Source organism: Tenrec ecaudatus, chromosome 5 (genome assembly GCF_050624435.1).
Source record: "Tenrec ecaudatus isolate mTenEca1 chromosome 5, mTenEca1.hap1, whole genome shotgun sequence".
Lineage (NCBI taxonomy): Eukaryota > Metazoa > Chordata > Mammalia > Afrosoricida > Tenrecidae > Tenrec > Tenrec ecaudatus.
The window spans coordinates 20,376,525-20,953,240 of NC_134534.1; the positions used below are offsets into that span (position 1 = coordinate 20,376,525).

The 576,716-nt window shown below is 43.3% G+C and overlaps 1 protein-coding gene and 1 pseudogene across 1 annotated transcript; both read left to right on the forward strand.

Moving 5' to 3' along the window:
* The first annotated feature begins 101,605 nt into the window (after positions 1–101,605).
* SAMD12 (sterile alpha motif domain containing 12) lies at positions 101,606–373,765 on the forward strand. Its single transcript, XM_075550542.1, has 5 exons — positions 101,606–101,648; positions 103,020–103,202; positions 175,115–175,293; positions 312,881–312,980; positions 373,599–373,765. Exons 1-5 carry the CDS (start codon positions 101,606–101,608, stop codon positions 373,763–373,765), a joined length of 672 nt encoding a protein of 223 aa, XP_075406657.1.
* On the forward strand, positions 285,955–290,539 carry LOC142448473 (small ribosomal subunit protein mS22 pseudogene; annotated as a pseudogene).
* Positions 373,766–576,716: the final 202,951 nt, after the last annotated feature.

Genomic DNA, 576,716 nt, shown 5'->3' on the forward strand with positions numbered 1-576,716 from the left:
TCCCTCCTGTTGCTCTGCGTTTGATTTTTCTTGTTTTGTTCTGTTCTGTCTTAATTAGAATATAAAATATTGCCAAATGAGCAAGCTACATATAGCTGCAACCCCAATTCCTCATGGTTGAACCCCTTTATAATGCATTCAGCTTTTACATAATGAGACCCGTCTTCTGATGTCTGCAAAGCTTGTTATATCAGAAATGAAAGCTTATTTTCCACTACCTCATCTAAGTTTACTGAGATTCAATAAGAGGACTGAGGAGCTAATTATAAATGGCTTAAGTACTTTATCTGATTTCAGCAGGCAGAGTTTGAGCAACAGTAAAATCAAAACATTTCTGGACAAGTTTTATTGAACCATGGGATATTTTAAGCATATATATATATATATATATATATATATATATATATATATATATATATATATATATATATATATATATATATATATGAAAACTACACACAGTCAAAAAGACTTTATCTTATCTTTTGCAATGAAGATGAAAAAATTAGAATTTTTATCTTCAAATTGGCATATGCTTTACCTCTTTAACCCAAATCCTCAAAGAATAATTACAACTAATTTTTAAGAAGTATTCGTGAAATATTAAGTATGCATACTTGTGTATGTTCTATGAATTTTTTGCTATTTAGTATGAACTTGTAGTTGACTTTCTGAAGTGTACAGTTGAGTCCACTTCTATAAGATTTTATCATCTAATATGATGGTTAAGCGTCCTGCTTTAGAGTCAAGGTTAATATATTTGTCATACTGACTTGCGACGATGACTTTAGGAAAGTTAGCTTATCTCTTCAAGTCTCATTTACAAAAAGTACCTTTTCAGAGTAGTTGTAAGGATTAACAGTAGTATAGTGCAAACTATCTAGCATAGTGCAGGGGGTCAGGGAATGCTAGCTGCTGCAGTCACCGATACCATTGACATTGCCCGTGGACACTGGCACATGGCATAGCTATGGCCATGGAAGAGATCATCATAGCACCAAGCCAGGAAGGGCAAAGCAGTTCTGCCCAGTGATTCAATAGATTTAAGCGCTGAATGAATAGATAAGTGACTCTCTGTAGGAAGGACTTAGTGCTAACCAGTCCACCAACAAATGAAACATTATATTCATGCCACATCTGCATAGTACAGGAAGGTCCCTTGCTTTGAGGCTGTGATGGTATAAGTATTTAAAAGCTTATTTTCTTTTTGATAACAATTTTTATTGTAAATTAGATGGAGTTTATATTTCAGATCACTGGCTTTGTAGAGTCTAAATGACTAACCATCCCCATCCCAGAAGTTTGCCTTTCACTCATTCTTTGATTTTCCTTCTCCTTTTTCTGGACTACCTTCCTTTTAACCAAGTTAACACCCATCACCAGTCTAACCCATTGCTTTATTCTCTCCCTTGCCCTACCCCCCTGTGGTGATCCCCAAAGCCTGTGGTATGAATGTCTTTACCTTTCCCCTACCCATCCACCCCTGACAGAAATCATCTCATGATACGTGTCCTTTTAGGACTGGCTAATTTCAATCAGCACTAGGTTTTCCAGGGATATCTATGCCTTGAGGTGCCTCGTGGTTTCATCATCGTTTTTTAGTGATGCCTAGTATTCCACTGTGTGGACGTACTGCAGTTTCTTTATCAGTTCTTCAACGGGAGGGCACTGAGGTTATTTCTATATTCTTGCCACTGAGAACAGTGCTGCAATAAACATGGGTGTGCATGTTTCTGTCCGCGTTATGGTTCTTCCTCCTTTAGGCTGTATACTCAGCAGAGAGATGGCTGTATCCTATGGAAGTTCTCTGCTCACTTGTTTGAAGTAGTGCCGTATCACTTCCTAGAGTAGTTGTACATATTTACTGTCAAACCAGTGATGTATGAGGGTTCCAAACTCTCCACAGCCTCTTCAGCATTTGTTATCTTCGGGTATTTTTGTACGTGGTTATCATGATTGGTGTAAGGTGATATCTCCGATTTGTTTTGATTTGTGTCTCTATGGCTAGTGATCACAAACATTGCTCTATAACGCCATTGGCCATTTGTGTGCCCTGCACTTGAAAACTGGAAATCTACATAGTTTTGAATCCCAGTTCTGTCAATAACAAACTAGCTACTAAATCTTGTGGTCTCTTTGTGTCTCAGTGTCCTTATCTATAGAAACAGGCAAGTATGAGCATTATGATACTTCTGAAAGTTCTTTGTAAAGCATGAATACTACTTATTATATGAATTATGAGGAAAAAAAAAACAAGATACACCTGTGCTTCAGCTTGCCAAGTTTCCATGCTTCACCTCTTGGGCAAAATGCAACCAGACTTCACCAAAATGTCTCAACTGGAACATACCATGGAAACTGATAGTCATATGTCACACATTTGCTGACAATAAAAGCTACTTAAAAAAAGAGGACCCAAGTGAGGATGCTCATTGTGTCTGTTACATAATTTCCTGTCAACATGAGCAAAGGGGTGGAATCTAGTCTGTCAAGCAAGTCACAGCCAATGATTCCTCTGTGTGAGCATAGCCTTCTCCTAAGGATTCTGGGAACTCCTGTCTTCCTCCCTGGAGATGGGACACACACACTCTTTCTGCTTCACATTCTGTTGACAAGCCACAGGAGCTATGCTGATGGCAGACGGAGCCCTGGAACTGGAGGAGCCACATGGAGAGCCGTGCCAGTGCTGAGATGCTTCCACACGACTTTTCACCCACTGGCCTGTGATCTTCCTGCTTTCGGCCTCATTGCATGAGTCTGGAGAGGAATTTATAGACTGGTATTGGCCATATGGCCTAATGTCGGACTTACCGACTTGATCTGGACTGGGCTGGGATATTTCCTTAATATACAATTGCTCTTTGATATAAAGCTCTTTCTTACACCCATATCAGTGCCTCTGGACTTGTTTCCACAGTCAACTCAGACTAACACCCTCATAGAAAGAGTTCCTTGGAGTTTTGAAAAACCAAACTGGCCCTCTGACTGTGGAGAACTCCATGAAGGAGCTGGACGAGTGCTGAAATACACAGAGCTTCTTTTCCCTCACTGCTCAGTCCCATCGTACGCAATGATGGACCTGAAGAAGTAGCCCTCGTGGCACAAGAGGCTGGGCGTTGGGCTGCTCACTGCCCAGTCAGTGTTTCCAACACACCAACGGCTCTGTGGGAGAAAGATAGAGCTTCAAGCCTCCATAATCGTCCACATTCTCAGAAACCCTGAGGAGGAATTAGATTCTGTCTTACAGGGTTGCTCTGAGTGGGAATTGACTCCGTGGCAGTAAGTTTGGTTTGATTGGGGGAATGAAGCAGAAGGCAAAGAAGTAGGTAGAATTAAGTAATCACTCTCACTTTGAGTTATCTCATCCACAACTTCCTCCTGAACAGGGACATTGTAGGCAGATTAAGACCTTCGAACACATACAAATAAAAATCATTGGCCTTTTAACAAGTCAAAAAGTCAATTGAATTTCTAGAAACCCATTGCCATTGAGTCAATTCTGAATCCTAGTGACTCTAGAGGCAGGGTAGAATTGCAAGATTACAGTTTCCTAAACTGTACATTTTAGGGGAGCAAAATACCACATCTTTTTCCCACGGACCGTTGGTGGATTGGAATAACCAAACTTTCTATGACTAGATAAGCACTTAAACCACTGTACTTCTTTAAGATAAGCTTTTAGTGTTTTACATTGTTTATATCCTTTTGCCCAGATTTTTTTTAAAAAAATGTTGTAGTTGTTGTTAAAAACAGTAGAAAAGTACAAAGCCCCTGAGAGCATGCTGTTACCATGCGACTGTGTTCCCTAGGAGAGAAAGCATAGACCTGGGATTCAATCGGCCCCCACATGAGCCTACTCTTCATTCCTCAAGTTATTCATTCACACATCGTTACTGAATGACTGCACTGTGCTACTTTCTGCAATAGAGACTGGAAAGACAAAAGTGAAGACTATAGAGGAAGTCTCGCCCTTCATAAATCCTGGACTCTAGAAAGGAGACAAACCATAGCTACGTAGATGAATCCAATGTATTCTTTCTACTCCTAGGTCATGCAAAATGCAATGAGAACAAAGCAACAGGGCAGGGAGCGTGAAGCATGGCAAGATGGTCAGAGGCACTTGACTTGAAGAGGTTCTATTTAAACACAGACTTGACTGGGGTCTTAAAGGCTTGAAGGTAAACAAGTGGCCATCTAGCTGAGAAGCAACAAAGCCCACATGGAAGGAACACACCAGCCTGTGTGATCATGAGGTGTCGAAGGGATCAGATATCAGGCATCCAAGAAGAATTCTGCCTTTTGACTAGTTTAACTTAAAATCATAATATTCTGATTTTAGATAAAAGCCTTTCTATTCGCCACATATGCATGCAAGCAAATTTGTATAGTATAAATATTTAATATATTAATAAACAGTAACTATCCAAAATTTACACTCTCCGGTAAGCTACACAATAGACCAGCAACCACTAGACAGGTAGCATATACCTAGTGACTCACAAATTGCCAACTAAAACTCATTTAAAAAGGACCATGCACCAACCTGTGATCTTTCCGCATTCTGCATCACACTGAATGTGGCTTCGTGAGTCTGAAGAAGGATTTATGGACTAGTATAGAGTGATGTACTTGAGTTGGATTGGGCAGGGATGTTTCCTTGATATGCAATTATTTCTTGATATAAATCTCTTTTTTTACACACATAGGAGTGTCTCTGGACTTGTTTTTTTTTTTTTTTTTTAGTTAACCTAGCCTAACAAGGACTATGGAGTACCTGACCAAAGCCATAATCAGTCAAGTCACTTCCCTCAAATGAATGTGAGAGTTGGACATTGAATGAGGAAGACCAAAGAAGAATCAATGCATTTGAATAGGGGTGTTGGAGAAGAATATTGAAAGTACCATAGACCGTCAAAAGAACAAACAAATCTGTCTCAGAAGAAGTATGCTAGGATGTTCCTTAGAAGTAAGGAGGGTGAGATTCATCTCATGTTCTTTGGACATGTTAATAGCAGACACAAGTTCCTGGAAAAGGTCATTATGCTTGGTAAAGTAGAGAGGCAGCAAAGTAGAGGAAAATTTGTGGAGGGATGGTGGGGCGAAAAGGGGGAACCAATTACAAGGATCTACATATAACCTCCTCCCTGGGGGATGGACAACAGAAAAGTGGGTGAAGGGAGATGTCAGACAGTGTAAGATATGACAAAATAATAATAATTTATAAATTATCAAGGGTTCATGAGGGAAGGGGAGCAGGGAGGGAGGGGAAAAACGAGGAGCTGATGCCAGGGGCTCAAGTAGAAAGCAGCTGTTTTGAGAATGATGATGGCATCAAATGTACAAGTGTGTTTAACACAATGGATGTATGTATGGATTGTGATAAGAGTTGTATGAGCCCCCAATAAAATGATTTTTTAAAAGTATTATTCATGAGGTGGTTTCTCATGAAATTTCCTGGCATTCTTTGTATGGAATGCATGTGGTTGTTTAAAAATTAAAATTAGAGATATATTGATAATTCTTTCAGGTATATTGATAATAATATTTGCTACATTATAACTTGTGTTGACTTTTAAAACATAATAATACTAATATATTGAGAGCAGTTTGGAAAGTGCTATGTTGGGAAATCATAGTGTGATTCCCCATCAGCAGGATTGTTAAGAATACGACTTGTACGCTTCCCTTTAAATAAGACTGTCATCAGACAGCGAAGGAATCCTGGCGATGTACTGGGCTACACATGGAGCTGCGAACCATAAGGTCAGCTGTTAGAACACACCAGCCACGTCATGGGAGAAAGATGAGGCTTCCCCCCCATAAAGGTTTACAGTCTCTGAAGCCCACAGAGGTGGTTCTATTCTGTCCTATGCAGTTGGTATGATTTGGAATCAGCTTGATAGTAGTAAGAATCATTAGACTTGATTGGCCAGAGCTGTTGGGAGGCTCCATGTGGATATGGGCTCTACTGGAATCCATCCAAAATAGGCACACACACACACCACCACCACCAGATGAAGCTTTCAAACTCTTCCAGTAGCTTCCAACATGAAATATCTGAACATGAAATATTGGAAATCATCCTCAGATACATTAAACGTGTATTTCCACCTTGATACACTTGTTCCCATCCCTATCCAGATAGTCATATACCAGTAACCAGTTGCCATCAAATCAATTTCAACTCCTGGTGACCTCTTGCTCCATAGGGTCTTCAATGGACTGATTTTTGAAATTAGATCGCCAGGCTTTTCATCTGAGGTGTTGCTGGGAACGCTTGTACCTGTAACCATTCAATTAGCAGCCAAGTAGATGAACCTTTTGCATCACCCCCTTATTTCTCTATTTAATTCTTATCCATTTTTATTTCCATCCTCATTGTAAAGCATTTCCTGAGAATCTACGCTTCTCTTGGGCTTCTACAGGTCTGATGATCAGTGACCCTCAGAAGCCAAGTTTTCTACACGGCTTCGCCTATTGTCTGTTCCTGTTTGCATCACCTTTGTTCCCGAGTGAGATTTAAGCTCCTCATAAACACAAGCCATTAGCTATGTGTTCATGAGTATCCTAATGAACAATTAGTTCTTTGCACACAGTAGGCACTAAAAAATGTGGGGGGGAAGACTAAAATAGTCAAGCTACTAGTTTACTCTTTGTTAAGATGTCTGGAAATATAAAACAGTACCTGACAGCAAAAGATTTATGAAACTCCCCAAGGACTTGGTTTATGACCACAGAGTAATTTATGCACCATGAAACCTCCATCCATTATTCACCAATGTCTTACAGCAGTAAGCAAGTCTCCTCAAAGAAAAGTTTGTGTTTCTGGTCTTGTATGTGTGACCTCATGTGCATCAGTCTATGGTCTACATGGAATTTAAACTAGCATGGTAACATTCCTATTTCACTTGAATTAAAGTAATTTTGTTCTCATCTTTAATTACTACATATATGCCACTAGCTTTGATGGGGAGGACTTATGTTATAGAGCAGTGGTTCTCAACCCTTTAATACAGTTCATCGTGTTGTGGTCGTCCCCTCCCCCCTCCCCGGCAACCATAAAATTATTTTCGTTGCTACTTCATAACTGTAATTCTGCTACTGTTGTGAATTGGGCGACCCCTGTGAAATGGTCGTTTGACCCCCAAAGGGGTCGTAAATATGCTACATTCACTTTTATGCAGTCTCATCCTACTACAGATTCCTTCTTAACCCCAAGCCCTGGTGGCTTAGTGGGTTATGGTAGGCTGCTAACTGTAAGGTCAATAGTTCAAACCCACCAGTTGCTCCAAGGGAGAAAATGACGCTGTCTGAACCCGTAAAGATTTACAGCCTTGTGAACCCAAATAGGTGAACCAAAAGAAGAAGTTCTACCCTGCCCTCCAGATTCGCTATGAATCAGAATCAACTCGACAGCAGTGGTTGACTTAGCTATTGTAAGGAGACACATTCCAACCCACTCAGACTTACTGTGGTAGTTATAAAATCTCATGTCAACTTGATGATACTGAGTGAAGGGGTGGAGTCTAGCCTGTCAATCAGGTCCTGGTGGACATGGCCTCCTCGTGAGGATTCTGGGAGCTACCACACATTCTTGCTTTCATTTTCCTGTTGACAAGCCACATGGAGCCACACTGATGGCAGCCAGAGCCCTGGAAATGCATCCACTGCCACTGGAGCCACAAGACTTTCCACCCACCAGCCTGTGATCTTCTGCACTTGGCTACGTGAGTCTGAAGAGGAATTTATGGACGAGTATTGGGCTTATGGGCTAATATCGGACTTGTTGACTTAATCTAGACTGGGATATTTTCTTAATATGCAATTATTCATTTGGTATTGTCCTTGGATTTGTTTCTCTAGTCAACCCCGGCCGCACATAGGTACCTTGGAAAAGGGGACCTAGAGATGTGCTGCTGAAAGAACACAGCTTTGAAAATCCTCTGGTGCAGTTCTACTTCGCACACAGGGGTTTGTTTATTCATAGTTGAGAATTGATTTGATGACAACTAGCAGTAACATTCTAACCAGACAGAGGCAAATTTGACGCATCTGTTCTACCTCTCTCACCTTCTGGGACCTGGAAGCCTTGTCAAATGGCACAAGCACTTTATGATGAAGGTTTCTAAGTCTGTCCTTTATCTCAGAGATACATTAGCACAAACCCACTCCCTTTAACTTCTTCCATGAACAGAGATTGCCTTTGTTCCTTCCCAAGGATGCGATGGAATGCAAATAGGGACCAAGGGACAGTTGGTGAAAGGTGATAACAAAGGAGGAAATGATAAGAACATTCCTTTATAAAAACCACCAGGTTTTCATCAAAAAACCTCTTAATTTCATCATTCTGCCCATGTTTAAGTTTTTGTTGGGCTGTGTACAAAGGGAAGGAATTTCCCTAATAAACTATTCTGTTCTCCATCTTTACTGGATGAACCACTCTCCCAAATGGGGAATTAGTAATCCGCTGACATGAATATGATATTTCTCCCCCAAATTCAATACACTGAAACAAATGGCTATCCTTGGGAGTCTCCAAGAAGAAAAGTAGTTCCAAGTGAAATTATTCTGTCAGAGAAGAGAGCATTTAGGAGAATTTGTTACTCAAAAGTGGAAGCCTGTCAACCAAAGGCATTAATACACAATTTACAAAAGAAGAAAAATAGCCAGTAAACTGTCATAAAGATGCTCAAAGCAAGACAATTTCTGTTTTGCCTATTGTTTTGTCAAGGTGGGAAAATATTGGATATCTAGCACATCTGTGTGAAGACATGCCACTTTGATGTCCTGCTGCTGGGAGCTTATTTGGTACCTTTTTCCTAAAGTGCAGTGGGGCAACAATCAAGGTTTGGTCCAGAGGCTAGAAGTCATTACAAGAAAGAAGTGGTTCAGCACAGGGGGCTTCACACTGAGCTGACAGCCCAGCTGAGAGAATGTAGAACGTCAGGCAGGCAGGCACCTTGAGTGAAGAAGTCAGGTAGGACGACCACTGAGGATCTCCACTCCCTGCAGCCTTGAAATCAGTGACTTAGGGGAGGATACTCAGAGACACCAATGAGCCCGCTACTTGCCCTGCTGAAGTGTTGATTCTCCAGGCACAAAGTCCCTTTTCTGAAATCAACAACGTGTTGCTACCCACAGCTGCCCCCAGAGCATCATGACTTCTCTTTATTCTCCATCTCACGTGACTGCTTCTCACTGGTAGATTCCAAATAAACGCTAAGTCAGGAGAATTGGAGAAGTGTGCTCTTATGGCCATTCAGTCCCTGTATCCTATGACAGAGCTTAGGAAGGCAGAGAAGAACCCAGAGAAATTCATTCATGGCAGCTGCCTGTAGCACAGTGCACAATAGTAGACCGGCTTTGCATGGGGTTTCCAACACAGGTTGGCAAGTCTTCCTTTAAGGTGCTCTGAATGAGTTCACACTGCCAGCCTTTCTGATAGCAGCCCAATGCTTAACCGTCTGTGACCTTCAAGAAGGCAGACATGGGGCTGACCACTGATGAGCAGTAACCAGCACCTATATTAATATACTTTAAAGACTTCAGGGTTTGACTCAGTGACCCACCCTAGCCAAACAAACACTGCCACAGAGTCTATTCCAATTGATGATAACGCTATAGGGCAGGTTGGAACTGCCCCTGTGGGTTTCTGAGATGGTGACTCTTTACAGGAGTAAAGTGACGCCATTTTTGTCCTGCTAACCTCATGGTTAGCTCCTGCTGACCTCATGGTTACCAGGATAATGCGTAGCCTCTAGGCCACCAGGCCCAGACATGGAATAAGAAAGATTGCAGAATTGACGCTCTTGAATGGTGGTGCTGGAGAAGCATATGGAATGTACTGTGAACTATCAAAAGAACAAACAGATCTACCTCGGAAGAACTACAGTCAGAGTGCTCCATAGAGGCAGGTATGGGATGACTTTTTCTCACATACTGTGGACATGTAGTCAGGAGATACCAGCCCCGGGAGAAGGACATCGTGCTTGCTAAAGGAGAGGGGCATTGAAAAGGGTCCTTGGCATGATGGATTGACACAATGGCTGCAACAATGGGCTCAAACACAGCAAGTATGTGGGCTGGATCAGGAAGGGCTCCCTAAGGTGTCCAGGGCTGTTAATCTTTACTGAGAAGGTACCCTCATCTGTCGTTTGTGGAGAGCTAGCACTGCAGTCAGCAGCCACATGCATAACCCACTGTACCACCGGGGATTCTGACTGCTATAATTTGTTATCTATAAAAAATTTTCTCCCTTCCTCCCCACAGGAAAATGTATGTAACATATTGCTTCAAGCATACTTCTTTATAAATGTCATCAGTAAATATTTTCATTGAATGAATGGATAAAACCACATTATAAAAGAGTATTTATGTATGATTTCATTTACATAAAAATTTATTATTGCATATAGGGTGTAAGAAATATGTTCAGAAAAACGTCTCTAAAGATATTTGTAAGAACGATAACTATGACTCTTTAAGACGTGATGTCTGATGATGTTTGCTTTCTTTTTTTATATCTTTCTATATATTGATTGATTTTTATAAAAATGACTGTGTACTACCTTTATAATTGATATAATATGTGGTTTTAATACCAATTGGGATTAAAACTAATTCTTGGAACATAATAAATATTAACTTAAAAAATACCCAAACCTAATGCCATCAAAGCCTTTCTTACTCATAGTGACCACGTACAACATTTATGATGTGGTAAATCTTCACAGGAGCAGATACCTTCCTCCTCTTTCCCACAGAGCAGCGGGTGGGTCTAAACCACCAACCATATGATCCTGAGATCCACCAGAGATCCTGCTGATTCATATTAGCCATTATTAATATTATTACTCATACACAGAGGGAATGTTCAAAATTAATACATAAAACATTTAGATAAACTCATAATTTATTATATATATATTGAGGGATTAAGACAAGAATGTAGGTGGCATATCTTGGAGCATATCTAGCAGCCCAAGGGCAAAAACTGGCCAAGGGCAAAAACTGGCAAAGGGCAAAAACTGGCCAAGGGCAAAAACTGGCAAAGGGCAAAAACTGGCAAATTTCTCACTGTAAGTTTCAATTGCCACTATTCAGATAGGGTTTAGATTCAAAATATCTAAATTCAGATTTCTTCCCTGGGCCTCAGATTTGTTATCATTGAAATCAAAACACATTATATCATTAAAGCACACACACACACAAATTCACCACACCCTCTGCTATCAAGTGGATTCATACTCATAGTGACTCTATAGAACACAGTACTGCTCCATAGATTTCCTGAGCCTGTCAATCTTTACGGGAGTAGACAGCTTATCTTTTGTTTACCATCCATCCACGAAGCAACTGATGGTTTCAAAACTGTGACTTTGTGCTAGAAGACCAGTCCTTAACCACACTGCACCAACTGAGCTCCAAAACAAAGCACAGTTGCCGTCAAGTTGGAAACCACTCGTGGCCGCATCATGATTATCATCATGGAACTGCGCACCTTTGGGTGCGCAATGGCTGGATTTTCAGAAGTTAATTTCTAGACCTTCTTTCCAAGGTGTCTTTGGGTAGATTTGAACCTCTCACTTTCAGACAGTCAAGTACACGAACCATTAGCACAGGGACAGGAACCAATGAGCTGCTGCTTGTCGAAGGGTGACAGTGTGTAAGAAAGAACCTGAACTCCAGCTGCAGGCTGTTAGGATTCAAACTCCATCGTTGACTCCTGCCAGAAGTGTTACTCTGGCAATTATCTTGATGCCCGAGTCTCACTTTTCTCACCTGGAAAATAGATAGGTTTCAAGGACACCAAAGGGGGCACCTAGGTTAGATGGATATTGACTCAGTCCCACTTTAGCCATTCCTTCAGTAAGGCCAAAAGCCATACTCAATGTTTGTGAATGAGAACGAGGTACTCAGAGATGTCCCAGAGGAGTAAGTTTTTAAGTTGAACTGAATAAACCCTCTGGAGCTCAAAAGCAATTGAGAAGTTGGGACCTGCCAACCAGGAAAGGCTTTGGGGCTCTCATCTCACTTCAAACAATGAGCCTTCGATTCTGTCCATTCTGCATATTGACAGCAGAACAAGGTGGTGTGCTGGAAATGCAAGGTAATAGCATGATCTATTAAAATGAAACAGGGGTGCGTCTCTCTTTCTCAACATCATACAAAGGAACCAAAAAAAATGATTAGTCCCACCTGGTGGGTCTTATTTCCTAACTCTGCTGTGGTTAGATGCTATCAAATCAGTTCCAACCCAGAGCTACCCTATGCACACAGGATGAAACACTCCATGATCCTGTGGCATCCTCAAAATTGTTGCTGTGCTTGCGTTAATTGTTGCAGCCAGGGGATCAACCCATCAAGCTGAAGCCTTCCTCTTGTTCCCTGCCCCTGCACTTTACCAAGCATGATGTTCTTCTCCAGGGAATGGTCTCTCCTGACAATACGTCCAAAGTGTGCAAGACAAAGTCTGGCCAACCTTACCTTTAAGGAGCACTCTGGCTGTACTTCTTCTAAGACAGATTGGTTTGTCCTGTTATCAGTCCTTGGTGTTTCAATATTCATTCTAAAGTCTCCCTTAGTCAAAGTGCAACTTTTACATGCCTGTCAGACAATGGCAAGCGCCATGACTGGGATCAGGCACACCTTAATCCTTAAAGTAGCATCCATGCTTGTCAATCCTTTAAAGAGGTCTTGTACAATAGATTAGCCCAATGCACTGCATCTTTTGATCTCTTGACTGCTGCTTCCATGACCATTGATTGTAGATGCAAGCAAGATGAAATCTGTGACTACTTCAACCTTTTCTCCATTTATTACGTTGTTACCTATTGGTCCAGTTGTGAGGATTTGTTTTTGAGTTGTAATCTATACTGAAGACTGTAATCCTTGATCTTCATCATCAATAAGTGCTTCAAGTCCTCCTCACTTACAGCAAGAAAGTTTGTATCATCTGCATATTGCAGGTTGCTAGAAAGCCTTCTTCCAATTTGATCTTGCATTCTTCTTTATATAATCCAGTGTTTCTGATGATTAGCTCAGCAGACAAACTGAATAATTATGGTGAGCGGATACAGTCTTAATTTTGAACCATGTAGTAATCCCTGGTTCTGTTCACACAGGTTGTGAGGAAAAACAATTTTAGATCTTTCCTTAGACACTGCTAGCTCGAGCCTAGGGAGGTAGAAACCATGGTGAAGACTCCCAAAGAGGAATTTGAAATCAAAGAGAGGGCTTAGTGGATTACTCATTGGGCTGCTAACCACAAGGTTAGGAGTTCAAAACTACCAGCTGCTCCTCAAGAGAAAGATGAGGATTTCTACTCCTCTAATGATTTAAAGGTTCCAAAACTCAGAGTGGCAGTTCTACTGTGTTCTATCAGGTCACTAAGAGTCAGAATTAACTCAGTGGCACTGAGAGGCAGATGTTGCAACTGAAGGAGAAAGAGATGAAGCTTTGAGTCTTGTATTTTTGGCCAGGGAAACCCCAGGGCTTCTGGAACACTTTGAATCCTCTGGGGATGAATAAAATGTTGATGGTAAATTCCTTGCCCACGGATCCTTTGTGACATCTCAGTTTCCATCAAAGTTGCAATGTGGGCAATTGGAAGGACTAGCTGTTAAGTACATGGTCTTAGACCCCTCAGCAAAGATGCTTGGTGGCTGAGATGGGGGAAAGGAAGTGAAACAGCCAGAAGTCATGCTTCCTGATGGATAATCAGGTCAGGATGAATGAAGTGGCAACAGTAACCATGGTCAAATGTTGACCGTGATCGTATCCACTTCCAAGTTATTTCAAGTATCACAGCGACAGAGGAACTACAGGTAAATGGGGGCTTTCCATCAATACTGACAAGAGAAGTGAGCCCATAAATTACTTAGTTTGCACTAATATATAAATATGACATTATCTGTGTCCCTAAAGCCATACAGTAATTAAGTGTTATATTTACAACCCTTTGGAGAAATTACTTCTACTGATTAATAAAGAATAGGAAACCACTGTTGTGGGATCTGGTTGTTCCCTTTGGCCAGATTACTCTTACCCGAAGGAGAAATTGTACTTAAGGTATAAGATTAGTTCTCGTGATGACATCACCTCCATTAACTTTATTGAAATTTAATAGAGTAGCATGCACCACGTGATGCAAAGAGCAGCTTCTATGTGTGTGAACATAAGGAACCGTCAAAGAAATAGAAAGACCCAAGTAGCATCATCCAAAAGGATACTGAAAACTATGTCGTTCATTCTGTTACATGTTACCATGCCATCCACTTCTGAACACAGCTTGAATTTCTGTCACTTCCCTGTGGATGTACTGCCGAAACTGATTTTTTTATTCTCTTTAGCATGTTAGGCGCCCTAGTGGCGTAGTGGCTACACCGGGCTGCCATCCACAAGGGTGGCATGTCAAAGCACCAGCACCTCCTCAGGAGAAAGAGCCTTTGACTCCCAAAAATATTAAAAATCTCAACAACTCCCAGGGGGCAGTTCTACCCTGTCCTATTTGTCAGTATTGACTTTATGGCAACATCAATGATATTTTTCAATAATTTCCTCATTCTTTTGTGTAGACTAGAGAAACAAATCCATGGACACATATGTGTGTATAAGAAAGAGATTTGTATACAAGAGCAATTAAACATTGAGAAAACCTCCCAACCCAGTCCAGATCAAGTCCATAAGTCTGATATTAGTCCATATGTCCAATACCAATCTATAAAGTCCTCTTCAGGCTCATGAAATACATGCAATGATGCCGAATGTAGAAGATCACAGGCCAGTGGGTAGAAGGTCTTTGGATCCAGTATCATTGGAAACATCTTAGCGCTGGCAGGGGTCTCTGCATCAGGGTGGGTCCATGTGTCTTGTCAGCTGCTATGTCTCCCAGGGTGTGACCAAAGTCTCCTACTGCCAAGGGGGAAGTGGCGGATTTCCCAGAATTCTCAGGAGAAGGCCATGCCCACACAGAGGCCTCATTGATTATGATATGATTGGCAAGCTTGATTTCACCCCTACACTCTTAATCCTCAATTTGATAAACGATTATATATCTACTACATTTTGCATATACTTTCTTTGAAATGGACACGGATATGGATCTTTTCCATAGGTTGGCCACACAACTGTCTCCCAAACTTCTCAGCATAGATAAGTGAGTGCTTTCAGCATTGCATTCATTCCTTGACGCATCTCAGTAAACACCCTAATCATTCCTGGAGCCTTTTGGTTTTAGGTTAGTTTAGTTTGGGTTATTTTTGTTTTGTTTCATTTCACCAGTGCCTTCAGTGAAGCTTAGACTTTTTCTCTCAATTCCATCAGTTAGTAAGCAAATGGTACCTCCTGAAATAGTTGAAGGTTGACTATTTTTAGTACAATGACTGTACTCCTCTCTTCTTGCTTGATGCTCCCTGCATCTTTCAATAGTTTCCCATAGACTCCTTCAATATTTCATTTGAGACTTGAATTTGATCTTCAGGTCTCTCGGCTTGAAAAAATTCAAAGTGCATATTTCCCCTAGGGCTTCCTAACGCCAGGTCTGCGCACATTTCCTTGTGGTCTTTTACTCTGTCTTCTTGAAGAGCCCTTTGAAATCTGTGCGGCTCTTTCATTTAATCATTTCTTCCATTCTCTTTAGCGAATGTACTTTTAAGAATCAGATTCTCAAACATATTTAGCCCACTGCCCCCTTTTCAGAAAAAAAAAGCCCACCCCTAGCAATTAAAAATGTTTGTTCTATAGCTCATAAGCCAGAACAAAGTGTCCCTTCTTACAGTCTCCTCCCCTCCCATCCTTCCAGCTCTCCACCACCAAGGGACGGCATTCCTCACTTTGGGAAACACTGGCTTAACACCATGCACATCTCAATCCTCTTCTGATACTCATTTTACTCTTTTCTTTCTCGCTTGTTTGTTAAATGACTTTTTTTTACAAGCATGTTGTGTTTTATGTCATGCCACAAGTGATCTGATCCATTATGCATGGTCAAAGAGTAAAATCTATTCTTGAGATGATAACCGTATTTAGGTGTGATATCTCAAGGTTGTGCTTTGGCTCTTTGGGACTGGTCTTAATTTTCTTCAGCTTCAAATTGAACTTCTACCTGAGCAATTGATGGCCTGTTCTCTAGCTGACGCCTTGTGCTGACTGGTCATACTGAGCTTCGAGTCATTTTGGTTCCTGTGTATGCGCTTCAGCGAGTCCCATGTGGATAGTCACCATCGATGGAATTGAATGAAAGCATTTGTAATGAATAAGTCTTGGTCTTCCCAAATTCTATCGTGGGCTCTCTAGAGTGATCCATCACCAAGGTCATATTTTTCACCTAACCAATCTTCTTTGCTTCCATCTTTCATATCTAACCTCCGGTGATTGTCAGTCACATGTCTGATAAATTCCAGACTTCAGAAGTTGGTAAAAACCTTCAGTGTCTCATCGTTGGCACTCATGAGTGGTGTATGAATGAGCTGGTCTTCCTCGCCGGTGTATGAACATGATCCTGTCACTAACAGCATTGTGCTTTAGGACAGTTCAGAAAAGGTTCTTTTTGAGAATCAGGGTGACACTTGTCTCTTCCAAGCTGTCATCACCAGCAAAGTAGAATGTCTTGCTGTCCTATTCAAAATAACAAAGACCAGGTCATTTTAGCTCACTAGTGCCTATGATATCAATTGTTATGATTTCCATTTCCTTTTTTACAGTTTTCAATTACTCTAGATCCTTTCTTCGTGTGTTGCATGCTCTTACTAGTGGATAACTGCACTTGTTCCTTCGCATTTTGAGTCATGCCAGGTCAGCCAATGAATGTTCAAAAACTTTACTCCATCCATGTTATTAAGTTCAACTCTAAGGAGACAGATTTTCTCTGGTCATATTTCTCCCATCTACCCTAAGGGGCTCATCTTCTGACATGGTATCAGACTATGTTCTGCTGCTATTCATAAGGTTTTTCACTGCCCAATTTTTAAATAAATGTATTTTCAAGTCCTCCTTCCTATCTAGTCTTAGTCTCGAAGCTCCTCTGAAATCTGCCCAGTTTGGGTGCCCTGCTGGTATTTGAAAAACCAGTGGCATAGCTTCTACCATTAAATCAACAAACAAGCCACCTCAGTCCACTCAACTGACAGATGAGCAGAGTTGCCCTTGGGGGGATTCTGATTCAGAACCGCCTATAGGACTGGGTAGAACTGCCCACAAGATTTCCAAGAAAGCCATGGTTAGGGGGCTAGGTTGCCACATCATTCTCCCATGGAGTGACTAGGCTCAATCTGTTGACAGTTCAGGTAGGAGCTGAGGGATTAACCCCTGAACCACTAGGGCTGTTTCTACTATACACAAGGAAATCGGACTTCTGCTTCATTTGAAAAGACCTTCCTTCCATCCTTCACCTCACTCCCATGAAGCTCGCTTCGCATTCCCAGTCCTTTTTAAATGCCTCAAGCTAAAGGCGATGACAACCCTGACTGTTTGCCCTCTATTTTATTTCTATTTCCGATGAAAACGCCGTTTCTGAATGGCTCAGTGTGCAAGCTGGTGCTAACGTAATGACTGACTCTTGAAACCCACCAATCTGTTCCACAGAAGAAGAGCATGGTCAATTGCTTCTGTAAGGAATACAGTCAAGAAAATGTATCTGCACATCGACGGATGAGTGGATACAGAAATGTGATCTTTGCACACAAAGCAATCATATGCAGCCATAGAGACTTGAAGCCCCACCCCATGCTACAACATGGCTGAACCTTGAAATATGAATACTGAGCGAAATAAGTCTGACACAAAGAACATCCATTTTATGATTCCACTCTTATGAAATACCTAGGTGAGCCAGGAGTTTGATAATTTATTGATTCAAAGGTGAGGGGAAGGGAAAAGAGGGCGTTTTTACTTGGGGTGGCTGTGGGTTTCTATTGTTGATGGTAGACTGATTTGCAAAAAGACCATGACGAAAGCTTCACAACTTAAAGAATGCAGTCACTTGTCACTGAATTACACATGTAGAAATGGCTTGACTGGGAAGTGTTTTGTTGTGCATACTTCCGCCGCATTAAGGAGGAGGAAGATGAAAGAAAACCGTTCAGAGCCCAAATCTACTTTGTAACATATGGGGTCCTCGCGAATCTGAAACAGCATCGTGGTATCGGGTTGGCTTTGGATATTTAGGACTTCAAATATTCCATGGAAAATAAAGAGCTGCTAGCACACTCTCGAGATTAAACTTTCATTATCACTTTTTTTTTCTGAGAGTTCAGAAAGAAATGTGGAACAAAGTCACTGAAGCAGCACCAAAAGCCACTCTCAGTTTGGTACACGCGGCTCCTGCTGTGTTTTCTTCCGTGCAATTGATCATGAAAGCGTGACTTCTGTACCCAGGCAAAGGGGAAGCTGGAACTCAATTCTATCCACCTCTTTTGAAGAGTGCCATGGGTGATCATGGGAATTAAACCAAAAGAAAAATAAATTATATCCCACACCAGAAAAATATTCATCATTTACATGAAGGAGGTAAGCTCCACTACTGGTGCTGAGGTGATGCCAGGCCTCCTGAAGACAAGCCTTCCTCACAATGGTGGGCACAAGGAGTCCTGGGCTTCTTCCTCCTCCTCCTCCTTCTCCTTCTCAATGGATTAACTCCATTTAAAATCCAGCTCCATGCGCAAGGGAAGTAGGGGTTAGAAATGAGAAGCTGGAGGAATTACTGAAACCCGAAAAATTGCCAAACACGATAGTGGGACAAGAGGAAAGTAAAAGGAAATAGAGGAAAGTGAACTAGGAGGCAAAGGACATTTATAGAGGTCTAAATAGAGGCATGTACATATGTAAATATTTTTATGTATAACAATAGGGAAATAGATCTATGTACATTTTTTATGTTAAGTATTAAGGTAGCAGATAGACATTGGGCCTTCTTTCAAGTACTCTCTCAATGCAAGCACACTTTGCTGTAATGATCTGGCATCACATTCGGTGATGCTCACCTTCCTGACACAATTGTTGAAGACAAAATGGGTGCATAAGCATTAGTGGTGAAGAAAGGTGATGGTGCCCAGATATCAAAATATATAGTGTCTAAGGTCTTAAAGGCTTGAAGATAAACAAGTGGCCATCTTGCGAGAAGCAACAAAACCCACATGGAAGAAGCACACCAGCCTGTGTGATCATGCGGTGTTAATGGGATCAGGTATCAGGCATCAAAAACCCAGAACAAAAAAAATCATATCAATGTGAATGAAGGGGAGTGTGGAATGGAGACCCAAAGCCCATCTGTAGACAACTGGACATCCCCTTACAGAGGGTTCACAAATAAGAGACAAGCCAGTTAGGGTGCAGTATAGCATCAATGAAACGTACAACTTTCCTCTAATTCTTTAATGCTTGCTCCACCCCCACTATCAAGACCCTAATTCTACCTTACAAGTCTGGCTAGAGCAGAGCATGTTCACTGGTACAGATAAGAGCTGGAAACACCAGGCATCCAGGACAGATAAATCCCTTGGGACCAATAATGAAACTAGCCATACCAGGTAAAAAAGGAAGGTGGGGGAAGAATGGGGGAACAAATCACAATGATCCACACATAACCCCGTCCCAGGGGGATAAACAACATAAAAGTGGATGAAGTGAGACAGTGGTTGGTATAAGACATGAAAAAAATAACAGTTAATAAATTTTCAAGAATTCATGAGGGAGGGGAGGGAGTAAATGAGCTGATACCAAGGGCTCAAGTAGAAAGAAAATGTTTTGAAAGTGATGATGGCAATATATATACAAATGTGCTTGACACAATGGACGTATGTATGGATTATGTTAAGAGCTGTAAGAGCCCCCCCAAAATGATTTGAAAAGAAATGAGAAGATGGATTATTTGTGATAAAATAAGTCAATTGATGTAATCAGATCACTTGTGCTTTAAAATGAAATCCAAATGGGTAATAGATTGAAATAAAAGTGTTACCTGGTTTTTAGAATGCTATACATTAGAGTGAATGCCCAATTACATTCGTTGGGCCCCTATGTAGATTGAGTCCCTGATGAATTTCCAAAGACCACACACTAGAAATGTGAACATCCCTGATATCAAACAAAGAGCATTGTAAAGAGTTCTTCATAATTGTACTTAGTCTAGGACAACACCTTGCCATTACATCTCCCCTTGGAGTCATTTTCCGTGTGTTTTAAAGTTTTAATACTGTTTGCTATTTTTAGAGATTGACATCTTTCACTCTCCCCCGGGCTCTTGATGTAAATTCTTTCTCCTTACCAACACAGCATCACTGCCTCAGTCTAGCTACTATGGGAAATGTCTCACACACACACCACACAGGGTTTTATAGGCTGTGTGTAATCGTGGCTTCTACATATGTATTTGCTTTGACACAAATTCTGAGGGTCATGAGAAACTAAGCAACGCATGTCAAATGTCTTATCTGGGACCAAGTTCATATTCTGTACCCATTAATTCTGCTCCTAGAAATATGACTCAATGAAATAAAGATTTAAATGAAGTCTGCTTATGGATATTTATCAAATCTTTGTAATTATTATTACTGATAGAAACTGGGCACATCCTAAATATTCTATGCTTGAAGGCTCAACTCTAATGATGAAATATTAAATAATTAAGCATTATATTGTTGCTGGGAGGTGCCATCAAGCCAGTTGTTACTCAGCGCAACCCTGCGTACAACAGACCAAAATGCTGCCTGGTCCTGAGCCATCCGCACAATTGTGTTTGAGCCCATTGTTGCAGCCACTGCCAATCCATCTAATCAAGGATCTTCCTCTTTCACTGTCCTTCTACTTCCCCAAACATGGTGTTCTTATACAGGGACTGTCCGCTCCTGAACGATCCCTGTAGGTGTAGGGTTTACATGTTGGGCTGCTAACCACAAGGTCAGCAGTTCAAAACCACCAGCCATTCCTTGGGAGAAAAACAGAACTTCCTACTCCCATAAAAAGAAGCCTCTACTCCCATAAAGAGTCTTGGAAAGTCACAGGGACAGGGTCACGGTGAGTCGTCATTGACTTGATGCTAGTGAATTTGGTTTGGGTTTGGTCTTTCCAAATAACATGACCAAAGTATGTGACAGGTCTTGCCATGCCTGCTTGCCATGCCTTGCCACCTGCAAGGGAAAAAAAAAAACTGGCTGTACTTCTTCCAAGACAAATTTGTTATTTGGTCCATCCAATATTCTTCACTGGCACCATAATTTAAATCAAGAACAACATTTGTAGAGAATATTCAGGGAGAACTTGAGTGAAATATCCCAGGAGGGCTTGGCACTGATGTATTCAATAAATGATCCTACGCAGCGCAGCGTCCTGTCTAGGAGTGCTCCCCTGTTCATCAGCTCAGCAGAGGTGCCTTTAACTAGGTCCGGGTGACTACTCTGGTCAATGCTAAAGTGGTAGGTTCAGAAAGAACTGAGGACGAAGCTAAATCGCGTGTACCTGGAGGTGGGGAGAGGGACAGTCATTTGGCCTCTCTAAACCAATAGAGGGCAGAAGTGGCTCAAAGTAGAAACCTCATGTTCCATGCTGGAGACCTGGCTTTGGTTCCTAGCAGTTGCAACCCAAGCACCTCCATCATCCATTTTTCAGTGGTGGCTTTTCTGTTGCTATGATCTGAACACCAGACTTTTAGACTGGGACAGACTGATGTCTAGGGAAGAAAGACCTGGTGATCTACTTCCCAAAAAAACACCCCGTGGACCACAAAGTTCCAGTTCTATTATGCATCGTGTGCCCATGATCCCAGGACCCACTGGACAGCAATTAACAACAGCAAACCCTGAACAAGGAGTGACAGGTTTTATTTAAAGACAGCACCTGATCCTCAGCTCAGCTCACTGCTGCCATGCAGAAATTTGTTCACAAATAGACTTTATCTTCCCATTTTTCAGAGGCTAGAAACATTGGCTTATGTGACGTTTCTTGATTTTAAAATGTTGGCAATTGTTTCTTAAATATTTTAAATACAGGCCAAGTACTTTTAAAATTGTTTTAAAACCATTTCAATAGAATTAAAAATGTTTTAAACAGAGGCTGAGGAGAAGTTGCCCGGGGCCAGACACTTGTCACCTTAAGTCCGCATGAAGTCACAGGGCACTAAGGGGATTTCTGATTTAACCTTTATCTACCAGGTCTGACTGGTGTCCTGCAACGTCACAGACAGCTCTCCCTTTCTTCACTGGCCTCCCTTCTCTCACTGGGGGACTGTCTCTAGGACCAAGGTTGTGGGAACTCTTCCGACTTACTGGGTTCTCTTAACTCTCATCTGATAAACACTATTTCCAACCAAACTCTCCTCTGTCACTCCTATCATTCTCATATCTATCTTTTGTGTTTCTGCTAAGAAAAGGCAACTTGTCTCTTTGTCCCACCCCGCCTTTCTTTTATCTAATCTTTGAACTACTTTGATTGATGCTGGCCTCAATTTCTTCCCTTCTACTTTAATGTCAATACCTTTCTTTTATATCAATTAATTCTCTTAATTATTTCAAACCTGGGATTTCCTCTCACTAGGCCTGGTGGTGTAGTGGTTACGTATTGGGCTGCAGTCCACATAGCTGGCAGTTCAAAACCACCAAGGAGAAAGACTGGGCTTCTTACTTCTATAAACAGTCACGATCTCTGAAACACACAGGAATCGCTGAGTGGTGAGTCAATGACAGTGAGGTTTTGAGAGCTTTCCTTGGAAGAGATTTCTCAAGGGGACTTTGCCCTTGACTCTATGACCATGAGCCAGGAAGCTCACAAGTTCCCTCTTCTCCGCAGGCTGTTCCTCCTCTGGGATCTTTGATGAGTAACCACATTGGCCTACACAGGCAATCCGTCAACCACATAATCCCGATCACCACGGTGTCAATCTGCTGTGACTTTGGGGAAGCAGTGATGTCATCAGCTAATGCTGAAACGTCACTGACATTCCCATCGCTTCTATGAACACACATGGGAAGCAGTTGTTGATTGTGACTCCGTGGTCTTGAACTAGGAACAGGAACGTCTGGGCACAGTGTAAGACACAGACGCCCTTCCACAGAAGAATAGTTCTTTCCCTATGTTCTCATCTGGTTCATCTTTTCAAAAGCTGTCCCCTGCTCCCAGAGCCCTGGAACCCAAACAATCAGCTGCATTTAGAACCCAGATCCTGGTCCTCTACTCAGAACCAGACACTCACAGAAATGTGCCTTTTCACACTGAAATCCTTTAACTGTGTCCTGCCCTGATAAAGATAGGCTGTGCTCGCAGTACAAGAATCCCAGGGTGATAAAAATCCCTGAGGAATGCACTCAGCTGCTAATCAAGGGTCAGAGTTCTGAATCCACTCAGCTAGGCCTTGGAAGAAAGGTCTGATTCACTCTGGAAAAACCAGCCAGTGAAAACCATACAAGCACAAGTCTACTCTACCGCCCATGAGTTGTTCTTGCTTATTTGTTTTTATTTACACACATGCACACACACACACACACCTCATGTAAAAGGTAAATTCCAAAGATGTCACATGAATGGACTTGAAATTGAAGAGGATGGTGAATAACCACCCTCCCCTTTTTTTAAAACAACTCTTAAGCCTTGATGGCACTGTCGGGTAATGCTTGGCTGCTAGCCACACAAGGTTGAAGGTTCAAACCCACCAGCCACTTGATACAAGAAAGATGAGGCTGTCTGCTCCCCTAAGGATTTAAAGGGCCTCAGAATGGACACCGTGAATCCGAACAGATTCAATGACAGTGGGTAGATAAGCCAAATCATGACACATTTCTGTGCATTCTCTAAAGATAAAATAATAGTAGACAATACTCAAAATGCCATTAAAATGCATAAAACTAACCTGCAGAAAACACCAATAATTAGGAACAATCTTCCCAGGAGACAAAAAGACAGGTGAACTAAGCAGGGCTAAGTATTCGGTCAATGATTACTTTCCACTCACTTAAATGACGCCCTTTCCCTTTGTAGTGAGAGAAAAACTGACCATGTCAGTGAGCAAATTTAAAAGCAAATGTGGTTGATGAAAGCATTTTTTATTTGCTTTCGTGAGCCACTCCCATGATGAGTTAACAAAGAATTTAATTTCACATTTCTCTATCCTGTGCTTCAAATACTGAAGCCTGCAGAAGTCTAAATATTAGAAGGCACTGAAATACTTTATTTGCTTAATTTCTTTCCTGAATACACTATCTGAACTTTGAAGGCAAAACAACAATTGCTTATTATTACTTAATCTCACCTCTTGCACAGCGATTCCAAGACTCTTCCCTGGAGAAACTAGACCTTCTACCAGAGAACTCGTGTAAAGCCATCTGAAAATGTCATCTATGTTCTTCTTGGGGGCCCCGGGTAGCTAATCCAATTCTCCTGTCCCCACGGAGATCATCTCAAACACTGGTGGGCCCCGGCAGATCCTTTACCTGCTTTTAAACTTTTCCATCATTTTTCCAAGCTCCCCCATGGGAAAGTAACTCGATTTCAAGTAATAAACAGTCTCCATATATTAAAATACATTGAAATGTCCAAAGCATATTTCACTCAGCATCAAAGCTATGTTTATTTGAAGCAACATGAAACTGTCTCTAATTTCTGAGTGGCTCTCTTCCCCCACATCATGTTAGTCCTAGATGTTGGTTTATAGAGTGTGTGTTTGATATTCAAGGTTAACATCCTAGTTGATTGGATCCAAACTAATATTAGCAGCAGGAACTACAATGGATGATAATCGATCTACCCAACATTTGATCCTAAAAGTCAAGAACCTGTGAGTTTACAGTATAATCTAATCTAATTTTAAATGAACCCACACTAAAATGAATTAACTGCTCTTTCCTCTCGTGTTGCAAAATGTAAAAGTGCCGTCCTCGGAAATTTGGGAAAGTTTCGGGATGACCGTTCTTTTATGCAGGAGATGGCCTGGTGTCTTAGTTCTTTTTCAGGATTACCTCAGCCAGCAGATGGAAGACCAATTAAGGAGAAATGAGCATGTGCTATGCTTATCATTGTTTATCCCCTACTGATGCTTGCTTACTGAATGAATTTTTTTTTGTTTTTGCAATAGACACCAGATAGGGTTGTTTAAAACCAAGAAATGAGAAAGAAGAAATGAAGAGACTCGAGGAAACCCATGACAGGTTGCAAAGCAGCGACAGAGGACAAATGGGCTGCTTCTCCAAGTGCTTCCATGGTTGCGAGCTATCCAAATGTCTTGACATACAAAGGCAATGAAATTAAAAGATTAAGCATTCAAATTTTATTTCGTTTTAATTGTTAAGTTAAATTAAACTTTGATTATGAAGTTTATTTCTCTACGAAAAGCTCCAGCCAGGTCAAGACATTTGTGTAAGCCATAATACCAGCCATTTACTCTCTTTCTATAAAAACAACTGAGGATCCTGGGAATTTAACCATGTCAATGCAATCTCTTATACATTCTCAGCTGGAAAAAAGATGCGCTTTTGAAAGATATTTTTAATATTTGGAAAGAAAAAATAAGCCAGAAGGAGACATATTGGATCAGTAAGATGCAGATGCTGTGAATTCCCTGGCAAAAGTGAACTCTGGCAAAATGGCCCTTGAGTTAATTTATTGCACCAACTTGGCTGATAAACACATGTGGGATTAATTGAAGGGCGGAGGGATAAATGGCTCGGTGAGCCTCGCCTTTCTAGTTCTTGGGTCTCTTGCTCTCTGATGGTCGGACCAGGGAGCAGCTGCCTTAGCAGTTCCCTGCTTCAGCTGGCAAGACTGACTTCCTGCAAGACATCCTCAAGGAGAAGCCACATGGACCTACCCCGATGCAGCCCTGGGTGCTGGAGCACCCGTGTGGAGACTCCTGCCAGGGCTGAGATGCTTATACATTCACTGACTCAGCTTTCCTCCTGCAGTCGGCATCATTGCCTCTGTTTTGTGAGATGGAGGAGGACTTTGTGGATTGGTATTGGACATATGGGTTAATGTAGGACTTTTGGGCTTGGGGAGCATTGGGTTGGGATGTTTTCTTGATGCACACTAAATCTTTACATAAAACTCTCTCTTATGCATGAACTGCTGCGGATTTGTTTCTCTAAAGCACCCAGACTAATACAACTCTTGTTTGGTAAGAAGAAAGAGCAAGAGGATTTGGAGTATTGGAGGGCTCTGTGGTGAAGCTTTCCCACGCATTTTTCTGCTAAGACTTTGACTCATTTTCTCAAAAGACTCTCATAATAAGCAAATGCTATCCTTCATTGCCCCCTTCCTCGGAAAGTCAGCGAAGGCTTTGAGCATCCCCTCAAAATGTTGTCTTGACCAGCCCATTCTGCTTTGATTGAAACTCTTTGAGCTTTTGATAGACATTGTTTTTACTGCTCTGTGTCTTCAGGGTTGTGTTTGTCCAGGCTGGCTAGAAAAACAAATTCATAGACACTCATATATGTATATGAGGAACTTTATATCAAAGAGTAATTGCATATAAAGAAAACATCCCAGCCCAGTCCAGATCAAGTTCATAATTATGATATTAGCCCATATGCTCAATACCAGTCTATAAGTTCCTCTTCAGACTCACACAACATGTGCAATGACACCAAATGCAGGAAGATCACAAGCCAGTGGGTGGAAAGTCATGTGGCTCCAGTGGTGGTGAAAGCAACTCATCTCAATGCCAGTATGGGTCTCCACATGACTCCTCCAGCTCGTGGGTTCTGGCTCCATCAGTGTAGCTTTATATATCTCATCAATAGGAATGCCTTGCAAAGAGAGTGTGTGTGTGTCCCACCTCCAGGGAGGAAGATAGGAGCTCCTAGAATTCTCAGGGGAAGCCCATGCCCACACAGACACCTCCTTGTCTGTGACCTGATTCACAGGCTATACTCCACCCTTTCACAAGTTGACAGATTATGTAACTGGCGCAAGGATCATACTGTAAATTCACATTTAATCTCCTGTTGCAATTCATCCCAAAAATGACTCAAAATGATCTTGACGTTAAGATCTTGGTTTCTGTTGAAAGCTCTGTTCTTGTCTGGAGTTTATCAGGGTGCAAGGATTTTGACACTCATTGGGCAGAAAGTTTGCTCAACTTCAATCTTTTTTTCTGCCAGGATTGTGTAGCTGAACTAATTGAGATGTCTAAAGTGTTGGCTATTGTTTCTGTTGTTAATTGTTGATCGTCCTCAATTAGGGATCAAATAAAATTAATTGCTTCTTCATAAATGGACATGGATGGTTTGTCTCTGTGGGTTTTATCTTCAACACACTTTCATCCCTTGTTAGAGGACTTATCCATTTGTTAACCAGTGATTTCTTTGTGGGTACAGTTCCAATAAACTCTTCCTAAAACACAGATGATTTCACCACTTTTCCACCCAAGTTTCATCATAAATTTAGTGTTAGCTCTCGCTTCAGTTTTCACAAAATTTATGTTGCTTTGATAGGGGCCCTTTCAATTGGGTGCCTTAACCCTCCTCATGCCTCATACTATTCTGTTCAGACATGTTGGTACAAGTTAATACAAGTTTATTTTTAAACAAAATGCTGGAAATCCATACATATTTCTCATAGTATCTATTTTCTATTAACTCCTTGTGTTGTTTTTTATTGAAGACTCCTCGTGTTGTTTTCTTATATGAGGAAATTGTGGGTGACATTTTCTCAAGGCCATGACCAGTCAACAAGTCTTCCTGTGTTGTTATTAGGTGCCATTGAGTCTGCCCTGAATCACAGGGAATGAAGTACTGCCAAGTCCAAGATGATCCTCACAAAGGGTGCCACAATGTATCCATGGGCCCATGTAGGGTCCTTGTCTTTCTGGTGACCTTGTATGTGACCAAGCATTGTGTCCTTCTCCAGGGACTGTTCTCCTGAAAACCAGTCCAAAGCACACGAGCCAGTCTTGCCACCCTCTCTTCTGAGGAACATTCTGGTTGTAATTCTCCAATGCAAATTTGTTTTCGGGCAGTTCATGATAATTTCAACAATCCTCACCAACACCATACTTCAAATGCATCCATTCTTCACTGATCTTCCTCATTCATTGTCCAGCTTCCCCGTGCACATGAAGCAATTGAAAATACCACGGCTTGGATAAAGAATGCCTTAGTCCTCAAAGTGCACCTTTGTGTTTTGACACTTAAAATAAATGTTATGCAACAGATTATTTGCCCAATTCCATGCCTTCTTTGATTTCATAACTGATGCTTCCATCAGTGTTGACTGCTGAACCAAATAGAATGAAATCCTTGAAGAGGGCGATCTTTTTCCATTTTTCATGATGTCGTCCATTGGTCCAGATGTGAGGACCTTTTTACTTAACATTGAGTTGTAATTCATGCTGAAGCTGGAGACTTCGATCTTTAGTGAGTCCTCTGGACTTTCAGCAAGCAAAGTTGTGTCATTTGCATATAGCACGTTTTGATAAGCTTTCTTCCGGTTGTGATGCTATGTTCTTTTTCATATAGTCCAGTTTTTCAGGTTCTTTGCTCAGCTATGCAGATTAAATAAGCACGGTGAAGGGATACCACCCTGATGCACACCCTTTTCTGATATTAAATCATGTGGAACCACTGTATTCCTTGTTTTTATAGAACTGTAGGATTGCCTCCTGGTCTGTGTACAGACCCTGCGGAGCACTCTTTACTGTTCTAGATTTTCCATTCTTCATAATATATGATCTAGTATATGTTCAGAACAGTGCAGGGACCCTGAGAATACATTGGTAACTCCACAGATAGGAACACAGCTAGAAAACTGGTGGGAAAAACAGACAATATGAAAATTACCCCATCTATTAAATATAATTATGGGTTGAATTTTAGAAGCAGCTTAAAAGGCCATAACCTGACCTGTCACCAAGGGTAGCAGTTCAGTTCCAGCAATAAAGATGGCATCCTCAGAGGGACAAGGGGGAGACAGAAACCGAGGGACCGTTCCAGAGGTGTAGACAGGTTTTTCTTGTACTACAAGCAACCGTGTGGTGCTCCAGGATAGTAACAAGGAAAGTGGTGTTCCCCAAGGTTCCCTCCGATCCTAATGACAACAAGGAACTGTCTATTACCACCCAACTAAAAGAGGCAAGGGAACTGTCGCTAGACAACCGGAGGTAGGCCTGCATGGAGAAGTCTGCATGGTTGGGACCCTAGTCATACAACCAGTCCTCAGCACTATGGCAGTGTGGGCCTTGAGAGAATCGATACACCTGCCTCACTCTCCCCCATCCTTCATCCAAAGGCTAAACACAGCTGGAGAATGAGGCTCGCTATTAAGGATGATTTCACATGCCCTGGCCATCTCACGGCCTTCATGTGTAACCCAGGCAAGAGTGAGCCAGTAGTCAGAAAGCAAGACGGCCAACCGCGGATGCACAGAGCACAGATGAGGAAAGAAGAGAGAAAGCGAACAGGAGAATATCAAATATATCCAGCACATTGGATCTTTTATAGTTTCTAAATCAGATCATATGTGCTTTAAAGCACCATCCATCTTGTTGGAGAGAAAGTCAATTTTAGCAAACGCTTGGCTTTCTTTACCTCCTCCACTAAAACACGTGGGAGTCAGCATGTTAGCAAAGGGGGTCAAATATCAGCCAACGCTCTCTGCCTTTATGTAAATATCTTTCTATTTGATAGATTTCTATGATTTCAGCAGAGGAAAGTTTGTGAGGATGGCAGAGGACCTGGTAGTGTTTCCCTCCACTGGTAGAGAGTTTCAAAAAGTTAGTAGAAAAGTGAAATCCAAAGATAATGGAAGTTTTCCACAAACTTGGTCAAGCTTCCTCCTCTTTGGGGTCACTATGAACTGCACCAACTTGATGACATGGAAAAACAACGGGCATCTACACAAGTAGACACCAAGAAACTACCTATACTATTATTGCTCTTCTATAGTACTATCTCACTCTTCTGAATAGCCCCCTTTTAAGTCTATTTACTATAAAGACATAGTAACCCTACAAACAACAGTTCCCATGTGCAAAATGCGTATCTTCTTCTCCGCATTTGGAATACATACCTGAATGACTAAATTGATAAATGAATAAATAGCTGCCTAAGATCAGCCTACAGTGTTCCATTGATTGGACATTTCTCACCTAATCAATATCTCAGTATGGTGTCAGTCTCCCCCAGCACAGCTGCCATAGAGAAGCAGACTTCTCTCTCCAGGGTTAGGAGGAGAGCAGGGAGTCCCTGACACCACTTACAGCTCCCTGAGTGGTTCAAACAGTTAGGGACTCCACTGCTGGCTACGTTGTTGGTGGTTCAAACTCAACAGAGGAACATAGGATGTGAGGCCAAGCAATTAACTATTATTTGCAAAAACTATTATTGCAAATACTATTATTTTCATTAATAACCACAATAATACTATTACGGTTATACGTTGGAATCAATGAGATGGTAACTAATAACAATACACTTATAGGACTTCCTAGTAGCCTCTCTTATCAGTCAACAAGAATCTCTGTACAGTGGGACAGACAGGGGTGGAGAAGTTTCCCTGTGGGAGTCAAGGAAGGACCTTCACGTACTACCAGAACAATGGCCACGGGCAGCCAACAGGAACATACGCAGAAGTCAGAGAGCCTTAGTTTGGCAGGTATCCTTGCTAATTTTGCAAGGTCCCATCCAGTTTTCTTAGTACCTGCCTTTTAACCTCTGTTAATGATGACAAGTAATCTGATGATGCAGTGGGTGTAGTGTCGGGGTCTTAACCATAAGTTTGGTCATTCAAACACCCCAGCCATACTTGAAAGAAAAATAGGCTATCTGCTCCCATAAAGATGTACAGTCTCAGAAGCCTTAAAGAGTAGTGTTACTTTGTCATATGGGGTCACTATAAGTCAGAATAGGCCAACAGCAGTAGATTTTAATGATGATCAAGTGTTGCCTCAGGATCGACAGCCATCCCTTTCAAACTATGTATGAGTTTATCACTATTAACCTCCAACAACAGATAGCAGCTAAGGGAGTATGAATACAGTGCTGTTAAAAAGCACAGGTGGTGTTTTGTTCCAGGATGACATCCACATCCCAATGATCAGGAACCTGGGGACAGTTCACTTGAGAAACATGTATTGCAATATGCTATTGAAGGGTTTCGTTTTTTTAAGGAAAGAATTCCAACTTTTCTCAAAAACTGTGGAGGTTCCAATCTTCCCCACTTAAGGCCATCCAAAAAGACTTGAACTAGGGCAACCGAGGACCCCTGGGTAACATCATCAGTTAATGTGCCTAGATGTCAACTGAAAGGTTGGAGGTTCCAGTCTACTCAGAGGCACCTAGGAAGAAAGACTTAGCTATCTACTTCCCAAATATCATCGAAAGCCTGTGGTGGTTATAGAATTTCATGTCAACTTGATCAATAGAATGTAGGGGTCACAAGATAACTCCCTCCAGGAGGATTCTGGGAACTTTCTCTTCTTCTCCTGGGAGGAGGGCCACACTCTCTCTCTCTGCTTCACCTTCCTATTGACAAGTCACATGGAACTATGCTGATGGCAGCCAGAGTCCTGCAGATGCTTCCACCATCACTGGAGCCACAAGACTTTTCACCCACCGGCCTGTGATAACCCTGTGTTGGGCATCATTGCATGTATTGTGTGAGTCTGAAGAGGAATTTACAGACTAGTATCAGATATATGGGTTAATATCAGACTTATGGACTTGGTCTAAAGACTGGGCTGTGATGTTTCCTTAATATAAAATTACTCTTTAATATCAAGCTCTTTCTTACACAGACATGAGTGTCTCTGGATTTGTTTCTCTGATCAACCCAGACTAACACAAAGCTCCATCCAAATCAGAGCACAATTCTTCCCTAACATGCATCTGATCATCATGAGTTAAATCTTCATAGCAGCTGGTCAGGGTAAATGGCACACATGAGCACTGGTGGCCTAGAGGAGGGAGGGACTGTGACCAGGAAATGCAGTTACACATGGTACAGCTGCTGGTGAAGATGCATCACCGATGCACGGAGGCAGCAGAGAAAGAAAAAGAAAACAAACCCATTCTCTAACTTAATTTTCCTCTCACCTGCCCATCTCCTCCTTGATTCCCATTGGCCCAAACTAGCAAGAAACCAACCAGAAAAGGAGTGGGGAAGATGCAGACCCCCCAAGGATAAGTCTCCTTGGGAGCAGGAGAGAGGACAAGTTGCAAGTAGACATGCAGATGAAAGACACTTCCTCTTCTTTTTATATTTTCTGTCTTTGACTCTGGAGATCTGCTTAGCTCCTCCGAACCTGACCAAGGTCAGAAATGTGATTAGGAGAAAGAAGAAAATGGTACTGTCCCTGAGAAGAGTCTACAAAATCATGTTTCTCCAACTATTTTCAAGGTAACATACGGACATGGCTGTAAAACTGTGATCTAAAGACACTGGAGGAAGAAGTGTGAAATTGACCATGAGACTCATAAAAAAGTATTAAAGGTACTTTTCATTATGGCTTAGTCCCTTAACTACTAATGGTGTGGGCCCAGAATATTGGTTTAGTAAAGAATTTACCATAACAATATAGCAAGTGAGGATTTCTAAGAAACGAACTTTTCAAAAGTATTTTTTATAGAATTTGTAGGTCATAGCGTTGCACCATCCAGATTCCCTCTCACCAGTGAAGGTGGTTTTCTGCCGGTTACTAGGAGCGTGAATAGAGTTCTTAGGTGTCAATCCCCTCCACAGACTGCAGTGGCCTGAAGAGAGCTCCCTCCCCCAGACCCTCTACTCCCCTTCCCTTCCTAGAGCAATACACAAGCAATAACTGATGAACATAAGACAGTAAATGGCCAGCCCTGTCACGAAACTGCAAACTGTACTAAACTGCACTCACGTCATCGTCACAACTCCTCATGGAGTCAGTAAAAAGAAGTGAGGCTTCTATTGATAATTCACCCAGTCCTACTTCTCCTGCTCCCTAACTCTCCTACTTCCCCTTCTCCTCCACAGACTGAGATCAAGAGCACGCCGTAATAAATATCCAGTCTGCTGGGATCTATCTCAGAGCCTACTTTTCTAGGACTCCAACCTATATTTCATAGAGTCTGTAACACGTAAACACTTAAGTTTCACTCTAATGTTCAACGAGCATGCTATTGCAAAACAATGGGCCAAGGAAATTGTTTTTCCAATTCGAGTTTCATTAAACCATATATATTAGCTTCCTTTTTCCAAATTTCTTGTTTCTTGCTTGACATGTACTTGGAAAAATTAATAGGCTTTAACCTTTCAAATAAAAAGCAAAGCACACTAAGTGTTGTCTAGGAGACCAGAGTCAAGGGCAAATAGAGGACATCAAAGGCTGAGTTACCGAAAAAAAGGAGGGGGTAGGGAGAAGAATGCAATAAATGGACAGATTTATACTCTCAAAGATAAACTTATTTAAAGTGAAAAGTGAATACCTCTGTCCATGATCTCTGTACCACGGAAAACCACACTTGTGAGGAATCAAAATCTTATTTGTCTGTACCCACATTACAGCAGTGTGGTAGACTTGGCCTCCATGATTTTTTTACTTTCAGCCACAGAAAAAAATCAAGACCTGTGTGATAGGCTGGGTTGACTAGAGAAAAAAATTTCAGTAACACTCACATATATGTAAGAAAGAGCTTTATATCAAGAAGTAATTGTATATCAAGAGAACTTCCCAGTCCAGTCCCATGCAAGTCCCTAAGTCTGATACTAGTTCCTAAGTCCTTCTTCAGACGCACGAAGCCACATGCAATGGAGCAGAATGCAGGCACATCACAGGCTGGTGGGTGCAAAGTCTTGTGGCCCAATAGTGGTGGATGCATCTCCAGGGCTCTGGCTGCCATCGGGGTCAGCAAGCCGGAAGATGGAGCAGAGAGAGGGTGGAGGGGAGAGGGGCCAGCTCCAGAGAGTATTTAGTCTGGTCTCACCTCCAAAGAAGGTCATCAAGCTGCGACCTGATTGACAGGCTACACTTGATCCACCTCTTCTTACAGGTGCCATGTTGGCACAAAAAATCTATCATAGCACGAAAAGTCAAGAAACTTCTTTAGACATTAATGGAAAAAGTAAGGTTTTGTTTTTGTTTTTAGAAAATGATGGTTGTGATAAAAATATTCATATTCTTTGAAAATAGAATCTATTGTTGAATATGTATATGCATTTGTACACATAGCTGCATGTGTATACATTGTTATATATGCATCTATTTGCCATACGTTTATATAGCAGGAACCGTGGTGGTGTAGTGGTATGATTCACACATGGTCAGCAATTTGAAACAGCCCGCAGATCGAGGAAAAAGACTGGGCTCTCTACTTCTGTAAAGAGTTTAGAGTCTCAGAAGCCCACAGTGATGACCCAGAGCAGTGAATTTTTTGGTTTGTTTGGGTATATTTATATATAAATTCTAGTAAATCTTTGTGATAGGTTTTGTGTTCTCTTGGCTGCACCTCATGCAGGTTACAGCATTTCTAGGTCTCCTTGAGGTGTGGTCTACTTGATATCAATAAAGAGACACTGCAGACAATAGACTGCCTCTCTTTCCCTTTCTGCTAGCATGTATTCTGCATCCAGCTTCCTCAGACTTGGGTTAACAACCATGATGTGGCCTGCTGACCCCTGGCAGTTGTTGACAGCCTGTCTCTTCCCTGCTTTGGACCCACCCATCCCTGCCTCCACACGCCTACAGTCCTCCTTCACTTTCCTGGTTCATCAATCAGCTACTGTGTGGGTCAGGAGGGGTCTCCAGTAAGCATCTGACCCGTGGACTGGGGTTGGACGTGGCTTGCCCTCTTTGTTGCTATGGTGGCTGTTTTCTTAATATAATTGTTCCTGATATAAATTTATTTCTTATACATATATGGGTGTGCTGGTTTTGTTCTATTCTCTAGAAAACTCAACCTAACTTATCAAAAAAATTGCCATGGAATTGATTCTGATTCATAGTAACCCTAAGAACACAGTAGCACTGCTCCACAGGGAGCCAAAGCCGTGTCTTTATGTACAAAAACTGGCATACCCTTCTCCCACTGAGAACCAGGTGGCTTTGAACCATCAGTCTTTCAGATACTACCCAAGAACTTAACCTCAGCAAAACCTGGGATTGGCACATCCTATATCCATATATCTCTGTTTACATATAGGCACATATATTCACATTTAGATATGGAAGCTTTGAAAAGTTATATTAGCTTATATATTATTTTTAATTCCATTCTCCCATGGTGATAGATAGGTAGATAGATAGATAGATAGATAGATAGATAGATAGATAGATAGATAGATAGATAGATAGATATGAGGTTAAGTTTATGTGTCAGCATTTGTACCCACGTGGCTGGGCCATGATTCTCTGGTTTGGCAATTATAAAATGATGTAGTATGATAGTTATGTAAGGATTTAATCAGCCCCCAACATGTAGTTTGCTGTGATTACCCCTGATCTAATGTAAGAGGATTAAGGTGGCATATAACACCATTAATCTGGTCACAGCCTTGGTGCTATATAAAGGGAAACTTCTTAGGCCTGTGACTTCCATCAACATACATGCATTTCCTGGAAAAGCTCTTTAGCGTTTTGTTCACTCTGCATCAAGCTCTGACTTTAATTATCTGACTGCCACTTCTTGTGACCAGACCCCGTAGCTTGCCATATTGCTTGCAGATCTGGGTACTTGTCAGTCTCTACAGCTTGTAAGCCTACTGTTAGACTTGATGGCCTTTGCTGTCAGCCACTGTCTCTATGCCACTGAGTCAGATCAACACTTGATGTCGTACCCATTGATCTGAGGCTTGCATACCTTTACAATCATGTGAGTCATTTCCTTGAAATGAATTGTCGTGGTGATGCATTAGACTGCAATCCCCTTAGGTCAGCAGTCAGAAACCACCCTCTGCTCTGCAGGAGAAAGACAGTGCTTTCTACTCCTGTTGAGTTACAGCCTCAGAAATTCACAGGAGCACTTCTATGCTGACCTGTAGGGTCACTAGGCATTAGAATTGACTCAAGGGCAATGAATTTTAAGTATATACTTTATATATACTTATACCACTACACATCTGTTAGTTTATATTGTTGGAGGAGCCTGGGTATTCTGTGATTCTGGAAGGGATGCCACTGTTGTTTCAAATACCAACAGGGTCACCCAGGGTGGGTAGCTTTTGCCAGGGCTTTCATCCTAGGAATGGACTACAGAGAAGCAATAAGGCTGTCCACTTGGCAGGGATGAGCCACGGAAAACCTATGACTAGCAGCAGAACATTGACAAATACAGTGACAGAAGATGGGCCCTCAGGTTGGAAGACAATCGGGAAGGTGCTGTTTCCTCCAAGTCAAGTTGGCCTCAATGACATGGCTGGAGTCCAACTTTCAGAGCCTTCGTTTGCGGATGGACCATGGCTCAAAATGAGACATAAAACAGCTGTAAACATCTATTAATAATTAGAACTTGAAATATGTGAAGTATGAAAATAGGAATATTGGAAGTTGTCAAAACTAAAAGGGGACACATAACACTTTATGTCCTGGGCAGCATTCGTAAGGTGAAATGGACTGATATCAACCCACTGGAATCATACAATCATACGATTTACTATGTTGGAATGACAAATTCACGAGGAATGGTGTTAACTTCATGATCAAAAAGGGCATTTCAACATCTATCTTGAAGTACTATGCTCTCAGTGATAGGATAATATGGATGCTCTTACAAAGATGTCCAGTAAATACAACTGCTATTCAAGTTTACACACCAACTACTAAAGCTAGATATGATACAATTGAAGAATTTTATTAATTTTTTCCATCTGAAATTGACCAATTATGCAGTCAAGATACATTGATAATTTTTGGCGACTGGCATGTAAAAGTTGGAAACAAGGAGGAAGGGACAGTAGTTGAGAAATATGACCCTGGTGATACAATGATCCTGAAGATCACATGATAGAATTTTATAAGGCCAATGACTTATTCATTGTAAACACATTCTTTTCAACAACATAAATGGGAACGATACATCTGGACCTCACCAGAGGGAAAACACAGGAATAAAATTGACTGCATCTGTGGAAACAGATTATATAAAATTTGAATATCAGCAACCTAAACAAGGCCAAGGACTGAGGGCAGAAAAGAACATAGTATATTCTACTTAGGTTCAGGTTGATGGTGACAAAATTAAAATAAGTCAATGAAAGCTAAAATAAAATCATCCAGTGAGTATTCCTCAGATGATATTATAGAGCATCTCAAGAACAGATCTGACCCATGGAACACTGAACGAAGACCTGATAAACCATGAGATAGCATCAAGAACATCTTACATGAAGAAAACAAAAGGCCGTTAAAAAGGCAGGAAAGAAAGGAAAGATCAAAGTAGATGGCTGAAAAAACTCTGAAACTTTCTCTAAATGTAGAGCAATAAACAACTGAAAGAAAAGATGAAGTTAAAAAGTTGAACAAACAATTTCAAAGAGTAGTTTGGGAAGATAAAATAGAGTGTCATCATGAACTATTCAAAGACCCAGATTTAAAAAGATAAAAAGAAAGTACATGCTCAGCATATCGCAGGCTGAAAACAGAATGCAAGTGTCAAGCTGAAACATTGAAGAATTCCATGGGCAAAATATTGAACAACGCCAAAAAGCTTAAAAGAGGATGGAAGCAATGGGCAGTCATTGTACCAAAAAGAACTGGTCAGCATTTAACCATTTCAAGGGGTCTGATCAAGAAGCAGTGGCATTGAAGCAAGAAGTTCAACCTGAAGTGGAACATTATCAGAAAAAAACAAGATGGCAGGAAATGATAGACTATAAGCTGAAATGTTTCAACAAGCTGATAGAGCACTGGAAGCACACTCACCTATGCCAAGAAATTTGGGAGACAGTTAGTTACATGGGAAATCACCCAGAAGAGCTCTGTCCTTGTGCCCATTTTAAAGAAAGACCCAATAGAATGTGTAATCATCAAACAATACCATTAATAACCCATATAAGTAAAATTTGGCTGAAGATAAGTCAACTCAGTTGTAGCAAAACATCAACGAGGAATACCCAGAACATCAAGCTGGACTCAGGATACAATTTGGTACCGGGAAATATCATGATTAATATCAGATGGATTTTTGTGAAAAGCAGAGAATGCCAGGAAGATGTTTATTTGGGTTTTACTGACTTTGCAAATACCTCTGACTTTGTGGCCCATAGTAAGCTATGGATAACACTGAGAAGAAAGAACCCATGCGTCCACAGAGAACCTATTCATAGACCAAGAGAAAGTTGTCTGAACACAGGAATTCCTGCCCAGTTTACAATCAGGAATGAATGGAGAAAATATTGAAGTTGTGAAGCATTTTAATTTGCTTGGATCTACAATCAATATCCATGGAAGCAGTAGCCAATAAACCAAGTGGGGCATTTGATTGATTAAATAAGTTTCAAAAGACATCTGTAAGTAGTATTGTCACCTCGATTACGCTAGCTTAAACTTAATACTTGGGTTGCCCTCCAGATAGACACAACCAGAATTCGTTTTGGGCACTTGAGTATCTCTTATTTGTTCTATAACACAAATTTCTTTCCTGGCTTTTTGAATGTAGATGGAGGTCTTCTCCCTCTCATGCATCATTTGTATTTTGGTCTTTATATGAATATGATCTTATCCTTCCCACCTTAGTGTGATTTGTTTTTCATTGTTTTCTGTTGGGTTTCCAAGCTTTGAAGCCCAGGAGGAGCAGAGGAGTAATGATAGTAACAGATACAAGGTGTTATGGGGAAGGCAGAGGTGGGAGATGGGTGATAGAGAGGGAGAAGGAATTTGGGGAGTCAGTAATGAAGGCCACATAAGGGAGGGAGTACTAGAACTCACCCTGACTTCAGGGAGTTCTAGAACTCACCCTGACCTCATTTTAAAGGGGATGTAACCATTTTGGGTGTGGTGGTAATTGTATAATTCCCCTTGATAGGTATGATTGAACCATTCAATTGTACGACATGTAAATTATGTGACAATACAAGTGTTGAGAGAAAAATAAAAATCAAACATATCACTTGACAGACTAAGGTGTACCTGACCCAAGTCATGGTATTTTCACTTGCCTCATCAGCCTGTGAAAGCTGGACCACAGTAAGGATGACCACCGAAGAACTGACGCATTCGAGTTATGGGGCTGAAGACAAATACTGAAAGTACGGAAACCTGCCAGAACAAACAAAGCTGCTTGGGAAGAAGTCCAGCGAGAATGCGCCTTAGAAGCAAGGATTGCGCGACTGTGTCTCATATTTTTGGACATGCTATCAGGAGAGATCGGGTCCTTGAAAAAGACATCGTGCTTGAAAAAGTAGAGGGTCAATAAAAAAGAGATATCCCTTAATGGACTCCAACTCAGCAACAGTGATGAGGTGGCACAGGATTTGGGCAATGTTTTGTTCTGTTGTACATGGGGGCCCCGATCTGTCAGAACTCACTCAATGACACATAAGACATATCTGTTCATATTTCAATAGATATATGTATGTATGCATCATGTGTTTTGCTTTTCTAGAGAACCTCGACTAAAACAATGCACACCCACAAGGGTAAGTCACGAAATATTTCTGCAAAACTATAGGAACATTTATTAAATAAAAGTACAAGAATGTAAAGCTGTTGTTTTGTTTTGTTTTTTTATCTTCCATTATGGTTGATACACTTCTAATGAGGGGTTTCCATGTCTCTAAGCCTTCCCCCTCAAAAATTCTGGTCTCTTTGGCTTATACCAGGTCAAACAAGTACTTTTGGCATCCTAGAGGGACATTGATTTTGGAACAAGAAGGAATCAGAAGGGGAAATGGAGTTGGCCAGTGAATGAGAGACCGCTTCCCAGTGAAATTCTCCTATCACAGCCCTTGCTCCGCTCACAGGATGAGCATGGGCATTGTTGCGATGGAAAAATGGCTGTGGTGTCTTGAGCTTTTCCTTAGCAACCCAATTTTTCATTTTCCTAAACTCCTTCCCAACATGCTCTCCATGGCCATCCTGTGTCCTTTAAGAAAGTTGATCAAGATCACCCCTTTGAAATGTCGACATCAACTTCTGAGCTGACCTCTCTGCTTTGGATACATCTTTAGGGTCTCCCTGATCTTCCTTAAAACACTTGGTCCATAAAAGTTGTTGTTTTATGTGTGGCAGCATTCCTGTAAGCTTGTTACAAAGCTCCATTGATTTGGAAAGATGTCCACTTGAGTCATATTAAAAAAACAACAACAACACATTATTAGTCCAGACCTCAAAATCATTATGTGCCTTGCACAAAAATGTACCCTCTCTTCCCTTTTTAAAATTCAAGACACTCTAATGAGACTAAGACAGGTGTGTTACTGACCAAACTTGTCTATAGTCATTCATGGATCACAGAGAAATACTTAACCACATTTTATCTTTGAATCATCCTGTGTGTGGTGAACTACAGCCCCAGTGCTTCCATGTACCATGCATCTTAGAGATTTGGCTTCTCTGATTAACCCCAGGTGATATTAGAACCCAACCCTTAGTTATTTAGAATATGGGAATATGGCTTAAGAATAATCATTTGTAAACTCATCTCTGGCCTTAAGATATGAGGGGATTCAAAAAGCTTATGGGAAATGTCATTATCTTTTAAATTTTTTCCGTGAACTTTTTGAAGCCCACTTCAATTCCCATTCAACATGTCAGATAGTTCTCAATGACTCTCTAATGGAGTTTGAACTCTTCATGAGTTCAAAGACGCTGAGCTTATGAGTGAGAAGCAACTCAGTGTCAAATGAGTTTGGTTTGGGTTTGTTTGAGCTTAATTTCTATTCAGTTTTCCAATCAGCATGCTGACAGTTAATTGGCCAGAATGCATTATTCACATACACAAAATACAAAGATCTAGGTAGAAGGCCAAAGCCATAATATTTAGTCTAGTAACTACCTTGATTAAAAACTCTGCCCAATCTTACCTAACAGAAGGTGTTGGTGTGGTTTCCTTGGGAAGGCCTCTCCTTTAATTAGAATCATTTTAAGCAGATCATAAATATAGAGCTGATGAGTATTTGTTTTTAAAGAAATATTCTATACACTAAGAGCATCTATTTTTTGTTAGAAACCACTTTCAAGTCTCTCCTCATACGGTGTAAATGACTTGTTCAACCAAGTCAGTCATGAGATTTGCATGTGAATAAATTTCTTCCCCTTGCATTTTTCTTTTGCTTCCCTTACTTAGCATATTAAATTCCATAGCAAATTCTACAATGGCCAATTTGGGCCAAGTGAAGATATTTTATACTTGTGGACAGAGTTTAAAAGTGCCAGCATTTAAAAGCTTAAGTTCTTATCAAGGCAAGTGATTATAGTCATTTGTGTAATTCTTGTTGACAGTTTTCTTTAACTTTGGTCTACGAGTCATAAAAATTAATGTCTATAATTTGCTTTACGGTTCCACAGAGAGGAAGAAGGGGGGTGGGGAGAGAGGAAAAATACCTGCTCCATTGGAGAGTGAAGCCAGAATTGATCATGTGAGTGAAAAATTCATGCTAGTCAGAGGCAAAGAAGAGGAAATGGAGGGAAAAAGTCATTAAACAAATATACCACAGGAGATATATAACCTCTTCAGACGACAAGCCTGCTAATAAAAAGATAGAGTCCTAAATTATTATGAATCTAAACTTACTGAAGATTGTAGTCATTTTTCATCTCCTGTTTACCAAGTCAAATTAGAAAAATAAACTTATACAATAAGAATAATGTAGATGCTGCAAAATAAGTATGGACAAAATGCAGGTGGGGATTCTTAGAGTAAATGTGAACATAAACATTTGGTCTAGAGGATATGCCTCCCAACATAATAAGCAAATTAGCAAGCTTCTATTCAATTGCTTATAATTGTCTTTAAACAAAGCACTTAAGACACAATGTAAGATTAGAGTGAAACAGATGTGGTGTCATTTCACAGGTAAGAATGACTGAGCCAAATATTGTAATTCAGAAACCCTAGCTTAGCAATATAGTGATACAAATATAATAAGATGAAAAATCTTTAAACAGAACGCAATGAGATCATAAGCAAAAGATAAGATGGGCTTATAAAGAAAATATCACATTAGACCAAAGTCATAGATTTGTTGCCAGCAAATTAGAAAATCTATGACGGAAGGAAATGAAGTAGATGTTTCATAATTGGCCTTTGGTGAGACTTGTGACAAAAACCTCATAAAATGTTATTTGTGAAATTGGTTTGAATTGGCTCTGTGATGGATTTAGTCACCTGAATGGAAAATTGTTGCCTCGTTGAAGGAATATGCCCAAAAGGCTCCGACAGGGATGAGTATTTATACATATGCCTGCTCTCAGATCTTCCTTTTACCATTCAAGGCCTTGATGAAAATAAGGGTAAAGTTATAGGCTCAGTCACTATCCCATACAGAGATGTTACATTCTATATTTATTTTTAGCCAACCCGGTAGTGGTACATCAATTTCAAGAATGAAAATCTAGAACAAAATAAAGGAATGGATTGAAATGAGATAGTTCTGATACAGACTTGAATTTCAAAATGCTGGCTGTTTTTGAGAAGTCTGGTAAAGAAATGGAAGTAAGGTTTGGGGGACTGTTGACAGTATGTTGCTTGCCTGTTTTCTTTTTGCTTTTCTTTGGTGAGTTGTCGTCTGTACAAGTACTGGACGAAAAACAGTTGGGGAAAGCTTAATGCTTCAAATCCTTTCTTCTATTTGTATCCATTCTTTCCCCAGATCTCGGGGGGGGGGGGCGGGAGGGGATGACTGGTTGGGCTGCGAGCCACAAGGCCAGCAGTTGGATACCACCAGGTGCTCTGAGGGAGAAAGACCAGGCTCTCGGATTAAGATGTGAAGTCTGAGAAACCCACTCCATCTATCCAACAAGGTCACTGTGAGTCAGAATCTACCTGATAGCCATAAAAAGATATTTCTCCCCCCTCCCCGCCCCTGCCACCTAAATAACCACCCCTGTGGTAAGCAAAGGCAGGGACCTGCAAAGTTGAAAGGAAGGGTTCTGAAGAGGTGGTTTGCAAAATAACAAGAGCAAGCCTTCTTCTCACCCAAATCAGGTGAAAATGAGTCTAAGCCTTGTTGATTCTTCCTTACCTGATAGGTAGAAACTGAGCAGGGACAGAGTTTTTCTGTTAATATCCCAAGGTGACAAGACTTGGTCGCAAGTACTTTGGACATGTTGTCAGGAGAGGCCGGTCTCTGGAGAAGCAGTTCATGCTTGATCAAGTAATAGGCAGCAAAGCAGAGAAAGACCATTTACAAGATGGATGGACACAGTGTACGTCACATGGGCTCAACCTAAGAACAAGTGTGAGGAGGGCACAAGCCTTGGCAGTGCTTCATTTTGTTGTCTGTAGGGTAACTTAGAACCAACTTGATGACATCTAACAACAGTACATCCCAGGGAATAAATGGGGACCTTCTTCTCACTGGGGCACAAAAGCAATAAGCAAGGAGCAGGTTCGGGAAGACATGAAAAACAAAGTCATCTAACGGAATACAAAAGAATACAAGGCAAGGGACATGGACAAGCAAAATGGCAAAGAGGCAGAGAGGAAAGCCTGAACAGGCTCTTAAAAGATGGATGTATGTTACTGCTGACGCCACACTGCCCTGATTACTGTAGCAGTATAAAAAACGAAAATGCAAACCCGATACCATCCAATCAATTCCAGCTCATAGCGGCCCCATAAACTGTTTCTGAGGCTTTGTAAATCTTTACAGGAGCAGGTGGTAGATTTGACTGTCAACCCATGGTTTAGCAGTCTAAACAATGCATAATCCATGATGCCACCAAGGCTGCTGCCCTATAGCTATATAGTAAACTCTAATATCAGGTAGAGTGAGTCCTCCTACTTTATTCTTGTTTGTCGAGATTGTTTTTGCTATAAATCAATGTAACAGAATCAACTTACCGAAATAGAGATCCCAGAAATATGCACACATAAATATGTTCAACTGAGTGTTGAGGAGGGCACATTAGCAATTCAATGAGCAGCCATTTACACCAACGGTGCTGGAGGAATTGGACTTCCATAGGCTAAAACAGCTGCAGAAGCAACAACAACAACAACAACAAAGCACCTCAAATGAAACTTTATAAAAATAAACGCTAAGGGGATGATTATGGGCTTAAATGTAGAACATAAAATCTATTAGCTTTGAGAATAAAATTAAGTCTTTTAGGGCTGAGAAATTGAAGAATTCTTTAAGTCAATACCCAAACATAATCCTTAAAGAGGAAAAAAAAAGACTAATTGAGCCTTATCAAAATAAAACATTTATTATATGAAAACAAATATGAAGATGATGAAAGACAAGTTACAGACTGGGAGCAAATATTTGCAGTCCACATATGTAACAAACGATTAGTATTTTGACCATATAAAGAATTCTTTAAAAACTCAACAGTAAAGAGAAGACAACCAAATTGGACAATCAGCCATTACAGTGATGCACAGATGACAAACAAAGCATCTTGTTTGAAAATATATTTAACCTCATTAGACGCCAGTGAAGTGCACAGAAAGACCATAACAAGATATTACTACATGGTAAGTGAATGGCTATGAAGTAAAAAAAAAAAAGCGGCCAGTCACCAAACACTGGCAAGTATATTGATTAACCTGGACCTGTCCTACATTGCTCATGGGGATGCAGCATGGTACACCCACACAGGGCAACAACCTGCCATGCCTTATACTACTAAGTGTACAGTGCTGAGGTTGTTAAGTGCTCCCAGATCGCTCTGACGCATTCAATTCAACCCCCGCCACAACATCAAAACGTAGAAAAACTAAGTAAATTGCCACGGCCGCATTTCTAGCTAATAAGTGGTTCAAAACCCAGGAATCCACGTTTGCTGCTCCTCTGCTATGCTCCTAGCTCTCATTCCCAGCCATTCACAACTCTCAAGTATTACAAGAATACAAATTTTAAAGTGAAAGCAAATGAATCGATGCCAAGCCAGAAGAGCGAGCCGCACATTCTCCACCTCAAGTTTTCACCCTTTTCATTGATTGGTTGTTGCTGTTGTTTTTTGTGGGGTAGGGCGTGTTGCTGTGTACTGTCCCATCAGTTCTGACTCAGACTAACATTTTAGGAAAAAGTAGAATTGCCCCCAAGGGGTTGTGTGGGCTGCTCTCTCCCTGGCTAGGAGCCCTGGCAGTAGCTACTATGGGGCTGTTTTGGAAACTCACAGGAGCAATTCCACCCCTGGCATGGATTTGATGGGAACGAGTTTGGTTTGGGTATCGACTAGGGGGCAATGTGGATCCTTACAGAAGCAACTTGTTGGTTTTCTCTCCCATGGAGCCGCAGACAGGTTCTAAGGGCCAACCTTTAGGTTCGCAGCCGAGCACTGAAACGCTGCGTCACCACGGCTCTTTTCCATTGTGTGCTGATCCCCAATGGTGCTCCCCTTACAGCCAGTGTGGGCTTCTGCGGTGCACGCAATCTGTGCTCGGTGCTCGCAGTCAATCATGCGCATTCAGCTCATGGTACGGCGGCAGGTGTGTGTTTGGGGTGGGCAGTGGGAAGGGGGGACCCACAGCTTTAGGACCCAAATATCCAAAGGTGGTAAAAACATTTTTAAAAAACCAAAAAACTGTGTTCCTGAGTGAATCAGACTCCAAACATCCTTGCTCAAGGTCAATTCCTAGGAGGCCAAGAGGATTTCTCAGACAATGAAGAGATGCTTAGCACCTTAGAACCTGGTTCTTCCTTCATTTTGTCAAGAGAGACCTGCACCCTGCATGTTATCCGTCTGTGTACCTAAGAAGGCCTAGCCTGTCACTGATGGAAAAGCAGTCTCCTGGTTGGTGAAGTCTCTCCCCAAGTCTAGCATTTTAAAGAGATTAAACAGGCTAGTTCTTTGGAAGCTGAGGTTGGAGACTTCTAAGGGAAACTTTGTCAGGCTCTCTTCTGATGTGAAAGTCAGTTCCAATACTTACTTTTAATATGGAAAATTATAAATAACTAGAACACATGCCGGCTTGTGTTGGGACAGGCCACGTGAATGAGACATGGGATAACCATAAGCCATCTTGAGTAGAAAAACTGCACACATTTCCTACAGCAGAGTTTAACTTTAGGATTTTTTTGTTTGCTTGTTTTCATTTTGTTTTTTCCATTCAGCCTTCACTAATTTCTGTTTTAAAGATGCTCAAGGGAACAGAAGGTATAATCTCTATTGTTAGGACCCAGATTTCAATAGAATTATATACTCCATCCTATTGATTATGTCATCTGAGTCTTTTCTAGTCCTGCTGGTGAAAAACCACATGAATCCTCCTGACTTCCGTGAAGTTGGGGTGGCCGATCCGGCCCATTTTGGCCTGAGGTGTCCTTCTGAACCTTGAACCTTGGAGAACCTGGTTTTCTAAAGTCGCCTAAAAGCAGCTCATTGGAGGCCTGTTTTCCTGGGTAATGTGCTCTTTTGGAGAATTCCTTTAGATTCCAAAAACAGAGACCCCAAACAACACACTGAAATAGCTATGCCTCAGGGTAACTCAGTAGTTATTTTCATTGCTCTTCAGTGCCATGGTATGAACTTCCTCAAAGCCATGTGGAGCTTATCAGTTCTCTTCCTGCCCTTCTACCTTGGCAGTGCCTGGAAGCTTGGGTAGAAGAATGTCCTGAGGGTCTCTCCATAAGATTTGTGCCTCTCTAGTCAAAATGTTAGATTGATTGGCAATCTGTATATTAATCAATCTATTTCTGTTATTGGCTTTCAGGAGAAATACAGGGCTCTCTACTCCGGTAGAGAGTTACAGTCTCAGAAACCCCCAGGGGCAGTTCTACCCTGTCCTATTAGGTTCACTATGAGCCAGCGTCAACTCAATGGCATTGTTTGATTTGGGGTATTATTGGCTTAATATGAGTCATATTGTTAACACTAGTATTTTCTCCTCAGATTTTTCTTGCACTGAGAAATGTGTGTTCCGATCTCAGATTATTCCAACTAAAACAAACTCACCGCCATCCAGGTCATTCTGACTCACAGAGATCCTAGGTAGGGTTTTGGAAGCTTTATAAATCCGTACGGAAGCAGATAGCCTCCTCCTTCTCCGGTGGAGTGACTGGTGGGTTTGAACCACTGACCTTGAAATTATCAGTCCAACACTTTAACCAGACAGTGGAGCGTCTGTATCTCTTTGTCCTGGTATCTTTGATACTTTCTGGTTTTTGGAAGTTTTTGCTCGTGTTATGGGCTAAATAGAATGAATCGTTGTTGATCCACCCCTCCCCCTCCGATGCACATCAGTCCTGATCTGGTTTTCCGCATTATTGGGTTTGGGGTTTTGTTTTGTTTTGTTTTGCTTATCTTAGATGTGTTTTACCATTGCGGGTGACCCTCTTGAATTTTTGTTATATATGTTTTGGGTTTTATGAAAACCAGGATTGATGCACCTATAGGGACAGCAAGTAGAATAAGGGTTTCTGAGGGGCAAGTAGAACAAGTGGTGGTGGGCGGGAAGTAAAGTGATTGGAACTCAAGAAGTTCAAGAAGGAAGAGAATGTTTGGAAACTGTGGTAGCAATTGTGTAATACTGCTTGATATGATTGACCTATGGAATGATATGATATCTGTATTAACTCCCAATATTATAGAGATTAAAAAATATTGTTAAAAATAGAAATGAATAGTTATTGTATCTTCTTTGTGAAATTCAGTCCTTTATTATGAAATTCCTTATGTATTAAATTTAATTTGGGGTATTAATTCTATTTTACCAAATTCAAAATTTCCTCTTTTATTCTTAATAATAGTTTAATTAAAATATTGCCGATCATTTTGTTTTGAACTTCTTAAGTAAGTTAAGAAATATGTCCCTATTAACCAATGTAGAGCAGATTTTGGGGGGGGTCAATCTGAAAGCTTTTTGTTGTTGTTTTGCAATATATGAGGTAAATCTATTTATATTTATTGATGTCATCTATGTGCTTGGTCTCAACATATTTTTATTTAATCTATAAACCTGCTCACTATGTAGACCTTTTTCTTTTTCCATTCCCTTTTTTAAAAGAGTCAAATGTTTGAAAGCAACATGATAAAATGTCTGAGATTTGCTTTAAAATGCTTTACCAATAAAAATGACTTTAGTGAAGAAAACAGATTTAAAAAACAAGTGTGACAAACTGTTGATAGCTAATTACTAAGGTCGATGTGTTTTCCATTTTTATGCATCTTTGGAAAATTTTTAAGTGCGTTGTTTTTACACCATTCTGAGAAAAAAACCCACTTTTCTCTGTTATGTGAACTTTAGGCATTTTATATTTAGTTTCACAATAAGCCTAGTTATATCTTCATGAACTTAGACCTAAAATAATTAAAGCATAAGAGCTTCATAAAAAAAAGTTGGTCTTTAAATCAAATAAAGACCTCTCTATTGCCTCCAGCTACACAGTAAATTATAACATACTGTAAATGAGCACAGCTTCTTTTAAACTGACAAGAAACAATTTTGTCTTTGTGAGAGTATTATAACTATATCCAACAGCCTATAAAAAAGCCCCTCTTGATGTGGTTTCCATGGTGACAGGACATAATATATGTGTCCATTAAATCTGGAAATGTAATGAAGTGTAATAAAAATCTACTTCACAAAAATACACTTCTCAGCATATTTTTATTAATTAAAATATTGCATTGAGCATTTTTCATGTCTGCATTCCTGACAGCAAATAAAAGCTTTGCCACAGATTAACTGTGACTCTTGAGTTCCATCCAGTATTAATTGGTACAAAATAGGGAAGGCATTTTTACAGAGAAAATATTTTGACTGGTGGCCCAGAGTGATTAATGGGTAGGTAAACAGTTATGTCTTCTGCTTCCTGAACTGTGCATATACTATTTCAAATGACACCAGCAATACAGATTTTGACCACAGGGGCTAAAACAAACTTGTGTCCACAGGGGCTAAAACAAACTTGGAAGTGGATGTCTTTAATCCGTGGGGAAGAAGAGACGTTACTCACTGTTGATGCTTTACCCCAGCCTGACTGAGAGGATGTACACATTTTGCCGGTATGGAAGCATGATATCGAAAAGGCATTTGAGAAAAATGTACCATACTTTTTCAAATGTAATGAACCCACATAAATAGCACCCATACATATAGCTTGCATAAGAAATTAATACACAAGAGGCTTTCGTGCTGTGTGCAAACTGTAGAACATAAATTACTTTTATAAAACACAAGAACTTCAACCTTATTGAAACAACTGAAGCAAAGGCTTTATAACTGGCTTTATTTAGAGATTATGTTTGGTTTAAGGAGATGTGCACAGTTGCCAAGTTGACATGGGTATCAAGCTAACTAATTATTAAGAGTCTTTGGATAGTTAAAGTTTTGTGCCAACTTGGTTTCATTAGGGAATTTTGCAATTAAAACCAAGTAAGCCTCCATTACATGATCTAACAAAATGTAATCACTTTCAGAATGAGATCTGCTAATCAGTTGTAAGCATCCAATCAGTTGTATAACCATTAGGTTGGGAACAAATATCCTTATTCAGATCACAACCAATATGTAATCTATTGAAATGAAGTGTCCTCAGATTATGGTCTGCTTCCAATATAAGTGGATGCTATAGGGGGTGGAGGGGGAGGGGACTTGTTTGTTTTTTGCTGGGTCTGGAATGGTCATCTGGCTTGACCTCTTACCTCTGATTCTTTGGACTTAACCCAGCAACCCGCTATATTGCCTGCCTATCCTGGGAGTCATCATCAGGCTGCCGTCTTATCTACCAACCTGGAGTTCATTTGTCTCTGCTGTCACAGGCCAGTCATCTTCTTGCCAATCTTCAGTTCAACAAATCCTGCAACTACAAAAATCAGGAGAAGCCTCCAGTCAAGCAACTCACCCATGGACTCAGAACTTACCCACTTCCACAACTGTGTGAGTGATTTCTTGAGAAAAATTTATCTTTGCATATATATGCTTCACAGTTTTGTTTCTCTTGGGAAGCCAGCCTAAGACAAAGACCAAAAATCCCATGTCACATAAATTGCTAAAAGAAAAAAGTGAGGGTGTGGGTAAGAGAAACCCAAAGATTTATTAACCAGTTCACTCTCAGATGCTAAAACCCTAAGCCTACAAGAGGAGAGATAAAATCTTCCCAAAATGATTAAATTCCCTTCAAATAAAGATGAGGCAACTCTCATTACCTTTCACTAGAACTCTGTCAAATGTCTGTCCTCCCAAATAAACACCTGGTGAATTTAAGGTGCATGAAATCACATAGAAAACATAGCTAGAGAACATGGACAAAGTTTCTGTCCACCTCTGAAATTAAGATAGTCCTGAATTGTTCCTCATAACATTAACCTGAAAGATGCTTGCCCTTGGGGCTCCTATGCCATGCTTCAAAGAAGTAAGCACTAGGAGATTGTTTTTGTTCTGGTTGTTGGGCCATGGAGAACTTGATAGATTGAACTACACAGAGCAACTACTGAATTAAAGAACTGGTGATCTGGACTTGGTTAAAACGTCTCTCCCAAAAACTTGATTAAAAATTAAAAAACCTTTAGTAGGATTTCTGTTACTTAACCACATCTCAGTACCCTTGTTACATTTTTGGGATTATGCAAATATGTTGCCTGTTCTGCCACTTCCCTAACGTATATTCAGAATTTTTTAAAAAACAAGAAGTGATTGTGCATGATTTTTCTACTGGACTTATTGCTAAGGATAGATTATAAGTTTTATATTGCTACACAATGGTACATATTTGGCTAACGAACCCATTCATTAATGTTTGGAAGTCCTTAGAAACATCATTTGTCTCACTGCCCCCAGAAGACTGGAGAAGTTGGAAAACCTAGCTGTTGTACACATGTTTAGAATCAAATGAAAATCACATAAAAGGAACCCCGAAGCTTTCCAAACTTGGAAGCTCCTTAGAGACAGGGAGCACTGTGCTCTCCAGCCACAGCTCCCTACTGGGTCAGCACAGGAAAGGGAGGCAAACTTCGTTCACTACTCTAGTGGAATGATCACCCTAGTGGAGTGTTTTTGTACAAAAATAAATCAAACAGTTATTTCAGATTCAGACTTCCCATCAAGCTTCCAGATTTCCAACATATGTACTCCAGGTTCTGTCTGGCCCAGTTTCTCTTGTGGGTCGCTCTAGCTCCTAACGCTTCCTAGCACATGGAAAGACACTTGGAATGATCTTGCCCATACAATTTCAGTAAACTGTAAAACCCCTTGATGATGGAAATTAATCTTTCTCTTCCTAACATTCTACTCATCAAATACTTTCCAGATAAATGTGCCTTTCTATGTGTGGGGCAGTGAATTACTTAATATCTCCTATATACATGGTCTTGTAACTCCCACACAATGATGCAAATGAGGTGCTTGTGACCCATCTGGGGATTAGGAACCCTGCTAATAAAGCAAATACACTGCATAGAGTCCTTGTACGGGCGGAACCATGGAAATGAAGTATGTGGAACAATGACAAGGAGACTACTAGATTTAACCATCCTGCTGGCTTCAAATGAGCCAATCCTGGGGGCTAGAGGAAGAAGATCACAAACAAAGAAGATCCAGAAGATCAAGAAAGAAGATCCTTCAGACCCAGCATCCTTGTGCTGAGAAACTCCTAGACCCAGAAGAAAAAGTTATAAAACCAGAGAAAGTCCAAGATGACAAGAAGTGGTAACAATTACAATATAGAAACAGGGATAGAACCAGGAGACTGTGCGGTATCTTTCCCAACGTGAGGGGCAAGGCAGATAGAGAGGGTGTGCTTATCGGTGGGTCAGGAAAGCTCAGTGCCTTCATCTAAGACTAGCTGGTAGAATGGAGTGCCTCTAGACCCGTATTGGTAGATTTAAAGAGTGTGGTAACAATTGACCAAAAAGAACAGAGGTCAGACACACGAAGGAGCTGAGGAGCTTGGTTTCAAGAGGTCAAAAGTAGCTGTCCTTAGCCCAGAGGAGTTGTGCGCCCAGGGTGAAAGGTGCCCTGCGTGGCCAAGGATTGGTGAGAGGGCTGCCTTGCACTGAAGAAGGGCGCCTTTGCCTACAGACTGAGGGATCCCGAGTTGTTGCCTGTGCATCATCATCCTGGATGTTGTTATAATGGCGAGTATGACCTGTTAGCTCGGTGTGACCAATGAAACAAATGATCAAGCCCAGCGAAGAAGGAGAGTGCCATGGAAAAGACCACTAGTGTTAGAATTAGTTTAAAAAAAAAAAAAAGAAGTTGGGCAGGGTGTGAAGAAAGGAGGTATCTTTGACCTTTTCCTCATGAGAATCAGTGTTAACTTGTTGATGATTTTGATACTTTCTCCTTCCCCTTAAGAAATTAAAAGAGGTTTAATGACCCAGACGTACCAGTTTTGCATTATGGATGGAATGAATCATGAGGATCTGTATGTAAAATATTGTATGCACATGTCCACTGATTTTGTCAAATACAAAAATAGCACAAATCATCCTTTGCACTTCATTATTACACTGCCAGGGTAGTAGACAAACAAGAATGCATTGTAATGCTATCTGTAACTCTGTGATTAAAATATTGGATATTATATTTGATATATATGCGTATGTATAAAAACTTACATATACTGAGTCATTACTCTACCCATTTGTAATCATCCATATATTTTATCACTGCATATTTATTGAAGCACCAATAAGAACTTGGAATTAACCTAAAACTGGTGAAGGAGTAGTGAACAAAATAGCCTTTATATTCATGGAGTTTATGTTGTACTATACTGGAGGACAAGACAGTAAACAAGTAAACTAAGGCCCAAGGTATTTTCTTGATGAAATAAGGACATATAAAGAGGACCTGGAGTGGACCTGAATGATACATGATCACATGTCTAGAAGGTGGGAGAGGCTATGTTAATTGGGTGAACAGATAAGGAGTTTTGAGATGGTAACTGTGATAGAAGTAGCGGGGTGAGCCAATGACATCAAAGATAGTAAAAGATTGTGGGGGGCCTTCTAGGCTGCCGTAAGAATTTCAGCCTTCATCGCAGTCCTATGAGAGGCTTTTGGAGTGTTGAAAGCAGATTAATACCATCATTCATTCATAGGAGAGACCACTCTGTCTGAGTTTAGTTTGCAAAGAGGAGAAGCAGAAACTCCTTTATGAGGACTAGGATGTATTTATTCCAGTGGTTCTTAAATGGGATATTTTTTCTCTAATTAAACATAAATAGCATTCCATTTAGACTTATAAATGCAGTTGTCCTTTGTCTGGCAATGTTTGGGATTGTTATCAGTATGGGTTGTTATTGGTAGATGTCGTCCAGTTAGTGCTGACGCACAGTGATGCTACGTACAGCAGAGGGAAACAGCACGCAGTCCTGAGCCATCTATCTCCACCATCATTCTTATGTTTGAGCCATTGTTGAAACATGGTGTCAATCCATCTCTTTGAAGGCCTTCCCCTCTTTCGCTCCCTCTCTCCTTTGCCAAGTGTGATGTCCTTCTCGAGTGCTGGTCTACCCTAATAATATGCCCTAAGTATGCGAAGCCTCTCCGTCCTTACTTCTCAGGAGTGTTCTGGCTGTACTTATTCAAAATTCATTGGTTTGTTCTTTTGTTAATCCATGGTACTCTTACTATTCTTTTCCAGTACCATAGTTCAAATGCTTTGAGCTTCTTTATTCAATTTCCAAATCCATATGCATAAGAAACAGTTAAAAGCCTTTAAGAACCCAGACCCTATCTCTTTTGATAGCTGGGCACCATCAGCTTTCTTCACCACATTTACTTGTTCACCCGCTTTGGCTTCGGCAGTTGTGTCAGGAGGGTGAGCATCCTAGAGTGCCAATTTAATAGAAGAAAGTATTCATGCATTGAGGGGAGTGCTTGAGTAGAAGCCCAAGGTCCTTCTGCCACCTTAATATTAAATCTATAAATATAGACACATAGATCTACTTCCCCATCCTCATATATATATTTGCATGTACATGTCTTTCTCTAGACCTCTATAAATGCCCTTTGACTCCTAGCTCTTTCTTCCATCTCCCTTGACCTTCCTCCTGCCCTACTACCATGCTCCATCCCCACCTGAGTTACAGCTATACCTCTTCTTTAGGTAACCTTACCCTTGATCATTCCTTACCAGGCCTGCCACTCCCCCCTCACCACCATTTTGGGTCCCATGTTGTTCCCTTGTCCCTGTGTTTGTTAACACCACTTTCTTACCCCCCCCCCACTTCCCCCTATCCCAAGTCCCCCAAGAACGGTAGGTCCCATTGTTTTTCCTCCAGATAGTTCATCCAGCCTGTCTTATTTAGACAGACATGTGAAGACAATAACATGCACGAAAACAAGACAGAGGAAAACAAAGCAACAGCATACAACCAGACAACAAAACAATAAAAACAAACCACTGACAAAGAACAAAACACTTCACAAGAGAAAAGCCTGTAGTTAGTTCAGGGATCGTTTGCTGGCCCTTAGGAGCGTTTTCCAGTCCAGTCTGTTGGGGCACCACACCCTGGCCCAAAGTCCACTTTCAGCATTCCCTGGGGACCTTGCCGCTCCATTCCCTTGTTGTTCTGCTGCACTCTCCCAGTGCTTTGCCTCGATGTGGTGGGATCAGGTCAGGTTCAATTAGCTGTCCCCTGTTTCACCTTTCTCTCTGAGGGGCATCATGTCTCATAGTGGGGCCAGCCACGTTGTTCTCTTTGTGGACTGGCTGCTCTACTCAGGAACTTCATCCTCACGGCCTGGTGGGTCAGGCTGTGCTCCACTCTCTCCTCCTGCCCCTTCATCTGTTCCCTTGTGCTCTGATCAGATATGTCCCTCTTCTGGAGCTGCAGAATCAATGTTGTCTTTTGAAACAAATTCTTCTTGGGGGAGGGGCATGAATCCACTTAATTTTTGGTGCTGGGGACAGCCTCCCAGACCTCTCCACTGGTTCCCTACTCCACGCAGGGATATTGCATTCACACCTTTAAGCACTGGGTTGAAGACTGGTCCCTCTTTCCCTGTGGAGATATAACAATACCCTCCCCTTGGGTGGATTAGTGTCCCATGCCCCCACTCCCCTTTTCTTCCTTATATTCATCCTTTTATTTTCCTCTCCCCTCCTCCTCCACCGTTGTCTACCATGTGTTAAAGGCTTGAAGATAAACAAGCGGCCATCTAGCTCAGAAGCAACAAAGTCCACATGGAAGAAGCACACCAGCCTGTGTGATCACGAGGTGTTGAAGGGATCAGGTATCAGGCTTCAAAGAACAAAAAATCATATCATTGGCTGCACACCCCCATGATACGATCGCCAAAGACAAACGGGTGCATAAGCAAATGTGGCGAAGAAGGCTGATGGTGCCCGGCTATCAAAAGAGATAGTGTCTGGGGTCTTAAAGGCTTGAAGGTGAACAAGCGGTCATCTATCTCAGAAGCAACAAAGCCCACATGGAAGAAGCACACCAGCCTGTGCGATCACAAGGTGTCAACGGGACCGGGTATAAGGCATCATCATATATATATATATATATATATATATATATATATATATATATATATATATATATATATATATATATATATATATATACATACTATAGTGAATGAAAGGGGAAGTGCAGAGTGGAGACCCAAAGCCCATTTGTTGGCCACTGGAGATCCCCTCACAGAGGGGTTTAGGGGAGGAGATGGGTCAGTCAGAGTGTGATGTAGTACCGATGAAGAACACAGCTTTCCCCCAGATCCTCCCCCCAACTACCATGATTCGAATTCTACCTTGCAGGACTGGATAGGGCAGATGTTGTACACTGGTGCATATGGGAGCTGGAAGCACAGGGAATCCAAGGTGGATGATACCTTCAGGACCAGGGGTGTGAGGGGCAATACTGGGAGAGTGGAGGGTGAGTGGGTTGGAAAGGGGGAACCAATTACAAGGATCCACATGTGACCTCCTCCCTGGGAGACGGACGGCAGAGAAGGGGGTGAAGGGAGACTCCGGGTAGGGCAAGATATGAAAAATAACAATCTATAAATTATCAAGGGCTCATGAGGAAGGGGGGAGCAGGGAGGGAGGGGGGAAAAAGAGGACCTGATGCAAAGGGCTTAAGTGGAGAGCAAGTGCTTTGAAAATGATTAGGGCAAAGAATGTACGGATGTACTTTATACAATTGATGTATGTATATGTATGGATTGTGATAAGAGTTGTATGAGCCCCTAATAAAATGTAAAAAGAAACAGTTAAAAATTCCACTAGGGGAGAAGGGTCCTAATGTTATGTAATAAGCAAAGGTCACAGACGCCACTAAACATACTACTGTGCATTGAACAATCCTTCACAAGAAATTTTCATGTAGCCCAATGGTGCCCAGGTTGAGAAACCCTGATTTACAAATCTGCTCTTCTGAGTCTGGACTGCTTGTCAAAGCAAGGGCAGAAAAAAATATTACATAAATACTAAGAGTGTATGTGCACGTGAGTGCACAACATAAGCATAGAAGAAAACATATTGAAAGAAAAGAGCAAATAAGAGGAACCCATAAAGTCAGACTAGAGTCTCTTCCAATGTCAAGTCACCTTTTGTATCAACACCTTTGGTACAAATAACACAGATATTTTCCTCTAGAAACCAGGTGAACCTCTTCAACAAAGAGACTCTCACAAATGAAGAGTACAGGGTTCTTATTCATTTTTCTTTAATTAAATTTAAATAACATTATATTCAAATCACATTCAATAGAGCTTAGAAATCCTTGACGAATAACATTTCTGGCTTTTTTTTTTTTTTGCACAGCGTCTTTTCCATGAGTTAATAATTTCACCTTCAGAAAATTGAACGTTTTCCTAATTAGTGACTGGATCAGATCTGGAAGAGCCCTGGTGACATTGTAGTCAAAGCAGATTCAGCTGCTAACCAGAGGGGTCAGCGACTCCAATTCCAGATTCACCTGATAAAGGTGTGGCGTATCAGCTTCCAAAAAGATTTACAGCCTTGGACTCCCCATCGGACACTTTTTACTCAGAATCAAATAATAGGCAATGAGTTTGGGTTTCTTTGTTTTTAGTTTGGTGACTGAAACTGTTCAGTATGAGAACACCTAGACTCTTCCATTCATACTTCTGAGACTAAAGATGATATCCTGTGATGGGCATTACTGTCAGGTAGGTTGCTCTAGGTTAAAGTGGATGGGGTTTATTTTTGGTTTTGTGTGTGTTTGTCTTTCATGAAGATGCAGATGTGACAGAATTCCTTCAACAGTTTATTAGACAGAATTTTCAGAAAATATTTCAGACTCAGAGGGATCCCCTGGGGAACTGTTAATATTCTTTGAAGATCACTTGACTTTCACTGAACATCTGCCTTGTTTAATGTACCCCTATTAAATGTGAGCAACAGAACTAAGTATGTGAAAAGAAATGCCATTTTGAAAACTCCAAGCGCTTTGTTTCCAGCGGCCTTAAGTACAATTTCTATCTACCCCCCAAGTCCCTGTCAAATCACAGCAAAACAAATACTTAAGTAGGGGCTCCTGGGGTTTTTCTTAAAGTCTGTATTTTTTTTAAAAAGATCACATCCAGTCATAATTAACAAACATTAATGAAAAATAAACATCATTTTAATATAAGAATGTGCATATTTTGCTTAGCAGAATAAAATATTATTTAATGTGAAGCAATATATAAAATTCAAAAACTCACTACCATCAAAGCAATTCTGACTCCTATTGGCTCTATAGGACAGAATAAAACTGCCCCTGTGGGTTTCCAAGACTGTAATTCTTTTTTTTTTATCATTTTTATTGGGAGCTCATACAACTCTTATTACAATCCATACATACTTCAATTGTATAAAGCACATTTGTACATTTGTTACCCTCATCAGTCTCAAAACATTTGCTCTCCACATAAGCACCTGGCATCAGGTCCTTATTTTTCCCCCTCCCTTCCCACTCCCTCCTCCCGCATGAACAATTGATCATTTATAAATTATTATTTTTTTATATATTACACTGTCCGATGTCTCCTTTCACCCACTTTTCTGTTGTCCATCCCCCAGGGAGAAGGTTATATGTAGATTCCTGTAATAAGTTCCCCCTTTCCACCCCAACCTGCCTCTAACCTCCCAGGATCGCCAATCTCCCCACTGGTCCTGAAGGGATCATCCGTCCTGGATTCCCTGTGTTTCTAGTTCCTATCTGTACATCCTCTGGTCTAGACAGATTTGTAAGGTAGAATTGGGATGATCATGATAGTGGGGTGCCGGGGGGGGGGAGCATTTAAGAACTAGAGAAGAGCTCTATTTTTCATCATTGCTACATTGCACCCAGACTGGCTCATCTCCTCTCCACCATCCTTCCGTAAGGGGATGTCCAGTTGCCTACAGATGAGCCTTAGGTCCTAATTCTGCATTCCCCCTCATTCACAAAGATATGACTTTTTGTTCTTTGATGCCTGATACTTCATCCCTTCGACACCTCGTGATCCCACAGGCTGGTGTGTTTCTTCCATGTGGACTTAGTTGCTTCTGAGCTAGATGGCCGCTTGTTTACCTTCAAGTCTTTAAGACCCTAGAGGTTATATCTTTTGATAGCCCAGCTCCATCAGCTTTCTTCACCACATTTGCTTATGTACCTTCTTTGACTTCAGCGATTGTGTCGGGAAGGTGAGCATCATGGAATGCCAGGTTAATAGAACAAAATATTCTTGCATTGAGGGAGTACTTGAGTAGAGGCCCAATGTCCATCTGCTACCTTAGTACTAAACCTATAAATATGCTCATCCAGCCTATCTTATTTAGACAGACCTGCGGAGACAATCACATGCACAAAAACAAGACAGAGCAAAACCAAGTAACAAAAGAAAACAAAACAACAACAACAAAACTCCAATGACAAAACAACAACCAAAAAACCCACAACACAACTACAACAAAAAAGAAAAACTTGTAGTTAGTTCAAGGACTGTTTGTTGACCTTTAGGAGTGTTTTCTGCTCAAGTCTGATGGGGTGCCAAGCCCTGGCCCCAAATCCAAGACTGTAATTCCATGCAAGTAAAAAGCCTTTTCTTTCTATCAAGGAGCAGTTGGTGGTATTGAAACTGTTGACCTTGAGGTTAGCATCGCAATTCATAACCACTATGCCTCTAGGCCACTAAGCCAATACATAGACAAGTGAACAATACAAATAAAAATTCAAATTGATGCCAGTGAGAGAGGCAAGCTGAGTGATCTCCTACACTCTTGGAGTATTATAACTTATTACAACCTTTCTCATACGTGATTTGGAGTTATCGCTTAAAAACTTTTTTAAAGAGTTATGTTTTATAACCTGATAGCTACCCTTCCAACTGCCTATCTAATTATCAACAAGGAGCGCCAAGATGCATAATGTCTACTGGTTACTTTTAAAATGGAATATTAGTAAGTCATGAAATTGGAAACCATTCAAGATATGTTAAAAACACATTCAAGAGACTATTCATTGATGTACACAGAATCTGAAACAGTGCCTCATGCAATAAAATCTCTGTAAATATATGTCAAATGAAAGAATATAATATTGAAAGTAATATGGAATAAAATAACTTTTCAGTGGTTTCAAATCATGTCATAAGTATAATTTGTACATTTGCATACTTATATCAGTTTCTACTTTTGCATAAAACCAGACCCAAAAGCAAACAAAACAAATGTACAATGGTTATAGGTTTGTGTATTGTTTCTATGTGCTTTATTTCTTGTTTTATTTTTTCATATTTCTATTTCAGAAAGAGTTATACTTCAGTGGCGAAGCCTGTGTCCATTAGAAACATATTCTGCTATTCATTTGGGTCAGTGGTTTTCAATCTTCCTAACACCATGACCCTTTAATACAGTTCCTCATGTTTTGGTGACCCCAAACATAAAATATTTTCATTGCTTCTTCATAACTGTAATTTTGCTTCTGTTATGAATTGAGCGACCCCTGTGAAAGGGTGATTCAACCCCCAAAGAGGTTGTGACCCACAGGTTGAGAACTGCTGACTTGAATGGTTTTATCTGTGGACAGGTACCCCGCTTTTCTACTGCTCTCTTGAACAGGTGTAGGACCAATTGAACAAATGGGTTGATCACCCTGTGAAGTCTGCCGTGTTAAGGGAGAGGCAACTGATCAGCACCCTTCCTATTATTTGCGATATGACAGTAAACTGGAGAATTTAAAGCTAAAAGCACGATTTTAGTTTTCCAGTAGAGGTGGGAACCAGTATGTTCAAAGAACTCATGGCATGGTTCACAATGAGAGTAAAGAGCAGGTGTGCGCTCCCCAACCCAGGAGAGATCTGAAGAAGCAGTCAGACCTGCGGGAGGAAAGCAATGTGTGCCACAAGTTCATGGAAATCAGGAAAAGGGAATGCATACAAAAAGAATCCAAATTGTTCCATGCTGACAAAAAAAATCACATAAGACAATTCCTGAGTCGTGAAGTAAACAGCTAACCTAAATGGCTTGGTGCGTATTCCAGTCACAGTTTGATTTCTATCTAAGAAGAAATGGTACGTGGCATGTCTTCTGCCTCCTGAGACTCGGTGCCAGTCGACAGCTCCCTACTTCTGACTTGCAATGGCTCATAAGAACACCATGGTTGTAGTTCTATTTCCACAAGTCTGCAGGCTCCATTCTTTACTTTTTCCACTTCCTAGATCTTCCAATTCTCTTCGTGGCTAAAGGAAAACATGGAGAATCCATGACTTAATCTGCAGGTCAATTCAAAGGAGATTTAAGAAACAGATCAGAGGGTTCCTTTCAACCAAGACCAGGAACTTTCCCTGTTTGCTGTCAAGTTGCGTATTAAAGACGGATTGCCTTAAATGCCAGGTACTTTACATTAATAAACATCAGCTTCAGAGAGATAGCCTTGGAACACCAGAGCCTTCTCAAGTGAGAGCTACACTGGGAGACTTTTATCTTTGTCTCCAAATTGAGAAATTCTTATTTCAATTAAATCATGTATTATTTGACATCAATATAATTAAGCAGGCCTCATATTCAGCAGCAAACACAAAATGTATAATTAACAATACAAAGTCATGTGACCAATAAGAGTTTAGTCCACTTGATGCGATGTATGGATAAACAACTGAATTGGGAAAAATAACACATAAACAATAAAACGTAAAATAGCATAACAAAAGTGTGGACCACAGGACACTGGTTTCATGAGCTCATAATAGCTTTTTAAAAAGTTTTATTGGTATATGAGTCATAAATCATGCATTTCAATAGTTCACTCATAGAAAGGAAAATCACTCTATGAGCAATTTAATATCCTATTTAAAAATTCTAGGAAACACTGTTTTACAATTTTTTTTAACCAGCGTCTTGAACATGTTAATGTTAATTGAATTTCTCCACTCACTGACCTCCTGCCATCCAGTCAATTCCAACTCGTAGAAACCCTGTAGAACAGAATAGACAGACTCCTAATTATCAGTGACTGGGCAGGAGCCTCACCTTTCATCCATGGAGTGGCTGATGGGTATAAACTACCCATTTTGTGGTTAGCAGCCCAATGCTGCATCCACCACACACATGTGGGTTTTGAATTCCTCCAAGAGGATGATAAAATGTGCATCCTTTCATGTGTATATGGCCACAGACTCTCTTCCTGGGGTATTTTGGTAGGTTGTATTTTGGGAGTGTAGGTTGAAAAATCCTAGTACTTCAAGGTTTGACAAGTTTTTAGGGCAGCAGTTAATGCAGCAGTTGGACATTGGGTTCAGCTGAAGAATTTTTTTTGTAATCCCAATTCCCACACCATAATCCAAACCAATTCAGTCAGAACCTTTGGGATCAGGATCCAAGCACCAGTATTTTCTGAAGCTCTCTTTATGGTGCTACAGCTTTTACGCATTGGGCTATGATCACAAGGTTGGCAATTCAAAACCACCAACAACTCCGCAGGAGAGAGACTGGACTCTCTACTCCTGCAGTGAGTCTTGGAAACCCACAGGGGGTCTCAATGAGTCAGCACTGACTCCATGGCAGTGAGTGATGTGATTCTACTGGCCAACCAAGTGGAGAGTCTCCCAACAATGCCCTAAGTCCTTTGTCAGCATCCTTGTTATCTAGTTGCCCTAGCTCTTCAATAACGGAGAACTCTATGCCCCCAGGACGGAGGGAAACGCCCTCTTAAACGCAACATGAAACACTATATCATGAACATTTCATTTATCTCAGTAATATATTACCAAAAATGTAGGACATGTGTTGCATTGCTATCTTTCATCCAAAAATGAGTGGGCAATACATATTTTTATTAGTTGTTTGAACATAGGGATCCAGATAAAATTTGCACAAGGGGAAAAATAAACAAGCTTCAAAATTATTAATAAAGTTCTATCAGCAAATATTGAAAGGCAGATATCTAGACATGGAGTACAGAATATTAACTGTATCTTTTAATATTTAAAGGTACAAGTTGTATTAGTATTTACATATCTGATGCGTACAGTCCAGTTCTAATCAGCCTTCAGACCATAGACTCAGACTTTCTTGGAGAAGGGAGCACATCTAAGTGCCTTTGACAAGCTTTATCTTGGTAAGGGTTGAATGAATTTGATTTATGGTTCTCCCAAGTACTGTGTTGTTTTTCTCTATTAATTGAAATCTGTGTTTACTTGTGAGGTACTGCTTTTTTGTGCTTCTTTTGCATTTGTGTGGCTGTATTTCCTGATGGTTGGGTACAATAAAAAACCTTAGCTCCAGGATGGCCTGCCATTTTCGTGGGAGCTATAAAAGAAATATCTTTGATTTCTTTTCTAGGTCCCAAGAATTTAAATGCACTAAAAACAGATATTTCCATATCCTTGATTTTGAGTGAATCAATATGCTATATGCCGGTATGTTAAAGTGCTTAATAATTTAATATCTAGCAACCCATGAATTGCACATAAAGTATACATTTACACAAATAAAAATATTTAGGGATTTGTCCTTAAAATGGAATCAGTTTGTGACAAAATAGTTACCGAATATATTTGAATTATGAAACAGAGACTAATTTCTGAAATCAACTATCTGACTTTGTAGTTTGGGGCTGGTGCAACTCATACCAATGCTCTGAATAGCAGAACAAAACTTGTCCAATGCCATACAGACAGGTCAGTGGGACAGGAGGGAGGGAGCAGTGGGGAGGGGAGATTCTGAGTCACCTCAGAATCCTGGCATTTGTAGGCCTGGGGTTTGGTTTGGGGGGATGGGGAACTGAGGATCAGTGATGCTCTGAAATGGGTTGATCAGCTGTTTGAGAGGCTGGACAATGCGTGACTCCCACCGTCACAGAAATACAGAACCTTTCTCTCTCCATGATTGAGTTCATCTCTTCTGTTTGATTGGAAGGGGCTTTGGCATAGCTAAAAGGAGACTCCAGAGCATGGGGTGTTCTGAACCTTCAGGTGGGACTTGGAGAAATTGCTCATCCAGGCACCTCTGTGCCCTAGCCGTGGGTATGAACTGGACAGCCCTCCCTCCTCTCCAAAGACAGCGGGCTGGCTGGTCACTGAATAAAGCCCCTTGCAGGCGTGCAGGGAGGCTCCACTTTCGGTAGTGTTGTTCCTCTTTCATATCCCAATAGTGTGGGGCAGTAGAGGAAAAGCCTAGGTTTTAGTTGACAGCACACCTGTTAAAATATCGTTCATAGGATTTCAGTTGTAGGGAAAATTGGTTTGATTTCTAGTTTCATTACTGTTCGGTATGTGAGCGTGGGCAAATTACTTAACCTTGGGGCCTAGTTTTCTCACGTACAGCATGAGGACCTTAGGCGAGAGGATCTCTGAGTTGCCACTTAGTCCTAGAGTCCTACACTGTACATAGTTGAATTATTTTATCATGCTGTTGCTGGGGAATATGACTAACATATTCAAAGCTACTAATTTGATGTTAAGCTTTCAAGTCCATAATTGGTAGCTGCAGAAATATTATTTGACTTACAGTATGTCCAAATCAATTTAATAAAATTTCCCAATGCTACCCCACCTTCACAATTGTTATGTTTGCACCCATGGTAGTACCCACTGTGTCAATCTATCTCCTTGAGTATCTTTCTATTTCTCACTGACTCTTAAGGAGCCCTCGTGGTATAGTGGTTATAAGTTGGGCTACGATCCTCAAGGTCCTCAGTTAGAAACCCCCAGGTGCTCCTCTGGAAAAAAACGGAGCTTTCCACTCCCATAACTAAAGTCTCAGAAATCCACTGGGGCAGTTCTACCCCATCCTGTAGGATCACTAGAGGTCAGCATCAACTCAATGGCAGTGAATTTCTTTTGAGGGCATTGTGGTAGAGCACCTGGGGTAACAGTTCTTTAAAAAGGTCCATCATAATCAAGTGCCTTGAGGGAATGATTTGATGGGATTGAGGATTCGGGACCCAATTCTTGATGAATGCTCAAGTCAACTGGCATAACAGAAATCACAAAGACAATGGTCTATATCCTATTGGTGTGAGTAATGAACAGGGTCTTAAAATTTTGTGAAAGTCAAAGCTACAACTACCAGTCACTACACTTTAAGAATAAAGAAAAGTGAGGAAAATTAAAACCACAAGGGACCATTTAATTAAAACAAATAAACAAAGGAACCACATGAACCTCAGTTCCTATGACCTTGAGACGAGAAGAACTAGATAGTGCCCAACTGCAACAGCTGACCACTCACAAAGGGATCAAAATAGAAAGTACTAGATTGAGTGGAAGCAAAATATGAAATGTAATATAAAATCATAAAGGTAAGGATCTCTGGTAGAACCACTAAGACACTATGATACTTAGACACTCTTCAAGTCTGGAATTGAACTCGCTTCCATGGTTCATGATATTCAGGTCTAAGGAAAGCAACACCAGGGAGGTGCTCCCTCTTTAGAACAATCAACCATAAGATCAAAAGGACAGCATATCCCCAGGGATAGAGTTCAGATGGCAGGAGGACATAGGAAAGGATGGAGGGAGATAGTGAATATACGCAGGAAGTGGGAAGAGAACAATCATGGAGGTTGCAATCAATGTCATAAAAGAAAATGTTGATGAATAGTTGGACAACCAATTTGCTCTTTAATTTTTACTCAACTCACAAGTTTAAAACATGAGGTAAGAAGAGCAAAAGAACATTAAAAACTTTTCAGGTGGAATCAACTCACTCAAATCCATACCTGTTGTATAGGTGCTTTTCCTTTTTTTAAAGAAATCATTTTATTGGGAGCTCTTACAGCTATTATAACAATCCATACATCAATTGTATCAAGTACATTTGTACATATGTTGCTATTATGGTTTTCAAAACATTTTCTTTCTACTTGAGCTCTTGGTATAAGTTCCTCTCCCCCCGCCCCCATTCATGGCTCTGATAAATTATATATTATTGTTATTATTTTATTATCTTACACTGTCCACTGTCTCCCTTCACCCATGTTTCTGTTATTCATCCCCCTGTAGTCGGTTCCCCCTTGTCCCCCTTCTCCCCTTCTCCTCTCACTTTCCCTCTACCCTCATGGTATTGCTACTCCCATTACTGTTCCTGAGGGGTTTATCTGTCCTGGAATCCATGTGTTGCAAGCTATTATCTGTACCAATGTACATACTCCAGTCTAGCCAGATTTGTAAGGTAGAAATGGGATCATACTTGTGGAGAGGAGGAGCATTAAAAATTAGAGGAATGTTGTGTGTTTTGTCAGTGTTATACTGCATCGTGGTTGACTCGTCCCTTCCTTGTGACCCTTCTGCGAGAGGATGTCCAATTTTACAGATGGGCTTTGGGTCTCCACTCCAGCCACCCTCATTTGCCTCGATATAATTGTTTGTTTTTGATCTTCTGATGCCTAATACCTGATCCATTGACACCTGGTGATCATATAGGTTGGTGTGCTACTTCTATGTTGGCTTTGTTGCTTCCATGCTAGATGGTTGCTTGTTTAACTTCAAGCCCTTAAGACCCCAGGTGCTAAATCTTTTAAAAGCCAGGCACCATCAGCCTTCTTTACCACATTTGCTTATGCACCTGTTTTGTCTTCAGAGATCGTGTCAGGAAGGTGAGCATCACAGAATTCCACCTTATTAGACAAAATGTTCTTGCATTGAGGGAGGACTTGAGTAGAGGCAGAATATCCCTCTGCTTCCTTTACACTTAATATATAAATGTATGTACTTAGACCTATATCCCTATCATTATATATTAATATATTTACATATACATATGCCTATATTTATACCTATATAAATGTCCTTTGCCTCCTAGTTCTTTCCTCTATTTCCTTTTATTTTCCTACAGTCCCACTATCATGTTTGACCTACCTTTAGCTCTCAGTAATTCTTCTCAACTACATTGCACTTGATCAACCCCCTCCAGGCTTTTTATATCCTCCTTGGCATTGATTTTAGATCCTTTGTTGTTCCCTTGTCCCTAAGTTTGTTGGCTCCCTGCTCCCTTTCCTGCTGCCTCCTTCTCTCCCATGTCCCCTGAGAACCATCGGTCCCATTGTTTTCTCCTGAGGATTATTTTTCCTGTCTTTCTTATATAGATAGACATTAAAAAAACAATAAAAAAGCATAGTCCCAGGTCTGTCTGCTGACCCTCATGAGTGTTTCCTGATCGGGTCTGATGAGGTGCCAAGCCCTGAGCCCTGAGTCAAAAATCTATTTTCAGGATTCCTCAGTGATTCCATTGCTTTGTTCCCCTTGCTTCTCTGTTGCACTCCCTTCATGTGTCACCTCATTTTGTGTGTTGGGTGGGGGCAGGAAATGTCAGATGGGACACAGTTCCCACACTGTGTTTCCAGTGCTGTCCCCTGTAGTGCTGTGGATCAGTGAGAGGATGCTGTGTCTTGTGGTGGGACAGCCCTATGGCCGTCTTTGTGCTGCTGCTCTGAGTAGGAATATAGCCCTCAAAGCTTGGTGGGCCAGGATGCAGTCAACTCTCTTTCTTTCTCTCTTTCCCTCTTAACAGGTGTTTTTCTTTACTTTCCATATAAATTTTGCTTTCTAGTATATGTATATATATATATATATATATATATATATATATATATATATATATCAGGTGGCATACACTCAATGTCATACCTTGGCTATAATTCACTTGTTTTACTTTTCTTCAGCTTCAACTTGAAAGGAATTTTGATCATTTTATATGATCTCCTGGCATTGAATTGACTAATGATAATGAACTTCTTGATAATCTCTTTCCACAAATATAATTGATTTAACTCTTGTATTTTCTGTCCTACAAGGTCCACCTGTGTTGCTGAAGAAAGGTGTTTGCAAGGAATAAGTAGTTGGTCTTGCAAAATTCCATCATGTGATTGCTGGAATCATTTCTATCACCAAGGATTTATTTTGCAAATACTAATCCTTTTCCTTTTTTTATGTTTCCAACTCTCCCATTCCAATCATCAAGTATCACTGCATCTTGATTACATGTTTTATAAATTTCAGACTGAATAATTTGGTAAAAATCTTCAATTTCTTCATCTTTGGCATTAGTGGTTGGTGTGTAATCTGAATAATAGTCATCTTCCATATATGGAAATTATGCTATCTCTGACAAAGTTGCACTTCATGATAAATCTCAAAATGTTATTTTGACAATGAATGTGATGTCATTCCTCTTCAGTTTGTCATTCCTGCTGTAATAGACCATATGTTTGTCTGATCAAAATGGCCAATACTAGTCCATTTCAGCTCATTTATTGCCTATGGTAATGACCTTCATGTACTGCATTTAATTTGTGATAACTTCCAGGTTTCCCAGTTTCTTTTTTTTTGCACATTCCACATTCTGATTATTGATGGATGTTTGCAGCTGTTTCTTTTCATTTGAGTCATGCTATACCAGCAAATAAAGGTCCCTAAGGCTTTGCTTCATCCGTCATTAAGACTCACTTCACTTTGATAAGGCGACTCTTCCCCAATCATATTTTGAATGCCTTCCAACCTGACAGTCTCATCTCTCAGCACTATGTCAGACAATACTCTGCTACTACTCAGAAACTTTTTTCTAGTGAATGTTTTAAGAAGTCGAATACCAGGTCCTTCTATCTGTTCTGTCTGATTGTTTAGTTTGGAAACTCCTCTTTGAAACTTCCCCATATAGACACCTCAACCAGCATCGAAACATCATGCTTCCAGCGTGGCAGCAACTTGCAACCCACCACAGTAGGATAAATGGAAACACTAGTGGTGACATCTGATTTTAGGGTCTCTAATATTTACTTCCCTCATAATCGAATTTTCTTTACTATTTGCATTGCTAATAACTTTTGATTAAGGAATTAGAAATGGAAATGATAATGCAGTATAATTAAATATGTAGACTGAGATTTTTAGCTTGAAATGTAGTGTATTCAAAGAGGCATATCTTAGTACTAAATAATATGTGAAATTATATATTGCATTAGCAATGACCTAGGATCATCAAAGAGCTATGTATTTCAAGATTACACTATGTCCAATGAGTGGTGATCTATAAATATATCAAATTAATCTAAGCAGATATTTTTAAAATCCAATTTATTGAATTAAATATGAGTTTTAATAGCCCAATAAAACATCATTGAAAGATAAATATTGCAAATTACATTGCTTGATTTCTATGTAGCAATTCATTGAATTTTATCTCCCTGCGAAAAAAATATGATTACATTTAAAATATTTGTCTTAACAAATTTGTATCTAATTTCAATGTTACTCCTTCATAAACCTGATGCCTTCTATAATCATAATAAATATATCTTTCATTTCCAATTAAGTTTGTAAGGTATTTTTGAAACTGAAATATGAAAAGGAGTTAAAAGTACCTCACTGACAACTAGTTTTCAGAGAAAGTATAGTATTTACACTAAAGGAAGAGAAATGTAGCAAAGGAAGCTGTGAGGATAGGCGGGATTTATGGTTGTATTTAATTTTGTGGTGTACATTGCTGTTATACAAGAGAGATTAGACCTCCTCTAGTGTTTCTAAGGGCTAGATATCATATACAGAAAAATTTAAGAACACATAGGAAATATTTCTAGCAGTCAAAACTCCCCAATCCCAAAAAGGAAGTGAGTCATTAGTTAAGACAACCAATCCCAGGTTTGATTACCAACCTCAGGTTCAATAACCAGTCAACCATAAGCTTGATAGCCAGTTAACCCCAGGCTTGATAATCAACCAGCCCCAGGCTTAATAACGAACTGCAGACTTGATAACTAGTCAACCCCACACTTGATAACTAATGAACTCCATGCTTGAAACCCACAAGAAGGAACAGTGAAGAAGGGGATTTTGACAATAGCATTAAAGTTACTGAATGACTCCCAAAGTCAATTTCGACCCTGAGATCCTAGAATTTTCTAAAATTAGTTACAGTTAGTTGGGAATTTATATATATTGCCAAACCTCCCTCAACTTCTCTCTTGTTAAGAACACTCAAGACTGAAGTAAATCTTTATATATACTATCTGCAATAATGGAGATCTATGCATATATGCATGTATACACATGTTGAACTGTACGTGTATATGAGAGACTTTGAGTATACCTAATAGATACATATATATACATATATCAAATATATGTATATTTGATAGAGAATATTATATACAAGGCTTTGCTGCAAATATATCCATGAATGTGGTGGACCATAAAGGAGTAAACTCATGAAACTTTCTTAGACATAACCTGATACCTTGAAGTACTAAGTTACTCTGTGTGGGAGCTCGTGGTCATGATCCTGGGGCATACCCGGATAAATTAGCAAAACATAGTCAACAAAGACAAGGTCTATAGAGAAAAAAAGAATGAAGACACTCGGACACATGAGAATGAGTCTAAGGGACTTGTGCATCACATGAACATCAGTCTCCAAGACCCTGGAACCAGAAGAACTAGATGGTGCCTGCCTACTCCTACAAAGTGTTCTGAAAAGGTGCGTATTAGAAGGCTGTGGCTAAAATGGAAGAAAAACATGGGGCAATATTCAAAATCATTTAAAAAGATTGAGCTTGCATAGAGACTGATGGAACCCCGATGGTATGGTTCTTTGCACCCTTCAAGTCTGGAAAGGACCCATTTCCATGGCTCAATTTTCAGCCAACAATAGACAAGGGAAAAATATTGGGAGGGACACACACCTGAGAATAATCAGCCATCCATGATCAAAAAGGCAACACAACGCAATGACAAGTTCAGAAATATTAGAACAAAGGAGAAATGGAAACAGGAAGCCCAGGGAGGAAGTGAAATGAATGTGAGTTACTTTGTGAGGCTTCACGACATAAGGGAAACATGTGTGAAACATGTTAATGGAAAACTCATCTCTTCTGTAAACCTGCACCCAATACACAATAAAAATCCCGTAAGGAGAAGAGGAACAGTGGTGATGGCATCTAGGGCCCATCTGGATAATCCAGAAGTACCGCCTCATTTCAGTTTCCTTAGCTTAATCACATTTGCAAAGATCTTTTATCAAAATACGGTAAGAATTTCAAGGATGAAGACCTGTTGCCTTTGGGGCCACCGTCTAGTGCATCGTGCCACCACATTGTAGCAAAACTCCCAACAATAACCCCATGATAATAATTAAGGAGGTAAAATCTAATTTATTCTCCTGCTACCTGTTGGAGATCATACACCAGAACTCAAGACTAATACAAAATCTTTGCTGTGTACCAACCAACTACTTGCATTAATTTAAAATCACACACTTCAAAAAAAATAAACTCAATGACTACAATTTAGAGACATTACAGAAAACGTTAGGAACAGATTCAGATTTACAATATTCAAAACTAACTAAAGCTTCTGGAAATCACTGCCTGGAATAAATAAATTGGCTTTAAAAGAAAAGTTTCTAGTTTTTACCAACATCACCCAATGAGCGAATCAATTCATTGTGATAACATAGGTTCTCACATTTATTCGATCTACTGCCCCCTTTTCAGAAAAAAAACAAACAGAGCCCATAACCCAGGAAAGTATAGGTATCTGCTTTGGCAGTCCCCCTGGAACCGCCCACTCCAGGGAGCAGTATCACCCACTTTAGGAAGCACGTTCTACCACGTCTCTCTCGGTCAAGATAGGACAAGTCTGGTTATCCACCCTCTGGATACAAAGGTGAGAAAAGATCTAAAAGCAGCCGCCCCTGGGAGGAGGTTGGTGTTGCCAATTCTGCAATCACCTGCTTAGTTGCCTGCATTTCTTCCTCTGACCCATACTTGGGGCTCTCTGTTCCACTCCTCCAGACTACACTCTGTTCTTTGGGCCTGCCTATCCTTTAAGGAGTCCTGCTGGAGCTTTTGGTGAGCATTAGACTGCTAACTGCAAGGTCAGCAGTTTAAATCCACCAGCCTCTGCTGGAGCATCCATTTTGTCCTGTGCTTGTGAATAGTTGAGTCATTTCCATGTTTGTGAGGCTTCCAGACATTTAAGTACACACACACACACACACACACACATACACACACATGCACATGTTCAAAATAGAGTGCAAAAATTGTGGTATTCGTTAAATGTTTACTTGGAACAAACTGATGCTTTTAAAATGCAAACTGTACAACATAATATAATTGTGTTTCTCCCAGGAAAATTATGGAATTCATTTCTAAAATCAATTCAAAATGCATTACAAGAAATGTAATAGGAATGGGATTCAAGTATAAAACAATGGGAGAAATAATTCTATAGTTGGGTTGCTGTGCTTGTATGTGTCCTCACAATGAAATAAAAACCCTAAATCTGAAGTTCTAAGAAAGACTAAGGCTAAAGTCAAATGGCCCTTCCGGCCCTCTTCTGATGGTCTTAGATCGGCGGTTCTCAGCCTTCCTCATGCCGCGACCCTTTCATACAGGTCCTCATATTGTGGGGACCCTAGCCATAAAGTTCTTTTAGTTGCTACTTCATCACTGTAATTTTGCTACTCTTATGAATCGGGCCACCCCTGTGAAAGGGTTGTTCGACCCCCAAAGGGGTTGTGACCCACAGGTTGAGAACCGCCGCTCTAGATCTTCATTCTACTTTTCTTAAAAGTAAAATTCTTGTCCCCACCTAGTCTTGTGACCGGTCACTTGTCACATGTCGTATGACCACATACTAGTATTTGTTTACATGCCATCTAAATGGCGGCCTGGCTAGACCTTCTCCCACCTTAAGAAACTTGTTGTACTTCATGGACCTCCTCCATCCCTTCTCTGTCCTCCTCACCCTACGGACCTTTCCCACGACTCTCACCCTCTGATTCTCAGCTACATCTAAATCCCATTTGTGGGTGTGTGGTATGGAAATTATTTTATATGCTCTTCTACAGTCACTGTCCCATATTTTCTTCATGTCTAAGAGTGATAATAGATGCAATAAAATGACCACCCACTTCTAGAAGGATGGTTTACTCTGGATGCCCTTACATGCTTCCCCCTCTTACATGGAACATTTATTGCTCTTCTCCTTTCAGGTCTTTGCTGAACGTACATTCGGATGAAGTCTTATACTAAAAGGCACAATGGTTCTGCTACCTTGACTATAATATTTTCTATTACTGAGAAGATTCCAGAAACCCACTTGCAGAGCTGGTATATATCAGGGAAGAATGAATATTCTGAATAGACCACCATGGGTGAGCCACTCTGACTAATTCTGGAACAGATTAAGCAGAATAGGTGCCTAGGATTATTCTGTTCCTGTACAAAATACACTTTCCACTTTCATTGGTCACTATTAAGTCTCAGAATTTTAGAAACAATATTTAGAGTTCTTTTTAGTGAGGGGTACTTAACCTTAAGAAATGCATAGGGGCATTATGCCCTTTCAAGAGATGAGACAAAAGTGAAATGTAGGAGATTTTAGACCAAATTGATAATATATTTGTAATTGGGCCCCATGAAGAGACCAACCAAGATCTTAATTTCTTCCCAACACTGGTCTCAGTGGTGTTTCTGGCTACAGGTACAGGTGTTCAGAGTTAAATTTAAGCACCACCCAGATATCTTTCATGCTCTTCAGGCTTATCAGCTAGATGCCTCTTCTGTGCCCCATGGAGAGATCCACCAGCCATCTACTAGTGAAAACACCCAAACTGAGAGAATGTTCTCACCCCATGCTTCTCCTGCAATCTTGCTGATCACCAAAGGTTATTTCCACTCTTCCAGTTGTTCGGGAAGAATGCCACGGATCCTTCTCATTCCATAGAATTCACTCATTACCAAATCTTGTTAGTTTTTTCCTTCTAAATATATTAAATATGACCACCACATGCCATCTCTACCACCATAATCTTGGTTCGTGCCACATCATCTCTTGCCTGGACTCACACAGTCTCCTTCCTGGGCATTTCCTGATCCATTCTTGTGCCTACCTCTAGTCTACACAGAGTGGACCAAGAGGCCCTCTGCAAAGGTAAGCTATGCCTCTGCTCCATCTCCTTCAGCAGTTGACTTTTTGGAGCGACCTCTCTGGCTCATTCTGTATAATATATTATGTTGCGCCCATATCGCTTCTTGCCCCAGCTTACTGTCCCTAGTAAGACACAAAGCTCCAAACTCCTTGTGATCAAGTCAAGTCTGAATCATGATGACTCCATATAGGACACCTCTGTAGGGATTTTTAGGGCTATAATCTGCCCTGGTGCTGCTGTGGGGTTTCTGCCCTGGTGCTGCTGTGGGGTTTTAAACCACAAACCTTGTGTTAATAGTTGAGAATAAACTGTTGGTGCTCCTCAGAGATCTTATTTTTAACTGACAGAAGTTGATGCATTTCTTTGTTCTTGCCTGTCTTCTCTGAGGAAATGTCAACATAAGGCCAAGACTTTGTATCCTCGGCAACACAAGCGGTACCTGGCACTCAAAAGCACTCACGATATGTGTGTTGTTGGAATACATGAATGACGAATGTCGTCTTTAGTCTTCCTCACGATGGAAGCCTGTGTGTCTGCCCATCGTGGCCCATCATCTGGAACACATCAGACCTTGATCCAGGCACTCACAATGTTCTAAGGATGTGAAATCTGGACTTAATCATCCTTTTCAAATTGGCACTGCCCCATGGGTACTTTATCACCCCTTATACCAAGACTGCTGAAAAATCCAGATTGAGCGATTGCAATGTTCTCCTAAGGAGCCATTTGCTGTTCATAAAACTCTAAAAAATGGCATCTCTGGAACAAAGCAGCTGATGCAGTGTGGAGATACATTATCCTGAACAGCTTAAGATGGCTTCCAGGAATAGGATGCACCATGTAATAGCATAATAACCTGCCCATTTCTCATTAAAAGGAGACCGAGAGTGCAACTGCCACCTCACATTTATTTTTAAAGCTCTCTCATGAAGTCGTTCCCACAGACTCTAAGTGCTACCTTGAAGGAGAAATACAAGAGGCTAAAATGAAATTTCTAAATATCTGTGCAAATAATCAAAATGTCCTGTGCCTTTTAAATGTGGAATTGGAAATTGAAGTACAGAAAAGAAGATGGAAGAAACCACTGTAGGGAATAAAGCAAGTAGATGTTAGACACGTTTTAACAAACTAAAAGATGAACAAATGTCTTTTTGTTAGGCATGATCTACATAAAGCATGTGGTTCAGATGAGGCACTTCGTAGTTCATAGTCATCACTTTTTAAATCATAATGGTTAAGATCATTGACTTTGATGCCAAATATGCGTGGGTTAACCCTTGGCTGTTCCTTACTAGCAGTGGGAATGGACCAACCGCCTAACTCCTCTGATCTTCTGATTCCTTATCTAAAAAATAGACATAATAATATTCTTCATAGAGCTGTTTAAAACAGTTAAAGAAAGTTAAAAACTGCATGCATTTCTTGGTGTGTCATAAAAATAATAACAAATAATGGCAATAATTGGCATAGCTGGCCTTGCAAGAAAATGATGAGAAGGAGGAGAAGGGGTATCTACAGTGAACAGTCAACCACTCATTTGAGTTTTTGCTCCATTCTCCTTTGAATGGAATCTGAAGAATTGCTAACAAAGTGAAAGGCTTTGGGACATGTTTCTCCTACCTTTTTGTTCGCTGTTGCCAAGGTCCATCTGATTCACGATGATTCAGGTACAGCAGAACGAAACACTGTCTGCTCCTGCACCACGCTCATGGCTTTGGTTTAGTCTAGTCTGTGGTTGCACCCATTGGGTGTTCTGAGTGCCTTAGAACCTAGGGGCCTCCTCCGTCAGCAGGACATCACATCACACTTCATTATGATCCATATGTTTCAATGGTCTACATTTTAAAGGCGATCACTAGGCCTTTCTTTCTTGTCTGACAGTCTGGGTACCCATGGTGAGTGGCCCTGCTGCTATTTGAAATACTTCTAATATCATAGCAACACAAAAGTCACCACAGTGTGATAGAACCCCCTGCATTCAAGTGGGGAGTTATTCTCTCTTTGGGCCAACTCAATTCCCACGTGTTGTAAACTAAATCTAACTTTAACAGGGTTTGATAAGACTCTCCCTGGGAACTTACACCCAAGAATTCACACCCAACCTCTTTGAATTAAGTTGGATGCATCCTCTGGTCCCGTTGGCGTACTGAGCTATGAGTTGGATTTCTTACCACAAGGTCAGTGGTTCAAACTTGCCAGCCACTCTGCAGCAGAAAGATGAGGCTGCCTGCTCCCATAAAGATTTTGAGGGTTGGAGGCCACAGGGGCAATTCTACTTTATCCCATAGAGTCACAATGAGTTAAAAATTTACTTGATGGCAGTGAATTTTTAAAAGCTATCAACATGTCTGTAGTCCTGGCTGGCCCTCTTCTAGTCTCCCTTCCAAGCCCTTCTCCTTCCCATCCTGTGCTCCAGTCATGGAAGACTCGCCACGTGCTTGAAAGCAGGGAATAGAATGAATCGCAGCTCATGAGGGTTAGCCTTGCTGTTCCCTCCCATTCCTCTCGCCCAGAACAGCACAGCATTAGAATTATATCAGGGAGCCACTGGGTAGGGTCAAAGTACCAACCTTTGGGAAACCATTGCTTATTGACTAAGCCCTGGTGGTTACACACTGGTCAGCTAACCCTGGGTCAGCAGTTGGAAACCACCAGGTAATCTGTGGGAGACGACAAGGCGTTCTCTTTCCTTAAAGGATTAGTCTCAGAAACTCACAAGCACAATTCTACCCTCTCCTGTGGAGTCGCTATGAGTCAGAATCGCCTGGATAGCAGGGAGTTTGCTTTTGGTGTTGAACCAAAGCTCCTTAGATTCCCGTTTTTCACACGGTGGACCTCTGGGGCTGTCCTTGAGCCTCAGCTTTTTTATTTTAAAATGCAAATGATATCCACATCAAAGGATTATATTGAGAGCTCAATAAGATCATATAAATAACATGCTGTCAATGTCTGTCCACAATCTGTGTTCTATTTGCACTGAGCCTGACACATAGAATTTGGTCATTTATTAAAAATATTCATAAAGCATTAGCTATTAGGAGGCACTGGTTAGTAAGAATCCTAAAACCCGCTGCCATTGAGTCAATTCTAAATCATAGTGATCCTTCATAGGATTTCCAAAACTTTAAATCTTTACAAGAATAAACAGCATCATCTTTTTCCTTCGGATTGGCTGGGAGAGTTGAACTGTCAACCTTAGGGTTAGCATCCCAACACCAACCCCACAGTGTCACCCGGTTTCCAGGGGTGCTGTGTTTGGAGCCGACAATATGACAGGGATATGAAACCCAGTCCCCATGCTCAGTAAGCTCAGAAAGTATTGAGTGAAAGGGATTGAGGATACTGTGGTGCAGGATGTGAAGCAGACAGACAGACAGACACAGCAGCTGTAGTCTCAATACAGTGTGGTAAGCCCTATGAGCACAAACACAGAGTAAGGGGAGAGTACATGTGATTCGATCACCTAAGTCTTGGGAGAGGCAGAAAGGCTCCTTGAGGGCATGGGACCCAAGCTTAGACCAGAAGGGTGAGCAAGAAGGAGCCACATGTAGCAGCAATAGAGAGAGGAGAGGTGGTAGAGCTGGTGAAGTTGGTCATGGGGTGGTTCTGGAGGAGGCAAGGGATAATCTTAGAACTGAATATGGTCCTTCTGGACCCTAGAAATACAAAATGGAACATACAGAGTTCAAAAAGCCAAAACTACTTAGTATGGCTGACACCAGTGAAAATGATCAGCAGATGTTGATTTAATTAGTTAAATCATTGATTACTTGCTTTAAGAGCAACAACTCTGAACACGGATGGCATGAGTTCAAACCCAGCTCTCCTACATACTAGCTAGGGGAGTTCAGTCACTTCTTTCCAGTTACTTCCCTTCTATCATAGACATAAACATAGGCCCTTCTTTGTAGTTGGCTACAGCTGTAGTACACTAAATCCACCATTTAGTATAGTATACTAAATCTGCTACTGCACTACTAGGAGAGCAGCTGACACACAGCATCTTCCAATAGATGCTATTAAGTTGACGTACACCTAGGATCTCCCTGTCTCATGACCAGATTACAAGTTCTTTGGGGTCAAAGTCACAATCTTAGACATATTTATTTTTTTCTCCTAGGCTATTGCATTGCTGGTTTAAAGAAGATAATAGATATTTGCTGACAGTTATTTTCTTTCAGGCAACACAGCATAGTGCTTACGATCATGAATCTTGGAGTCAGACAGGCCTGAGCTCATATTTGTTGCTGATGTTAGCCACATTACTTTATTTCCCTTTTTCTTGGCGCTCTTATCTGTGGCCTATGCTTTGGGCTTCTAGGTTCAAATTGAGCAGTTTGAAATCATCATATGCTCCGTGGAAGAAAGATGAGACTTTATACACTGTAAGAGTTAGTCTCAGAAACAGACAGAGGCAGTTCTACTCTGTCCTATGAAGTTCTAGGTGTTGAATTCTACTCTGTCCTATGAAGTTGCTATGAGTTGAATTCAACTGAATGGCCATCCATACACGTGAGTTTTGAGCTTTTTCCATCTGTAAAATGGGACCTATCATACTATGGGTCTCACTGGCTTCTTGTGAGCTTCCCATGGGCTGGTGAATAAGAACTAAGCACTCAATTGCATATCCAAATCTCTGTGGTGTCACCAGATCCAGAGGCAGGAAGAAGGGCCTGATGATCTGCATTTGAAAGCTCCCAGCCTTGCAAACACTACTGAGCCTTCTTTCTCCGCACACACGCAGGGCGCCATGAGTTAGAATCAAGCCAACAGCACCTAGCAGCCATTGCTAGTAATACATACGCTGTGTGTACTTACAGCATTAGAAAGAGAAATCATCAAAGCTGAGGTGGGAATGAGAGCGGCCTAAAGAAGCAGCTACACAAAAGATACAATTCAGACATGAATAATTTCTATATATTTGAATAAAATCACCTGCACATACCAAAAACTTTATATTCACAACTTCATAATAAGTGTGAGGCAAATGCAGTAGGTCATACCTCATTTTCCTTCTGCCTCATACATAATTTTGTCCTATTGATTTTGAGTTACACAGTATAGGACCCAATCAACAAAAGTCTGCATTGGACTATCCTGCAATCAACAAATACCAAAAATTACAGCTTTAGAAAGTCAGTTATTAATGAGCAATCCAGTCCTAAGAGAGTCAATGCGATTGGAACCATCAAAGCCAACTCTAAAGGTGGATCAAATCCATTTACCCATCCCTGATTTAGGGCTTATGGATTTTATTCTTCTAAGGATCTGTAATCCAAATATCTCATTTAGGGCTCATAGGGGAGGCTGCAATAAAGGGTAAAGAATGTTAGGAATCCAAATGGGGAAATTCCTAACTCCTTAATTAAAGTTCCAGGAATAATGCTTTCTGCATGAATCAGATTCATAAAACTATAATAACAACTACAGATTTATAGCTGGACAACAGATCTATGTCATGCTCTGAGTTACAGCCGAGAACAGAGTTTGTTAAAGCTGAATTATGGCAAATGCCTTCGACTGAAAAAATGAATGCATAAAACATTAGCTCTGATGCCCACTTAGAATACTCTGCAGTATCATAGACAGTTTCTTTCGAAGGTAATAAATTAAGATTGCTTTCTTCCAGAAGAATTACAACGATCACTTTTGTGTTAAAAGTGGTTGTGCCTCTACTCTGTCTCTCTCATATATAGGCCACTCCCTTAACCTCACAATTTTCTGTGTAACTTTCTCTGGAGTCCCTGGTCTATGGGAATAAAGCTACTATAAAAATGAGACAGAAGTGCACTTTAGCTATTATGATCAGTAATTATGATGTCCAATGCCAGGCTATTTCTACATATGCTTTGATTCAGTGGGTAGGTTGACAAGAGCTCAGAGAAACTTTTTTCTGCCTTATGACGTTAAGAAAATCCAGGTATGAGTGGCCTACGCAGTGAATATTCCTTGGGCACTCACTATGAACTCATACGTCTGCCTCCTAGCCAGGAACTAAATGTTAAAAAATGTTCAAAGCATTTGCAGGTCCATTTTCATTAAGAAACTTGGGGGTTTGAGTCCATCACTCACACACCTAGTATGGGGAATTTGCCAGGTGGAATAGATGACCCTTGGGTGGCAAGGAGAATATGTCACCTATCTGACAGGTGATAGACTGAGTTTCTGTCCATCTATTTGTCAGATTTGCAATAATATTTAGCCTCTGCAAATTACTTTAGAAAATCCCAAGATGATCAGCCAGCAGGAATCTTTTTTGCTCCTGAAACTTGATTTTGGAGCCCACTAATTTGTTACCTTGAGTTATTGCTGAGTTTATTTGAAACTCATCAGCTTCCGTTTCATCATCTCCTGGCCAAGGTATACGTCCTTCAAGCCTCTTCTTTTAAAGTATAAGGGGGAGAGGTATTTATTCACACATGCTCAAAAATTGCTTATTATAAGGAAACTCTCTAGTGAATTAAGCTACTACCACCCATCTGACAGTTTATCCTACTACGGTGGCTTGGATTTCCAAATGATACTGGATGCTATGTCACCAGTACTTCAAATACCAGTAGGATCGCGCAAAGTGGGAAGGTGACAACGGAGCTGCAACACCAACACAGAAAGAAGAATCAACTCCTAAACACTGTTGACCAGTGAAAGCCCTATGAATGAATAGCAGCACTACATTGTCTGGTATAGTACCAGAAGATGAGCCCTTCAGGTTAGAAGACACTCAGAATAAAGCTGACAAAGAGCTGCAGTCTTAAAATCAAGCAGATGTAAACCTTAATGACGTGAATGGAGGAAATCCTTCAGGACATTAATTTGTTAATAGAGCACCACTGAAAATGAGAAGAAATAACTTAAGATAATCAGAAAGAACATTGATGGTCATCTTCATGAAGAGATCACTGATGATATGCGTACTATAGCATAGGGTGGAGCATAAACTAGATGGCACCCAGCTATCAGAAAGAATACCATCTGGGGTCTTAAAGGCTTGTCTTCAAACCTGCAACCATGTAAATGAGGAGATACTGAAATCCACATGGAAGCAGCCCACCAGTCTGTGGGATCCAAGGATTGTAAATAATAAAATCCAAATCCAAGGAAGGGGAATGATATCAGAGCTTAATGGTGAATGCCTGGTTTGTAGAAGGCTGTGAATGGCTGAAATCTACAGATGACAGAAGAAGTTCAAGCTGCATTGAAAGAATTACCAAAAAAAATGGCTCCAGGAATATGGAGTACCAATTGAAATGTTTCAACAAACTGTTGAAGCCCTGGAAGCGCTCACTCTCTGTGTCAGGAAATTTGGAAGACAATTACTTGGCCCACTGACTGGAAGAGATTCATATTTGTACCCATTTCAAAAAGAAGTAACCGAACAGAATGCTCAAATTGTAAAACAATATCATTGATATCGCATGCAAGTAAAGTTTTACTGAAGATCATCCAACGATAGTTGTAACAGCACATCAGGAAGATGTTTACTTGTGTTCTATTTACTGTGGCAAGGCTTTGGACCATCAGAACCCCTAGAAAACCTGGTGAAGAATGAAAATTACAGAACATTTCATTGTATTGATGGAGAATGTGTACATGGATCAAGAAGCAGGCTTCCAAACAAGGGTGTACTGCATGGTTTAAAATCTGGAAAGGTATGCATTAGGACTATATCCTCTCACCACACTTCTTTGATCCTGAGCAAATCAACAGAGAAGCTGGATTATATGTAGAAGAATGTGGCATCAAGATTGCAGGAAAGCTTATTAACAACCTGCCATTTATTGATGACCTGCCATTTATTGCTTGCTGCAAGTGAGGAGGACTTGAAGCACTTGCTAATAAAGAAAAAGAATTGCAACTTTCAGCCTTCATTTGGATTTCAGTAATTCCTCTCTGTTACATGGCCATTGATCGGGCCTTACCAGGCCTCCTACACCCTTCTCGCCATAGATTTTAGATCACTTCACCACATCTACTTATGTACCCACTTTGTCTTCAGCGATCATGTCAGGAAGGTGAGCATTATGGAATTCCATGTTAATAGAACAAAGTGTTCTTGCATTGAGGGAGTACTTGAATAGAAGCCCAATGTCCATCTGCTACCTTAATACTAAACCTATAAATACATGTACATAGATCTATTTCCCCATCATATATAAATATGTTTACATATATACATGCCTGCATTTAGACCACTATAAATACTGTTTGCCTCCTAGTTCTTTCCTGTATCTCCTTTTACTTTCCTCTTGTCCCACTATCATGTTTAGCCTTCATTTGCGTTTCAGTAATTCCTCTGGTATTTCTTTGTAATTCCTTGATCAAGCCCTACCAGGCCTCCTATACCCTCCTTGCCATGATCTTAGATCACTTGCTGTTCCCTTGTCCCTGGGTTTGTTAACACCCACTTTCTTTCCCCCATCTCCCCCTCTCCCATGTCCCTCCCAGAACGGTTGGTCCTGTTGTTTTCGCCTCCAGATTGCTTATCCCACTGTGTTAGTCTGGGTACATTAGAGAAACAAACCCACAGAAACTCATGTATGAGAGAGAGTTTTATATACAGGTTAAGTGCACATGAAGAAAACATCCCAACCCAGTGCTGCCCAAGCCCCCAAGTCCAACATTAACCAATATGTCTGACACCAATCCACAAAGGCCCCCTCCATCTCACAAAACACATGCAAAACACACTGCAGGAGGAAAGCCGAGTCACTGAATGTGTAAGCATCTCAGCGTTGGCAGGGGTTTTCACATGGCTACGCTAGCACCCAGGGCTGCATCGGGGTAGGTCCATGCAGCTTCTCCTCAGGGATGTCTTGCAGGAAGTGAGCCTTGCAAGTTAAAGCAGGGAACTGGCTAAAGCAGCTGCACCCTGGTCCAACCATCAGAAAGCAAGAATCCTGAGACCTAGAAAGGTGAAGCTCACTGAGCCATTTACCTTGCCGCTCTTCCACTAACCCCACATGAATTTATTGGCCAGGTTGGCACAATAAACTACCTCACCCGCCTATCTTATCTAGATAGACATCCAGATATAATAATATGCACAAAAACAAGACAGAGAAAAACAAAGCCACAAAAGAAAACAAATGACAAAAAACAAGAAAGAAAGGAAGGAAGGAAGAAAGAAAAGCCTATAAATAGTTCAAGGTCTGTTTGTTGACTTATACAAGTTTTCCGGTCCAATCTGATGGGGTGGCTCCACAGTCTATTTTTGGTATTCCCTGGGGACTTCCTTGCTCTGTTCCCCTTACTCTTCTGTTGCATACCCTTAATGTTTCACCTTAGTGTGGTGGGGTCAGATCAGACGCAATTCCCACACTGTGTCTCCAGTGTTCTCCCCTTTAGTGCTATGGCTCAGTGAGGGATGTTGTGTCTCATCGTGGGGTTGGCCCTATGCCTATGGTCCTCTCTGTGCATTGGCTGCTCTGAGCAGGAATATCATCCTCAGGACTTGGTGGGCCAGGATGTAGTACACTCTCTCTCCCTTCCTCTTCATTTGCTCCTGTGTGTTCTGATCAGACATGGCCCTCTCCCTGAACTGTAGCTTCACTGCTATCCTCTGAAGTGAATTCTTCTGAGGGGAGAGGGGCTGCCCACGTAGTTGGGATTGGGGCCGGCCCCTCAGACCTCTCTATTGGTTCCTTGCTTCATGCAGGTATGTTGTATTCACATCTTGACGCACCGGGTTGAAGTCTGTTCCCTCTTTCCCTGTGGAGATATAAACAATTCCTTCCCCTTAGATGAACTAGTCCCCTGTTCCCCTGCTACCCATGTCATTTTGTTTTCCCCCTCCTTTTCGGTTGGCTACCATATGTATCCCTGGATTTTGTCTGGCCCCTACCATACTACCTGGACCTCACCCCAGGAATGTTTGTATTCAGTAGCTTTTTCCCTATGCCTCGTTTGCATTTTTAAGCTTATTTCAGTGGACTTATGTTGTACTTGTCCTTTTGTGCTTGACTTTCTTCGTTTAACATAATTTCCTCTAGTTTTTCCCATGCGTTGATATGCTTCGTGTGTTTGTTGCTGCTTCTTAGGGATGTATATTACTCCATTGTATGTATGTACCACCGTTTTTTAATCCATTCATCTGTTAATGGAAATTTGGGTTGTTTACAACTCCTTGTCATTGTGAACTGTGCCGCGATGAACATTGGCACACAGATGTCTGGCCATAGTTTGCTTCTTGCCTCTTCTGGGTATATGCCCAGTAAGGGGATTGCTGAGTCATATAGTAGCTCAATTTCCATCTGTTTTAGATATTGCCAAATCGATTTCCATAGTGGCTGTACATACCTACAGGTTCACCAGCAGTGGATGAGAGTTCCCATCTCATCACAGACCCTCCAACACTTGTTGGTTTCTGATTTTTGTAATTGGGCTACCTTTGAGGGCGTTAGGTGGTATATCACAGTTGTTTTACTTTGCATTTCTCTTATGGCTCATGATCAGGAACATTTTCTCATATGTTTATTGGCCATTCAGATTTCTGCCCTTGTGAAACTTCTGTTCAGGTTATTTGCCCACCTCCTCAGTGGGCAGTTCGTTTTTTTCATGTCTTTTTGGAAGCTATCAGAGTATTGTAGATTTTAGTAATAAGGCCTTTGATGTGTCATTGCTAAAGATGTTTTCCCAGTCTGTGGGCTCTCTTATTACTCTCTTGGTGAGTTCTTTCGATGTACACAGGTGTTTTATCTTTAGTGTATCCCACTTGTCAATTTGACTCCTCTGTGTCTGCGTCCTTCCCTATTTCTGATACCTTCTGTATTCCCTGTGCCAAATTTCTCATGTTTGTCCCAATTCCCTCATTGAAGGCCCTAATAATTTTGGGTTTTACCTTGAAGTCTGTGATCCACCTTGAGTTTATTCTTGTGTGTGGAGTGAGATAAGGGTCTTGCTTTATTTTCTGCAGGTAGATATTGTTCTTCTTCCAGCACCCCTTGTTGAAGAGGGTATCCGCTTCCCATTTGATATATTTTGGTCCCCTATCGAAGATCAGTTGTCCGTATGCTGATGATTTTATTTCTGGGTTTTCAGTTCTTTTCCACTGGTCTCAGTATCTGTTATTATACCAACACCATGCTGTTTTGACCACTGTGGCTGTATAATATCTTCTAAAGTCAGGTAGAGCAAGCCTTCCCACTCTGTCCTTCTTGAGAAGTTCTCTGCTAATTCTGGACTTCTTCTTTCTCCATATGAAGTTGGTAATCAGTTTTTCCATTTCCTTGAAGAAAAATGAGGGTAATTTTATCAGGATTGCATTAAACTTATTTAGTGCCTTGGGCAGAACTGACATAGTTACTGTTTTGAGTCTTCCAGTCCACAAACATGGGCTATTCTTCCATCTGTTGTGTTCACTCTTGGTTTCTTCTAATAGTGTTCTCTAATTTTCCTCATACAAATCTTTCACTTTTGTGGTCAAAGATATCTCTAGATATTTCCATTTGTGCTTGGTTATTGTGAAGGGTACCACCATTTTGATCTCTTCTTCTGTGGTCTTATCTGATGTCTATACCAGTCCAAAACAGTTCTGTTTGTTGATCTTGTATCCTGCCACCCGGCCATATTCCTCTATTGCTTCCAGTACTCCCCTTGTGGAGCTTTTGGGATTTTCCATATATAAAATCATGTCATCTGCAAATAACCATAGTTCCACCTCTTCTTTCCCCAGATGAATACCTTTGATGTCTTTTCTTTGCCTTATGCTATGAGCTGAAACCTGCAGTATGATATTAAATAAGAGTGGGGACAAGGGGCATCCTTGTCTGGTCCCCTTTTTCAGTGGGAGTCTGTTCGTCTTTTCTCCATTGATCACCACGTTGACTCTTAGTTTTTCACATATAGCTTGTATTATATTGAGGAAATTTTCTCCTATTCCTATCTTCTTGAATGTCTTAAATAGGAATTGGTGTTGGATATTGCTGAATTTTTTTCCACATCTATCAATATTATCATGTGTTTTTTATACTTTTTCATGTCCATGTGGTGAATTATACAAATGGTCTTTTGTATGTTGAACCATCCCTGCATCCCTGGTATAAATCCCACTTGCTTATGGTGAGTTATTTGTTTTATATACTTTTGTATTTGATTGACCAGTATTTTGCTAAGGATTTTTGCATCAATGTTCTTTAGGGATATTGGCCTGTAGTTCTTGATTCTTGTGGGATCTTTGCCTGTCTTTGGTATCAGTGTTATATTAGCTTCTTAGAAAGAGCTCAGGAGTTTTCCATCTTGTTCTATGTTCTGGAAGAGTTTGTGGAGAGGTGGTGTCAGTTCTTCCCTGAATGTTTCATAGAATTCTCCTGTAAAGCCATGTGGTCCAGAGGATTTTTTGTTGATAATCCTTTGATTAACTTGTATATATTTTTTTCAATTGCTATGAGTCGGTTGAGATTCTTGACATCCATCAGGATAGTCTAAGAAAGGCTTGTTTTTCCAAGAATTTGTCCATGCCTTTCAAGTTGTTAAATTCATTGGAGTACAGTCCTTTGTAGTACTGTGTATATCCTTGTGATTTCATTAGTCTGTTGTAATGTCCCCTCTTTCATCTCTCATCCATGCTATTGATATCTGTTCCTTCCTTCTTTGGTTAAGTTTGCCAGCATTCTGTCAATTCTATTTATCTTTTCAAAGAACCAACTTTTAGCAGAATTAATTTTTTTCATAGTTTTCTTATTTTCCCTCTCCTTAATTTCAGTCCTGATTTTATTTCCTCTAGTTCTCTAATGTTCCCCCCCTCCCCACTACCATGACCCCAATTCTACCTTACAAGTCTAGCTAGACCAGATCATGTACATAGGTACACATAAGAGCTAGAAACACAGGAAATCCAGAACTGATAAACACCTCAGGACCAATATTGAGAGTAGACATACCAGGAAGGGAAGGGGAAGGTGGGAGGAAGAAAAGGGGAACCTATCACAATGATCTACCTATAACACCTTCCCAGTGGGATGGACAAGAGAAAAGTGGGTAAAGGGAGACATGGATCAGTGTAAGACATGAAATAATAATAACTTATAAGTTATCAAGGGTTCATGAGGAAGGGAGGGTGGGGCAGGAAGGGGAAAAATAAGGAGCTGATACCAAGGGCTCAAGTAGAAAGAAAATGTCTTGAAAATGATGATGGCAATAAATGTACAAATGTGCTCGACACAATGGATGGATGGATGGATTGTGATAAGAGTTGTACAAGTCCCCAATAAAATGATTATTAAAAAATGAATTGTAGCTTTCAGTGTGGATTACAAATCAATGTAAAGAAAATTGAACCAGAGGTTACATCATGATAAATTGAAAGGAGGCTGAAGTTGTCAAGGATTTTGTCTTACTTATCCATTATCAATGCTCATGAAAATAGCAGTTAAGAAAACAAAAGACATGTTGCATTAGGTAAATCTACTGCACAAGACCTCTTTTGAGTACTGAAAAACCTGTATGTTAGTTTGAAGACTAAGGTGGGCCTGACCCAAGACACGGTATTTTCAATCACCTCACATGCATATGAAAGATAAAGAGGACCAAAGAAGAATAGAATTAATGCATGTTAATTATGGTGTTGGCCAAAAATATAGAAATCACCAAAAGAACAAACAAATCTGTCTTGGAAAAGGTAGAGCCAGAATGTTCCTTCCTTAGAGGCAAGGATTATAAGACGTATCCACCTTTGGGGCATGTTGTCAGGAGAGACCAGTCTCTGGTAAAAGATATCATGCTTGGTAAAGCAAAGGGGCAGCAAAAAACAGGAAGGTCTTCAACAAGGTGAATTGACACGGGGTCTGCAACAAGGGACTGATACATGAAAATGATGGTAGGAACGGTGCAGAACTGGACGGTGGTTTTGGCTCTATTGTGCATACACTCATTTTGAGTCAGAGCTGACTGGATGGCAGCCAGCAACACCATGTAGGGGCACTGTCAATTGGAATCAACTCCACAGCATCTAACAACAACTCTTCTGGTGTAGTGCATTGCTTGGTGGGCTGCTAGCTACAAGGTAAGCAGTTCAAAGCCACTAGTTTGATCTTAGGGAGAAAGATGAGACTTTCTGCTCCCATAATGATTTGCCACCTTAGAAACCCACAGAGGCAGTTCTACTCTGTACTCTGTCCATAGTGTCTCTATCAGGCTGAATTGACTTGATGACCTTGAGTTTTTCTGATTTTGTTTTTGCTTTATTTTTTATGCTTATGCAATAACTGGGGGGGCACTATAATTGATTGGCTATCACTTTTCCTTGATCTGTGTTAGTTTTTAGTTTACAAATTTTACTGCCCTTTTTTCTGAACACGAGTGAAGTTTGTGACAAATTTTGTAACTATAGAAAGATAGAAAATTTTTTAAAATTCCAGTTTTAGTTTTAGTACCCCGAAAAAATACTATCAATATTCTTGGAGAGTATGTGTCTGTGTGTATGTGTGTGTGTGTGGGGGGGGCTGTAATAGAGAGGGGAAGGGTAGAGAGAGAGAGAGATTTGGGTGGACATTCACAGAACAAATTGGTTTTCTGCTTTATAGTTCACACATATTTTTCTCTGTAACATTGATTGTAATCCCCACCATGTCACAGTGCTCTCCCCACGTTCTTCCTGTATTTATTCCATTCATCCTCCTTCCCTATCCTTTTCACTTTCTGAACTTTATCCCTGAGCTAATACTGCCCTTTAGATAGCATATGGTGGATTTTCTAATAAGTGTATACCTCCCTGGCGTGATGGTCCACCTTATAGACAGATCTATGATTTAGCTGAATTCACCGGGTGGATTTGAAGGGTGTGGAAGATCATAGTCTTTTAATCCTCTGATTTTTTATGTGTCTCTCAATGGCATTAGTATTATATTTATAGCTGCAGCTTTATCAGTTGCTTTTCAAACATATATTTTTTTGGTTTTTTCCATCCTCCTATTCTTTGATAACCTAATTTTTAATAACTGTATAATTCACTCTACTCCAAGTATGCTTTGATGATTTTAATCATTTACATCTTGAGAAAATGATTTTAGAATGTTTACACACAAACCCAAATCTTTATTTTCTTCTCTGGACATTTACTCATAGTCCCAATGAACTCAAATATTTCGTCAAAAATTATTTTTATAACAGGAATTTACAGATGGTACACTGTTGGACGATGTTTTGTTCTATTGTCCGTATAGTCCTTCCTTATAAGTCAGAATTTCCTCAAAAGCACTAACAACACATAACACAAACTGTTTGAACATCCAGCGTTGGGACTAGTGGTCCAAAACGTACCCAACATCATTACCAGGAGTCCTATCTTCATGGACGCAGACAGCCGCATCTCACCCCTTCAGGGCAGCTGGGGAATTTGATTTACAGTCTCAGAAACCCGATACAGGGCTGCTGTGTGTCAGAATTGACTAGATGGCGATATATTTGGCTTGGGGCTTTTATGTGCTATATTCTATTCTAAACTTAGTAATTATTAGCTTATTTTCCCTGGCTACTGACTATAAGGTTGGCAGTTCAAGCCCACCAGCCACTCAGCTGAAGAAAGATGAGGCTGTCTGCTTCAGTGAAATTTTACAGTCTCAGAAATCTTATCTAGGGTCACCATGATTTGGAATTGACACATTGACAGCTGCTTTAAGTATCTGGTTTTGGTTGAGCTAGAATTGACTCGATGTTAGTGAGGTTGGTTTGGTGTTAATGGGTGTGTACTGTTTTAATTTATAAACATGAAAACTGAGACAGCAAGGTTAAATAGCTTTCTCCAAGCCACAAAGCAAGTATGTGGCACAGCTGGGACTTAAACACCAGCAAATGCCCGAACGCGAGCCCAAGATGGCTCTTTGCAAATTTTATAGGCCTTTTAAGGAATATTGTAAAATTCAATAAAAATCATGCACATGTATATTCTACATGTGGGAGAATAAACGTCACTTTATAATCACTAGTACAAAACGAATGTTTTCCAACTCTGTGCCTAATTGGCATTTACTCAGGAGCCCTGGTGGCGCAGTAAGTCTAGTGATAGGCTGCTAAGGAGAGGTCCAATGTAGGAACATGCAGGCCACTCTCTGGGAAATGGAGCAGTCTCCTTCAAAGATTTATAACCTTAGGAACCCAAAGGAGCAGTTCTATTCTGTTCTACAGGGTTGCTAAGAATCTTAATTGGCCAGTCTAGACAACAGTGGATTTTACTAAGCCTTTTTATTCTGACTTATCTTACTCATTGAGAAACTAGTACTTTGGACATAATTGAAGCTCAACACATATGTGTTTGTTGGTTGATTAATTGATGAATTGAGAAATGAAGAGAAATCAGTAAGTGTTGATCCAAGCTACTTGAATATGACTGAAAAGAAAAAACAACCCCCAAGTTCACTGCCATCGAGTCAATGCCAAAGAAACCCCATAGGACAGGGCAGAACTGCCCCTGTGAGTTTCTGAGACTGTCACTCTTTATAGGAGTATAAAGCCCCATCTTTCCCCCTTTACCCCCAACACAGCTGGTAGTTTCAAACTAGAGACCGTAGGGATCACAGCCCGGTGTGTAGCCACTAAATCAAGCCACCAGGGCTCTGAATATGACTAACAAGCCTGAAAAGACAGCAGGACCCCCTGAGCTGTTAAATAATCTATGGATATTGATAATGTAGACAGATAAACCCTTAGCAGCCATTCTGCTCAATGCGTTTATCAATTAAACCAAGACCCAAGTGGAGATATGTTTAGCATTTTTGAGAATCAAAGGATCAAAAAAAAACAAACACAACAACCTCACTGTCATCAAGTCCACTCTGAATCACAATGACCCTATAAGACAGAGTAGTATAGCCCTTTTGGGATACCAAGACTTAAATCTTTATGGAAGTAGACAGCCTCATCTTTCTCCCGTAGAGTGGCTGATGGATTTGATACCCTTACCAGCTAACTGCATAGTTCACCACCTCTCAAAACAAAATTCACACTCACTGCCATAGATTTTATGCTGACTCACAGCGACCCCCTATGGGTTTCTGAAACTAAGTGTTTTCCGGAATAGAAAGCCCAGTCTTTCTCTCTTAGAGCTGCTGGTGGTTTTGAACTACCAACAAGGAGGATCACAACACAATGCAAAACTACGCCACCAGGGCTCCTCTCCCTAGCCCAACTATCCAGTCATGAACTAAAGGACACCTAAATGTCATTGTAGTTTCAAAGGCTAGACTTGGCTGTGAGATTTGTCTTGTGTGAATGTATTGAGAGGAATTCTGGTGGTAAAACAGGTAAGCTCACAGCTGCTGGCCAAATGATCGGCAGTTACGACCTACACAGCAGCTCTGAGGGAGAGAATATAAGGATACCTGTTCCCATCAAGATTACAACCTAGAAAAATCCTATTGGAAAGTTGGCTCTGTCACATTGGTTCCTATGAGTTGAAAATCAATTTAAAATCAATTGCATTGAACTAGCTAAGCACATGCTTCTGAGCATGGTTAGACTACTAATTCAGGGAAGGGAGAATTGTTTGCATATGGTAATATGTTTAATGATCCTTTTTTTTAAGCAGGAAATGCAATGTCTATATCTGTACTAGTCATTTCACTGTCATGGAAATGTTTTCATTTTTGCTTATACTTACTATAACTGATCCTAAGCTGTGCTTCTGAACATTCTGAGTTTGAATAGAACACACGGATGCTCATTTATTTTGTCTTTCTGGGACTTCTCTTGTAAGTCCATTTTGAAATGTGGCTAGTCTAGTTCCACTTTTAATCAAGTGTTCTTTAAAATGAAAGATTATTTTCCTTTGCAGAGGCTATTAACTCAGCTTTTCAACTACAGCAGGACTTCTCCTTGTATGTCCATGGGAAAATAGATCCTTTTGTAGACACATTTTTCTTCTTGAAAGGAAATACTCCTGGAGCTAAAATACTATAGCCAAAGAAGCCCCAAGCCCATTGTTGTTGAGTAGACTCACGCTTTTGTTGACCCTGAAGGACAGAGACATAGAGGACATAGAGGCTCCAAAACTGTAATGTTTATCGGGGTTAAAAAAAAATGTCTAATCGCTCTTCCACAGAGAGCTAGGATATTCCAACCGCAGACCTTTAGTGACCCAGCTGAGTACTTAACTACCATACCACGATTTGGGGGCACAAAATAGACCCCTATTCTCAAATCTAATTTAATGAAAACATTTATTAAGTCTTAAGCAGAACAAAGACAAAGACACATCATCAGAATGAGAGAGAACATTGTCATGATCATAAGGGTGTCCAAGGGTTTATAGAGAATCAAGGCTTACACAGGACAGGAGAGGACAAAAGGCATTGTCACAGAAGCATGATTGGTTGCAGAAGAGTACGGCACAGTGAGAGGAGGGGCTGCAGAAGCAAGAACAGAACCCTGACTGAGGTACATATATTGTGTTAGACAAAAGAGCATAAAAGATTGCTCCAGGGCCTTCTAACCAAGGCATTCAGGGCATGACTCATGGCTGCTACATGACCATATCAGGCCAGGCTCCCACAAGGACAGGCTCCCGCAAGGACACACCTAGGCAAGTCCTAGGTGAGGCTGCCCCTCCCTGGGATGACTAGCTGGGCTCATGGAGATAATCCATTTTCCAATGCATGCTGCCTGAGGGCAAGGCTGCTTACATGCCTGGTTATTTCATGGCCTGTAAGTCCATCAGATGCATAGTGACCCGATAGGACAGGGCAGAACTGCCCCTGTGAGTGTCTGTTATCTTTTACGGGAACAGAAAGTCCCACTTTCTCTGAAGCAGCGACTGGTGGTTTTGAACTGCTTACATTACGGTTAGCTGCAAATGGATTTGGGGCTTTCATGTTATCCATAATACTGACTCGTAGCAGCCCTGTAGGACAGAGTAGAACTGCACCTGTGAGTTGTCAAGACTGTAATTGTTTATGGGAACAGAAAGCCCCATCTTTCTCCCATGGAGCAGTTGGTGGTTTTGAACTGCGGATTTAAATATTGCAGCCCAACACATAACCACTACAACATAGATTTGTGCAAACTGGGTGCTCAAAGTTTAAGCTCTAATATACCACCAAGGGTTCCCTCAAACTCTATGCTATAATTATGCTTTTCAGCTGTTAAGAAAAGTGTAATTACAGAAGAGTTCACCTTTTAAAAAATTAAAAGGTACAGGCAGTTTCTTCAATATACAATATTGAAGAGCTCACAAGAATTGCATAATAAATGTCTCACTGCCATTGATTTGATTCCAACTCACAACTGCTCCAGTGGGTTTCCAAGACTGTGACTCTTTACGGAGTAGAAAGCCTCATCTTTCTCCTGTGAAACTACTGGTGGTTTCAACCAGATGGCTTTGCAGTTAGCAGACCAACACATGACCTTCTATGCCAACAGCGTTCTGTAAAATATATCTTAGATGGTCGTAGATGAATTAGCATGCAGTATGTCTTACTGAGTATCTTAGTGATGCGGCAACAGAAATACCACAAGTGAGTTAAAGAGGAGAAATTAATTTTCTCACAGTTGTGGAAGCTAAGTGTCCCATTTAAGGTCTTAACCCTGTCCATTTCTTCCTTGTCGATAGCAATGGCATCCTTGGTTCTGGGAATACCTCCATGCCTGCTGCCCACCATGCATGCATATCTCTGGATCTATTCTGCTTTTTTAGAACTCAGTAGTGATTAAGTTCAGGGCACACTCTACATTGATATGGACTCATTAACATAACAAAGGAGACTTATCTGAACAGGACAACATATACAGGTATATGGATAAGGATTCCAACAAGCATTTTCTTTTTTTTAATAAATCATTTTATTGGGGGCTCGTACAACTCTTATAACAAGCCATACATCAATTGTATCAATCGCAATTGTACATGCGCTGTCATTATCATTTCCAAAATGTTTTCTTTCTACATGAGTCCTTGGTATCAGCTCCTCTTTTTCCCCCTCCCTCCTTGTGAACCATTGATAATTTATAAATTATTTTTATTTTCATATTTTACACCATCTGCTGTCTCCCTTCACCTATGTTTCTGTTTGTTCGTTCCCCCAGGGATATGGATGGGGGTTGTACATTGATCATTACAATCAGTTCCTCTTTCTCCCCCCACCTTCCCCTACCCTCATGGTATCTCTATTCCCATTACTGTTCCTGAGGGATTTAATTGGTCTGGATTCCATATGTTTAGAGTTCTTATTTGTATCAGTGTACATGCTCCAGTTTAGCTCAATTTGTAAGGTGGAACTGGGTCATGAGAGTGGGGAGGGGGGAGGAAGTAGTAAAGAACTAGAGAAATGTTGTGCGTTTTTCTTTGGTGCTATACTGCACTCTGGCTAACTAGTCCATTCTTTGTGACCTTTCTGTGAGGAGATGTCCAATTGTCTACAGATGGGCTTTGGGTCTCCACTCCAGCACCCCTCGTTCACATGAAAATGGTTGTTTGTTTTGGATCTTCTGATACCTGATGCTGTTGACACCTTGTGATCACAGGGGTTGGTGTGCTTCTCCTACGTGGGTTCTGTTGCCTCCCTGCTAGACGGCTGCTTATTTATCTCCAAGCCTTTATGACCCCAGACACTTTTAATATATCTTGTAATAGCCGAGCACCGTCAGCTTTCTTCACCACATTAGCTTGTGTACCCATTTTGTCTTCACTGATCTTGTCTGGGAAGGTGAGCATAACAAAAAGCCAGGTTATTAGAACATAATGTTCTTGCATGGAGGGAGATCTTGGGTAGAGGCCCAATGTATGTCTGCTACCTAATTCTTAACCTCTAAATATATGTACATAGACCTATATCTCTAGCATTATATATTAATATATTTGCATATGGACATGCCTATGTTTATAACTCTATAGATGTCCTTTGCCTCCTAGTTCTTTCCTCTATTTCCTTTTACTTTCCTCCTGTCCCACTGTCATGTTCAACCTTCATTCAGCTCTTTGTACTTCCTCTCAGCTACATCACCCCTGACAAACCCCATCAGGCATTCTATAACCTCCTCGCCATCAATTTTAGATTTCTTGTTGTTCCCTTATCCCTGGGTCTGACCAACACACATTTTCTGTGGACCACAATTCAATCCATAACACCAAGACAAGAGCCAATTTTGTAGCTAAGGCTTTCCTTCCTGGAATAGCAGTCTCGGCCTGCTTTGTTATGTCTTCTGGGCACACGGTTGCCTGGTCTTGGCATGAGGAACTCCATTTTGAATCCAACACCTCCATCTTAGCTCTCAAACTCACCCCTTGCTTCCCTTCCCCTCCCTCAGTGAACACCCTTCTCGGAATAATGAGTGTGGTCAGCACGGAATGTGCTCAGAACACCAGGTATCCCAGGCAGCCCGCCAGCTGCACCTGCTAACAATAGGAACCCCCCACCCCTCTGCCTTCTCTCCGGCATATAAAAATTTCACCTCGGCACCTGTAGGGTGTGGCCTCAATAGCTCAATACCCTGAGTTGCTGAACCTGCCCACAAGCTTCTCAGTAAAGCCTGCTTCTAAAACATTGCTAATTGGATCGTTGGTTCTGTTTCGCACCCCAATAAACCTTACAACAGTAAATGTCCCACAGAACCAAAATCTTGCAGCACGTTAAAGATCATGCAGCTAAACACAGTTAGCCTTTCAAAACCACTAGCCACTTCACAGGAGACCCATGAGGCTCAGCTCCCATGAAGAAACCCTAAGGGGCAGTTCTACTTTGCCTTGGGGTTGCTATCAATCTGGAATGACTAGGGGAGAGTAGGTTTGGTTTTTGGTTTATCATGTTGATTTGGTGTCCCAACATTATGTCTTTGTTCCTCTTAGACAAGGGCATCCCAAACTGCCCCAATACATAAATATTCAACTAAAAAAAACCCCAAAAACACACAAACACCTTACTGCCATCAAGTCAACCCTGCCTCATATTAACCCTTTGTGGATTTCCAAGACTGTGGCTGTTACGAGAGCAGAAAGTCCAGTCTGAGGAGCTGTTGGTGGTTTTGAACTGCCAACCATGCAAATGGCAGCCCAACAAGTAACGACTATGCCACCAGGACTCCTTTCCTGAACAGTAGACACTAGGAATAGATGGGAACAGTAGAAATAAAAACGTGAGACCAAGTAGCCAATGCACAAATTCATTTGCTGTGCATACAAATCTATAGTTTTTACCATGATTTCGGAAGAATGGTATCCCCCAATTTTCCTGGAGAGTCAGTGCTGGAAACCGAGATGTTTCTGCCCTTTAAATCTAATCGAAGTCTTTTCCTCTTGCTGTTTATCGGGTTTAAAAGAGCCTTCTATACCCTGTGGAAGCTCAGTTGGTGGTGGCATTATAGATCACCAAGGTCCACGGGGGACATTGAGGTGACAGGAGTGAGAAGAGAGGATTGGATTCTTACAACTCAGAAGCAGGTTTTAAATGTCTACACGTCTCAAGTAACAGGCGGTGATTCAGATCACCTGAGGAGAGGGTGCTCAGAGATTTGGTTTCTTTGGCAAGGGAGTCGGGGAGGGAGCTTACTAATTTGCTGTGCTAGTCATAAGGTTTTCAGTGGCTAATCACATTGAAATGGATTACTTCCGTTGTTAACCTGGAACCTCCAAAAAAACCTATCCACCATGAGTCACGATGCTGATATCTGAAATACTGGTGCCATAGCTTCCAGTATCACAACGATGCATATGCCACCACAGGCTGACAAACTGATACACAAGTGGTGGAATTCTGGGAGGATCGGAATTCATCAAAAATGAGGTGAAATGCATATCCCTCTATCTCCTAGGTCTTATGGAATGGAAGTGGATTCTCATTGGTCATTTTGAATTGGGCAATCATGTGGCTTACTATGCTGGAAAAAACAAAATGAAGAGGGATAGCATTACATTCATCTTCAAAAAGAACATCTCAAGAACTCTCTTAAAGCATAATACTGTCTGTGATGGTTTAATATCAACGTGCCTACAAGTTGTGGGATGACATCAAGAACAGCATTCAACAAAATGCAGAAATAATGGAACAATAGCATTCATATCGCATGCAAGTAAAATTTTACTAAAGATAATTTTTAAAATAAAATAAACTTGCTGCAATACATCAACTGGGAGCTTCCAGAAATTCAAGCTGGGTCTGGAAGAGAAAGTGAAACAGAGCTGTCATTGCTGACCTCATATGTAACTTGGCTGAAAGTAGAGAAATCCAAAAAGATATTCATTTGTGTTTTAGCGACTGCACAAAGGCATTCAACTATGTGGGTCATAACAAACTACAAATAACATTTGAAAGATTAGGAATTCCAAAACATTTCATTGTGCCCATGCAGAAACTGTACATAAACCAAGAGGCAGTTGTTTGAAAAGAACAAGGGGATGTGGTGTAGTTTAAGATCAGAAAAGGTTCACTAACCTGTGATCTTCCTGCATTCAGCATCATTGTCTGGCTGCGTAAGTCTAAAGAGGAATTTATGGACTAGTGTTGATATATGGAGTAATATCAGATTTATGGCCTTGATCTGGACTGGGCTGGGGTGTTTTCTTAATGTACAATTGCTCTTTGATATAGTTATCTCTTACACATAAAAAAATCAGAAAATGATTGCATCAGGGTGGGATCCTTTCACCAAACTTATTCCATTTGTATGCTGAGAAAATAACCCAAGAACCTGGGCTGCATGAAGGACTGTATGAAGGACTGGACTGAATAAAGCTTCCGGGTTCAAGGAGCCCCATTAGCAAACCTGTGATATGCTGATGACACCATCTTGCCTGCTGAACGCCAAGACTATTTGAAGCACTGATGAAAGACCAAACACGCCAGCCTTCAGCTTTCTTCACAACTCAATATAAAGGAAATCAACATCCTCACAGCTAAACAAGTCGACAAAATCATGATAAATGGAGAAAAGATTATTAAAGTAGTCTAAAATTTCATTTTACGTAGATCCACAATCAACGCTAAAGGAAGCAGCAGTCGAGAATTCAAATAGTGTTGGCAAAGGATACTGCCAGTACCGTGGACTTACATCAACCAAAGAGGTTTGTCTTGTTGGTAGTACAACGAGAATGCTCCTAAGAATCGGGGCCGGTGAGACTTCATTTCATGTACTTTGGAAAGTTATTGGGAGAGACCTGTCCAAGTTCCTGGGAGAGACCTGTCCCTGGAAAAGGACATTTAATTTCATAATAGAGAGGGTGCATGAAAAGAGAAATATCTGCAAGGGGATGGATTGACACAGTCGGGCCGTGTTCCGTTCTATTGTGCATAGACAGGGGCACTTGGAGTCTTGCCTGATCAAGGGCACCCAAGGCAAACAACAACAGCTGTGCCATTCGAACAACCAAGCCTCTGAACTTCGCCTTTCTCACATGACAACCGAGTCAAGATAGACTTCCTCCAGCGTTCCTTTGGCCTCTCAGATGGAAACTCCACTGCCCTGTGGATTTCTCACAGTATCGCTTTATACAAGATCAAAGGCATTAAACGGGGGTATAAATGGCAGACACAGTTCAGGGAGCTGGAGTTGAGTGAGGAGGGACGCCAAAGGCAAAAGATATAGGCGTTTCAATAGCATCTGAGAGATAAAGATTCTCCAAATAGTCCCCATCCTCAGAAACATTTATCTGCACCATATCAAGCTATTTCCTGTGCTCCAGTTGAACTTCCCCTTCTCGGTTTTTAATAATAAAGAAACCCGCACATTAATTTTTAAAAACGGGAAATGATAGGGCAAAGACTCCATAAACAGCTGAAATGTTAATCACACAAAGTCTCCCAAAGCAATTTTCACTCTGGGCTCTTTATGGTTATGCATGACAATAAGAAATTTCATCAGGACGCTGGCCTAGGATGGGCTGCGAGGCAAACAATACCTAAGGCACCACGGATCACTTCTGGATTCTTAGAGAAGGGATCCACGGACTGAATGTTCCAGAAAGGTCTTTGGCATAAATGCAAGGGGAGTGGTTGAGGAACTCACTTAACCTCACTGCCATCAAGTCAATTCTGGTGCCTGAGGACTTTACCGGACAGGGTAGGACCGTCCCTGAGGATTTCCGAGATGTTAACTGTTTACATGAGTACTCAGCCTCATCCATCTCCCATGGAATAGCTGATAGTTTCCAATGTCTGCCCCTGTCGTTAACAGGCCCGTGATAAAGGAAGGAGAGGGGGTAATCGATCCATGTTGACAATCTATGAGGTACTGTCTATATATTTTCTTGATTGACTTCCACAAGAACTCAGGAAGGAATATGATTTTGATATTTTCATACTCATTTTACAGATGAGGAAAATCAGTATTGGGAGAGGACCAGTCATTTCCTTGAAGACATGGGACCATATAACATATTCATTTTCTATTGCTGCATTTTTGGGCAATCTTATCCAGCACAACTTTACCCACTTAAAACAACCTCAGTTTATTATCTCCCAGTGTCCTCATGCAGAAATCCAGATACAGGTAAGCTGGTCCTCTGCTCAGGGTCTTACCTGGCTGAAATCAAAGTGTAGGCCGTTGTTGTGATTTTCGTTGGTCATCTTTGAAGCTCATGGATTGTAAGTGAAATTCAATTCCTGTACTCAGTGGACAGAGATCCCTGATTTTAGGCAGGGCATGCTCCCAATTTGTAGAGGTTGACCATAGCTCCTTATCCTGTGTTTTATAAGCAGTTCATAGATGGCTGTTGGGTTTCTTCCAGATAAATGAGAGACATTGTTTCTCTGAAGCTTCATTTTCTTTAACATCTTATCTCATTAGTTCCAAAACACCTAGAATAAGCTCCCCTTTGGTGATTCCAAAGGACTTTGGTTAGCAATCTCATCAGAGAGGCAAAATCCCATCATATTCCCAGGTTCCACCCATACTCAAGGGAAGAGGAATCTACAGGGAGGGATCTCTGGAGGTCATCTGGGAGTTTGGCCTATCATGTACAAACAGCATTTGGCAGTGCGGAGGCATGAAATCAGGTCTCCTTGCTCCCGAAATCCTTAATTTTTTTTTTTTTTTTTGGCAAGCGGTGTTATTTACCCATTTCAGTCCACCTGGTTTGAAGCAAGAGCCTAGAGAATTACCACCCTTGGCAACCAGACTGAGACTCAGAAGAGGCAGGTAAAAACTATCCTGAGATGACTGAGGAAAGGTCAGAGTGAGCGACAGGGAGAGTGCCTCCGGTTTCTTGTCAAGGGACATCTCTGAAGGGGATCATTCCATGTTTCTTTAAAATAAAAATCATTCCCTGTTGTGAAGGTCTCGGGCTACCACAAGAACCCTTTCCCTGTTATCAGTAGCCAATGTCCTTATATGCCAGCCCCTCCTAAAACTCTTGCTTTTCTCTGCTCATCCATCTTGCCACCTTGCAGAGTACCTGCCAGGAGCAAAAATCACTGCGAGCCACTGGGGAGGCACAGAGGAAAAGACAAGGCCCTGCTTTCAGAGTTTAAATGCAAGGATGTGAATAAAGATAAAAGAGAGGCTATCGTGGAGGGCGTTGTCATTTGGAGATAGCGTTGGAGAGGATGGAGCCATGTCCTCCTGGAGAGGTGTGAGGAGGGTCTGTGGTGTTCGATCCAACCCTGAAAGGAGGGAAAGGTGTTGACATGCATTAGGTAGGAAGAGTGGAGGATTAGGTGTCCCTCAGCTGTACAAACATGAGAAGACTTGGTTACTTCAGCAATTTGAAACCACCTGCCACCTCCACAGGAGATTGGAGGGGCTTTCTATTCCTGTCAAGAATTCCATGCTATTATCTCCACAGTTCTGTGAATAATCTAGAGGAGAAAACAACAGGACCAATGGTTGAGGAGGACATGGGAGAGAGGGACATGGGGGAATAGGAAATGGTGTTAACAAACACAGGGTCAAGGGAACAACAAGTGATTGAAATCGGTGGTGAGGAGGGTGTAGCAGGCCTGGTAGGGCATGACCAAGGGTAATGTAACCAAGAGGAATTACTGAAACCCAAATGAAGGCTGAGCATCATAGTGGGACAAGAGGAAAGTAAAAGGAAATAGAGGAAAGAGCTAGGAGGCAAAGGACATTTATAGAGGTCGAAATAACGGCAGGTGCATATGTAAATATATTTATATATGAGGATGGGGAAATAGATCTATGTGCATATATTTATAGGTTTAGTATTAAGGTAGCAGATGGACATTGGGCCTCCACTCAAGTACTCCCTCAATTCAAGAACATTTAGTTCTAATAAACTGGCATTCCATGATGCTCACCTTCCCAACATGATCGCTGAAGAAAAATGTGTGCATAAGCAAATGTAGTGAAGAAAGCTGATGATGCCCGGCTATCAAAAATATAACATCTGGGGTCTCAAAGGCTTGAAGGTGAACAAGCAGCCATCTAGCTCAGAAGCAACAAAGCCCACATTGAAGGAGCACACCAGCCTGTGTGATCACGAGGTGTTGAAGGGATCAGGTATCAGGGACCAAAGAACAAAAAAATCAAACTATTGTGAATGATGGGAAGTACAGATTAGGGACCCAAGACCCATCTGTAGGCACTGGACATTCCCTAACAGAAAGGTCATGGGGTGGAGAAAAGCCAGTCAGGGTGCAGTGTAGCAACGATGAAACATACAACTTTCCTCTAGTTCCTAAATGCTTCCTCCTACCCCACTATCATGATCCCAATTCTACCTTACAAATCTGGCTAGACCATAGGATGTACACTGGTACAGATAGGAACTGGAAACACAGGGACTCCAGGACAGATGATCCTTTCAGGACCAGTGGGGAGATTAGTGATACCGGGAGGGTGGAGGCAGGGTGTTATAGAAAGGGGGAATGGATTACATGGATTTACATATAATCTCCTCCCTGGGTGATAACGACAGAAAAGTGGATGAAAGGAGATGTCAGACAGTGTAAGATATGACAAAATTATAATAATTTATAAATTATTAAGGGTTCATGAGGGAGGGGGAGTGGGGAGGGAGGGGGAAAATGAGGAGCTGATGTCAGGAGCTTGCTAATTAAATAAAATACATGGCAGCATCATGCAAATGAAGCCATGTAAATAAGGTATATGGAACAGTAATGTCGACAGACTGATTAGTTTTGCTATCCGAGATTGCTTCGAATGAGTCTTCTCATGGTTTAAAAATGGACTCTCCCTACCACCCAGGAAGGAGAGGCAGCAATGGAGTGCATTTGTGAACCCAGGATTCCGATGCTGAACCTCCTAGACCCAGGAGACAGAGTTGTGCCACTGGAGATGGCAAGAGATGATGTACAGTGGTGGCGGATAGACAGAAGACCCAAGGGTCTGGCAGAAGTAATGCAATGACTGTCCAGGCCTCCGTTGCAAGAACTGTATGCACTCAGTAAAGAGGCTTGCCGATGGAGTGCAATGCCGCCAAGCACCCACATCAGGAGGCGCTAGGTAACTAACTTGCGCACACACACTCTGGCTTCTAGTTATTCTCCTGGTCTTGGCTTAGATCGTGGTATTCCTGGGAAGCCTTCATCATCTCCAAAGCTCGGGCTTAAAATGCCCTGTCCTGAGTGCTGCCAGCAAAGTCTCTGGATTCCTCAGCAGGAGGTTTGTCAGCATGGACTTGTCATTGTCTCCGTGAGCGTTGTGAGAAGTATGATACGGTGAAGTGAAGGAATTGCGCCTACCTATTGACTCCTCCATCTTGATTGCTCACCAGTTACTTATGAGGTGTTCGATAACGATTTGTTGGATAAATAAATCAAATGCATAGAAATGATCTGTTGTACATGCAAGCCAAAAGAAAATTTAAAATAACAGATCAGATACAAACCCAATCCTTCAAGTCTTCCAGAGCCTGATGTCTCCACAGGGGCATCTGATAGAAGACTTTGCAGGAAGTTCAACAGACAGACAGACAGATTGATGGTAGGTAGGTAGGTAGGTAGGTAGGTAGGTAGGTAGGTAGGTAGACAGACAGACAGACAGACAGATATAGAGCATGAGCAAGTCCTGTAGGCACAATGATTAAAATCTTGTTTACAAATGGAAAGGTTGGTAGGGAGTTCATAACCACAGGCTGGTCTGTGAGAGAAAGAGTCTAGAAATCTGCTTCTGTAAAGTTTACAGCCAAGGAAACCCCCTGGGCAGTTCTACTCTGCTCTATAAGGTCACTCTGAGTTATAATCAACACAATAATGATAACACACACAACAATAGTATTTCCTAATCGTTGGGTATGGTAGTGCTTATATGCAGAGCATGGAAGAGAGAGACGCTTCTTAGAATAAGTATTCAGAACCCTAATCTTCTTTTGGAGTCACAGTCAAGAAGTCAGGACTGCTTTTTGTAGTTGATCAGGCCTGGAGTTCATGTATATCAGCCAGGGGAGACTAGGTTTTACTGTGGCAACAAATAATCACCAAAATTATAGTGACCTACAACAGTATACTTCTTGCCTACAATACGTGTCTATTAACTTCTCTAAATCTTCATCACTTCAAGACAGGCTGAGAGAACAGCCCTTATCTCCAACATACCTGTGTTTATCAAAAGCACAACAAATCTTAAAATCTTTAGCTTAGAAGTGTCATGGGTCACTTCCATTCGTGTTTCTTTGACCAACGTGCATACAGGAAGCTACTCATGACTTCAACAGGAGAGGGATATAAAATCCCACACAAGAAGGGGTTCTGAAAGGCAGCGGGGGTGGGGGGGTGAAGCTTTTGCCACCCAGTACTATAATCCACCATGCTAGGGGGTCATCTGCCCTGCAGGCCTCTTTTTGGCCCACGTGGAATTTACCTTTTCATTTTTCAGAATTCAAGTTTTACAAGACTGCCCAACTAGAGGTAAGATTATATGATAGGGTGGGTGCTAGAAGACATAGAAAGAAAGAACCAGAATGTTCAAGTTCCAAAGGCTCTGAAAGCTCAAGTTCTCCTAATACTATATTCAAGAAATTCAATAACCTGTACCGAGAAGGTGATGGAGATCTCCAAGGTGAGCCAGAGAGTCAAAATCTACTACCCACTCCCTGATCTCAGCCCATAGGACGATCCTCCGATTGCCACTCAAGATTGTCCAGTTTAACGTCCCGGAGTCAGACTTAGGGTTTACACAGCATGTTCAGCCTTCGGTCCTCAAACCTGGTTTACAGGCTCCCTAAGAGCACCCTCACGGCTCCCAGACTACAATGAGTTACAATGGGAGTTTTCTCAGACTGTTTCTCCTTGCTCTGTTGAGAGAGGCTGTGATTATGCTTAGTTCTTTGCTGGTTTTCTAGCTTGGTACTGACATAGTGAGAACATGTACAATAAAAACGTCTATGGGGCTTTGTTTCCTTTTGTATAAATTCATTGTCTGCCATCTAGAAGGCCATGTCTTGGTGATTTATCCAAATTAGTCCACTTAGGATGTAGTGCCTTGCACATCAGAAATATCTTTGCTTTGGCCAAATACCACTGGTTATGTCATGCCACTTAAACTTAGCTTCTATCTCTATTTCAAAGTTTAAGAAAAAGCAAAAAACCCTCTCCGATTCTTAATCCGTCCTCATCCAAAAGCCTCTCTATCCTAATTTCTTTCATGCTTCTTGATTACATCGTGAACTCAAGTCCTTCATCATCATTTTCTTTCCCATTGTCAAGCTGTCTGAGTCAACTGTGTCATCTGATGATGCCTTCACCTGTGAATTGGTTGAATCTCAGAGATGGCAGAAAAAGGAATGGAACAGAGCATGATCTCTAATTTATAAAATGTGATTTATTTTGACTTCTGTCCTTACTTTTTAATATGAGGTTGGTAATGTTTCCTGGCTTTCTATATTCTTCAATTTTCTACATTAAAAAGAATGATGAATGCATAGTCCATTGCTCCCAAATCCTTAAGAAAAAGATGTATGAATATAAAAGCACAGTATTAGCATGTTGTTTACTCCCTGAGTGCGAGTCCATTATTTTCCTATCTTTTGTTTTCTGATGTTGATATATGAAGGTTTGCATTTCTTTCTTCTAATATATTCACAGAACAGATGCATTCATCATCACATAGAAGTATAGGGTTTAGGGCTAAGAACTAGGCAAATGGTAGCTATGCGAAGAGTTGGAGGAGAGAGAAAGATTGCCTAGCCTGAAATAAATATTTACTACCTGCTTAGAGGTTAGGAAGTACATGCAGGGTGGGGGGGGGGAGGGCAGGCAGGGGGGCGGTCCTTGACATTTTCAGGATTCAGGTTCTAAAATGTTGTGTGATTCTCTCCCCTCCAGCCTGGATTTTAGATGCTGACTCTAGCAAAGGATGCATAGAAATAGTTTATGTGGCTTATATTTAACAGCTCCTCAGACTAGGAAATTGATGAGTGAATTCACCTTCTAATGATTTGTTGTGCTGCATTTTGTACACACACATATATAACTCTGACGGAGGTTTTCCTGAGGGCCCCTCCACATAAATAAACTAAATGATGTCAAGTCAGACAAGCGGAATTCTTCAAAGAAGGACAACTTGGCATACAGAAATCAGCCATGGGGAAGCATATTGGAACTACCCACCTGGCTGTGTCGGCAATGGTGGACGACCAGGCTAGTCTCTGGGAAACCTGGAAAACAGGTCATTTGACTGGGAATTTTTCTGAAAGGTATCACCAATGCATAGAAGCTTGGCTAGGGTAGGACAAGGGAGTCAGAAGTGTGGTCAAGCGGTCTAGGTGCTTCACGTACTCCACAAGTTCATTTCCACAGCTGAGCTTGGCGTGATTTCTCTCTTGACCATGATGAGAGCCTGACCTTCCCTTTGCTTAAAAACAGCTGAGAGGACATTAATTTTACTGTTAAATATCACATGGATAAACTCACAGTATCTTTTATGTTTTCATTATTCCCTGGCATATAAAAGTGATACATGCTCACTGTAAAAATATTGGAAAATGACAAAAGTATTTTCCAAGAAGAGAAATTGCTCATAATTTTATTACTCAGACATAAATTTCTAACACTGTTACAATTTGGCCTTCTAACATTTTGTGCTAGAAATGTCTCCATCTATATCCCCCTATCTGCACATCTACACACACACACACACACACACACACATACACACTCACACTCACACACCATGTAAGTATGATATCCTCTATCACTTACTGACACATTTCTTCTCTACACTTTGTTTTTTATTTATATTACCTAATTCAATATTTTATTTAATACATCAGGCTCTTAAGTTTGAAATTAAATATGGCTCAAGCAACACAAACTAGCACAATCGCACAAGTTATGCCTATTTTACAGGAGCAGCCCAATACCATTTATACATAGTTAAGCAAATCTAGACACAACCTCTTTGTTAGACAGTTGTAAAACAGATGCATTGATCATCAGGGTGTACAATTGTAAAAGCCATACAAAGTGGTGTTTTCAAGTGAACTGGTTACCTAAAACAAACAAACAAAATCACTAAATATTAATAAAAGATTAGTAAAATAGATTTAACATTGTCATGTAAATAAATAATATTCTAATCCAATAGCAGAACCATTTTTTTAAGTTTTACATTTATGGTTTTACATACAACTAAATGAAGGCACTAGTAACCTAAAAAAACACACCTGATAGGTTTCTGGTGTATAAAATAATGCCAGCTTCACAGGGATCGTTGGTGATGTAAATTGTTTAGTACCTTATCTGACACAAAAGATACTTGGTAAATGTTGGCTACCACTGTCTTAGGAGCACTGAGAGTTGGGTGGCCATAGTCTTGCCTTTCCTGGGGAGGACCCTAGTTTGAGTCCCAACCCTGGTAGCTCGAGCACAACCACCCCCGTATATCAGGAAATTTTGCATTTTGCAATGATGCTGAATACGTATCGGTGGAGCTTCCAGATTAAGATGGTCTAGAACCAAGATCTGGAGATGTGCTTCCAAACATCAGTCAACATTCCCGTCCATCAGTGGAAGAGTGGATCATCAAACTACAGCACATGCAAACAATGGAACACTGTGCAAGGTCCAAGCGGAATGCTGGATTGGCCGCACGCCTGATGACATGGATGGACCAGGAGGGTGTGACGCTGAGTGAAATTAGTCAATCACAAAGGGGAAAATATTGTATGAGATTTCTATTATAAAAAGTCAATAAAATGTTTTCACACTAACAGAAATAGTCTTTGGTGGTTATTAGGGGCAGAGGGAGGGAGGATAAATTGCTTACTGGAGAGTAGACACAGCATAACTGGAGTGAAGAGAAAGGCAGATAAATAAATCAGCCAGTGGCAGCCTTATGAATCACTATGGTCGGAGTCATACCAGTCATGGAAATGGCACTGGACTAGGCAATGCTTTGTTTCTTTGCACATAAGGCGATCCAGGGTTGGAGGCAAACATGATGGCCGCTCGCAGCAACTATCTTACTGGATATACATTGTTTTTTTCCTTTTACTAGACTTTATAAAATGCACTCAGGATGGGTCCCTCCCCATCTCCTTTCTGTCACCCTCATTGATGACAGCAGCACCTCTCTCCTCACTGCTGCAGTCATCCTCCTCGGCATCTCTCCACTCATACCTACTGTCTTGCCTACATATGCTACAGACACAAACCAGATTATTATCACCTTCCTCCTTGCAATTCTCCGACAGTTTCCAACTGTGCGTAGGACAGAAGTTAAACTTAACATATTTATCAATTGGGAGTTGGGCTGCAATTCATGTGATCCCTTTCAGGACAATCGGTAGTGGTAGTTGGGCACTATCTAGTTATTCTGGTTTCAGGGTCTTGGGGACTGATGTTCACATGATCCATTAGTCCATTGGACTAATTGTTTCCATAGGTGTTCAATTTTTTTTGTACTTCTGTACGCCAATGGGTAGAGACCGAAAATGATGTGTTAGATGTTTGTAGCTGCTCACCTAAGTAGGATGTAGAACAATGTCCTTATGAACTTTGCTATGTAACTTGACCTGAGTGTCTCCCATGACTATGGATGGTCCTAAGGCCCCAGGCCTGCATATGTCAGTGATTTAAGGAAATTTATATTACATATGTAGAAATTTCTCGTGGCTATTGAGTTGATTCCAACTTACAGGACAGGGCAGAACTTCCCTGTGCATTTCCAGGATTGTAACTCTTTCTGATAATAGAAAATCTCGTCTTTCTCCTGCAAAGCAGTTAGTGGTTAGCAGCTTTCCTTGTAGCTCACTCCACCACCACTTGAAATGTTACAGGAAGCTAATGAAGAACTGGAAGCATTCACCTGTCTATGCCAGGAAATTTGGAAGAGAGCTACTTGGCCAACTGACTGAATAAGACCCAGTAACACATCTCTTTATAGGCTGGTTTGCTTCCAGTCAATCGATCCAGAAGCTGTCTCTCAAATTTCTTGGCATAGACAAATGAATACTTCAAAACCTGATACAGGACATGTCTGCCACAAAAGAGGCAAATAGGTGACCAAGGACTGCTCCCTAAGGTTCGTGACCAAGGACTGCTCCCTAAGGTTCGTGGGCAGAGGTAGCTTCCTCTGCAGACCCCTGCCCCAGTTGAGGTTGGAGTTCTCTGACGTGGATACATCTTCACTGAGGGTGTCTAGTTTATGAAGCTACAGCATATGGCACACAAAACGAATGCAACGAATGCTACTTACTTTCTGACAAACAAAGAATTGCACCTGGTGAAACAACCCTGTCGACCAGTGCTCTAGCACAGACCCAAAGCCAAAGCCTGTCTGATTGGATGACCCCTCCCCTGAGTCCCAGGAGAAGACCTGTAATAAGAATGAATGCTCAGGCAGCTACTATCTCCGGGAATGTGGACAGTATCAAATCTCAGCTTCCCTGCAGAAGGGCCCATGCTACTGCCAGGAGAAAAGAAGGCGGGTTGACGAGGAAAGTAGCAGATGGAACACATGGATTTCAGCTCTGTCGTTTTTACCTAACAGGTATCTGGCAATCCATACCTCCTTCTGCAGTAAAGGCTTCACTGAATAGAATGTATGCGATGAACTGAACTTGGACACTTTGGAAGGCAGGTTTTGCTTTACCGAGACTCCATTTCTTCCTCGGCACATTTAAACAGTCGCTGCTAAATGGGCTCAGACTCACGTCACCCGCATGTGGGTCAGGGTAGACTTGGGCTCCAGGAAGAGTCTTAAGGCTGGTTTTGCCAAAGCAGAGCACCCGACCTTTCTTCCATGGTCTCTCTGGGTGGACTCGAACTTCCAGCTTCCAACTGAACATTCCAGTCAGTAGGTGAGCACTCTAGCAGTTTGCTCCCCTCAGAGATCCCTCTGCAAATTGAGGGTCTGATGATTCCGACTTTGCAGGATTATGTCCAGATTGAAAGGAATGTGCTCCCTCTGGAGTGTCCTTCATGAGGCCTGAAACTGCACAGAATGTGCACCAACAAATCACAAGCCGTCCCTCCCTTGCTAACTTCGAATGTCCGCCCAGGTACTCATATTTTAATTACCATGACTCCATAGGCAGATCACTTAAGTTGTAACTATCAACATATGAGTTTCATAGAACTCTTCAAAGTAATTGTCATGTGAATAAATGACATGTTTCATGTGAATGAATAATATGTGGTCCACCAGTCTTTTATCCCTGTCCTAAAGGACCCTGTACAAACAACAGCGCTGTTAATCATAACTCTAACTCATCTTGTTCCTTCTGACATGCTCTTAGACTCATCCTTCACACCTACTGCCAGCCCACTCGGGCTCGAAGACAAATCCGGAGTTGATGCCTCTTTTCCCTAATGACCCGTAACCAGTCGGTCAGGCCTGATGGCTTATGCCTCCTTAATATCTCTCAAATTCATCTTTTTCAACCCATCCTACTTAAAAGCCTCCATTTTAAGTCTCTATCATTTCTCACCTGAAACTAATGAACTCGCCTCTTCCAAGGTAACTCAGAGGGGCCCTGTGTTGCTCTTACCTCAAGTCCTATTCCTGTGCTTCGGCCAATATGACTTTCCTGAATGGCAGATGGAACTCCTGCTCAAAACCCTGAGTGTCATCAGGATGAAATCCTCCCACTGCTGCACCTGCCCTTCCTGCCCCTCAGCTTCAGGGCCTTCCTCTGACTTCTTGGACCGCTTCTTCTACTGCATTGCCCGCTCTGGTTCTCCTATACTGTGTGCTGACACCACCTGTCCCTGACACTTGCTATTCCCCTTATTAGAAAGACTCTCTTGTCCTAACTCTTTTGCCTTAATTCTTTTCCCTTCACATGCCTAATTACTCTTCATTGCCCTCAGTCATTGGTGGTCCTGTCTCCTTGAAAGGTAGTATAATAATAGTTTTACAGTTTCCAGCAATGCTGGGTGAGATGCATGACTTTAAACCACCAGCCATCAACAGCCCCAGTATTTGGAAATGGTATGAGAGCTGGATGGGGTCAGAGTAACACTGTCTATTGCAGTCATACCTTCAGGGAGCTTGCTAGTCTACTTGAGGAGGTAAGGTGGCAAATAGGCCATGTCTTTGTAACTCCATCCTGCAATTAGATGGAGCCATGCGAATACTGTGTGTGAAAGGGGACACACCAGTTTTGCTATCCCACTGGGCATACATTGAGCCATTTCAGAAGCAGGAACAGAGAATCTCATGATGCGCAGGAAAGAAGAGCCAGGACTGAGGCGCATCCGAGAGACCCACTTGGAGGGGTGGCAGAGGAGGAGGAGCATATCTCACTCAGCAGAATTGGAAGGCGCAAAAACTACCTTGGCCAAGGTTTACTACTTCTCAGGGAGACTGGGCCACCGGTGGCTGACAGATGTGCTGGCAGAGGTATGGTGTCCTTACTTTTCTGGGACAATTCTAACAGGTTTTCTCATCTCCAGAGTTCCTAGTAGGATTGGCTGAGATCTCAGCTGAAACCTCATTCTCAAGCAAGGTCAGTGTCACAGCTTAGAACTTAGGACATCGGTGTATGATTGGAGGTAGGAGCAGGAAAATGATTAGATCCATGTCAGAATGACTTGATCCTTAATCTCCTGTCTCCCCTTTATCGACATACTCTTGAATTCTGGGCACTGGGTCCAATCGGCTTTACATTTTTTTTCCTTGTCCCATGAAACAAATCCCTTTGAACAGTTTATCCAGTCCTTTAAATTTAGTAGAGAAAGTTGCCTAAATATACATAGTACAAGCACCCACATTATTGGTCATCTGAGGTATTAAATTTGGGAAGGCCAAGAGTGAGAGAAGGAGGTCGGTTGACACAGTGGTTAACACACCAGACTTCTAACCACCTCCCAAATCAGTCATTTGAACCCTTTGGCCACTCTGCAGAAGAAAGATGGACCAGTGCGCTTCAGTAGTGTTTGTGACCTTGCAAACCCTATGGGGTAGTTATACTCTGTCCCACAGGGTCATTGTGAGTTAAAAGTCAACGGGGAGACAATGGGTTTGGAGCATTGGGCAGCCAAGGTGAGATAGAGCGGCAGCCTACTGAGGAATGACTTCTTGGATTCCATGTGGTAAAATTCAGTGCATCAAACCCACTACCAAGCTCGACATGTCGGGAAGAGAGAGAGGTGAACTTCTTTTCAAATGAACCGGAGATGGTTTTGTGACCTGACATGTCGTGCTTGCCCACAACACGTGCAAGGAAACAAACCCTCTTGGGTTACATTATCTCTCTTTGAAGGTGAAAAAAAATCACATTGGCCATTAGCATATCAAAGCCTGCAAAAACTTCTATTAGAAAAAAATTGGCTCAACTTTTTTAAGACACTATTCTTCAAAAACAATCTCTTGATTTGTTCTAATGTCTATGAGACCCCATTTGAGGACGGTTAGAGGAGCCAATGGCAGGACTTTGTTGCTGTTGTTATTTAAAATAGAGTGATAGAGTCAAAGAGGCTATTCTAGAAGGTTTGTGTGGCCACTGGACACAAGGTATTTTGGGAGTGAAAATGACTGGAGATGAGGCTGCTACGGCATTTCCCTTCAAGCCCTTATCAGATCTAGAATGAGGACAGAGCTTAAGGGACCAGAGAGGGCGGGCAAGAGAGCAACTGTTGAGGATTTATTGACTGAACTTGTCCACTAACTTCTGTCTAGATGGGATACCAGGGAAGGGGGATGCATGTCATCATAAAACTTTTGAGGAAGTAGTATCTATAGAGATCATTTACTTTGGTGATTTTCAAACTCTTAATTAGTCAATATTTTTAGGATACATCGGAAGGAAAGAATGGACAGAAATGGAGAGGGACTATGGGAGTGTCTTATCCAGTGGCGGGGAAATAAATAGAGTGTGTGGGACAAATCCTGTCCTTCCATTGTGAAACAATATAAGTGGAACATTTTAGAATAGTCAAGATCTAAGAGAAGAGACTCGGGAGACAGACTTCTCCATTCAAGTATAATTTCTCCAATCCCCCAAATAGCCAAACACAAGCACATTTTCGAAACAGAAATATTTCCCATGAAGACTTTTGGATCAGGGAAAAGTATTAAGAAAAGGCTGTAAAAATAATACTGCCCTATAGTTGAGTAATACATTGGAATACCCCAACCAAACCACAGCCATTGAGTTGATTCAACTTATAGTGATCCTGTAGGATCGACTAGAACTCCTCCAGGCATTCCAAGGTTGAAGTCTTTCTGGGAGCAGACCGCCACATCTTTAATCTTCAGAGCAGCAGGTGGAATTGAACCTCCAAACTTTCAGTTGGCAGGCGCGCACATTACTACTGCTCCACACCAGAGGCTATAGACATGGAAAATGGGAACTCAAACAATATTAACAATGCTTAGTATAGAAACATTGAAAATAATTAGAACTAGAGAATATTCATAATAGAAGCCATCTAAATAGGGATTAAACAGTTTTTCCCCTTTTGTGAAAAAATAAATCATTTTATTGGGGAACTCATCTAACTCTTCTCACAATCCACACATCCATCCATCCATTGTGTCAAGCACATTTGTACATTTGTTGCCATCATTCTCAAAACATTGTCTTTCCACTTGAGCCCTTGGTATCAGCTTCTCATTTCCTCCCTCTTTTCCCCATTCTCCTTCCTTCATGAATCCTTGATAATTTATAAATTATTATTATTTTATCATGTCTTACACTGTCCAACATCTCCCTTCACCCACTTTTCTGTTATCCATCCCCCAGGGAGGGGGTTATATGTAAATCCTTGTGATAGGTTCCCTCTTTCACTTATCCTGCTGGTATCTCTACTCTCCACATTGGTCCTGAGGGGTTTACCTGTCCTGGATCCCCTGTGTTTCCAACTCTTATCTGTACCAGTGTACATCCTCTGGTCTAGCCAGATTTGTAAGGTAGAATTGGGATCGTGATAGTGGGCAGGGGAGGTGGCATTAAAGAACTAGAGGAAAGTTGTATGTTTCATGGGTGCCATACTGGACCCTGACTGGCTTGTCTCATCTCCATGACCCTTCTGTAAGGGGATGTACAGTTGCCTACAGATGGGCTTTGGGTCTCCACTCTGTAATCCCCCTCATTCACCATGACATGATTTTTTGTTCTTTGATGCCTGATACCTGCTCCTATTGACACCTCATGATCACACAGGCTGGTGTGCTTCATCTATGTGGGCTTTGTTGTTTCTCAGCTAGATGGCCGCTTGTTTATCTTCAAGCCTTTAAGACTCCAGATGCTATATCTTTTGATAGCCAGGCACCATCAGCTTTCTTCACCTCATTTGCTTATGCACCCACTTTGCCTTCAGCCATCATGTCGGGAAGGTGAACATCATGGAATGCCAGTTTATTAGAACAAAGTGTTTTTGCATTGAGGGAGTACTTGAGTAGAGGTCCAATGTCCATCTGCTACCTTAATACTAAACCCATAAATATATGCACATAGATCTATTTCTCCATCATCATACATAAATATATTTATTTATGTACATGCCATTATTTAGACCTCTATAAATGCCCTTTGCCTCCTAGTCCTTTCCTCTATTTCCTTTTACTTCCTCTTGTCCCACTATCAAGCTCAGCCTTCATTTTTTTCCCCTGTTATTCCTCTGTTACATTACCCTTGATCAAGCCCTACCATGCCTCCTACACCATAGATTTTGGATCACTTGTTGTTCCCTCATCCCTGGATTTGCTAATCCTCACTTCCTTTGCCCCTGCTCTCCATCTCGCATGTCCTCCTGGAACCATTGGTCCTGTTGTTTTCTCCTCCAGATTGTTTATCCAGCCTGTCTTATCTTAGTAGACCTGCAGAGATAAAAATATGCACAAAAAAGAAGACAGAGCAAAAACAAAATAAAACAATGACAAAAGAGAAAGAAAGAGAGGCCTATAAATGGTTCAAAGTCTGTTTGTTGACCTTTCGGAGTGTTTTCTGGTTGAGTCTAATGGAGTGCCACACCCTGGTCCCAAAGTCTATTTTTGGTTTCCCTGGGGACTTTGTTGTTCTGTTCCCTTTGCTGTTCTGCTGCATGCCCTTAGTGTTTTGCCTCAGTGTGGTGGGGTCAGATCGGATACAATTCCGGCAGTGTGACTCCAATGCTGTCCCCCATAGCTAAGCAGTAGTTTTAAAAAATGTCCGAGATCCTCTAAAGGGCAACAGGACTTGATACAGGGCCTAGTGAAAATATCCAATTTCTGTATTAGAAATAAGTTTCTAAATTAGATTAAGTGAAAGATATGAGCAGACTCTAATTTATGGAAAGATCATAGTGTGGTGGTGAATAGCATACATTCTCGAATGTACTTGGATTAAGAAGCAGTTATATCAACAGAATATGAGACTACTACATGGTTTAAAATCAAGAAAGCTGTGTGTCAGGGTGCATCCACCCTATACTTGTTCAATCTGTATGCGAGCTAGGGTCTTGAGATGGAACAAGATATTAATTGCTTTCAGATAGTAAGTTTCATTCACTTATTTTAAGACCAGGAATCTTATTTATGTTATTATTTTTTTGCTGGTTTAAAAATGTGTCCACACATTTTTAGACACTCTCTTTGAAAAGGTGGAGCTTAATTCCTCTCACCTTGAGTTTGGACTGGACATATGGACTCATTTCTAAAACAACAGCCTAGGTGAGAGTGGTTGTGGTGGGTAAAGGGTGGGGGTACTTTCTGAGAGTATGTCACAAAAAGTATTGCGTCTTCCTTTGTTGTCTTCTGTCTTGGATCATGTTCCCTGGGACAAGCCAGCTGCCATTTTGAAAGGGCATGTCCCCAATGCTGTGGAGGGTCCACATGGAGAGGCGATGAAGTCTCCTGCCAACAAGCAGCACTCCCACTCGGCAAACGTTGCTCCCGGAAAGCGGACCGGCCTGCCCCAGTCAAGCCTTCAGATGTCTGTGGCACTGCTGCTGTCCAGGCCGCAACTTGCGGACAGATTGTAAATGTAAGTCATCCAGCTGAACTGCTCTTAGATTCCCTGAGCCATAGATGTCGTAGCTGATCCATGCTTATCATTTTCAGCCGCTAAGTGGAGAAGAAGCCCCTCTAATGGATGGATTGTCACAGCGGCTGCAGCCAACAGCCTGGGCACAGGAGCAATTGTGAGGGTGCTGCAGACCCAGGCAGTGTTTGGTTCTGGTATACAGAGGGTCACGCTGTGTGGTAACTGCCTGGAAGGCATCTCACATCTAAGTTTTGTAGTACTCTAATATAGATAAATAATTCCCGCCCCCCCCCCAAAGACCCTGTGAAGGATAGATTATTCATGACATTTGAGAAAACCGAGGCCAGACACATTCATTCTTTTGTTTCAGTTCACCTGGCTGCTCAGGACTGAGAGGCAGATTTCTTTTCTTTTTTAACATTTTATTAGGAACTCATACAACTCTTATCACAATCCATACATATATCAATTGTGTAAAGCACATCTGTACATTCTTTGCCCTCATCAATGTCAAAGCATTTGCTCTTCACATAAGCCCTTTGCATCAGGTCCTCTTTTCCCCCCTCCCTCCCCGCTCCCCCCTCCCTCATGCGCTCTTGATAATTTATAAATTATTATTATTTTGTCATACCTTGCCCTGTCTGGCATCTCCCTTCACCCCATTTTCTGTTGTCTGTCCCCGAGGGAGGAGGTCACATGTGGATCCTTGTAATCGGTTCCCTCTTTCCAACCCACTCACACTCTATCCTCCCAGTATCGCCACTCACACCCCTGGTCCTGAAGGTACCATCTGCCCTGGATTCCCTGTGTCTCCAGCTCCTATCTGCACCAGTGTACATCCTCTGAGGCAGATTTCAAACGGGGATCTCTGTTTTCAGGTTCAGGGAGGTCTGTCTCCTCCACCAAAGGCAGCTGCTACTGCACAGGTAATGGGGATCCCAGCCACCCTGAATATTCCCAGGGAATGCAAAGGATCCTAGGATATAGAGGAGAGGTGTGTGAAGAAGGCAGAGATCACTTTCCTAAGTATCCTGGTGATGCCGTGGAATAGGCATTGGGCTGCTAACCCCCAGTGGGAAATTCCAACCTAGCAGCCGCCCTTGACGCGATCTGTCCAGTGGAGATTAACAGTCTAGGGGTAGCCTCTCCAGGTCGCTATGAGCTGGAATCCACTTTGTGACAATAGATTTGGGTTTGGTACCCACATAAGAAAGCTAACAGTCACGATTCCATGTAATACCTGAGGACAAAAATCTGCAGATGATTTCCTCTGCCCCTTATGATTCAGATCCTGAGCTTTTAGGATCTCTCAATAAAAGAAGATCATGCCGGGAGACCTGTCCGACTCCACGCTGGTCCCTGACCATTACCAAGGACTGCAGAGGCAAGTCCCCTTGCTGTGCTCTGACATCACCAAGCCCATCCCCATCAGATGCATTCCTTTTCATCCAGTGTTCTCTAAATCACCTGCTCGCCCCCATTTTTCTTTCTCTTCTTTGAGTTTGGCAGGCATCAGGATTGAGCACTAGATCATGCCTTCAGGTTGATGTGGACAGTAATCCATCATTCTTACCCAGGGTGCCTTTTGTGAGCACCGAACACATGAATTCCCCCAATGCTTAACTCTTTCACAACTGATGAGACCTTCTTCTCTCTGCCCCGGAAGACCCAACTCCATCCTTCCCTTGTGCAGAGAGAGGGGAAAGATTTGATCTCCTGTAAAAAACAGGCTGACAAAAAGACGATTGAGATTTTATCTATGTTACCTCACCTAACCTTCAGGAAGGACAAAAGAGAAACTGTTCTCAGCCTAAACCAGAGATCTAGGTACCCAGTTCCAGGTTGGGTCTTTGGTCTACCACTCTCCCAAACTGCATATGATGTAAATATGCGTTAAGTTGAGTTGTTTAGAGAAACAAAACCAATGACAATCATCTCTGTATGAGAGAGAGCTTTATATCAGAAGTCATCTAATATCAAGAAGGCATCCCTGTTCAACTTCAGTTCATGGGCTCGATACTACCCAGAGCCCTCTTCAGACACACATAGCTGTGGGGAGATAATACAGAAACTTGGAGTGGGATGCAGAAAGGTCACAGACTGGTGTGTGCAGTAATGTGGATCCAAGCCTGGTGGAAATATGGCAGGGTACTGACAGATCTCAGGGTTGGATGGTCCACATGGGGCAACCCTTAGAGGCAGGCAGAGAAGGCAAAGCGGCAAAGAGAAAGGTAGGTTCCAGTCTCTCTCACTCCTTCACTTGGTGTAGAGGTTACTGCGTAGTGGCTAGCTAACTGAAAAGTCATCGGTTCAAAGCACTAGCCACTCTTCAGGAAACAGATGGTGCTTTCTGCTCCTGTAAAGAGTCATAGTCTCAGAAACTCACAAGGTGGACAAATTCTACTCTGCCCTATGGGGCTGCTATAAGCCCCATAGTATGACAGTGGGTTTCTGAAGTTCTCACTCTTATCAAAAAGGCACATCCCCAAGGACGTGTCATCAGGCTACTACTTGATTGACCAGTTGGGCTCCCCCAAGACACATACACAAGTTCAAGTTGACAGAAAATCTAACTACCACAAAATACAATATGTGAGCAATTAGGAAGTCAACATACCATAATTGTTAAGTACTCAGCTTCTCAAGCCAGGGTTCCTGGGTATAAATCCTACATACCTCAGCTCCTCCTTGGCTGATGCCATTTTGGTCAGTTATTTACTATGTTTGAGGTCTACAGTAAATACCTAGCTTACTGGGGTATTATGAGAAATATGTTTCTATTTGTAGTACTTAGAAGAACCTCTGGTGCATTTTAGTGGCTCCACGTGTGTTTGGTTCCTATAAAAAGTAATTATAGCCGATTGTACTCAAGTCCAACTCACAGTAACTCCATGTGTGTCAGGCTGGAGCTGTGCACCACCAAGTTTTTTAAAAGCGTTTCCTTCAGAGGCCAATCATTGGCTCTTTCTTCTGAGGCGCTTCTGGCTAAACCTGAACCTTCACCCATTTGGTTAGTGGCTTAGAGGGTTAACCATTTGCACAATCAACCCACGCGGATCCCAACAATACATTCATTAAACAACCCGCTATTTCTTTGCAGACCAGCCTTCTCCACGTGGTTGTTGCTGTTGGGGACCATCGAGTTGATTTTCAATGCAAATCAGTTTCATGTGACAGAGTTGGCTTCTCTGGGGCTTCGTCATCATGGGGCAGACCACCAGGTCCTTCTCCCTCAGAGTCACGAGGCGGGGGGGAGGAGGGGGTCAAACCCAGACCTTTCAGTAAGTAGTCCAGTGTACCTTGTTTTACCAAGGGCTTCTTAACCCCCACTCTTGCATTTAATCTGTCACTCTCCACACAACTAACTAGCATACATGCATTAAGACAAAAGAGTTCAAAAGAGACATTGTAGCACTCTCCACTTGTAAGGAGGAACTGATGATTGTCAAGGCAGATCAGGTTCAACATATAGATGTTTGCATATGGCCATTCCCCGGATTCTTTCTTTATGGTTCCTAATTTTGATGGGTAAGGGCCTCACTCTGCAGGATGTAATAATCAGTGTCCCAGAGCTCATCAGCAATGGAAAGTATTTTTTAAAGTAATATCTTACATTGTGTTTTGGGTGAATGTTTCTACAGCAAGTGAGATCCTCCCTTGGCTGTTTCCCCACAAACGCAGCGATGACACAGTGTGTCAACATTCTCACTGGCTGTTCTGTTTCCAGCTCTCTAGTCTCCTTGCCCCCTTACCTTTGCAATAGCACAAGCTTTAAAGAGAAAGCTTCCCTGTCCTGGTTTCCACTCTCATTTGATGGCCTAACCCCACCCAAAGTCTGCCTTCCTTTTGTTAAACTTAGTTGTGCATTGGGTGTGACTCCACAGTAAATTAGCTATTCTGTCTCCTACCTGAAGTGGTGTATTCAAAGCCCTCTCTGGAAGGGCTCTCGCTTTCTCTCCCTCCCTCCCTCTCTCTTTCTGGGCTTTGCATACAAAGTCAAGGAGGTCCCCAGGTCTGGTCATTCTCTAGCACCCACTGCTGAGGCAGAAGCGTTCAGTTAGCAGTAGGACTTCGGTACTCATCATTTCCAAAAATTATTGAACACTGTGTGAAGCTGTGTTTTCTTGATGAATCTACTCAGTGTGGCTCATGCCACCGACTCAAGAGCCAACCATTCTCATACCTATTGAAAGTGAAATTTCACTGTGATGAGTTTGGGGTGTAAGAATCCCACTGCTCTAGGAGGCAAATATATTCTTATTTCTCACTCGGTGAATTGGTTAAAACCCACTCAACTATTAGCACCTGCTTCCTTAAAAGTAGTCAACCTCCCGGTCTTTTTGCTAACTCCCCCTTTCTTTAAACAAAAACAAAATGGTTGAAGGGATCTAGCTTGCAACACCTACTACGCACTGATTTCTATGACCTAAACCAAGCCCGTTGCTATTGAGTGAAATTTCAGCACACAGAGTGCAACTGCCCCATGGGATTTCTAAGGCTGGAAAGCTTTTATGAAAGAACACTGCCATGTTTTTCTCCCACGGAGTGGCTGGTGGGCCCAAACCACTGACCTCGTGTTTGGTAGGGAAGTGCATCACCACTGCACCATGGAGCCTCCTATGGTCTTTGTGACAGTGGCTGTCCAACTTTAGCATGAATTATAATCACCTAAAGGTCTAGTTATAGCACAGAATGCTGGATTCCTTCTTCCAGAGCAAGGATCCCTGGTGGGGCTGTGAGATAAGCATTGGGCTGCTAACCACTAGGTCAGTGGTTCAAACCTCCCAGCTGGTCTGAGCATAAAAGATGAGGCTGTCCACTCCTGTAAAGATGTATAGACTGAGTAACAGCTTTATTCTGTCCTACAGGGTCGCTACAAGTCTGAAGTAATGACAGTGAGTTTGAGTCTCCTCCAGAGATTCTGATTCAGAATTTCTAACCATCCTACAGATTTCAGAGAGAAACCGAGAACAACTGCTCTTGGTTGTAGAAGATAGTGCAGGGCCCTGGCCATTGTGGATGCTGGGTACTTAGCCCAGCACTCACACCCTTGCCATGGCTACTTTGTGGGCTGAGTATTTTTCCTAACACCTTTCCTTTGTGATTGGCCATGTGACTCGCATTAGCAAATAGCTCCTATTCAAGGCTTACATGGGAACTTTTGCCATTTTGCACCTCGGTGCTTACTGTCATCATATATAGGGTGACGATGAGTTGGAATCAAGTCAATAGCAGTGTGCTTGACTTTTGAGCTTAGTCTTTGCTGAGAGATTGGCCTCCCTGCATAGCTGCTTGCCCTTCATCTGAAGCAGAGTTGCTTCAACCTGTCCACAAGTCTTCAGTGATAGAGCTGCCTCCGCCTCTGCAGCTGAAAGCTTACTCACCCAGCTTGATCCAAAGAAGCACAGAAATAAGAGCAAAATGTCCTTGGCCTGGGGCATGACTTCTAGACCCAGATCTGCAACTCTATGACCTGGAAAAATAACTTAATTTTTCTACCTCAACTGTGAAATGAAAATATTTAGATTCATTTGTCTCTCAATCACTTCTGAATTGCTTCTAGGCATAAAATTATCTTCTTCTAAGAGAACGGAATATTAGAATAAACAAACAAATATGAACTCATAGTTTCATTGGGAAAAATAAAGGTCTACTCATGGGAGGCAGTGCATTCATGCACATACATATTTATTATTTATAAACATGATGCATGTATTAAGTATTTATTATGCATCAGATGTGTTGGTGACTGGGACTTCAAAGATGAGGAAAACTCCATCCCTCCTTTTTGGAAATCATTCAGATATACAGTCACAATATCCAAATGGTAATCTGCATATCAGAGTGCATTTTATATTTTTCTGGTGGCCAAAAGGGTGAGCCGTGCTTGAGATAATGCAGTGAGGTGTAATAGAAAATTACTGGACTTGGAAGTTCAAAGGACTGAAGCCACACTCTGCCTTGTACAGGCAGTCCTCAGGTTAAAAAGGAGATCATTTCTAAGTGTGCCTTTCACTGGAATTTGTGGGTCAGTTGGAATAGATACCTATGGTTCTTAATGAGCCTTATGTTAGGGCAAGAGCCGAATCAAAGCCTTTTCAATTATTTAAAAGCTACATGTTCAGCAAGTGAGGGTGATTATTGTGCATAAGAGTTGGTCCAATCATTTCAAAATGAAGATCGATTAAGCTAACATTAAAGGGTAAGCGCAAGTTGTCTGGACATTATATGTTCACAACCTAGAGCAGTGGTTCTCAACCTTCCTAATGCCGTGACCCTTCAGTACAGTTCCTCATGTGGTGGTGACCCCCCCCCCAAACCATAAAATTATTTTCGTTGCTACTTCATAACTGTAATTGCACTACGGTTATGAAGCAGGTGACCCCTGTGAAAGGGTGGTTCCACCCGCAAAGGGGTCGCGATCCACAGGTTAAGAACTGCTGACCTAGAGACTCACTGCAAGCATTGGACCAAATTATTTATCCTCTCTAGGCCTTTGTTTCAAATCTGTGAAAGGAAGTAAATGATAGCCACTTTTGTGTCAAAGTAAAGATAAATTGCAATTCTGTTTGTGAGCGCTGACTGTATTTCGAAGAAGGAAAAGGTCTACAGTATCTATGGGGGATTTTAACCCAGGAACAGAGGGGAAGAGAAAGGACAATATTCTGGGTTTTTTTTTGTTTTTTTTAACAATTTATTGGGGCTGATACAATTCTTTTCACAGTTCATACATATACATACATCAATTGTATAAAGCACATCTGTACAGTCTTTGCCCTAATCATTTTTTTCTCTTTTCTTATTTTACATTTTATTAGGGACTCAAACAACTCTTACCACAATCCATACATATACATACATCAATTGTATAAAGCACATCCATACATTCCCTGCCCCAATCATTCTCAAGGCATTTGCTCTCCACTTAAGCCCCTTGCATCAGGTCCTCTTTTTTTTCCCCCCTCCCTCCCCATTCCCCCCTCCCTCATATGCCCTTGGTAATTTATACATCGTTGTTTTGTCATATCTTGCCCTATCCGGAGTCTCCCTTCCCCCCTTCTCTGCTGTCCCTCTCCCAAGGAAGAGGTCACATGTGGATCCTTGTAATCAGTTCCCCCTTTCCAACCCACTCACCCTCCACTCTCCCAGCATCGTCCCTCACACCCTTGGTCCTGAAGGTATCATCCACCCTGGATTCCCTGTACCTCCAACCCTCATATGTACCAGTGTACAGCCTCTGTCCTATCCAGCCCTGCAAGGTAGAATTCGGATCATGGTAGTTGGGGGGAGGAAGCATCCAGGATCTAGGGGAAAGCTGTGTTCTTCATCGATACTACCTCACACCCTAATTAACCCATCTCCTCTCCTAAACCCCTCTATGAGGGGATCTCCATTGGCCGACACTTGGGCCTTGGGTCTCCACTCTGCACTTCCCCCTTCATTTAATATGATATATATATACATATATACACATACATATATACATATACACATATATACACATACATACACACACATATCTTTTTTTTTTGCATGATGCCTTATACCTGGTCCCTTGGGCACCTCGTGATCGCACTGGCCGGTGGGCTTATTTGCTTCTGAGCTAGATGGCCGCTTGTTCACCTTCAAGCCTTTAAGACCCCAGACACTATCTCTTTTGATAGCCGGGCACCATTAGCTTTCTTCACCACATTTGCTTATGCACCCATTTGTCTTCAGCGATACTATCATAGAGGTGTGCAGTCAATGATATGATTTTTTGTTCTATGATGCCTGGTAACTGATCCCTTTGGGACCACTCGATCACACAGGCTGGTGTGTTCTTCCATGTGGACTTTGTTGCTTCTGAGCTAGATGGCCGCTTGTTTATCTTCAAGCCTTTAAGACCCCAGTCACTATCTCTTTTGATAGCCGGGCACCATCAGCTTTCTTCACCACATTTACTTGTTCACCCACTTTGGCTCCAGCCGTTGTGTCGGGAGAGTGAGCATCATAGAGTTCCAATTTAATAAAAGAAGGTATTCATGCATTGAGGGAGTGTTTGAGTAGAGGCCCAAGGTCCTTCCGCCACCTTAATACTTGACCTATAAATATAGACACATAGATCTATTTCCCCATCCTCCTATATATATTTGCATGTACATGTCTTTGTCTAGACCTCCATGAATGCCCTTTGACTCCTAGCTCTTTCCTCCATCTCCCTGGACTTTCCTCCTGCCCTACTACCATGCTTCATTGCCACCTGGGCTAGAGTATACCTCTTCTCTAAGCAACCTTACCCTTGATCATTTCCCACCATGCCTGCCACTCCCCCTTCTCTACCATTTGGGGTCCCATGTTTTTCCCTTGTCCCTGGGTTTGTTAACACCACTTCCTTACGCCCCCTACCCCCCCACCCCAAGTCCCCCTGGAACTGTCGGTCCCGTTGTTTTTCCTCCAGATAGTTCATCCAGCCTGTCCTATTCAGACAGACCTGTGGAGTCACTAACATGCACGAAAACAAGACAGAGGAAAACAAAGCAACAGTATACAACCAGACAACAAAACAACAAAAACAAACCACTGACAAAGAACAGAACAAAACAGTTCACAAGAGAAAAGCTTGTATTTAGTTCAGGGATCGTTTGCTGGCCCTTAGGAGCATTTTCCAGTCCAGTCTGTTGGGGCACCACGCCCTGGCCCCAAAGTCCACTTTCAGCATTCCCTGGGGACCTTGCCACTCCATTCCCTTGCTGTTCCGCTGCACTCCCCCAGTGATTTGCCTCGGTGTGGTGGGATCAGGTCAGGTGCAATTCCCACACTGTGTCTCCGGTGCTGTCCCCTGTATCGCCCTTAGTCACTGAGGGGCATCATGTCTCATAGTAGGGCCAGCCATGTTGTTCTCTCTGTGGACTGGCTGCTCTACTCAGGAACATCATCATCACGGCCTGGTGGGCCAGGCTGTGCTCCACTCTCTCCTCCTGCCCCTTCATCTGCTCCCGTGTGCTCTGACCAAATATGTCCATCTCCCATAGCTGCAGAGTCAATGTCGTCCTTTGGAACAAATTCTTTTCGGGGGAGCAATATTCTGGTTTTAAGGATACACCTAGATTCTATTTTTAAGGTCAACTGTGTTTATAACACAATTGCTAGACTTATGCATTTTATAATATTCATAGGTTCTGGGAATTATAGAGTTTTACCTTGAGGATCAATATTAGAAATTCTGCCTATCACAAATTTCAGGATATCTGGAACATACTAGGTCCTCAATGTGCATTATTAAATTGAATTGAACTAATCAAAATCGATCACTTATCATATTTAACCGTATCTAAGAATACGTGCCTTTCACTTTTTGAAATTTTTTGGTTGGAACATATCTCATACACACATAAACCTTGTGCGAATCATATAGAGCTGATGATATTTTCATAAAGAATATATACCCATAAAACCAGCACCCTGAACAAGCAACCGAATAACCCCTTGATATTGTCACGGAGCTTCCATCCGTGCATTAACTGCCCCGCCTTGATTTCACATATGTACATAGAGGAACCACTGTCTGATGTCTCATGCCATAGATTATGTGTGGCTGTCTTATTCAGTGTTGTGCACATGCATGCATACATAATGTAATCCTTTGTGTCTGGCTTGTTTGGTTCCACATTGTTCCTGAGCAGTATGATAGATAACTACAAAAACAACCTTCCATGTTCCTTACCTTCCTGGCGAGCATGGCCTTATCTAAGCCCCTCTCTTTGGGGAACTTGCTTCTAACAGAGAGAGAATATGGCAGCAGTAAGCTATGACACTCCTGGGATGAGATTACAGACACGGAGACCTCAGTCTCACCAGCCAGTAGATGATGACTCAGACACGGAGACCTCAGTCTCACCAGCCAGTAGATGATGACTTGACAGCAACGGCCCCTCACCACAGAAACATTGTTGAAGGGCATTTTAGTTTGTGTTCTTTTATTTTTAATCATTCTATTGGAGGCTCAAACAGCTCTTATGGCAATACATACATACATACATTGTATCAAGCACATTTGTACATTTGTTGCCATCATCATTCTCAAAACATTTTCTTTCTACTTGAGCCCTTGGTATCAGCTCCTCCTTTTCCCCCTCCCTCCCTGCCCTCTACCTTACAAACACTTGATAATTTATAAATTATGTGTTCTTTTAAATTATGTGGCCATCAGTTTATGGCACGTGCCTTTTGGAGAACATCTTTCTACTTATCTATTGGGATATCTGAGAGTGGAACTGCTGGGTCACAGGGAATGCATACAATCAGCTTAACATTTATTGTCAAAGAATTTTTCAAATTGGTTGTATCAATGTACATATTGTTGCTATTGCTAGGTACTAATGAGTCAGCTTTGACCTTTAGTGACGCCAAAAAATGCCCAATCCAGTGCCACTCTCACAATTGTAATGTTTGAGACTGAGATCGTTTATTGTGCCAGCCGATAAACACAAGTGGGATTAATTGAAGGGTGGAGAGATAAATGGCTCCGTGAGCCTCACCTTTCTTGTGTCTTGCTCTTTAATCATCAGACCAGTATGCGGCTGCCTTGCTTGTTCTGTGCCTCAATTTAAAGGGTACACTACCTGTGAGATGCCTAGCCTGTGGTGCCTTTAGGACCACATGACTGGAATTTATATCTCTGGAGCTGGAGACTGATAGTTGGTGACTTGGCTGATGGTTGATGACCTACCTTGCTGTTTGCTGCCTGTTCTGGGATAGCCTAGCTCGCTCTCTACAGAGGACGACCTGGTGCCTCTCAAGACTTGAAGGACTGCTAGTGTCTCACAGCTAACTCTCACAGGAGTGAGTTGCACTGAGCCATTTGTACTGCTTTTTAATTTAACTGTTCATTTCTTGTATTATATATCTATCTGTATATAATTTAACAGTTTCTTTCTTGTGTTATATATCTATCTTTATAAATATATATATAACTATCAGCAATCTGGTTTTATCTCTCTAGAGAACCCTGTCTAATACACAGACCATTGTTGCGACCACTTTGTTGATCTAGCTGATGGATGGTCTTGTTATTTTTCAATAACAATCTCTGCTCTGTCAGTCTGTCTTGCTGTGGTAGGCTACATGTTGTCATGCTGGAAGGAATGCTACCAGTATTTCCAATTCCAGCAGGCCATTCATGGTGAACAGGTTTCAGTGGAATTTTCAGACAATGAACAGACCAGGAAGAAGAAAGAAGCTGTCCTTATGAATAACTGCCAAGAGCATATGAGTGCTTGATTCTGACTCAAGATGCAATAGGACAGAGATGAAGGTATCATGGGGTTTCCAGGGCTGTAAATCTTTACGGAGGCAAACTATCACATATTTCTTTCATAAAGACGCAGGTGGATTCAAACTGCCCATCTTGGGGCCATAGCTGACATCCTGTGGCTTTCCCATCGCCATGAAGCAGGGATCAGAAATGCCTCCACCTTCCATCTCTTTACCTATTCTGACACCAATTGCACTCAACTTCTATGCTGACTTCTGTAATTCTTGGCAATGACCACACAGAACCCACAGACAAGATTGACAGTTATGGGGTGTGGCAGTTACATAATCTGTCAATTTACAAAGGGGTAGAGTCTAGCGTGTCAATCAGGTCACAGCCTATGAGGCCTCTGTGTGGGCATGGCCTTCTCTTGTGGATTCTGGGAACTCCTGTCTTTCTCCCTGGAAGTGGGACACACACTCTCCCTGCAAGAAATTCCTGTTGACAAGACACATGGAGCTACTCTGATGGAGCCAGAGCCCTGGAGCTGGAGGAGCCACATGGAGACCCACGCCAGCGCAGATGCTTCCACTGCCACTGAATACACAAGACTTTCTACCCACAGGCCTGTGATCTTCCTGCATTCGATGTCATCGCATGTGCTGCATGAGTCTGAAGAGGAAATTATAGACTGTTATCGGGCATGTGAGGTAATATCATTCTTTTGGACTTGATCTGGACTGGGCTGGGATGCTTCCTTAATATATAATTACTCTTTGATATAATGGTCTCTCTTACACACATATACATCTCCCTAGGTGCATTTCTCTAGTCCACCTGGACTAACACCTGGGAAACTATTAGAAAAGTTAATAGATTACCAAAAGTCAGGGTCAGTTAAGACATAGTAATTGTTTCACACAACATCAGTCATGTCTCTCTTGGGTCCTCAGTTTCCCAGCCACATAACCCCTTGGCCTTGGCCTCTGGGGACCAGGAGGTCTTCTATCACTCTATCACTCTGTCACTCTGCCTCACAGTCCCAGAGTCTCCATGCTGCTTCTTTCTTCTGTCTCATGATTTCCTTGCCTCAACCTCTGGCCTCGATTTGGATCCTTTGTTGAGCTCCACAGTCTCTACGCCACAGTCTCTGGTGCCTCTGGTTTGGCCTTCATTGCTTTAGACAGAAACCTCAACGTGCTCTTCTTCCGATGGCCCTTACATTTCTCTCTGTGTCAGAGATGCGTTTTATACACAGAGCGATGGCTTTGAATGAGATGTGGTTATTGACGGTCAGCAGACCATATCCCCAAGGAAACAAAGAGTGTGAGTTACTCACAGCTCTACTAAGGTACCTTGATCCTGTCTCCTGGTACAGCAGAGAACTCCCTCCAGAATGATATCAGAGCCACAGGTCTAGGGTCCAGAATTATAGTACCTCATATAAGGAATTATGGCTAGAAGGACATATTAATTGACTATGTCTCACCAGCATGCCACCAGGGTAGAGCGCCTTTCTGCTCTACAATCTCAAGAGCACTTGCTATTTTTAATCATTTTCATTTTTGCATTCTAATTGGCATTCATTTTTCAAAACTCTCTAGGTGATAATATTCACCAGAATTGAAAATTTCTGCTTTACACTTGATTGTCCTTTGTTAGGTTGAACTACATAATACAACTCTATTTATAGGTTAAAAATAAATAACTATTGGCAATTTTATATGATTCAAGCTAAGATTTTCATCACATCTTATTCATATTTATATCAAAATGAAACTCTAACTGGAACACACCTGAGCTGGAAATGATACTAAAAATTTGAGCTTAAATGGAAGTTTTGAATTAACAATGATTTCAGTAACTTTTATATTTTAATATCACGCCAAATCTTTAGAAGCTTGTAAAAAAAAAAAAGGAGGAGGAGGACTAAGAGAACGCTGATACCTTCTCCCTAGTTGCAGATCATAATGATCTCTGGATTTTCAAAGTTTAATACCTGTACTCAATAACCCTCAGTAGTCCCTGTTGGTTTGTTGTATGTACTATGTTGCTATAATGTTGGAAGTTATGCTACTAATATTTCAGATACCAGCAGGGTCATCCGGTGTGAACAGGTTTCAGCAGAGTCTACAGACTAAAAAGTGGACAAGGAATTAATTGGAAGACCACTTCTGCAGGATTTGCAACTGACAACCAATGACTAGAAACTGTATCAGTCTGATTAGCAGCATTCCTCTGTTGGATACACTGCTAGAAAATGGGCCCCTTCCGTTGGAAAACTATACTTCCTGCCACCCAGTCTATTAGAACACATAGTGCCCCTGGAGGACGGGTAGAACTGCCTCTGTGGGTTTCTGAGACTGTAAATTTTTGTGGGAGTTGAACACCTCATTTTTCTCCCATGCGGTGGCTGGTAGTTCTAACTGCTGATCTTGTGGTTAGCAGACCACTGTGTAACCCCCACAACACCCCCAGGGGCGCTCCTCAGGTTGGAAGGCACTCAAAATAGGACTGGGAATGAGTTGGCTCCTCAAAGTAGAGTTAACCGCAGTGAAGTGGAAGGAACAAAGCTGTGGGGAATTTCATGTGCTGATTGTGCCTGCCTCAAAATGAGAAGAAACAGTTGCAAACATCCATTAATAAGCAGAACATGGAATGCTGGAATTAGAAATAATCAAAAATGCAATGGATTGTTTTTTGGTTTTGTTTTTTCCCATATCGTACATAGTCTAATATATCCATTCACACACACACACACACACAAAACTATTATAAGAAAAGAAAATGGGGGCCATTTTGTTTTCCTATCATATAAGGTGGGTGCCCCTAGGGTGTGAGGTGGGAGAGGGGTGGGATAAAGATGAGCTGATATCAAGGAGTGGAAGAAGAAAGAAAACATTTTGAAACTGACTGTGATAGCAATTATACAAAGCGCTTGAAAGTTATGATATCTATAAGGGCTCCCAATAAAATGATTAATTAAAATTTAAAAGCAAAAAAATCAGAAAATGAAAAGGAATGTATAAAGGTCAATATCGTAGGCATTAGTGAGCTGACACAGACTGATACAGGCTGTTTGGACTCAGCCCATCATATGGCTTACTCTGCTGGGAATGACAAACTCAAGAGAAATGGTTTCACACTCATTTTTAAAATGGACTTTTCCAGCTATATCATGAATTACAATGTTGTCTGTGATAGGGTAAAATATGTCTACAAATAATGTGAGTTAGTACAACCCCTTATTCATATTTATGCACCAATCACTAAAGCCAAAGACAAAGGAATTGAAGAATTCTACTGACATGTTCACTCTGAAATTGATAAGCACTCATGGAGGCATTGATAATCATTGGTGATTGGAACTGAAATGAGGAAATAAAAAAGAAAGATTAATTGTTGTAAAATACAGCTTTGGTGATAGAAATAAAGCAGAGATTGCATGAAACAACATTGCAAGAAAACATTTTCTCTTTTTTTAACGTTTTATTAGGGGCTCATACAACTGGTATCACAATCTATGCATAAATCAATTGTGTAAACTCTTATCACAATCCATACATAAATCAACTGTACGTTCATTGCCCTCATCATTTTCAAAGCATTTGCTCTCCACTTAAGCCCCTGGCATCAGGTCCTCTTTTTCTTCCCCTTCCTTCCCCGCTCCTCCCTCCCTCATGAGCCCTTGATAATTTATATATTATTATTTTGTCATATCTTGCCCTGTCCGGCGTCTCCTTTCACCCCCTTGTCTGTTGTCCGTCCCCCAGGGAGGAGGTCACATGTAGATCCTTGTAATCAATTCCCTCTTTCCAACCCACTCTCCCTCTACCCTCCCAGTATCACCACTCACACCCCTGGTCATGAAGATATCATCTGCCCTGGATTCCCTGTGCCTCCAACTCCTATCTGCACCAATGTACATCTTCTGATCTAGCCAGACTTGCAAGGTAGAATACGGATCATGATAGTGGGGGATGGGCATAGGAAGCATTTAGGAACTAGAGGAAAGCTGTATTCTTTATTGGTGCTACATCGCACCCTGACTGACTCATCTCCTCCCCTAGACCCCTCTGTGAAGGGATCTCTAGTGGCCAACAAATGGGCTTTGGGTCTCCACTCTGCACTTCCCCCTTCGTTCACTCTGGTAAGATTTTTTTGTTCTGATGATGCTTTATACCTGATCCTTTTGACACCCATGATCGCACAGGCTGGTGTGCTTCTTCCATGTGGACTTTGTTGCTTCTGAGCTAGATGGCCACTTGTTTACCTTCAAGCCTTGAAGACCCCTGTTGCTATACCTTTTGATAGCTGGGCACCATCAACTTTCTTTGCCACATTTGCTTATGCACCGTTTGTCCTCAGCGATCATTTCATGGAGGTGTGCAGCACCCAATGATATGATTTTTTGTTCTTTGATGCCTGATAACTGATCCCTTCGGAACCTTATGATCACACAGGGTGGTGTGTTCTTCCATGTGGGCTTTGTTGCTTCTGAACTAGATGGTCGCTTGTTTATCTTCAAGCCTTTAAGACCCCAAATGCATATCCTTTGATAGCCGGGCACCATCAGCTTTCTTCACCACATTTGCTCATTCACCTGCTTTGTCTTCAGCGGTTGTGTCAGGAGGGCGAGCATCATAGAATGCCAATTTAATAGAAGAAAGTATCCTTGCATTGAGGGAGTACTTGAGTGGAGGCCCAATGTCCTTCCGCCACCTTAATACTAAACATAAAAATATAGGCACATAGATCTATTTCCCCATCCTCATATATATATTTGCATATGTACATGTCTTTGTCTAGACCTCTATCAATACCCTTTGTCTCCCAGCTCTTTCCTCTATTTCCCTTGGCTTTCCTCCTGTCCCACTATCATGCTATCATGCTCCGTCCCCACCTGGGTTTCAGCAATACCTCTTCGCTACATTACCCTTGATCATACCCTTCCAGGCCTTGTGCCAACATGGCCAACGAATACGTGCAGAATTAATTTAAGGGCAGGGAGATAAATGGCTTGGCGAATCTTGCCTTTCTCTCTCTTGTTCTTTGATTATCAGACCAGTGTGCGGCTGCTTTGCTTGTTCTGTGCTTCCATTTCCAAGCTATACTACCTGTGGGACACCTAGCCTGTGGACTCTGTCACTGTAATTTGAGGTTCCTTCAAGACCTGCTTCACCATGCTCTGGAATATACATCTCTCGAGCTGGAGACTGTCAGACCCTGTCATCTGGCTGACTATTGATGACCTGCCTTGCTGTTCGCTGCCTGTGGCCGGATAGCCTGAATTGCTCTACAGAGGACTACCCAGACACCCTAAAGACCTTAAGGACTGCCAGTGTATTAGCTTTCTCACAGAAGTGAGTTGCACTGAGCCATTTGTACTGCTTTATAGATTAATTAACTGTTTATTTCTTATGGTATCTATATAAATATGTATATAATTATTAGTGTCATCGTTTTGTTACTCTAGAGAACCCTTTCTTACATAGGACTATTCACCTGGACCTCAGCAAATGGAATGCACAAGAATTAAATTGATCACATTTATGGGAGAAGACAATAGAGAATCTCAATATCATCAGCAAAAAAAAAAAAATCAGCAGCCAAGTATGGAAGTGATCATCAACTGCTCATATATAAGTTTATGTTGAAGTGGAAGGAAATTAAGACAAATACATGAAAGCTGAATATGAACTTGAGCATATTCCACTTGAATTTAGAGAGAATCTTAGAACATTTAACACACTGAGCACTGATAGAAGGCCAGATGTGTTGTGCTATGCCATTAAGAACATCATATAAGAATCTGTGCAAATTATTGATTGATGCAGGAAGGAACAAATGGAGATGTAAGGCATCCACAGAGTCACTGTACCAAGAAGAATGGGCCAGTATTCCACTCTTTCAAGAGGAAAGAGTTAAAGTTGCATAGATGGCATTAGCCAAAAATAAGGCTCCAGGAAGTCAAGGAATAGCAACTGAAATGTTTTGATGAACTGATGAAACCCTGAAAGCACTCACTTGTCTGTGCCGAGAATTTGGAAGACCTGGCCCACCAACGGGCACTGAGGCAGATGTGTGCCGTTCTAGAGTAAGCTGACCCAACAGAACATGAAAATTATCAAACAATATCATTAATATCACATACAATGAAATTTTATTGGACATAATTCAAACATGGTTGTAGCAGACATTGATGGGGAGCTGCCAAAAAATTCAAGCCAGGTTCTGAAGAGGAATGGAAGATATCATTGCTGATGTTAGATGGATTGTGGCTGAAAGTAGCGAATACTAGCAAGATGTTTAAATGTGCTTTGTTAACTAAGGAAAGTTATTCGACTGGATCACAACAAACTATGGTTAACATTGGGAAGAATGGGAATTTTAGAACATTGAATTGTGTTCATCAGGAACCTATATCTCCACTAGAAGGTGGTCATTGAAATAAGACAAGGGGATACTGCATGTTTTAAAATGGGAAAAGTGTATGTTAGGGTTGTTCCTTTCACCACACTTGTTGTTATGTTAGGTGCCATTGAGTCAGTTCTGACCTATCGTGACCTCATGCACAACACAATGCGAGAAACACCATACTTATTCAATCCAGATGCTGACTAATCCAAGAAACTGGGCTTCTCAGACAAAAACTCAGGGTTGGAATTGGAAGACTTCTCGTTAACAACCTGTAATGTGAAGATGGCATGGTCTTGTTGGTTGAAAGCAAGCAGAATTTGAAGCATTTGCTGACCTGTGAAGACCAAAGCTGCAACCTTCAGTACAACTGCAACTCAGTATAAAGAAAACAAAAATCTTTCGCATTGCACCTAAAGGCAACCTCTTGATAAATTGGAAAAGATGGATGTTGTCATGAATGTCACTGTACTTTGATTCACAACTAAAACACTTGGAAACTGCCATCAAGAAACCAAATGATGCATTACATTAACATGTACAATACTACACAAGACCGAGGAGCTGATACCAAGGACTCAAGTAGAAAGAAAATGTTCTGAAAATAATGATGGCAACACATGTACAAAGGTGCTTGACATAATGGATGCATGCGTGTATTGTGATAAGAGCTTTAGGAGCCTCCAATAAAATCATTAAAAAAACTTATTTAAAGTGTTAAAGAATGGAACTAACACTTTGAGGATTGAGGTGGGTCTGATCCAAACCCTTGTTTTTCCAGTCACCTCATATATATGTGAAAGATGGGCAGTGAATACAGAAGATTAGAGAATTGATGCTTTGAAATTATTGTGCTGATGAAGACTATTGAAAATACTATGAACTTCCAAAAGAACAAACAGAACTGTCTTGGAGGAAGTAGAGCTAGGGGTCACCTTAGAAGTGAGGTTGGTGAGACTTTGTGTCTCATATTTTGGACGTGTTGTCAAGAGAAACCAACTCTTTGAAAAGACATCATGCTTGGGAAAGCAGATGGTCCATACCCATTAGGAAGACCCTTGAGGAGATGAATTTACACTGTGGCCACAACAATGGGCTCAAACATAACAATTCTGACAAGGGCACAGCATTGGGCAGTGTTTAGTTCTGTTGTACACAAGGTCGCTATGGGTCAGAACCAACTTGGACATAGCTACCACCAATAACAATGCAAGAATTGAGCAGTGTTACATTCTGTTGTACATAGGGTCACTGTGACTTGAAACTGACCCAATATCACCTAACAAGAACACCCAAGTCTTTGTTTCTGGAGTATGCATCCATATGAAGGCTCTTTTCCATGCCTCGTAAGAATAACAAAGGGAGTAGACAAACTTATGAAGCTCGCAAAAAGGTTCATTGGATACCGATGCATCTTGAAAGAGATGGGGAAGGGGGCCCCGAGGCAATGCAGATCATAGCTCTTTGAAGGAGTAGCTAAAAATAATAGGATTTTAAAGGCGTTCAGGTGGGAAGTGTTATTCATGAAAGGAGATGGAGAATTCTAGAAATGGAGCACATGTTGGTGGAATTATAATGATTGGGTGTGCACTTAGTAGGTGTTCAAAATAAGGACTATGGGAAAGGCTTCTGCAAAGGTACTGTTACTTATACCTGGACGGTGAGCAGGCCCCAGGCAGCTTGCTCCTCAGGTTCAGGTCCTCTGCTGGATGCTCCTTGCTCTTGGGTGTAACTCGAAGTCATGGGAGTCTGCTCTGCTCCTCCTCCTGGGACCTGTCTAAGCTGGTCAAATGCTGATTGCTGTAGAGCAAGGGAATGGAACTAAAACACATTATTCTTACGGGGAGAAAAATACATAAGTTTTGCACGAAGGAAGGAAATTGAAAATGAAAGAGATTACTGCAATATGCCACAAGTAGGATGTAATTGAGTCCATACATGTTGGCCTGCAGAAATTCCTCAAAGTCATTGAAATTTGGTATATTGGGATGGAAAAAAATCCAGCCTCTGCTGTAACCTGTCGCAACTCCGAGGTTCTAATTCTGGGTGTCCAAGGTGTGATTTGAAATCTAGGTTTATAAAAGGCTGAGGTTGCACAACCAAGGTTGAGAACCATTGGTATGGCATGTCCCCTTGCTGTTCTTCTCTAAAACTCAACACCTTTGTGACTTTATATACAGGAAGGAGTAGGAAAAGAAAGCCCTGAATTTCAGTTTGTTCCATACCTTGGAACACTTGCCTGCACATTAGGTTGGAAAATCCTTTGTCCTAAGGAATTGGTGTCTCCCTGAACAGTTCTCTCCCTGTTGTGTTGGAATGGAAACATTAGATCTGATTTGTTCTCAGCTTGATGTTCTCAGAATTGAGGGATCACCAAGATCTTTGGTAGTTACAGACAGATTGAATTATATTCCCCCCAAATTCGTGGAACTTAAGAAATATTCTTCATGTCTTTAATAATATCGCCCCCCACAAGCCTTTATGCCTGTTGTTATAATCCCATTTAGGACTGGGTTGTCTGCCCTGGAAGCAAGGAAGGATGAGTGTAGGGTGCATCTTGAGTCAGTCCCCTTTTTGAGCTCTAAAAGAGATTTGACAAGCAAGGGAACAAGTAGAGATGGAAAAGAGAAATGCCAATTAACATGAAGAAAGATTACCCAGAAGCACAAGCTCTAGGGGACATAGCCCTACCTTGAGAACAGACAGAAAGAGAAAGCCTTACCTTAGAGTGGGCCCCCTGGATTCAGGCTTCCCGTCGTGTAAACTGTAAAACATCGTTTTCTTTTGGTTAAGCCAGCCTCTGTGATATTTCTGCCATAGCAACCTGAGCTAAGGAAGACAGATAGCTTTAAAAGTGCCCAGACAAGGCCCTGTTGCTCAATAGGAGGGCTAAGCACAGGCGTACTCAGGATAAAAGCAGGCGTGTACATACACAGAAACAAAGTTCTCTTAGGGCGGGAAATGACCACGACAGAAAAGCACTCAAAATCAAAGCAGTCACAGTGGCGAACCCTGGGGTTTGGTACTTCCTTGGAATTCTTTCCCTGGAGTAATGTTTGCCAATGACGTACTGCTGGAGATGGAGCTGAAGATGCGGGGTGGGGGCTGTGATGGGAGTGGCGCCTTAATGCATTTCAGAGATGAAATCCTTGAAGTCTTCAGCCAGCCCTGCATCAGGTTTGTTCTCAAACCCATTCTCTTACTCCATGATCCCCCATATCCTGGTTGCTTACAGTGCAGCACAGCATGGAGAATAGAGACAGAGAACAGGTACAGAAGTTTAAAGAGCACTGACTCTTACCCATTGACATCAAACTGATTTCAACTCATAGTAACTCCATTGTAGCGACGTTTCCCAAAGGGGTGGGGATACTACTCTAGTGCCCTGAGGGTCACTGGAAAGATCATGGAAAGGGGTGGGGTGGGGTGGTAAAGCACCTACCCATATTGTGGTAGTTACATAATCTGTCAACTTGCAGAGGGGTGGAGTGTAGCCTGTCAATCAGGTCAGAGCCAATGAGGTCTCTGTGTGGGCATAGCCTCCTGAGAATTCTGGGAACTCCTGTCTTCCTTCCTGGAGGTGAGATACACACTCGTCTCTCTGTGAGACATTCCTATTGACAAGCCACATGGAGCTATGGTGATAGAGCCAGGGTTTTGGAGCTGGAGGAGCCACATGGTGATCCACACCAGCACTGAGATGCTTCCACCACCACTGGATCCACAAGATTTTCCACCCACTGGCCTGTGATCTTCCTGCATTCGGCATCATTGCATGGCTGCGTGAGTTTGAAGAGGAATTTATGGTCTATTATTGACATATGGGGTAATATCGGACTTATGGACTTGATCTGGACTGGGCTGGGACATTTTCTTACGATACAGTGCTATTTCATATAAAATTCTCTTACACACATATGATTCTCGCTGGATTTGTTTCTGTAGTCAACCTGACTAACACACATACTTTACCCTGGACCCTGGGTTAGAATACGAGACTTTTTAATTGAGGGAGGGCACTGGTTTTGTTGTTATTGTTGTTGTTTTCTGGAAAGTGGTAGTAGGCCAAATAAGTTTGGGAACCTGTTTTATATAGGGTTTCTGAGGCTATAAACTGCTTAGGGAACAAAAAACCTCATGCTTCCCTTGAAGAGCAGCTCAATGCATAACCCTCTAACCACCAGGGCTCCTTCCACCAACTCTTAAAAACAAACAAACTCACTGCAATCAAGTCGATTCCAACTCATAGCAACCTTATAGGACAGAGTAGAACTCCCCCCTCCCCAGCCCCCACCCTGCTTTTCCAAGACAGAAACTATTTACGGGAACAGAAAGCCTCATCTTTTTCCTGCAGAGTGGCTGGTGGTTTTGAACCGTTGGCCTTGCTGTTGCAGCCCAACATGGCAGTTGAGGTTGCTTTGGTGTCAATACCCCCAAGGCTCTTCCACCAACTCTTCCAAAAAATAAACAAATAATCAAACTCACTTGCCAGTGAGTCAATTCCGATTCATAGTTCATGCTGTAGAACAGAGTAGAACTGCCCCTGTGGGTTTCTGAGACTGTAAGTTTACTAGAATGAAATCCTCCTCTGTCTTCAGTGAAACGGCGGGTGGTTTCAAACTGAGGACCTTGCAGTGAGCAGCCCAGCTCTCAACCACTACACCTCCAGGGTCGCTCCCTGATCCGGCCCAGGCACTGAGGGGTCCTGGTGGCCTAGTGGTTACGAATAACTGAAAGGTCAGCAGTTTGAAGCCACCTGCCGCTCCGTGGGAGAAAATAATGGAGGCGTTTTCTACTCTTCTAAAGAGTTCTCAGTCACTGCCGTGAGACGATCCCGACTCGTAGGTCTCAGAAGCCCACGGGCAGTCCTACCCTATCAGTCAGAATCTGCCAGTTGCCCTTGGTGTGGTTTTAGTCACTGAAAGCAGGCAAGGTGAGAGGTTCAACCCGCAGCTCCGCATGAGAAAGGTAAGGCTTTCTGGTCCTGTAAGGGTTCAAAACTCTCCCATCCGGTCGGCCGAGTCACTGAGTCCCAATCGCCTCCCCAGCCTGGGAAGGCGGGCAAGCCTGGCACCATTGGACGTCCTGGGGGTGGGATCCTGGTTCCCCTTGGAGTGGTTACCAGTTCTGGCTCCTGAAGCCATCGCCCATCCGGTAGGCTCAGGCTTTAGTCACCGGAACACGCCCCATCCTGGAGGGCCGGCCGACGGCTGTCTCACCTGGCTGGGTTCCCTGATATTCCACCCAGGCAGGGTTCACCGCCACAGGTTGCAGCCGCACCCCGTGCAGCCTGGTCGGACCGGCGGGAAACCAGCAGCTCTGCCCGCCAGCCCCACCCACTGCCAATCTCGGCCGGTCTGGGGAGGCGGGAAGGAGGACAGGTGGACGGGTGGACTGGGGAGGCGGATGGGGGCAGAGGAGCACCCCTTGGCGAGCACAGCACGGGACCTGCCTTCTCTTCCCTTCCCCAGCCAGAGCACCGGTGCCCGACCCCTTCTCACTGACAGCGAAGGTCTCAATCACAGGTCCCTACTGCGAGCTGCCAGAAGCCCTTCGCATTGCATTCTGGGGAATGTAGTCCTCGCCGCCCCCAAGGGCTCCCGCGCCCATTCTGGGGTCCCCGGCGGAGCTCCCAGCCGCCACTCCTCCCACCCCCACCCGAGTCTGAGCTGCGGTCCGAGACTGGGGTGAGGTCGAGCGGCTCGGAGGAGCCCGGGCGCTCCCGAGAGACTCGGAATGAGGGCGGGGACTACACTTCCCAGGCCGCCCCGCGCCGAGCCGGGAGCCGGCTGCCTTGCTCTGCGTGACCGCGGCAGGTTGGTCCTGGAACCGATGAGCGCAGAATATTTAGGCGAGTTCGAGAGGAGGGGGGTGGAGCGCGGGCAGGAGGAGTACCTCGGCCAAGGAAATTATGCATGCGTTAGGCAAGCTCTGAGAGAATGGCTGTGGAAGGTAAGGGACGCTTGAGGGCATTTGACGCCCCCCCCCCTTAATCCGCGCACCCCAAGACACACATCCCTGATGAAGCTTAAGGGTCGAGAGTGGGGAGGAGAGGAAGGCGGTGGGGAGTGGGCCCCTTCCTGCTACACCTCGAGGCGCTCACCTGAGCCGCATAGACCACTAGACTAGGCGCTTCTCCCAGGTGCACAGTGAGAGGCGGATGCACAGCACTTCAGGGTAGGAGATAAGTACCCCTAAGGGGGAACAGTGTGCTGCACCAGGGTGGAAAGCTGGGGAGACTGGCCTTTGGGGTCAGCCCCGAGTTTCCTCCTCCCCCTGTCCCCTCCTTCAACCCCCCCACCCCCCGGGACTGGCTGGAAAGCCACTGGGCCGAGGATGCTTGATTCCCCACACATGGGTGGGAGAGGACCACGATCAGGTGTGTCTTCTGGAAGCTTGGACCAGGATTTGGGTCTAGGGCCCTTCTTCTGGTAGACTCCACGGCAGGGGTGACAACTGTACTAGGAGGAGAGAGGTGTCCCTATGTCTGCCCCTGTGTGCACCAGCCCCCTGGGGTTAGCAAAGTTTATGGGAACGGACTGAAATCAGGCAGGGTGGGGGTGGGGTGGGGGTAATGCCATTGACCTCTTTATGAGGGAGAAATCTTTTTCTTTGAAGACCACCTCCCTCGTTACGGGTATACATTTCTGTGTTTGGTTTTGCTGTTCAGCCTGTAAGGGCCTGGAATCTTTCAACTTCCTGGTTGCAAGCAGGCCCTTTGGGAAACATCCCCTGAGTTTTTCATTTCAGCTTCTTTCACCTCGGACCCCAGGCTGGCTTAAGGAAGGTAGTTTCGGGGAAGAGGGAGGAAGAGGGGTTTAGGACCAGATGTGTTTGCAATGTCAAATGCTAGGGCAGCCTGTGCCTGAATGATGCGATCGAAGGATCTTGCCACTCAATGGGACACTGAGGTCACTAGACATTTATGGTGGCTCAGGTCTGAAGGGAGTGGGGTAGGAAAAGAGGGCATCGCCTGCCTGCCAGCTGCTTCAGGCTCCTTGCCAAGGGGAAATGGAACTGTTCCTTGTAGCCTGGAGAGAATGAACCACATGTGCCTGCTTGCTGGCTCACTCCACTCCCGCCCATGAGAGAGAAGCCCAAGGAATCTGAGTGAAGTAGCAGCAGCTCAGCTCCTGGACTCCCCACTCAGCAACTCCCCCTTTGGGCTGTCAGGATTCTCCTACTGGTCCCAACCCCATCAACACAAATTATGTGCTGTACAAGAAAAAATTTTTTTAATTTAAATAGGAAGGACACAGAAAATAATAGAAAGGAGAAAACTTTTCTAGGCTTTAGTTTTATGCATTGTAGTAAAACAGAGAGAATCTAGTTGTTTGCTTGGCTTGATGTCTGGGATGGCAAGTGAGACAACAGCACCCAGATGCCAAAGTGAAATAAAACACTAACCAAGATCAAGTTTGTCTTAAGCTTGAGACCAAGGGTAAATTCACCCCTTCCAATTTCCCCCTCACACAAAGTGGGTTATCTTCCCCTCAGGACTCTCCTGTGCCCCAGGGGGAGACACACTCCCACTTGTTGCTATGAAGAACTTGGAGGCAATTTCCCGCTCATTGCAAGATGTTTAGAGCTAGTCATATTTCTTGTCTGGTGGCAGAGGGTGTTTTCAATGCCACACCCTTGGAAGGAAGTACATGTGGACCAAAGAAAGCTTTTTAATGTTGTTTTTTATGTAACTTATTTGGTTTAAAACGCTTGTCTAGTAAGCAGCAGATCCTAGCTTTGAATCACAATGAAGTATCCACTGGAAGAAGGAAGGAAGTCTTTGAAGTCTAGGCAGCAAATTGTTTCATCGTGTTGGTTTTTGGGAAAGCAGTTTCCTTGACCTGGATCTGGTCATTCCTGCCTGCTGGCACTAGGTTTTCCAGACCCAGCAGAAGCTAGCATTACTTCTGGGAGCCTGTCCCTCCCCTCCCACTCCCTCTACCTTGGGATAATTTGTCTATGAGAGACGCCTTCTGCAGTGAGCATCCCTAGCCCCTTTGCTTGCAGCTATGACTACCCACACCTGCTCTCTCCCTTGACTGAAAACCCTTGAAGAGTTAGAGCCATGAATTCTTTTACTTTATACCCCCAGCCATTTCCATAATTAGGCATTGGGCTGCTAATCGTAAGGTCAGTAGTTCAAAACTATCAGCTACTCGTGGGAGAAAGATGAGGCTTTCTCCTAATGTAAAGATTTATGGTCTCAGAAACCAGAGTTTTGGTTCCACCCTCTCCTATAGGGTCACTGTGAGTCAAAATAGATTCAATGGCAGTGAGTTTTGATATTAACTAGACTTCTAAGTCATGACAACCCATTTACAGTAGAACAACATGCTGTCTGGTCCTAGGCACTCCCCATGGTAGGCTGCATATCAGACTAATGTGATCCATTTCAATACCTGATTTGTGGATGTAGATTGCCAGGCCTTTCTTCTTAGTCTGTCTTTAGTCTGGACTTTCCACTGAAAGCTGCTCAGAATCATGTGAGCATGTAACCTTCCACGGATGGCTGGCTGGTGAGACTGCCTGAGAGTAGATCTGTACTCCACAGGATTTTCCAAGCTGTTACCTTTTGGAAGGAGATTGCCGGGCCTGTCTTCAAAGGCACCAGTATGTGTGTGTGTGTGGGGGGGGGGGGGGGATGGAGGGTCTTTAACTGCCAATCTTGCAGCAAATAGTCCAGACCTTAAACTATCTGTGCCCTCCAGGGACTCCAGCAGCACAGATGTTGTGTGCTGTCAAGTAGATGACTGGGCCAACTAGGACCCAAATCAGACCCATTGTAGGGAGTCGATTCTGACTCACAGCGACCCCATGGAGGGTTTTCAAGGCTCTAACTCATTATGGGACCAGTAAGCCTCTCAGCAATGTCCTTATGATGAGTGAGACGTAAATGCATTAAGATTTGTTAACTGGCCCCATAAAGGTACAGGTGCGTTCTCAGGATCTCATATTTTATCAAATCAGGGAATTTGGAGAGATTGGAGGGGAGGAGAGACTTCCTTTAAAGGAATTGCCCGTCTTCAGTATTTTGTCCCAGTAATCAAAGACCACGTATAGCAGTCAGTGGTTCCAGTCTGACAGTGGCACTGTCCTCCTCAGGCTCTCTGGATTGGGATGGCCACTGGGAGCTGCTCCTGGCCTGTATGTGGCCTCCTCTACCGGAAGGGTGCCATGGGCAATGCATGGCCCGCCGATACAAGGAGCGAGTGCCTGCCCAAGACCAGTTTCCCCAAGCTTGCTGAGAAATACTAAGCTAGAGATTAAAGTCTGGTTTATTTATTTATTTTTGTCAGAAGCACTGAAATACAGGTGACAGTACTTGGCACTTACTGGGAACAATCACGTTTAGTCCCAGGCAAATTGTACAGATTAAATAAACAAGGTAAGAGTTGCTATTTTCCGGAAAAGTCCCTTGTACTCCCATTCTTCTCTTTAGAGAGAGAGAGCTACACTACTTCGTATCCTGTATTTTCACTTAGTCTTTCTAATTAGTAGCAAATTAGAAAGTTTTTCCTACGTGTAAACTTTCTGTTAAGTAAACATGATCTTTCTTGTAAAAGTGTTAATAGCAAGTGCAGAGCTCCTTCATTTTGCTGAACCTTCAGTCCTGAAGTCAAGATGAAAAAGAGATGCCCTTTGTTTATTGTTTTATGGCTACATGATGTTCTTTCTTCTCTGAATTGGATACCAGCATCCTATTTAGGGGCCATTGGGTTGCCAATGGGTGCCAGTGAGTTTGGGTTTCATGTTTGATTGTGATTTGGCAGCTGAGAGGTATGCTGTCCAGCCATTGAACACAGGACCCCTGGCGGCCTGCATTGGGGTTGTGATTATTTACTCCAAATAGACCCACAGAAAGAAGGTAGCATTGAGTGACCCACTGTTCGTGGACAGAGTGGTGTAGCTGTGTTGTCAGACATTGGTGCCTATTCTTTTGCAGTATTATTCAGAAAGAGATGCGCATAAGAGGATTAGTCAGGGACAATACCATATTCATCTCTGCATCTGGCACCATGGTACCCAACAAGGACAGCATTCCAAGAATGGTGCCTGGCACTGAGGTGGCCCTCAGCCATTGTGTAGTGAATGAAGGACGACTGCATCATTCCCAGAACTAAAGTAGACTCCCCAACTATTTGCCCCCGCCTCCCCTTGCTTTAGCCCCAGAGCTATAACAGAGACCTGGGTTAAGCAAACATGGCATGTAGTCTTTCTGTCCGAGGATTACTGGAATAGCTCTGTGTACATAGAAGTTTTTAAAAAATGATTTTCAGCCATTCAGCAACCTCCACCCCCCCAAAAAAGATAGATTTCAAATGGACGGCTGTGTGCTCTAAGTGGTACTGATGTTCCAGACCAACACCCGCTGCTGTGGAGTAGAGAAAGGTCAGGTGTATAGTGGTCCCAGATGATTTCCAAGGCTGTAATCTTAACTTAGATGATCACGTCTTTCTCCCAAGGAATGGCTTGTGAGTTCAGACCGCCAACTTCTTGGTTCACCGCCACGCCAATGGTGCCACCAGGACATCCACATTGCTGTTCCCAAAACTCTAACAAAGTCACTGCCATCTAGCCCATTCTGACTCAAAGCCATCTTAGAGGAGAGGGTGGAATTGTCCCTGTGGATTTCTGAGATGAAATCTTTATAGGAATATACAGCTTCACCTTTCTGCTGTGAAGTTGCTAGTGGTTTCAAACTGCGACTAGTAGCCCAGTGTGTAACCCACTCTGCCACTCGGGCTCCCGATGTTGTTGTTAGTGGTCCAGAATGTTCTATCCTAACTAATGAGTTTGTCAAATGCCCTTTGATAAGTCACCTACTGTTTAGGTTCTGTAGCTTTTTCTCCAGTAACCTCGTGGGAAAACTACCTGTGTTAGTTCGGGTTGACTAGAGAAAGAAATTCATAGACACTCGTGTATAAGAAAGAGCTTTATATAAAAGACCAATTGTACATTAAGAAAACATCCCAGTCCAGTCCAGATCAAGTCCATAAGTCCGACATTAGCCCATATGTCTGATATTAGCCCATAAATTCCTCTTTAGACTCACACAGCACATGCAATGATGCTGAATTCATGAAGATCACAGGCCACTGAGTAGAAGGTCTTGTAGTTCTAGTGGCAGGGGAAGCACCTCAATGCTGGCACGTATCTCCAAGTGTCTCCTCCAGCTCTCTGAGTGTCTCAACAGCAGGAAAGGGAAAGCAGAGGGAGTAGGCCTGGCCTCCAATGAGATATTTATATCTGTCATGCCTCCAAATAAGGTCTTCAAGCTGTAACCTGATTGACAGGCTAGACTCCACCCCTTCGCTCAAGTTGACAGGCGATTATGTAACTGCCATACTACCCATTATCAATAATACAAGTGAAGATAGGTAACAAAGATAGGAACTGTGGGACATGCAGGGGATAAAAGCCAAACAAGAGCCCTGGTGACTCCATGGTTAAGTGCCTGCCTGCTAAACAACAAGCTGGGGGCTTGAACTCACCAGCTGCTCTGCTAGAGAAAAGAACTGTTCCTATGGCAATGGCACCCTGGGAGACACTACACACTTCTGCTCTTCCCACTGAGGGTGCTATAAATCAGAACCTCACAACAACAGAGTCAAACACCTAGGGACAACAGACACATTTATGCAGAACCCTAGACACTAAGTCAATGATGACTCCATTGTACCCTGCTGGAATTAGGCAGCGGGTCCAAAGAGGCACTCATTGGAGACAGAAATCACCTTTTGATGGCAAGGCTACACTTAGTTATTGTTTCTGGCTTTGGGTTGGCTAATCAAGTGGCTTTGCTGACATGGCAGCCAGGCAGTGAACTTACCCATCGTGGAAGTGTTGGAGGATGACCAGGCACCAACCTCTGAGACACTGTCAGCTGGGAAGCAGAGCAGAGGGTGAGCTTCTCCTTCAGGCAGGTGGTTCCCAAAGTGATGGAAGGAAGGAACCCAAGCTCCCTATGCTTTGTGTCATTAGAAACATATATATGACATCATTGTCTTCTCTGCTCCTGAGAAGGACCCATGAGAGGGTAGAGAGACCAGAAGGACCTTTGATGTCTGATCTCTCATAGAATGTATGAAGCTAGGGGGAAGAAGCACCCCAGGTGTTAACAAGACCCACATAATTTTAACTCCTCTTGTTGAAAGCATGGCTTATGTACACCCCTTCTGCTTTGTGGGGTTCTCTGGGAGTAGGGATTGTGTCTTATGCTTGGTCCATGGCAGGCCCTTCATAAAGCTTGCTGAATGAATGGATGAAAGAATAAAGGGAGGAGCAAATGGACTGATGGGTGTGATGATGGTATTTTGGGGTATCCACAGTAGTCCATATAGAGCACATCCCACTGGGTTTATCTGCTGAGTGAATGTTGAGCCAGGGAACTATCCTGTTGAGATACTTCTCGCTGCAGAAGAGAAGAGAACAGAGAGCTATCCTGTTGAGATACTTCTCACTGCAGAGTCCCTGGGCAATGACTGCTGCCGGATTCTCTCCCTCTTTACTTAGTGACTCCAGAAGCTCTGGGGATGTAGTGGTGATGTGTCAGGCTGCACTCCGCATGGTCACCAGTTTAAAACCACCAGCAGCTCCAAGAGTCATGGACTGGGCTTTCTACTCTTGCGAACAGTCACATTCTCAGAAACCACACTGGGGCAGGTCGCTGTGATTCAGCACTGGCTACCTCCTGGTTGAGCTTGCAATGAGTTTTACTTTTTTTCACAAGGACCCTTTTCACTGCTTCTTCTGTTTGATTCTTGGCCCCGGGAGACCTGACATTCCGGCACCAGCAACTTCTGGCAAAAAACTTTCTGTTGATCACTTGGCTTTAAGACCTAGGAATAGAAACCTCTCCTTAAAAGTTCCTGTTCAGTGACTGGGTGCTGAGGAGAAGGGAGCCCTCAGACTGACTCTGTTTCTAAGCGTGTTGGGACAGTGCTTGCCGCCACTTCCATTTCATCCGAGAGACCTCTTAGCCAGTGAGTCAGGGCTGGAGTCTAATCCTACTTGTGCTTTACTGGGTGGATCCCTTAGGAATTCTATCCTTCCCCACCCTTTTCTTCTCATTGGCCTCACCTTTGTCTCAGGACCCTGAAAGCGGTTTCTTGGGGTGCTGAGTCACAATAGAGGCTGGGGTGACACATTCTAGGAGGGGAAGCCAGGGATCGATGGGGGAGTCTGGGCTTGAACCCCCGATGTGAGGGACAGATATCGACCATGACCATTTAATTAGAGAAGGGCCAGGGGACAATCGCAACCTCATTCACTGGCAATGAGGCAAATTTTATGTTTACTATTTGTTGACATCTAGTAGAGAACCTCTGGTGTGTGTATAAAGAACGGAACTTAGCCCACTCTGCCTCTTCCCTGGGCCCTCCCCAGCCGGCACTTAGATGAAATAGAGAGAAGGGGATCCAGCTGCCAGATGATGTAAGTAGCCCAGGCTCCAGCAGCTTCCAGTGGGAGGCCTGAGAACAAGGGAGCATTTAGTGCTGAGCAGGCTGGGAGTGCCGAGTGCAGGGGTCACATTGGAGCTGGTTTTGAGTAGGATTTTCAGGACGAGGAGTGTGGGGGAAGTGCTGGCAACAGAGTGGTGAGGATGGAATGTGCACCTCTGAATGGATTCAGTCCCCCAGGCCTGCTCTTCTCTTCCAGGTCTGTAGCCTTTTGTGGGCAGCACAAAGCTGCACCCTCCTTTTGCTGAGGGCTGTGTAATTAGTTGGGCCAACCCTGGCCCCTCTAACCTCCCCCAGTTGAGCTTGACTGTGGTCCACTGGAAGCCCCAAGAACAAGCAAGGAAGCTGCTGTCTTGCAAATCAAGTGGATCTGTCCCCACCTTCCACAGTGGAATGCGGCAGCACCACTCTCTCCAAGCCGCCTCCTGAGCACGAACTTGACTATATTTAGCCTGATTTTACTAAAGTGTGGGTGCAAGAAACTGCTCGTACAGCTCACCTCCCCGGGTGGGGAACAGGATGGGGTGGCAGCTGTCTGGTGACATGCCTCCTCACTGCCTTCGGTGGCCTCTTCCCAGAGGGCCATGGGGCTTGGATGAGCCATCCACCCTGGTGAGGTTGGTGGCTTTGCCCCTCTTCTGTCATGCGGTGGTAGAATGATAGAACATGTTGCGTGTTATTCTCTTCAGCACCTCCTCACTCCTCATGATTTGACAGATGTTTGTGGGCCAGTCCAGGGATGTGGCCTTCAGAGGTACTGCAGACCTGGAGACCTGGGGGATGGAGGAAGCAGGGGCCTCTTCATATCGTCTGCCTTGTCTCTGAAGCATGGCGCTCTCACCATGGGAGCTGCAGCATGCACAGCCCTGCCTCCCAGCGGGCTGCTCTACAGCCAACCTGGGCATGAGCCCCAGTCTTCTGAGGACTCATTACGTAGTCCTGAGGAATAGGCGGGATTTCTCTGAGACTGTTTCTCACAGGTTTCTTCAGAGTTAAATTAGTACCAAGGGAATTTCTTAGGGCAGTGTCTAAGGCAATCAAGCCCAAACCCAAACAAAACCAATTTCTATCAAATCAGTTCAAATCCTGGCACCATGTGTGCATCAGAGTAGAATTTAAAGAGAATTTGCAGATCTTGCAAATAAGACAAGATTTCATGGACTGTGCATTGGTTTGCTAACTGTAAGGTCAGCAGTTCGAAACCACCAGCCAGCTTCACTGGAGAAAGAAGGGACTTTTTATCCCCATAAGACTCACGATCTCAGAAACACACAGGAGCAGTTCTGTCCTGCCCTGTGTGAGTTCTGCCCTGACACTGGGAGTGGGCATTGCCTCGATGGCATTGAGAATTTGGATGAAAGCGATGTTGGTAAGCTGCTAGAACTGTACACTGGTCCCAGTTACGATATGGCGGGGTCAGGTCCGACAACCATTAATCAAGAAAATACTGACTGAGATAAAGAGCATGAATAGCACTGTGCATATATATAAAGACAATCTAAGGATTAAAAAAAGATTCCGGTGAAAAGTGACATCCTGAAATATTTTGGAAGAAATTACTTCATTTAAAATTTTATATGAAAAGTCAAAGGTGAATTTTAAGAGGTTTGTACTGAGACAAGCCTTATTGTAAGAGCTGCATGGAAAATAAACAATGGATGTGTTGTAAGAATTGACACATATTTACAAAGATAACTTAAATTTGGTTGAATAGCAGATGAAATGTCTTTTCTTAGAATGCATTCTTTTCCCTCTTGGCTTTATAATTGTGGGTTTTTTCTGTTTATTTGGGTATAATGTACATATAGTAAAATTCACCATGTTTAGCTCTTTGAATTCTGTCATGCACGCACATGCTGTCATGCACCCACCACAATTGTAACATTATTCCTAGAAAGTTTTCTTTTGCCCTTTGTAGTCAACTCTTCGGTCCTCTAGCATTCCAGGCACCCACTGCTCAGAATTCCTTCTCAGTTGTTTCCCTTTTCCAGAATGGCATGTCTGCGGTAGCATAAGCTCTGTGGTCATCTGAGTCAGCTTTCTTTCACTTGGGATCATGCATCTGAGATTAATCTGTGTTGCTCCATGTTTAGTCCCTCTTATTTGCCGATTGCCTTCCATGTGGGAGACTGGCTTTGATACTCTAGTTTAAATCCTGGCCAGTGCACCTCAAGCACCATGTGGGTTGCTATGATGGTGACCAGGTGTCAGCAGAACTCCCAGACTAAGACAGAGTAGGAAGAAAGGACTGGTGATTTATTGATGAAAAATCAGTCAGTGAGAACCCTATGAGTCGTCAGAGTGCAATCTCCTTGTGCTAGGGATCACCATAAATCCGAGTCCAATTTGACAGTTGCCAACAACAAAGATTCCATCCAAAGGAATTAGGTAATTCTTTGAAGTCGTATAGTAAATGCATATTAACTTTATAAGAAGCCACCCATCTGTTTTCCAGAGGGGCTATGCCCCACACAGGCTCACTTTTATTTAAATTGTTTTCTCGACCTCAGTCATTCATCTCCTCACTGGGAGGACCTCAAATAATAATAAAATTGCATTATTGGGAACTATGTTAGAAGTAAACTCTTAGATAGGGGTTCCTTGAACATGCAATTGAACCCCTGCCATTGACTTGATTCTAACTCATAACAAGTCTACTGGACACAGTAGAACTGCTATGTGGAAGCCACATCTCTCTCTCATGACGTGGCTGGTGGCTTCAAACCACGAACCTTTTGGCTAGCTGCTGAATGGCTAGCCATTGTATTACCAGCGCTCTTTGGAGAAAAGCCAATTGACCCTACAAGGACTTGTTCCTGCCCAGGTTATGTTATGTACCGCAGCTTATGAAGTGAAAGAAAGGGAGAGTGAACTCTGTTTCTCATGTGATTTAAGGCTTGAGAATGGGAAGGGCCAGGTTCTGTTTGGAGCCTGGTGTGATTCTGCCTCATAGCTGGGTCTCGGTTCAGATGGCCCCTTTGACAGTGGGAGCAATGCTTCACTAACCATAGTCGTTACATAATCTGTTGTCGGTTTGAGACTTATGAGGGAAGGGGTGGAGTTTAACCTGTCAATTAGTCACAGACTGATGGCCTCATTTGGAGGAGCTAAGGAAATAAATAGTTTGTTGGAGGTGGGACACAAACTCTCTCCCTGGGAGATTTGCTTGCTGACTGGACACATGGAGCTACACTAGAACCCTGGAGCTGAATGAGCCACATGGAGACCCCTGCCAGCACCATGATGCCTCTACTGCCACTGGATCCACAAGACTTTCCACCCACTGGCCTGTGATCTTCCTGCATTCAGTGTCATTGCATGTGTTTTGTGAGTCTGCAAAGGACTTTATAGATTGGCATGAGATATATGGGCAAATATTAGACTTAAGGACTTTGTCTGGTCTGGGCTGGGATGTTTTCCTTTATATTCAATTGCTCTTGTCTATAAAGCTTTTTCTTATACGCATATGCATGTTTATGAATTTGTTTCTCTGGTCTATCCAGACTAACACAGTAGTAACCTACCAAAAACCACCTTTGACTCCGCCAAATTTTGGTGATAGGATCTCACAGCAGCATTTTGCATGATGCTTCAACTGTAAAAGAGAGTGTCGGAAATGTAATTTGGAGCCTAACACATTGGGCTTCTCCGGGGTTCCCACTGGCCGATAGGGCCCATGAAGCAGGATATTTGAATTTGTACTCATTACAGAATTCCCAGGTATGTGACTTCTCAAAATGTGTGCTACTTGTGGTTGTACCATGTGGACATTTCAGGCTGGGATTCCTTCCCTTGTTTGTGGGTTTATTGTGAAGCGAGTCCCCGTGCCTTAGGTAGATGTGAGAATATGATATTATTAGCCCAGCTTTAGTATACATATTCTTGGCAGTGGATTGTCTCTGGAGTTTCTTAATGTCTCCCTGATGAACAGTGAAACATGTAATCCCAGGGAGGCACAAATGGTTAAACACTGGGCTACTGACAGAAAGGTGAGGGGAGTCCTTGGGAGAATGTTCTGAGGGTCTGTCTCCAAAAGGTCATGGTCATGTAAACTCCATGGAGTGTCGTTCTACTCTGTGCGCATGGGAGCGCCATGGTTGGACTTGATGGACAGCACATGGTTTGGTTTTTATGGTTTTGTCCTACTCCTGGCCTCCAAATTCATGGCTACAGCTGAGTCCTCACCCTCCCTTCCACTCCCCTTTCTTCTCACTCTCCTGCTTGCTCGCTCTCCCTATTTTCCCACTCCCAGCTCTCCTGTCCCCTTTCCCTACATCCTCCTGAGGCCATTGTCCCTGATTCTAAAGGTGGGTCGGAATGATATTCCCTGGCTGATGTTTGGTCCATTGCTTCTGAAGTGCTGCCGGGTCACCCCCATGAAGCCTCCTACTTCCCAGGCCTGCTTTTGTCTGGCCGGCTTCCTGATGGAACCTCAACAGCTGGTAGCTTCAACTTCACACATTTACTTAACTCCTCCCAAGGCCACCACCCTTGACTTCCTACCAAACAGTCTTCGCACCACCCACTGGGATTTCTTGAGTCAGGGCTGATCCCTCAGCAGCTGAAGCAGATGTCCTTGTTCTCGTTCCATAAATAAGAATCTGAAGGGTCGATTGCCCAAGAGCCAATTAGTGCCAGTGCTTAGATTCAGAACTTGGCATCTCGAGTCTCTTTATGGTCATGTCTTTTTATTATCCTTGCTGCCATGATTGGAGGGAATGGTGCTGTGCCTGTTCTGAAGGACCTTGCAAATGGGATGTTCTTCAAGGGATCCAGCACTTAAATGATGGATGAAGGTGGCCAGCGTGGGAACTGAGGTAATAGAATTCTACTGAAAAAATCCCTCTAAACTTACTGCCATTGAGTCAGTGCTGATTCATAGCGATCCCCTGTGGATTTCTGTGACCGGACTGTGTACAAGAGCAGAAAGCCCGGTCTTTCTTGCGTGGAGCTGCTGGTGGTTTTGAACTTCCTACCATGCTAATCACAGTCCAATGCTACAAAGGTGCCTCATTTTCTCACATGACAAAGGTTAAATTCCTGTTTCTCCAAATTGTGTGGTCTTCTTAACCACATCTCTTAAAAAGCCATGCTAAGGTAATATTTTCAAAGCCAATACATTTCTATGTGTAAATATCCTTCACATTCACCAAAGAGGGTGGGGGAGGGAAGTGCAAATAAGAAACTAATAATAATCATAAAACAAAAGGAAACCCACTTCCATGAAATCCATTCTGATTCATAAAAATTGACACTCACTGCCATTGAGTTGGGGCTGATTCACGAGACCCCCAAGGACCCAAAAGAGCAGCCTCTGCGTGTGTCTGAGCCTCTGGCTGTTCATGGGAGTGATAAGCCCGTTGCAACGGCCGCTAGTGTGAACCTGCTGACCTTGCACCTCGAAGCCCATGTAGCCACTACTCCACCAGGCTCCCATTCTGACTCACAGGGACCTGATACAAGGTTCTCGAGGCTCTAAATCTTACCGAAGCAGATAGCCTCATCTTTCTCCCATAGAGCAGCAGTTGAGTTTGAACCATCCACCTTGCTGTTAGCAATCTAATGCTTACTGGACAGTGCCACAGGTACCCATTAGTGTTTACTAGGATGAACCAATATCAACAGTAGGGTTGCTTTTCAAACAATATACCCTGATACATTAGCATATTGGTAACTTTGTAGCAGGTCTGATGGGTTAGTGTCTAGCCCATTAGAATTCCTTTGCATATTATACCTTATACCTGTTCTTAATAAACCTGCAAGATGATTATTTCTTCATTTTCTATCTGAGCAACCTGAGATTTAGAGAAATTGAATAATCTCTCCAATGCCACTGGCTGGAGAGTGTCGGAGCTAGAATCCGCACCCAAGTTCAGATGACTCAGAGCCCAATTATTAATACTAGTTATTCAGCCATTCTCGATGTACCACCTGTACATCACCCCAGGAAAGCTAGCATTCCCTTCTGGTCTTGATATAAGTAACTAGCTATATCTGGGGTATCATCAGCCATTTTAGAAAAATTTAAATAGTTGTTGATAAAATGTCAATGTAGTTTTGCTTACTGGTTTTTGCACATGTGCATAATTACCATGCGCAAACTTTTCCTTCTCAGATAACAAGTACTTAATAAGGCCAATGATGGGACTCTTGACAGGGCGACCCAAACGAAGTGTCAGAAAGTAGTAAGGTAGTCTCTCTTTTCTGTCCCTGTGATATGTGATCGTCATTGGGGATGCAGTAGGCATAGCAAACACCTGCCATTTATAACGACAGGTCTTTCTGTGACAGTTGGAACAGTGGTTCTATGTGATATGAGAATAGTATCAAAGTTAATTGTAGAAATCATAGTACTAACACTTCTGAAGTTATGCTCATAAACCTTTATTGCAACTCATTATTCATATGCAGCATGCTTATTGATTACCATAACATTTCCATTCCTTTAAAACTCGAGTGTCGGCTTTTATCAAGCTTTCCCCCCTGTGTTAGGCTGGGTGGACTAGAGAAAAACGTGCAGTGACACTCCCCTATATATGACAGCTTTATCTCAAGAAGTAATTATATAGCAAGGAAGCACCCTAACCCAGTCCAACTCAAGCCCATAAGTCTTTCAACCAGATGGATTGATTCAACAGGGACACCATTGGACTCAAACACAGAAACACAGTTGGGTAGTGCTTTGTGCTCTTGTGTGTAATCACTGTGATTGGGATCAACTCCACAGCACCTACCAGCATACAACTGCTTCTAACTTTCCACAGGTTTTCATAAAACTTTTTTCATCTTTAAATTTTTAACATATTATTTTATAGCTGTACTACATTTCTATGATTTCACTGAGGATATTTATAAAATTGAAATTAATTACTCTTTCCTGATTTCATTTTTTGATTTGCTTTTTTTTGTTTATTCATCTAGTTGCCCTCTTTTGTGTTATATAATTTCCTTGAATGTTTGGTAATATTTGGCTGTCTTCTCACTTTGAGAAAAAAAAGAGCATTTTAAGGACTCTGTGCATGTGGGACTTGTTGATCTTGTCCTTCTTTTGGTTGGATGAATTGGTAGATATTTTCAGAGAGAAGGAAGGGGTCTTTTAAGGTCAGAATGGTTAGTTCTTCTCTATTGGGCTAGATTAATTAAGCAGAGGCATGCATCAAAGATATAGCTACCCAAAGTGCAGTGTCATTGAGCAATTTCTACTGATTATTTCAATTTCTGGTGCCAGTTGTGAGAGATCACTCAGGAAGTTAAAACTAATACTTTGAAATTTAAGAACCCCCATGGGTCAAGACAGACAGTGACTTTGCTCTGCTAAGGGTAGAAGAAGAAACGGAAGAAAAATCTTTGAGCCCATCATCCACCAATTTTTATCAGTGAAAGCAGGAAGGCACAGCTATAATGGACATGTCATATCATAATGTGTAAATTGAAGGACTAGCACCTTTGACGTGCATGTTTTAGTTGATATTTTAGCAAAATTATCTAAAAGACGGGTGTCGGGTGTTTGAATGGGGTGCAATCTTAGTGCTTTCCTTAGCTGCTTTGTTCTGTAGATACACCTCGGTAACTACCCATAGTAGAGCTACTATTTGAACTGCAGAATCTGGTTCCAAACCGACACCTTTCCTCACACATTCTATTATAGAGAAGCTTCAACCCCTGTGCACATTTCATTGCACATTTCTTCCTAAGACATCTGGTTACGTGTTAGGTTCCGTCGAGTCAGCTTTGACTCACAGCCACCCTGCGGCCAGCAGAAGGAAACGTTGCCTACACCGTGTTCACAATGGTGATTATCTTGGACCCCATTGATGCAGCCGCTCCATCAGTCCATCTCCTGAAGGGTTCCCTCTTTTTTCCTTCTCTAAGAAGCATGATGCCCTTTCCCAGGGACTGGTCTCTCCTATGAACACATCAAAGCATGTGAGATGACGTCCCCACATCCTTGCTTCTAAGGAGGATTCTGGCTGTATTTCTTCTGAGACAGATTGGTTAGATGAATGCAGATTATCTAGAAATTCTCCGTTCTGGAGATGCTTCCTTTAACATCGCTTCATTAAAACGGTGGGTTTGTCTCTTCACTGATGTTTCCAGCACCAAGGATTGCACCTGATGTGCAGGAGGCTCTCGCCTCCTAATCGTTGCCGAATGCAGACTGTGCTCCCAGCATCATGCTTTTGGAGCCATGGGAGAAAGCCCGGGTTCCTGACCTCCCCCTCGAGGACCACCTTGCCTGGGCACACCTCTCAGATTTGACCAAATTCGTTTCACATGGAGAGCTTTCCCATCTGTGGAACTTCTTGAGGCAGGAGTGTATTTCCTTAACGTGAAGGTCAAGACATACTATGACAGTTGTCCTCAAGCTGGGAAGGGACCGGCTGCACTGTAAAACTATGGTCCCTGAAACTGTGACCACAGTTGTGAGTTGAGAATGCAGCATTTCAGACCCCGATTTAAGCATGCATTCTGCTGACTGCCCTAGAGACTGTCCCGTCTGTGTCTTTCTGCAGAATGAGTCTTTTTGGAACTTAGAGTGGAGAAAGAGAGGTCCCCGTGGGCCAGCCACAGCTGCCTCTTTCCATCGAAAGTCATTTACTCCACTTTATCCTCGGCTTCGGCCAATCAGCTTTCATCATTGGAGCGGCAATGGGTGTGAGGGCTTGTGAACGCCGAGCTGGTGGCTCTGGAAGGGCATGGAGTGTGAGCAGCGTTTGGCATGGCCTCGTGCTCTGTAATATAGTGTTTGCCTCCATCTTGACCTCGGGGCTCTGATTATCAGGGAGGGTCAGAGGGCTTCTGAGTCCCAGGGAGAAGGAGGAAGAGAACTAAGCCACCTTCTTTTCAGAATTCCATGCTGATGGAAATGAGACAACAAGTATTTAAGGAGACTTCTCCATAAAAATGTTAATTTTTGATTCTTAGTCAGATTGCCAATTATGGTGGCTTTACTTGTCAGTGGATGAGAAAAAAAGGCAGATCATAATAGGATAAGAGTGAGAAGGTTATATGGTCTAAGAATATTGAACTAATAAAGAGTCATTCAGTAGACAGAGAGAAAAGTAATTTATCTTGTTAGATACTTACACCAACTATTTAGACCTGAAAGCATAGATCATTGAAAACCTAAGGCTTTTACCTAATGTATGTTCCTATCTTAAGGAAAGATATAATTTAAAAATCCAAGAAAGAAACATACATATACAATATGGCAGCATTATCTTGTATCTTACATGAACCTTCTAAAAGTTTTATAATTAAATGCTTACCATATACATCCAAATCCAAACCCACTACCACTGAGTCAATTCTGATTCATAGCAAGCTTATAGAACAATGTAGAACTACCCCCAATAAATTTCTACGATTATATTTTTAGACAGCCTTATCTTTCTTCCCTGGAGCAACTGGTGGATTAGAATTGTTGACTTTGTAGTTAGCAGCTCAATTGAGGCATTGCCCATGCTTAAGTGCAATACACCTAGGCTCTGTATACCCTTTCCAAAATGCAGGGAAGCAGAAAGGGAAACATGATATAAGGACCTATCTTCAGAAGACAGCTACTATGAGTATCTGGCATATTTTCTTTAAGGTTTTAATCTTTGTATAGATTTGGGGCTCTCGTGGGAGTCATAAGACATAGCTTGGCTTTTATTCGGATTTTTGGCTCTCCAGTTGAAGTCAACTATGGTTCTGTGCTAATAATGCGTGTCTGTGATTTATTCTTTCCTTGTCATGAGGTTGAATAAGCAGTGCCTTAGTTCTGGGTTTGAATAGATTCTCAATATGCTTTTAGCATAAAACATTGTTCAGATTAAAAAGTGAAATAATCCTTAGAGCAAAGAGGTGTGATGTGTGTTTCATACGCACTGGAATGAATCTGCTCTCCTAAAATTAAAAAACAAACCAACATCAGAAGCACAAATATGTCTTGGGGAAAATGTGTCTAACAAAGATAAGACTTTAAGGTTCTTGAGATGAGAAATAGCCTCTCAGGGCTCGTAGGACACATTATATCCCTACGCCTGTTGATACTTATGAAAGGTACAGTAACTATTATCACATGCAGCAAGGTGGTCTCAAGGCAAAGAAAGGAGAGTCCTCTGTTGACTAAGCTCAGAAAAGACTTGCAGTACAACAGAGGCACTACTGGAAACAGACTTAGAAATTCTGGTCCTGCCTACACCACTGACTACTTGTCACCTCAGAGACACCTGCTCCCGGTAGCCTTACCAATGAATGTTGGACTGCATCATTTTAATGAGTCTCCTTTCCACTCTGACAATGAAGCATGGAGTTATGATTCTGAGACCAATGCTGAGAATATAAAGATCCATGAACCTAGCAGTGACTTTGAATCTCCATTTTCCGCATCCATCACATCTAGTCAGTTAGCAGATTTGGCTGGCCTTAATGCCTAAGCCAGGCGTTTGCCACCAATAAGCAGAGCCCGCCCTGTTTTTGTCGACACTCTCTTACTGGATCACAGCTGTGCTCACGAGTTTGTCGGCTCTGGCTGCTCCTGCACTGCAGTGGGAAGGGTGAGTATTACAGACAGAGATGGGTCTGCGAAGACCAAAGTGTGTGCTGTAGAGGCATGTGGAGAAGACAGCTGCAAATGACTGAACCGAATGATTTGCAAGCCCTGCTCCTTCTCCTTTGATATTTGACCTCATTCAAGATATTCCCTCACTCCTAAAAGACCCAATAGATGTTAAACTTCATCTTTCTAGCTCCAGGTTTCAGCCTCTCAAATGTATTCTCAATGGGCAAAGCATCACTTTTATATTGAAACTTTCACTTGCCCCCTTAAACCTTGTTGGGTGTACCCCACTAGGATAAAGTCCAAATTCCTTTGCTCACCTGAGGTTAGAAAACCACATTTTACTGATGTCTGAAAACACTTCTGTCAAAAGAGAGTGGGTTCTTTTGTTTTGTTTCTTAGTTTAAAATATTTATTTACTTCAAACCCATTCTATTGGGAGCTAATACAGATATCATATCATTCTATAGTTTAATCACATCAAGCAGTATGGTACAATTGCTACCATAATCAATTTATCAACTTTAAATTAAAATATTCTTTTTTCTCTTGAACACTTTGACATCAGCTCCCTTTTACTCCCACCCTCTCCACCCCCTAGAAATCCTTATTTAACTTGCTGTCCCTATAGGGTCCTCCATCCTGGGTTTTACATACTGAAAAACAAACCAAAAAAAACATATATTAAAAAAATTCACCCACCAGGGACCACTAAATACATCTGAGATAAACCCCAATATGAACAAAGAAAAAACAAAAACATACAGGAAATGTAAACCAGATCAGGCACAACATGTATCAGAGTTCAAGTCAGGTTTACCCTTATAATCATCTATAATAGTTATCTCTCCAGCACATTCGGTTTGGGAATGTTTTTTCCCATCCCTCTATTATGGATAGATAGGTTTTTAGTTAACATATTGCATGCTGTTATCTCTAGCCCAACTCACCCAGGCCTCAGTACAAAGAGAAAACATGCGGACGTACCCAGCAGAGAATGCCTGATGTAGCTCTAGCCTTGGAGAAGAGTTGATCCAGGTTTCCAGTCATTTCAGTTAGATCTATTGTGCCTCCTGACTCCCGTTCCAGTGTGCTGGCCCTTTCAACAGCCGGGTTTTCATCTTGAGAGGCCTAGCTATCAGCAATTCCTGTCTCTTGTCCTGAAAGTATGGCAGGAAAGAGAGAATATCTTTCTTTCCCAGTCATTCCCTCACTAAGTTCAGAAGCCTCTCTGATTAGACTGTGCAGATCATGTGAACAGGATTACATAATGTGCTAAGTCTCTTAGACCCAGTTCAAATGTTTAATGTCGAGTTAGGAGTGAGATCCACCTGAAGCCTTAGGACTCAGGGCAGGAAAGGGCTATCCGGCAGCAAGCATTGGGCCATTGCGGTAACTGAGTGAATGGAGATGGACTGGAACCAAGCCACTGACATCCACTCTCCAGCTCAGGAGCTGAAGACTTCTGACAGAGTGGACACAAATAGTTTTTGTCAGTTCTGCTGTCCAGGAGGCCAGAAATGCTGCTGCCCCAGGTGATCATTGCCATTGTCCCTTCAAGTACAGATGGTCATGACTTGGTGCTTCTGAGTGTGAGACAAAACTAGAGATGCTTGAAACCACAGAGCTGAAAGAAGTTCACCCATCATCAAATCGATCTTCATTATTTTATGGAGAAGAACGTGTGGCATTAAACAAGGAAAGGGTCCTCCCAACTCCAAAACTAAGCAACAGCTGGGGCTGTGGAAGTGGGAGCACAGATATGCGCATTGCATCTCTGCAGCAGGATATACACAGGAGACCAGATCCACAGTCTGCAGCCCCCGTTTAGAATGCAAAATAGAAGTCTGCAGCTGTTTGTGCCGGTCATGTGTTAGAAGCTCAGTAGTGTCACAGCACCTCATTTCTCTTGGTACTGGGTAACCTCTCCTCTAGTTAATTCAAAGGAAGAGGAAACCATGTACTTGCTTTCTTCTGATTGCTTGTTTGTGTGCATGAATTGGATGAAGGGTTGCAGAACAAATCAATTTTCTCTTAGACAATTCATGCACATTTGTTTCATCTCATTGATTGCAATCCCCAGAATGTAACCTTTATCCTACTTCCTCCCTGTGTTAATCCTAAGGAACTCGGGGTTAATGAACAATGTATGATGCTTTCAAAGATCACAGACTTTGGAGGTGTGATTATCTTATTCAGTGATTCTTCATCTGACTGTTCAGAATCACCTGAAACCCTTGGGGAAAATTAAAAGATGACTCTACCTGGGCCAATGAACTTGGAATCTCTAGTGGTTAGCCAAGTATGAGTGTTTTTATAGGTATTCTAAGTGATTTAAAAGTGGTTCTGACCAACTGTTGGTCTTATTCAGGTCTTCATGTACTGGCACAGAGACCTTTGACCTTCACTTGCTTCTCCTGAAAAATGGGAAGAATTATTCACCAGTCAGGATGGTTGGGAGCAAACAATAAGACAATGTAAGCTGTATGGCCTCTCGGGTGTTCAAATAAATGATAAATCCTCTTTCATTGTCCCTCACTGCTTTTAGGGATGTGGACACTCGGATTCTCTGATGGAAGTTCTGCTTCCTTTACCCAGATAAACGCAGACACACACACACACACACACACACACACACACAGCTGGTATGTAATCACCGAGGTTCAAAGATCTAAAGAGGAATATCTGGAGCAGCCTTGCAGAAGGAAAAGCAAATGTCAGTGAGAAAGATAAAGAGGCTGTGCATGGACGGTGAGAGACAGCTCATCCGTCGTCATCCATTCACTCTTTCCTTGGACACTTATTCAGGGCGTGCCGCAGTGTGAACGATGTTGTGCATGGTGATACCTAGGAGTGACACGCACACGGGACTCAGGAATTTTCATGGGTGAGACAAACCATAAAAAACCCATAGCTACACAACACCTGATAGGACCAAGTGCCACGGAGAGCATCGAAACAGGGTGAAGGGGCCCTGTTTGCCCAGGAAGCTGCCTTCAGTTATATGCCCAGGAACGTCATCGCTGCCGAGGGGATGTTTCCATGGAGGCTTGACTCACAAGGGGGCAGTCGTACAAATGGGGACTGAGGCTTGATGCGCTGATGAGATGCCTGTGACTGCGGTTTATTTTAAGACCGTGGGCAGAGCCACCTCTCCTCTTAGCAGCTGCTTCCAGATTCAGTCGTCCTGCCTGTGGGACAAGAAGTCAGGATTTGGTGTAGAAAAAGGCAAGGACAGTGTCCCCAGCTTTAGCCATTTCTTTTTCTCCCCTCCTTTCTCTCATAGGGCTAACGTACAAGGTCAACAGGGCGAAACCCGTCCATTCAAATACCCATCACTCTAAATTCTCAGTGATATGCCCAGAGGGTGGTCGCTATCCTAGTCTGCAGGGCAGTGGCCCTTTGGGCGTGGCTTGGGTGGTGCAATGAGCAATAACCACATTGCGGTGTAAAGGTGTGCTAGAGTGAGACTTGCGCAAGTTAATAGTCCAAAGGAGCAGTGGGTTGGTTGAAAATACGAGAAAGAAGACAGCATGGGGTTTGAGGTAAGGTTTGGAAACATGAGCTTAGATCCTCGTGGCGGTTGTGGTGCATTATCTAGCGGGCTTTTGCTGCCTGGGATCAGCCGCCCAGGAGACAAGTGTTTGGATTGATCTGAGACTTTTTTTTTTAAAACCCTTTCTCTCTAATCTTAAGAAGAGATTTGGACTGTCGCAGTTGGTGTTGACAATGTTCAAGTGGCTATCGGGTTGAGAACTGACTGGAAGTATCTTTAGAAATAACATCACAGGACACAATGGATTCCTAGTCATTCAGAGTAGATTCTTTAGGAGTTTTTATTTGTGTATTGCCTACCAGCCAAGAAGTTCCAGACCAATAAGCAAATTGGTAAAACATTTTAGAAGCATCATCTGATTTGAAAAGCTGAGTGGGAAACAAAATCCTTCCTCAAGTGCACCATCCCACTCTGCCATGTGTGCAATTTGGTTGCTTTAGTTGTCGCCTGGAAAGAGGCAGTGGGCATATATGTCATTAAGATGTCCACGGGATGCACGCCCACCGTGTTCAGCTGAGGGACTCAGGGGTGGGAGCAGAAGGGCTCGGTGCTCTGTGGTGGATACATTCAGCAGCGATTATTTAGCCCCTCTGAATGCTCCAGGATTTAAATTCTCCTGGCAATGATAGTAATGATTAGCCACTGTAACAGGACATATTGGAGGACTTACTTCAGAAGAGATGTGCTTTGTGTGCATTGCCTTTTCTTAGTGCACGACACCCTCTCACACTTGAAGATTCCTAGGCTACTAGGAACACAGAGCGGGCCTGCAAAATCAGATCCATGTCGTTAAAAAAGAGCGACTTCCAGAGGCGGGAATGTAGTGTGTCCGTAGTGTGGGTTAGTGCTCTGGGGTTCCTATTAAGGAATAGTGGTGTGCTTTGCAGTAGGGGTTGTTGCTCTGGGGTTGACCCTGAGTCAAGGTGACCTCATGCATCAGAGAACAGTATGCAGCCCAGTCTTGCACTAAACCCATATTGGTTTCAGATCAGACCATTGTTATCCACAGTATTTGCATCACCTGATTTTTATCTGTTTTTAAAAATCTTTTTATTAGGGGCTTATATAGCTCTTATCACAATCCATACATCCATGCATGTGTCAAGCACATTTGTACATATGTTGCCATCATCATTTTGAAAACATTTTCTTTCTACTTGACCCCTTGGTATCAGCTCCTCATTTTCCCCTCCCATCTTCCCTCTATCCTTTCCCTCCTCATGAACCCTTGATAATTTATAAATTATTATTTTAAAAAGTAGCTCACTTGGCCTTTTCTTTCTAGTTCATCTTACTTTGGAAACTCTGCAGCCACCTGTTATGTACCATACAGGTGCACAAGCTTCTATTGACAGATATGTGGTATGTAGGCATGAGAGGCATTAACTGAGAATCAAACCCAGTTCTCATACATAAAAAACAAGAATTCTACCACCGAATCACCAATAACTTCTTGTGTTGGGGTGGGGGCAAGATGTTTAATGACGCTTAAGCTGTACATCTTAAGGATGCTCATGTATAGCAATTGAATATTGTTATCTTCTTTTCAGTCATCTATAGAAATGAATCACAAGGAGTCTTGTCCTGGCATTTGCCACACTCTCTCCTTCCCCAGCTCCTGAGTGTGATGATCCATCGCAGTGGCCACAAAGACCTCACAAACAATATTTATGAGTAAAGGGCTTATTAAGGAAGTTAACAGGTTGAAATGAAAGTGAGAAATGCTCAGGATAGAGTTATTCATAAGGACATGTTACAAACTTTTTCCAGGGCTGCAAAATAAATATTCAAAAGGCATCACTCCATTGGAAGCTTCAACCCAAAGGCATTCAGCTCCAGCTCTAGGGGTCAGGGAACCCAGCTCCCCGAATTAAGTGTCCAGGGACACCCCATGTCAATCAACCACAACCCAGACACTCACCATCACTTCCATGGGTCAGCAAGCCCAGTTCCTGAAACTAAGGGCCCAAAGGGACCCCTTTCCACAAGCCATTCTCCTACACCAAAGCACTTGGCTTTACTTGTTCTACAGATTGGGAGATCCACCCCTCAGCTTCGTGCTCTGGCTTCGGCTGCTGCTCCCCTGATGTCACAGCTGCCTTCTGGTTTAATGAGGTTCATTGCCCAGGGATCTCAATGTGTAGAGAAAGCACTCTACTCTTGGCTCTCAATGATAGTGTGATCCCCAGTTTTGCTTCGCAGAGGGTTCATTTTATATCCAGCAAGATGGTAATCCAGTGAATTGTTAATAGCTATTCACAGGTGCATCCTTTCAGTATCTTCCCCCACCACCTTCTCTCTCAGACCCATGCAGGCAAAGTTCATTTGGTTGGAGTTACAGAGACTTTGGCTAGATGAGCCATATTAAATAATTCACTGCCCATACAGGTATCCAAAAAGTCAATGCAATATTTTTAACTTTTTAAAAATATTATTATCTGAAGAAAACTGAGTGCCCGTCAAGAATTTGTTTTTTAAGATGAGGAAAGTCTTTAAAAAGTCTTAAAAGAAGTCAGAGGAACCAAAACAGGACTGTAAGGTGAATCCAAATTCTTATTCATGGAAAGTCTTGCAAAAGCGCCCTTGTCTGATGAAAAAAATGAGCAACAACATTGCTGAAGCAAAAGACTTCATCATGAAGCTTTCTTGCTGGAAAGAAGTTTTTTTCTGCTGGAGCTTTGACTAACTTAAAAAAAAAAAACCTTTCATAAAAAGCAGATGTATTTATCATTATTTGACTTTCCAGAAAGGCAACCGGCAAAATGCCTTGAGTGTTCCAACAATCCTTTGCTCTTCACCAGGTCACCTTTGTTTGCCTGAACCACCGCATCCCTTGGTAGCCATGGCCTCCATTTTGCTTTGTCTTCAGGACCATCCCAGCAAAGCCATGTTTCACCTCCTGTCATAACTCTTTCTAGCAGTACTTCAGAACCTTGATCCTGCTTGTTTAAAATTCCATAGAAAGCTCTGCTCTTGTCTGCTACTGATCCGGGCTCAAGACTATTGGTGCCCAGGGAGCAGAAAGTCTGCTCATCTCTAATTTTTTCATCAGAATTGTGTAAACTAAACCGATTAAGATGTTTATGGCATTGGCTGTTGTTTCTGCTGTTAATGGCTGCTCTTTTTCAATTAGGTCACGAAAAAGATATGATTTTTCCTTTGCAAATTGATGGTCAGACACTGTGGGCATCATCTTCAACATTGGTTCATCCTTTCTTTTTTAAGTGGGTTATTCATGGGTAAATTTATATATATATATATATATATATATATATATATATATATATATATATGTATATATATATATAAATTCCATACACTTTTTATAAAGCATCAATAATTTCACCACTCTTCCACACAAGCACCACATCAATTTGATGTTTGTTCTTTCAGTTCTAACAGAATTCATGTTACTCTCCTAGAATCTCTTTTCAAACAGACGTCTTCTTTTAAAATCATTTTATTGGGGGCTCATACAGCTCTTATCACAATACATCCATGCATCCATTGTTTCAAGCACATTTGTACATGTGTTGCCATCATCATTTTCAAAACATTTTCTTTCTACTTGACCCCTTGGTATCAGCTCCTCATTTTCTCCCTCCCACCTCCCTTATGAATCTTTGATAATTTATAAATCATTATTTTTTCATGTCTTACACTGATCGTTGTCTCCCTTCACCCACTTTTCTGTTGTCTGACCCCCTGGGAGGGGGTAATATGTAGATCATAGTGATAAGCTCCCCCTTTCTCCCCCATATTCCCCTTACTCTCCTGGAAAACAGATGTCTTTAGCACCTCAAACTAGATCTTGCTCAGATATGTTATAGCTAGTTAATATGAGTTTATTTGGGGGCAAATTTTGTAACCCATGCATATTTTTTCATAATATACACTTCCCTTTAACTTTGTGAATTCTCTTTGTATAGCATTGGTTAAATTTCTCCCTACTGAAGGTGGGGGAGAAAAGGAAACAGATTACAAGGATCTACATATAACCTCCTCCCTGGGGGACGGACAACAGAAAAGTGGGTGAGGGGAGATGTCGCACAGTGGAAGATATGACAAAATAATAGTAATTTATAAATAATCAAGGGTTCATGAGGAAGGGGGTGCGGAGAGGGAGAGGAAAATGAGGAGCTGATACCAAGGGCTCAAGTAGAAAGCAAATGTTTTGAGAATGGTGATGGCAACAAATGTACAAATATGCATGACACAATGGATATATGTGTGGATTGTGATAAGAGTTGTATGAGCCCCTAGTAAAGTGATAAAAATAAATAAAAAAGAAAATTGGGGTCCAAATAGACAGATTCCTTAAACTATAGGAATTTTACAAAAGGCACAGCCATTGTGCAGTGTACCTGGAATAAATAAGCAAACCAAAGTGGGGGAGAGGGAATTTCTCCCTACTGAACACATTTATTGATCTTCTAATGTTCAATGAAACCAAACTACTCTACTGATAGTTCAGATTCTACATGCTCACTGATATAGTTAAAGTTTATTGTGCCAACCTGACCAATAAACACATGTGGTGTTAATTGAAGGGTGGAGATATAAATGACTTGGTGAGACTCGCCTTTCTAGTTCTCGGGTCTCTTGCTTTCTGGTGGTTGGATGAGGGTGCAGCTGCTTTAGCTAGTTCCCTGCTTCCACTGGCAAGGCTCACTTTCTGCAACACATCCCTGAGGAGAACCTGCATGGACCTACCCCAATGCAGCCCTGGGCGTGGGAGCAGCCATGTGGAGACCCCTGCCAGTACTGAGATGCTTACACATTCACTGATTCAGCTTCCCTCCTGCAGTCGGCGTCATACTGCGTGTTTTGTGAGATGTAGGAGGACTTTGTGAATTGCTGCTGGACATATGGGTTAATGTTGGACTCGTGGGCTTGGGCAACAATGGGTTGGGATGTTTTCTTGATGTGCACTTAACCTTTATATAAGCCTCTGTCTTATGCATGAGTTCCTGTGGATTTGTTTCTCTAAACGTATCCAGACTAACACACTCACTGTAATCTGAACTCAGATTATTCTCCTATCTCGTTTCCGTGATTCCTTTTGGTATACTGTGGATTCCAAATTACTTGCTCTTCCTTGATAGATGAGCCAACATTTCCTTGCCTGTATCTGCTCCCAAATCTTCTTCTACTTGGACACCCTTCCCCTGATCTAAGGATGTAAATCTGACCTTTTCCCCAAAGTCTGTTTGAAATAGCAGCTTCCTATGAGGTCTCTGATTATTTTGTCTTGGAAGTAATTGCTTTCTTTCTTTTTTTGACAAGTTGTCATAATTACTTTATTCACAACATTTGTCCTTGCCCTGCCTCACCCCCCTATCGTTAGCCACATCACTTTCTTCCTGTTCATCGTTGATCCCGGTATAAAGTCCTCAAGCCTTCAGCTTTCATAACAAGTACTATTCTTCCCCCAAAGGAGACACTTACTTTGTATAACCTTTGCTAGTATTAAAAGTTATATGCACGGTACACAAACACACACAATTTCTTCTTGAATGTCATAAATTATGGGTAGTTAATACTAAACAAGACAAGGGAGATAAAACTGAATAAAGACTAGGCCTCTCACAAATTTAAACAGATGTCCCACGAGACCACTGTTATAGAAACAAACAAGTTTAGGACTTTCATGCCAAAGGGAACAGACTTTGGAGTTTGCCACGGTGGGCAAGGAGGACAAGGGAGGGAAGATAAAGCAATGGCCTTGCCTTTGGATGCGTGCTAACCTGGCTGCAGTGGAAGATTGCTACAAGAGGGAGAAGAGGGATCAGGGAACTAGATGCGGAATACACCACTGGCGGGTTTGATGAGTGATTTAAACTGTTGAATGCAAAGTTGACGATCTGAAATAGAAACTCCCACTTAATTTACAATTAAAACACAAGAATAGGCCTTTCCAGGGGAAATTTTGGGTCCATAGAAACCTTACATGGTGGTCTGTTTTCTCTCATTTCAAAACGATGAGAGCTTTATTACCCACCTGCCTCTTTGCAGGATAGGTGTTGCGGGCCAATTGCTTTAGTAGACAGTGAACTTTATCTCAGCTGCTTGGTTTCTGGATTCCAATGCACTGCTTGCTCCCCTAGGGATAATCTTAGGTCTCTGAAGTTTGTGGCAGGAAAATAACTGTGATTTGTGACACAGAAGTCACCAGGTTGGGGAATAGGTTGTTCAATGGTGTACAGTTGTGTAAAATGACTAATCAGGAAGTCATTTATTTCTATAAATAAAAGCATCTCTGAAAAGATGTATGACAGAGCCCAGGCAGATTTCAAACGCTACTCATCCTCAAAGAGCTAAAATGTTTACAAGATTATCTAACCAGAACGTTAGTTTAATTTTTATTTATAAGCCAGGAACTGTAGAGATGGTGATTGAGATCACTCAAAATCCAATTAAATATATATAGAAAAGAAAATAAATTCCTAAAGGAATTTCTGACATCAAGTTTGTTTTTTCTCACTATTAAAAAAATAGATGATAGCTGGAAAACAGAAAAAATGGATTTTAGCCTTGGGAAGTGAGATGGTGAGGACTTTTCAGTTACTCTTCTGAGTCAGACTTTCTTCAACAGTGAACATGCGCAGTCTTCTGCACCCCACAAGCCTCCTGCGGCTCTGGATGGAGCACTTGATGCATGTCTCCTGTGACTCAGGACATACACTTAATTACCTCGAAGTAATTCAGAGAGCCACATGTGACTACTGGATTTCAAAGGAACGGCCAGTGTTCACTAGGGCGATTGGGGTGCTATTATTGCCGTCAACATCGATGATATCTTAAGTTTCCATAGGAAGTTTGAAAAGTTTTTAAAGAAATCCTATTTTTTAATTCCACATGACAAAGGAGATCTTTTTATGAGGACTTAATCCAGACATCGTATCATTCAGTAGTTCAGTCATATCAAGCAGTGTTGTACAGTCGCAACCCCAATCATTTTCAAAATATTTTCTTCCTCCTTGTACTCCTTGATGTCAGTACTCCCCTGCCTCTGCCCCTCCCGCCCCTTCCCTCACCCTCCCCTACTCTACCCTCAGGAACCCTGTTCTAGTTATTGTCTCTGTAGTGTTACTCAATCTGGGTTTCATATCAAAAGAGGCTTTTATTTTTAACAAGTTGAATTCCTATCAAGGGCTCTATTGAACTCTGAGCTATGTCTAACTTTCAGGTCACCACAAGGTTTTAAAATGCTATCAATCCAGAAATTAGAATCTGTCCATTTCCTTCATCATTTTATCTCTTCTGTTAGACAAACAAATTTTTATTTTATGCACACACACGAATACACATTTCTGAAGATCAAGTGAAAGAAGGGAGAGGGTCCCATTGAACCAGATGCTCCTTGAGTCTAGAGTGTTGCCATGAACAGAGAGGATGAACAAGAAAAAGCCGGTACTACAATCATCTCACTCCACCCTTCAGGAAAGGGAATGCGCTCGTTCATCAAGAGCAGGAACCCACCAGCGTGTTTCACGTCTCTAGACGCTGATTTGTCTGCCTTTTCTCTTTATCTTAGTTGCCAGGAAAATCCCTTCCAGACAATTTTACGTGTCACTTTTTTTTCTTGGAAACCTTTATCTGTTCCCTTTACCTTCCTTAGCAACATTGATCACTTTACCCTCTTACTTATTTTACTGGATTGATGTGTGGATGTCTGGAGCAGATGTAAATATAAAGGGTCAAGATATTTAATTTTAAATAAATCCAATCATTAAGTTCATATAAATATAAACAGAAGAAGCAATAATTATATTAATAATTATACAATGATTATGTTGCCAGATACTAGTTAAGCACTTAGATACATTTTCATTTATTTTTTCTGAAGCAGTGTAAAGAAGTCGTGATCATCCTAACTTGATAGATCAGATAACATTAAGTGCAACGGCCTATTTCCCCTGGCTGCATACCTAGTCAGCAGTAGCACGATTGGACAGTCCCAGAGCTCTTAGTTTTGCCTCCTAAGCAAAATTAAGGAAAATAGTCATATTCTTCCAACTTGCTTATCGTGGTGGGATATTTGATATTTGATGAGAAGCAGTTCTGGTTTTTGCTCTTCCTTCATGACTTTCTTGGTGACTTGAGACAGGTTCCTTAGCTTCTCGAAGCCTATGCTTCCTGGCAATACCTATCTTACAGGAATACACATGGTAAAGAAGAATGGGCTTCTGGAGACAGATTTCTGGACTTCTTCCTCCACCTTTTTCTGAAGTACCAGAGTACAATATATATAAAGACCTTCAAATGATGCGGCTCACCTTGTCTACATTAAAGTATCCCTACTGGCACTGTCAGGTAAGCAATGGACCGCTGACCACAAGGTTGGCAGTTCAAACCCACCAGCCACTCCACAGATGAAAGATGAGGACATCTGCTTCCCCTAGAGATTTAGTGCCTTGGAAAACTTCTATGAAATTGCTGTGAGTTGGAATTTGCAGTGGGCCAGTGACCACATGAGCAGGGTTGGTCAGAGGACACAGCTGTTCTGTAGGAAGCAAGTGTACAAGGTGCAAGTATTTCCTTTTTATTGATGGCCCCACACCCCTGTTTATATATTTTAACAAGTGTTGTTCTTCTTGCTCGTCTACCGAATTTCACTTGGTTTGGGATTTTTCTCTTAGTAGTGACAATTTTTTAGTTTATACTACATTTATCCTTGTGAACTACATGGCTTCTACTTTATTTCTTTAAGTTGATTAAATTGCTTGTGGCGAGTCATCCCTCTCGCTGATGGAGGAAGAAAGGGGACCAGATGGATGGTTGCTGTTTGCTGAGCACGTGGCCGGCGTCAACTGTTTGATCCATCTCACTCTGTCAATCACGACACATGGACAAACAGGACCCCCTCGATGCCCATTCCTGAATGAATGTAGCAAGAAAGACAGAGACGTTGGACTCATATTCTCACGTTGCTCTGTCCTGGGGAGCGAAAGAAGAGTGTTGATGAAAAGAAATAATTCAAGAATCATTTGTAAAGTTAGAAGAACACTGCCCATGCAGATCAGGGAAGGAGGCATTAGGTATGCAGCTCCCTTCTGCCGGGGCAAAGATTCACAGAAGAATTCAGGGTGGGATCAGTGGCTGCTCCTGGTACCAAGGTGGTCCCTCTCAATTCGGAGACCAGATCGTCCTTAAGGGACATTGGAGCTATTATTCTCACAGCATCTTTATTCGGGGCAAAATCAGAAGACGGGAACAGTCCGCCTGAAGAAGGCTTCCTCCTCTGTTTAGATACAGGAGGAGCATGGCTTGCTGGTGAGTTTGCGGCCAGAAACTTGTCCTTCAGTGAAGGACAGGCATCGATGCAGGGACCCCAGTGCACTCCTTCACCTGTCCTGTGTCACCATGAGGAGAGAACATGAGCCTGGCACTTCTGAGTAGTCTGCCTCTGTCGCCTAAGTCACATCCAAACGGGATTTGTCAGAGGTCGGCTTCATGTCCAGCAACCAAAGCGTTACATCTGCTTGTCAAGCAGGGGCCTGCTTTGAAGAGCACGATTCTAAAGGAATCTGGCTCTGCTGGGCCATGATGACTATTGCTACCCCACTTTATTTCTTCGAATAAAACAAAATTCATGTTTTAGTTGAAAATTATGGTAACAACAACCCCAAACTAGCAAATCTCAGAATTAAGAAAACATCTTTGAGTAGACAGAGAACGTTATACAGATGGAGGAAATGAGGCTAGGCGGAAGCTAATGTGCATGAGAACAATGTTTTGCCTATGCCAAAAAAGAGAGAGAGAGATGGCACCTTCAAAATGGCCTTGCAAGCCTGTTTAGAAATTTGTGCATTTGCCATGAAAGAGATAGCTGTTAAATTTTTTAAAGGGCAATATCTCTGGAATTGGTTTTGGTTTTTAACTCTTCCTTTGGAAGAATTCAATATGAAGGGTATTAAAATTAAATCAAAGCAAAAGCAGCGGCACGCCAGGTAAATAGCAGCAGTAGCCTGCAGTGTCAACTCAATAACTAGAAATCGGAGGCCCCGGAGTGGTCGTGGAGACCAGGGAAATGTGGAGAGGGCCCCACGGCTGACCTGTGGGCTGCTGAGCCCATTAAACTGAGTAAATAACTTTAGTGAAAACAAGAAAGGGTAGTGACAAGGACAGTGAAGTGAAAGCAAACGGGACACCTTTTACATGATGAGCAAAGAGATGGAGGTCACGCTGTATGAGGCCATTCGAAAGTTGCTGGATTTGTAAATACGAGGCCCAGAAATTCCAGGGAAAAGAAAGCAAAGCCTGTCAGAAATGGTGTGTTTTAAAAAAACAAATAAAAAAAACCAACCCAGAAGCCCAAATCCCAAAACCCTAAATCATCGACGTGGTTTGCAGCGGTGGAGGATTAAAATATTTGGCGGAACAGGCTACGTGTCTAGAAAGTCAAAGCTGCTCTGTCCCATGTTTGTGGATGCTGTGCGTTTTGAACACAAAGTGTTTGCTAGCAGTGAGAAGTGTCCTTTGCTTTCAGGCATGTTCCTGGAATGGGAAATGACTGCTGCTTCATTCAGTAGCTGAACCAATGTTTCTTAAATGCCTGTTGTGTGCCTGGTCCTTGACTCGACCATGTGGACTATGGAGTGATTTTGACCCATATTGATCCCATCTGTGTAAGTGGAACTGTGTTCTAAAGGGTTCTCAGTAGCTGCTTTTTTAAAAATATCATTTTATTGAGGCTCATAAAGCTCTTATCACAACGCTTCCATCCATCCATTGTGTCAAGCACATTTGTAAATATGTTCCCATTATCATTTTTAAAACATTTTCTTTCTAATTAAGCCCTTGGTATCAGCTCCTCATTTGCCCCTCCCGAGCCCGCCCTCCTTTATGAACCCTTGATAATTAATAAATTATTATTATTTGTTCATGTCTTATACTGACCGATGTTTCCCTTCACCCACTTTTCTGTTGTCCATCCCCGTGGGAGGGGGTTATATGTAGCTCATTACAATTGGTTCCCTCTTTCTCTCCCTACCTTCCCCTTCCCCTCCTGGTATCACTACTCTCATTACTGGTTATGAGGGGGTTATCTGTCCTAGGTTCCTTGTGTTTCCAGCTCTGATATGTACCTGTGTACATGTTCAGTAGCTTCTTTTTAAGAGTAGATTGCCAAACTTTACCTCCCAGAAACCTCTGGGTAGGACAGACCTCCAACTTTCTTCTTAGAACCTCATGGGCAAGTTGTTTGCATTCTCCTGATATCCTCTCATTTCCATCAATACTGTCACTACTAGTGGGGAAGATGGGAGCACTGATGGGTATTACTAGTAATTAATCTTTCTCAAGGAGCCTTGGTGACGTAGTGGTTGCATGTTGGGGTACTCACCAAATAAGTCAACAGTTCAAAACCACCAGCTGCTCCAAGAGAGAAAGAAGCGGCTTTCTACTCTCATAAGAAATATAGGAGATGGAAGGTCGCACTATAACTGATGGTGATGATGTACATACAACTCTTTTACAAAGCGACGTAACTATGGAAATGTATGATATGTGAATTTTATATCAATAAGCCATTGGGGGGAGGGGAGAGATTACATATCAAGAAAGCATCCCAGCCCAGAAAGAAAACCAAACAATAAAAATAATTGGATTCTCAGAAACCCACAAGGGTAGTTCTACTCTGTTCTATAGGATCACTATGAGTCAGCATCAACTGGATGCCAGTGAGGTGAGTGAGTGAGTGAGTGAGTGAGTGAGTGAGTGAGTGAGTGAGTGAGTTGAGTGAGCCTCTTGCTCACACAGGTTTTGACTAAAGTGAAGGGATTGGGATTGATTCCCCATTATCTATTCTAATCTCCTACTGTTGAGTAGCTAGCTGCTCTGTGGTTTAGGAAATTTGGCTAAAGGTCATTTGATCAATGAGTAAATACCACTTTCCACTGCCAGAGGCTTGGTTGGGTAACTGGTTGGCTGGCCAACAAGGGAAGAGGAGAGTTTGGAGGAGGGCTGGGAGAAGGAGAACCGCCGTCAGCCAAGTTCTCTCTACGGCTGAGTGAGAACCAGAAGGTTTTAGCTCTAGTTGCAACAAGAAGGCCTGGGATTCAGATGAAATGGATGCTTTAGATAGCAGAGTGGAAAGATGAGACAGGATTAAACAGACTGATGAGTGATGCAGTTGGGTTGCCAAATCAGCGAGCTCTTCTAATCCTGTACCGTTACTTAATTTCCTGTGATGAAAGCTAATCCTTTTCTTTACTGTGTCATCTACTCTGGGCTTTGCTGGTTGTAACTTGAAATTGTGTTCATCCTAAATGATTCAGTAGCTGTGAGGCTGAACTGACCGTGTCTGATCTGTTACCTTTTGAGCCTACTTTTCTTTATCTGTGAAATAAATATAGTATGTGTTACAGAATTTCTCATAATGATTATTTGAGATTCAGTTTGGATGGTAGGCTAAAACATGAACAAATGCATATTGAGTGCCTACTATGCACCATTTAAAAAAGCAAGCCCTGGTTTTTAAAGCTTGGAGCCTAGAAGATGAGAAATGTATTCTGTTCAGATAATTGCTATAGAAGATGATTTAAATAAGATTGCAGGAATGTCCTAGACATTTATACAATCATTTTGAAGGTCATTTTATATGAGGGGCTTCAAAAATTGTGGGAAAAAATTGCATTGTCTTTAAATTCCATCTTCACAGAAACTTTTTGAAGCCCCCTTGTATTGCTTCAGTACTTATTATCCAGGCAGATTATTTAACATATAAGACAAGAAAAAGGAAAGGTTTAAAGAAAGGTGTATCTGAGGAAGTGGACTTTAAACTAGAATCTGATGGGTAAGTAGGAGTGAGGCAAAGAATAAGAAAGAACATTCCAGGAAAAGAACCATCATGCATAAAGTCCATGAAGTGTGATAGGGGAGCTTGATGTATTCAAGAGGAAGAGGAAATAGCCTGAGTATCTTCCACAGAAGTTTAGATGCTGGGAAATATAGTTGTGAGAGAAGAGGCCAAACCATGCTGGCTTTGCTGTCCTGTTAAAGGCTTTTTTGACTTAAGTTATCTAAATACAAGAGGAAGTCACTGGAATGATTTAAGCAGAAGAGTCTTTTTTTTTTTTAAGGAATTTAGAAGCAACGTGAGGAAGAGTAGAGAACAGTTGAGCCAGGCAGTATTCTGTGTGAGAAGTGCGGGTACCATGGACAAGGTCCTGGCAGTGGAGGTAGAAAAAGGAGGATGGATTTGAGCAGTATTGGAATATACAGTCCATTGCCCTTGGTGTTAGATGAAAGGGGTACAGTGAATTATGAAGAGAGTGATATTAAGGATGAAACTGCTTAGTTTTGAACAGGCTAAGTTTGAGACAACTGTGATACATTGAAATTTTGATGTTGAGTAAAAGTTGTAGTTGTCTGCAGCATCTAAAACAAACCCATTGTACTGCTGCTGCTATTGTAGTAGTTAGTTAGTTAGTTAGTTAGTTAGTTAGTTAGTTAGCTGCTATCAATTCCATCTTTCCATCTCATGGCTACCATTTGTTGCAAAATAGGACAGCAATAGACTGTGACTTTTTGGAAGCAGATTATTAGGTGCCTCTGGGTAGATTCAAATCACCAAGTTTTGGTTATTAAATGAACACCTAATAATTTACACAAACCAACAGCTGCTAAGAGAGGCCTAGGCTAGAATAAAAAACGTACATTTTGCCAGCATATAGATTGTATCAGAAGTCTATGGTTAAGGAATTGAGAGAGGGCAGAATGAGAACACCTGACTTCAATTCTTCTAGGAAGTTCCCTCTCATTCTTCAGATGGAAAATATTATTTCAAAAGCCAAAGAAGAAAAGCGGAAAGGGCCATAACCTGGATGAGGTGCCAAGCTGAACAAAGGATTCAACATTTCAGATGCTGGCTGAAGGGGACAGTCTGAGAAGAGGAAAGGCTGAAGATGCTGGATAGGAAGAGGTTATTGATGAATCCTAGGAGGGCTGGAAGGGGATTTGAAGTTCTGCCCTTAATTGTTGAGACCAAAGGGGCAGGAGTGGGCTGCAGTTTTAAGTAAATTTGAAAGCTTGGAGCACAGGTGCCTTAAATAATTTACTGCCAGAGACATTAACACACATTCTCTCTCTCTCTCTCTCTCTCTCTCTCTTTCTCTCTCTCTCTCCCCCCGCCCCCCTCATAGGGGTCAACTAGCTGGAATGTGTGGTTTCCAGACATTTTGTGCTGTTTCTTTTTTCAGTACTTGACACACTCAAAAGCTTACTAAGTATTTTCTGAGTGAATAAGTATTTTCAGATAAAGGACTATAGATTTCATCTGCGGGTCTGACTTCACAGAACCCTCTGCTCCTGCCTGCCCTTTCCTTCCATGTAGCAGTGATAATTGTGATGTAGAATCGCTAGTTATTTTGTCTCCCGCTCTCGTTAGCTTGTGAGGTCTTTGAAGGCATCCTCTGCCTTACACACATGTGAATCCATGTTTCCAAGATCTGATAAAAGTGTGACACATACCAAGTGCTCATTCAGTATTTCTGAAATCAAGGCAAGAAAGTGACCTGGGCACTTTGCTTGTTGACTTTCTGGAGAAAGTAATGAACAATAACATCTGCTTCTTGTGGAAGTATTTTCAGAAGAAAGCTAAAACGTTTGCAGACACATACCTGAGAAAGCTTCATTAAGCAACCACCATCACAATGTCCCTGCTGGTTCTTCTCATCAAACACAGTCAATTCTGAAATAGTTTCGATAGGAAGTTATTAAGCATTCATCTTGTAGTTCTAATTTGGTTCCTACGACGTCTTTTCTTTTTCTAATTAAAAAAAAGACTGCATTGGCATAGTCAAATTCCTAGAACCATCAGGGGATAGTTCTAATTGGCTGGTACCATTGCTTACAAAATTGTCTTGGCCTTGATGGAGAAACACAGTTTATATTTTTAAAAAGAAGAAGAAGAAGAAGAAAGCATGGCCTTGAGTGGAAGGTTAAAGGATAGAGAAGACCAGAAGGGGCGGCCATGAGCGTTGTGTCAGTTGGAGACAGGGACATAAACTAAACCCCAGGGTTGAAATAATTGTATGTGTAGGAGCAGCAACCTAGTTGACAGATTTGGTATTCTCTGTCTGTGGGAATTAGTAACGTGCTCAAAGTCCAACAGCTTGGAACGGATGGTTTCCGAATTTTTACTTAAGACGTTCTGACTTCAAAGCTCCATGGTTTCCCACTGAACCACCCCGCAGCCTCGCAGCATTACTCCCTACCTCAACCACAGCCGTCACTCACAGACGCCAGGTTTGTCCACATATAGGCCTGACACAGGGTGTTCTGTCTTGTACACCATTCTCCTGTGATGTCTTTCTGAGTTGTCATTGTTTCTTTTTGTCTAGCTCTCCACTGCAGTTTGAGTCCACGGGGTCTCGATCACTCTGCCCATACCGAGAATATCAAATTGCAAATTGAAGGTGAAGGTGTTGAATCTCAATCCATTCAAAACAAGAATATCCAGAAGGTGCTAGACCACAAAGGAACCCCCACACGGCTGCAGGCAGACGCAGAGATGGCTAAGGTAAGTCCTACCCCGGTGACCTCTGGGGATTCCAAAGCAGCAACTCTGGTTTTCTGTGTGCTACAGAGACACAGGGGAGAGCTGCGAGCAAGCTCGATAATTGCCTTGTGTTTGTGGACCATGAGCTCTGCGTCTGAATGATAAGTGATAATAAATAAAAATATTGACTCCCTCCCCTTTGAAGTAAAACGGGAATGCATTTGTCGGCATGCTCATAGGATCAGGTTCTGATCTATGGGCCAAAACGAGGAACGATTACAATTTAAAACATAAAGATTTGTTTGTCAGGCTCAGATTGATCTCTTTCACCGTATAAAACTTTCTGAGCCTCAGTGTCTCATCCACCGAATCTCTCTCACTCATTGCCATCGAATTGATTCTGACTCTGAGCGACCCTATAGGGCAGAGTAGAATTGTTTCTGTGGGTTTCTGAAACTGTAATTCTCTATGGGAGTAGAAAGCCTCATCTTCTCCTGCTGTGTGGTGTGGTGGTTTTGAACTGCTGACTTCGAGCTAGCAGTCCAATACATAACCATGACTCATGCTCAAATCCTTGGAACCTAAGAAATTACACTGAATACTCAATAAAGTCTCTAATATTAAGCTGAAAATGGCCTGAATTCAAATCTTATTTAATTTCAAAATCTGTTGTTCCTTTTTTCTCATCTCCCACCTCCTCCCCATCCCCCGAGGAGCATCAAATGATTCTGATCAAATAAAACTATAAAAAACAAACCAAACTCTCTGCCATGGGGTCAATGCTGACTCATGGTGAGCCCTGTGGGTTTCTGAGACTGTAACTATTTACGGGAGTAGAAAGCCCAGTTTTTCTCTTACAGAGCTGCTGTGGTTACGAATCACTGACCTGCCAACCATGTCATTGCAGCCACTACAGCACCGATGCGCCTTTGAATAAAGCCACCGCGTAATGTCAGGGGTATTTTCTCCTAACTAAGCATACTCTTCCTTCAGAAAGCGCTAACAGTCCGTCTGTAACTACCCCTCTGGGACGCCTTGCTTCCTTTTACTCAACCCACCTCTGGCCTGAGCTCAGACCAGCAGGGCAGCCCTCCTCCCCAGTAGAATGGGTGTCATGGAAACTCCCTCTCTTTTTTTTTTTTTTTGCAATTATTTATTTTTTTTTATTTTAACAATTTATTGGGGCTGATACAATTCTTTTCACAGTTCATACATATACATACATCAATTGTATAAAGCACATCTGTACAGTCTTTGCCCTAATCATTTTTTTCTCTTTTCTTCTTTTACATTTTATTAGGGACTCAAACAACTCTTACCACAATCCATACATATACATACATCAGTTGTATAAAGCACATCCATACATTCCCTGCCCCAATCATTCTCAAGGCTTTTGCTCTCCACTTAAGCCCCTTGCATCAGGTCCTCTTTTTTATTTTCCCCCTCCCTCCCCATTCCCCCCTCCCTCATATGCCCTTGGTAATTTATACATCGTTGTTTTGTCATATCTTGCCCTATCCGGAGTCTCCCTTCCCCCCTTCTCTGCTGTCCCTCTCCCAGGGAAGAGGTCACATGTGGATCCTTGTAATCAGTTCCCCCTTTCCAACCCACTCACCCTCCACTCTCCCAGCATCGTCCCTCACACCCTTGGTCCTGAAGGTATCATCCACCCTGGATTCCCTGTACCTCCAACCCTCATATGCACCAGTGTACAGCCTCTGTCCTATCCAGCCCTGCAAGGTAGAATTCGGATCATGGTAGTTGGGGGGAGGAAGCATCCAGGATCTGGGGGAAAGCTGTGTTCTTCATCGATACTACCTCACACCCTAATTAACCCATCTCCTCTCCTAAACCCCTCTATGAGGGGATCTCCATTGGCTGACACTTGGGCCTTGGGTGTCCACTCTGCACTTCCCCCTTCATTTAATATGATATATATATACATATATACATACATATATACATATACACATACATACACACACTTATATCTTTTTTTTTTTTGCATGATGCCTTATACCTGGTCCCTTGGGCACCTCGTGATCGCACTGGCCGGTGTGCTTCTTCCATGTGGGCTTATTTGCTTCTGAGCTAGATGGCCGCTTGTTCACCTTCAAGCCTTTAAGACCCCAGACACTATCTCTTTTGATAGCCGGGCACCATCGGAAACTCCCTCTCTTAAATGACACTGCGTTTTTGGAGGCATTTTGTACAAGGCCCAGACCTACATCAAGAGGAGGAGCTTTTTCTGGAAACACTATGAATTAATAATAATAAGTAACACATTTGTGAACTACATGCATATATCCAGGTAATGTTTGAAGCCTGATGTGCTGGCTTACTGAGTTACTTTAACAATCCGATCAAGTAGACATTGGTACACAGGGGTCAATTAATGAAAGATATGATTGTTCTATTCTGCTGGAAGATACTTTGTTCTGTTCATCGCTGGTCTAGATGTAGACCAAACAGACAGAAAACAGATGGGTCAAGACACACAGAACTGTGGACTTTGGAGTGTGTGATGCTTTTGTTAAGGGGATTCTGGTAAAGGCTTTCCACGATGGCACGGGGTAGTGTTGAGTCTTGGTCTGAAATCAGCGAAGATGGTCTGTCAAGGGCACAGCGGTCCAGGTTGCTCAAGCTAGCCCATTGGAAATGGAGGGCACCTGTTTCCACATGGATTTTGGGTGCTCCCTGTGCATCACCTCCGAGGAAATGTCCTTTCCGTTGTCTGTGCAGTGAGTGGCTGTGCGTGGGCCTCAGAAGGTAAAGATTGCCATCACTTAAGACCAACCTTCAGCAGACAGGTCACTTTGTCGTCATGTACAAACCCCTACCGCCCAATCCCCACCCTTCAGCAGCAGATTTCCCAGAATCCAATATGATTTCTTTCACCTTAGCTGCAGTTTTGACTGATTCGTATTATTCTACTCACTTGTTTTCACTGTGGCTAATTAAAGTCTGAGGACACTGTGTGAGGGCGTACGTTTTGTAGAGTGGAGGGAAGGTGGTGTTAGGAAGACAATGCAGCTACTTTGCGTCTGACGTGTTAGCCGAGAGAGGCGGTACCTCTTAGGACAGTGGCTCTCAACCTCCCTCATGCCATGCGTGACCCTTGAATACAGTTCCTCATGTGGTGGTGACCCACCCCCAACCATCAAATTATTTTCGTTACTACTTCATAACTGTCATTTTGCTACTGTTAGGAATCGGACGAACCACAGGTTGAGAACCATTGTCTTAGGACATTCTTGATGATCGCTGTGAGTCAGTTTGTGAGCAGAGTTGGAAATTACATCGAAACCTGATCACTCTGTGGTGCCACACAGGCTGTGAAAGGAAAGGGAGAGAGCTCCTGGGGCTTCTTGAACGCTGAAGACAAGTAGGACTTGCCTGCGTAGACTCTTCTAAAAAAGGTCCTTTGAATATTAAAAAATATGGGTGAAAGGAAAAAACAAAACAATGAAGAATTCCAGAGAGTGGGCTGATATTATCAGCCGACTTTAATCACACATTTTCAGATGAACACCTCTTTTATTTGCAAAAGCGCTTGGTTATATGACAAGTTGTGATTCGGGTCTGAGAGGCTTTGATTGAATCTCTGGTAGGGTAGTCAATCCTGAATCTTCAGGCTGGCAGCCCTCGCCTTCGCCCCTCGGCCCTTTTATATTTGCTTTGCTGAAAACCTGCCTTGCTGAGAAGTTAGTAGTCTCTAATCACCCTTCCGTCAGGAGTAGGTCATGTATTGGAAGCTGGAGTCATTTGAGTTTATCCAACTCATCAACAAGGAAGCCCCCCTCAAGCAAATGGGATAAAAAGGGGACGTTGGGGTTTATCTCTCACATTTACATCATATTTAGGAGTGAGCAGACTAGAAACGTTAATAAATTTTAGGCATGTGTACAATTATTTTACGGAAGACTGGATGGAGAGCGAGGCAGCTAGGGATTAGGGGGACAGAAATAAAAGTAAGTCCCATCATGCCATACTGCACCCTAGTAATGGGCACCTAACCTGATGCTTCTGTTGGTTTAGTGCACGTACAAATGCACGTTGCATTTCTATCCTCTCACATGGGCATGTGAGTTCTCTTTTTTCTTGAGGTAACAATTGGCTATCCGGTAACTCTAAACTTAACCTGTTGTTACTAAGTGCCCTCAAATCAATTCCCTCTGACTTATAGTGATCTTACAGGATGTGACAGCCCTCAAGAACAATTGTGTGGCAGCACAGGTGTGGGCAGCGTTTCATTCTGTTGTGTAGAGTGTCGCTGTGAGTTGGACCTATAGCCACGGCACCTCACAGGAATCGCATAGGGCTTTCTTGGCTGTAATCTTTAGGAGAAGGAGCTCCAGTGCTTTGAGCCCTCCATTGTTCCACTGGAGACTAGCAACGCCTATGGGGACAGTGCCACTCTGTCCCACAGGCTTGCTGGGCGTCGGAATCGATTCGGTAGCACCGGGTAATCTTTACAGGAGCAGGTTGCCAATCTTCTTCTTGCAGAACTGCTGATGGGTCCTAACGGCCGACCAACCTTTTGTTTAACAGCTAAGCACCTCACTGATTCACTACCAGGGCTCATGCAACTTACCCCAGATGTTGTTTCAAGAAAATCACGGGCTAGAAATGTATACATCTAAAGGCATATGTGATAGGCTTTTTTGCGCCAACAGGGCACCTGGAAGAAGATATGGGTGGGGGTTAGCCTGCAAATCAGGTTGCAGCTTGATGACCTTCAATGAAGGTAAAACCAAGATAAATTGCTGTCTAGAGGGCAGCCCCACTTTCTCTCTGCCTTCACCTTCCTGCGAGCAGACCCTGATGGCGCCAGAGCCCTGGAGATGCATCCACCGCCATTGAATTCACAAGGCTTTGCACCCACTGACTTGTGATAGCCTGCATTCCGCATCATTGTTTGGGACTGTGAGTCTGAAGAGGGACTTATGGACGAGTGTTCAACTTATGGACTTGACTCGGACTGGGCTGGGATGTTTTCCTGATATACAAAGCTTCTTGATATAAAGCTCTCTCCTACACATATATGTGTCACTGGATTTGTTTCTCCAGTCAACGCAGCCTAGCACAGCATATGATGAATATCCATTGTATGCCTATTCTACAGGATGATCTCATAGTGGTTATCAAGATTTTAAGCATACATGTTTTATGAGCCACTAATTCTACCTCTAATAATTTGTCCTAAGAAAGTGTCATGCAAAACTGCAAACATGACTGCAAAAACATGGCCACTGCAACACTATTAAAAATATAAGCAAAACAGAGTAAACATTGCAAGCAGGCTAAAAGTTCAGTCCTAATACACTGTCCAAAAAAGCTTGCATTGAAATAGAATTCTTCCTTTTTTAAAAATGAGGGAGATTTCTGTGCGTTCATGTGAAAAAATGCAGGTGATTGTATTTTTAAATGTGGCCGGGCGAGAAGGGCAGCTTTCTGGGCAATGCCAGGGAGTCGGTTCTGATGCCTGCTGACCCTCTAGGAGAGGACCGGACAGCCTCCGTGGATTTCCGAGATGGTAACTCTTTCAGGATGCCTCCTCGTTCTTCCTCAAAGCAGCCGGTGGCTTCATGCTGCAGGTCTTGCCTTGTCCAGCCTAACCCAGAACCCACTGTGGCCATCTCTGTCTGCCCTCCTTCTGGTGGCTTATGTTGTGGACGCTGAGGATGGCACCGTAGGATGGAAGCTAGTCATCCAGCGTCACGCAGAATGTGAATGCGGGGGTAAGGCTTGGGTTCAAGCTCTACCTGAGCTGTCCAGTACGTGGCACCGGCGACTGTTTGAAATACGGACTGAAATGAAATGAGAAGATTGACTTCCTTGGCCCTGCCAGCCACATTCCATGTGCTCATTAGCCATGTGTCTGGGAGCTGCAGTTTTAGACCTGTCGGATGTGGAACGATTCCTTCATCGCTTCAGGTCCCAGCGGACAGCATTGCTGTGATCTGTGGGCATAGGAGTGAAGAAGAAAATGAGACTGTGCCAGCACTCCCTGTAACGCTTGTCCTGGGCTGCATGGAACGCTGTGGCGCCTCAATCCGTGTAGGAGGTGCTGGACACTGCGGAGGCTGCGTGTCTTTTCCCAGCGGAATTCCTGAGTGTTTGATGGTGAAACGTGAGCACGCATGGCACCTTGGGCTGCGGCAGACGATCAGAGGATGAGCAGACAGTATTCTGGCTCCCCCACCCCAGACTTCTGGGAAGTGTCCCAACAAAATCATTTCACGGTGACAATGGAAATGGAAACTCTTGACTTCTAGATGGACTTTCTAGGTGCTCACAAGAAAACATCCTTTTTCGGGGTCTTATGTCTGTAAAATAAGGATTTCAGCAGGTTGATCTGTCCTTTTACCTTCCTCAATGGCACTGTACTGGGAAGTGGTGACTCAGAGGGAAAATCAAGAATCAGCTGGTCCTTTGAGTGCCTTGCACATATGCCACCTCACACCACACCTCTTATTTACAACGTTATTTCACATCTTCATTTTGTAGCTGAAAAAACAAGAATTAAATGACTTACTTCAACTTAGTTTCTGGCCAGTAGTGAAAGTGCCCTGCTAGTACAGTGGGTTAAGTACTTAACTGCCAACCCAAAAGGTAGTGGTTTGAACCCACCAACTGCTCCGCAAAGGACAGTTGAGGCCATCTGCTTCTGGAAAGAGTGACAGCTTTGGAAACCCCGTGGAGCAGTTCTCGCTTCTAACGGACCTGACAACAGTGGGTCACATTAAATACAAGTAGTCATATATTTGTAAAGAAATTATAAGCCAGTCTTCTGAGAATAGGCCAAAACCATAGATTCCAGCTGAGAGCAACCCTACAGGACAGGACAGAGCGATCTCTTTGGATTTCTGAGACCGTAAATATTTATGTGAGCCACCAGCCTCATCTTTCTTTCTTTTTAAATTTTAGTTTATTGGGGGCTTTTACAGTTCTTATCACAATCCACATGTACATATCCATTTTGACAAACATATGTTGTCATCATCTTTTTCAAAACATTTTCTTTCTACTTGAACTCTTGGTATCAGCTCCTCAATTTTTTCCGCCCATGCCCTCCCTCCCTCCCCAATGAACTCTTGCTAATTGATAAATTCTTTGCCTTTCTGTTTTATGTCTTATACCGACTGCTCCCTCCCTTCACCCACTTTTCTGTTGGCCATATGCTGATTACTGTGATTGGTTTCACCACCCCCTTCCCTTACCCTCCGAGTATTGCTATTCTTTTTATTGGTCCTCAGGGGGTTATCTGTCCTGGATTCCCTGTGTTGCAAACTCTTATCTGTACCTGTGTACATGTTCTGGTCTAGTCAGATTTGTAAGGTAGAATTGGGGTCATCATAGTGGGGGGGAAGGGGGTTCGGAAAGCATTAAAGAACTAGAGGAAAGTTGTGTGTCTTGTTAGTGCTATATTGCACCCTGATTGGCTCATCATTTCCTTGTGGCCCTTCTGACAGGGGGTGTCCAATTGGCTACTGAGGGGCTTTAGGTCTCCATTCTGCCCTCCTCCTCATTCACATTGATATGGTTTTTTTTGTTTTGGGTCTTTGATGCCTGATACCTGATCCCATCAACACCTCATGATCACACAGGCTGGTGTGCTTCCTCCATATGGGGTTTGTTGCTTCTTAACTAGATGGTTGTTTGTTTATGTTCAAGTCTTTAATAACCCAGATGCTATATATCTTGGTAGCCAGGCACCATCAGCTTTCTTCACCTTTTGTTTATGTACCTGCTTTGTTTTCCGTGATCATGTCAGGGAAGGTGAGCATCACAGAATGTCATGTTAGTAAAACAAAGTGTTCTTGAATTGAGAATTGAGAGAGTACTTGAGTAGAAGCTCAATGTCCATCTGCTGCCGTAATAATTTGTAAATAAATATATGTAGATATATTCCCCTATCATTATATATAAATGTATTTATAGATATACGTGCCTGTATTTAGACTTCTATAAATTTCCTTTGCCTCCCAGTTCTTTCCTCTATTTCCTTTTAATTTCCTCTTGTCCTGCTATCATGTTTGACCTTAATTCGGGTTTTGGTGATTACTCTCAGCTACATTGCCCTTGATCGAGCCCCTTCAAGCATCCTATACCCTCCTTGCCATCAATTTTTTATCACTTGCTCTTCCTTTGTCCCTGGATTTGTTGGCCCCCCCTCTTCCTTTCTCCCATCTCCCCCTCTCCTGTGTCCCAACCCCCAAACCATTGGTCCCATTGTTCTCTCCTCTGGATTGCTCATTCTGTCAATCTTGTCCAAATAGACATGCATAGACAATAATATGTGCAAAAACAAAGCAGAGCAAAGTATAACAAAAAAAATAAATTAAAAACCAACATAAAAATGAAAAGCCCTCAATCAGTTCCAGGTCTGTCCATTGACCTTTATGAGTGTTTTCCAGTGGAGTCCACTGGGGTCCACTGGGGTGCCACACCCTGGCCCCAAGGTCCACCTTTGGCATTCCATGGGGACTTCATTGCTTTGCTCCCCTTGCTGCTCCGCTGCATGTCCTTAGTGTTTCACTCCAGTGTGATGGGCCCGGATCAGGCACATCTCCCACACCATGTCCCCAGTGCTGTACCCCATAGCGCTATGTGTCAGTGAGGGACGTCGCATCTCATGATGGAGCCGTCCCTGTGATCCTCCCTGTGTATGGGCTTCTCTGAGCCAGGAGATTGTCCTCAGGGATTGCTGCAGCCTCATCTTTCTCTATGGAGCTACTTGTGAATTTGAACCGCTGACCTTGTGGTTATTGGAGTAATGCTGCCGGGGCTCCTTAAGCCAGCCAAAGAACAGGTTCAAACACGGAGGATATTCCTTGTTTCTGAGAGAGAACCACAGGAGATCTTGATTGCTGTATTACATAAGGGACAAGCCATGTCAGTATCTAAAACAGTGAATAATTGCCTACACTTGGCTTTGGGATACATTATGTGAATCCTTGGCAGCAGACAGCCTTTTCTCATTAGGCTAATATTAGATTTGGTTTAGATTTCTTTGGCACAGAATTAAAGGACCTGGCCTGGGCATGGGGTGCTGGAGGCCGGAGGAGAAGAAAGCCTGGTGCTTTGCTTAAGCCGGGAGCAGGTAAATGACAGTTGGCTGCCGAGAGGGTGGCAGATTTACATATAAGTGAGAAGGACACATCAATCTGGGATGAAACCATGAAATTAAACCAAAAGCTAAAAGAATTTAGACATGGATTTTAAAAATGAGAGGTGGATTGTACTTAGCTTTGATCAAATTATATTATTCAGCTGCCTCTGGAAAGATCTGGGGAAATTTGGGGCTCAGATGATCTAATTCTTGGCTATCTGTGTCTCTTGGCTCTGCAAGCAAGAGTGTCTCAGACCCAAGCTGCCACTACAGTATAATGTCACTGAAGCCATGAAAGGACATGATCCGCGAGAGACATAATGAGCACATGCTTTGTAGAGAACTGTCACCAGGATAAGGATGAAAGATACCAGGCAGAATGATGTCATGCTCCCTGAGCTCCCAAGCCCCCGGCCATATCCATCAGCCATTTGGACAGATCTCAGAAGAAACCACAGTAAGTTCCAAATTTGCAAAGATAAACATTCAATGCCTAAGTAGCAAGCTCTAAAGAGGGTCAGTAGGTAGAAGAGAGCTTTAAAAAGTTCATGGAAAAATGAAATGAAAGAGAATGAACACGTTTCATGAATTTTGGAAGCCGCTCATACACCGAGTCGATCTGAGGCATCAAGTTAGGGTGTACCAAATGAAGAAAACTGAGGGAGCATCTGACCCACTGGTTTATTACAAACACAGGGAGCTGATGTTCGAATGAGATTAAATGACCTCTCCAAGACCTGGAAGCAAGCAGTAGTTCACGTTCATCCCAGAATTCAATTCTTCCAACAATGGCTATTGCTTTCCACTCTTTGATGCGGATACATCGATAGGAAACAGCAAGGATCCGCTTGGGATGGTACTTCCCCAGTGTTTTGAGTCCGTGCTATTGTTCTTGCCATCAAGTCAGCCCCAACTCAAGGCAGCCTCATGTAAAAGAGAGCAAAATGTGGCCTGGATCCTGTACTTTCTTTAAGATCGATTGTACAAGTATACACCCCAGCTCATTGTTGCAGCCAGTGGTGTTTTGGGTGCCTTCCAATCTCGGGAGATCTTCTAACACTATATTGGACAATCGTTTGTTGTGCTCTGTAGGGTTTGTATTGGCTAATGTTTTTGGAACTAGATCACCAAGCCTTCCTTCCTAGTCTGTCTCAGTCTGGAAGCTGGGCTGAAACCCATCTGTTGTGACTGTCAGTGCTGGACAGCATGCAAGCCACCGCAGGACAGCACACTAACAGAGAAGTCATAGACTAAGACTGTAGGTTGTGCTGCTTGGGAAGGCCAAGTGGAAGGTGATAAGTAATGAAGGAGGGGTTCTCACAGTGGGTAAAAGAGAGCCCACGTATGCAGAATGCATTCCACAGCATGGATATACCTCTAGTCTCCCTGGCGGTCAAATGATGCCAATAATTTTATACCCAAATGGTACATTGTTTTGAACAAAATTTGGTGTTTTATATTTTAGGCCTGTAATTCTTTAGAAATTACTCATTTTAATCTCTCTAGTAGACATTCCAGAAATGATAACCTTTAATGCACAATTCTGCGAGTACTTCTAAGTCACTGTCGCGGCCATTTATCTGGTCTAAAGCTCCTTTTGTGCTAAAGTGACACTTTTTTGATGCCATGGACAAAAAATTTCCAGGAAAAAATTTTTTCCAAATGACACTAAAAGGGCAGGCAAGGGCACTGGTGACTGATCTAGGGACAAATCTGAGGTGATTTGGTTTGATACAATGTAATCCTCACAGGTTACACTGTATCATTGTGTGTGTATGTCTCTTTTAGACTTGCAGTTTTGAATTTCCCACCCAGTTCCACCCATATGTGGCGACACTGCATACAGAGAACGAACAGAACGAGGAAGTCAGATGGCTCTGCGATCACAGCGGAGGACACCGCTGGACCAGGGAGCAGTTAAGGGACTTCTCTGCAGTGTAATCCCGAGTGTGGCTCGGGATTACCGCTTCTGACAGTTACCATTTACCCCGAGTCACATTCGCGATTACCGCCAGGGAGGCTAGAGAAAGTGTGTTTGAATTCTGAGGGTAGTTTATCTCATAGAACTCGTAGCACGTAGGCAAAACCCCAAACTCGTCACTCTGGTCAATTAAAAAAAAAGAATGGATTTGGGCTCTTCTAGTGTCCCAAAGCTCATCATCTGTCAGTCTCTCCTTTGGGTCTCTGCTCCAGATACACTGACCTTTCTGGTTCTCCACCATTCCAAGGGAATGCTCCCGGTGCTTGTCATTCTTCTGCCTGTGACGTTTCCCCTCTAGATCAGTGAATGACATTTCCTCACTGTTACAGCATTGATGTCTGACACTTTGTCCAACACATGATAGAAAACACAGATTTAATAAGTCAATACATAGATTTTTAAAATACTTTTACTGGCATACATTTAGCATATCCTACCATTTAATCATTCAATCATATTAATAAGAGTCATACAATCACCACCACAATTCATTTCAGAAAATTTTTCTTCTCAAATTCATTGTGAGTAGCTCACGTTTCTCCCCAACCTCCGCTGCCTTGTTTCTAGGAAATTATTAATTCAGTTGCTGTCTCTCTAGATTTACCCATCCTGGACTTCACATACAGACAGTCCTACAACACACACACACAAACACACACACACACACACACACACACACACACACACACCCTCTGAAACAGCATCAACAATGATGAAACAAAACAGGGAAACCACAATAAAAGAAAGAAAGCAGAACACATTAAAAAAAGAAAAAATTTAAAACAGGTCAAAAGGGAGATCAAAGGATATTACATTTTGGCCTAACTTTACAATGTCCTTTATCTGATAACAAGGCGATTCCATCCCTGAATTATGGTTAGAAGGCATTCCCTGGAGGCCTCACCTGTGCGGGGCAGGGGGGGTTGCTGAGAGGGGGTGGTGTCTCCAACTGGGTTTCGGGCTTCCACTGTCATCATTTTCTGTAAGAAAGGGAAATTCTGTTCTGTATTTTTCCCCACTTGCTTGTGATTCTTCCGTAGCAGCTTTGATCGGCATTCATGAAGGCAGCCAGCCACCATCCCACTCTGGCCTCATGCAGGCCCTTGCCTTTTGGTCTTTCTCGCTTTGCCTCATATTTATTTTGTTGTTTTCAGATTCTCTGCAAGTCAGCAGGTGAAGAAAGGTACATTTTGCCTGAGTTAGGTAACACTGGACTGTATCACGGGAATGCTCTTTTGGATTGATGTGTACAAATGAGATGTCATTTGTAAGCAAAGCTAGGGAAACTTCTATCTAAAAGCTCGTGACTACCAAGTTGATTTCAACTCACATCGACTCCTTAGGACAGAGTAGAACTGCCCCTTGTGGATTCAGAGATGGCAAATCTTTATAGTAGTGGAAAGCCGCACCCACCCTCCAACCCCCTGGTGGTTTGGAACTGCTGGCCTTGTGGCTAACAGCCTAATGCCAGGGTTCTTCCATGTCTACCCTGTTATTCTTCACTGTCCCGAAGGCAAGGCAAACATCTGTTTTCCGTTTATGGCAGACACTCCAAACTCCACTTTAAGAATTTGAACTTTTAAACTAGTACCCAGTGATTTCTGTCACCTTCAGGATTGGCCAAGACTTGTTCCGATGGCAGGTTTGCTTCACCCACACGCGAGCTCTATTCTGGGTTCTCAGTGTACGCAAGTGCCCTCTCCTCTGAATTCACCCTCTCTCCCTGAAGTCAAACCTTTACAGGAACGAATCTGATACTTTCGCTTTGTGCCCTTTCCCCACAATAAAAATGTAAATGGAGGGTTTATTCCATCTGAAATAGGAAAAGCACCAAGGAAAATAAAAACGTATCTCTCACTAAATTGGGAATTATCAACTTAAATAGAAAATTCAGTGATCAAACACTAATCCATGCCTGTAACCTTATCTCCACAGCCGAACATGTTAGAAAGGGCCTTCTAGTGCTGCGTTAGCCAATACCCTTAGCAATATGCGTGCCAGGTACACGTGTTGGCCAAGTACCAAATGACTGAGATTTATATCATGGTTGGACTGAAATTGAATATCACTTTCATAGAAACAATGTCTGGATGCAAGACTGAATCTGAACTATTAATAAGAGTATCTATTTAGTACCACTTAATTACGATGATAGAAAGCCAGTCTTATAAAAATTGGCACGATAGTGCATCGATGATAATTTTTGGGAACTGCCGTTCCTGTGGCTTCTATATTGCCCATTTATGAGACTAAAAATGTGCTCTCTTTAACTAAGGTCACTGAAAGATCATCATATAGGCTTCCTTCAAACTGCTATTACAGCGTAGCGCTCGTGACGGGACCTCCCCCATCATTAGAAGAACTCACTGAGATCAGAATGTCAGCCCCTGGACTTGTCATCTAGCTTTGGTGTTGGTTTTTTAAATCATTTTAGTGGGGGCTTGTACAACTCTTATCACAATCCATACATCCATCCATTGTGTCAAGCACATTTGTACATTTGTTGCCATCATCGTTCTCAAAACATCTGCTTTCTACTTCAGCCCTTGGGTATCAGCTCATTCCACCACCACACCACCCACTACCTCATGAATCCTTGATAATTTATAGGTTTTTTTCATGTCTTACACCAATCACTGTCTCCCTTCACCCATTTATTTGTTGTTTGTCCCCCTGTGTGGGGGTTCAGTGTAGATAATTGTGATTAGTTCCCCTTTTCTCCCCCCACCTTACTCTTACCCTCCTGTTATCTTGGTCCTGAGGGGTTTATCGATCCTGTATTTCCTGCTTTGAGCTCTTTTTTGTACCTGTGCACATGCTCTGGTCTAGCCGGATTTGGAAGGTAGAATTGGGTTCATGGTAGTGGGAGGAGGAAGCATGAAAGGACAAGAGGAAAGTTGTATGTTTCGTGGGTGCTACACTGTGGTCTCTGTGACTGGCACCAATTCCTTGTGACCCTTCTGTAAGGGGACCCACATTTGCCACCTTGTTTGATGAACATGTCACCAAGGCAGACCCGTAACCAAAGCCTGGGTGTGTACTTAAATATTTTTTTTCCTTCGAGATTTGTTATGGAGGACTGGGTAAAGATTTACAGAGCAGCTATCCATTTTACACTGATCAATTCATACATGTTTTGTTTCAGCTCATCCATTGCAATCCCTCGTTGCACCATCCCTGCATCTCACTTCCTCCCCGCACTGCCTGTTTCCTCTCCTCCCTCTTTCCTACCCCTCAGAATGTTGTCGTGGGTAAAGTTTGCCCCTTTGGTCTTCACTGGTGGATTCTTCTAACACAAGTTCAATGACAGACCTGAAGGGAGACGAACGGTTGTAGTTCAGGAGTCCCACCACCCTGTCTATGCAGTAAGCCTGGCCGATTTTATGAGTTTGAGTATTGTTCCACATTTTGAAGAAGGTGGTTTACGAAAAGTTTTCAAATGCAAGTTTGATTTTATTGCTACCCCTTGTGTGTACGTGTTTATATAATGCGTCACAATGTTCATTATAAAATGCAATTTTCAATTCAGAAGGCAGGATGGTCTTGTTAACGGGCAAGTCCGATCACAAGCTTCTTTTCAAAATGCTGCAGTGACACTCTGTTGTCCTCAGAAGTTGAAGTCCTTACAAATGCCCTCCAAAGCCCTGCATGCTTTGTCCCCTGGCAAGTCACTCAGGCCAGCTGCCCCCGCGCTGTTCCGTGCTCAGCTGCTCCTGGATCAGACGTAGCATTTCCCCACTGCAGAGCCTTTTCATTGCCTCTTCCTCCTGCCTGGATTCCTCCTGAGGCTCCCTCCTTCACCCCCTTCAAATGTGGGCCCACGGCAACCTTCTCCATCAGGCTCACACGGGCTATGCCATCTAAACGACAGTCTGTCTTCCAGTACCCTTTGCTCCCTCTCAGTCCTCTCAGTGTTCTTCCCCTACTGCCCATCACCTGTGAAAACAGTATCTATAGCTTACTTACTGGTTATGTTCATTTTTCTCTAAATTGTGGTAAAACAGATCTAGCAACATTTGCCATTTTAATACTGTTTTTAGTACACGAAGGGAGATGACATCCTGTGACCATCACACTGTTGTATAGAAGACACAACCACTCTCCATCCCCGAAACAGAAACTCAGTCCCCTGGAAATAGTTACTGCCCATCTCCCCCCTCCTACCTCCCCTTGGTGGCCACTTCTCTATGCCTTTGTTACGTCTTAGTGACATATTGCTAACATAACTGCCTGGCACAGAGTAGGGACTTAGCTTTCTATGGTTGGAATGACATCTTATAATAGTAAGTAGACATTTAGGCTTCAACTAGATAATAGCCTTTTAATATATAAAGTCCTTGTTGAGAATTCCCTTTGGAATTACATGTACAATAACTATTTTCATTGGAAAGGGAATGTACACATAGCAAGATTAAATCCAGGCTTGTGCTACTGCTACATGGATCACATTTGTAAATAACCTGTGTGATCGAATGACTATAATTGCATTCAAGTTCAAGGTTGTCAAAAGTGTAGTTGTAGTTGGTCTTTGAACACCAGGACTGAAGACAGTTCCTATAAGCTACTCTTTGACTATGTGCTGCAATGAAAACTAGCCACCAGAGCCCCCTTATCTCTTACAAGATTAGTCCATTTTGCTCCTAAATAGTCACATGCTGCTTCGCTTATGCATTACATGGCCAATCTATTTTTAAGGGCCAATCTGACACCAGCCATTTCTTAGTTATACTAAAGGGTTAATTTTACACATGCCCAGATGGCAATAACCCTTTACAGGGAAGCCATTATTAGTTATGAACTAAAGTAAAGAGAAGGGAGGGGAAAGGAGGGAAGAGGGCATCAAACTTGAGCTTGTTTTCAAGTCAGCATGTTTTTGTAGAGGAGATGTGATTTCATAAAGAGTACAGGCCCTGAGGCCTGGACCTGAGCCCTGATCCGCCACTGAGTCACTTTAGAAAACTCAACTTACTACCATCTGATCAATTCTGACTCATAGTCACAGTAGAGGACAGGGTAGAACTTCTCCTGGGAGTTTCCACGACTGTAAATTGTTATAGAAGTAGAAAGTCTCGCCTTTCTTCTGCAGAGCAACAGGGAGTTAGTGTCTAACTGGCGGCCAGTGGTTAACAGACCAATGCACCACCCCCTGCGCCACCAGGACTCTTTCCTGTATCACCTAACGTCAAGCAGTCGACCTCCCTGTGCCTCGAGTTCTTCTTCTGTCCACTAATGCCCATACTAGTACCTACGTCATTGGCGTCTTGTTAGGATCATTAGAATATATACATAAAGTGCTTACAATTTCCTAGACTCTTAAACACTATTATAGGTGTTTGAAGAGTCCTGGTGCCGCCTTAGTTAAATATTAAGCTGTTAGTCAAAGTCTGGCCATTTAAAATCCACTCATCGACTTAGCAACTCCTTGGGAGAATGACCTAGCGAATGAAAAATCCCTTTCTGCAAAGTTCCCAGCCTAGGAAACGCTAGAGAGGAGGTTCTATGCTGTCACATGGACTTGCTCCGAGTTGAAATCAACTAGTCATTACACTTATCACGAGTGTTATCCTTGATGTCATTCCATTTTCAAGAAATATTGTTGAAGATGAACCTGAGAATGAAGCTATGTCTTTCTAAGGGGAGGTTTCAGATTGGCCGTCTGGAGCCATATTGAGTCCACCAGCAAGTTTTGTTTGGCTACACAGACTTTAATGATTAAATTGTTCTCCAACAGTGGAAAAACCAAGGAATGTTTCATTTTTAAAACTCCAGATTTCCTGCTGCTTCTAAAAAGTGAAAGATATGGAAATGCTAACCTTCAATTTTGAGTCTCTGGTGTTGGCTCGCAGCTTCCCCTTTTAGATAGACATGGTCTTTCTAGTTTGAGTCTGCCCTTTCCTGCCTTCTTGGTTCATTTTATTCCACACTTGGTTCCTTACACAGCTGTGTTTCACAGTGTCAGAGTACAAGGGAGTATTTATCCTCTTTAACTTAGTGAGCCTGACTCTTATATCTTCAGCAAGACACATGCCATCCTGCAGTCTCATAGCGTCAGTGTGGTGATCCTCTTGTGAGCCAGACAGAAATCAATCCTCCCTTCATGGGGTTTCCATTCTCTTGAGGGACATGATCTCAATCAAGTACCAGAAGGTAAATGCTAATAGGTATTTAGAAGGAATCCAACTAATGTTTGAGGAGCTAGAATAGAAATTAAAATGGGCCTGGGGATGGAGGAGAAAAGTTATTTTCTGAAATGAAATCTAAAGGTTAGGAAAGAGCAGCCACGCCACAGGAGGGGAGCAAGAACATTTCGTAGAACTTAAGGTAGACGATTACATGCAGCACAGGAATAGAAATAACGTGGTGAGGTTTGTGATGACTCTGGGGGATATTAGGGAGATCGCATGACTTGGCCAGAGTTTTGTACTGAATGGAATGGTAAGCCAGTGATGGCGTCAGCTGCTCTGGGAGAGTCGATTAGAAACTAGCAAGAGTAGAAACAAGGAGACTAATAGGTAACCTTACAGGCAGTCTTCTGTTTATGAATGAAATCCATCCCTGCATCTTTATGAATTGGGAGTGTGGTTCTTACCTTGCCGTACTTTGATAAAAGAAAAGGCTTGACGATGTCTCATGTTTCGTGCTTTAGAGAGCTGGGAGTAGAGCAAGTGAAGGTCACTGAGAAGAAGAATTTGTTGTGAGGAGGGATTGATTCAATGGTCTCAACATGAGGGAAATTGTACATGACCTTACAGGGCAAGTAATTGCTGTCATTCTGGAATATTGGAAGTCAATATTAACATGTTCCTCTAAGCAGATGGAGACGATCAGTTGCTCTTTTTACTCTGAACAACTGAACTAAAATTAAATTGCATTTGAAGATCTTAAAGCTTTTCTCTTGGGTCCCAGCCGTTGTTACCAATGTCAGGACATTCTGAGGGTGTGCATGTCCCTAGCACCCTGTTTTGCACTCGTATATAATTGACAACAATTAGCTGCAGTTTCCATCTTGTTCTGATGTTGAGCTGGCCTTTCATGTAGCTCATCCTTTGTTCTTCCATGTGTCACTGAGAGCTTAGTATCTGGAACTGGTCTAAATTACAGGGCCGAAGATAGAAGTGAATGTTCTTGTACTGTCATTGGTGTGTGTGTGTGTGTGTGTGCGTGTGTGCGCGTGCGCGCGTGCAGGCCTTAATCCGCTTAAGCAATTATTTTGTTTTGAGGAAGCTGACCTATTTTTCTATCCTGAATGCAAATCTGGACTGCATCACTTACTGGTTACACATCAGCTTTCTGAGACACAAGTATTTCTCCTTGAATAACCTTTTCCCCTCTTGGGCTTAACTTGGTTCATATTTATCAGCAACATCTGGAGTTGGTACAGCGGAGTTATTTAGAGACGTGCTTCGTAGTGCATTTCTGCGCATCATGACAGTTTTGAGACAACGCCACCATTTTGCCAAGGGTGGCTCCCCGTGGAACCCTGAGATTTACAGCCATTTCTAGGGAGCACAAAACTTGTGTGTCCAGGTGAAAAGTCCCAGGGAACATAGTGAAAGGATGGTTACAATGGGAATAGTAATAGGAACCATCTGCTCTGACATCCTCGTTTTACTGGTGAGAACATTGATGGCCAAAGAGACAAAACGACGTGCATCAACCTGTAAGAAGTGAGTTTATAGAGATGTAGAGTCTATAACGTTATCAGCTCTTTTCTGGCCTTAACATTCCCTACTCTGCCCATCTCCATGCAGATGACAGAAACTGGTAATCCAGTTTTCTGATTCTCGGTTTAATAATTCTTCTACCAGGACTTTTCCTTCTGGAGACTTTATGCAGTAGGTAATCTTCTTCAGTATTTATAGGAAGAAGCTTTCTTTGCTCAACGGGATACTTTGTTAGGGAGAGAAAACATGATAAAATTCAAATTGAGTTCAGTTTGATTATTTTCTGCTTAGCGAAGTTCTTCTTAGAGTTACTGATAGGTTGGGGTAGAGTCATGCTCTGGGGCTGGATGAGGTGATGGCTATTTCTAAAAGGGGATGGAGAAGGGGCTGGCATCTCCACATACACATTTCTCCTAACACTTTAGAAATATAGGTAATTTGGGTACATATATATGGTAAGCAGAATTTGCCTTTATGACGAATAACTTAACACTGGCAAACCCACAACCCAACTTAGTCTGTTCACTCATCAAACAAGTTCTTTTGCCAACAGTGAGTTGGATCTGTCCGTCATGGGCCCTCTTCCTCAGTGCGCACGCTCAGGCATACCTTTGTGGGCTTTGGCATTGTTGACGAGTTCCTGTTGTATTTGTTTTGGGAAGTGCACAGGGACCTTTATTTTTCTTTCTATGAGGTATCGGTGTAACTTGATTTTCTGCCTGGGACTGACTGACTTTGCAATGACCTTGTTGTGGTTCCTTGGTTTCCTCCTCCCCCCCCCCCCCCCCACCGTGAGTATCGGTTTGGGTTTCGAGCTGCCACAGAGTTGATTCAGACTCATGGCTACCTCTTGAGTAAGCAGCGTAGACATGTCCTCCATGGAGTTCTCAACGCCTGTAGGTCCCTAGGGCCCCTTCTCCCAAGGTGCTTCTCAGTGGACTCAGACTTCAAATTTTTCAGTTAGTAGCCAAGCATGTTAACCTCTTGTAGCACCCAGTGAGTGACCCTTCTGCAAACATAGTGACTTCCAGAGGGCCCTTAACTCTTTCCTGGCCTTCACATGTTCTGCTGTGTCTGCCTCCAGGCAGATGACGGCTAGGTCCATAGCCTCTGGCCCAATTTCTCTCTTGTGCCCTTCTCCCTCATTTTCTGCGACTTGGTGGACGGTTTTATTTGAATGTATTACCATTTCTCAAAGAGCAACAGCAAAAGGAACCTAGCAGAAGCTGTATTTCTCCTTTAGGAACTTGTAAACCTCGGACACAAAAATTATGGTAGAAAACCAATGAAAATAGTCAGCAACCACATTCTCCACATCCTCCCCCCACCCTCCTCCTTTCTCTCTTTTCCTTTTTCATAAGGAAAAGGTATTTCTTAAACTGTTAACATTACTCTTCTAAATATTTTTCTTTTAGACTCAGCAGGTATCGACTTGTATATGTGTGAACCATGAAGGAATTTGTTCTGTATATTATAGCTTTCTGAACAGAATTTATTAATCTAATAGTCCGAGGAACCGTAAACTTTAATACACTAATTTTTCATACTTCAAGTCAGATTAAGCAATGCACTTTAGCACTTGGCTTCTTTTATTGAAGAAGGTATTTTTAAGATGATAATTATGCCCTTTTAGTTTGTTCTGGATATATATATAAATGGTTTTAATTCCTCTTTTAAATTAACTGTACAAAGGAATGATGCAGATATGACTTAACAGGTAGACATTGGCTTTCTCCAAGTTTTTATTATTTTCAAATGAATTTTTAAATTATTTACCATGCATTATAAAAAGTATGAATGTTCAGGTCTGAGGTCATATTTTATTAAGGATGTTATTGTGCTACTGTTAAGTACCAGTGAGTCGGTTCCAACTCATAGCAGGCTTGTGTGGGACAGAATGAAAGCCTGCTCGGCCCCACACCATCACCGCCATTGTTCCTATGCTGGAGCTGATGCTGCAGCCACTGTGTCAGTTCAACTTCTTAAGGGCCTTGCCCTTTTTCACTGCCCCTCCGCTTTACCAAGTATGACTGGACTCTCCTGACAATATGTGCAAAGTATGTAAGATGAAGTCTCGCCGTCCTTGCCTCTAAGGAGCATTCTGCCTGTATTTCTTCCAAGACAGATTTGTTTGTTCTTTGGGCAGCCCAAGGTACCTTCAGTATTCTTTGCCAGCACCACAATTCAAACGCACCATGTTTCCTTCGGTCTTCCTTATTCAATGTCCACCAGGCATTAAATTTCACATGCACATGAGGCCAATAGAAAGCCTACGGCTTAAGCCAGACCCGTCTGAGCCCTCAAAGTAGCATCTTCACTTTCCAATACTCTGAAGAGGATTTGTGCAGCAGATTTACCCAATGCAATGCGTCATTGGCTCTGCATATTTCAGGTTGTCAATCAGCCTTCCTTTGATCCTGATGCGGCATTCTCCTCCATGTAATCCAGCTTCTCTAGCGATTTTCTCAGCGTACAAATTGAATACATTTGATGAGAAGACACAACCATGGAGCACACCTTTCCTGATTTCAAACCATATGGTATGCCCTCGTTCTGTTCTCATAACTGCCTCTTGATCCATGCACAAGTTCCGCCTGAGCACAATGAAGTGCTCTGGAATTCCCATTCTTCTCAAGGCTGTCCATGCTTTGTTATGCTCCACACAGTCAAATGCTTGGACATAGTCAATAAAACACAAGTAGGCATCTTTCTGCTATTCTCTGCTTTTAGCCAAGATCCATTTGGCATCAAGTGACATGTGTTTGTCCTTATAACTTTCATTGCCATTCTAGCTGCTTCTGGTTTTGTTTTCGTCCCTGAGGTGGATCCAAGTTTTATGGAGTCTGAAACTAAATATAAAAAATTTCTTTAAGAAAAATGATATAAAATATTATGTATAAAATAGATAAGACAGTGAGTATATTTTAGAATCAGAAGAAATCGCATTAATTAAAACCTGAAAGAGCTCTCAGAAATCACTATTGCAGAAAGCCTTATCTAAATCATTGATCAATATATTTCTATAATAATTTCCCCATTATATTTTGGCTGTTTGCTTATTGAACACCCCTTCCTGAAGCAACAAATATATAATATTTTCTTTTGCAAGAGAAGAAAGAGTATGCGATCTTTTTCACTCTTGGGCACAATTACTTGGTGTACACTATTGATAATAAGGAATCTTATCGTGTGTGACCTCTCATATGAAACGCTCCCTGGTTTAATCCTGGTATTTAGTATTTCTTTTTTTTTATTAGGGAGTTAGTGGGAGGGTGAGTGTGTGAGTGAGTTAGTGAGAGAGTGAGTGAGTGAGTGAGAGAGTGAGTGAGTGAGAGAATGAGTGAGTGAGTGAGAGAGTGAGTGAGTGAGAGAATGAGTGAGACAGTGAGAGAGAGAGTGAGTGAATGAGAGAGTCGGTATTTAGTATTTCTATACAGATATAGGAATTCTGATAAATTCTATTTCTGTGACCCCTATAAAATGGGAAGTGGGTGTAAAATGTATTTCTAATTCTGTATGCTCCACTGTGAGATCGCTAAATATACTTCTTCTTTGACTAGTTGCCTGTGAGGGCCAGCATTTCAACTGTCGGTTGTCCATGTCTACAGATTTTTCCAAGGGAGAATTTCCCAAAGACTAGCATCTTGCCTCATGCATTTCAGAATTTGTAGCCTCCACTGGGGTGAAGTGGGAGGATAGAAGTATTCCTGGAAGCCGGGGCCATGTGGGGACAGCTAGTAATGACTTAACACCAAGCAGAGATAAAGTTACACATGTAAATACCATGTACATTATTTAAACATATCCCACTATACCCTAACCAAATGAAGTTTCCCTCAACTGTTCCTTAGCGGGATCCCCAACTGTCTGTGGATAGCACTTCCCAGCATGAGGAAGGTTGTGCAGAAGGGGAAGAGACAGTCCTGGTGGGATCATGGGTTGGTTGCTTATTGGACTGTGAACCACAAAACCACCAACCATGCCACGGGAGAAAGATGAAGTGTCCTTTTCTCATCAAGACTATGGGTAGTTCTGCTCCATTCTACAGGACTGCTCAGAGTCAGAGTTGGACTCAATGACAGTGTGTGAGAGGGATAAACTATCTTTTGAAAATTTTACTAAATATGTACTTGTATATGAGCACATGGCCAAGCCTTGTGCCAAAGAGGGCCCTGAAACTTTACCATATGTTTGCATTTTGTATGTATAATATTGTTTGTCCCTATTTAGCCGACGTGTAGGCAGGCACACCTGGGCGATTTTTCCAGGTCAATCCTCTCCCAAGGCTAGCCTCAGAAGCCCCAGGGAGCACTTCCACCTGGTCCTATAGGGGCTCCTTGAGGGCAAAAGGCACGTGCCTTTGTCATCTCTAGCTTTTAGCAACATTATATTTATTAGTTTTTTAAAAATAAAACACAAGTTATATGAAAATCTATAATTCAAATAATCTTGGAGTTCAAAAATGATGTGTGGTGACAGTCAGAGACTTATGCATATCTTCTGTTCACCACTTTGTAGGGGTAGGTATTATAGCTCGTGGGTGATAGGACCCTGATTTGGACTTTAGCTTCAAGAACTGTGAGGGGGGTAAAAGTCACACATTTGTGATATTTATCTTTATGGCTGCAGAAGCTACTCCCTGGGAATCACCAGTAGGCCCACAAAAGCTATTTTAGTAAATATTGACACAATGCCAAGGATCCAGCCTACGCCTTACCCAGGTTTATGCTGTAAAGAGGAAGGGGCTTCATTCGCCAGAGCTGGGTAATTGAAAGTGTGTGGCTCTATGCTCAAAGCATAATGATAAACATTCACTGGAGGCTTGGCGGCATAAGGGGCTACCCACTATGCTGCTGGCCATAAGGTACAAAGCCATCAGCCACTCCTTGGGAGAGAGATGAGGCTGCCTGCTTCCTTGAAGAATTCCAGTCAACCAACCCTGTGCAGCGTTTCTGTGAGTCAGGATGTGTGCACTCAGGATGGTGTTTCCTTTGGAATGTGAAACGCGAGGACCCCTGGTGGTCATACAGGGGCTTACACGTTGGGCTGCTAAGCACAGAGTCCTGATTCAACCCCCTGGTTCTCTTCTGGAGAAAAGTGAGACTGTCCACTCCAGGAAAGATTGTCAGTCCTGGAGATGCTGGAGAGCACTTCTAATCTGCCCTGTGAGGTTTCCATGAGTCAGAAGGAATCAGTGTCATGGTCATGGTGCTGAGTGATAATGATAACCACAACTGAGCCAGAGGCTGATGTGAGCTCCAGTGACATACTGGGTTAGCCACTGGAGATGTGCAAAGGTTGTTGTTGTTTGTTTGTACTTTATTTTATTTATTTACTTATTTTTAATCATTTTATTGGGGGCTCTTACAGCTTTTTTAATATTCCATACATAATTATATCAAACATATTATATATATAATCTTACACTCTGTCATCTCCCTCACCCACATTTCTGGCATATGTTCCCTAGGAGGGAGGGTGCTATAGATCCAGGTTTGTGATGGGTCCCCCTTTCTCCCCCTTCCCAACCATCCCCCTGCGCTCATGATATCGCTACTCCCACCCACTACTATCCCTGAGGGGGTTACCTTTCCTGAATTCCATGTGTCAAGAGCTCTTATCTGTACCTATGTGTGTCCTCTGGTCTAGCCAGATTTGTAAGGTAGAACTGGGTCTTGGTAGTGGAGGGGAGGAAGCATTCAGGAACTAGAGGGATGATGTGTTTCATCGGTGCTATACTGTACCTTGGTTGAATCGTCCCTTCCCTATAACCCCTTTGGGGGGGTGGGATATCCACCTGTCCTCAGATGGGCTTTGGGTCTCCACTCCCACCCCCCTCATTCGCGTTGATAGAATTGTTTGTTTGGGATCTTTTCATTTGCTGTCCTGATTTGCTGTACCGAAAGCCAAGGACCCGCCCATTACCATCCAGTTATAGTGACTCAGGGCAACCCTGGCCTCCCTAGCCTGTGACTCTGCCTGGGGGCTGGAAGGGGGGACTGCCTGCTCCTCCCACTGCACAGCCTAGGGGTTCAAAGTGCTGACCCTGAGGTTAGCAGCCCACTGTGTAGCCACTAAGCCACCAGGGCTCTTTGCTTTATAGAAGGGGGCCGCTTACCTAATTTTACAACATTAGCATTTTAATTTAAGTGCTCTTGTTTGATTCATCATGCAAAGGCTTCGTGTTCCCGTCCCTGTTAGCTTGGAACACAGCGTGTTGGCTGCCCACCACACACAACATTAGGTTAGAAGGATCCCAATGGCTTCCTTGAGGATGGAAGAAAAGGGGGAAGAAGCCTGCTGTTTTAGGGAAAGGAGCGGGGAATCTTGCGTCTGGCACCCACTCAAAATGAGGGAAAAACACAGCAAGCAAGCTGTGAAAGTGGGGGGGGAGTGTTTACATTGTTTTATTAGTGATTTACACAAAACAAAAAGTGGAAATCAAGTGTAAAGATAAACAACATCAGGAAAGGAATCCTGGGGCATGTTCCCCAAAAAAGTGTTCCTGGAAGTTGCTTCCTAATGAGATGCTTTGGGGGAGGTACCCCGTGTGTAGTTTGCTTTGCTTTACTCTCACATTTGCTGTGTTAACAAACAACAGATGAATGCTAGCTCTTTTGTTGTTGTCGAATTCTGTTTATTTCCCATTTGCTTTTTCCAAACTCCTGATTGGTCATCTTTAGGGGTAAACGCCCTCCCCTAAATGTACAAGCATGACAAAAATTATATATATATATATGGTGTGTTTTGTATTTTTTCATCATCTTTTTTATAAAAATACTGTAAACACTTTCCAAATTCTTAGGGAACTAGGAAGGGCAATGAGCAATACATCCATCTGCCAACCGGAGCATGTTTTATTTTCTTCCAGTCTGTTTTAATAAATGGTGGATTTTAAAAGTATCTTGAAAATAGTTGCAATCGTATTGTAGATGTTTGAACAGTTGTTTTATTTTAATTTTTTAAATCTCTTTCTTCTGTCTGTCCCAGTTGTGTCAACAACAACAGGAACATGGGAGGCTGAGGCCCCGAGTCTGTCCATTTTCTGATCCTCATTCACTGCATCAGATGAGAAAGAGATCCAGTCTCCCTCAGCCTCAGTGTCCTTGTCTGCCTTGGGAATAGTTCCAGCGTGGGGGTCGGTCCCTGGTGACTTTTCAGCTTGAATATTTATTAACCTAAGATTGCTTCAAGTGGGTTGCATGTGCCAAGTTCCTACTATCTGCCAGAGAATTGAAGGGGATATTACCAAAGAGAATAGAGGGGAAGAAGCTGAGTCAATCGTACGTTAGGATGAGCCCACGTGTGTGTAGATCAGCCTGGTCGAAGTTACTCTCTCACTGCCATGCAGTCAGGGCTGACTCATAGCGACCCCCTGCGGGTTTCCGTGACTGTCACTGTTTCTGGGAGTAGAAAGCCCAGACTTTCGCCCACAGAGCTGCTGGTGGTTTCAAACTGCTGGCCGTACAAGATTCGAATTCTTTATTTTATTGTGCATTTTTGAACAACATGGGATCAATAATCCTTTGAAATGATGACCTGGGCTAATTTTAGCCTTGTCTTATGCAACAACGTCCACAAGACTATGGTATCATGTATTGATCCCATAGTCTTGTGGACGTTGTTGCATAAGACAAGGCTAAAATTAGCCCAGGTCATCATTTCAAAGGATAATTGTAAGAAAATAAATGTTTTAAGTTGACACAGCCAAGCATGAGATGTGAATGAAGCCTGGGAGTCCACACGGTATCTTTCACTCTAACTCAAATGCTCTTGTGATGTTTTATTTTAAGAGACCCATAAGGACCTCTCTCCTCTTGGCAGAAGCTCTGGCGACCTGGTGCTTACTCACTGGGCTGCTAACTGCCAGGCCCACTGTGCAAAACCACCAGCCGATCCAGGAAGCTTGATGCTCCCATAGAGTTCCAGTCTTGCAAGCTCACAGGGACAGTTCTACCTCGTCCTGTAGGGTTACTGCGAGTCAGCATAGACTCGGTGATGGAGAGCAGCAGAGAACGCTATCCAATTAACCCCGACCCAACATTTATGAAGGATTGCCATGTGCAGACATCCTTGGGTGCCTGGATGTGGACATGGCTGTTGGTGACTTACAACTTGGTGGAGACATCAGAAGGGTCATGAGGGTTTAAGTGTAGTCCAGTGTCATGACACAGTAGCCTCCACATTAGGCTCACACGTATCCAAGGTCATCAATATAGCTCAGGCCATGGTAGATAGCTGTAGCCATGTATCTAGTCATATATAGCTGACTAGATAGCAACTAACAACATAATAACAACAATATGACAATAGCATAACAACATTGATAACAGTGTAACAACAATAATCATATTGGCTGCATTAAAAGTGTGTACTGGTATCAGGTTTAGAGGAGCAGATGAACTCTGCTTTAGAGAAACCAGTCTAGACCTGACCGACCAATTAGAGACAGAAAATTTCCAAAGAAGGATTTCAGGCAGTCACCTGGGTGTTTGCTATGCATCCTTCTTCATAGGAAATCCCTCTACAATAGCAGTTCTCGACCTGTGGGCCCCAACCCCTTTGTGGGTCGAACAACCCTTTCACAGGGGTCTCCCAATTCATAACAGTAGCAAGATTACAGTTATGAAGTAGCAACAAAAATAATTTTATGGGTTTTTTTTTTGGGGGGGGGTGTCACCACAACATGAGGAACTGTATTAAAGGGTCACAGCATTAGGAAGGATGAGAACCACTGCTCTGGAAGATGTTTTCTGGGTCTCTCTACATTCCCAGGTGGAATCCCAGAGCTCATCTCTCTGGAATCTCTGCCACCTGTATGCTTACTTCTTGCCTGGTATGGGCTTCTATGTCTTTGCTCCAGAACCAGACAGCAGCAAAGTTTGTACAGTCGATAAACATTGCTGCTGTTCAGGGTGGCTTTTGTCACTTAAACAAAGCGACAAGGAGAAACAGCACCAGTCAGTCCCCAGTGCTCTGGGCTGAGGGAGAATTTGGTATCCTGATTGAAATGCTTGAGTTTGAATTTGTTTGCTGGAAGCCTGCAGTAAAGCAAACTGGGGTGGCCTTCTGTTCTATTCCAGAGCCAAGAGCTTGCTGGGCTCCTTTCCCACCGAGACTGTGTCATGCTCTCCTTCTGTCCAAGCCCGAATTGCAGCTCCACCATGCTGACATCATCACCTTGCAAACGAAAACACTCCCTGTGGACCACAAGTGGAGCCGCATTGAAGCGGGGGCATGGGAGGGAGGAGGGGGTGGCAGAGGGGCTTGCCAACTGGTTTGACACTGTGATTGCATTTGCCTGCTTAAGAGAATCTTTTCTAGAAACATTTCATCATTAAGAGAAATTTCCCTTTGAAATTTGAAGTCGTTGTAGGGCTAATTTATTGCACCATTGCTGTCTGCCCTGGCAAGTAGATCTGTTTCCCTTGAATGCCTGCTGGATTCAAGTTTGCTGTCCCTCCCATTGGGCTCCATCTGTACTCCGTGGTTGTTGGTAGAGTCCTGTGGACAAAGTTAGCATGAATTGCTGGGAAGAATTCTTTTGACTCAGGGCTATCTCTAGTTGAAAACAGAAAATATGTGTTGTGCCCACATCAGGAGAGCTTACAGGAATGTCTTCCCCTTCTGTGCCTTGCTTTGATGGGCTAAATCTTACTCATCATTGTCCAGAGTATTCCCTAACCGTCCGGGACTTGGTTGGTCTCTCTGTTACCTTCTCTGGTAGAAGCTTCTGAATCCCCGTTCATCACACTGCTAGCAATTGCTTCTCGGTGTCTGTAGAGAGCAGGGATAGTGGCATTTCTCAAGACCTTACTTTGGAGCAAGCACTGTCAGGCATGAAGAGGGGACCACCGTAGTTGCGAGACACAATTCTGGAGCATGTCTGCTCATGTAAACTTTTGTGGGGGCGTGAGGGCAGCAAATGGGGTGAAGTGGGACACAAGTATAGTCAGGGACACGGGTTTGGGAATTAGGAACATTCTTAGCTTGGTGGCTTTCTAACTGAGCAACTCAGGGAACATAATGCCCTCTGCCAGGCATGTAATCATACATTAGCTGTGACCACAGTGGGTGTGTTTGTCCACATGGTAATCATATTTCATCCATTCTAACAGACACCGTTTTTAGTCTTCATCATGGCTGAATTGGAAGTCATCTAAAAATCGCATTCATATTGTGACTTAATTGACAATGTGCTTTCACTCTTGCTAGTTGTCTTGAAGCGGGTTCCTACGCCTGGTGATCTCATCCAAAACAGAGCAGAGGGTTCCTCAGTCTGGTACCACATCCACGTGACCATTGCAGTGATTGGGCTTTAATGTCAGTCTGTCTTATTGGGATCTCTCCAACTTTTTACTGACTCTCTGCCAGACATGATTTCCATTGCTGCGGACCGCCTTTTCTGATGATATGTCCACAGTAAGCAAGCCCAAGTCTTCCCAGCCTCACTCGCCAAAAGCATTCTGGGTATTTCTTCGGAGGCGGATCCATTTGTTCTACTGGCAATCCACAGGATATTCAATACTCTTGGCCCACACCACAGTTCAGACACACCAGTTATTCTGTCTTCCTGTTATACTATTGACCTTGCACATACATATCAGGCAGTGGGGAAGACTTCAGCGGTCTACTGGTAGCACATAAAGTGATGGTGGGGCATTTTGAGTCCCTGAAGATCCAGTGATGTATGATAGCGTTCTTTATCCTCCTGACTTTGGACAGGAAGCATGGAGTCTAGAGAAAGTGGCCAGTCTTCTTGTCCTCCATAGGTGGCACCAGACTGGTTCTGACTCATGGCGACCTCGTGGGTAACAGAATACAATGCTGCCTTGTCCCGCACCATCCTCCAAGGTCTTGCCAGAGTTGAGCCCATGTTGTCGCCATTGTGTCAGTCCATCTCATCGAGGATCATCACCTTTCACATTGACCCTTTACTTTAGCCTACATGGGTTAGCTTGGACATGACACCCCTCCCCCCCGATAACATGTCCAGAGTACATGAAATGAAATCTAGCAATGTTTACAGAGAAGAATGTTCTGGCTATCATGATAGATACTCCAGATCAGGGACTACAACAATGGTCTATGCATCAGATTTGCCCAGAGTACTTGTTTAAAAATGAGTGTGCATGAATATTTATGGATACACACATATGCAACCAAATATGTATGTGTATAAGTACCTATGTTTAAAAAAAGGTTTTGGGTCTCACACCAGGATTACTGAATTATATTCAGATGACTATGACTTGGGCATTTCCATTTCATCGTTTGCCCTGGCAATTCTGACACGGCTAACAGGGAACATTTTTTAACATGTCTTCCTTCATCTACTGCAGCTTTTCATTTTATTTGAGGCCACTGCTCTGTCTTTTCTAGTTAATTGATTTTGTCCATGGTGCTTGTCTGTATATAGACAAGCACCTTGCACAACACCTAACAAAGTTTAACCTCAAGAGCGGGTTCTGGTTGGTCCTGCTGAGTTCACATGCCCTTCTCTCGGCCAGTTCCCACCCTTCTAGGATATTGAGGGAGGGGGCATTTTACATCTGAACATCTGAACGGGATGTGCGTAGTCCCAAAGTGATGTGTTCACTAGCTTACCCTTACCACTGTTTGACGCAGTCATTGGTTTTGATTGAGCGCGAGAGTGTTTTACCAGGGCTAAGGCTTGGTGGGCGTGCACATTTATTATCTGACTGATTATAAAGCGTACAGCAGAGAAAGCTCCCTTTCTGCTGAAATCGCAGTTGCAACACAGGCAGTGTATTGAGCCCTTAGGATACGATTAGAATTCTGTAAAGACAGTCTTGTAATACAGTCTCTGAGATGCTTAACTTTCCATCTACCTCAACAAACACGGACGGCTTTCTCATCGCGGACATACCCTTATGTACACACCCAGGGTTAGGTCCATTTCCCCTCATGCTGACAGTATCAGTTTCTCTTCCACTTAAACTAGCCAAAAATAAATAAAAAGCATATGGGAATGCACATAAGATTGATATTGTTAGAGATGACCTTGAAAATGCTTGGGGAAAAATCATCAAGCACTAACCAACACCAGCACTTCATTATAAGTATAATTACTAGTGACACACCTCATCATTGTTCCCAATGCACTGGGGACTAAGTCACGGTAGCTGAGCATCACTGCGCAGGAAGAACGTAGAATCACCTTAGGGTGATAGGACAGAGATAAAATAAGTGCTGATAGATACAAGGTAGCAGAGGTTGAGTGTCTCATAAATGGAGCTAACATATGGAAGAACTGAGAGGTTAATATGTCTCAAAGACAGAAGGTTCTTCTGTTTGCAGGCCTGTGCTACTTTCAAGTCCCTGGCTACAAGGCATAGATACCCCTGCTATTTGGCTTAAGCATAGAAGGATAAGTTATTATAAGAATAACGTGGTATCTAGCTCATGGACCTCACATGCATAGAATACTGTCTTGTGAGGTTGACTCCAAGCCATGATGAGCTCATGAAGACAGAATGAAATGGTGCCTGCCCTGTGCCACCTTCCCGATCGCTGGAGTGCTTGTCTGTACATGGTACACAGAATATATTTGTTGGGTCAATGAATGACCCAAAGCAGGAAGTCATGAGAAACCTGGACAGCATTTCCTCTCTAGCTTTGGCTTCGCCTTCTCTTTATTAACACGAACGTCTCTTCCTTTCGCCTCCTCAGACTTGGTTCTTGTGCCTCGCAGTCCTTTATGTCACCCCTGGCTTCTGAGCTTGCACAGTCTGGTTTCAGTCATGCTATGACACTGGCTTGACTTTCCCATTCCCAATTCTAAATTCTGAGGGAGGGGAATTGTTCTGCCCAACCTGCACTAGTTAGCAGTCCATTCCTGGTGCATCCCCTGTGCCACAAGCCAGGTGGCCAGCAGCCACTTCCCCAAAATCCTAATTCCCAGGCATGGATATATTTATTGTCCACTGAGAAAACACTCCTACCAGTGAGTCCACTGGATAGATGAGAGCAAAACCAAAGGCAACCCTCCACATACCTTGCAGCAGCTCAGAATATCCTGGGGCTGGGAGGATTGTGATTGAAGTCCAGATATTTCAGTCTCCTGGTCATGAGTTGAATGTCAACCGTACTCGTATGCTGTGGTTATTCTTACTCAGATTCCATGCCAGCCGCGAGAACATAGGACTGTCTCGAGAAAGTGTCAGTTTGAGGCACCCTCATTTTCGTGATAGCAGCTAGTTGGTGCTGAATGAATAGTAATGGAATTCTATTCCTGGAAGTCGTGATTCCATCTCTGAGCAGATGCAAAGCAGATCTTGGCAGGTATATCTCTATCTGATCAGCAGTGCCAAGGCATCTCTTGCTGCTAATGCAGTGCAGCCGACGTGACTGAGATCTTCAGGCAGTCGGTACTGAGTGTGATAACGTTCTCATTAGGGGGGTGTCCTCACTCCACTTGGGAGCTGGCATGGTGTGGTGGAAAAGGGCAAGCCAGTTCGCGTTCCTCGTTAGGCTACTTGCTAGCTCTTAAATATCAGGCAAGTTCTTTAACCCCTTTTCAGTTTTTGTTTTCTCATTTGCAAAATTGAGACAATGACTTTTAGAATAGAAAATAGAATAGATGTCTTACTGTATACCTTGCACAAAAATAAATTCCAGGTGGGTTAAAGAGTTAAAATTAAAATAAAATTAGGATTTCAGAAGGCAAAGGAAAAAGACTTTCCTATGCACCACCAAAGTAAGTATTTAGTTTAAATACAAAAAGACTCTATGAACACATGCTTTGAACATGCTATCAGGAGTGACCAGTCCCCCGAAAAGGACAGCAGGGCTGGTAAAGCAGAGGAGTGAAGACGAGGAAGACTGTCAAGGACAGAGCGTGACCTAGCAGCTGCACAGTGGAGTCACACATCGATATGCTTGTGAGGATGGCACAGTGTGTCCTAGTGACAATGGAGCTGACTCGACGCACTTAACAGCAATGCACACCGTGACAGATAGGCAACAGAGGGGAGAAGATCTTTATGACATCTCTGGCAGGTATTGAATTAGTATCCTTAAGTCCAGATTTCAACAAATTAGCAAAATACACTACCAAATAGATAAATAGACTGAGGGAATAAAGAGACAATTCGGAGAAGAACATTGTACATGGTAATAACCTTGCAGTGAGACTCAACCTTATTGTTAATCAAAGAAGCTTATTGTTTTGGAAATGAGGTTTCTTTGCATAGGATTAGTCAAAAATGGAAAGCATTAAACTATCTGGAACTAACAAGTGGACGAGTGTAGAACAAGGAGCCCCTTTGTACACTCTTAATGGGGATAGGCTTGCATGAAACTTCTGTTTAAGATACTTAGGAATCAATGTCAAGATGTAAAATCCCTATACCCTTTGACCTAGCAAGACTCCTTCTAGGAGTACATCAAGAATTCTTAAGGAAAGAGAGGGAGAGAGTGGACAGCATCCTGGCCCACCAAGCTTTGGGGACCACATTCCTGCTCGGAGCAGCCAATGCACAGAGAGAACTGTAGTGTCGGCCTCACCATGAGAAAAGATATCCCCTTACTGACCCACAGTGTTAAGGCGGGAGCAGCACCAGAGACACAGTGTGGAAGTTGTGACTGATCTGATACGCAACACACACACACACACACACACACACATACACACACACACACACTCACTCACTCACTCACTCACTCACTCACTCACTCACTCACTCCCTGCACAGGGCGAAACACAAAGGAAGTGTAACAAAGCATCAAGGGGAACAAAGAAATAACCCCCTAGGAATTCTGAAAATAGACTTCAGACTTGGGAGGTGGGGGTAGAAGTGCTTGGCACTGCATCACACCCAATTGGAAAACATTCATAAGGGTCAGCAACAGACCTCGAACTATTCATAAGCTATTTTTTGTTTTGTTCTTTTTTTTTTCATGTCTATCTATATAAGATAGGCAAGATACGCAATCCTCGGGAGAAAACAAGGGGACTGATGGTTCTGGGGGATGAGGAAGAGCCAACAAACCCAGGGACACAGGAACAACAAGAGATCTAGAATCAATGACTAGGAGGGCATAGAATGCCTGGTGGGGTTCTTTCAAGGGCAATGTAGCCAAGAGGAAGTACGAAGAGCCAAATGAAGGTCAAATATGATCGTGGGACAGGAGGAAAGTGAAAGGAAATAGGGGAAAGAACTAGGAGGCAAAAGACATTTATAGAAGTATAAACATAGGCATGTACATATGTTAATATATAATGATAGGTATATAGGTCTATGTACATATATTTATAGGTTAAGTATTAAGGTAACATGGTAAGATGGACATTGGGTCTCTACTCAAGTCCTTTCTCAACACAAGAACACTGTTCTAATAACCCTGGCATTCTGTGATGCTCACCTCGACACAATCGCTGAAGACAAAATGGGTGCATAAATGAATGTGGTGAAGAAAGCTGGTGGTGCCCGACTATTATAGGGTCTGAGTCTTAAAGGCTTGAAGATAAACAAGCAGCCATCTAGCAGGGAAGCAACAAAGTGCACATGGAAGAAGCACGGTAACTCCTGTGATCATGACGCTGTTAACAGGGTCAGGTATCAGGCATCAGAAGACCCAAAACAAACAATCATTTTGATGCAAATGAGTGGAGACCCAAAATTCATCTGTAGACAATTGGACGTCCCTTCACAGAAGCATCACAAGGAAGGCACAAGCCAGCCAGGGTGAGGCGTAGCACCAACAAAACTCACAACCTTCCGCTAGTATTTTAATGCTTCCTCCCCCACACACCATGACCTCAGTTCTATCTTATCAATCTGGCTGGAGGAGAGCATGCACACTGGTACAGATAAGAGCTCTGGACACACAGAATCAGGACCAGTCAGGAGAAAAGCAATACCATGATGGTAAGGGGAAGGTAGGGAGGGAAGGGGGAGAAATGGGAAAACAAACACAGTGATTGGCATACAACCCCACCACACCCCCCAGGGGGGATGAACACCAGAAACGTTGAAGGGATGGTGTGAAATACAAAAATAAAAATAATTTCTAAATTATCAAGTATTCATGAGGGTAGGAGGGGAGTGAAGGGAGGGAAAAAGAGAGGAGCTAAGACCAAGGGCTGAAATAGAAAATGTTTTGGAAATGATAATGGAAAAATATGTATAAAAATGTGCTTGACACAATTGATGTTATAAGAGCTAAGAACCCCCAATAAAATCATTTATTTAAATAAAAGAATCCTTCACTTGTACACAGTGATGTACATGCCAGGCGATGGACCAGTATGTTTACGGTATTTAACCGACAGCAGGGTGATTCAGGCAACATTATTTTCTGCTGAGTTCACTGGAAGGAAGATCATTTGTTTCAGAAAACAAGGAAAGGATTTATAGGAGAAGCAGACCAGCTTTCTACCATACTGTTAAGGAACACTAATTTTGAACCCAATCTAAGTGAATTATTCATTCTACATGCCCCCCCCCAAAAAAAATTAAACAGAAACAGTGCCACCGAGTCAATTCGATCCTAAGGTATTCTACAGAGCAAGTTAGAATTGCCCTATCGAAGTTCCTAGGCTGTGATCGTTAGAGGAACAGATCAGCAGGTCTCCAGCCACAGACTCTTACCCCCCACACAGAGCAGATCATGGGTTTGAACTACTGACCTTTAAGTTAGCAGCCAACCACTTAACCATTGTGCTACTCGGGCTTCTTACAGTAAGACTGCTGGAGGCCTTTTAAGATGTGTGCTTCTTTTGTCTTTCAGATATGTTTTCTTGAGAATAGTCAACATATTGTGTTAAAGTCACTTGATAAAACTCTTCTGTTTTAGTTTACGTAGCAGTAGACATGCAGTTAACTACGTTTGCTTTGGGTTCTTTTTCATTATAAGTAATGTTTTACATTTATTACTTATTCATTTTTATTAATTACGTGAGATGTTTACATGGCTCTCGTGTGGGAGCTATTAGAGTAGTTCATTTAGAAGCATCTAGCTCTCCCTCGGTCTCCGCTGGGGTTCTGAGATTGTCAGCCTTTATGGGGACAGGCAGCCTCATCTTCCTCCGATGGAGCAGATGCAATGAGATGGCATCCAATCACCAATCACCAAATACCCGGGGATGGAAAGAGTAGTGGAATATGGGGGGTGGGGGGAGTAGAACTTACAAATTATCTGCACTTCAGGCTGTGGAGGGAGTAAAAGTTCATAAAAACAAGGACAAGGAAAAAAGGGACAACATAGTAAAAGAAATGGAACTAAATGGGAAAGAGTAAAATTAAGGACAGGAAGCTTCCACAAAGCTTATGATATGATAGAATTAAGAAGTAATGGAATAGTTTCATACACTTTTCTAAACCCTCTCATATAAATATATAGCAGTTGCTTCATGAATTATAATCAGGCCAGATTTCTTTAGGATTTGATTCAGATGACAAATAAAACCCAGAGACAAGAAGCACTTTTAAATCAGAGAGATTGTGCATGGCTTAATTTATGAAAATGAGCAAAGATCTGCCAAGAAAATTTAAGCAAACATGATCATTTTAATATCAAGCTTGTGAGGATTTAAGGTTAAAAGCACAGACAACATAAATAAGAGCATTCCTTAATTTCAAGAGGTACAATATAAAAAGACATACTATTCATAAGCTTAAATTTATTAAATCCTATAAAATATGAAGGGAAATTGATAGGACTTTGCTGTCTGTCTTTCAAAATCACTCAAACAGAGCCAGGAGGACACATCTCACTGCCAACTCACAGTGACCCTATAGAACAGAGTGGGACTGCCCTGTGCGTTCCTGAGACTGAATCTTTGCGGGACGAGAAAGCCTCATTTTGCTCCACTGGTCAAGTGATGATTTCAAACTGCCGACCTTGAGGTTCTCAGGCCAAATGTCACTTGTGATGCCATAGATACTCCATGTTAATAGCATCATAAACAAAATTGAGGGTGTTTTTTTAACTTTCAATTTTATAAAAAGACAAAGTGTATTTTAAGTCTATAAAACATTTTCAAGATTTGTGAGTATGTTCTTAGTCTCCAATGTCCGTGTGCCATGTTTTCTAATTATAATTTAACAACACAAAAATAAAAAGAGAAATTAATAATAGAGTAGTAGCCCCCAAAAATCATAATTATGCCTTAATAAAATTCTTTTAAATTATCCATGGGTCAAAATAGAAATTGAAATTTGGATTACAAATGATCCCAGTGCAATTAAATTGAGAACATCTCACGTGGGGACCTTCCAAATGGATTTGGTCTTTCATTGTCATCACTAGCCTTCTGCAAACTGAGTGTTCAGAATTTAAACTCTAATACCGTTCCCCCTCTCTGGATTAAGTTTTATTATTTACAGTCTTGGATCATACAGGCTAGTTTAATTCTTCTGTGTGGACTTAGTTGATGTCAGGCAAGAGTTGATGTTACAGCCTTGAGTCTGAAATCTCTCGGACAGACTAGAAACTCCATCAAGGATTTCTATGTTGTGGTAGAATTCCATTCTCTTTGGAAAAGCTCAGTTTTAAGCTGATTGGATAACCCCATCCACATTAGCAGTGGTAATTTCCTTTGCTTTAAGTCAACTGATTGTAAATGTTAATCATATCTACAAAATACTCAATCCCAAAGATCAATATCATATGTATATAATGATTTCAAATAATATATTACGCTATCAATGAATAATGTGCTTTGACTGATTAGGCTTTATTCTGGGGATCCAAAGGTATTCAGTTTCAGGAATTCTATCCAAATATCTTTCACCCAATTAAAAAAAAGATTCTATTAAAATACTTCAAGGATACATCTCCTAAATTTCAAGATTCTTAATATTAAATATGAATAGGTAGAATTCCATGAATATACTAAGGACATTTTACCTAAAATAGTGGCCAATATTGTTTTATCATATAACACCTAGAAACATTTTTGACCAAATCATATAACTATATTTACTTGGCATTATACTAGAGATTTTACTGTAATGAAAGGGGAAATAACAATTGGTAGAGATAGTAGGTAAAGGATACACTTATCTTTGTTCATTATAAAATTGTGTGCCTAGAAAACCCAAGATAGGCTGATAAAACAAAGCACTAGAATTAACTAAGGCTTGTGCCAAGATAAACATATAAAAAGTCAATAGCTTTTCTCTGCATTAGCAAAAATTACAAAGGAACAGAAATAAGAAAACATTCTGCATGCACAGTCGAAATGTGCATGTCACGTGAATGCAGGGTACTGAACCCATGAGAGATGAGGCCAGGTCTGCATTTTGAAAAGAAGGCTTTGGCAGCTCTGTGAAGAAAATAGGCTGGAACTCTGACACCAGAAACAGGGAGACTAGTTATCAGGTGCTTGCAGTTGTCTGGGAAGAGACAATGAGGCCTGAAGCCATGGCAGTGGCAGTAAGAAAGAAGAGAGAGATGGATTTGAGCTATCAAGTCGAGGGGATCAATAAGGATTCATAATCAACTGATTGGGGGCGAGGTAGGGGTCCACGATGCCTCTCCAGATTCTGACAAGCACCCTGAGGGTGAAGGGTGCAATTCACTGCGTAAGAGTGCAGGAGGATGAGCTCTTTTTGTATGTAGCACGTGGGGAAATGAGTCCAGTGGACATGTAATGTCTGAGAGAGAGCTCTGCACTTCAAGAAGACATTTGGATGTGTAGTGCATTGGCTTTCACTTTTTATATGGACGTCCTGGTCCTGGGTTTGGAGTTCTGTCAAGATGATTTTCTAGTCTTGCCATGGAATTGGACCATTTACTATGTAAATGAGGTGTGTAACACTCTTTGGGGGAGTGGGTATTGGTCAGTTATCAGGGAAACTACCCGTATGTGACTGTGGTCTGTCTAGGGAATGTCTCAGTTTATCTTGCTAGGTGTAAAAGAGTCAATCCAACAAAGATTGGAGAGAAGACCCCACTTCCATTGCAAAGAGCTTGGAATGAGGACTATCTTTTGTACCTGGGTTCTTTGATCTGAGAACTTCAGATGCCCATGAGACAGAGCTGTAGCACAAGAGACAGCTCAAGATGGCAGGAGATGGTACAAGTGCCAAGAAGTAGGAGCCTACAGAGGTGGGCTTCTTCGCTTAGAGTCAGGTAGCTGCAGTGGGTTTGCTAAGCCATAGAGTGAGAGAGCATTAAGCAAGAGGCTTGTAGGCAGAGTGGGTTGCCTCTGAGCTTTTGAGGGCAGAGCCCAGAGAGCTGTAATACTTGCCCAAGAGAGGGCCAGCAGCCAAGCCCAGGCCTGAGCAGAGGCCAGGCTTAACCTGGAGGCCTGCCTGTGGTCCAGTTGAGAAAGAGTTGAAAAGCCACCTTAGGGGAAATCTGTCCCAGTTGTCTGACTATAGCTTGTCTCTTGACTTGCTCTTGTTACTTCCAACTTGATCCTGCTCCTGAGTGATAACCTGGAGTTTCCCTCATAACCCCCATCGCTGTTTGGCCATTGTAACAAATTATCAAACCTAGCAGAGAGGTAAAAGGTACAGTAGGGAAGATGAAGAGTAACAGAATTAGTGTAGTTTGGCGACTGGAGCTTAGACATACTTCAACCTCCTAGGACCCAGCTTTAGACTGACGATGGTTCTTCTGGTTCCCTCTCCTGAAGTTAGATGTATTCTGATGCTACTATGAGGTGGTAGGATGATATCGGTTGGTATATTTGCTGTGGTTTGTACAACACGTGGACTAATAATTTTTCCATGGGATCTGTATGCTGAAATGCTTGATGTATGGGATGTCTCCCTTTTATCCCTCAGATCAGTTTGCACTCCCTTACTCCACTTTGCTTTGTGCCTCAAGAGGCAGTCCTATGTGAGTTGTATCGAGGCCCTTTGATCTTCTGATTCCCTTGACTTTGACTGATGATTCCAACTCTTGTCAGGCTGTCTCCTCTTGCAGTTAAAGCTACTCTCAAAGTTCTGGCAACCATACCTCACCTTGTCCCTTCTGGTCTCTGGAAGCTAACAGCTCTCTGCCCGTGTTTGATTCTACGTTATCCCAGCCTGCACATCCACAGCCATTCCCTTCTTCAAATGTGTCGTAATTACCCCATTTGGTGTTTCTTGGTTTAGGGTCCTCCCCCCTTACTGATACACTTGGTCAATGAATTGGCTGCAGGAACCATTAGGATGCTGGTTAAAAATACAGATCTCTGTGCAATGGGTTAAATACTGGGCTGATAACTGGTCAGTGGTTCAAACGCACCAGCTGTTCCCTGGGAGAAAGATGAGGCAATTCGCTTTTGGAAAGAATGTCAGTCTCTGAAATCCTATGGAACAGTTCTTCTCTACCCTGTGGGGATTACTATTCATCAGAATTGACTCAATGATGCAATGAAGGGATGGTGTGGTCCCAACCCAGAGTCACCAGACCAATTTCTAAGATTAAAACCAAAGACTTTAGAAAATAGCAATCATCTCAGGCAGGTTGAATTTTGATGAAGATTTTTGGTGGCCCTTCCAAGGCCCCCAAATGTTCTGAACCATGTAGTTGAGTGGTTTCTTAAACTAGCGCACCTGTGACGGGAGTGACCTCTTCCATCTCTTCTGATGGTTAGAGTCCTCAGTGAAACAGTCCGTTTGAAGCAGCAGGCTGCTAAGAAGCTTTCAGCAAGTGCTGCTTATGTTTTAGTCATAGTGTACCCTTCGTGCACTTACTTAAATTTTGCCAGATTTAGGATTAATGAGGCTTGGTCCTTCTATTCTGTCTTGGATAGGGCACAGAGTAGTAAAATAATTGCCATTTGATCCTTCTTTATTTATAAATGTTTAATTTATGAACCGCTCAGTGATGTCAACAAACTGTGGGCCGAGAAGATCTGTGTCAGCACTGTCCTCCACCAGCTGCTTGTACAGAGTTGCTCTGAACCCACAAGTGAATGGGTTTCTGAAGCTAACACCCCAAAAAAGCAACCAAACTCACTGCCTTCATGTCGATTGTGACTCATGGGGACCCTATTGGGCAGGGCAGAACTGCCCCCCGTGAGCTTTCGACACAGGAACTCTTTGTGGAATTAGAAAGCCTGTCTTTCTCCTGATGAGTTGCCAGCGGTTCTGAACTGCTGGCCTTGTGGTCAGCAGCCCAAAGCATAACCACTACACCAACAGGGCTCCATCAGAGATGTTTTACTATGAGCTCCTTTGGGAGTTTGGAAGAGGTTGGAGGGAACGAGGGCATATTTCACAGACATTGGTGAAATACCTCAGGTGTTTCCAGCCTGTCCAGGAGGCAGGAAACTGTTTCTGGACAGGGAGAGGGTGGACAGAGTGGACAAGTGTGAAATCCCCGAATATGGGCCCGTGTGTGATATTAGAGCCGACTGTGGGATGAAGCTGGGGGGCTTTGGGGTCATTATTTTACTCCACGAATGTTGACAGAGATGTTACTGTGACCAAGGCACAGTTCAGCTTGCTGGAGACCCCATCCAGCATCAAGTAGAAAACGTCTATCCTGACAGTGCTTACTTTCAAATAGAGCTTTCGGTCGATCATCAAGCAAGTAAGTATATATAAGATATGGAGTGGCAAGAGGTGCCAGGGGAAAGTTATAAAACAGATTCAGGGGGTCAGGGGGTTAGGGCAGGGGGGCAGATGGGGTGGGGGTAATGTCAGGAAAGGCTCCTCTCACAAACCAATGGTTGATCAAAGACCCAAAGGAAATGTGAATATAGTCACTAACCACATGGATACCCGAGGGGGGAATCCTTTCGTCGGAGGGAACACACTGCAAAGGGCTGGGGGCGTGGATGCTTGATGTGCTGAGGAAACAGGAAAGAGGCTCCAGAGAGTAGCAAAGAGGAAGAATGGTGGGAAAGCGGATCAGAGGATGGGTGGGGGATTGTAGCTCATATGTAGCCTGAGAGGCAATTGTGAACCCTTTTGCCTGGCTGCTTTGCCGGGAATGGGCTGTAGGGAGCAAATAGAAGCCAGGATACCATGTAGGGAAGCTATTGGAATAATCCGCAGGCGAGAGAGTGGTAGACCACAGGCGGTCATTGGCCATGGTTAGGAGTGCTCATTTACTTGATGACAACCACAGTGTCTTGATGATGGATTGCATGTGCAGTCTGATAGAAGGAACAGGAAGATTGGCTCGAGGAGTCCTGGTGGCAAAGGGTTAAGTACTTGGCTGCTAACCAAGTCATCAGTTCAAATTTACCTGGGGCTCTGCAGGGGAAGAGACCTACAGATCTGTTGCTTCGCAGTGTCAAACCTAGGAATGCCCATGGGACAGTTCTACGCTGTCTTATGCGTTGAAATGGATTCAGTGGCACGTACCAATAACAATAATGACTTAAGGTTTTTTGTTTTGCCTTGTTCTGCTTTCTCTAAGAACGATTGGCAGGACATATTTGCTACTGAGTTAGAGAACTGGAGGGGAAGCAGGGCTGTCATGTGAGAATAGAAATGAAATGTTCTCCGTAAATATTTTTAGTTGGGGATGTCGAACAGCTAGGCAGATGAGAAACATCTGGGGCCAGTGGTATAAATTTGGGCGGGATCAGTGTACCCATGGTATTTGAAGCCTCCAGACGGGGTGAGCTTCCTCTAGGGCAAAAGAAGAGCTGGAGACAATGCAGGGACAGAATGCGGGGCATCCAGTACTTAGGAATCAGAGAGATTAGAGATGGAGCAAAGTGAAGTGGGGCAGCGGGGAACGGGACATGTAACATGCCCTGAGCATACTTGCAGAAGAAGGGCTTTGTAGAATCAAATGTTCCCGATTTGTTAAGTGTGATGAGGACTGTGTACAGACTATAGGATTTAGCACTGGGGAAGTCTGCATGACCTTAAAGAACTGCTTCAGTGAAGTGGTAGGGTCGAAGCCTGATGAGAGTGGATTCGGGAAAGAATGACTGAAATCTTGAGAAGAACAAGAACCATGAGAATGGTTGGGGAGGGGAGGTGGATGGTGTATTTTTTGAGAGATATATTCGGATAAAAAAGTCCATATGCTGATGGAATGATTCAATAGAGAGGTGGAAATTGAGAATGAAGGAATAGAGTGGGTCATCGTTGGAGTGTTGTAATGTAGTCAAGAGGAAGTGGGATGTAGTATGTGAACAGACAGTCTAACATTAAATAGGAGCAACCCCCAGTATGGGATATGGGAGAGTGAGTAGGCTCAGAGACAAGTGACCAGTTGAGATACTGATTATCTGATTGCTCATCTGCTCCTTTCATAGAAGTAGAATGAAGTTTTCCATTCAACAGTGAGGGTGTGAAAATGGATGTTGAAGGGGAGTGGTTAAGTGAATAGATTAGGGACAAGGGGCTAAACTATTGGCTTTGAATTTCAAAGGAGACAAGTGGGTATGGCTGTGTGAGATTCCCTACCCTCATTCAGCGAGGCACCTGGAGGTATTTGGTACAGGGACCTGAACTAAGGTCTGAGTTGGGCAAGGCAAACGTGTAGACCTGATGAGAGACCAAGTATGTTACACAAGAACATAACCTGTAGTCTCTAAGCTGTTGGAGCCTGCCATGATTATGTATATAGACGTTTTATAAAGCTAAACCTGATAGCAATGAAAAGGGGGAACTGTACAATGTTACGATTGATGCCTATTCTTAATTGCTACAGGTCTAGCCACTTTGACATCAATGCCTCCTTCCAGTCTAAGGGACTTTTCAAGGTCTGAACCTATCAGTAGACTTTTCTGTCTTTGTCCATGGGTAAATAATGACTTCTATTTCCATATGAAGTTGGGGGAGCACCCTCACCTCCCCAAGCCACCACCACAGTCTTCAATCAACCATGCACTTAGTCGGTAGCTCTGGAAGGTTTGTGGCTCCCAAAGCTAATTTTGAAACTTTTGTACATCATAGTACACACATGTTGCGCCACCCCTTTGGTTCAGCTGGGCCACATAATTTCAGGTATAAAATATATTTTATGAGTTAGATATATTTCTAAAGAGTACACTTTGTAAAGCCAGATAAAATTGCATTTTCAGCTCAAGCAATATCAAATATCAGAATGACCTCCACGGGCCCAAACAGCCAGGAACATTGTGTATTTTATTAAGTAGAGAGATCTAAACAAAATCCATCGTGTGGGTATGTATAAAAATGTGTTTACTCCAGTATAATCTGTCTCAGTGTTTCATCTTGGGATACCCAACTCCTGGCTCCTTACTTCCGATGTCTTCTTGCTTAAGGCCTCGGCAGCAACATAATGTCTTGTTTTCTGTTGTTATTGTTTTATTAAGCTCTCCTTTTATGTTACAGTTGAAGGTTTTCAAGAAGGTGTGTGTGTGTGTGTGTGTGTGTGTGTGTGTGTGAGAGAGAGAGAGAGAGAGAGAGAGAGAGAGAGCTATAAACAACTCACAGAAAATTTGCGTTATCTTTTAATTATATATTTTTTCCATGAATGTTTTAGAGGGCCCTCATATATAGATCCCTGGTAGCTCAGTGGTTAAGTACTTGGCTGCTAACTGAAAGGTCAGTGGATTAAACCCACCAACTTCTCTTTGGAGAAAGATATTGTCGTCTGCTTTCATAAAGATTAGAGCTTGGGACTCTCTAGTGCAGTGGTTCTCAACCTGTGGGTCTCGACCCCTTTGTGGGTTCAACGACCTTTTCACAGAGGTCGCCTAAAACACATATTTCCAATGGTCTTAGGAACCTAGATACCACTCCCCTTTCCATCTCCAGGAGGGTCCGCCCACATGCAGATACGCCCACATATGAGTACCCGGTGTGAAGACTGTTACCCATGCTACACCATGCTTCCAGACAAAATTTCACTTATTTTTCATTAGTAATAAATATTTCACAATATGTAATTACATATTGTTTTGTGATTAATCACTATGCTTTAATTATGTTTAATTTATAACAATGAAAATATATCCTGCATATCAGGTATTTACATGACAATTCTTAACAGTAGCAAATTTACAGTTATGAAGTAGCAACGAAAATAATTTTATGGTTGGGGGTCACCACAACAGGAAGAACTATATTCAGGGTCTCGGCATGAGGAAGGTTGAGAACCACTGCTCTAGAGTAATTCTACTTTCTCCTATGAGGTCGCTATGGGTCAGAATGAGTTATAAGTGAAATTGTGTGTGTGTGCGCGCGCACACACTCCTACATGTACTCATGCAACTCAGGTGATTGAGCCAACCTGTCCTTCATAAACCAATTCCTGTTCAGAGACAGAGGCAGAAGGAAGAGCAAGAGTATATATTGAATACCAGTCCTGGTGGCACAGTGGTTACACATGGGCTTCTAAGCACTGGTTCTGCAGTTCAAAACCACAAGCTGCTCCATTAGGGAAAGATGAGGCTTTCTGCTTCCATAAAGCATCACAGACTCAGAAACCCACAGGGGCAGTTCTGGTCTCTCCTATAGGCTCGCTGGAGTTGCCATGGAGTTGAAGACAGTGAGTGAGGCCCATAAATATGAATAGTCTCAAAGACCCACAGGGGCAGGCCTACTCTCTCCTAGAATGCCCATGAGTCAAAATTGACTTAACTGCAACGAGCTCCTGGGAAAGTAAGTACCCAAGGAGGACAGAACGGGCTTTACCTGTCAAAATCTGCCTTCCTGAGCAACCTATCAAGGGGTGTTTTATAGGTAAGCGTCAGGGGAGTGACTTCTGGAACAATCTGGCTTGAGTTATGCCATCTGGTTCTCTCGTTGTTCTCTTTCTTTGGAGGAGAGCGTCTACATTCCAGCTGCAGGTATTGCTCTGCCCCTCAAATGGAGATGGGTGTGTTGGCTTGGGTTGTCTAGAGAAACAATATCAGAGCTTCCTGTTAAGAAGTAATCTTATATCAAGAAGGCAGCCCAGCCCAGTCTCATTTAAGTCCACGGGTCCCGTGCCAGTCAGAACCCTCTTCAGACTCACCTACGTGCAGGCTAATCATGCAGAAAGGTGAAGTGAGATACAGGAAGATCACAGGTAATGGGTACAGAGTCACATGGATCCAAGGTCACTGGAACATGGCAGGGTGCTTAAAGCTCTCAGGATTGGGCAGCCCACACAGGGCTTCCCCTGAAGGCAGGTACAGTGCCCGGGCCAGAGGCATGATGATAGGGCATGACTCGTGACCAGGGGACCCCAAGTACATCCCCAGTACACTGATCTCCCTCATGGCCACAGCCAGGGAAGCCCCTGAAAGACAATGCCATCCCCGGGTTGGCTGGAGAGAAGTGGGAGTAATCCCCTTTCCAGTGGACTGTGATGGAGTTGCTTTTATCCCCAGTTTAAAATTGGAAGGAATGGAATGGAGGTTTAATCTACGTGGGGACTCTACTAATGGATTTTGGATTTTCACTGTCATCCACAGCCTTTTGCAAATCACTTGCTCATACATCGAGCTTTAATACAGTTCCCTCCTTGATCTTGGCTTTATTTTTGACAGTCTTTAGATCACCCAGGCTGGCATGCTTCTTCAGTGTGGAGTTTGCCAACACCTCCCCTAGATGCTGCTGCGTTAAGACCTCAGAGTCTATTCTTTCTGATAACTCGAATCATCTGGTCCCTTCTCCCCGCTCTGCCATAGCGCCCATGTCTTCAGTGATCTCTTCTTGAGGGCAAGTATCATGTAGGGCCACGTCACAAGAACTAATTGTTCTGTGATTAGAGCCACAATTAGATAAATCCCTGATCCACAGTAGAGACATCCTTATCATCTTAGGGGGAAATAACAGAAATCATCCCATGGGCACATGGTGATTCTATTGATAGTATCATTAATTTAGCCAATGGTATAGAATTTAAGATACAGTTGAGTAAAGGAAAGGACGCATGTATAGAATTCTGGACTAAACTACATTGATTGTTGACTTGTACAGATTAAAGTTTTAAGGAACTTGACTCTAGTCATGTAAGTTATGAGGGCTGGAGATAGGGTACAACTCTGAATAATGCTCATTCTTTTGTGACATTTCTTACTGCAGACAAACCACGTTGACATAGTGTACAATATCAGGAGTAGTCGTCACCTACTCCAGGAGTAGTCACAAATACACCAATAATTCAGAACAGTTTTGTGGTAAACAGAGTATCTTTTCTCTTAAAATGAAATCTTTCCTAAGTTTCTCTTTGATGTGGACTTTATTAAAGCTCCTGTTTGCTGACAGAATATGATTACCTAGTAAGGAGCTTTGTTTCCAGCTTTCCAGGTGGCCATTCCTTTTGAACTTAGTTGGCTTCACGAGTTCCCCTAAGTGTCTCTAAACTAATGCTGAAACATTCAAGTCTCTCTAAACGATTTTGAAAATGCGGTTCTCTCTTTGTTACCAAGCCATTAGGAGTGGCCCGTGTAGCTTAGATGGGAAAACAAAACAAAATGAAAAAAGCACTTGGCATTCAATTGATTGTCAGAGCAGAACTACACTCCATCGGCTTTTCAGAAGGCTTTTGCACCAGGACTTTCTTCTGAGGCACCTCTCCATGGACTCGAGCCCACAGTCTTTCGGTTAGCAGCCGATTGTGTTCACTGTTTGCAGCACCCATGCATTGCAGACTTGAGGAGCCGGATGAATATGCCTGCGCTTCTCTCATTCTTCAACCTATCACTTGCTCTCCCTTCTCCTCCTCCATCCTGTGAGAGAGAGAGAAAGAGAGAGAGAGAGAAATCAGACAATCAGAAACTATTTATTAAGTAGTAAATAATTCTAATATTTACTATGATGTTGGGCAGTAAGCAATGCAACGTCATGGAGAAGCAATTATTTTTTTCCTCTCGGTAACTTACAATATTATGAATACAGGGGAAACTGTACATTGATTAACTCTATGAGCTAGAGGCGTTATCAGTTAATCAGTTCTTCTTGGGAACCCCTGGTGGTGTTGCGGATTACCCTCTGGGATATTAGTTGCAATGTCAGAGGTTTGAAACCACCAGCTGCTCCTTGGGGATGAGGCTTCTCCTCCGGTAAATATGGACGGCCTCAGAGACCTCCAGGGCCAGTTCTCCTCTGTCCTTTAGGGTTCCTCTGAGGGAGGCTCGACATGATGGAGTTTGGTTTGATTGGGTTCCTCAGAATAATGCAATTTCTGTTAACAAATGTATAGAGTGAGTAGCTCACTGCGTGATTTTCTATTGTGTGCTCCAAAGTCAGTCAGAAAAACCAGGCAAAAACCTCCTCCATACAAAACACCAGGGGGAAACGTCTCTTTTGCATTTATCTATGGGTCCTGAGCCTGCTGAACGCCAACAAAATGGAGCGGCTACAGGGATCTGACATTTAATTACCTGGGAAGAAAAGAGCTTAATAAATTCTTGGCCTTATCACTCAGCACTATTATTACCATTAAGGAAAATAAGGACCTGGATAGAAACCACCCACACAACCCAAACAGCTTTGGGTGAAGCCCGCATGGGGACAGTAAGCATAGAAAACGCTGAAGGTCACACATCTGTCACTTCAGCCACACGTGTGCCTATCTGGTCGTAGAACACTATCAGCAATGGCATTGTCAAATATGCAGGTGGCTGGAGGATAAATATGGAAGTGGTGTGAAAGGTAAAAGCGGGAATAGACGACTAAATGACAGGGAACACTTATCTCTCAATAAGAGAGATGATTTCAGACGCGCCCTCCTTCGGGCCAGCTCTGACAGTCTCGAATGCAAAATCCTTCTCGGCGCACAGCCTGCACACAGAGATCCTGTGCTCGCCACCTGTGCTCTGCGAAGGGATGCAGGGGAGACGTGGGAGCCAGTGCTGAAGTGGCTTAGCTCAAAGGGAGGATCAAGGGAGAGGTGACAGGCAGGGAGTGCTGGGTAGTGATAACAGCTACATGATGGATGGGGAGAAATGCGTGAGAAATTGGACAAGGCAATGAATAGAGTGGAGAGTGGGGGTTGGGGGAAGATGGCAAGTTTTAAATCAGCTGGCACAGTGATGCTCATTTCAGGAAAAAGGAAGGAATCCAGTAGGCATGCTCCCAGAGGTGGACCAGATAGCGGAAAAGAAAGAGCCATGTATGCATATCTGTTTAACATATATTTTATTTTATTTCAATTGCACATATACACCCCGTGTATTCCAGGAAATCTGGAGTGCCTGAGCAAATACCAGTTGAGAAGACGGATGGTGACTCAGGGCTACGTAATGGGCTTACCCTTGTCCTAATTATTTTTTATGGATCACTAGCCAGGCGGGATATAAAAAAGAATGGCTTTAACCTTTCTCTCAGGCTGATTGGAGTTTTACTATCTTTTAACTCTTCTCCTTTCTAAATCAATGGGGGGGGGGGAAAGTTTGCACAAGAAACAGTAAATTGAGCCAGTCTGACCTTTTGATGTTTGGATAAAACAAAGATGTAAGTGATTGTCTTTGGACCTCTTCCTGATGAGTCTGCCAGCAGAGGAGCAGGAGCCACCTGGTTCTCTGAGGGCTTTTGTCATTGAACATTTTACCGCCTTCACAAGTGTTTTCAGCAAATGTTTCAGAGAACGTTGAATTCATGTGCATTGCCCGGACCAAACGCACCCATCTTCTGATGCCATGGAGCATTTATTATGTATTTTTTAATATTCCCTTCTTCCTCCTCATCCAGAGAGTGTGCAGGGACAAGGATGCGTGTCCTGTGAGGTTGACTGTCCCGTGTCTCACACTGCCCGTGGCTATGTTCTGAAGCACCTCATACCAGTCACCTGAGATCTCTCCCCAGGCCTGCCAGGGGAGACACTTCAGGTGCACGGATGTCCAGGTAGCCGCATAAGTGATTTAGTCTGATGGCATTTTCTGAAAAATTAGAACTTTGAAGATGGAAAGATATTTATTTCTTCCTTCTTTGATAATAGTTGGGTCAGTGAAACCTGTGAGAACCACAACTTGCTGAGACTGCCTTGTTTGGGGGTCTCACAAACTTACTACCTACTAACTACTTGTCCACGCCTGTTGGTAGAAAATACACGCAGCTCCCTCCTTACGGAGGTTCTGGTGTTCGCAAGTCATACTGTAGTCGATTCCAGCACGTAGCTGTGTGTGAAGCAATCAGATCATTCTATTGCTGCCACGTATTTATCTGGGAGGGCAAACCCTGCATTTTGTCCTTGGATTGAACACACCCGCCCCTTCCTCAACTTGCCTCTCTGCTCTTCAGCACCCTCCCTAGAGTAGCAGCCAATGTGGGGCCACAAAGCGCTCTTTCTTATTGCTGACAATTACCTGAAATTATCAGTAATCACACAAGAGGCAATTAGAACTCGTAGAAGTGCCAACATAATTATTTCATCTCTTTCTCTGCTCTGCGCTTAAATACCGTCTGGTAAGTTGAGCACAGGTGCGGCGAGTGTGGTTCCAGTGGTAAAGTGAATGGAAAGCCCAGGCAAGGCATTGAGTCAGGTCCTCTGATCCCAAGTCCAAATGTTGAAGGAATAGAGTTTCGACCATCTCTCCTGGACCTCTTGTGTTTGCCGCCATATGGTCCGTTTTGGGCACAACTGTGAACTAAGAAGGGTTGCAGAGCGGCCCAGACAAGCACAGCTCTCAATCCAGGGATGCAGCCATCAGACTGTATTTCATGAGAAATCAAAGTGCCCCCCCCTCTACACATCTCAAAGACGAGCACAGTGCTCAGTGCTCCTTGTGCTTGAGAACGGATGTGAATAGGCCATCCTACAGAAGGGTAGTTCCAGGCGACTAGACCTTTCTATGAAGCAGAAATCTAAGAGCATCAGCCACACATGTTCCTAGGTGCGCTCTTAGGTTCTTGTCTATTTGACAATTAGTAGAAATAAAACTCTACAGTGTCAGGCTCTCTACCTATAGTCCATTGCCATTAAGTCGCTTCTGACTCAGAATAGAACTGTGCCCTCAGGGTTGTGAATGGCTGATTTCAAGAAAAGGATAAATCACCAGATCTTTCTTCCAAGGTGTCTCTGAGCCCGAGAGTGGATAGTAACTAACCTCCAGGGATCCCCGGTGTGTAGTCGTTGCTCAATGAGTGGTAGGTGACCTTGTATGTAAAGTATTGGAAGGTGTTCCTGACAGCTGGATGCAATGCAGAGAGAGCCTTAGTTTAAAAGTGTCTGTTGATGGCCCAGGCTGAACCATTCCTAAGGATGGGAGTCACTGAGCCTCTAATCAAGGAGAGCTAACACTAGAGTTGTTCCGTCTCCGGGTTTCTCCATTTTTGTCAGTAGGTGCTGTGGAATCGGTTCTGACACATAGCAAGCAACTTTACAAACACAGAATGAAACACTTCCGAATCCTCATAATTGTTCTTAGGTTTGAGGCCATTGATGCAACCAGTGTCAATCTATCGTGTTGAAGGCCTTCCTCTTGTGTGATACTTTACCACGCATGGCATCAACCTTCTCCCAGGGACGAGTCTTTCCCTGCAATAGATCCAAAGTTCTTGTAATGAAGTCTCACCATTTTGCCATCACGCCTGCCCTTATGTCAAGGAGTTCAGGAAGGAGAAGAAGGTTTTTGAAACTGATTGTGGTAGCAATTGTACAAGACAGGGGTGTGACTGAAGTGTGGAATGATAAAATGGTTTTGAAAAATAAACAACAAAACTGAACTGCAAAAAATGAAGTTCTTCGAGTATCTTGGAACTGTCTTAGAAGATGGGACGTGCAACTAAAATACCAATGGAGTTGTCTGAAAAAAAAAGACAAAAAGCCCACGATAGCAAAGGAAAATGAGTCACCGGAAAAAAGATCATTGGAACCAGCACATTTACAGTCCAGAGAAGGACAAATAAAAACATCTGGGTCTTTTTAGGAACCTGGGTGTTTACCAGTGGCCCATTCTGTATTCCCTGAGCTCCTGATCCACTACTGCACATTAAACGTGAACAATATACTATAAATAATATAGACCTTTTGTTCAGAATTATTTGGAGAATTGGCAACAGCCAAAGCCAGTATAAATTAAGCAACTAGAAGGCAATTGTAAAGCAATTCTTTTAAACAGAGAGTATAATCCTAGGGGTCAAATGGTGTAGCGGCTAGCCATGAGTCGATTGGGTAAGAACCAATAAGAATGTGATAGAGATGATGAGAAGTTGGCAAAATAAAAGGCCAAATAGGAGGTAGCTGTTGGCACATGCGTTGCTCCATATTTGAGCATTTTCTCAAGGCCCTAGAGAACTCTCCGAGTAACTTTCGGGGCTCAGTGTGACCGGGGAGCTGGGGAGGAGGTTGGGAACCATAATTATCACAGGTACACTCTATGACAGTGGAATTATGGAATGGTCTTCCATCCTGAGAACAGTCTGAGTAGGTCCCTAATTCAAGGATCACTCGTAGCAGCCCTATAGGACAAGGTAAAAGGGCCTCTGTGAGTTTCCAAGACTGTAACTCTTTATGGGAAGAGAAAGCCCCATCTTTCTCTCATGGAGCAGCTGATGGTTTCTAATTGACTTTGCAGTTGGTAGTCAAGTGCATAGCCCCTCTGTCACCAGGACTCATCAAGGGTCAGCAGGCTATGAAAATAGCTGATGGCAGGCCAAGGTCGTGGGGAACCGAAGAGTCACAAAGCGCCATGCTGGCTAAACGAATCCTCTGTGGGCAGGTTGGTTACTGCTGGACAGAATGCAAGGGAAGGGGTCAAGGTTTCACACCAGAGTTGGGGAGATTGGAAAAGCTGGGAGGGGAAGAGGAATTTGTCAATCAAGGTGTCAAGAGAGAGGCCCCAGGATTCCACCAGTGGACTTTCCCCCATAGTTTGACTGAGTGTGACAGACTCTGGGGCTTTAGAATGAAGCTTTTCTAATACACAGTGGGCCGTGCAACATGGGTTTGAACGGGAGCGGTGAATCAAGCATGTGGAGATGAGCAGCATCACATGGTATCCTAAGCAACACTTGAGCTCACTACAATACCAATAGGGAAAAATATCCCCCAAGAGGCGGGTCCCTGGCCGGTCACACCCAATTGGTCAAGGACCACCTGTATTGCTGATTTGTCTCAGCAAACCAACAGTAAGCACAGGCCGTTTTATACTTAAGGTGCAAATTCAGACTGATCATCACATTTTCCTAAATTTTAAAAATCATTTTATTGAGGGCTGTACAACTCTTATCATAATCCATACATACATCCACCGTATCAAACACATTTGTACCTATGTTTCCTTCATCGTTTCCAAAGCATTTTCTTTCTACTTGAGCCCTTGGTATCAGCTCATTTTCCCTCTCCTTCCCCCTCCCTCCCTCATGAACCCTTGATAATTTATAAATTATTGTTAGTTTTTCATGTTCTTGCACTGTCCGATGTCTCCCTTTACCCTCTTGACTGTTATCCATCCCCCTGGGAGGGGGTTATAAGTTGGTCATTGTGATCAGTTCCCCCTTCTCCCCCCACATGCCCCTTCCCCTCCTGGTATGGCTACTCTCAATATGGGTCCTGAGGAGTTTATCTGTCCTGTACTCCATGTTTCCAGCTCTTATCTGTACCCATGTACAGTTTCCTAATCATAAGGCTTCCTCTCATTAAATTGATCTTGATGTTTGTTTTCAGGTATCACGTGTGCATTTCACGATCTTGTTTAAACTGGGCAGCTAATTTAAACTGTAATGGTCTATACCAAGTCTGTGTCTCCAGGTGATTTATAGCTTGGATAAATTGTGAGTCACCATATATAAATACACAGGAGAGAAGAGGACCGTGAATCCTCTTCGACTGTGCGTTAGCTTTCCTCATCCTGTGGACAGTGTTGCATTGAGTGACAGCCCCTGGCTCCTACATGATGCTCAGGAACTAACTATTGCTGAGAGACTAGCAATCGGGAAGGGAATGACTCACAGGTCTCTTTTCTACCTTCTCCAGAGACAGCTTGAAGTTGATATGAAAGTGAGACCATGAATGCCTTTCTCCCGTGTCTGCTCTGAGAGTGAGTGAAGAGAAGGCCAGACAACACAGTATTTTAAAACGTATAACCCTATACAAACGTTAAAAGCCTCATTTGGGGGCACTCCATGGTCAACCCATTTGGAAGGAGCATGAGCACTTAAAGAGAACAAGTAAATACCTTGCAAGTGTGGCAGGACCAGAGGATGTGCACTGGCACAGACAGGAACTGCAAACACGGGGAATCCAGGGCGGACGAGCCCTTCAGGACCAGTGGTAGGAGTGGCCATACTGGGAAAGTAGAGGGAGGGTGGGTTGGAAAGGGGGAAACCAATTACAAGGATCTGTATGTAACCTCCTCCCTGAAGGACGGAAAACAGAAAAGTGGGTGAAGAAAGATATTGGACAGGGAAAGATATGACAAAATAATAATTTATCAAGGGTTCATTAGGGAGGAAGTAGCAGGGAGGGAGGGGGGAAATGAGGACCTGATGCCAGGGGCTTAAGTGGAGAGCAAATATTTTGAGAATGATGAGGGCAATGAATGTACAAATGTGCTTTACACAATTGATGTATGTATGGATTGTGATAAGAGTTGTATGACCCCCTAATAAAATGATTAAAAAAACAAACAAGTAAATGCCATGTGACCCCCGAAGCTCAGTGATCTCAAACGCTCCGCACCACAGACTTGAATTTGACACTCAGTTGACAGCTGATTTTACTTAGCCTACCAGAAGCTTGAAGAGTTTATTTGAATTAGTTGCCAAGGTTTACTAATGGAAGATTTCACTTAAAATATGAACATTAATTGTTTTCCTTGAAAAATTTTTAAAAAGAGTTCTGGAAACTTTGGACCAGAAGAGCCACATGGAGACGGGTAGTGGTGTTCTCAGTGGAAGTGGCATTTGTTTCCTGCTATCTGTGTCCCGATCACCGCTGAGCACTGCCCACAACTGAAGGCAGATGCTTGTGCTACTGCTGTCGGCGTTTGTACGACTCCAGCTGGCTCTCTCTACTCATCTTCATTACCTGTCCAGGCCCCGTGTGCAGATTTGGTTACGCTGGCATCCCCTGCCATCTGGCTTTGTCATCACCATATTCCTTTCTGCCCCATAATTTCCCATGCAAAACTATTTGCCTTGAAGGCATTTTAAGTTTTTCCTTCTAGAGCAACCAAATGCCACTTAACCTTCTTACAGCAGAAAGACGGCTGTGGAAGTCCTGGTCTTTATTTTCACACAAGCAGAGCGATAGGTGTGTGCTTTTTGTTTTATTTTGTTTTGAGGAAGATACTTTGAGAACCATCCTTTTCTAACTGAGTAGTTAGACTCATGCAATTTAACATAGACTCTATGAGATGTGTTGCCCATTTAAATGCTCACTGCCTTTTCTGTACCTCCTGGCTTCTAATACTTCACAATTAACGTGTTTGAAGCACCTTTCCCTTTAAGGTTCTTCACTCTATTCATCCATTCTGGGTTATTTTAATATTGAGCAGGTCTATCCTGTAGTAGGAGGCTGTGGTGAGTTAGAATTGACTAGATGGCAGTGAGTGAGCATTTTGGAGGTTTCTTCTAGCTGCACTTACTGAAATGAACGCCAGCAGACTGTCTCATTCTTATGGGCTCTGTTTGTGCAAGACAAAGAGCAAATGTGTCGTGCATGGCTGAAATGCACCAGCCATTTATTCAGTATGTATTATATCAAGACAACATAGGTTGTGGGGAGGGGGGAGCAACAAAGCTGGTTCCCAGGTTTACAATCTAGTGAGCAAGAGACGTGTGAATGCCGTCAACTATAGAAAAATGCCACAAGTGCTGAGTAATATTAAAATATATGACCTTTCAGTGCAGAAAAATGTTTTCATGCAGATTACTTAAAATAAGGAAGAGCTTTGCAGAGAATGTAATGATTATGACTGGGCGCAATTGGAAAAATCTTTCCGGAAGAGGTCATTATTTAAGTTTAGCCTTGAAAGACAATCTGTAGCCTGGACAGTGGAGAAGGGGTTTAGAAGGCATGTACTGCAAACCAAGCGAATGGCCTGAGCAAAGATATATAGATGCAGTATATTTGCATGTGACTAGCAGACAAATCTCTGGGACTAGATCATCGAGAACCCCAAATACAAAAGAATCGAGGGCTGAACTGGAAAACTCAGTGCTTCTGAGAAGGGTCTGGTGGCGTCTTCTTGTGTCATGGTCTCTCCAAAATATTGCGTGCATAGTCTGGACCCATTTGAATGTAAACTGATGTGCTTAGATTCCCCCCACCCCCCAAGATTTGCTCAGTTACAAGTAAGAGAAATGAAACTGAAACTATGTTACGTAATTAATGAAGCAAGTAATTAGGTAGGTATTTGTTAGCTCACCAAAGTGAAAAATCCAACATAATAAGAAAGGGATCATTGGCCTCAGGTCTCACACAGAGTTTGTGAAGCCCATCTCTGGGGTCTGTAGTACCTGACTTTGACTTTCCTATCAGATACTATCTCTGCCTGTATGGATTCCCACATAAAATCCAGGACATAAGTGAGTCTTCCCTGCAATTTCCTGTCATGTGCTCTGGAGTTAAGGAACTGGTCTGATTGGACACACTGCCCTGCCCAGTTGAAATCTGGACTGAGGAGCGTGAGAGCAATGTCTGTCCCCAAGGGGAAAATACCCTTCATTTTCAGATGAAAGGGGGTGGAGACAGGTGCAAGGCAGCTCGGTCCCTCTGTGGAGTGCCATTCTTCTCTCTGAGAAAGATCTACTGACTGATTTATGTGTTCATCTACTTATTTAGGCCTGAAGACTCCACCTTTAGCAATAAACAGAAAGGGCAAGTTGGATTTGCCCATCTGTCCTAAAAGTAAACAAAACAAGTGTTTACAAAAGGTTGGGATTGTGTGAGTCACAGATTTCCGTGTGCCTCTGATGGGTGCGTTCTCAAGACAAAAGGATACCTTTAAAGTCCTCGCAATGGGGAAGGGTTTGAAACCTAATTGTGTCTGTTCAATTTTACACGACAGGATTTCTACAGCATTTACAGCCCAGTGTGACATTTCCTTCTGTTAGGGACCGTGTGTGGATAGTCTTGAGAAATATTGACGCTTCCATGTAGTTTCAAGGAAGTGACACTTGGACTGTAACGATGAAGTCGCTGGGGGCCCCACCACGGTCAGTGACACATCAGGGAGTTGGCAAACACTGATCTGAAGTTTGCATGATCGGGTTTTTCAATCCACAAAGTGTCTATTCAAGCACTTTTTGCATTTTAAAAAAATCCATAGATTTCTAAGTGTCAATTGACCTACTAGACACTGCATATTATATTACTTAAAATAACACAGTAAACTGTGATAAAAGTGGAATTGTCAAATCACCTAGACTTTTTAATGGCTTCCTCTTTCACACAAACATTTCGATTTCAATTGCTGTCAGTTCCTCTAAATAAGAATCGATCTTTTTTTTCTCTTCCTACCCCAATCATTCTGAGTGCTTTCCAGGGAAGTAACCAAATTAAATTAATCTCTGCATCTCTGAGTTTTTGTATTTATTTATTTATTCTTTTCCGATTTGATGAATCTATGACACTAAGACATCCCTTTTAACAATTCAATTTTCTTCTACCAGTCTAGATGATTTGTCAGCGATAAGCCGGTAGCTACTTTGTAAAGAAAACTATAAAGTCCCAGACTGTCACAGTTGATTTTGTTCTAATGACAGTAGTGTTGCTCATACTTTGTAGCTGGAATTTCCTGAGAAGTTTCCAGCTGTAATAACTTTGACATCAGTACTTAAGTGACCACGTTTACCTTTTCTTTGCTTGGAAAAAAAATGCATTCCTATATCCATGAAATATTGTTAGTCATTAGTATTTTTAACTAGTGAGCCAGGCTCTCTGCAGGGAAAATTCTTGGATGAAGAAACAATACATCCCCAGTCTCTGCTTTTGTTAATTTGTGTGTTTGTTTGGCTCTGGACAGGTCATGCCTGGTAGAGCTAAACTTGTGCAGTGGGTTCCACTCTTCGTTAGAGGATGTCCCGCAGCCACTTGTCAGGGCCTTAGAGAGTATGCACTGCATGCGGCAGGGGCCCCTTCCACATGGTTTATGTTATGAATGGCTTCTCCTGTAGGTAAGTTTAGTATTGAGTTGTTTGAATTCAGTTTATCACCATGCTTTATAAGCAGCAATGATATGACATGGATGCGCAGCTGCCAAGGACTCTCCATAAAATGTGTACAGTTCCTTTTCTTGTTTTGAGAAATGACTGTGGTCCTGGTCAGTCATTGCAACACTGCCTTGTTCTTACAGTGTGAGCTGTGTCCGGATTAAATGATGTGCTTAAGCATGGGAATTCCTGGGTCCTACCTTAAGCCTATTCAATTAGAACTTTTTTTAGGGGGGGGGGTGGGTTAGGGGCGTGGGACAGAGAGGAGAAAGAGGACTACCAAACTTCCTTAGGACAGTCCACTCACTCACTGCCTTTGAGTCGATGCCAACCCATAGCGACCTTGTAGAGCAAGGTAGAACTGCCCCTGTAAGCTCCAGAAACTGTAACTCTTTACAGGAGTAGAAAGCATACCTTTCTCCCACACAGTGGTTGTTGGTTTTGAACTGCTGACCTTGAAGTTAGCAGTCCAGTGTGTAATCACTCCATCACCTGGCCTATTAGGGATTCTACTATAAAGTAAAAGTTAAGAACAACCACCACCAAGATTACTGATGACTGTAGGGTAGAAGCCTAGCACACATTTAAGGAAATAGCTTTACTAATCCAATGAGTAAAAGACATATATAGAAAGACAAAGAAGCGGAAGTGTGTGTGTATATGTGTGTGTGTGTGTGTGTGTGTGTGTGTCCAAAGTTTTGCACCTTAGGGTGCAGCCTTAAGCACTTTTCTATCACTTCTCTTAGTAGAACCCTATCTTAGAGTTTTCCTTTGGTAGCAGGTTTCAGCCTTCTACAGGTTCCTGCACAGGCAGGTTTCGCTGTCTCGACTTTGCTGCTGCTCCGGTGCCACCCACGTCCATGCTCAACGTTGTCATCTGTAAACATGAATGGCAATGGCATTTGCCACCTCTGAAATAGTTCACTCCACATTAGATAGCCGTGATTTATGCCTCGGGGTACCATAATGCGTGTGACACAATTTGGAGTTTGGGGAGAGTTGTGTCTAGGTTAATTAATCCCAAGGTACGTACTTCTACAATTCCGATATAAAACTATTTCAGAAGTACAGAACATATGTCCAGTCCTCAACAACAACATTATGAAGATCCATGAAAGTTCTTGGGCCTTGGAGAAGGGTTTCTGATGACACAAACTGTTGTGATGATGAAGTCCAGGTATCAACCAAGGCAGCACGGAGCATGTTTTGACTGTGGGTGTCCTCGGGGGAGGTGGGGGTTCATCTGAGGACCTTCAAAGCATTCATGGAAACATTCCTTTATTTTAATTTCACACCATCCCATGGGATTTTAGAAGCCCCCCCCCGCCATATTTAAAAATTTGGTAAATTAGTCAAATTCCTTCTTATAAGCACCTTAGAGTTTCAATATATTTGTCACTTAGAGAACCCAAATTCAGATGAAGACATGTTTTGTTCAATTTGAACGCTTTGGCTTCTTCACTTAAGATTGGTTCAGAGCCCTCTAAGAAAGTAATATTTACTTTTATGAGACAATTATTGAACCTTAGGGGAAGGAGCCTAATATTCTTGGTATATATTTTTTTCATCCTCTTGCCTCCCAAGTGGCAGCTCACTGTCAATATTTAGACCAGCATGTTATTAAGAATGGGAAATTTTATTACAGAGCAGATTTCATAAGAAGTTTGATCCATCACTTTCGGATGAGACCAGACTTTCAATCATGTTGCAGCAGGAAAGTTCCGGTTCTGATGTTGCCTGGCCCGGGAATGATGTTCAAAGTTAAGAAACAAAATGAGTTTGGAGAAAACACATTCAACTCCCTTCATTCCGGTCGCCCCTCTGTCGTGCTCGGCCCGCTGTTTTGGGGTGCTCCAGGGGATCTGGCTGAGAAGAAAAGATGGTACAAGATGATGGAGCGTTTGCTGTGGGCCTGCAACTGCCCTGATGAGTTAGATATTATTAAGGAAACTGCCACTCTCCCGCCCCAACTAAGACACGTTGACACCGTGCCGCCTTCGTGAGAAGGCTGCTTTCGTCCTTGATCTATTTATTGTTTGACAACCACCACCACCACAATTCCTGTGGTAAAAATGCTAGTAATTCATAAAAAGTAGCGTGGAAAGATAATGGGGTTTTCTTTCCACGGACATTTGGAGGCACTCTCGCACAGACCACACAATGTGTCTAGTTCCCCCACGTGGTTGTGCTTTGTTAAACTGCTTTATTGGCACTTTGTGCAGGTAGCATACCATAGCAAGAAGAGTTGTACAATCTGGACCACAGTCAATGTTAGAACATTTTCTTTTCTCCCATACTCATTGATATTCAGGTAATTTATTTTTCTTTTCGGCAAAAATATACACTGCAGCACATTCACCAATTGAAGAAATTCTGCATGTATAATTCAGTGCCCTTGATTATACCTTTCATGTTGTAAAATCATTATTGTTATCCCTTTGCAAATTATTCACGCCCCACTAAAATGAACTCAATGCCCCCTAAGCAATTCCTCCTTCGCCCATGGTAACCATAGGCCAACTTTGGTTTCTTTCTTTCTTTTTTTGGTAATTTTCTTAAGATAATAGCCACATGTCCTACACTTCCGTAGTTAAACTGTTTCTAATCCAATCTAACACTTTGTACACAGCTATTTCCGTGACTCCAATTACATTAATTGGGCTGTGCCCCCATCAGGAGTTTCCACTGCTAAGATCTTCCTCGCCATAAATAGACAGTCTTGATTTATAAAAGAATAACTCCAGTTTCCCCCTCCTTGCTACCCTCCTCTGTTAACCACGAATAGACTCTGGTCTCTGTTCTGTCGTTCACACACTCTCTACTTTTCCCTGCACGTTACTCTTTCTCCAAGTTCTATACGGCCTCATAGACACTGACCATGATGATTGGCTTTATTAAGGAAGTTAATAAATTGCTATGCAAGTGAGACATGCTCATGACACAGATATCCAGTCAGGATATGTTACAAAGTTCCTTCAAGGCTGCTGTGTTAGTCTGAATAGACTATAGAAAGAAAACTATACACACTCATATATGTGTATAAGAGAGAGTTTGGAACAGAAAAGCATATCATTGGCTGCACACCTCCATGATACGATCGCTGAAGACAAACGGGTGCATAAGCAAATGTGGCGAATAAAGCTGATGGTGCCGGGGTATCAAAAGAGATAGTGTCTGGGGTCTTAAAGGCTTGAAGGTGAACAAGCGGCCATCTAGCTCAAAAGCAACAAAGCCCACATGGAAGAAGCACACCAGCCGGTGCGATCATGAGGTGCCAAAGGGACCAGGTATAAGGCATCATGCAAAACATATATATACATATATATACCATAGTGAATGAAGGGGGAAGTGCAGAGTGGAGACCCAAAGCCCATTTGTTGGCCACTGGAGATCCCCTCACAGAGGGGTTTAGGGGAGGAGATGGGTCAGTTAGAGTGTGATTTAGTACCGATGAAGAACACAGCTTTCCCCCAGATCCTGGATGCTTCCTCCCCCAACTACCATGATCCGAATTCTACCTTGCAGGACTGAATAGAGCAGAGGTTGTACACTGGTGCATACGGGAGCTGGAGACACAGGGAATCCAGGGTGGATGATACCTTCAGGACCAGGAGTTTGAGGGGCGATTCTGGGAGAGTGTAGGGTGAGTGGATTGGAAATGGGGAACCAATTTCAAGGATCCACATGTGACCTCCTCCCTGGGAGACAGATGGCAGAGAAGGGGTGGGGGGAGAGACTCCAGATAGGGCAAGATATGACAAAATAACAATCTATAAATTATCAAGGACTCATGAGGGAGGGGGAGTGAGGAGGGAGGGGAAAAAAAAGAGGACCTGATGCAAAGGGCTTAAGTGGAGAGCAAATGCTTTGAAAATGATTAGGGCAAAGAATGTACGGATGTGCTTTATACAATTGATGTATGTATATGTATGGATTGTGATAAGAGTTGTATGAGCCCCTAATAAAATATAAAAAAGAGAAAGAGTTTGATAGAAAGGGTAATTGTACATTAAGAAAGCATCCCAATTCAGTCCAGTCCAAGCCCATAAGTCTGATATCAGCCCATATGTCTGATACCAATCTATAAAGTCCTCTTCAGACTCAGGAAACCCATGCGATGATGTCGAGTGCAGGAGGATCACAGGCCAGTAGGTAGAGAATCTTCTGATCCAGTGGCGTTGTGAGCATCTCAGCGCTGGCAGGGGTCTCTACGTGGCTTTCCCCGTCTCTGAGGTCTGGTTGCATCGGGGCAGGCCCACGTGGCTTCTCCAGCTCAGGGCACTAGCGTAGTTCCATGTCAGCTGCAATGTCTCCCAGGGAGTGAGCAGAGAGATAGTATCTTCTGCCTCCAAGGGGGGAATACAGCAGTTCCCAGAATTCTCAGGAGGAAGCCATGTCCACACAGAGCCCCCATAGGCTATCTCCGGATAGACTCCACCCCTACACTCTTAAAATCGTCAAATCGACACCAGGTTACGTAACTCCCACAGCTGCTAATCAATGCTCAAAGGGCGTGCTCCTGTGCTCCAACCCTCAAAGCGCAGGCACCAAGCGCAGCTCCGTCGGTCAGCAGGCCCAGCGACACCTCACTCCAGCCAGCCTCCTGCCCCAAAGCACTCAGTGTGTCTTGCTCTTGCTCAATGACCTGGAAAGGCTACCACTCCGTGTCATGCCCCGACTCCTGGTGCTGCTGCTGCTGCTGCTGCTGCTCCTAGAATGCCACAGCTGTCTGAAGGAGGTCCTGGATCTGGATCAAGGTTCTGGATCAAGGAGGTCTGCTCCACAGCGACCTGGGGCACCACACAGGGACCTCAGCTCCACTCCTGGCTCTTTGGGGGTCATGAGACCCACCACCCACCTCCTCCTCCTCAGAGAGCTGATTTTTATCCCCAGGAGGAGGGCAATCACAGCAAATTCTGTTAACAGGTACTCACAGGTGAACCCTATCAGTGTCTTCTCCCACTTCCTTTCTTTTTTCTTTCTTTCTCTTAAATCATTTTATTGGGTGTTCATACAACTCTTATCACAATCCATACATGCATCAATTGTGTAAAGCAAATCTGTACATTCATTGCTCTCATCATTCTCAAAACATTTGCTCTCTACTTAAACCCCTGGCATCAGGTCCTCATTTCTCCCCCTCTCGCTGCTCCCCTCCCCCATGAACCCTTGATAACTTATTATTTTGTCCTATCTTACACTGTCCAACAGCTCCCTTCACCTCCTTTTCTGTTGTCCATCCCCCAGGGAGGAGGTCACATGTAGATCCTTGTAATCCATCCCCCCTTTCTAACCCACTCACCCTCCACCCAGTATCGCCACTCGCACCACTGGTGCTGAAGGGATCATCCTCCCTGGATTCCCTGTGTTTCCAGTTCCTATCACTCCTGCAGAAGCATGTTGTGTAATGAGTGGGACAGAGACCTTGGCTAGGACAGCCACATTAAATAATGCACTGCCCCTGCAGCCTCAATGCTTCCACTCTTGAACGTGAAAAAAGATCACACTGCCTGTGATTTCATTTCAAATAAATGACTCTGCTCTTAGAGTGATTGTCTCTCCTAAAGTAGAGGGGAGTTGAGCTTGATTTACACAGATTTCTGTATCCAGGTCTATGTGACACATCATATCTGATGTGTGAATTGATATCAGAGTTGGTATGATGGTTTAGAATCACCATCCCAATTCACTGTGGGAGCTTAGCCTGTTTAAGCCTCTGTTTCTTTGTTAACAACGTGGGATTGATATAGAGAAAATGAAAAGCTGATCACATTGTGCTTAGAATCAGGCTTGGTCCCTAAGAAACCATAAGGATAGACGCCATGGTAGACAATGTCTGTGTTTCGTACGCATTCACGGAGTTGGTGATCTAGTAGTTCAAAAGGAACATGCATTCACGTGATTATAACTTGAAAGCAAGGTGGAGGGGGTGGGGAAGGCAGAGCTTACCTCCCACCAAGAAGCTCAGTGGAGGTGCCATCGGACCTGAACCCTGAATAAAATGGGTAACATTCTCCAGTAGATAGTGAACTGGTAGAGAAAGTTTTCAGGCAAAAGCATTACACTAGCAGAGCTAGAGAGTTGGGAAAGGGCAAAGTATCAATGAGGTGTTTAGTGTGATGGATTGTCGAATTTGTGAAATGCAGCAGCATAAGCAAAGACTGGGGCGGGAAAGAAGCTGCTTGTAGCTAGACTGATTATGTGGGCCCTCCTGGAATGACTTGTGTTCAAAAGTTTGACTTATAAACCATGAAAAATGGATTCTCACTCTGATCATTTGCAGGGGGACGGGGCCAGCTCATTTATAACCACCAGACCCACTCGCAACTGAGAAGCCTTTCTGCCGTGTGGCACAGGGTGGCAGGCGGCAGGCACCTATTAGGCGATGACGGAAGACTTTCGGATCAGCTTTGGACTTGTCCTTTATTATGCAGTGGGCCACACTTTTTGCTGCACCCAGGAAGTCTGGGAGGAGAAGCCGTGTTTTTAGCTGGCTGTGTTAAAGGACTACATTTTTTAAATTGACTCTGACTGGGTTTGTTTCCCTCTGACTGGGTAAATAATGTTGGCCTAGAAAAATCAGAGAAACATGACTCTAGTGCCTGCCAACCCGCATCGATGACAATATCAAATTCCCATCACGTTCGTGCACCAAGCCCTTCACAACTGTTTGGGTTTTGGGGTTTTTTTTAAGCCATGTATAGTTTTAGAAACCCAGATTAAGGGATTGGGTAGCCTTTTCTGGTGTCTGTAAACATCGTTGCCATGGTTGTAGGGTTGTGTCTCATTAGTTTCCTTTTCCCCATAGAAAATTGGGAGTAGACAAGACAGAGATGGTCGGCGTGGAAGGGCCACTCCAAGATGGGCTGTGGGCACACCGAAATCAGGGGGTTGAGGCCGTTCGTATCATGAGAAATCAAAGCCAAGGTGCAGTTCAGAACTCTGAAGTTGCCCAAGCCCTCCAGTCTTGAGCATAATGATTATTATTAGGGTTCATGAATCACTGAGGTATTTTCATAGGGAAATGTAATCCCGAGTAGATAAATAGGAGGAGTTTAAGAAATGTCATGGAAAGACAAGGTGCCAGCCTTGAAAGCTGGAGCTGGGTCTTCCTGATGTCCTCGCCTCCTCTGTTCCATCCTTCTGGTATCCAGGGACCGATGTGCTTTTGCCAGTGGACCTAGATTATAGCTGCAACCATGAGTATGGGCAAGGAGTCCTGCAACTGCTCTTCACCCCTGCACAATCATTGCAGGCAACCGTTTGCCAAAGCATTATCATTTTTTTTCTCATCCCTTCTTTTGGTGTTGCTTTTGATCAACTTTGACTGAGGAAGATAAATAGGTGGGGTTTAAAGAAGAGGGGGTGCTGAGTGAAAGAGTGAGGTAGAGGAAGGAGCCAAGAGGGAAGATGGCAGCAATACTGGGAATTTTGCTGGCACCTTTAGGTGAAGCTGTTTCAGACTGACGATTTCATCTCAACATCCTCTTTTTTTCCTCCAAGTTATGAGAAGCAACATAATCTCAGAAGAAGTAACCGACTGTGGATAGATGCTTTGTGCCTTGAGGATGAGCTCTGGCCTCACTGGAGTTACTGAGAGGGTCAGACCCACAGAGGGGCTCGGTGGAATGAGTCTTAGAAATGCTGCGGGCTGGAAGGAAAGGAGCTATGAACATTGTTATCCTTCTCATACATGTTTGTTAAATGAACGAATGGCTCTAATACCTTTCCATTAAAGGATCAGAACCATTAAAGACCTACTCCCAGCCACTGAAGTAATCACTTAAGTTTCTTAATTTCCCCCTTATAATGCACTACTGGTAGGAGAGCTTATTTTCTAGTATTAAACCAAACTGCAGTGCATGATACATTGCCTTTTACTTGCAAGAAATCCCCACAGACAGCATTAATGGATTTATTTTAAATTGTTGTTTGTAAAATGAAAGCAAACTCCAAATAATTATATAAAATTGTTTTTTAATGTTTGCATAATTTTTTCATCATTAAAAGCCACCAAGCTCTGTAATATTGAGACAGAACCATCCATTGAGCATAAAAAATTGTTACCTTGATGCTGTTAACATCTCTGCCTCTCTCTCTCACACACACACACACACACACACGCGCGCGCTCGCGCACACACACATTCTTTACTCTGTGCAGTTAATTGGTGGTGCTTGTCACATTCGCGGCCAGTTCTAACAAATGCATGGCTTGGATGTGAACTTCAATGAGCAAGAGGGAAAGTTCTTAACCTGAAAGAGCAGTCTTCCTAGAGACCAAGCCTATGGCCTGGGCCTGCCACAGATATGAGGAAAACCTGCAGCATCTCATTGTATTGTTTTCGAGATTTTTCATTGATATTACTATGGACTATTTCTCCCATTTTCAAAATCACCCTCTACCCAAGGCTCTAAACACAGTGCTGTTTAAAAAGTCTATTTCACCCACTTCTTAGGGCCAAAAGTGATTTTGGAGATATCTTCCTTAATGTTGAGGAAGTGCTTCAGGAGTTTAACAAATATTTGCTTTGAATTCAATTTTAATTTTACTCACTAAAGACTCAAATGAAAACAAACATTCAAGTGTATTCCAGATTTGAACCCATTGCAGATCATTAGTGCTTTAACTTGCCTTTATTTTTGCGCAAATAGAAATAATTTTTTTCCTGATTTTGCTGTATGGCACATAAACTAAGATTGTTAAGACAGCTGCTAAATAGCTGTGAATAATAATTATTTCTTGTCGCTGTGAACCAGGTCATTCTTCAGGTGATGAAATGACAAACATAAACTGAGTTTTATCCACTTGTCTTGTGGAGCCCATCCGTTCATTTCCGGTATCCGTCCAAGCAATCTCACGGGCCTTATGCAGTGATTGCTTTTATACTGAGGGGATGGCACAAATTTGCACTCAAAGTTATAGAGTCAAACTGATAAAATGCCACTTTTGTTGGTCAAAATAACATCTCTAGCAGATACTATTTAGAGATCTTAAAAGAAATCTTACCAAATGTAGTCTACAGCCTGGGCGCTTGCTTAGAGAAGCTAACCCAGAATTTGCATTTTAACAAGATCCTTCAGGTGATTGGTGAGAATGCTAATGGTTGAGAAGCTTCTAATTAGACTAAACCTCGCGAATGCCTGCTATGTGGATGCACTTGCTGACTACAGGAGCGACTATGATCCTCCACGAATTCATATTGAATTCTAAATGCCATTCAGTGGGCCAATGTCCAAGCTGCATAGATTCCCAGACCAACGCCGCAAAATGCTGATTTACTAGGTCACATGGGGCCAAGCCATCTGTCTGCTTCTTTGAAAGCTCCCTAGGTAAAGGTTACGAAGAGCTAGCTTCCTAGGGATGGGGTAGAAAGGGGGCAAGAATTAAATAATTTGAATGAAATGACACTGGATAACATGAAGAGTAGCAGTGAGAAAAAGCACAAAATCCTGATTAGCCAGGGCCCATCATGAGAAGGACAAGAGCAAATAGAGATGGCAGGAAAGGCTGGGAAAGAGGCGCTCCACCCATCCCACAGCTGTCAGTGGCTTTCTCTTGTAGAACACCGTCCTAGGCAGTCTTGGAACTGAGGGGAATAATAGTACTCTCTTCTCCTGCGTTCTCTCATACAATGAGGGAGATGGGCATTTCAAGGAGGCATGGTGGCTCCGTGGCAGAATTCTTATTAGCCATGCAGGAGACTCAGGTTTCGTTTTTGGCCAGGGCACTTCAAGTACAGCCAACACCCACTGATCTGTAGTGGACGCTTGCATGTTGCTATAATGGTGAACAGGTTACAGTGGAGCTTCCAGAGTAAGACAGACTAGGAAGAAAGCTCTGTTTCAGAAAAATCCACCGATTATAAAACCCAATGTACCACAACATTTCAATGCCATTACCACAATATTCCTAGCCCATTATGTATAAATAAGAGTGTCCTGTGAAGGGACTGAATCACTGGCCGCTAACAACAACAATCCAAGCAAGAGCTAGGAATATGCAGACATGATAAAACAATTGCATTCTGAGCATGAAGAAAGCAATGATTTACATACTTCAACTTAGAGAATGAGGCATGGCTTCACAGAAGAACCGCACATCTCTCTGTTCTAAGAGCCCTCCGTGCAGTTGATGCTGACTCATAGTGACCCTATAGGACAGGGTAGAACTGCCCCTGTGAGATTTTGAGACTGACTCTTTAGGGGAGTGAAAAGCCCTGTTACTCTCCCATGGAGAGGCTGGTGGTTTTGAACTGCTGACCTTGGAATTATCATTGCCGTTATGTTTCCTAAGAGAGAAATTGCAAATGCCAGACTTCTTTGTTTACTGCTCTTCCTTGCCACTAGAACTTGGATATGGCTTTGGGCTTTGAGGATACAGGCCAAAACTAGGAATAGAGAACATTTATGTCTCTGAGGATGTAATAAAATTGAGTGTCCACAGTTGCCAAAGTCCAGAATGCTATGTACGTATGTATGTAGAGAGATGGGGAGGAGGGTGGGGGAGAAGATCCTTGGACTTTTGTTTACTCATCGCTGACTAACACAGTTAGACTTTACATTTTTGAAGATTACCCTCATATCATTAAAATCCCTGAACATAAAATTTCATCTCTTTCCTGTGATATTTTACACACTCTTTCTCTCTCTCTTGTTTTCTTGTCTCTTTGGAATAAAGGTGAAGAAAATGAAGCAATCCGTCATCAATATGAATACAATTTGTGATGTTTAGTTTCAATTTCTGATGGTGGTTGGTTTAAGGTATAGGACACTGATAGACCTGATTCACAATTATAAACAAATTGCTAGGAATATGAGAAGCAACTTACAATAAATCGATTCCCCCGCCCCTCTCCAGTTCATACTGAGCAAAGTTGATTAGCATCTTAAATAGGAAAGTTGCATGACTCCCATATCTGAGTAGCTGCAAGACATTAGCACATGATAACGATTGTCTGGTAGACAATATCAGAGCCTACATTTTAAAGTCACCCAGCTCGTAAGGACTGAACATATTGCACTCAATGAAGACTTTTCTGTGTTGAAGAAAGCAATTTAAGCATAGACTTTGCAGAGAGAGACTATGTAAAGGGTCCCTTCCTTGCTTCTTATTAGTAATAAAATATTAGGGTATTTCTGGAAATAAAAAAACTAGCTCATTTCCCTTCCTTTCCCTGCCCCGGTGCCCACCAGGGCCTCACTGACCTAATAATAACCAACAGTTTGTGTGGTTGTTTTGAACAATGAGGTCATGCTACTTCCTTTCCATATATCCAGCAAAAGGAGGAGCCAACCTAGGAAACATCATAAAACAGAAGCCATTACAACAGCTGTACTTAGAACAGAAGGACATTATGGGCTAAAAATGTTTCAAATTAGTTTTTAATGTGAAAATTAAAGGCATTATAAATCCATCACCTGAACAGGATTGCAATTTCCAGTCAATACGAAGAAAAAACATCCTGGTAGGAAGGGTTTGAAAGCACCGGAACAGGTTACTGAAGGTGTTTGTCAAGGTGGCTTCTCTGAAGATCTTTAAAGGGAAGACGCTCGTCTGTCTTAGTAGGTTTAGAATCAACTTGGTAAAGGCAACGAGATGACATTTCTAACTGTTGAGAGTCCTTTCTGTTAGAGTATTTAAACCATTCAAAGCAACAAATGGCTTCTGGACCTTGAAATGGGCAAACTATTCTGAGATACAAAACACACACACACCCCACAACCTGGGGTGGGGGGTGAGAGTGGAGAAATGAACCATGCATCTCAGTTACTTAGTGCTGCTATCAAATAAATAAATACTACAAATGTGCACGTGGATGATTTTAACACACAGATTTATCCACTCAGTTTCTCCGAAACCAAACTTTGCCATCAAGTCGATTTCCACTCATAGCAACCCTGTAAGGTCGGGGCAGAACTGTCCCTGTGCGCTTCCAAGATAGCCACCTTTTCAAAAGAGTTTTATTGGCATATAACTCACGTATCATACAATCTGATAGCTCAGTCATATTAAAAAGAGTTGTCCAACTCGTTATGGGAATAGCAAACCTTTTCTCTGCTGAAAGTTAGCAGTTCACTGTGTAACCTCTACGTCCTCAGGAGCTCTGGTGTCTTGGCATCTTCCTCTGGGTCTACAACATAGGTTGTCAAACTTATTTGGCCTACTTCCCCCTTTTCAGGAAAAAACAATTCCTCGGCACCCCCCTGCCAATTATTAAGAGCTAATTTTGTGCTCTAGCCCACAATTCAGGATAAAGTGTAACTGCTTTTGTAGCTCCCCTGGATGTTCCATCACCACTGCAGGGTAGTATCGTCCACTTAGGGAAACACTGCTCTAGAAGGGTATCAGCTCAGCGACCCAAGGCCTAACCCAAGAACCTTGCTTCTTCTTTCTTTAGTACTCAGGTCCCTGTATCTCTGCTCGCTGCTCTCTCTTTTTATCTCTTATATGCTAAAAGGTGATGGAAACCACACATGAGGAAAGTCCCCATTCATCAGATTGTAGCTGCTATCCATGTCTGGGTATTGTCTCCCACCCCAATCCCTTGACAACAGACTGGTTGATCATATCAGGTCACAATGAAGGAGAGGATCACACAGTTACATAGCTGCCAAATGATGCCATTATGTAACTCTCAAACCACTGAGGATCGTGTCCCAGCCAAGTTGGCATATATTTTGGGGTAATCCAATCCACGACAATGGGCATCATTAAAATTTATAAATTCTGATTACCCCAAAGCACAGTTAGTAGAGTAAAAAGGTAAGCCAGATTTGGCAAAGAGTGTTGCAATGCTTAAATCTAACAAAGGACTGGTAACCAGAGGGCACGGAGACATTCTAGAAATCAAAAAAGGAGCTTTGGTGACCCGGCTGGGAAGCCTTTCACCTGTAAAGTTTGCAACCTAAAAAACCCTCTCGGGTACTTCTCTCACGTGAGGTCGCTATGAGTCACTTGTGCATCATAACAACATAAAGTAATGAGAAAAGCGTGGACAGAAGGTCAAAGTTTTTAATGGGCACTTTACAGATGGGACTAGCCAAGAGCCCAACATACAAATACAAAGTATTCAATGTCACTGCTGAGATAAATGTAAATTAAAACCAAAATGACATGCCGCAACATCCTCACCAGGATGTCTACAATGAAAACAACTGCCAAGAGCAGGAGTTGGCTAGGATCAGAGCCACCAGAACCCGCCTTTGGAATCAGGCAGACTTTTACAAATAAAGTGGAAGAAGCGTCGTGTCTCTGCGGATCCACCCTGAGGATTGGAAACAAGTCCCATCAAAGCCTCGTACAAGATAGACATAGCAGCTTTGCTCATGATAATCACAAACTGGAAACAACCCAGATGTCCTGCCACCAAAAAAACAAAGGGAGCAAAAAAAACCTTAACCAACTCTTGCTTGGCGAAAGCATCTAGTGCATGAACAACTAGGACGTGTGACAACATGGATAGCTGTCACAGTCTTCATGTTGAGCAAACAAAAGAAGGCATACAGTAGTTTTGCATGTGTTTGAAGGTACAGGAAAGGTAACATGAACAGATGAGTGTCCAGACAGAAGCTACTCTGGACTGGGAAGTGGGTGCTGCTGACCAATAAGTTGGAGTTGAATAAAGACCAGTAGATAAACTCTGGGATGATGGGGACTTTCTGTCTTTACCTCATTTGTTCTTCCACTATGTAAAAATGTAAAGGTGTGGAATGTAACTTTATTGTTTGTTATACCTCTGTGAGGGGGTAAATGAGAGAAAGAAAAAGGAATTCTATGTAATGACAGTCATGTCTTCAGAAGGTTGTCTGGTGTTTCTACTAGTGGTTTATGTTATGAAGAGCACCTGTCTTTGAATATTTCAAACCAAACACCCTGAAGTTATTTAAAAAAAAAACAGTAGCAAAATGCATGAGTGAATGAGTGACTGAAGTGAGTATGTGGCATATGCTCAATCAACTGTGTCCCAAGGAATGCAATATGTCTGAACTAAGAGTCTTCATTGGGGTAGTGATATTCTTGATCTCAGTGCTGACTCAATGCCTCTTTTGGCCGACTCACCAGTTAATGTGCCTCTCTGCTTTTAATAAGCATGCTTCCTTTTAATTCCCCAGCTGTGCAGTTCAACTTCAAAGGGAATATCTTGGTGTTATTGAGTAACAATGAATTGCATTAAATATAGTTCACTGGTGAAATTCATCAAGTTTCAGGAAGAGAAAACCATGATGCTCTCCTTCACTCATCCTTTCAGGACCGAACACCATGACTTGGCCAGAGCTGTGCCAGCCCAGTTGGTGCAGTGGTTAGAACACTCTATTGCCAATGAATAGGGCAGTTCAGCCCCAACAGCTCAGCGAGGGCACGGCAGCCTGCTTCCATGGAGATCTGCAGCTATGGGAACAGTGGAAGAGTTATCTTCTGTCTTCCAGAGTAGCTTTGCATCGGATGTAGAGGAATAGGAGCCAAATCCTAGTGTCATCAATTACTAACTCTGAGCAATTACTTTCCATCTCTAAAAATACAAATACAAGATTCTTAGTAGGTCAAAATCCTGTAAGACAGACCTGCTGCACTACAGAGCCTGTCGTTGCAGCCACTGTGTTTTCTAGGTCCTTGCAGGTCTTCCTGTTTTCTTTCCCTGTGGTTTTGATGACTCCTATTTTAACAAGCATAATTCCTTTTTCAAGGGACTGTTCTCTCCTGACAACCTGTCCAAGAAAGAAAATCCCAGTGGACTGAAACCTAACAACAACTGTGAGACTGGTGCAGGCCCCACAAGCAGTGGTTTGTTGAAACCAACTCAATAGCCCCTAGCAACAACAACAACAGCAATCTTTCGAGAAGCAGAGTGACACATCTTTCTTCTGCAGAGCAGCTGCTGGGTTCGAACCACTGATCTAGTTGGTTAGTAATAGAGTCCTTACCCACTGCACTAACAGAACCCAAATACTCTATTCCTTTCTGTCTTCCCAGAAGCCACATGAAGCATTAATCTGTAATCATAGGGATTAATTCCTTTTATTAGACAAAAGAAATCTGTTGCCCACACTCAACCTGGCTAGCAAAGCCTACCTTGCTTTTAACCTTCTATTACTAGAGAAATGCAAAACAGGTGAATTTATCTGTAATACAGACTGATATATGACCGGATTGTTTTCTCCAGCCACACCTTTTAATCCTCTGCCCACTCATTAAAGGTACTCTGCCTTCCCCTAAACCACAAAGGTTGAAGTTGTAGTGCTGGGTAGGTACCCCTCCCAGAGGATGTCGTGTTGTTGCCCTCTGCAGTAGTTCCAACTCATGGTGACATATGGGGGCAGAGTAGAACTGCTCTACATGGTTCTCAAGACTGACCTATTGGAAGTTCATCACGCTTGTCTTTTCAGGTGCCTCTGGAGAGGATTGAACCATTAACCCTTTGGCTAGTATTACAGTGGTTAATTGTTTGCATCACCCAGCGTGTTCTTCCTAGAGAAAATTAGCACCAAAGCCCCATGTTATGTGCCCCAGCACAACAGTATAAACTAGGTGGCAAGTAACAAAAAGTTAAAGTCACTAACTTTCCAAGTTGGTAGAATGAGGCATCTATAAAGGAAAGCCTATAATTGTTCTGGGGCAGGCATCCTCAAACTACACCCCGCGGGCCACATGTGACCTGCCGAGGATGTTTATTAGGCCCACCGGGTGTTTTTGCCCCGTTTTGTTTTTAACTTCAAAATAAGATTATGTGCAGTGTGCATAGGAATTTGTTCATAGTTTTTAAAACTATAGTCCGGCTCTCCAACAGATCTGAGGGACAGTGTACTGGCCCGCTGTTTAAAAGGTTTGAGGACCCCTGCTCTATGGGGTCCTTTTTCTACATCCCTTCTAAATCTACTCTTCAGTCATCTTTGTTGTGGTCCAGATCTGGGGAGACTACTCACTTTGGACCACAGCACCTGGCTCCCTTGCCCTTTGACGTCTAATGGAATGCTTTGGCAAAAGACCAGAGGGAGGGCAGAGAGGTAAGTCCAAAAGATTCACTGCCAGTGAGTCAATTCTGACCCATCGTGACCTTATGGGATAGGATCCTATAGAACTGCACCTGTGGGATTCTGAGACTCTAACTCTTTGCCAGAGCAGCTGATGGTTTTGAACTGCTGACTTTGTGGTTAGCAGCCCATTGTGTAACCACCATGCCAACAGGGTTCCTCTGTGAGTCAGGTGAGGCTATATAGTTCCCTGCTTTCTCTTCCTGTTTGCTATAGTGGCTTTGCGCTCCTGGCTGAGTCCTTGGCTTCTGTCGGGTAGCACCTCCCCTGTGGTTGTAGGTCTCCAGGTTCCATCTGCAGCTCTTTTCCCTTCGCTCTTCAGGCCTAGAGGTAGTGTCTGCCTCTTGCCATTGCTGGCAAATGAGTGTGTCACTCTCCTTATTAATTCCATGCCTGTACTTCGGCTGCTTCCCATCCTTTGTAAATCCTACTTATTGTATAGTCTGTTCTCTCTTTTTTTGGCTACCATACCAAACTACCATCAGTTCGGGGGTTTAAAGCAGCCTGGTGCGTACCTCACTGCACTAAAACCACAGTGTTGGCAACGCTGCATTCCATCTTGAAGGCTGTACGAGTTCGACTTCTAACTGTAAGGTCAGCAGTTTGAAACCACCAGCCTCTCCATCAGAGAAATACAGGGCTTCCTACTCCAGTAAAGAGTGACAGTCTCGGGAACCTATAAGAGCAGTTTTATCCTGTACTATAGGGTTACTGTGAGTTGACGTCCATTCAGTGGCTGTGGTTTTGGGTTTGGGTGGAGAGAGCTATCTCATTAACTTTCATGGTTTTCAGAAGTCACCGACATGGCCCTTTTCATCTACAAAGCCAGCAAGAGCGGGTCCAGTCTGCACGTCACATCCATGAACTTCCTCTTCTGCTAGTCTCCTCCACTTTATAACTGTGTCCACTTATAGAAACCAGGATAACATCCCATCTGAGTCACATCAGCAGGTCCCCCTTTTCCATGACCTGTAATCTGTTCACGGGTTCTAGGGATTCCGCTGTGGACATCTTTCAGGATCATTTTTCTGCATCCATCAAATTTGCTTTTGTTCCTGCTATGACTGAGAGAATGTTGTTGAATTCCACCCCCTTGTGACTGCGTTAATGACATCATTGCACGGGTGAGGAAATGAAGGAAAGAAGCCACCCAACTGAATTTGGGTTTCCCTTGAGTATTGAGTAACTTCATAGAAGCCAAATTTTTACATGTTTGCCAGCAGCTAGAGCTTCCCAGGGCATCACATAAGCATTGGCTGTCCCAGGGCAGAGTTATATAGTTTACCAAATCTGTAGATACTAAATATAGAAGCCCATCTACCTCTATTACTCCAAAGAGCTAATCCAGAACAAATGTTAGAGGGGGGAAAGCAATAGGAAAGAAGGAAAAGGTTTATATTAAAAGTTTCACATTTTAAAAAAGCAATGTTTTACATTTAGAAGAGCTATAAATAAGATAGATTAACCAATGGTCTGGTTCTTTGGCTTTTCTGCCTCATCCACCCAACCAGCTTACTTAGATGTTTCTTCCCTCCCAGAACCTCCTCTGCCGTCTCCAAAGGAAACAAGGTATTTAATACATGGTTTCAGCTCTGGTATGAATTTATATATGGATTGCTTCGCTCATTACCAGGTGAAAGAAGAGAGTGTTGGAGCGTTCTGTATAAAACAGGCAATCTGAATGGAAGCAGGGATATTGGGCCCATAAACTCCTCAACCCTATCAGATAGGGAGTTCTGAGTTATTCCCTCTGTCTTCTTCCTGCTGAATCTGTATGCTAGTTAACCAATTTCACACAGAAGTCATGCTGACAAAAGAACCTACTACGAAGGAGGAGCTGTGCAAGGGAGAAGCCAAGGCTTCACTTTATAAGAGTGTGATGATGTTGTTGTGGACAAACAGGAGATTCCAAGCAGGGAGCTCAGAACCACTCACAGGCACGAAAAGGTAGATGCATTAGCAGGAAAGCTATACAGGGCCAAGGATTCTTATCTGGAACCATGACTTCCATATTCCAAGTGCCCAGAGCAAATGCCCCATAAATGTTTGTTAAATCAAAGAATCAAATAAATATGGAAGAGAAAGAGAGAGAGAGAAAAGCAACATTTCAGAGTTCGTACACACCCCTTCCAAATCAAAGGCTGGCTTTTTCCCTGTGGACTCTCTTTACCCTTCTAAGAATGGTGCACTCAGGGTTGGCAAAAGGTGTCGGCAATCAGTAGGAGTCAAGGCCTCCTGGAAAATTTTAACTGTTTAGTAAGGGAATTTCAACTAATGTCTAGTTCCATTTTAAAAGGGTACAGTGGGAATTGAATAATAAAACTGTATTTATAATACATATGTAACTTATTTGTTATAGAAAGAGTAATACATGGATCGATCAGGATGCCTTAGTTTCCTGGAGTTACCATAACAAAATAGCACAAGTCAGCAGAAAGTCATTGCTTTACAGCCTGGAAGCTCGGAGCCTAAAATCAGGATGCCTGCAGGGTACCTCCTCCTGAGGGCTCTGGGAAAGAATCTCATTCATGTCTCACTAGTAGTGTCTGTTCATTGTCAGCAATCTTTGGCATCCCTTGCTTTGTAGATGCATCTTTGCAGGGCCATCACTGTCTGTGTCGTCATTTTTATAAGGTATACAAGTTATATAGAATTAGACACCAGTTATATAGAACCCTTTCCTCCTTTATAACAACATTGACGGCACAGGATCAAATAGCTCCAAAAAGATCTTCTCTTTTATAAGGACATCGGTTATATAGGCTTAGAACCTGCCCTACGCCAGAGTAACTTCCTGTGAACCGAACTGATAGCATTCTCTAAGACTATTGCCAAATAAAGTCACATTCACAGATACCTGGGTTAGAACTTCAACGTGTGTTTTTAGGAGACACACCCCAATCCATAACAATAGCTAAACTTATTTCTCAAGAATCCACATGGCCACTGATTTGGGGGTTTTGTTCACATGCTCCTATTTTGGATAAGACCTCCTCACTCCACCTCATCTTCTCTCCTTAGGCTACTCTACTTTTCTTCTTAGCTGCCATCTCTGTATGACTTTATTTTATGTGATATTTTTTATTGTCTCTTTATCCGCACAAGAATGTAATTCCCTGGACCTAGGAACACTCTGTGTTTAGTTCACCATTGTATCATTAATTCTGAAAACAATACAGGACAGTTATTGTTAGAGGAGGCTTTTTAGTTGATTCCCACACAGAATAGGTATTTGTTGAATACTTGAATCTGGCTTTGATTCTGTCTTAGTGATTTTCTATTGACCAATATCTCCTTATAGGCTCCTTTCTCTCCTTTATGAAATGGGAGTGAAAATTACAGCTCGGAATTGTTTATTAAATTAAACAGAACTGATGAGAAAGCTCCAGGTAGAGTGCCTAGCTCATGGCAAGGATGTGGTTGTCATCATGGCTAGGTGCCATTGAGTGGGCTCTGACTCACAGCCCCCCTTTGGACAATGGAATGAAATAGTGTTCAGTCCTCGCTTCCAAGGAGCATTCTGGTTGTACATCTTCCAAGAGAGATGTGCTCATTCTTTAAGCAGCTCGTGGTTTATTAAATATTTTTCACCAATGCCATCGTTCAAGTACATCTTTTCTCCAATTGTCTTCCTATTTGTTATCTGGCTTTCACATTCATAGAAAATGATTTTTTTTTAAATACCACGGTTTGTTATTTAAGAAGCATCCAAACTGAATCCTTGGATGCCATTATAATCTCATCCTACCAGCTTCCCTCACCCAGATTATGGGTCTGTGTCTGGGGGTTATCTTTGTCCTCTTTAAGACTTAATAAATGTTCTTCTTAAATATATATTTTTAAATACCATGGCTTGGGTCAGCTGTACCTTAGTCCTCAATGTGACATCTCGGATCTTTAGGCTTCAAAGAGATCTTGTCTTTTGCAGCAGGTTTTCTCAAAGCACCGCATCGTTTGATTACGTGAGCGCTGCTTCCGTGGGTGTTGATCGCAGATTCAAGTAAGATGAAATCGAGCCTCGGCAAGTTTTGTTTTTCTCTGTTGACCATGTTGTTGCTTTTTGGTCCAGTTAAGAGAATTTTTGTTTTATTCTTTTGATTTTAGTCATTTTTGCTGTTTTTTTCCTTATCTTCTTTTTTAAAATAATCTTATTGGGGCCTCATACAAGTCTTATCACAATTCATAATACATCCATTGTGTTAAGTACATTTGTTGCCATCATCATTTTCAAAATATTTGCTTTCTACTTGAGCCCTTGATATCAGCTCCTCATATTTCCCCTCTCTCCCCATCCCATGAACCCTTGATAATTTATGAATTATCATTATTTTGCCATGTATTACACTGTCTGATGTCTCCCTTCACTCATTTTTTCTGTTGTCCATCCCCCAGGGAGAGGGTGATATGTAGATCCTTGTGATTGGTTTCCCCTTTCTCTCCCACCTTCCCCTTACCCTCCTGGTATTGCTACCTTCGTTATTGGTCCTGAGGGATTTATCTTTCCTGGATTCCCTGTTTCCAGTTCTTATCTGTACCACTGTACATCCTTTGGTGTAGCCAGATTTGTAAGGTAGAATTGGGATCATGATAGTGGGAAGGGTGGGGGAGAAGAAGCATTAAAGAACTAGAGGAAAGTTGCATGTTTCATCATTGCTATACTGCACCCTGACTGGCTCGTCTCCTCCCCACGACCCTTCTATAAGGAGAGGTCCAGTTGCCTACAGATGGGCTTCAGGTCTCCACTCTGCATATCACAATTATATGATTTTTTGTTCTTTGATACCTGATCTCTTTGACACCTCGTGATCACACAAGCTGTGTGTGCTTCTTCCATGTGGGCTTTGTTGCTTCTCAGCTAGATGGCCGCTTGTTTATCTTCAAGCCTTTAAGACCCCAGATGCTATCTCTTTTGATAGCCGGGCACCATCAGCTTTCTTCACCACATTTGCATATGCACCTGCTTTGTCTTCAGCAATCGTGTTGGGAAGGTGAGCATCATAGAATGCCAGTTTAACAGAACAAAGTGTTCTTGCATTGAGAGAGTACTTGAGTAGAGGCCCAATGTCCATCTGCTAACTTAATACTAAACCTATAAATATATGCACATAGAGCTATTTCCCCATCATTATATATAAATATATTTACATATGTACATGCCTGTATTTAGACCTCTATAAATGCCCTTTGCCTCCTAGATCTTTCCTCTCTTTCCTTTTGCTTTCCTCTTGTCCCACTATCATGCCTGGCCTTCATTTGGGTTTCAGTAATTTCTCTCGGTTATATTTTCCTTGATCAAGCTTACCCGGCCTCCTACACCCTCCTCCCCACCTATTTGGATCACTTGTTGTTCCCTTGTCCGTGGGTTTGTTAACACCCACTTCCTTTCTCTCGCCTCCCCCTCTCCCATGTCCCCCCAGAACCATCGGTCCTGTTGTTTTCTCCTCCAGATTGTTTATCTTGATAGACCTGCAGAGATAATAATACGCACACACAAAAAAAACATGACAGAACAAAACAACAAAATAAAATAAAACAACAAACCAATGACAGAAAAAAGAAAAGCCTGTAAATAGTTCAAGGTCTCTTTGTTGACCTTTAGGAGTGTTTTCTGGTCGAATCTGATGGGGTGCCATGTACTGGCCCCAAACTCTATTTTTAGTATTCCCTCAGGACTTCCTTGCTCTGCTCCCCTTGCTATTCTGTTACATGCCCTTAGTGGTTTGCCTCCTTGTGGTGAGGTCATATCAGGAGCAATTCCCACACTGTGTCTCCAGTGTTGTCCCTGTAGGACTATGGGTCAGTGACAGATATCTTGTCTCATAGCATTCCCTCATTTTTGAAGAAGGCTCATTAACAACTTGAGATATGCCGGTGACACACTTTGCTTGTTGAAAGCTAAGAGTGCTTAAAAAGTTTCTTGGTGAAAATGAAGAGCTATAGCCTTCAAGATGGATTGGGACAGTGACTGCAACAATAGGCTCAAAGATAAGAAGAATGTAGAGTATGGCACAGGAGAAGACAGTGTCTTCACAATCACTCAAGATTAAATAGGTGCATAAGCAAATGTGGTAAAGAAAGTTGCTAGTGCCAGGCTATCGAAAGATATAGCATCTATGGTATTAAAAGCTTGAAGTTAAACAGTGGCCATCAAGCAGAGAAGCAACAAGCCCACATGAAAGAAGCACACCAGCCTGTGTGATCATGTGGTGTCAACAGGATCAGGTAACAGGCATCAGAACACCTAAAACAAAACCCCCAAAAACATATTGTTGAGACATAGGGGGTTGGAACAGAGACCCCATCTGTACAAAATAGGATATCCCCTCACAGAAGGGTCACAAGGAAGGGATGAGTCAACCAGAGTACAGTATAGCACTGATGAAACACACGATATTATGCCTCTGGTTCTCTGAGGTTTCCTTATCCCCCACTCTCCTGACCCCAGTCCTGCCTTTCAGCTCTGGCTAGACTGGAGCATGTGCACTGGTACAGATAAGCATTTCAGACACACATGGGATCCTGGTCAGATAAGCCCTTCAGGAAGAGAAATGAGAGTACCAATGCCGGGAGGGTCAGGAGAAGGTTGCTGGGGATGGGAGAGAGGGGGGGCCGATCACAATGATCTACAGATAACCTCCACCACCACCCCACCTCCCACCCAGGGGGGTGAACAACAGAAACATGGGTGAAGGGAGGCAGCGGTCAGTGTAATATATGAAAATAATGGTGTGAGATATGAAAATAATAGTAATTTATAATTTATCAAGGGATAGCGAGGGAGGGAGGGCAAAAAGAGGAGCTGATACCAAGGGCTCAAATAGTAACTGTTTATAAAATTATGATGGCAACATGTGTACAAATATGTTTGATACAATTAATGTATGGATTCTTATGAGAGCTGTAAGAGCCCCCAATAAAGTGATCTTTTAAAATAAAAGGCAGTGTCTTCATTCTGCTGTACATATGGTCACGGTGAGTTACAACAGGCTCTATGGAATCTCACAGCAACAACATGGGGAAAATATTGAACAAGACAGGAAGCTACCAAGGAAGATAGAAGGAATGCACAGGTTCACGCTACCAAAAAGCAGTCATTGGCATTTAATCATTCCAGGAGGAAGCATTTGACCAAGGACCAATATAATTGAAGGAAGAAATCCAAGCTACAGTGGAGGCTTTGGCAAAAATCAAGATTCCAAGAATTGATGGAATATTCATTGATATATTTCAACAAACATATTTGATAGAAGTACTCACTTTTCTATGCAAAAGAAAAAGGAAGACAGCTACCTAGCTAACCTAGTGGAAGCAATCCATATTTGTGCCCAAAGAAAGATTTCCAGCAGAAGGTAGAAATTATCAAACAATAGTATTACTGTTACAAGTAACCTTTAACTGAAGATAATTTTTTTAATGTAGCAGCAGTATACCTATATTTACAGGGAACTGTAAATAATTCAAAACAGGTTGATAAAAGGATATTGAATGAGAGTTATCATTGCTAATGTTAGATGGTCCTTAGCTGAAAGCAGACAATACCAGAAAGATGTTTACCTTTGTTTTATAAATTATGCAGAGGCATTTGATTTCTATGGATTGTAACAAATTATAGACAACCTTGTAAAGAAAAAGAATTCCAGAAATTTTCATTGGGCTCATATTGAATTTTTAATCTCTGGATTAAAATCAGGAAAGATGTGTATCAAATTTGTTATGCATTCACCATACATTGCTGAAAAATCATTTGAGAACCTGAACTAGATAGAGGAAGGCGGCATCAGGATTGGAGGCCCTTGGGACCCGTTGCCTTCATTCCACATCTTACAGTCATACTGCCCCATAGCATTTCCAAGGTTCCAAATTCTTATTAAACAGATTGCCACATCTTTCTCTCACCAACCCACTAACGGATTAGAATTACTTACTGTTTTCATAGCGGTCCATCACTTGTTATTGGTGTTGTTGTTATTATTAACGCCTATCAAGTCGGTTTTACTCATAGTGACCCTATGCACAACAGAACAAAACATTGCCCTGTGCTGCACCATCTCACAATTGTTCTTATATTTGTGTCCACTGTTGCAGCCAGGGTGTCAATCCATTTTGTCAAAACTCTTCCTCTTTTTTTTTCTCGTCGCTTTGCAATGTTACCAAGCATGATGTCCTTCTCCAGGAACTTGTCTCTCCTGACAACATGGCCAAAGTAGGTAAGATAAAGTCTTGCCATTCTTCCGTCTAAGCTCTCTGGCTGTCCTTCTTCCAAGACAGATCGGTTTGTCCTTCTAGCCGTCCATGGCACTGTCGATATTCTTTGTCGGCACCACAATTCAAATGCATCGATTCTTCATGGGTCCTCCTTAGTCGACGTCCAACTTTCACGTGCATGTGAGGCAATAGGAAACACTATGGCTGGGGACAGGCACACCTTTGTCCTCAAAGTAACCTCCTCACTTTTCAACACTTAAACGATGTGTTGTGCAATAGATGCACCCAACGCAATGTGTCCTTTGATTCTGGCCTACGTCCATGAGCATTGATTGTGGATCCCAGCAAGATGAAACCCTTGACATCTTCCATCTTTTCTCCCTGTATCATAATGTTGCCTACTTGTCCAGATGTGAGGATTTTGGTTTTCTTTACATTGAGTTGTAATCGATACTGCAGTCTGCTATCCTTGATCTTCATTGGCAAGTACTTCAAAATCTCCTCATTTTCAGGAAAAAAGACTGTGCCATCTGCGTATCACTGGTTGTTAATAAACCTTCCCATAATCTGATGCCACATTCTTCTTCATATAATCCAGATTTGCTGATTATTTGCTCAGACCATTAGTAAGTCCTGGAAAATAAAAGTCCCATTAATCACTGTCTGTATTACTAGTGCATATTCTTTAGAAGAGTAAGTTATTTTTCTCTGTTATATATACACATATATGTAGTTATTATACACATATATTTAAATATTTAAGAAACTGTCTATATAAAAGATATTAATTATAATCATCAAATTTCATCTTTGAGAGAAAAAATTTGTTGGCTACTGACCACTAAATAAAATGTTTACCTTGAAATTCACTGGATTGGTCTCAACGTGGCAAGAATTGAGTGATTGACAGAGATATTATTTGTCAAAGCAAATTGTAAATGACCATATCCGATGACACAGCCAGGGCAGTAAACGTAGAAAGTGATTTAAGACTAGGTTCTTATAACGCCAGTCTTTTTCAATTTACAACTCTAAGTGGTATATTTCTCCATAAAAAGTACATGTTAATGCAAAACAGTGTCTTCTTAAAATGTCAAGTGTAGTGAAATACTAAGATGTTGGTGATGGTTTCTGTTTTAACCTCCAACGCTCCCAGTTATTGTCTTGATTGTTACAAATAGCAGATATGCTTTTCTGACATGATTATCACTTTATTAAATAATTTTTCTTAATGCCCTTCTACCTCTTTCATGTCTCTCTAATAATTTATTCATGAGGCCTATCAGATTCCGCATAAAACTAGCATGATTATATTTGCACCTGAAATTTTTTTCAGATTGAGATGGATGGCAACGATTAGATACTTTAAAAATACCTCGCTGCACTGCCCTCTAATTGCTGGTTGCAGTGAACGGGAAATGCATTTCCTTTCTTTCCTTTGTGGTTTCCTGGAAGTGTTTTGCAACCATCAGTAAAAACACTGTTCAATACAGAGCCAACTTCCAGGTAGGTCCCCCCTGGCCCTCCTTCTGGAGGAATTTAGTAGCCAGAGAATCAGCATGGCCTCACAGGCTAATCCACTATGGGGGTCCTTCGTTATGGAACCCAGGACAGCTGAAGAGCAATCTCTGAGAGCATGCCTGTGGCCCCTACCTTCCATCTGTTAGGTATTCAATAACAGTTGGAATTGACATGTAGAAGATGAAGTGAGTCATGACCAATTAAAATGAACTTTGCATCAAGAAGTCTCCCCTCTTCCTGGAGAAGATCGGCGGTGCCAAGTGTGGGAGGGTGAACGCTGGCTGTTATCAAGGCTGACTTACTACATCCAATGCTCCATGTCATATCTCTCAAGGTACAGGGTCCTGGCACTCGGTGAATTAAAAAGAAAATCTGGTCATGGCCAGAGCCTTGTAGGAACTAAGATAACATTTAACACATGTCACTGAGGGCCACTGTGGTATAATTGCCTGGATTTGAATCCCGGTTGTCCTTGTAATTAGCTGTGGGACCCGTCTCATCTGCAAAATAGTTAGTCTTTGTAATTGTCCTTATGGGGCTTGAAACTAAAAACACAAGCTCACTACCCTCAGGTCCATTCTGACGTGTAGTAGAAGTATCCCTGAGTGGACCACAGTGGAAGGACCCACACTGACTCTCCAGGGTGTCACCTTGTCATCGCCTCGCTGTGCTGTGGGTACTTCTTTTGTCTTTTCCCCACAGAGGGGCCGGTTAGTTCAAACCACTGACCTTGGGGTTAGCAGTTCAATACTTAACCCACTCCACGCTGGGTTGGATATGTATATATGGCTCTTAGAGCTTTGCTGGGCTCAAGACAGGCACATCCTTAAGTGTCTTCAAAGCCACTGTGTAAGCCCTGCTTCCACTATGAACCCTTCTAGTGGCTCTGCTCCATCTGGCTGCCTGTGTGATTTTTTGACTAAGTCATCTATTTGAGATCTTAGTATATGTAATATAAGCTTTCATTCATTTCCCTCATTGTGTCAGTTTGTCTTGTCTGTGTGCTGAGAAGGTGATTAGAAGCAGGGTTGTGAGCTGCAGTTTCTGAAGTCCTTGACTGCAACAGTAGCTAGCATGTAGCTAGCGAAAGGGTTGATTCCAAATCTTTGTTAGAAATAGAGCAAAATGAACCAACCTCTGTGTCAAACGCTGTGGGACCTGGCTTTCCAATTCTTATGGAGAGTTGGTAGTTTCCTCCTTAGTGCTCCCTTGGCCTCCCAAATTGTCCTTCTTCCTTCTCCCTTCCCTCTCTCTCCCTCTCTCACCCACCCTCTCTCCTTCTTCCATTACTTCTTCAGGGGTGGATTACCAAAAGCAAGGTAAACACAGGCTTAGCCCTGCTTACTTTCAAGTCTGTAGTGAACAAGGTCACGTGAGTGGGCCCATGTGATGGGTCATGTCAGTGGCATGGATCTAGTAGGTAAGAGGAGTCTGGGAGGTGTGTTCAGCCTGGAGGTTTCAATGTTTGGGATGTGCAATTTTTTAATCGTCCTGACTGCTTCTGAGGACAGTGTATTGGAGGAGGCCTGAACCAAAGTGGGGAGCCTAGGTGGAAGGCTCAGGCGAGTTCCCACCTCCATAACACTGTTTATCACACTGCGTTCACGTAACAACTGGTGCATCAGATTCTTCCATTTTGCCTTAGTGGCTGCTAGCATAGAGCCTGACCCAAGGGGGGGGGGGAGTCAGAAAATGGGGGAGATGAGGGAGTGAAGGAAAGGCTGCCCTAATGCGGTCCAAGGACACTGACTGTACAGTGTGTCACCTTCTAATTTACTCGCCATGCTGTCGTCCTCTGCCACTGCCTCTGCCTCAGGACACCTGGTCCCCGTGCTGTTTCTCTCCATAGACATCAATAATCAAGCCCTGCATCCTCTCCTACTGAGCCAGGCATGGGAGAGAAAATAATTTGCTTCGCCTTATCTAGAGGATCATTAAGTGACTTCATGCTGAATCCCGAAAGCACATACCTAAATCTTTCTTCCCTTTTTGTTTTTGTTTTTTTAAGTTGTGGTGGTGGTGTTTGTTTTCTTAAATGATATTTATATTTTCCAAAGACCATGCCTAGAGAATCCAAATAAGACTGTGCTACAGATTTCTGTTTTGCTCCCTTCGGCCTATATCTTCTTTTCTTGACTGTATGAAGGAGATGGCTCATAAAGCTACAAGGTAAAGGAGAGCATGCTAGGCCCTAGAGGTGTGTGATGAATACAAATGCCAGATGCCACCGCCCTCTGGAGAGCTTGCTTTATGGGAGCCCTTGTGTAAGGAAATGATGAGTTATTGGGGGCAAAAAGGAGGCCAGGAATGAGAATTTCTGGTCCTCAGGGTCACCTGCCAAATTAGTCCACTGGAGTACTTCATTCCAAGGAGTCCTCCCTCCAAGGGGAACCTTTGAGCACACACTTGCAGTGAGCTGGGAGTATGGTGGGGAAGCAGAACGTTTCCGGTGGAGAGAGCAGAGTGCCAAGGGCCTGAGGCATTACGTGCCTGGTGAGTTTGAGACCAGGCAGGAGACTGGTGTGGCCAGGACAGAGTGCACTAGGGGTGATTCATGGGGCAGAGGGGTTTTCTAAGATACTCCCGGAGGGACAGATTGGGTAAGGGCTGGCAGACCCCTCTGAGGGCTGGGCTTTACTTTGAGGGAAACACTGAACCTATTCTAGGTTTGCAGCAGAGCAATGACAGGTGTGCCGACTGTCATCAAGTGGCTGCAGGACGCCAATCTATCAAATCCATGTCTTGAAATTGCTGTCTCAGGATTGGAATAGGAATCCGCTAGCACAGGCCGGGAGTAACTATGACATGCGTTCAGTGGTTGGGCAGCTTAATCTCAAGTGACAGGGTATCAGCTCTTCTCTAATGAGGCCCCGAGTTCCCACTGGCTGTGGCAGAGAAGCGTCGGGATCATGAAAGCAGATCCAGGCAGCAGAGGCCAGCAATGGCAGAAGCTGCATTGAGCCAGCTGGTCATTAGGAAGAGACTGGGGATCCCTGAAGCAGGAATGCAGCCCAGAGGAGCAATCACAGCAGTGGTTCCAGAACCAGACAGCCTGGGTTTGAATCCTAGCCAAGCCAGCTGCAAAATGTGTGATCTTCTCCGTTGCTACAATTATGACACAGGAATAATTACAGTCGTACCTCCTAGGGTGATTGTGGAAGGGAGCTGTAGTAAAGCTACACATGGAGCTTTAAGGTCAGCAGTTCAAACCCACCAGCTGCTTGGCCAAAGACAGATGAGGCTGTCTACTCCCGTAAAAATTTAAGTTGCGGAAACCCAGTGGGATGGTTCTATGGAGTCATAATGAGTCAGGAGAGCTGTGGTGAGGGGGAGGTGCTTTTGCAAAGCTCTTTACTTAGTTTTAAATAAAATCTACCTGCAGCTCTTCCCTCTCCTTCGGGCTTTGGCATCCTGTGTATTATTTAATAGCTCAACGGACGGAGCTGGTTCTCCACAAAGCCCACCGACTCTTCCTGGGTTCCCTGTGCTTCCGTCTCCATCGGTGAGTAGTGGATGGCTTGCAGTTATCCTGATTGTACTGGGCTCTCTCTCATCCTGACTGAAATAGGAACAGCAGCTTTTCTTTCATGGAAAAACCCTGTTGGAAGAAGGGAATTTGGCCAGACCACCATGCTAATTATCCTAGGCATCATGCTAATTCCCCTTGTTGTGGAAGCTCACCGATTAAAAAAATGTTTATTAAATTAATGTGATATAAAAGGGGCTGTGTTTAAATAATTGGATGTGTGCTAGAATAAGAATAAAGGCACCTTTGAAAATGAGGGCTAAGGAGATAAAAAGACAATAACTGAACATAAATTTAACTCTTCCTCATTCTTAGGTAGGATACTGTCTTGGAAGCATCAATGTCCACATGGAACTCGGTGCACTCCATTTCCAAGCAGTTGTCGGAGCAGGTGGGCACCATCTAGTTCTTTGGGCCCCAGGCTTATGGAGACTGGCATCTGCATATTCTATTAGTTCACTGAACCACTTGTTTCCGTGTCTTTTAATTTTCATTATTTTTCTCTCCCTCAAGATCAGGAGAAAACAATAATTATACCTCACAAGCTTTTTAAGACTCCAGTCACTGCTGACTAAATTAAGACATAGAGCATGGTTTTTGTAGAATATGTTATGCCATTTGACTTTGGTGTCCCCAAGACCATGATCCTCACCTCCCTCTTATTTGTTGTTTGCTAAAATCTACAATACAGACAGTACTTGTGGATAAGGTTGGGATTTATGAAACTGTGATCAAAAGTCAGCATTTTTTTTTAATCTACACTCTCCATCCTGTAAACACTGAGGATCCTCTAGGTCGATGGATCACCCTGCTTTGTGGAGGAGACTGACTACTTGGGTCTTTAGGACCATCAGCCCTGCCACCACATTACCACAACTACCGATCCACCATCACCGCCACTGCCATTGCCACCACCCTCTCTACCGCTGCCACCATTGCCACAGCCATCACCCCATCACTGATGGCCACCACTAGCATAACCATTATCACTACCAGCAATTCTACCATGACAGTTACCACCACCACACTGTGCCTACTACCCCTCCTATATGACCAGAGGCATGTTTTATGAACACTAAACCTAAACGATTTAAGGAAGTGTGATACTGGTATGGCCGTTACACTAATACCATTTTGATACAAATAAAATGATGGCCGCCAGTGCAAGATGACATTGCTTCCTGCTCAGGACTGTCTTCCCTTCTCACCAAGGATGGTGGCCGCTGAAGGTCCTTGCAACGCAGACTAGGTAATTGAATACTCTGTGTACCAAATTAAGACCCAAATGATGCTTTTAATAGCATAATTACTCATAATAAGGAAAAGGTCAGCATCCACTGGTAATTATCTATTCTCTATAATTTTTAAAACATGAAAAAAAATGCTGTGGCCAGCGCTTCTCAGAGGGGAAGAGGCACTGCCAACCATCACTGGTGTGAGGGAGTCTTGCTATCTGATTACATTAGTCATTGCATTTGAGGGACACAGTGTCTAATGGGTGGATAATGGATTGGCTAATTTGCCCCGGGCCTTTCATTTGAACGCTGCACTTCATAGATTCTTAAGTGTGCTTTTCTCCCCTCCACAGTTTCCCCTTCCTAAAATTTAGAATCTCAGTGCATGTCATCTGTTGATTTGGGCACCTTACTTTCTCTCTCTTTGTGGCATATTCAAATAAATGCGTGCTTTATGATCCATGACACCCTAGATTGAGCTTTTGTCCCTTCTTCTGCCCCCAACAAGGCATCCCTACAAGTACTCATTGCAGGAAATGAATACGGAAGGGATGCTGAGATGATATTCACATCATCTAATGCGGTCCCTCATTTCTCTCATTTATATTAGGCGCCTTATCTAAGTGAGACACTGTGTTAGCATTTTATGGGGATGATAATCACAATGACAAACCGTGACTTTCACTGCATTTAGATAGTGCTTTATAGTTTATAGGGTACTATTATATTTATCATCTTATTTGTTCTCCAGGTTACCTTGGGAAATAGACATTATCATTCTGGCTTTCTGACTAAAGAGTCATCAACAGACCTTCTGAAGGATGGTGACCTAGCTGAATTTACCTATGTCACTACTGACGGCCTGTGCCCTGGTCTTCAGGCTCCAAGTCTCCTCTTTCCACTTAAATAAAGCCATTGGTTAAAGCAGGGCTTCAGAGGTAGCTACAAGATGCCCTGATGGCATAGTGGTTACAAGTCATGCTGCAAGATCAGCTGTTCGAAACTACCAGCTGCTCCACAGGAGAAAGGCAAGACTTTCTACTCCCATAAAGAGTAACACTCTCCAAAAACTCACAAGGGCCGGTCTACCCTGCCCTAAAGGGTTACTATGAGTCAGCATGGACTTGATGGCAGAGAGTATCTTTTCTTTGGTTTTCAGAGGCACCTAGGTACAGGGCCCACTTCTTGCAACTGAATCCCTAGGAAACCCAGGCCAGGTTATCTATTTTTTCTGGGACCTTTTAATTATTTAAATCATACTTGACCATACACTCATGGTATTTTTATATTATTTTATTTTAAAACACGGGGAACCAATGAGAAAGCATTTGGCCCAAGAGTAAAACCTAATGTCTATGTCAAGTGTCCTCACCTCGCTACCAGCCAGTGTGCTGTCGTTTGCAGTACAGACATTTCCTTATGTGTCATTGTGTCTGTGTGAACGGCATGTGAGTATTAACCAAAGTTACAGTATACACGGTGTGTTGAGACTTGCTTTTCTTTTCATTTGCGATCTACCTTGGAAATGTATTCATTTGTTCAACAAATATTTACCATACTCTTTCAGTATGTGTAGTTTTACCTCATTTTTTGTCAAATCACTGGGGACTATTGCCCTCTGTGTCTCTACCAGCATTTATTAAAATGCTCCCTTGTCACTGGACATTGGGCTGGTTTCCAACTTAATTGCCATTACAATTCGAGCTGCCATAAGCAAACATCCTAGCACCTGCTGCTCTGCGCAGATGCCCATGCCTCCAGGATGGCCCGTGATGAGGGCAGGTGTCCCGTCCCGTGGGACATCAACAACGTGGATACCTGAAAGAGGCACTGGGAATGAAGATGGGCAAGGGACGCGAGAAATGGAGGCCGAGGGGGAGGTGCTGGAGGTGCAGCAGAAACTTTTCTTTGAATTTTATTTGAGCATGCAAACGAATTATTTTTGCCCTGGAGTCCCTCATGCCTAACTAAATTTCACAGACTAAATGTGTCTCTGGGAACCTTACTAGGTCCATTAGCCATTTCCCGACTTTTTGCCAAGTTACAGTATTTACAATCCTATCCTCAGGAAACCAAGGACATATCTTAACCACAAAATCTGAAAACTTCTCTAATCTTTAGTAGCTTATTTTTATTTCTTTAGCTTTTAACATATTTGAAGCATATTTACATACATACATTTATTTACTAGAAATCTGTCCCATCATTTATTACTCCCAACTTTTCACCACTTATTCTTAATTTTCTCTCTAAATATTCACGGCCATGCTACTCAGTGGTGTCTATCGTGGGATCCTGTTTTTAATCACAACTTTTAACCTTTACTCCCCGCGCCTTGAAAGCATCACATAACTTGTCCTACGAATAATTGATGCTGACTATTTCTTGACCCATCATCAGGCAAAAACTCACCCAGTTATTCGTCGTCACAGGTTACAATGACGGTGTAGTGGGCTTGATAAATCGATCGGCCGATCCTTGATGACTTGCCTGCTTCCTCAAGGGATTCCCTTGTTTTAAGGGTGCATTGAACGAGGAGTGTCTCAAAGCCTCCAAGCGACAAAGGCACAGCGGCTGGATGTCACTAATAAGTGTCACAGTGCAGCTAACGGCTTAGGCACGGCAAAGCGGCGCTTTTGGAGCCAGGCGCTTTTGGAACCAGGTGCTTTTTGGAAGGCCACGGGCGCTTTTCGGGCGGCCGCGGGAGCGGCGGGCGTTAGGGCCCCGCGGCGGCAGCGGCACACTTTATGGCAGCAGCAGGCCGCGGGCGGCGGCTGTAGCGCGCCTTGCGGCTCTGAGACCGCGTTAACAGCTCTGCGGGCATTACAGCTCAGCGCGGCTTTAGCAGCTCAGTGGCTGTGTTAGCTCAGTGGCAGTGTTAACAGCTGTGTGTGTCAGCTCAGTTGCGGCACTGCATTAGCTGCGGGGCGCCGGTGGCACCGTGTTGGTTCAGTGTTTCAGCTCAGTGATACAACTTAGTAATAAAGCCAGATGCCAGCGGTGCAGGAGCTGAGGCTTCTCGGCTAGTTCTTGCCCCACGTTTCGGCACCAAAATGTCCCATCCCGCGGGTCATCAACAACGTGGATAACTGAAAGAGGGACTTGGAATGAAGATGGGCAAGGGGCGCAGAGAGATGGAGGCAAGACAGGAATCTGATCAAGCCTTGTTTATTCAGCTGAGAGCAGAGGCTTAAATGGCCAGCGAAGGGTGGGCACCATTGTGTTACATGGAAATAAGGTACAGCTGAGGTAGCCAATAGTCGTGCATCTCCAAAATAAGGAAGAAATGGCAGGCAACTGTGATCGAACAGGTCAGTATGCTAATGAAGCATACCAGGCGCCTGGGGGGAAATGCCACCAGTCGTGTATTGACCAATGAACATAGAAGCTGCTAGTGAAAGAGCACCAATCCTAGCAAGGGTCAAGACAGCCACCATCTGGCAGGAATGAAACAAAGGTAGTAAAACTACAGGGCACAGTTTGTATGGCGGGAAACAGAGTAAATTAATAAATGTCGTAAATGGCTTAAATCCAGGGTAGGGGGGTATGCAGTTCCCTACAGGCAGGCGCCTTCACAAGGGAGGCACGTTGAAATTCCCTCACCTTTTTCTGTCTGTCGACACCGGAAGCTGGTGCAGCAGGATGTCAGAATGGGCCAGGTGAGTCTCTAAGACCTTGCGCCACGTTCGTTGTTAAGATGGAGGACATAAATTAACCTCACGGGTTCTGCTGAAAATCCTGCAGTGAGAACTTGGGCAAACTAGTAACCAAAGCCATCCTGAAGTTGGTCATCCTTCAGAAATATCACACACACACACACACACACACACACACACACACACACACACCGTGCATCTGGTTAGCAAGGTGATATGAAGAGAAGTGATGCCTGGTGCCACTGGATAGAGGAAGGACAGAGGGAGACTCGGCCTAACCAGTGGATGCAGACTGATGTGCTGGAAGCAACTTTCCACACAGGAAGAATAACACGGACAAAGGCTGAGCAGGAAAATATGAATGTGACTAGAAACTACTGAAATCCGGTGAAGCCCCCATTGTAACGTCTCACAGTTTGAGTTTTTATTTTCCTTTGCATCTCATTAATCATTGAGCTAGATAAGCCACCTTGCCTCTTCAGTTGTGCTGCTGCTTTTTATCCCTCGCTTTTCTGCCCATGGACAAGGTCAGTGTGTTGCTTGCTACCATTGAGCCAGTCCCTGGCACATGGTGATGGCATGCATGTAAGTGGTGGCTCCTTGGCCCATGCTGTTCCCTGGGATTTTAAATGGATGGATTTCAGAAATGCATTGCCAAGTCTTTTCTGCTAGCTTCTCTTAAGCTGGAAGCTCTACTCAAAGCTGTTCCGCATCAATCCAAACAAAAGCCACTCTCACTGCCCTTCAGTTGATACCATCTCATCATGAGTCCACAGGACAGGGTACAACTGCCCCTTTGATTTTCTCAGACTGCAAATATTTATGGGAGTAGAAAGTCTCATCTTTCTCCCACAGAGTGGCTGGTCATCTCAGTCTGCCAACCCTGTGGATCGCAGCCCAGTGCATAACCACGGCGCCCTGATAGCCACATGCTATTGTCAACCCCCAGTGACAGTAGGGGCAGTGGTTACAAGTGAGATGTGTTACTGGGATTTGAAACTAAGTCTTCTACATGGAAGGCAAGATTTCTACTGTGGAACCATTAGGACTCCCAATAAGAATTCTAAAAGTCTTGCATATTTCTCTGGAAGGCCATTATGTTCTGGTAAGATCAGTTGATAGAGGGATGGACACTGGGCTGAGCCATCTAGACTATTGATGCCATGAAGCTACGTTTAATTGAAACACACCTGCAAGGCATGGCAGAAGAGGGGAGAAAAGAGTAGAGGGGACACAGGAATTGGAGGACCAACACCTCACCAATAAAAATCTTTATATTAAGCATACAATGTGGTTTCCCACCACCAGGGCTCTGTGGAATCCCTGGTGCCTCGCTCAACTTTCCTTTGTGCTGGGCTACTCTGAAAGCTTTCTAAGCCAGTGAAGTAGCAGCAGGATAGTTGGCAGTGGTTTGGGCACTTTGAATGGGGATGACACTGTTAATCAATCAGTCGTTTGGAGTTCTGTCTGATGTGTGACAACACCATGAGTGTCAGAGTTATATTTTGGGAGGGTTTCAGTGACTGGTCAATCACTAGTTCTTGCCCCCCAATACCCCAGCATAGATTTAAACCCCCGACTGTTAGCAGCCAACCATGCAACAGTTTGTATCACCCAGGGGCCCACAGCTTCCCCTAGAAGAGTGCGTTTGGTGAGTACCCGGTGTAGAGAGTCATTGGTCAGAAAGTCAGCTTGCCTTTGCTGGTTCATGTTACCGACTTGTGGCACTGCCAGAGATCGTGGGGATATGCTTTTTGGTCTGCTTGCTCCAGTAATTTGCCCACCGTGCACAACCATGTAGCACTGCTAGAAGTCAAGACGGTGTGTGTGTGTGTGTGTGTGTGTGTGTGTGTGTGTGTGTGTGTGTGTGTGTAGTACTGCTAGAAGTCAAGCCAGGGTGTGTGTGTGTGTGTGTGTGTGTGTGTGTGTGTGTGCTGCTAGGGCTACTCTCCCGTATGTTATTGTTCACTGAATTCAGCTTGGCACCATTGACTGCACTGTAGATAGCCTGTCTTCTTGCTTGTCACAGAGTAAGATTGGTGCTTTATAAGAATGGAACTACTGAAGGAGAAAGGGCAGTGGCTTATACCAAGTCTAGCTCTCCCCCTAGACAGAGAATGTGATCTGCGGCATGGTGTCACCTTGGCCACCATCCGTCATCTCAGAAATCCAGGGGTCCCAATTTGAATTGGAAGACTTCCTTGGTGACTTACATGCCTACTCGGAAGAGCAGAGCTGAGTCAGACACAGACTGCCTTTGTCCTGGACTGACAACTTGCTAATTCTTTATCTCCTGCCCTAGATGATACAGCAGAGGGTGTCCAGAAAGCTTCCATGGTGACATTACTGCAGTCTTGAGAGTGTCTACTGTTTAAAAACTGTACTGCAGTGAAGACTAGGGCTGTTTGTCCTTCTGTAGGGAACATACGTCATGGCCATACCACTCTGTTAAGTCAGCCTGGATCAGAGATCCTAACCAAAGTAGAATTGACATGACTTTTGAAAGCGAAAACAATAATAATAAACATTAATGTGACATTTCCATATGTTGTTGGGCATTGCCATTGAGTCAGTTATGATCCATAGCGACCTTGTGCACAACGGAATGAAACACTGCCCAGTCCTGAACCCTCCTCACAATTGCTCCTATTCCTGAGCCCACTGTTGCGGCCACTGTGTCCATCCATCTTCTTGAGGGCCTTCCTCTCTCTCACTGCCCCTCTACTTTACCAAGCAGGATGTCCTTCTCCAGGGTCTGGGGTCTCCTGACAGCATTCCCCAAATGTGTAAGACATGACAAGTCTTCTGCCTATTAAGTGATTTGAGCCTAGACGGCCTGACTTCAGAAGCTCCCTGCCACACTTGGTTATCAATGTCCCAAGCAAACAGTGAAACCGAACTGATTGCAGCCAAGTCTACTCTAACGCGTGGCATCCCCCTGTTTCAGAGCATGGGCAATGAACTGCCCTTTGATAAAGTTACACTTGGATATCCTACACTGGGGTATAATCATATCATTTTGTATATGATGTGTTACATATCTAGGATAACCTGGACCTACAGGAATATATGGAGAAGAAAAACCCATACCCATAGCACTCCACAGGGTTATTGTGTCTATGGCTTTGCCAGCCTCTCTTCCAAGATGCCTCTGGTGGATTCAAACTTCCAACCTTTCAGTTTGTAGCCATGTGCTTAACAGTTTGCACCACCTACAAACTCTTGCACACACTCCAGGGGTCTCAGAAATAGTGAGAAAGGCAAGGGAGTATACGGAGGGAGCAGGAGCATTGGAAAGTCAGCCCCCTGCAAGGCAGTATGTGTAACAGCTTCTGGAAAAATAACTCTAGGGAATGCAATCCTGCCATCCTCTGTCCCCAACCTCCTGGTACTACCTTGTGTGATGCCCACTAGGGATCATTGATTCCTGGAAATGGTTTGTGAAGCAATCCAATTAAGTGAGCCACGAATTACATGTCAAGTGTTACCATCCTTATTTGCTTATGTCAAGTGGAGTCAGAGGCCTTCTGTGATCAGCAAAGCAAGTGTAAAGTGGTTGATTAATTTCCTTTAGATTTCGTCAAAATTTGTGAGCAGGGAATCTAATTTTCAGTTTAATTTCTTTTCCTAACACACACATACTCCATTTCTCTCTCCTCTCTTTCTCCCTATGACTGCTCACCAGGACATCATTTGTAGCTTCACTTTATGGAGTGCAGGATTAATAATATTCAGCTGAATCTCCTTCCTCCTTATCATTATTTTAAATAGTTTCTAAAGGATGTTCAGTGACAGACACACTTAAATAGACTTCAGGCCATTTTTTAGAATTCTCCCCCAAAAAGAGTATAATTGAATTAAATTGCTCTTTGAAAAATTTACACTTGTACATCTTATACTGGGTTTTATTCCCAATCATGCCACTTATTGCATGTCTAGGATGGCTTGGACCATTGGGAATAGATGGATAAGCAGCCCATATCCACAGCTTCAGTTTTCTCATATATAAACTCAAGATGCTAATTAGATTTATGTAATGGAGTTCTGATTAAATGGCACACTCTATTAAAATTCCTTTGCAACGTGCACAGAGTGCTGAACACATGTTCACTCTGGCTACGTGGTGTCAAGATCATCTGTGAACTTGGACCACTGACTAGTTACTCTTCTCACATGGCAGGGGCTGGACTATAGCTGTTTGCAAGCCTGTGTGGAGTTTACCTGTGAAATCACTCTGTTGTTGTTGTTGGCAGTTCCCACAAGTTAATCCCAGTCAGAGCGACTCCACGTGTGAATAACGGAGTGAACCTCCAGTTGGCCCTGCACTATCTGCATAATCACCACCTTGCTAAGTGTTAACTCCAAGTTGTGCAAAAGGAAGCTACCTGGTTTCTCATTCTTCTTGTTGAGGAACAGTGAGGTGAAGTTGGGGACATCTTTGATTCTTCCTCTCACCTACTTGTTTTCCTTTAATTACCATGAGGTGATCAATCAGGACTCTTTTAGAAATGGAATCCCATCCTAGAAAATTAGGATGGTGCATGGGGTGACTATCTTGTCTTGGGTTCAACATGGAAAATCTCAAGCTTCTGGGATGGTTTCCTGAGGACTATCTTCAGTATAAATCAAAAAGTCCCAGCTTCTGGACCCTCCAATGGTTCCAGGAAAACCAGGACAGTTGGATATCCTAAGTGTGGAAGAGGAAGCCAGTCATGAATGTTCATCTCACGCATTGCTTGCATATACTTGTGGTGTTCTAACAAAAAACAGAAGTTAATCTCTTAGTGGCCTACTGCTTTGCAAGGTCTATCAGAGAGGCAAGGTTGACTGTCCCGCAGCTTCTCCCCAGGGTACCAGTGATGGAATCATGAGGGAACGAGGTCTTGTCCTCTTCTTTGTATGTATCTGAAGCCATGTATATCCATTTCCCGCATAGTCACACAGGTCCTGGGGATTCTGTAGGACTGGTCTGAGTAACAAGAAGACAGTTAACAAAAGAGAAGTCCTTTTATTGGTTTAAAATGAGAACTGTAAATGACGAGCGGACAGATGCCTTGGGTCAGCTCATCACCTTCCTGCAGCCCGTGTAAGACAGTCAACCTAAGAAAATCAGATAGCCATAATAAGGTTGCTTGGTATTCATGGTACCAGAGCAAAGGGAGTTCAGTAACCTTATTAAAACTCATCACATTTTATGAGTTTGACTCCCCCAACTGAAGGTAGAAGCTAGTGCAGTGATTCTCAGCCTTTCCTGTGCGCCATAATCATTGCTCCCTGGGTCTGTCCCCAGAGATTCTAATTTAATTTGATTGGGCTGGATCTCATTGTTCTCGAAAATAACAGGAACCTCCACAGTATCCTAATTTGTGACAGAGTTTGCCACTAAGGAACGGGGAAGCCTCTCCACTGATTAGGACCACACACGCCTAAAACATGCACTGGGCTCTGCTTTAGCTTCATAAGAACCAAACCAACCCAGTAAGACCACACCGTAAAGTTTGCCATCCATTATTTCTTCTTGTGTTATCCCGAGGATGCCCCAGACGATCCCAGCAGAATTGGGGGCTGGGGTGGCGGGGAGTAAATCCAAACAATTTCTTCAGCTGGGGTAAATCTTCGTGTGGTTAGTATCCTTTACTTATTATTGATTCTTATTGGCTCTGATTTTAGATAGTGACATTTGAAAATCATGTTCCCGGAGCTTTTAGAGCAGTCTCCTTTCCTAGGCACTATATTAATTCAAAACAAAGAGAAGGTGTATCGAGTATCCTTGACTCTAGTTCCAAAGACCTTGTCTCTTCTTGACCGGCCTGAATCAGAAACTTCAGGAAGATCTGTATTCTTAGATGGATCGTCAGTATTTCAAACTCATACCACTTTGCCAAGTATACACTGCTCTCGCCATCCAATCTGCCACTTTTCCTGCTTCCAACTATGACCAGCCTTCACTACCCTTGCTTTGGAGCCCTCTCTGCGCTGCAGTGTCCGCTGCGCTGGTTCTGGTCTAGCCTGTGACCGGTAGTACAAAGTCATTCTGCCCCTGCTATTTCTCGTTTACACGTTTCTTCAAGGTGAATGGTTCAGTCACATTATTTTACAACACAACCAATTTAGGTTCAGCAAATTTAAACTCCATCGTTTATCATAAATATAGAGCAAGTACTTTTATTTGCAATGGTTAGTTGAAGGACCCTCTTCCAGCCCTCCCTTTTTTGGGGGGAGGGGGTCACAAGGCCAGAGGGCAGTATGCAATTGAAAGATCAGCTGAGATCTGAATCTGTTTAGCTGCATGGATGCTCTTGTGACCTTTTCCTATAAGCTGCCTCAGAAATATTATTTTCTTGTTTCAATGTGGAAACAGACATCGTTTCATCGAGAGATTAATTGACCTCCCCAAGGACATTCATTGCTAGTCAGAGGTTGATCCAGTAATCTAATTAAGGCCTTATAATTCCAGCAGTGTTGCCCAAACCACTCTTTTCCCTCCTACTGCTGCCAAAGGCAGTAATTGATATGATGACCTGCCTGGGCCCCCGGCCTTGGATGCTCTCTGATACCCACAGCTGAAGCCATTTGACCACACTTAAAGGTTCTCCCTCCCAGGCCAAGGGTATGGAATGTTTCTCCTTCATCAGGGAGAATTTAAGGAAGCCTAGCCAGGAATCAGGACTTGCTTCCAGGACTTGTTTGGAGTGAGTTTTTGTTCTGCTAGCCCGGTTAACGAACTACTGAATAGGCCTGCTTTTCTCCTCCTCTTGGTCTGATTGGCCCTCCAGTTACTGCAAGACTCAAAGAGTCCTGCTTTGGAGCCTGGCCCACCATCCCAGTGTTTGCATCCTTCCTCAGAGCCTTTGCAAACAGTAGGAGACCTGCTTGCCCGGTCCACTCACCACCTGCTTCCCACATAAGGCTACATTCACATGCGCCATTGCTGGGCTCCTGTGACTCTGGATACCATCCTTAGACCTCCTGCTCTGTTAATAATGGCCAACGCTGCCTGGTCTCAGCACGTGCTCAACAATTTTTTTGCTCCCACCAATCAAGAATGTGCCATTGCTAACAGCTGAGGCTGCCTCACCCCTGAGAGCTTGTCCAGGTGACCAGCCTAGCCCAGACCCAGCCTTAGCCCACTCACTGGGAAGCTCTGGTTTCTTGGGCTGGAAGGGAACCATCCAGTCCCTCTGTCCATTGTGGATTCTCTGTGGACCCAGCACTTCCATACACTTTCATTGCATTTGGGACTTTGCCTTCTATCCTGGCACCTGGGGGTCGCCAGCAGGTGCTTGAGGCCTATGTAAGAAGAGCCTGGTATCTCTGCTTCTGATCTCATAAAGAGCCCTCATTCCTTATTGTCCTTATTTTCCAGTGTCAGGTTCGGGTTCCTTACTTTTTTCCTTCAGTTTGATTCTGTAAAGACTTCAGTTTGATCCTTCTTTCACTACTGTGGCAGTTACGTAATCTCTTGTTAAGTTGGGAAAGGGGTGGAGTCTAACTTGTCAATCAGGTTGCCTTTTGATGACCTCATTTGGAGGTATAGTGGAGATAAATAGCTCTCTAGAGGCCAGACACTCTCCCTCTGCTCCACATTCCTGTTGACAAGCCACAAGGAGACACAGTGATGGAGCCAGAGCCCTGGAGCTGGAGGAGCCATGTGGAAATCCATGCCAGCACTGAGATGCTTCCATCGCCACTGGATCCACAAGACTTTCCACCCATGGGCTGTTATCTTCCTGTGTTTGGCATCATTGCATGGCTACATGCGTCTCAAGAAGCATTTCTAGGCTAGTATAGGACATATGAGTTAATATCAGACGTATGGACTTGATCTGGACTGGGCTGGGGTATTTTCTTAGTATAAAATTGCTGTTTTCTCATTATAAAATTATTGTTTTATATAAAGCTCTTTCTTATACACATATGAGTGTCTATGAATTTGTTTCTCTGGTAAACCCAAACTAGCACAACTACATCAGTCTAGCCAGCGAACATGGGGTGGGGGTAAGGGTTTAAAAAGTTCATGGAAAAACTGGAATTAAGAGATGGGATTTTTTCCCCACACATGTTTTGAAGTCCCTTCATAAATTCTTGGTTTATTTCATTTTGAATAATTGATGGCTGTCAGAGGTAGCTTACACGGTCATTAAGTAACCGAGTGAAACTTCGTGTTTTATGTCCATCCCATAGTCTTTTGCATGTGGTTCCCTTCGAGCACATCCCCATTATAAATCATGCAGAAGAAGACTCCGTTCACTTGTCAAACGCAGGCTTGGTGTCAGGATGAAGGAGAGGCGTGCACGCGATTACGCGAGGCTCCATATCTTTCCCTTTGTATAGGAAGGCAAACAAGACATGACTATTAAAAGTCTGGAAATAAGCCACGTCTCTGAAGAAATCACATTATCAGACCCACACTGGTCCTGGATTGCTGTGTAGGAAAGTCACAGAAATGAGGGGAGTTTCCAATAAAGCAACCTTGGGGGCGGGGGAGGACAGGCTTGAGAGGAGAGGACAGTTAGATGTGCTTGAGACTGACAAAATAAAATCCGGACATCGTGCAATGTGTTCAGCCCTGGTTGCTGGTGGAGGCTTCCAAGTTTTCAGGAGTGCAAACACGGTTGCAGTGAGCAACCGTAGGTGCCCAGGTCCACACATATGCCCTTGTGTCCTTCGGGACAAAGACTTGTAAATGCAGTTGTACGTGTAGGACAGAACGATCTCGGGGAGACAGACGAGGCTTTCCCATAGCATCATGGACACGGGATCAGCTCAGTTTGCTCAGGCTTGCCTGTTTCTTGCGTGAAAGCCGCATTGCTTTCCGTTGCATGTCTCTGTTTATTAATGAATGTTGACAGCGGCTGAAAATAATGAGATGAATCTATATTGCTCGAGCTGAAACGATCTCCAGAAGTGATGGTTCAGTGAAACATTGTTATTAAGTAAAATCCATTGCTAAGTGAAAAATCATGGCTTTGAAATGTTTTTTTAAAAGGTGGTCATAGTTCAGTCTGTTGTAACTCAAACTACATCGTATATACTTACACACAGTTCTCTATTGACATTTCTAGTAATATGTACTGGTTCCCAGGTTATCATTCATAGCTGCATGTTCGAGGCTGTGATTTGCTGTTTAGAACACTGTTGTGTAACAGGCTATGGCATGGTCGGCAATGATTCAATGACTTGGGCATTTTTAAGTATGTATGTATTTTTCCAGCATATCTGTAAGCTTATCTATAATATTTCCACCCCTAAAGAAAATTAAAATTGGCTCTATAATGGGAATGATAATAAAAGGCAACAATAATGAAAACGTTTTTAAGAAATGAGGCATTCAACTTATGTCAGAAAGCTATTTTACATGTGCACATGATTAAAATGTATAGCCAAGGAAAGGTTTATAACTTAACCTGGTGATCATTGCCAACTGCATACCGAGAAGAAAGGAGTAAGCAGAAGGTATGAAAAGCATATTGAGGCTCTTCACACACATGTTCTGGTTGAAATTTTATCCTGAGAACATATTCATAAATATTAACAGTTTTTAAATTTTAAATGTTATTAAAATATCCATGACCTAAAAAATTCTGTTCAGTAACTAAATTGAGCTTTAGGTAAATTACTGCCAGTGTAAAAATTGCATCAAGCAAATGTTTATGTAATCCACATCGACAGTCTGGCAGTCTCTGTCGGAGCAATGAAGGGTAGAAACCGTCGGTACTCCTGAAATGGCCCTGGTCCTGGTCCTGGTCCTGGTCCTGGTCCTGGTCCTGGTCCTGGTCCTGGTCCTGGTCCTGGTCCTGGCCCTGGTCCTGGTCCTGTGTGGGAGCAGATACTTAGATCATTAAGTCTCCCCCGGAAGGAATCTCTAATTGAGAATGTTAGCAGGAACGGTCACAGGATCAAGGCAGGGGGAAAGTAGGGAACTCCTTCTTAATAAGGCAGTGTTTGATTGGGGAATCAAAGGGTATGTAGAAAGTCTCTGGATACAGAAGATGGGAATGGTATCCCAGTGTCTTAGACTGGGATCTCTACAGAAGCAAGCCCAGTGCAGCTTACGTATGTATAGACACAGTGAGGTTTACATCGAGGAAGTGGTTCACACAGTTTTAGTGGTGGGCAAACTCAAAAGCCATGGGTCAGACGTCAGGCTAGAGGCTTCTCCTGCCTCATGCAGTTACAGAGGCTGATGAACCAATGGAGATCGGCAGGTCAGACAACAGGGTTCTGGCTGCATAGGTTAATGAATTCGGAATCATCAGGTAAAATGGCAAGCTACTGTCAACTCCCAAGATCAGCAGGCAATACCACAGGCTGCTGACTCAAGTCCAAAGACCTGGATCCAGGTGTGAGATGCAAGCTTTTCCATTGCATCTACTTATGTTGGAAACAAGCCACGCCCTTGAGAATGATGTTAGCACTCATTAGAGGTGGGTGTGTATGTTCTAACTACCAAGACACTGAGAATCCAGGCCAAGCTATGTTGACACAAAACAACACAAAACCCTAACTATCATACCTAGCAAGATGAAACACTTGCAAGGACAAAGAGACAGAAAGGGACAACACTGTATGTGGCTGGAGGAATGCTTCTGGGAACCAAATGATGATGAATCTGGGAAGCTGTATGGGGACCTGGTGGACAGGTTACCAGATACGCTTCTTCCTCCTTCACTCTTGCATCACCAGCTTCCAGGCTACCCCAGGTTGAAAGAATGCATGGATATGTACATGCACGTGTCCCTAACCAACCATAAAGCTGGAAACCAAACCATATCACTGTTCCTGGCTCGACCAGCCCTGATCTGGCCCACCTTCCTCCCATTCTCCTGTGTTCTAACCCAGTGATTCTCAACATTCTTAATGCCGTGACCCTTGAATACAGTTCCTCATGTTGTGGTGAACCCCACCCCCCCCCCCCACCAACTATAAAATTATTTTTGTTGCTACTTCATAACTGTAATTTTGCTAGTTATGAACCGGGTGACCCTGTAAAAGGGTTGTTCTACCCCTCTCCCAAAGGGGTCATGACCTACAGGTTGAGAACCACTGCTCTAACCAGTAGGATTTATTTCACACAATCTTCCAACTCTCTCAGTCCTCTCATTGCTTGTTGATCACATTGATAGGCTCTGTACCTCTGTCCGAAAAAACACCTTCCATTAGCTTCACCTCCTTCATTAACTGACTCTTCATCTGCATTTCATATTTCATGGATGGCATAATGGGATCCAGAGCCACCTAGCTCTGCCACTCCCAGAATATGTGTCCTTGAGTAAGGTATGCAGCCTCCCTGTGCTTCAGTTTCCACATCAAGAAAATAGAATAGTTATGTCTCTGGATAGTTTGGTCGGGATTACATGAGAATAATTGTAAAACCCTCAGGATAAAAATGTCGTCTACACTGTAGAAGCTTATGTTCCAGTTCTCGTTAGTAGGATGACAAAGCAGGCCAGACTGGGAAGGCCGGAGTATGTGCATCGGGCTCACTGGCTGACCATCGCCAATGGTCATCGCCATCCTTTTCTCTGTGTGTTGCTGGAATGTGCTTCCTACCTGGTCCTTATTCCGCTCCCTGGCCCCGGGCTTCTCTGGCACTGCAGTCTGCCAGCTCTCTTCTTGAACCCTTCCTTTTCTGCCCTGTGGAAGCGCCTTTCTGTCTGCCAGCCTCTTGATCAGGGGTCCTCAAACTACAGCCCACGGGCCACATGCGGCCCGCCGAGGACATTTATCTGGCCCGCCCGGTGTTTTTGCTGCCACTGCCTGTCCTGCTTAACAGCCGATTCGTCCAGTGTGCATAGGAATTTGTTCGTAGTTTTTAAAAAACAAAAAACTATAGTCCGTCCCTCCAATTACCTGAGTGACAGTGAACTGGCCTCCTGTTTAAAAAGTTTGAGGACCCCTGCTCTCGAGCATTGCTGTTTCTTCAGGGTCTGTGCTAATCCCATTCCACTCCTTACCTGTGTCTAAAAGCCAGCATGCTCTCATCCCCTCTTCTGCAAAGAATGGCTGGCCAGGCCCAAGGCAGTGCCCATGAACTCCCCGCACTGCCTAGCAAGTCCAGTGCCCTCCAACCCTATCTACAAGGCGACACAGGCAGCATAGCTTTCTAAACAGAAACTCTTTCCAAGGAACCCAGCAATGAGGCCAGCCAAGACGGGGCACCTCTTTGCTGCCCCAGGCCCCCTACTTCCTCCTCACTTCTAGAAATGGAGAAGTTCTCACTGATGGAGGATTGAAGACAACTCACAATATCCGTTACTAAAATTGTCAATGGCTTGACACAATAAAATTGAGCTCTCTTCCTATGGACCTTCAGATTCCAGCCTCCATTATCCCCAAAGCTGTCCTCAAAGGACAGGAGCATAGGAGACACTGGCCCAAGGGAAAATGAAAAAAGAAGAAAGGGATGGGGGTTAGAATACACGTGTGTGTGTGTGTGTTTGCACACATACATACACAGACGCAACAGGATTTCAAAAAGTTCATGGAAAAGCCTCATATTCTAATTACAAACACTTCCTCCACAAATATTTCAAAGCCCCCTAGTGGCACTGTGGGTTAAGCATTGGGCTGCTGACCTCAAAGTCAGTGGCTCAACACCCCCCGCCCCCTCCAGCTGCTCCACAGGTAAAAGCTGCACAGAGAGTTGGCTGTCTGCCCCAATAAAAACTTTCCGTCTCTGAAACCGTATATAGATAGAGCCACTATGCATTAGAGTCAGCTCCAGAGCAATAACTTTAGACTTTCATATACACGCAAATATATATACGAAGGGTTGCCACCTTCATCATGGATAGCAGCTCAATGTCAAGAAAGCAAAGATCCTCACAACTGGCCCGGTAGGTAACATTGTAATAAATGGAGAAAAGACAGACGTTCTCAAGGATTTCCTCTTGCTTGGATCCGCTATCAATGCTCGTGGAAGCAGCAGTCAAGAGATCAAACAATACATTGCATGAGGTAAACCTGCTGCATAAAACAAAGTGTTAAAAAGCAAGGATGCTATTATGAGGATTAAGGTATGCCGGACCTCAGCCACGGTGTTTTCAATTGCCTTATATGCATGTGAATGTTGGACACTGAATATGGACGCTCAAAGAAGAACTCGATGCATTTGAACTATGGTGTCAGGGAATGATATTGGAAGTACCATGAACTACCAAATAATATTTCCTTCCAGATAAATATGATAATTCTTCCATTAGTTTACATTTGAAAAAGTTTCATTCTTCAGTTTTGTCCAAGAAATCCTCTACTTGTATAATCATGTGATCCATGAACCCTGCACCTTTGCTAGGTGTGTCCAGTTGGGGACTTAGAACTGCTTGTCTGTCAGGAATGGCACAGACAAGGAGTCCCTGGTGGCAAAAACAATTAAGGTCTTGATTGTCAGTCAAAAGCTTGGCAGCATAAATCCCCCACAAGTCCCTCAGAAGACAGCCTAGTGATCTGCTTTTGTAAGATCACCGTTTTGAAAGCTCTAAAGAGCAGTTCAACGCTGTACTCATGAGGTCTCCATGAGTCACATGGACAACCCGGTGTTAGGAAGACACAGTGGCAGCTGGCACAGCAGCAGGTTAATGATTTCTGCTTGTCAGAAGGGTGTGACAAATCCACACAGTCACCTGGTGCTGAACTGTGCATATTAGTGGCCTTCTTTGACTGTTAGCTTGAGACTTATCTGGAAGAGCATACCTTTGCCACCTCTCAATGTGTCTCCAACGTTCCTCTGTATTTTTCTCTTCTGCTGCTAACATCCAGGGAGCGGTTCCTAATTCCAGCCTACCTTTCTGATTCCAGCCCCCCTTCTCCTCCTGCAGCATCCGGATGATGATACCTGGAGTCCCCAAACTCAGCCATCTCATCTCCCTCCCTGACAATTATGCATCTCCTCCCAGGTCTTTGTGTTTCTAGTGTGCCCTCCTCCAATTTATCTTCCAAGCAGATACCAGATGGAACCATCTGAAGATAAACTTGATCAATGTTTAGCCTACTTAGAATTCCCCCAGGGCTTTTGGCGGCTGGCTGAGTGCTGTTCTGCCCCTCCCCTTTGCCCTTCTGCTTTCTCTCATTTGACTTCAGAGGTCAACAGGCTGAACCTCCCTCCCCACCAAGTGCTGCTTCCGGGTTTCTGTGTGTGCTTTAATGCTTCTGTGGACTAGATTGGCCTCTGACCCTTTGTCTAATTTCTGCACTTTCATGAATAACTCCTCGGGAAAGCTTTGGCGTTTCTCTTCCATCTCCCCAAACCTGCCCGTGTGCATGCCTTATGGATGCTCAGATTGTCTGCTCCGTATCTCTATTTCTGCACTTCTGCCAGGCACTGTTGTTGGGAGGTGCTGCCCAGTCGGTCCTGACCCCACGCCATCCTACAAAGGACAGAAGGAAACAGCGCCCCGCTCTGGTCCTGCCCCGTCTTTACAACCAGCGCTATGCTATGTTCTAGCCCTTTGTTGCAGTCACTCCCTGATGGTCTTGCTCTTCTTCAAGGACCTTCTATGTCGCTAAACGTGATGTCCTTTTCCAGGGACTGGTCTTCACTGATAACGTGTCCAAAAGATGTGAGACGAAGTCTCCCCTTCCTCATTCTAAGGCGCATTCTAGATACACTTCTTTCAAGGCAGATTTGTTTGTTCTTGTGGCAGTCGGTGGTCCATTCAATATTCTTCCCAGCACCTTAATTAAAATGCAAGGATTCTTCTTAGGTCTTCCTTATTCAATGTCCTTTGTCATGCACTCCTGTCACCTAATTAGATTTCTTCTCCTCCTCCCTTCTCCTGTGTGTGACTCTTGACATAAAGCTACCATGCTCCCAACAGAAAGTACAGTGCCTGGCATGGAGTAAGTGCTTGATAAATGTTGAACAAGCGAATAAATAAATTGGATCGAATAAATCAATCCTCCCTCACTTTCATGGTGGGATTGTTGATGGTTGGTTGGTTTTTATACCGAATCCAACAAACTATCCAAAGTGGTGTATGGTTCTGAAAAGCCACACCAGTGCTTTGTTGTGATTCCAAAATTGAATTACTGAATTGTATGATATGTGTATGATATGATTATGTCCCAAGAAAACGATTTTTTTAATGTTCATGAAAAATTGAATTAAGGGGAAAAAAAGCTGATTCCAATTCACGGTGTTACTTTTGTGTACAGAGTAGTATGGACCCAGAGATTTTAGTGGCTGTGATTTTACAGAAGTAGAAAAATAGACTTTTCACTCACCGTGCCTCTGGGTGGATGGGACGTGCCAACCTTTCTGTTAGTAGCCAGATACAAATCATTTGCACCACGCAGAGACCTTGGAGTGTGGTTATAGGACTGTACAAGATAGAGTAAATTCAGAAAAGAAAAGGAGTAATGAGGCTAGGACATGCATGAGGGGCAATATTGTATTAGAATTTAGAGCAGATTGGAAACTGTTTTTATTACTAGAAAATCCATTTATATTTTATTTTTCATAAAATCAATGCTGTGTATCATTATTGTTTTCTGGTCCTGAAGCTTAGCTATGTTCTTTGTATTCAAAATATTTCCAGCTTGTCCCTGAGTTTTTATTTCCGTGACTACTAGTGATAGCAAACCCATGAACATCTTCTCCTCACTCCTGCCCCTCCTTTTCACCCTGGTCCTGGTCTGTGATTTTTTTCTCACCTGCCTCTGTTCTCTTCAAGGTACTTATCCGCATTGCGGCAATGCCTATTGAAGTAGCAGCCTATACAGAGAATAACCAGATTGATAATTGCCGGGGGGCAAGGCAGGGAGGGGAAATGGGTCACTTACAACAATGAGAACAGGAAGAAATTGCCCTGAAATTGGTTGTGGTGACGATCATGAATTTTTTTTTAATCATTGTATTGGGGGCTCTTAGAGCTCTTATCGCCATCCATACATGCATCCATCGTGTCAAGCACATCTGTACATATTGCCATCATCATTCTCACAACATTTTCTTTCTACTTGAGCCCTTGATATCAGCTCCTCATTTTTCCCTTTCCTCCACACTCCCTCCCTCATGAACCCTTGATAATTAATACATTCCTACCCCCCTCCACCCATGTCTTCCACCAACTGCTATCACCCTTTACCCACTTTTCTGTTTTCCATTCCCCTAGAAAGGGGTTATATGATGATCATTGTAATTGATTCCCCCTTTCTCCACTCCCCCACCTGCCCCTTACCCCTTACCCTCCTGGTATCTCTATTCTCAATATTGGTCCTGAAGGGTATATCTGTCCTGGACTCCCTGTGTTTCCAACTCTTACTTGTAGCAATGTACATGCTCTGGTCTAGTCATATTTGTAAGGTAGAATTGAGTTCATGATAGTGGGAGTAGGGGGAGGAAAGCATCAAAGACCCAGAACAAAAAAATCATATCAATGTGAATGGGGGTGGGGTGGTTGTAGAGTGGAGACCCAAAGCCCATCTGTAGGCAATTGGACATTCCCTTACAGAAGGGTCACATGGAAGAGATGAGGAAATCAGGATGCAGTAAGGCACCAAAAAATCATACAACTTTCCTCTAGCACAAATCTTAATATGATTGAGCAATTAAATTGTAGGATGTGTGACGTATATGCCAAAAAGAACCCATTTTTTTAAAAAATCAAACAATGTTTTGTACTGGGAAAATCTGCTGCCAAAGGCTTTCTTAAAGTGAGTGTCCAAAAGCAAAGATGTAACTTTGAAGGGTAAGGTAGAATGATTTCAAGCCATGATATTGTCAATCATCTCATATGCAAATGAAAGTTGGACAGTGAAGAAGGAAGACCAAAGAACTGACGGATTTGAATCTGGATACTGAATATACCATGGACTGTCAGAAGTAAGACCAATTATGTCTTGGCAGAGACACATCACAATTCCTTTTAAAAGCAATGATAATGAGACTTCATCTAATACACTTTACACATGTTATCAGACAGGACCGGTCTCTAGAGGAGGACATCATGCTGGGTAAAATAGAGCATCACTGTAAGAGGGAGACCCTCCAGGAGTGGGAGGGATGGCCTGTGTTTTGCTCTGCTGCACACAGGGTCCCTCAGAGTCAGAACCCACACAACCACAAAAATGTCTGTGTCTCACACTAGCACACAAGCAGGTATTGGTCTGTTTTTCTGAGCAATGTTTCCAAAGGAACTTTGCAAGTAATTGATTAAATATTTCATGAATAAGTAAACCCTTGACTTATTTTATACAACAACCTACCTAATCATCTGCCTTCCACCTGATATCTAAAATTCATTGTGTTTTTCTTCTTTTAGAATTCAGGAAATTAGCAGGCGTCACTAAGGCTGCAGATCTAAAAATCTTTGTATGCACCTGGCATAAATAGTTATAATAATGGCTTGCTTGTTTCAAGCAGTTTTTAAATCATTTGCATTTAATATGCAGCGGCACGTTCTCTGCATTCAGTGCCGTCTAGTCCTTCGTCATCTGGAAGGACAGTCATCTTGTTTAAGTAGAAATTAAATTAAAATGTACAAGTGCTGCTGAATGTGTTAACCCAGGAACTCAAAAGCTTGCAGGTCACAACGAAAAGGGTGGTGTGGCACACTGTGAATTACTGTGTGGCACTTTTTCCCTATGTGATAAACAAACTCTTACAATAATTAGTATTCTAAAAACTGGAGTCATGTATTGAATACCTCCATAAAATGGAAGGGTGTGTGTGTGTGTGTGTGTGTGTGTGTGTAAGAGAGGGAGAGAGAGAGAGAGAGAGAGAGAGAGAGAGAGAGAGAGAGAGAATGAGAATATGGGAGAGCTTCAAAAAGTTAATGGGAAAATCCTATTATCATTTTTTTACATTCCATTATTTTTTTAATTCTTATTATAAATTACAGAGCAGATCAATTTTCCATTGAGCAGTTCATATGCATTTTATGTCACCCCTTTGAAAATAGTCCTCACAGTGTAACATCCTTTGATTACAATCCCCACAACCCGTTTTCTCCCATTCCTCTCCTCCCTTCTTTGCTCACGCTTCTGAATGTTGTCTGGGGGCAAACGCTGCCTGTTTGACCTCACCTGGTTGATGAGTCTAAGGGGGATGTGCGTGACCTCACCTGGTTGATGAGTCTAAGGTGTGCGCCTCCCTGTGGTCATTCATCCCTTCCTGGGCCCATCTATGATTTGGCTGAAAATTGAGCCAGAGGAGGTAAATTATATAGTCTTCATTATCTTTTAATTCCACTTTCCAATTGCTTTTTAAAAGCCTCCTCATATGTGTGTATATCTGTGTGAGTTTGTGTATATACATGGGGTGTATATGTGTGTGTGTGTGTGTGCGAGTATATATGAGTGTATTACTGGATACTAATAAACTGCTATTTGCTTTGAACAATGGGGCAAGCGGCATGAAATTAAGTATGTCGGGCACATTAAATCTTCACATTTAAACTTTTTATATGGCCACTTTTCAGTGAGCAACAGTAGCGTGAAAACTAGTGTGACTCTGAAAAGAATGATTGAATAAAATACATTTGATGAGCAGAAATAATAAGATTCAAAGGGTGGCTGAGGAAAAAGCTGGCACTGCCCGGCGTGCCGTGTGGAAGGGTTTTGCGGCTTCATAATCAATAATCCCAGATGGCTGTGAGGGGCTCTGCTGATGTGTAAAAGGTATAGAAAAACGATGTCATGGGGGAACAGAGAATCAACAGAAAATGAGTTTGGAATCCTTGTCTGGGCTTTTCTCTAAAGGATCAGAAAAAATGTGTTGCCCTCGATTCTCTCTGGTCTGTATATCAAATGCATAGCCTAGATATTTTTATTATTAAACTAATACGCTTTCAAATCAAAGAGGTCAGGCAATGCAGAGGATACCTTTGAACCCCCGGCCTCCTTCTGCAGCTGCTGAGAATGAGAAACGGCCTGACATTGAGGGTATTAAATTTAACATCCTGGCGAGGTACCAGAGGGAAATGGAAATGGAATGAAACATGAAAAGGGAAGTCTATTAAAAGGGAATAAACAGGAGGCTAAAAGAATGAAAATATGAAAGAGGTGTTTGTTCAGACGATGCTTTGTGGGGAAATATGATTTTAGCTGAGCAGGAATATTGCACGTGCGGCGTCCGTTCCCGGGTCCTTTCTCGGTCACATGGAGTCTCGGTGGTGAGTGCTGAGTGGGAGGGTTATGCTTTGGGGCATTTCCGAAGCACTTCCATAGAACCCCAGATTTCACTCTCACAGATATCATGCCTGAGCCCCAATACGGAGCCTGACTCCATGCGACTCATATATTTCTATAGCTGGGCTGGAATGAGCCCCCCTGGAGAAAGTCGGTCGGCCTCACAGACCCAAGGCATGTTGGGAGAAAAGAGATTTTTCCTTCTTTCTCCCTCATGGCCAAGGTGCTAGAGTTTCGGGTGAGTATTCACGACCCATCACAGTAAGGTAAATTTTCTGTTGCAAATACTGTGCCAACTTCTTGCCTGGGTCCATTAAATGGCCACGACAGGATGCCATCTTTCTCCTCTCTCCACACTGCCTTGTGGAGACTTGTTATAAAGTGGTACACGCCAACTCCTTTGCAGTTTTACCTCCCAGTACATTTAGAGAAACCGAGCCCCTGGGGAATGATGAATCCTGTGTATTAAGGACCTATAAATAAATGTTCCTAAAACAAAGTTGAACGCATCTTCTAAGTCACTCACACTTCTTCACTGGTCATAAGAATGGTAGTAGCAATAATAGTAGTGGAAGTAGCAGTAATAATGATAATAAAATTATAACCATGGTATAAACTTTCATTTTTCAATGTTTTTCAACTAAACAAAATTTCCCTTTTATATGTATTTCTAATCATATCCTCGTAACATAACAAGCCTATGAGATAAATATTTTATTATTCCCGTCTCCTCTATGATGAAGAACCATGGTAGTATAGTAATTGTGCATTAAGCTGCTAACTGCTAGGTCAGCAGTCCAAGCCACTAGCCGCTCTATGGGAGAAAGAAGATCTATCCACTCCCATAAAGAGTTCATACATAGAAAACCAACTCACTGCCATGGAGTCGATGCTGACACATAGTGAACCCTGTAGGTGAGTTTCCAAGCATGTAACTCCTATCTCACCAGGGCTCCTCCATAAAGAGGTCCAGTCTGAGAAACCTACAGGGACCATTCTACCTGTCCTGTAGGGTCAGTGTGAGTCAGAATCAACTCAGTGGCAGTGAGTATGCTGAAACAATGTCTTACTGAGATTAAGCCTCCTGAATAAGATGACACATCCCCCCACCCCATCCACTTCTATCAAGTCAATTCCAAGTCACGACAACCCTCGTAGTAACTGACATAGCTCTCAAAACTCTCACTGCCATTGAGTCCATGCAGACTCGTCGCTGGTGTATGTCTAAGGCAAGATCCATGGACTTCCACTGGAGCAATGGCAAGCTAAGTGCCTGCTCCTGAGGTCATGCAGCCTCTAGTATTTAGCTTCTTTGGTCGCACTTGGCTCACACTTCTTACTAGAAAGGGCACGATGAAGGAAAATCATCTTCTGTATCAGTCGGTGCCGAAACCCCATACCAGTGCTGGCCACTGAGCAAGTCTCCGTTCAATATTCTGAATATACAGATGTGCTTTATACAATTGATGTATGTATATGTATGGATTGTGATAAGAGTTGTATGAGCCCCTAATAAAATGTAAAAAAATATTCTGAATAAATGCCTGAAGTCAGGGACTCGGGGAGTAGAACCTTCACTATGTTCAAGTTCAGATAGTGAACTTTAAACTCCTCTCCAGGGTTGTGCAAGCTGTGGGTTCTTTGCCTCCCTTTGTCTTACCTCCAAAACTCTGAAAAGTAATTGATGCACAAAGAGAGCTTCTGAAAAATACCAGAGGGTCTCAAATCAAAAGTGTGAAGATTAAAAATAAGTTCTGGATGCTTTCAAGTAGAACATATCTGAGAACAGAACAAGACAGTCCTTGAAAATGAAAATTCAAACAGGTTTTTATGTATAGTAAAAGGTTTAGCAGGTTAAATTGAGAAAACTCTTCGACTCTGGAGACCAGGGAAACCCTATCTGTAAACCGTTAGAGCATAGAGGTTTTGGACTTTCACTCCAGACTGTGTGGACTCGTGTCTGCTCTTACACCATGGAAGGAGTCGTGCACCATCCATAAGGGAATGGGCATAGCTGCACGCCCAGGAAACTGCTTGTGGGCATAGGAAGTTGAGTTTCCCAGAATGTTCATGGGGCATGAAAAATCCTCCTTTTTGACCATTATAAAATCTACTAGTGAGCAGGCCGTTCAAAATCAATGGGATGGATTTGACCCACCGGCCTTGGTTTTCTGACCCCTTATATAAAAGCAAGAGAGAAAGAGATGTGAGTAAATATATCTTAGTGTGCATATTCAATTCCGAGAGCCTAGTACTTAATAACAGGAATTCTATGGAAGAAAGCAGAGTAAACAGAGATTTTACTTGAAAAATCGTCATTCAGGAAATTCTCTAAAGCTGTGTTTAAATTCAAAGAGGTTAATGGAGTACCTGTCAGAAAGGAGTGAAAGGAGACACGCCTTCCAGCTCATTCTCATGAAACTTCAGAACAGCAAGAAGTAAAAGAAGAATGCTGGCAGATTGATGTGGTGGTGACTGTGCAGCACCCCTGAATCCGATTGAACGATTAAGCTATAAATTGTATGATATGTAAATGGAGTGCCCATAAAACTGCTGTGGGGGGTGGGGAGAAAAGCCTGACACCTCCTAGTGACAAAGATACAAGTCACCAGAAAATAAATGGAAATTAAACTAGCTTGAACTTCTTCTCCAACACTCTGTAAAGGTAGAAAACTTATGATATCATGCCTTCAGAACTTTGGGAGGATTTTTTTCTTTAACTTTACATACTACATTTCATCACATTGTCAACCAAATGTGGTCTTAGAATGAAGGCCTTTTTCTGATATATAGAGACTGAAAATGTTTACCCCCCCCCCCTCACCCCCATAAGGCTTTCCAAAGATAGTTGCTTGTGAATGTGTTCTGGCAAAAAACAAGGTGTAAATGAGAAAGAAACAAGAATGATCAGAATCAAGGAGACCATGTCTCCATCCAATCCAGGAGAACGATCCAAGCAAGTACAAAGCGCTTCCTGTGCAGCAGGCCCAGAGAAGAGCGGGAAGTCAAGCTTAAAGAATGACCGGAATCTGATAAACAAGGGAATATAATTAAAACACTTGAAAACATGATGCTAAAAACACAAGAGGGAAAAAAGCAAACAGAATAGTAGATAGTTCAAAGAACCTAACCACCATAAAGATGTTTGTTTCAAATATGAAGAAAACAAAAAAGTAGCATGAATTTAAGGAACTACTCGGATATGATGGCCGCCCTCAGGTCTCCCGTGTCACTGTGGGGCTTCTTGGCCGGTTCTCAGAGGGCAGAGGTTGTCTGCTTGTGGTTCCAAACCCAGTTCCGGCCCCATGCCCAGCTCCAGTCGATAGGCAGGCTCTGCAGGGCAGGTTTACCTCCAACACTGCAGAATCTGCTAAGCCCGGGATAAAGAAGCCTACATTTATGGATGAGGAAAGCCAAGGCAGACTCATCCAGATGACAGGTTTGAATTTGCAGGAGATTTTCAAGCCAGCTGTTCAAGAACTAAAGGTCCCACCCGACAAGCTAAAGGCCCAGGAAGAGTTGGAAGAGGCTCCAGACAGGCCGTTGAGGCAGCTAAAATATAGTTGAAAATGCCCCCAGTTCAAAAAAGCAACACACCAATAAAGGATGTGTTAGCTGAAGGTAGCAGAAGGAACAGAAACAAGCAACTATGTGTTTACAGGTACATCGGATAATGCATCCCACCAGGAACATTTTATCATCGTTCAGAGAACCCAGTGGCACACTATACAAAGCCTCTTGGGAAGAGCAGGACCGAATGATCCAAATTTATTTCCCGAAAGAACGTCATAGAATGTTGATGCTAATAATTTTTACAGAAGAAAATCTTAAGAACGCGTACAACCACAACTGACATGCTGACACCCTTAAACTCTGCATCGCCCAGTTGGAGCCAGGCTCTGCAGAGTATACCAAGGTTCATCAGCGGACATATGAAGATGTAGATGAACTTGGAAAATAGGACCTATGAGGGTCAGCAAGGCACTTCGGTGGGATGGCTTGGTATTTTGTAAATAAGGAAAAGACGGGTAGCTGGCTGGTTGGACAGATTTAGGGAGAGATGGTCGATGACGCGGCCAGCCTGGTGCAGTGTATCACATGACCACCTAGAAGGCTAGTCAGCTCCAGAGGCCAGAGAGCAGGCTGGTGAGGGATTAAAATTTAGCTAAATTCTTGGCAAAACCAGAAGCACCAAATGCAGCACCCTTAGAATGCACATTGCACGCGTGTCTAGATGCATCCCTTAGCCATTCTGGGGCACCATAACAATGTTTTTAAGTAACTTTTATTAATGACTAATAAGATTTCTCTTTGTTAATCTCGGACCAAATGTTTATAAATTTCCAGATTAAAAGGTTAAAAGAAGAAGGAGAAGAGAAATCTAATTAAAACTCCCAGTGGACCTGATGTAGCACTGCTGGGAAAGCAAAGAAGGAAAAATAACCCAAGCCAGACTAATTGGTCCGGCGTCTCCACAGTGGGTGTAGGACAACAACGCAGCAACCGGTGCTTGTTGATATTGTTCATTGTTAATTAATCAACAATCCAAGCACAGTAGTCTAAATAGAGGTTATAAGGCAGAAATTTTATGAGGTTAACCTTGATAATATATAAGCAGAACTATAGATGGAAGAAAGTAGGGCTTTCAAAGAGGGAAAACCAGTCTAGGGAAAAACAAACAAGTATTCGCAAAAAGAAGAGTCTGTATTTGAAGATTTGTAATTATATACTTAGATCCTGTAAGGTCCCAAATGTGACCAGTGGAGCTACAAGTTGGGTGGTCAGGGCAAAGAGTGGGGAGAGAAGAGGCGAGTACAAAGCCAGCATATGTGTATTGATTCCTTATCATTCTCATTGGGATGATTAGATATCCTATAAATTTGATATATGGAGGAGATCAAAAAGAAAAATGATGAAGAGGTTGCCCCCGGCAAACTTCAACTGGGATTAGATAGACAAGGATTTCAGTTAGGGGCTTGTGTGTCTTCTTCGTCGAGGGAGAACATAGTTGCCAGGGAAGAAATTAGACAAGTGGCTGGTGTTTCTCGCCATGAGCCCATTGTATGCTTTATCGTATTAAAAGCCTATTTGCATGCTTCCTTTGATAGCAACAAGAGTATTAAACATGTTGTTATCACTCACTGCCATTGAGTCCATGACGACTTATGTCAACCCTATAGGACAAAGTAGAACTGCCCCACTGAGCTTCTGAGACTCTTACTGTTAATGGGAGTAGAAAGCCCTGTATTTCTCACGCATTATTATCATGGAATAATAGAAAAAATGACTTAAATTGGTAACAAGCCAGGTTCCATAATGATTTATTTAGAGAGTAATACTGCTGTACAGACATGGGTATGGGTTCTGAAAAAGCAACGTATGAAAGTAACAATAATTGTGTGCATAAGGTTAGCCTTGGTAAAATGTCCTTTAGTTTTATAAGATTTAGTCCGTATTAGAAAAATAGATGTGAGTGTATAAGAAAAATGTGTTGTTTTTCATCTTACCATTTCCATCATTTCCATTTCGTTCTCGTCCCCGTTACACATACAGGATGAGATGTTTGAACATTTTCCACCTTAGCTTCTTAGGCCATGTTGTGCGAATTGACCAGTCTGTGCGAGCTAAACTTTGACCCCATTGGATTCATTTGGCCGACTTGAATGAATGAACACATCATTTTTCCTTCCAGTAAACATGGAGCTTCTCAGGGACTGTCCATTATGTAGACTTCATGTTTAGCCCAAGAACACTAGTAGGGGAAGCCCAGCATCCCTTCCTTGCCCAACTAAATACAATGACATGAATATTTACTTATATTTTCTTTTCCACTTGAGTATCAACACGCTGGCTTCAACGTATGTAGGTGCCTTCAGCCCTCTCTTTTTCTGCCAAGCTTTCTAAATGAACACTCCATCCCGTGTTTATTTGATTCAGTCTTTGCAATAACTTTGTAAGAGGAGCGGAAGAAGTGTTTTTGTTTGCATGCTATTGGTTATGAACTTGAGGAACAGAGAGTGCAACGCTGCTCTCATATCCCATACAGAAAATATGCATTCTTCTAAAATAAGGAGAGTAGGAATTGTTTTCGGTTAGGAACCAGGTGACTGGTGCCCATCCCAGCTCTGCCATGGGCATTCCCAAGATAATGACAGGGTTGCCTTTGATGAGGTATATCAATCGCTTTAAGATATAGAGGCAATCTGACACTGGGAACCATAGTAAGACAGTTCACACCTCTGATCCTCATTTCCTCTGTCCATCAAGCCAGGGTAATATCATGGATGAACCATGGAGTTTGGAATTGGAATTGTTGCAGACCAGGCGTGACCTTAAGCTAGTTATTTTACCTCTCTGAGAGTCTATTTCTCTGTAAACTGGAAGTAATAACTGCAATAACAACTCTGTAGGTTGTTGGGAAGATTAAAGCAATTCATCCCACAGGCTGTGTTAAAAACCATATCTCTACAATGGCATTAATCACTCTGCTGTGTGCCCAGACCTAATTTGGGGTAGTGGCTTGAAACCCTACAAGTAGGGGTCAGCCTTTAGAGTGCCAAAGCCTGTCGTTCAAATGCCACCTCTGATTCTTACCAAGCTCTTGATCTTGAGTTTGAACTATACACACTGCATAGAGTTGGCCAGGTTGCAACCTTTTGGAAGTAAATCACCTTATTCTTTCCGAGTTTCAGGTTCCTTATTGCAAACAGGAGCCAGTAATTGTACCAACCTCACGGCTTTTGAGGATTAAGTGGAAGAATGCAAGGAAAATACTTAACATGATGTGTAATACATAGTAGGAAAAGCTCACTGAATGGTAGTAATCCATTGTATTATGTATCAATCCCCACAATAAAGCTCACCAGCCAATACAATTATCACCATCCTGTTAGTTTGTCATATGTCACTGTCATGCTGGAAACTACACCCCTGGCGTTTCAAATACCAACAGGATCACCCATGATGGACAGTTTTCAGAAGAGCTTCCAGACTAAGAAAGCATAGGGAGAAAAGCTTGGCAAACTTCTTCCAAAAGTTAGTCAACCAAATTCTACGCATCACAGAACACTGTCCAAGTGATGCTGGAAGATGAGTCCCCTAGTTTCAAAAGCACTACATCATAATTGCAATAATGAATGTTACAAAGACAGCACAGTACTGGACAATGTTTCTTTCTATTATATATAAGGTTGTTGTTGCTGCTGTTGTTAGGTGCTATCAAGTCGGCTCTGACCCATAGCAACTCTATGCACAACAGAACGAAACACTGCACAGTCCTGCACTATCTTCACAGTTGCTCCTATGCCTGAGCTCATTGCTGCAGCTACTGTGTCAGTCCATCTCATCGAGGGCACTTCCTCTTTTTCACCGCCCCTCCACTTGACCAAACATAATGTCCGTCTCCAGACCGAGCTCTCCTGACCATATGTCCAAAGTATGTAAGATGAAGTCTTGCCATCCTTCCCTCTAAGGAAGCGCTCTGGCCTGACTTCGGAGACAGATTGGTTTGTCCTTTTAGCAAACTAATTTAATGGCAATGAACAACTACCAGCCGTGTAAGCCTTGAGTGGCATGCAATGATAAGCCTGACTTTTGTTCTCTGACCTGTGGGCCGGATAGGCAGCTCGGCCATGCTGGCCTAAATTGGGAGGCCTGACTCACCTGCCTGCATTCAGTGTGGGCTCTTCCACACATGTGGAACCTTGGCTGGAGCAACTCGGTTGAGTCAGCTGTGCTCCACAGAAAGCTGTCTCCAATGGGCCACCCAGGCATATTCTCATGGCAGTTGCAGAGAAGCCAGAGAAAGAATGCATCTTCCCTCCAGGGCTCTTTAGGATTCAGCTCAGGCCTGGGTCATCATCACCTCTGGCAATGACTTTCAGTCAAAACAAGCCATGAGGCCAGCCCAGAGTCAAGGGGTGGGGAAATAGATGCTGCCCTGGGGAAGAGAAGGGCTTCCATTCCTTTTGCAAAGAGTGATTTTTGCCCTGAGGGCATTTTGTTTCAATCTGTATTCCAAAGGGGATTTTGTAGATATGTTGGAGATGGTGATAATATCAAGGGCCCTGTTTCTGGTTCGTCGTTGCTTTCATCTGGGGCTCTTGTCCGGCTTGTGTTCGCCTAGCCTTTCATGTGGGGCTGCCCAGAATAGGGCGTGCTCAGGGTGTCCGTGTGCCTTTGTGCCCTGCACGCACAGCCTCGCCCACAGGGTGCGCTCATTTGTGCAGATGAGCGATGGGTTCTCCTGCTTCACGAAGACAGCACAGACACAAAGGACAGCGTGATCCTTTCCTTCTGCGTGTCTCTTGACAGGCTGCACAATATGGGCCGAGAGGGAGAGGAGGCATTGATAATCAGAGCCATCCGTTTGCTGGTGACTGCCTGTGCATGTCTGTTTGTTGCTGTTTCTTTCCTCTCTGAGAGCTTTAATGTTAGAGACTCTGATGGTCCGTCGAAAGCATTTGCGAGGCGACACATCTTCCCGGCATTGCACACAAGCCTCCCCTTCACAGCTTGGGAGCAGTAAAGGCCACACATCTGGATGGTGCTCAGAGAATCTGGACTGTATCTTTGGCACAAAATTAGGCTACTTTGTTCAGGAATGTCTCTGGAGAGAGTGAAGCGCTGACTCTGATTTTCAGGGAGAGGCTAATGGCATCATGTATTGCTGGAAGCCCAAACCCCAAACAAACCTACTACCAGTCCATCGATTCTAACTCTTAGCAACCCTTGATGGATGACCAAAGGCAACATCTATTTATCTGGTTGCAACAAAGCAATAATTAAGAAGGGGTATCCCTTTGCTTCCCCACATCTAGTTACTTTATCTTTCATCCTTCTTTCCCACCCTTCTATATTTTCTCAGTGGTATTTTTAATCCTCCTCCTTTCTTATCAGCTTTCAGCTTTAGTTTACGATCAGTGTGGTGGTTACATAATCTGGTGTCCATTTGAGAGGATTACGAGTGAAAGGATGGAGTCTGGCCTGTCAATCAAGATATAGCCAATGAGCCCTCTGTGTGGGAATGCCCTTCTCCTGAGAATTCTGGGAACTTTGGCACTTCCACCTTGGAGGCAAGAGAGACTCTCTCTCTGCTCACTCTCTTGGAGACTCTCTACTGACAAGGTGGACTCCCTGCGAGGCATTCCTGAGGAGAAGCCACATGGACCAAGCCTGATGCAGCCAGAACCCTGGACCTGGAGAGGCCACATGGAGACCCCTGCCAACATTGAGATGCTTACAGTGCCACTGGATCCAAAGACTTTGTACACACTGGCCTGTGATCATCCTGCATTCGGCATCAGTGCATGTGTTGTGTGAGTCTGAAGAGGACTTTATAGATCGATGTCAGACAGATGGGCTAATATCAGACTTATGGGCTTGGATTGGACTGGGTTGGGATGCTTTCTTAATATACAATTACCCTTCATATAAAACTCTCTCTTATACACATATGATTTTCTATGGATTTGTTTATCTAGTCTACCCAGACAAACACAATCAGTTAATAGTAACTTACATGCCTAGACCTCAACCCAAATCTGTTGGATTCCCTAAAATTATTGTGTTCACTGCACTGTACTACTGCTTCCCAAGCCCCAGAAGATTTTACATATGCTGTTCAATCTCAGAGAACCCTCACTGCCATCAAGTCAATGCCGACTCAAAGCAACACTATCGAACAGGGCAGAAATGTCCCTGTGATTTTCCAACACTGTAATTCTTAATAGGAATAGAGAGCTCTGTCTTTCTCCCGGGGAGCACCTGGTGGTTTCAGACTGCTGACCATGCAGTTAGCAGCCCACCATGTAACCACCACGCTGTACGCTGTTCAAAGGCTGTTAAAAACTCGTTGTCAACAGGTAAATTCTGACTCGTGACTGTAGATAAGAACTGTGTTTCGGCGAGTTCTCAAGGCTGCGACCTTCTGGAAGCAGATCATTTGAATCTCATCCTGGGTGTCACCACTGGCTGGTGTGAACTAGTAACCTTTCCATTAGAGGTTGTCTAAGCGCTATTTAGATACAAAAATTAAATTTTCAGAACACATGGTGTGCACTATGCCACAACTTTAAGTAAGCCACTTGTAGTCTTTCCAGAGCCTACAGGGCAGGTCATATGAGCAATGCTTTGAGAAACACACTGCAAGACGTGCCAGGCACCGTGAAATGAGCATCAGAGCTGTCTCTCAGCCCGTATCTGTGTGATTCTAAGTGCCAAGATGCTTTCATTAGATCACTCTCTGTCTCCAGGAAGAAAGAAAGAAACCTGAAGAGCAGAGATTTGAGCTAGCTTGCTAAGAATTATAGTCCAAGTTGTCTCTGCATTTTTTGGCTCAATTTAAGAGAAATCGAATAGGAAAGGCTGTCTTCGCTCCAACTTAGGAATGCCAACGGCACAACTGGGACCTCAACCAATTTTCTGCCACTCAGACGACTGAGGAGCTGTGATAAATGGTGACAGACCCGGCAAGTTTGCTCGTTTGGTGCACAGGTCGTTATTTCAGGGCTGCTGTGTGCCAGGCACTATTCCAACATTGGGGTCCTCCGTGAAATAAAGATGCTTGTCCTGATGGAGGTTGCAAACCAATGGGAAGAGATAGAGACTTAATAATAGACAAGATAAATCAGAGAATGATGCGGCTCATGGGATGGTACTTTGCATGAAGACAGGAACAATAGAGCAAGGATTGTTACCAGCAGCAGAGGATGGAGTATGGCGTTTGCAAACAGGGGAATCTGTAGAGGACTTATTGAAAAGATGACATTTGGAGAAAGGTTTAAAGGAAGTGAGGGATGTGGCCGTGGTGTGTATCTGGGAGAACACTCCAGGCAAAATAAGAGCTGGACAGAGCTGGTATTTGTGAGGTGACTGTGGTGACTGACTGGAGCACTATGAGTTGAGAAATGATTAATATGCAATGAGGCCATAGAGATGGGGTAGTCAGAATGCATGGGACCTTGTAGGACATTTTAAAGACTTAAAATAAGGACAGAGGAAGGAATGTAGCCTACTAAAAGATTGATGTAGGTGTGGCATGATGGTAGTCTGTTAGGGGTTGGTGTACTGGTGGTGCCTAAAACAGACTGGTATCTGGTTATATTTGAAGTCGAGTCATCAGGTTTTCTAAATAGATGAACAATGGAAGAAGAGAGTCATAGAAGAGTCTTCGGTGAATGTAATGTCTGGGGACTAGGCAAAGGGGAGGATTGCATTGATTACGAAATGCAATGGAGAAACTGCAGATGGAGCTGAGACGGAGAGGACAGAGGAAGGAAGTCAGTTAGGGACATGTTGAGTTTGAGATGTCTATTAGCTATCTAGAAAAGGGAACCGATCACATTGATCTACCTAGCCCCCTCCCAGGGAGATGGACAACAGAAAAGTGGGTAAAGGGAGACATCAGTCAGTGTAAGACGTGAAAAAATAGTAATCATTTATAAATTATCAAGGGTTCATGAAGGAGGGAGGGGAAAAACGAGTAGCTGATACCAAGGGTTCAAGTAGAAAGAAAATGTTTTGAAAATGCTGATGGCAACAAATGTACAAATGTGTTTGACACAATGGATGGATGGATTGTGAAAAGAGTTGTATAAGGCTCCAATAATATGATTTATTAAAATTTAAAATATATATATTTTTTAAAAACAAAGGGCCCTGTTGGCACAACAGTTAAGCACTCCATTAACGGTCAGGTTGACAATTCCCCCCAGGACTCTCTGTGGGACAAAAGACCTGCTGATCCGCTTCCTAAGGCTGACAGCCTAGGCAAGAGCAGGGGGCCGTGTTACTATGTCATACAGACTGCTGTGGGTTGGAATGTATTCAGCAGCACACAACAACCACAACGTTAGATATGAGTGGAGCAGGTCATCAGTTGCTATTATGATGTGTAGTTCAGAAAAGAAGACTGAAATCCAGACATCATTAGATTCAGCATCAGATATCATGGTATAAAAACCAGATCAGATGGAGAGAATCAACAGCATGCAGAACATGGAAATGAGTAGAGTGTTTGGTGGGTGGATAGGGCCTCAGCAGGACCCAGAAACTAGTGAGAAGGATGATGGGAGTCAAACTTTGGTCTCAAGGTGAAAGGCTTTAATTATTAGTGTTCAGGTGATGGAATGGATCGTTGTACAGAATAAGTTTTAAACGAGTGTTCTCCTGACTTTTTTAGTATATCTCAAAAGAAAAACATTAATTATCTTCAATTAAAGGGTTAACATTTGGATTCTATTTCTCCAAGTGAAGTCACACACACATGCACATGCACACACATGCGTACACACTAAAAACCTTTATCATAGGCCAACTTTACTAACCACCAGTTTAGCTGTCTTAAAATGAATTTTTGTACTAGGCCTAAAATTTACCCAACTAACTAGGTAGATTCTTTCAAGCTTTCAGAGTCTATGAGTCTGTGGTTCAGATAATTAAGAGGGAAGGGGTCACCATGACAATCCTATATGATTGCAGTAAAGAGGATAAATGATATCAAACCAAACTGAGCTTCATGTAGTTTTTCTCTTTAAATGAAGCCATCATAACGAAGTCTTCAAACAGGTGTTCCCAAATTTAAGCCTTGAAGCCCTTTATACACTTCAAGGTTATTGAACTTTTGTTGATGTGGCTCATCTCTCTCTATAATCACCATGTTCGTTCATTGGAAGGAGAGCCAAGCTGCCAGTTCTGCAGAGGGCAAGATGCGACAGTGCAGTGACTTGCTAACTCTCAAGGGTAAGATTTCACAATACTTCATTTCTGAAGCCAACAAACGAGAACCCCGCTTTGGTGCACAGTAGAGGAGCCTGGGAAGTAAAAGGTCCATAGCATGTGAAGAAGAGCTGCAGAAACTGATGCTACCAAACGTTACATTTGGAAAAACCGCCAAAGTTTCTGTCCCCTTTTGACTATGTGGGGCTGCTCTTGACTCCATGGCAATAGATTTGGTTTGGGGTTTGGTTTGTTTTTTAATATTGCTCAGAAGAGAGGAGTATAATGAGTCTGAAAATTTCCAGGCCATATTAAAGCAGTCGTTATTAAGGAAGGGAGAATATGAAATAATACTCTGTTTAGTAGATTTTTGTTCACCCACGAGGAAATGTGTTTGTCTTCACCTGGAAAATTTCTGGCAGTGAGATGCCTCCAATTGAGGTGCCATGAAGTTTAAGAGATTCGTCCATCAAATTGTGGTCCCAACCCAAGGATGATCACTTATAAACAGATCTCACCATCTACTCTTGGAACAGGACACAGTAGAAGTGATATTATATTAAACATTAAAATTCGTTTGCATATTTCTAAACTCCTTTCATAAAAGTGTTGCAATGAGGTGACAGAAGGGGATTATTAGTACAATACTTAAAAATTACCTGAAATGTTAAATAGTCGTTAAATTAACTTGACTTTCAGAGGCCCTTAGTGGAGGCAAATAAGCATGAAAGGCGACTGAGGTAGACAGGAATGGTTTACTATGAGTGTTTTTCTCCCCTCTTTGTCCTTCTCCTCTCAGTCCTTCTCTTCCTTCTCTTCAAACTTGACTAAGATGACGCGGTGGAAACCAGTAAAAGAGAGGGCTGGGAATTAAAGAAAGGACACTGCAGAATGGTAAGGGAAGAAAGGCACTTGTTGGAGCTTGCAAATACTTGCTTATAATGAGATGCTGGAAGCATATTATCACTAAGCTCACTTATCCCACCACGAACCCCCGAAGTAAATGCAGAATGCTTTATCTTCTTGCTTTATGATCTAGTATTATTTTGGTTCAGTTTCCTGCTGTGAAATCATATCAGAGAAAATTATCATCTAGTCGTGGTGGTGGTTCGTTGCCACTCACAGTGACCGTATGCACGACAAAATGAAACACTGCCTGGTCCTGCACCAGCTTCACAATTGTGGCCTTGCTTAAGCCACGGTGGCAATCCATCTCAACGAGGGTCTTCCTCTTTCCCTGAACTCGACTTTAACAAGCACCATATCCTTCTCCGGGAACTTGTCCCTCCTGGTAACATGTCTAGAGTAAGTGAGCTGAAGTTGCATCATTCTCACTTCTTTTTTTAAATCATTTTCTTGGTGGGCTCATACAACTCTTATCACAATCCATCCATCTATCCGTTGTGTCAGCACAGGTGTACATTTGGTGCTATCCTCACTTCTAAGGGCATTCTGGCTGTACTTTTTTTTTTTTAGGACAGATATGTTTGTTTTTCTGACAGTTTATGATATACTCAATTTTTTAGCCAACATCCTAATTCAAGGCATCAGTTCATCTCTGGTCCTCCTTGTTCTTTATCTTTCATGTGCATATGAGACCACTGAAAATAGCATGGCTTTTGTCAGGCACACCTTAGTCCTCAAAGTGAAACATTTGCTTTTTACTCCTTTAAAAGTTATTTTGCAGCAGATTTTCCCAGTGCAATACACCATTTGATTTTTGAATGCTGCTTAGATTTGGGATCTAAGTAAAATGGAATCCTTCACAGCTTCAATCATCTGGGGATGGAGGTGAAAAGATAAGTGAATGTTGGTGTCACAGCAAAGAGGAGAGGCAGGTGCCGAGTACATCTGTGGAGCTTTAAGGAGTTATCCATTGTGCACCTCTCTGGCTACCTTCTTGGTGCACCATGTGTTACATAGATTGATGTGACTGTGAAACAACATATTCTTGTTGTTTCAAGTTTCATTTAGAAATAACATTTAAACTCCTTAAAGGAAGCAGGTTATGCATATGACTCCCACACAGAAATATAGGGAGGGCATAATCATGGAGCAAGGAGAAGAAATCAAGGTGGTCTTGGAGTGCTAGGACCAGTGAAGTTTAAGGAAACTGGAGTCATGATGGATCTCATAAGTTAGTATGTAACAAACAAATTACAATGTACAACTAAGGTTATCTTATGTAAGTTAAGGAGCAACTGATAAGTGGGACCAATACTTTGATCATCATCTGATTAAGAAGAGATAAACAAAGCTTAGTATCCTAAGGCATCTATCCCTCCCACCTACCCACTTCTCATTTTGTTTGTCACTCAGAAGCATGTCCTGTTTGCATGGTTTGTTGTTATTAGGTACCATGGAGTCCGTTCTAACCTGTAGTGACCCTCTGTACAAGAGAACGAGATACTGCCCGGTCCTGCGCCGTCCTCACAATTGTTCCTGTGCTTGAGCCCATTGATGCAGCTACTGTGTCCATCCATCTCATTTGGGGGCCTTCCACTCTTTCGCTGCCCCTCTGCATGGTTTATATGGAGGGATACCCCTGTAGATTTGTATAATCTTAAAAGTCCAGGTTTACCCAATAAGAAAACAAATAATCCCATTAAAAGGTGGGAAAAGAATATAAACAGAGAATTCATCAGAGAAGACACGCGGATGGGCTAACAAACACTCGAGGAAATGCTGACAGACACTTGCCTTGAAAGTGCATCGGTATAGTCCTATCACAAATAGAGTTGTACTCCTTCAAGATAGGTCTTGATAGGTCCTTTCTGACCGTGAGTGCAATGCCGTCCTCTTGACTGGGTCATTCCTGGCAGAGTAATCCAAAATGATTTTCTAATCCGAAATGGCCAACACCAGTCCATTCCAGCTCACGAATACCTCGGATATCGATCTTTCTGTGCTCCCCTTCCTTTTTGACGGCTTCCAAGCTTCCTAGATTCATACTTCATACGTTCTGATAATTAATACATTTTGCAGCTGTTTCTTCTCACTCTGAGATAGACCCCATTTGCAAATGATCCCCAAAACTCCACTCCATTCAGGAGACCACAGTCAACTGTACTTTGAGAAAGAAGCTCCTCCTCAATCACGTTTTGAGTGTCTTCCAGCCACCAGGGCCCCTCCTCTGGCACTGCCTCTGACAGTGTTCTGCTCCCATTCATTAGGCCTGCAGGATGAGACAATGTTTCGATTCTATACATGCATTTTCAGCAGCTACTTCCTCTGCAGTGGGCAGCCCATTCCTCCCTCGTGGTCTGTTTTTTGTGTGGAAGTCCTGCAGACACCTGTCTCTTTGGGTAACCCTATTGGCATTTGAGAGAGTAGTGACATCACTTCCAGACTCCAACTCACAAGCCAGCACAGCGTGACAAGCTGACAGACAACTACAGTAGGGTCCAACAGTTCTATTCTTAAGTATACACCCAAAGAACTTGAAAGCAGAGATCCGGAGAATTGTACAACAAGATTCATTGCATCACTTCACAGTAGCCTAAAAGGGAGAACAAGGTAAATGTTCAGCAACCGATGAATGGGTAAACACAATGTAGTACATCTATACAGTGGGATACTCTTTCAGCCAGTAGTATGATACATACTGCCATGATCACACTGTGACTCACGTGGAGCTGAAAGACATGATAGTGAGTGAAATAAGCCAATCAAAAAGAGATTAATATTTTATTGCATCACTTATATATAAAGAAAATAAAGGACAAATGTATAGAGAATAAAGCTTATTGGTGGTTACGAGGGCAGACGAAGGGGGAAAAGGATTCCTGGTGAGGACAATATAGTACTGATTAAGGGTATATTCACAGCCAATGATTGTGATGGTTGTCAATAAGTTGTATACTTACAAAAAGTTAAATTGGCAAAAGGTGTGTGATAGATATGTTCACATCAGTGGTGAAGACAAAGAGCGGACTGATAGCCCCAAACTGCACAGTTTCGGTTTCTTGGTTTGGAGCTTTAGGGTCATGGTTTCGTAGAACATCCCGATGAATAGACATAGTGCTTCAGTCCCACCCCTTGCTTCAATATGTAGTGCCTGAGGTCTTAAAAGCTTATAAACAGCCATTTGAGGCACCACATTGAGCCTCTATTCACCTGGAATCAATGGGGAAGATGGAGAGTCAGGGATAAGAGGAGTCTATGGAATGAGTGACTGGTTGTCTTCCTGGACAACTGCCTCCCTTGCCATCAGACTGAGGAGGTGGATGGTGCCCACAACTATACTGACAGTTTGATCAAAGATTTCATAGAGAATACAAATCAAAAGGGAGAAAATGCTAACAGAAATCCAAATCCTCACGGATCTTTTGTGGTCGTGAGCGTTGGACAAACCCTGAGAAATTCTATAAACCTTAAACCAAAAATATCCCCTGAAGTCTTCTTAAAGTCAAACAATAATGTAGCTTTACTAGTAAAAAAAATTCCTCTTTGAGTATTCAGCTTTATTAAGAACTGCATATAAGGGATCAAACTGACAACAGCAACTTGAAAGATTAGATTTAAACTTTAACAGACAATGAATTTGTGTTAATGGGAAAGGAACGACTCAGAAAAGGAAAGTAAAAATAAGTCCACAACTCTAAGATTAAAATCAACGTCACTACACAGTACATGTAGAAAGTGTTGAATTGGTATGTGTTTTTCTATAAATATGTATAGTGTCAACAATAACAAAATACACGTATGTGTGTGATAGGATTAGCTTTAATAACAAGAAAGTTAATAGGATTAGTTTTAATAACAGTGAAAAGGGTAATGATGTGTCTGGTATGAACTCATTTGGTTAATCTGAGAAAAATTCTAAAGACAGAGAAGAGTCAGCTTCCAAGGCCCTGACTTATGAAACGAAGCAGTAAGTGCAATTCCAGCTACAAGACCCAAACTTCGAGTTTCCTAATCATGCAAAGGCAAAGAGGCGATGATGGGCAAAAACAAAGCAAAACAATGCATTAGCTCATTTGCACCCTCCCTGCCCAAAGCGCTCTTCTCTCATCAAAACAAGGAAAGCAATCAATGTGGTTTCACACAAGGGTTAGAGGGAAAATGGCAAACAAGCTGTGACTCACAGATGGGCTACAGGGAGAGGCAAACATGCTTGATTAAGAGCCACCTCAGCACTGCACAGTGGAGGTAGGACACTGGGAGCTGGGCTCAGAATTCACTGCTGATTATCTAGAAAGCAGGTCTGGGACCACATGACGCAGCCAACGGTTTCACTTCATTAATGCGGTCAGTTATTTGTGGCAGATGCACAGAGCATTTATTATAAGTAAGCTCTTGGGGGGGGGTGACATAAAGTTGTAAAATAATAGTCTCTGTCCCCAACACACACATGATTTAGTTTCCAAGTTACCGGAGTTGCAAAGCAAATTGCCCCTAAACCTCGTGACATATGACAGCTATTTATTATGCTCATAGACCATGTGTCAAGGCACAGCAAGGATGATGTTTCTGCGACATAATCTTTGGGGACATAGCTGGCAGGTGAGTGGCTAGAGATAGCTGCTTGTTTACTCATTTGTTTGGTGGTTGGTGGTGGCTATCAGTTGAGACCCTTGACTGCAGGCATAAGAAAGGGTGTGCGATGGCCTTCTGATACAGCTTGGGCTTCCTCCCAGCATGATGACTGAATTCCAGAGCTGAGCACCAAAAGGAATGTGAGCCAAGCAAAATCTATCTCATTCTTACGACTTCACCTCAGAAGTCATGTACCACAATCCCACCTTACTTGGCTGGGCAAAGGGGCCCTGGCGGCATAGGGCGTTACAAGTTGGACTGCCAAACAAGGTCAGCAGTTCGAACCTAGGGGTTCACTGAAGGAGAACGGTGAGGCATTCTGCCCCATTAGAGATGTGTAGCCCAGAAGCCCCAAGGGGCAGACAATACTCTATCTATAGGGTTGCTGTAGTTTGGAATCGACTTAACGAGTGGGCTTGGGTTTAGGTTCTGATTCTATGGATCAGAATGGTCATATGCTGTTGTTGTCAGGTACCTTCAAGTATGTTCTGACTCATGTCCCAAAGAATGGGACACCCTGCCAGGTACATTGAATATTCTTCACAAACAGCGTGATTCAAATGTCTCCATTCCTCTTCTGTCTTCCTTCTTCATGACCCAGCTTCCGGTGCCTGTGAGGTCAATGAAAATACCATGACTTGGGTCAGGAGCACCTCTCTTCTCAAAGTCACATCTTTACTTTCTAGCACTTTTTCCGACGTCCTTTCTCAGCAGATTTGCCCAATGGAATTCACTGTTTGATTTCAGTTCCCAAGGAAATGGATTGTGCCTCCTTGTACAATGACAACTCTAGTATTTCTTCCATCTATTATCATGTCTCTTATTAGTCCTGTCAGGGAGAGTAAGGGATAATCCATACTGAAGTCTGTAGTCTTTGATCTTCATCAGTAAATGCTTCGAGATTTTATCATTTTCGGCAAGCAGGATTGTGCGATCTGCATAACGCAGGTTGTTAATGAGTCTTTCACTAAGCCCGATGCTGTTTCTTTGTGTCATCCAGTTTCTTGGATTGTTTGCTTGGTGCTTTTTTGGCATTAACCACTCACTATCCCCTTGTTCTGTTCACAACCGCCTCTTGGCCTGTGCACAAATTCTGCATGCGCACAAATATGTGTTTTGCAATTCCCATTCTTCAAAAAGCTAACCATAATTTATTAAGATCCCCACAGATGAAGGACTGCATAATCAATCAAACACAAGTAAACATCTTTCTGGTATCCTCTGCTTCTAGCCAAGATCCATCAGAAAAGATAGCTTTCATTTTATATCCTCTCTGAGTCTCACTTGGGTTTCTGGTAGTATTCTAAGTACTGCTGCAATGTCTTTGAATTAACTTCAGCAAACCCTGACTTGCATATGACACTGTTTTGTAATTTCTGCATTCTCTTGGCCACCTTTCCTTGAATGAGCATGAATATGGATCTCTTCCGGTTGGTTGGCCAGGTAAATATCCCAACTTTCTTGGAATAGACTAGTCTAGCAACTCCGGTTCTACATCTGTTTGTTGAAACATTCCCATTGGTATCCCATCAATTCCTGGAAGCTTGATTTTCGCCAATGCCGACAGAACAAGCATGGACTTCTTATTTTAGTACCATTGATGCTTGATCTTATGCTACCTCCAGAAATTGTTCAACATTGACCAATTCTTTTATACAAGTATTTTTCTATCTTCCCTTGATGCTCCTAGCCTCTTTCAATATCTTGGAGTAGAATCCTTCAATATTACCACTCAAGTCCTGATTTCCCCACTCCCCACCTCCCTCCTAGCTCTTTAGCTTGGGAAGTTGCTGAGCTGAGTTTTCCCCGTTTGCTTTTCAACCCCCATGTCTTTGCACATGTCATTGTAATTTTTTGTCTTCTCAAACTACCCTTGGAAATCATCTGCTCAGCTCTTTTACCTCATAATTTCTTCCTTTGGCCTTTAGACACTCTGCGTTCAAGAGCAACTTTTAGAGTCCCATCTGACATCTATTTTTGGCTTTTCTTTCTTTCCCATTCTGTTTAATAACCTTTTTCTTTCTTCCTGTAGGCTGCCCCTGATGTTACTTGACAAATCATTTGGTCTTAGTGTTAAGAGTATCAAATCTAGTCTTGAGATGGTCTCTAAATTTAGGTAGGAAATGCTCAAGGTCATGCTTCGGCTCCAGCTTCAACTTGAACTTGTCTAAGCAATTGCTAGTCTATTCTGTAGTCATCCCCCAAACTTGTTCTGGCTGATATTATTGAACGCCTCCATCTCCTCTTTGCATAAATTTGATCGATTTGGTATTCTATCTGGTGAAGACCACATGTATAGTATAGAATTGCCATTTACGTTGTTGGAAAAGGGGTATTTACAATGCCCACGTTGTTTGCCTTGCAAAATTCGATCACATAATCTCTGGCACAGTTTCTTTCACCAGGACCATATTCTCCAAATATCAATTCTTTGTTTCCAACGTCCATATTCCAGTCACCAGTAACTGTCAACACATCTTGATTGCATGTTGGATCAATTTCAGATTATAGAGGTTGCTGAAAATCTTTAATTTCTTCGTCTTTGGCACTAGTGACTGGTGTGTAACTTTGATTAATAGTCGCATTAACTTGTCTTCCTTGTAGGCATATGGATATTCTCCTATCATTGACAGTGCTGTATTTCAAGATCGCTTTGGAAATATTCTTTTTGATGATGAATGTGACACAATCCTGTTCAATTTGTCATCCCTGGCATGGTGGACCATATGCTTGTTCGATTCCAAATGTCCAATATCAGTCCATATCAGCTTACTAACCTAAGTGATATAGCTCTTTATGTGTTCTATTTCACTTTTTATTTATTTTGGGTTTTGTTATTTATTTTGGGTTATTTATTATGTTATTGCTATTTATTTTGGGTTTTGAGAATATGCATGATAAAACACCTACTAAGTCAAGAATGTCTAATGTGTGCCATGTAGTGACCTTGATTATACTCTTTGAATTGTGTACCTGTTCTAACGTTGGTCCTCTCCCATTAACTTAAATTTGCTGCCTTCTAAGGTTCCTACCTAATCTCTCAAGTTGCGTTGTCAATTGATCTCACATAGATAGTTCTTAAAAGAGCACAATATTCAAGACACATATTTTAACGAGTAAAATTAAACTATCGTTTGGTTTTAAGAAGACTTCAGAAAATATGTTTGCCTTATATTTTTTAATTATCCTCTAAACTCCATGATTACAGGAAATTTAGAGTCTATGAGAAATTGAAGTTCTTCCCTGCAGTGTCTCCATTTTGATCAAAGATTCTTCTGTAATGTGAAGTAATAGTAGTCAGGCACTGTTTCATTCCTCTGGTCTCACCACAGAGGGAACAAAGTTGCTTATTCACGGAGGCAATCAGCCACACAATGTACATCCTCCTGTTATTCCTTATTATCCTTCTTTTGTTTTTACCAGTGACTAGAGACCAGTTTGGGGTCTAGGATGTCTACTTGCAAGCTTTTAAGATCCCTGGCACTATGCAAAAAAATGGGAGGTAAAATAGAAGCACTGAACATCTTATTAGGTCAATTAGCAGGGATGTCCTGTGAAATCATGACCTTAAACCTCCCAAATTATGTTTTTGCTTGCACATAAGGAATTCTCAGCAGCTCCTCTTATTAGGGTGGGGATCACTGTTGTAAAGATCTATAGCACACAAAGTTGCCAGTTCGACTTTGTACAGATGTACAACCTACTGACAGTCATTGCAGCAATCAGCCTGTTCAACCCTATTCTTAACCTTTTCAAAGTTTCATCCCCATTCACCCATCATTCCCCACTCTCTCTTACGTCTGATAACCACTAATAAATGCTGTTCTGTGTACATTTGCCTTTTCCTGTCATTTTAAATTAGTGAGATCATATGTATCTTTTCTTGTGGACTTACTTGACTTAGCCTAACATATTCAGGCTTTATCTACTGTAGCAAGTGTTTAAACTTCACTTGTCTTACGGAGTGAGTCCTATTCCACTGAAAGTATGTCCCACATTTTGTTTATCCCTTTGTTCTTCTGTTAATGGGCACTTAGGTTGTTTCCTCCTTGTGTTGATGGTGAACAGTGTTGTAGTGAACACAGGTGGACCCGTCTCTGCTTTTGTTTATATAGCTAGGTGAAGAATTGCTGGGTTATCTGGAGCCATCCCAGTGGGAATGAAATCATATCACATGATGACTGAGCTGTTATTTGTTGGGCTGCTCACCCGAAGGTCAGCAGTTTGGAACCACTAGCCCATCAGTGGGAGAAAGGCGGGGCTTTCTACTCCCCTAAAGAGTTGCAGTCTTGGCAACTTGCAGGGGTCATTTGACTCTGTCCTGCAGGGTCACTCTAAATTGGAATTGACCAGATGGCAGTGAGTTTGGTTCATTTTGCTTGGTGAAATGAATAAATTCTCAAAATCCTGCCAAGGTATACAGAGGTCTGCTGAGGTATGTTCACAACCTAGTTACACTAAAGGGAGCTCTTGATGCTACAGTGTGTACAAGTTTGGCTGCGATTCTTGTGGTCGGCAGTTTGAAACCACCAACAGCCCTATGGGAGAAAGACTGGGTTTCAACTCCAGTAAACAATTACAGTCTTAGAAACTATGAGTCACTATAAGTCAGCATTGACTGGTTTTGCCACCATAACAAGGCACCTGCTCACACAGCCATCTCGGTGCACCAATTTGGGCCAAAAAACAGCATGTCTCCCTTTGCCCACTCACCTGACCTCAGTCCATGCAACTTCCTTTTGTTTCTACAAATGAAGAGGGACATGAAAGGACAGTGATTTTATGACATAGGTGAGGTGAAGAAAAAAAGGAGGGAGGGGCTGTCAGCTATCCAAATGAGTTTGAAAATTTTTTCCAAGAATGGAATCACAGATTTGACAAATGTATAAAGTGTCATGGAGAGTACTATGAAGGTGATAGGTTCTTTTGTAAAAAAAAAATTAAATACATAGCTTTGAAAAATATTTCAGAGTTTTTGGGGTACCCCCTCATATATTGCTTCCTCTGGGTGCTTCTGAGTCTTCAGCAACCCCACCCTTTGTCAGAAAGACATGTGGCAAGGCTAGAGGTTAAAGCAACCAACAGGGACTCCCCTCTGCCTTCATCTGAGAGACTGAAAGATAAATAAACGGGAATTGTTTCTAACAAGAAAGTCAGTGATATTTAAGGCCTAACTTGTATACCACTCAAGATCCTCTAGAGAACTAGCAAGGTTATAACCCTACATTTTTGGCAGGCACTGACCCAGAATGACAAGAAATACTGTTTGTTTATCTTTCATCGAGTTTAAACCACATTCCTTAAATGAATAAGGGAGACCATCAAGCAACTGGTATAGAGCTGATGTTTATTTATCAATCAATGTATTTATAACCTAGCATTTGTCAAAGTCTACTCCTCCACATGCCTGTTGTGTTGTGGATTAGGAATTGGTCTGCTAACCATAAATGAGAAGGTCTAAAACCCCCAGCTACTCCTCAAAGTGGGGAAAGCTAAGGCTGTGTGCTTCTGAAGGATTTACAGCCTTGGAAACCCTAGTCCAGGGGTCCTCAAATTTTGTAAACAGGGGGCCAGTTCACTGTCCCTCAGACTCGTTGGAGGGCCAGACTATAGTTTAACAAACAAAAAAACAACTATGAACAAATTCCTATGCACACTGCACATATCTTATTTTGAAGTAAAAAAAACAAACGGGGCAAAAACACCCAGCAGGCCGGATAAATGTCCTCAGCGCGCCGCATGTGGCCCACGGGCTGTAGTTTGAGGACGCCTGTCCTAGGGTTTTTTTAAATCCAAATGCAATGCGTGGCCATGGTTTGAGTTGTAGGTTAAACATCTGTCTGAGAGATCCAGTCAACAATAAAGGCTTGTGTTGGTGACTTGTACAGAAAGCCTTTCCTGTAGCAACGGAGTCAACTCCAATTCCTGGTAAACCTGTAGGTGGCAGAGTAGAAACTTGCTCCATAGAATTTTCAATGACTGATTTTTTAGAAATAGATCCCAAGATTCCTCTGAGCAGTCCATCTCCAGCCTTGTGGTTAGCGTCTGAATCTGCACCACCCAGAAATTCAAGTACAAAGCCTACCCTTGCCATTATCCTATTACTCTTCCCCACACACCAGCTGAAATGACTGTTCGCTTCCTGACTATGCTGTGACTAATGCTCCTGACCAGTCTAATATGTACAGAGCCAGTCTCCATCCCAAGGCCCCGAGGCAACCGGCTCTTCTCAGCATGCTGGCATGTCAGTCTGAACCTTCATCCCTAAAACAGTCACCAGCACCTGCTGAGGCCAGTGCTGTACTACACCCTAGAGATGTCAGGGGGCCCCAGATATGGTGGACACCTTCTTGAAAAATGGAGAAAGGTCAAGCAGGGCAGCAATCTCACCCCTAATGCATAATTAATTGGTTAACAATCCCATTGTCATGTAAAAGCATTCACCAAAAAAATAGAATTTCAGAGGGTTATTGTTTTTTTTCTTTTCTAATTAGAGATGGGAGCTCAAAAATAGGCGTGATTGTCATGGCCTTCTCCACCTACACTTTTTTCTCATTCTGGTCAGCAGGGGCATGGAGATGATCCCCAGGGATGAGGAGGAGGGCCAGGGCTAGTTAATTATCTTCAGGGATGCCAGCCTGTAGCCTTGAACAAACTCCAAGACTTTTAACAACCCATCCCTGTTGCATCTGTGTGGTTTCCGTGTTGAGTGATGCTGGACTCTAAGCCACTGGTATTTCTTGCTTATACTGGCAGTCACCTGTGTTGTGCAGGTTTCAACGGAGCAGCCAGACTAGGAAGAAGTCCCTGACGATGGATCTTGGATGGGAGCAGAAAATACCAGAGAACGGTTTACCTGTGTTTTACTGATTAGGCAAAAGCATTCAACTGTGTGGATGGAAACAAACAATGGTTACCATTGTGAAGAATGGGAATTCCAGAACATTTCGCTGTGCTCATGAGGAACCTGTCCATAGAACAAGAGGTAGTTCAGATAGAACAAGGGGCCCCTTACTGCATGGTTTTAAATGAGCTAAGGTGTGCGGTAAGGTTGCATCCTTGTACCGCACGTAGTCAGTCTGTAAGCTGAGCAAGTAATCCAGGGAACTCTATTAAATGAATTGTACCGCACTTAGTCTGTAAGCTGAGCAAGTAATCCAGGGAACTCTATTAAATGAGTTGTACCGCACTTAGTCAGTCTGTAAGCTGAGCAAGTAATTCAGGGAACTCTATTAAATGAAGAGCAGCAGGGCATGAGGATTGCAGAAAGACTTTTAATGACTTGTTATATGCATGTGACACAACTTTGGTTCATTGAAAATGAACAAGAAATGAAGCGCTTATTGATAAAGATCACAGATTACAGCCTTTAATTATCCTCATAACAGGGTCAATAAGGAACATTGTGATGAATGGAGAAAAGCATTAAGTTATCAGTTGCTTCATTTTATCTGGAGCCATAATCGATGCCCATGGAAGCATCAGCTGAGAGGGGTGATACCAAGAGGGTGGGGTGGAAAGGGGGAACCGATTACAAGGATCTACATGTAACCTCCTCCCTGGGGGCCGGACAACAGAAAAGTGGGTGAAGGGAGTGTGTAAGATATGACAAAATAATAATAATTTATAAATTATCAAGGGTTCATGAGCGAGGGGGGAGCAGGAAGGGAGGGGAAAAAATGAAGAGCTGATACCAAGGGCTCAAATAGAAAGCAAATGTTTTGAGAATGATGATGGCAACAACTGTACAAATGTGCTTGACCCGATGGATGGATGGATGGATGGATTGTGATAAGAGTTGTACGAGCCCCCGATAAAATGATTGTAAAAAGAAAAAAAAGCAAAGATGTGATCTTGAGGACTAAGTGACACCTCGATGCACCGATACCCTCACATGCACAGAGGCTGGGACATGCATAAGGGAGGGCGGCCACGGAAGAGCCATGCACTGGCGGCATGTTGTTGGCAAAGAATGTGGAAGGCGCCATGGACTGCCGAAGGAACGAACCAGTGTGCCTTGGACAAAATCAGCTAGAGTGCTCCATCGAAGTGAGGAAGGTGAGACTGTGGACATGTGACCAGGAGGGACCAGTTCTTGGAGACGGATATTGTGCTCGGTAAAGCAGGGGACAGTCAAAAAGAGCAAAACGCTTATCCAGGTGGACTCATGCGGTGGCTGGAATAACGGGGTCAAAGGACGTAAAGATTTGGGGAACGGCATAGAACAGGCAGGGGTTCATGCTGTTGTACATAGCACAGCACCTCACAATCACAACAAGGCCTGTGGGCAGCCGTGCCTTTCCAGGCATAGCGCTGGTATTAACAAGACCTCCTTTGCCTCTTTATTTGCAGTCTGCGACGGTGAAGCTGTCCAAACCAGTGGCACTGTGGACCCAGCAGGATGTCTGCAAGTGGCTGAAGAAACACTGTCCGAATCAGTATCAAATCTACAGTGAGTCATTCAAACAGCATGACATAACTGGTAAAGTATGCAGTATCCAAACTATTTCCTTTCTCGTCCCTCGCCCATCCCGATGGCCCTTCCCACACCCTTCTAATGAAGCAACATTGTCTGGCTGGACTTTTCTGGCACGGGTTTACTTTAAAGTGGTGACATATTCCAGACCTGCGTGAGCCTAGCTTCTTAATGAGCGCAAGTGGTCATCGTAGAGGACTCTGGAGAGTGCGTGTCTGATATAAAAGTGTCCGGGAATCGGGATAAGGGTTTGGGGAATCCTCAAGAAAATAAGAACAGCCAATCCAGGAGATGAGGAGGGCAGGAAGTCTTTCAAATTAACTTGGTTACAGGAGCAACACAGTGGATCTTCATAATGGAGCTGGGATTTTAGAAAAGAGTTTTCTAAATAGGAGAATAGAATTACTTGGATGCCTCATTATCCTAAAGTGAAATATAATAACACGAACTCACTTCCCTGGACATGAAAACCTTCAGGGCATAAATTCAAACTTGAGTTAGGTCAAGAGTATTTGAGCATTGTATTGTGAAGGTCAAAAAGTACCGGGAAGCATAAAATATGACAATGTAATGAACTGTTACAGACCCTTCGGTGCATGCCTCTGAGTTAGGGGGCGGGATGGTCAAGGTAAAGGGCATATGCCCACTTAGGGAGCCCAACAACTACGGGGTCTTTTCCAGAAGTCTCTCTCCTCCTGCCCTTGCGAGTCTGCTTGTGCATGGCCATTCTTCTCCTTTCCCTCCTCTTTCGCAGTCCCTGCTCAGAAAGAACCCAAGAGCTCGTGTTGGGCACCAGAACCGTGTAGCTCCAGGGGCAACCCAAAGGTGCAGAGCCCTGATTCTAGTCGAATACCCTTCTTCTTCTGAGAAATCCCCAGGCTGGGTGAGGAAGGGCTATGTCCTTGAGGAGCTCGGTACCCCGGGCTCCTAGACATGGAGACGTTCCAAGTTCATACTTTCTGTCTTGGTCTTTTGATGAGAGGGGAACAATCTTATTGTTTGTCCATCCCTGCTGTTACTTTGGAAAAGGGGCCCACAAGCATCAAGTATTTCTTTCCGTGAGTACTGGGGCAAATCCCTTGACTCCCAAAATCAGGACTTAATTGGTGGTTTTCAAAGTGTGTCCCATGAAACTCTGGGATGTGCTAGCAGCTGTCTGGGAGGCAAAAGTGGGTCGGGTCCAAGGTGGGTGCTTCACCCCATGCAGGTCCTTTTATGTCTGTTTTATCTGTTTGAATCCAATAGAAAATGTGATTTGAGAGCAGGGTGCTAGCACTCAATAAAGTTTAAAAATGCTGAACTGATTGTCGGAGAGTCCAGTTGACACTTATGATGTCTAAATATACAAGGAACATGCCCAGCGTGACTCATGCTGAGCTAACAAATGAGGGAAAGGAATCTGTCTTCCTAACCTCAGTGTGAAAAATGGTGCTGTAGGCACGTCTCCCACTCCCTGACTTGGCATCTTGACCATTTGGTGTGGAATTCCTAAAAGGCTGATTAACATGTGTCCATGCTTATTTTAGCCCCTACGTGTCTGGATTCCATTTCTTTGTCTCTCCATTGATAACATAAGAAAAACCCACAGAGGGTTCATTTTCGACCCCTACAGGTAATCCATCAGTCAGAACCTGTGCCTTCATCAGATAGTGGTCACTTACAGGTTCTTGATGTCTGAGCCATAGTAGAGGCAACGCCTCTCCTGTGATCTCATGAGAAAGAAGCGTTGCCTTTTTATTTAGGGCAAGGGTGCAGAGGTACTCCTGAAGGAGGGGTCTGCATTTGTAGTTTGAGTCGGCTGAGTACTACACACCTCACAAACAGACCCCGTGCTCCTGTGCTTCTGCAATGAATGGAACCGCTTCCCACGGTGCTTGGCTGTGTGGCACAAGGGAATGAGGCCTGTGTCTCAAACAGCGCTCACCTTGCGTTGGATGGCCCTCTTGCTCTCTTACTAACCTCTGGGAAATCCCAACCTTCTTGCTATCGTGAGCAAAGTGTTTTACCTGGAATGATTCTTAGCCTCCTTTCCTCATCTCACAGAGTTGTCATGAGGATTCTATAGAAACACGCGTGTTTTTATTTAAAAGCTCCATCTATTGAAGCTTTCCAAATGCCAGCATTGGGCTCTTTGCCATGGTGGCTCAACGAAGAGTTAGAACCCATTCTCCTCATTCATTCTAAGGGAAACCTCTTTTCTGGTAAGAAAAGAAACCCGGGGCTTCTTTATGGATTTAGGGAATCAAGAAAAGGATCCAAGTTAAAAGTTTGTCCGTGTCTTTTTTGTTGCTTTATACTTTTGTTGGCATATAATCACATAGCTTACAATTCAATAGTCCCATCACATCAAGAAGAGTTGTACAAGCATCACCACAATCAATTTTAGAGCATCTTCTTCATTTTTGTATTACTTACTATTAGCTTCCCATTTCCCCCAGTCCCTCCTTCCATATCCACAAGGAACCATTACTCCCATTACTGTCTCTGTAAATTTTCCTATCCTGGATTTCATATCTGGGAAAACATTTTTTTTCAAACTAACAATAACAAAGTAAAACAAATTAAAATCCTTAATTGAAAAGAGAGCATAAAATATTTAAAAACTAGAATAAATTTAAATAGATCATAAGGGAAATCAACTGCTAGAGTGCTACAAATTTTAACCTAATTGCTTCTTCAACAATCCACTTTTCTGTACACTCTGCATGAGAGTAGAGCTATTCCCATCCCTGGCCCAAAGTGAGAGGGGTCTAACCAGGCGCTTACTCCACTTGTATTTCCCCTTAACCTTTTTTTTTATTTAACTGAAGCAGCTTTAAATGGATCAAATGCAAGATCAAATGATAAGATATTACCTTTTGACATAATTGTGTGCACCTGAATCTCCTGCGGTTGGAGGGAATTCGCCAGAGGCTTATCCACGTGTGGACCCTGTAGTAGATTGGGGCTTCTGCTGTCGTCCGTAGCCTTCTGTATATAAGGAGTTCACAATTTAAGCTCTGATACTGTTCCCCCCTTTAGATTTGGATTATGATGTTTACAATCCTGGGATGACACAGGCTAGTATGCGTCCTCCGTATGGATTTAGTTGACGCCTCACTTGGACAGCTGCTTGCTGGAAAACAGGCCTTTAAGACACTAGAACCTATTATTCCTGAGACAGAGGCACTGCAGTTTCTTCAGCACACTATGGTGTACCACACATATCTTCAGTGACCTCTTCGTGAGGGCAGGCATCCGTCAGGGCCATGTCATAAGAATGAATTGTTCGTAGATTGAGATTAGAATTAAGTGGAAACCTAAAATCTACTCATGTATGATGGTTTATACGTGTCTCTGGTTCACCTTAGATGTATCATTGTCATTTTATGTTAGAAGACATCAATCACCCCCTGTGTCCGCATCTTTTTGATTTTCACCTATTTGAGGCTTCAAAGGACCACCCTCCTCTCCTACTTTCTGACCCTTGCTTCTGTAGGGGTGGACTGTAAAAGGCTCAAATATTCACAAATGCCAAACAGCTTGCAAATAGCCAGCCTGCACTTACCAGCTGTGTCATGCTGCAGACTGTGGGCATCTTACTGCCCTTGGATACTGAAATAAACAGGGCAATGAGGTTTGTAAAAACCCCAGGCCAGTAATTACAGAGCAAACCTCTGCAGGCTGTGCAGACAGCAGAGTGACTTAGAGAGAGGACAAGTTAGTGGCTATGAGTGTTTTGTTGAAACTCATAGCTGGAACTGGAGTTATGCTCTATTACAGCGGTCACTTGGTACATGTCAACTTCTCCACTTGCAAACGGATGGTAAAACAATAGCAGTATCTATTTTGTAGGTAATTCAAAGACATAGGAAGCATTCGGTGACTGTGAGTAGCAGCCGGTTTCCCAAGCACTGTCCTGATTGATGTTTGTGAAAACAAAGAGTGCGCACAGAATCAGGGTTAGATGCATCTTTCTTTGCTCCCCTTTACATTGGGAAATGAGCATTTCCATAAAAAGTGATGTATTTTTTTTATCTGGGCTTGTACCTCTCCTGTGCTAATTGGCCAGGCTGTGCTGAAGACTGTGTCATGTTTCTTATTGCACATTGGTCGTCTGACTGCCGCTGTTCAATTTGCTTCTATTTTTATACAAGGCTCTTCAATATTTTTGTTGATAAAAATTGTCCCTTGACTTAGAGGCTGATGGAACCACGATGGGAAATAAAAAGATCATATAATAAACAGGAACAATGAGAACAAAGACACAGCCCTGGGTCACACCCTCCCTTGTCCTCCTCCATCCCCAAGTTTCAACATGCCATGGCTGTAGAATGCCACAAAAATACATACCTCCAACCTTAGCTTCCGGTCAATAAAATGAAAATCATATTTACCCAACAGGGTTACTGGAAAGCTTAAATGAATGATACACAGATACAATGCTCAGTGCCTGAGACACAGTGAACACATACTTATCTGCTTAGGAAATATTTATGGAGCATCTACCAGGCAGCACATTTTGAGAATACAGCAGCAAACAAGAGAGTCGGTGATCTATGTAGGAAAGGATTTTTGCTGCTAAAAAACAAAACAAAAAAACCTCTGCATGTCTACATCGCAGCCTTCGGTGTTATCGGATTCAAAAGGAGCCGTTTGTACCTACGCTATGTACAATTGATATCAATAGGAAATACGTGTTAACAGACACACAGTCTCCACGGGGAGACTAGGTTTCAGTCTTGGGTCGTTGTACCCCAAATGCAAACCCGAAGGCTCACATGTTGCTGTGATGCTGAACAGGTTCCAAAGGAGTTTCTAGGCCGTCGAGTGGGAAGAAAGACCTGGCTTTCCAGCAATCAGGCAATGAACACTCTAGGGAGCACCAGAGGCTGATCTGTAGCCTCTCCTGCGGAGGGTGTTGGAGCAGCCTGGCAGCATCCCCTTCTGTCGTGCTTGGCGTCATCAACCGTCTGGGAGCAAAGGCAGCTCACAGCCACAAGCAGGAAAATTCCAGAGGGTCCAGAGGGTCACTTGTCCTCCCACCACCATCATGGGGAAGACAAGCTGGTGCTGTTCTTCTTTGCCGTGAGATGGCATCATTTGCTGTTTGATTCTTCTTGAGCTCGCTTCATGTGTCCACCGGGCTCCTCACTGATGCATTTCATCACATCTTAAACATGTGCCCAGTTCTACATCTGTACAGCAGGCATGATTTTAACTTTAAATAGAAACATGGGCAGTTTAGGGTTTGTAAAAGCAAACAACAACAACCAAAAAAAAAACTATTTCATCAAACCATTCTGCCATATTACCTTTGCTGCTTCTGCTTTCCCTGGAAGAGCAGTAAATTCAAAACCAATTTCCCCACTTTTTCCAAATTCTAGCTATGCCTCTGTCCCCCTCCCCACCCTCGCCCTTCAAAGCCTTTTCCAAATTTCCTGTTTGGGTTTCTGACACACTCATTGTGTCCAGAAGGCACCTGCTATTTTGTGGGAGATGTGTTTAATCAGACGAGAAGCTACTAGTGTTTAACTTGCTGCAGAAGCTCCTTTCAAAAGGAATAAGACGGTTGGAACACCTGAGAGGCATTAGGATTTATAGATTTAAATCATCAGATTAGGCTCGAAGGAAAGACATTTGTCTATTTTCCCATGCTTGCGAGATTCCTGGCTTGCCATTCTGAGGCCTGGCGTGGAATGGAATGCTGATGAGGCGGCTCTACTGGGGACAGGTGCACGCTCGCCAGCAACTTTCCGATTCTCTTCATGCACAGTTAAGAATCTTTCCAGGTTTGAAGTGAAATCACCCCCTGGCTGTGCCGGGCATTCTTCCTGCAGTGGTTGCTGAAGTCGCCTCACCTCGTTCGGCTTCAAATCCTCCATCTGCCAAGGGCCCCTTAGCCCGCCAACTCTAAAGACATATTTCCATGGATGAAGCACTCAGAGCGCCCCAGCATCGAGACCATTTTTTCAAAGCTAGTTTGAAGGTGTAAAGGGTTTCCATGGAGTCTGCTCGGTGTATCCACTGCCGATGTGAATAAGGAGTTACCCTCAGAGTCATCCCTGGGAGTGGTCGGTATTGATTTGCCCTGTTTCCCAGTGGTCTCCTGTAAAAGAGATGAATATGCACAGTTCCTTTTGCTCAGCTAGGGCCTGTTTGTGCACCTCCCTCCTTTACCAGAGCAGCTTCTTCAGAGAGAGAGCACCCCGAAGTGTGCCCGTGTTGCTGCTGCTGCTGCTGCTGCTGAGTACAGGGAAGTCCGCTTTGTCATTTTCAGACTTTGGGGAGGTGTCACTAAGTGTTCTCAAAACCCCATTCTGGTCGCGGCTGAATTTTCTGAACAGCACCCCAGCCCGGTCTGTCTGCTGTTGTTTGCTAAGTCTGGGATGATGGCTTGCGTTCCCTGTAGGGCCCAATATGGTGGGTAGTTAACAAGGGTCAAAAGAAGAGGAAGAATTGCATGATGCGCCTCTGTGATGCACCTGGGAGACCCCTGCTTAGCAGCTTGCAGGAGGGCTGAATGAAGGAGAGCCATGGCTAGCGTCAGGTGCCTCCACCACACAGCCTCCTGTCTGCATCACTTTTGCCTCTGATTATCATCTTGCATTTTTCTGTATCTTTGTGTTTGGTTGCATCTTTCTTTTGCCTGAACGGTTCCGTAATTCTAATTCAACCTCGAGTGTCATTTGATATCTGTATTGCAAAGTGCCTGCCATTAGGGGATGAGTATCCCCATAGGCTAAGTTTCCAGCAGCATCCCCTCCTTTTTTTTAATAAAACCCCTCTTGAGTCCTGATGGTGTAGTGGTTGTGCTTTGGATTATTAACTAAAAGGTCAGCAGTTTGAAACCTACAGCTGCTCCTCAAGAGAAAGGTGGAGCTCTCTGCTCCTATAAATAGGTAGTCTCAACACAATACCCCTCATTGACCCAAAGCACTATAGGGAACAACACTGGAGACACTGTGCAGGAATTGTACCCGATCTGACCCTACACTGGGGAGAAACACTGAGGGTGTGCGACAGAGCAGCAAGGGTAGCAAAGCAATGAAGTCCCCGAGGATTACCAAAAATAGACTTTGGGGCCAGGGCATGGCACCTCATCAGACTTGACCAGAAAACATTCATAAAGGTCAACAAACAGACCTAGAACAATTTATAGACTTTTCTTTTTTATTGTTGAGTTTTTTGGTTGTTCTGTTTAGGTTTTTGTTTTCTTTTGCTTTGTTCTGTTTTTGTGCTTATTATTATTTTGCATGTCTATCTAGATAAGATCGGTGGGATAAAAAATCTGGAGGAGAAAACAAGAAACCATTGGTTCCAGGGGGACACAGGAAAGGGGGAGACAGGGGTAAGGAAGAGTGGTACCAACAAACCCAGAGACAAGGGAACAACAAGTGATCTAAAATCAATGGTGAGAAGGCGTAGGATGCCTGGTAGGGCTTGATCAAGGAAAACGTAACCGAGAGGAATTACTAAAACCTGAATGAATGCTGAACGTGATAGTGGGACAAGAGGAAAGTAAAAGGAAATAGAGGAAAGAACTAGGAGGCAAAGGGCATTTATAGAGGTCTAAATACAGACAGGCATGTACATATGTAAATATATTTATATACAATGATAGGGAAATAGATCTATGTGCATATACTTATAGGTTTAGCATTTAAGTAGCAGATGACATTGGGCCTTTACTCAAGTACTCCCTCAATGCAAGAACACTTTGTTCTAATAACCTGGCATCCTATGATGCTTGCGTTCCTGACAGGATCACAGAAGACAAATTGGATGCATAAGCAAATATGGTGAAGAAAGCTAATGGTGCCTGGCTATCAGAAGATATAGTGTCTGGGGTCTTAAAGGCTTGAAGATAAACAAGGGTCCATATATCTGAGAAGCAAAAAATTCCACATGGAAGAAACACACCAGCCAGTATGATCATGAGGTTTCGATGGGTATCAGGTGTCAGGTATCAGGCATCAAAAATCCAGAACAAAAATCATATTATTGTAAATGAGGGGGAGTGCAGAGTAGAGACCCAAAGCCCATATGTAGACAATTGGACTTCCCCTCACAGAAGGGTCACAAAAGCCAGTCAGGGTGCAGTATAGAACTGTTGAAACATATAACTTTCCTCATAATGCTTTCTCCTCCCCAATATCATGACCCCAATTCTACCTTATAAACACGGCTAGACCACAGCATGTACATGGGTACAGATAATAGCTGGAAACACAGGGAACCAATATTGAGAGTAGGATACCAGGAGGAGAAAAGGAAGGTGGGGGCAGGTGGGGGGAGGGAGAACTGATCACAATGATCTACATAAAACTCCCCCTTCCCAGTAGGATAAAAACAGAAAAGTGGGTGAAGGGAAACATCAGTCAGTGTAAGACATGAAAAAAAAATTATAAATTATCAAGGGTTCATGAGGGAGGGATGGAGGGAGTGGGGAAATGAGCTGATACCAAGAGCTCAAGTAGAAGGGAAATGTTTTTTAAATGATGATGGCAACATGTGTACGAATGTGTTTGACATATGTATGTATGTATGTATGTATGTATTGTGTTAAGAGCTATATAAGATCCCCCAATAAAATGATTTTTTTTAAAAAGAGTTACAGTCTCAGAAATCCACAGGAGCAGTTTTGTCCTGTCCTATAGGGTCCCCACGAGTTGGCATCAACACAGTGACAGTGAATTTGGTTTGGGTTTTGATAGAAATCATACATCCACGATCTTTATACTCCTCAGCATCCTTGAACCGAGGGGCCTTAAATTAATCTTCAGAGCATTAGGCTTGCTTAGGCTATTTCCCTCCAAATGAGATACCCTGCCTACTGGCAGAACTGGGCACTGCCCCTTCGGCCATATGGCAGAGGCGTACTGCATCACATACCCAGCAAAAAACAAACTCACTGCCCTCAAGTTGATTCCAACACACAGCAATCCCATGGGACAGGGTAGCATTGTGGATTTTCCCTGTGGGCTTCTGAAACTGGAACTCTCTATGGGAGCAGAAAGCCTCCTCTTTCTCCCAAGGAGTGGCTAATGGGTTTAAACTGCTGAAGTTGTGGTTAGCAGCCCACTCTGTCACCTGAGCTACCTCATTAGGTGGCCATCTTATACATAAAAATAGCCAAAGAGTGAGACTCGGTGAAGCAAGCCCAGTTCCTGCTTCTAAATGTACCCAATGGGATCACACATTCCACTGAGGATGGGAGAGAGCAGGATGCGGAGAGAGGCCAGGAGGCTAGGGAATCCCTTCATGAGGGGATAGGAGGTGAGACCAATAAGCATCCTAACAACTCCCCCTACTACCTCTCCATGGACACTTTTTTGTTCCAATTCCCCTGCTAGATAGCCAGCCAACCTGTGCTTGAATAGCTCCAGGGCTGAGTGCTTCCCAATTTTTCAAAGCAACTGTTTTTCTAGTAAAGGAGCTGGACTCTGGTGATAACAGTGGAGAGATGGCACTAGTGTTTGCTTTCCCTGTCTCCCTACCCCTCCGAGCTCCTGTCCTGTTGGGCTGCCTCAGCTACCCTCAAACTTGCCCCATTTGCCTGGATAATATCTGCTTTCCTTCAGACTTTAGTGCAGATACCATCTCCTACAGGAAGCCTTCCCTCATTCTCCTCATGTGGGCAAGATAAGCAGCCTGGGGCTGCAGGAAAGGGTCTGTGATAGGAGGTTTCATGCTGAATACAGTGAGACCCACGCAAGCTGGAGCTCGGCGGGACTGCCTGGAATATCAGGGTCTTTGACAGGGTGTAGCCTTACGGCTTTCCTATCCTTCTCTGGAGGTAGACCATGCTCAGGCTTCCCATCTGCAGCCGGTTTCCACCTTTCATAGGCTCTGGCCCTCACAGATGTTACAGTCATTGGAAATTTCGGTATTTAGAGAGTTCATGTTGCCATTTGAGTGAAACCCACTCCTGGGTCCTTGTGATGGTTAGATGGTATGTAAGCAAAAAGGCTCAAGACGCCAAGGAGGTATTGTCCGGCAGCAGCACAATCAATAGGTTGAATCCACCAGACCGTTACCCAGGGATGTCTAGTTGACATACCTCACAGTTGTCCATTTCACAGGAATTAGCTGCTCAAAACCATATTGTCAGATAGAAGCAGAGCGTTGTCAGAGATAGTGCCACAAGCTGAGCACCTCAAATAAGAAGGCACCCAAGATTATGGCTGAGGGCAAGTGACCTTCTCAAAGTAGAGGCCACCATAATGGCGAGCATGGAATCAATGCTGTGGGAGCCTGAGGGCCTCCCTTAGTTGATGGGGTAGACTCCAACTGAGGAGAAAGAGCTCCGAAAGACCACTAATACTTGGAGCGTGGAATGTAATAAGTGTAAATCTAGGGACACAGACTTCAGTAGAGGATGTGAATAAGTCACAACCTTTGTTTCCTCGGGGCGTCCTGAAGACTACTAGAGGGTGTGGCTGAAGACACCACAGACCTTTTCCTTGGAGTTGGGTCGGCTGAAGGACAAACCACCCCTCCATCAACGCCATCCCTTAGTAAATAAAAGTCACCTGGAACACACGGAGAAATCACTGATAAATTTGGAAGAGCACTTTCAAGATTCTCGCTTGAAGTCAGGAAGTCATGGAGACTCAGTCCACTGGAGACTACAGCATGGAGACTCAGGAGCAGCGTGGAGAATAGGGTTCCTTCTCCACATCTTGCCTCAGACTATGGGTCTGTGAGACAGAGACAAGTGTCCTGGCTTCCTGGCCCATGGAAGCCATGGCCAAGGAACCCTGTGGCCGAGGGACTGAGGATAGGAGAGCGAGTTGACTACCAACCACACGGATGAAAAGCTGAGGAGCCGAGAGAGACTTGGCTGCTAAGGAAAGATGTTGCTATGGTCCAATGACTATATCCTGCTTATTGACCATGACTTGTGGTAACCTATTAACTGCCCTAATAAGCCTCCTTACTCATGAGTACTGCCTTTGAGTTCCGAGTGGCCACTGCAATGGATGCTGCGGCCCCAGCATTGAGATAGAGTGCTGTGGGAGGAATGGTAGATGTCAGAGAGGGCAAAGAAGGATGGGGGTTGGGGTGGTGGTGGTGATGAAAGCATGTCTGACCCCGTCTTGTGGCAATAGCGAAGTCAGATCAAACCAAACCAAGCCAAACCAAATGCACTGCCATTTAGTCAATTCCGACCTTATAGGACAGGGTAGAACTACCCTCAGGAGTTCCTGAGACTGTAACTCTTTACAGGAGTCAAAAGCACCATCTTTCTCCTGCGGAGAGTTTGGTGGGTTTGATCTTGCAGTTAGCAACTCAACATGTAATCACTATACCACCAAGGCTCCCAATAGAGGAGCCAGGGGAGATCAAGCATGGCCACTTCCCACACCCCCTGTGCCACGTATTGCAGTAATAATGGTGCATTTCTCTTAATATCATAAGACCTCCATACTCATCTCCCTCTCTGGGGCATTGTAAAGGCTCAATACATATTAGCCATCACTCTCCTGAGTGGGCTACATTTCATGAAGAGAGAAGCATTTACTGAGCATCCCTACGCACCCACCCCGGGCTAAGTGCAGTGAGAGCTCCAAACAGGGTCTGACTGGTTTGGGGAATGTCAGGCTGGCAGGGACTGGCTATCTCCTGGGGTACATGTGAATAAACAGAGGCCCAGGGCTGACATAATTTATGTGAGGTCAGGCAGTTGCTTAGATTACCAGAAAATGTTAAAAGCCAGGTCATTGCTGAGAGGGAACAGGAGATCCATTCTTATTAGAAGTCCAGCGAGTTGGCTCCCTTACACAGAGGTGATCTGAGTGGGAGCCGGACTTGGGCAAGATGCCCTTACACTGAGTGTGTTTTTCCATTCCTAAATCGAGGAGCAGAATGGAGTTCCATAGCAATGAACTTAAGCCCATGCTTCCTCCCTTTGGACTAGATCTAATTTCTCCTATTCCTCCCCCCCGCCCCCCGCTTTGATCCCATTCACCAGTCCTCTCTGAGAATACCATACGACCCAAGGCCGAGATGCTCTGTTTACTTTGAGCACAAAGCTTTTTAATCCCATCAGAGAAATTACGTCTATTAAGATCCATATTTCTCTTTGGCTCTTGTTTCCATGTGACTCCTTTTAATACTTGTGACTTTGCTTCTTGCTTTGTTGATTGTGGTTGGGTTGTGTTTTGGTTGGGTGTTTTTGGAAAATGGGGAAGTCAAATTGTAAAATTGGAGATCCCTCCTTGGTTTTGCTCCTATCCCCTGTGTGAACATTGAAATTCCACATGCTCTCTTCCTGCCGGGGACAGTGGTGATTCAATGGTAGAATTCTCACTTTCCATCCGAGAGACTTGGGTCCAAATCCCAGCCAATGAACCTCATGTGCAGCCTCCACTCAGTGGACACTGTATATAGCTATAATGCTAAACTGGTTTTAGCAGAATTTACAGACTAGGGTGGGCTACTAAGAAAAAGTTGGTATCTGAAAACTCATCCAAAGAAACCCTATGACTCAATGTCATCTGATCTACAACCAAGCATAGAGGTAACACAGAACCAGATAGAGTTTTATTCAGTTGTGTATGGGGTTTCCATGAGTTGGGTATCAACAGCTGACAGCAACTCACAACAAACTTCATGTCTAGTCATATTTCCTGTTCTTAAGGACCACCCCTCCCCACCTCTCCACCCCCTGCTCCCGACAATGCCTTTATTCCTACACTTTCAAGGAGGGCTTAGAAAGTGTGCTTCGAAGCAGACCATCGCCACAGTGCATGTTATCCTTTGGCAGGGAGGGGGTGTGCAAGCTCTTGATGGAGGAAATGGAACCCCCCCCCCCACATGCGGGTTGTATGTAAGAACTGTAGCACCACTTTGAGGAAACCCAACTGACCTCCAAAAGTCTTGGCCAACATCATTTTTGGCAACTGTGTTCTGACTTCCATGTTCCCCACTGTCATTCCAATTAGATGTTTTGTTTGTTTTTTCATTCCCATGTTGACTCTGGGGTTATGGTACTATGAAGTGTTTAGAGTACTCTTGAGTGGCCTGGTATTGTTAATAGCTGTGAACGATTAGAAAAGCATGGGCATTGGAGACCATTCCTTCACTCTCTCCTGTAACTTGAGGAGACCCTGAGGGCATTAGGGTTTCTGGCCAATGAGATGGGACTAATGAAAGTGGTGGTAATAGATTGGAAGGGAAGATATAGAACTACATTAGTTTGAGTGCCAGACTAAGGAAATTCGAGTTTTCTCCTTTGGTTGTTAAATGCTAATGAGCAGTGAAAAGACAAGCTCAAAGCACTATTGGGAAAAAAGCAAGTCCATGTTGCCAGAAGACATCACAAATGTCTTGAAACTATTGGCTAATGCTTTTGCTTACCTCTAGTTTGTTTCCAGCCTCAATTCTTAGGAATGGTTTCACTCTTTCCACAAAGTCGCCATCCTGCCCCCTTTGATTGTCCTCAGAATAGAGAAGAATGATGATGATGAACTATTTGAGCACCTTCCTGCTAATATCAGCTGCAGTTTTTCTCCACCTTAATGATGTTTTTACTTCTCCTTAATGGTGTTGACGAAGAATATTTCAGGTACCTTGGACTTCTAGAAGAACAAACAAATGTATCTTGAAAGAAGTAGAGCCAGAATGCTCTTTAGAATCGAGCCTCATGAGATTCCATCTCACTTGCTTTGGACACTATCAGGAAAGACCAGTCTCTGGAAAAGATATCATGTGTGGTCAGTGAAACAGAGAAAGACCCACCAGGAGATTGAAGGATGCAGTGGCTGCAAAAATGGGTGCAAAAAGAATTGTGAGGACGCTGCAGAATCTGGCGGCATTGCATTCGGTTGCGCATGGGTTCACTGCGAACCTGAACCAATTCTGCTGCACCTGCCAACATGGCTTCCTTTATGTTTCTGAAGAGATGATGTGCTCTTTTGCCTGATGTCAATCAACTGCTTCTCAGCTCCTTCCCAACCACTGGCTTCCTGAAACTCATTGAAGTGGGTGATGTGTATAAACTCCACACCTTTTATGAGACATGAAGGGCCATCGAAGTTGCTGCCAAGTCGCCGTGTGATGAATGGAAGGGTCATGTTGTCCACATCAGGGGTGGAAAGTACCTGAAGCAAAGTATCTTGACCCGCTGCTGCATCTGTCTGCTGCTGAGTCAGGGGAACTCCTGTTACAGACCAAGGGGAACTGGGGAGAGGAAGCAAAAATCCTTCTGAGGCTGCATTGTGGATGCTTATCTGAGCATTCTCAACTTGATTATTATTTTAAAAGGGGGTGAGTGGGGAATAAAGTTTTCCCAGGACTGACTGATACAACTGTGCCTCATCACCTGGTTCCCTAAAGAACGAGGAGAATCCGCAAACTCTTCAGTCTCTCTAAAGATGATGGTGTCCGCCAGTATGTTTTGAGAAAACTCCTAAACAAAGGAGGCAGGAAATGCAGGACCAAAGTGCCCAAGATTTCATCTCTCCTGATTCTACATGTCCTGTAGCACAAGCACCGGTGCACCGCCCTGAAGAAAGAATGCACCAAGATAACCAAGCAGGAGGCCGTCGAATAAGCCAAGCTTTTGGCTAAGAGAATAAAGGAAGCCCAAGAAAACTGCCAGGAACAGATTGTCAAGAGACAGAACCTATTCTCGCTGAAAGTGCTTCTGCTAAGTCTGAGTCCAGTCAAAAATGAAACACAAGAACACTTTTTTTCCTGATAACCTGGCACTCTTTGATACTCACCTCCCTGACACAATTGCTGAAGACTAAAATGGGTGCATAAGCAAATGTGGTGAAAAAGCAGATGGTGCCCAGCTATCAAAAGACATAGCGTCCTGAAGTTAAACAAGCGGCCATCCAGCAGGGAAGCAAATGAGCCTGATGGAAGAAGCACACCAGCCTGTGTGATCACAAGGTGTTGAGTGGGATTGAGTGTCGATAACATCAGGTATAAAGATCAAAATAAACAACTATACTGATAGGAATGAAAGCGTTTGGAGTAGAGACCCAAAATCCATCAGTAGACACTTGGATAGCCCCCCACAGATGAGTTATAAGGAAGGGATGATTCAACGAAGGTGCAGTGTAGCACAGACAAAACACACATCATTTCTCTACTTCTTGAATGCTTCCTTCCCCCACTCCCCATTACCTTGTTCCCATTCTACCTTACAAATTTGGCTAGACCAGAGAACACACATTGTTACAGATAATAACTCTTAATACATGGAATTCAGGACAGATAAATCCCTCAGAAATAGTAGTGGGACTATCAATATCCTGAGGGTAGGGGAATGGTCAGGGAGGGGGAAGGGGGAGAAAGGGGAACCCATTATAAAGTTGAATATAGTGCACCCCAAGGGGACAAATAACAGAAATGCAGGTGAAGGGAGACAACAGACAGTGTATGATATGAAATAATATTAACAATATATAATTAATCAAGAATTCATGAGGGTGGGAGGGTGGAGAAGGGGAGGGGAAAAAGAGGAGCTTATGTCAAAGGCTCAAGTAGAAAATGTTTGGGAAATGATGAAGGCAACAAATGTACACATATGCTTGGTACAATTGATTATGGAATGTTATAAGAGCTGTAAGAGTTCCCAATAAAATGATTTTTAATGAAATAGACTTCTAAGAGCCTGAAATAAATAAACTCATCGGGAGAGAGAGAGAGAGAGAGAGAGAATGCCAGCTCTCCTGGATCCATTTCCTAGGAGTGCCATAGCCAAGTATCGAACAATGTAAGTGCTTTGTCTCACAGCTGGGGAAACTAGGCATCCAGATTTAGGGTGCTCCCTTGGCAGGCTCTAGGGGAAAATCCTTTCTTGTCTTCCTTAGTTTCTGGTAGCTGGCTTATAGCTGCAGCCTCATCCCATCACTTCCTGTTCTTCCCTCTGTCTCTCTGTCTTGGTGTCTCTTCTCATTTTTTGAACCAGTTTTATAGACTTGGTATCTACCCTACTCCAGTATGACTTCCTGTTAGCTTAAGTCTTTTACCTTCACCTTCAAAGACCAAACTTCCAAACCAGGTCACATTCACAGGTACCAGAAGATCCCTTTTGTGAATACTCAGTCCCATCTATAACATCTCCCAAGCATAATTACCAAACATGACCCATAGATCCCTCCCCACCCTACCCCAACCCCTGCCTCAGAACTCTGTTCCTTCTGTTTTCCTCTTTCTTCATGGTCTTCCAACTTTCCACCTCCATTGTTACCTTTCAGTTTGAAAATGCGTTGTACCTTGCTCATCTTTGGGTTCAGACATCTTTGGGCTCATCTTTGGGTTCAGACTGTTGTAATCTCGTACCTCAGCAGCCATCTGCTTCCTAGAACACGACGTCAACATTCTCTAGGAAAACGTCTATTCCTTCAAGTTCCCTATGCATTCAGAAGTCCTATGAGGTACAAGCAAGTCAGGCCCTTGCTAACCAAAATATTGGGGGTTTAAGTCCACCCAGAGGCCCTATGGAAGAAAGGCTTGGTGACTAACAAAAATTGGGCCATTGAAACCCAATGGAGCACAGTTCCACTCTGACCCACATAGGGTTGGCTTGAATTGGCATCATGACTTACAGCAGCTTGTACCCTACATCCAAACTTGCTTCACTAGCCACCTAGTGAATGTCTAGTTATTTTCAAGGCCCAACTCAAATCATCAGTTCTTTTGTCCCTTCCGTTGGCATCTCCACCAGCTCAGAAACTTCTCTAGGCTCAAACTAGTGTCTGATTTATCTACTAACTCCAACTGTGCTAAACCAGTGCCAGGCATAAAATAGGTGTCTAATAGATGGTGCTTGGATTGAATTAACCTTGTGCTTCCTTGGATAGTCTTAGCACTGAACTTGGGGCGTTTCTCCAATTGCGTTGCTAAGGATTCTGTAATAGGACCTTCACTTTCCCGACTTGCCTCCTTTTCACGATGCTTCTCCTCCACTGATCTATCTGTAGTTTCTTATAGCCACATCCCACTGATGCTCATCCCCTTCCTGCTCGTCTAGTTCTTGGAGAAGCCAGCTCTTGACTTTTCTAAAGGACTCCAATGTTGGGTCTGGGAGAAAACCCCGCATACCTTCTTTAAATGAGCATGATTGACTTGGTGGCCAAAGGTTTCGGTGTCAGACTCCCATATTCCCATAAGGCTGCACTTCTTGGAGAAGCTTTGGCAGAGCTGCCTCCGGAACTCTACAAGAGCCACAAGATGCACTGTCGGTGTCTTATTGAAGCTTGGTGGGCCCGCTGTCTTTCAAGAGACAGGCGCTATCTTGTAGAGGGAATCTGCTGCTTTGGGTAGCAGGGCAGAGGCTGGGATTGGTCGTACCCCAGGTACACTGAGTGTTCATTACCTGTGCTTTATCTGTAGCAAAAGACAGTGCAGATAAAGCAATGCGGCCTCCAAGTTCCAAGAGTCCAGATTTGGATAAATCAAAACTGGATTTCTCGTTTCCACTCTTCAGAGCAATAAAGCTGACCCAAAGTGGCCTCCATTGATTGATGATAACCCCGCCAATATGCCAACTTAAGCAGGAGAAATAATCGTGAACAACTGAAGAAGCGGTACAATGAGTCCTAAGAAAATGTTCATTTTGGACAATTTTTTAACCTACGAAGAGGGCAGTTTCATTGGGCTTAATTAACATCGTGGGGAAATGTCGCCTGTTTAAGGGAAGGAGAAGATAGTAGGTAGAAGAAAGAAAGAAGGAAACTGAGTTTGCGGTCTGGTCTAGTTGGTTCTGACCCACCCACATATTCTAGGAGAGAAGACCCATGCTGCACAGGGTTTAATGGCTGCGATCTTTTACAAGTAGACCACTGAGTCTTTCTTCTGAATAGCCTCTGGGGGATTTGAACCAACTCTTCTCTTCGGTGAGCACTTAGCTCTGTGCTCCACCCATGGCCCCCACTAGAAGAATCGCTTAACATTGGTTGAGCATGGACTGTGTGCCAGGCACAGTGTTTTGTTTGGATCATTTTATTGGGAGCTCTAACAGATATTAGAACAATCCATAAATCAATCACGTCAGGTGAATTTGTACAGATGCTGCCATCATCATTTTCAAAACATTTTCTTTCTAATAGAGCCGTTGATATCAGCTCCTTGATTCCCTCCCTCCCAAACCCAACTGCCCTCATGAAACCCTTACTAAATTACATATAATAATACATATTCATATCTTACACTGTCCAAAGTATCCCCATGCACAATGTTTACATGCATTGACTCATTCAATCTGCATCATGCCCTGAAGATGCACTATCGTCCCCTTTATAAATGAGGAAACGGAGAGGCAGAGGTTGTAAAACGCTTCCCCAACCTCATACCATACAACTAATAAAGATGAACAGATCATCTAATATGGAGGGAAGGATTTTTTTTCCTGTTAAAGGCAGGCAGTAGATATTTTTGGTTTTGCAGCCATCTGGTCCCTGCGGGAGTCACCTCGAGCTAATGTTTAGGTATGTAAGTGGATGAGGTGACTGGGTCCAATACAAGTTTATTTACAAAAGCCTACAGCCGGCCCGATCAGCCGCTCCGCTTGGTTGCTGAGCCCAGTTCGAACTTCGTCCTCTCGCTGCCCAAATCTGCTTAATCGGTTATGTTTCTAAAGAAATTTTAAGACTGGCTCATGTTTAAATATATGTATATATTTTATCCTTTTTTGTATATTCGAGGTAGAATTTATATACACATAGATAGAAAAATATAAAAAAGCCCTCTAACCTCTCATCCAGAGGTATAGACATTGTATATATGACTTCATGTGTTTCTCAAGTACATGAAATGTATGCACATGTAACTATCCGGGCAGCCTGTGGGTTGCGTGCACACATGTATTCAGAAGCATGCCGTTGTCCTTTGCATGGGTGTGCTGCTTTCTCTTTCCCTCTTAAAGATGCGCCCTGAAAGCTTTTCAGTGTCAGCTGCAGAATGCACAGTAGTTTCTCAGAAAGTTTGTGGGTTTTCTCTGAGTGTCTTATGTCTTTCTTTCTTTCTTCAAAGAAATGCAATGTCTGGTCCCACCTGTATCCCCAGGTGGATCAGCTCCATCTCCTAGCTTCTTAGGTTCTATTTTGAATTCTGCCGACTCCTCTCGGGCATGTGCCCACACGTGTGCAGAACATAGTACCCAGATTCCTAAGATCACTGTGTCAATAACCCTCGGGTCATGAGGGTAGCCTATGTCCTTGATCTTGATCAGATGTCTTCACCTCTGCATCCTGTGATCATCAGCCACTACAGTGAAACCAGCCCTGGAGGTAAATGGTCACCAGCAAGCTCATGCATCTCCACATCCCTGTCATTGTCCTCCGCAGACACCACCCTTGGGGAGCAGTGTCATTTCTCTGAACATTTTCTTTCTGTCGCCTACCTCTGCCCCAAGGCTCCACCAAAGGAGAAGCCTGGCAGCTTTTCTTAAGTTCATTAACATTCAATGTCTTTCCCCAGGGGTTGGTGCACAACAGGTAACATAAGACAGGAGGACATTAGAATTCCTTCCTGGGGAAAACATACTGCAGGCAGTCTCAAAAGGTCACATGTTGCCACCATGTCCTTGTTTATAAATCTTTCAGAGGGTGGTGAGGTGTACGCAGACTGGAAATCCAGGACTGCTGCAATCATTCAGGACGAGGCTTAAACCCAAACCTCCCAGTGGGTCATAAATTCACCGTGATGATCAGCTGAGCGCCTGGAAGAAAGGAGACAAAACAGACAGAGCTCTGCTAACTATGCTCCCACAAGGTGCCAGGCAAAGAGGAGTTTCTCTTGCAGCTCCTGTGGGCCGTGGCAGTGGAGGGGATGAAATGACCCCCCAGGGCAGACCAGAAGTGCTGGTGCCGGGGCTAACACGATCCCTAAAGCGTTGTTTTAACTATTCCGAGGTTGTCCCCAGAATTTATAGATGTTGCTACTCTGAGATTAAATTTCCCGTTGGTATCGAGGTTAAAATTTATAAAGTGATGTTTCGCCACATCCTCTAAGCCAAGGACTCTGTTGCTGGAACATTGGCGTGAACCACTTTTCAGGTGAGGAATCTAATGCTCAGAAGAAAAGGGATGCAGACCACATGGCCAGTAGGTGGCAGTACTCAGTTCCTCTGACACCTCATGCTTCATTTTGTTGCTCCATTCCAGGAAGATTCCTGCCTTCCTGCCTCCTATCCTTTCGCCCTCGGTAAGTGAAGACAATCCTATTTGGCTACTAGAGAGTATCCTGTACCATTAACCCATAAGCTATAGGGAAAGATTTTGACAGCAAGGAGAAAAACACCTGAGGACATTCAGACTTCTGAAATCTTATTTACATTCCAGGCATGGTTGTTCAAGATTATTTAAATACTGATGCTATCATTGGTCGAGAGAAATGGTTCCCTTCAATTAGAAATGGGAGAGAATGGAAAGTTATACTGAAACCCTTTTTGGAGATGATTAGCAGAGGACCAGGGACAGCTGGACTAGAAATGATGGAAAAACATGTGTTTTGCTGAGTTTCTCTTTGATCATATACTGGATGTGAGAGCCCGTTTCCTGGTTGCAGGAATATCCTGGCCATTTCTCCTGCTTTTTATTTCAGAAATTGGCTGCTTTTCTTGTTGGGAGACTTGGTCGTCTGTTTGCCTCTCCCTTTATCACCTCTGGCTGTACATATTTGGGTTAGTGGATTTCCTTAGGCCATTTAAAAAAGAAAAACCAGGAAACAAATTGAATCTACTTCTTGTAAACAGTATCAATAGGAAGGATTGTAGCCTATGCCTATAAAGGGGAAAGCAGGCCCAGAAAGGAACAGATAGAGCCCAGTGCCGCTCCTGGAAACCTCTGAGTTCACCAAAGCCAGTGTTCCAAACGAACTCACTTCTCGGACTCAGAACTCATAGAAAAAGCACATAGGAGGAGACACTCCAAAATGTGGGTTAATCCATGACAGGGTTGTGGGGCCAGAGAGGAGCAGAACAAAGAAAGTTAAACCAACCGGCTAGAAGACCAACTTCTGAACTAGCCGGGTGAACCTGGGCATGACATTCATCCATGACGGGGCTGGAATTCCTCATCTGCAGAACAATGGAGTTGGCAGAGGAAATCATTCAAGTATGTTTGAACAGTGAGATTCTAAATTGAGCATTTCACAGTTGAATATTAAAGGCATCTTCGTTAATAATGGGTTATTATGCAAGACCCCACAGTGAATTGCGCTGCTGACGAATTTATCTAATTTAGTTCAGTGCCCATTTATATCTTACCATGTTTGAAAATAATTGCATTTATTTCCATTGCAAATATTCCATGGTTTGGTCTTTTCGTTTCTCGGGGAAATCTTTCTTTTTTATTCTAGCAATGTGTTTACTTCCTGGATATTAGATAATTATCTCTATTGAAGTTTAATTATTTACTGATTAGCTAAATAATTTGTAATTTATTATAAATTGCTAATTTATAAATCATTCATTACCTGCTAATTGTTCAATTATCTTTAAATTAGTGTTCATTAATTTGCTCAATAAACATTTGCTGAGCAATTACTAGATGGGCAGCGCTATTGGGACAGAGAGACAAGGACAATGGAGCTGGTCTTGCTCTTCTTCCTCTTCTTCTTTTGCTTTTTTAAAGAAGGGGGTCTCTGTTTATCATTCTGGGCAAGTGAGACTCTTCTAGCGCAAACATATGTGGTCCCAACACTTTGTCACAACCCAGTTCCACTTAGCTCCATTCAAAAGAAGAAGAATGGTATTGGAAACGTTTATCTGCTGCAGTTTTTTCCCTCAAAAACCCCAATTTATTGCCATCAAGTCACTTTTGTCTCATAAGGACCCTGAGGATGGAGTCGAACTGCCCCTTTGGGTTTCTTTGGGGGAGCAGAAAGCCTCATCGTTCTCACACTGAGCAGCTCATCGGTTGGAACTGCTAACCTCCTGGCTAGCCCAACACACAGCAAACTGTGCCACGAGGGGTCCTTCCATTGCCCACCCTGTAGTCTTAATCAAGTGGGGGAAATATTTCAAATTTCTTAAAATCCATTGCATTCTAAAAAATGCATGTACATATTATATTATCACAAATAACATACATGTATTCATCTTAAGATATATGTACATGTCAAGTCGTTGGAGGGTAAGGGAAGAGTGAGAGCTGAACTCGGAGAAGGAGGCAAGCTTGAGAGAGCTCTGGTAAGCTCAGGTTCTCCCAGGTAGTGCTGGTCAGCCCATCCCGACTGGACACACGGAAAGCTTGGTTTTCACCTCAGACAATTCCTTAAAACTGAAATTTTGGCAGCTGCAACATTTAGTTCAACAGGCTGGATGTTATTTTAGGTGGAACCAAGTATGTGTTATTTGATCTACTCAGGCTTCAAGATGCCTTGAGTCCAGCCGAGTCCCTTAGGCATGTTCGAGAAATACCTAAGTACAAGTTTGGGGTCATTAATCATCCTTGGACAACACTTAAGTATAACATATTCGGGGAGGGGTGAGTGGCCACTGCTATCTTTTTGATAAATTCTTCCCCTGGTCTAATTAACTTCTTATTATAATTACAGTCATGAGAATTATAATAATTAATATATTTCCTATGACTACAACTATGAGCCCCGCCACTCCCGACCACATTTATGTGTTTCTCCTCCTCCGCGCAGTTCAATGTCATTGCCCTGTGATTTAGATTGATAGCACATATCGTTCACCTGCCTCTTGGATTCTGTTTCAGTAGGAACTATTAAACTATTATTCGACTGGTGCTCTCTAATCTGCTAGAAACAAAATGCTCTTTTCCTTGTCTAACACCAAACATTAATGTGCGTTCTTCACTGTGTGGCGGGAACTGTTTCTAAGAATGGTGAAGGAAAGTGTGGGAGCTTGGCTGGGTAGATGAGCACGCGGACACGCTTTAATGGAAGGCCCAGTGGCGTCATCTCAGGCCTCCGGCACCATTAGCCCAATAAAGCCCTCTCTTCGGTTCTCACATAACCGGCAGATCCTGCGTGCGAGTCGCCTCGTCTGCGTGTAGAATGTGCCCTGGAAGTTTGCTTATTTGACTTATGTGGGAAGGTTGGCTAGGCAGTCTTTTTCATCCCAGAGATGAACAGTTACTGAAAGCCATAGACTTGAAAGAAATCTATTTATCTTCCTAATTCTTCCAAAACCTTGATAAAAATGAAAGAAGAAGAAGAAAACCTCAACCAACCCTCCTGCCATCAAGTGGATTCAGACTCAGAGGGACCCGAGCTAGGTGCTCCAAGGGTGTAGATCTTTATGGGAGCAAACAGCCTTAATGTTCCACAGAGCAGTGGCGGGCAGGTTTGAACTGCCGAACTTGCTGTTAGCACGCCAGCACTTACCCTTCTGAGTCAGCTTTATAGCACGGTCATCTTGACCAAAAAGCAAGATCCTCAAAGGCTTAGGAAATAAACAGAAAAGATGGGCCCTGATGAACTATGAAAGCGCGAATTATTGGTAGCAGTGGGCATTGAAATACTAATAGCAGCAATGCCTTCAAATACGAGTGCCCTGATTTCCCAGTGTCATTTCTTCCTCAGTTCCGGTGGCAGGGAGAGAACGGGCTATTGTGCATGGTCGTGCTAACCTTTTCTTCTGAAGGACAAAGAGCAGGTCATGTTTTGTTATGGCTGTTCTTTAATTGCGTTTTGCAGAGGCTTTGGAGCTCCTCCAGGGGGCGCTGTCACACAAGCTAACCTTAGCATGCGTGACTCCGGATGTACAAGATGGGCTTTCAGTGGGTACCCCCACATCCATCCATTTTGTCCTGGAACGAGCTGCTCGTTCATCTATAGGTCTGATTGTTTAATTGTAAGGGTAGAGGTAATATCTCCAGTTATAATCTTTTAAAATAATTTTATTAGGTCATTCTGGAATATAAATTAATCTGCCTCTAGGTGTCTCATTGCATGGAAGAGGTATGATCTTCTGGCCATTGTCTCCTTTTGGTCTGACAGGCACGGCAGTTAGGCTTTAGACCTGTATTCTTACGTGGAACATTCTGTATTCATGGGTTTATTCAAAGTTACCTCATTCTGTAAGGAACTCTGTTGGCACTATGGGTTAGGCTTTGGCCAGCTAACCCCGAGGTTGGCGTTTCTCTTACAAGATGAGTCTGTCTGCTCCTGGAAGGATTCCATTTCAGAAACCCTATCTAGAGTCGCTATAAGTTGGGATTGACTCAGTAGCAATGGGTGTAGTTTCCTCTTTTTGATCTTAATGAGCCTCAGGAAATATTTCCCATCGCATCGCCAAAATCTGTCCCTTTAACACAAATCCATTTCAGGGTGGAAACACACATTTTCCTCATTTCTAATTCCTGGATGTAAGGACTACTGCAGTCCAATTCAAAGATTACTCTTGCAAAAACAAAAGATGAATTAATAAACATCCTTATCTTTCATGGAAACGTGGCAACAAGCCAAAACCCCAACTATAGAGGAATGGCTAAACATGCTCTGATACATTCATATTATGAAGTATTATACATCAACAAAAACAATGACAGCTCTCTAAAACACCACAGGACATGGACAAAACTGGAGAATATATGCTTAGCCAACTCAGTCAGTTTTACAAAGATAAATATTTAATATCACCATTGTTATAAGGAAAAACAAAGAAGAAACATGTTTTTATATCAATAGGCAAGATTTTGATAACTACAAGTAGGCCGGGCGTGGAAACAAGGAGGGAGAGGGATAGTAAGGGAGGGGTGACAAAAGACAACATATATGGAGGACTTAATAGAACATTGTTGTTGATTTCATTTCTTAAAGTGACCTATGTAAATACATAGTATATTTCTTTTTTTTAAATGATGATGATGGTAATCTTTCCACATTTCTTATCCCTCGAACCTAAGTAGTGGTTTGAGTGCTTAAAAAAATAGAGGCAAAGTAAAATTGAAATGGATTGGGAATTTTTACTGACCAACAAGTTCATCTCAAACAAACAAACAAAAAATAAACATCCTTCTCTTCCTATGAGGACGAATTGGAAGTAAACTAGGCATGAAGCAGGCTCTCTTGCTTTCTGCAAACAGATGCTGAAAGGCTGTTTCCTATCCTTCCTTTTTATTTTTAATTCAGATATGATACATTATCATAAAATGTAATTTGGGGTAGGTGGTCATTTGCTGTAACTGAGCCTTCCCACTGTCCTCCAAGGTAATTTCCCCGGGGACAGAGTTGAGGCGGAGAGAAGACGCAAAGTAACAGCTCCCTTTATGATTCCTGGGAACAGAATGCCCTTTCATGAGAAATACCATCTTTTAAAGGAAAATGATTCTTATCTAAATACAGTGGGAGGATTTCTGTGAAATATAAATATTTGCCAACTCTTTAGTAAGCATGCTTTAAGCAATCACCTGGTAAATGCTATGTACTTTATTAATGACTTATAAAAATTCCAAGTTGGGAAATCGAGCTATGCCATTCTGATCAGTCATTTGGCAGATAGTCAAGTCTGACAGCAATTGTTTAATGCTTTTTTAGACATAAAGTCTCTGATTCACTGAAAACATTTGAGATTACAGCAGATTTCCTTCCCACCCTCTCTGAGGATGGCTCTGTCAAGAAGCAAAACCAGTGTGTGTGTGTGTGTGTGTGTGTGTGTGTGTGTGTGTGTGTGTGTGTGTGTGTGTGTGTAGATAGAGATTGTGATTTATTTCATGAAAATGGTTCACGCTGTGATATAGGCTGTCAAATCCCAAATCTATCAGTCAAATGCCAGGTCGGAGTCTTCTCCTGGCTCCTCTGGTTGCAGAGGACCTGAGAAACCCCGAAACAAGTCAGAGAGCATGCTCTGGCTTATATCCCAATAAGTGGTGGTCAGAGGATATGGAGTTGGATCAAAGGGAAATCTTTCTCACTTGATAGAAGACAAATTAGTTCATATGCCATAGCCCTGCCTGGTACCTGACCTCGTAAAGAAATAACAGAAGACATGAATGCCATAGCAAAATGTGGTGAAGAAAGAAGATTGTGGCTGGCTATCCTAAAAAAACAGTGTCAGGGGTCTTAGAGGTTGTCTCAAAACAAGCAGCCGTCTAAGTGAGGAGTCTGACGTCCATACAGAAGAAGCTCACCAGCCTGTGTGATTGAAGGATTGTAAATTACAAGATCCAGATCCAAAGGAGGAATGGTCATATCAATGCCTAAATTCTAAATACTTGGTTTTCAGAAAACTATGGATTATAGTGGTCACCCAAAATTTATTTTCAGGGTGCCTCCATGGATTGAGTCCCCAGTGCATCCCCACTGCCCGTAGACTAGGAACATCAACAGCCCTAATATCAGAGAAAGAACGTGGTGAGATGGGTTTTAGCAGCTGTACTTGGAATGGGATGTACATCTTGTATTTGATTTCCCTCTGGACCCAATGTGAATTTATTCTAATATTCTCTGCTTTCACTTTGATCAAAGTCTTTACCTGTTTTATATGCTCCTTGCTGCTGGGATTCTGTATGTTGTTTGCCCTTGTTTTGTATATTTATCTGTATGGAGAAACCGGAATGGGTGTGTTTATGAAGAAGTAGCTGGATTAATGATTATTTGAAAATACAGAAAGGAAGGTTGGGAGAAAATGGGGAATCAACCTCAATGGGTATAAGAAAGAAGAAAAGATTCCAAAGTTTATTGTAGCGATGATTATACAATCCTTCTTGATATTATGAACTACTAAATTGTATGCTATGTTCATTATATCTCAATAAAATAAATGTTTTAAAAATTGACAGCTATAAAGAGAAGAAAAGCTTGGAGGTGGTAAATTTATGTTTTGGTAGAAGAATAATTTGGAAAAGGATAGTGAGAGTGTTTACAATTTCAAGAATGTAACAGATGTCACTGAGTTATATGGATAGTAATCTTTGAGTAGGTATAGATTTTGCTGTGTTTATGTTCACCAAAACTAATAAATTATTGTAAGAAGAAAAAAAAGTGGGGGAGCTTTGCTAGAATATCTATGTATACAAGGTGGCATCAGACAGTTCATGGAAAAATCCCATTTTCTTAAATCCCATTTCCTATGAACTTTTTGAAGCCCCCTTATATTGGGTGCAAACCACACCCCCAAGGAAATACCCCTTTGGACTGATTTGCTGGTCACATAAAATCACAAGGCAGAGTGATTACATAATATTCGCCAAACCACTGAGAACCATGGTCTAGCCAAGCTGACACGTAATCTCAATCATTGCAGTCACCCTGGTCAACCTGGCACCTGTATGCATGTTAAACCACATCTCATCTAGAAATAAACAACAACATAAAGTCATGCTTGCACCAAACAGGATGCAACTAACTTTCATATAATAAAAATGTCCTAGCCCTGTTTATATCTCATATTTCAGAATAAGGGGAGAAGAAAACAAAGATACATATGAAATACAAAGTGACTTTAAAAATCTAGGAAAAATAAGATTAAAAGATTATGTAATTTTCATCTAATAAACCAATAAATACTCATAGCAATTACAGTTCTTATCTCTGCAACTAGTCACGTTTATTGCTATCTCTTGTATCTCCCATTCCGCATTCCATCTTTCCTTAGCAAGTACCTCAGCTGGTCATAATTGTATGCCTGGTTGGGTGACCTAAACCTTCATTCCTGGAACAAGACTAGCAATGGCACTTATATGACTATTCATATTAGAATTGAGTTGCTGCAATTTTCTACTGGTTTTAGCTGTAGGCCATGGTAGTACTAAAAGAACAAGCTATGGGATCTTCTGTATTCCAGGCATACCTTTCTTTGCCTCCTTTTTGTAATATCAATCTAATTTCCTCTTGGTCATCCAGATCAATAACACCAGCCAATAAGACAGCTCATTCTTTGCCTTTTGAGCCAGATACACGAGGATTCCAAAGTGATTGGGTAGCATTCTTAAATTACAGTTCAATGGAATCAATGCTGCATCTCCAGATAGAAGCATTCCTCCCTTTGGAACTAAGACATCTAAGCCTTCAGAGCATAGAGTTACAGAAGCAAGTAATGAAAGTTTTAGAGTAGGCCACTCCCATCCTTGATTTCTGGACCCATGTACCATGTGGGAGAAACAGCACCATATATTGGAAGCTAGTTTATAGCATACAGCTTTTTGAAGCACATTGCTCCAATCTTGCAAAATATTGTCACCTAGCTGGTACTGTAATTGTGTCTTTAGAAGACCATTCCATTGTGCTCTAAAGCCAGCTGCTTCCTCATGTTGAGGAATATGGCCATCCCGCTGAATTCTATGAGTACTGGGCTGATTGCCCATACTGTGACGTAAATGCTTTGCTGTGACATACATTCCTGGATTCTAGGCAACAATATATGGGAAACCATAATTATGAATAAGGAACTCTGTACGTTCATCGGTGGTAGTGTTGGCAGAAGTATTACTTGCAAAACAGCAAATCCATATAACTGTCTATCCTCGTACAAAACTAGACACTCACACTTACGTCTGTTGCTTTATTCACAATAGGAAATACATGGAAGCTCCCAATGTGTTCATCAGTGGTTGAATGGACAAGCAAATGGTGGTACATACAGACAATGCAATACTACCCAAACATAGAGAACAATGAGTACATGAAATGCATAATAACATGGATAGACCCAGGGGGCATAATGCTAAGTGAAATCAATCAAACAAAAGGAATAAATATAGTATGGTCCTTCATTTATATAAATACAAGAATAGATAAATATAGATACTAGTGTTCATTGGTGATTGTCAGGGTGAGGTGGGGTAGATGAACTACTTATTTGGGTGATGGAAAAAGTAGTATGGAGTGTGGACGTAGACAGCAGAGCACAACAGAAGTAAAAGCAAACACTTGAGTGGATATGGAAGAGTTGGTAAAAATTGGCATATAGGTAGTGTGAATGCACCAGTGTGAATATGTAGAGATATCTATTATACAAACAAAGAAGCTCAATACCATCGAGTCATTTCTAACTCATAGCAACCCTATCAGATTGGGTCAAAGTGCTCCTCTTGGTTTCCGAGACTGCACCTTTTTACAGGGAACAGAAAGCCTCATCTTCCTCCCCTGGAACATCTGGTGGTTTCGAACTACGTCCCTTGTGGTTAGCAGCTCAATAAGCAATTCACTGTGCCACTCGGCCCCTTTCAGAAATGTTCGTAGATAGGTATAAATATTGTACAAAATCACAATCTGTGTCCTCGTGAAGTTAAGTGCTTGGGGTCTTAGAGGCTTGTTGATAGCCATCTAAGATAAATATAACCATGAGTCTGTACTCACAAGCAGCAAAACAGTAAGAAAGGAACCAAAATCTTAGCAGATAAGAAAGTCTACACAAGCTCTCACCTAACCTCTGAAACCGAAAAAGCTAGATGGTGTCCAACCACCATCACTGACCACTCAGACTAAGTTCATAGCAGTAGGTCCTACACGATGCGATGGCCCTTGCTCCCGGAGCAAGCATCCCAAAATAACGAGACATAAATGTATGGGCTCTTCCAGCCTTGAAATTCGTACAGTAACTTCTCAGGTGCTCTTCTGGGAGGAGTCTGTGCAAGTGCTGCAGATTCTAAGGAGAACTTTTCCTCGAGCAAGATTCTCCCTTACCATGTGAAATGGAGCTGAGAATTTGCTGACATGTTTTGAAGCCATGATGATCGTTCCTCGAGCAATGAGTGAATGACATTTCTACAATATGTAATTTATACTTATCCCCACACAGGACCCTGTACTCAAACACACATGGTAATCCTTTCTTGGGTTCAGATACAAGGTCTAGGATCTTATCTTCTTAAGGCAAATCACACTCGTTTATCCGTGGTTCCTTTCCTTGGGTGTGGTCTGAGCAAGGAACTAAAGAGACAAATTCTTGGCCTCTCAACATGAAATGATGGGACAGGAATAAGCTAACCACAATAGACACATGTTCTGAAATCTAATCACAATCAAGTCACCAGTTTTAAGACTTAGATCTGTTACTTCTGTTTGGGACTAATTCTCCATGTTTGTTTGCCTCCACTTTGCCCTGAAGGCAAGAAAATCAGTGAGCTTTTCTGCAAAGGGCCAGGCTGAATATTTAGCCTTGCTACAGATTTTTTTCTATTGTGAACTTCTACAGAAAATTTTCTATTTTCTTCTTATTGTGAATTAGGTATAAGTGGAGGGTTACATATCAGATCATCATTCTTGCAATCAGAAAGTTAAACAACTTCTCAAACCTCCTAATGACTTGCCATTCTTCCCCATTTGTTCTGTTTCTTTTTGCCCCTCTCCCTCTTGTAGAACATTGTCTCCTCTTTCTGAAGATTTTTAAAAACAATATTATTGGGGGCTTATACAACTCTTGTCACAATCCATCCATCCATTGTGTGAGCACATTTGGACGTTTGTTGCCCTCATCATCCTCAAAACATGTTCTTTCTACTTGAGCCCTTAGTACCAGCTCCTCATTTCCCCTCCCCCCCCTTCTTCCCTTACCCTTGATAATTTATGAATTATTATTATTATTTTGTCATGTCTTACACTGTCTGATGTCTCCCTTCACCCACTTTTCTGTTGTCCGTCCCCCAAGGAGGGGGTTAATGTAGATCCTTGTGATCGTTTCCCCCTTTTTACCCCAACTTCCTTCCACTCTCCTGGTATTGCCACTCTCACCACTGGTCCGGGCGGGCTCATCTGTCCTGGATTCCCTGTGTTTCCAGTTCTTATCTGTACCAGTGTACATCCTCTGATCTAGCTAGATTTGTAAGGTAGAATTAGCAGCATGATAGTGGGGGTGGGTGGGGGGAGGAAGCATTAAAGAACTAGAGAAATGTCTTCCTGAAGATTTTTATGGATAAAGAATTTGGACAATGCTCTGCTAGACTATTCTTCTGTACTTTGTAATGTCACCTAAAGTCATTTACTGCTTTCCACCAGGGAGATAAACTGTCTAGAAGACCCAAGATTGTATCACTTATGTGTATGGCTTAAAATCCTTGGCTGAGCTTGTGCCATTTGCCTGCCTGGCTATCTTAGGGTGGCTGAACTTTTTACATGATAGATAGCTTTTTCCATAACAAGCATCCCAAAAGAACCAGAAAAATGCTGACATGCTGATTGTTTTTTGGCCAAAGAATTCATGTCCATGTTTTAAAGTCACCACGTTAACTTTTACTGCAGCTAATATTACAGATGAGAAATTTTTCATAGCCTGTGCAAAACGTGTGGGGCTTGAGTTCAGACTATCAGTATTATTCTGTTTATTCAGACATAGGACAGCTCTCTGTCTTTCTCTCGAGCTTTATTTCTCAATGCTTCTCTTTCAGACATTTTTATTTAAATCATACAATGCAGTGAAGAAAACACTTTAGAAGCCATAACTGCAGTATGTGTGTATGTCTTTTATAAATAATCCCACAATTATGTTTATTATAATACATACTTATAAGTAAGTCATAGAAAGGAATCCAATAAAGGATTCTTACGTCTCTTGCTAATTGTGATAGATTTGTTATATTACCAGTAGTTGTATTTCAAGGCAAAACCAGTACACTAAGATGCTATCCATAGTTAACTATGGTGACTATAACTGCTTAATTAAAATCATCTTTACTGATCATTTTGAGTTTACAGGGTGTTCTTCTTGTCATAATGGTAGAGTATTATTGTGTTAACCTGAGAGAGCAAATGATGAAAATTTTTCAATTGGAGTGAAAATCAGTTTCACCATTTCATTGAGTTTTCAAAAACTATTTTGTTTCTCATCTACTTTATATGGGCTAGCTTAGTTAACAATAAATATTATAGACTGAAAATCCAACATAACCAAACACAGAAAACAGTATGTCCCATATCTATTGAGCATGGGGGACACTTCAACATTAAGAAATTTTCACTTTGGGGAATACTTTTCAGACACCTTGATCTTCTAACCAATGGATTCTTATGTGTTAGGTAAGAATAGGTATGAATAACCCACTTCTGTGGAGTTGATTCCAACTTCTCATGATTTTATATAACATCCCATCTTCCAAGGCTATCCATCTTCCAGATACACACTGTCTTGTCTTTCTCCTTAGGAACTCAGTGGTTTCGAACCATCAGTCTTTTTTTTTTTTAACAATTTATTGGGGCTGATACAATTCTTTTCACAGTTCATACATATACATACATCAATTGTATAAAGCACATCTGTACAGTCTTTGCCCTAATCATTTTTTTCTCTTTTCTTCTTTTACATTTTATTAGGGACTCAAACAACTCTTACCACAATCCATACATATACATACATCAATTGTATAAAGCACATCCATACATTCCCTGCCCCAATCATTCTCAAGGCATTTGCTCTCCACTTAAGCCCCTTGCATCAGGTCCTCTTTCCCCCCCCCTCCCTCCCCATTCCCCCCTCCCTCATATGCCCTTGGTAATTTATACCTCGTTATTTTGTCATATCTTGCCCTATCCGGAGTCTCCCTTCCCCCCTTCGAACCATCAGTCTTCCTGTTAGCAACCCAGTGCTTCATCCTCTGGGCCACCAGGGTGCCTTCAAATGTTAACAGAGTCTGATTTTTTCCCCTACATCCCAATAACCCATTTGGCATATCCCCCAGCATATAACAGCTCATAATGGAAGCTGTTGATGTGGAGGACTTTCAATAAATATGTGAAATAAATTTTTTAAAGAATGAATGTATGACATAAAGTTGGTTCTCCATATCTTCTGAATGATGAATGAAATCTCAATATCTAACAATGAAAGTAAAATTGCAGAACCTTTACTTGTTCACATTACAGAAGATCAGATTTTACCTTCTTTTTCCCCCTTTTCTTTTTATATTTTTAATCATTTTATTAGGGGCTCATACAACTATTATCACAATTCATACATACATCAATTGTGTAAAGCACATTTGTACATTCATTTCCCTCATCGTTCTCAAAACATTTGCTCTCCACCCAAGCCCCTGGCATCAGATCCTCATTTTCCCCCTCTCTCATAAACCCTTGATAATTTATAAATTATTATTTGGTCATATATTGCCCTGTCCGACATCTCCCTTCAGTCACTTTTCTGTTGTCCATCCCCCAGGGAGGAGGTCACATGTAGATCCTTGTTCTTATAAAGTGCTTTTCCATGCTGAGAACGATTGGAAAAATTAACTTTGGGGATCATTAAAGAGTAAGTGTTCCCTTCCCTCCACACCCTTCACACACCTTTGTAACTTAATCTTGATATCTTGGGTTTTATATTTCACAACAGCGCATAAAACATTTAATTACTTTTAACAATTAGCCAAGTTGATTTAGTAATATTAATATCTCTTTTGTTCCCTTAATGGGGGAGAAGTCAGGCATGCTGAGTTGAAATTCCTTTCTCGGGCCACATAGAAAATCAATGACCATGAGGGGGTGAAATGCAGAATGCGTTTCACCTGTGTTCCCTTGAACCACTGTGGCTCTTTGATCTTCGCTTGAGAAAGAGAGTCCTGGATGAGTAAATGAGTGGCTTTCTTTGAAATCACCAAACAAAAGGATTTTCCAAAAACTAAAAGCAATTATCACAATAAATTCAAGAATAATTCTATTTTCTGGAGTAGAATTGCTACAAGACAATTTAGTAGCTACGAGAACTATGATAGCATGCTACAGCAGAATTCTTAGGAAAGTGCATACTTGATGGCTCTCTTTCCTCCTACTCCAAAGCGGGACCTGATGGTGCATGGTGGTCATCTGTCCATCCCCAGGTTTCTACAAAACGAAACGCTTGTCTGGGGCGATAACAATGAGCAGTTGTTAGGCGTTGTTGAGTATGTTTCCACTCACAGCCATCCTCACAGTTGTCCTTAAGCTTGAGCCCATTGTTGCAGCCCCTGTGATCATCCATCTTGTTGAGGATGAGAAAATTGATGATGCTGGGGAAGCTGAAATAGCAGGGTGCGCACTTGACACGTAGAAGAAAACTCTTGGATAGGTCTGAGCATCCAACTGAGCTTGGAGACCTCGATTTAACTTGTATGACAGTAATCCACCTACTCAAGTAACCTTTCTCTGCTGATGTATGAGCTGAGGAGGCAGATGATTGGTATGATACTGGATTGAAATTTAGCTGATCTTTTGTAGCATAAGAACCCTGGATTTGAGGATGCTGTCAAGGGAGACTTGTCTGTAATTAAGTTCATATGTGGCGTAAGAATGTGAACTCGTGGGGATTTACAGATTTTGGGGAAGGGCCACTGATGCGGTGAGAGTGGAGGGGAAGATAACTGGTATGATGAAACAGCTAGGTGGATAGGAGATTGTGGTGCCATTTAACTTCATGAGCTTCACTGAGGCATGAGGGTGGGTATGAGGATGGGTGGGGGAAGCATGGTATCAGTAAGTTAGTCGACTCCTTAGTATGATAGAGACTGGGGTTTGAGAGACATGTGAGCCTGTGATCCAGCCATGTTCCTCTGGGGGTGTGATTTAGTGACTGAGAAAGTGGGTATTGACAGGAAGTGTGGTGACATAACTGGAGGAAGGTAGAACCTCAAAAGAGAAAGGTCTCATGTGAGAATGCAATAATACTACTGCAGGAGCAGTCATGGGAAGCTGTCAGCAGCAGTCTTTGTGGTCTCACCTGCCTCTCTCTGCTCCCCTCTACCTTTCCATGACATTTCTCACCTGCCTCTCTCTGCTCCCCTCCACCTAGTCCGGGAGGAAGAGACACCCAGTTTAAAACTTGAAAATAACGGGCAGTGGGAGGTGAGAGCGAGCAAAGAAGTAAACTTTGTCCTTATATATTTTCCTACTTGCGAATATATGCAAAATATATGCACTATACTTGTTTTCACCTAATTCCCTCCTAAGAAATATTGGGCGCCAGCATTTTAGGGAGGGTGTTGTGTAGTTCTCTTTTCAAGGTTCTGCAGTCTGGCTCAGTCCAGATTGTGTAACCAACAGTCACAGTCAAACCGACATTCCCCAGACTCCAGGACTCAGTGAACCTTGTGCCATTGCTCCTTGGAAAATATATATTTTAATGACTGATCATGAGAGGAAAACTAAAGAGAAGTCAATATGATTTTCCTTGTTATCTGTTTATACATATGATTTCTATCAACAGTTATTATCAGAAAATATTATCTCTATCTTGGCTTTCTTTGTGATCTGGGAACGTGATGGCTGAGAAGGACCGTCATGGAATCTGTGGACACTGACAGCAAGGACCAAAGGGTTCCCAAACTTGTTTCTAGATTTTCCAATTCTAGAACAAAGTGGCTTACCCATCCTTTCCATCCACATCCCTTTCTCTCCCGCCCTTATTCTTTCTCATTTTATTTATCTTTTGTTTTAATATGATTCCAAACAATGAAGCACACAAATCGTAACTATACAAGCCAATGCATTTTTACATGTGTCATAAACTCATGTAACCCTTACTCAAGTCGAGAGATGGACTATTTCTAGCCTCCTAACAGAGGCACATTCCTACTGCCTGTTCCCCCTTACGAGCTGCCAAGCCCACCACCGCTGTGCTCTCTATCCCCACAGACTCGGAAATGCAAATGGGTCAGCTGACATTCACCTAGAGACATCTTAGAAGAAAGACCTGGAATTCCACTTCTGAAATATCTTTGAAAACCTTACAGTGCCCATTTCTCTTCTGACCCATCTGAGGTCACCATGGGTCAGAATCAACCTGATGACGACTGGTTATTTTTGTTCAATTTTTAACTCAACAAATATGTTGGCCTTTCTCCATACAGTGTTTTTCATGTCAGAGTCACCTATGCTTTTGAATATTGCTGTTGTTTGTGGTTTTCCTGTAGAGTAAGATTCCCTTATTGAATATACCCTAATTTCCTCCTTCGCTGGCTGGATTATTTTCGATTCGGGGTGGTTTTGAATAAAGCTGCTGCAAACATTCTTGAATAATGCTTTGGACAGAAGTAAGCACTCATTTCTGGACACAGGAATGGGATGCTCAGGTCTTATATATGTGTGGCTCAGTAGATGTTCAGAAATTCTTTAAAGTGATCATTCTAATATACTTGATAATTCAAGCAACTTGTTAATGCAAGTTGTTCTATATCTTTGCCAAGACTTGGTATTTCAGTACTTAAAAAAAATCATTTTATTGGCGCTCTTACAGCTTTTATCACAATCCAACCATACATCCATTGGGTCAAGTACATTTGTACACATGTTGCCATGATCATTTTCAAAACATTTTCTTTCTACTTGAGCCCTTGGTATCAGCTTGTTTCCCCCTCCCCCACTCTCCTTCATGGACCCTTGATAATTTATAAATTATTATTTTTATTCGTGTCTTACACTGACCGCTGTCTCCCTTCACCCACTTTTCTGTTGTCCATACAGAGGGGGTTATATGTAGATCCTTGTGATCAGTTCCCCCTTTCTCCCCTCACCTTCCCCTTCTCCTCCTAGTATCTCTACTTTTCATTTTAGCTGTTGGTAGTGTTGTAAGGGTAGACCACTCTTGAACTAACATAAAACAATGTAGGATGCATAAGAGAAAGTAATTTCAGAAAAAGGACCCATCGTCTTATCGGTCTTATAGAAACTCCACTAATAGAAAACAGTGGCATCTGAGGAGGCTTCAAAAGGTCTGCGGGGAAATTCCATTATCTTTTAATGATTTGTCTACAAATTTCTGAAGCTCCCTCATACGTTTCTCGAAGAATGACCACCCTTGGCCCCAGTCCCACCCCCGCCATACGCTTCAGCCTCTTTTAGGCTTCTTGAGAGTATTCAAGTCCCAAGCCTCGCCCAGACCTATTGATGGAGAATTCTAATCCCTGAAGCCTTCACATTACCAGACCCTTTGGCAATGCTTATAGACACTCAAGCTGTAACATCATTAAATAGATTTTTGAATGACACAAGCCTCAAATAGCAGCTAAGACTCACTGGGCTAAATTCGTGGTGATTGTATTTGCAATCTAGCAATTGACACACTCTGAAATCAGGACTGCCTCAGGAAACCTCAGTCGCCTTTGATAGCAAATAGCCTAACATACAGGTAATTAGAATCCCAGAAGGAAACACAAAAAATGATAGAATGAGACCAAAGAAATTTTTGAAGAATTATGCCTGAGGATTGTCCAAATTTAGTGCAGATTCCAAACTACATGTCTGAGAAACTCAAGGAACACCCAGAAAAATAAATAATAAATAACAACAAAGCACACCAAGGCTTATCAAATTAAAATTGCTGAAAACCAAAGTCGATATATTCCCCAGCCTTAGCCCAAGGTGTTGGGATCCCCCGTCCCTTTTCAACAAGAATCCCATGGCCTTCTAAATTCAAGCTAACAGTCCCTTTTCTTAAGAGGCTGGAACTGCTGATTTCTACCTCCCTGGGGCCTCTCCTCCCTCTGGTTGATTTCTCGTGCAGCATCTTATTGGATTAGGACATGTACTAGGACAGAGTAGAACCGCCCCCTAAAGTCTCCAAACCTGTAAATCTCCCCGAGCGGCTTGTTGCTTTGAACCTCTGAATTTGTGGTTAGCAGATGAGTACTTTAACCTCAGTGCCACCAAGGTCCTTTCTGTCATGATAGGCCCATCAGTTAGCAATCTTTGAAGTTGACCGTTCAAGACCTTTTCCCTGAGCACCCACTGCAGTGTGGCAAATCTTTATTGGAGCAGCCAACTTCACCTTTCTTCCAAAGAGCAGTTGGTGGATTTGAACTGCTGACTTTCAATTCAAAGTGCTAGTAGTCCAGAACTTACCGAACAGCACCACCAGGGCTCCTTCGTGGTCACAAGTTATTTTCAGCCACTAGTTGCTTTTTGTTTGTAGTTTAGTCACAAGAACTCTTATTAAGTCCTTTCTGAATGGTAGGCACTGAGTATTTGTATATAAATGCTCTCATTAAAACGTCATCCTCCTGACAACCTTGTTAAATAAAAACTATTTTATCCATTTTATTTATTATTCATAGCTGCAGAAACTGAGCTAAAGGAGTATAAAATGTTATTCAGATGTACTGAATTCATGACTAGAACATTTATAGTTGAGACCCAGAAAGCCTGACTTCAGAACCCTTACTCTGAACCATTCTACTGGATCTGTGGCCATGGAGTCCATTCCACCGATGGAAACCCAGGGATGCAGAGACGTGTGCTCTGTACCATGTTTGAAGCTGGACTCTGTCCAAAGCACAGAGGAAGGTCTATCTTTGCATGAGCCTGTGGGTGAGTTCAAAACACCAACCTATGGGTGAATAGCCAAGAACTTAATCATTGTTGCCAAACAGGAATACTAAAGGAGCCCTGGCGGCTGAGAGTAATGTTTGCCGTTTGGGCTGCTAGCCACATGGTCTGCAGTTCACACTTACCAACCACTCCTCAGGAGAAAGACTTGACCCCTACTCCCATCAAGAGTTACAGCCCCTGAAACCCACCAGGGCCGTTTTATCCTGACCCTCAGGGTTGCTGTGTGTCAGAAGTGACTTGATAGCAGTGAATTGGTTGGTTGGTTGGTTGGTTGGTTGGTTGGTTGGTTGGTTGGTTGGTTGGTTGGTTGACAGAATACTAACCGTTTTACTCTACTGCCTCCCAATTAAAGCAGTAACACATGGAAATATAGCAGACTTTATTCCCCATTTCCTCTGAGAATTACAGCTCAATTTACTCAACAGGCTAAGGCACCTTTTACCTACTATATTTTTGTTATCATTAACCCAGCTGTCACAATGATCTGCTCAAATGTTTCCAAACGCGCATGAATTCTGAGAATTGCACAAAGGACCTGGCAGGCCATGTGAAGGTGCAGCAGTCCATGCCCAGGCAGATGCTGGCCTCAGTGTTTGTGCAGAGAGATGTGATAAATCACGAGAAAAGCTCAGTACCCAATTCACAGTGCAGGATGTGTGGGTGGCTGCTTGACAGGGGTTTTGATAAATTTTAGAGATTTCTCACCAGCAAGTTCTTTTACCCCATTTCACTATGTATGCTGGCAAGTTTCTCTGTCGTAAACTACATGTAGCAACCAGTTACTAATGTCATACTTCCTTTCTTTTTCTTTTTGTTTGTAAAGAAAAAGTCCAATAAGATCATGCCTTACAAAGACCTGTGTCACCAGAGGTCATACGGTAAAGTCAGAAGATGGTTAGCACTTGGGGGACCCTCATGACTCCTAACAAGAAGTGCTGCTTTGTGTTCCACCTTATCAGGCCAGAATTCCACAACCCTGTACCTCCTTCTTGTCTCTGCACTCCCACCCCCACCTCCCACCCCACCCACACCCACACCCACTCCCAAGAATGCCTACTTCTGTCGATGGCTCTTCATTAGAAGGAAAACAGGACAGGGGATTTCTAAGAGTTAAATTCCATTCCTTAGAAGAAAGGCGGAGTTTTGTGCACACAGTAAGATCTTCTATCCTTCAAGCTCTCTGACTTTTCTAGTGATAGCCACGCCTTTCTGAATGTCAATCCCTGGATACTTTGTCGATGTAGATAGCATGCATAACTTGAATCTCTGTCTAGAAAACTTTCAAATATAGTTTCGTCTCCTTGAAGTTCACGTGCTAGGTCTCCATCTCTCTCTCCTCTGAGCCTTCACATATTTCTCTTTGATGTTTTGATCTATGAGGACTTGCCTATGATTAAGGACTCAGATCCTTAAATGTTCTCTTTCAGTTTTTCTACTTTATCAAAAGATTGGAGGCACCTCGAGTGACCCAACATCTCTGGCATATTAAATCTGGGTGTCAAATGCATGTACTTGCTTTGATGGATGACCTAATAAGCCTTTTCCGCCTTTAATTTCAATGATTTTATAATTCTGAATTATTACTCTGTAGGCATACCATTTTCTTCCATTCCTCTTACTTCCACTGTGTTTCATAGGATCCCATAATTAAATACAGTGGATTGTTTAGAATCTAATCTTGGAAACATGTGCTTTTATTTTTTTCTTGCAGAAAGACTAGGATGCAGAGCTTCGTAAATCATGATATTGCACCTAAAATACAATTTATAAGGAACAAATAAAGGAAATGTAAATTATGCTTAAGAAAGGCCCACTTTCATCTTGAAGTTGGATTAAAAAGCCATGTGGATACATTTGTAAGTGATGAAAGAACTTCCTGAAAATAAAATCTCAAGGTTAAATGGAAAAGCACATTTAGCAGACAGTCAAGCACACCCAGTATCCTCCAAAGCCATGTGTGCGTGTGTGTGCGTGGGTGTGCATGTGCATGTGCGTGCGTGCGTGTGTGTGTGTGTCCACAGCAATGAGTATCAGGATGTGGCTCATTTAGAAGGTGAATTCTGATAGGTCTGTCTTTAACATACCCTCATGTTTTTTTGATTTGGGCAAATTTCCATCATTATTTGAATAAAAGTTTGCCAAGCAAATTAATTTTCTATTCACCAATTTACATGCATCTTGTTTCATGGTATTGGTTGCAATCCCCTCAATGTACCTGCAATCATCACATCTCCGCCCTGGGTGACTTATTTACATCCGTCCTTCTTCCTGCCCCTTTCTACCTCTGCACTCTCTCCTTGAGCAAATGCGGCCCTATTGGTCTCAGATGGTTGATATTCTGAGACGTACCTTCCTTGTGGTTGCTATGGTTCACTCTATAGGCTGATCTATTGTTTGGCTGAAAGGGGAACTGGAGGGTGAGTTCAATTCCAGGTTCAAAATGTGTCTACGGGCTATAGTCTCAAGGTATCCACGAATATCTCTCAGCCCAGTAACTCCAGTCTTTGTTTTATTATTTTGAATTTTGTTCTACAGTTTTCCCCCACTTTGCCCAGTACTTTTCGTTGTGATCCCAATCTGAGTTGTCAGTAGCCAGGCACCCTCTAGTTCTTCTGGTCTCAGGCCAGTGGAGGCTATGGTCCATGTGGCCCATTTGTTCTTTGAACTAATTATTTCCTTGAGTCAGATTTTTAAATTCTTGAATTAGCCAGAGAAAGCTCTAAGTTCTAATAATACAGTTCAGAAAAAGACACAGGATCTGGGTCAGAAAAAAGCCTTTAAGAGGAAATGCGAAAAATGTTTTGTTTTCAAATTTTAATTTGTGGCTGGTTTTTATAATGATCTATTATTAAGGGGAACCTCTAGGGATAATCATTTCAAACACTTATGTTCTGTTTGTTACAGTGAGGTGCAAAAATGATCCAGATGATTCAGATGATGTGGCACTGGGAAATGTAACACAAGCCAATAGAAATCTGATGTTCAAATAGACTTACAATTTTAGATGTGATAATTCTATAAAGTCATATCTAAGGATGGTGTGTTCAGCTAGGTTCTCCAGAAAAGCAAACGGTGATTTTATATCTATAAATAATTATATATTTTATATAATTTATATTTATAATAATTAATATATAATTATATAGAATTGCATGTCAAGAATGTAACTCACCAATTGTGTTGAAGCAATTAAGCCTAGTCTGCTTCCAGCTTTTGAATCAGATGTTAAACTGGAGGTTCTTCCTGACTCTTGAAGTCGGTGCTGTGGCCGATGAACCAGGAAACAGAAAGGCTGCAGACTGGTGAGACAGATGCAGATGGATCCAAAGTCAGCTAGCAAGCTGCAGAGTGGAATGAATCCAAGGCCAGCAGGCAATCTGGCAGGTCAACGAGTCAAATAGAAGATGAAAACCAGCAAGAAGGAATAGGAGCAAGCCTTTTTCGCAGAGTCTGTTTAAGTAAGAGTAGGCTATAGTCTCAAGGAGACTTCCTTTCAGCTGTATCAAGGCTGTGACCTTTATAAGTTGCTATCAGTCTACTCCAATCGTCCTACTTGGCTCTTCACAGAAGATCTCATGATGGAGTTGATTACATGATGTCAGATCTCATCCTGAGAGAATCTGCCCCAGCCAAATTGACACAGAACCTTACTATCACAGATGGGTCATCTAAGTTTTCAGCCTAGACACATGTGGAAGCTGTTCTTTATTTAATTTTTAGTCATTTTATTGGGGGCTAATACAACTCACCATAATCCATACATACATCAATTATGTAACGCACATTTGTACATTTGTTACTCTCTTCATTCTCAAAACAAGGGTGCGATGTAGCAACAATGAAAAGTACAACCTTCCCCTAGTTCCTGAATACTCCCCCACCCCCACCACTCACTATCATGATCCAAATTCTACCTTGTGAGTCTGGCTAGACCAGAGGATGTACACTAGTACAGACAGGAACTGGAAACACAGGGAATCCAGGGTGGATGATCCCTTCAGGACCAGTGGTGTGAGTGGCGATACTGGGAGGGTGAAGGGAGGGTGGATTGGAAAGGGGGAATGGATTACAAGGATCTACATGTGACCTCCTCCCTGGGGGACGGACAACAGAAACGGGAATGAAGGGAGATGCCAGACAGGGAAGGATATGGCAAAGTAATAATTTATAAATTATCAAGGGCTCAGGAGGGAGGGGGGAGGGAGGAACGGGGAGGGAGGGGAAAAAAGAGGACTTGATGCAAAGGGCTTAAGTGGAGAGCAAATGCTTTGAAAATGTTGAGGGCAAAGAATGTACAGATGTGCTTTATACAATTGATGTATGTGTGGATTGTGATAAGAGTTGTATGAGTCCCTAGTAAAATGTTTAAAAAGAAAGAGTTGTATGAGCCGCTAATAAAACTATTAAAAAATTTCTCTCCACTTAAGCTCTTCATATCAGCTCCTCATTTTCCACCTCCCTCCTTACTCCCCCTCCCTTGTGAACCCTTGATAATTCACAAATTATTATTATTTTGTTGTATTTTATACTGTCCGATGTCTCCCTTCACCCACTTTTCTGTTGTTATTCCCCAGGGAGGAGGTTATATGCAGATCCTTGTAATCGGTTCCCTCTTTCCAACCCACCCTCCAGGTATCGCCACTCTCACCACTCATCCTGAAGGGATCATCTGTCCTGGATTCCCTGTGTTTCCGTTCCAGTTCTTGTCTGTACCAGTGTGCATCCTCTAGTCTAGCCATATTTGTAAGGTAGAATTAGGATCATCATAGTGTGGGGGGGTTGGGGAGGAAGCATTTAGGAACTAGAGGAAAGTTGTATGTTTCATCATTGCTACACTGCACCCTGACTGGCTCATCTCCATCCCGCAACCCTTCTGTAAGGGGATGTCCAGTGCCTACAGATGGGTCTTGGGTCCCCAATCTGCACTCCCCCTCATCCACAATGATTTGGGGTTTTTTTGTTCTTTGATGCCTGATACCTCATCCCTTCGACGCCTCATGAACACGCAGGCTGGTGTGCTTCTTCCATGTGGGCTTTGTTGCTTCTCAGCTAGATGGCCGCTTGTTTACCTTCAAGCCTTTAATACTTCAGACACTATATTTTTTGATAGCCAGGCCCCATTAGCTCTCTTCACCACATTTGCTTGTGTACCCACTTTGTCTTCAGTGATTGTGTGGGGAAGGTGAGCATCGTGGAATGCCAGTTTAATAGAAAAAAGTGTTCTTGCATTGAAGGAGTGCTTGAGTGGAGGACCAATGTCCATCTGCTACCTTAATACTAAACCTATAAATATATGCATATAAATCTGTTTCCCCATCTTCCTATATAAATATATTTACGTATGTACATTCCTTTATTTAGACCTCTATAAATTCCCTTTGCATGGAGGCTGTTCTTCATTGAATCAGGAGAGTGTAGCATTTGACATTTTTTCTGTAGAAAACATCATTTACCACACAGCTGCCGGTGAATCCAACTTGGTGATGCTATGTAGTTGTGATGCCCCTATCCGTCCTAGGATATTTCCTATCTTGGTTCTGTTTGTATTAGCTTCTCATTATTCATTGGAATCAGCCTTTCCCCGACAAAGCCTATGCACTAAGTTATGTGGGTATATGTTCTCACAGTCATAAAATGTGGGGTGTGTGTTGATGTACAGATCTTTTGTAACTGAATGCATGTATTCTGTTATGCTCCATTACTCTGCATACAGTGGAAAGCATTTCAATTTTAAGAGCAAGCTCACTTCTTCGATTGTTAAGAAGATAAAGCTTCTGCAAACGGCGCAGGGCAAAGGACAAGGATTCATTTCCCCGTGGCTTTGTTGTCTGGCACTGTGTGTCCTCGAGCTAGTGTGTAAGGAAACCCACTAAACAAACACATACTAAATTTACAAAATCCAGCTCAGCGAGTCCAACTTTGTGGCACTCCTTTGTGAAAAATGTATGGATTGTTTTCTTCTTGGGAGACATTTGGTACACATCCTGTTCAGTAGAGTACAGTACTGATAAGCACAGGCTTTGAAGATGGGTGGACACATGACATCAACTCTTTTCCTTGAGAAGTTCTTATCAGGACTCTGAATCCACTCCCCATCGTGATCTGTAGTTTTTCCATCTGAAAAAAAAAAAACTGACAGAATTTGTTGTGTCTACCTCATGAAATAATTGTGAGACTCCGATGAGGTAATTCGTGTCAAGCAGTTACCAGTGTCTGGCATCTAACAAGCCCTCAAGAAGGTGTATGTGAAAATATATATGTGCTTGCATATACATATGCATTTATGATTTGCATATGCTCAAGTACATGGTGTATGATGATTACACAGTGCTCGTAGTGTTTATATAAAATGAGACACACTTATAAAATCAATAGATGTTATACGAGTAGAATTTTTAGCTGCTGATTCATCTTACTAATTATGTATTGCAGAGGCCACGATGAAAATCTACCCCCTGCCCTGCACACACACACCCCCACCGCCCCCCGCTACAGAGGCGGGTGGCCGAGCGTGGGTTGAATGGTACCGGGAAGCAGGAAGCCATCTGCACGGTTTCAAACTCGCCTCGGGCAACATAGTATGTGTTTGTCAGGGTGTCAGTTGGTCATCTCTTTGCCCAGTGAAGCCTTGTCAGAGTTTGGGTCCCCGGGCAGTTGACTGAGAGAAGACCTGTATGTTGGAATTTACAGAAGAGTTCTTTTTGTGTTCAAGGTCTGTAGGAGGAGGTAGGTTTGAGCAGGGGGAGAAGCTGCATGTAATTCACTCATGACTTCTTTTCAACCCTTGGTGGGGTAGGGTGGGGTGGGGTGGGGTGGTAAAGGCTGAACCTATAAACCTGGGTAACGCAAGTGATTAAGTGCTTGGTTACTAGTCAGAAGGTTTTTGGTTCAGACCTACCCTGTGACCTACTCAGAGACAGCTGCTTGACTATCTTCCCGAGCCATGAAATCCTCACGGAGCCAGTTTGCTCTACACACTAGGAGTGGCTGAGAGGTGGCTTTGACTGTGGATTATGATAGACAATAACAGCTCATTGGCAGCCAGTTATCCCCTGGAAAGGATGTGACCCTGGACAAGATGACTCTTTTCAGCCAGCGGCAATTTCTAGAAGGGCTGACAGCTGAGAGATATCAACAGGCCACACAGGCAGCAATTTAGGTAATGAGTCCTTTATTCCTTAACAGGAATCTATGTGGCACAGCAGGAAGGCCAGCAACGACAATTAGAGCCAATTATTGCTGTTAAGTTGTCATTTTATTTGACCTCAGTCATGATGGCACAAGCAGTTAAGCACTTGACTACCAGCTGAAAGGTTGGAAATTCAAGTGTACCCTTTGGTGACATGGAAGCTGGGCTGGACAATCCACGTACAGAAGGACACAGCTTTGACAACCCCGTGGAACTGTAGGCTGCATGCATGGGTGGCTATGTATCCAAATCGATTCAGCAGGATCAAGGACAGAATTGTTGCCTCTGCTTCTCCCCCGCCCCCCACCACCACCCCTATCCCTCCTTTTTTTCTCCCTCCTATCCCTCCATCAACCAATTTTTGATTGCCTACCATGAACCCTGGTGGCAGAGTGGGTTATATGTTGGGCTACTCTTTTCCATGTCAACAGTTTGAAACCACCAGCTGCTCCACAGGAGAAATGTGAAGCGATCTACTGTAAAGATTTGCAGTCTCAGATACCTACAGGGACAGTTCTACCCTGTCCTATAGGGTCGCTATGAGTTGGCATTGACTCGATGGCAGTGAGCTTGGGGACCAGGGGGTGGCGCTGCCAGCTAAGAGTTGAACTGATAACAGCAAGGTTCCTGACTCAAGCTCCCACTGCTTCCTGGAAGAAATATACGGTTATCTACCACGAAAAGCTGTATAGCCTCAGAAGCCCTATATAGGGTCACTATGAAACAGAACTGACACAATGGCAGTGGGGTTGTGGGTTTTTTCTAATGGAACTAGGAACCAGACTAGAAATGAAAAGACTCTTTCAAAGTTTGTTTGTGTGTGGACAAAGACCAGACAGCGCAATAGGTGTCGAAAGTGAACTTTAGAGTTGGAAAAATAACTCAAAAGTCATGGTCGTGTTATTTAAATTTGCAAGTCCTATTTTTCTGGTTTTCAATAAAGGGATAATAATTTAGCTTATCTGGAGGGCCTTATCCCAAAGAATAAATTAAAAGCATGTAATACATTGCTCACCGTTATGCTAGCTCATTATAATTGCCCCATAAATTGTTGGTGATATTTTTATTATAATAGTGATATTATCAAAAGTTTATGGGTCTATTTCCCTGTAGATCCTTTACCTTTGTTTGTCGGATCAAACCAAAGAAGGAATCCTGTTCACAAATACTCACAGGTGAATCCTATCAGTATCTTCGTCCACCTGCTTACTAGACCCATGCAGGAAAAAGGTGGGAGTTGAAGAATTTGGTCAGAAGAGTGACACTAAATAATGCACTGCCCTTGGCATAGTAGTTATACATTGGGCTATGATCCTCAAGGTCAGAAGTCCAAAACCACCAGCTGCTCCTTGGGAGAAAGATGGCACTTTCTACTCCCATAAACAGTCACAGGCTCAGAAACTCAATGGGGCCATTTGCTGTGAGTCAGCATCAACTCAGTAGCAGTGAGTTTAGTTTGGTTTGGTTTGGCCCCTGCAGAGACTAGACCTTCTCAGCATTCAATTGGTGTGGGGGGGGGGGGCGGGGCTCCTGGCTCCTTTGCTCCTTCTAGAACCACATTCTGACACTACTCTCTCCAGATTTCTTTTCCACCTCTCCTGTCGCTCATTAGCAGTGTCCTTTTGGCTTTTCCTACCTACCTAACCTCTCAGTGGCAGAGATCCTGGCAGGAGTAGTTCGTTCCAGGACTGCTTCTCTGGTCTCACTCACTCCATTGGTTCTTCTTTTTCTTTTTTAATCTTTTCATTGGGGGCTCATACAACTCTTATCACAATCCATCCATCCATTGTGAAGCACATTTGTTGCCAACATCATTCTCAAAACATTTGCTTTCTACTTGAGCCCTTGGTATCAGCTCCTTTTTTTCCTCCCTCATGAACCCTTGATAATTTATAAATTATTATTATTTTGTCTTGTTTTACACTGTCCAACATCTCCCTTAACCCACTTTTCTGTTGTCCGTCCCCCAGGGAGGAGGTTATATGTAGATCCTTGCAATCGCACCTTCCCTCCACCCTCCCGGTATCACCACTCTCGGCACTGGTCCTGAGGGCACATCTGTCCTGGATTCCCTGTTCCTACACTAGCTCCATGGTGCCAACGCCTAAGTAAAGCTCCAAACCCAGCTTCTCCTTGCAGCTCCAGCCCCTTCACCTGTGTGGCCACTTTCCATTCCTAGCGAGTATCACCCAGGTCGTTGAGAGGCACGACGCAGCCAAACCACAGGCTTCATCTTGTCCCTCAGCCTGGAATTTCCATCAGTTGCCCTGTCGACCTTTCTTTTATTTGATTACTCAAGCAGAAACAGGGGGCCCATGTCTCACAGCCTCTCTCTTGCCTCAAATAAATGAAGCTGCTCTCTAAGGAGTCCTGCTCACAGTGCCTAAGAGCTCAGTTGCTAACCGAAAGGTCGGTGGTACGAAGCTACCAGCTGCTCCACAGTCGGGAGTTGCGGCAGCGCCTCCTTCCATAAGGATTACAGCCTCAGGAACTCTATGGCCAATTCTGTGCCGTCCTTTCCCTCCCCCCTCCCATTCTCTTCTCTTTTTGATGCGCCTCCAAGGTCATGCAAAAGGAAATTCACTGCAGAGATGGTAGTGAGTGCTTGAAGGTGTGCGGGAGAAGGTGATCCCTGTGCTGTCTCTGCAGGATGGATGGGCAAGAGAAGATTGGAGCTCTCTGAAATAGCCCAGATGCGAGCCGTGTTTATAGAATTGTTCTGTGACTGAGGTGAACATATGGAAAGGGAGTGAGAATTATGTCAGTTATGTTGTAAGCGCACGGCGATGCTCTTATTTATTCACCTGTCACTATGAGAATTAAATAATTCATGTAACATTCTCAGTGCAGTAATGGTCCGTGCAAATTCACCAATAAATGATCATGATTGCTACTAGTTCTATGATTTTATTTTCTGATTTCTATTAGTTTCCTTTCAATTTTGAGATGTGTGTGCTTCAGAGCCAAAAGAGGAAATCATGCAAGGCACGTCATGCTGAATATAAACTGTGATTCTCTTGATCACTAGCCATCCAGAGATGCAAATCAAAGCAATGATGAAATATCACCTTAAAGACACAACAATCTCCCAATTAAAAACAACAACCACAAAGAATAAATGGTGGAAGCAATGGGAAGAAATTGAAACTTATTATACTCTGATGAGGGGCCTTGTGAGTTAGTCTGGGTGCATTAGAGAAACAAATCCACAGAAACTCATATGTACAAGAGAGAGTTTTATATAAAGGTCAAGTGTACATTAAGAAAGCATCCCAGCCCAGTGCTGTCCAAGCCCATAAGTCCAACATTAGCCCATATGCCCAACACCAACCTACAAAGTCCTCCTCAATGTCACAAAACATACACAATAATGTCGACTGCAGGAGGAAGGTTTATCAGTGAGACTGTAGTCATCTCGGTGCTAGCAGGGGTCTCCACACGGCTGCTCCAGCACCCAGGGCTGCATCGAGGTAGGTCCATGTGGCTTCTCCTCAGGGATGTATTGAAGGAAATGAGCCTTGCAAGCTGAAGCAGGGAACTGGCTAAGGCAGCTGCACCCTAGTCCAACCATCAGAAAGCAAGATACCTGAGAAGTAAAAAGACAAGGCTCACTGAGTAATTTAACTCTCTGCCACACGTGTTTGTCAGCCAGGTTGGCAGAGTAAACCTTAACTATTTCAGCTTTTAAATATATCCAACCACTGTGGAGCATGAGTGACACTACCTAAAGCAACAATAGAAATGCCATATAATCCAGCAATACTTTTACTAGGCAGATACCTCAAAGACATTAGCTACAGAACATGAACTGTCCTGTGATCTCCCGTGTTCATTGCAGCACCGCTCCCAATAGCAAAAAGCTGGAAAGAGCCCAAAATTACATTACTGGAAGAATGGACAAAACAGACTCAGGTACATACACATGGTGGAATACTCTGAATTCCCCAAAAGCAGTGAGGACATCATGAAACACCTTCTGGCATGGATGAACCTGGAAACCAGTCTGCTATGTGAAGTTAGTCAGTCACAAAAGGACACATTTTCCACGAGTCCACTGCTACAAGGAGAAGCACCAAGGTGAAGGCAGATTTCGGCTCTTAGGTCATGGAACCTTTTAACCCAGTTTCCCAAGCAATGAGATAGAGAGCCTGCCTGGTGCCCATGAACCACATATCACCCTTTCTATGTGCAGCTTACAATTCACTTCGACAGAAGGGATCTCACTTCAGCTGGGGGGCAGTTTCTCCAACTATGGGGAGAGAAGATCATTCCATTGTGTTAAGGTCACCCCAAATCAACAGACACTCCCGGGAGATTAATAAGTGAACTTTAATGGCCATTCAAGTCAAGATGGGGTGAGGGGAACTATATGTCTCAGAGAAGGTGATTACACCTATGTTGGTGGGTGGAGCAATCTCCCATCTGGAAAAGCAATGCATTACAATACTTGAATAGAACCCAAGGGAGAATACACTGGAAATACGGGTGGGATACCAAAGTGTAGTGAAGAAACCAGATGGTGCCCAGCTAGCAGAGGTTAATAGCATCTGGAATCTTAAAGACATCTTCAAACAAGAAGCCATATAAGTGAGGCATCAACCAAGTCCACATATGAGAAGCACACCAGCCTGTTTGTCCAAGGATTTTAAATGCTAAAATTCATATGCACAGGAGGGAATGGTATCAGAGCTTAAATTGTAAACGCCTGGTTTGTATAAGGCTCTGGTTGACAGTGGAAGCCCAAAGTCCACTTTCACAGTTCGCACATGGACTAAGCCTCCTGTGACTTCCCTCTCATCACACCCCAGGCATGTGATTGACTTGCGGTTAGACCGAGAGTACTGTAAAGTCGGTTATGACAGCTGTCGTTACATTAAAATGCCATGCCTCATCATTTGATCTCCCCATTTAAAGTTGTTTCAGTTTTCAATATTTTCTGCTTTCTTTTCTGTTGAGGATTTTCTGGCTTGGCAAGTTGTTGTTGTTTGTTTGCTTGCTTGCTTTTTTCCTGTTTTGGTTGTATATGGTTTTCTGTATATGAAATCCAGGGCACATAAATCTGAAAAGTCGGTAACTTAGATTCACAATTATCTAGAGGTATAGCGGGGGGGGGGGGGGTGTTAATAAGGAGCGAACAACAATGAGTGTGAGAAGAAAGTGTTCTGAAATTGATGTGGTGATGAGCACACATCTCCTTTAAGTACAATTGAACAATTATATTGTATAATATGTGAAGTATCTTCCAAAAAAATGTCTTCTTTTTTTAAAATAATTGTTTCCAAAGTACATTGAGACAGAGTTCTGCTCTGCCTTATAGGCTGGTTCTCACTCAGAGTTAACTCAACAGCTATGGATTTACTTATTATCTAAACCAGGGGTGGGGAACCTTTTTTTCTGCCAATGGTCAATGGATATTTAAAGCATCATGAAAGGGCCATAGTGGTCAACCATTGCATTAACCCACCCCTAATGCGATGGCCGGCACTGCTTCTCTTTGGTCAGCTATGTGAGATAATCTGGTATTAATGACTTCACAGGCCTTATAGAGTCCTCGGGCCCTGGTGTGTAGTGGGCCTGTGTAATGGACTGCAATCGGCATGGTTGGCAGTTAGAAACCACCAGCTGCTCCAAGGGAGAATGACTGGGTTTTCTACTCCCATAAACAGTGACAGACAGGGGTCGCTATGAGTCACATTGACTCAATGGCAGTGAGTTATTGCCCTCAGGCCAGATAGTCCACCCACCCTCCCCCAATCTAATCTGTCAAGTCCTTTTAATTCTATATGTGAACTGTCTCCTCGGCATAAGTCCCTGCTGCTCCTACTGGGCCACTAAACAGCTCTGCCCAGCTGAAAGCTCCAGTCTTCTCATTTCTCTGCTTCAGGATAGGCCTCACCCTCATCGGAGACTATTGCTTAAAGGTGGCATGGGTGAGAGCTTTCAAATACCAGTGCATCGTGATCCTGCTTTGTCAGACGTTCTCCTGGCTGCCCATGACACTCGGAGGAAATCACAAAATCTCTGAGTTTGTATGATGCTTCTGCTGACCTGGCCTCTGAGGTGTTAAGCGATGTTTCCATCTCACAGATGAAAACACTGTGGCTCAGTGGAATCAAGTAAACGACTGAAACTCACGGGGCTGGCGTATACAGACACCAAGGCTCAAGCTCAAGTCTTTCATTCCAATTTCAGGTTATTGCAGAATACAGAAGATTAATGTATGTTATTACACTATTATTAGGGTGATTGAACTAATATGGAGCCGATATATTTTATAGTCAAATCTAACTGGATTATAACGAAGAGCCTCCTTTTGTCTTCGGGTTTCTTACTTGTCAGTGTCAGAATTAAGTAGCACACGTAACAATCTCAGCACAGTGATGGCCCATACAAATTAATCAATAATAACGAGTGCTGCTAGTTCTATGGTTTTATTTTTATTAGTTCTATTAGGTTCCTATTAATTTTGAGATTCGTTTCCTTCAGCGTAAAGGAGGAAGTTATGATTACTTATGATTGGTTATAGAGTCGATTATCCGTGGTAGTGTGTGTTTGTTTACACCCACAATGAACAAAGCAGTTGGAGAGCCCTTGCACATAGTGTTTCGGTTCCAGAATACAGCCTCCAGTGCATGACTGGAGAAAGATCTGTAGTTGTTGGCGAAAACTCAAGTACCATTGCTCTGCTTTCTTTACAAGTAACTCTTAAAACGTCTCATTTCAACTTGGAGTCCTCCAGAGAACTCAGCTTGAGAATTCCTTTAAAATAGCCGAGTTACATGTCCTGTCAGGTTGGAATTATAGGAAGAAAAATAAGACTAGCTAAGTGCTCCGGACCATTGAGCAGAGGGTTGAGAGCAGTCACGGTGACCGGAGGACTGTGTTCTATAAGCGTTGGTGTGGCTGTTTGTGATTATAAATCAGCACTCGTGTGCTATCCATTTCAAGTGTGGAGAGAAGGGTGACAAAGGTAGCCATTGACTCGTCTGTGCTGGCCCTCAAGATGAGGACTGATTGCTATCATCCCCCCTTGCTAACTTCTACTGAGAGCTGAATATGTGCCAGACACTGCATGAAGGGCCTTCTGTGTATCAGCTCATTTCATTTTCATAGCTCTTTCCTTGACAGACTATGTAAGACTGTATTAATTTTTGAAAGGGGACATAACAAAATTACTACAAAATGGGTGTTTTCTAAGAACAGAAATGCCTTGTCTCACAGTTCTGGAAACTGAGAGTCCAAGATTAAGGTGCCAACATCATTGATTCCTTCTGTGACTTTGAAAGAGATGCCTTTCCATGTATCTGTCCTAGCTTCTGAAATCTCCCACATCCCTGGGCTTATGGCTGCAGCAACACACGGCCTTCTTTTTCTATCTTGCCACCTCTGTACATTTTCTTATCTTTTATAAGAACTCCAGTCGATAGGATGAGGGCCCACCCTACACCCATATGAACTCATAGCAACTGGTAATATCTTCAAAGACCCTGTGTCCAGACAGGGTCCCATTCAAAGAGACAGAGGCTAAGACCTCCACCTACCTACTTTTTTTTTATGAAGATGTAATTCAATCCATAATCCCTTTATCCCCCTTATTAAGAGGAGAAGATGGAGATTTAGACCAGGTTACATAAATGGCTTAAGGTGCTGTATAGTGGTGGATGGAATTGACACCCAAGCATCTGATTCAAGGGAGCATCCTTTAACCTACAGCCATTTGGCCTATTGTTAGGGCTAGTCGTACTCCCCTTTGCTAACATGATGAGTAACTAACTCATCAATTCTCCTTGGATTTCCCTATTCAGTGTCCAACTCTCACACTCATATGAGGTGACTAAAAAAAATATCATGGCTTGGGTCAGGTTACCTTAGTCCTCAGAGTAACATCCTTGCTTTTGAACTCTTTAAAGAGATCTTGTACAACAGACTGACCCAGTGTGTCATTGGGTCTCTTGACCACTGCTTCCATGAGCATTGATCTCAGAGCCAAGTAAGACAAAATCCTTCACAATCTTCACACATGTTATCAGAAGAGATGAGTCCCTGGAATAAAGAGACCGTGCTTGGTAACGTAGAGGGACGGCTACAAGGGGGAAGGCCCTAAAGCAGGCAGATTGGCACAGTGGCTGCCACTGTGAGCATGGGAACCGTTGTGAGGGTGGCGTGGGACAGGGCATGTCTCATTCTGTTGTACGTCGAGTTATTATGAGCCGGAGCCAGTTCAAGGACACCTAACAACGCGACCACAGAAACCCATGAGGGCATTTCTACCCTGCCCTCTAGGCGTGAGGCCGAATGGACTTGATGGCACTAAGGTTGGGGGGTTGGCTCCTAATATTCATCATGGCCCATGGTCATTGCCCCAAGTTGGTCAGGGCATTGTTTCTTAGCCAGGTGATGCTTGCTGGTCTTGCATCAGTGATCGGCTTAAGGGCCAGGAAGGCAGCAGCACTGTTTACTTCCCCTCTGCTCAACTCATCGAAAGCGGGACCATATCCACTCATGATAGCTGGTTTTCTGCCCGCAATAGGTCCCTTGGTATTAATAAAGTTAAACATGTCACAGTTCACGCAAGAAAAAGAATAAAAACAAATCCTTAGGGGCCAGGAAGGGAAAGTCAAAGCCACTTGGGAACTTTTGATAAACTTTCTCTACCTTGGCAAAGGGTCACTGGCTGCAATGAATTCCCAGGTAGAAGCCAGCGTCTCCGCAGTGCTGCTCTCACTGCCTGGGAATGCTCGGCAGATTTGGTGGTCATGGCCAAGAGGAGAGTATCCAGGAGGAGGCAGGTTTGTCAACAGGTCTCACAGTGGCGTCTCAGTAATAAAGGTGAGGAGTTGCCTCTTGCGTGGTGGGTCGCACACCTGGCAACACTCGATTAACAGAGAATCCCAAGACAATGCATGCAGATGCTGACAAATAGAAGGAAATGCACCAAGAGCTTGCTGTACCTATCAACGACAGAAAAGACCTTGCAGGTGCTTTATGATCTCATAAATCATTGGCAGTAGTCTCTGTGATGTTTGTACGAGACTTCTTTGCTTGAGAAATCGGCTCTGAGGTACAAGAGAAGTCATTACAGAAGCTTCCCCAGAACCCAAACAAAATCCCCAACCAACGCGTTTTAGGGTTTGTTTGTTTTTTAATTAATTTTTGGAGGGGAGTTGGTAACTCTGTGTATACTACCAGCAGTGTAAAAGTAGTTAACCTTTAATTTACTGTCTGGGAGCGGCGTAGGCCTTCTTGGAGGCCAGAAAAAGAAAGCAGAGTCGCATTTTCTGTTTGAAAAGAATTATAATATAATCTCATTCTGAATTTATAGTGCAGGTGGGAATTAATGCTATTCCAATTTTCTTCTCTCAACATCATCAGCAGCTGAATATATTCAACTGTAAAAACTATAGTGTCTAAAATGGTCTTTTACCCAAGACTGGTGAAAAGAAAAAAGAAAAGAAATCAATATTACACTTCCCACCAGTACAGTAAATTACAGTAAGCAACGTGCAAATTTCCATTAACCCTTCTCTTCCTCCACACAGAGAAGGAACCTTCGACTCACTATTACTCATGCTCAGTGTAACCTAGGGAGTGACCACGTCTGGCAGTGTGCTCTGCTCTCAGGTACAAGCGAGAGGGGACATGCTGGTCTTGGAAGGTTTTGCCTGCATTCTTGCCAGGAAATGAGGCAATGGGTTGGCTGCCCTTGCAGTGCTTGCTGGCTCTGCTCTTGGGTGATTCGCAATCACCTTTAGGAAATTGGGCGTTGAGTTGGGAGTTACTTAAAAAGACATATTTGCAACACAACTCTGGGTTATAAAAAATAAAAATAAGAAAGCCAATTCAGACAAGTCCTTACATTCACGCCTCCCCGTTGGCCATTAATTTAAAATAGCCAGTCAAGAATGGAGTGGCAGAACTTAGTCATCCATTCCTGAAGTCAGTTGAACCCCTGAAGGCCAGGCTGCCGCAATTCCTTTCCAATGAAAGTTGGAGGGACCTGGGGGAGGGAGGATGAAATGCCAGGTGTTGACAGTGGCAACTTGTGGGTAAATTTGACCTGGGCACATGGTTTTCTTGGTTCTCCTCAGTTGGGAAAACTTGGGAAGATGTAAATTGGGAATTTTCCTAAAACATCTGGATATTCAGGCTGTTCCTAACTGAAAAATAGAAAAGAGAGCAACACACCTCCTATGTACCACCACAGGAAAACTGGGGTGGAATTGCCCATTTTAGATAAAACAGCAAGCTGTCCAGACCACTGTGACCCATTAATCCTACAGGCCCCTTTCAGCCTCCTTCACACAGTACGCTACCCTCCTGACAACAAGAGCACTGGAATTAGTGACAACTGCTTTAATTATATAAGAAGATTCCCCATGTGCATCAAGTATTACAGAAATGTAAGGTGCATTCCAAATAGTGTATAAGAAATAATTAAAATACTAAAGTTTGCCAACAACGAAACTTCTGAAAGTAAATCACTATGAACTGGCATCCATCGCTCTTTCAGTGCACTGTGATGAGCTATCTTGAAACAGGCAGGAATACTCAACTGGGAATTGCAAGTAAGCTTGGGTCTGTAAGCCAGGTTTCTCTTGGGTATAAGTGGAGGAAATTAACTCACCTAGTTATTAGCCCATTCCCTCCCTGGAAAGTTATTGACTTTGATAGTGGAGAGATCCAAGGGGATCCAGCTTCAGGCAAGGTTGTTTTCCAGAAATCAAATAATGTTGTCTGATCTTTTTCTCTCTCTCCTTCCTGCCCATCTCTTTTTCTTTTTCTCAGCTCCATTTTTCACTGCCGTTGGCTTCATTCTCTAGCAAATTCTCTCCGTATGGTGGCAAAAACAGCTGCTGACAGCAACTCTATGCTTATATCGTCCTTTGGGACATAATCTAAGAAAGAAAGAGAAGTACCTCTTACCAGCCATAACAATTCTGGTTGTGACCTCTAATCTGCTCTATTTGGGTCACACGTTCACCATTAATTTAGTAAATATCCACTGAGTCTATGTGCTTGGAAAATGTCAGTGAATCCCCATGGAGCTTACAATATGCAGGGGACATAAGAGTCAAAAAGCAGATAAACATAATAGACAAGGAAATTAGAGAGTGCTTTAGAATATGAAAAGCACAGTGGAGAATAAACATTTATAAGGATTTTTTTTAATTCACAAAAGCCCTAACTGATGAAGTTCTTGATGTTCATTATAGTTGGGATATTCCAATTCATGGTGACCTGCACATACAACAGAACAAAAAGCTGCCCAGCCCTGGACCATCCTCATGATCTTTGGTCTATTTGAGCCCATTGCTTTAGCTATTTTGTCAAACCATCTCCTTGAAGGTTTCCATTATTTTCACCATTCCCTTGCTATTCCGATCACGATGCCCTTTTCTAGAGAGTTTCTTCCTGATGCTGTATCCAGAGTAAGTTAGCCGAAGCCTTGTCATTCTTCCTTCTGGTTTTGTTTCTTCCAAGACTGATTTTCTCATTCTTCTGGCAGTCTGTGGTATCATCAATGTTTTGTTTTGTTTTGTTTTGTTTTGTTTTGTTTGCCAACACCACAGTTCAAAAACACCAGTTCGACTTCAGTAGGCTTTTATCTCACCCAGCATATTGACGAAACAATTGAAAAGACGGTGGCTCGATTCAGGCTCACCGTTGTTTGTCATATGGTGATGGCTTGAGTATCCCCAAGATGCTGAACCTAAACCACTGGTCTGACAAATATCAGCAGGGTCAACCGGGATGAACAGGTTTCAGCAGAACGTCCAGACCAAGACTGGGTAGGAAGAAAGACTTGATAATCTACTTCCAAAACCAATGCAATGGGTACCTTATGGATCACAACAGGACACGGTCCAACTTGCCTGCTTAGCATCATTAGGAGGGCTGAATTCCTGGGAGAAGGCATCATTTTTTGTGACGTCAAGGGCGTCCAGAGCAAAGGACACGTGCCCTGAAATGGAGCGGCATGGCAGTTACGATGATGTACTCGAGCTCGCCAGAAATTGTGAGGATGGCACAGGACTGGACAGTGTCGCATTCTCTTCGCCATCAGACTCAACTCACTGACAGCGATTCCTGCCCTGTGACTGTGTACCGGAAGACTTAGCCTCATCACATGCTGGCTGCTAGTTTCCATAAATCAAAATGAGAAAAAGGTGTGCAGGTGTGGGGACTGGGGTTTGGGAGCAGGAAGAGGTCAGGGCTGTAATACAGGCATTTAACAGCTGCCATTGTCCTTAGATTAGAAGTATGGTATGCTTATTTCTGAGCAAGGGAGTTTTGGAAATTTGATAGAAATCAATAGCACGAAGGAAAACATCCAGGCCTCTATGGGAGGAAAAAAATGAAGTGAAAGGAAGCCAGGAGAGAGAGGCTGGCCAGATCCAGGGGGTCTGTACACCACCAGCAATCACATGCTAAGTCCTGTGTTCCGATGTTCTTTGGATGTCTTTTGTTCCTAACTGCTCTGACCCTTAGTCCAACGGGAACCCCTGCTCTAGGCCAGTGGCCTAGTTACCTGGTGCTACTACAACTACAACGGAAATACCAAAGTTGGATTGCTTTAACGAACAGACTTTTTTAAATCTCTCAGTTCAGAAGACCAGGAGTCCAAATTCAAGGCAAATGCTCCAGGGGAAGACTCTCGTTGATTCTTGGGGCAAGTCTGTGTCTCCTTATAATATCTGAAGTTCCAGTGATCCTTGCAGATCTCCATGTGTCTTGGCGTCAATCTTCCCCTGGGTCTAGAAAATTCTCAGTACAGAGACACCAGGTCAGCTCATGACTCTTCTTTCTTGGTGGTCAATTTGTCCCTTTCTCTGCTCATTGCTCTACCCTTTGTCTCTCACATGATAAAAGGAGATGTAGGCCACACTCCCTGGAAACTCCCCCTAGATCACTCTCCCTAGGGTGTTGCACCACACCCTTATCCCCTTACAATTAACTGGCTGATGACATCATTACATGCCTGCCAAATGACAAGCCCTTGACAAATTGGCCCCACCAATTTGATACATAAATTGTAGGGGAGACCATTCAATCCACGACATTACACTCTTCTGTCCTCCCAACTGTATGTCCTTGCCTGTGCAAAACACACCCATCCCATCCCATCATCCCCTAAATCTCAAATAAACTCCAAGCCCAAATTCCATCCGGGGCTAAATTCCTCTTCATCTCTGAACTTCTGAAATCTAGAATACAAAGTCTCTGCTTCCAAAGTACAGTCGTGGAACAGGCACAAGGTGGATATTTCCATTACAAATGTGAGATTGGAAAGGCAGAAAGTAAGAATAACTCACCCAAAGCAAGTAAAAGATTTTGACAGAGCCATTTACATTCGCTCTCAGGATTTGAGAGTATCCTTTGTCCCCTGAAACCATCTGGGCAATGGCCTTGCCCTCCAGACTCTGGAGTCTCAAGATTTTGAGTGGAAGCCTCTTGACTATGGTTTCAGCTCCACCTCTTTAGGCCCACAGCGATGGTAACTCTGCAGCCCATTCTCTAAGTCAAACTGAGTGCGTGGCAGCTCCCACTTTGAGTTGTGGATCTGGTCCCATCCCTGGGCACCCACGAGTGGCATCTACTGTAGAACCGGGTGGCTGAAGGTGTGATGCTTTGAAGGCCAGGAAGTCATAGCACCACACTCTGAGATCCCAGAGGTTTGGGTGCTACCTTAGAAACCGAGGCAGCGCAGCCTCCCAGGCTCCTTGTCCTTTCAGTTTCTGCTCTCTAGTTTCTCAGAATCTCAGGCCTCTTGGGTTGGCCCAGCTTCATCCCTACATTGGCAGGTGTCACTGAGCTCTATTTCTACAGCAAAATGGCCAGAGGTGCCCTACTCCTCCAGTAACCGTAGCCTTGAAGGCACTTTGTTCTCTTGCTCCATGGATTGGCCAAGTCAGTTTTATGGACAAGTGCCCAGAGACAGCCCACTCTTCCAGAAAGCCTCCTGCCTGAGGCTTAAGGAAGCTTTTGCTCAGTGGGCCATCTCCCATGCTGCCTGGCATTAGTCCTTTGGTTCAGCTGCCATTGTTTCTTTGCCACTGCTTCTTGCCATCTGTACCATCTGTGAGCTACAGCCCCCCACATTTCCTTCTGAGTCCTTATCAGAATTGCCTTCCACAATCATAATTCTACCAATAGATTCTTCAAGGCAGCTGAGGCATTTACTATTAAGCACATTTTCCAATTCCAAAACTACTTCGACATTTTAGATGTTTATTAAAGCATTGCTCTATTGTTCTAATACCACATTTTTAGTTCTCTGGGGCTGCTATCAGAGAAATACCATGAGTGGATTGCTTTAGCAAACTAATTAATGATTTCACAATTGAGGAGGCTAATCAGAATTCAAAGTGCCAGCTCTATGGAAAGGTTTCCTCTCTTTTGACTCTGAGAGAAAGCCCTTATCCCTTTCCAGAATCTATGAGCCCAGAATCCCTTGGAGATCTCCATGTGTCTTGGCATCAATCTTCCCCTGGATCTAGGAGGTTCTAAGCACAGGGGCCTCAGGTCCAAAGGACTCGCTCTGTTCAATGCTCTTATTTCTTGGCGATAGGCAGGTACCTCTCCATTTAGGGAGACTCCCCATAATCTGATTGGGACTGTGACCTGAGTACTAAGGGTGTTATATTCTACTGAGTCCCCTCACAATTGGTTGGCTGATCACATTAGATCACATCCCTGAGAATGTTGACATTGCAGAGCTTCCAAACCACTGAGAATCATGACCCAGCTACTTTGACACATAATTTGGGGGGAACATGATTCAGCCTATGATAGCCAGTGACTGGGATTGGGCATCATTTCTGCCAGGTAGACATAGAAACTCTCTGCCTGTTGTTAGTGGTGCCAAAGGCGAGTTGGAATCCTATGGATTAAAAATGAAATCCATGGGACTGTCAATAGCCTGGGCTCCTGGGGGCCACCTGGGAACCCAGATCCCTAGGAAGAGCACTGTTTCTATGGAGACATGCAATCTGTGACCCAGGTTGAAAATTTGCAGGATAGATCTCAATGGGTGACTCAGTCCAGGATTGTATATTAGATTTTTTTAATGGGGTTCTCTTTTAAACTGCCCTTACCCAGCACCTGCCTTCCTGACAGCAAGAATAAGGGCAAGCCCTCTGCGCTCTGTGGTCTGTGTCTGGAGGACACGACATCGGCGCTGGGGGATTAGCCAGAGCCAGGCTGGAGCTCCTTCGCCAACCGTTGTTCACTTGCCTTTCCCTTCATTTCCTGAAACTGCACAGGGCGAGCCCTGCTGAGACTGACCGACAAAAAGCTCGAGCGGATGGGGATTGGCCAGGAGAACCTCCGGCAGCACATCTTACAACAGGTGCTCCAGCTGAAGGTGCGAGAAGAAGTCAGAAACCTACAGTTACTCACACAAGGTATCCCGCAGCGTCCTCGTGGGTAACAGGAGGGGCAATGGGGCGGAGGAAGGGCTGCCTCCCTGTCATGACAGTGCAGTGTTAGGGGGCATTTGGTTGTGTTTCTCTGAAGTATTTTTTGTATGTAAAAAGGACCCCCAAAAAAGACAACATACATACACAGTGGACCCATGAACAATACAAGGGTCGGAGGTGCCAACCTCCAGTGGAAAATCTGCATAGAACTTACCATCGACCCTTGAGCAACTCCGGCTTGAATGGCCCGGACCCTCTTATGGGCGTATCCCCCCACCCACTAAGTGGACCTCGCTGTTCAAACCTACTATGTCGTTCAAGGTCAGCTGCTATTCTAAAAGCCACTTCTCTCCCCTGACTTCTCATTTTCATAACAAGCATGCGCAGTGGCTGAGCAAACAGAATTGGGCAATCTTCAGCATGACCCCAGACGTCTAAACAGGTGGTCTACTGCACACCCCCAGAGACCACACAGATCAGGATGCGACTGCACCCAGAGAGGGTTCTCCTAGGAGCCCTGGTGGCGGAGTGGTTACATGTGCTGCAAACTGCAGGTCAGCAGGTCAAAACCGCCAGTTGGTCTGAGAGAGAAAGACAAGGTTTTCTACTCCCGTAAAGAATTACAGTCTTGGAAATCCACTGGGGCAGTCCTACCCTGTCCTAGCGGGTTGCTATGAGTCAGCATTGACTCAATGGCAGAGAGTTTGATTTTGAGGTTAGAGTGTTACCTTGGCTACACAATTGTACAGTTTGGCCCTAACTGTCTTTGACCGTCAACCCTGAGTGCGTTATGGAATTAGAATGAGTCCATGGTTCATATGACCAATGATATAAATGGGGGACGTACAGTATTTTATTTTGCTTTGTTTTTCGCTGACTACTGGGAGAAAAAGATGTATCAGTATAGTGAGATGCCTGTTTAACCTTTTGATAATGAAATCAAAAATTTAAATAGATGAAAAGAAAGTTAAGATTGGAGTATCAAGACCGTCTACTTCTTGAAAGGAATGGGGCAGCAGTACAGTTACTTGTACCTGTGGGAATGACAGGGGAAACCTGCAGATTAAAGGACACCTTAAGTAACACTGTGTAACTTGTGTGTCTATATCAAATTCAGTTGATATGAACCACCATTCGCCATAATCACTGTGCATCGTTTGAAATGAAGGGTTGATAAAATATGTGTTTTTGAGTGCCCTGGGTGGATTTTCAATCTGAAGAATATTGTAATTGCATGCATACTGATATTGCAGAAATCTGGGTCAGCCAAGTTTCATGTTATTGCATTTAGATTAACCCAGTAATAGTCCATTTGCCTAGAGGAAGTAATATACTTCCTGAAATATGACTGTTCTAGAAGGATAAATATAGACTCTGGGTGAGAGGAAAATAGTTTTGTTGATTTGCTATGCATTCTTTGTGTTTTGTCTCCCAAGACTCCTTGGTGAATTTATAGGTACTGTTTTAACTGAGTGATTTACATTTGAACTTGACATGCTGAAATACTTCTTAAGTTTCCTTTAAGTAGTACATAGAAATTCAAAGATTTATGAGAAGAAGCCTATCTCAGTGCTATTTATCATACTGAAATATTATAAACAACCTAGAGATTGGGCATAAGTAAGAAATCAAGTCATTCTGCTAAGTTCATAGGACACAATAAAATGCAGCCATTGAAATGACATTGGTAAGTCTTGCATGACCACATGGTGAAGTAATTCGAAGAGGAGGAAAATTTTACTTATGAGATCAGCCTAGTTTTATAGAAAGTGTGTGTGTGTGTGTGTGTGTGTGTGTGTGTATAAAGCTGAAGGTGAATACAATATTTTAATAATGATCCTCTCTGGGTGGTGGGCTTATAGGTGAGTTCAATTGTTTTCTTTGTATTTTCCTATGGTTTCTAAATATTCTTTTATAAATCCGTCTTGCGGTTATAATCAGGAAATATCCACAAGCACATTCCTCTATGCTCCCGTTACAACCCACGTGCTGCCCAGGATCAGGTCAGTGGCTGAGCTTTCTCCACAGCTTTAGTTTGCCTTCTGTAAAGATGGTCAGTCGAATGAGACCTGAAGTCCCTGTGCTGTGTGTGCCTGCGACTCTCGGCGACTGCCAGCCTGCAGTGTGTTTGCTTTGGAAAATCATTTTCCGCAGCTATCTTTGCCCTAGATGCATACTATATAAGATTTTTTTTCCCTGAGATAGTACTCCAGTCTATTAAGCTAAATGTATGTTTGTGTTCTGGGGAGGTAATGCCAAGCACAGCCTTTTCAATTCGGTTGTTGTCACTTCCTTTAGCTCTGAAAAACTGTGCGTTTTGAATTCTTTCTTTCCATTCATCTTCGACGAGCTCTCCGGTCGCTTTCCCTTGGATATTTTACCTGTACTCGTGTTACTTTCTTTATTGCGTGCCCTTTACTTGTGAATGCTCAGACTTATTTCATGCCAGGTTGTTTTTTTTTTTTTAGAAAATCCCAGCACCTTATCCAAGTAATGGTTTCTTTAAATAACAAGATGAAATGAAAATTGGCAAGGTGTTGATGTATGTGATAACAGAAATTCTAATGTAGCTTTGAAACCTTGGTGGGGGGGTCTCGGTTTGCTATCATTGGTACTGGAGGTTCATTTCCCCAAGTAACCATCACATTACATGGAAATCCACCAAAGAGGTGAGATATGAGTCAATACTGAATAGCTGATTCCTGAAACAGCAGATAGACTGTGCTGAAGAAGTTTAGGCACAGGTTTGAGAATACTACTTTGTTTTCGGAAATCCCTGGGCTTCCTAGTTGGCAAGTGTGAATCGCATATTCCGCCTGTAAAAAACCCACGTGGGGACTGTGACCCTGCTGTACTGCAATTAGTACTTTGGTTGCGGGTGGTGGGATTTGCAATAAATATTGACCAAGTGACACAGTGCAGGGAGGGGTATCTCTTTCAAGGGGGTCTTTTTTGCAAAGGGGTTTATTTCGGGGAGGATTAAATTTCTTACGAGTTTCCTAGGTTGACTTCTGAGGCATTTTCAAACATAAGCTTTGGTGTTTGGATAGTTAAAGTAGAAGAAGCACCCAGCTAAATAATTTTGTGTCAATCCTGGGCTACTCTGTACCTATTAAGAAGTAATAAAGAATACTAATATAGAAGGATCTCTGGGATATGATAATACATGAAAAAAGCAAGGTGCATGATGATATATATATATAGCATGCTACATTTTCAATATGAAAGAGATAATCATGTATATCCACATGTGCTTTATTTACACAAGGAAATGCTGAATGACGCAACAGAAGTTAAATCAAGCTGCCATCTGTGGGACAGGAAAGGTGGATGGAGACAGGATATATGTCGTTTATGTCACATTGTGTTGGAAATACAAAGTATTTACTATTTGCAAGATATACGCACGATTTAAAAGAATGTTTTTTTCTTTAAGAAACAGAAAGGAGGGAGAATGACTTTTAATATCAGACTGGCCTCACTTTAAATTCTGACCCCAACGCTTACTGCTGTGTTACTTGAGGCAAGTTCTTTAACCTCTCTGTGCGCCAATTTCGTAATCTCTGCAGTTCTGCTCACTTCATAGGGATAGTGTAAGGCTAGTGTGAGGATTAAGTGAGCTGACATACAGAAGGGAGCTTCAAAAAGTTCGTATAAAATGGAATTAAAAGATAATGGGAGCCATTATTAGGTGAAAAAGTAATGATTTATCATTCGATCTCCCTGTTGGCCAGTTTTGTTATTCCAGTTTTTAATATTTTTTGCTTTCTTTTCAATTAAGGTTTTTCTGTTTTTGTCTAATCATTGTTGTTTTTTAATGTATTTGTTTGCTTCCTGTTTGTGGCTTGAATGATTTTCTGTACATGAAACCCACATTAATAATTACCCCTAGGTAATAATTACCCCTAGGAGGGTGGGGGGAGATGGAGCGCTAACAACAATGAGGATAGGAAGAAATTTTTCTAAAATTTATTGTGTTGATGATTGTACAACTCTTGTTAATATAATTGAAGGATTAAATTGTATGGTATATGAGGTATATGCCAATAAAATGATTTTTTAAAAGACAATGGCATTTTTCCATGAACTTTTTGAAGGCCCCTCAGATAAATTACTTAGAGCAATGTGATGACAGCAAGTACAGAATGTAATTGGTTGTCACCAGTAGAAGCCACACAATTAAATTAGCTTCTTTAATTTAGAACCAAGCCTTATTTTATAGCATATTTATGAATATATAACGCACATAACTTGCATTTTAGCCATTAAAAGTATATAATATTGTTTAATAAAAAACATTTTCATCAACCCCAAAGGAAACCCTAAAACTATTGCCAGTAATTTCCCATTTCCACTTAACGCTCTCCCTGGCGCCCTCAGCCCCTGCCAAGCACCCTCTTAAGAAGTATCAGCCTCTTTACATCTTGTTTGCCTATTCTAAACAATGCCTGTAAATGGAATCATTCCCTACGTGGTCTTTAATTGGCTCCTTCCACTTACAATAACATTTTAAGGTCACCCATGTTGTAGTATATACCTACATTTCTTTCTATTGCATAGTAATAGTCCTTTGTCTGGGGATGATAGCACACTTTATTGGCTTTGCTTTCTGACTATCATTGCCAATGCTTTAAAATCCATGTGCCAGGTCTTGCGTGGTTGTATGTTTTATTTCTCCTAGGTATGTATGTAAGAGTGGAAGTGTTGGGTCATCTGGTAACTCGGTGTTGAACATTTGCGGAGCAGCCGGACTGTTTTCCAAAGAGCTGCTTCACTTCACATCCCCACTAGCTACATGGGAGAGTACTAGTTTCTCTTCATTCTTGCTAACACTTGCAATAGTTCCTCTCTCTCTCTCTCTCTCTCTCTCTCTCTCTCTCTCTCTCTCTCTCTCTCTCTCTCTCTCTCTCTCTCTCTCCTTGGCCTTAGCTATGCACGTGGGTGAAGTAGTTTCTTGTAGTTCCAATTTACATTTCCCCAAAGGTGAGCATCTCTTTGTGTATGTATTGGGCCACTTGTTTACCTTCTTTAGAAAACTAGCTCTTCATATCCTTGGCCTACATTTTAATTGGATTGTTTGTCTTTTCCAAGACTAATTTTGGGCCCACACTGTTATCACCATGCTTGGTTACCCATCTTATTTACAAGAATTGGAGTTAACATAGTTGATTGTCATTTCCAAAAAGGAAGCGCATCCTCAAAGGATGAAGTCTTGCCCCAGGGAAGATATTTTTTTAAAAAATAACCCTTGCACAAACTTAGGAATCAATTCCAACATGAAATTAACGAATCCACTCTAAAGATTTTCTTGTCAAGGAAACAACAGGTTTTTTTATATAACAATTACACACACAGATGCACACACATATACACGCATTCACATCAGATCCATCGAATTTTTGTAATCAAACCTTCAAATTAGACATACTCATCTGAAAACTCATTCCGCAGTGTTTCAGGAGGAAATAGGTAATTAACTATTGTTTTCCAACTTTCTAGTACTGTTTATACATTGTTTTTATCCTTGATCCTACACCAGTGATTTTCACACACTGGTCCGAAGCTCGTGGTGCACTGTCCTTTCTACCTATAGTTGTCATGACTCCCGCATGATGATGGAGTGGGGCCACGTAAATAAGGTATCTAGAACCTGTGATATTTGGATTTGTGTGTCAACTTGTGTAGACCATGATTCCTGGCATTGTATAGAGGTTCTCCATTTGGTGATCTGATGTGATTATCCACCTTTGTCAGGTAAACGTGTAGTTGCTAACCACAAGATCTACAGTTCAAACTCACTCACTGGCTTTGCCAAGGTCTATCTGCTGCTGTAAAGATTTACAGACTCAGAAGCATATAGGGTCACTGTGAGTCAGAATTTATTCAATGACAGTAGGTTGGGTTGGGATTGAGTTTGTACCTGTCGTCAATCCTGACACCTATGTGTTAAGGAGGCAGAATTAGGTTCTGTGGACAGGATTAGGTTATGTTGGTTATGTTAATGAGGCAGCGTTAGGATGGGTTGCATCAAGTCATCCCCCCCCCCTTTTGCTGGACTCATACCTTTCATCCTGCAAGACATGGAGAAAGAAGCAAGCAGAGAGTTGGGGGAGGGGGGTCTGACAAGAGAGAAGGGCTGAGAGCAAAGCACTTCTTTTGGACCGGGGGTCTCCTAGATTGCAGAGAGAGAGAATGCAAAGACAGTGAGAGACAACAAGAAACAGCAGCTGCAGAGGCAGCCAAACCAGGAGACCTACAGAAGAAAAGGAAGTCAGTTTGTGGTGCACATAGCAAGAAAGCTGAGTGCTATTGGGCAGTAAGCTTCCTGGCCCAGTGGGGTGCTTTGGGGTACTTGTCGGATGAGTTAGACTTGCCAACCCACAGACCTTCAGGCTGAGGCTTACTGGCACAGTGGAGTGTCTGGGAGTACTTATTGGAAGAGCTCAAAGGATTTTAATAACACCTACCCAGGTATGGCAAAGGCTGGGCCTGTTTCATTCTGGATCCTGAAATATAACGCGTTCCTTCCCTAATATACTATATAATTGTGAGTATTTGCTGAGCTCTATATGGCCATTGAAATGCATTGCTGAACTCAGTGGATAAATAAATTAAGAGTGCTCTGGGAGGGATCGTTGATCTAAAGAGGTTAAAGGATTGGATAAAGGCGCTATGTTTGACCTTTGCTTCATAGCCAGAAAGCTTGAACTATTGATCTTGAGTCTCTTTTCCCCCTCATGAAGTCACAAGACATCAGACATGCCAGCGATGCCCTTTTTATAAGCCCTCTGACAGTACTACAGACAAGATGGTCAGAGATGGGTTCAGAATGTTCCGACTGGCTCCTGGAGGTTATTTGACACACTCAGAAATGACGTTGCTGTCATTCTCCTTGTTCACCACTTTGTGCAGTGCTGACCAAAGAGAAAACGTTGAAAACTTATCTGGTGGGTGGATAGTAAATATATCAATCTGTAGGCGCTGGCAATGCATTATGACAAAAGTCTTGAAAATCGCTTAATCGCCTAAAGCCAGAAATGGTCTGTGAGTGAATTCCCGGATGTTGAAACGTTGCTTCTTAGGTTCACAACAGCCCTGTAACAACCTGGCGTTTGCAAGCAACTTACCCACCATCCAGCCCACCATTCCTGTTATTCCCCTGGTGCCTTGGAAGTGGTTGCCTCCTCTGTGAAGCCTTTTGGCCTTCTGTGTCCTCTCCGTGGAGTGGCTTGCGTGTTGCTCACATGACTTCACTTATTTGCACATTCCTGCTGGAAACTCAACAGAGTAAAGGTGTCTGCAGCAGAAACATCATTCATAGATCCTCCTCCTACTTGAATCGCAATTCATGAGGGACCAGGGGAAAGGTGCCCTATATAACACAGGGCATTAGTGTCATCCATCAAGTGAATCCAGGGACATAGGATTTATGAGTGATATTCTTAGCTTTTAATAATGGGAAATATTTCTAGGAAGAAACGCTCCCTGGAGATACTGACAGCAGATTGACCCTCATCTGAAAAGTTCCGTGTCAGGTTTCCAAGGCTTTGTATATCTTTCTAGGCAGAGACAGCCCCGTCTTTCTCCTGAGAAGTAGCTGGTGGGTTTGAACCACCTACCTTGAGATGAACGGTCCAACACATACCTGAAAGTGCTAATGGGGCTCCTCTCCTTCATCACCCACTACTGTCGAATGGATTCTGGCTCATAGCGACCCCATGCCGGGCTTCTAAGTTGTAAACCGTTATGGAAGCAGATAGCCTCTTCTTTCTCTTGAGGAGTCGCCAATGGGTTTGGATTGCTAACCTCATGGTTAGCAATCCAAACTTAGCTGCCAGTGTCAGCAGGGCTCCATGCCTCATATAACTGATGAATATTGAACATTTACCACACACAGAGCAGTATGCAAGCTGTTTTACCAACTCCTGCCACTTGTTCCACATGGACAGTATTATTGTAAGCTGCATTGAATTACCCAGAAAACAAGGTAAGCGTGGGCTGATAAATAGACCTAACTCTCTTCTAATAAAACTTTATTTATAAAAGCAAAAATAAACGTTAGTTAGCAGACTCTCATTTTTCAAAGTGAAGAATTGAAAGCTGTTGGCATCATCGGCAATATTATAGTTTTGCTTTCCCCTTTAGAGCTCTAGCTATGACTCTCACTCTCCAAGGACATTGCAGGATAGAGCCTCTCCTGGGGTAGGCCCCTTCTGCTGGTCGTCCTGGCGACAAAACCATGGGAAGGGTGATGAATAGCAGCCACACGGAAGGTTGGGGAGATTCAGGAAGTAGAAAGCAGTAGCCTAAGAATATATAAAAGGCACCTATCACAGTAAACATCACCATCTTCAACGGCCTCCATCATTAGTGCCTACAGAATGCAAACGTGTTTATCCAAAGACACCCCCCCCATCTAAATATATGTGTCACAGAGAGGCCCATAGGGCCAGTCCCCATCATGAGACACAACATTCCCTCACTCACTGACCCAGAGCGCCATGGGGGACAGCACTGGAGATGCTGGGTGGAAAGTGTGCCTGGTCTGCCCCACGCACAGTGAGCTGAAACGTGAAGGGGGTGCAAGAGGGTGGCAAGGGAAACAAAGTAACCATATCCCTGAGGAATCTGAAAATAGAGCTCTGATTAGGGGGACAGGGCTTTGCACCTCATCAGACCCAATTGGAAAACACCCATAAGAGTCAGCAGACAGACCTGGCACTGTCTATCTTTTATTTTTTTCTTACCCTATGTCTAGCTATATAAGATAGGCAGGATAAACAAGCCCGAGGAGAAAAATAGTGTAACCGGTGGTCCCAGCAGGTACCTGGGCAAGGACAGAGTAGGGAGAGGGAGCAGAGAGCCAACAAACTTAGGGATGAGGGGATAGCAAGAGATCTAAAAATTATGGCGAGGAAGCCTGGTGGGGTTTGACTAAGTGCAATGTGTCCAAGAGGAATTACTGAGAGCCAAGTGGAGGGTGAGCATGATAGTGGGACAGGAAATGGAGGAAAGAAGTAGGAAGCAAAAACTATTTATAGAGGTATAGCTAGAGGCATGTATATATGTAAATATATTAATTTATAATGAAAGGGATAGAGGCCAATATATGTGTGTGTATATATATATATTTAGATGTTAATTATTAAGATAGCAGATGGACTTTTAGCCTCTACTCAAGGCCTCCCCTAACACAAGAACACTTTGTTCTAATAACCTGGCACTCTTTGATACTAACCTTCCCAACGTGCTCACTGAAGACAAAATGGGTGCATACACAAATGTGGTGAAGAAAGTGGATGATGCCCAGCTATCAAAAGATATAACATTGCACTTAGTCAAACCCCACCAGGCTTCCTCGCCATAATTTTTAGATCTCTTGCTATCCCCTCATACCTGAGTTTGTTGGCTCTCTGCTCCCTCTCCCTACTCTGTCCTCGCCCAGGTACCTGCTGGGACCATCGGTGACACGATTTTCTCCTCTTGCTTGTTTATCCTGCCTATCTTATATAGCTAGACATAGGGTACGAAAAAAATAAAAGATAGACAGTGCCAGGTCTGTCTGCTGACCCTTATGGGTGTTTTCCAATTGGGTCTGATGAGGTGGGAAGCCCTGTCCCCCTAGTCAGAAGTAGGTCAGTGGAACTGAAATAGGCCATCTAGTCTACTACCTTGCTTAAAGAAGGAAACCTTTGTAGAATACATCAGTAGACTCTTTGAGAAATTTTACAGATCATCATCGACTCAGATCTTATACTACAGATTTGTCCTACGAGGTCCAAAGAGGATTAGAGGATAGCCCATAGTCATACAGGTAGTTAGTAACAAAACTGAAACTAGACTTCAGTCTCTTAGTTAGGAAGCAGTATTCCCCACCACCACCACCCCGCCATAGTTTCATTAAAGTATAATGTACATAGAGTTAAGTTCACCATTGTTAGTTTACTGTTTTGGAACATTTAACAAATTTAGAGAGTTGTTTGAGCACCTTTACAATCAAGATATAAAAGTTCCAGTGATTCCAGAAGATACCCTCTCCTGGTGTCCCTGTGGAAAAGGAGGTTCCTTAGCCTGGCTGCTCCATCCATGATTGCATGGGACCGCGTGAACAGGGCACGTCAAACCCGAAGAGGTGGGAGTGGTCAGCTTGAGTTTTCCTTCTCTTGACTGTCCGAGGGCTGCCTCGGAAGCAGAAGAGAGAGAACCCCGAGATCACCAAGGAAGAAGAACCACCAACGTTTGAGAACTCTGCCTAAGGTGGCAGAGGCCCCCGCGACTGCAGCACGGAAGCCATGGGACTGAGCACGGAGCCACACCCTCCCAGAACAGAGAGGCTCTGCTCCTGAGACCTGAGATCATGAGACAGGGAGGGGGAGTGGCAGGTGGGCTTCCTGGGCCACAGAGGCAGTCGCCAAGAGACCCCATGGCTAAGAGGCTGAGGAACAGAGAGAGACTTGGCTGCTAGCGTAGAAGAAGCTCTGCGGTGAACCAATGACTATATGCTCACTGTTTACTGACCCTGACCTATGGTGATCTATTAACTTTCCTAATAAACTCGCATCATTGTGAGTTGTTTTCCTTTGCTGTGTGGCCACTGCAATGAAGGATTAAAGCCAGCAGGAAAGTAGAGCATCGTGGGAAGAATGGTTGGGGTCAGACTAGGAGAACAGGATGGAGGGTGGAGGCATGTCTTCCCCCTGTCTTGTGACCGTTGGGCTTGGGTCAGTGTGAAGAAGGGTTTTCTTTCTCCCAGAAGAAGTGGCTGTGACTTCCGTGACATTTACCTACCTCCCATCTCCCCCAGCCTCAGGCAGCCATGGATTTGATTTCTGTTCCTCTAGATTTTCCTTTTACAAGGTGATATATATATACATACACACACACACACACACATATATATACATACATACACACACATATATATGGAAATCATACAGTCTGACCTATTCCAGTTTCAAAATACCCTGGGATTCCTTATGTCCTGTGTATATAACGAGGCAAGCCTTTGCAGTCTTTTGTTTCCTTGGGTAGATACACAAGGATTTGTTTATCCACTCTCCAGCTGAAGAATACTTGGACCCTTTTCAGTTTTTGATGGTTATTAATAAAAATAAACTTGATGCATTAGGTCTTCATGTGAACATAAGTTTTTGTTTCATTTGTTTATCTAAAAGTGGGACTGCTGAATCATATGGTAGGTGTAAAAGGCACCCGGTGGTCCAGCAGTTAGGCATTCACCTGCCAACTGAAAGGTCAGCAGTTTGAACCCACCAGTTGCTCCATGAGCGAAGGGGTGGCAGTCTGCTCTGTAAAGACAACAGCCGTGGAAACCTTAACAGGTCACTCTCACCAGCCCTATTTTGAAGAACCAGAATCTACTTGATGGAAACGGGTTTTGTATTTAGTCTGGACGGCCTATGATTAACTTCATGTGGAAAGTCAGGTCAGGACTCCTAAGTGGAAAAATGAAGAATAACAAGATTGGCACCTTGCATTTCATACATATCTAGTAATGACATTGGAAGCATCTCTAGACATCACTGCACAATGATGGAAGTCCTATATGGAGCTTTCTGGAGCCTTCTTTGTATACGCCTTCTTTCCTGGCTGCTCCTAACAAACCATCTCAAAGTCAGTTTGGGTTAAGTTTGCCATCACCTCATTCACTCGATAAAACCTTTCTTCGCCCCATCTGTGCCCCAGACGGTAGGAGCTGACGTTCCTCAGTTGTCATTAAGACATCCTTCCTTTGTCTCTTTGAAGGAGAAAGATCTGAGAATATCCCCACTCCAAGGAAGGAAAATATGAGCCCATCAGATTTCCTTTTGTGCATGTATGAAATATGTCTGGCAGTCTAACTTTCTTGTAAGTTGTTAAATTACACCATTGAATTTCCTGGCTCCTCTTTGCCATTTATTTCATCTTACCCCCGCTGTTGTAAATCTGCCATTCATGCCTCCGCTCGCTTCATGCTCAGCTCTTCTGCATCACTGGATAAAGGCGAGCTTTCCTTCTGCGGCATTCACCTGTTTTTATGTACATAATAACGACTTGCTTCTGGTTCTTTCCTGCTCTTTCTAATGGTTCCTTCTCAGACTATTGGCAAGCTGCTTCTGCTACCACTGTTCCGATGTTGGGGACTCTGGGGATGGGTCCTCATAAGCTCTTGTCATTAACATGCACATGTTCCCCAGAGACTCATACCTACTTCCATGCCTTGAATCACCCTTGAACTCAAAGCACACCTCAAACTGACCTCTTACATCCCACTTTGAGACCTCAAGCTCCTTATTGCTACCTGCCTAAAAGACATAAGCCCATTAATACCCAACAACCTCTCAACTTTAAACTATCCAACATTAACGACATTACCTTTCCCATCATCTCCCAGCCGGTTCTCTCACCTGTTCCCCCCCCTCGCCCCACAAAGAAGGTATATGGACCATAACAGGTAGAGAAAGGCATATGGTATATGTCTACCATAACAGGTAGACAAAGGCTGAAGTTCACACAGACAGAAGGACAGTCTTCATAATTGTGTTGATGATTTAGCGCCCCTGAAATTCAAGGGCAATGTCAGCTCTGGTTTGGTTTTGCACTCGGACAATGCCAAGCACAAGTGGACACCTGGCACAGTTTTCTTTCTTTTTCAGTTTAAATTTGATGGTCGCTCCTTTCTTTCTTCTACTAATACCTCTATTTCATTCTCAACTATTACTTAAGTGCAATATCAATTTTGTATGGAATTAGAACAAGGGACTAAGAATAGCGGCAAAGCCACTTTAGATCATCTGTTTCCACGAGCAGCATCGCACTGCTCATAATCTCTTTAATTATTTTGCAATCTTTTCCTATCGACTTGACCAGTAAAGACCTTGGCAGGTGCTCTAAAATAGATACACCTTGGGAAGGGCTCCTAAATGTATGTGGCTCCCACCTGCTGCAGGTGCTTTGACACCTATTTCCAATTCTTAATTGTTCAGTGGCTCAGGGAAGATGAAGATGTTGGATCAGTGATTTTGGAGGACTGTCTACATATTGTTCTTCTGTGATTGATCGTTATCACTTCTCATTCCTTCAGTGCTAATTAATTATGATCTGTCAGCCAGCTGCCTCTTCCCGGTTCCAAGACAGCATTTCTTCAGCCTGCTACTTCCTTGAGCTTCTCCCGAACACATATCAAAATCTTAACACCCTGCTACACAAATTTTTGGCCAGCAACACTTCTAATTTTATCAAGTCTTTGAACCTTCAGAGAAATTCCTCTGCTTTATATGTAAAGGTCCATGCCCAGATATCACTGACAGACTTGTAAGCTCACATATTACTTTAGCAGTTGGGGGGAGCACTGGGGTGCGCACGCATCAGCTAGCACCCCCTCATTTCAGTGCCATTCTGGCAAGTTCATTCACGAAGGTTTTCTGTTTGAAGTCAGGTTCAATGCTTGCCTTTATTCTAATGTAGTCTTCGTGGTTAAATTTTTTTAAATCTACTTGTTTTCAGTGTTCCTGATACTGCCACTCCACAGAGTAATCTTCTAAGGTGTCTGGTAGCATATTGAATTATACATTGGGCTGTTAACCTAAGAATCAGCTGTTTTACCCTATAGGAGAAAGATAAACCTTTCTGCTCCTGTAAAGATGTACAGCCTCAGAAGACCAGAAGGGTAATTTACTTGATAGCAGCGAGTTTATTTTTTTGGTTATTTGCTATTTAAGATTTTTCTAATGTGAACCGCCTCTATTAGAGCTTATTCTTGACTTTGCTTCTAACTTATTGTGTGAGGACATTCTTTGAATTGTCCAAGAAACGCCAAGAACATTGAATAAGGAATACCAAAGAAAAATCAATGCCTTTGAATTGTGGTGCTGGGGAAGAATATATATGTAGCCATGAGCTGCCAAAGAACAAACAACTCTGTCTTGGAAGAAGTACCACCAGAATTCTCCTTTGAGACAAGAATGACAAGTCTTTGTCTCTTGTACTCTGAGCATGTTGTCAGGAGAGACCTTCTCCTGGAGAAGGACATCAGGTTTGGTAAAGTAGAGGGGCAGCACATTAGGGAAAGGTCCTCAACAAGATGGATTGACAAATGACTGCAACAATGAACTCTAACATAAGAGCAATCGTGAGGATAGTGTGGGCTGTGGGCAGTGCCATCTGTAGGGTGCCATGAGTTGGACCCAACGCAATGATGCCAGCAACAAACGACTCCGAAGCATCATGTCTGCCTCCGTGGGACGTTCTATTCAGAGAACTGCTTACAATTGCCCACATTGCTTTGTGATCTCTTAAGTGAAACAATAAATTTGATGTGTCTAGTTTAAATTACTCAAGAGAGTCAAAGAATTATACTCTTGTTTTACCTAGTTTGACTCTGAGCTTGAAGAATCTGAAATGGCTGATTTTACAATGAGGAGAGTAATATATGAGTTTCCTTCTTCTGAGAAAAATGCCTAGACTCTTTCATCTGGGTTCTGAGGATGCACATCTCCTGGTGGCTTTCTAATGAGGCAGTTTCAATAGGACAATAGCATGTGCAGGGGTGAGAGACGAGAAAAAGTATTTCCAGGCATGAAACTGGCTCCTCTGTCATTTCTAAGAAGAATTAGAGAAGTGTGGTATTCATATTGTTTAGGGTTTCTGCCCCTAGTATACATTATTTGCTTTCTTTCTGGCCTTTTTTCTTGAGTCACTTATTCTCAGTGGCCAATTCTGACTCCTGGTAACCCTGTGTGTCTTGGAGTAGAACTGTGCTCCAGGGGGATTTCAGTATCTGATACTTTGAACACAGACTGACTGCCAAATTTCTCTTCTAAAGTACCTCTGCATGGACTCAAGCAACCAAACTTTAGTTGGCAACATAGTGTGTTAACCTGAACCACCTCAGGATTCCATTGCCATTGACAGGGTCTAGTTATGTTCTCTTAAATTATAAAACCAATATAAAATTGTCCAGGAGATACGAAAGAGGTCCACCAGGCTATTATAAAGCGGTGCGGTGTGCATTAACAAGTGTCTGCTTTGTGTCAAGTCTTTCTGGGAGCTCATGATGCTCTTACTCATGGATATACATTGTAGTGAGGAAGTCACTCAGAAACAAGGAACCATAGTAATGTGACCAGTGATATGAATAGAGATGCTAATGATGCCAACTGACTGGCAGGGGGACTCCCATGACCTAGAGGAATCAGGAACTCTTCTTCAGGAAGCTGAGCCCTCAAAGAGGAAGAGGAGTTCTGCAGGGCAGGAGGGGACTAGAGATTATGGAAAGAAAACTGTTTCACTTGGAGGGGACAGCGTGTCCCAAGGCCAAGTCTGAAGAGGAAGTGTGCTGTGTTCCGGGATGATGAAGACGACCCACGCAGTCAGACTGTTGAGAGTAAGAGAGGAGGAGGGAAGATGGCCGAAAGTGCAGCTGGAAAGGCAAGTGTGGCATCGGGTGGGGAAGGACCTGCTTGGCTCAGTTGTTTTCCACAAGGGATTTAAAATGTATCCCACAGGCAGAGGGTGCAGGGAGGGTATCCCTACAGCATTTTCAACCAGGCATGACCCCGATCATATTTATACAATACAAAATGGGGAAGATGCACTGAGGATGTTCTTGTGTGCAGAATTTTAGGAGTTCAGTGTGCCAGCTATAACTCAATGCAGGCGACGACATTGGCCCAGCTGAGAGTGAGGAGAGGAGGGCAAGGGGGAGGCAACAGACTCCAGAGACTAGAGAAGCTCTGGTGATGAATTGACAGGTAATCAGCAGGCTGTCCAATGCCACCTGCCCACAGCTCTCCACCTTGTTGTAGGTGCCATTGCCTTGGTGCTGACTCCTGGTGACTCCAGGTAAAACAAGCACACGCTGCTCCGTCCTGATTCTTCCTCACAGTCGTGTGAACCCATGCTGCAGCCATCGCATCAGACCATCTCCTTGAGGGGCCCCCTCTTTTTCTGCTGACCGTCTACTTTATCAAGCATGGTGTCTCTCACCAGGGGCTTTAGTCTGATGAGAGCATAGTCAAAGAACACGAGACAAAAGCATTCCAGCTGTCCTTCTTCCAAGACAAACATGTTTGTTCACTGGAAAGTCCCTAGAATAAAACAATCGTTGTTGGCAGTGCCGTAACTCAAAGGCATCAGCCCATCATCTGTCTTCCCTGCTCATTGGCCAGCTTTCACGTGCACATGACGTCATTGATCATACAATGGCCTTAGTCAAGTGACCTTCGTCTCAAAGTAACAACTTGGTTAAAATACTTTTAAGCAATTTTGGGCAGCAGATTGGCCCCATACAGGACCTGATTTGATTTCCTGACTGCTGGTTTCACAGATGTTGATTGTGGGCCCAAGCAAAATAAAATCATTCCCAACATCAATATCTTCTGTTTAACATGATGTTGCTTTTTGATCCAGTTGTGAGGATTTTCGTTTAGAGTTGTTGAGGATAACTCCTACTGAAGGCTGTAGCCTTTGATCTTCATCAGCAAGTGTTACAAGTCCTCTTTACTTCCAGCAAGCAAGGTTGGGTCACCTGCATACCCCAGGTTGCTAAAGAGACTTGCTCCAACCCTGTGGCTACATTCTTCTTCATGTAGTCCAGCTTACCCCTGGGTGACTCTTACATTTACTAAAATGAATGAGAGCACACAGTATACCAGGCTCTCAGCTTGGCACTCCATTAACATCAAATTAGAACACCGTAAGGCCTTAAGGAAAATTCTTGTGATGACCAGGTAGATTCAGCCGAAAGCTTCAGTCCATGAGGTATATGAAGGTGTCCGGTCAGAAAGCTCAAATTGGAATGGAACCCTCTAACAGTGTCACTTAACGTAGGGGTGTGTGCCGGGGTTCCAGGAAGTGGCTGAGGTGCCATATGTCTCGGGGCACAAGGCCATTGGCATCCGCCTGCTATTTCCCAGCCAAAACCAAGTTCTGGGGGGCAGCCTCGCGGGCAACAAATGAGATACTTTACACTGAAGACCTCCGATGTCTTTATCTCCCAACCTGCTAAGGTATCCTATTCAAATAGAGTTGCCAGCCTAGCATTTCCTGATGACCCTGAGGAATCTTAATTGCATTCAATCAATGACATGAAATTTCGCTAGTTGCCATTTTAATTGATCTCGTTGAAATTGATTCAGCATAAATGAGTGCGCAGAAAATTATTAACAGTGACCTGGAGGATTTGCAGTGTCTGCTACACTTGAAGGGGGTGACATTTGACTCATACACCCGATATTCATTCTTCCAACCTTTATCAGAGAAGCTAAGCTGGTGTTTAGCACAAACAGCCTAGTAGACATTGGTAAGTTCTGTATGGAGCGATCCTGAAAGTAAGCGGGAAACACTTCGGTATGTTTTTCAGGCTAATCCATGCGATCCCATCGCGCGCTTGGCCTGATTCGTGTATGTGGTAAACTGACTTAATTGTGACTTATTATCATGGCTTGGTGTCGACGAGTCCCTTTTTTGAGTACAGCAACTCTATGTGATAGACCAGAATCACCCCCTTGAGATTTCTGGACTGTCCTTTTCACAGAAGCAGGCCACCATTCCTCCTCCCCCCCCCCACCCCGCCAAAGAACCACTGGGTTTGTTGATCTGCCCACCTTCCACTTAGCAGCTGAACACGCGAGTGGAACCAGCAGATCTTCTTCCTTACTCGTAGCTAAAGGGTCAACCTGGTGTCTATCCTTACTTCCTAGTAAGGAAGAATGGTGAAAGTATCATGGACTTGCAGAAGAACAAACAAGTCTCTCCAAATGCAGTGAGAATGCCCCGCAGAAGCCAGGATGGAGAGACTTCACATACTAAAGACATGTCGTCAGAAGAGACCAGCCCTCATAGCATCCTCGGTACAGTAGAGGGTTAGTGAAAAAGAGATAGATGGGCGTGGGAGTTCAACAGTGGCTGAAACACGATGCTGAGGAGGGCGCAGCACCAGGCGGCGCGGCACTGTGTTGCAGGTAGGGTGTCACTAAGAGTTGGAATGGATTCCATGGCCCCTGGTAACAATAACAACCTAGTTTCCAAGTTTGATTTCCAGATCGCCATTTGTGTTCTCACAATTCAGACCACATCCTGGAAAAGATGAAGCAATCGAATAATAGCGGAATAAATTTCATTCAATAAAGTGGTTTTGTATATTTAAAAAGATTAATTGATCCTCTACTGAGACCAGGATATTTGTTTTGTTACACAAAGATTTTTCACTTTAATAATTTTGGTCTAGCAGGATCTGACATGTATTATAACATAAATAAATGGTCTCTAATGTCTCTTCTCTTTCTAAATGTTTAAATATGCACATCATGTGCGCTTCTTCTCCTCCTCTTCCTCTCTCTCCCTCCCTGAATTCCCCTCCCCACACCCACAACACACTCCTTCACAAAAGATTCCTTTCAGCCCAGGGAAGAACTATTAGAAATTTATTAATTAAGGACCAGTTTCTGCTTCTTTGTCGGGGATAATCATTTGTTTTAGAGCTGATTTTCTGCCTTAATTAAATGAAAATGTCACTCAGTCAAATGAATTCATTTATATTTATTTATCCAGTTCTCCAGGCCTGAATATCTTAGTAGGAACCCGGGCTCATCACGTTTTCTCACAGAATGAACTGGGAAAAAACCTGTCTCTTAAATCAGTTTAAAGACTCACAAATGACTACTCCTCCCTGGCAAAGTACTGTATAAACAAAGCCTGCTAACCAATGTGCCCGGGGACCTTCCGTGTGTAGATACCATCGAGGGGCGCGCCCATGCAGAGTCGGTGGTGTCTGTGCACCTGGAGATGCCACAGAGCAAAGGAAGGAACACTCATCATTGCGGCCCTGATCCCTTGACTTAGAGGAAATCGTCAAAGGCAGTGTGTTAGCCTGCATGGGTCTTTGTCTCTTCCACATGCTAATCGATGGCACAAGGTTTACATTCGACCTAATCTGGCCTTCCATTCTTTTGAAAGGATTACTTATCGATTGTGATTTATCTCTGTACAGAGCGTTAGTGGCACAGTGGCTGAAATGGTTGGTGTTTTGAATCTACTAACTGCTCCACAGAGAAAAAAGATGGCACTCAGCTTCTGAAAAAGTGACAGGTTTGGAAACCATCAAGTCGATGCCGACTCATAGCGACCCTATAGGAATAGAAATGTCCACGTGAGTTTCCAAGACAGCGCATCTGTGTAGGCGCAGAACACCTCCTCATTCTCCCATGGAGCAGCCGGTGGGTTTGAACTGCTGATCGTCTGGTTAGGAACCCGACTCTGAACTTCCAGGGGTCCTTACCCGATGGGGCAGTTCATTGTAATTTAAGGAATGTGAAGTCTCAAAGTAAAACTGACCTCAGAAAGTTCTGCAGGAGTTTACCATAAACCCACTGCCGTAGAACTGATTCCAACTCATAACCATCCCATGGGACAGAGCAGAACTGTTCCACAGAGTTTCCCAACAGCTCTTTCCTGGCACCTCCTGTGATCCATGAATTCCACCCAAGAGTAATGAAAACACACAACCAAACAAAAGCCTTAACTGGAATGTTCATAGCAGCAATATCCATGACAGTCAAAACTTCGGAAAAACAAATGTCCATCCACCACCGATGAATGAATGGGTAAGCAAATTTCACGTGCATTGGAATATTACTCAGTTATAAAAAGGGAACATGGTCCTGATTCATGCGACAACATGGAGGTTACAGCCTTGAAAACCTTCTGCTCATGGAAAGACACCAGACTCAAAAATGCTACATAAGGTACAATTCCACTGACAGGAAGTGCTGACACCAGATAAATCCAGTAGAGTCGGGAACTTGATTGGTAATTGCTGAAACATAAGGAGAAGGGACTTGGGACATCCAAAGTTCATTTTGAGGTGATAGAAATGTTCTGAAATAAGACAGTGGCAATTGTTTACAGCATTATGATAATCTAATGGATTGTACATTTGAAAGCGGTTAAGCTGGTAGATTTTTTTAATGAAAAATTAAACAGAGTTCCTGAAAGCAGAGGATAATCTCTAGGTGCTGCGAGCAGTCTTCAGCCAACACCCAGTCAGGAAATGGGACAGCAGACCTTTTTTTTAAAATCATTTTATTGGGGACTCATACAGCTCTTATCACAATCCATACATCCATCCATTGTGTCAAGCACTTTGGTACATTTGTTGCCATCATCATTTTCAAAACATTTTCTTTCTACTTGAGCCTTTGGTATCAGCTCCTCATTTTCCCCCCTCCTTCCCCCACTCTCCCTCTCTCACAAAGCCTTGATAATTTATAAATTTGTTTTCGTGTCTTACACTGACCTATGTCTCTCTTCACCTACCTTTCTGTTGTCCATCTTCCAGGGAGGGGGTTATATGTAGATCATTGTGATTGGTTCCTCCTTTACCCCCCCCCCACCTTCCCCTCCACCTCCTGGTATCAGTATTCTGATTATTAGTCCTGAGAGATTTATCTGTCCTGGATTCCCTGTGTTTCCAGCTCTTATCTGTGCCCCTGCACATGCTCTGGTCTAACCTGATTTATAAGGCAGAATTGGGATCATGAGAGAGGGGTGGGGTGGGTATAGGGAGCATTAAAGAACTAGAGGAAAGTTGTATGTTTCATTGGTACTATACTGAACCCTGACTGACTCATCTCTTCCTTGTGACTCTTCTGTAAGGGGATGTCCAATTGTCTAGAGATGGGCTTTGGGTCTCCACTCCATATCCCCCCCCCCATTAACATTGATATGATTTTTGTTCTGGGTCTTAGAAGCCTGATACCTGAGTCTATCAACATCTCATGACCACACAGGCTGGTGTGCTTCTTCCATGTGGGCTTTGTTGCTTCTCAGCTAGATGGTCACTTGTATATATTCAAACCGTTAAGACCCCATATGCTCCATCTTTTGATAGCCAGGCACCATCAGCTTTCTTCACCACTTTTGCCATGTATCCATTTTGACTTCAGCGATCATGTCGGGAAGCTGAGCATAACAGGATGCCAGGTTATTAGAACAAAGTGTTCTTACATTGAGCGAGTGCTTGAGTAGAGACCCAATGTTCATCGGTTACCTTGATACTTAACATATAAACATATGTACACAGCTCTTATTCCTTATTGTTATATATATTTTTACATATGTACATGCCTATATTTAGACCTCTATAAATGCCCTTTGCCTCCTAGTTCTCTCCTCTATTTCCTTTTACTTTCCTCTTGTCTCACTATCACGTTCATCCTTCATTTGGGTTTCACTAATTCCTCTGGGTTACATTGCCTTTGATCAGGGCCTACCAGGCCTCCTATGCCCTCCTCACAATCAATTTTATATCACTTTTTCCCTTGTCCCTGGGTTTCTTAACACCCACTTCATTTCCCCACCTCCCCTCTCCCATGGGCCCCACCCCCAACCAATGGTCCCGTGGATTTCTCCTCCACATAGACTTGCAGAGACAATAATAAACACAAAAATGAGGCAGAACAAAACGAAACAATGACAAAAAGAGAGAAAAGTCTATAAATACTTCCAGGTCTGTTTGTTGATCTTTAGGAGTGTTTTCCCGTGGAGTCTGATGGGGTACCAGGCCCTGGCCCCAAAGTCTAATTTTGGTATTACCCCAGGATTTCATTGCTTTGCTCCCCTTGCTACTCTGTTGCACACCCTTAGCATTTCGCACCAATGTGGTGGGGTCAGATCAGGCACAATTCCTGCACTATGCCTCCAATATTGTCCCTCATCGTGATACAGGGACCTCGATCTTACAAGCACAAGTAAGTGAATTCTGCCAACCACTTGAGGGACTTGTCCCAGTTGAGCCTCCAGATGGGAACATCTTCTAGCTATCTCCTTGACTAGAGTTTTATGAGAGATGCTGAAGCAGAGAATCCAAATTAGAAAAAAAAAAAAAAGAGGACATCGATTATTTCCTATTTTCTGGGAAACTAGGAAAAACCCAATGTCATTTTTTTCTAATTTGCAAAATTCGTGGTCACTTGCTCCATGTCATAAAAAGTAAAAATTGCAGACACCTTCCCTTGACATTGACAAGTAGGACGGCTGCAGAGGAGTCAGTACAACATGTTCGGACTTCTACAAACCGTCTCCCTTTTCTGTGAAGCTAGCGTGTGCTGCCTCTGAGGCTTTTCTTCTGCTCTGCCGGGCTAGATGCTGACTACCATGGCTGTGATGTTGCTTTCTAAAGCCATTCTCAGAAAAGACTGAAATGGGCACCAATGTTCATCCGATACACGCAGGCTTTAATTAAACTTTCTGGTTACCTCACAACTGCAAAGATACGTACCTCTTGTGGCAAAATCCCTGTGGGTCAAAAACACAACTCTGAGGTAGTGTGCTCAACAGCAAGGTCCCTCCTGTGCACGTTGCCATTTACACTTTTGTAATCCAAGCAGGCATGGACTCCACTGGGTTTGGAGGTGTGGGGAGGCTTTTTTTGTTTATTTGTTTAGCTTGTTCTTTTACTTTCAATATTCTAGAGGCAAAACTGGGTTCAAAGGGCTTGAAAGTTGAGAATTCAACCCCATAAAATAGGCAAAATGTTAGCCTTTAAATAAATCGCCCTTGTGTCTTCTTCTCTGCATCGTAATAGGAGCTAAAATTATGAGGCTCCGCAGTTTCTATTGTTTGAGAGAGAGCAGTACTGGGAGTCAATTGGTCCCTGGGGTTAACCCAGCACTGGGATCAGGAACTGCCAGTTCTTAAGTTTCCTCATCCTTAAAATAGCTCCTGGTTAGCTACAAAGTGCTGTGACAGTTAAGATAATTGAAATAATTACGAGACCCCAGGGAGCCGGTCCTATTAAATCCTTGAACTTGGAAGGTAAAGGCTGAGAAAGAGTGACTTCTTTATCGCTGGTTGCAGATGTGCAGAGTGGTGACTCTGATTCCAGCTGCCCAGGAGGAGGGCAAAGGGCAGGAGATTTGGGTTCAGCCTGTGCGGGACACTAACAGAGCAGCTCACAGAGAATGCAACTGTAGAAATATGTATCAAGCGCTCATGTGCCAGACACTAGACGAGACCCAAGACAGTCCCTGCCATCAAGGATCCTTCAGCCCAATGGGTATTCAAAATACTTAGACCTTTAACTTTTCTCCTGTAAATTCAGGACACTTGGCCTCACAGGGGTCGAGGAAATCATTATAGTGGTGCAGTGGGTTAAACATAGGGTTGCTAACCAGAAGGTTAGTAGTTTGGACCTACCAGCAGCTCCATGGGAGAAAGAAGTGCCATCCTGCCTCTATAAAGATTTACAACCTCAGAAATCCTGTCCGACAATTCTACTCTGTCCTATAGAGTCACTGTGAGTCAAATAGACTCCTAGGCATTGTATAGGGGTCATGGTAAATAGCAGCCACAACAATGATTAAGACCATTTATTGTACTCTTATTGTGTGTCAGCACTGGCCTAGGCTCTCTGAGTGCATTTTCATCCTCTCCTTTCCACCCTCTGAGCGGGACACTGGCATTTGTCCCTACTCAGCAGACAGATCGGGAAGCTGCAACACAGAGAATTTAAGTGATTTGTGCACCATATCACAGTCTAAAGCTTGAGGGAGCAAGGATTTGAATTCATAGTAGAGTTTGTTTCTTTAACTATGGGCACACCATGAATCTAATATTTCATCTTTGCTGTATGCCAGGATCTGTGCCAGGAACCGAAGTTACAGTTGGAGACAGAGTTGAAATAACCTCTGCCCTTGCTGGTTTGGGAAGCTGGGAGGGAGCACAAAGAAGCAAAGACATGAACACAGTGTATCTCATTTAATGGTGCACCTGCCACACTGATTCCTTACAATGACTTATTTCTTGAACATTTTCATCAGAATGTTTTCTGTCTATTAACTTCTGGCATATTCCTGTGGACACACATCTTGTACATTTCCCGAACACTACCATACATACTCTGGCTTGCATAGAGCTGGTAGGATGCACTCACTGTACTTGTTCAGCTGGTGAACCTTGGGATACCAGACTGGAACATGCTCGGTCAACTTGAGCCAATCGCCAATCCACCCGAATGAAATGTGCTCCCTCGTCTATATTGATTTGGCTTTGGCCTCTCTGTGCTGTTTGGTTTGTATCTGGTAAACTGCTTTTGATTCATAATAAAAGAAAGAGGTGTGCATGAAAGGGATCGTGCTGGAACAGAAGACAAAAACAAGCATTGTATAACTGTTCATGTTAGAATTCAAGATTTAGAGAAGTTCTCTTTCAAAATTATGGTCACTTAAGTGGAAAATAAAGATAAGTAGATAATTAAGAATTATCTGGAGCTCATGAGCTCTGGTGATGCTGGTAAATAAAATTAGGCTGCTAACCACAAAGCCAGTGGTTCAAACCCACCAGCTCCTGTGAGGGGAAAAATGAGGCAATCTACTCCAAGAAAGATCGAAAACCTCAGAAACCCTGTCTAGGGCTGCTATAAGTTGGGAACAACTCAATAGGGTGAGGTTTTGCTGAATTGTTTGTATTTTTGAATGAAACTCAACAGAATATCATGACTGCTTAACATTGACCAATGGTTGGGTGAACCACTGTTGAAAAAAACCCCTGGTGAGAGGCAAGCAAGGCTTCATGGGATTTGGAAGATCAATTGCTACTGCTGGGTGGTGGACACACAGCTGTCCAAGAACTAGATGGCACTGGTCTTCTGCAACTTTATTATGTTATCAAGCTTCTACCCATGGGGAATGAGAAACTTACTATATACTTAAGTTATGTTAGTGGCAGTGGGAAAAGATGCATATAAGATGCAAAGAAAAGCCAAACTTACTACCATCTAGTCAATCCTGATTCATTGTGAACCTCTTCAGGGTTTCTGAGGCCTTAAATCTTTCCAGGAACAAAAGACTTCATCCTTCTCTTGTTGTGGGCTAGAACCACTGACCTTATGCTTAGTGCCCCAAGGGCTAACCCATGAAGAGGAGAAGAGGACGAACGCAGGTGGAGAAGCCTATGAGAAGCTGTGAGACACAAAGGAATTTAGCATTCTTTAGGAGCTTAACCAAGATCCTTGTATGTGGACCACAGACAGAGTAAGGGTGGAGAGTTACCGTAAGTGACTGGAGGCATGGGCCCAGGCCAGATGTTGCAGAGCCTCACAGCGGCACTAAGGGTTCTGACTCGCATCTCAAAGGCAGTGAGACACTGTTAAAGGACAGGAAGCAGAGCAGTGGTGGGATCTCATGTTGAGATCTCCCATTCTGAAGAGAGCACTCAGTATACAGAACTAGTTGGACGAGGACAGGAAGAGAATGGGGGGAACCGAGAGCTTTTCTGGGAATCCAGGTGAAAACAGGAACTAGGGAGTGGATGCTGTGCTGCACATGGATCTGTTTGAGGGGAGGAGCAACAGGTCTTGTGATGGATTGAATGTGAGAAGAGAGAGGCCGAGGTCACAGCTTCTCATAAGTGGAGGTACCTGTGCAGAGAAGGGGCTTAGAACATGACGTGAGAGACACACAATTAATGAGGGGATGGGGAGGTCCATTTTTAATGTGTTGGGACCGCTTGTCTGCCGACCTGCCCTGGTTTCACAGGTCTTGTTTTATGACAAGGAAAAGAGCTAGACGTGGAGCACACTGTGCTTCTGTAAATATTCACAGTGCTGCCTGTTAGCATCTGTGAACATTATGAGGCTGTATTAACGTGAGTCTGTGAATTGGCCTGAGGCTACACCGTGCCAGATCTGCCCTGCACCAACACCCCCTTCCCAACACTCCATTGGGATATAGTAGGGCATTGTTCTAGTCAACCACTCGTGGTACAAGTAGAGAGTGGGAGTCCTGGTGGTGTAGTGGTTATGTGTTGGGCTGTGATCCACGAGGTCCACAGTTGGAAACCACCAGGAGCTGCTCGAGAGGAAGACGGGGTTTTCTACTCCCATAAAAAGGAACAAACTCAGAAACCCACAAGGGCAGTTCTACCCTGTCCTGTAGGGTCACCATGGCAATAGGGTCAGGGTTGACTCCACAGATGTGAGTTTATCAGAGCGTGACGCAAATCATGGTCTTTGGACTCAGAGAGTCTAAGTCGTTTTCCAGCCTGACCCTTACTGCCAAGTTCAGGTAAATATATGTCTTCTCTGAAGGTAATTTTTCTGCCCTGTGAAACGAACCAAAAATACCTAGCTCACAGAATTGCTACAAGAATTCAAGGAGATAGTTTTTCAAAGTGCTTATTAGCACTAATGTACATAAATGTTAGATAGCAAATGAATGGATTTCTAAGAATAAGTTTGTCTCCAGAGATTACAAAAATTATGGAATGCATGTATTATTTTACCTTAAAAGACTATCCTACTGAATTTTTGTTAATATTCTGTAATCATCTCGAGTCAGCGAGATGGAAGAGGGCATTTTACAGGAAACATACCTTTATCACATCCAGTAAATTGTTTCTGACATAGACCAGTTGCTTTGTCAACCAGAATCACTGTCATATATGTACCAATATGTAAAGACAGTGAACAAGGGAACTTGTCTGTGAACTTCCATACACGGTACTGTGCATTTGGCCTCTCTGATGGCTTCCTTTGATCAGCATGTGTAGCTTGTGTAGCTGATGGAAGAACCATTCCTATTGTGCAGAAGGGAGACCATTTTATATGACACAGAAGTCTGTGTCCTCTGCACTACAGCATGACAACCTCCAAGTTATCCATTAGTTTCTGGCATCATTCATTCATTCATTTCTTTATCATTAAATCTACTACTGAGAACGAGCCTAGTCATTACCCAAGTGTGTTTATTAAGTATCTCCGCCTTGACACTATGAAATAACAAGAGAACTACGTAAACGTATTTGAGATTTGTGTTCATTTGATCCATATAAAATAAAGTGTTCTACAATGATACTGTCCAAATGAGCTTCCTGAAATGATGGGTGGGCATTGTCCATTACACTCCCCACTGGGCACTTGTCATATGGGTGAGCTAACTAAAGGACGGAATTTTAATATAACATTCATGAGTGTAAATTTCATTTAAACAATTTCATGTACTTAGTAGCTGGCATATGGGATGGCAGAGCTCCAGCAATTCTAAGACAAGGTGGTTGTTGGCTCTAAAAACCAGGGGAAGCTTTATGAAGGAAGCAGAGCTCCAACTTGAGGGGGTTCAGAAGTAGGCAGGAAAGTGGGCAATGACTCCATCTAGGGCAACAGCAGTCTCAAAGGTTGGAAGGAAAGGACAAGCTTGTGGTGTGCGATTTTTATGGAGGAAAAGGAAGACAGGGAAAATACGAGGAGACAGACTTTCTGAAAGTGCCGAGGAAGAAATTTTGAGACTATCGTGGACTAATTCTTCTGGCTCATGAGTTTGTTATGAGTATTTCACCTGCATGGTACCTCTTGTGCCTCCCACTATTTGTAACAAGGATCACATAGAATTGGTTCCTTTAATGCTTTTCATAAATGAATGGTTTTCACAGGGTTATTATGTACCCACTTAATGTACAAGACAGTTCATTATCGTTTGTTTTAACTGTTTATTGTTAATTGGGTAAAATCCATTTTCCACTGAACAGTCCTTGCAGTTTTATTTCATGTCCCTGATTGCAATCCCTGCATTGTATAACATCACTTACTCCACTTCTTTCTTGTTTTTCCCATGTTCATTCTTAATCTTTTCCCAAGTCTGCCCTTGTGATTTTAAATGGTTGCTTAGTCTAAGGAGGTGTATATCCCTGGGGCTACGGTTTGCCTCATAGACCTGTCTGTTGTTGAGTTGAAAACAGTCACAGGGTTGAATTCCGTTCCAGGCCTGAAGGATGACAAAGGGTGATCATCTTGGAGATCCCACCAGTCTCTATGCCGCAAATGAGCTGGCCTTTCTTATGATGTTGAATTTTGTTTCACATTTTTCTACCACTCTGTTGAGGACTGCGTTAGTCCAGGTAGACTAGAGAAACAAGTTCATTGACACTCAAATATGCGTAAGAGATAACTTTATATCAAAGAGTAATTGTATATTAAGAAAACAACCCAGCCCAGTCCAGATTAAGTCCATAAGCCTGTTATTAGCCCCATATACCCAATACCAGTCTATAAATTCATCTTCCAAGGAAGAGGAATCACATGCAATGATGCCAAATGCAGGAAGATTGCCAGCCAGTGAGTGGAAAATCTTGTGGATCCAGTGGCGGTGGAAGCATCTCAGTGTTGGTTGGTGTGGGTTTCCACATGGCTCCTCCAGCTCCAGGGCTCTGACTGCAATCAGCATGTCTCCAGGTGGCTTGTCAGCAGTTAGACAAAGCAGAGACAGAGTATGTCCCGCCTCCAGGGAGGAAGACAGAAGTTCCCAGAATCCTCAAAGAAAGGCCATGCCTACACAGAGTCATGATTGGCTGTGACCTGATTGACAGGCTAGACTCCACCCCTTTGCTCAAGTTGACGGGAGATTGTGGAACTACCACCAGGACCTTCTACTGTGATCCCTCTCAGAGCAGTCAGTCTTGAGAGGCACCATCTAATTCTTCTGGTCTCAGCATTGTGGCGGCTGATGATGTTCAATTGACTCATTAGACCATTGGACTGATTGTTTCCATATGACTTCTATTTCCTTTGTTCTTCTTGCCCCTTTTGTGTTTACCCAGTTGGAAGCACTAGCCAGAAACATGGGAGAAGTGGGAACAGAGACAAGAGAGAGACAAGGAGACCAGACCAATAGTTGCACCTTAGATGGCAGCTCCCAAACCTTTAAGACATTGTTCCCAAAGTAGATGATTCTTCTCCCTATGGGAGCAGCAGAACAATCAAGGGAAGCTGCAAAAGCAGATATCTGTACTTTAACCTAGATTATGGGATATGATGTAAAAGTTAATTGCCAGAGAGACACTGAGTTTTTTTTTTTTCTCTGAAAGAGGGTTAGTAGCCCAAATCAGCTTGGGAATCTGTTTTAAGTGCTCAGTTGCTACATCAAAGTAGGATTTAGAATACTCTCTTTGTGGACAGTTATACTAATTGACCTTGGTGTCACCCAAGATAATGATCCTAAGCCTTTGTGGCTTAGGACGTCACTCAAAGAGTTTGGTTATGACTAAGAAGTTTTCATAACTACCCCTTCATGCTCTACTATATTTATGGCTATATTTGCAATGTAAAGAAATACATACAGAGAAACACCCTCTGTCAAACCTTTATATTTTCGTGGCACCTCCCCCTTCTCCTTCCCACAGTTGTTCAGCTTTAACAGATGAGTGTTGCTGCAGGATGTATATCTAATAGTATCTGCCTCTGCTGCCTTTAACTCTTATACACCCACCCTACCCCTACCCACCCCCCGCCCCAGCCCACCGCCCAGTGTTTCTCTGTACCTTCATCCTTTTTATTGACCAACTTCTTGTTACATGTTGCCTTCCCTTCACCCAAGCTTGTATGTATCTACCCTCATTGTCAGCTTCAATACCAGTTAGAAGATAATTCAATGAAGCCAGTATTTAGCGCAGGTTAAAGGAGAGCCCTGCACGGAGCTACAGGTTTGCACTCAGACCTGTAGCACAAGATGGGTGCTCTGAACCTACCCCTCCGTGCTGTGGAAGAAGGACCTCGTTTGCTTTTGTTACCATTACAGCCAAGACATCTCTACGGAGCAGTTCTACCTGTAACGCGTGGGGTCCTCAGCGTCAGAAGAGTTTGGATTTTGAAAAGAAATCCACCGGTGTCGTTGTGCCACACAGGGACTAGCGGCACAGAAACTGAAGGGATAAGGAGAGAGCCTGCGTGAGCAAAGTCTGGGGAGGGCTGGAGTCGGGGATGAGGGTCACCTGTCCGGAGGGACCACTGGAGAGGAATGCAGCCACTGTCAGAACCATTGGGTCCAAACGGGAGGGAATGAGGGGTGTACAGTCTAATCTCTCGTGGTGACTCTGCTCCCTCTCCCCCCTTCTTCCTGCTGGTGCCTCTCACTGGCTGAAGACAACCAGAAGCAAGGGGGAAGCAGTCTGTGGAGGTCAGCGAAGCAGGGACCCTGGGGAAGGGCAGTGGAAGGAAATGGGTATAAACAATGTTTGAAACAGAAAATGGAAGCCACTTGAATGTATAGTTGTTGGTTGATTTATGGCAGAACCATATAGTGCAATGTGATGCCAAATTGAAATCATGTTTCCTGATAGAATTTCTCCTTACCTTACCTGACATGAAGTCAAAAGAATATGAAGACGACATATATTGTAGCATCGACTTCATATTAAGGAAAAGAAAACTATGATGTTGGCATATACAGATGAAAAGCTTAAGAATGTATATACAATTGGTTTAAGTGTGTGTGTTATTTACATACATAGGAATAAAACTAACAGGAAATGCTCCAACGATTTAATAATGGTGACTGGGAGTGAAGTTGTGGATTAAACTGTATCCCTCTTCCAAAATAAGTGTTAGACTTGGAATGCCTGTCCCAATAGGAGTAATCTAATCTAATGCAATACAATCGCTCAGTCAGTCGAGGTCAATCCAGTAAAGGCTGGATCTCAAACCTAATCACTTCGGAGTTATACAGAGCAGCAAATAGAACAAAGGCTTGTGTGCACATGCAGGAGGAAAGAGTTGCTGTACGGGGATCCCTGCTCACAGGGAGCTGAGTGCCCAGGACTACCTACAAAGATGTTGCAGGCCTGGATGGCGCTTCCTCCTCTCATCCTTAGTGTCGCTGTGAGTCGGAGCTGACTCGATGGCACCTAACAACAACACCTGCAAGCAAGGCATCCACAGGGCTGAGATCCTGAATTCACACATTCAGCCTCCTGAACTATGGGAAAATAAATTTCTCTTTGGGAAGCCAACCACTTGGATTTTGTTAGCGCGGCACTGGATAACTAAGACAGGCTGTTTTCAGTTTCCTCTTTGCACCCTTCTGGGCTTTCCAAATTGTCTAAAGCAACACAATTGCCGTATTTTTCCAATCGGGAATGATGCGTCTGTTCTTTTGCTGTGTCTGCGGGGGCTGCATTGTGCAGAGAGCTCCATGTGTCAAAGTTCCTTTTCCAACCCTACATTCACTCGTTGTAGAATTAGCTTCAAATCATGGCAGAACCATTTCTGCAATGGCACCAGGCACCTGAGCCGCGTTGTTTTAGAGCATTAAAAAAAATGAGATAAGTCAATAAAATGCGCTTCTCTTAAAATATCCCTCGGAGAAACCCTTTGGTGCTGGGGAGCAGCCTGATTTCCTATTGATCTTTTTATTGCCTCAATTACTTCCTCAAACATGGTTAGTTAATCCAGATCTCCACCAACCATCTTGCCTAGCTGTCTATTGTGTTTGCTCTGCATTAAATGTGAATCTTTGGTGGCACTTCCATTATTTAATGACGATTGCATAATGCTTTATTGGCATCTGGAAGAACAGAACAGATTTCTCAGGAACTCAGGAAACGTGATCCATATTTCCTCCTCCTGCACCACCTCAGCCTAGCCAGCTTTTTGTGCTCTTGCCATCTCAGGCTTAAAAACAGCCACCCATCTGTTTCCTTATTACAGACATTGTTTCCCCGCCTCTGTCTCACTGATGCACAGTCCGTCAACCTTGATGGACTCTTGTGAATGCAATGATCACTGGTGATTTCATGACTTCTCCTGTTACTTATTGTCTCCATCAATCCACTCCCTTTCCCTGGCTTGCTTTTTAACCTCCAGCTGTTACCCAATTATGAGCTTTTCGATGGCTGCTTTGGTAGCATTACTTTAAAACTTGCTTATAATAGATATTAGTGATAATAAAGAGTTCATAAAGGCATGCAGTGTCAAATGCGCGTGAGAATGATGGAGTTTTGCCACAGGGTAAGTCAGGGTCCTTGTGGTTTCAACGGAACAAAACCTGGCTCAGGGTGGCTTCGGCAAGACAGTAGGGTTTGATGGGCTATTCCTTCTAGGCCCTCGGGGCATTCCTTCAGGAATAAGGACTTCAGGAAGAATTTGAACCCGGAAGCCAACAAGAAGGCCTGCCAGTAAACCATTCTCTTTCTTTCGTCTCTGCTTTTTCTCTGCTTACTTCATTCTTCAGACTCGGTATCTCCGCGACTCCCGCCCTAGAAGGCCCGCGATGATGTCCCACCCTGCAGTGTCTACCCAGTGTAGCTAGAGCTCCACGAGGTCCCTGAAGACCCCTTTCCGTTTCTCTGCTGCTTGCTTCTTCTCATTCTGTTTTCAAATTCCCTGGAAAGGTCCGCAGACCCAGCTTTAACCTAATCAACAGTAGCCAGAGGCAGGGGCCGGATCTACCTTCCTGAATACCCTGAGACCTTCCGTGGAGCCATTGTGAGAAAGTCAGATACCTTAAAAGGTTTGCTGATAGTTATTATTCAATTGATGTCTTCATGGTACGTCATAGATCATGGAGACACTATTTTCCAAATAGTCGTATTTTCCAAATTAAGAGATATCTTCCCCATCCACCCTCATTAACATCAAGAGCATTGTTTCCCAAACTAGGCGATACTGGCCCCTGGGGGGGTGCTGGAACAATCCGGGAGACTGCAAAAGCAGATCCCTACCCTTGAGCTTGGATTGTGGGCTGTTGTCCAAAAGTGTTTCATTGCCAGAGGAGTGCTGAGTAATGTCTTTTTGTTTTTTCTATTTCTGAAAAGGGAGCGGTGGGCCAAACAAGTTTGGGAGTGGATGATCTAGAGGAAGCAGTCTATAACTTCAAAAAGCTTCTTCTTTTTTTTTTTGTTTTGCATCATGAAATAGGTGAGTTTCAAGGCTTCTGTCCCACATGGCAAGAAAGAACAGTTTGTTTTTGTGTTCTTGATTAAAGAGATTGTCATAGGGATATGAGAGTTGGTCAAAAATATTGCTACTTATGTTCCAGTGCACACATGCACGGATTTATTCCAAACAAGACGTGCTTAAACATGCCTCTGTGATCAGTGCATAGCCGCAGAGAAGTTCTCCCGCGCATACACTCATCTTCATCTCATTCGTGTGCGCTCCAAAAATAGGTCTTCTTTGAAAACAGTAACTACTGTGGGGATCTGCTGGGCCAGTTCTAGTCAATGCAGTGATCAGCTCTGGAGGTTATGACACTGTTGGGGGAGTGTGTGTGTGTGTGTGTGTGTGTGTGTGTGTGTGGTTCCAAGTGGATAATCATGGATGGATTTTTCCTGTTCCAAAGGGCTCAGGATGGTCACAAGAATTACATTGGGAAAAACTTACCCCATTCACCCGACAACCTTGTTCTTGACCCTTCTGACTTTTTCCTTCCTAAAACTCAAAGACCATTTGAAATGAACACAGTTTGGGTCCTTTGAGAATGTCACGCTGCCCTGTTGACATGTTGCAAATCCAAGGCCATCAAGTTCATTGGGGAAGGCAACACCACTTCCAGGCGTGTGTGGACCTGGATAGGTGATAGCTGGTAAAACAGGTCCAGCTTGTGATATTTTTGTTTAATAAAGGTTCTGAGATTTGATAGCCATCGATTTTTACTTTACCCTCGTGTGTCAGTGATGACGATGTGGTTAAAGGAGCAGGAGGAAAGGTTCTGAATTAGAAATGTTTAAGAAAAGTAAAATGACTTACTTGACTGGAAAAGGCAAGCAGGTTGTCCTATAGAGAAGGCAGCTGCTTTGGTATTAAGTTCATTAAGGATCTACCACGAGGAAGTCTAGACACCAATTGACACATAATTTTTCCTGAAAAGAAGCCTGTTTTGAAGCCACAAAAATACAAATAACCTTTCTGGGAGGTTCTTATTGTGCTGGATACCCAAATATAGACATACAAAGGGGAACCACAGAAAAATATACAGGAAAAAGCGCCACTGGGCAAAGCTTCAGTAATCCACACTTCCCCTACTGGGTGAGCGTCAAGCAACTTGCTCTGAGCTAGAGCTTCCTGTGGCGTTGCCTGGAAAGGTTCTCTCTGGTCACAGTGAATTTTTTGGTAAAAATATTTTCACTCGAACCCTGTTTTGGTTTTTTTGGTGATGGCTGATTTAAGCGAATAGTGTGCGGCTGTGAAATTTTGTTTCCTGCTTGGGAAAAATGCCACAGAAATGGTTGTGATGTTGAACATAGCTTACAGGGATAGTTCTATGGGGAAAAACCCAAGTGTATGAGTGGTTTTCTCATTTCAAGATAGGTGAAATGCTGATTGATGACAAACCTTGCTCTGGACATCCACCAACTTCCCAAACGATGAAAAGTCCACTTGTAGTGCACTTGGAGTTCGTTCCACCAGGTCAGGCTGTTCATAAAGCTTTCTATTTAGAGGTCCTGAAAAGATTGCCTAACACTGGGCACCAGCAAAAATGGCCTGATTTGTGGCAGACCGGTGACTGGTTGTGCCACAAAGACAATGCACCTACTCATGCAGCCATCTCAGTGCACCAGTTTTTGGCAAAAAAAAAAAAAAACTAGCATGCTTCTCTGGTCCCCCACACACCTTCCTCGCCTGACCTGGCTCTGTGCAACTTCTTTTTGTTTCCTTGAATAAAGAGACATGAGAGGACAGCGATTTGACGATGTAGAAGAGGGGACGCAAAAAGAGAGGGAGGTGCTCAGCCATCCAAACAGATGAGTTTGAAAAATGCTTCCAAGAATGGAATCGGAGATTTGACAAATGTATGAAGTGTTATGGAGAGTACTTTGAAGGTGATAGGTTGTTTTGTTTATTTATATATGGGTAAAAACCAGTTTTGGGGGGTACCCCTGGTATATGAATCCATTCCTCTAATAGACATTGTCAAACACCCTCTAAGCCTCAGGCAGGGACTACGGCATGGCTAACAAACTAAGCTTTCAATGAGAAATATTATTAGTTAATGAGCTCTGTTTAAGACACTTGGGTAAGCACCTCACACCCTTTAACTCATTGAACTCACAGCAAATACCACTAAGCAGGCTCTTCTACAATTCCCATCGTACAGGGCAGAAGCTGAGGTTCTGGGAGACTGCAGTCCTATGAGCCGGGTCACATCGTTCGGATCTGTCTGACCACAGCACCCTTTGTTTAGCTGCTGCTTCTTCTTCTGGTTAGTATTTGAGTCGTGATGTACATGGCTTATTTAATCTGTACTATTGATTCTCTGAAGAAATCGACCTGTGTGCCGTCACCGATCGCTCCTGATAACACTGACTGTGATGCAGCGAGTGGTTAAGCCATGATGAGCCACAGCAAGACAAGTGCTGGGACATGTGGCAGCCAACCCAGAGGCACTGCCTTGTTTTAGCTCTGGAACCTTGAGCAGGTTTCCTTCTTCTCAGAGCCTCATGGACTTCAATCTACGTGACAGTAGTGTCAGGACCTACTTGATAGGGGTTGTTAATTAAAGAGTTGATAAGTATAAAAGGCCTGGAATAGTACCAGAGCTCCTTCAATGATAGCTAGTATTATTATTACTATTATTATTATCTACAAAGTTCTACGTGGTCTGAGAACTGATTCTGCTGACGGACTGGGACAGAGTTGAGAGAGGAAGCTGGCTTTGAGACATCAAATGTTGCTAGGTCAGAAAAGACACATTGGGCATTGAAAGCAGAAGGATCTGTGAATAAAGACCCTTTGTTTATTCAGCACACAATGATTTGGCATATACCAAGCCCAAGCCCAGTGAGAGATAGAAAGTTACCAGCCTACGCAAGTATATGGAATGTTCTAGAGCCTGACTTCAACAAAGAGGAGACTCCCAGGAAAATGGCCTCAAGGAAAACTCTGTGAGAACCTTATGAGCGTAGCAAACCAAAGATTGTCTCAGGGATTATGATCCAGCGCATTTCTTCACCAAACCTCTTCCCAATTCTTCATTCAAGCAGCTGTTCTATTGTACCACACCCTGGCGGGTTGAGGGCTGTTTTTCCATCCCCGGGTGTCCTAGTGGGTAACAAGCTGGGCTGCTAACCACAAGGTTAGCACTTCGAACCCACCAACCACTCATCAGGAGAAAGATGAGGCGTTCTGCTTTGGTAACGATGTTTAGCCTCTTAAACCCACAGGAGCAACCCTGCCCTGTGCCATAGGGAAACTTTGAGTCAGAACTGACTCCATGGCAGTAGGATTTTTGGTTTTGACGCTTTGCATCCTCTGCGTCTACACAGATTTCCAGCCTTCTAAGTCCACGATGATACAGCTGATTCTCGCGATGTCTCAGTCAGGGTTTATTCCATTACCTTCCTCCACTGGAGATCGCTTGAGAAGGGATAAATAAAAAGGTATAACGGCATATTACGTGTTGGCTTTTGCCTGGTGGCAGTTTGTCATTTTTCAATTTGGCATCTCGACCGTGTAGATCTGTGTGAGTGTTGATTCACAGGGGATTCTCTTGCGAGATGCCTTCCTTCAAGCATATGGATAAAATTGCCAGGTTTAATTGAACGCTGTTTAGAGTCTTGCTCTATTTACAGTCAAAAGCAGATCACTTCTGTTTTTGGCCTTGATCCTAGACTCCCAGGAAATTGATGGGACCTCTTAGCCTGTGATGGCCTCTGCTTACTCCCTAGAGCCGGGTCCAGTCATAGCTTCGCTGGACCTTTCTCCAGCTCCACGCAGAGCCAGCCTGCTGCCACCCATTGGCCGCTCTATCCCATAGCCCTGAACGTGTGCAAGCTAAAGCGACGCCCATAGCAAACTCATTTCTCGCACTTCAGTGTACGAGGAGAAGAAACTGAAGCGCAGCAACTCTAAACCCTGTCACACACAGCAAAGCCAGCCACGGCCTCGGGCAGCCTGGTTCAAATGCCACTCTCTTAAATTAACCCTGTGTTCTTCTGCCTTGCCATGCTTAGCGGTTATCTAGTTCACCTCTTGTTTTCTTGAATTAAAATTCTAGAAAAAACTCTTCGCACATTGTGAGAACTAGACATGTGCTAACTTGTCACCACCACCACCACCGGCTGCCGCAGAGCCGGTTCTGACTCGTGCCCACCCCACGTGCGTTCCCTTGGGTTTTCAATGGCAGATTCTCCAGAAGTACATCCCCAGGCAGGAGCCTGGTGGCGTGGTCATATGCTTGTCTTCTAGCTGCAAAGGTAGCAGTTCCAAATCACAGCCACTCCATGGGAGAAGAAGTCTTTCTCTTCCTGTAAAACAGTGGTTCTCAACCTTCCTCATGCCGCGACTCTTGAATACAGTTCCTCATGTGGTGACCCCTAACCATAAAATTATTTTCATTGTTACCTCATAACTGTTATTTTGATACTCTTATGAATCAGGTGACCCCTGTGAAAGGGTCGGTCGACACCCCCCCTCCAGGGGTCATGACCCACAGGTTGAGAACTGCTGCTATACCGAGTCCCAGTCAGAAACGCAAGAAGCAGTTCTACCTGTGCTGTCGGGTCACTATGAGTCGGCATTGATTCAAGGGCAGTGAGTTTGGTTTGGAGATCACCTTGTTCTTTCTGCAGAAGTCGCTCTGGGCAAACTTTAACTTCAAACATTGTTCTTAGCTGTCGAGCACATTAACCATTTGTACCGCCCAGTGACAGCTGTTCCTCCTGATGTCGTTAATATTGAAAACGGAGGGCAGAAGAGGGATGCAGCTCCCCCTACATGTCACCCGCCTTTTCCCAAGGTGTTTCCCCAGAGTGCTGGGACGCCGTCCTGGTGGTACTGTCATGTAGGCATTGGACTGCTAACTGCAAGGCTGGTGATTCAGTCCTACAGCTGCTCAGAGGGGGAAAGTAAGACCATCTGCTCTTGAAGAGAGCTACAACCTCAGAACCTCTGTACAGGGTCAATTCAATTGCAGTGAGTAGCATACTTTTATCAAAAAGAAGATAGTCAGCATTCTGGTTTTTTTAAATCATTTCATCGGGAGCTCGTACACTCTTATCGCAATCCACACATCCATCCATTGTGTCAAGCACATTTGTACATTTGTTGTCATCATCATTATCAAAATATTTTCTTTCTACTTGAGCCCTTGGTATCAGCTCCTCACTTCCCCCTCTCTCCCCGCCCCCCTTTCCTCATGAACCCTTGATAATTTATAAATTATTATTATTTTGTCATGTCTTACACTGTCCAATGTCTCCCTTCACTTACTTTTCTGTTGTCCATCCCCCAGGGAAGGGGTTATATGTAGATCCTTGTGATCTGTTCCCCTTTCCACCCCATCCTCCCTCCACCCGCCTGGTATCACCACTCTCAACACTGCTCCTGAGGGGTTCATCTGTCCTGGATTCCCTGTGTTTCCCGTTCCTCTCTGTACCAGTGAACATCCTCTGGTCTATCCATATTTGTAAGGCAGAATTGGGATCATGATGGTGGGGGTGGGGAGCATTAAAGAACTAGAGGACAGTTGTATGTCTCATCGTTTCCATACTGCACAGCATTCTATTTGTAAAAGAATCCCGGTCAAATAGATTTGAAGGTGCTGGTGAAAACACAATTAAGTTATTTTATGTGGCAGTATTTTCAAAGCTTTTACAAAAAACCTTTCATCTCTAAAAGGTGGTCATAGTAGAGGTTTTGCTGAAATGACTTGAGCTGAAAACCAATGACTTGAGCCCCCTCAGGAGCCACTGGCTTTGCAGCAGCCCAGCAAGGGCGGCGATTAGCTGTTCAGCCCACAGGTCAAAGTCTCAGCTCCCCCTGTGTCACCCTCGGGGCTTTCTACTGAAAAAGCGTTAGGGATTCTAAGGCCCATGTGGAGGTGTATATCAAGAAATGTTCTCTGGATCAGACAACCATATTGAATGCTTACTGATAGAGCTAAACCAATACAATTTCTCCATGCTTCTAGAACAGCTGGGACAGGAAGGATAAGGTTGGAACCAACAGCCTCAAGATATTGCCATCTTTCTAAGTTCTTCCATTTATAGATCTGACTCTCTAGATTGGTAAAATCTATATACATTCATGTATATGAGGTTTTAAAAAGTTCGTGGGAAAATAGAGTTCAAATATAATGAAAGGTTTCCATGGGCTTTTTGAAGCTCCCTCTTATGGGTATGTATCTATGTATGTATTTAGAGCCTATGTCAACATTTTGTGAAAATATATTAAACTTTACAATAAATTAAATATGTGGAACTTTGTATCTATCGAGCCAGATAACTCCTACAAAAGGGATTTTCTGGTTTTCTAAGTCTCACGCCTGAACCTGTAACTTGTCCCTCAAGACATATGATTTCCCTGAGTTCATCTGATGAAATAAACAGACGCACCAAAGGTCTCCTGAGGGACTGAGAAGCTGCCACGGTGCATGCAGAACCAAATGTGTAGGGTGATGAGCCCCAGCATGCATCTCACCAAACACCTCTCTTCCTCTGCATTCTCTGTGGCTCACTTGTCCTCCTTTTATGTCTTTCACAGCCGCCAAACGATATATTTGCATACCCTCTGCCCTGGGTGGGGACGGCACATCCTGTGATCCAGCCTGCTCCAGGTCACTCCCTATCTTTATGTCTAGTTTGCCTGGACCTTTGCTCATGGCCCTTGCTGGCCTGTTTCCGTATAATAGGTAGGCTTAAACAAAGAGCCGCAGCTTGTTGGTTCATTCAGCCAATTCCATGCCAAGCAGCATGGTTGAACAGATAATTCTATAAACGGTTTGGGCTCTCTTGTTTCTCAATACTTCATGCTTAGGCTGCGAGCCTCCATGGATGCATTGCTTCTTTCCTCTAACTCCCAACTGAGTTTCCACACTGTCCTTCATGAAACTTGGCTTCAGTCACGGACTTCCAGAAAATTAATGGTGCCGCATAGTCCGTGATGTCCTCTGTTTAGTCCCTAGAGGTCGCCCCTGTCAGAACTTTCTTAGACCTGAATTCACCCTACCTGGACCCATTCTAGTACTTACATGAGCCTCCTTTTAAATTTCTACCAATACTCCTTTCTGTAGCATCCAATTTAGTACATATTGTTTTGTTTGCTTATATGAGGGCTCTTCAAAAAGAATTGAATTAATGGGATTTTTCCATAGACGTTTGGAAATCACCTCCTAGATCCTACACACAATGATTGAGCTAAGAGTCATTCATTGAATAGGAAAATGGGAGCATAAATGAAATAAAACAAAGACCCTGCCAACAAGGAACTTACTGACTAGTGCAACTACTTGTCCCTGCTTTACCCTAGTCTCTATCTCACATGCTACTGCGAAGACCTCTGTTCATATCTTAACTCCCTGAGAGCATCTTGCTGGTTTGTTTGCATTTCCAGAGTGATGGGTGATCAAGATTAGTAACAAACTGAGGAACAGACCTGGTGCATATCCCATTTCTGTCACTGTTAGCCTGTTTCCTTCCCTATAAACTGGGATTAGTAATACCCATCTCTTACGATGTTGTAAGGACTGACTTCAATGTTTAGCAGGTGCCTAGTACAATGCCAACACGTAAAATCATGTAAATATATGGTAGCTGTGTTAGTCTGAGTTGACTAGAGAAACAAATCCAGAGACACTCCTGTATATGTAAGAGCTTTATATCCTAGAGCAGACATCCTCAAACTACGGCCCGCGGGCCACATGTGGACCACCAAGGACATTTATCCGGCCCACCGGGTGTTTTTGCCCCGTTTGTTTTTTCACTTCAAAATAAGATGTGTGCAGTGTGCATAGGAATTTGTTCATAGTTAAAAAAACAACTATACTCTGGCCCTCCAACGGGTCTGAGGGACAGTGAACTGGCCCTGTTTCAACAGTTTGAGGGCCCCTGAGGCATAGAGCAATTGCATATTGAGGAAAGATCCTAGCCCAGTCCAGATCAAATAAACAAGCCCAAGACTAGCCCATATGTCAAATACTAGTCTAGAAATTCTTCTTCAGACTCCTCGCTAGCACATGCAATGGTGCCGAATGCAGGAAGATTTACAAGCCAGTGGGTGAAAAGTCTTGTGGATCCAATGTCAGTGGAAACATCTTGGCGCAGGCACCGGTGTCCATGTGACTCTACAGCAGGAATATGAAGGAGAGAGAGAGAGAGAGAGAGAGAGAGAGAGACCGCCTCTTCTGATGGCAGAATCAACAGAGAAGTTCCCAGAGTCCTCATGAGAAAGCCACACCCACAAGGAGCAATCAATCAGACTGTGACCTGATTGACAGGCTAGACCACCTCCTCAATTCTTTTATCAAATAGACATGAAATTGTGCAATTACCACAGTTGCTATAGCTCTCAATACACAAGCCTGTGACCCAAGAGTCAACTTCCACTCCTAGGACCCCATTGCAGAGTAGAACTGCCCTAGCCAATGTTCTAAGCTGAACTCTACAAGCGTAGAGCCCCAGGGCTGATGAATTCAAACCACCAACTTCTCGGTTAGTAGCACCTGACTGTTACACCACCTCCACCTGAGCAGAATAAAACCAGAGAAACCGAACTCATGGTCCCCCAACTGATTCGAACCCACAGTGACCCGCTGTAGGGCTGATAAGACTGTCGGAGTCAAAGGAGCAGGCTTCTTCATCTTCTTCCCATGGAACCTCTGCTGTATTTGAACACCCACCCTTTGGGTTAGCAGCCCAACACCAACGGACAGTGCTACAGGGGTTCCTCCCCTGCAGGATAGGAGGAGCTAAAAGAGAAAGAAAGTATAAGTCAAAACATTAGTCATGCAAGTAAAGACTTGGGTTTCTAATAACAGCTGGATGTTTTCCATAGAGGGTCAACATAATGCATTTCATCATGGGCATTCATCTCTGGGATCCATTTTTGCCACTACCAACAAGTTAGACAAGGAAGTATCTACTAGCCTATTGCTGTGTCCACTTTCTATCCCTCTTTTTAAAATCCTACCCATTTTGAGTATCTGCAGTGTGGATGGGTTCATGAGCCACCTATATCAGAATCTTCTAAAGTATTCATTCAAAATGCAGATTCTTGGAACATGTCTTAATTCTTCTGAACAAGAAAGTGGTTTTTTGTACTCTAGAGTTTAAGAAATACTCATCTGGAGTTTGGATTATTTATATCAGTGAATTATTATTTAGTTTCTTGGCTTCCTTTATTTGTCTTTCCTTTGAGGCATTTAGGCAGGATTTTTATCATCTGATATTTCTAGTTCTCTGTCTTTCTGTCATATTCAACAAGAAATGAAAATCACTCTTTTTTTTAACCAAGCTGTAATTTGGCCAGGATAGAAATAGAAAAAGAGAGTTTCCAGAATAGGAGCCATTTAGTTTTCTCTTGTGGCTCATGATAGAAAGAGCCCTCATTTACCTTTTGATGTGCTTTCAATAAAAGTCCATTGTCAGAAATTGTGAAAAGCTCTTAAGATCTTCATTTTCCAAATATATGCCAGTATTTTCCTAAAACCCCATTATAAGAGTTAGATTTGTGATTGGAGCAGAGAATACATACTGGTGGGATTGGGCAATATCGTTGGTTGTTCATGTAAAGTACTGTTTCAGAAATTTAAATTTTTTATTGTAAATATTTAAAATTCAGGACATTTCACATGTAAGGATATTTAGGTTCTACTTTAAAAATTAAAATATAGTATGAGCCACAGTCCCACAATCCAACAATCTGCCCTATAGTGGTATATATCTTTAAATAGACAGGGATATACTTACCATGTTTACAAAGCCTTTAATATGACACAACTCATATTACAAGATGGAGTTTAGGTAACTCCTCTTGAATCTGGGAAGGCTTGGTAACTGCTCAAACACAGCAGAGGGAGCACATGCCAGTTTCTGGGCGCAGGCCTGAAGAACCTGGTAACGTCGACCTGCTTTCAAAACACACGCAGCTGTCTAGACCCCAGAAGTGGACCAGCATCTTATGAGAGGCACACGCCAAGAAAAGAGTTCTTAGTAAACCAGATGCGATGTGGAGAAACACAGAGTGATCAAGGAACATGAAGACACAAGAAGCATGAATGAGGAAGCCAAATTAGAAATGGGTCTTCCATCCCCAATCACCCCAGTTGAAATCTAATAGACCCAGGATGAACCACCCAGCAGAGCCCTTCCCAAATTCCTGATGCACAAAGCCTAAGCCACCAATTTTCAATAACAAAAAACTCACTGCCATCAAGTTGATGCCAATTTATAGTGGCTAGTGGTTTCAGACTGCTGACCTTGCAGTTAGCTACCCAATGCATGACCACTGTGCCACCAGGGAGCCAATTTGGACTAGATAACAGAAATAAGAATATGTGTCTTTAGTTTGCTGAATTCTGACCCCAACCCATCCTGTATTTATTTACTTAAATGATTTTATTTCTGGCTTTTATAGGAATTTGAGTTAAACATCTTTATTTCAACCATGGTGTGAATACCCTTGGATTATGTAACCTTTGGAAATGAAAAATATTAAAAATAAAATACTATCTCTTTAGGGGTTACATTTGGTTATGAGGGCAAGAGAGATAAAGACAACATTGAAACATCTTTTTTGTCTCCTCTGGCTCACATTGCTTAAGGTGCAGAGAACACAAGTCAAAGATTGGCCAACTCTTTCTGAGAGTAGGTGTTCCTATTTATAAAAGTAGATCCCACCCATTCATCTTTGACATTTTATGAATCTATGAATAAGAAAGAGTGACTGACTGAGTTATACAAGCAGTTAATACATCCCAGCAGCTAAGTTAATGGTTAGAGGTTCTACCCTACCTAGAGGACCCTTGGATGAGAGGCTTGAAGATCTACTTCCCCCAAATCAGCCATTGAAATTCCTGTGGAGAACAGTTCTACCCTGACACACGTGAGGTCTCCACGGGTCAGCATCAACTCATCAGTAGTTGGCCCTGATTTACACAGCTCAGCTTTTACGTGATCTGAGTGTATATTTGCATGTCTTTTAACGGATTATTACTGTTGCTGTTAAGTGCCGCCAAGCTGACTCCAGCTCTCAGTGCTTCTCAATGGCAGTAGAATTGTCCCATAAGGTTTCGTTAGGCTGGGATATTATGGAAGCAGATCAGAGGTCTTTCTCTGACAGTTTTTCAGTGGATTCAATTCACCACTTCTGGGTAAGTACTCACACTTCCCAGTTACTGAGCAAGATCTTAACCTCTGCACCACCAAGGCTCCTGAAAGATCTTAGTGAACTATGTTTATAATGCATCCATCTGCCGTGGGGCAGAGGAAATTTCTAATTCTTTATTGAGGCCTGTGCCAGACTCTTCTTGGAGCTCCAGCTACTGGAACATATTTACTTAATTACGGAATGAACAAGAAAGTGTGTGTTAGTCACCAAGGATACAAAGACAAATGAGACACGGTCCCTGCCCTTGAATTCACAGCACAGTCAGTACTGGCTGTGCCTTCTGAGAAGCATACCGTTAGTCTGAAGCGCCAGTTCATCTGTGTCTAGCTGTTGGTCACACCCATACCTTGTTAAAATGACAAGACCAGTAAAAACAATGCCTGGGCAGTGCCCAGAGTGGGGGAGGGGGCTGCCGACCCACTCCCTTCCCAGAGAAAGGATGCTCCAGCAAGAGGAGGACTCATGCTCGCTGGCAAGCACGCACACATGGACGCGCTCGCTCACGCTGAGCTTGTATGTGTGGGAAAAGGAAAGAGAGGAATGCACTGCTCCGAACGGTAGGCACAGAGGCACAATTACTCAGAACGGCCCCAAGGGACCCGTCAGAAAAACAGGACCAAGCAACTGAGCATCATTGCACCAGGCCACGCTTGCACAGGCTGCAGAAAAGGCAGTGAGGCTGCTCACTCCATCAGGCCCACTCGGCAAAGCTGCAGCGAGAGCTCCAACATTCGGGGCCGACCCCGGTGCTCTGCTGTGTTCTGTTCTAAAGAGAAGTGAGGGGGGCACTAGTTTTAATTAGCCTGCCCAAGTGGGCTTCCTTGAGGAATTACCTTTATTTCCTCCCCAGGAATGTTCAGCCAAGTGTCCGCTTGTGCATTCCCCACCCCTCCTTCCCTTGCTGTCTTTATAATTGAAGGCTTTTCTCCAATGGACCCGCAGGGACACAAAGACCCATGCTTGATCTTAAAGACAGTGACATCTTATTCTTTATTGTCGCCGTGAGATTGAGTATCCATGTCAATGCATGGATACAATCAACATGGTACAGCTTGGTGATAAAAACACACTGGAGTTTTGAAAGGTTTTGTTTGGTTTTGGTTTTTTAACGATCAATAAGTAGACGATGATGTTGTCAGGAAATTTTCCGGGAACCACACCTGCAGGGCCTTGCCAATTTCCAGGCAGCAGAACCCTGCAGACTGTGGCCCAAGGACACCAAGCTCCACAGATGCAGACGACTTCCTGTTTGCAAAGTAGAATCTGGGCAAACACTTATTCAGCTGCTAATTGACTGCCTTTGTTCCGGAGCTGAGGAGCACCTCCAAACAGAAATCTCCCATGAAAAGGTAAAGCCCAAACAGGAATTAAACTCTCTTCCCAGGATGCTAACGGGTGGTCAGCATTGTAACATTTTGAAAAGAAAATACTAGTATCTTCCTTCCCCCCACACGCCAAACTTTTTACGTGAATTAGATGGAGGTTTACAGTGCAGATAGGTCATCAGTGTAATGGTCAACAATTCATACGTTCTGTTTCTCTTTATTCTCTTCATATTGCTACCCCCTCAATGTGCCCCCACTTAGCCCACTTTCTCCCTATGTGCCCTGCCTCCATTCCTCCTTCCTTCCCCAGCCCTCAGGACTTTGCTGCCTCTTGATCTCAAATGGTTGCTGCTTGGAAGGTATGCATACCACACTAATGTCATTGAGCCTCTTGTAGATCTGGTGTTGTCATGGGTTACTCCTTGATCTGCTACCTGCAAGGTCAGCAGTTCAAAACCACCAGCCTCTTAGTGAAAGAAAGATGAGACTTTCGACTCCCAGAAAGATTTAGTCACAGAAACTCACAGGGACAGTTCTTCTCTATCCTATAAGGTGGCTTTGAGTCAGAACCAACTCAATGGCAGTGAGTTTTGAGATTGACTAAACCACAGGGATGAATTCAGCAGGGGCACATTCTCATTTTTCAAAAAAAAAAATCGTTTTCATCTTTGCAGCATCATAGGCCAAAGTAATCATAAACACATGATTTTGGTAATTAGATACAATGACACCAAAAAATTACACATTTTAAAAATTAAGTATCGGCTGCAAAAACTTTTGAGCATAGTGGTTATCAAGCTGCTTATTGCACGGCACCAGACATCTCCTTCATCAGTCCTGGTTGAAGGAGAACCCCTCTTCGAAGAGAAAGAGCTTCACATCTATAAAAAAAAAATCCACGTTCTTGCTAATTTTTGGTCATGCCCTTGTAGGTCCCCCAACCTTCCGTTGGTCTGTAGATTCGTTGCTCGTGACTGTTAGGGTTGCTTTGTGTGTGAGTGACCTGCTACCCTGGTGGTTTCAATACACTTCCCTCGGTAACCTCATGGCCAGAGAGTCTGCCTTTCGATGGGCACTGCAGCATGAAAGTAACTACAAGTTGCATTGTCTAGCCTGCAAAAGGTGACGAGAGGTGAAATATGCTTAGTGAGAGCATGTCAAGGCGATGTGGTTGGTCTCCCTGCTTCTAAAAGGTCCAAGATCTCTGTGCCGAGGGATCTAGAACATGTAGAGCAACCTGGTCTCTAAAATAAGGTGACCAGATTTTAACATTGGTAAAGCGGGACACCACTGATAAAACTCATATCCTGGTGAAATAGCCACATGTCAGCCGAAAACCATATACCCTAGCTTGTCGTGTATTCTTTCCAAAAATCGGGACTATTTAAAAATGCCGCGGGACAAGTTGTTAAAAAGCGGGATGTCTGGTCACCTTACTATAAAAGCAAGGCTGGCCTGTAATGTGACTTGCTCGTCTCAAGCCATCTCTTGCTGGGGGACCTGCTGGTCTCCATCTAGCTAACAACGTTTCATATCAAGACTACGTGAATAAAACTCCCGAAGCAGAAGGCTCTTCTTCCTCAGCCCATGAACACTGTTCGATCATCATAAAAACCTTAGGCCAAAAGGAACTCTTAATGATTACAATGTTTCAGGTAAAACCACCTTTCACCTATCCATAAGCTTCAGGTAAAACCACGTGTAACCTATCCATAAGAGCTCGGGTGGCATAGGGATTACACATTGGGCTGCTAACAGCAAGGTTAGCTATGGAGGTGAAAGACAGAACTTCCAACTCCGGTAAACAATTACAGTCTTGTGGGTAGCAGGGGAGCAGGGCGCTAACCCACTCAAGGGGAGGTATTGTTTATAAATCCACAGGGAAAGAGGGACCAGACTTCAATCTGGTGCTCCAAAATGTAAGTGCAACATACTGGGATGAAGCAGGGAACCAATAGAGAGGCCTGAGGGGTTGGCCCCAATCCCAGCTATGTGGACGGTTCCCCCTACCCCAGGAAAAATTTACTTCAGAGGACAGCACTGAAGCTAGAGCTTAGGAAGAGGGACATGTCTGATCAGAGCACACAGGAGTAAATGAAGGGGGAAATAGAGAGAGTGAAGCACATCCTGGCCCACCAAGCCTTGAGGATGATATACCTGCTCAGAGCAGCCAATGCACAGAGAGGACCATATGGATGGCCCCACAACAAGACATGACATCTCTCACTGACTCATAACCCTATGGGAGATAACACTGGAGACATAGTGCAGAAATTGTGCCTGATCTGACCCCACCACACCAAGGCAAAACAGTTAGGGCATGCAACAGAACAGCAAGGGGAGCAGAACAAGGAAGTCCTAAGGGAATACTAAAAATAGACTTTGGGGCCAGGGCATGGCACCCCATTAGACTCGACCAGAAAACACTCCTAAAGGTGAACAAACAGACCTAGAAATATTTACAGGTAGTTCTCCTTTTTAGTCATTGGTTTGTTGTTGTTTTGTTGCTTTGTTTTCATTTGTCTTGTTTTTTATGCATATTATTATCTCTGCAGATCTATCTAGATAAGATAGGTAGGATAAACAATCTGGAGGAGAAAACAATGGGACAGGAGAGGCTGGTGTGCTTCTTCCATGTGGGCTTTGTTGTGTAATCACAAGGTGTGAACAGGTATCAGGGGTTGTATACCAGTGTGAAGTATATACCAGTCCCTTTGCCCTCCTGTATGTTTCATCATTACTACACTGCACCCTGACTGGTTCATCTCCTGCAATTCTTTAATGTCCCCCCACCCCCGCCACTACCATGATGCCAATTCTACCTTATAAATCTGTCTAGACAAGAGCATGTACAGGGGTACAGATAAGACCTGGAAATACAGGGAATCCAGGACAGATGAACCCCTCAGGACCAATAAGAGTAGTGATACCAGGAGGGCAAAGGGAAGGTGAAGTAGAAAGGGGCAACAGATCACAAGGATCTACATATAACCCCCTCCCTGGGGGACGGACAACAGAAAAGTGGGTGAAGGGAGATGTCGGATAGTGTAAGACATGACAAAATAATAATAATTTATAAATTATAAAGGGTTCATTAGGGAGGGGATCAGAGAGGGAGGGGGAAATGAGCTGATATCAAGGCTCAAATAGAAAGCAAATGATTTGAGAATGGTGATGGCAACAAATGTACAAATGTGCTTGACGCATGGATGGATGTACAGATTGTGATAAGAGTTGTATGAGGCCCCCAATAACATGATTTTAAAAAACAAAACAATTATAGTCTTGGAAACCCCCAAGAGCAGTTCTCCCGTCCTATAGGATCACTGCGAGGCAGCATCCACTCTGTATGGCAGTGAGTCTGTTTTCCAACCTGTCCATAAAAGACGTATAGTATCTGGCACCGCAGCCCTATGGCTGTAGAGTCTATTCTGACTCATAGCTACTCTACAGGACAAAGTAGAACTAGCTACTCTACAGGACAAAGTAGAACTGTCTCATAGGGTTTCTAAGGCTGTCACCTTCACAAGAGCAGACTGCCAGACAGCGTTCTCCCAAGGGGCAGCTGGTAGACTTGAACTTCCAACCTTTTTGGCTAGCAATCAAGCACTTTTACCACTGAGCTACCAGGACCCGTCGGGTTGAGAGAAGACTCACGATACATATGACTTCCCTATTCCCCTTTTTTCACATTGCAACCCTAGAGTTCTCTGTCCTGAGTGCAGACGGCGAAGAAGGTCCAGTGCCTATTTATTCCCTGAGGCAGGAGCCAGCACGATGCCATTCGAGGATTTGACAGAGATCTTAAAAAGAAGTTGGCTCTCCACATCCAGACTAGCAAGATAAAGTCAGGCAATGTTTTGTGTATCACCCTAGGTTGTGGGAAACACAGTCCTGAAAATCCTGAGGACAAAGTAGCCTTTTCAGTAGCTTCCCCCAAGTAATGCAGGAAGGCAATTCCTTAGAAAACTGACTTCCAACATGGTGTGGGGAGGGGAGGGAACGGTGGTCATAGTGAAGAATCCAGAGGCACGTATACAAGCGGAAAGGAGGGGAAGCCTGCACACGCGTGAGCAGGACAATAGTTGAGTCATGCCCGGAACCTTGCACACGAGGTAAAGGTTCTTTGCAGTCCCTCTTCCTTTAGTGGTGACTGTGCCAACAGCAAAACTAGGAAGTCCCCGGCCTCCAGCTTGGAACAAGACCTTCAACATGACACAGGAGAGAATGTCTTCCAAAGAGATCGAGACTTGAATGCCGGCCCCTACAAACAGTCTAACATTCTTTGAGATCCTCATGCATCCTCTTGCAGGCGGTGTGGTGCCCGTTGAGAAGTGTTGAGAATACTGTTCAAACATATAAAGAGTGAGGCTCGATGAGCAACATTCTACCAACTCACAGCAAATGGCAGGTTGAGAAGCAGCTCACATTATAGAATATATCATACTGACTCAATTTGAAAAGACCTTCTGGACTATAAGAATAATCTTTTAAAATGGTGGCACTTTCTACCTCACGTATTTCGGTTACAAAGGCAGGCATCTATGTTGTTGTTGTTGTTGTTAAGTGCCATCAAGTCAGCTCTGCTCCATAGTGACGCTATGCACAACAGAGCAAAACACTGCATGATCCTGGGCCATTCTCACAATTGTCCCCACACCTCAGCCCATTGATGCAGCCACTCGTTCAAGCTATCTTGTAAAGGACGGTTCTCTTTTTCTCTGCCCCTCCATTTTATCAAGCATGATGTCCTTCTCCAGGGAGTGGTCTCTGCTGACAACATGTATGTCCAAAGCATGTAAGACAAAGTCTTGCCTCTAAAGAGTGCTTTGGCTTACTTCTTCCTAGATCGATTTGTCCTTTTAGCAGTCCATGGTACTTTCAATATTCTTCCCCAGCACCACAATTCACATGCATCAATTCTTCTACAGTCTTCCTTAGTCAGTGTCCAACTTTCACATGCACATAATGAAATGGAGAATGCTTTAGTCCTCAAATTAATGTCTTTGCTTTTCAATACTCTAAAGAGGTTGTTCTGTAGCAGATTTACTTAATGCAATGCATCTTTTGATCTCTTGGCTGCTGCTTCCATGAACATTGATTGTGTATCCAAGTACGACAAAATCCTTGACAACTTCGACCTTTTCTCCATTGATCATCATGTCACCTATTGGCTCAGATGTGAGAATTGTGGCCTTCCTTACATTGACTTGTGATCCAAAGCTATAGTCATTGGTCTTCAGCAGCAGGCGCTTCCAGCCCTCCTGACTTTTAGCAAGCAAGATTGTGTCGTGTGCCTTCCTTCAATGGTGATGACACACTCCTCTTCATGTGATCCAGCGTCTCTGGTGACTTGCTTAGCACACAGACTGAATAAGTATGGTGAGAGGATACAACGCTGACACACATTTTCAGATTGCAAGCCATGCAGTGTCTCCTTGTTTTGTTTGTACAACTGCCTCTTGATTCATGTACAAGTTCTGAATGAGAAAAATAAAGTGCTCTGGAATTTCCCTTCTTCTGAAGGTCATCCGCTGTTTATTACAGGCCTCACAGTTGAATGCCTTTGCATAGTCAATGGAACACAAGTAACCATCTTTCTGGTATTTTCTCCTTTGAGCCAAGATCCATCTGCAATCAGCAATGATATCCCTTGTTCCATGTCTTCTTCTGAATCTAGCTTGAAATTCTGGCAGTTCCCTGTCAGTGTACTTCTGTAACTGTGGTTGAATGATCTTAAGTAAAATTTTGCTTGTGCACAATATCAATGATATCATTCTATAGTTTGAGCATTCTGTTGGGTCGACTTTTTTGGAATGGACACAAAGATGGATCTCTTTCAGTCGGTTGGCCAAGTAGCTGTCTTCCAAATTTCCTGGCATTGGCGAGCGAGTGCTTCCAGTGCTTCTTCAGCTTTCTGAAACATTTCAATGGGTGCTCCATCAATTCCTGGAGCCTTATTTTTGGCTAATGCATTCAGTGCAATTTGAACTTCTTCAGCATTATTGGTTCTTGCTCATATTCTAACTCCTAAAATAGTAAGCTGTCAAATAGTTCTGCAGAGCAACTCTGTGTGTTCTTTCCATCTTCTCTTGATGCTTCCTGCATCATTCAAGACTTTGCCTGTGGAATCTTTCAAAATTACTATGTGAGGCTTGAATTTCTTCCTAAGTGCTTTTAGTTTCAGATCGGCTGTGCATGTGCTTCCATTTTGGTGTTCTATTTCTTGGTCCTTGCACATTTCATTATAATATTTGGCTTTGTCTAGCTGCCCTTTGAAATTTTCTAATCAGCTCCTTGACTTGATCATTTCTTCGGTTTGTTTAAGCTACCCAGTAATTTATACCAAGTTTCAGAGTCTCTTCTGACATACACTTTGATGTTTTCTTTCTTTACTGTCTTTTAATGACCTTTATCTTTCTTCATGAATGACGGTCTTGATGTCTTCCCAGCAAATTTGGTCTTCTGTCATTAGTGTTCAATGCAGCAAATCTGTTCTTGAGAAATTCTTGAAATTCAGGTTGGAGAGGCTTAAGGTTGTATTTTGGCTCCTGTGGACTTGTTTTAATTTTCTTCAGCTTTATCTTGAACTTACAAGTGAGCAATTGATGGTTTGTTCCACAGTTGACCCCTGGTCTGGTTTTAGCTGCTGTTATTGAACTTCTCTGTTGTGTCTTCCCACAGATGTGGTCGATTTGTTATCCATCTCAAGTAGTCCAAGTGTACAGTCCCTTTTTGTGTTATGAAAAAAAAGATGTTTGTGATGAACAAATCATTGGTTTTCAAAATTCTATCATGTGATCTCCAGTTTTATTTCTATCACCAAGACTAAATTTTCAAATACCCTTCCTTCCTCTTTGTTTCCAACCTTTGCATTCCAATCACCAATATATATCTTGATTGCATATTTGATAAATTTCCAACTGGTAGAATTCTTCAATTTCTTCATCCCTAGATTTTGTAGGTGGTGCATAACGTTGAATAATAGTTGTATTGTTTGGATTTCCTTGAAGGTGGATATATTATTTCTGATCATAGATAGCATTGTACTTCATATCAGATTTAGCAAGATCCTTTCTGACAATGACTGTCTTGCCATTCCTCTTGATTATGTTATTCCTGGCATAGTTATTTTCTCATTCAAAATAGACACTACAAGTCCATTTCAACTCACTAATGCCTGTCTTCATGCCTTCCATTTCATTTTTGACCACTTCCAATTTTCCTGAAGTCAAAATTCTCACATTCCAAGTTCCAATCATTAGAAGATTTTTGCTGCTGTCAGTTTACTTGAATAAAGTAAGCTTCGAGTCATGCCCCATCAGTAAATGAAAATCCCTAAGACTCCACTCCCCGAGGCTTTACCTGACTCATGTCACCATGGTCGACTTCCCTCAAAGAAATCAGCTCCTCTTCCGCCACATTTTGAGTGCCCTTGGGCCCAAGGGGTCCATCTGTCAAGAGTATTTCGCACAATGTGATGCTTTCTTTGTTGAGGCTTTCAGTGTTCAAAAATACTTCCGAGCTATGCATAAGGTTCTCCATGACTTCTTCCTCTGAAGTCAGGAGCCAAGTCCTTCTTCAACATCTATTATAATCTGAGCCTTCTCATTGCTGAGTATCAGAGCTGGAACTCATCTTCCCATCACTTATTCATTCCCCAGAGATCCTACCTGCTTAACCTCTGCTACTTGCTGTTATAAGGTCTCAGGTGATAGAGATGACTGACATAGGCCAAGGCCTCAAAGAGCCTACCCATTTCTGACTGATGCGTAAAAACTAGTTGCTGAATAAATACATAAATGGAGATGTGTAAACAGATAAATTACAATACCATGAGATAAGTACAAATAGCTTCTGTCACAGTGTGTTTCTAGTGTCTGTAACTATGGATGTAGTAATTATAGAATTCTTTTGGGAGAGGGCAAATATAGGTGTCCTGGTGGCACAAGGGATATGCATTGGGCTGCTCACTTCAAGGCCAGCAGTTCAAAATCAACAGCTGTTCCACCGAAAAAAAGACAGGGCTTTCTACTCCCTGTAAAGAGCTATAGTCTCATAAACTCACAGTGCCAGTTCTGCCTTGTCTTATACAGTCATTCTGAATCAGTATCAACTTGATGGCACTGATTTTGGTTTTGTAGAAAAGCAGGAGCCGGGTGACACTGGGGGGCGGGGAGGGGGTGAGTGCTGTACTGCTAACCATAAGATTGGTGATTCAAACCCACCAGCTGCTCTGTAGGAGAAAGTTGAGGCTGTATCCACTCCTGTTGAGATTTACAATCCCAGAAATGCCATATTGTGTCCCTTTGTATCAGCAATGACTCGATGGCAGTGGGTTTGGATTCTTTGGATTGTAGAAGAGTAGCATTTGGGCGATGTCTTGAAAGATGACACCATAGCCTAGCCAAGTTGTCACACAAAATTGACCCTCACAGAGAGTGATGAGGCTAAAGAGTAGAAAAGTGATAAAATATTCTATAATTGATGGTGGTGATCATGTATTTCATGAAAACCACTGAGTGATAGACATTAGAATGGGTAAATTGTACATGATATAATGTATACGTCAGTGACGCTATTATCAAAATGAAAGTCCCCAGGTTGGTTTGTGTGGCTGTTGTTCAGTGCATCGAGTAGATTCTGATTCAGCAACCCCAGGTGATGGGGTCCAGCAGCCACGCGGAGTTTTCTTCACTGTTATCTTTATGGGAGTGAAATACCAGGTCAGAAAAGCACTCACTCACGGCCATTGAGTCCATGCCGACTCCTAGCCACCCTGTAGGACAGGGTAGAACTGCTTCTGTGGGTTTCCAAAGATCTAACTATTTGTTATGTAAGAGCTTTATATCAAGAAGCAATTATACATCAAGGAAACATCGCAGCCCAGTCCAACTCAAGTCCCTAAGTCCAAAAATAATCCATACATCCTTTTCAGACTCACGCAGCCACATACCATGATGCAGAATACAGAAAGATCACAAGTTATCAGGTGTAAAGTTGATGGAAAACATTACAGGGGTCCAGCAAGGCTTCAGCAGCTCTCAGAGTGACCAGCAAACAGAGAGGTGACAGTAGAGAGAGAAGGGGAGGTTCCCTAGGCTCTCCTTAGGAGAAGGCCAAGCCCATAAGGAGGTGCCATCAGGCTGCAACCTGATTGACAGGCTAACCTCCACCTCTACACTTACATCTTCAATTGACATGAACCTATGTAACAGACCATCCCTTGTGAACTTGACATCTTTACACAACTCTTTTTCCATACATAATTTTAAAACAAAACAATAATGAAAATCATATTTATACCTAACTGGATAAAACTAAATTGTGTACAACTTAAAATGTGCCAGCCTCATTGAAACATAATATTCAATAAGTGAATAAATGAAATATTCTATGCTTTAAAATTGCAGTTATGTGAACACCTATACCATAATCCTATCAACATATTCCCCCACCCATGATAATTTATAAGCCAGCCACTTCATACCTGTATCCACCCCATTTTGGGTATCCAATTTCTATCAATCCGGTGCTCTGAGGAGACAAGCACATTCTTTGATATAGAAAATCTTCATTCCACTTGGAACCTTGTAAGTCTGGATCCAAAGGCAAAGTCAAATTAGAACAGGCTGTCCATAAAATCAGCAGCAAAATGCACCAATACATAGGCTCAAAAAATCTTATCTTAATCTGGTCAGGCTCTGGTCAACTCAATGTGGGCTGCCTCACTTAGCCTTACCTAAGTGCCCATTGGCCACCTCAACATTTGACCATGGGCCCCTTCACAAATTCTCAACAACCCTACCCCCCTTGGGCTAGGTCTTGCCATTAGGCTCAGGTTCTGTACAACTCTAAACTGCAGACCAGCCAAATCATTCTCATCTCTCCTCTATTTCCTGTGAAGCAGGTCCACAGGTATCAGTGGTCAGATTCAAGCAGTTTCTCTAATACTGTGTTTCTCCCACTTCCACTCAACAAGTGGATACAGGTGGTCAACTAGCAAGCATTTCAGGCTTCCTGCAGGCTCCCTTTCATGTTCAGTCCTAGACCAGAGACTTCTTTCCTGGTTCCAGAATTTTCCAGCTTCAAGAGCAAACTTCTAGTTCAAAATTCAAAAAGATCAAATGACTCCCTTTTTGCTCTTGAGTCTGCTAACAGTTCTCTTGGCAAGTCGTTCCAAATGCAGATGGCCTAAGCACTCAAGGCAGTAGGTGGAACTTACCTTCTCGAAGTCTTCTTTGCAGGCATTTCCTACTAACCCATTTAACAGATCCAATATAATGGCTGAAGGCAATAGGCTTACAAACTCTATTCATAGTTCCCAATAGTCATTTTTATCACACAATAGGTAGGAAACTTTATTATCCTGCTACAGGTAGATTCTAAACTCAATTCTTAGAACAGTCAAATTTAAAACTTTCATATAGAAATTATCCCATTTAAATGTAAGATGGCCTTGGGCCACTGGATGTATCAAGCCTGGACTTGGCTTTCCGTTAGCAATTTTTTGACTATGCAGCATGGCCTCAGAGAAGTTCAAGAAATTCATCACATTCATTTTTGCCATTTCGCTTAGGAATAACCAAAGACAAATTCTAGGAATCAAAAACCTTCACTTCCCATATCCTTTCCAGAAAACAAATGAGCAAATGGCGTAGCTCTCTCTGACCTCCAGCTAGCCAAAGAATAAAAACTGTGATAAGGCAGAGGTCAGACAAGCATCCACTCTTCATCTTCGTAATTTGTTTCTCTAGTGCCCCATTCTCAGTACCATATGTATTAGGCAGAGTTCTCTAGAGAAACAAAACCAGAACACTGAAAATTATACATATGGATAAATTTATGTGGTGGAAAGGGATATAACTGCACATTAGTTCACACAACAGTAGAGAGCGCTCATTCCTACTCACTTTCATGGGTCAGTTAGTGTACTGGAGGTCTTTGTAACTCGTGACCTACCCCAATGCCAAGGAAGCAGACAGTAGGAAGATGAGATGGCCAGGTGGAGCAGAGGCCAGCAGAGTAGCACAGCGAAGCAAGTCATGGTGGATCCTCACGGTGGAACGAAGCAAAGTGACTGGCTGGAGGTGCGGTGTCTGGAGTGACGGCAAGAAGATCAGAGTCCACCCACAGGCAGCAGACATGGCAGAGTGGAGGTAGTGGCACCAGCATGGATCAGCACGGCACAGTGATTTGGTTCACGGTTGACTTGGCAAGGTTGCTCGGCGTGTGGCATGGCCCACAGATAACGCAGCACATATGATGAGGCAGGGCAGCTGGATTAAGCAGTGTTCTGGACTTTGCAGTCATGACTTCAGAAACCAGGTCCAAACAGAGAGGTGGAGTGTAATCTCATGAGTTTATATCATCTTGGGCCCACAGGCAAGAGTAAGCACATGTGTACCAAGAAGGGGTTGTACCAAAGATGTAACTCTGGAAGGGAACAGAAAGCCATATATTTCTTACCAAGGAGCAGTGATTTCGAACCGCTGACCTTGAAGATCACAGCCCAGTGAGTTACTCCTACTCACCAGGGCTCCTTAGATACCACGAGTTAAGTTCTAACCTCCAGCCTTTCTGTTAGCAGCTGAGCATTTTGCTGTTGACAAATGCAGGCTCAGGAGCCAGAATGCCAACAGCCATCCCTCACAGCCTCGCGGGGATGGGGGACCCAGTCAAATTTGGCTGTGAAGACAAAGCTCAACCCCCACCGCACACGGACACAGCCAGCAGCCAAGAAGCCCTCTCCTTGGCTGAGGCAGTTAGGCTGAGAAAACCAGGGGAAAGCACAATTGTAAAGAGTAATTAGTGTTGTGACTAAATAAATGAAAGCCACCTGTGCATCCTGTTTTGGGAAATGAGTCAAATTAGTGAAACAAGTTGAATAATCACAGCAAATGCCAGTCTCAGCCTGGCAGCACGGCTGGTCATTTCTGATTTGAATGAGTGGCTGCGTGATCAGTGTCCATTCAGATGAAAGAAGAGGGATGTTAGGTCGCTGTTCTTGTTTCTATCACACACGTAAGATATAAATAATCTCTGTCAGGAAATTTTAAAATGCTCTTATGCAAACTCAAAAAGAAATTAAACTTACTCCACATGTACCAAGCAGAAATGCTACTGTAATATTTTTGCATATAGACTTGCAGACACTTGTAAACATGTGTATTTACCAAAAGGAGATTTGTTTCTCAATTCTATTATTAATTCTCATTTGACTTAAAAAATCTTTTCTGGTTCCCCTATACTTTAGGGGATTTGGTTTTTCTAGGGGGGCAGGTGTTGAGCTCTGTGAGCTGAATTTTTCTTCGCTTCCTCCCCAGCACCCAGCCCCCACTTGGGAAAGTTGGCAGGAATCCTCGTTCCGTGCTGCTATGTATGACAGAAATCTGTTCGGCTCTCCTACTTCATTTTATTTGCTTGTGCTTTAGCTACCCTACATCCAAAAGCAAGGTCCAGAGTCTTTTGCTGGCATCCATTTAGACCATTTTCTCGTGTCTTCTCTGCCTTCCTCATGGCCTTCCCCTCTCTTCGTGAATGATGTTTTTAGGGTCATCTTACAATCCCATCTTCAGTCGTTAGTGGTCAGTGCTTCAGATCTCTTCTTCAAGTGGCCGCTAAATTCAGGTGGGATATACTCAGGGTCGTACTCTGACCCCCCTGGCCTTGTTTTAATTTTCTTCAGTGTCATCTTGAACTTATTTATGAGTAATCGATAGTTCTGCAATCAGCCTCTGGTCTCATTCTGATAGTAACAGTTTCCTCATCATCTCTTTGCACTGGGGTTGTCTACTTGATTCCTGTGCATTCATCTGGTGAGGGCCATATGATAGTTGTTTGTTGTTTAAAAATGATATTTCAGATATTTCCAAATAATACGCTGCTCATCATGCAAAATTCAATCATGGAATCTCCCACATTATTTCTATCATTCAGGTCATATGTTCCAATTGCTGGTCTTTCTTTACATGCAACTTTTGCATTCTAACCAGTTAGTAATGTGTTTTGATTGTGTGTTTCACTCATTTCAGACTACATAAGTTGATAAAAAGTTTCTATTCATCTTTGGCACTAGGGTTGGTATGGAAATTCTAATAATAATCCTATTAATTGATCTTCCTTGTAGGGCAATTCTAGAAGGCAGAGTAAAAGTAGTATCATAATGTGCAAAGATCTGGAACTAAGAAACCAAATGGGAAAAATTCAGCATTCCTTTGGCTAAAAGAGCTGTGGCATTTATATAATCTGGTGTCAACTCGAGACTATTCAGAGTGAAGAGGTGGAGTCTAGCCTGTTAATCAGGTTGCAGCTTGATGGACTCATTTGGAGGCACGATGGAAATTAAATAGCTGACTGGAGGCCATATTCCCTCTCACAGCCTAGTCTCCCTACGAGACATTCATGTTGACAAGCCACATGGAGCTATGCCATTGACAACTAGGGCCTCGGAGCTGGAGGAGCCACGTGGAGACTCATGCCAGTACTGAGATGCTTCCACTGCCACTAGATCCACAAGATTTTCCATCCACTGGCCTGTGATCTTCCTGCACTGATGTCATTGCATATATTGTATACATCTGAAAAAGATTTTACTGGCATCCAACATATGGACTAATATAGGATTTATGGACTTGATCTGGACTGGCTGGGATACAATTACTCTTGTATAGAGAGCTCTTTCTTATACACATATAAGTCTCCTTGGATTTGTTTCTCTAGTCTACCCAGACTAACACAAGAGCTACTACAAAGAGTCAAGCCTCTAGTTTCAATACTGAAAAATATTATGTGCTAAAATAAAGGGCACTAGAAGTATCCAAAGATCCAACCAACTGCCAAGGAGTCCATTTAGACCCAGCAATCCTATAGAACAGGGTAGAATTGCTCCTCAAAGTTTCTGAGACTATAAATTTTTACAGGAGTAGACAGCCTTACCTTTTCCTATGGGTAGCTGTCGGGTTTGAACCATTGAACTTATGATTAGCAGTTCAACTGTGCCTCCTAAATAAGGTGGAAGGAATGCACCAAGTCATGTACAAACAAGAGTTGGTCAATGTTCAACCAATTCATGAGGTAGTACATGGTCAAGAAGTGATGGTAATGGAAGAAGCCCAGGCTTCACTGAAGACATTAGTTCAAAATAAGACTCCAAGAATTAATGGAAAACCAATTGTGATATTTATACCAATGGACACAACACTGAAAGAACTTAATCATCTATTTTTTTTTAATTGGAAAATAGCTACTGGCCAACCTACTGGAAGAAATCCACATACATGACTGTTCCAAGAAAGATGATCCAACAGAATGTGGGACTGATCCAACCATCTCATGAAGATCCCATGCAAGTAAACTTGTGCTTAAGTTACTTTAAAAAGAGCTGTAGCCGTACACCCCCAAGAAACTGCCAGAAATTCCATTTCTATTCAGAAGCTACTATATGAGGGATATCATTGCTGAAATCAAATAGATCCTACCTAAAAGCAAAGAATATCAGAAAGATGTTTACCTGTGTTTTGTTGACTATTCAAAGCCATTTAAATGTGTGGGTCCAAACAAATTGTGGATAACGTTGTGAAGCATTGGCATTCCAGAACCTGTAGTGGTCCTATGCAGAACCTGAACTTAGATCAGGAGGTAAGGGTTTGAACAGCACAAGAGGCTTCTGTGTGCTTTGAAATCAGAAAAGGTGTGTATCAGAGTTATGGTTTTTCATCATGTTGACTCCATCTGTACACTGAGCATCAGCAGAGGAGCTGGACTAGGTGAAGAAGGACATGACATCAGCATTGGAAGAAGACTTAACAGCAACTTTCAGAACGCAAATGACACAACTTTGCTAAAAATGAAGAGAATGTGAAGCACTATTTTGATGAAGACCAAACACTACAACCTTCTACATGAATTACTTCTCCACAGACAGCAAATGCTCACCATTGAGCCAAAAGCGATGTTGTGGTATACAGAGACAGTATTGATGTTGTCCAGAATTTCATTTGGATCCATAATTAATACCCATGGAAGCAGTCGAGGAACCAAACATTGGGCTGCATGGGGCAAAGCGGCTGCGAAAAGCCCTCTTTAAAATGTTTTAACAAATAAAGAAATCACTGTGAGGACTGTTTCACCTGATCCGAGGCAGCATATTTCAGTCACCTCATATTCAGGCAAAGAAAACCCAAAATTAATTGACATATTTGAATTATGGTTTTGAGAAAAACACTGACTATTCTGTGAACTGCCAGAAGTCTGAAAAAATCTGTCTTAGAAGAATGCTCCTTAGAAATGAAGGTACAGAAACTTCACCTCCCATATCAGGAGAGACACGTCCCTGGAGGACATCATGCCTAGGAAAGTAGAGGGTCAGGGATACGGAAGATCCCTCAGGGGGATGAACCGGCCCAGTGGCTGCAACCATAGGTTCAAAGAGGTCAATGACGGTGAGGCTGGTGCAGGATGGTACAGACGGTCAATATGAGCAGTACCCATTGACGGCACCTCACAACAACAACATCTTGAAATGTTTGTATTCCACAAGTCTCAGATTCTTGAGGAAGCCCATTGCAATAGAGAACATAAGTAAGTGAATTTTCAGGGAGAGAAATCGGCGGCCACTTAGCAACCCTTTCCTGGCTAAAAATGTCTTCTCTCTGCCTTCACTTGCCACTGCCAGCTTGGGCAGATAGAGAATCTGAAGATCAGAGCACAGTCTTTTCCTCTGAAAACCACAAACGCAAATTCCATTGGCATCTGGTATGTTTTCTTTTGTGGAGAGTCTATTTCTTTTGTTCAGAGTATTTGAAAGATTTTTTATAGGCTTAATCCTTAATTCTTTAACACAAAATTGATCTGAATGTTTATCAGTTTCGACTAAAGATACCTTGCTCACAAGGAAACCATTTTATATATACACCATTTGGGGGGATTTTACTTTAATAAGCATTTTTTGAATTGCTCTTATTGCATTGATTCTGATTGCTTCCTCGTTTGCTCTCTTTATACCTAGGCTACATAGTCTATGTCTGTGCTGCAAGTCCATCCTTTCTTGTTCTTTTCAACAATTTCCATTGGCTGGTGAATCTCTTAGGTTTGGGCTCACCTTAATAACTTCCAACCCAGACCGATTTTCAGCATCATCTTAGGGACTTGGTGTAAATACAGGTTTCTTAGCCTCACCCAAGGCCCACAGCATGAAAATTTCCTGATGAGGAAAATATATATATAAACTCATTTTATTGGGGGCTCATACAGCTTTATCACAATCCATACATATATCCATGTGTCAAGCACATATGTTGCCATCATCATTTTCAAAACATATTCCTTCTACTTGAGCCCTTGGTATCAGCTCATTTTCCCCCTCTCACACCCTCCCTCCCTCATGAACCATTGATAATTTATTTTAAAATTTTTTTCATGTCTTACACAGACTTCTGTCTTCCTTCACCCACTTTTCTGTTATTGACTCCCCCTAGGAGGGGGTTATATGTCGATCATTGTGATTGGTTTCCCCTTTCTCCCGCTCTCCCACCTCCCCCCAGAAACACACAACTTCCTCTTACCCTCCTAGTATCACTACTCTCATTATTGGTCCTGAAGGATTTATCTGTCCCTGATTTCCTGTGTTTCGAGCTCTTAGGCACCAGTGTACATGCTCTTGTCTAACCAGATCTATAAGGAAGAATTGGGGTCATGATAGTGAGGGGAGGGCAGGAAGCATTAAAGAACTAGAGGAAAACTGTGTTTCATCAGTGCTATACTGCACCCTGACTCGCTTCTCTTCCTTGCGACCCTTCTGTGAGGGGATGTCCAATTGTCTTCAGATGGGCTTTGGATCTTGACTTCACTCTCCCACTCATTTACATCGATATGATTTTTTGTTCTGGGTCTTTGATGCCTGATACTTGATCCTATCTACACCTCATGATCACACAGGCTGCTGTGCTTCTTCCAAGTGGGCTTTGTTGCTTCTCAGCTAGATTGCCACTTATTTATCTTCAAGCCTTTAAGACCCCAGATGCTATATCTTTTGATAGCCGGGCACCATCAGCTTTCTTCACCACATTTGCTTATGCTCCCGCTTTGTCTTCAGTGATCGTGTCGGGAAGGTGAGCATCACAGAATGCCGGTTTATTAGAACAAAGTGTTCTTGTGTTGAGGGTGTACTTGAATAGAGGTCCAATGTCTGTTCACTAGCTTAATACTTAACATATAAATATATATACATAGATATATTTCCCTATCATTATCTACAAATATATTCAGATATGTACATGCCTGTATTTAGACGTCTATAAATGTCCTTTGCCTCTCAGTCCTTTCTTCTATTTCCTTTTACTGGGAAAGTCTATTTTTGTCCTAGGGTAGTGTATTGTAAGTGCCCCCTCCTTTTTATCTTTTTATTCCTGTTTCTCATCTAGATTTGTGGACCACGGCCCTCTTTTAGGAGCCCTCACAGCATAGTGGGTTGCAAACTGAGTTGCTAAGAACAAAGTTGGCAGTTCAAAACCACCAGCTGCTCCACAGTTATAAGATGAGGCTTTCTACTCCCATGAAGATTTACAATCTTAGAAACACCCCACCCCCCACCCCCACAGGGGCAGGGGTGGTTATCCACTGCCTGTAGGGTCACTGTGAGTTGAAATCAACTCAATAGCGGTGAGTTTTCTTGAGGCCTCCTTTCATTATATAGGAGCTCTGATGATGTAGTGCTTACATGTTGGGCTACTAACCACAAGGTCTGAAGTTCGAAACCACCGGCCACTCCTTGGGAGAAAGGGCTTTCTACTCCAGTATAGAGTTATAGTCTCAGAAAGTCACGGGGCAGTTCTACCATGTCCTATAGGGTCACTATGAGTCAGCAGCAACTTGATGGCAGTGAGTTTGGTTTTCTGTTTTTATTTTTGGTTTTTTGCACCCCCGCTATCTAATGTTATTTAATATGAAGGCGGGGGGGGAGGACTCTTCTTCTCCTGCAGTTTTAAATTCTGTAATGGGCTTATTTGCTTGCTTCTATTCTTTTCAGAAGATCCCACTTTATTTCAATCTGTTGTCATTGCCTCCCTTTCAGCAAGTTTGTGTTGAGTTATTACCTTGGGAATACAGAGCAGTTACTCTCTTAAATGTTCTTTTCTGATGGCAAATCTTTTCCAAAGTGCACTATTCCCTTATCATTAGAATGTTATGTTTATTGCTGTCTTTTATGTTGAACATTTTTTCTCTTTTACTCCATGTTGGGGGCCTATTTGATAACTCAGTTCTCAATGATGCCAACCCTCCCAATGCCCACGGCCAGGTGCAAATGACTTCACCTTAGCTGACCTTTCTGCATCCCCAGGCACTCTTAATTGGAGGCCAGCATGATGTAGATTTACATAATAAGTTTTGTCATTCTGCAGCCTGAGACGCATACAGGAGCCAAGTTCATGATCAGACCCTGTGGTAGAGCTTTGCTTTGCTCAGCGTTCTTCTCCATACCTGAAAACTCTTGCATCAAGACGCATCTCTCCATATTTTTGGAACACTTATACTCTGCCCTCTCTTCCAGGTACTCAGTGTGGTTGCATATATTACCCATATAAAACACTATCTATGAGAGTTTGCTTGGATTGATATGAGCTAGGGTAGTGTTTTGTCCGGTTTCAGAATATTCCTCTCTGTTCCTACAGGAATGGCCACATGGGTGGCAGGTGGGTTGCAGAAGATTCCCCGGCATCAGATGAGTTCTGTGTGGTTGGGCTACATTCATTTTCTTCCCCATATGGCATCACTGTTCCATAGTCGTGAGTCCCTCCATCCCTCACGAACCACCCTTGCCTGTAGATCTCAACCCTCAATATTAAAGACCCTCTCCCCAAATGTCAGCACAGATGCACACAAAAGGCAAGTATTGACCAACAACTCAAACCTCCATCTTCAGATAAGGTTAAAGGCATTATGGTATGTTTGTACAAGAGAGCACAATCTTGATTCACCACGTTATTTAATATTCATCATTACAGATGGATTTTTTTAAAAAGACAGGAGGTATATTTTCTCTATTGTCATGCCACTGAACATAGGCATTAAAGAACTGAACAAGTCATTGGTAAAGGATGGTTGTGGAGAAGGCACCGTATGGTGTATGTAATATAGAACCTAGCTTACGTAGTCAGGAAAAGATTTCATATGGAAATTACCAGTCATCTAAGCCTCAGTTGATAAACAAATACATCAAGCAAAGAAACATGGAGAGCAGCAGAATTAAATGATACACAGAACCCAGGCTCTGGAAACCACAGCCAGGTACCATTCAGTCGGTCGGGGCACATGGCAGCCCAGGTGTGGCCACGCAGGGCCATGCTCCAGAGGATTTTCAGTGACAGCCTTTTCAGAAGGAGCTTGTTAGTGCCTTGGAGTGGACCCAACTGCCACCCTTCCCATTAGCAGTTGAGCATGCTAACAGTTTGCACCACACAGGAAGGCTCTGCGACTTGAAAGAACTTCGCATATTGAAGACATTTATAGAAGGACATCGTGAGGAAGGTAGGCAGTGGGCCAAAGATCACCGAACCTTACAGGATATTGTAAACGATTATCAGGATTTTGACTCCCTCAGAGTCCTCCTAGAGCTTTCAAAAGGCTGTTACCTTGTAAGCATTTTTTTCACTTTCTTTGTGAACTAGGTGAAGGGTTTACAGAGTAAATCATCAATTTTACATTCAGCAATTCATATAGATCGTTTCAAGTCATCCATTGCAATCCTCTTAAAGTACCATTGCTCTTGCCACTTTCTATTCCTCCTCCTTTTCCTCAGCTCCCTGAATTGTATCCTTGAGTAAAAGCTACACGTTTGATCTTAAATGGTTCTGATTTGATCAGAAGGGTAGGTTCAGTTCCAAACCCGAAGAGCAACGAAGGGCCACACTGGTATTTCTTAGGGTTTTCTGTTTTGTCTCACATTTTTCTCCCATTCTATCCAGGGCCTTCTAATATGATCCTTTTCAAAGCAGTTGGTGGTGGTGGGTAGGCACCATCTAGTGCTTCTGGTCCCAGGGTTGTAGAAACTGATGCTTGCATGGGCCATTATTAGTCCATGGGAGTACTTGGCTGCCTTGTCGACATTGAATGTCAGCAATACATCTGACTTCCTATCAGCTTCAGACTGAGAAGGATAATGAAGCTACAACCAGCACTCAAAGTTGGTGCCCAGTTGAGTTTTATCTTAAAAGGAAGTGCAGATGTCTACAGGGTTTAACACACAGGGGGTCAAGGTCACATCTATGGCTCTGGCTACTAAAAAAAGAAGTCCAAGTTATTCCTGAGCCAAGTGGAATCAGCATATTGTTGCCTTATTAAAAGAGATCTGGTGGCACAAGAATTAAGGGCTCAGCTGCTAACCCAAAAGGTCAGCAGTTCAGACCCACCAGCAGCGCCATAAGAGAAAGGTGTGGCACTTCCATAAGGATTGCGACTTTGGAAAGTCTCCTCAGCCCTCTGGGCTTGCTATGAATTGGAATGGACTCCGTGGCTCAGGATTTGAATCAGGGTGTCACTTATAAACAGGCAGGCTATATAACCGTGCTCTTTTAACTGAGGAAAGCATGTCGCATTCGGTCTGAATATTCAAGACAGGAAACAGCTCTGACCAGCACTGAAAGACATCCTTGGCATTTTCAGCTTTCCAGGTTGAAGATTTGGCCTCTGAATTGGAAGGCCCGAGCCTTGGTGCAGACCGGCGCCATCTCCCTGTCAGCCTTGCTGTCCTGCTGCCAATAAAACATGGGGCCCCGGGCCCTGACGATGGTGTCAGCTCTCAAGGCCGAAGAAGCACACCACATGTCAAAACGAATAGACCTGTATTTTAAATGGACGTTTGAGGAGGGTGGATTCGCATTCCGTGCTGATTAAGGGCCCATGAAGTAAGGATAAGTTTGGTTCATATCAGAGAATTAATTTCAACATAACATCACTTAATTTCGCTCCATCTTTTTTCCCTTCCTCAGGCAAACACACATTCTTCTTCAAGACATTGGGAGACGAACGGTTACTCTCTGGAGTAGTGCTCCCTGGAGCTGACTGGTGGTCCCGGTCACCCACGTACATGCAAACCTTCTCCGTTTATTGTTATTAGCACTTCACGAACATGGCCTTTTTTTTTTTAACCAATTGAAGGTTTGCATCAAGCAAGCCGTCTGGCGCTATGTTTTTCCAACAGCATGCGCTCGCTTCGCATCTCTGTATCACCTTTCGGTCATTCTTACAACGGTTCACACTTCGTCATGATGCTGGTGCCTCTCGATAGACTAGAGTCGATGTGACGTGTTGATGCACCGAGAAGCCACCATGGTGGGGTTGTGGAGCCCAGTACATCCTGTCGCCAACACAGGCTGGCCCTGAGTACCGGTGATATGATGCGGTGCTGTGGCATATGCTCCGGACATCAGTGACCATGGTGAATGGACCAGGTCCTCCACTCGCCAGAGGCCCCAGCATGAGAAGAGGGCTTCAGAGACAACTGATGCAGGGGCCTTTGAGATGGCTACCGCACCGGCTTCCCAGGAGCAGGGGAGGCACCCAGAGCACTGCCACCGACTGGGATCTCGGGCATCAGGGATCTTGTTTCCAGGAAGTTGATCCCCCACCAAAGAAAACCAAACTGAAATCCTACACTCCTAGAAAAATCTATTACAGAATTCTAGGCAGTCCATGTATGCAAGCCCTTCACTGGGTCGATGTCCTTCAATAAATCTTCTGGGAATTAACAGTGGGTCTATGGTAGGGGTGGGGCTGGGGGTCACTTGCATTGTTACCTCATTGAAGGGACTGTAATCTTTGATTCGCTGCGCTGTAAATTTGAGGCAAGTTATACCTCAGCTTTTTTTATTTTCTTCTGTCAAATTAAATCCTGTAGAAGGTGCCCCCTCCTTACCAGAAAAACTAGAACGTGTAACCACAAAAAGCCGTTCTGCATCAGCCAAAGTAACTTTCTGTGCAGAGCTCCCCTTTGTTGAAAACGATTTCCTAAGGCAGGTTGCACCGCATGCCCATAAGTCTCTGGCTTGCCAGAGAGGCCTGTGCACGCAGGGCCCTGTGCCATTAGATCATGTTTGAGACTCAGTGTAACCCTCTTCCCCGATCCATAGAGTAACAGCTCCTCTGGGAGAACGTGGAGGAGTGTCCACTAGACAACAGTCTCAATTAGAAATCCCAAACAATCCAGGAATCCCTCTAGGCTGGGAGTGAACCCTAAAGAAGTAACATTCACAACCCCAACAGACATGTGCACACCCTATTTATCAACTTACTAAACTCATGGGAGGGGGGTTGATAAGTAGTTTAAACAGCTGAGTATGAAACTGAGGATCTGAAATGAAAATCCCCACCCAGTTAAAAATTTTAAGATTTTTTTTAAATCCCGGTGCAGATTTTATAAGCTTTTAAACTTCTCACAAATTTTATATATATAATCTGCATGTTCTAAAACTCCATCCCCCCACTGCTGGTACTTGCTGTCACTTGGACCCTAGAAATCTGAGGATAAGAGTCCCTCACTCAGTCCTTAAAGCGAAAAGTAGGGTGTGACCTAGAACATCCTAAGAGTGTACACACAATTACCTTCCCCAGGCCACCCCAGCTCCCACAACAAGGTGTCTTCTTGTCTTTCATCCCTGCTCAAGTGTTTTCAAGGGTAGAGAGGGTATCAATATTGTTTACCTTCAGCCATATTCCTCCTTACCCCTCAGTCATGATAATTTTATGCCAATCCAGACCCAATCCAAGTACTTTACAAAGAAATTCAGGGGTCAGGTGGGATTGAGATCCTTGCGGTGAACGGGCAGGCAATAAGAAGTTAATCCATCTCCAAAATAACTATAGGTGTGAACAGACATCTAGATGGAGATGGAGATGTGTACTGACAGAGTGGAACAAAGTGCTGCTATTGGAAATCTAAAGCGCCAGGTGTGATTAAATAGAATCACATGTTTCATTCTCGCTCTTTATCCCACATCTCTCTGCAGCAGCTGGAACTATGTGCTTCCCCCCATGGAGTCAGGTGGCATCTTACATTTTTAGTTTTCCCAGCAGACGGTGGCGAAAAAACACACACAAAAAAACAAGTTCCCAGTAAGGGTCCCTGCTGGGCTGTTGTGAGTCAGATCTGGTTTTGCATTCAACATGTTCAGTGGTGCTAGATCCAGTTTATCCATCCATTTATTTCTCTGGAAAGTAAGACACGTCGTACTTTTACATCATTCATGTTCAAGGTCACCTAAAAAGAGTTCGGAACCTTAGGAGTTCAAGAAAAGAGAATGAACGAACAAGAAGAAATCATCACAGCCTTTCTGCGCATCCTCGCGTTTCATATGAAACTCGCTACATCTCCCCGCTCACCCCGATTCTTCTAGAGAGTACCTTCCAACCCATAGCGACCCTGTGCACAACAGACCGAAACACTGCCTGGTCCTGCGGCATCCTCACAATCGTTCCCACACCGGATCCCATTGTCGCAGCCACCAAGTCCGTCCCTCGAGGACTTTCTTCTTTTTGCCATCCCTCCACTTTGCTAAGCATGGTGTCCTCTCCAGGGACTGGTCTCTCCTGACGATACATTCAAAGTACAGAAGACAAAGTCTTGCCGCTAAGCTTAGTTGGAAATGGCCTTCATGCACATCCTTACAAGAGAGTCCTGTAACTTACATGTGTGGTGTTCTTGAGGCCGTTGGAAATGAAGTTTGGTAAAGTGGGCAATCGTCAGAGCGGAGGGTGGAGTGTACCAGCCTGTGTTTGCTGTTTAGGAGCGGGCATCTCAGAAGCACCAGGCGGAAGGCCGCATCCTGGAGTTAAGAAGTGAGTAGTGGTCGCGGGCACTGCCAGGGAGGCTGTGAGCCCTGTCCCAGTGTCTCTTTGCCTTTTATGTCTACTTTCATGGTTGCAAGGATGAAGATTGTATGGTATTTAATGTCTCCTTGTTCTGCCAGGCATCGAGGGGCCTCATTCAAAAAACAACTGCCCTCCAGTGAATGCTGACTCAGTGACCCTAAAGCCCAGAGTGGAACTCCTTCCCCTTTGGTTTTGGGAGGCTGCCGATCTTTTTGAGAGCAGAGAAGCTCTCATCTATCCACCAAGGAAGAGTTGGTGGCTTTGAACTGCTGACCTCCCTGTTGGCAGCCTAGCTCGTAACACATTACATTACAAGGGCCTCGTCAATTAATTGTTGGATTAACCAGGGAATTCATTAGGTCCTTGAAATGGGCCCATTTGTACTCACTTTTCCTCCCAGTAATCTTCATAAAACTCACAAGCTAACTCTTAAATAGCAGGTGGAGAAATTGGGACATTTGTCATCTCGATCGCCCGAATTGCCAGGAGAGGGAACACCCCTGTGTACTTTCCTATGAAAGCCACCGCCCCTCTCTGGTGGGCTCTTGAAGAACGGAACGCCTCGGCAAAATTAAATGGTAACCGTTCGCATGATTTGAAGGTTCTCTGCTGAAGCCACTCCTGGAGAACAAGCGTGTGCTAGCCTGGCTGAGTACACATTAAAATTTACTTTAAAGAATAGTAGGGAGATGAAACTGACTTGCAACTATGAAAAACAGAGAAGTTAGAAGGTAATGGGTAAAAGTGAAAAAATAAATAACGTGTTTGGGTAGTAGAATTAATCTGTGTGCAGATCTGCAAAATATTCTCTCTCTTTTTTAACTTATTTGTGATAGGAAAAGTATTGAAAAAGGGAAATAATCATCTCCTTTGGAAAAACACGAATCGAGAAGGCTTTTGTTTTTCTTTTGTGCGGTTCCCTCCCCATACCAATCTACTAAGGAGTCCTTCTGCGCAAACCAGTTACTTATGGGAGCCATCGTGTTGCATGTAGTTCTTGTTTTTAAAAAGACACTTCTTATGAGCAAGACATCTTTTTCATTCATTCCATCATGAATATTAAATATCTGCTACTTATTATATACTGTTCTAGACACGTGTTTCTCTCTGTATTAATAATGCACCAACTCCTCAGTTGTTAACATGGTTAGGTACTAAAGGTCAGGCTATTTGGGTATAATATGAAAATGGAGGCTGACCACATTAGGTTACAAAATTGAGGGTGGATGTACCATTATGTAACTGCCCAATTACATCATTACATAACTGTCAAACCAGCGAGAATCAGGGCCCAGCCACCTTAACCATCACATTGCTCTTACCTAACACCTTGGCATTTGTTACTGCCAGACATATGTTGTTAGTGCAAAAAGTAGTTGAAAAGATGTTTTTGTCACTGCTGTTGCAAATGAGAAATGTTGGAAAACGAGATAGTCGATAAGTGAGGAGTAGGTCTAATGACAAATTTTTATAGTACTTGCTACCTCCCAAGGTTCTTTCCCATATATGAGATTTACTGTCTCTTACAATTCTATAAAGTAAATAGAGCGTGTATTAATCAGAGAACCACTAACCACCGTAACAAATAGATTCCAAAACCTGAGAGGTTTTTTTCTTTCCTATTTAACCATTCTAGCTGAGGGCTGGGAGAGCGAGGAGGCTTTCTACTCGTGTACAGTTTCACGGCCTCAGAAACTCATGGGGGGCAGTTCGACTATGTCTTGCAAGGTCACTATGAGGAGGAATCAACTCAATGACAGTGAAGTTTTTTCGCTGAGGGCTATAAGGCAGTGGGGGCATCTGCTCCACACAGTCATGTAGAACCCAGCTTGACCATAGTCCGGTCATCTCAAATACCATGTTTGACACTATGCTGGTCCTTGACTTCACAACCTGGAAATAAAGGAACATCACATGTGTTTTTCATTCTGTTGACCGGAGAGAGCTACATCACATCAGGCTCAAGGGAAGTTTGGGATCTTAGTTCACATTTATATCCACGAATAAAGGAAGAATGAATTTTGGTGGATAACGAGTTGTCTTCACCACAGCAAGGATTTTCAGGTTGCCATTTGTTATATGAAAACAAAAATCCGGCTTAAGACCGCTATTACACATGAGCCATCCGAGTGAACAGTCTGGGCCCTGAGCGAACTTATTTGCCAGAGCAAATAATGGATACCATTCAAGGGCTTAACCAACTGGGATAGGGAAAACAGAGCACACACACAACTAAATAGTAACATGTGGAAAATTGCACAGGGTGACGCACACACACTGCTTCCAAATTGGTGGATGATATGAACGCCAGTACCTTGTTCTGATACTGCATTATAAATATCACCTGGCGGTGCGATGGTCAAAGCGTCTGACTGCTAACTGAGAAAATAAGGTAGATCGAACCCAGCAGCAGCTCCATGAAAGAAAAATTAAGATTGCAGTCTGATAAACCCTATGGGACGTTCTACTCCATCTCACACGCCGCCATCGGCCAGAATAAACATGGTGGCATGTGAGTGTGGACAGTTATCTCAAGAAGTTGCCAGTGGAGGACTAGGTCAAAAGTGCTGCCTAGCCCCTTCTTGTGCTACTCTTTTTTTCTTTATCCTGGAAACTTCCTTTGACTCTATAACCACTTCTAAATAAAAAGGTTCTAGAAAATAAAGCTGGTGTCTTGCATCTTTTTTATTGACAGGCACAGTATCCTATAGAAAGACTTACTTTTAATCTTCCCTTTATTCTATGCAATTTATTATTTAAAATAGTTCAGTAAATAGCAAAGAAACATCCATAGAACACATCAGGCCTAGATCTATTCCACGTATTTTAAATGAATGTCCATCATGAAAGCTGAAATAGGGACAATGGAAGATACTTGGAATTACACTTTCTTTCACAAACAAGATTAAAGACAAAAGCCACTTTTCCCAAGAATGTGTCGTGTCTAATCTCTTTTGTAGGTCTCTCCCTCTCTCTCTTTCTTTCTCGGTATATTTTATGACGGAAACAGGAATAAGGATACATTTGAGATCTAGATAAAGTAAAGAACCTGATAAGTGTTCATCATTTTGTCTTCTCATCAAATCCTATAAATTAAGAGTAAAGATTTCAGACTTAGAGAAAAAATGTAATTACCTAGGTCATGAGAGATATTCCTTTCAAAGAAGCCTAAGATGACCCTCCTTGCTGACTTCAGCTACCAATGCTTTTTTGAAGAAACCATATTACTTCTCCCCCCCCATACTTTTATTGGGGGGCTCTTACAGCTCTTATCACAATCCATGCATTCACCCAGTGTGTCAAACACATATGCTGCCATCATCATTTTCAAAGCATTCTCTTCCCTCTTGAGCCCCTGATATCAGTTCTCCATTTCTTCCCCCTCCCTCCCCCACCTGCCCTCCCTCACGAACCCATGATAAGTTATCATATTACTCTTTTTAAGTTGCTCATTGTACATTCTGTTTGTTGGCTCAGATGGTCACAATATAACATGTTTTCCAGAGAAAGGTAATTCTTATTTGTTAATTTCCATGAATTTCTTGGTAAACAGTGTCATTTCCAGTGGAGTCCCTGCAGGAAGGTGGCTGTGAGGAGCAAAGATTGGCAGTTCCCACATTCACATTCTGATGGGACTCAGTTGTTCCACTGAACTTAGGCAAGTGGGGAAACATCTGTGAAGGAAGGCCGGAGCATCTCCTCTCAAATTGCAAATTAGCAAATCACCATCAGCCTATCTAATGTTTCCCCTGCTGCTCTCACCCTTGTCTGTCATCGGTATTAGAATTAATAGGTCCAAATAGGAGCATAACTTGGTTTGTAGTCTGCACGAGTTTCCAGCTTTGGATGCATAGATGTTTTATAATAGAAAATATCTCCCTCAAGTTCTACCAAGGAAACCTGGTAGGGTGGAGAGGCCTCATGTAGGGAGGATATCATGTAGATTTAGTAAGAAACCATGTGGCCATGGTGTTCACAGCTATGATGGTCAGAGGTATTTATCATTGATGCAGGGGCAGACAAAGAGTCAAGGATTTTTGGCAGCTCTGTAACATAATGAAAGTCACAACTGATGAAGTCTAATCTAACGGGAGCACTGCAGGGCAGATGGGGGAAAGCAGAGGCAGGTTATAAAATCATCTAGGCTTGCGATGGTAGGCATTTATAAAGGAGTCGTGGTTGGTTTTGGGAATGCAGAGGAAATGGCATCATGCAGGAACCTTTCAAAGGCAGTGAGATCAAGGACACCACCTAGTTCCAAGCCCAGATGTGAGGAGAATCATAGCATTGTAGCAAAGACACACATTGAAGGGGAGAGAGATAATTAATTTCTTTCTGGAGACTTTTAGTTTGAAATAAGAGTAGTATATGAAAGCAAAATTAATTGGCTTACCATTGGGGATATGATTTTAGACCTCAGAGGGAATTAGATACAAAATAGCTGATGGGATCAAAAGCCTGGTAGAGATTGTTTGAGCTACATGAAAGGGTAGCTCTCCCTAGGACAGCATACAAAGAGCTGAGCCAACCTGAGGACCACAAACTGAGGACCACAGATAGGGGCCGAGGGCAAAAGATGCACCAAGAAAGGCAACGAAAAAGAGATTTCTCTTGGGAGAATGAGGACCAAGTTCCCCACATCTCTTCCAAATGCACTTGAGCTTAAGAGTCCATGTTTTGTTTCAGTCATTTAGACTAGCCTCCAAATAAATTTGAGATTCTGAAACAAGTCTACCCCAATTAGACCTTAGAAAAATGCTCTAAAACAGAGGTGACTTGGTTTCCATGACTTGGTTTTCATAATAAAATACAACAAAATGAGTGACTTAGAACTTCTTCTGTGAGCGACTCCCTCCCTCCTTTGTTTTAAAAGCAGAAGAAATGGACGGTGGCTGACTACTAGTACTGAGCATTTTGATCAAAAATCATATCTAAAAATCCTGATCCAAGTAGGGGAATGTAAGGAAGAATTTCCAATCTCATGACCTTCAGACTTTATGGAGCTATGGAGGGTAGATGAATCCTGAGAATCATTGCCTCGAAATGTAATTTTATACCTGTAACCCAAAATATCCCCTGAAGTCTTCTTATAAACCACAAACAATAAAACTAGTAAAAACTGTCTTCCTTGAACATTATATTCTTTTAAGAATTATTTATATGGGATCAAACTAATATCAGTAACTCAAAAGATTAGAATAAGAACTCTAGGCACCAAGGAGTTTATGTTGGTAAGAGAAACAATTCAGAAAAATCAGAATGAGAATGCTTGCCCGATTCAAAGACTATAAATAATGCCACCGTACATGTAGACACTGATTAATTGGTGTGTGTTTTGCTGTCTAAATTCTCAACAAAATAATTTTTTTTTAAATAAAGCAGAAATTTATCTTCTCACAATTCTGGAAGCTGAAAGTCTAAATTCAGGGCATCAAGAGGACATGTCTATCCCTCGCTCCTGTAACAGCTTCTTTCATCTCTTTCTCGATGGCTTGGCATCCCTTGGCTTGCACAGGAAACCCCCGGTGTTGTTTTCCATCTATGAGTGCAACACTATTTCCTTGTCTATCCCTCTCTTTCATAAGATGCCACTCGGAAAAGATAAAGGCTAGGACCCACCCTATTTCGGTATGGCTTTATTAATGTAACAGGTTACCGCTGCAAAGAAGAACATGTATTTCCCTCAAACAATTTCCCGTTCACTCATGTCGGGATTAGGTTTTACCTACCCTTTTATGGGAGACATAATTCAAGCCATGAGACTCATTCCCTGTCATTGAATTGATTCTGACTCCTAGCTACCCTATAGGACAGGGTAGACCTTTGTGGGTTTCTAAGACTGTAACTCTTTTCTGAAGTAGAAAGCCTCATCTTTCTCCCAGTCCATAACAAGAGGTCAGCCAACGATTTTTGCAAAAGGCCAGAGTAAATAGCTCCTGCTTGGGACCCAGTTTCCCTTGCCTCTACTCATCTGCCGTTGTAGTGGGAAAGCAGCCACAAAGCAGATGGAAACAACTGCTTTTGACTGTGTTCAAACAAAACTTTATTTTCAAATGCAAGCAGCAGGACCGATTTGACTGATGGGCCATAGTTTGCTGACTGCTGCTCCGAAAGGTTTAGAACCTCGACCAGGTTGTGGGATTTTTGTTAGTTATTTTCCACCTCCTCCTCATCTTGTATCCGGGTCCCTGTTATTGGGTTGCTCTGTAAACCAGAAGAAAGACCACCTCTACAGTCAATTTCTCCACATCGATTACCTTATCTATACTTCATGGGTTTCTTTTTCTTTTTTCTTGTCATATGTCAGTTATTTGGGAAATATCTGAAAAGGCGTTGAGGTAGGGGGAGGGGCGTGGAACCACTGAAAGTATAGACACAAGATGAATAATAATGTACTCTCCCAACCAGTACACCTGGATTTATAGAATCTTCATTTAGATAGAATTCAAGTTTTGATACATCAGTCTTGTGGCACACCTTGAAATGAGAAGAGACAAATATGTACAGTTTGCTTATGTGGCAGTGCCCATACTAGGACTAGGGAGTAGAGTAAATTCGTCAAGAGTTTTCAGTATTTTAAGAAGGTCTTCTTGGGTAACCCTCCCCCACGCTGTGCCCTAGGAATTCCCTGTGTTGATCACCAGTCAGTGTGTGGTGCACCCGTTAAACACTCAGCTGTGAACAGGAAGGTGTGAACCACCTAACATCTTCTGGAAACAAAACCCGGAGGTCCTCCCACAGAGATGTCATGTGAAGGAAGGAAGGAAGGAAGGAAGGAAGGAAGGAAGGAAGGAAGGAAGGAAGGAAGGAAGGAAGGAAGGAAAGAACAGAACTCTGGGGTGGTTCTTCTTCATCACCCGGGATTGCTTGGAGTCAAAATTTACCCAGTGGCTCCTCATAACAGGAAGTGAGAGCTCTGACAAGACCGGAAGTCCTTCTGTTTGTACTCAGACAGTTGTTCATGACAGGAGAGTTTCAGGGACACCTTTTCCCACCAGCACTCTATTGATTCTCTATGACTCTGGTTGCAAAGGTATGCATGCTACTGTCTTAGTTATCTACTGGTGCTATAACAAAAATATCACAATTAGACGGCATTAGCAAACAAATTTATTCTCCCAATGTAGGCGGCAAGCTGTGTGAATGCAGGGAAGGCTTTTTCTCTGTGTTGGCTCTGGAGGAAAATTCTTGGCTCTTTTGAGCTTCTGGGCAATCGTCCTGCCTATACTAAGCAACTCTCTCCCACCCCAACTCTTCTTGTTCACATTCTTGTTGAATCTCTTTTATCTCTGACAAAAATGACTTAGTATGTACCCTGCACTAATCCTGTCTCAAACACATATAACTAACACAGTCTATACCCACATGGAATTCGAACCACGGGCATAGAGGAGGCGTGGAGGAGAGACACACTTTATTCCCTAACAAGAAGCTAATATTCCAAAGAAGGCTCTAGACCACTTATTCTAACATCTTACACACAGTAGGAAGCAGACTGTTTTCAAGAAGATAATTTCTACTTCACCACGGGAGTTGGCTTTACCAGGTCCCTGATAATATCATCAAAGAATCAGTAAAAGCAAGAACTTAGAAAACTGGCCAACCTAGTGTTTTGAATCCGATACTAGCTAATTGAAAGAGAAAACAATAGCAACTACCAACCAAGCCCACTGCCCTCGAGTGGATTTCTGATCCATAGCAACCCCCTAGGACACAGTAGAACTGCTCTACAGAGTTCCCAAGTGTAAATTCCCACATATTTCTCTCACAGTCATTGGTGGGTTCAAGCTACTGACATTTCAGTTAGTGGCCGATCACTTAACTACTGTGCCATGAGGGATCTTTTAAAAATTGCTACCAAATCTTTATGAGCTGCTTAGAAAAATTTGCTAAACCCCTCTGAGTCTCTGAGACTACTCATCCCTACTTCATATGGTTGCTATGAGAACTAGAGTTGATATTTACAGATCATCCATCACAGTGTCTGACTAGTAGAAGGCTTATTCCAATCAACATGTGCTGGTAAATGTCCTACCTTGGAGCAGGCTCTATTATAAACATATATATCTAATACAATGATAAAAGATAAAAATGATTTAAAATGTCTGTTATCAATAAAAAAACAAAGGCAAAAAGGCCCTACCCTCAATAAATTATCACGGGTATTGGAAATAGAAAATATTCTGGCTCTTTTGAACAGTATTTAATGTACGGAATTAAGCCAAAATAAATTAACGACTGCCTTCGAGTCAATTCCAACTCATAATGGCCCTGTATTGGTTTCCAAGACTGTAAGTCGTTCTAAGAGCAGAGAGCTTCATCTTTTCCGGAGGAGTGAGTGTTTGAACCTCTGACCATGCCAGTTAGCAGCCCAACATGGAACCCACTGTTTGTTGTGCATACTGGAGAGTAGCCCAGCATCCCTCTTTCCACCATCATCAATTCTGACACCAGCAATTCCTTCCACAGCACTCTCTACACCTCTGCTGCATTCAATAAATTCCTTGAAAATATAAAACATAACAAGAATTCATTGTGATGGCCACAACATTAATAGACAATAATGACAATCATAGGGTTTAGTAGGAAGACTAAAAGGTTACAATTCAGGATCAGAAATACCAGGATACAGTTCTTGACTCAAGACATCTTCTTCTCAGTGAGACCTGCAGCTCGTCTCTCTCTATATTCCTGGGCCTGGCAGCCACAAGGCCTCGTGGCCTCTGCCCTCCTTGGGCAAGGTTACAAAGCTCTTTCTGAAGGTCACTCCACCGTGCTCTGAGCCTCAGCCTGAAAATATTCAATAGTATCTCTGTGGATTAGCAAACCTAGCTCCCCCAAATAAGTACCTGGAAGTACCTTCATGCTCTGTGTCTAGTTATGCGGCTGCCATTTCACTGCCTCTCCTCTGCTGCCTTCTGTCCCAGCATCAAGAAAATCCAATATGCCAGGTTGTTGCCAGGTTTTGTTGAGTCCGCTCTGAATCATTAAAAGCCTGTGTATCACATAAGGAAACAATGCCCAGTCCTGCACAATCTTCACACTTCCTCTCATGTTTGAGCCCATTCAAACTCTCTAAGGCAATTTACTTTATCCTACAGAATTGCTAACCTGAGGTCAGCAGTTTGAACCCACCTACCTCTCCGTTGGAGAATGAGATGCCCTTCTGCTCATGTAAAGATGCGCAACCTTGGTAACCCAAAGGAGCAGTTCTACTCGGGCTACTGAGTCATTATGAGTTGGAATTGCCTGGATGGCAGTGGGATTTTGTTTGGTTTGGGTTTTGTTGTTACAGGGTTGGAAGGGACTCTATAACAACAGGTTTTTATTTTACAAACAGGAAGATAAAGGTGGTTTGTTTTGGTTTTTCTAATTGGAAAAGTAATTGCTGGGGTTGAAGGATGACTACGAACTAATGAAACATAAAGATCAAAGAAAAGTATTCTGAGCAGAAGAGACAGCATCCACAGAATACCAGTCTCTCCTTCTGGCCGAGTTCCTAGAAGTGACAGCGAACATCTTGGGCGTGAATTTGATATTTCCTAAAGGAAAGTTTGAGGAACTTCAAAGATTTGTTTTTTATTCCATAATGGCTGTATGTGAAGGAATAATTGCATTCTGCACTGAAAATAATTGGGAAACAAGGAAAGTTTAGATTATCTGAGTCTTTGTAACACCTAGAGCCAAGGCTTCATCCACCGTCATCCTTTGAGCCATAGTGACAAAAATCCCAGAGGCCTGAGGCCTGGCCATCATCAGAATATATTTTAGGAACCTTTGTCCAGTGGTGTGATAAGCAGAGGCAAAGTTAAATGGGGAGATATTCGGAAGCTTATTAGATGGCTATTGAAACTCACCACATGTGTGTGAGTTACTGAGCTGAGCTGTGATGGAGAACGGAGAAAGAAAAATATCATGTGAGTAACATACTCTCCTTTGAAGCGAAGTGCATTTTTCAAATGCAAATCTGAAAAAGAAGTGGCAGGGACTTTTCAACACCTTTATTTTTAAGAATCTTATTCACGCACATTTGGCTGGGGAAATAATGTGTGGTGGAAATAATGCCTGCTAAAAGGAATAAGTATTGATCGGATATCTTGAAGCAATCATTTATTGGCTCTGGTGGATTCGCCTACGTACTCTCTCTAGACTGGAGTTTTCTCCTCAGTAACTTGAGGGTGAAACCATGTCAAGGAGATAAAGTCCGTTTTGAAATTATTTAATTAAGATTATCCATGTAAGGCATTCAGTAGATCACCTTACTTGTGTTACTGTCATTCCCGTCATCATGGCCACCATCATTGTCAATGTCATCATCAGGGGAAGTAGCATAGAACAGTGGAAAGAGAAATACTTTGGATCCAGGCAGACTGCATAATTCTGATCTGATTCCTGACAGGAAACAGATGGAACATACAAATTGGCCAATCTAAAGGAGAATTGCATAAAGAAAGAAGAGTACACGTGTTTCTAAAGACATGTAAAGGCGGTGGGAAAAGGAGAGGGGTCACTTACTACTGCACACCAGCTAGAGAGGAGTTACACCAGCATTTAGCCTTATGTGTAAAGGGTAAGCAAAGGGAATGCCCGCAGTAAGTTTGAAGAAGAGAGTTCTGTGGTAAGAACAGCGACCCTAGGTCATGAGATGCAGCTTTAGCAACCAGCGAGGGAGGCTGAGGGGATAAATACCCTGACCCAGTCACTCTCCTCCCTCCAATCATGTCTTGGCAATCCTCATTGCAGGAACCCAACACAAAAGAGAGTCAGCAGCTGAGAGGAACACAGCACTGTAGAGAAAGGTGCAGAGACTAGAGGGATGAAAAGAATATATCCATCACACACACCACCGACGACACGGGAGCCACTTGTCACAGTAGGCAGGTTCATTGCTATGAGCTTTGGTGATCCCTGAAAAACAAGGATGACAATCATTGTCTTACAAGTCATTGTAAGAAAAAAAATAAGGTAATGCCTGAAAGACGCCTCACCGAGAATGTGGCACCTGGTGGACATCGTTTAATGTCTCCAGCCCGCACCTCCAACTGATGAGAGCTCTCTCCCTTGTGTCTGCTTTGCAGCCTTTATGAATTCCCCAGGCGCAGTGTTTCTCTTCGTGGGGCCATAAACCACCTATAGTGGAGCCACCTGGGGCCCTTTGGAACAGGCAGGACCATTCGCCTCCACCCCAGGCCAACTAAATCATGAGTGGGAAGCTTGAGGCATCTTCATTTCAGACAGGTTCCCCCCACCAAGTGATTTTTATGCACAATAAAGTTTAGGAACCACCATCCAAGAGGTCCATCTTTCTAATTGACGCCCACGTGGGTAACGTATAGGTGAGCTTTATCTCAGCTTGGCAGCCATTAGGTGCTGTTTCAGCCCATCAGCTCTGTGAAGTGGGGCCATCAAACCAGGACACTAACTGTCTGTCATCTGGTCATAGACCCGCCGGTTCTCCAGTTCACTGTCTTATTAACACCGAAGGAACAGTGTTCCCAGGCTTTTAATTTAAAATTCTCAAACTTGCAGACCCTAGTCATTTTCTAGGTTGTAAGTGGGCTTATTGAGTGGGCTTATTTACTCTCCTCTGCCCCCCCAAAAAACTTATTAGGCAAAGCAGAAGCTTCTAAAGTGGGTGGGGGAGAGATTTATGAAAGCTTTGCTGATAAAAATTGCTTAATTCCATATATAAAACAAGAAGAAGCCAGAACAGTGGACAGGGGGACTTTGAATAGAATAAGGTAAATGAAAATTGATCTCCAATCTGGAAAAGACAGCAAGCTCATGTTTTTAGTCTTGAATTAGCTAGTCTTTGATTTGGCTGTACTAAAGATGACCATGTCTTAAAGGAAAGAGAATTTCATTCCCCGCTCATGCAAAAGTGCCCAAGTTGGCAGAGAAGGGCTTGATGCTGTTAGGTAGCATTGAGTTGGTCTGACTCATAGCAACCTGATGTAAAACAGAATGAAACACTGCCCGGTCCTGCATCTTCGTACCTGCTGTTGTGTTGGAGCCCCTCTGTGCAGTCATTGTACTCATCCTCCATCTCACTGAAAGTTTGCCTCTTTTTTGCTGAGCCTCTGCTTTACCCAGCATGATGTCTTGTCCCAGGGGCTGGAGTCACAGATTTGCCCCATGAATGTCTCAGGGCCTCATCATGCTCTTTCTCAATTTTGGTTCTGCCCTTTCTAGGCTATGTCCCTTTGCTCGTGTTCCACAATGGAACTCCAGTTGTCACAGCCATGCTCCAAACCACAGGGAGAAAGAAGAGGGGCCAACGGGACAGAGAACATGGGACAGCAAATTCTTTGTACAAGTTTCTTTAATGTGTCACACAACCCATTTGAATATTTACAGGGTTATGCCAAACTGCAAGGGAAACTGAGAAATATAATAACAGCTAAAGATTTGATTAAATATATGTTCTACTGAAGGCAATGAGGAGTCATTCATTCCATGGATAGTGTAGCCAAAGAGACATTGGGACTACTTCTTCTTAATAATAGAGTGGCCCCGATTCGCTAGCTGAGGACAAATGGGTGCATAAGCAAATGTGGTGAAGGAAGCTGATGGTGCCGGGCTATCAAAAGAGATAGCATCACGGGTCTTAAAGGCTTGAAGATAAACAAGCGGCCATCTAGCTTAGAAGCAACAAACCCCACATGGAAGAAGCACACCAGCTTGTGTGATCATGAGGTGTCAAAGGGATCAGTATAAGGCATCATCAGAACAAAAAATCTTACCATAGTGAATGAAGCGGGAAGTGCAGAGTGGAGACCCAAAGCCCATTTGTTGGCCATTGGAGATCCCTTTGCAGAGGGGTCTAGGGGAGGAGATGAGCCAGTCAAGGTGTGATGTAGCAATGATGAAAAATACAACTTTCCTTGGGTTCCTCGATACAAGGATCTACATGTGACCTCCTCCCTGGGGGATGGACAACAGAAAAGGCGGTGAAGGGTGACGTCGGACAGGGAAAGATATGACAAAATAATAATTTAGAAATTATCCAGGGTTCATGAGGGAGCAGGGAGCAGAGAGGGAGGGGAAAGAAAAGAGAACTTGATGCCAAGTGCTTAAGTGGAGAGCAAATGCTTTGAAAATGATGAGGGCAATGAATGTACGGATATGCTTTACACAATTGATGTATGTATGGATTGTGATAAGAGTTGTATGAACCCCTAATAAAACATTTAAAAATAAAATAATAGAGTGGCCTGCTTCCAATGAACAATACAGAAACCACTCTAGGTATTTTTTAAAGGACGGAGCCTAATGAGGGGAATCGTTCAAAGAACTGAGACCTAGATATACATTGTTTCCAGATTTTAAAGCAAAAGAGGATCCTTCTCCTTTCCCAGTGCACCCACTGTTTGCAAGACACTTTATGTTGTAGCTGTTAGGTGTCTTTGGGTCAGCTCCATTTCGATCCAACACAGATCAGCTTGTCCTTTTAGCAGCCCATGTTACTTTCAATATTCTCCTCCAGCGCTATAGTCTAAACACATCAATTCTTCTTCAGTCTTCCTTATTCAATGCCCAACTGTCACATGCCTATAAGGCAAGGGAAAATACATGGCTTAGGTCAGGTGCACCTTAGTCCTTAAAGTAACACCCTTACTTTTCAATCCTCTAAAGAGGTCTTGTGCAGAAGATTTACCTACCCCAACACATCGTTTGATCTCCTGACTGACATTGTATAGAGAAGGCAAATGTTGATAAGGAAGCAGTAGAAGCCGAGGAGTGGGAAAAGCAAATGCATGCTATATGACTCATAGTGACCCCCTATGGATTTTTGAGACTTTAAATGTACACAAGAATGGAAAGCCCAGTCTTTCTCCAGTGCAGCTGCTGGTGGTTTTGAACTGCCCAGCCTGCAGGTTGCAGCCCAATGCAAAAACACTACATGGACCAGTGGTCCTCACAGAAATCAAGACCAAAAGTTTTCCCCCAGAACCTTGGAGGAGAGAGCCTTTCTGATAGGCAGGGCCCTGAATTCAGACTTCTTTTTGTGGTATTACTCTTGAAACAGCGGCTGCATTCAAAGTAATGGAGCATCTGCCGGTTTAGAAATACATCATCTCACCAGGGAATATAGGAAAAGATGGGAGAACCCAAAAGACCCCAGAGGGCTCCAAAGCTGGAGTCCCAGGACACCATGTGAGCAGAGGATGGAGAGGGCAGGATACACTCAGCTCTCTGGAAGGCAACCTGGAAATGTCAGAGAAGATAAACCAAGCCCTTGAAGATGCTTGTTGACTTTAGCCACCAGGAAGGTCATTGGCTGCTTAGTGACGGCGATTTCCGGGCCAGCTAAACTGCAAAGGGAAGTGAGCCGTCTTTTCTGCATTTCTCTTGTTTGCTGGCTCAACAGAAGCAGTAAACAAACCCTATTCCCAGAACTGCGCTGACAACATTGATGATGGCGGCACACAAATTAGGAGGTAAACAGAAAGTCATGTTAATTTCAAGCTCCATTAGAAACACAGGCAAGGGAGAGGGGAAAAAAAAAAGAAGAAGAAAAACCCAACAACAATGGTTGCCAAATCGTAAAGGTCAAAATTGGAAAGAAAAGAAACTTCTTTTCGAAAGCCAAAGAAGGCCCTGCCAACAGTGAAGACGAGGAAGGATTCGGCTTCCTCCCCTACTTGTGTCTACGAGTAGAATTCTAAAACAAACTACCCGGTTAAAATCCACCCTAATCGGATCTGTAGGATGATGGAGTATAGATGACTTACTTTTTTTTCCTGGAAAGAACACCATGCAGTGAGTGCTGAGGGGCATGGATGTGAGATTTCATCCCTGGACTAGTTCCTATTTGATCTGTCACATACAGTGTGTGTGTGTGTGTGTGTGTGTGTGTGTGTGTGTGTGTGTGTGTTTCCTATTTGATCTGTCACATACAGTGTGTATGTGTGTGTGTGTTTCCTATTTGATCTGTCACATACAGTGTGTGTGTGTGTGTTTCAAAGACACACATGTTTATGACCTTGGCCTAATGCATCAGTATCATTCTTTTGAAGATTCTGCAACATAAGTTGTCTCTGACATGAAACTGGCACAGTCTGGTCTTGTCTGAAAGATCTGGGGGGCCCTTGATTCCCTTGTCAAATGTGTCGCCTATCCCAGATCAAGTCCAGGAAATGCACATGATGAGACACAAATGAAAACAGATATCTGTCCTCAGTTCTTTTGTAGGTCATGGCAAGAAGCATTCCGGGTCTTTGATGATAGATGTGTCTTCATTTGTACATTTAAAGCCATATGTATAAACTTAGTTTCCTTCCAGGCGTTTTGCATTAGTGAGCATCACATATGGCTTTTTAAGACTCTACCACCAGATGCCTGGTTGTTCTTTAACTCAGTAGATGCAGGAAGAAAAAGATAGTTGCGAATTTCACCGTAACCTTTTCTCTAGGCAATAGGTCAGGTTCCATCCCACCTAGTGCCAAGGGATTGACATTGCCTATTTCCTAGGTGCCGTTCCCATCTGAATATCTTTGTGGAGACCCAGAGGCCAGGCTAGGAAACCCTATGGGGTAGTTCTCCTTTGTCCCCTTGGGTCACCATGAGTCGGAATCTACCCAATGACACAGAATAACAGCATGATCTCTTTTTCAACTAGGTTTCAGGTTGAAGAATCAATCATGAAATACAGTCAAACCCCTCCACCACCACCCTCCAGAATGAAGTAGGGATTTCAGAGCACACGTACACATTTCAAGATCCACAGGTTTCTCTTTTCAGCATGGAAATGTAGTCATTGCTAAATTTCAGTACTGGGCTGAATGCCACGTATTAGTAACAGTGGAAAGGAAGAAGTTGTAGGATACTCTTTTCGTACAACCAGGACATGGGATGTGACCTGAATGTCATTAAGTGTTGCTCATGGCACCATGCAGGCTGGCACTTAATTATATTCAGGTTAGTATTCTCCCATCTCTTAGTCTCCAGATGTTTCATGTGTGTACTACCTTGTTTTCTCTTGTGAAGGTTGGGCCTGACTATAGTAAGACCAAGCCCATGTCCCCCTGTAGGTACTCTATAGATTACAAATGAACTTCGGAAGTCAAGAAGGAGGAAAAGTGACTACAGATGTCAACGTTCATGTTATGAGATGAGACTTGAAATTCCATCAATGGTGAACAATTGAGGGAAGTGCCCATATCTGCCCCGGGAGGCATCCAAGTCCTCCTCGCCTCCACAGAGAGCGTGCAGGTTGGATTAGCTGTGCTTGGTCCTTTGCCCTGTCATCCACCGCAACAAAATGGAATGAACCCTCAAACACTGGCCAGAAAGAGTTTGCCCTCTACCTATACTTACAGTATTCTTGGCCTTTGCCTACGCGGTTTCTGCTTTCTCCCTTTCCACTGTTATTTTCTAAGTGTGTGATAGCTTTGTCTCCTTTGAGATAGCTTATGAAACTCCATGAAACCACACCCCCTTCCATCGAGTCAATGGTGACTCGCAGTGGCCCCATGTGACGGAGTAGAACTGCCTCCGGGGGGGGTTCTAGCTTGTAGTCTTTCTGGAAGCAATGGCCACGTCTCTCTCCCGTGGAGCCACCAGAGACCCCGTAAACTTCCCATGAGCAGCCAAGCACGTAACCATGGTGCCACTAGGTTCTTTTCCACCCTGGTCACAGCTCACTGGTAGGCCACAGTGAGTGGACCCCTGCATTTCACAATTTGTGTTGCCAATGCTTTCCCTTCCCTTGGGGATGTTGTGCCTTCTCTGTCCTGTGGTTTGACTCCCATGGCAGAGTCTATCTGGCCCCTCTTCTGGTTTGCTGCCAGCATCACTAATTTGCCGTATTGGTTTCTAGTTTCTGCCACGGGTTCAATCATCAGTACGCCTCTTTAAACTTTCTGTCCTTTTTATTGTGTAAATCAATGCTTACACACACATAGCATTTGACTCCAGAAAAGCTCTGAGCATGTTCATGCCACGGATTAAGGTCAGAATCGGTGGTGTGTTTGAGCTTTCACATGGTAGAGATGGTACATTTAATTCCCAAGCACAGATGTGTCCAGATGCGAAGAAACATGTGCAATTTTATGAGCATCCTGTCCCTATCTGTATTTTGTAAGTGCCGACATTTAAAATTGAACAAAAGCAGGTGTGCAGAGATTGCTGGATAACCTCCTGGGGGGCCTGTGGAACACTAGATGGCTGAGCCCCGCCCCCAGAGTTTCTGAATCAGTCGGTGTACACGGGGTTTATGTATTTTCATATCTAACAAAACACAGCATTAGTTCTCTGGGGCTGTCATAACCAATTATTACAAAATAGGTGGCTTCCGGAAAACTCCCGCCACCAAGTCACTCCTGACTCCTAGCAACCCTATAGAACAAAGTAGAGCTGGCCCTTTGGGTTGCTGAGATGTCGAATCTTTACAGGAGTGGACAGCTTCATCTTTCTCCCATGAAGCTCCTGGTAGGTTCACACTGCTGAATCTGTAGTTAGCAGGTCAATGTGTAACCCACTTTACCACCAGCTTAGAACAGCAGATGCTTATTCTCTCCCCGTTCTAGAAGGAGTCCAACATCAAGATGTGGCAGAGCCATGCTCTCTCTGCGGTGGCTCCAGGGGACAGCTTATTCCTTGCCTTCCTCTGAGTTTCTGGTAGTGTTGGAGATCCTTGGAACGCCAGTCCAATCTCTGCCTCCATTTTCACCTGGCGTCCTCCCAGCGTGTCCATGCGTCTCTTCTTTTCTTCTTGAAGAGTGCCAATCATTTTAGAACAGGTCCTGTTCGAATCCAGCCTGGCCTGAGATCATAGTTTGATCTCAGCAGATGCTATTTCCAATTAAGGTCACATTCACAGATACAATGATTAGGATTTCAATATATCTTCTGGGGTGGGAGGAACGCTAGTCAGCCCCAACACCAGTAGAGCCAAGGCCACACGATAAGGACAAGTGCTATCCCGTTTCTCTTCCCACAGAAAGACTGTATTTCTCACCCTGGCTTGTATTTAGGGTGGGGCCAAATGACTGGATTTTAGCCAATGGAGTGTTCCCAGGCATATGATACCCTGTGTGTTCCTCTGTTCTTTCGCCTTCCCTGGGCAATTGTAGAGGTGCTATATTAAAATGGCAGCATCCCAGGAAGACGTCTAAATCTGTGAGTCCATTTATGGAATAGTGCTGTATTACTCACGTGAAACTCTCAACTGAGAGAGAAATCGTTAAGGCATGGAGAGTCTATGGTAATATGACCTGATTTGTCTAATTCACATGAACTTCACATGACCAAGAGCTGACCCATGCCAAGCTCTGAGAAAAGTTTTCTTATATAATTGTAAGAAAAGGTTGAACCAGTCTACTTCCGTCGCACCCCTACCCCGATTGAATATATTTGCATTGATTTAAATAGACTCAGCCTAGATCCACATATCTGTAGGTCACCAAGAGATTTTTTTGCCAATCTTCTGAAATGTTGTCCACTGGAGTACATTGTTGGTAGTCTTTCTACTGAACTTTTCCTACTATTTCCTTGGATTCCCATATTCCTGTAGGATATAAATCATTCTCCCACTCATCTTCTGCTTCATGTCCTTCGGACCAACAGCCTTCGACTCTGACTCAAAGCATTTGACTAGACAGTTCAGTCTCATTCCTATCTGTTCTGCAGTAACATCATTCCAAGGAAGACCAAAAAATAATCAACTCATTTGAACTATGATGCTGATGAAGAGTATTGAAAATACTATGAACTGCTAAAAGAACCAAGCCCTGGTAGATTAGTGGTTATGAGTTAGACTGCAATCCTCATGGTTGCTAGTTCCAAACCACCATCAGCTCCGAGGGAGAAAGACTGGGCTTTCTACTCCCTTAAGCACTTAAAGTCTCAGAAACCCATAGGGTTTCGCTCTGACTTGATGGTAGGGAGTTTGGTTTTGAGCCAAAAGAACAAACAAATGTGTCAGATGCTCCCTAGAACCGAGGATGTTGATACTTCATCTCATGTACTTTGGCCATGTTATCAGGAGAGCCCGGTCTTGGAAGAAGGGTATCATGCTTGGTAAAATAGAAGGGCAGAGAAGAAGAGGAAGATCCAGGAATATAGACTGGCACAGTAACTACAACAAAAGGCCCAAACATAACAACAATTGTGAGCATGGACTAGCCACTGTTTTGTTCTGTTGTACATATGATCGCTGGGAGTTAGAACTGGCTCCACAGCACTTAAAAATCATAACAACGTCTTGATTGGGACAGACTTTCTCCGTGGGTCTCTGACTGTCTTCAGAATAAGACCAGTGGGCCTATAATAACTGAGATATTTCATTATATCCTGTGGAGCAGAGAACATACCAGATGATCCCTTTCTGTAATCTTATTGTTGGTACGAGGAAGAATACATGGTTCAGTGGTAGAATCTCGCCTTCTAAACTGGAGATCTGGGTTTGGTTCACTGCCAATGAACCACCTCCGAAGTAGCTAGCCAGCCACCTGTGAATGGAAGCTTTTGCATTATTATGATTCTGAATGGGTTTCAGCAGATCTTTCCAGAGTAGGAAGAAAGTCCTGGTGATCTATCTCTGAAGATTAGCTAATGAAAACCTTATGGATGACAATAATCCCACCTGCTATCAATCACGGGATGACACAGGATAGGAAGGTTGTATATGGGTGCCCTTGGGTCAGGGGCTGAGTAGATGGCAGTTAATGACAACTACATTGATAGTACTTCTTTTTCTGAATTCCACTCCATGTCTCTGGATGGTCCCTCATTGCTCATAATACCCATTTTGCCTCCTACCAGTCACCTGTATGAATCTGACATTTGCCTAGCAGGGCCCTTGGTCTCTTATGGGCTCTGATATACCAATTATTTGTCAGCCTATACATTGCATCCAGTGACTAAAATAGACTCACGTCAAACTTACATTCTCCTTTCTTGTTATACAAATGCTGCAGCATTGCTGCTGTTAATAACTCCCCACACCTAGTTGGACAAATAGCACTACTTTCATCCAATTATACATTATTAAAATATAGGCTTATCTAAATCCCATCCTCCAATATTGTCACGTTTCCTTATATGAAATTAAAGCTCAAGGAGTACATAAAATAGAAGATTTTTAACACTAGCGTTCATTTTCTTGATTCTCGGCAAATGTGTTTATTGAAGAGAATCTTGAAGAGTACCTGAAGAAAAAGTTTAAAATTTTAAACCAGCCACTATCCAAAGATAATCACTATTGACATCTATTATATTATGTCACATGTCTATGCCATCATGTCTTCAAACGGTCCAAGCATGCCTTGTGATTTTCTAATTATAAGTAAGAATGAGGTGAGCAGCCCTGTACTTTAATCTTTACGTGCATAGCTGATGTTTCCAAGGTGCATTCCCAAAGAAGAGCTCTTTGGGAAAAGTGTGTAACAATTGGAGTAAGTATTACAGTCATGACCTAAAATTATGAAAAATGATTATATCTACGAGGCAGATCACTGGGATGAGCAGGTCTGTTTCCTTTATAAACACTGTGCTTTTTTGTATTGACTGACAAGTTATGTATGGACCATGTTTATGAAAAATCAAGGATTGAAATTCCTAAAAGAACAGCTCAACACTGACAAACATGAAGGTACCCTGAGTTGGAATCAACTCAATGGGAACCAGTAACCCTTTTTCCCATGAGGCAACCATGGTTTAAACATTTCAGTGACTCTTCATTTTTAATGTCAGAGCCCAAGTGATATTCTTTTGAATGCTCTTAGGATCAGTTACATCATCAAGTTGGGGGCAAAAAGGTGAAGCAATTGCATGGTGATGATGTAGGTTTCCTTCTGCAGCATGTAAACCAGTCATAAAAGCCACTCTCAAAAAAGGCATTCTGGGCACATGGTGAACATGAGCATGTGGACAGAATAAATGCCCTGCTTTTGAACTTCTATCCAGTCGTCTGAATCTAGCAAGCATGGAACATTTGTCATGATGTTTCCTTCTGTCCTTTACAGAAAGGCCTTCTATTTAACACATCTACATTAATGGCTGTCCTTTAGTCTTCATGTCAACATGTCAACAGCCTTATACATAGCAGACACTTAGGAACTGGACCAAGATTGTGAGCTGAACATCTTTGAGACTAGAATGTCATTCTGTATATGGGGTTTTCTCTGTTTTGTTCAATGTTGTACCTAAGTCACCTGGAATAATGCCTCGCACAAAGTAGGCAGTCATTGAATATTTGCTGAAAGAACAAATAACAAATAATAAGTGAATGAGTGAACAAACCAACATTCAATAACTGAGTATGCAGACATGAACTTCAGTGACCTTATTCTGTGGAAGAACTTGCTTAGGGATCACCCAAATGAGGAATGCCCAATAAAGGTAGACTGGCATGGCGAAAAGACAGTTAAACTTCACTTCCGACCTTGATTCTGTCCGGGAATGACATCATTCCCTCCACAGGTGTTTGCTGATCTTCACTGTGATCTGGAGTGCTGCAAATACAGGAGAAGCTGAACAGGGGTAGACTGTGACTTCAGGGAACTGACATTCCAGCGGGGGAGGGGAGACACAGATGACTCAAAAGTTCCTACAAAAAAAAAACAAACAGCAACACAGCAGGGTGCTGGGCCAAACCCAAGGGCTCCAGGAAGGACTTTCTTTCCTGAGGGGGGTGTTTGATCTGTCACTTGAAGGGGCTGGTGTTTGTTGGAAAGTTGATTCTGACTCAGAGTAACCATGCTGGACAGAGTAGAATTACACTGTGGCATTTCCCAGGCTGTACACCTTTACTGAGCAGATTCATCAGGTCTTCTCACCTATAGAGTCCTTGTTGGATTTGAACTACTGCATTTTTGCTGAGCAGCCAAGTCTTTAGCCATACCACCACCAGGACTTCTTCACCTGACGGTAAGGGGACATTTTGCACACCGATTCAAAGATATCCCACCACCAAAAATTAAAATCAAAATCAATATTCACTCAAGGAAGCACCGAGAAGGGGGAGGACTATGGGGAGAGATAAAAGTGGACATCCTTTTAACTCACAGTAGGTGAGCAGAGAGACCCATAGGCCCACTGGCCCTTCATCCTTGGTTGGGTACCACCAATCTGGTAGGTTTATTATATCAACCTTATTTGTATAGCTCCTAAGTCAAGCTCTTGGCTTATCAGTAATGTTCAGTTGTGGTCATTTCCTTTTACAATTACTCACTGTCACCTGACGTTTAGTTCATTAAGAGTTGAAGACGTTTAGTTCATTTGGCTGAAGCCAAAGTGGGTGAACAAGCAAGTGTGGTGAAGAAAGCTGATGGTGCCCGGCTATCAAAAGAGATAGCGTCTGGGGCCTTAAAGGCTTGAAGATAAACAAGCGGCCATCTAGCTCAGAAGAAACAAAGCACACATGGAAGAACACACCAGCCTGTGTGATCACGTGGTTCCGAAGGGATCAGTTATCAGGCATTAAAGAAAAAAAATCATATAATTGGGTGCACACCTCCATGATACGATCGCTGAGGACAAAGTGGGTGCATAAGCAAATATAGCGAAGAAAGCTGATGGTGCCCGGCTATCAAAAGAGATAGTGTCTGGGGTCTTAAAGGCTTGAATGTGAAAAAGTGGCCATCCAGCTCAGAAGCAACAAAGCCCACATGGAAGAAGCACACCAGCCTGTGCGATCACGAGGTGTCGAAGGGATCAGGTATAAGGCATCGTCCAAAAAAAAAAATCTTACCATAGTGCATGAAGTGGGAAGTGCAGAGTGAAGACCCAAAGTTCATTTGTCGGCCACTGGAGATCCCCTCACAGAGTGATATAGAGGAGGAGATGAGTCAGTCAGGGTGCGGTGTAGCACCAATGAAGAATACAGCTTTCCTCTAGTTCCTAAATGCTTCTTCCCTGCAACTACCATGATCTGAATTCTACCTTGCAAGTCTGGCTAGACCAGAGGATGGACACTGGTACAGATAGGAGCTGGAGGCACAGGGAATCCAGGGTGGATGATAACTTCAGGACCAGGGGTGTGAGGGGTGATACTGGGAGGGTAGAGGGAGAGTGGGTTGGAAAGAGGGAACCGATTACAAGGATCTACATGTGACCTCCTCCCTGCGGGATGGACAACAGAAAAGAGGGTGAAGGGAGACACCGGATAGGGCGAGATATGACAAAATAATAATTTATAAATTATCAAGGGCTCATGAGGGAGGGGGGAGTGGGGAGGTAGGGGGAAAAGGAGGACTTGATGCAAAGGGCTTAAGTGGAGAGCAAATGCTTTGAAAATGATGAGGGCAAAGAATGTACTGATGTGCTTTATACAATTGATGTATGTATGGATTGTGATAAGAGTTGTATGAGTCCCTAATAAAATGTTAAATTAAAAAAAAAACAGAAAAAAAAGAGTTGAAAGGTCCAAAAGAACTTGTCTAGGGTGATCTGTTTAGTAAGTGCACAATGAATATCTGCAGATGTAACCATTGTGATTGCTGAGCATTCTTGTATGGTCTAGGATGTCCATGCACAGTTTCTCACCCAGTGAATTAAAGGTTGTTATTTCCCAGAAATGACTGTGGATTTACAAGACTAGATTGAGTTTCCAGGATCATATGTGGAACCGGTCAGGCTTAATAAGCATCGATACTTGGGATTCGAGTCTGCAATTTGGAGCTGGTTTTGTTTTCAAATAGGAAGTAGACTATCAGTCAGTTCAGAGCTTCAAAGCATCAGGAAGATTTAGAATGGTGACACACGTAATTTACATATATTGGATGGCAGTGTGTATTTGCATCGCAGCATTTTCCTAGTAGCTCTTAGAAACATGTATAATACAGAGATTAAATGAGTACATAAAATAAAAATATTCTTAGGCCAATCATTTGCAGCTCAAACAGCAAAGCAATAATTTTATAGTGCTGACCTTATAATTCAGCTGATTAGAGGAATCCAATTTGCTTTTCATTTCATGTTGTATTGTACCTAATTGATGGTAGATTCTAAGTGAATCAATATGCCCAAAATTGTCCTAGACGCGTTCCATTCCTTTTGTGTCCGGATGACTCAAAGGTTCTGTTTGAGCATTTGAGTTCCGTCAATTAGCAGAATCTGGCTTTCCCTCTCTCAGCTGGCCTCTGGACTCCTGGTCATCCCGTGCACAGTGAGAGGAAATGCTGTCCAGTCCTGCGCCACCCCCATGATCAGTTGTGGATCGTCTGACTGACATCCATAGGGCTTTCACTGGCTGTTTTGTCTGAAGCAGACTGCCAGGCTTTTCTCCCTGGTCTTTCTTGGCCCAAAGCTTTGGGGAAACCCAGGCAGCCTCCTAGTAACACTCCAGTCTGCACTCACAGAAGGTGGTGAATGTGCAGGAGGCGCACTGCCTGGGAATCACACGTTAAAGGTAAGGATGCTGCCTACAATCACTGATGCTCTCATAGATGAGCCTTAAGCATTTGCAATATTTTCTGTTAGTCACATCCCCATGCCTGGATACAGCCAAATGCCCAGAGAGCTGGAAAAATAAGGTACAAAATGTCACTTTTTGCAGCCTGGCCTTATATGATTCCTTTCTCTCTCTCTCTCTCTCTCTCTCTCTCTCTCTCTCTCTCTCTCTCTCTCTCTCTCTCTCTCTCTCTCTCGTTTCCCTTAATGATTGATGTTACAATCCCAATCATGTTTACACCCTGAGTAGGACACACAGGGAGCCATGTTGTCTTTGTCACTCTGCTGCTTTGATTAAGAAGTCAAGATCCTGTTTGTCCCTCCCCCTCAGTCCCACTTACTAAAAGAATTTTTTATGCCAGCCTATTCATAAATAATGTATGTCACATTGGAAAAACCCTTTTCCATCCGGCCCTCCTGACATGTAACTACTGGTCATTTCAGCAAAGCTTCTGGAGGCATGAAGCACAGTCAGCTCTCCTGGTTGAAGAAACCTGCCAGGGCCTCTCCCTCCCCTGGCGCAAACAATTAACTGTATGTTCCCATTTGCTGACGATGGCAGCCACCTACATGGATAATGTTTGTTAAACCAGTGCCAGCCATTTCTGCCTGCCTGCTCATCTCAGGATAGGGTTAGGATCTACTGCCAGGCTCCAGAGTTTGGGGGTAGAAATGGCAAATATGCAGTCATCCAATAAGAAAATGGCATTTCTGGCTGTCATTCTGGAAGGAGGCATTTTCCTCACCAACATTGCATGGAAGATTCCATGCTCATGTCCCTGAGTGTCAGCTCACACCGCTTTGCTGAGCAAGCGTGTCCCCCACCTAACCTAACAGGCAGACATGTCTGGCGTGAAAGAAGACAGGCAGCCATCAGATTGGGACAAACAGGATACCCAATGTGTTATTCTGGGTACTTTAGAGAAACAAATCCACAGAAACTCATGTATAAGAGATAGTTTTATATAAAGGGTAAGTGTACATCAAGAAAACATCCCAACCCAGTGCTGCCCAAGCTCCCAAGTCCAACATTATCCCAAATGTCCAACACCGAGCCACAAAGTCCTCCATCTCACAAAAGACAAGCAATGATGCCGACTGCAGGAGGAAAGTCGAATCAGTGAATGTGTAAGCATCGCAGCACTGGCAGGGGTCTCCACATGGGTGCTCCAGAACGCAGGGCTACATTGGGGTAGGTCCATGTGGCTTCTCCTTGGCGATGTCTTGCCAGAAATGAGCCTTGCAAGCTGAAGCAGGGAATTGGCTAAGGCAGCTGCACCCTGGTTCAACCATCACAAAGCAAGAGACTCAAGAACTCCAAAGGCTAGACTCAACGAGCCATTTATCTCTCCGCCTTTCAATCGACCTCATGTGTGTTTATCGGCCAGGTTGGCACAATAAACTAACTACATCACCCAAAGTTGGGGGTGGCCTGTAAAAAGCAATAGGCGGCATTGAGTTGTATTTTGGTTGGGGTTGATTACCAGTCTTGAGTGATGTCGTCAGGCCCTAAGAAATAAAGTCTGACGGCCTGAGAATGGGTAGGCTGAACTGGCTTGTGCCGGAGACCTGGCAAGGAGCACCTTGTCTCTCCTGCTGCCCCATGTCCCTTATCCATCCTGATACCATGTTACCCATCTTCTAGAGCCTGAGAGGGAGGTTCTGAAGGGAAATGCATTGCCTAGAAGACTGGGCTTTGGCCCAAGGATGGGGAAACTATCATGGGAACCATTGAGGATAGGACTGCACATGGAGGTATGGCCCACAGTTCATTTCATGTCTTCAGCTGGCTTCCGTAAACACACATCTGGTTCCGTTTTGCACCAACTTGTTAAAAGTACGGGTTGTAGGGGCTGCATCCATAAGCAAGGTCAAATCCTGACAGGCCATCCATAAAGTCAGCAACAATGTGCACCAGTTCACAGGCTCAAAAGTCTCTTCATCTGGTCGGGTTCTGGTCAACTCAATGTCGGCTGGTCAACTCAATGTCTGGTCAGCTCAATGTCACTCACTGAGCCATTTATCTCTCTGGCCTTCAATTAACCCCACATGTGTTTCTCGGCCAGGTTGGCATAATTAACTACCTCAGGCTCCAACAATCTTGTAAGTAACTATATACTCATGTATAAGCCGAGTGTTTTAGCACACTTTTAGATGAAGTTTTTGCGGTAAAATTAGGTGCCTTGGCTGATGTTTGCGTCAGCTTATACTCCAGTACTGTATATATGGTACTTGCCAAAAACATTCTCTTGGACTGTGAGTTAGTTTGTTGTGCCAACCTGGCCAATAAACACATGGGATGTTAATTGAAGGGCAGAGGGATAAATGGCTCAGTGAGCCTCACCTTTTTAGTTCTAGGGTCTCTTGCTTTGTGATGGTCGCACCAGGGTGCAGCTGCCTTAGCCAGTTCCCTGCTTCAGCTTGCAAGGCTGACTTCCTACAAGACATCCCCTAGGAGAAGCAACATGGACCTACCCCGATGCAGCCCTGGGTGCTGGAGCAGCCGTGTGGAGAGCCTTGCCAGCGCTGAGATTCTTACACATTCACTTACTCCGCTTTCCTCCTGCAGTCGGTGTCATTGTGTCTGTCTTGTGAGATGGAGGAGGCCTTTGTGGACTGGTGTTGGACATATGGGTTAATGGGTTCATGTTGGACTTGTGGGCTTGGGCAGCACTGGGTTGGGATGTTTTCTTGCTGCTCACTTAACCATCATATAAAACTCTCTCTTATAATGAGTTGCTGTGGATTTGTTTCTCCAAAGTACCCAGACTAATACAGACTGCAAAATGTCTATGGTTTTGAATAAGTTGCTTAACGTTTCTGAAACTCAGATGATGCTTACAATGAGATGATGCCAAATTTGCAGGATTTTCTTTTTAATGGTCTGAGGATTAAAGTCTAGCCCAGGTAAACTGTCAGTTATGCAGCAGAGGTAGCTGTCATTGTTTGCTTCTATGATCCTGTGAAGACCATGCTTGGTCCCGGGGCACCAGAATATGCTTTCCTGCATATGCCAAGGTTTCCTGATTCTAACCAGGCCCAGTTTAGAGTAGGTAGTGGAATTCTCTTCCTGAGGTGGAATGCTGCAGGGTTTTCCTTCTTTTCTGAATCCATGCCATGAGCGGCACAGATGAGGAGGGCCCCAGGTGTTTCCTTTTGCCTGGTGAAGGAGGCCTATGCTCAAGATCCATCACCGTGACCCTAAGAAGGTGTCCAAGCAAAGCTTCAGCTGTTCTCTGTTGGCCAGACCCCAGCCTTCTGAAACCACTTGCTTACAGTGTCTAGCAAGGAAAACACACAACCCTTTATTTACATCATTTATGTTTCTGTAGCTTTTCTTCCTAGGTTGGAGGGGGGGAAAGGACCAAGATATTTCTGAGTACTAACTTGTACTAGATGATAATGAGAAAACTCCAGGAAGCCAGTGAACAGTTCCTTTCAGAACTGAAGACATCCAGAAATCAGGCTTCAGAAACATCAACCAGATGCTGGAAACTGGCCTGATTTTGGTTTCAGTAAAGATACCAAAGAATAATTAGACCATGAGAGGAATTCTGTGCTTCATTCTTCAGGGACTATGATTAGTAAGTGCCTTTTCATGTCATTCTTTATTCCACTTCCTCCTCTTTTCATCGTTGAGAAAATTGTTGGCTAAAAGATAGGAATGAGTTAGTGGTATGGGAGTACCCCAGTGCCCTAGGCTGCGCTGTAGACCCCAGGGCCACTGCTGGTGTTCCAGTTCTATCGACTGGATCCAGGCACTTCTGCAGGCCGAAAGAAGACTCTGACTTTTCTCACCCTCCAGCCAGCCATGCATGGTGACAGGATCCTGGGGTGTTTCCTAGGCTGCGTGAATCAGAGAAAAAAGGCAAGTGTCTATAGAGACTGTTGAGTGATATTGTTAGTGTCCCTGTCCTGGGTAAGAAAGCTCAGTCACAAATAGGAGAGACTGTCCAGGTCTCCATTGCACCAGGAACTGTGCACAATTAAATTGAAATAGAAATGTAAGCCAGCATTCCAGTTAAGCTGCTTATTAAAATAATTAGTCCAGCGAAGCGAAGAGTGGGTAAACCAAGAAAATTGTGAGGTTTGCTGAAAAGGCTCTCTCTGCAGATACACAGACTTGAACGTGAAGGGAGTCACAGACAGGGATCTGGTAAATCAAAGCAGCTCCATGCTGAGATGCAGAAGACTCTGGGAAACGGACTAAATTCTCACCAATAGAAACCTTGAGTCCGGAAGGGATTGTTGTGCTACCACTCCTAAACTAACCAAGTCCCCATTTGTAATTTGTTTTTTCCTTTTGTGGTTCACTTTCTGAAAGACTCTCTTGACAATTTGCATTTATTCGGTAGTAATTAACTTGATTTCCCACTAAGTAAAAAGTTAATCCTCCAATTAGAGGATTGGATTCACATGAAATAACTAGTCTTACTTCACTAGGGGAATGTAATTTCAGTCAAAAAACAAACACATGTGACATTTTTATTCCCTCAAGTAATCTTACGAAGGGCAAATGTATGATTTCCGTTAGGCCTTTTTTGTGTGTAGAGTGCCCAGAGGTTCACTGTTACTTTTGGGGTAGTGGTTGGGAATCCCATCTACTTCAGTCCCTTTACTACATGAAAGGCTAAACCAGTCAAGCCAAGACAACACAGTGCAGGACATGGTCAAGTCGGGAAGACAGGTCTCTCCATTTGTAGCTCTGTGCTAAACCACAGCCACTTCACACACTGGTGAGACTAAGGCTTTCAAGTGACATTAAACCCAAGGCTTGGGAAGTATGGCTGCTTTTGACTGTAGCAATAGCTCTGCAGTAACCAATTTTCTTCTCAGGGTTCTCATTACATTTTCTTAATATCAAATTGGTCATTTTTTATTGTTGGTCTCAAGTGCCACACTGTTATATAAGGGCCATAATTTCTACTTAGTCTACCCTCTGTGAGGGCCCATGAGTCATTGAATCTTCCTTATTGGAGACTGTAGTCCCCACAAGCTCCTCTGATTGATCATAGAAACTAGTAAGACCTGCAAAAGCTCACAAGAAAGCTGTTAACTGAGTAATTTCGTAAGGCTGCTGCTTTCTGCTTAGAGCTCCACGTAAACTCCAGCTCGATATTCTCGAGAGCTCAAAGCAAACGGACATGCAACTGAGACGTGCCACTTGACGACTTCATAAATAAGCCCCAAACAAACTAACAAATCCATTGAGGTTGAGTCCATTCCAAACCATGATCATTTGAAAATTATGTGTGCCTGTACGAAGTTGAGAACTGGGTATTTTCAGGAAAAGTGGAATTGGCATCCGAGAATTAATAGCATCACACGCTGTACAGGATTCCTGGTGGTGCCACAGGGAAAGCATTTGATTGCTTTAGTTAAAGATTGGTAGTTCAAACCCACCACCTGCCCGACTCAGTGGGAGAAAGGCCTAGTGGTCTTCTCCATGAACATATAATGGCTTGGAAACTCTCGAAGCACTTCTCCTGTGTCTGCCATTCACCTGTCAGTTTGTTGTACTGTGCTGACGTTCATGTGGCTGTGATGCTGGTAGTCATGCCGGCATATGTAAAACACCAGTGGTGTTACCCATAGTGGGGCAGATTCAAGGGAGCTCTGAGACTAAAACAGACTAAGAAGAAGAACATGTTGATCTACTTCTCAAAATCTGGCCAATGAAAACCTTATGAATGGCAACAAAAGAGTTGTATGGCAGAAGACAGGCCCAACAGGTTGGAATTCAAAATACACACACTCATATGTGTGTATGAGAGAACTTTATATCAAAGAGTAATTGTATATTAAGAAAACATCCCAGCCCAGTCCAGTTCAAGTCCATAAGTCAAATATTAGCCCATATGTCCGATACCAGTCTATAAATTCCTCTTCAGACTCAATGTGTGCGAAAGGCTCATTTAAACATAATATTCTATAAGTGAACAACACAATATTCTATGCTTGCAGTTAAGTAACATCTACAGCTTAATCTTATGAATATATTCCCCCACCTATGAAAGTTTGTAAGCCAGCTGCTTCATGCCTTTACTAACCTTGTTTTGGGTATCCAGGGTCTATACGGCCCACTTACATCAACCCAGTGCTTTGAGGACACAAACATGTTCTTTGATGTGAAGAATCTTCATTCCAGTTGGAACCTTGTGACTCTACATCCATAAGCCAAGTCAAATCAGGACAGGTTGTCCATAAAGTCAACACCAATATGCACCAAAAGTCAACACCAATATGTACCAGTTCACAGCCTCAAAAATCTTCTCTTCAACTGGTCAGGTTCTGGTCAATTCAATGTGGGCTGCCTCACTTAGCCTCACCAGGGTACACATTGGCCGCCTCACCTTTCAACCATGGGCCCCATCACAAATTCTCAACAACCCTAGCCCCCTTGTCCTTGGTCATGAACTTCAGACCAGTCAACCCACTCTCATTTTCTCCTCTACTCTCTCCTTCGAGACATTCCTGTTGACAAGCCACATGGAACTAAGCTGGTGGAGCAGACCGACACCAGCACGGAGATGCTTTCACCACCACTGGATCCGCAAGACTTTCCACCCACTGGCGTGTGATCCTCCTGCATTCTGCATTATTGCATATGTTGTGTGAGTCTGGAGAGAAATTTTCAGACTGGTGTTGAACATATGGGCTAATATCGGATTTACGAACTTGATCTGGACTGAGCTGGGATGTTTTCTCAATATGCAATTGCTCTTTTATATAAAGCTCTTTCTTTACAGGAATAGACAACCTCTTCTTTATCCCTTGGAGCAGCTGGTGGGTTTGAACTGCCAGTCTTTCCGTTAACAGCTCAATGCTTCGCTCACTGTTCCATGCCAACTGGGCACCTTTAAAGCTCTTTCTTATACACATATGAGTGTCTATGAATTTTTCCTCTAGTCACCCCGACTAACACATGAGGAAAGACTTGACTCTGAAAAATGATATTATGCCTGCTAAGGTAAAGGGAGGGTCAGCAAAAAAGAGAAACCTGCTCGCTGAGATGGATTGACACAGTGGCTACAACAATGAGCTCAAACATAGCAACAATTTGAGAGGATGGTGCAGGAGTGGGCAGTGTTTTGTTCTGTTGTACATAAAGTCAGTATGAGTTGAAACTTAGTGGCACAAAAAAACTGCTGTGTGACCATGAATGTGAAACATTAACAATTTAGAAATAGCATCACTCTAGAGACTCCAAGGTCTGTTGGCATAACGTAGTTCACAAACATAATACTCCATCCTAATTTGGTGAGTAGCCACTGGGATCTTAAAGGCTTGTGAGTAGCATCTAAGGGCAATGATTGGCCTCTCCCCATCCGGAGGAAAGAGGAGTGAAGAAATCAAAAGCCACATGGAAACCATTAGTCCCTTGGTTCAATGGCCCTTACAAACTCCAATCTTCACATCCCTGAAATCAGAACTGCTCCAACTGCTCTGAAGATGATCGCATGGGAAGCTCGTGTGTGTGTGTGTGTCTGTGTTGTTGTTGTTGTTTTTTTGGGGGGGGGTTGCAGAGAGGAATGTGTAGCAGAATTCAAAATCATAAAAGAGTCAAGAGATTGGTGGGACCTCTGAGACCATGTCCCTTGCCCTTCAGGCCTGGGACTGCTCTGACTTCAGCATTAGCATCTTCTCGTTGCCATGGAGTGGCTGCTGACTCATAGCGACCCTCCAGGACAGAATAGAACTGCCCCTGTGAGTTTCCCTGACTGTCACCCGTTACAGGAGTAGAAAACCCTGTCTTTCTCCCACAGAGCAGTTGGTGATTTCAAACTGCTGACCTTGCAGTTAGCAGCTCAACCAGCCAACCACTACTCGTCTAGGACACCTCTCATTAGAATAGTCACTCAATTAAGCTTTTAAAAACACAGCTTTTATCCAAGGACACAGTTTGGACGGTTGAGAAAAGGGGAAGAATGGGAACAGGAAGCACAGGGAGGAAGTGGGATAAGACATTGAGGGGATTGCAATAGGTACATTTAATCAGATTGTGTAGGAATTTGGGAATATAAAACTATAATCTACTCCAAACCTTCACCTGATTCACAATAAGTTTTCCGTTTTAAGTGTGTGTGTGTGATGGGGATAGAAATAGAGTCCACAGCCTGTTAGCACGCTTGTCAGCTAAGAAGCCGCATCTTCTGCTTAGACCCATGAGCTTGCAGTGAACATGGATGTCTTGTGTATTGACATTATTTGGAGCATGTGGGCTCATGGAATGTGGCCCAGGCCTCTCATCACACATTCAGGTTGCATTGGGAAAACAGGGCATTTGACTGGCTGCCATTTGGGGCTGCCACTGCCATGGGATCTCTGCCCTAAGGCTGCTTGCGGCGGGGTGTTAGCATGGTCTGGCAGGTGTCTATATTTCAACTTATCAATTAAGAAAAGACCAGAGGCACCTGTGATGTATTAGATGCCCTAAGCCGAATCTCCCTGGAAAAAAAATCTATTGGCAAGAGTCATTCCCATTGCCAGGAATCCAAAGTTTGTCCAGTGATATCCTCAGAAGTCGGAGGAAATTTGACTGGGTTTACTTTGCTAAAGGAAACTGCTGACTGCTGAGATGACTGTCGTGAGGTGATTAATAAAGTGCATAAATCTTAACTATGGGCGGAAAGAAGATGAATTGACGCATACACATATTGGAAATGTAATGAAAGCAAATTGAAGCTACCAGGATTTGCTAATACATTGCAGACAAAACAATACCACACTTGATGTGCCTCCCTGGTCTAGTCTTGTTGGTTGCCTTTTAAAAATAAGCAGGAAGACATGTTTTGAGTCCTTTGTTTTGTTTGCTTTTTCATTTTTCTTTCAAGGGAGACCTGAACTGGCAACTGAGCAGAACAGTAATGACCACATCATGTGTACCTGCCCCTATTATTGATTACTGATTTCTGCCCCACCCACCCCCCATGTTAATGGTGTAAAAAAATACAATAAAGATTGGTTCAGCTTGCCTCAAAGCTGCAGTTGAATGCTGTTAGTAATCATATTAGAAGTTTTGGTAGTTTTCAAAGTAATTAGAACCCTGGAGCAAATAAACACAAAATGGGCTCTCGTCTTTGAAGTTGGGGTTTGTTTTCCCCCGTAACTAATTAGCTCTATTCTGGTATAATTATATACTTGTCATTAAAAAATTTAAAATCATTTTAAGTGAAAGAATGTCTTAAAAAAACAACATTTGTTTCTTGCTAATTGTTGTGAACTAATTGTAGTTTATGATGCTCTTTAAGAAATCTGAAATCATCGCCTTGGTGCCCCAGTCCCTAGTGGTTACAAACTTTTTTTTAATTCCAGAAGAAAAGGGGGAAATTTTGATGAAAAGAAAAGAGGATCCAAAGTTCATCAAAATCAGAATTTTCCTGACTTGGAGATATATAATATATACTCATGTATAAACCGAGTTTTTCAGCACATTTTTTTACATTTTCCTTTTTGTTTCTTTGTCTGTTTTAATAATTTTATTAGGGGCTCATACAACTCTTATCCCAATCCATACATACATCAATTGTGTAAAGCACATTTGTACATTCATTGCCCTCATCATTCTCAAAACATTTGCTCTCCACTCAAGCCCCTGACATCAGGTCCTCATTTTTCCCTTCCCTCCCCATGCCCCTCTCCCTCACCAACCCTTGATAATTTATAAATTATTATTTTGTCATATCTTGCCCTGTTCCAAGTCTCCTTTCACCACTTTTCTGTTGGTCATCCCCCAGGGAGGAGGTCACATGTAGATCTTTGAAATCGGTTCCCCCTTTCCAATCCACCCTCCCTCTACGTTCCCACAATTGCCACTCACACCACTGATCCTGAAGCGATCATCCGTGGATACCCTGGATTCCCTGCGTTTCCAGTTCCGATCTGTACCAGTGTACATCCTCTGGTCTAGCCAGATTTGCAAGGTAGAATTGGGATCATGATAGTGATGGGGGAGAGGAAGCATTTAGGAGCTAGAGGAAAGTTGTATTTTTTCATCATTGCTACATCACACGCTGGCTGGCTAGTCTCCTCCCCGAGACCCCTCTGCAAGGGGATCTCCAGTAGCCTAAAAATGGGCTTTGGGTCTCTACTTTGCACTCCCCCCTCATTCACTATGGTAAGATTTTTTTTGTTCTGATACCTAATCCCTTCAGCACCTCGTGATCACACAGGCTGGTGTGCTTCTTCCATGTGGGCTTTGTTGCTTCTGAGCTTGATGGCTGCTTGCTTACCTTCAAGCCTTTAAGACCCCAGACACTATATCTTTTGATAGCCAGACACCATCAGCTTTCTTTGCCACATTTGCTTATGCACCCATTTGTCTTCAGCGATTGTATCATGGAGGTGAGCACACAATGATATGATTTTTTTTCTTTGATGTCTGATAACTGATCCCTTCAGCACCTTGTGATCACACAGGCTGGTGTGCTTCTTCCATGTGGGCTTTGTTGCTTCTCAGCCAGATGGCTGCTTATTTACCTTCAAGCCTTTAAGACCCCAGATGCTGTATCTGGGCACCATCAGCTTTCTTCACCACATTTGCTTACTCACCCGCTTTGTCTTCAGTGGTTGTGTTGGGAAGGTGAGCATCATAGAATGCCAATTTAATAGAAGAAAGTATTCTTGCATTGAGGGACTACTTGAGTGGAGGCCCAATATCCTTCTGCTACCTTAATACTAAACCTATAAATATATGTACATAGATCTATTTCCCCATCCTCATATATAAAAATATTTGCATATGTACATGTCTTTATCTAGACCTCCATAAATGCCCTTTTACTCCCAGCTCTTTCCTCTATTTCCCTTGACTTTCCCCCGTCCCACTATCATGCTAACAGTTCCCATGAAGGTTTCAGCAATTCCTCTTTGTTACATTACCCTTGATCTTGCCCTACCAGGCCTCTTACACCCTCCTCACCACCAATTTGGATCATTTGTTGTTCCGTTGTCCCTGGGTTTGTTAACACTACTTCCTTGCCCCCCCCTCTTCCTCTCCCATGTCCCCCCAGAACTGTTGGTCCCGTTGTTTTCTCCTCCAGATTGTTCATCCAGTCTATCTTATTTAGACAGACCTGTGGAGATAATAACATGCACAAAAACAATACAGAGCAAAAACCAAGCAACAATATACAACAAAACAACATTAAACCAATGCCAAATAAAAAACAAAATGAGAAAGAAAAGCTTGTAGTTAGTTCAAGGATCGTTAGTTGGCCTTTAGAGGTGTTTTCCAGTCCAGTCTGTTGGGGCACTACGCCCTGGCCCCAAAGTCTACCTTCAGCATTCCCTGGAGACCTCGCCGCTCCATTCCCTTGCTGTTCTGTTACACCCCGCTGAGTGTTTTGCTGAGTGTTTTGCTTCATTGTGGCGGGATCAGATCGGGTGCATTTCCCACACTGTGTCTCTGGTGTTGTCCTCTGTAGAACTATGGGTCAGTCTGGGGCGTGATGTCTCATAGTGGGGCTGGCCATGTGGTCCTCTCTGTGAACTGGCTGCTCTAATTGGGGTCATCGGCCTCAAGGTCTGGTAGGTCAGGAAGTGCTCCACTCTCTCCTCCTCCCCCTTCATCAGCAGCCGTGTTTCAACACATTTTAAATACAGTTTTTGTGGTAAAATTAGGTGCCTCGGCTGATACTCAGATTGGTTTCTACTCGAGTATATATGATGTGTATATATATAGATATAATAAATATATGTAAAGATATATATCTTTATAATAAATATATACATAAAGATCACACACACCTAATAATCCCCTACCATCAAGTTGATTCTGACTCGTAGCAACCTTATAAAACAGAGTAGAACGGCTCCTTTGGGTTTCTGAGATTTTAAATCTTTGTACGTGTAGACAGGCTCATCTTTTCCCTCTGAGAATCTAGTGGGTTCGAATTGTTGACCTTGAGGTTATCTGCTCCATGAGTAAGCCACTGCGCAGTGTGATCACAGACACCCAGCTCCCATCAAGGTGAAAGCATCAAACAAGCTTTACTGCCATGCAGTCCCCAGACTCTGCTCCCCATGCTACAAGACACACTGCAGAATATTTAGCCCATTGCTAAATGTCTCTGCGACCCAACATTTACCATTAGAAAATGGAAGTGATAATAACCGCCTTGGAGCCTTTGCATGGGGACTAGAGAGAGTACTGATAGAGTTTATAGCACTCAGTGGCTGGCTTCACGGTTAGCAGTATTGTTATTACCATGGGTTCTCATCATTTCCATCGGGGCTATTTTTGTGATAGAAAAATTGACTTCTGTTCCAAGACCCAGGCTTGGTCATCAAGCCAGTCTTCTTCCCCTGTGTCTTGTGCCTGTGCTGTTTCCAATGACAAATCTGCCTCAATCAGGAACACGGAATTTATGTGAATCACTCTGGAACCGCAGAAGTTTTTCCACCTTTTCTTTCTATCCTTATGGACCAAGGCGAGGTGAAGCGTGGGTAGGAAGTGTGACGGTACAGACTGCATATGTATTAGGGACCTTCCCATGAGCCAGCAAGCCCTTGCGAGTCTATTCACTTGGGTTATGACAAGGGTCCATATTTGCCAATATCTCTCTAGGACAACAGAGACAACAAAGAAAAACAGAAAACGGAACGATATAACCATAGCCACAATCCCAAGAGACGGGCCTCTGAGATTTCCCTTTTCTTCCACACTCCTCTCTCCTTCCTCTTTATTACAAATTGATATGGTGAGTCACACAGCTTAGTAAAAATTGGGTACCAGGTGTTTCTGTCACAAGGAAGAGGTGATGACTATCAAGTTCAAGGTTTCCCTCTAACTCTCAGCATTATCCCAACTGTTTTCATCAATACACTATTTCCTTTTATTCATCTTAATTCTTTGTCCTGATGTCTCATGTTCCATTTGCTGTTGAATTAAGAATAGTCTTCCTTTGTCAGTCTCTAGGTTCCGGGGACTGCATTTTCTTAGGTGTCGTATGTTCTAGGCACCAAGTATTCTCTACTAGGAGGTTTCAACACATTTGTGGGGAAATTCCATTATCTCTTCATTCCAATTTTCCACAAACTCATATATTTTATGCCCGTGACCCATTAAATAATTTACCTTTACTGCAGAGAAGAATTCTAGAATGTCAAATAAATAGGAAATAATAGACACCAAAAATGGGTCCAACCCTAATTGTAACTGTGAGGGTGGTGAAGGCGAGGGGGTGTGCATTCTATTGTACATCGGAGAGAACTCAACAGCACCTATGAGCAACAACAGAGCTAGAGTGTGGGTGCCCCTGATGTATTCAACACACTGATCTAGTCAACACAGACTGATGTATTCAACACACTGATCTAGTCAACACAGACTGATGTATTCAACACAACTGATCTATTCAACACAGACTGATGTATTCAACACAACTGATCTATTCAACACAGACTGGTGTATTCAACACAACTGATCTATTCAACACAGACTGATGTATTCAGCACAACTGATCTATTCAACACAGACTGATGTATTCAACACAACTGATCTATTCAACACAGACTGGTGTATTCAACACAGACTGATCGAGTCAACACAGACTAATGTATTCAACACAACTGATCTAGTCAACACAACACTGCCCTAGATCTATTCAACGTGATGTCCAGCTCCAGGGACTGATCTCTTCTAATAATATCTTGGGCTCAGTTAGTACACGGTTCCATTGCATTGCCTACCAGAGAAATACAATTTTAATTCAAATGCAGAGCCTATGCTAGCTAATTAGACTATGGATTCTTACCCTAGCTGATTCAAGCCCACTTTAATATTCCTTACAACTGCCCAGTTGTTCTGGTATATTGGGATTGAGCAGGGCACTCATATCTAGCTAACCATCCTGCTTGCTTCCTTCTTTGATCAATTCCCATTCATACTCGCAGCTTTCTGTATGCCCCACCCTCACTTCCAAGTTTAAAAAAGATTGCGGAGAACTCTGCCAACTGCCTCAGGGGTAACGGAAGAAAATGCTTCCTTTCCAGTAGATGATGGGAGTGGTAGTGCTAACCTTGAATATTTTCTTAAAGATTCTGGAAAGAAAAAGAAGGTTGGACGGGTTTCAGAAGAAGGAAGGAGGAGGAACTGATGAGAGAGGAAAAAAATCATGCTCAGAAAAGAACAGGCCCCAACAAAGACAGGAAACGTGTCATTTATAACCGCGACTTGCACAAAAGAGCCTAACAGACTTCTATAACTCCTGTCTACTCCCATCCATCAGACTCAAACGCCACACGGGAAACAACCAGCCAGGCTGCATCTTCCTCCAGGTAGCAACAAGGGTTCTCACAGAGCCAAACTTCTCTAATTAGCATAGCTATCCGTGATGACACGTGTCATGTGCCAGAGAGTGAAGCAGGCTCAGCTCGTTGTTGTTGTTGTTGTTGTTGTTGTTAGGTGACATCGAGGCAGTGCTGACTCAGAATGACTCTATATAAAGAGAATAAAATACTGCCCATTCCGGCGCCATCCTCATAATTGTTCCCGTGTTTGAGTCTATGGCTGCAGTCACTGTCTCAAGCCATCTCATGGAGGGCCTTCCTCTTTCTCTCCGCCCCTCCACTTTAGCAAGCATGAACTCCTTCTCCAGGAACTGGTCTCGTCTGATAATATCTCAGGCTCAGTTCATACATGGTTCCATTTAATCTTAGCAATAACCTCTGAAAGTTTGAAATTATTACCTCCAATTTATAGCCAAGAAAACTGACGCTCAGAAAGCTTAAGCAAATGACTTCCTGTAATGCTTAAGGTTATGCGGCTAAGATTTGATTCTCACTGGTTAGACGGTTATGCAATGAAGTCATTTGGCCGTCCAGTAATAGCACCGTTGTCTGCCATTTTATGATATAATGTAACCACTCCCCTGACATGATCTGATGTGATCAGCCAATCATTAGGAAGAGGAGTTTCCTTAGGGATTTGGCTTATATCTATTATGCAAGGGTAAGTAAAAAAGTATCGATACAAGGATTTTAGTTCATTAGTGAATGGCTGCAAATGAGTGCTCCCAGTAAAATACTTTTTGTCAACTCATTTGTAATCTCAAAAAAGATCAAAAATAAAAAAGTCCTATCAAAACAGTCCAAGATAATTTGTAGGACCCATCAAATTCTAAGCAGAGAGGTCCACTTAGATTTTGACGACTGATCTTTGAAATTCAAAGGGGTAATCTTGCTATATTTTCTCAATGGACAAAGGACAGTCACAGGGATTTATTAAGAAGAAGCTTAAAGAAATGGAAAGCTATACAGGTGAGAGAAAGGCTAGGAAAGTTGACCAGGCCTTGGTTGACTCATCCTTCAAGGGTAACAAGGCTGCGATAAGCACTTCATTGTGAAACCTTGCCTTGTCCATCCGACAGTCCCGATCTTGTCACTTTTGGACTTTTTTTTTTGCTCTCAGAACACATTGAAAAGGGGAACAATTTGAGCCCCTCAAAAATTCCAAAACTGTGAACTAAATAAAACAACACAGAATTATTTCGGGGACAAATTAGAGAGATGGAAAGTTCAGACATGTAAATTCCTAGATGGAGGGTATGTCAAGAAACAATAGCCTCCCGTTTTGATATGTTTTATGGCCTTGTGTTTTCTTCATGTGGGATATTGCTTTTTTATTAGTTTTATTGATTTTTGTAGGTTTTTTTATACTTCATTTCACCTATCATACAATTGACTCACTAAATCATATTAGGGAGATTTGTACAATCATCACCACAATCAGTTTCAGAACACCTTCTTCTCATACTCAAAGGTTTCTATGATTTTGTATCAATGCTTTGTGCCGACAAAAGCTTGCTGTCTTTTTTGCCTAAGACACCGACTGTCACACAGAGGGTGGTAGAGCCACCATCTAAAAGGAACCCTGTCATCTCCCTGGCCTGTGTCGGTTTCCCTCTGCCAGATTAGCTGTGCCAGTCCAGTTTTTCACACACGCTGCTCAATTATTGTCCTGCCTGATAGCATCCGCGACGTGCTTGAGATGCAGTGTTTCCATCCTCACTCCTAAGGACCACTGTGACTGTACTTCTGAGAGATGTGTTCATTCTTCTGGCTGTCCGCGGTGCACTCGGTATTCTTTTCCAGTGCTGTAATTCAAATGCATCCGTTCTTTGGCCTTCTTGATTTCGAGTTCAGTTTGTATTGCATACAACGTGATTGAACATACCATGACTTGGAGACCAAAGAAAAATCAATGCCTTTGAACTGTGGTGCTGGAGATAAATATAGAAAATACCACGGGCTGATCAATGTCCAAACCGATCTGTCTTGGGAGAAGGAAGGCCAGAGTTCTCCTTAAGAGTAAACATGGCAAGGATTTGTCTTACTTACTTCGGACATGGCGTCAGGAGAAGCCAATTCCTGGAGAGGGACGCCATGCTTGGTAGAGGGGCAGAAAAAGGGAAGGTCCTTGATGAGATGGAGTGACACAATGGCTACAACAATGACTCAGGCACAGGAACTGTGAGGATGGCCCAGGATGGAGCAGTGTTTCCTTCTGTTATGCGTAGGGTTGCTATGGGTCGGAACCGACTCAGTGGCACCTAACAACCACAATGGCTTGTGTCGGGTGTGTTTTAGTCCTCCAGGTAACAACGTGGCTTTTTCATATTTAAAGAAGCCTTTTATAGCAGATTTGCCCGACACAATATTTTGTTTGATTTTTTGACTGCTGCTTCCAGGGGTGTTGACTGTGGATCCACAAAAGATGAAATCCTTTGCACTTAATCGACGTAGAATGAAGTTCACAGCCTATTTTCTAGAAAACAGTGCTGCTATGTGTGCATATTGTCACCTCTGGCAGTTGCAGGACAATCTAATTAATCTTGCACCATCGTTTCCCATCTGTCTTGATGTTCCGTCTCTGTCTACGCTAAAACAAGTAAGGAGTCATTCAGACTCCCACGGATGGAGATTGGCAAGGACAGGGATACCGCTGGTGATCAGAATCACTTATATTGTCAATCTAATTATGTAGACGTTCAAAACAGAATGTGTTGATTCTTGTCCATTTCCTTGTGAAAGTTATAGAATCGCAGTGCTTGGAGGGAAGCTATGAGGTCATCTCAGCAAGTTCTGCCCTGAGCCAGGTGTGCACCCAAACTGTAAAATACAGAGAGTGAATAATTTCTTAACCTGCCTTAAAGAGGTGTCAGAAACCTGGGCGTAGGGGCAAAATTAACCATTAAAGTTGAGTCCAGAGAAATATACATGGAAACATTATTTAATGAGTTTGGTGGGAGGGAGTTTTGGCAGTCTTTAAAATCACCTTCAGCCATCTAGCTCAGAGCAACAAAGCCCACATGGAAGAAGCACACCAGCCTGTGCGATCACGAGGGGGCGAAGGGATCAGGTATCAGGCATCATCAGAACAAAAAATCTTACCATAGTGAATGAGGGGGTGAGTGAGGAGTGGAGACCCAAAGCCCATTTGTAGGCTACTAGAGATCCCCTTACAGAAGGGTCTCAGGGAGGAGACGAGCCAGTCAGGGTGTGATATAGCAACGATGAAACACACAACTTTCTTCTAGTTCCTAAATGCTTCCTCCTCCCCCACTATCATGATCCCAATTCTACCTTACAAATCTGGCTAGACCAGATGATGTACACTGGTACAAATAGGAACTGGAAACGCAGGGAATCCAGGGCAGATGATCCCTTCAGGATCAGGGGTCTGAGTGGTGATACTGGGAGGGTAAAGGAAGGGTGGGTTGGAAAGGGGGAGCCAATTACAAGGATCTACATGTAACCTTCTTCCAGGGGGACAGACAACAGACAACTGGGTAAAGGGAGACATCGGACAGGGCAAGATATGACAAAATAATAATTTATAAATTATCAAGGTTTCGTGAGCAAGGGGGGAGTAGGGAGGGGGGGGGGGAAATGAGGAGCTGATGCCAAGGGCTTAGGTGGAGAGCAAATGTTTTGAGAATGATGAGGGCAATGAATGTACAAATGTGCTTTACACAATTGATGAATGTATAGATTGTGATAAGAGTTGTATGAGGCCCTAATAAAATGATTTTTTAAAATCACCTTCATTTTACCCATTTTATTGCCATGAAAGCTCTGAGTCAGAGTCATCCTTGTTCTTTGAAAATGAGCTCACGCACCTCCAGACCGTGGTGCATTTTACTATAGGGTGCCAGAAACCATCTATAAGCCAGAAGCCATGTCTCCCTACAGAGAATTTATGAATGGGAATGTATACAGTATTGGGAAGTTTCTGGATGCAACTCCCAGTGAGGTGTCTGTTGGCTCCGTCTTCATCTCCTCGGGCTTCTCTGCTCATATATTTGTTCTTCACAGTCTTTGTTCAGTGTGTTTCCATCTCTCCAAGTTGTAACTATACTGCCAAACCCAAGGGAAATTCCTCTCTTCTGAAGGCCCATTCCTGGTGGAACCTTACTTTCATGGAGCTCAGGGTTTGGTTGTTTCTACTCTTATCTTGGCTTTGCCTCAGAAATTAGTCTGCGGTTATCCAATGGGCTTCATCTTATGTGCCAATTCTGATCAATGATGCCTGCTTCAAGGAAAATTTCAAGACTACTGGCAGTGTCTATGGGAAAGATGTTCAGATGGAGGAGCAGTGTCATTCCTGGATGACAGAGAAGAATAGAAGGCGTGGCCTTCCCAAACGTTCACCCATAAATGCCTAGAGAACAGAAATCCTACGATTGGTATCCTTATATCTTTTGCATTCCTGGGACAGTTTTAATCTCATAGTAAGAGCTTCATTCGTAGCTGTTGGTTAATACCCCAAAAGGCACCATCAGGAAGATCTGAATGCACTAGAAAGTGGTATCTGGTTCTAGCCAAAAGACAACGTTTCTGTTAAAATAAGGGCCCAGAAATGCAGCCTTGTGTATTTTCTCAAGAGTCTTGAGCAGTGACATTCCACATGCAACCACACTTGAAACTAGAATTTGTTTGTGATATGTCTCGGCACTTTGGAATTTTCATTATGAGTGTATTTAATCCATGAAAGCAGCAGTCCAGCTGGTTCTACCTGACACCTAATTTGGATTTATGCTTAATGGCAAAAGGGGCAAATGTTAAAAATGTACATCTAGTGATACAGAAGTAAAATGAAAATATTGCCGAGAACCACAGCTAATGAATAAAATCTGCATGATAGAAGTAGCCGCAGTTGCTTTAAAAGCCCCCCTTGCCCGTATGTTCAGTCTGAACAATTGAGAGGTGTCAGCGGCTCCGTCCTGATTCCTATCCAGTTTCAGCAAACCCCAGTAGCATTGGGGGTTTGTGCTCATTTCGTAAGGAATCAAAGCTCCCCTGTAGTTACCATGCTTCTTACTAAGGTTAATTGGAATTTCAACTTCAATAGTTTCTTGAATCTTGGAGCAGAATGCCGTGTGTTTGAAAAGTCAAGAGAAATAAATTGCAAGTGACTGGAACGTAGGGTTTACACCTAGCTTTCTTTTTCTTGGGATCAGAAGTTTTTTGGATGATCGAAGGGAGAAGCTGCTGCAGGTCAGCGTCTTCCCAGGTGTGATTCTGCATCCAGCCGACTAGCCCGCCCTTGCCTCAGCTCCTGCATGAAGAACAGAGCCCCGTGGGCCACGTTTCTGTATGAAAATGGGCAGGACAGTGACTTGGAATCAGAAGATCTGCATTCAGATTCCTTCTGGATGTTTGACCTGAAGCATTTGATGTAGCCCCTTGAAATCCTGATCGTCTCTCTGATAAAAAGCAAATCATTTTTATTTTACTTCATGCGTCAGGATGGCCAGTTAAGAAAAGAGAAAAGTAGAGGGTCTTAATGAACTGTACCCCAGTTGCTGTACCCTTGAGTTGCTGAGTTGCTGTTGCATCCACACCAGAACTGTGCTCTGTAAGGTTTCCCATGGCTGACACTGGGGGACGTAGATGACCCGGTCTTTCTTCCAAGACACCTCCGGATGGACTTGAAACCTCATTCTTCTGGTTAGCAGCCAAGTGCATTCACCCTTTGCACCACCCAGGGGCTGTATGAGGCACTCTGGTGGAGGAACTGACCACCTGACGTCACAGCAACATTCTTCTCCTCCGGAAGAGCCAACCGACGAGTTAACAGCCTAGTGCAACTAGAGCTCCTTCCATTTGTCCAAGGCAGGTGACGCTGCTAACTCTGTCTGAAGTTGAACATACATAATATGGGGGTGCATGATAACAATAGGAGACGTGCAAACATATGGAAGACTGCAATAGATATGATCACTGGCCTAGGAGCCAGGAGGGCAACCTTGCCATTTCTCCTGCAAGGGATCACCATCTCTACTTCTGACTTGGGCTGGAGGCATGGGGACACTTGCCCCTGCGCAGGTGGCTGATATCACCTGCAATTATTAAGAACTCTTCTAAGGAACCTCCCCCACCAAAGTGCTTCCTACTCTAGATTCATGTGTAGTATTACAATTGAGATGTCTCTGTTGGCTAACGAGACAATCACCTCCTGCCACCATTTATGTGTGCTCCTTGGTAGCTCCCTTTACACTGGCTTCGTCTTTTCTGAAGAACGCTCAGCCCTCTTCCTTTTGTTGCTGGTAGGGGCATGTGCTGCTCTGGGACTTTGACCTATAGTTTTTCTTATTTCTCTGAAGCTTGACAGTCTAGAGTGCTGCCTCTCTTCGGGGCATTAAATGCTATCACCAGTATCGAGGCCATCTTTCTATGGAGGCTGTAATACAACACCACCCTCCAGGTATCAATGATGATATTTCTGTCCTTGAGTCTATCTCAAACTCAAGTGGGCCCTGCCCTTGTACCATGGAGTGGGTAATGTGCCGGAGTGACGAGAAGGTAATGTCCTCTCGGTCACTGTGGTTCTCTCCAAGGTGCCTGGCGACACAGTGCACCCAGGAAATGCTTTGTGTTTGTCATGACACCTTAACAACCGGACGGAGAAACACGCCTGAACTAAGAATGTAGCCCCTTTGCTCTCTTTCCACAGGGCCTTGGTTTTAGAATTCTTTGGTCAGCAAAGCCACCGGGCATTTATTTGTTTTTTCCATTTCCAAAAGGACAGAATGCCCTAGCCTAGGTTCCAGTGGGGAGAAAGTACGAAGCTCAGCTCTGGACCTCACGGTCTGATTTAGAAGGGGACTCATTTGCAGACAAAAGAGATTTGCCAGTGACCTAAGTCACGTGTGTCCACGGATTCGTGAGTCCCACAAGGCCACGTTATTCATCTTTCTTCGGCGTCCCCAAAAGAAGTATGGAAATCCCAGACATGTGGGGAGGGAATAAACCCGGCCTGCCCGGAAGGCTGCAACAATGCTGCATCCCCAGACCACAACTCTCAAGTAGACCTTCTCAAGCGTATGCCCTCCGCCCCATCTGAACAATGATCTGGTGCCGTCAGCTTGCGTGGTCCTTAGATGGTTCTATGTCAACTTGCATTTTTATGAAAGAATAGGGATGGAGTCCAACCTGTCAATCAGGTCACCACCTGATGATGTCTTCATGAGGGTGTGGCCTTCTTATAAAAAGAACCTGGGAACCTCCCTCTCTCGCTGTCCCTTCACCTTCTGCCTGCTGGAACTCTGCCTGCTTCTAAGGGTGGCCCCTTGTGGGCTGCCCGACTCTGAGTGCTATTGGCACCCTGCCATGTTTCTGCCAACCTGGGATCCATGAAAATCTACACGCAATGACCTGTAACCTTCCTGTATTATGTATCACCTCCTGACATCATCCACCTGCAGCTGCATGAGCCTGAAGAGGACTCTGACTTGTATCAGACCTGTGGACTTGAATCAGACTGGGTTGGGATGCCTTCTTTTGACATAAGATGACTTGTTGATTTCAAGCTCTTTCTTATACATATATAAATGTCACTGATTTTGTGTCTCTAGAAAACCCAACCTAACACCATGTATCTGACAGCTCCTCATCTTGGCTCCATTTCGAAGCAGAATTCTTGTGGGTGAACCTGAAATAAGTGATGAAAATAAAATTTGAAAAAATACAGTATTTGCATCCATCCCTTCTCATGTAATCATTTCTTATTCATGTGAATCATAAATATCATTAAGAGAGTGGGAATATCTGATCACTGCCTAAGATTTGAAAGCATCAGGGCACACCCCAACTTGACCTAGATTTCCATTCCAGTTAAAAGCATGGGAAGGTGTTAGGGTACTTTACTTTCCATGTGTATTCAATTAGTAATAAAAGATTAGTGCTCTGATTGGTAGGAGGTCTCAAATATAATGAAAATAACACCAGCCCACTATAATTTCAGGGTGTGGGGGGAAACCGTTGTGCTTTCTATTCCAACGAGGAGGAAATTTACCAAGGGAGAGACTTGTTTAGCTTTCGGACCACTTGGAATTCATTTTCCTTTTTACACTGGAGGCTGAGGCTGCCCCAGACCCAGATGTTCAGTTGGGTTTTGTTCAATTTCAACTCTTTCAGGAGAATTACACAGAATTGCATAATTTTTTTCCTGAATATCCGATTATGTAAACACGCCCATTTCATTTTAATAACGCAGCAAGGAACACCCACGGGGAGAGCATGCTAATACTTTTGTTTCTAAGTCATACGGTTGCACTCTGAGGCAAGTATGGCAAAAAGGAGAATTTGGAGCCTTTTATCACTCAGGGTATGACAGCATCTTCTTCTGAGTCACTTTGCAAATACACATGGCTGCATACAAGGAAAACCCCATGGGCACTGCCCTTCACGTCACTCCCTGCTGCCCTGCGGGTCTCTTTAATCACACCTGAGGCTTCAGACGCTCTTTAAGATTGTATTTCCGGTTCTTTACAACCTCCCATATGCACTAACACCGTACTATGTTGGGGGGGACTAACCTATTTCTAGCCGGAGTTCAATTTCACTCCAATAGTCCAACCAGCTCACCCAGTCTTCAGGGATGCCAGCATCCACTTAGGCCAAATGGCATTTGGCCTATCAAATCCTGTTCAGGCAGGGGTTCTCTTCCACAAAGTTGTTGTCGATTTTTTAATAGTTGGTGATCATTTGCATGGGTTTTGACCTCTCATTCTTGCTGTGCATTATAAGGTATGGCTGCAAATCCCTAATTCCATGGGTGTCTGTCCACATGGCATGTTTGTTTGGCAGTCATGCCTCACCGGCTCTCAAATGGGGCATTCAACCGCGGTTTCCAAGTTTCTTTAAGCCAACCTTTAAAATGTGATTGCAGCGTCCCCTACTATTGTACGGGTGCAGAAAGCTTAACCCTTGCTGGTTTCCGTTGTCATCACTGACCTTTAAACTAGCGATCCAAACTCTGCCCACTTCCCACTTGATTGGAGAGTGGGCTGGTTCCAATAAGTTACTTCCAACGCGGTTTACATCAAACTTGATTTCTGTAACAAAGTGCCGCATACCGGGTGGCTTAATGGGGCAGAAATGTCTGACAGACATGGAATCTTTGAACCTAAACCAAAGTCCGCACCATGTTAATCCCATCAGAGAGAACTACAGCATGCCTCTCTCTTAGCTGCTGGTGGCTCCTGGCAGTCCTTGGCATTCCTTGACTTGTAGCTGTCTCAATGTCCCCCCATTGTCACTGGGACATCCTTTCTCTATCACGCTGTCCCCCTGCCTTTTAGCTTCTTTTACAAGGACACCAGTTTCAATGGATTGGGATCGATCCCGTGCCAGTATGACCTCATGTTAACTGATAGCATCATCAAAGATCTTATTTCAAATAAGTTCACGTTTATGGGCCCAGGGTTAAGACTTCAGCGTATCTTGGAGGGGGGCATGATTCCGTTCCCAACAGCTATCAGAGTTTAACAGCAGCAGTCAAGGGCCGATGAGAGCTTCCCTCTGTTTCATCTTTCCCGTCTGCTCGCTAGGCTACCCAGGTGTTGGCAGTCTCTTGGATTCACTTGATTTATTTTATGACTTTTTCACCAGTCTATTCGGTGTTTTAATTTTTACTCAGCTATGAGGGAACAACAGAAATTAACACATCATTCAGAACTCCAGATCAGCTTTACTGACCAGTCGCTCACCAAGCATTTCCACTTATCCCAATAGCCAGGCGTCTGTGGTAAAAATTAATAGCACATAGTCCCAAGGAGTTGGAGGTTGAAGATGTCCCAAATATCTAACTCTTCCAAGATGCCAGTCGACTCCATTTGCCCCCACGCCTCCCTTGAGTATATCCCCTCCCGTTCCGGGTCCTGGAATTCACTGAGGCGTCCCACAGAAACTCACGAAGCTTTGAGGAAATGTCTCATGTGGTGGTGAGTGTTCTTTTGTCCAGAATCTGAGGGTCAGGCAGAGGTAAGCTAATTGCAAGGTCTAAGCCAGAGCCAAAAAATGTCCAAAGCAGGTCTTCTTGCTTCTACCAAAGCTCAGTCAAGAAAATGGGGATCTGACTCTCTAGGTGAATGATGTGTGGGCTGAGAATGGGCTCGTTATACTCCAGTGACCTGTCCCACTCTTAGGCTGTCCAGACATAGTGGTGGCGGCTGAGCCACTGCGGGTGCCATTGCCCTTCGCTCTCACGGTGGGAAAATGGTGCCATGCTCCGAATCGGGGTCCTTCCTGCTGGGAACTTCTGTGTCTGTCTGGGCCAAAGTGAGTTTACTTGCCAGGGCATCCCATGTAATGCTGGTGGGGCGGTGCTTCCCCTGGCTGGACGACAGCACTTTTCCCAGCTTGCCCACCTCTGCCCCGCTGTATTTGACCTGCATGGGGCACCACAGTCCAGCAGCCTCTTGGATTCACTTTAGACCAGGCGTCCTCAAACCACGGCCCGCGGGCCACATGCAGCTCGCCGAGGACATTTATTCAGCCTGCCGGGTGTCTTTGCCCCATTTGTTTTTTTACTTCCAAATAAGATACGTGCAGTGTGCATAGGAATTTGTTCACAGGTTTTTGTTTGTTTTTTAACTATAGTCTGGCCCTCCAACGGGTCTGAGGGACAGTGAACTGAGCCCTTGTTTAAAAAGTTTGAGGACCCCTGCTTTAGACCTTTGCACTCAGCTGGGGAGTCACATGTGGAAGACAGGGAAGGGTCTTTTCCTCAGTCTTCTTCCTGTGTTCGTCCCCCAGTGAAAAAGCACAGCGCTAAAATAAGATGAGCTTATCTATGCACTGTGGGATCATCCAGGAGACTGAGCAAGGTGGCCCTCAATAACAGTTTCGACTTCGCCTTCTGGGCTGTGGCTCTTGCTTACACAGATGCACGTATGTTATGAGGTTTGCTATGTGAGCCTCCAGGAGTGCTTGCTTACTCTCACAGAGCTTTAGAGAGTGTTAAATAAGAGATATTTAGTTAAAAGTTAAAGTGACGATTAAAATAAAAATTGTTTGACATGGGGATTCGAACAAAGGTTTGCTTTGCAAGCATCTGTTTATGTTATCTCTGTTTATGTTTTCCCACAATCTGGACTCTTTCTGGAGCCGATAAATACCATGTTTGCTAACAGAATGAGTGCTAGCAATTAGCAGAGTTCTAACCGATGCAGGAGAAATAGCTACATTGTTTGCCCTGGAAATGCCAGCACAAGACTAACCAGGAGTGTTCTTACTTCCTAGCTCTGCAGGGTGGGTGGGGGGAAAGCTTCTTAGTGCTCGCTATCTAGGAAAGGCAGCATGGACTTGGGAACAAGATGGGCAATAGTTTGGAATCTAATTCTATAATTGAGTAACTTAGACGTGTGACCTCTGATCCCTCCTCTATACAACCGAGATAACAGTCATAGTCTCCTGGGCTTGTTATAAGCATTAAATAAAGTGAGTATACATAAACAAGACGGTACATAGAATGGAAGGAGAACAACTGTTCTGCTGGTCTCTTTTCTTCCCTTGATCCCCACAGAATATTATCAGAGAGTGACGTTTGGCTCATTTCCCCCCACCAGAGACATATGAACCAGGCTATTTCATTTCCCCCTGCTACAGGCCTGTGTAAACCTGTCAACAAATCACATAAGGCAATGACAGCCCTAAAGCCAAAGCATGGTCTTCTGTCTCTAACACCATGGTGGACCAGGTGCTTAAAGAAAATCCCACTGGGTTGTATTTAAATGTGTTAGATCATGATGCATAGATAGATATCTGAAGGCATCATAAAGGACACAAGTCAAAGTCAAGAAACATCCAGAAAGCTCTCTTTCATACAGATAAGCAAAGACTGGAAGAGGCCTTTGACCCAGTTCTTAGTGATCCAGAGCCCAGTTCCAGCTATACACTGTGTGATAGAGGGGGGAATGGACAAGAATCAAGCAAGGCCTTGGTTCTGAGCATGATGGGAGGCTGAATCAGATACCCTTCAGAAAGGGCTGGGACCCTAAGGATGACATTCTCAGGGGGGTGAATTAGGAAATTACCCCGACCACAGAAGACTTGCTTTTCCTAACTCCAAGTGATAGAAAGTGTGTGTCGTCTAGAATTGCTTTGCCTACCAAAGAAAAATATTATGAATAGAAGATTCTTCAAAACCCTCAAGAAGTCAAGAAAGGAAAAGGATAATATAATCCAAAACAATACCACCAAATAGCGAGCGGAAGTTATTCCAAATTCTTCAACAATGAAGATCAATGCAGCTGTGTCTCTTATTGAAAGACAAGGATCACGACATTTCATTAAATCTTGGTGGTTCGCTTTCTCCCTCTCTCTTTCCCTCACTCACTCACCCACTCACTCATACATAACATTAGATACGATGGATCATGTAAGTAGACCTAACCTGTCCTAATCAGGAGCGCAGGTGGTGCTTTTAGGTTAAGTGTTGGACTCTGTGTGTTCCGTATTCCACAGCCCTCTCTACTTTCACGCCAGGCTCAGGAAGTCGTTGCAATGGTCACACAAAAGTCACAGACAATACTTACTATTATGAGGTTTATCTGGGAACTTAACAGGGTACAATTCATGGAAGAAAAGCTCAGCATACTGCTATGTAGTTAGAACAGTTTTTTCTGCCATGTCCACAGCAGGCCTCTCTGGCTCTGAGCCTCTTAGCCTGGACTCTGCCCTGCTCTGGCAATGTTGCAAAGCTCGTTCAAGGCTTCCAGTAGATGGTCAAAGAGAGTGCACTCCACCATAAGTCTCAGCTTACAGGCATTCAACTCCAGTCCTATAGGTCAGCAAACCTGTCTCCTCCAATTAAGCACCTGGAGGCACCCCACTCCACAAGCCAGCCTCCTTCCTAACAGCACTCAGCTTTACTTGCACTATGGGCTGGAAAGTCCATTGCTCTGTCTCATGCTCTGGCTCCTAGTTCTACTGCTGCTACTTTGCCACTGCGCCAGTGTCTCAGCTGTCCCCGGGATCATGGAGGTTCAATGTACACAGATTTCACGGTACATAGGTCAGTATCTACTGCTGGCCCTTCTCCTGCTGATAGTACTACTGCTTCTGAGATGGCTCATTTTATATCCAACAGGATGACCATCACAATTAAACCTGTTAGGAATAACTCACAGTTGAATGATATAATCCAATCAGCATCTTCCCTTACCACCTTATTCAGATTCATCAGCAAAAGGAAGGTTGTTTCATGGGAAAAACAAAGGGTATGGCTAGAAAAGCCATATTAAATAATTCACTGTATTGCAGACTGCTAACTGAAAGGTCAGTGATTCAAACACACCAGCTGCTCGCAGAGGGAAGGATGAGGCTTTCTGATACTGTAAAAATTTACAAAGCCTTTGAAGCCTAGGGTCACTATGCGTTGGAATCGGCTCATTGACAGTGTGTGACCCTATCCAAAGCCATTTTACCTCACATACACACACACACACACACACACACACACACTAGTGAGCTTCAGAGCTATGGAAAATATCCATCATTTTTTTCATTCTAATTTTTCATAGGAATTTTAAAGTCCTCGTATACATAGTGGTGCTATTAGTTGATGTCATCAAGTCACTTCCAACCCATAGCACCCCTGTAGACAACAGAACGAAACACTGCCTGGTCCAACATGGTTTTCACAATCGCTACGCTGAAGCTGGTGGCTGTACTCATTGTGTCAGTCCTTCTCATTAAGGGTCTTCTGCCTCTCTGCTGACTCTTCATCCCAAGCATGATGTCCTTCTTCAGGGAATGGCCACTCCTGATAAAAAGGTCAAAAGATGAAAGACAAAGTCACCTTATACTTGCCTCTGAGGAACATCCTGGTTGTACTTCTTCCAAGATGGATTTGTAGGTTCTTCTGGCAGTCCAATGGACCTTCAATATTCTCCACCGAAACTGTAATTCAAAAGCATCTCTTCTTCTTCAGTCCTCCTTATCCATTGTCCATCTCCTGCACATGTCTGAGACAGGTGACAACGCCGTGGTGTGGGTTCATTCGGCATCTTCATCCTTAAGGTGACATCTTTGCTTCTGAAGCTTTACAAAGGCCTGTGCAGCAGACTTGCCCAATGCAATCATTTTACATCATTTCATTTCTTGACTGCCTCGTCCCTGAAATTATTGTCAATGACGTCAGTGATGGTGAGCGTCGTGAAGATTAAAAAGGTGAGTGAGGAAAAAGCGTGTGACTGGAATGAAAGGGGGAGGCAGTTCTGAGGGGATGTCAATTTTTTATGCTAATTAAAAAATAGAAAATCCAATAATCACTAGAGAAATTGAGTTAGTGATTAATTTTTTTCCGCTAGAAAACACTAGACCAGAAGGTTGTGCATGTAAGTTCTGCCAAATGTTCAAGTCCTAAAGACCCACGCTCTTTAGACAATATTAAAACAGGATCTATGCCCAAGCGTTTTCTAAAAGGTCAAGATTAACCCTAGATTCAAATTTTGACACAGTTTAAGAAAAGAAAACTGCATACACTTCCAATATCTAGATCATTGGCAAATAAATAGTACACCAGCACATCCATTCAAGCACTGTATTAAAAAAATACATCTCATAAATTTGCATTTATTCCTAGAAACAAGGTTGATTTATTACAGGAAAATTATTTAATAAAATTCCTCATAACAATGGATTTAAGGAAAGAGCTATCATCGCCAAAACACTCAAAAGGAAGAATTCAATAAAATTCTATGACCACTCATAGCAAGAGTTTTTACAAACGAGGAACAGAACGGAACTTTTTTAATTCAACCTCAGAAAACTCATGGCAAGCATTACAATCAATGATGAAATCTCTAAAACATTCCCTTTACAATCAAAAACAAAACAGGATGCTCGTAATCACCACTTCTATTCAACATAATTTTCGAGGTTGTAGCCTAGAGGAACCAGAGGAACATGAGCTGGAGAATAACTTGTATTCCAGGGGACATGTACAAGGATGTTCATAGCAGCGTTGATTGTAATAGCAGAAAACTGGAAATTACCCTCTGACTTGGAATGGATAAATCAATTGTGGTGTCTTCATATAATAGCCTCCTCCACAGCAGCGAAGACAAGTAGACCGTGTCTGTGTGTGTCAACATGGATGAGTGGCGTTGAGGGGAGGAAGAAAAAGCTAGTCACAGAAGGAGGCATATGGTTATCATTCCATTTATAAGAAGTTTAATTAAAGCAAAATGGGCAAAATTCATATATAATTTGAAATGCAAACATGGGTAAACTGTAAGGAAACGTAAGGAAGTGATTAGCACACGATTCAGCATCTCAGTTACCTCTGAGAGGGCCACAAAGGATCAAACCAGAAAAAGGCTGAGGCCCAGCGAGCATCTACGTAGGGCTCTCTATCTTACGCGGGTAGTAGACACACAGGTGTTAGTTTTCTTCATTGCCTGTATACTATTTCACAATCTTAAGACAAAACAGAAAAGCACTATAACTGTGGAGGAATACACATTCTTTTTAATATACTGCCCTCTTCAGCCACTACAGATGTCCGTTCTAGAGAATTGCTGACAACTTATGCACAAATTCTCACAGGGTGACCATGTAGCTGTTGTGTTTTCTGCTTAATGGCTCTATGGCCAACCTTTCCTGTTTTAATTCCCTTCAGATTCTCCTAAATTCACACCAGGACTTCTCATAACCACAGGGTCCTCCCAGTGCAGGAGTCCGAACTTCATCTCTCACGCTATCATTTGAGAAGTCTTTGACTTCCCCAAACCACTTCCTCACCTGTAAGGCATAAAATGTAATACCTAGCCCACACCAAGAAGGTGAGGATGAAACAAGATGGCATATCATGGAGGAATTATGTAGTCACTGAATAAATGTTAGCTATTGTCTTGAAATAGAATCTCTTGCATAGAATGCTCAGCAAAAATGTCCGGCACGAAGTAGATATTGGATAAATCACAGCCACTGCTAAGCCTGTTCATTTCCCTTTTATTGTGGCCTTGGGAGATAATTGCCACCACATCTATACCCGTTTCAAGGGTAGATTCCTAGAGGCAGGTTCTCTGGTTTTCCATCTTTCTAGCATGACAAGGTGCCTGGCACATTGGGGGGCGGGGGAGATTCCTGAACGTGTCCTTGATTCTATTAATAGGCCCAATCTCTTTATTGGTCATTTCCGGGTGTGTCAAAACCCTCAGGGCCATCCTACAGGTCCTCACACTCCTGGACTCATCAACTCTGAGCTATCCTCTCGTTGTTGTTGTTGTTGTTATTTTAGGTGTTGTCCAATTGGCTTCCAACTCACAGTGACCCTAGGAACAACAGAACCAAGCGCTGCCAAGTCCCGCGCCATTCTCACAATTGTTCTTTGGTGGCAGCCCATTGTTGCAGCCTCTGTGCCAATCCATCTTGTCCAGGATTGTCCTTTTGCCCCTCTACTTGAGTAAGCATGGTGTCCTTTTCCAGCGACTGGTCTCTCTTGATAACATGTCCAAAGTACACGAGACAAAGTCTCACCATCTTTGCTTCTAAGGAGCTTACTGGTTGAACTTCTTATAAGACAGATTAGCTCTTTCTTTTGTCAGTCTGTGATACTTGTAATATTCTTTGTCAAACCATAATTCAAGTGCATCAATTCTTCTTCGGTCTTCATTATTCAATGCCCACCTTTTACAGGAATATGGAACTATTGAAAATATCATGGTTTGGGTCAGGTGCACCTTAATCCTCAAAGTAACGTCCTTGCTTTTCAACACTTTAAAGGGACCTTGTGCAGCAATTTACCCAATGTAATGCACTTTTTGATCTCCTGACTGCTGCTTCCATGAGCATTGATTATGGATCCAAGCACAATGAAATCCTTGGCAACTTCAATCTTTTCTCCCTTTATCATGAGGCTTCTGTTGGTCCAGTTGTGAGAAGTTTGATCTTCTTTACGTTGAGTTGAATCCATGCCAAAGGCTGCATTTCTTGTTCTTCCATCAGCAAGTACTCCTAGACTTCCTCCCTTGCAGCAAGCAGGGGGGTGTGATCTGTACATCTCAAGTTATTAATAAGCCTGCCTCTGATCCTGCTGCCACTTTCTACTTCATATAGTCCAGTTTTGCTCATTATTTACTTAGCATACAAATTACATAAGTGTGGTAAGAAGATAAAATCTTGAGGCACATCTTTCCTAACTATAAACTATGCGATATTCCTTTGTTCTATTCACACACTTGCCTCTCGGTCCATGTACAAGTTCCATAGCTTGGTGACCTCATTTGGAGGCGCTAAGTAGATAAATAGCTCTCTGGAGGCAGGCCACAAGATCACTCCTTGGGAGACATTGCAGTTGACAAGACACATGGAGCTGCACTAGTGCCCTGAGCTGAAGGAGCCACATGGAGACCCCTGCCAGCGCTACGATGCTTACAATGCCACTGGATCCACAAGACTTCCCACCCCCGGTCTGTGTTCTTACTGCATTCAGCATCACCGCATGTGTTTCATGAGTTTGAAGAGGACTTTATAGATTGGTATTGGACATATGGATTAATATCGGACTTATGGATGATCTGGACTGGCTGGGACATTTTCTTAAAGTATAATTACTCTTTATAGAAAGCTCTTTCTTATATATATGAGTCTCCCTGGATTTATTTCTCTAGTCTACCTAGACTAATCTACCATTCTTCTCAAAGCCATTCAGTCTGTTTTTATCCACACAGTTAAATGCCATTTCTTTTCTTTTCTTTATTTTTTAATCATTTTATTGTACAGCTCTTAGAACACTCCATACAGAAATCCATTGTGTCGAGCACAGTTGTACATATGTTGCCATCAACATTTTCAAAGCATTTTCTTTCTACTTGTGCCCCTGGCATCAGCTCCTCATTTTTTTTACCTGCCCTCCCTTACCCTCCCTCCCTTGTAAACCCTTGATAATTTATAAATTCCTTTTTTTCATGTCTTACACCAACCACTGTCTCCCTTCACCCATTTTTCTGTTGTCTGTTTCCCTGGGAGGGGGTTTTATGTAGAACATTGGGATTGGATATCCCTTTCTCCCCCCACCGTCCCCTTTCCCTCATGGTATCACTACTCTCATTACTGGTCCTGAGGCGGTTCTCTGTCCTGGATTGCAAGTTCCTATCTGTACCAGTGTACAGGTTCTGGTCTAGCCGGATTTGTAACATAGAATTGGGGTCATGATAATGGAGATGGGGAAGCATTCAAGAACTAGAGGAAAGTTGTATATTTCATCAGTGCTGTACTGCACCCTGACTGGCCCGTCTCTTCCTTGTGACCCTTCTGTAAGGGGGATGGCCAATTGTCTACATATGGGCTTTGGGAAGCCATTCCACAGTCTATAAAACACAAGTAAACATCTTTCTGGTGTTCTCTGCTTTCAGCCATAATCCATGTGATGTTGCCAATGATATCTTGTGTTCTATGAACTCTTCTGAATCTGGCAGATCCTGTCAATGTACTGCTGCAAATGTTGGTGGTTGATCTTCAGCAAAATTTTACTTGTGTGTGTTATCAATGTTATTTTCTATAATTTGAACATTTTGTTGGGTCACCATTCTTTGATGGGTACAAACGTGGATTTCTTCCAGTCAGTTCACGGAGTAACTTGCTTCCAAATTGCCTGGAAGAGACAAGTACGTGTTTCTAGTGCTTCATCAGCTTGGTGAAACATTTCAATTGGTATTCCATCAATTCCTTAAGCCTTGCTCTTGGCTATTACTTTCGGTGCAGCTTGAATGTCTTCCTTTAGTACGTATATGCTACCTCCTGAAATGGTAAAATGTCAAGTAGTTTCTTTTGGTATGTGATTCTGCATATTCTATTTTCTTTTTCATGCATCATTCAATATTTTGCACATAAAATCAGTATTTTAACTCAAGACTTGAATTTTTTTCTTGAGTTCTTGAAGTTTAGGATCTATTGAATGTCTTCTTCCTTTTTGGTTTTCTAACTTTAGGTCTTTGCACATTTCATTACAATATTTTACTTTGTCTTCTTTTTTATTTTATTAAGTACTTTTATCGGGGGCTCTTACATCTCTTATCACAATCCATACATTTATTCAGTGTGTCAAGCACAGTTGTACATATGTTGCCATCAACATTTTCAAAGCATTCTCTTCCCACTTGAGCCCCTGATATCAACTCCCCATTTCTTTCCCCTCCTTCCCCCGCCTGCCCTCCCTCATGAACCCTTGATAAGTTATGCATTATTATTTTCATATCTTATTTTGTCTTCTTGAACTGCCCTTGGAAAATTTCTACTCAGCTCTTTGACTTGATCAATTTTTCCATTGCCTTAGCTACCACTCTCTAATTAAGAGCAGATTTCAGAGTCTCTTCTGACAGCCACTGTAATTTTTTCTTTCCTTCCTGTCTTTTTAATGACCTTTTGCTTTCTTCATGAATGATGTTCACGATGTCCTCCCCAGCTCATCGGGTGTTCTATCAATAGTATTCAGTGCATCAAATATGTTCTCAACTGTTCTTGAGGCGTTCTTGAAATCAGGTGGGGCATAATAAAGGTCATAATTTTTACTTTCGTTTTCCACTTCTTCAACTTCGGCTTGAGGGTACGTTTAAGTAATTGGTGGTCTGTTCCATCATCAGCTCCTGACCTCCTTTTAGTTGATAATATTGAGTGTGTCCATCATCTCTTCACACAGATGAGGTCGATTTGATTTCTGTGGATTCTGTGTGAATAGATGCCTTTTGTGTTGAAAAAGTATTTTTGATGACGGTGTCGGGTCCTTTCAAAATCCCATCATGCAAACTCCAGCTTCATTCCTATCACCAAGACAAAGTCCCCACCTTAGCCCCCACAATGATTCGGCAACCAGTTACTTTGTTCAATCAATCATTCCTGATTCTTCCCCTTAGGGAAAATTTAGTGAGATGATTTACATAAAAGGAGTTGCTGCGCGGATGACTAGAAAAATTCTGCTTCCTGTCCACCCTCTGTCTTCTTTCACTCTAGCAGTTCCCAGAGTTTCAACAATCAATCATGGTCTCCAGACTAACGAGAGGAATGCGATAACTTCCCCTGGTTGAAACATAAAATTTCTCTGACCCTTCTCTACCCAATAATTACACTCAACTGATGCAATTATGACTTGGCCCGTTTGTGGTATACAGATTCCACTTATCTCTTCTGTATAATGGTTTTCTCTCTGATCATTCTCCCTGTGGTATCCTCTTCTGTGCTTCTCTGTATTTACTTCAGGATCTGCATCTAGGAACTGGCCAAAGGGCTTTAAAGGCCCAGAGCCCCCAAATCCAAAAATTTAACACCAGTATTTCTGTACCTCCAAATCCCCCCTAAAAAGATCCAAACAAAAATGAACAATGTTTCTATTCAGTGTGCTGCGTATTCAGTATAAAAAGTTGTGATTCAAATAACAATTAAAAGAGAGGAACAAAAACTCAAATAAGACTTCCTACCCACTGAGAATTCATGTTCTAAATACAACAACTATACAGAAGGAGACAAGAGAAAAGAAGGTGGGTGTTAATGCTATTGCTGGAACTAATTAATGTTCACTGAGGAAATGGAAATATGTAGAAAGAGCAGTCAGCTTGTCCCTCAGTATTAATCAAAGAAAAATATAAAAACATATAGAAGGAGAGTAAGTTCACTTTATATTATAGCATCCTCTTTCTCATTTTAGGAAGTTACACAACTACCCCACCATGGCCACTCATGTAGAACTGGGCCACTCTGTCCCACACTATTTGCAATACCCATAAATTCAAAGGAAATAGGTGCTAAAGGCACAGTAAGGGAACATGTAGACATTACACACACATACACACAACTCCTCAAACACATATAGGGTACAGACAGTTGTTACAGAGGTTAGTGCTAATAGGTATCGTAAGGGAATATGTAGACATCACACACACACACACACACACACCTCTTCAAATACATATAGGGTACAGGCAGTTGTTAGGAATCTGTGAAGATCCCTGGCCGTGAATCCATAAGAGGAAGTAGCAATTACTGCAGAAAGCTAAAGTGTGGGCGCTCCCCACAACCACCACTAAAGACAATCATATCCTAAAACGTTTGTGTTGTGTTGGCCACACTACACATGTCTGATACAATTGGCCCTTGGCAACCAATCTGTGACCCCGATGAACTCCTATTACACGGAAGAGAATGCTTGTATTGGTAGTGATTGACCCAGGAGCACTCACACAGCGACAGTGGAATCTAACAACTACATCTCCTCATGCAGATAGAATCATCTGGAACTCCACAGGAATAGATGTGCAGGTGTTTCTATGCAAACAACTCTTGCTAGCTGGGCTAAAACAAATGACACACCAGGAATACAGACATTTTGTAAACATTACCAAAGTATTGGGGTCAATAGATGAGACCACAACTTGATTGAATAAAACATCTTGCTTCCACTTCATTGCATCCTTGTCCATATTGATCAGCTGTAATCGAGCATGACAGAGGTAGTGATTGACTGAGGCAATTCTCAGGTACGTGGGACTTGAACGCAGCCATGGACTATCAAGCAGGCAGTGCTCCATAGAAGCCTAAGAGTAGGAAGGTCAAGTTTAAAAGGAATTGATGTAGGTATAAGGTGTTCATTATTTATAGCAATCTGGCAAATGACTTATTTGAAGCAGATAGGGCCTTATTTGCTTTACCTATAAGTTACAGGTCTGTACACACTGGTTCAAAGGAACCCTGGTGGCGTAGTGGGTTCCCTTTTCAGGCTGCTAACAGCAAGGTCAGCAGTTCAAGACTTTCAGCAACTCCACGGGAGAAAGATGGGGCTTTCTACTCCTGTAAGTGTTGATGGTCTCCGAAAGCCACAGGGGCAGTGCAACTCTGTCTTCCAAGGTTGCTATGCATCTGAGTCGACTCAATAGCAGAGATTTTGGTTTTTGAGTTTTTATACATTGATTGTTATAAGTAGCTGTTGATGAAATACCTACTTAAAGTATTTGCCTGGATTTGCATTGATTTCAAAAACACTCCCAAAACAATACAAATAGATTTAATACAAACTTCTCTATGTGCTCCCTCCTTAAAAAATAAAATAAAATGTCAGAGAAAACTGTTAAAGGCATAAAAGCATCAAGACATAGAAAACAAAAGTGAAGATGACAGTACAAAAATAGATTTGGGGGAGATATAAAACCTATGAATTCATTGAAATGAAGTGGACAGGCCCAAAGCACTGGTGTCTGAGCTAGTAATAGGGGCAAATCTAGAACCAATTCAGCAGTGGAATCATTCAAAGGCTTAAAATTGGACCCCTCAGTAAAGGGGGAGTGAAAGGAGGGCTGGCAGCAAAAAGAATGATTACAGGAGTATGTCAGGAACAGTCGGATCCCCAGACCCCTTCTCCTATTCCTGATCTTCAGAAGGCTGCCAGGCACACACCTACGCCAGTGACAGAAACGTTCATCCTGTGGAGGGACACAGAGCTTCAGACACGGTTGAGAGCTCTGGGATAGCAACTGCTTTAAGAAATCCTGAACCATGGGCTGTCTTGAGAAGCTATTTGAGACAATTGGTGAAGAGTTGCTCACTAGTCGATGCCAGATCCTGGCAACCATAAGGGTTAAGACTTCCCTGTGGGTTTCCGAAACTGCAACTCATTATGGGAGGCTTTCTCTTGTGTATCAGCTGACCGTGAGGATCGCAGCCCAGTGCACAACCACAATGCCACCAGGGCTCTTGGTGAAGCATTTAGGGCTAGGTTGATGATAAGTTTTCAGAAAACCAAATAAAACTTTAGAGAGACATCCCCAAGGGACGCCGTTGTTCAAGGCGATCGAGTTGGTGCTGATCATAATGAGCCTGTGTGCATATAAGGAGACAGTGCCCAAGTCTGAGCCACCCTCACGACTGTCGTCTTGGAATCTATCTTGTAGCCACTGTGTCCATCTGTCATGTTGAGAGTCTTTCTCCTTTTTGTGTCACCAGTAGTCATGCAGGAAAATAGCAGTTCGTGCCAGACTAGACCACTTCCATTTCTCCATAGACATTGATTTGATTGCACTTTGTCTTTAGGATCATGCTGGTAAGATCATGTTTCATCATCTGTTACAACTCTTCTAAGAAATGTTTCAGGATCTCAATCCTGTTTGTTTAAAATTTCCATAGAAAGCTCTGCTCTTGTCTGGAGCTATCCTTTGCACAATAATCATGACACCCATCGAGCAGAAAGTTTGCTCAACTTTAATTTTTCAGTCAGAATTGTGTAAGCTAAACCAATTGAGATGCCTGTGCCTTTGGCTATTGTCCCTGCGTCGAATCATCAGCGGTCTTCAATTAAGCAGGGTTAATTGTTGCCTCATAAATTGATGTGATGGTCCTGCCACTGCAGGTCTCATCTTCATCATTCTCTCATCCTTTCTTGAAATGGATGATCTGTTTGCTTGGGAATTCCTTGGGACATTGCCCCGCTAAACTTGGTCAAGCATCATAGTTTTATCATTTTTCTGACCCAACTTCACCTAAATTTAAGGTTTGTTCTAGCTTCAGTTTTAGAAGAATTCAAATTTCACTGATAGGGCCTCTTCTCCAATTAATATCTTATTCTTCCTAGTGTTCCAAGTTATAGCCTATTATAATAAGTTAGCACGAGTTCATTTTGATGAGAAAAAAATTGAAATCCTTCCATAGCTTTTTCATAATATGCATTTCTATGTGCTTTTTGATGATCCCTAATACATGTGTGTGTATCTGTGCATATGTTAAGGGGCCCAGGTGGTAAATGGTTATGTTTTGGGCTGTTGAACCAAAGGTGGATGATGAAACCCATCCAGCAGCTCCACAGGGAACAGACATAGCGATCTTCTTCCTAAAGATTCAGCCAGGAAAACTCCGTGAGGAAGTTCCACTGTCACATCAGATCAGGACGGGTCCACATCAACTCAATAACAGCTCATAATAAACAAGCGCCATCTGCATGACTGTATACACATGTAAACCAATGGGAAATGCTTGTAAATTGTATAATGAAATAAATAGTTTGACCTTATGATAATAAGATGGAACTATGACAAACCAAACAATGAGGATGTTTGTCCAGCCAAGGAGAAAGAAGGGGTTTTCCTCTTGCTCATCTCCCCATCAGCCAATCAAACCCACTCTATCCACAGGCTTTTGAAGCAATGCCCTCATCTCGAGATGATGAAATGATGCATCCTAGCCTAGAGATGATAGAAAGCAGATGACCCCAGCCTTCTCAGACCATCTCATTTTTGACTGTCTTGTCCACTGCATTGCTTTTATCTTGTACATAGTAAAGCTTGCTGTCTGACAATCGTGGCATGGTAAGGTTTGAAAAGAGCTTGTGGAGTCCACTTACCACCTTCCCCTGCAACAAATTCCAGAATAAGTAGGGCATGTTCTCTTCTGTAACTTGGGGTGGGGTAGGGTGCCAGTACTCATCTACCCTGCTGTGTGAAGAGGGCTCACGGAGTTCTCTGAGACGTTTCATAGTTCTTGGCATTCTTTTTTCTTTTTAGTCATGAAGCTCTGATACTCATTAAAGCTGTAGACCTCTCTAGAAAACAATTCCCTGCACAAGTTTCACACACCCTTTAGGGTGATCCCTTTGGGTCTATTAAATCATTTAATTCAGTCAGTCCAAAGAGAAGGATTCTATTCTCCCTGACATTAAGACAAAACCTAAACCCACAATCAGCGCACAGTGTTATTATCTGCGATTTCTCTTGGAATAGAAAGAAAGGGTTCTGGATCTATTTTCCTCATTGCTTTTTGCGCTCCAGCTGCCCTTTTCTTTGCTTCTGTCCACTCTAAAGCAATACTTGAGGAATGTCCTACCTCCCACCTGGACTCCTGAATACCTAACCCCAACTTGTAAAAGAAGTGCTCTCGCCAGTAGGCCTTGCCATTCTAAAATAAGTAAATAAAACTTCATTAAGTCCAATTTGTTCTACATATGCAGGGCTGCCATATGGCTTCAATGGATGTCTAGTGAAATGGATTTAATATCTCATAAAACCTACATAAAGATGTCAAATGCCCATAATTACAGATGAATCCTCTTTGAGATATCGCTTTACCAATTAGCCACCTGGAGCTCTCTGGCCAAGTCCTGATCAATTAGGCCCAGGGTGGACACTCTGAAGATGTGCATGTCCTAAGGAGAGCGGGGAGTATTTGGCCAGCTTAATAGTGATGATTGTGTCGGGAAAAACTGGCTCTGTGTGTTCTCATTATGAAAATGTCTGATGGCAACCCATTGCCACTCCCACTGGCAATCACCATTGGAAGCCACTAAGCCGCATTCCCCAGCCCTGCCCTTTGCAAGATGAGAAAACTTTCAGGGGCCATCTGAAGAGCAGCTAGGTAGGAGAGGTCGGAGGCAGTTGCTGGGTTAACTTGCTATGGTCATCATGCCCTCCCTTCTACGAGGAACAATGGTGTCTTAACTTGTGTCATGGTGCCAGGCCCACCAAGGTTTTCCTTTCCCCAGGAATCTTTCAGTGCCTACTGTTCTGACTCAGACATTCCTCTTCTGCATTTCCTGTCTTTTTGAGGCCATCTACTTTTACCCGTTTCACCCTTGTGCTTATGCCAATAATATGATTTTCATGATTGTCATTTTCTCAGACAGCTTCAGAAAAGAGCCAGCTATGAATATCCTAAAGATGTTTTGACAATCACCGGGGTTTACAGAATGTTTTCTATACAAAGATATTTGCCATCCTTTGTTCGGCTAAAGGAAAATAAGATAAAAGCCCACTCTACTACATGATTGTTGATGAACTTAAATTGAAATATGAAGACCAGTATTAGGAACGGGGTAAAATTAAGATGCCCAGGATTTGAGGATAGCCTTTTGGGGAATTTGTTAGGGATGGAAGGAAGAAGGAGCTGGACTTGTGTTTCGATTACATGGCCACTTCATAGGGCAGTAAAAACATTAATAGAACAAGATCTGGGGTCTGGGTACACTAGAACTGTTTGCCATCTGTAGGACAGACGCAATGAGAAGCATTGTGTTAACTTTTGCACGCTTTCTCAAGAAACTGAGGAAGAAAATTGAGCATGAGGTTAAAAATAAAAATGAAACATTTATTTAAACAAAGCAAAACAACGAAACAGCAGAACATAGTGGCGTTTTATTTCAATTGCCACAGAATATGGCTTTAGCCAAAGCACAAAGTAAAGGAAATCTCAAATTGCATGATTAAAACCATCCTTCTTGTGGCTCAGGAAAGGAGTGGTCAGTGCATTGCATTTTGTGGAAGTCTTTCAAGGACTGTTTATGTGTCTACTGTCAGCATCTTGACAAAGAGCCCCATCCCCTTCTCTACTGCCTGCTTGGCAAGGCCCTTGCTGCCCACTGCACTGGGGCTGCCTCCATTTGCATAGTGATTATTCTGCATCTCCTACAATTAGCATATAAACTGCCAGAGTCATGCGCAGATGCTCCTCCCTGGTCCTGCTGTGGCTTTTCTTCTGTGGTTCCTCAACATGCCTTCACCACCAGTCTGTGTGTGTGTGTGTGTGTGTGTGTGTGTGTGTGTGTGTGACTGTCACTCTCTCTAGTTCTCTCAAGGAGACTTGGTGGTGATTTCAGGTAAATATTGGCCTGCTAATCAAAAGATCAGTGGCTCAAACCCACCAGTTGCTCTGAGAGAGGAAGCTGAGCCTATCTGCTCCCATAAAGCTTCACAGCCCTGGAAACCCCATACAGGTTAGATACGAATCAGAATCAACTCGATGGCAGTGGGTTGTCATGGGTGGTTGTGGGTGACTCCTCTGTAACCATTGGATGGCATTTAGGGCAGTGCTGGGAATAAAAAGACAGCAAGAGTAAGCACATGAATTAGCTCAGAGTTTTCTTTTTCTCCTCTGGAATATGTCTCTGTACCTCTGAACTGAATTTTGTCATTGAACTTAAGTAATGTCTGTCTGGCAGACCTGCCCATTTCCCAATATCTAATACTGAACTCTAAGCCAGAACCCTAAAAGCACCTGATTTTCTGCTCCTATTTTTGTTCTATCCTCATATCAGACAGTAGACTCCTTTACACACTCTGTCCCTGTTTCTGTGTACCCACACAAAAACTAACCTGAAACCTCATTCAAGTAAGTCTCTTTTGTGGAGTTCTGGGCTTAACACTTGACCATGTTGTGTCCAACCATCACCTGCAGGGAGTTAGCACATCAACAAGGGGCTGCTGGAAATTAGCTCAAGAAGACTCAGGGAGGAGGGCGTGGGAGGGATGAAGCAGGCATGGTTGAAGCTCGCAGGGGGTAATGTGGACTCTGAGACCTATCTATGCTATCTCCTTTTACCGACATTTGAAACGTTCCAAAAATTACCCAGAAGATGCCAATGAAATAGCATTTGCAGGAGGACTCAGAGCTCAGCTCCGAGGTCTCCCCTTTGGCGAAGACTTGGGAGTGCGTCTTCCCGGGGGAGGAAATACTTCTCCTGTTCAAGCTCTCTTCCAGTGGTCCACTGAAACCGGGGCAGCAGTCGGCTTCCATCCGTTCCTACCTGCCCACAGCCTGAACGTCTCCAGATGCCCTTCAGCGTTTCTCCTGGGTTTTCTACAGAAGCCTACTCTGTACCCCAGGAAGACATAAAGGAAAGTCATTCCAAATGCAATGAAGCCACCTATTTGTTCTGGTGGCGGTGATAATGCCTTTGCTTCCACTGACTTCCCAGAGGTATCAATTGCTCCTTCCCCGTTTGTGTGTCCCGGCCACCTCCTTTCCTTGTTGATAACTGAAGAATTGTTCGTCTCGTCTCTGTTTAGGCTTCAGATGTGCATCTGCTTTATGCTGTCCCATCTGTTCTGCGTTGTCGTGTAGATTAGGCGCAGGGCAACATTTAAAGAGACAGTCAAGCTCATGTCGGCCTCCATCCTCTTTGGTAGTGGAGGCACTTCTTGTAGGGTTTACGGAAGTGTGCGTGGGGTTCTGATACCTCTTCAAAATCACCTTCCCTTCCCGCTTTCTAGACAAACACATTCTCAGAACACATGAGACTTAGTCTCCTTGGAAAGACAGAAGATGTCAAGTCCTTCCAGAGAAAGAACTGGATGTCAGATTGAAAATTCCAAGACATCTCTATGGATCCAGGTCTTTGTTGGATACTCTCTTGATATGAACACCTGTTGACTAAAGATGGAGGTTTTCCAAACCGCAGTTCAGTCGGCACGCTTCCATTAAAATTCTGCCTCCGCAACTAGCATCCCCCAGCCTCCGTTCTATAAAATGGCAAGCCCCACACTTAGTTGGCAGTATTATCATCAAAATGGCCTTTGCAAAGCTCCCAGTGGAGGCCCTATCAGCCCTGACAAAAGCTTTTACACGTGGTCAGAAACTACCATTATTGCCAACTCTACCAGTCATGTCAGATGAGCACTGAACCGCTAACCTCAAGGTTGGGGGTTCAAACCCACCAGCTTCTCCGAGGGAGAAAGATAAGGTTCACTGCTCTCATAAAGATTTACAGCCTCAGAGACACCCCCACCTCCAATGGGGCACAAGGAGTCAGAACAGTCTTCATGGCTGTGGGTGTGATTTCTGAGTTACCTGCAGCCAGGGCAGCAAGTAACTACCAACAGTACTAGTACACATATGAACAAACCAACAGCAAGAAGGTGTGTGTTCTCCTGGTGGCCAATTGAAATTGAAAACAATGCTCACATTAACAGCGGGCGTTTGCCAACTCAGAAAACACTGCCACCGACGGAACTCTAAAAGAAGGTTTGGGGGCTGATTCGCATTGACTGTGCCTTCTCCACTCTGGGGAGAAACTTTGGCTGAAACGTGAGGGTCTCGTTGGGTTTATTTGTTCCCTTCCTTGTCCACCCACCTATCATGACAAGTATCGTCAGAGATAGATGTTTTTCTGACCAGGGTTGGGTCTGAACAGAAGTTGTGGGCTTTGATTTTGGTTTGCGTTTGAGGTTAGTAATGAAGAATTTGGGAGAAGAATTGATAGATGCTCTGGGGAAAGGACAGGCATCCTCTCAGCTCGGTTTCCTGTAAAGTTGAAAATGACAAAGAACCGCAGCACTAATAACTGGTCCTGTGTCTACTTGAGTTAAAAGAAAAAAACAATAGCAGTTCCCGACTTCTGAGGAAATTGGAGGCTTTGATGAGAGCAGCTTTTTTGACAAATGAAAAGTTCTAATGTAGTGGACACTGTTTATAATCTCTGTATTCACTCACTGACATGGCGACAAACATTTATTGAGCATCTTCTTTGGGCCAGGGACTTTGCGAGACCTTTGGATGTAAAACACGTCAGACTACTATGCCAGGAGAGAGCAAACTCAATCAACTTCTGTAATGAAGCAGAGACTTTCAGAAAGGAGCTAGTTGCAAGGGCAGAGGCTGGGTTGAGATGACATCACTGGGGAGACTTCACACCCATCAACCGAAAAGAGTAAGAGGAGGGGCTGAGTACTGGAATGGGCAAGAGGCAAGTAGGTGAGTGGCCCACCTCTGGGAAACCCACCAGAGGCCTGATGCAGGATGGCTGGCACATAGGGAGCCACAGGAAAAAAGCTGCCAAATCACTGTTCTTTCTTTTGGGGTGTTTCCCTGGGCCTGCCCACTGGGGAACTTCAACTGGAAGGCAGAGGGCAAGGGTGCCCACTGGGCATAATGCACAGAGCGGGGTGGAGAAGGGAAACTCAAGCTGCACAGGGAAGCATCCAGCACAACTGTGATGTCCCTTCAAGGTTCAGCCTGATGTCAGGAGACTGACACACAAGCTATTAGACTTTAGTGGTCCCCAGTCAGGCATGTTATACTCACCCTCTGCTCTGGAGCAGATCCTGACTCATAACCACCCTAAAGTACAGGGCACGACTGCCCCTGGGGGTTCCTGAGACTGTAGCTTTACAGAAATGGAAAGTCTTATTGTTCTCCCTTGGGGCAGCTGGTGGTCTCAAACTACTGGCCTTGTCGTTAGCCGCCCAGTGCATAACCAGTATGTTACCAGAGCTCCTGATGCTATACTGAGAGTTATCAGCTCTTAGATGAGACTTCAAAACGAACGCTGCCATCAGGTCCATTTCATCTCATAGTGACGCTGTAGGAAAGAGTAGAATGGCCCTGTAGTGATACCGAGACTGTAATGTTTATGAGAGTCGATTGGCATATCTTTCACCTGTGGGGCGGCTGATGGGTTTAAAATACCAACCTCATGATCAGCAGCCAAGCACATAATGAACTACTGCACCAGGGCTCTTTCACTTGGGTCTGAGGAAACATTCCATTCCAGGTGTCAAAAGTTGCCAGGTGAGGGCTAAAGAGGTGCAAAAGACTAAGAGGCAGAGGAAAAGGCCAGTTCATGAATCACACAAAGATGTCAAATGGGGCAATTAATGGCAAGATGGGATTTAGGATCTTTGCGAGGCTTTGTCTTGACTGTTGGAGAAGGTGACCCAGAACCACTGAAACATACTTAGCAACCAAGTGCAAGATACTTGTGACCTGCAAACTTCGTGACAACCACATCTGTTTGGTTCAACAATGTGTGCTCAGCACCAAGGGCAATCCTAGTCAAGGATTAAGTGCACAGTCACGTACAGGAGAACGAATGCACAAGTGAGCAGGAGAAGGCCTGCACCTGAGCCCAGAGCCTGCCCCTTCGTTTTGATTTATTCGAATTAAATTTGATGGACTGACACTGGCACTGTGTGGATTCTTGCATTTTGTTGTAGAAAGAACTAGCACTGAAGCGCAGTGGTTTGGGGCAACATGCACCAATGAGGAGTCAGCGCATCTTTTCATTGACAGACGCGTCGGTCACCCTTCTCTTTCTCAGCTTTCCTGCCTCTTAGATGGAAATGATACTCTCTCCCTCGCCTATCCCTTGGGGTTCTGGTGAAGAGCAAATGAGATCAAAGGTGCCCTGCCAGGTAGAAAAGATTCGACAGACAAGATGTCCTGACACCTCCTTCTCTTGCATCAGCAGGGACTGAGATGAACCACATTTGTGTATTTTTCAAACCAGTACATTGAGTTATGTTTAACCAAGGTTTCTTAGCCCCAGCATCATAAACACTGGAGCCAGATTGCTTTGTTGTGGGAGCTTCCTAGGCCTTCCAGGAAGTTTTGAAACAACTCTGGTCTGTACCCACTGGATGCCCTGGCATACCCTACCCCATATTTGTGACAATGAAAACTGTCTCCGGACATGACCAGATGTCCCCTGGGGGGCAACACTGCCCCCGTTGAGAACCACGGCATTAAATACTCCTGTTCTGCCTTAGCCGTTGAAGTTGGAAATCTTTCTAAAATATGTTGGTCACATCCCTGTCCTTTAAACACGGACTCTTAGACTAGATTACTAGCTGTAACAACCATCACAGCTTTGAGACATGTTCGAATTATGTGCCTGCCTCCCTGGTCTGCTGTATTCTTGACGACCTAGAGTCTGCTTTCTCTGGTTTTCATTTTCCCTCCCTCCCTCTTCCTGTGAGGCTGACAGCTGTCATTTTCCTGTAAGCACCGCAGTGTACTAATTTGCTGTTTCTAATCTGCAGAGGGTTTAAAAAACAGTTAGGCAGCTTTCACAGAGCACATCTAAAATGAGAATCTGAGCGTGCAGGAGTCTGGTCGAGGCACTTGCTTTATTTGAGCCCTGCAGGGGCCTCCTGAGTCCCCAGTTCTCATTCTTGTCCTCTGAGGGCCATCTGCCAGCTAAGTGACTTCCAGATAAGTGAGGTGCTACCACACTTGTTCTTACGACTTCGTGATATTGCTCACCCTCAATGTTTTGATGCCTTTGAATAAGGGAGAAATCAGAGAGGGATGGAAAGCCTACTAATTAATAGTTTATGTAGTCCTTCTGGGAACATTTCAGGGAGCAATGAGGCTTTTGTTTCCCTTGCCCGTATCACTCCTTTTCCATTATGAAATTATAACCAGTTAGCGTTAGCCAATCCCCTGTGCCTCACAATAGAAGGGTACTCTGTAAGGTTTTTAGCTATTCTGCCAAATGTAGATCACCAGTCCTTTCTTCCAAAGTACCTTGGAGTGAGCTTGAACCACCAATCTTTGAGTTAGCATTGGCGTTTAAATGAGGCGAATGAGCGATTACTTATAATCTGCGAGGCTGCACAGAGCCTGGCAGACCAATAAGACTCTCTTGGGTATTTTAAGTCAAACAATTCCAGTGTTGTCATATCTTACATAGTGGGCGCTCAAAAAACATTTGTTGAAGGAACCAAATGAATGACAAGGTAGTACCTTCCCTATTGCTCCTGTGACCATGTTCATGTAAGGCATGGCAAGGCATGACAAGAACCTCCAAACTCCAGATGAGGGAAGGCACGTGCAATAAAAGCCTGGGCTAATCTATCATGTCACGTAGAAAGCAACAACCACCCTCGTCTCCCAGGGGAGAAAATGAAACCACCAAAGCTCAGCCCCTCTCCTGCCGTCATCATTTTCAAAGCGGTCTCTTCCCACTAGAGCCCCTGATATCAGCTCCTAAGCTCAATGAATGGCACGGGCCCTGAGCCTTTCCAGCTCCTAAGGTAAATTTGCCCTTTTATTTCCTCCATTGCAAATGTTTGTGTTTTTCATTGGACAGGAAGAAAGTTAAGACTCTCGGGGTCAGGAGGGTGGAGGGAAGAGTCAAAAAATGAGGAGCTGATACCAAGGGCTCAAGTAGAAAGAAAATGTTTTGAAAAGGATGATGGCAACTTATGTAAAAATGTGCTGGACACAATGGATTTATGGATTGTTGTAAGAACTGTAAGAGCCCCCAATAAAATGATTTTAAAAAAAAGACTCGGTGTGTGCCTGATACTAGTGGAGGAAACCTTGGTTGGCAAGGACGGCTCGCTGGCCTAGGTGGTTCGCCTATTTTTGCCTGCCTTAGTGAGGATGAAACCTTCAGGCCAGAAGAAAGCAACGTGTGATGGAAAGGCAGGCAAGGTCAGAGGGGAGCACTTCATTCAAAATGGTTCTGCACGTCAGGAAAGAGAGGGTCTGTGTGCAACCTAACTATGAAAGATGGAAGAACAGCATTGGATTTGCCGCAACTTTTCCAAGGTCATGACACTGAAGAAGGCTTCCAGATGTTTCTGAGCCAAAGAGACCCATAAGAGAAAAGGCCAACAGAACAGCAAGGGAACGGAGCCGCAAGGTCCCCAGGGAATACTAAAGGTGGACTTTGGGGCCAGGGCGTGGTGCCCAACAGACTGGACTGGAAAACACTGATAAAGGTCAACAAACAGTCCTTGAACTAACTAAAAGCTTTTCTTTCTTGTTCTGTTTTGTTTTGTTTTTTGTCATTTGTTTTATTGTTATTGTTGTTTTGTTGCTGGGTTTTGCTCTGTCTTGTTTTTGTGCATGTTATTATCTCTGCAGGTCTATCTAAATAACATAGGCTAGAAAAACAATCTGAAGGAGAAAACAATGGGACCAACGGTTCCAGGTAGACATGGGAAAGGGGTGGGGTGGGGAAAGATAGTGGTGTTAACAAACCCAGGGACAAGGGAATAACAAGTGATCCAGATATGTGGTGAGGAGGGTGTCGGGGGCCTGGTAGGGCATGATCGAGGGCAATATAACCAAGAGGAATTACTGAAACCCAAATGAATGCTGAACATGATAGTGGGACAAGAGGAAAGTCAAAGGAAATAGAGGAAAGAGCTAGGAGGCAAAGGGCATTTATACAGGTCTAAATAAAGTCATGTACATATATTTACATATGAGGATGGGGAAATAGATCTATTTGCATATATGTATAGGTTTAGTATTAAGGGAGCAGAAGGATATTGGGCCTCCACTCAAGTAGTTCCTCAATGCAAGAATACTTTCTTCTATTAAATTGGCATTCTATGATGCTCACCTTCCCAACACAACCACTGAAGACAAAGCGGGTAAATAAGCAAATGTGGTGAAGAAAGCTGATGGTACCCAGCTATCAAAAGATAAAGTTTCTGGGGTCTTAACGGCTTGAAGGTAAGCAAGCAGCCATCTAGCTCAGAATCAACAAAACCCACATGGAAGAAACACACCAGCCTGTGTGATCACAAGGTGTTGAAGGGATCAGGTATCAGGCATCATCAGAACAAAAAATCTTACCATAGTGAATGAGGGGGGAGTGCGATGTGGAGACCCAAAGCCCATTTTTAGGCCACTGGAGATCCCCTTGCAAAGGGGTCATGGGGAGGAGATGAGCCAGTCAGGGTGTGATGTAGTAATGATGAAACATACAACTTTCCTCTAGTTCCTAAATGCTTCTTCCTCCCCCATGATCATGATCCCAATTCTGCCTTACAAATCTGGCTAGACCAGAGGATATACACTGGTACAGATAGGAAATGGAAACACAGGGAATCTAGGGCAGATAATCCCTTCATGACCAGTGGTCTGAGTGGCGATACTGGCAGGGTGAAAAAAGGGTGGGTTGTAAAGGGGGAACCTGTTACAAGGATCTACATGTGACCTCCTCTCTGGGGGATGGACAACAGAAAAGTGGGTGAAGGGAGACGTCGGACAGTGCAAGATATGACAAAATAATAATTTATAAATTATCAAGGGTTCATGAAGAAGCAGGGAGCAGGGAGGGAGGGGAAAATGAGGAGTTGATGCCACGGGCTTAGGTGGAGAGCAAATGTTTTGAGAATGATGAGGGCAATGAATGTACAAATGTGCTTTACACAATTGATGTATGTATGGATTGTGATAAGAGTTGTATGAGCCCCTAATAAAATGCTTTTTTTAAGAGAAAAGGCCAAGACAGACCATTTTGAGAATATGAAACTTGAGGTCAGGTTTCATATTTGAGATCAACTTTCAAGGGTAGGTCCAAAATCCATTCATATCCCAGAGTGTCTCTGGAACTGAATAAGATACTGCAAATTGTACTTTGGGGTTTCAGCTAGGAGCTCTATTGAAAGTATCAATCAGTGTAACCTAACCAGTCCAGAAGATGGCCAGTCCTGGAAAAATAAAGAGGTTCTTAAAACAGAGGAGCCATCCGTTTGTATTTTCCGTAGGAAATGATCTCTGTGGGGCTCTGGTGCTCTGCGGTCTCAGCATCTCAGAAAGGCCAGTGGTTAATTGGACTGGGTTAATGGTTGTTTTCATTATGGTGACTTTGGGCCATCTTCCAGGCAGAAGGTTCCTGATTGGATCATGGACTACTGAGGGAGAAATGCCATTTAGTTGCCCCCAGAATAGCGCGGAGGTTACATGGAATGACTTCAGAACATGCTGAGTCCTTCCATTGTGTTTCTATTTTTTCCATTGTTGTTTTTATATGCATAACGGAGAAAAACAGTCGATAGCTCTGAACTGAGTATCTTTTCTAATGGGATGATTGAACAGGATTGGGAGCAATATCTTCTTCTTTTGTTAACTTTTATTGTGACTTGGGGAAAGCTAGGTTTACAAAGCAAAGCGGTTTTCCACTCAGCAACTCAAACACTTTTCATTTTATGTCTGGGATCATAATCTATACAAGGTAGCAAACTGATCCCATTTCACCCCGTGTCTCTCCATTTCCATTCCTCCTTCTTTCTTATGGTGAAATCCCCCCCCATCCCCCCTCCTCAAGAACCGGATGTGGAAGCCCCAGGAGCTTCCTGCAGGCAACACTTGTCTCTCCTGTCTCTTATATGCAAAGGGATTGTGCTGCCAAGTGTATAATGGGACAGTACAGGCATACATGACATGTAATACATACATATGTCTTGATAGTGTTCTCGGGGAAGAAGAGACCCCAAATTCAAATATAATTTATAGAAACCTATTTATGAAGTCTAAAATCAAAGCAGAGATCCTGGAAAAAAATATACATATTATCTAATTAATAACACCATCTGGAGGTGAAAATTATGTTTTCATAAATGCTTTTCCTTCCAACGGCCTTGTTATACTAAGCAAAAATAAATAATGTTTCTATAGGGCACTCCTCAAATGGACAGCTTAATTAAGACTCACACAAAGCAGTGTATAAATGAGGGGAGAAAAAACCAAAACCTAAATAGAAGATTTTCAAGGTTAAAATGGAAGTCCTCAAAATGGAAATCCATCCACCTGCCTAGCAGATTTCATCCAATCAACTGCCATGTTGGGCAAAGGTCATACACTCACTGAGACTCTGAAGTCAACTAATGGTCTCCTGAGGTCACTCACTGCCTGTGTTTTCCCTTGCAATATGCTATGTTCGACAAGAACAGCATACCATTCTCAAAAAAGCACAACAGAAAACAAAGCAACACATGCATACAAAGAGGCTACATCATTTCAAGCTGCTTCAGATAGGTCAACCTCTAAGAAAATTACCGCAAACTTGCTTCTAAGGTGGCCACTGATTTTTCTACAAGATTCTTGGCCATCATATGAGGAGAGGCCCAGCCTGCACTTTTGAGGCGACATTCCATTTACCAACCAGCACAAGGACTGGGAACTGCTACTTTACCCCCCGGAGGGTTTCTTGCAAGAGCTGGTGTTTGCACCAAAAACCATGCACACAAAGTCAGATGGTACCGACATCTGTGAAGCAGCCTCTGTGAAGCAGTCCCCCACCAATGGTCACAAAAACCATCCCAGAGAACCTCGGGAGCCCCTTACAGACATGTACATACTCATCTGTGTTAGACATGGTTTTCTAGAGAAACAAAACCAGGACACTAATAATTCTGTATATATTTAGATAGATAGATAGATAGATAGATAGATAGATAGATAGATGATAGATAGATAGATAGATAGATAGATAGATAGATAGATAGATAGATAGATAACGTAAGAAATAAGCAGTTAATCAATCTATAAAGCAGTACAAATGACTCAGTGCAACTCACTCTCGTGAGACAGCTAGTATGCCGGCAGTCTTTCAAGTCTTGGGGGACACGGGGTAGTCCTCCATGGAGCAATTCAGGCTATCCAGTCACAGGCAGCAAATAGCAAGCAGTCACCAACAGTCAGCCAGATGACAGGGTCCAACAGTCCTCAGCTCAAGAGATGTACCTTCCAGTGGCGTGGCGAAGCAGGTATTGAAGGAACCTCAAATTACAGCGACACAGTCCACGGGTAGGTGACCCACAGATAGTGTAGTTTGCAAGTGGAGGCACAGAACAAGCAAAGCAGCCGCACACTCATCCGATGATCAAAGAGCAAGAGAGAAAGAGGCGAGGCTCACAGAGCCATTTATCTCTCTGCCCTTCAACTAACTCACATGTGTTCATTGGCCATGTTGGCACAACAAACCTACCTATCACATCAATAATCAGGACAATCCTCAAATACAAAGGAAAAGGTCTCCAAACTATTCAAGGATTGTCTCCACTGCAAGCTGCCAAGCTAACAAAAGCGTGAGTGGGACCTACATCAGATCTGGAGAAATTGCTCACGATGTGGATTGAAGAACAAACACAAGAGCAGATCCAACTCAGCACATTGATGATCACTACTAAGGCACAAAGCCTGGTTGAGATGCTTAAAGGAGTAAGACCAGACTACAATATGGTGTTCACACAACATCCAAATAATACATCATGGATGGACATTGAGCAATGCTTAACTCTATTAGGTGTCATCAAAATTATTCAGGCTATATGTGTGTATATGTATATATATGTGTGTATGTATATGTATATATGTGTATATGTATGTGTATATATATATACCATATTAAATGAAGGGGGAAGTGCAGAGTGGAGACCCAAGGCCCAAGTGTCGGCCAATGGAGATCCCCTCATAGAGGGGTATAGGAGAGGAGATGGGTTAATTAGGGTGCAAGGTAGTACCGATGAAGAACACAGCTTTCCCCCAGATCCTGGATGCTTCGTCCCCCCAACTACCATGATCCTAATTCTACCTTGCAGGGCTGGATAGGACAGAGGCTGTACACTGGTACATATGAGGGCTGGAGGTACAGGGAATCCAGGGTGGATGATACCTTCAGGACCAAGGGTGTGAGGGGTGATGCTGGGAGAGTGGAGGGCGAGTGGGTTGGAAAGGGGGAACTGATTACAAGGATCCACATGTGACCTCCTCCCTGGGAGAGGGACAGCAGAGAAGGGGGGGAAGGGAGACTCCAGATAGGGCAAGATATGACAAAATAACGATGTATAAATTACCAAGGGCACATGAGGGAGGGGGGAAAGGGGAGGGAGGGGGAAAAAAAGAGGACCTGATGCAAAGGGCTTAAGTGGAGAACAAATGCTTTGAGAATGATTGGGGCAGGGAATGTATGGATGTGCTTTATACAATTGATGTATGTATATGTATAGATTGTTATAAGAGTTGTATGAGTCCCGAATAAAATGTAAAAAAAGAAAAAAATCTAAGGCATAACAAACTGATTGTTCTCATTCAAAAAAAATTATTCAGGCTATGGTATTGATTTGAAGGAGATTCTGTGAGCTTATTAATTCAAAGTTTGTGCAGATGCCAGAATGCCAAAGGCATGTTGTTCTTAGGTGCCATTGAGTCAGCTCCTACTCATAGTGACCCTATGTACAACAGGACAAACACCACCCAGTCCTGTGTCATCCGCTTGTACAAGTCATCCAATCGTCACAGTTGTCCTAATGGTTCAGCCCATTGTTACAGCCACTGCGTCGATCCATCTTCTCGAGGGCCTTCCTCTGGATTGTCCCTCTACTTTACCAAGCGTGATGGCCTTCTCTAGGGACAAGTCTCTCCTGACAACTTGTCTAAAAGCATAGGCTCAACAGAATTGAGCATCATCATGGTTATGAAGACACAAAGGACGTTTAGGGAATATGGTCATATTCCCTGGGATTGGGAATTCTCAATAGCTTGGCAGTCATTCTCCCTGGTGTGACTTGACATTATGTAATCAACTCCATGGTGTGGCCTGCTACCAGTAGCCAAGAAGTTATGGGAAGAGTGCAGTAGGGTACAACCTCTTACTCAGACCACGTTCCTGAGATCATGGGAAAGAAGTTTCCTAGGAGTTGAAGCTTGCTGCTTAGCTACATTGATTCTGTGGGAATTTCGCTCAATTCCTGCTGGTCTGGATGCTGCCTCTGGCTCCTCAACCTCAAGTGTTTTTGGATTTGAGCCAATGGCTCGCCACATTGCCTGCGTACCCGGGAGCCATCAACCTGCCGACCCGGGGCTTATGCACCAGCTGTGGTCTTCCTGCGTCATCTTCTGGTGCCTTGGTATCAGCCCCAGCAGTTCTTCAAGGCAGGAAAAGCCTCCCGCTTAACATAAAACCCATGGATTTAAAACCAACTGCAGTTAACCACTTCTACAACTATGCGAGCCACTTTCTTGATATACATTTCTTTACATGTATCAGAGGTTGTGCCTCTCTTGAGAACCCAGCCTAAAGCAGGGAAGGTACTTGGAAAGAAAAAAATATCCATGGGAAGGAATGGAAGCACCTTGTCAGTAGTTGGTGAGCATGTCTAGAGAGCAAACTAGCATCAGAGTCGTGGGTCTCCGCCTCTTTAAGAGACCTGGGAGCCTGAAAGAAGCCATGGCAAGATGAGGTAATAGGCCAAAAAGACTCGTCAGGGACAAGTCCTGAGCTGTGTGAAGGAAAATGTGTGAGGAGCCTCATGGCTGGCAGTGGGGCCTGATGTGTGAAAGGCCCACTCTGTGTGATCACATGGGAAGCAGAGGGACTCTCCTGCCTCATTAGTTGTGAGAAGAAAGGGGGCAGCAGGAGCAGTTGTGTGGGAGGAAGGTGTGAGGGTCCAAGACAGAAGGAATGAAAACAATTTCGATAGTTGTTATTAATTGTTGTCTCTGAAGAGCCAAGTGTAGCGAGATGGATGAGGGCATAGTGGGTGTAACTTAAGATCGCTACCAACATAGCTCACTGTCCCTTTCCGTGCTGCATGAATCGTACTCTCTGGACTTTCTCGTTTCTAACAAAGAGTCCTCAGCCCCGATAAAGACTGTGGGGAAGACCGAGTGCGACATCATTTCCATTTGTGCTGCTGCTCTTCACCATCCTGTGAACCCCAGCCTCAAAGACCTCAGGGTGGAATCACTCACTGCCATCCAACATTCGACATATAGGGAATGGACAGTAAAATGATGATTCAAAACTTAAATTAATGTTAAGAGAGTCTTTTCTGGCCTCCATCATCACCACCACCACTATCCCCTCTACCTTTCATCGCTTGTCCACAACAGGTATAGGCAATGTTTGCGTGACCAAAATCTATTTCTTTTTGTTTTGTTGTTATTTTTAACATTTTATTAGGGGCTCATACAACTCTTATCATAATCCATACATATGCATGCATCAATTGTATAAAGCACGTCCGTACATTCTTTGCCCTAATCATTTTCAAAGCATTTGCTCTCCACTTAAGCCCTTTGCATCAGGTCCTCTTTTGTTTCCCTCCCTCCCCGCTCCCCCCCAAAATCTATTTCACTGACACCAGATGACACCTGTTTTCAGCATGATTTGTGTGGCGATGGTGGTTGTTCTTGTCATTTAAACCTCACCTATTTCTAAGACGTGCGTGAGACAATTTTCCTGGATATAATAGAACCTTCCAACAAGAATGAAACAGGGAAAGTTATAAACCGCAAGCTAAGTGGATTTAGAGGTCATCTACGTCACCTTGCTATTACCTATGAGTGTTGTATCCAGTAATCAGGTTATCTTCCTTTCTAGCAACCTGGCCTTGGTTGGAGCATAGGTTAGATGGTTAATTTATTTGTTTATTCAAGTAACTGAGTGTATTACAGAATATAAACAGAGATTATTGTATTTCTATGCAAATAATGAGCATCATATATATACCAAACACCCATGCACAAGTGTGCTCATGTGTACACACATACACACACACACACACACACACAGGAGGTATTTTCAGAGTAAGCCAACCAAGCTCATTGCCATCAAGTCAATTCCGACTTCCACCATGTCTATAAGACAGGGTAGAACTGCTCGTGTGGGTTTCAGATGCTACAAATCTGTACAGGACAAGCAAGCCTCGTTTTTCTCCCAAACAGCAGCTGGAGTTTTTGAACTGCTGACCTTGTGATTAGCAGCACAGCTCATCGCTCTCTCTGCCACCAGACATCCTAGTATTTTTATAACTCGCTGTCGCCAAATCAATTCTGACTTATAGCAACTGTAGGGGATACAGTGGAACTGCCCCCTGTGGGTTCCTAAAATCTTTGCAAGAGCAGAATCTTTTCAAGAGCAGAATCTTTCATCTTTCTCTCTCAGAGCAGTTGGTAGATTTGAATTCCTGAGCTTGTTATTAGCAGCCCAATTCATAACCCACAATGTCACCAGGGATCCCGGCACTTCCATAATGTGGCATACTTACCATAGCAAGCTTATACAAGTACCTTGTGGAGAGAGAGGAAGCAGTTGGCAACTGGATGTAGAGGTGCGTACTATTTTCATAAACTGTATGAGGCACAAGGAATATGTGAGAATGTGAGGCCCAAAGAATGCACCAAGACTCTGTGTCCTCAATTCAGTTGTAGCAGTATCAGGTCCATAGCTCTCCAAAATATCTGTTGTCATTTTCAGCAGTCATGCCAAAGATGCATTGATGACCTACCTTGCAAAGGGCAACTTTCTAGACCATGACATGCAGAGGGCAGATCCTTTCCTAAGTTCAAGGAGTACATCTTCATCCAATGAAGAGTATCCCCTTTCAAATGAAAGGAAACTTGAGACAGTCGATTCTAAAATTATAGTTCATACCTATTAGTTGCTGTTAGGTGCCCTTGAGCTGCTTCCACCTCATAGTACCCACACAAGGGAACAGAACACAGCTTGGTCCTGTGCCATCTCATATCCGTTCCCTGCTGAACACATTGTTTCAGCCACGTCACAATCCGTCTAGTTGAGGCCTTTCTCCTTCCCACGGACCCTCTACTTTACCAAGCGCGATGTCCACTTTCAGGGACTCGTCTCACCTGATAACATGTCCGGAGCTCATACATTGCAGCATCTCCTCATTTTAGATAGTTTACCATACGTAATCATTTGCACAGAAATGGTATAGAATATGTATCAACATTATTCCCAGGAGGGCATTGAGAAATCTGAATTCTATAACATGGCTTCCCTACGACAGCACATCCATGAACAGCATTTTTCATTCAGACATCAGTACCACCCAACTACAAAGTGTGGGGAAATACAAAAGACTGTGTATGTTTGAATGTGTGTTCTCTATAGTTATATAAAAAAGAATTCTTCTTTGGTCAGTGTCTCATCACCCCTGTCCCCCCGATATAGCACGAATGGTCCAAAGTTCTTTTGCCCTCTGAATGTGTGGCCAAGACTTCCCATCAATGTTCTCCGTGATTTGCTTTTGTCAGTTTCTGCCTACACAGGTTCCCTCTTCTCTTTGGGCCCAGCCACCGCACTCTCCTCACCACAGGGTGGCATTCCACTGCACTGCCAGGAGGCCTGGAGAAGCAGCCAGGGCTCCACAGAGGGTAAAGAATGGGGCTTGCCTTATCTCCTGGAAGGCTCAGTTGAAACTCCAGCTGCAGGAATGGGCAAGATAGGGATTGCTGAGACCATCAGTGTGTCCCCAGTGCTGAGAGCAGTTGTCGTTGTTGTTGTGTGCCATCAAGTTGGTTCTAACCCACAGCACCCCGGTGCACAACAGAACAAAACACTGCAGAGCCCTGCACCATCTTCGCCATGGTTCCTGTGGTTGAGCCCATCATTGGAGCCACTATGTCATTCCCTCTCCTCAAGGGCCTTCCTCGTTTTCTCTGCCTTTCTGCTTTGCCAAGCATGATGCCCTTCTCCAGGGCCGCTCCTGACAACATGTCCAAAGTAGGTAAGATGAAGTCTTGCCTTCTTTGCCTCTAAGGAATACTCTGGACGTACATCTTCCAAGAAAGACTTGCTTGTCTTTTTGGCCTTCCAGAGTACTTTCAGTACTCTGCACCAGCACCATCGGTCAAATGCATCGTTCCCTCTTCAGTCCTCTCTATTCAGTGTCCAACTCTCACGAGCATAGGAGGCCACTGACAACGCCATGGCTCGGGTCAAGCACACCTTGGTCCTCAAAGGAACATTCTTGCTTTTCAATACTCTGTAGTGGTCTTGTGCAGTAGATTTACCCGGTGGACTATGTCTTTTGATCTCTTGACTGCTGCTTCCATGAGCATTGATTATGGCTCCAAGCAAGACAAAAATCCTTGGCAATTTCAACCTTTTCTCCACTTAGCATGATTCATTTATCTTAGTCCATTTGTGAGGATCTAGGTCTTCTTTACAATGAGTTGTAATCCATACTGAAGGTTGCAGTCCCTGATTGCTACTGAGTACAGTAGCCGTCCTCTAATAGACAGTCAGTCAGTATTTAGTAAATGAAAGGAAGGGAGAACACTAGCCTGGAGGGAAGAAAGAAATAAGAAAGGAAATGGGCAATACTACCCACTAGGGGTGCTGGGACAGCCCAGGGGGCTGTAAAAGCAGATCCCTACACTTTATCCTGCAAATGCCTGTACTACTAAATATTTTCATTGTCAAGGGGGCACTTTGATTTTGGGGAGCTTTGGGTTTTTTTGTTGGTTGGTTGTTTTTTTTGTGTGTGTGTGTGAAAAGGGGGTAGTAGGCCAGGTAAGTTTGGAAGCCCAGAGGCTAGAGCAAAGATAGGGAGGGAGAGACAGAAAACAGAGAAAAGAGAGCTAGAGGGAGGGAGAAAGAAAGGAGAGCAAGAACAAGAGAGAAATGAGACTGAGGAAAGCACAAAAAGAGAAATAAAAAGAGATAAGCAAATAAAAGGCAACAGGAAGACAGAAGACACTTGGAAAGAGGAGAGGAACTGAGTGTTGATGGAGAGAAAAAGGCAGGCACAGTCCCCAGGTGGTGTAAACCATTAATGTGCTCCGCTGCTAACCAAAAGGTTGGAGGTTCAAATCCCCCCAGAGATGGTTTAGAACAGTGGTTCTCAACCTTCCTAATGCCACGACCCTGTAATACAGTTCCTCATATTGTGGTAAACTCCCCAAACCATAAAAATTACTTTTGCTACTACTTCATAACTGTAATTTTGCTACTGTCACATCGGGCGACCCCTTATGAAAGGGTCATTCGACCCCACGACCCACAGGTTGAGAACCACTGCTTTAGAAGAAAAGCTTAGCATTCCCATTCCACCATCCCCCCACCCCCCCATTAAAACCTCCGCAGAACTCAGTTCAGCTGTGACACACATGGAGTCACCAAGAGTCAGAGTCCACTCAACAGCCACTGGGATTGGGGAGGGGTGGGGCCATGAGAGGAAAAACTTTCTGCAACTGAGTCTGTCAGTCACAAGCTGTGTGTGGGACTTCCCGCAAGTCACGAGGAGTGAGTCAGGTCCTATCATCTGATGGAGACCTTGAGCCAGCCTCCCGGTCTGCACCTTCTCCCTTCAAGACTCCGTGAAAGCTTCCTGGTGCCCATCACTCTGACCCATGCCCCTTCCTTTTCATGTTCCCCGGTCTTTTCTCACGGGACACACGAGTGTCCCAAAGGAACGCAGGGAAGAGGACCCGCCTACCATTCCATCGGCACTAAACTGCAGAACATTAGAAAGACCGGATGCAATGGTTGTACTGAGTCCCGTCTTAAATCCAAGATCCGCGCTGATATAAACCTTAGGCTCTGGCCTCAGTGGCACAGCAGCTGAGCCTGACTAAGAAGCTTCAGAAAGGAGAATGTAAAATGAAATATAGATATTTATAATTGAAGTATCTTTCCCCTGGGTATCTCTTTCTTTTCTTCCTCCCCCCACCCTTTTTTTTAAATGAAAATTCAGTCAACTGAATATTTAGTTCCCCAAGGAGGCTGCTTCAGCTGTCAATGACACGTGCTCGTGGGGAGACGCTCCAGCTGAAACTGACACAGCCCTTGGCTAATGATCACCTTGCTCAGCACCAGTGCGCGACAAGGACTTTGAGGCTGGCCCCGCTCAGAGGCGAATTGGGTATTAGGTTCAGAGTATAACTGAGAGCATTCTGTGCCAGTTTGCGAACCCAGTGGGCGCTGGCTCCAATTTTATACATGTGCAGGTAGATCAAATAAATTTAATTTCCCATTGAAGGTGCTTGCCTTTAATTCTGGGGCCAGCAGTGCAGAACCGTTTTGAAGATTAAATTTTCATTCCAAGAATGAATGAGCTGGGGATAGAACTTCTAAAGCACAGGTATCCACACTGAAAGAGGTTTCCAGGGCTCTTAGCAAAGGCAGTCATGAAGCAAAAGCCAGTGGGCACCAGTCCACCCAGAAACAGAGGGGTGCCAAGACCACATCCGCCACTCCCCTATCAAACCAGACAATCACCTATTTATAATGGAAGCAGGGGGACTGGCTTTGATACTACAGTGGCAGTACCCGGGACCCTGCTGTCATTTGAGACACCTAGTATGGTGCAAGGATAGAGACAAACAACAACAACAAAACAAATGCACGCCATCGAGTCAATTCTGCTTCATGCTGACCGGCTAGGACAAAGGTAGAATGGCCCCTGTGGATTTCCGAGACTGGAACTCTGTATGGGAGTAGAAAGCCTCGTCTTTCTCCTGTGGAGCTGGCTGATGGTTCCAATAGCTGACCTCTCATTTAGTAGCTCAACGCATCCCCATGACGCCACCAGAGTTCCTGTGTAAGATATACATCTTCTGAAAGGCTGGGGATTCAAATTCACCCAGAAAGGCCTTGGAAGATGTTGCCTGGTGATCTACTTTAGAAAAGTCAGTCATTGAAAACCGTTTGGATCGCAATTCGATTCTCTTGCATATGCGTCAAAGTCAGCTCAATGACACATGGTTTTTAATGGTCCCCTAAATCATGGGTGCGCTGAAGCTCAGTTGAGGGGAGGATAGTAAAGCCAACCCAACCTCGTGACCACACTACAAAATGCATCCATAGGTGGCAGAGCTTTAAAGCCAAACCCAAGGGGTTTTGAAAAATAATCAAGGTCGGTTCCCCCAGGAAGTCTTTCCTAATCTCTGACAGTTCATTGAATGACTTTTGATCTCAGTAGTTTACCTGCCCGCGCACAATTTTATTATACTTCAGGTTTTGTACTATAGTTGGGCTAGTCCCTGAATCAAACACATTTATATTGGTCCTATTTATTGAGGGCCCACTCCATGCTTTATATAAAATATTTTCTTTGCTTTATCCGATAGGAGCCCCACTGGCACAGTGGTTCAGTGCTCAATGGGCTAAGCCAAACTGTGGCATTTAAATGTACCCAGCAGAACCATGGGAGAAAGGCCAGGTGATCTGTTTCCATAAAGACTGCAGCCAAGAAAACCCTGAAGGGCAGTCCTGTTCCATCACATGCAGTCATTATGAGTCAGAACTGACGCCACCCAGTAACAACAAGAAATAGGAAAGAAAGCCCATTCCACTAGTTTAAGGACCTTCCCTAAGGTGGTGAACAGTACTGAAAGAGCCAGGATTGAAACAGCGTATCTGATTGTGCCATTACCACTTTCCAGAATCCACATCCCCAGCATCAGTTTATGAACTGATGCCCAGGCACTTTCTGACAATGCTGTGTCTACCCGCGTAGGCTGCTCTCCTTGTGTGATTAGGGAACTGCCAAATTAACTTGGCTGCATGAGCCCTCTTTGCCCCAAATGCCAGGAAGTGAGCTGAAGATTCTGGGGGACATGGGCTCAGCTCCTGCTCCAGCCTCTTGTGAAGCGCCCCCTTCCCCCCTCCTCCCTGCCAAACCACAGTCTAGAGGACAGGTGCCCCACATCACTCACAGCTCGGAGCCACCCAATTCCTATGAGGCCAGCAGCAATCCCGGCTCGGATGACCACTCGAGGGATTGACAACCCATGACTCAGCCAACCAATGGTCTTGATTTTGAATTTTCTCTGCCTCTGAGATCACTCAAAGGGCCTGTGGCTTAGCTGTGACTTAGAGCAAGAGCAAAGAGGGCCTGCTATCTTACACAGAATGCACAATTATGCTATCACCTTTCGTGAGTTTTTAAATATAAGCTCTTTTAAAAGCTACTATCCTGATAACCCAGTCAGGTAAGCTTTGGAATGTTAGCCACGAGGCTGGTGACTAAAAACGACCCGATCCCATTAAGATTTACCGCTTCCTGAACCCTAAGGTGCTCTGACCCAAGCGCTGGTCTTTTAATTGATTCATAAACATGTGAAAGTTGGACATTGAATAAGGAAGACCAAAGAAGAATTGAGGCATTTGAATTATGGTGCTGGCGAAGAATATTGAAAGTACCAGGACTTCTAAAAAGACAAACCAGTCTGTCTTGGAAGAAGAGTGCTCCTTAGAGGTAAGGATGGTGCGACTTTGTCTTGCATACTTTGGGCATGTTGTCAGGACAGACCAGTCCCTGGAGAAGGACATTAAGCTTGGTAAAGGAGAAAGACAGAGGGAAAGAGGAAGGCCCTGGAGTAGGATTGACAAAGGTTGGGGGGAAGGACGGGAGAGAACCAACAGTGAACTCATGCACGGGAACAATTGTAAGGATGGTGCAGGACCAGACAGGGTTTCAATCTGTTTTGCATAGGGCTGCTATGGGTCAGAACCAACTAGATGACACCTAACAATATCTAGCCACAAACCCTTCATGGTGGAGTAGTGAGCTAAGTGTTGGGCTGCTAACTGCAGGGTCAGCAGTTCGAAACCACTTGTCACTCAGAGAGAGAGGAAGCTTTCTATTCCCACTAAGACATGATTTTGGAAACACACTGGCGTAGTTCTACTCTGTCCTTACGGGCACTGTAAGTCAGAATTGACTCGATGGCAGTGAGCTTTGTTTTAGAAACCCTAAAGAGGGTAATGAGTTTAATGAGCTTGATGGCAGTGGGATTATAGGTTGTAGTGATTGTTAGAATGCATTGTATCAGTTCTGACTCTTAAAACCCCTGTACAATGACAATGAAGAAGGAAGACCAATGTCTTTGAATTATTCATTGTCCCAGTTTCTCACACATACGAGACCACTGAAAATACCTTTGCTTAGGGAAGGCACATGATGGTCCACAAATAAATATCTTGGTTCTTCAATATATATTTTTTAATAGTTTTATTTGGGGCTCATAAAACTCTTACCACAATCCATACATACATCCACTGTGTCAAGCAGATTTGTACATTTGTTGCTATCATCATTCCGAAAACATTTGCTTTCTACTTGAGTCCTTGGTATCAGCTCCTCATTTTCCCCCTCCCTCCCCCCAGTCCCCTCCCCCATGAACCCTTGATAATTTATAAATTAATATTATTATTTTGTCATGTCCTACACTGTCTGACGTCTCCCTTCACCCACTTTTCTGTTGTGCAGCTCCCAGGGAAGAGGTTATCTGTAGAACTTTGTGATTAGTTCCCCCTTTCTATCCAACATTCTCCTTACCCTCCTGGTATCGCTACTCTCATTATTGGTCCTGAGAGGTTTATCTGTCCTGGATTCCCTGTGTTTCCAGTTCTTATCTGTACCAGTGTATAGCCTCTGGTCTAGCAAGATTTGTAAGGTAGAATTGAGATCATGATAGTGGAGGGGGAGCATTAAAGAATTAGAGGAAAGTTGTATGTTTCGTTTCTACACTGCACCCTGACTGCTCACCTACCCCCTGCAACCCTTCTGTAAGGGGATGTCCATTTGCCTACATATGGGCTTTGGGTCTCCACTCCACACTCCCCTTCATTCAAAGTGATATGATTTTTTGTTCTTTGATACCTGATACCTGATCACACAGGCTGGTGTGCTTCTTCCATGTGGACTTTGTTACTTCTCAGCTAGATGACTGCTTGTTTATCTTCAAGCCTTTAAGACCCCAGATACTATATCTTTTGATAGCCGGGAACCATCAGTTTTCCTCCCCCCAGTTGCTTATGCGCCCATTTTGTCTTCAGTGACCTTGGCGGGAAGGTAAGCATCATGGAATGCCAGTTTAATAAAACAAAGTGATCTTGCATTGAGGGAGTACATAAGTGGGGGATCAATGTCCATCTGCTACCTCAATACTAAACCTAGAAATGTATGTACATAGATCTATTTCCCCATCATCTTATATAAAAATATTTACATAAGTAAATGCCCTCCTAGTTATTTCCTCTATTTCCCTTTACTTTCCTCTTGTCCCACTATCATGCTCAGCCTTCATTTGGGTTTCAGTGATTCCTTTTAGTTACATTGCCCTTGATCAAGCCCTACCAGGCCTCCTACACCCGCCTTGCCATCGATTTTGGGTCACTTGTTGTTCCCTTGTCCCTGAGTTTGTTAAGATGCACTTCCTTTCTCCTGCCTCCCCCTCTCCGATGTCCCCCCAGAACCATCTGTCCCATTGTTTTCTCCTCCAGATTGTTTATTCTGCCTATCTTATCTAGATAGGCCTGCAGAAATAATAATATGCACAAATAAACAAGACCGAGCAAAACAAAGTAACAAAAGAAAACAAAACAACAACAAAGAAAAGGCTGTAAAGAGTTCAAGATCTGTTTGTAGATCTTTAGGAGTGTTTTCTGGTCCAATCTGATGGGGTGTCATACCCTGACCCCTTGGGACTTCCTTCCTCCGCTCCCCTTGTTGTTCTATTGCACACCCTTAGTGTTTTGCCTCTGTGTGGTGGGGTCAGATCGGGTGCACTTCCCACACTGTGTCTCCAGTGTTGTCCCCTGTAGGGCTTTGGGTCAGTGAGGGATGTCTTGTCTCATAGTGAGGCCAGCCATGTGGTCTTCTCTGTGCATTGGCTGCTCTGAGAGGGATTTCGTCCTCCAGGCTTAGTGGACCAGGATGTGCTCCACTCTCTCTTCCTTCCCCTTCAGCTTTTTAATATTTTCAAGATATCTTTTCCAGCAAATTGTTCCAATACATTATGTCATTTGATGTTAACTGCTGCTTCTGTAAGCATTGATTGTGGGTCCAAGGAAAAGGAAATCCTTGACAAATTCTATCTTTTCTCCATGTTTTCTCAAGATGTTGTTTATAGGTCTGGTTATAAATATGTTTGCTTTCCATGTTGAAGGCGGTATGTTGTCTTTGGGCTTCAGCAATGAGTACTCCGTGCTCCCTTTGTTTTGCATGGGGTTTCCAATACGATCTATGAGAACAGACACAGGCTGAAGAAAATCATGTATGTTCCTTGTAAATTTTTAAAAATGAAATAATTTTCCGTTCAAGTATTATTTTGATAGCAACAGTCCCATTCAGCTGATGGTCTTTGATTGAACATGAACAAACTCTCAGGAATAAAGAGGCACTCATACTGTGTTTATCTTAAGCTGGATTTGCTTTAGAAAGTTGAGGGGCTTTTAAAAAGATGAATATGTTAACAATTTAAAGGAGTGCTTTTGATAATAAAGCTTTCTGAGCATCTTTGTCAGTTAATCATACGATCACATTTTAATTGGCTCCCATTTGTTGCACTTAGGTTTTCAGAAGAGGATATATGTCTTCTGACTTATATGTATAGATTTTTAAAGGAAGCCCTAGGGGGGCACTGAGAGTCTGTTAGGGATAATGGAAATTTGGGGAAGCAGTGGTGAGGGTTTCACAACATGACAAATGTCATTAATGTCAATGAATGTGTGTGTGAAAAACATTGAAATGGGAGAGATTTGGAGAGATGAATGGATAGAAGTGTATTCACGTGTGGGGTGTGTCTGTTTGTGTGTGCCATGTGTGTCTGTTTCTGTGCGTAACCCAATAATAAGTAAGGCTCCTTACTTTCTAATCATTTTATCAGACAGACAGACAGCCAAGAGTGAGCTAAGACCAGGTGAACAAATATAGAGTCACATTTTCCACCAGGTCTTGCCAAGACCATGCCCATGGCAGACATCAAAAGCCACTCTCAAAGTTCTTAACATTATTCTCAACACCACCCTCCTGACATCCACCATCAATCCCTCACTGTGGGCCCCCAAATTTTGCCCCCTGAGACTAAGTCCTTTTCTTTCTATAGAGTCAGAACCAATATCCATAGAAGAGTAGCCAAGTGTAAGAAGATAAACCCATGTGAACTATATAATACACAAGCATTCACTATGGAAAATATACCACATGGCCCCTACATTATGAACAGGATGTAGAATAATAACTTTTGATAGAGGGAAATAATTAATCATTTGGGTTTGGGCTACACTTGAAGTAAATAAAGTACAATTCCTACTGGATATAGATGTCATATCTTCCACTAGTAAAATGTCCCCATCCTTCAGTCTCCAGAGACACTCTCCTTTCTGCCTCTAACCATCTCTGAGTAACTGCAATCAACAGTGAATTCCTTAACAGCAGGGACCGTGTCTGTTTTCCTTACTCGTTGTCTCCGTGTCTAGCACCATTTGGCCCTCCAGAAAACAGTTCCACTCTCTGATGTCCATGCGGTCTCCATGAGTTGGAATCAATTCTATTTCAACTTACTTGTATTGCGTATGTATGTGGTTTTGTTTGTTTGTTGTTTTTGTTAACTCCCTGCATCCATTCTTTCCTCCTTCATTATCGTCCCCTATGTTACATCTAGATGTAACTCTGCCCACATTGTTCCCACTGAAAATGGTGTCTCCTTTTTACCTATGGACTAAAACCTGAGCTCCTCTTCGTCTAAACCCCTCTCAGCCAGGCCTTGCACTTTACCATCTAGTATCACCCAACTCTTGACATTCCCCAGAAACTCCCTACCGGTCTGTGCCCTCCTATCTCTACACTTGCTATTCATCTATGGCAGCTCCTTGACTAATGTCAGTGCATCCCCGAATGCTCAGCTGAATTCTCATTTCCTTGGAAATCCTTCCCCGAATCCCAGAGTTAGGATCAGTGCTCCTCCTCCCAAGGCCCCTGTCACTCTGCTTTCATATTTTTATTGTAGCTCTTGTCATATTAGGATAAGCTACTTTTTATATCATGTTGAAATCCTTATGAGGCTCTGGTTCCATGTCACAGAAACGTCAGTTCAAACTGGAATATTTTAGCTCACGTAAGTGAAAATCCAGAGGTGGTCAGACTTCAGATAGAGTTTGCTCTGGAGGGTCATGGGGTCAACAGCCTTCATTTTCCTGTATTTCTCTTCACTCTGACTTCCTTGACACATCGGTTTTCATCTCAATTTCGTCCCCTCGTAGTGTCAAAATGATTGCCAGGGCTCCTGAAATCAGTATTCGCATCAATACTCGGGTGGGAAGAAAGTCTTTCTCTTCCCTGCACCATCAGACAAGGCTCTGAACTTTCTCTGATTGGATCATCCAAAGGTTGGTGTCCATCCCTGACCCAGTCACTGATTCAAAAGAATAGAATTGTGACGTTTGATTTGGACTCCCTGGCTGGGAGATCCAGGCTTTGGGGGAAGAAGGAAAGAATAATGACTCTTTGGGAGGCGACAGACAGTATATATTACACTTTCCAATTAGATCTAGCCCGTAATGGTTATGCATGCCCTACCATATTCATCTCGGCATCCCCAGAATGTAGCACAGTGCTTGATTCAAGCATCGTTGGGTTTTACTACATATCTCCTTGGCTTGCCTAAAAATACATCCATAGCCACCCCACTTCTCCATTCTAAATCAATACCACCACCAGGGATAAGCCTCCCACCATGTGAACTCTTCCATCTATTTCAGATTTGCCTTGTCCTAGGTTACCTTTTTCCACCCAAATCCCCAGTTTATAAGGTCATGAAGACTTCCCTTGCTGCTAGGAGATTTTTGCGATCATGTGAAAGAAAATTACCAGAGATGATGGAAACATCAAAAGACGGTGCTTTGCCAGCCAATCCTTTTTAATGAAATATTCTCTGAAGGCAACTGTTATACCGCTTTTGATTGTTTCTTCAAAAGAAAGCATCTAACAGAGTAGAAAGAGAACCAGCTTTGCAAACAGGGCTAGGTCGAATTCTAGTACCATCACTTCTTAACTCTCTGAAATGTTGGGCAAGTGATTTAATCTCTTGGAGCTCAGTCTCCTCTTGTGACAAGATGGGAATCATCGTACAGACCACCCAGGAGTAGAATAAGGGTTGGAGACTATGGATCGTGTAGCATGACTAGGAGAGAACACAGTCCATCTATGCCAGTCCCTCGCCTCTCCCTGTGGAGGCCAGGGTGCCTTATGGGGATGCTGAACACTTCTGGTGCCATCATGCCAATCATCAGTTTACCTAGGCTTGAAGAAACTCTTCTGAAAGTTGGTCTGGCCTCACAGTATCTAACCCCAGGAATTTGAGACTGCTTATCAATCTTTGATTTTTGGTCCAATTCAAAGGAAAGTAGCTATCAGCCTATCTTGCCACACCCTGGTTTTGTTTGCCTGATGGGATAGAAAATTAACCACTTGCCAGATGTGATCTCTGAGGACACTGTGAACTGTTGTGGACTCTAAGAAGGCTTGGTAGCCCCGGTGATATAGTGGGTATGCGGTGAGCTGTGATCCATATGATTAGCAGTTCAAAACCACCTGTGGTTACTCAGGAAAAAGACTAGGCTTTCTACTCCCGTAAAGAGTTACCATCTAGGAAACCCACTGGGTATTACTATGAATCAACACTGACTCAACGGCAATGAGTTTGATTTGAGTATTTTTCTAAAGAGACTTAAGTTCTCAGGGTTTCTTGAGGTCTGGGCTTTTGCTTCGTCATCTGCTGTTGTCCATGTTTCCATAAAAGCTTCCTCTCTTATTCTGAACTTAAGCCTTACTGTGAACTTGTGGCAGGGAAGAGAACGTGTTTGTAGGCCTCACCTGCAAAAATATTGGTGAACAATTGGGTTTATAAAACCCTAAGGATGATCATTACCTGGTGTCTCACTCCCTTTGATTTCTCTTGACATATTCCTCTCTTCCATTTCTGTTTCTTCCACACTTCCTCTCTGGGAGAAGCACCTGTTTCAGATATCATCCAGAGCTGCTATTACTGAAATTCCAGAAGTGGAGGGATTCAACAAACAGAAATCTTTTCTCACACAGTTGAGAAGGCTAGAAGCCTGGAGTAATGGCAGCCATTCTAGGGGAAGGCTTTTCTCTCTGTGTTAGCTCACAGTTCACGAGAAATGACCTTGTGACCGTCCAGCAGCTGCAGGCTAGCATTCCTTAGAGATTTCCATGTACCATTGAGTCAAGCTCCCCCTGGGTCTGTGAGGGTCCCGACTAAAGGACCCTACTCCAAGAGGCACATTCTATCCCCAGCTTTTCTTTTGGGGCGCTAGTAGGTCCCTTTTTCCACTTGCCACACCCCAGAGAAACTCCTCTTACATTGGATCAGGGCTGCACCCCTTAGTCTTCTTGCAATTGATTGACTTATTAGATCACATCATATGGAATCATACATAACTGTCACATCATGCCATAACTACCAAACTACTGGCAATCATGACCCAACTAAGTTGACAGATGTTTTTTCAGAGACACAATTCGATCCATGATGCTCCATTACCAGCCATAAGGTTGGAAGGTCAAATCTCCATTGGCACCTTGGGAGAAAGGTCTGGTGATATACTTCTGAGTCACCACAGCCTTGAAAACCCAGGGGCACACCGTTCCCTATGGCTCACACGAGGTTGCCTGGGCTCAGAATCAGACATCATGATGGTACCATGACTCGGAATCAATTCAATGGCATCTGGCTTGATGTTCGGATTTCTTCCCAACAAAGCTCGATTCCACTTCTATGTCATTCCAAGGGTTTTAGCATCAACGTTTGCGACTTTGAGTAGTAGAGTCCTACCCTTTGAAGCTCATTTAAAAAATAAAATCATCTCCTCCCCACCTAAAAAAATTCTTTTTTTTAACCATGTTATCAGGAGTTCCACAGATATTATAACAACCCATAGATTAGTTAGCTCAAGCATGACTGTACAATTGTTTCCACCATCATTTTCAAAATGTTTTATTTTTTCTTACACTCTGTGGTATCAGCTCCCTTTTATCCCTGCCCTCCCCCACCGTACCCCCTAAGAACCCTTGTTATTATATTAAATATTATTATTATTGGCATTCCTCTTCCCATACCTTACACAGTCACCTGTGATTGTTATCCGTTCCTCTCTCGTGGAGTTACATAGTCACCATTGCTCAGTTACCCTCCCCCCCTTTCTGTACCCTCAGGGAATCATTACTCCCATTACAATTCCTGGAAAATCTTAGATTGTATTAACTGAATGATCTTAATTACCGTATATACCTGAGGATAAGCCGACTTCAATATCAGCTGAGGCACCTAGTTTTACCACAAAAACCACATTAAAATGTGCTACAAAAACTCGGCTTATACACAAGTATATACGGTATACACGTGAATCTAAAGAAATTAAAATGGCAACTGTTACTAATAACATATTTATTTTGTATATAAATGTGAGCTTGTCCTGTTTTTAAAAAAAGTACAGAAAGGGCCACCCCATGGAAAGGACTACAAAGGCTCCCCCAAAATAGTGATATAAAGAAACAAACAAACAGACCGGTGGCACTCTTTGACAGCTGAGTGGGGCAAGCTTGTCAGCTGGTTTCCAGCAGGGGTGAAAAGGGCCTGGTAGCTCTTCCAGCCGATGTTTTTCACTCTCTATCCCTGAGAGTTTCCCGGGGGAACATTACAGTGCCCCCCAGTACCGTTTCCCCTCTAGTCATGCAGAATTCTTTTTGGTGCATACAGCTGCCAGTCCCGTAAAGTTGTACTCATTTGTTTTCATCAGAAGAGCAACCAGAAATCAGAACCCCTGTCTTTTTTCCGGGGCACAAGCCTTCAACACTGTGTGTGCCCGGGTTTCCAAGAAGGAAACCCTGACTTGTAGCTTTAGGATTTGTAAGGACAGTTGTTCTCCTGTGTATGAAAGGAATGTCGGCTTATTGTACACGGGCTAGGTAAACAGGAGAACAGAATAAGAATCACCCCCCCCCATGCTAGAACCCACAAAGAAGCACATTGAATATGTCATTGCAGATGCTTCTTTGGCCTCCCAGGATTAGGTGTACCACCCGAGTGTGTAGTTTTTACAAAAATGAAAGCATACTGTGTATGCAGATGTTCTTTTTAGAACTCAGGTGCATAGGGGTGAGTTTACCACAGACTCTGCTCTCTTTTTACCCCCTTTCTTTTTTCAAAGTTCACTTCCGTTCTTCGCTCTGTAGGCACAAACTCCAACATGCCTTATTCATTAAAAAGCCGGCTGCTGTAAAGTAACTCCAATCCTGGTGACCCTGCGTGTGTCAGAGTCGAATACTTCTCCGTTGGGTTCTCAGTGGCTGATTTTTTAATAAGTAGATCACCCTCTGGACAGACTTGGACCTCTAATATTTAGGTTAGTATCTCTATGTGCTCACAGTTGGGCCCACTCAAGGATCCATTAATACACAGAATTGTTTAGAGCAAGGGTGTGTTTGTAATCCATACAAATGGTATCGTTCAATAGACAAAATGGTTTCTTTGTCACTCAACATACATCCATGTGTATGTACGTTCCTTGGTTCCCAGTTCTATGCAGTGTGTCATCACATTTTACTGAACTATTTCTGTACTCAAGGTGCCCTGGTTACACTGTCATGTAAGTATAATAAGACTGCTAACAGAAAAGTGGGTGATTTGAACCCAGCCACCACTCTTGGGTTCAAAGATGAGGATGTCTGCTCCCACAAATATTACAGCACCTAGGAAACTGGAGATAGGCTCCAATAAGTCAGAATTGACTAATACGGCAGTGGGTTGATTATAGATAGTGTCCTAGAACCACTAGCACCCAGGTTGCCTCATAGCAAGACCTAGGAATAATGTATCTCCTCTCTAGACCCATATCTTGGATTCCTGGATCACAGGACACCACCTGTAATGCCATTCTAGTGGCAGAGTGGTTAAGAACTTGGCTGCTAACCAAAAGGTCAGTGGTTTGCACTCACTAGCTGCTGCGTGGGAAAGGTGTGGCAATCTGCTTCTGTACAGGATACAGCCTTAAAAAGCCTAGGGAGCAATTCTCCTCTGTCTTTTGAATTGCTGTGAGTCAGAATCCTCGGCCGCAGTGGTATTAATGGGTAGGGCACCTGAGTGCCTAACTTCACTAAATGCGTCCATAGACCAGCCCTCGAAAGGACAGGGGATTATCCTGCTCTCTGATCTCAGCCAATCCAATGGATGTAAAGAGGTATCTTTCTGTTTTAATTGGCATTTTCTAATAATTATGGAGTTTCAGCATAGCTTAATCTACTTCTTAGCCAATAATGCCTCCCATTCTAAGATTAGTGCTTTTATGCTCTGGGATGATGAGAGGGGAGAGGGGAAGAATCCTGCCTTCATCTTATTTATTTGCCTGACTTCTTTGAAGATTCTAAAAAATAACCCCTGGAAGATTGTCTGCATGGCCTGATGTTCTGTCGTGTCTGTGTTGACTTGCTTCTATGCTGTCCTCTGCCAAATGAAGTCTCAAGTTTGTGCCCATGTGGTTTTAGTTACACTAATGGGACATACTTTCACTGTCATTGTGTTTTTGTTTTGTTTTGCTTTGTTGAAGGTAGTTAAGCCTGGTTTATTTACAGTAGATCTTACATTGCCAATGAAACTTTTATAGATTATTTTCATAATTTTTGTTGCTGTCACCTATTCTATCTTTATAAAAGCCCAGAAAAAAATAAGTGGAAAAAAGATATTATTCTTCCCATCTTATGGGTGAGAAAATGAGTTCGACTCAGAAAGCTATCTGTGACTTGCTCAAGTTCACATAGCTAATTAGTAGCCAACTCAGGCTTAAAAGTCAAATCTCTTGTTCCTCAAACCCAAACCAAATCCACTAGCCAGTGAGTCTACTCTGATTCATAGTGACGCTGTAGGACAGGGTAGAACTTCCCCTCTACATTTCAGAGACTGTCAATATTGATGGAAGCAGAAAGCTTCATCTTTCTTCTGCAGAACAGATGGTGGTTTTGAACTGCTGACCTTGCGGTTAGCAATCCAACTCATAACCATTACACTACCAGAGCTGCTCTCTTGTCCTTAGTCCAGTGAGCTCCTTGTGGTGCTTATCAAGAGTCTACATTGTTCCTGCTGCTGCTGTTGTCTGATGCCCTCGATTTGGTTCCTACGTCCAACCCAACAAACCCTGCCTGGTCCTCACCGTCCTCACGATTATTGTCACGATAGCGCCCAGTGTTACAGCCACGGTGTGGCTCCGCCTTTTCCCCTGAGTCTTCCTCTGTTTCACAGACCTGCTACTTCCCTAAGCATGATGTCTTTTTCCAGGGACTGGTCTCCCCTGACCACATTCTCAAAGTAGAGGCGATGACATTCTCGCCAACCTCAAGTCTAAGGACCATCCTGTCTCTGTTTCTTTGACGTACTAGGCACAAGCATTTTAAACTTCTCCTTAGGGAAGTCTTTCACATCCTCAGAGATAGTCCCATCAAATGTAGATTCCAGTCAGTCTGGACTGACTTTATCACGTTGGTCTGAAAAGGGAGCCAAGGCGTCTACTCCAAAAGGCCGAGGGTTGGAGGTTGGGGAAGGACCGTTCATCTCCAAACCATCTTGCAGGAGACTCACTGCCTTAACAAGTCAGCATCTGAACCTGGTGACTGTAGATCAGTTCTGGCTTTCAAGGGGGGCCACCTTGTCAACTGTCCTGGGACTATAGAGATGGGATGAACCGTTGGGCAAAGAAGAACAGAAACTGGAGTGCAAAGGGTGGGAGCGGGAAAGTTTCTAAAGTCACCTTCACATGAGAAAATGTCCTCCCAGAAAATGAGCATGCAGTTAATCTTGACTTCAGCACAGCCAATAAAATGACAGGTTTCAGAGAAATATTGGACCCTAACCACTAAAATCAATGCATGCTATCCTAATGATCTGGAGGTCAGCGGATGGCTTGTAGAAGAAGGTGATGCCCAGCTCTTGGCTCCCGCTGGTGGAGGAGAGGGGATTGAATGATGGGTGTTGGAGGCCGTGTTCTTCAGTGTCATCTTAATTACATTACAAAACGCTGTTCATCAGCATTTCATAGACAGGAGAGAAGAGCTTGGTCGGCGGCTGCTGGTCGGTTCGGGCTTTTTCATCTTGGCATGTCCTTCAGCCCCACAGGCCATCACAGGCAAACCTGTGTGCTCTGACTGAGCATGCCTCCCTCATAAAAAGATGCCTTTTGCATAATCCAATTGAGTAGGGTTTGTCACCCGTACTTTCAGAAGAATCGGCTTTGCAAATATTTGCCAAATGAGCTCGGGAGATTGTAATAACAATCATAATTATAGCTCCCATCTGCTGATGTTTACTGTGTGCCAAGCACTGTGTTTAATGAGCATCATTTCATTTATGCTGTGGTGGGGGAAACCCTCCGGGGCAGAGGTACTGTTAAAGTTATCTCCATTTTGCAGATCAGCAAATTGAGGCTTAAAGAAATGGAATGAGTTGCCAAAGGTTACGAAGATAACGACTGGCAAACCTGGATTGGAAATCCAGAAATCTAACTCCCAAGTCTAACTGCTGTGTTCTCAACATTTACTTGAGTTATCTATTGCTGTAGAACAAATTGCCCTCCAACGTTTAACTACCCCAAACAAACATTCATTATTATCTCCCACAGTTCCTGAAGGTACAACGCCCAGGGCTGTTTTCCAGTTTCCCTCATGGGCAGTCTGCCTGGGCTTCCCTGCTTCCCTTTCTGTTGGATAGAAGCGAAATGAAGTTCTCATCTACAGAGACAGCAGATTCTAGAAAGGATGCATCCAAGCCTTTTGATTTTCCAACCACAGGTGTTTGGATTCAAAGCCATGGTGAGAGTAACACCTGTCTCTGGGCAGCTAGTGGAGCTGGGGATTGGCCTGGAGAGTGGGAATGGTACAGAGTCTCAGAGAGTCAGCCCTGATTCACTGTGTGATGTTCACGAAAGGTCTGTAATCAGTAGAGCAATATACTTTGTGTGTAAAGCACTGAGAAGAATATCTGGAACATTCTCGTAGTGTTGCCTTAGGAAAGAGAAATGTAGTCTTAACATTATTATGATCATTTCAACCTCACATAACTGGTTTTCTTTTCTTTCCCATAATTAAAGGATTAAGTACATTAACAGATGGCAATGCGTGTGAGAAAGGCTCAGGATGCTTGGCTCATCAGGACAGTTAGGGCTGCTCACAAACATGCAGAGGCCATCCCTGTCTGCTGTTACCTCAACTAGGGGGTCTTCAGCTCTAGCTCTGTGGTCAGCGAACCCAGTTTACAAATTAAGTGCCCAGAGGCGCCCCACTCCAGGAAGCCTCAGCCTGGTGGCCCTCAGCCCCACTTCTACATGGCTGTTTTAAGGATTGTGATAATGTATATAATTCTGGCTAGTTGAATATGCTTACAGCATCCATAAAATTAGTAACCGTGTGCATTTGCATTATTTGCAACTGCATTCCCAATACCTAACAGAGAGAGATGCTCAGCAAATATTCCATGATCAGTTATACCTAATGCAGAAGTTGGAATGCACTTGGTACTCCCTGGTTGATAGACATCAACATCAGCATCACCACCCCCACCATCAACATCCCCAACCCCAAGATACTCTGATGTGATAATTCCTCTATGACCATGAGAACTCATTCCATTTCTATCTCCTGAAAGTACTTTTTAAAGAAGATTAAGAAATCCTATGTCTTTTTCCCATTATAACAAAAGATCAGTTCCACTATATTAGTACAGTGTTGTTCTAACTCATGGGCCAGAAATAGAGAGGGAGAGAGAACCACTTATTCCTAAAGAACTTTAGCAAGCTCTGCCACTAGATGCACCTAAAATCTGTTGGTTTCAGTTTCTACTGGGATTGACTCCAATCTCCACAATATGCTCACAGTATGGACCTCAGTGATAAAATAGAGAAAATAATGCCAACTGTATTGTAACTGAGGAATAGCCGAGACGCTCTTTGTTGGAATTTTGTATTTGTTTCCTCTGTGGTATAATCCACATCAATATTTGTGTAGTGATTGCACTAAATGTATGATGTCATTTCCAGGCCCCCGTTTTATAATTTGTTCCAAAACCTGAACCAGCCCTGGCGGAAGAAGAGATCATTCCAAACGTCAGGTCATCCTGAAAGAGTAGAAGAAGGTCTAGATCCCAGGACTCACTGTGACTCTGGAGAAGTCACAACATACGATTCAAAGCCTCAGATGTCTTCTCCACAAAATGAGAGGGGGAGCTTGACTGGTTAGAATCTTCTGGGAAGTCTGTTTCTCGTACTGGGATACAATGTATGAGACCAATCCTATTGGCTAGTTACTACAGGTCAAACCTTGCTAAGTCCTGTATCATACCGCACCACCCTCTGAACAGCTCTCTGAGTCGGTATTCGTATTATCCCATTTTAAAGATGAGGAAACAGAAAAGGCAAGGGAGTACATTCTAGAGGTAAAGTTTGAACCAAACAGTTCTCACTGGAGCGTGTATGTGTTGTAGTATGTTTCCAATGTCAGTTTTTTGAAGTTTATTGGACAGACCTTGGGTCACAAATGCAAACACCTCCAATCTTAGTTGGGGGGTGCTCTGATAAAAGAAGCAGTGATATTGAAGTCTGTAAGAGGTGGGAGAGGTCTTAGCCACTTCCAATTATCAAAGTGCCCACTATATTTGGAAAGGAAAGGGGGAGGGAAAGGACAGAAGGAAGAGACAGACACACATTCGATATTGGAAAAAATAGAACGCCAAGACACATTTACCAATATGTTATTAGAATTCATTTGTTTTTATTTTTAATGTTTACTTTTAATTCTTGTGTTTCTATTGTACTAATAGCAAAACAAAAATGACCCTAGGAAAGCAGGCTTGGACGAATTGCTTTTTGTTCTTCCAATTCCTCCCTTCCTCCCTCTCCTGGCTCTTGGATTCAGGGGTCCTGTGTGGCATCATGACGTAACCCTTGGGACCTTCTTTGACAAGCCCATAGAAGGGGGCTTCTAAGACACTACAGCAGGTGACAGGAACTCCAGTAAGTCCAGGGCTATGTTGGACTGGGTTCTCTGAGTAATAAGACCAGAACACTTATGATTTTATAGAGAGACAGAAATAAACAGCTAATTAGTCTATAGAGCAGTACAAATGGCTCAGTGCAACTCACTTCCATGAGAGAGCTAATACACTGGCAGTCTTTCACGTCACAAGGGCCGCCGGGTACAAGTCAAGGAAGCAAACAGCTGAGTCCTCTGTAGACATTTCAGGCAATCCGGCCACAGGCAGCAAATTACAAGGCAGGTCACCAACAGTCAGCCAGATAAAAGGGTCCGAGAGTCCCCAACTCGAGTGATGGATACACCAGTAGTGTGGCGAAGCAGGTCTTGAAGGAACCTCAAACTACAGAGACACAGCCCATGGGTTGGGTGTCCCACAGGTAGTGTAGCTCACAAGTTGAGGCAGAGAACCAGCTAAGGCAGCTGCACACTAGCCCGATCATCAAAGAGCAAGAGACAAGAAAGACGAGGCTCACTGAGTCATTTATCTTTCTACCCTTCAATTAAATTGCTCTTCAATTAATTCCAAATGTGTTCATTGGCAAGTTTGGTGCAATAAACCTATGTATCACAAGGGCTTACATCCTGTAATGGGTTTGACAGCACATAGGTAATAGGACCTACAAGACATTGAGAAACTCTCCCCCAATTGTTCCTCCCAGTTCCTTCCCATGAATGTGATTCTTCAGATAGTGGCAGTAGACATAGTAATAATAGTAGCAGCAGCTAATGCATTGAGGGCTTATCCTACGTGCAATGAGCATGTGAGCTCATTCTTCCCTCCCCACAATTCTGTATGGTCGGTACAATCATTGTGGTTGTTGGGGTCCGTTCTGACTTTGACCAATCCTATATACAACAGAAGGAAGTACTGCTTGCTCCTGCAGTGTCCTCACCATTGCTGTGATGTCTGCGCCCCTTGTTGCACCTGCTGTGTCAGTCCAGCTCTTCGAGGATCTACTCAGTAGATGATCAAGCATGAGATCTTTTCCCAGGGATCTGTCTCTTAACATGTCTGTTAACATGTCCAAAACACATAAGATCAAGTCTTGCCATCCTTACTTCCAAAGAGCATTCTGGTTGTACTTCTTCCAAGACAGGTTTTTTTTTTTTTTTTTGGTTCTTCGGGCACTCCATGATGCTTTTGATATTCTTTGCCAACACCATAATTCAGATGCATCAATTCTTCTTCAGTCTTTCTTACTCAGTGTCCAATGTTCACATGCATATAGGGTGATTGAAAGTACCATGGTTTGGACCAGGCGCATCTTAATGTTATTAGTCGGCACCTCTTTTCCGTAGGAAGTAAGATGGGCCCCTAGAGATGAAGGGATTTTGCTCAAGGGCTACACTTTCCACATTGCAGAGGCAGGAGGTAATGAGTGGCAAAGGCTACCATTGATTGGGGCTTTGTAATGGAATTGTTGCAAATGTTAAGTGAACTAATTCATGGAAACATTTAACCAACCCAGCATCTCACCCCATTCTACGTAATATGACCGTCCTCATCAATTGACAAATGGGAAATTTCAGGCATAGAGAGTCAAGGGGGGGGGGTAGAAATGCACAACTAGAAAGTGGCAGAGTTGTGTGGTCTGTCTGGTGCCCAAGCTTAAATGTGGACCGCTCTGCCCTCAGGCCTCCCCAGAATGGATTAGAAAGCAGGCAGGTGAATTGCTGACAGCCCTGCAGCAACTTGGGGGTCGCCTGGGTTTCTCTGTAATGATTTGTAGGCTGTTTTCCTTGCAAGTGAAACTGGAGAGTTCCACTCTCCTAGCACAGGGGTTCTCAACCTTCCTAATGCTGTGACCCTTTCATACACTTCCTCATGTCATGGTGAGCCCCAACCATAACATTATTGTCAGTGCTACATCATCACTGTAATTTTGCTACTGTTAGGAATTGTGATGTAAATATCTGATATGCAGGAAGTATTTTCATTGTTACAAATTGAACTTAAAGCATAGTTATTAATCACAAAAAACAATATATAATTATATACTGTGAAATATTTATTTCTAATTACAAATCAATTACATTTTGTCTTGAAGCCTGGGTAACAGTCTTCATGCTGGGTACTCATATGTGAGTGTATCTGCATGTGGGCGGACCCGCCTGGATATTGCTACAGGAGTGGTGTTTTGGTTCCTAAGACCATCCAAAATATGTGTTTTCTGATGGCCTTAGGTGACCCCTGTGAAAGAGTTGTTAGACCTCCAAAGGGATTGTGACCCACAGGTTGAGAACTGCTGTCCTAGCACCTGCCTCTTCCTCTTACGGCTGAGTGATACTCAAATATATTTTTCTATTTAATTCTGATACCCAGTTTCTTACAGAAGATAAAAATTGTTTGTGGTGCCTTTTGTAGACTTTTCAGTACTCGGTATAGCAATGCAGAATCATCCCAGCCAGCCCAGGCAAGGTTTTTTCCCATAATTATGTGTGTGATAATCTACCATTTTATATTTATTTCATCAGTTTCAACAGTTCACAAGAACACCCATAATCTTAGATCCAATAATCAACTGTTTCAGAATTGCCCCATCCTAAATTTAGGCCTTGCGCTTTGTAATTTAGTTGGAGAGCTTCACTGTTGAGTGCCACTCTCTCACGGATGAGGGAAAAGTGCTACTATTTGGGTTGTATTTAATTCTTATTATTTAGCGAGCTGAACTGGATACCACGGGGTTTAATAACGCAGAGGGTAATTGCTTTCATGCTGCCGGGCACGTGGCTGCCGACTCTCCTAGTCTTTGCTAACTCACTTGCAAATGAGATGTCGCTGCTCAGTGGGGTTTTTATGCTTCAATGTTTTAATAAAACAAATATCGTCATCAAAATGCAGATTGTAGAGGGATCCGTTGAGGGGATAAACATGCCACGTGACTGCTCATTGACTGAGAACTTACTCAATGCCTGACACTATACTTAGTTCATCTCACAACAACCTCATAAGGTGGGTATGATTACTATCCCAATTTATAGAGGCTTAAATAAATGGGAGAATATCAGGTCCCAGCACAGAGGTACAGTTACTATGGACTGCCTTCCCAACTCAGACCATGGTAAGTACTTTTTTGCGGACCATTGGTGGCATATTCAGGTCCAACATTGGGCGTTTCACTGCAAGGTCATGGGCTCAAAGCCCCAGGTGGTTCCGAGAAAGACACACACACACAGAGAGAGAGAGAGAGAGAGAGAGAGAGAGAGAGAGAGAGAGAGAGAGAGAGATGAAACTATCAGTTCCTGTAATGATATAAATAAAGTTTTAGACACCCTACGGAGCAGCTTATACTCTGCCCTATAGGGTCACTGTGAGTCAGAATTGGTTCTGTCAATTGATCTAGTTTTTCTTGGAAGGAGAAAATGAGAGTCTTTGGATGGCCCAAATCACTCAACTACTAGCCAAGAGTTGGGCATCTGAACCCACCCAGTACACCTGAGGTGATGTCCTTCTGAAAGGTGCCCACCCGAAAAGCCATCTGCTCTGCACACATGGGGTCCCAGTGAGTCAGAATGGACAGAACAGCAACAACAAGAGATCGGAGAATGAGATCGGAGACAGAACACTCCCGCCTAACCCACTGGGAGGCACTGGAAGGGAATGCTCAGTGAGTGGAGAATACTGATTGTTTGATAGCCTTATTCCCAGCCTGTTCCTACACACCTCCAGCCCTACCCCTTCAACTCTGACCCCAGCAGCCAAGAGCTCAAGGGATTCTATTCCAATGTGTACAGTCTCCTGAAAAGCCAAATCAGTTCCTGCCACTGAGAGCCCTTTCATATCATGGTACAGCTCATATGGGATTGCCTGACAAAAATTCCCTTATCAAAACCTTTAAACTGAGTTGACATCAGTAGACGAGCTTTAAAAAAATAGATTTAATCAAGTTTATTTAAAGGAGGTAGAACGCATCCATTATTTGTTAATAGACTGCGACTGGCATCTTACTGACCTGAAAATTTAAAGTTATGCATTTGAGACAATTGAGTAGATTTCAAGATAAGTGATAGTAGAATTGACACTTTATTTGGATAATGCCTTCTGATTGCCAAGAAATGGGATTCACTTCTAAAATGTAAGCATATTTATCTAAATGTAACCTGGAATTCATCAACCAAGCAATGATCATTTTGAGGATACTTATGTAACAGAAGTAGTTAAAAATCATTTCTGCTTCTGAAAGTATTTGGAAACCAGAAAAAGAAAATACTGTCTTTGCTGTCATTTATTTTATACCTGCTTTATTGCTTTATTTTATAGTAATAATTATATTTTGGGTTTTTTTTGTCCTTTTAACTCATCCCCCTAAAATATTTTTTAAAATCACAATCACTGTACTACACATGCACATACACACACACGTTTCTGTTAGTTCATGGATGGGGCAGTCATATAATCTGGTATCAACCTAAGACTATTAAGAATGAAGGGGTGGAATCTAGTCTGTCAATCAGGTCACAGCTTGATGACCTCATTTGGAGGAGCTACAGAGATCAATAGTTCACTGGAAGCCAGATATACTCACTTTCCCTGCTTCGTCTTCCTGCTTACAAGCCACATAGAGATATGCTGATGGGGCCAGAACCCTGGAGCTGGAGGAGCCCCTTGGACACCCATGCCACTGCTGAGATCCTTCCATCACCACAGGATCCTTCAGACTTTCTACCCACTGACTAGCCTGTGATCTTCCTGCACTCTGTACCATTGCATGTGTTGCATGAGTCTGAATAGGAATTTATAGACTGGTATCAGACATATGGGCAAATATCAGACTTATGGACTTGCACTGGACTAGGCTGGGAGGTTTTCTTAATATACAATTACTCTTTGATATAAGCTCTTTCTTATACACGTATGAATCATCTTGGATTTGTTTCTCTAATCTACCCAGACTAACGCAATAGACTAAATATTTCTTTTTAAAATCATTTTATTGGGTGACTCTTACAGCTCTTATCACAATCTATACCTACACCCATAGTGTCTAGCACATTTGTACATATGTTGCCATCAGCATTTTCAATAATTTTCCTTCTACTTGAGCCCTTGGTATTACCTCATTTCCCTCCCTCCCTCATGGACCATTGATAATTTATAAATTATTACTTTTTCCATGTCTTACACTGACCGCTCTCTCCCTTCACCAACTTTTCTGTTGTCCATCCCCCCTGGAGGCGGTTTTATGTTGATCGTTGTGAGAAGTTCCCCGTTCTCTCCCCACCTTCCCCTTATCTTCCTGGTGTGGCTAATCTCCATATTGGTCCTGAGAGGGTTATCTGTCCTGGATTCCCTGTGTTGTAAGCTCTTATCTGTACCCGTGCACATGCTCTGGTGTAGCCAGATTTGTAAGGTAGAATTGGGGTCATGGTTGTGGGGGGTGGAGCGTTAAAGAGCTAGAGTAAAGTCGTGTGTTTTGTCTGTGCTAACAGCACACTGACTGGCTCATCTCTTTCTTGTGACTCTTCTGTAAAGGGATGTCCAATTGTATACATATGGGCTTTGGGTCTCTACTCCACACTCCCCGCATTCACATCAATATGAGTTTTTCTTCTGGGTCTTTGATGCCTGATACCTGATCCCAATGACACCTCATGATCACACAGGCTGGTGTGCTTCTTCCATGTGGGCTTTGTTGCTTCTCAGCTAGATGGCCACTTGTTTATCTTCAAGTCTTTAAGACCCCAGACTCTATATCTTTTGATAGCTGGGCACCATCAGTTTTCTTTACATTTGTTTATGCACCCATTTTGTCTTCACTGATCATGTCAGGAAAGGTGAGCATCACAGAATTACAGGTTATTAGAAAAATAACCGTTGAGGGAGTACTTGAGTGGAGGCCCAATATCTGTCTGCTGCCTTAATACTTAACAAATAAATATATGTAAATAGATCTATTTCCTTATTGTTATATTAAATATATTTACATATGTACATGCCTGTATTTATCCCTCTATAAATGTCCTTTGTCTCCTGGTTCTTACTCTATTTCCTTTTACTTTCCTCTTATCCCACTATGATGTTCGGTGTTCATTTGTGTTTCAGTAATTCTTCTTGGCTACATTGCCCTGATCAAGCTCCACCAGCCGTCCTATGCCCTCCTCGCCATCAATTTTAGATCACTTGTTGTTCCCTTGTCTCTGAGTTTGTTTGAACCCCCCTTCCTTTCCCCTGCCTCCCCATTTCCCATGTCCCCCAGGAGCTGTCAGCCCCATTGTTTTCTCCTCCAAATTGTTTATCCTGCTTATCTTTTCTAGACAGACATGCAGAGACAATAATAAGCACAAAAACAAGACAAAACAAAACATAGCAATAAAAGAAAAAAAAAACAAAGCAACAACAGCAACAACAAAAAACAGCAAAAAAAAAAGAAAGAAAAGCCTATAAATAGTTCCATGTCTGTCTGTTGACCTTTATGAGTGTTTTCCAGTCAAATCTGATGGGGTGCCACTCCCTGGCCCCAAAGTCTATTGGTATTCCTCAGGAACTTAATGGTTTTACTACCCTTGCTGCTCTGTTGCACGGTCAGATTGGACCTCATTCCCCACTGTGTCTCCAGTGTTGTCCCCTGTAGGGTAATGGGTCAGTAAGGGACGTCGTGTCTCATTGTGGGGCCAGCCCTATCGTCTGCTTTGTGCACTGGCTGCTCCAAGCAGGAATATTGTCCTCTGGGCTTGGTGGGTCAGGATGTGGTCCACTCTCTTGCCTTGCCTCTTCATTTGCTCCTGTGTGCTCTGATCAGACAGACCCTTCTCCCTTAGGTCTAACTTCAGTGCTGTCCTCTGAAGTGCATTCTCCTTGGGGGGAGGGGAGTGTCCATGTAGTTGGGATTGGGGCTGGCCCTGTAGACCTCTCTGTTGTTTTGAAGTCTGGTCCCTCTCTCCCTTCCCTTGGGTAAGGTAGTGCCCTGTGACCCTGCTACCCATGTCATTTGTTTGTTTGTTTTCTTTCTTTTCCCCTCCTTTTTAGTTGGCTTCCATATGTATCCCTGGATTGGGTCCGGCCCCTGCCATGGTACCTGGAGCTCACTCCAGGAATGTATGTATACAGTAGCTTTTCCCCTATGACCCTTTTTGCATTTTTAAGCTTACCTCGGTGTCCTTTTGTGCTTGGCTTACTTCGCTTAGCATAATTTCCTCCAATTCTTCCCATGCGGTGATATGTTTCATGCTTTCATCACTACTTTTTAGGGATCCATAGTATTCCGTTGTATATTGGTACCACAGTTTTTTCATCCATTCATCCATTGATTGGAAATTTGGGTTGTTTCCAACTCCTTGTGATTGTGAACTGTGCCGCGATGAACATTGGAGCACAGGTGTCTGGCTGTGGTTTGTTTCTTGCCTCTTCTGGGTACATGCCCACTATGGGGGTTTCTGGGTCGTGTGGTAGTTTGATTTTCATCTCTTTGAGAGATCTCCAAATCAATTTCCATAATGGCTGAACAAACCTACAAGTCCATGAGCAGTGGATGGGAGTTCCTATCTCACCACAGCCCCTCCAACACTTTTTACTTTTCTCATTTATTGAATGGAACTATCTTTGAGGGTGTTAGGTTATATCACATAGTTGTTTTAATTTGCATTTCACTTATGGCTAATGATCAGAAACATTTTCTCATATGTTTATTGGCCTTTCGGATTTCTGCCCTTGTGAAACTTCTGTTCAGGTCCTTTACCTACCTCTTCAGTGGGCCATTAGTTTGTTTCTCATTGCAAGTTAGCAAAGTATTGTAGATTTTAGTAATAAGGCCTTTGTCTGATGTGTCATTGCTAAAAATATTTTTCCCAGTCTGTGGACTCTCTTATTACTCTCAGCAAAGTCTTTCAATGTACACATGTTTTATCTTCAATATATCCCACTTGTCAATTTGGGACTCCTCTGTGTTTATGTCCTTCCCTATTTCTGATAGCCTATGTATTCCCTGAGCCAAAGTTCTCAGGTTTGTCCCAATTCCCTCACTGGTGGCCCTGATAGTTTGGGTTTTATCTCAAGGTCTGTGATCCACCTTGAACTTATGCTTGTACATGGAGTGAGGTAAGGGTTTTGTTTCATTTTTCTGCAGGTACATGATCATTTTTTCCAGCAACACTTATTGAAGAGGGAGTCCACTTCCTATTTGCTATTTTGGGGGCCCTTATCAAAGATCAGTTGTCTGTATGCTGATGATTTTATTTCTGGGTTTTCAGTTCTTTTCCATTGGTCTGGGTATCTGTTATCATACCAATACCACACTGTTTTGACCACTGTGGCTACATAATAAGTGCTAAAGTCAGGTAGAGCAAGCCCTCCCACTTTGTCCTTCTTCTTGAGGAGTTCTCTGCTAATTCTGGGTTTCTTCCCTCTCCATCTGAAGTTGGTAATCAATTTTTCCAATTCATTTAAGAAAGATGATGATATTTGTATCAGGATAGCATTAAATTTATATAGTGCCTTGGTCAGAACCGACTCTTTACTACATTTAGTCTTCTGATCCGCAACATGGGATATGCTTCTATTTGTTGAGGTTACTCTTAGTTTCTTGTACTAGTGTCCTGTAGTCTTCCTTGTACAAATCTTTTGTTAGTTTTAGTCAGTTATATCCATAGATATTTCAGTTTGTGCTTGGCTGTTGGGAAGGGTACTACCTTTTTGATCCCCGCTTCAGTGATCTTGACAATGACGGAATATTTCTTGAGTGCTATGGAATGAGGCCCAATGCCGTAGCAAGTGAGACCCAGTGTCTGACATGACATCTGTCTGTGGAATCTCAGATATTGTTTGAGGAGATGAAGAACATCAAGAAAAATTAAGAAGTGGGCCATGCCTTCTTAGGGTCTAGGGGCTCGGGGTTATCTGAGGAAGCCTTGTAATGAGGTCAAGTTCAAATCTCAACTGGTGGGTAAGAATATTTTGATCCCTTTAGTGTATCAAGTGGTGGTTGGTAGCTGCCATCGAGTCAGCTCAGACCCAGGTGCTGCAGGACAAGACCTTGCCCAGCCCTGCCCCATCTTCCAGACCCCTGGTGTGCGGGAGTCTATTGTTATGCCGGATGGATTTGGAGTGTCTCCCACCCCACTGGGCTCACCTTTCAGCACAGTTTCAGTCAATTTCCTGAGATGATCCATCAAGCTCTCATTGACTATCTTTTAAAGCAGATCACCGGGCTTTCCCTTCTACTGCCTTAGTCCGGAAGCACTTCGGAGCCCTGTCCATCATGGTTGACCCTGCAAAGGTCTGAAACACCAGTGCCATAGCTTCTAGGTTCATAGCTACAGACAAGCTATTAATACAATCGAGTGACAGACAGGTAATGGATATACCAAATACCTCGCTGGAACTAGCAAGGAACTATCCATTTAATCTAAGGAAAAATCATTATCTGTTAACTTCCTCCTCCTCGTTTCTTTTTTCTCTAGTTCTGCTTTATTTGGGAAACATTTATCTGTCTGATGTAAAGTGATCTCAGTCTATCTTTCCTTAACCTTATTCCCAAAGGGAAGGCAAAGCATTTCACTTGTTTTGAAAGTGAGCCAAATTTGAACAGCACTGCCAAGAGAACCAGTTCTACTAATAATTCACTTGCAGTCTCTGGTTTGGAAGGCTTCTATTTGAGTGGGCAGCTTTGTCCTTGGCCGTCTTCAGATCCCCCTCTCCCTGTAGGAGGTATTTTACCATACCACAAACCCATGTTGCCCCTGATCTGCCTGTTTTGCGGGGACTGAGAAAGTACTATGTGGACTTTCTCCGTTTGTGAGGCTGGGAGTAAAGAGTTAAGATGCTAACCTAGAAAGGATTACTTGTGTTGCTTTTATGGGTTCACAAACTCTTTTCACAACCTTTGGGATGGACCAATAGAAAGAGGTTGGGAGATGCTTTTCGATGGGGTTCTCCTAAAAGTCAGACAATGTGGTTCAGAGGTTGGCTGTTCCCTTTCCAGGCAGGAGACCCAGGTTGCTTCCCAGCCAATGCACCCAAGCACAGCCACTGCTTGCCAAAGGAGGCTTGCGTGTTGCCATGATGGTGAACAGGTTCCAGCAGATCTTCTAAACTAACATGGCTACAAAGGAAGGCCTTGTGAGCGCCTTCCAAAAAAATCAGCCAATGAAAACCCTTTGGACCACAATGGACTGAGCCCATTGTGACAAATCAGATTCCTAGAGGTGTACACAGTTAACACACTCAGCTACTAACAGAACGTTTGGAGGATCTAGTCTCCCCCTTTCCTCCATCCCTGTCCCCAGATGTCTTAGGGTTGGTGATCAACTTTCAAAAAGGCATCCATTAAACCCCCTAGAACACAATTCTCCTCCAGTACACATAGCCTCACCAGGAATCAGATCGATGCAACTGGTATACCAGGTGCTTGATGGGCTTTGTCTCTGCTCCTCTTTACCATTTACCTGAGAGTGGAGGAAGATTCTCATTCCACAGATGAGAGCAAATAGAGCTCCAGAGTACTTGGATCATTTCTTAAAACATCGTGTCTATAAGTGACCAATTCAGAGCACTGCCAATTCCCCTTGTCCCAGAGAGTAAGAATATATGGGATTCTCTGAGGGCTGGCGCTACCCAAAAATCTTCTACACAATTCTGCCAGTTTAGCCCTTTTATGCCCATGCTACAAACTAAGGTTTCAACCAAAGAAAGCTACTGCCTCTAAAATAACCATTTCCAACAGGAGACAGTATTTCAGGTCGTAAACTGCCTGCCTTAACAGAGGCTGCCTAAGCCGTCTGGGCAATTTATAGAGAAGTTGAAATAAGAAACAAGGCAAGTACATTTAGACTTTACCAAATTCTTTGCCGTTTAGGAGGAAGAAAAATATTATTCTCTGGGAGTGGGGGTGCTGGAGGGGGGATAGATTCATTTCTCTCTGCTGTTACATGAGTCCAGCTAAGCAATAATACACTGCAAAGCCAAATGCTCTGATCTGTTTCTCTGAGCTGTTATTAAAGTTTGCAAACTTTAGTTCAGATGCTTCCTGGCGGGGTTTCAATATTGTCTGTTGAAACTGGAATTGGGCTGGGACTCCTCATTTTGCTTAGATCTGGCAATCCCACTGCACAAATCTGCTGGCACGAGGGCCCCATCCAACAACGTAGGTTGCTGACACCTGGAGAGCCCACACCCTCTGCAAGTTCTCTGATGGGACTCAGCGCAGGAATACCTGAGTCGGCTTTCTTTCTCCCTTTTCTCTTTGTTGCCCCTCCCCACCCCAACCACTGACATTTAGGGCTTTCACCTCAGCAGGAGGAGAAAGGAGGTGTGCAGGAGAGCATGCCTCTCGGTGTGTCTTGGAAGGGACCCTTTCCGGTGAAGCTGGGTCTTCTCCGGTGGGTATCCTAAGAGGGGCCTGGAGCACTTTTCTTCTGCTGCTCTGACAGATGATAGTAACCAGAAACACCTCTTTCCCCAGCCTTTTCCCTCTCTCCTCCTTCTCCAGCCCCAATGAGCCTGTTCCCCTTCCTCAAATACCCTCTGCTCTTTACTGCCCCAAACTGGGCTCATGCTGAACCTCTGATGGGAACACCCTTCTCCTCTCCCTTTCTGGGGACCTGCAGTTCAAGCTTCTGCTTCTCCACTTGAACACTTGACTGATTTTTTAAGAGGGTTCAGATGCCCCTGCTGTATGCTACTACAGGGAGCCTGAGTTTATCCTACCACAACCCTGGCTGTAATTAAACTATCCCCCCAACTCACCTCTAAGCTCTGAGACACAGAACAAGAGCTCCGGATACAAGGGTGGCTAACTTACAATCTGAAACAAAAACAAGCACTGCCACGGAGTTGATTCTGACTCATAGCGACCCTGTAAGACCGGGCCAAACTCCCCCTGTGGGTTTCTGAGACGGTAACTCTTGAGAGGAGTACAATGTGGGTTTCTGAGACGGTTACAGTTTACCAGAGTGGAAAGCCCCTTCTTCCTCCAAAAGAGCCAGCTGGTGGTTTCAAATTGCTGACCTTGGGGATCACAGCCCAACGCGTAACCACTGGGTCCTGGGTTGGCTCAAATGTGTAAAATTCAAGCACAATAGATGTGTCCCTCTGGATTTCAGAACAGTACTAGACAAGTGAACAGGCGTGGGAGAGAGCTCTAAACCATTCAGTCACTCAGTGACCCAGGCCAACACAGGCTCTGACATCAAGAGGTGATTTTCAAAGTCCCCAGAGGTGGTCTCCGTTTGCTCTACCCAAAAAAGAAATAATGAGAAAGGCTGACTTGGGAGATGTTCTAGTCCACGTTGGGAAATGTGGGCATCTCCACTGTTCCCTATCTATGGGTGAAGCTGAGCGTCCTATGCCTCTGCCTAACCGCAAGGAATGCTGGGCAGGGAATCCTTGGCGGAGCAAGTGCTTCATGGTTAAAATGATATGGAACACCTAAAACCATACTGATGGCTGTACATCAATGCTGACTCATCGTGACCCAATACGACAGAGTGGAACGATCAGGTCTCCAGGGCTGTAGTCTGTATGGAAACAGACTGCCGCATCGCCCTCAGAGCAGCTGGTGGGTTTGGGCCATGGACCTCTTGACTTTTTTCGGTTAGCAGCCAGGTAACCACTGTGCCACCAGCTCATGAAACTATGAGGAGTGGGGAGAGCTCATATTTCACTGGGTAGCGAGATTGGCACCCTCGTTGCATCCCTGTAGCTCTCCTGCTAACACATAGTACTTTTTAAGTCGGCAAATAAATATTAAATGAATTAAGGAGTGGAAAACTTTAGGGCAAATGATGTTCCCACAACATATGGTCAGCGGTGGTATAGAACCATCTTTTCACAGTGAATTCAATCTTTTAAAGAGCTGAAACCTACCAGAAAGACAGGTAAAAGTGCGTATTGTCCTACCCATCGTCTTTGTTCGCTAGTAGCAGGCTCGTGCATAGCACACTACCTAGCCTAGGAAGGTATGCTTCAAAAAATTCCTGGGAAAATTCTAGTATCATTTCATTCCATTTTCCAGTGAATTACCCCATCCCCCACCATAATCTATATGCAGTGACTATGGGTTGAATGTCTACATAATTAGAAATCGCACCCTACTGAGATGAGATATGACCTCAACATGATCAAGTTCATATCCTGCCGACCACTCCCCTGTCTTGCGCCCTGTAACAGGAGGCACATCCATTGCCCACACAGCACCTTCCCCCGTGGGTTACCTGACTTTCACATACTCTTACTTTTCACTGAGCTGAAACCAGGCTCCGCATACTTTCCCCACATTGGAGAGAGCTCTCTCCTTTCTGGTCACGCAAGTCACCTGTACTCTAGACGTGCTTACCTGGACGTCCCCCAAAACCAGGAGGGTTTGTGTGTGTGTGTGTGTGTGTGTGTGTGTGTGTGTGTGTGTGTGTTTCACTGCATGTTCCCAAGTGGCCCCCCTAGAAAGTCAGATCCAGTTTATCCTCGGGGTTGTTAGCAAGTCAACAATTAACACAAGAACAACCCTGAAGTTTGGTGTGTCTAGAAAACATTTGTCTGACAGTTCCATCTGGGTTCGAACCCTGCTTCCATTGTGGACTAGCTGAACTACCCAGGGCAAGTCACTGAGCCTCCCTCTATTTCTCTTCTGTACCAATGGGACCTTAATAGTGCCACGCCGGACGGGTGTTATGAGAACTGAAAGCGTATTCCCAGAGAAGCGGTTAGCGTAGTACGTGGCTAAGCAGGCATCGCCAGCTCCCGTGAAAGGTTAGCTGCCGTGATCACCGCTGTCCTCTTTCTCTCCCCCTCCTTTGCCTTGCCAGATGTGTCACAAACCATCATAAAAGATTTCTTTTCCAGGCCAATTACCCCCCATTTCTTTTTTTCATCCCCTTCCCACATACAGGATAAGTTCACCTTCCTCTTTTTATAGACAGATTATATATCGGGAGGAGGCTCGGTGTTTCCATACCCCTGAAAGGGTAGGGACTGAAGTGTCTGATGCAATGAATGTAGATAATTGGGCTTCCGCGCTGAACTTGAGCTGACAGTCATTACTGGTCAGAGGAGGGCAGCTGTGCAGAGTCTCTTGCTCCAGGGAAGTCGTCCCATAGGGGACCTCCATATGCAAGCTTCTGTAATGAAGGGAAAAGCCGGGGAGAGGCCAGGGAAGCTGGGTTTCTGAGTGCTTTCATCCCGGCCGCCTTCACTGAGAATCTGAGTCCCACCCAAGTTAACTCATTAAGTTCCCAGAGTTGTAGGTTTTCAGCCATCAGTCATCAGAGTCAACACCGTAGGAGCAAAAATAATGGCAATAGGGCCTGGGGATGTGTCAAAAACAGATGTATCGAGTCACTATGAAGTTGGAAGACAGAAAGAATTAAATGTAAAAGGTAGAATGTGCTCAATGGTGAGACCTTAGGGGAAAGAAGAGAGAGGGACAGCACCCGTACATTGTACAGAAGATGCATTTTTTACCGTCGTCTACTTCCTTAGTCATGGGCCACTTTCCTTCGGCACAGCTCGGGGGCCTGTGAAGCACACTGGGAGAGTGTGAAGGGCACCGTCATTTATGCTCAGCATGCTCGGCATTTCGTCACATGTTCTTCTGCAATTTGATCTCAGCCCACTGTGCTTTCTGTGTTCTTCACCAACACCACAAGCCGAAGGCACCCGGTCTTTTGTGGGCTTCCTTGGTCCTTGTCAAACTTGTCCCTCGCGTATGGGATGATTGATCATAGCACGGCTTGGGTCAAGGACCCCTTCCTCCTCAAAGTGATTGCTTTGCTCCTGAGCACTCTAAAGAGGGCTCGCGCAGCAGATTTTCAAAATGCAGCTCACCAATCGATGACTGTGGACCCAAGTGAACTGAAACCCTTGACAATTTCAATATTTTCTATGTTTATCAGGATGTTGTCTTTTGGTCCGGTTGAGAGGATTGTGGTTTTCTTTACATCAAGTTGCAGTCCACGGTGAAGGCTGAAGTCTTTAAGTGCTTCAAGTCCTCCTGGCTTCCAGCAAGCAAGGTGCAGTCATCTGAATATTGCAGGTTGTTAATGAGCCTCCCTCCAATACTAATGCTGCATTCTTCTTCATACAGTCAGGCTTCCCAGAGTATTTGCTCAACAGGCAGATCGAATAAGTTTAGTGACAGGGCACAACCGTGATGCACCTCTTTCCTGATTTTAAATCACACACTATTCCCATGTTCTGTTTGAGCAACTGCCTCTTGGTACATGTACAGGTGCCACATTGGCACAATTAAGTGTTCTGGAGTTCCCGTTCTTTACAATATGATCCATCACTTGTAATGATCCACACAGGTGAATGCCTTTGCATAGTCAATAAAGCACAATTAAACAACATTCTCTGTTTTCAGCCAAGAGCCATCAGACACCAACAATGACAATATAGAAGGAAGAGCAAAATCTCCCGATAGGCAACATGTGAATCAATTATGGTTCTGTAAGTTGCTCCTTGTGCCTCAATTTTCTGATCCACTAAATGGGAACAATAGTGGTACCTTGCCCTGGTGACATAGTGGATTATGAGGTGAAATGCCAACTGCAAAGTCAGTGATTCAAAAACACCAGCCCTGTAGGATGCCTAGTGGGGCTTACTCAAGGGCAATGAAGCAGCTGGGAATTACTAAACCCAAGTGAAGACTGAACATGATGGTGGAGCAAGAGGAAAGTAAAAGGAAATAGAGGGAAGAACCAGGAGGCAAAGGACATTTATAGAGGTCTAAATATAGGCATGTACATATGTAAATATATTTATATATAATGAGAGGGGAATAGAACTCTGTACTCATACCTATATGTTAAGAATCAAGGTTGCAGATGGACATTGGCCGTCGGCTCAAGCTCAAGCACTTCCTCAACACAAGAACACTCTGTTCTAATAATCTGGTATTCTGTGATGCTCACCTTCCCGACACGATCGCTGAAGGATGCATAAGAAAATGTGGTGAAGAAAGCTGATAGTGCCCGGCTATCAAAAGATAACGCGTCTGGAGTCTTAAAGGCTTGAACATAAACAAGTGTCCATCTAACTGAGAAGGAACAAAGCACACCTGGAAGAAGCACACCAGCCTGTGTGATCATGAGGTGTCGATGGGATCAGGTATCAGGCATCTAAGACCCAGAACAAATTCATAACCAATGTGAAGAGTGGGGAGCATGGAGTGGAGACCCAATGCCCAGCTGTAGACAATTGGATATCCCCTCACAGATGAGTCACAAGGAAGAGACAATCCAGTCCAAGTGCAGTATAGCACTTCCCTCTAGTTCTTTGGCGCTTCCTTCCCCTGACTATCATGACCTCAATTCTACTTTACAAATAGGATTAGACCAGAACATGCACACTGCTACAGATAAGAGCCTGCAACACAGGGAATCTAGGATAGATACACCTCTCAGGGCCAATGAGAGTAGAGGATTCATGGAGGGTGGGGGAGAAAAGGGGAATCAATTACAGGGATCAACCTATATCCCCTTCCCAGGGGGATGAACAATGGAAAAGTGGGTGAGGGGCAATGGTGGACAATGTAAGATATGAAAATAATAATCTATAGCTTATCAAGGGTTCATGAGGCAAGGTGGATGGTGGAGGGAGGGGGAAGAAATGGGGTGCTGATATCAGGAGCTCAAGTGGGAAGAGAATGTTTTGAAAATGATGTTGGCGGCATATGTTCAAATGTGCTTGACACAGTGGATGAATGTATGGATTGTGATAAGAGATGTAAGAGCCCCCAATAAAAGTATTTAATAATAATAATAAACACCAGCCCCTCCAAGGGAGAAACACGAGACTTGCCACTCCTGTAGAGAGCTGTAGTCTCAGAAACCCACAGGGGAAGTTCTATCCTGCCCTATAGGGTTGCTAGAAGTCTGAATCGCCTCCCTGGCAGTGAGAGTTGTCCTCTACAAATGGTTGGTGAGCATTGCATGAACTGTGGAAACTACAATGCTTAGGGTACACGGGCACTTCAGACAGTGTCTGATACATGTGAGTGCCTCCATATCCCCATGGAATCCCGGTGACCCAGAAGACTCGGCTGACTCAGCTCTGGACCTGGAGATGCAGCCTCTGAAAAGCCTCAAGAGAGGAGGGAAGCAATTCTGGCTGTAATTCAGCGCATCCTTCTCCAAACCTTAATCCATTCGTCGGGCTGGGCCGACCTGTTGTGGCATTTTGATGAGCTTGCAGTCCAGCTCTGAGGCTCCCAGCTGCTCTTGGTCAGTTCTGTCTTCTCAGGTGGTGGATTGCCAGCTCCTTCAAGAGGGGGACTTTGTATCTTTGCCCTTACAAGCCCACTCCACCCTAATTCTCCAGAGTCCCTTAATAATGTTTTGCTGAGTAGAAATAAACTTGCTAAAAATCACTTCCCATGCTCTTTGGGGGACTCAGTTGAACTCCTGAACAGTAAGCTCCAGAACGTTCTGGCCCATTAGCCCTATTCCCCTGCAAGCAGTTAGGGAACGATCGGCTGCCCCCTGTGTGGCACGGAGCCCACTCCCACCCACATCCCTCAGCAGCCCTCCCTGGGAACCAGTGGCCTTCAGAGGCCCTGGCAGCCTCACTGTCCCTACTGCTCCTAGGAGCTCAGCTCTACTCTGTGAACTTGATGGGGAGACCGTAGCTCAGGTTCTGGACAGGGCAGGCTCATCGTCAGAGAGGGAAGGCTCCCCTGGAGCTCTGAGCTCATCTTGCTTTAGGCCAGTAACTACCTAACACAGCACCCTGTACCATATCAGCACTCTGCACACAATGAATGAGTAAACAGAGCGAGAAAGCACGTGAACGAGTGAACAACCAGACAATGGCGCAGTGTCTCGCTGGATCCGTTTCAGATGTGTAGCATGCTGTTGGGGAGTCCTCGTGGCTTCCCTATGGGGCTGCTAACTGCCAGGTCAGCGGTTGGAAACACCAGCCACTCTGTGGACTCCACAGCCTTCAAAGGAGCCCCGGAGTTGAGTTAGTGGAGCATGTCATGTAGAGGAGGGAGTCCAGGAACGGCTCCGCTTACTGTAGTCTAATGAAACATGAAAGACCCCTGCATGTACAGCCAGCAAGCACTCAGCTACTTGGCAGTTGGAAGCGCCCAGCAGTCCTGCAGGGGCTGACCATCCATCTTCTTCCATTACAAAGCACCGCCTTGGAGACCCTGGGAGGCGGTTCGATTCCATCACCTAGGGTCACAGTGATTTGGAATCAACTCCACCGATCCCACCAACAACTACAACAAACGAAATCATCTCTCCTGAATGACGTTAACGACAGACACAGAGGGCAGGGAGTGGGTGCGACCAAGTCTTGCGGCCAAGTTGACAGACCCCCTCTCCAATCCGTGACCCTCCGTGAGGTGTCCATTGAGAAGCAGCAGTGATAGTTGAGCATTGGTGACGCCTTGGGGTGAAGATAGATGGAAGCCGAGATCAGCCCCAAATGTGTTGCGTGCCTGCAATACTGTCTGCTCCACAATCCGGGACAGCGAAGGACTGAAACATTTCCCACAGAGGCCAGCCGTCTGCCAGTGACACAGCAGATCCACGCCCCTGCCACCAGTGCTCGGCTCCAGGACCTGAAGGAGAACAAACCCGATCTGTGAACGTCACCAGCCAGACGCGGCAATATTGCCTTCTCTGATGAGTGCCCAGGTGTGCCCGTCTCTCACAGGGCCAGCCTCTGCCTCCAGGGCACTTGTTAGAGCATATCGACCAGGCATAAATCCTGCTTGCTGAAGGGTTTTTCTTCTCTCTCTCTCTCTTTCGCTCTCTCTCTTCAAATCTTGCAACCCGAAAGTTGTTGACAGATTTCTTTCCTGGGCGAGTCTCAGAGCAATCCCATGTCTGCAAGCACCGCTGCTATTCCCAGGGAGCAGACAGCATCTTGAAGCAAACCACGTGGTCAGAAAGGAAACCTGGATTTCTCAGGCTCTCTCTCTCACTATCACTCCTGTTACCTGAGCACTGGGACTTTGTGAAGCCTCTGGGGTCCAAAAGGACCACGAATGTGAGTAATAGGAACATTTGGTGAGTGCAGAGCATTCTCTGTGCTGATGACGGGAGTCGTCACGTTATGATCATTTTTGTGGTATGAAGGAGGAGAGTCAGTAGCCGGAGAAAGAACCCGAGATGGCTCCCAGGGTTTGCAGTGCGTCTCCCTCGCACCGTACCCTTCTGTGGTAGATATATGATCATCTGCCAATTTGAGGATTAAGAGTGCAGGGGTGGAGTCCAGCTTGTCAATCAGATCATAGCCAATGAGACCTCTGTGTGAGCATGGCCTTCTCCTGAGAATTCTGGGAAATCCGGTACTTCCTCCTTGGAGGCGGGAGACACTTCTCTCACTGCCACTCCCTGGGACACATTGTAGCTGACAAGACACATGGAACTACGCTAGTGCCCTAAGTTGGAGAAGCCACATGGACCTACCCTGAGGCAACCAGACCTCTGAAGCTGGAGAAGCCACATAGAGACCCCTGCCAGTGCTCAGATATTTCCAAGGCCACTGGATCCAAAGACTTTCTACCCACTGGCCTGTGATATTCTACATTCAGTGTCATTGCATGTGTTTCGTGAGTCTGAAGAAGACGTTATAGATTGGTAAAGGCTAATAATATTGGACTTATGATCTGGACTGGGCTGAGATTTTTTTCTCAATTGCTCTTGTATATAAATGTCTTTCTTACACACATATGTTTGTTTCTCTCGTCTACCCAGACTAACACACCTTCCAAATGCATATACCCATTCTATGGGGTTTTCTTTCAGTGAACCAATTTTCAACATCTACGTAATTCACTTATTTGTTATATGTGTGTGTAGTTTGCAGTCTGTCTCTTTTCATGGGAGTGTGTGTTCCAGAAGAACAAAGTCTTGACTTCTGTTTGGTTCCCGGATGCATCCTACACTCATGCATCAAGACTGCCACCTGGTCAGCCTGATGACCTGCTGGCACTTATTGTACTCGGCTAATGGCATCTATGTGGCTCTGGTGGGAAAGCTGCGATCAAGAGCTACCAAAGAAAGATGACACCAGGAACAAGTTTGCCAAACAAAGCAGATCTCCTGGCCACCAGCCCTATTCTTTGCCTGAAATGCAATTCAACCTTGCGGCTCTTTTGTTCTGCTCTAAGTCAAATAAGTGTTTGTGGATTCACTTTCAGGCACATGGTTTGCTTTTCCATCAGACCAAAGAACCTGAGACCAGCAAAAGAGATCACCTACTGGTTCATTTTAGAAACATGGCTTGGTCAGCCTGCAAGGAGTCCATCTTGAAGGTTCTATTGAGGACCAGAAATAGGCCCAACCAAAGACTACCTCTATCTCCTTAGCAAGGCAGGGTTGTTGAAAGCTTGGTTGGAAGAGTCTGGAAATCATTCATTAAAACTGAGGTCCCTGAAGCACTTAGATGCCCTGAGCTTTTGAGGAGCCTTCAAGTTGACCTTAAGTCAAAATGCTGGGATATTTCCAGCTCCTGGCATTGGTCAGATCAACCCCTTTGTGGGCAACTTCTAGGGAACACGCAGGCAGTCATGTGAAGATGACTCAGCTCAGCCTGGTGGTAGGTGTGAAGCCTTGGTGGGGGGATAAGGAAGAGAGTGACAACTTTCAAAGTAGTGTCAAAAGAAAAGTGTGTGGTTTGGGGTGGGGGGGAGAAAAAGAAAGGAAGGACCCCCAAACCTTCCGAGAAGACTACCTGTATTTGAGCAGATGTTACTGTATCATCTCCAGCTACACCCCACCCCTTCTGCTCCCTGTATTAATGCCTCCGTGTTCTGTGGTTGACACTGGAATAGGTCACTCCTGGTAGAATTCTCTTTCTACTTCTGACTGCGAGCCTCGGTGGATCTGCTCTCCCGTGTCTTGCCTGAATTACACTAACTCGCAATGGTTTGATTCACTCCATGGCACCTCCCCAGTGTACCAGGCACTGCTCAGAGCAGCAGCAAAACAGGGCCCCTGTTCTCCTGGCGCATCTGCTCCGAGAAGGTCTCAAAGAATCACCAAGTGGAACATGTGCAGCTGTGACAACTGCTACCAAAGCGAATCCATGAGCTCGCTCCCTCCTGCACCAGACAGAGTGATATCTCCAACTCACCACACCCTTGGCTTTCAAACGCTCCTAACTGGCCCCCTGCCCACATGCTCGAATCAGATCACCCAATCCTGGAGAACTTGTCCCTGCATGAGCTGTCTCTAAGCATTAGGTGAAGCTGCAAGTCGTGGCTGCCCCATTCCCTCCCCCAGCACCCCTGGTTAGCTCCTCGTACGACTAAGCCATAGCTGAGATATTTTTTTAACTTCTGGAACCAGGTCTGCTTCCTCATTGTCCTGAATCTTTGCTCAGGCAACACTCATCCAGCAGTGCTGTTCCTCTAGCTTTACTTGGCGGTAGCCCACTCACACTTCCGGCCTCAGCTCAGATGCCCACCTCCTCCGCCGCCGTGTAAACCTCGTCCCTTAGCTTTTCTGACGCACCGTTCACCCCATTCATACAGCACTTTCTCCATCACGATAGTTACTTTCTCTTCCTGCCCCACCGGGTGGCGAACCATTTGCTGGCAAGGATTCGGTGTCTACGGTTGAACTTACTTTTTAATTCTTGCAGAGAGCCAGATCTGAAATGCATAATTGTCATTGTCATTGGTGTATGCGGTTGATGGAGGAGATAAAGATACCTAGTTGTCATAGTTTTTTACCAGGAATCTCTCATTCTCAGTAGCTCCCCTACTGCCCCATTTCAATCAAGATGTTTTCCTTTTTCTGTGTGTGTGTGTGTGTGTGTGTGTGTGTGTGTGTGTTGATTTTTCTCATCTGCAAATAATTCTAGAAGTCTTCACCATTTCATATTCTCCCAGATGTCTGGTTGTCTGTATGCACGTTTTGTCACACACACACACACACACACACACTCCTCACTTCTCTCCTCTCAATAATGTATCCTGGGGGCTCAGTTCAAACCCACCAGTGGCTCCATGGGAGGAACATGTGGCGGTCTGTGTCCATAAAAGACTTAGCACCTTGGAAACCCAATGGTTTGTACAGAGTTGTACGCTGTCCTATAAGGTTGCTATGTGTCAGAATCAACCTGCCTATAGGGTGTGTGGTTTGGATTTGGGTTTGCGGGGCAGTTGACAAGGGACAGGTTTTATATATTTGCATAATCATGTGTTCAATGCTAACCAAATGACGATAACAAAAGGAGCAGGAGTTAGTCTGTGGAAAGGAGACATGTTTAGCTACTAGCCAAAGGGGTTGATGGTTCAAAATTACCCAGTAATTCCCTGTTTCTCTTTTTAAAAATCATTTTATCGGGGGCTCGTACAACTCTTATCACAATCCATCCATCCATCATGTCAAGCACATTTGTACATTTGTTGCCACCATCATTCTCAAGACATTTGTTTTCTACTTGAGCCCTTGGTATCAGCTCCTTATTTTCCCCTTCCTCCGCCCCACCCCCATGAACCCTTGATAATTTATAAATTATTATTAGTTTGTCACGTCTTACATGCTTCTGTAAAGATTAAAACCAAACCCGAACCTGCTGTCATCAAGCCAATTCTCTAGGACAGAGTAGAACTGCCCGCTAGGCTTGGTGAGATTGTGCATCTTTACAGAAGCAGCCAGCCACAGCGGTCCCCTGCAGAGCCACTGATGAGTTCAAACCAGCGACCTTCTCGGTTAGCAGCCCGACACTTAGCCCACTACCCTATCCAGGCTCCTTCTATAAAGATGACCACATCACCAAACAGCAACACCTTGTGGGAAAGTTGCGTTCGATTTTCTATTTCCTTCTTTCTGTGTTTTTATGTTTCACTTCTGGAAGTCAGGGAAAGCATGGAGAAGGAATGAAACAACTGCCAGCTATTCCCACCACTTTTCAGCCTCGAGCCAAGTCTGGATCTTCTGTCTCCCCTAAAGTGCTGTGAATCTTGATTATTCCCAGGGAATCGTCCAGGATTTGAAAAAGGAAACAGGGACACACCTAAGACCAGTGGAGGACAATGCTTGTGAAAACCCCGTTTTATAACAAGATTTTAAAATGACAGAGTATGTGTAATTAACACAAGACTCTGAGGAGGAGGTAAAAGCTTAAGCGTTATGTGCCTCTGAAGGACCTGCTTCTGGCAATTACAATGAATTATGTGTGCAGAGACTATCAAATTTTATTTTTGGCAAACTAATATTCACAGAAACGAAGTTCTGAAATATGACCTTCAGAACAGATTATTTATATAGAACAAAGTAATTTGATACCTATCTTTATTTTTTAAAACTATGAAATTCAAAGATAACTCTGAGGGATGGGGACGGGGGAGCCCTAACTCAGAAGAATGATGATACAGAACAAGATGTTTTTCATCATTTCCCTCATGCAAGGACATGGCAGCGAGTGGGACAGGGCATAGCCAGAGGGCTCACTCTTGCCCGTGTGTGTGCCACGAGATAACACGGATCTTTTTAGCGTTAAAGACAGATGCCCATCCATGAATAGCCTCCACTAGTTACCAAGCATCCCAGTCAAGCATTATCATTTCCTTTCCTTTTTATTTATTTTGTGGGTTTTTTTTTCAGATTAGCATTTTCAATATAGGCCACCGCTGTGAAAAGATTAAGAAACCTTTGAATGTTGATCATAAGGATGTCGTGCAGGTACACAAGGAGGACTCTTGGGGCAAATTCTGTTTTGTTTAACAATTGCTTGTAACATACCAATTTGAAAAATCAGTGGCTTAAGTTAAACAAGCCTCTATCTAGCCAGGAAGCAACAAACCCACATGGAAGAAGCACACCAGCCTGTGTGATCAAGAGGTGTTGACAGGGCAGGCATCAGAAGACCCAAAGCAATCATATCAGTGTGAATGAGGGGGTCGGAGGGGAGACCCGAAGCCCATCTGTAGACAATTGGACATCCCCTCACAGAAGGGTCACAAGGAAGGGATGAGTCAGCCCGGGTGCGGTAGAGCACCGACAAAACACATAACATTCCTCGAGTTCGTTAAGGGACTGAGGACAGTAGGAAGAGGGATGGGAGTGGCAGAGACTGGAGAGCTCCCAGGCTTCCGTGGCCTAGCTCAGAGGGTAACTGCTTCGCAGACCCAAAGCCAGCTTAGAACGGGCATTGGGAAAGATGGCACCTGAAGTCCATATTCGGCCTACCTCTTGAATGAAGAAGACTCTTGACGAGATAGATTGGCACAGTGACTGCATCGATGGGCTCAAACATAAGAGCAATTGTGAGTATGGCCCAGGACCAGCGTTGTATTCTGTGTTACACAGTCGCCGGGAGTAGCAACCTAATCGATAGCACCTGACAACAACACAGCTGCCTTTGCATCAGAACCAAAGCCAAACCTACAGCTATGGACTCCGTTCTGACTTATAGGGCCACCGCATAGGGTTTCCAAGACTGCACGTGTCTAACGAGAGCTGACAGGCTCGTCTTGCTCCTCCTGTGGGTGGGGCTGGTGGCTTTGAGCTGCCAACCTTGCCGTCTGTAAGATGTGCAATGTAAAAAGATAACCCCCGGAAGACTTCCACACTTGGGAGAATGATTGTGTAGAGCAAGAAGTTACTCACCATTTCCATCGCTGGAGGTCCTAACCCCTGGCGACCACAGCAGAGTCCTCGTCTGATTTACTGTTGACACATTATCTGCATGAATGTTTGCAGAGCAAACTGTTTCCCATTCCACAGTGCACACGCATTTTGTTTCGTGCCATGAGTGTGGCGCATCCCGCTTCCTCCCTAAGTGCCTGGTTCCCATGCTCCCATCTGCCCTGATCCTTCCTGCCTTCTGAACTTGCTTTGGGGGCAAAAGCTGCCCTTTGGGTCTCGTTTGGTTGCTTGTTTTGAGCAGCACGTTCCCCTCAGGTGTTACTCAAAGGCCTGTCTGTTGTCTGACTGCAAGGTGGTCTAGGGACCAGCACGTTCCAGGTTTTCAGCCTGTCTAAGGGGTACAGGCTCAGAGACTCTCCATTCTCTATCAGACCAGGAAGTCTGGTCTTATTCTTAATAGGATTTTAAATTTTTCTTCAATGTTTTCCTCCTCCTGATTTTTAAATAGAACGCTGGTGGTGTAACAGCTTACTCATTGGGGTGCTAAGCGAAAAGTCAGTCACGCCAAGGGCAAACAGAGATGAGGCTGTCTGCTCCCACACAGGGTTACAGCCTTGGAAACCTGAGGCAGCAGTTCCACTCTGTCCTGTAGAGTCGCTGAGAATTGGAATCAGCTCAGCAGCAGTGGGTTTGGTTTGGGTTCTGAAATTTAAATATTAGAAGATAATTCAATATAACCTACAGGCAAGCAGTTTTCAACTCCTCAAATAGACCATACGTGCTTTAATGATTCGTGAGAAAACAAGATAGATGTAGAACAGAGCAGCAATATTTAATACGTGGTCTGCAGACCAGTGCCAGGCTGTAAACTGGTTATTACTGAGGCCCAATGGGATAAGCAAACAACTTCAGAATAAGCATCCAGGCGCTCTTACAGTCATTTAAAACCCAAGCCTGTAATCAGTGAGCTTGCCTTATTGGGTCAGAACCAACTTGGATTTTGCAGAAGTTGTGGGTGGTTAGACAGCACTTCAGCTGCAGGCTTAGTGCATGTGAATTTTATCATATTGTCCCCGGAGATTCAAGTAATGATGGGTATTACCAGCCTCCTAGAATGATGGCCCCCTCTTTCTCCTTTCTTTGAAAATAAATAAACACTACAAACGCATGGCCATCAACTTGATTCTGACTCATAGAACAAGGTGGGACTACCCCTGTGGGTTGGTTTCAAACTGCTAACCTTGTGATTTGCAGCCCAACGTGGAACCCACTACGCCCCCAGTTTTCCCTTCTTTCAGGGCCTAGTTCAAACGCTGCCCTCTCCGGGACAGTCTGTGCAGCAACAATCACTTCCTTGTGTGCAATTCAGTTCACCTTTTGGTCTGCATCGACCGACGAGTGCCACATACTGTTAATGACCGTTCTACATGCAGACCATCTCTCCTCCCAAATACTTTAGACACTCCCACACCCCGCTCTGGACCTGCTCAAAATCTTGCTCGCTCTCCTCTGCATAGGAGATGCTCATTTGGTGTATGCTAATGAGCAAGACAGGTTGTTTCTTAAGGAGGCTCATCTGGTCAGGAAGTTTGGAATATATTACGGCAGAGGAGATGGGCATTGGAAACCAATTAGGAGACTGCTGCCCAAGTGTAAGGGATGGATGCTGAGACCAGGGACAGGAAGGAAAGCCCAATGAGGGACTCTATGTGAATGTGTGTGTGGGGGGGGGGAAGGGGGTGTTTTATGAAATCTCACAGCAAATGCATGCAAGGCTTGATACTTTATAAAAATAAAAGTGAGCATAAATGCGATCCTTAAAGGAGTTTTCCAGATTACTACCCTTTTCTTCAAAGGGATTTTTCAGACCAATCATTATGCATATCAGTTATTGATTATGCATATCAGTTATTGATTATGCGGCTAAGGGCTTCAGACTGCTGCAATCCTGTCCTTTTTGTGTTTCCTCTTACTTCTACCAGCCACTGCTAACTGGAGTTTTCTGGGGTCTCCCTTCGTTCCTGTAGCTTGCTCTGAGCATGGGGCGGGGGGTCCTCCGTGCAGTGTCTGAAGGGTAGAGAACACTGCCCTGTTGTCTGCTCCTTTCCTTGTGACACAGAAACCTCTCAAGGCCTCATGGAGCATTTAGATTTATTTCCGTATGAGTACACGAGATAAAGGGGCAGCAACCTATCGCTGTCATTTAGGTTTTGTTTTTGAAGGCCCACACAGTAAATATTGTTGCCTTTGTGGGGCCCGTTATCTCTACAGCCACTACTCACGTCTGCCATGGTCACATGAATGCAGCCGCAGACAGAACATAAATGGAAGAGTGTGGCTGTGTCTCCGGCAAACCTTATTTCCAAAAAGCGGGGCAGAGGGTGGGGGTGGGGGTGATGGTGGGGGCGGGGGTGGGATGGGGGTGAGGGGGTGGGGGTGGGGGCAGGAGGGGTGGGAGGGTGGGGGGGGTAGGGGGGGAAGGAGAGATTTAGACCACAGGTGCCATCGTTTTGCCAATGCTTGTCCTTCAAACCAAACCAAACGGGCTGACAGCGAGTCGGTTCTGACTCATAGCAGCCCTGTGGGACGGAATAGAACTATCGCGAAGGGTTCCTGAGACCACCAAGGTTTACAGGAGTAGACTCAGCTTTCTCCTTCAGAGTGGCTTAATGGTTTCAGACTGCTGTCCTTGAGGTTAGCAGCCTCACCGTAATCCACAGTGTTGCCAGGGCCCCAATTCAAGCTTATGGAAATGGCCTGAAGTCCCAGCTTTCAAAGTTGAGAGGCTTGATTACAACCAGTTTTTAAAACAATAACAGGTAAATGAAATAGGAGTTTCATGTGCATAGAAGTTATCTTCTTCTAGCATGATCCTTCTGAAGGAACTAGGCGTTGGCCTGCTAACCACAAGATTGGTGGTTCCAACCCACCAGCTGTCCCTGGGAGGGAAAAAAGGAGACTGTCTACTCCCATAGAGATGTGCAGTCCTGGGAACTCCATCTAAACCAGATTGCAGTGGGTCTGATCGGTTATCTTTTCAAATCATTCTTACTCAGGGGGCTGGATGGCAAAACGTCCATTCTCCTAAGCTCGAATAACCGTGTAACAGCCTGACAATCTTTGTTAATCTCTCATCCCTTAGGTCCCCCATGCCACCCCCGCCACCGCACACACACCAGTCCATTGCCTCACTGCCGGTTCTACTCCCCTCTCCACTTTACCAAGCCCCTGTCTGCCAAGGTGCCTCCCCTACTCAACTGACGAACCTGCAGCTTTGCCACGAGCAGGTGAAGGCGAGGGAAGAACAGCAACTGCAGGGAGCCTGTTGCTTTAAAGCAGAGGGAAACAGTGGTCCCTTTGGGTTGCATTCAACACTACCTCAGTTTAAGCTGCTCTCCCGCCCCCTTCAGAGTCCCACATTAAATCAAACTCCGCGTCCTGAACATCCATGCCCATAGTGGACAGCAGCTTGCACAGACACCTGTTAAAGTGCGTCCTGCTTCCAGGCATGTGACTTTCTCCAAGACAAAGGTGTGTCTCCTGAAGACCCCTTAGCTGCCCCCTCGCACTGTGAGACAGCTGCTTGGACAGTCTTGCCTCTTCAGACACAGATGATACACCGAGGCCATACATTATTACCGTCCACTTTAACATGCGGCCGAAATCATAGCCCTGGCACACCACAGGCCGTGCGATGTTGAAACACCGGATCTCCACGTCCAGGCAGACAAGGTGAACAGCGGTGTGAAATATACTTAGTTGCTGTCTGGAGTGATATTTTTTGCCAGCTAGACTTCAGTCAGAAGGACATGACTGATTCGACTCCCAGTGTTTAATTCTGTCAACAAAGTAATCCTTGTCTCCCTGGAATCCATGATGAATAATCCATGACTGAGATGAATAAATCCCAAAGACCCCCGGCTGCTTCCAGTAGGATATTAGTCCTCGGGAGCCACCCCAAGGTAGCTACATAAAATGCTAGGGTGGGCCAAGAACACTTCACATAATTCTGGAACCTCACTCTCAACTTCAAAGTAAGGTTCAAGAGCAGTTCTACCCCCTCAGATTATATTTAAGCTTTTTCTTTCTTGATTATCTGTCCCCTTCTCTATTTCTTTCCTGAACTCACCAGAATTGGCCGAGGTTACACTATTTTTTGTGGGAGCAGATAGCCTCAACTTTCCCCTATGGGCTGGTTGTTGGGATTAAACCACCAACCTTGTGGTTAGCAGTGCAACCCTTCCGTGACAGTGCCCCGAGGGCTCCAGAGGGCAGGCTGCCAGTAAAAACAATCTATTGTGGAAGTACAGTGAGAATGCTCCTTAGAAGCAAAGCGGGCAAGCCTTTTCTCATGTACTTTAGACATGTTATCAAGAAAGACCAGTCCCTTTAGAAAGGACCAGGGGCAGCCAAAAAGAAGACCCTGAAGGAGATGGACTGACAAACAGGCAAACAATTAGGAGGGTGACTTAGGACCAGGCAGGGCTTCATTCTGTTGGGCAGAGGGTCTGACACCTAGCAGCACTCTCATCGTGCCATCAGATGGGGGCTAAGCAGTACGACAGCAGGAGCCCCGCCAGCCCTCTTTGTCCCTGATGATGCTAGTGCATGAGAATGAGCGTGCAAGGACCCGGGCGCAGAAGTCGGCAGGTCTAGATTCACCTCCAGGATCTGTTCCTTGTTCTTCTAGAACAAGTCATGCTCCAAGCAGCTTTGGAAATGAGTAAGGCATGGCATCTTGATTACCCGTTGCTGCCTAACACCCAGGTTTAGGACCCTAAAACACCAGCAGGTAAGACTTGCTCCGGAGTTTACAATCTGGGCCAGGCTCCCCAGGGGTGTCTCTTATCTTTTCCCCATGGGATGGACTGGGACCTGAGGAGCCACATCCAAGGTGCTTTGCTCCAGCAGCTGGCACGTGAATGCTGGTGGGGGCCCGGGAGCTCAGTGGGGACATCAGCAGGGAGCTTCGCTTCCCCTTCAAGGAGCCTTCTTCATGGGGCTCACTCAACACAAGAAGAGGCTCCTCCCCATGGCATAAGGCCATTTCGGCCCATGCTCTTTGGGTGCAAGCAGTCTCAGGTTTGACTCAGATTCTAATGCCGCCACCCTTTAATATAATTCCTCATGTGGTGGTGAGCCCCAGTCATAAAATTATTTTTGTTGCTACTTGATAACTGTCATTTTGCTACTGTTATGAATTGGGCGACCCTGTGAAAGGGTCGTTCAACCCCCAAAGGGGTCAGGACCCACAGGTTGAGAACCGCTGCTCTAGACAGTAGGAAACGGGACCTAGCTCTCTAGCAGGTGTTGGGAGGGAGGGATAATAAAGGAAGTGAAATAAATGCTCAGCCATCGTTCACACTGCGCTTGGAGGGGAAGAAACAGGTTTGTCTGTTTCATAGTTTGGTGGTTTCTGAAGTGTCTTGTCCAAGGAGAGACCGATTCTATCTCTTTGCCAAAAGATGGTGTCTAGTCTCCCTGCACTGTGGTGAGGTTCATCACACTTTTATTCTGGCGATTGGAAGGGAAAGATTTGCAATTCGTTGAGCATCTACTGGGTGCCAGACCCATGAGACCATCTCATTGATCTAGTTCTTTGCCTCGGAGATGTACATTCCCCGCTCGTTTTTCTGACATTTCTGAACTGTATACATTATGCTCTCTGAAGCTTATCATCGCTTTGGGTGCTACGGGCTTGGATTTGACCATGGATCGTGCCGGTGGTCATCGTGTCCTCCTCAGAGTAGAAATACTACTTGTATGTCCCTGCTGAGTTTGACTGCTATTAAAAATACCTTGAAAAATATTCTACTGTAATTTGGCATCGAAACTAATGCTCTCTCATCTCTTCTCACAAAGCACAGTGATGCATTTGTGAAGCAAATCTTTGCCACTGAAGGACTATAATTTCATATTATCTGGTGAAGCCTTAACCATGAGTTTTATGCTACCTAAGATGGGAAGTTCTCACACCTAGGTTGATCTGGTACATTTTACATATGCAAAAGAATCGCAGGTCGCATAGGAAGCTATGCTTGAAAGCATAGAAATTGTCATATTCATATTCTTCTGAAAAGAACAAAGAAACCACCAACAGCTGAAAGGCTCCCATTGGGCCTTGGGCAAGACAATCAAGAAGAAATTATTGTTTTCTTTCTTCGTGTTACTTTTTTTTTTTACTTGGATTGAATACAATGTAGTCGTTCTCACCGAAATCCTGCAAAACCAACAAAGTCATTCCCTTTACAGACGAAGGAGCTGGGATTCGACCAGTCTCACAACCAGCGAGTGGAACCCAAACCCACTGCCATCCAGTCGATGGCACCTAGTGACTCCCTGAGACAGAGCAGAGCTGCTCCTGTGGACTTCTGAGAGGACGTCTTTGCTAGAGTAGAAAACCTCATCTTTCTCCCGTGGGACAGCTGGTGGTTTTGACCTGCTGGCTTTGCTAGTTATTTCCACTGCCCTTTGCGGGTACGGTGGGAAGATATGAAAGATATGGCTATTCCAGGGTGGCAGCACCTCCACCTCCCGACCATTGCAAAATATGATAGAAATGCTGCCTCAACCTCCCCAGCCAAACTGCCACCCTCTGGAGAGCTCCTGATTCACAGGTCGTGAATTCCCTGGCAGTGAATCCCGTTGAAAGGAGTGAACAGACAGATGCCACCAAGCCAACCCCAAGTCCGGGTGACTTTGGGCATCAGAGCAGACCAGTGTGCCCCTAGGGTTTTCTGGGGCAGGTTTGTCCGAAGCAGAACACCAGATCCGTCGTCCAAGCTCTGAGCGGAGCTTTCATGTAGCAGCCGAGCATGCTCACCATCAGCACCACCCGTGGCCTCCACTGAGGAAAATCTATAAATCTGGTATGTGCACAACATTTTCTAAGAGGCTCATTAATTAGAGTTCACTGCTCTGAAATAGGGATCATTTAAAATAAGAACTCGTTTCCAGACCTTGTGCCCAGGAGTAGATTTGGGGGAGACTTGCCTTAAAGCACAACATGAAGTGTATCTTGGCACATGGCAGAACAGAGCCATCTACGACTTGGACCATTGCTGCTCATGGTCCCTCAGGCCGCTCTGCTCCTTGGGGAACCCCTGGGGAGGGGGCACATCGAGGGCCTGCCTCCGTCTTCTTCGATTCCTCTGGGAAGATGAGAGAAGAGGCTCCGAGCCTCTGCCACCGCTTCTCCTCCAGTCCTTTGGTGCTGACCAATATCTGCTGGCTTACTGGGCCAGGCAGAGTCCTCAGGGGCCAAGCAAAGATCATAAAACACATTCTCTTCACCATGGAGTTACCGAAGAGAGAAGATTTGGACATGCTTCCTAACCCTCACTGTAAACAGCAATGAACTCCCTTACCTGCCTCTGCTCCCTAAGTCTTACCCCTACCTCTGTGATCACACACAGCACAGTGTGGGTGAGGGTTCCTCTCTGGAAGCATCTGTCACCAGTCTGGTTGCTTCCTGAGAGCAGGGCTCAGTGTGGTTTGTCTTTGTATCTCCAGTGTTCGGGCCAGTGCATAGAACTAATGAGAAATGATACAGACCCCATTCACTCTCTTATTCATTCAACAAAATGATGACGCTGTTGGGACTGGGAGGAGCTAGAGTTTGGGGGAACCTTGGAACACGTTTTGGAGAAACAGTGAGCTGGCTCCGGTAGGAAGGGTAGAATTGGAACAGGAAGATGAGGAAGGAAAGATAGAGGAATGAGGGCTGAGTCTCGGCATTGCTGTGTCTAGACAGCAGGATGGATACAACGAGAGGTGGATCCATCCAACCAAACCAGTCAACTCCAGGCATGGCGACCCCGTTCAAAAGGGGCTTCACGAAGTCCAGGGGACAATGGCTTAACGATTTTCCTTCCATGAGCTTCTGAAGCCCCTTCATATGTCAGAGTAGTACTGTGCTCCACAGGATTTCCAATGGTTGGTTTGGGGGGAAATTGTTTTTGGTTTTGTTTTGGGCAGATTTCCAGAAGTTTTTTCCAAGGTGCCTCTGGTAGACTTGAACTGCCAACCTTTAGTTGAAGCTGAATGCATTAAGCATGTGCACCACCAAGGGCCTCTGGGATCAGAAGGGGCCTTGTATCCAATGTCATATCACTAAACAGTATCCTCCTCCTCTCCTCAGAGCATGCAGGGGGCCACCTGGCTAGAGAGGAGATAGTGGTAGAAGGCTATAAAGTCCCCTCCTCGCCTTTCACTGCCATGGGGTCAAGACGACTCCTAGAGACCACATAGGACAGGGCGGAACTGCTCCTGTGGGTTTCTGAGACTGACCCTTAATGAAAGTAGAAATCCTCGTCTTTCTCCTGAGGAAATTCTAAATGATACAAAAATAAGATTGCCTTAGCAATCTCTGGCTCCAAGACTGGTCTGGGAATCCATAAATATTTCCATAGGGAGGGGTATTGTTGTTAGGTGCCAGCAATTCCGTGCTGGTACATAGACCCCCCCCCCCATATATAACAGAGCAAAAACTGCTTGGTCCTCTGCTATCCTCTCAATTGTTGTGTTTTTATCCCATTCTTGTAGCCACTGTGACAAGCCATCTGGCTGAGAGTTTTCCTCTGTTGGGCTGCCCCTCTACTTTACTAAGCAATGTCCTTTTCTGGTGATTGATCTCTCCTGACAACGGGTCCAAACCACATGAAACGAAATCTTGCCCGTCCTGCCTGGAAGCAGCATTCGAGCTGCACTTCCTCCAAGACAGTTGGTTCTGCGGCAGTCCATGCTACTCTCAATATTCTTCTCCAGCGCCATAATTCAAATGCATCGATTCTTCTACGGTCTTCCTTATTCAAGGTCCAATTTTCACAAGCATCTGAGACAATCGAAAATGCCATGGCTTGGGTCAGGAGTACCTTGACCCTCAGAGTAACAT

Excerpts from the sequence above, each read along its gene's own strand:
- SAMD12 (XM_075550542.1), top strand. The coding sequence starts at position 101,606 with ATGGAGTGCAATGCCGCCAAGCACCCACATCAGGAGGCGCTAG. Across the intron at positions 175,294-312,880 it reads CAGACGCAGAGATGGCTAAG|TCTGCGACGGTGAAGCTGTC; the intron begins GTAAGTCCTACC and ends CTTTATTTGCAG. Across the intron at positions 312,981-373,598 it reads GAATCAGTATCAAATCTACA|GGCGAGCCCTGCTGAGACTG; the intron begins GTGAGTCATTCA and ends GAAACTGCACAG.